The sequence below is a fragment of the Paroedura picta genome, chromosome 12 (assembly GCF_049243985.1).
Source record: "Paroedura picta isolate Pp20150507F chromosome 12, Ppicta_v3.0, whole genome shotgun sequence".
NCBI lineage: Eukaryota > Metazoa > Chordata > Lepidosauria > Squamata > Gekkonidae > Paroedura > Paroedura picta.
In genome coordinates, this window is record NC_135380.1 from 51,585,159 (window position 1) to 52,072,006 (window position 486,848).

The 486,848-nt window shown below is 51.7% G+C and overlaps 7 protein-coding genes across 20 annotated transcripts; 3 read left to right on the forward strand and 4 right to left on the reverse strand.

The window, feature by feature from the left end:
* Positions 1-6,091: 6,091 nt before the first annotated feature.
* On the reverse strand, positions 6,092-29,181 carry GFI1B (growth factor independent 1B transcriptional repressor). Of its 2 annotated transcripts, none has more exons than XM_077305635.1 (7): positions 29,025-29,181; positions 19,253-19,394; positions 15,845-15,994; positions 12,999-13,240; positions 11,055-11,192; positions 10,275-10,440; positions 6,092-8,621 (listed from the first exon to the last, which is right to left on the reverse strand). In XM_077305635.1, exons 2-7 carry the CDS (start codon positions 19,371-19,373, stop codon positions 8,443-8,445), a joined length of 996 nt encoding a protein of 331 aa, XP_077161750.1. In that variant the 5' UTR covers positions 19,374-19,394; positions 29,025-29,181; the 3' UTR covers positions 6,092-8,442. The 2 variants fall into 2 exon arrangements, with proteins under 2 accessions (XP_077161750.1, XP_077161749.1); XM_077305634.1 differs by lacking the exon at positions 29,025-29,181 and adding an exon at positions 25,611-25,783.
* An 18,287-nt stretch (positions 29,182-47,468) lies between these two features.
* TSC1 (TSC complex subunit 1) lies at positions 47,469-103,703 on the forward strand. 8 transcript variants are annotated; one of them, XM_077306716.1, is made up of 24 exons: positions 47,469-47,610; positions 57,700-57,767; positions 63,710-63,807; positions 68,323-68,516; positions 69,988-70,091; positions 70,566-70,718; positions 74,588-74,732; positions 78,955-79,109; positions 83,126-83,199; positions 83,890-84,068; positions 84,551-84,660; positions 85,867-85,984; positions 86,118-86,233; positions 87,210-87,285; positions 88,391-88,492; positions 89,120-89,696; positions 91,161-91,204; positions 91,572-91,738; positions 95,055-95,237; positions 95,556-95,666; positions 96,360-96,482; positions 98,473-98,660; positions 99,083-99,244; positions 100,611-103,703. In XM_077306716.1, exons 4-24 carry the CDS (start codon positions 68,411-68,413, stop codon positions 101,122-101,124), a joined length of 3,507 nt encoding a protein of 1,168 aa, XP_077162831.1. In that variant the 5' UTR covers positions 47,469-47,610; positions 57,700-57,767; positions 63,710-63,807; positions 68,323-68,410; the 3' UTR covers positions 101,125-103,703. The 8 variants fall into 8 exon arrangements, with proteins under 8 accessions (XP_077162831.1, XP_077162828.1, XP_077162829.1 ...); XM_077306717.1 differs by lacking the exon at positions 47,469-47,610 and adding an exon at positions 47,771-47,830; XM_077306713.1 differs by lacking the exon at positions 63,710-63,807.
* A 5,885-nt stretch (positions 103,704-109,588) lies between these two features.
* SPACA9 (sperm acrosome associated 9) lies at positions 109,589-123,571 on the reverse strand. Of its 4 annotated transcripts, XM_077306192.1 has the most exons (5): positions 123,443-123,570; positions 118,014-118,169; positions 114,399-114,601; positions 110,949-111,096; positions 109,589-109,653 (listed from the first exon to the last, which is right to left on the reverse strand). In XM_077306192.1, the coding sequence occupies exons 2-5, from the start codon at positions 118,155-118,157 to the stop codon at positions 109,645-109,647; spliced, it is 504 nt and encodes a 167-aa protein (XP_077162307.1). In that variant the 5' UTR covers positions 118,158-118,169; positions 123,443-123,570; the 3' UTR covers positions 109,589-109,644. The 4 variants fall into 4 exon arrangements, with proteins under 4 accessions (XP_077162307.1, XP_077162306.1, XP_077162309.1 ...); XM_077306191.1 differs by having other exon boundaries at positions 109,589-111,096; positions 123,443-123,571; XM_077306194.1 differs by lacking the exon at positions 123,443-123,570 and adding an exon at positions 116,477-116,591 and having other exon boundaries at positions 109,589-111,096; positions 114,437-114,601; positions 118,014-118,150.
* Positions 123,572-125,844: 2,273 nt separating this feature from the next.
* AK8 (adenylate kinase 8) lies at positions 125,845-307,734 on the forward strand. The gene is made up of 13 exons (XM_077305729.1): positions 125,845-126,164; positions 138,819-138,903; positions 165,538-165,587; positions 174,975-175,088; positions 186,380-186,448; positions 211,136-211,217; positions 213,264-213,335; positions 218,390-218,590; positions 223,771-223,902; positions 226,977-227,066; positions 264,500-264,641; positions 305,022-305,105; positions 306,327-307,734. The coding sequence occupies exons 1-13, from the start codon at positions 126,081-126,083 to the stop codon at positions 306,616-306,618; spliced, it is 1,497 nt and encodes a 498-aa protein (XP_077161844.1). The 5' UTR covers positions 125,845-126,080; the 3' UTR covers positions 306,619-307,734.
* A 12,423-nt stretch (positions 307,735-320,157) lies between these two features.
* On the reverse strand, positions 320,158-332,610 carry GTF3C4 (general transcription factor IIIC subunit 4). The gene is made up of 5 exons (XM_077305274.1): positions 332,079-332,610; positions 328,329-330,152; positions 325,442-325,572; positions 322,802-322,890; positions 320,158-321,736 (listed from the first exon to the last, which is right to left on the reverse strand). Exons 1-5 carry the CDS (start codon positions 332,412-332,414, stop codon positions 321,672-321,674), a joined length of 2,445 nt encoding a protein of 814 aa, XP_077161389.1. The 5' UTR covers positions 332,415-332,610; the 3' UTR covers positions 320,158-321,671.
* A 2,157-nt stretch (positions 332,611-334,767) lies between these two features.
* Positions 334,768-429,998, forward strand: DDX31 (DEAD-box helicase 31). Of its 3 annotated transcripts, none has more exons than XM_077307034.1 (20): positions 334,768-335,091; positions 336,445-336,701; positions 338,440-338,515; positions 340,301-340,344; positions 341,155-341,225; positions 342,613-342,677; positions 346,217-346,261; positions 347,656-347,697; positions 348,361-348,425; positions 354,982-355,101; positions 355,257-355,363; positions 356,722-356,963; positions 360,034-360,210; positions 363,391-363,450; positions 374,191-374,241; positions 376,853-376,992; positions 382,878-382,959; positions 400,610-400,721; positions 411,468-411,642; positions 428,342-429,998. In XM_077307034.1, exons 1-20 carry the CDS (start codon positions 335,032-335,034, stop codon positions 428,487-428,489), a joined length of 2,139 nt encoding a protein of 712 aa, XP_077163149.1. In that variant the 5' UTR covers positions 334,768-335,031; the 3' UTR covers positions 428,490-429,998. The 3 variants fall into 3 exon arrangements, with proteins under 3 accessions (XP_077163149.1, XP_077163150.1, XP_077163151.1); XM_077307035.1 differs by lacking the exon at positions 334,768-335,091 and adding an exon at positions 335,276-335,666; XM_077307036.1 differs by lacking the exon at positions 334,768-335,091 and adding an exon at positions 335,721-335,899.
* Positions 429,999-457,336: 27,338 nt separating this feature from the next.
* On the reverse strand, positions 457,337-475,173 carry BARHL1 (BarH like homeobox 1). The gene is made up of 4 exons (XM_077306145.1): positions 474,974-475,173; positions 473,963-474,603; positions 468,187-468,409; positions 457,337-461,446 (listed from the first exon to the last, which is right to left on the reverse strand). The coding sequence occupies exons 2-4, from the start codon at positions 474,414-474,416 to the stop codon at positions 460,915-460,917; spliced, it is 1,209 nt and encodes a 402-aa protein (XP_077162260.1). The 5' UTR covers positions 474,417-474,603; positions 474,974-475,173; the 3' UTR covers positions 457,337-460,914.
* Between the last annotated feature and the right edge of the window lie 11,675 nt (positions 475,174-486,848).

Consider the following 486,848-nt stretch of genomic DNA (forward strand, 5'->3'; position numbering starts at 1 on the left):
CCGGCGGACACTTTTTGGGAGGGACAGTAAGTGTTTTTGGAAAGTGGGTAAGGCCAGGAGGCTTTGAAATTCACTTTAAAATTCCTTTGGGTAGTAAAAAGCAGGACTTAAAAAAACCTGCTCTTCATCTCTCGCCAGGTTCAAATACCAGAATCCTTCAGGGCAGAAGAAATAGGATGAAATGAACCAAACTAGAGAGAGAGGTTCCCCTAGAGGAGGAGTGGTCAAACTGTGGCTCTCTAGAAGTTCATGGACTCCAATTCTCATGAGACATCTGGAGAACTACAGTTTGGCTACTCCTGCCCTAGAGAAACGGACTACTTTCCCAGACTCCACTCCTCAAATCTCCAGGAATTTCTGAAGATGGAGTTGGCAACCCTATGCCACTCCTGCCCCTTGCCTGGAACGGGATGGAGCTGTGATGGAAGTCCTCCTCAAAAGCAGCCGCTTTCTCCAGGGGCACAGACCTCCGTAGTCTAAAGATCCCTTGTAATTCCAGGAGGTCTCTAGACGTCATTCTCAGCCTCCCGGCACATGGCGTGCATGCCAGCCCCAGAGAGCGCTCATTCTTGACCTGCTGCCTTGAAAAGACCTCAGTGTTTGCATTTCCTGGAGATTCAGAGGCTCCCATTTGCAACTCTCCCGTTGCACGGCGCTCCCTGGTTTGCATGCAGACCATCTACATGCTAACAGCTCCCAAGCGTGCGCAGGCAGGCGGGAGGGCTCTTGTGCCAATCTCTCTGTTTGTGCAGATGAAGGGGTTGCGGGGTGGGGCGGGGCGGGGCGAGCCCGTTTGGGGATCTCGGTGTTCAGCTGGGCACTGATAAGGCCACGGCTGACCTATCTTGGCCCGTGAGCCGGTCTCCCCTCCCTGACGGGCCGCCTTCTCAAGCCGACAGTTAGCAGCCGGCCCAGCCTGATAAAACTTATCGCCCCGGAGCTGAGCCGGGCCACAGCGCTCCTCCTCAGCCCCAGATTTCCAAGCTGCTTCTTCCCTCTCTGGTCTTTCAAGGTGGGGCAAAGGCTGCGCCTGGAAGGCCAACTCTGCGATTGAGACCTCTCAAGTTCTGCGTATTCGCTTTGGATCTCCAGCTCTCCTTTTCAAACATTTTGAAAGGGGATTATTAAATATTTCAAATAATATATTTATGAACAGGTGCAATAGGGCTAGAGACCTCCAGGTGGGGCCTGGGGATCCCCTGGAATTCCAGCTCCTCTCCAGACTACAGAGTTCAGTTCCCCTGGAGGAAAGGGCTGCTTGGGAGGGGGACGGAGGGATGCCAGCCTCCAGGTGGGGCCTGGGGATCCCCTGGAATTCCAGCTCCTCTCCAGACTACAGAGCTCAGTTCCCCTGGAGGAAAGGGCTGCTTGGGAGGGGGACTGAGGGATGCCAGCCTCCAGGTGGGGCCTGGGGATCCCCTGGAATTCCAGCCCATCTCCAGACTACAGAGCTCAGTTCCCCTGGAGGAAAGGGCTGCTTGGGAGGGGGACTGGGGGATGCCAGCCTCCAGGTGTGGCCTGGGGATCCCCTGGAATTCCAGCCCATCTCCAGACTACAGAGCTCAGTTCCCCTGGAGGAAAGGGCTGCTTGGGAGGGGGACGGAGGGATGCCAGCCTCCAGGTGCGGCCTGGGGATCCCTGGAATTCCAGCCCATCTCCAGACTACAGAGCTCAGTTCCCCTGGAGGAAAGGGCTGCTTGGGAGGGGGACGGAAGGATGCCAGCCTCCAGGTGGGGCCTGGGGATCCCCTGAAATTCCAGCCCATCTCCAGACTACAGAGCTCAGTTCCCCTGGAGGAAAGGGCTGCTTGGGAGGGGGACAGAGGGATGCCAGCCTCCAGGTGGGACCTGGGGATCCCTGGAATTCCAGCCCATCTCCAGACTACAGAGCTCAGTTCCCCTGGAGGAAAGGGCTGCTTGGGAGGGGAAGGAGGGATGCCAGCCTCCAGGTGGGGCCTGGGGATCCCCTAGAATTCCAGCCCATCTCCAGACTACAGAGCTCAGTTCCCCTGGAGGAAAGGGCTGCTTGGGAGGGGGACGGAGGGATGCCAGCCTCCAGGTGGGACCTGGGGATCCCTGGAATTCCAGCCCATCTCCAGACTACAGAGCTCAGTTCCCCTGGAGGAAAGGGCTGCTTGGAAGGGGGACTGAGGGATGCCAGCCTCCAGGTGCGGCCTGGGGATCCCTGGAATTCCAGCCCATCTCCAGACTACAGAGCTCAGTTCCCCTGGAGGAAAGGGCTGCTTGGGAGGGGGACGGAAGGATGCCAGCCTCCAGGTGGGGCCTAGGGATCCCCTGGAATTCCAGCTCCTCTCCAGACTACAGAGCTCAGTTCCCCTGGAGGAAAGGGCTGCTTGGGAGGGGGACTGAGGGATGCCAGCCTCCAGGTGGGACCTGGGGATCCCTGGAATTCCAGCCCATCTCCAGACTACAGAGCTCAGTTCCCCTGGAGGAAAGGGCTGCTTGGGAGGGGAAGGAGGGATGCCAGCCTCCAGGTGGGGCCTGGGGATCCCCTAGAATTCCAGCCCATCTCCAGACTACAGAGCTCAGTTCCCCTGGAGGAAAGGGCTGCTTGGGAGGGGGACGGAGGGATGCCAGCCTCCAGGTGGGACCTGGGGATCCCTGGAATTCCAGCCCATCTCCAGACTACAGAGCTCAGTTCCCCTGGAGGAAAGGGCTGCTTGGGAGGGGGACAGAGGGATGCCAGCCTCCAGGTGGGGCCTGGGGATCCCGTGGAATTCCAGCTCCAGCTCCAGACTGCAGAGCTCAGTTCCCCTGGAAGAAAGGGCTGCTTGGGAGGGGGACGGAGGGATGCCAGCCTCCAGGTGGGGCCTGGGGATCCCCTGGAATTCCAGCCCATCTCCAGACTACAGAGCTCAGTTCCCCTGGAGCAAAGGGCTGCTTGGGAGGGGGGCGGAGGGATGCCAGCCTCCAGGTGGGGCCTGGGGATCCCCTGGAATTCCAGCCCCTCTCCAGACTGCAGAGCTCAGTTCCCCTGGAGCAAAGGGCTGCTTGGGAGGGGGGCGGAGGGATGCCAGCCTCCAGGTGGGGCCTGGGGATCCCATGGAATTCCAGCTCATCTCCAGACTACAGAGATCAGTTCCCCTGGAGGAAAGGGCTGCTTGGGAGGGGGCGGAGGGATGCCAGCCTCCAGGTGGGGCCTGGGGATCCCCTGGAATTCCAGCCCCTCTCCAGACTGCAGAGCTCAGTTCCCCTGGAGCAAAGGGCTGCTTGGGAGGGGGGTGGAGGGATGCCAGCCTCCAGGTGGGGCCTGGGGATCCCATGGAATTCCAGCTCATCTCCAGACTACAGAGATCAGTTCCCCTGGAGGAAGGGATGTTTTGCAGGCTGGACTTAATTGCATTAGATTCCACTGAGGCCCCTCCCCAGCCCAAATCCCACCCACTCCCAGCTCCACCCCCAAAGGCTCCAGGTATTTCCCAACCCAGAGCTGGCAGGCCTTCCTTTAATTCCCAATAAGGAGATCACATGATTTCCCTAGTCACCAAATCTCCCTTCATGGGCGGGGAAGGGGATATCGGTTGTCGCCTTTTCTGCCCTGTGCGGCTAAATCCTCCCTGGGTTTAAGACAAGGCTGCTCATATTTGGACTGCTTTGGTTAGCAAATGAGGGGCATGCAAAGCAAGGCCGCAGGTCAAGAGGAGTGGGGGGGGGCTCCTTCCAGCTGTCTTCAGCCGAAAGATCCCACTCCGATTAGGAGCGGCAGGAAAAGCAGCAACACCTGAAAGGCGTTGGGGGGAGGGAGAGAACAGGGGGAGACACAAAGGATTCTTTAAGTAGGACATCAGCTGGAGGAGGGAAGGGAAGAGAAAGTCCGGCTGCATGGCTGCCAACCTCCAGGGAGCAGCAGAAGGGGCTGGAACGCAGGATTCAGATCTCAGTTCCCCTGGAGAAATTGGCTTCTCTTGGAAATGGACTCAAGGGGTGTAGGCCCTCCCCAAACGAGGCCAGGGTGGTGCAGTGGTCAAGAGCAGCGGCTTCTAAGCCAGAATTGGGTTTGATTCCCACTCCTTCACATGCGGCATGGGTGATCTTGGGCTAGTCACAGTCTGGTTAGAGCTGTTCTCACAGAGCAATTTCTCTCAGAGGTGTCTCAGCTTCACCTGCTTCACAGGTTGTCTGCTGTGGGGAAAGGGAAGAGGATTGGAAGCTGCTTTGAGATTCCTTTGGGTACAGAATAACGACATATAAGAACCAACTTTTCTTCAGTAATATCAGAGCTCTCTCAGCCTCACCTACTTCACAGGGTGTCTGTTGTGGGGAGAGGAAAGGGAAGGCGAATGGAAGCCTCTTTGAGACTCCTTCAAGTAGAGAAAAGCAGCATCTAAGAACCAACTCCTCTTCTTCTTCTTCAGTAATATCAGGGCTCTCTCAGCCTCCCCTCCCTCACAGGGTGTCTGTTGTAGGGAGAGGAAAGGGAAGGCGAATGGAAGCCGCTTTGAGACTCCTTTGGGTAGAGAAAAGTGGCATATAAGAACCAACTCCTCTTCTTCTTCTTCAGTAATATCAGGGCTCTCTCAGCCGCACCCACCCCACAGGGTGTCTGTTGTGGGGAGAGGAAAGGGAAGGCGACTGTAAGCCGTTCTGAGCCTCCTTCAAGTAGAGAAAAGCAGCATCTAAGAACCAACTCCTCCTCTTCTTCTTCTTCTTCTTCTTCTTCTTCAGTAATATCAGGGCTCTCTCAGCCTCACCTCCCTCACAGGGTGTCTGTTGTGGAGAGAGGAAAGGCAAATGTAAGCCGCATTGAGACTCTTTCGGGTAGAGAAATGCAGCATATAAGAGCCAACTCTTCTTCTTCAGTAATCTCAGGGCTCTCTCAGCCCCACCTCCCTCACAGGGTGTCTGTTGTGGGGAGGGGAATGGGAAGGCGACTGTAAGCCGCTTTGAGACTCCTTTGGGTAGGGAAAAGCGGCATATAAGAACCAACTCTTCTTCTTCTTCTTCAGTGATTTCAGGGCTCTCTCAGCCTCCCCTCCCTCACAGGGGGTCTGTTGTGGGGAGAGGAAAGGGAAGGCGATTGGAAGCCGCTTTGAGACTCCTTCGTGCAGTGAAAAGTGGGATATAAAAACCAACTCTCTTTCTAGTTTCCAGTCCCAGCATTTCCAGGAATATTCCAACCCAGAGCTGGCAACACTAACAGAGACCTTTCTGAGGCTGATTCTGCATGGGGAGGATCCCTGTTGTGCTCTGCTGTGCGATTGCAGTGCCAGCAGAGATTCTGTCGGCTGGATTGTGCGACATCCTCTTACTGCCACCCTCCTCATTTCTGGTTTTTAGGATCTAGCTAGCTTGTTGTAGGCCACTCTGGGTGGTGAAAAACAGGGTATTAAAAAAGCAACTCTTCTTTTGCTCACTTTTTCAAGCACAAAAGTAGCTTCGTCACTGTACTGTAAGAGCACTATTGTGATACATCTTTTTTTTTAAGTAGTAAAGAGGGCATTGGCAGGGGCACAAGGAAATAGTCCCAGCTGTGGCCCTGCAAGGAGGTGCAGAAATCTGTCCACTCTCATCCCACAGCTGCTTCAGGTATGGCCATCCCAAAACAATTGTACGATTGTAGGTTTGGGGAAATGCGCAACTTAGTCAGAGCATGAGAATGTGGGCACATGAGGATAATGTGAAGACCACCCCCTCCTCCTGAGAGACCTGCCGCCCCCTGAGCTGGATCCAGGGCAGGATGGGACACAGAACAGAAACCCCCACGTGGAAGCAACCGGGAAACAAACCTTTTGAGATTTTCCTGCTTGTGGCTTCAAACAGCCATGAAAACAAAGCTAAACAAAACTGGGATGTGGTGACCCATGAAGTTCCTGGTTCAGAAGGTACCGTTACCCTGGCTGTCGTTCAGAGAAAGGACTTACGCTCTCAAAGTTACTCTCTTAAGAGCTTCTGGTTTCATAATGCTTAGCTAGTATTCCAGAACATTTCCAAATGCTTCAATGCCTTACATGGACAACGGTCTTGAAAGGTAGACCACTGTGAAGGTCTTTGTGTTTCAGAGGGCCATATGGCATGCGCACTCAGGGAATAATGTCTTGTCTCAAACGGACTAAAGCAAGGCAGAGGCAAGATTTAGTTTATTTAAAAGAATAATATTTTTATTTATTTTCAAGAAGGAAAATAACATAAAACAAAAGGCAATACAGAAAAAAAGAGAGAAATACTGAATACAAATTGAAACTTCATTCCTGTCAAAAGTAATTTTATTACAGTTCAAATCCATTATTTGTTATCAAGTCTCCAATTACATTATCATTTCACATAAAATTACAAACTGAAAATTTTACCACATTAACCCAAACTTTATTGACATTCTCATCCCCCCCCAAAAAAATTTAATGTTATTGGTTAATTTTTCCAAAATCAGAAATTGCCATTTTATTTCACCATAACCATTTACCTAATGAAATCTGTATTTTTCTAGTTTGTACCAAATATTTCTGGCCACTACAATAATGACGATTCACCCATGTTTCCTGCCTACATTGAGTTTTTCCATTCAAGAATAAATTAAGGAGCGCTAATTGAACTGAAAGTTCTAACTTCTCCCTTATAATGTTATCGATTTTTATTTTTAAAAAACAGAGGCAAGATTTGAACAGGTGACCTTCTGGTTAGTCACTGGACTGAATCTCTGCTACTGAGGGTTTTAGGTGTGTCTGGGGAGGAGTGATATACCAGCCCAGAATTGAATTAATGGATTTATTAATTCATTTTTAACTGGAATGTTTGTAAAAGTGTAATGGATCTATGTATTGTTCTGTTCGAGGAGGTCTAACAAAAATACAGTACTGTTGGTACAAATCAAACGTAAAATCTAGTGCCAAACCCTGCTTGCATATTTTCAAAATGATCACCATGAGGGCTAGAAACTTGAATGGCGACTCAGAACTCAGAAGGCCCAGTTCTCTGCCAAATTCTAGATATCAGCAAGAGTCAAGTGAGGATAGAGAATAAAAGAGAGAAAGTGCTTGTATTGGATGCAGATTGAAAAGCAGAGCAATTGTAGTCCTCATTTTGCCCCCCTCCCCAACCCGCTTAGGTCAGTCATTGATAGGAATGGAAATCTGCTGGACACAGGTGCTTTTGACGGAAGTCCAGCCAGGTGTCTGATTTGCTTTTTATGGGAGGTTTACAGATTCCCCTCGCCTTGGCAGGCGGCAGCCACAGAGGGAGCTGGAAAGCGAGAGGGATGTGGCCAACTGGCAGCCATAGAGCCAAAGTGGATGTTCTGTGGGGTTTAGGGTGACCAACCTCCAGGTGAGGCCTGGAGATCTCCCAGAATTACACAGCTCAGGTCCCCAGGAGAAAATGTCCCCATGGGATGACACCTGCTGAGGTCCCTCCCCTCCCCAAAGCTAACCCTCCCCCACTCCCAGCATATGCAGGTGTTTTCTGATCCACAGTTGGCGACTGCGGGGTTACCTGGCAGGTGTGTGATGTCATCACGTGGCAGCTCACTTATGGTGCCCATGTCAGGTTTCCAAGGCAACGGACATCCGGGGGTGGATGGCCCTTGCCCGCCTCTGTGGGGCAAACTGGACCGCCAGCCGCCTGCGACTTGTAATGGGGTTTGTATAACACAGTTATGGGTTCTCTCATCTCTCCTCCAATGCATAATGCTATTTTCCGGATCCACTTTTTTCCCTTTCAGGTAAATCAAGACACCTGTCAACGGCCATACAGATATTTACACACAACTTGTCTTTATGCTCCAATGAAACAATGCTCTCCCAGTTGGTTTCATGTGTACAACCGCCTTCCCTTCCTCTCCCCACAACAGACAGGTGGTGCTGAGAGAGAGATGGCACTGAGAGAGCTCTGAGAGAACTGGGACTGGCCCAGGGTCACTCAGCAGGCCTCATGTCTCAAAGCGACTTACATTTGCCTTCCCTTCCTCTCCCCACAACAGACACCCTGTGAGAAAAGTGTGCTGAGAGAACTCTGAGAGAACTGTGATTGACCCAGGGTCACACAGCTAGCTGCACGTGGGGTTGAGGGAATTAAACCTGGTTCTCCAGATCAGAGGCCGCCGCTCTTACCCACTACTCCCAGGGGGAAATGTTTGAGGCGGGCCCTGACTGGGGTGAGCAAAAGCAGGGCTCCTGGCCCTGGGCTGGAAAAACGCTGTGAATTCGGGGGGTGGGGCCTGGGTGGGCGGGGCTCAGGGTGGGACTATGGCAGGGTCTCAGGGCACAGACTCCACCCTCCAAAGCAGCCCCATTCTCCAGGGGAGCTGCTCTCTGCAGGCTGGAGATGAGGGGGAAGAGCTGAGGCTGCCACCCCTGGTTCGGAGGGACCTCCCCACGGCCTCTCCCTCCCTCTCTGGCCCTGCTGGGGAGAAGGTGTGGGGCGGGTCCCCCCCTGCCTTCACAGGCCCCCTGGATCTGTAGGCGGAGTCTCCAGAGGGGGCGTGTCCCTCTCACTTGAGGCTGTGCTGGCTCTCCCGATGCCGCCGTAAATCCACCTTGCGCTGGAAGCCTTTCCCGCAGAGCTCACAGGTGAAGGGTTTGAAGCCGGTGTGCTTGCGGCTGTGGGTGATGAGGTTGGAGCTCTGGCTGAAGGCTTTGCCGCACACCTGGCACTTGTGCGGTTTCTCCCCTGGAAGCCACAAAGGAACATCTCTCGTTAGCATTGAGGCGCATTTTCAAAAGGAGCATGAGTTTTGGCCCAAAATGGCCGCTTCAAAAAGCACAGGGGAAAGCATCCGAATACCTCGCCCCTCCCAAAGGGTCCCAACTTTAGATTTCAATAAGCTGCCCATCCGTCCCGAAAACTGTGGGACACTCACACTTTCCTGGTCTCCATCCTGGGTCCCGTCCGGGTCCTTAAAAGTCCCGCCAGCCGGAGCCTCCTCCCCGCCTGCCTCCTTGATCGGCAGGATGGCCGGCAGCGGTGCTCGGCCCTAGCTGGCCTGTGCAGGGGCCCGCCCTCGGCTCCCACCTCACCTGTGCCGACGCTGCGCAGGCAAATAGGATGGGAGGGGCGCACGGGAGGCGAGGTGGGCCCAGTCGGAGGGAGGGAGGCCACCACCGCGCCGCCACCACCGTGCCACAGTGGCGGCGCGTCCTGCCTTATGGTCCCTAAATTCTGGTCACCTTAGATTTCAAAGATGTGGGCCCTTGGGGGGGGGCCTCCTTGGTGGGTCAGAAGTGGAACCGGGACAGGAACGATTCTCCTGATACAACCCCTCAGAGACTGCGCTGTGCAAGAAGGAGGGCAGCTGCAGGCCTCCAACTTTATTTCTGGTCTACGCAAGCAAGAGTGTTAGGCCAGAGAGCCGAACCAGAAAGTTTCATGTACCAGAAATAGGCTAAACGTTGGCCCTATAAGCCGCTTTTCACCTTTAAAGCCCTAAACGGTCTAAGACCAGCATACCTGAGAGACTGCCTCTTCCCTTACAGTCCCCCAGGAAGTGCACTGAGATCTTCACAGCAGCATCTGCTCCCTGTCCTGAAAGAGGGGAAACTGTCCTCAGCCAGGGACAGGGCCTTTTTGGCGCTGGCCCCAGAAGCCATCAGGGCCCTGCGGGACCTAAATCAGTTCTGCAAAGCCTGCAAAATGGAGCTTTCTCACCAGGCTTATAGTCAAGGCCAAAAATAACAGCCACCATAGAAGCTGGCCTCTCTGCTAGGGGAGGGCGAGAAGGAGGTGGAAGATCGGCTCCTAGCAAATCTCCCCGCCAGAGATTCTCGTCAGGGATATGAGTGACAGAAATTTGGAAATGTTCTTAACATTTTAATCTTTGTGTAGGTTTTAATGCTGTTACCCGCATTTGGAAAGGTGGGATACAAATAAAAAATGGGATGATGAAGAATGTGGGCCATTCTGCATAAGTTCAAAGTAGCAGAAGGCTTGCAAATGGTAAACGCTACTAATTTGCCGTTCCGCATGATGTCGCACACAATCTGCAACAGTCCTGCAACACAAGCGCTAAAAAACTTGGTTGTTTTTCAAGAAGTCCCTTGGACTCGAACTTTGTTCTGCTGCTTCAGACCAACAAGGCGACCCACTGGAATCCATCTTTTAAAGGGCAGCAACTGTTGTGTTTTACCCCCAGTCTTCTGGTTGCTGCAGCAGGGGGCCATGGGAATTGTAGTCCGTGGACATCTGGTGAGCCTTGTTTGGGCACTGCTGCTTTAGTCCCAGGTGTGTGCACAGGAAAGCCTGCACCCAGGATTCAACTCTGTTGGCCTTCAAGTGACGTTCCTCTAGTGTTACTCCCCCCCCCCCATGCGCTAGGCTTCTCCTCACCCGTGTGAATGTAGGTGTGCTTCTTCATATCCGACTTCTGGTGGAAGCGCTTCCCGCAGTACTGGCAGGGGTACGGCCGCGTGTCCGAGTGGATCAGGAGGTGGGTGGACAGGGTCGAGGACCGCTTGAAGGTTTTCCCGCACATTTTGCATTCAAAGCTTCTCTCCTGAGGGGACACGAGACCCACAGAAGAGGTCAGACTCCTCGCCTGCTCAGGGGGAGACAAGGAACACCAGAGGGATTCTGGGGAGAGCCTGGGGTTGCCAGTCCCCAGCTGGGAGCCTGGAGATCTCCTGGATCTACAACTGATCTCCAGACTTCAGAGATCGGGCCTTCATTGGAGGGTGGACTCTATGGCACTGCACCATGCCATGGTCCCTGCCCCTCCTGACTCCTCCCTCCAAAATCTCCAGGAATTTCCCACCCTGCAGCTGGCCATCCTGCCCATGAGCCATTGGTTTTCGCAGGCTTCCTGTCTGGGCCACACTCTTTCTGCTTTCCCTCGGTCCTTTCCATCTCTGGGCCTTTTCCACCAAACCAACCTTTTACTCCCCTTACAGAAGCTGCAGTGTTTCTCAGCATTCTACTGCTGGCAACTTCACCCTTGGGGATGCCAGCCTCCAGGTGGGACCTGGGCATCCCTTGAAATTATAGCTCACTCCCAGACTCAGAATGGCCCACCAGGAAATCTGATGGGGGGAGGGGGAGATTTTTAAAGGGGTCTCTGGTAGGACCCGTTTGATCAGCCAAGGCCTGTGGCCTCCCTGCCCTCCAGCCCACCTGTGAGTGGATGTGTGTGTGCTGCTCCAAGCTGACGGCGTGCCCAAAGGTTTTGCCGCAGACCTCACAAGCGAAAGGCCGCGTGCCGCTGTGAGATCTTCGGACGTGGACCTCCAGCCCGTGGGAGGTGGAAAAGATCTGTTGCGAAACAAACAAGGACCGCAGGTGAATAAGCTGCTTTTCGAGGGACTTTCCTCTAGAGACAGGGTCCCCGCCCTCCAGGTGGGAATACAACAGACAAACACCGGGGCACCCAGTAAATGGAAAATACCAGAGGAAAAGGGAGCTGTGCAATCACGACTCTGAAACCATAGCAAATAACGCTTCCAAAAGTGCAAAATAACCATTTCTAAAGTAGCATCAAGACAATCACAAAAACCAAACCATACTGTAAATTTGTGTACAATAATAGAGCAATTCAACAAGTGTGATGCAAAAAATAATTCAGACAACAGTTCAAATTGTATTAGTGTAGACAAATCTACAGTTTTGCAAATGGGCTGCCCTCTCTGGGTTGGCAATCCCTGGCGCCTTGGAGGTGGTGGAGCTTGAGAGGGGCAAGAAGGCAACTCTCCACGCAGGCCGTTTCTCCAGGGGACGTGGCAGGGTGCCAACTTTCAGGTGGGGCCAGGGAACTCCCCGAAATACAACCGAGTTACCTGTATTCCTGGAGAAAATGGCTACCTGAGAATGCAGATGCTGTGGCTCCACCATGTTGGAGTTCTTGCCTTTACCCAGGTACCCCCCGAAAAAAAAATCTTCAGGAATCTCCCAACCCAACGTTGGTAACCATTAGGAACTGATCTCTGTCGCCTGGATATGTTGCAATTCTGCAAGAACTCCAGGCCTGCAGTCCTGTACCCAGCATGGTGTAGTGGTTAGGAGTCAGGTGAGCTGGGTTTAAGTCCCCATTCCCTCGCATGAAGCCAGCTGGGTGACCTTGGACAAGTTACGGCCCTGATAGTGCAGTTCTGACCGAGCAGTCCTCAGCCTCATCTCCTCACAGGGTGTCTCTTCTGGGGAGAGGAAGCGAAGGCCATAGTCAACCGCTTTGATACTCCTTCGGGTAGAGAAAAAAGCAGCACATAAGAACCAACTCTTCTTAATATCAGGGAGAGGAAAGGGAAGACGAATGGAAGCCGCTTGGAGACTCCTTTGGGTAGAGAAAAGCGGCATATAAGAGCCAACTCTTCTTCTTCAGAAATCTCAGGCTCTCTCAGCCTCACCCACCTCACAGGGTGCCTGTTGTAGGGAGAGGAAAGGAAAGGTGAATGGAAGCCACTTTGAGACTCCTTCAGGTAGTGAAAAGCGGCATATAAGAACCAACTCTTCTTCTCCTGTAATATCAGGGCTCTCTCAGCCTCCCCTCCCTCACAGGGTGTTTGTGGTGGGGAGAGGAAAGGGAAGGTGATTGGAAGCCACTTGGAGACTCCTTCAGGTGGCATATAAGAAACATGAAGGAGTCTCAAAGGGGCTTCCAATCGCCTTCCCTTCCTCTCCCCACAGGTGGGGCTGAGAGAGCTCTGACAGGACTACTCTGTGAGAACAGCACTATAAGGGTGTGTCTAGCCCAAGGTCACCCAGTTGGTTGCATGTGGAGGAGCGGGGAATCAAACCTGACTAGCCGGATTAGAAGTCATTGCCTTTAACCACCACACCAAGCTGGCTCTCAGGGCCCCTTGAAGGCCAACCGAGTTTCATTATGGGGATGTGCTTTTGCTTGCAGGCCCCCTTCTCCGGGATCTGCTTCCAGAAAGCTGTATCCAGAATTAAACTTGGCTGGTTTTCAAGGGACTCTGACTTTGTTCTGGAAAAGACTCTCTTCCATCTCACGCTAAGAAACCCTTTCCAGGACCTCCCCAAAGAGCCCCCCAAATTGAAAGAAGGAAGACGGTTGGCTGGGAAGGAAGGTGGCCCCAAGGGCCACGGGGCTCACGGACTCACTTTGTCGCATCGCACGCAGTGGTAGCTCTCCACGTCTGACGAATAGCGCAGGCTGTAATCGAGAGGGGGCTCCAGGCTCGCGAGGAGGGGGCTCCCATAGAGGCTGAGGGAACGCTCCAGGAGAGAGGAAGACACGGGCCGGTAGGCGTACGGAGGCTGGAAGGCATCCCAAGAGAAACTGGGCTTGGGGCAGGAGCCCCCCCGGGGCCCCCCCGGGCTGAAAACCCCGTCCAGCTTGAGAGCTGAGGCAGGAGAAGGAGAAAAAGACATATCTGTTGCATGACTCTGGGGGCCATTTCGCACGGCTTCAAAATAGCACAATGGTTGCTAATTGGAAACGCTACTAATTTGCCATAACCCACGACATCGTAGACAATCTGCAACAATCCTGAAACCGACCCGCAAAAAGCGCTTCGTTGTAGCGCTTTCAGGGGAATCCAGAAAAGTGGATTCACCCTCCGGATAGCGATACACTCCTGCAACCAATCTGCAACAATAGCGCTAAAGACCTGTGCGTTACCATTGTTGCGGGTTCTTCAAAGTCCCTCCTCCTGAGCCTGTCCTCCAAACTTCCGGCGAAGCTATCGCCATTTTTTTCTCTCCGAGCGAGCGGGGATAAACGCACCAGCGAGCCTCTTTCTGTTTAGAGGCTTCCCTGGCTTCAGTCCTTCACCTTTAGTCACTAAGCACAAACCACATAAAAGCCCGTTTGCTGAAATAAAGTCCCTTTATTTTTTACACATTAATTCAGCCAAAAATCGGGCCCGTGAGAGGGGGGGGGATTTTTTTTTATCACTCGGGGCAGCGTGCCAACGATCATACAATCAAACGACAGCTCACATTAGGCAGCTGGATGGGTCTCTCCGTAGCAACGAATCTACCTAGATTCGTTGCTATGGGTCTGTTTTTTTTTAAAAAAAACCTTTCTTAAAGGGAAAGGGGCTGTTTGGGAGCATGCCTACGGCTGCCCATTGGCTGCTTGACGGCCAGGGGCGGGACGAGCTTGGCCAATAGCGCTTCCTTTCTAGCGATTTCTGCCGAGACCGGAAGCCTGTGGGAAACGCTAAAAAACGCAACTGATTCCACTACAAAGGCAGGTATGCATAACGACGAATTCCACTATTTTAAATGGCGATTTTTCATTCCGCAAACAATTTGCAACAAAGATCCCCGTGCGAAAAGGCCCTGGGTTTCTGAATGGGCATCTTATCCGTGAGGGACTCTTCAACGGCGGCAGCAAGGCTTCAGACAGCCAGGGGAGCTGCCATTTGCAAACCGTGACAGCAAGGACTTGCACTCATCCCTTCATTTATTTTTTAAAATTTTTAAATGGAATCCTTGCACTCAGTCAGAGGCCACAGGGCAGGGAACATTAAAGCCCAGTGAGAATAGAAAGTGCCGTTTAAAATGCTTAAGCAAACATCAGAGGAAGGGGGGCCAATACGGGGGGGTGAGTTTGTTTTGTGTAATTTACATGCTGCCCTCCCCAGCGAACCGGCTCAGGGGGTGGGGAGGGGGGGGGAACGACATCCTATTACCAATATCTGTAAAAATTAAACAATTCATGAAATCTATACATTTAAATTTTCATATAGATTCCGGTCTTAAAACCAACAGAGCAGCGTCAGCATTCTTCATTCACCTTCTGCTCTTCCGGCGCCAGAGTGTCACCTGGGGCCACTTTTTGATAGGGAGGGCCTGCTATTTATTCATTTATTTATTAGACTTTTATCCCGCCACTCCCAGACAAGCTGGTAGATGTTATTCTTCCACCGGCCCCAATCCAAGGCCAGCTCTGAGTTGGGAAGTCCCTGCAGGTCTTGTGGGCGGACCCCGAGGGGGTGGGGCTTGGGGAGGGGCGGGGCTTCCGTGCGAGAGGAGGCCGGAGACTCCACCTGCCAAAGCAGCCATTTTGTCCGGGGGAGATCCGCTGCAACCCCAGCAGGCCTGCCAGACGACGCAGCATCTTCAGGGGCCAGTGAAGGGGACCCCGTTCCCGCCGCCTTCTCCACACTATTCTTCCCTACGTGGAGCAGCTAAACAGCCTCCCCGCTTGGTTTCCCCAGGAGAAAACTGTAGTGCCATTCTAGGGTTGTCAGCTTCCAAGTGGGGCCAGGAGATCTCCTGGGATTAGAACTGATCTCAGATAACAGAGATTCGCCCCGGGCTCCGCCCCAGATATCCAGGAATTTCCCAACCAGAGCTTGGTAACCCCACCCTGTTCCGAGCCCATTTGGGCCCCCTCCCCTGTACTTTTTAAGGAAGCAGTTCCCCGCAGGAGAAACCCCAAAACTACATATAAACAAGGTAATGTGAATTAAGGGTGGGACCCCAGAATGATGGCCGTCCCTCGCCTGCACAGCCTGGTCAACAGCTGCCCTCAGGACAAGGTGGGCTGACAGTGATGGGCTGGGGCATCTCACAGTGCAGGTGAAAGCTCACCTGTTCAAAGCTTTCCTGCAAAAAGAACATTTCAGCAAGCCAAAGACTGTATTCTTAAAACCTTCCTGGTGGAAAAGGCCACTGAGGCTCAGCTGACTTATGGCCACCCCCATCGGATTTTCAGGGTGGGAGACATGCAAAGGTGTCTTGTCACTGCAGCCCCTTCCAAGTATCCACTGGGGCTGGCCCTGCTGAGCTTCCCAGACCGGACAAAGCAGCCAGCCAGCCAGAGAGGACGGAAAGATTCTCTGTTCCGTTGTTTCTTGTACGCCTGGGAGCCTCTCAAAGCAATACTTGCTGACCAAGTCCATCCCACTGCTCCAGCCGGACTCTGCTGCCCACCTAGGGCAGCCCCATGGAAAGAGGACGCCTTGGGGGAAGCCCTGAGGCTGACTGGGCCTTACCTGGAGCTGGGGCCCCGGATGCGAGCGTCACGCCCGGAGCAGAGTTGTCCTCTTGGGTGGCTTCATCGGGCCCACCTGTCTCTTGAAAGGGGGAGGCGTCTCGCTCGCATGTGCCCCCAAGGGCCGCCGATGGGTGCCTGCCGTCTGTAGCTGTGCAATCAGAGCAGAAGAAAGCGAAAATGAGGACACCTTTATTCTTGTAGCCTGCCCTTCCTTGTTAGCTCCCGGGGGGGGGGGGAAACAGCATGCATGAAAACAATCGGTATACTCAATCATCAGCCCCCATTCCGTAGAACTTGGGGGCGGGGTCCGGATTGTTGGGGGGGGGGCTGCACTTCTTTTTGTTCCACTTGCCCTCAACCATAGGCCGGGTGGATCACGCTTTGTCATGCCGGCCCGGAGAACTGCTTCGAGTCTCGCAGGGCCCTGATCTCTTTGGGCAGAGCATCCCACCAGGCGGGGCCCAAGGCTGAGAAGGCCCTGGTGGAGGCCCGTCTCACCCCTTTGGGGCCGGGGAGCCTAAGCAGGTTTTGGCCTGATGACCTCAACGCTCTTGGGGGGGCATAGAGGAAGAGGTGGTCCCACAGATCGGCTGGTCCCTGACTGGAAGATCAGTGCCCAAACCCTTGAACCCAACCTGGCCTCCAGTCTGGAGCTAGGGCAGATGGGAGAGTCCTCTGACCCACAAGGGGTGAGCTGGAGGTGAGCTGGAATTCCAGGACATCCCCAGGACCCACCTGGAGGCTGGCATCCCTCCGTCCCCCTCCCAAGCAGACCTTTCCTCCAGGGGAACTGAGCCCTGTGGTCTGGAGATGGGCTGGAATTCCAGGGGATCCCCAGGCCCCACCTGGAGGCTGGCATCCCTCCGTCCCCCTCCCAAGCAGCCCTTTCCTCCAGGGGAACTGATCTCTGTAGTCTGGAGATGAGCTGGAATTCCAGGGGATCCCCAGGCCCCACCTGGAGGCTGGCATCCCTCCGTCCCCCTCCCAAGCAGCCCTTTCCTCCAGGGGAACTGAGCTCTGTAGTCTGGATATGGGCTGGAATTCCAGGGGATCCCCAGGCCCCACCTGGAGGCTGGCATCCCTCCGTCCCCCTCCCAAGCAGCCCTTTCCTCCAGGGGAACTGAGCTCTGTAGTCTGGAGATGGGCTGGAATTCCAGGGGATCTCCAGGCCCCGTCTGGAGGCTGGCATCCCTCCGTCCCCCTCCCAAGCAGCCCTTTCCTCCAGGGGAACTGAGCTCTGTAGTCTGGAGAGGAGCTGGAATTCCAGGGGATCCCCAGGCCCCACCTGGAGGCTGGCATCCCTCCGTCCCCCTCCCAAGCAGCCCTTTCTGCCAGGGGAACTGAGCTCTGTAGTCTGGAGATGGGCTGGAATTCCAGGGGATCCCCAGGCCCCACCTGGAGGCTGGCATCCCTCCGTGGCCCTCCCAAGCAGCCCTTTCCTCCAGGGGAACTGAGCTCTGTAGTCTGGAGATGGGCTGGAATTCCAGGGGATCCCCAGGCCCCACCTGGAGGCTGGCATCCCTCCTTCCCCCTCCCAAGCAGCCCTTTCCTCCAGGGGAACTGAGCTCTGCAGTCTGGAGATGGGCTGGAATTCCAGGGCATCCCCATGCCCCACCTGGAAGCTGGCATCCCTCTGTCCCCCTCCCAAGCAGCCCTTTCCTCCAGGGGAACTGAGCTCTGTAGTCTGGAGATGAGCTGGAATTCCAGGGGATCCCCAGGCCCCACCTGGAAGCTGGCATCCCTCTGTCCCCCTCCCAAGCAGCCCTTTCCTCCAGGGGAACTGAGCTCTGTAGTCTGGAGATGGGCTGGAATTCCAGGGGATCCCCAGGCCCCACCTGGAAGCTGGCATCCCTCTGTCCCCCTCCCAAGCAGCCCTTTCCTCCAGGGGAACTGAGCTCTGTAGTCTGGAGATGAGCTGGAATTCCAGGGCATCCCCATGCCCCACCTGGAAGCTGGCATCCCTCTGTCCCCCTCCCAAGCAGCCCTTTCCTCCAGGGGAACTGAGCTCTGTAGTCTGGAGATGGGCTGGAATTCCAGGGGATCCCCAGGCCCCACCTGGAGGTTGGCATCCCTCCATCCCCCTCCCAAGCAGCCCTTTCCTCCAGGGGAACTGAGCTCTGTAGTCTGGAGAGGAGCTGGAATTCCAGGGGATCCCCAGGCCCCACCTGGAGGCTGGCATCCCTCAGTCCCCCTCCCAAGCAGCCCTTTCCTCCAGGGGAACTGAGCTCTGTAGTCTGGAGATGAGCTGGAATTCCAGGGGATCCCCAGGCCCCACCTGGAGGCTGGCATCCCTCCGTCCCCCTCCCAAGCAGCCCTTTCTGCCAGGGGAACTGAGCTCTGTAGTCTGGAGATGGGCTGGAATTCCAGGGGATCCCCAGGCCCCACCTGGAGGCTGGCATCCCTCCGTGGCCCTCCCAAGCAGCCCTTTCCTCCAGGGGAACTGAGCTCTGTAGTCTGGAGATGGGCTGGAATTCCAGGGGATCCCCAGGCCCCACCTGGAGGCTGGCATCCCTCCGTCCCCCTCCCAAGCAGCCCTTTCCTCCAGGGGAACTGAGCTCTGTAGTCTGGAGAGGAGCTGGAATTCCAGGGGATCTCCAGGCCCCGTCTGGAGGCTGACAACCATGTTTCCCCTCCGAGTACTAAGCTTCTCAGATCTTGTGAATCCAGATCGGGCCATTCATTAAATAGAAGAACCAAATCCCTTGAATGCCCGCTGCACTTATAAGAGGGTTTGCCAGCTCAGGGGAGGGAAATTCTGTCCGATTTGGGGATTGAGCCTGAAGAGTGTGGGGCGTGGGGAGGGGAGCTCAGGAGGGCAGGAGGCCGCCCAGGCCAGTTCTCAAAGCAGCCCTTTAACCAGGAGAACGGATCTCTCTCATCAGGAGCTCAGTTGTAGCTGGATACTTCCTGTTGATCTTTTTAGATCTATAGTTTCAGTTTTCTTCTAAGTCAATATGTGATTTTATTCTGATCTTCTGTTACCCTGTTTTAAAATTACTGTCATTCAAGATTGATTGATTGATTGATATCCCGGGTTGGGCATTTCGGCTACCATTCCAGACAGCGCTTGAATTTGGAGGCAGAGTCTTGTGGCTCTCGGCTTTTCGTTTTAACAGCGCTGATTTCCCATGCTGTGGTACCAGAAGAGCTCTTAAGAAAGCTCCTGTGGACCTGTCCCAGGTGTGCTTTGCTCTTCCACAGGAGTTCCCTCCCTCCCTAGGATGCAGACCCAAGGCAGATGCCTGCAGGCTGGGTGGGAGTCCCGGTGCAGAATTCTGTCTCACGCAAGGCTGGGGGACATGAGAGGAAGGCAGATGCGGGCCGATGTGCTTGTGCCCAGCAGCGAGTGGCAGGGCAGGAGTGGGGCCCAAGTGGGATGGATCCATTGGCACATCGTCCGGCCTACCTGCAGGACAGGGCCTGGCTGTGGCCACACCCCACCCCGGCACGAGAGGGTCGTCATCTCTGGAACGGAATGGGTGATGCGAATGGGCCTTCTTACTCTTGACCAAGAAGGACCGTGGCATTTTCTGTTTACGGAGAGAGATCTAGGAAGAAGGATAGTAAGACGGGAAAAAGAAAAAGGAAAACCCACAAACATTACCCCTCAGAGTCAATGAATAATCTGTACTCCGCATTTGCTGCTAAACTGCAACGTGGCCTCTATTCTGGAGAACTGGATTTGGTTCCCCTGCATGCAACCAGCTGGGTGACCTTGGGCCAGTCACAGTTCTCTCAGAGCTCTCTCAGCCTCCCCTCCCTCACAGGGTGTCTGTTGTGGGGAAAGGAAAAGGAAGGGAATTGTAAGCCACTTTGAGACTCCTTCAGGCAGTGAAAAGTGGGGCATAAGAACCAGCTCTTCTTCTTCTAGTCCTGTTTCCTCCCATCCCAGTTTCACTTTGGTGGGGCTGGAACAGATTCTGCTGTGTCTTTGCATTGGACGTGACACCATTGTTCAGTCCCTCCAGACAGATGGAGAGAGATGTTATTTAGGCTATTTTCTTGGGGGGGGGGGGCGAGCGGATTGGCGGCCAGCTCCTCGGGTATGGGAGGTTGCCACTTGCTTGGCTGAGCCCTCCAGCGTGTTCCCTGCAGGCTTGTAGCTCAATGGATCTATCACCCAGAAGAAGGTGACTGTTGTGTCTGCAGACCTGCCGAACTCCGAGGCAGGATCCGGGCTCATTGTGCAATCGACCCATGCCTCACTAGATCCCCTCTGCGGGATCCAGTCAGTTTAAATGGAACCTGGCCAATAGTGTACACTGGCGGGAGGATCCATGGTTTGCCTGTGTGTGTGTGTGTGTGTGTGTGTGTGTGTGTATAGAAGTCGGGGTTGTTCAGGGGCTCATTTGGTTCAGTGCAGTACTTCTGGCACCAGGCTGGAGTCCCGATAAAGAGCTCAACCCCCTTCCGGCGTCATTTCGCAGTGACCTTCTCCAAGGCCACCCCCCTGGAACGTCCTGCCGCCCGCAGAATTCTCAACTGGACCCTATTTTGGCCCCCTCTCCCTTCCAACTGCTGAAATCAAAAGGCCTCTATTCTTCATGGGCTGCAATCGTGGAAGACAACCCCAAAAAACCCCACTCTATGGCTTTGTACCCTGCTGAGGCCCCTCCCCAAATCCTGTCCCCTCCCCCCAGGTCCTACTTCCAAAATCTCCAGGTGTTTCCCAACCCTTTGGGAGCTGGCAGCCATACTTTTATGGCCAGAGGCTGGGGTGGGTTTTCCGGGCTGGGTGGGTCGTTCGAGTCCCTGTCTACGTCTCGCCAGCAACTGGGCTGGCGTCTTCAGAGGGAGGGCAGACTTCGGCACAGAGCGATTCCCGTCTTGCCGGGTCCTTCCTCTGAAGGTGCCAGACGCAATTACTGACGAAATGTCAGACTGCACCACCCGGGAAGCCAAACACAACCGCCTGGGCTGTGCTATCCGTGTAGCACATGCTATGGCCCCCATGCTCCCAGGGGCCCCATGCACTGCCTCTCCCCACGGGGCAGGGTCTTCGCCTCTCTCCTCCCCCCTTTTCCACCTTTAAGGACACTCAGTCACGCCCCTTTCCACCGGGGGGGGGCGGGGATCCCTCCGCCCCCAGTCTGGCTGCTCCCACCACAATGGCACTCTGCTAAGTACTCCGTGAATACTTAAACCAGGGGTAGTCAAACTGCGGCCCTCCAGATGTCCATGGACTACAATTTCCAGGAGTCCCTGCCAGCATTCGCAGTTTGAGACTCCATTGAGGGCCGCAGTTTGAGGGCCGCAGTTTGACTACCCCTGCCTTAAACTGTCTCTGGTGCTCCAGGCCTGCGAATCCTTAAACCACTCCTGTGCCCTCCAGTCGTCCTCCCCCCCCCCCCAACTGCAAGTAACACAGTCAGCCGGCCAGGGCTGGGCTCTGCGCTCTGGAAGGCAATCCTGTTATCTGAAATTTGCATGGCTATTTGAATGTTCCGCTTGTAACTGCTCAGGGCGGAAAGAGAAAGCCAACGTCATGTACCCGGCTCTGGGAAACAGGTCCTCCGTTGGGATGCCAGCCTCCAGGTGGGCAAGGAACAAGACCCCAAACAAAGAAAGAAGCAGCTGACAAACGGATCTTCTTTATTCTGAGAAACCAAAAGAAGTGGTCCAGTTCACAGCCAACCTCCAGGGAAGGCCTGGAGATTGCTCACCGTTAGAACAGCTGTTGATGCTACAATGTCCATGGAGAAAATGGCTGCCTTGGAGAGGGAGCTCTTGGCATTATGCCACACTGAGAAGACAGCTGAGGAGAGCTGGCTTTTATACCCCGCTTTTCACTAGCTAAAGTGGCTTACAAACTCCTTTCGCTTCCGCGCCCCACAACAAATACCGTGTGAGGTAGATAGGGCCGAGAGAGCTCTGAGAGATCTGCTCTGCAAGAATGGTAACCAGGCCAAGGTCACCCAGCTGGCTGCACGTGGAGGAGGAGGAGTGGGGATTTAAACCCAGTTCTACAGATTAGAGGCCAACACCAGGCTGGCTTTTCTCCTCCTCAATCCTCCCTCTCCAGGCTCCCCCCTAAATCTCCAGGAATTTCTCAGCCCAGAGTTGGCAGCCCTAGAGACTCTTGAGGGCCCAGAGCAGGGGTAGTCAAACTGTGGCCCTCCAGATGTCCATGGACTACAATTCCCATGAGCCTCTGTCAGCAAACACCCAGATGGTTGGCTCACAAGAGGGTGGCTTCAGTCACAAGAGGACAGGTTCAGGCAGGTACCAAGGATCAAGGCATCTGACCTGCAGGTTTTTGAGATACAAAATCTCACTTTCTCTGATCATGGCCGGGGGGCCCTTTCTTCCACAAAAGTCGGCTTCCACACAGGTGTTCCTCTGAGCATGTGCCAGCCTGCAGCCGGCAACCCTGCCACCACCATTGGCCACAGAGGAACAGCAAGCCTAGAGCCAGGGCAGGGCTTGCCAACTCCAGCCTGAGAAATTCCTCAAGAATTGGGAGCACTACATAGATTTCCCCCAGAATCCTGTAGCATTTGCCTTCCAAAGCAGTCGCTGGCTAAAAGGAAAGTGATCTCCGTAACCAAGAAATAGGCTGCAGTCCCAGGAGATGTCCAGACCCCACCTGGAGGTTGGCGGAAGCAGAGAAGGACTCTGACAGCTCTGTTTATTCGAGCAGAAGTTGTGGCCGAATGGGGGCTGGTTATGAACCCGTTTTCACTTAGGGACAATAAAGAAGTTCACTGTGCTTCCCAGGCCGAGACCCTTCATGGTGTGGATCCTTGTCCATTGAAGCCGGCCTTTTCTCTTCCTCATGAGGAACACCCACAATGTTGTAAGTCACCAAAAGTGACCTTATGAGTGTTGTACTTTATGGAAGAACATGTATTTTAATTTGTATTATATTTGCTCTTAATTTGTAGTTCAGGCCACTGGGGAAATTTGTGAAGACGTGTTTGCCACCAGCCCACGATCTGGGATAACTCTGGCTTTGGGAAACTGTTGCCGGCTCATCGTGTTTCGTGGCCTGTCTGTCCACGTCCCTCTCCGCTTCCGCTCTCCTCGGCAGCTGGCGGGGCGCTTCCCCCGCTGCACCCACCTGGAGGCAGCAGGCCGAGCCAAGGGCCGCTCCTGGGTCGGGGGCTGCTGGAGAGTGCTGTGGAATCTGCGCCCTGCGGCAGCTCATTGGCCCTCTCTCTAGGGCCCCCAGCTCTGGGCAGGGATTTCTGAGGTGGCCTTTGGGGCGGGGTGGGGCGGGGTTACAGTGGATGAGAATGCTTGCAAGACCACCTTCCCCAGCCACCCCCTGAGGTAGGTAGACTGGTCTCTGTCTCCTGGAGATCAGTCGAAACTGCAGAAGGTCTTCAGCCACTGCCTGGAAACTGGCAACCCTACTGCTGTCAAGGAGGCCTGGGGACTTGTGCATTGCCTGTGTGCCCCCGTGTGCCCCTCCAGCCGCCTCTCCCGGCCTTGTTTGGGAAGGCGGAGCTGCCTCGGCTAGCACATCTTACGTGCATGGATCTCGACCGTGTGCAGCCCCTCCCAGCACGTGCCGGGGCCTTGGTCCACGGACGCCCACGGTGGCTGCAGGAATGACTTGGGGCTTTGCGTTCGGCAGTCCTGGCATGTGGCCAAGAGGATGCAGTTCTGGCTGGCCGGCATCCCTGCCCAAACGTCAGAAGCTCGAGGGCACTGATTGTGCGTGAGAAAAGATGCTATCTCAGGGCAGCGGAGGGCAAAGGGACGTTTATCAGCGGCCAGAGGTTATCCGCTATACAAGGAGCTATACAATGCCGGGTGCCTTTTGAACCCCACCCTGCCAGATTGTTTCTGATACTCAGCCTGGGGGTCTCATGTCAAAGACTGGGGTCTTGGGTCCTGCTGCACCATTAAGTGGAGTCCTCGGTTGGATTCCCCACTCCTCCTTCACGTGACCTTGGGTCAGTCAGTTCTCAGAGCTCTCTCAGCCCCACCTGACTTAGTGGGTCTCTACTGTGGGGAGTGGAAGGCCACTGTCAGCTGCTTTGAAACACATGAATCCAGCTGGGTGACCTTGGGTCAGTCAGTTCTCTCAGAGCTCTCTCTGTCTCGCCTTCCTAACAGGGCGTCTGTGGTGGGGAAGGGAAGGGAATGGGATTGGAAACCCCTTTAAGACCTGCAAGGCCTGCTAGGGAACCTTGGGTCAGTCAGAGTTCTCTCACAGCTTTCTCAGCCCCACCTGCCTCGCAGGGTGTCTGTTGTGGGGAGAGGAAGGAAAGGCGATTGGAAGCCACTTGAGACTCCTCCAGGTAGGGAAAAGTGGGGTACAACCCCCCCCCCTCTTCTCCTTCTGTGGAGTGCAGTGCCATCAAGTCCATCCTCCATGGTGGTCTGGGGAGGGGCTGTAATTCTGGGGGACCAGCAGTCCATCAACCCACCTGTTACTATTTAGCTGGGGGAGGCAGCGGCTGCCTTGGGGTGTGGCTGATGAGCAAGAGTCCAGTCCAGGAGAAGCTTAAAGACAACAGGACAGCCAGCCAGAACTCTCTCCCCCCCCCGCCCCCCATCAGGGACCCTCGCAATCTTGAACCTTGCTCTAATATTCATTGCAAGGGGCGGAATAGCAATAGGGGAATCCACAGACAGCAATTTCTGGCATGGTAAACCTCTGCTTATCGAAGGCGTGGAGACAAGACACTAGTCCTCAGCACCCCCCTGAGATGAACAAAAACTCTTGTGTTCAATGAGATTTACATCTGCAAAAATGCATTTCAAATTGTAGCATCAGGGACATGGAAAACCAAAGGAAGCGCCAGTTTAACGGAGATAATATCTGGCCATGGGCCATGTTTCTATTTATTTATTTATTTGGATTTTTATACCGCCCGTTCTTTACAGCTCTGGGCGCTTTTAAGAAGAGCTGGTTTTCTACAGCCCGCTTTTTGCTACCCGAAGGAGTCCCAATGTGGCGTACAAATACCTTTCCATTCCTTTCCCGACAACAGGACAGATGCCCTATGAGGTACATGGGGCTGAGAGTGCTCTGAGAGAACTGCTATGTGAGAACAGTTCTAAGAGAACTGTGACTGGCACGGGGTCACCCAGCTGGCTGCATGTGGAGGAGAAGTAGGGAATCAAACCCAATTCTCCGGATGAGAGGCGGCTGCTCTTTAATCGGCACACCAGGCTAGCTCTCAGGCTTACTGAGATCAACAGGAGAGTAACATCCCCCTGGAAGGCAAAGTGCTTGTGGCCAGAGAAAGGCAGTCCTTTTCCTGGGAGCAGAAGGGGACTCGAGAGAGGAGCTGTGAGGTGCCTGCTCTTCCCTATTTCATGCCTGTCGTTTCCCAAATCTGCAGACACTGTAGGGCTAGGCAGGGGCAAAAGGGTAGATGTTCAATGCACTAGAAACACAGCGGAGTTCCCAGGAGAGGCTGAGAAGGGGTTTTAGAATCCCCTTTCCCTTCCTCTCCCCACAAGCTGAACATTCACATGCCTACGGTGTCACTTTTGCCTCCTTCAAGTTGTCTCCTTGCGTTGCTGTGCATCTGGCACAGGAACCCCGACCCGATACCTATTGGAGCCAGCAAAATGGACAAGTCTCCTTGAATCGCACATCTGCCCCCACCCCCACCGCTCAAGACCATGCAACCTCTTGTGGAAAATGTCCCAGAAAGGAGATCCACGTCTGGAAGCCTCTCCAGATCTTTCTCAGCACAAGATCTGCTTTCGCTGTTACTGCTTTGTTTTACCAAAAGGATAACACTAAATAAGGTATCAGTTCTTTAAATTAAAAAAGGGTGATTTGGGGGGAAGGGAGTCACCTGTTTGTGCAGGACTGCAGTCAGCAAAAACTTGGGATTTCCCCCGCGTTGCTCAGGCAGCTGTTCTCTTTGCTCTCCTCTCTTTCTTGGACACTTTTTCCACCCTCTGGATCTCTGCTGGTGTCTCCACTTCTCCTTTCTCCCCTCTGTCCTTCTCCCCTCCCTTTGGTTGGCTCCTTCCCCTCCCTGATTTTTCAATCTGATTATTTGTGTCAAAATCTGGCACCCAGCAAGCAGCCAATGAGGACGCCCAGCCCGGGAGAACATTTGCTTATCAAAACTTCCCAGCACTTGGTCGTCTTGAAGCCACCACTGTCAGGTTGCTTAAGCGAAGGGTCCAGGAGCAAAGAGACGGTTGGGGTCTCCCCCTGGCTCTCTTTCTTTCCTGCCGGAGTGTTTGCTGGAGATATCGACTGTGCTCACATTCGGGAACCCAAAACAGAGAGAACGATTATTCATTTTTCGGGGCACGTCTCCTTGATGCCCAGATCCCACACGTGCCCACGGATTCAGCCAAAGCGTCCTCCCGTCTGTCTCAAATCCACAGTGGGAGGGGGGATAATAATTCTGACCTACCCCACAAAGCTGCTGTAGGGATCACTGAACCAATGCCTGTCAAATGATTTATTTTAATGTTGGCTTCTGTTTTATTATTTTCTTTTCCACCTTTTGCTCCAAGAGGGACCCAACACTGCTGACTTCATTTCCCTTTCCCCTGTTTTGTCCTCACCACAACCCTGCAAGATGGGCAAGGCTGAGAGTTTGTGACTAGGCCAAGGTTACCTAGTGATCTTCCAGGGCACACGAGAAGATTCAAAGCTGGATTTCCCACGTTCTCATCTGACGTTTGAGCCACTACGCCTCTTCTGAGTGCGTTACCAAAGGTGAATCATCCGCTCACCCTGGAAATGGAAGCTTATAATTTTGGGGAACAAATAGCTCAACATCGGGGGGACTAGAGATAAAAATTCACATAATACAGACACAACGCTACTAAATTATCTCCCTACAATTTCTGGTGATTACAGGATTATTGTTTTGCGTATGATTACAGCTGCTGGGCTAATGTATGCTGGACAATGGAAAGAAAATACCACTCCAAAGATCCAAGATTGGTTCTCTAAAACAGTGGCCCTCAACCCCCGGTCCGGAGACCGATCCCGGTCCGTAGATCAGTCGGTACCGGGCAGCGGCTCTTCTTCGTCCTCCTCCCCAGCTGCTGCCTCGGGGGCTGCCCTGCCACTCTGCCACTGGCTCACCTTTGCTGAGCCTGCCACAGGCTCACCATGGCTGGGGCTCCCCCTTGGCGTGGCACTGCACAGCTGCTGCTGGCAGCGCTCCCCAGCAGGCAGCGGGAAGTCAGGGGTGCCGGCGGGAAAGCAAGTGGAGCAGGGGCTCAGATGGCAACGTCCCTCGGCAAAAGACTACCCGCCCCCCCCTCGGGCCTCAGTAAAACTGTCAAGCGTTGACCGGTCCCCGGTGAGAAAGAGGTTGGGGACCACTGCTCTAAAACACGGGAAGTGTATGCCCTGATTAAATGAACAGCTTACCAAAATAAAAAAGAGGCAGAGAACTTGGATTCTAGCTGGTTTAAAGCAATACAAAAAATGTCAGCAATAGTATTTTAGGTTACAATCTTAAGGGTTTTTTAAAAAAAATAATGGAGCAATGTATTGTGTACCTTTTAGTTTTATATAAATAATAATCTCACTTCTTTATTAAAAACAAAATAAATGAACTTTCTCACACCCCCCCTATAAACTGGGCCCTTTTGAACTGTGCAGCATGTCAGAGTAGTTCCACCATGTAGGGAGCAGGAGGTTGGGTTGCCAGCTCTGTGTAAGGAAATCCCTGGAGACTTTGGGGGTGAAGCCAGGAGTGGGCAGGATTTGGGATGGGGAGGGGGTGGCAAGTTACAGTGGATGAGAGGTGTCCCGCACAGTGCCGGGGGTTGGACCAGATGACCCAGGCGGTCCCTTCCAACTCTATGATTCTATGATTCTATGAGGGACCTCAATGGATAATGTTATGGAGCCCCCCTTGCAAAGCAGCCTTTTTCTCCAGGAGAACGGATCTCTGTCACCTGGAGATTAGCTGTAAAACCAGGAGATACCCAGGTGCCACCTGGAGGCTGGCATCCCTAGCAGCCAGGGATAGAGAGACGATGCGTGGGGAGGAGGTGTGGACAGGAAGAATGGCAGACACCAAGGAGCAAAGACAGGCACATGGGAGGGAAGAACCAAAGAGGGAAATGGCAGACAAAAGCATGTGCAAGCATGACATGCGCTCCATTGTGGGGACTTATGGGAGACAAAGTGATACAATTTAGCCACATGAGCCCTTATTCCTCAAGGGCCAACCACAGAATGGAACATTTGTGGAGATTTGGGGGTGGAGCCTGGAGAAAGGAGTGTCTGTGATGTCATACAACTAAGGTTGACAACCTCCAGGTGGCACCTGGGGATTTCCTGCTATTATACCTTATCTCCAGATGAACATCATCAGTTCCCCTGGACAGATCGCCTCCTTCGGAGGGTGGAGTCTGGCTTTTTGTCCTCCTGAGATCCCACCCTGCCCCAAATCCTGCCCACGCCTGGCCGTACCTGCAGTCTCCAGGTATTTCCCAACCAGAGTTGGCATCCCTACATACAGTCAATCCTCCCAAGCAGCGATTTTCTTCAGGGGAATTGACCCTGTCATCTGGAAATCACTTGCAAAGGTCCCCAGGCCCCACCTGGAGGTTGGCACCCCTAAAGCCATTCTTCATTCTGCAGCGTTTCCTGATGGGGGCCAGATTCCCACCAGCCAGCCTGGATGTGGGGGTGGCGAGGACAGGACTGTGGGACAGACGTTTGCCCCCAAAGAAGTCAGCTGCCCTGCTAAAAACTACTCCCCCCCCCCAGACACCAGCCCTGCTGCCCAGAGCCTTTATTAGGCATTTGGTACAGAGGGCACAGAGCCTCTTGTGGCGCAGAGTGGTAAGGCAGCCGTCTGAAAGCTTTGCCCATGAGGCTGGGAGTTCAATCCCAGCAGCCGGCTCAAGGTTGACTCAGCCTTCCATCCTTCCGAGGTCGGTAAAATGAGGACCCAGCTTGCTGGGGGGTAAATGGTAATGACTGGGGAAGGCACTGGCAAACCACCCCGTATTGAGGCTGCCATGAAAACGCTGGAGGGCGTCACCCCAAGGGTCAGACATGACTCGGTGCTTGCACAGGGGATACCTTTACCTTTACCTTACAGAGGGCACAAAGCTGTCTAAAGCACCACAAAAGCCGGTAGCACAGCTATGCCCATCCGAAAGCGCAGTGAGCAGTTAAACAGAACGCAGATAAAATATTCACAACCGACCCACAAACCCCCATGAGAGCTTGAAGCTCCTCGCAAGTTTTGCTTGAAGTTATTTCTTTCAGATACCTGGAAGGTCAGCAACTTAGAGCACGTATTTGCCACCTCCTGGCATTCAACAGTCGGAATCTTTCTTTCTCCGGGAGACGGAATAAAAAAGTCTGCAACATGCTCTGTTATTTTGGGGATCCTCTTGGCTAAGAAATGCTGCCTCACACCGACAGTTAGATCCTTCTGGGCTTGCAAGATGAGCCCGACTAGTGGTGAGTCACTGCTGTTTGAAGAATAGCGGGCAGATTAATAGTCTAGATTAGCGATCCCCAACCTGTGGGCCACAGACCACATGTGGTCCTTCAACTAATTGGAGGTGGGCCCCGAAGGACGCCTTCTCCCCCACCCCCCAGCCCTTTACAACACACTGCATTGTTGTGGTGTGTCTGTATCTTATTTTGAAGGGGTGTTTAAACATTACCATAGCGACCAGAGAGCGTCAGGGCAGTGGTTGAGAGGAGAGGAGTAAACTACCCCCCCCCCACCGGGCCTCAGTAAAAGGCATTGAGGGGTCCCCGGTGATAAAAAGGTTGGGGACCACTGGCCTAGACGTCGTTGTTCCTGGTTTGCCGAGGTGGCAGCCACATAATGGACTCTGTTCCAGGGCAAGGTCTCAGTCCCTCCCTTTAGCCACAGCCTGTCCCGGCTGCCATGAACGCACGATGGGGAATTGGATCCAACAGAGCTGAGAAATATGGGGCCACAGAGTTCTGAGGAAAAGGGAGAGCAAAGAAGCAGGGAGAGCCCACCCAATTCATCCCCGCTTCAATCAGCTGTTTCCCAGTTTCCCGTATCCTTTTTAATTGTCTGGAGAACGTAACTCTCCCCTGAATTGCCCAGGGAGTCAGTGTTTATGCCAGGAGTATGAATTTTATGGACACTAGCAATCAAGCCCGCTGCAGCTAAATGCAGCGGGTGCTAGACCATGGAGCTCCCGGCATTCGTGCGGAGCACGGCTGCCGGGGCTCCGTTTGTCAGTGGGCTGACTGTGGTGAAGAGGAGGAGGATGGCTAGCCTTCGGGTGGGGCCTGGAGATCTCCTGAGCTTGTAACTGATCTCCTGGTAGGGATGCCAGCCTACAGGCGGGGCCTGGGGACTCTGCAGAATTACAGTTCATCTCCAGACTAGAGCTCAGTTCCCCTGGAGAAAGTGGATGCTACGGAGGGTCGACGCACTGGCATTGCCCTCCACTGAAGTGTTTATTTGGACTCTGCTTTTACTAACTGAAGCAGTCCAAAAGTGGCTTCCAAGCACCATTCCTTCCTCTCCCCAAAACAGACACCCTCTCAGGTAGGTGGGGCTGAGAGAGTCTGTGAGAACAGCTCTAACAGGACTGTGACTAGCCCAAGGCCACCCAGTGGGTTGTGTGTGGAGGAGAAGTGGGGAATCAAACCCGGCTCTCTAGACTGGACGCTGTCACTCTTAGCCACTGCATGGGGCTGGCTCTCCTTTTCTGGGCTTTTATTTTAATTGATGATGGGCTGGGAAGGTCCTGGATGTGGGGGTGTCGGTTGGGAAGGGCAGGGACCTCCTGGCAGCCATAAGATCCCTCCTGGGGAGCTCTCACCTGGAGCTCAGCTGTAATGTCTGGAGTTCTCCTGGATTCACCTGGAGGCAAGCAATGAGCAGAAAGTGCCTGGACAGCTGGGAAGCATCCTTCCATAAAGAGGTTAGGGTGCGAGCCCCTTTTGGAGGACTCTATGCATCCAAATAGGCATTGCCCTTATGAAGGGACCAGCAGAGAGAGATATAACAAAGCTAAGGACTAGAAATTAACCCTGCTGTATGTGAACTACAGCGGGCGCTAGTGGGCATTAGGTGGTTGCGGGAGGCCCCCACAAATGGCGGGCCCCCTCCCCACTCCCCACTCCCCACTCCCTGGCCCCCACTCCCCCCCAACTCATTTCCCCCCACCCCCTGCCGGCTTCATTGAGGGGCTTGGAACCCTGCGCTGGAGGCAGCCCCGCCCCCCACCTCTTGCACCTTCAGCGCAGGGGTCGTGCGAGCCCTGCGCTGAAGGCTGCTCATCCCCGCTCCCTCCCTCCCTCCCTCGGGCTGCAGCCTTTCCCCGGTGGCAGAGACGGTGAATGTCGTGCTGGCCGGCCGTCTGGGAAGGGCTTTCCCGTCTAGGAAGGGCCTCCCACCCCCCAGGCTGCAGCCTTTCCCTGCTGCCCGGGCAGCGCCGTTGCCAGCTCTTCGAGCTGGTGGCCGCGCTGCCTGAGCAACTGGGGAGTGGGCAGGTCAGGAGGCGCTTTGCGGCTCCTGACTCGTCAGTTCTGGGGCCAGCGACCGATTGGTCGCTTGTCACTGGACTGACACCCGGAGGGCCCAATCAGCAGGCGCGATTGGGCATCCCGCTTGTCACTCCGGGGCAAGGGGCCAGTGGGCACCCTTCGTCATCCCGAACAGGGCCCTCCTCGAGGGCCCTTACTGTTTTATTTATACCGCTCCCGCGGAGTGGTTACAGATGTTTTTCTATGGGTCGCCAGTCAGATCTCCAATAGCCAATCGGAAACCGTGCTGGGCAAAAGCCCCCTCTGGCTCCACCCACTTTGACAGCCATCATGGGTCATGGGGCCCCCGGCTGGGGATCCTGGCCTAGTCTGTCTCTGGACTGCAGTATTCCCTTCCATTAGGAGAAGAGATCCTTGCATGCAATCCCCTTCGAGAGAGATCCCGCTGGCTGGGACAGGGAGGAAAAGCACCAGACGTCGAGGAAGGGAAAATGCTGACCTCCCGCTTCAACTTCAACAGATTTGCAAGTACCAACAGACTCCTTTTTGGCTGCTGCTGCAACAGATTCATCTACCTCTGAGGGGATGGGGGGGGGGAGCAGCATGACTATACTCCCACCTACTGGTGCTGCATGTTAATTGCAGGCTCTCAAAAATTTACCTTTTCCCAACCTCTCTGCAGCATCTTGAAATATGATTTGCACCCAGTTTCTAGGGCTTCCTAATCTAGTGTGGAATTCCCTAGAGATTTTAGGGGTGGACTCGGGGGGTATGGGGTATGGGGAGGGAGTTTGGCAGGGTGTAATTCCCAATAAGAAGAAAAAGTGGTTTTTATACCCCACTTTTCATTACCTGAAGGAGCCTGAAAGCAGCTTCCAATCGCCTTCTCTTTCTCTCCCCACACTTGAAAGCTCATGCCCTGAATAAATCTTTGTTGGTCTTAAAGGTGCTACAGGTCTCCCCATAATAGATATCCTGTGAAGTAGGTGGGGCTGAGAGAGCTCTGAGAGAAACTCCCCTATAAGAACAACTCTGTGACTAGCCCAAGGCCACACAGCTGGCTGCATGTGGAGGAGGGGGGAATCAAATCCAGCTCTCCAGATTAGAGGCCACCCGCTTTACACCAAGAAACCTAAAAAGGCCAAAGAAATATGAACGTGCAGCCTGATATTTTATGTGCAATATGCAGAAAACTGAAAAATGTTGAATACATGTAATTTTGCCTATTTTATTTATAATGCAAGTTAAAAGCATTATAAAACCGAATGCCAGAGAGTCCCCCCTCCAAAGCAGCCATTTTCTCCAGGGGAGCGGATCTTTATTATCTGGAGATCTGTGGGAAATCTGGGAAATCTCCTGCCCTACCTGACAGCTGGCGGCTCAAGCAGCACCACCCCATCCAATTCTGGGATTCTTCCAAGAAGCCCCCAGACCATCTTTCTCTCTTTCCTTCTGATTATAGGGAACATCCAGCATGAGGATGAGGTTGATGAAGATTTCTGTGGCACTGAGATGGCTCTCGAGGTTTTGAGTCCTTTTGGTTAGTCCTAATCAAATGCCATTTTCTTCATATAGCCCCCCCCCCCGATGCCGGGGAGGGAGTTTATCAAACCTGGTAATTGACACCTTGCTGTAGCTTTAAATCGGCAACTGACAAACCAATACAGCTGCAGGGGAACATCAATTACCAACATTTTTAAAAGCTGGGAACGCCCTCTGGTGGCACAGGGGGGAATAGCAATCAGGGGTGAGCAAAGAAAGCAAGCCATGAGCTGAACCTGCGAAAGAATGCACCTTCCAGCAGCCCCCAAAAGGACCTTAATCCCCTCCCAGGGAACTCGAAGCAGGCTGGATTTAAGAAGGATCACAGCCAAGTCCTGGCGGGAGGGAGGGAGACACATGGAAACAGGACAATGAGGGGCTGATGGCAGGAGGGTACTGCAAAAATCTAAGACAGGCTGCTTGCATTGATCAGGCAGATTAGGTGATACTTCCCATCTGATAAACAAGGCCTGACTCCGCAGGATTAAAGCTGGAATAAAGTGTGTGAGACATTCAGCTACTGATCCTCTCCAGCTTAATCTTTCTTCAGGGCCTCTCCCCAAGATATCTAGAGGATAAATTTGGGAGGGGAAGGGAAAAACTGCCTGTCTCTGGGGCCTGGAAAGGTATCCTGTGCACAGATGGGCATTTCACGGGGTCTGGTTGAAGCAACGTAACCTGAACTGTCCAGTAACAGTAACTGAACTGTCCAGTAACTGTCCAGTAACAGTACCCAAGACTTCTGGTCCTGGGGGACTTCAACGTCCATGCGGATGCGCCGCCTTCAGGACATGGCCTGGACCTGGTGTCTGCCATGGAGACACTGGGGTTCTCGCAATTTGTTGCTGGTCCCACTCATCAGGCCAGTCACACCCTCGATTTGATCTTTGCCTCAGGAGTAGCGGTAGATCTGGTGGTGAATAACATCGTTCCATGGTCAGACCACCATGCCCTGAAAGCTCGACTTAAGATGCCACCCCCTCCCCATTTGGGTGCCGGACATATTTTGGTCCGCCCGTGGAGACTTATGGAATCCCAGAGATTCCTGAATGCCCTGCGGGACCCGATGCCCTCCGGCAACTCGTTGTCAGCCTTGGTGGAAGACTGGGAGTCCTGCCTTTTGGCCGCTATCAACGAGATTGCTCCTAGGTGCCCTCACCGCCTTCGCCTCCAACAGGCTCCGTGGTTTTCCCAGGAGCTCCGGGAGAGGAAGCAGGAAGTGAGACGGCTTGAGTGAGTGTGGAGGAAGACTCGCGACGAAGTGACAAGGACAACTCATGGCACGCTTATGAAGGTGTATGAGAACGCGGTGAAAGCAGCAAAACGAGACTTCTACGCCGCGAAAATTGTGTCCGCAAGCTCTCGCTCCGCACAACTGTTTAGAGTGATTAGGTCACTTACCGCCCTCGAAGAAGGGCGCCCAAAATTAAGGGAATTGGATCTGAGCTGTGTGGCATTTTCAAGCTATTTTGCGGATAAGGTTCTGTCACTCCGCCGCCACCTACCTGCCACGATTGATACGGTTTGTGAACTGGAAGCTCCGTGGCCACCGAGGGGGTTAGTGTTTGATGGCTTCAGGTGGCTCTCTGTAACCGGAGTGGACAAGTTACTAGGATCAGTGAGGGCTACCACGTGCCCCTCGGATCCCTGTCCGTCCTGGTTGCTTAAACAGGGCGACCAGCGGATAGGAGGCCCCCTGAGGGAGATTATCAGCCTCTCTTTGACATCTGGAGAGTTCCCCGGGGGGCTTAAGGAAGCCGTGGTTCGCCCTCTGCTGAAAAAACCATCGCTGGACAGGCGGGACCCCACCAGCTACCGCCCTGTCTCGCACCTTGCGTTTCTAGGGAAGGTAGTAGAGCGGGCTGCAGCAGACCAGTTCCTAGTTTTCTTGGAGGAAACTTCGGCCCTCGACCCATACCAGTCTGGTTTTCGTTCTGGACATGGGGTGGAGACCGCGCTGGTCGCTCTGACGGATGATATCCGACGCCCGCTGGATCGAGGCGGGTCCGACATTCTCGTGTTATTAGATCTGTCGGCCGCATTTGATGAGATCGACCACGAGCTATTGGTTCACCCCCTCGCCGGGACCGGAATTAGGGGGACTGTGCTGCAATCCTCCTTCCTCCGGAACCGGACGCAGAGGGTGGCAGTGGGGGATGAACTATAGGATCCCTGCGAGCTCCCCTGTGGGGTTCTGCAGGGGGCGGTACTCTCCCCCACGTTGTTCAACATCTACATGCGCCCTCTGGCCCAGTTGGTTCGGGGTTATGGGCTAGGGTGCCACCAATATGCGGATGACACCCAGCTCTATCTCCTAATGGGCGGCTGGCCGGACTCCCCCCAGGTACATCCGCCAGTTGTTTGGAAGCAGTGGCTGGATGGCTCAGGCAGAGTCGCCTGAAACTCAACCCCTCCAAAATGGAGGTCCTGTGGCTGGGTAGAAGAGGGCAGGATCAGGAAGCGCGCCTCCCATGCCTGAATGGTGTACAATTAACATCTACACCAGTGGTCAGGAACTTGGGAGTGACTTTTGAGGCCTCCCTGTCGATGGAAGCTCAAGTCACGAAAGTAGCCCAGCTGGCTTTTTTTCATCTTCGTCAGGCCCTGCTACTAGCGCCCTACCTGTCCTCGGAACACCTAGCCACTGTGATCCATGCAACGGTCACTTCCAGACTAGACTACTGTAACTCGCTCTACACAGGCCTACCCTTGACTCTGATCCGGAAGTTACAGCTGGTACAAAATGCGGCAGCTAGGGTCCTTACTAGGACACCTTGGAGGGCTCATATTCAGCTGGTACTCCGTCATCTTCATTGGTTACCAGTCCGGGTCAAGTTTAAGGTCTTGGTATTAACCTTTAAGGCCATACGCAACTTGGGTCCTACCTGCGGGACCGTTTGGTTGCTTATGCCCCCCACAGGGCTCTCCGCTCTGCAGGTATGAATCTACTGACTGTCCCTGGCCCCCGGGACGTTCGCCTGGCCTCGACCAGGGCCAGGGCCTTTTTGGTCCTGGCCCCAACCTGGTGGAATGAGCTCCCGGAGGAGCTAAGGGCCCTGGCGGAACGACCATCTTTCCACAGGGCCTGTAAGACGGAGCTCTTCCGCCAGGCATATGGTTGAGGCCAGGGCAGAGCCCGGGTTCCATCCAAGATCCCTAATCCATCGGCCAGTCTTTCTCTCCTCTCTGTCTTATGGAACTAATGTCTGACCTCTCTTTGAACAAGCGGGGAGAGTCACAGAAGAGAATGCCATCTTTTATTGTAATAATGGGATTTTATGTGATTTTACTTTGATTTTATATTTTATTGTGAACCGCCATGAGACCTTTTGGCGAACGGCGGTATATAAATCCAATTATAAATAAATAAATAAATAAACATAGCATAGGGGTCTCAAGTGGTGGGCTGTGGCTCATGAAAGCTCCTCCCCTGCACACATTTTGCCTGCCTTTAAGTTGCTCCTGGACTCAGGCACTTTTCCACCTCAGTCCCTGAAGAAGGCAGCAGTGGGCCCCGAGAGCTCCTGCCCTGCAGCAAAGTCCTTGAGGTGCTCCTGGCCGCTCAAGAGGGTTCGCCACCAGGAAAGGAGCAGGGCTGTCGCGTCAAAGACCAATCTAAACTTTCAGCCGTCTGTTGTTGTTTTTTTGTAAACAAAAACCTCGAGAACTGGAGAACTCAACTGCATCAAACTCTAGAAAAACCAAGACTTGATGGACTGTCCTTCAGGGAGTCCTTCCTTCTCATGGGGTAGCCAAAGTATTTGAGTTTCATCTTCAGGATCTGGCCTTCTAAGGAGCAGTCCGGGCTGATCTCCTCTAGGACTGACCGGTTTGTTCGCCTTGCAGTCCAAGGGACTCGCAAGAGTCTTCTCCAGCACCAGAGTTCAAAAGCCTCAATTCTTTGACACTTGGCCTTCCTTATGGTCCAACTTTCACAGCCATACATTGCAACTGGGAATACCATAGCCTTGACTAGACACACTTTTGTTGGCTGGGTGGTATCTCTGCTTTTTAGGATGCTGTCTAAATTTGCCATAGCTTTCCTCCCCAGGAGCAAGCGTCTTTTAATTTCTTTGCTGCAGTCCCCATCTCAGTGATCTTGGAGCCCAGGAAAATAAAATCTGCCACTACCTCCATTTCCTCCCCATCTATTTGCCAGGAATTGAGAGGGCCGGATGCCATGATCTTCATTTTCTTGATGTTGAGTTTCAAGCCAATTTTTTCACTTTCCTCCTTCACACGCATTGCTCTTTAGTTCCTCTTCACTTTCTGTCATTAGAGTGGTATCATCTGCATATTTGAGGTTGTTGATATTTCTCCCTGCAATCTTAATCCCAATTTGTGACTCATCTAACCCCATCTTTCTCATGATGTGCTCCGCATACAAATTAAATAGGCAAGGCGACAGTATACAGCCTTGTCGAACTCCTTTCTGAATTTTCAACCAATCAGTCATTCCATGCCCGGTTCTCACTGATGCTCTTGCCACAATTGGTTGTGCTCCACACAATCCAAGGCTTTAGCATAGTCAATGAAGCAGAAGTAGATGTTCTTCTGGAACTGCCTAGGCTTCTACATGATCCAGCGTATGTTGGCAATTTGATCTCTAGTTCCTCTGCCTCTTCGAAATCCTGCCTGAACTTCTGGAAGTTCTCGGTCCACATATTGCTGGAGCCTAGCTTGTAGGATTTTGAGCATAACTTTGCTAGCATGAGAAATGAGTGCAATGGTACGGTAGTTTGAACATTATTTGGCATTGCCCTTCTTTGGGATTGGAATGTAAACTGACCTTTTCCAATCCGGTGGCCACTGTTGAGTTTTCCAAATTTGCTGGCATATTGAGTGTAGCACTTTTACTGCATAGTCTTTTAAGATTCTGAATAGTTCAACTTGAATGCTGTCCCCACCACTAGCTTTATTGTTGCTCAGACTTCCTAAGGCCCATTTGACTTCACATTCCAGGATGTCTGGCTCCAGGTCAGTAACTACCCCATAGTGGTTATCAGGGATGTTAAGCTCGCTCTTGTATAGTTCCTCTGTATAATTTTGACACCATTTAAAAATCTCTTCTGCTTCTGTGAGGTCCCTACCATTTTGGTCCCTTATCCTACCCATCTTTGCATGAAACGTTCTCTTCATATCTCCAATTTTCTTACAAAGATCTCTGGTCCTCCCTATTCTATTGTTTTCTTCTATTTCTTTGCATTGTTCATTTAAGAAGGCATTCTTATCTCTTCTAGCTTTTCTCTGGAATTCTGCATTCAATTGGGTGTATCTTTCTCTTTCTCCCTTGCCTTTCACTTCCCTTCTCTCCTTAGCTATTTGTAAAGCTTCCTCAGACAGCCATTTTGCTTTCTTGCATTTCTTTTCCTTTGGGATGGTTTTAGTTGCTACCTCTTGTACGATGTTGCGAACCTCTTGTCTATGGGCTGTGCCCCTAATTCTGAAACTCTCCTAGCGGAGATAATAGCCACCAGGAAAAGTGACTTCATGCTGAGACTGGGAAGGGACACTGACCTATTTGGCTCAAACGGCTCCTGGGTTAACGCCATGAATACCAATCCCAAGTTCCAGGTAGAAAAGAGATGTTTAGGTGGAGGCTCTAGTTTGGCCACCCCCTTCAAAAATCTGACAATGGGCAGATGTTTGGACAGTGGAAGCTCCCCTGGTAATCCTAACACCGTGGACATTGCAGCCACCTGCCTGCGTAGTGTCCCAGAACGTAACCCTGACTTAAGCCCATCCTGCAAAAACTCCAGGATGCTGCTAATCTTAGGAGGGGACGCTGACATGGCCTTCCTCCGGCACCACCGCACGAAGGCCTTCCAGGAACAGTTATAAACTCTAAACGTTGAGGACCGTCTGGAAGCCATAATAGTATCTGTAACAGCCAAGCTGTACCCCTTTTGCCTCAGGGCTGCCCTCTCAGTAGCCAGGCGGTCTAATTCCACCAGCCTGGACGAGGGTGTCGAAGAGGACCTTGGGACAATAGGTCCTCCGTCACTGGAAGTGTTAGGTGCGGCCCCACCGACATTTGCTGAAAATCACTATCGCCTCGGCCACCACGGAGCCACGAGGATGACCTCAGCCCCTAGGAACCAGATTCGTCTGAGAAGCTTTGGCAACACCGGAAGTGGTGGAAAGGCGTACAGGAGTCCCTCTGGCCAGCTCGCTGTCAGCGCATCCGTAATCTCTGCCTTCGGATGGTCATAGCGGCTGCAGAACCGGTCCACCAGGCGGTTCTGGCTGGATGCAAACAAATCCATTATTGGACGAGCGAAGCGGGCTGTGATGAGATGAAATGCTTCTCTGCTTAGAGACCATTCCGCTTCTACCACCCGCTGCCGACTGAGCCAGTCTGCTTGTGTGTTCAGCATCCCTTGAATATGTTCTGCGCGCAGCAATGCCAGATGCTGGTCCAACCACAACATCAGCTTTATGGCCTCCTTTTGCAACCTTCTGGACCTGGAGCCGCCTTGGCGGTCACATTGTCCGTCCTGACCAGAACATGCTTCCCTTCTAGTTCCTGTTGAAAGAACTGTAGGGCTAGGACTATCGCCCTCAACTCCAACAGGTTGATCTGCTGCTTTCTCTCGGAAGGTGACCAAAGTCCCTGAGTGGGCGAATCGTTCAGCGTAGCTCCAGAGAGACTTGCATCCGTGTACACCTGCTGGATCTGGTTGAAGAGGAACGTTTTCCCTTTGACCAGATTCGATTTGACTGTCCACCAGACCAAGCAGGCTTTGGTGTGCAGGTCCAACGAAACTGAGAGGTCTCTCTTCTTGGAAATGCAGCACTGAAAGGGTCATAATGCTCTCTGCAGGGGTCTGGCTCTCGCCCGCCCGCACTGCACTGCTTCTGCATTGGCGACTAACATCCCCAGAACACTGGCTAACTGGAGCAGTGGGGAACGCTTCGCTAGGATAATCTGGGAGACCAGCTGAATGGTCTTTAAAACTTTGGCCTGGGGAAGAAACAGGGCACACCTGACCGTGTCTATCACCACCCCCAAGTGCTCTAAGCGCTGCGTTGGGATCAAGGAACTCTTTTCCCAGTTCACTAGGAACCCAAACTGCTCCAGTACCTCTATGGACTTCTTGGTGAACTTTTCCGCCAACTAGAGGGTGGAGGTGCGGATCAGGAGGTCGTCTAAATAAGGATGAATATGGATGCCCTCCTGTCTCAAAACGGCCACCAGATTTACCACTAATTTGGTGAAAACACGCAGAGCTGAGGACTGGCCGAAGGGGAGGGCCCAATATTGATAGTGCCGCCCCTCTGCGCAGAAACGTAGATAGCGTCTGTGTTCTACGGCTATGGGCAGATGTAGATAGGCCTCCTGAACATCTAGGGATGTGAGGAACTCCCCTTGCTGAAGAGCCTCCGTTATGGACCTTAGTGTCTCCATCCTGAATTTTCTGAGGGGAATAAAGGTGTTTAAAAAGCGGAGGTTTAGAATGGCCCTCCAGTCCCCATTTTTCTTTGGAACCGTAAACAGGAGAGAGTAAACTCCTTGACCCCGTTCCGGTTCCGGAACCGGTTCTATTGCCCTTATGGTTAAGAAATGCCCGATAGCCTGGAGCATACGAGCCCTCTTTTCTGGACTGTGGGAGACGGGTGAGGGGAAAAAACAATCTGGCGGGCGTTGGCCCAGCTCTATTCTGTAGCCCCGCCAGACCAGCTCCTGAGCCCAGGAGTCTATCCATGGATCTAGCCATCGTTCGTGAAAAGCAATCTCCCCACCACCACCAGAAGGGACGGTGAGTCACGCGTGAGAGTTCTTGTTGTCTCCCTCTGAACGGTCGGCTCTGTTTCTGAACCGACTGAACCTGGCATTGAATCCCCGACTGTGGGAGGATTGTCTGGCCTGACCCCAGGAACCTCTTCTGCCTTCCAGCCGATATCTGGGGCCTGAACCCTGATTCCGGAAGGCTGAGGGAAAGGACTTGCCATCTCTGCGGATGTGGCGCGGAAAAGCCTTCTTCTTGTCCCCGGTTTCAATGAGAATTCTATCTAAGGAATCCCCGATGAGCTTGTCCCCTTGGAAAGGGTAAGCCACCACAGTGGTCTTAGAGTGCGGGTCAGCCTGCCAAGCCTCCAACCCCAGCAGTCTCCTGGCCACTGAAGCAGAAGCCATTGCACGTGCTGCAAACACTACAATATCTAAAGAAGCATCTGCATTGTACGCAGAAGCTTTCAATATTCTTCTATTGGTCCCTTCCTGAAGTCTTCCCTCAGTATCAGGGATGAGAGAAAGCAACTTTTTACACCACGCCATGGAGGCCCTGGCTACCACTGAAGCAGTAGTGGCCGCCCTAATAGACATTTCCATGGCTTCGTGTGCCTTGCGTAACGCAGACTCTGCCTTTCTGTCCATTACGTCTTTCAGGTAGCCCTCTCCGTCCTCAGACACCAAGCCCGACGTCTGGAGCGCTGCTACTGGACCATCGATGACTGGCACCTGTAAGAAAGACTCTGCATATTTTCTTCTCGAGTGACTCTGGCATAGGAAAGTTCTTTAAATTGGTTTCAGGTTTAGGAAAAAACTCTCCACTGTGCTTAGGGCCATAAAACTTCCTGGCCTGTTTGCATGGAGGTTCTTCAGAGCCAGATTGCTTCAAATCCAGAATAGAAATGGATTCATTGAGCAAAAACTGAAAATCTTCCGCATTGAAAAATCTCTCCGTTTGCTGAGGGACTTGGATCGGTTCTATTTCCTCCTCATCTGTAATAAATTCCAGTTTGCCCTCCTCTCGTTCTCTGACATCCATCTCCTCCTTTGAAGAATGAGATCTCTGCTGTGGACAGTGTGGTCTCTTTTGGGCAGCCTTAGTAGGCCAGCAAGGCCTGGAGCCAGAGGCCAGAGGAGACCTCCTGTGTGAATAGCTCCTTCTGGAAACCCTGGAGTCTGGGGAAGACAAACGAGAAACGGGGGTTCTGGAACCAGGGGGCAGAAGCTGCTGGCACACCTTTGCAATTTCAGCTTGTGCAGTGCTCTGCATGAGTCTTACAAAATCTGGGGGTAAATTAAACTGGCCTGGTGTGGCCTCTACATTACCCTCCTCCAGGTGCTCTGCGGTGGTCCTCTGTCCGGCTGACGGCCCTTCTGAGTCTCTTCTCCCTCTCTGGCCCGCGCCTGGATCCTGCCTCTCGTCCATAGCCGCTGTGCCAGCCAGCTTGAGGGGGCGTCTAGGATCCAGATCCAGAGGGTGGCAGTTGGGGAGGAGCTTTTGGTCACCTATCGGCTCCCATGTGGAGTCTCTCAGGGCTCTCCCCCACATTATTCAACATCTTTATGCGCTCTCTGGCCCAGCTGGTGCGAAGTTTTGGGCTGGGCTGCCATCAGTATGCTGATGACACCTAGCTCTTTCTCCTCATAGATGTCCTCCCGGACTCCCCCCCGGATCTATTTGCCCTTCCTCATCACGGACAGGGCCCACCTTTGGTGCCCTTAATGAAATATATTATCCGCTCCGCTAGGAGCAGTCAAAGATATTGTGTATGACTGTGTATTGGGATTTTATGGATTTTATTGTACGGTTTTATTGGGGGTTTTATGCTGTAACTTGCCTTGAGCCTCCGGCGAGAGGTGAGTAACAAGTCTAATAAATAATAATAATAATAATAATAATAATAATAATAATAATAGTGACTTGAGTATTTCAAGCAAAAACTCTGTTTTAACAGGACGCCTCTTAAAAGGAACATATTGTTTTGAAATATTTTCCTGCACAAACCACAACTTTGTTACACGACTGGGATGTGGTGGCAGCTGCTGCCAAACCAGCTTGTAAAAAGTCTGCGCTGCCAGCCTGATCTCCCGTGGCCTGCTGGCTAAAGGCCCTGGCTTCACCCCCTTTCTCGGATCTGCAAGCAGGCACCACAAAAAGTGTAAGAGAGCACTGTGGTGGTGTCCATGGGCACCGCGTTGAAGAACCGTGCGCTAGTCTTTCATCAGGAATGCAAGATCAGTGCTAAAGGAACAGGTCAGGGGGAGTTCAAGAACCAGCCGCTCAATAAAGGCCTCAGAGCGGCGGGCGTCTAGAGCCTGCCACATGGTGTGCGGGACGAGGTTGTTGGCATGCATTTCCTTCTCTGCATAGGCAGGAGGTTATTAATTTAGGATAACAGCAGACTTGAAGCAACAGCCTTTGAAGCCAATTCTGCAATCCGGGATTGTGTCTGCATATTTCACAATTCCCCTTGCCTGGGAGCCTGTGCTGGCCTCCCTTGAAGTTTCACCTGCGAGAGGTCAGAGAAAACAGCTTCTTGATGTGAGCATCTTTTTAATCCAGTCTGGCTTTGTGAATTACAATTAATTTTTCTTTCTGTCTCAGGCACCGATGATTCCACCCCCCACCTCCCACCGTGCAAGAGACATGTTTATTTAATCTTCCCTGGAGGAAAATGAAAAAGGAACCTAAATTAGGCTGGGTTTCTGAGGAGAAATGGAGGGAAGCAATTAGCAACATTATTTCTCTTTGACTTAATTACCAAGACATTACATAGGAATAAAGAAATTGGTGCACTGTGGGGCAGAGGGGAATCTGCATCTGGGGCCTTCGGGTGGAGAGAGGCCAGGGAAAGAACCCCAAGAAAAATGCATTAAAGATTTTTTTTTTAATCTGGTATCATTAACCTTGTTTCCTCTTACTAGACGATGGCTTTTAATGATTTATTTATTGGGCCTGTTATGTGTCAGAGGGTGTAATGTGCTTTGGAAACCTGTGGAAACCCAAGAATCAACGATTGGGGTCAGCCCAAAGGCCTGCCTGCTGCAGCCCCACTTCCCTGGGCTCCACAGATGCCTCTGACACTCGCAGAGAGGTTGACCTGCACCGGTGGATCGGTGTTCCAGCACAGTAAAACCCACGCCCCAGGCCTTGCACAAAGGGAGCTCTGGCGAATGAATGAAGCCGTTGCCGGGATTAACTCGGTTCATCTTAAAGGAACCGGTGGATTTCCATGCTATTTTGCCTCTGAACGGGATTGTCGGCCCTTGAACAGGTCCCTGCTACGGTCCCTCAGGAGCCGGCCCTCGGTGGCTCATAATTAGCTCAAGGCTAGCTCAAGGCTGTTCATCAATGTCTTATTCCCTATGCCCCCCCCCCAGGGCATTACGCTCTGCAGGTACAAACAGGTTGGAAGCTCCTGGCCCCTGGGAAGCGTGCCTGGCCTCGACCAGGGCCAGGGCCTTTTCAGTCTTGGCCCCTGCCTGGTGGAATGAGCTCCTGGGAGAGGCCCTGGCGGAGCTGTCATGATTCTGCACAGCCTGCAAGACATTTACAGTTTGGGGTTTCAGTGTGATATAGATTATATAGATTTGTGGAACACAATTGATAACACAAATACAGATTTGTGGAACACACTTTAGACACAGTCTGTCTATGGTTTATTTTTAGGTCAGGCAGAATGTATCTTGAGTTCATTGTGGCACTATGTGTATAGTTATTTCTTTGTCTCTCAAAGTAACCTTGAGTTTGTCAAAAGCAGATAGCTCCTGAATGTAGCATCCCTCCATATTCTTTGAAACAAAGTGAGAGAAAATTGTAATAAGATATATAGCCATCCGTGATAGGTCAGATTGTACGCCCTTCGTCGTTGACCTGATTGGTCAAAGGGACAGTGAGGGAGTGAGCGTCAGGATACCTCATGATGACGTATCAAGGTCTTAAAAATGAGCTGCACTGATGCAGACTTCAGAAAATGCACCAATTGGCTTTCTCTCCGTGCTTGCAAACATGTGTCCTAAATAAATCCTATTGCTGCTTAGCTGTCTTTGTTGTGGTCTTGTAAATTTTACACTGCATGATCCATAACAAGTGACTGGGAGAAGGCTCTCTCACCTTTAATCCTGCCAGCAATATAAAACAGGGACCACAGCCACCGCGGCCAAGTGAGGCTCAATTGTCTTGGACGTGAGTCTCCAGCAGTTGAGGGCCTTTCATTGGTGAGGAGGCCTCCTCCACCAGAGGATCGATAGTCTATGGGAGGGGCCTTTCTGGGGCTGTTGCAGCCCCCCAGTCTACACCCACAGCTTTGCTTTCCAGAAATCAAGGCTTGGAATGTTTCCAGAGTACTGCTCTGGTTGCCAAGCAACCCCCAGCAACCACAGGATCCAGAGGGTATCCTTAAAGCGACAGGTGCTATTTCTGTTCTTCTGAGGAGTTTTGATCCCATTACATATTGTTTCCCTTGGATTTTTCCCATGTACTTGGGACTTCTGGTTTGAATTGAAATCCTACCCCCCCCCCCCGGCTGTCCCTGAGAGCAGGTTTGGTGTACTGGTTTAGAGCAGCAACCTCTAATCTGGATAGATCCCCAGTCTCTCATATGCAGCCAGCTGCGTGACCTTGGGATAGAGACAGTCCTGTTAGAGCTGTTCTCACAGAACAGTTCTGTCAGAGCTCTCTGAACCTCACCTACCTCACAGAGGGTCTGCTGTAGGGGAAAGGGAAGGTGTAAGCTGTTTTGAGACTCGTGAAAAGCAGGGTATAAAAACCAACTCTTCTACTTCCATTTTGCTGTTCTACTATGGCACAGTTGAGACACGCGTCTTATCTCAAGAAAACTCCAGGCCCTTGTAGGGATGCCAGCCTCCAGATGGGGCCTGGAGATCTCCCAGAATGACAGTTCATCTCCAGGCTACTGGGACCAGTCCCCCTGAGAAAACTGATGCTCTGGACGCATGACATTATTTGAAGGTGCTGATGTCATTGGAGTGACAAATGGACAATATGGTGCTGAGATGGTTATTGGTTTTGTGGGATGGTACAAGCAGGAAAATGTCTGAAGGGTTTGCTCTCTTCCAAGATGCGGGTGCAGGGTCCTCTTGGATGCCCTCATTGAAACCTTGATGTTGTATGATGCCACGCCTTTTAGAAAGCAGAAACTCTCAGTAATGCCATCCTAAGCAGAGGGACACCCTGGTAAGACCACTGACTTCAAGCTAAGTATTGAGAAAGGGGCACCTCTGAGTAGGATGTCACTGCAGAGCTTGTTGCCTGCACACTGGAGATTCAAGAACAGAAGAGAAGCTGTGCTGGGTCAGGCCAGTGGCCCCTCCAGTCCAACACTCAGTGGCCCAAATCCACAAGGTCCAAAACCAAGGCCAGAACTCCAGGAGCCTTCCCACTGTTGCCCCCCATGCTTCAAGAACAGAGAACATCACAGCCCCCGGACACCGAAGAACATAAGCCCTCTGGGTCAGACCAATGGCCCGTCCAGTCTAAGACTCTGTGTCACCCAGCAGCTGAAATGGGGGGGCCATCAGGAGGTTCTTCCATTGGAGAAGCCTGATTGTGCTCATTTCGAGTCTCCTGGCTTCGCCACATCTGTTCACATTTTCTGTTTGCCTCCAAGTCAGCCCTGGTGGCTGCATTCCCCCCCTCCCCAACGCCTGCAGTAGGCCTGATGTTGTAGCACCCACAACCATTTTCAAAGTTAAGGCGGGGCCCATGGGCACAAAGTTGGAGACCTTTGCACCATGAGACTGTGCTTTGGAGAACTCGTTTGCTCTCCTACCACCAATTTATTAAATTCATTTGTATCCTGCCTTTCTACCCAAAACTGCTTACATCATTTTCCCCACCTGCATTTTATCCTCACAACAATCCTGTGAGGTAGGTGAGGCTGTAAGAATGGGACAGAAGGCCACCGGCAGAATACTGACGGAAGGTCATCCCACACACTCCCATGACACAAGGTGGGATTCAAACCTGGGTCTCCCAGATACTAGTCTCACCCTCTTAACCACTATACCACACTGGCTCTCTAGAGGTTTCTTGGAAACCCCTTGCTTACCATCACTGGTATGTGCCTGCTCATGAGTGCAAGAGGCCACCTTGCTACACCCACTGCCTCCTTCACAGAGGGAGAACGAGCCACACCCAAAAGGCTGCAGCTGGAGGATTCCAACTCTGAATGTTTCTTAGCATTTCAAAGGCAAACAACTCCACACCCCTTGCAGGTAGAAATCTAGAATAGCAGGAAGTTTGCTGTCCTGCATGTGCAACTTGAAGTGGCTGGATCCCTTCTACTACCTTGTTATCTTGCCTGAGTGAACCCAAGTTCACTGGGTCACAAACATCCAGAAAGCAAAGAGAGGGCAGAATGTCTCTTTCTGCACCACTAGTCTTTTATCTGCAGGGAGGATTTTATTTTTAACTGCAAGGGAGATTCTGAACCAGGGTGCCTAGGGCGTCAGAAGTCTAGCCTCTCCATCCTCTGTCATCCCATCCTCCTAGGGCTGACAATCTGGGACTGAGAAATCCGTAGAGATCAGGCAGTGGATCCTGAACGGCACAAGGAAGCTAAGGCCATTGACATTGCCCCCTCCAGAGGAACTAAGGTTGAAAACCTCCAGGTGGCAGCGGGAGATCTCCCGGAATTCCAATTCATCTCCAGACCGCGAAGATCAGTTTCCCCGCGAGTGGCGTCTCTGGCATGATGCCCCACTGAGCCCCCCCCTCCTCCACAGCCCGACTCCCCATCCTCCAAGAAAGTCCCCCCTCCGGGAGTTGGCAACCCAGAGTGGAGCTGTGGCCTGGAGGTCCGTGGTCGTCTTTTGAGATCCCCAGCCGTCGCCGGGAGATTGGCACCCCGGCCGACGGGGCTGGGGCAACGAGGTGGGCGTGGCCCGCAAGCCCCGCCCCCGCGAGCTTGTTTACCACCGGGGCCGCTCTCCTTCCCGCCTCCCGACACGTGACCCTCCATGCCGGGACTCGGCCGCGGCCTCCCTCGCATCACGAGACCGCCTCGCCTTCCGCCCGGCTGCGCGCTGGGATCCCTCCGCGGCCGCTCGAATCCGCCGCTTCCCGCAGCCCACGGTAGTGGTCCTCGGGGGGGGGGGCTCGAGGCGCTAGGCCGAGCGCGCCCCCGGGCCTTGGCAGGGGGGGTGGGTGGGGGGTGGCAGGGGCGGGCGGGGGTCTCGAGCCGGAGGACTATTTTTAGGCGGCGGAGGGGTCTTGGCAAGCCCGTGAGGGAGGGGGAGGGGGAGGGAGGCCGGGCCAAGATGGCGGCGCCCTGTGGGTGAGGAGAGCCCGAGTGGTAAACAGCCGGGGGGCGCCGGAGGGCGCAAGGGGCGGAGGGCGGGCGGGAAGCGGCAGAGAGGGGAGGGGGGAGGGGCGGAAGAGCAATCAAGCGAGATGAACGGGCGAGGAGCCCCCCCGCCCCCCCCCCGCTGCCGCTTAGGCCTCCCTGACAGGGGCGGGGAGGCGGCCGAAGTCAGAGCGGAGGGGTGCCGCTGGGGGGGGGGCGGCCCGGGGGGGGGGAGGGGCTGAAGCTGCCGCGGTGGCGGAGGACGGAGGGCGCTTGGGGAAACCGGGGGGGGGATTTCTTTTAGAGAGAGAGATTTAAAAATGTGTTAAACATTGGTCAGGTGATATAGCCATATATGGGCATGTTGACCCGCCCCCCCCCATGGCTAGTGATGGGCCTGGAGGGGAGGGGCCCCGGGTGGGCGTGTCCCCAGCTCTGCTCCCCCCCCCACATTCTGCACGGTCCTGCCACTTCTCGAAGGCTGAAGAAAGTTTCTGGTATTTCTCAACGGTAAAAAAAGTTCAGGGGGGCTGGGTTAATATTATATTCAGTCTCATTCATCCAGGTCATCATCCTGAAGTTTTTCTTTAAATTAGTCCAGCTGTCGCCTCCCTTTGATCTGATTTTAAAATCATTACCTGATCTTGAAAACTAAGCAGAGTCAGCCCTGGTTAGTATTTACTTAGGAGACCTCCAAGGAAGCCCAAGCAGGCCATGGGAACCGCCTCTGTAATGTTCGGTCTTAAAAACCCTACGTAAGGTTGCCATAAGGGACTGTGACTTGATGGTGCTTTTGACCATGGCGTATAAGTTTAGATACATCCAGGCCTTTGCCAGGAAGTGTCTCACTTTTTAGTATTTTTTCATGTGGGATACATTTAATTTTTTAAAAAAATTAAGAGGACTTTTACTGAAAAAGAAAATATAGATTGGCATATAATATTTTTGGAAGCCTTGTACTATCCTTTGGAGGTAATCTGGTCAACATGAGAGGAAAATAAACAAGGAACAGCATATTTTCTTTTGTTCAGTTTCCTTCTGTTTATAGTATGGGCTTATTTTCCCCCAGCATAAACCGCAGTGTTGCTCATCCAACTCATTTTATTTTCCTGGGCTCCAAGATCACTGTGATGGGGACTGCAGCAAAGAAATTAAAAGACGCTTGTTCCTGGGGAGGAAAGCTATGGCAAATCTAGACAGCATCCTAAAAAGCAGAGACATTACCCTGCCAACAAAAGTGCATCTAGTCAAGGCTATGGTATTCCCAGTTGCAATGTATGGCTGCAAAAGTTGGACTATAAGGAAGGTCAAGTGTCAAAGAATTGAGGCTTTTGAACTCTGGAGCAGACTCTTGCGAGTCCCTTGGATTGCAAGGCGAACAAACCGGTCAGTCCTAGAGGAGATCAGCCATGACTGCTCCTTAGAAGGCCAGATCCTGAGGATGAAACTCAAATACTTTGGCCACCTCATGAGAAGGACTCCCTGGAGAAGAGCCTAATGCTGGGAGTGATCGAGGGCAAAAGAAGAAAGGGACGACAGAGAATGAGGTGGCTGGATGGAGTCACTCAAGCAGTAGGTGCAAACTTAAATGGACTCCGGGGAATGGTAGAGGACAGGAAGGCCTGGATGATCATTGTCCATGGGGTCGCGATGGGTCGGACACAACTTTGCACCTAACAACAACAATGAGCTCATCCAATGGTTCATGTAGCTCCAAAGCTTGGATTTGAGAGGAAAATGAATTTCCACATTGGATGATATTGTTAGATCAGTGGTCCCCAACCCCGCGAAGTCCTCGGCGCTGGGCCGCGGTTCCCTCTTCCTGCCCCCCCCACAGCGAGAAGCTTGCCAGGCCGATCAGCTTGTGGCCCGGCAAGCTTCTTGCTTTGGGAGGGGGTGGGAAGAGGGGGCGGGAAGAGAAGCTTGCCGGACCGCCTGGAGGGGCGGGGAGAGGGAGCAACGGCCGCCGGCATGCCGGCGGTGCAAACGCGCACGCGCAGACTTGACGCACATGCGCGTTTGCGTCCGGTGGGGGCGCAAACACACGCGCATGGCAAGTCCGCGCATGCGTGTTTGCGCTGGGGCTGCCGCGCACGCGCGGGGCCCCAGGTCACCCTTTCCCCACAACCCAGCGCAGCGGTCCGCAGCCTGACAAAGGTTGGGAAATAAGAGCAGGAAGATGTGCTGCATTGAGTCCATAGATATACTTGTGCATATTAGGGACGGTGTGGTGGAGATGGATAGCTGTATAGTAGGACTATTTTGGTTGTTTAGTAAGGAGAACTGGTTGTTCCAGTTTAGTAAGGAAAACTGTTTTCAGTGACCTGAATGAGATTGAGGTCTTTCAAAAAATGCTATAGTGAAAAGGATGTGAAATCTTTGAGACTTTAAACACTCATTTTTAGGATCTTCAGTATTCCTAAATGTTGCCTTATTTGTATTAATATGATACGTATAATCCTTGGGTTGTTGGTTTGGTAGTAAGTACACAGGATAGGGCAGGCTACTCGTACCTATCATGTCAAAGCCAACCAATATTCCTTTTAAAACATTGAAAACTGAGAAATAGCTTTTAGTGGTGTGTGCGCTCGGAGAAACTCAGTGTTGTGTCATTTTTATTATTCATTTTATTAGATTTTTATATACTGCTCTCCTGTATGGCTCAGGATGGCTTACGTGGAAGGTCTGGGGAGGTATTACATAGATAGAACGTCATAGATATAACAGTCATAGCATAACATATCAGCAACAGTTATCAGTGTATTATGCTGTTTAATAACTTATTGGCCTATAATTCTTGGTATGAAGTGACGTGATTCAACATAGCCTGACCTTGGGCTTCGATTGAGCCAACAGGAGGAATAACAGCCCTGCTCACCTGGCTTCTGTAATAGCAATATGAAAGCTTAGGAGTAGCCTGTATTGCAGCCTTCCTAAAACTTATTTTTTTACTGTTGAGAAACCCCTGAAACATGCTTCAGGCTTTGAGAAACCCTGGAAGTGATGTGATCGTGCAGAGTATGGTTGGGATTGAAGCCATTTGGGCCATCAAGAAACCCTGTTGTATGGGTTGGTTGTCTGACTCATCCCTCAAACTGGCAAGGAAGATGCTAACAGAAGATTTAAGAAGCATAACAACATGATGGGCTTAGTGAAACAATCTGTATTTTTCCTAGGCAGTTAGTGGGGTAATGAAACATTTGAGTTTGAAATGTGCTGCAGGTAGGTCCACCTACTTTAGCAGCCAGTCTCCGAATCCAGTAGTAGCTAGTGAGGTGCTTCTGGATGCTTGCAGTCATGATTTAGATCAGGGGTAGTCAAACTGCGGCCCTCCAGAGGTCCATGGACTACAATTCCCATGAGCCCCTGCCAGCAAACGCTGGAAGGGGCTCATGGGAATTGTAATCCATGGACATCTGGAGAGCCGCAGTTTGACTACCCGGATTGAGATAGTGGTCTCACTTGCTGATTGTCACCAGAATGTAGTATTCATGTGCATGCTGCTCCAGAATGTAACAGTTCCATTTAGCTGTCATGGCACTCTAGGAATTTGAGTAAAAAGTTTGTTTAGCTAGTATCCATGGCTGTTAAGAGGAGGTATTTAAAAGGTACTCTTTTTTCCTGCCTATTTTGAACCACCTTCCAGTCATTTTAAGTGGGTAACCCTCTGTCTTCTAATATTGGGGTTTCACTTAGGTCATGTAGCTCTGATCTTTATGTTATAAAAGACCCAGCCTCTCCTATGTTCAAAACAGTTGAACGGATGAAAATGCCTGTCTGTTACTGTGCTTTTGTCTCCTGTAGAGTCTGTGGCCTGATCAGTTGTAGGGAAATTTTAAATTTGTCTTTTAAACCAGGCCCCATTTAAACCTGCTCCAAGTTGTGCCAGGTATTACTTCTTCCCAGGACTCTGAATTTAAGAACTCCAAGTCTTGATTACGATACTTAAATAATCATCCATGACCTTTCTCCCTAATGAGGACTGAAGCAGCTTACATCTTTGTTGTCTCCATTTTATCCTCTCAACAACCCTATAAGGTAGGTTAGGTTGCCAGTATGTGACTGGCCACAGATCACTGAGCAAGTTCCTGGGTCTCCAAGATCCTAACTCTACATTCAAGCCATTGCACAACACTGTTTTATTGACTAAATGAATCAACGGCACTGTTTTGTGGTGTAGTTCTTCATACTTAGAATTTTACAGGAAGGATCCCTCAGTGTTTGATACTCCAAAGTATGTCTTGACCAGAGTGTTTTTTGTTAAGCTTTTAAATTAAAAGTGTTTTGTGGGGTGCATGCTTGCACACATTTAGGTGGGCAGCTGATTTCACTGTTCGTCTACAATTCACACAATTCAGTTAACTCTAGGTCAGTTAACTTTTCAGATGTTGATCAAACTCAAACTTTAAAATTCTAATCTAATACAGCAGTGTCAGAAAGATGATAAAAACAAAGAACGGCATGTTATGAAACCATTTCTAACTATCCTTCATTACCATTTTAGATCTAACATGCCAATGTAAGAGTGAATAACTGTCAAGGAAGGCTTCTTCTTGGGATTCATCCAGTAACTAAAAGGCAAGCCCCTGTGTAGGAATAAAACAGCACAGGTGTAATCGCTCTAAAGGGGAAGGATTGGTGTTTAAGTGTGGTTATGGTGAAAGCTGGGGGGTAAGACAATGGCTTGTATGTGTCCCTGGTTTTCAACAATGCTGGGGCTGCAGTCATGATGTAGTTTAAAAGAAATTGCTTTCTGCCCAAGGCCTTATTGGCTTGACTTGTCAGTTGATGGACTCAAGAAATATAGTGCAGCTGTGCTGACAGGGGACAGATGAGCTGTCTCCCAAGAAGAAACCTCAGTTTCAAAGCTAGCCTAGAGAATGGTGTAAAAATGTTTTTAATATTCCTAGAGAAATGGCAGCCCAGCCTGAAACCTGTTGAGGTTCGGTCTTTTTTCTATTCGTTATTTTTAGTACCCACTTAAACGTTTTCATGTGTATTTGAAGGGATACAAAGTCATTCCGTTTCTACTATTGTTGGAAGGTTTGTCTAACTGTAGTTTCTTTTTAATATATTTTTAATATTTTCTGTTAGTACATGTAAACGACGGGGTTCGTTAAGCTGTTTAGTGAAACTTGAAATGAACATTACAATCATTTGGTTCAGTAATGTATACAACACTGATGCAATCTTGCTTCCTGGAGAACATTTGATTCTTTAAAATTACTTTATGATAACAGAGTTTAATGTAGGAGTTACTATATTAGTTATAGAGCTGCTAGTTGGTTGCTTGGCCAAAGAGATGAAACATTTCCCTCAAAGCAGGGTTGGCCAAACTGTGGCTCTCCCATTTACAAACTTTTTACAAAATATGCAGATGTCCTGTTACGATTGTAATAAAACTGTTGGTAATAATGCACCTTCATTTGCTTTATTAGATTTGTTTTCCAACTTCAATTTTTCTTACCTCAGTTGGCAAATATATTAAGCATAAGATAAGGTTTGACCATCTGCAGCTGTCTTTCAAGAACTGATTACATTTGCACTGTTGCTACTAGACAATTAAGGCATACTTCTTAATTCCATAGATATTCTAAGTCTTATGTGCCAGCTTGATCTAGTGGTTAAGAGCAGGGGCCTCTAATCTGATGAGCCGGGCTTGATTCCTCACTCTTCCACACGCAGCCAGCAGCATGATCTTGGGCCAGTCACAGTTCTCTAAGAGCTCTCTTAGCCTCACCTACCTCACAGGGTGTCTGTTGTGGGAAGTGGAAGGGAAGGTTGGTTTGAAGTAGTTCAACAAAATTTGCATCCAATGGCACCTTTAAGGCCAACAAAGATTTATTCAAGGCGTGAGCTTTTGAGTGAGGAAGTGTTCCTGCACACAAAAGCTCACACCTTGAAGAAATCAGATTTTTGTTGAGCCTAGAGTATCTGACAGATGCCTATCCCAGGTCTTTTCTTTTATCTAAGTAGGGGATACTGAAACTTCCCGAGCCGTTAATGCTGCTTTGCAGAGCTGCTTATGCAGCTTGGTTTAAATTGGCCACTGTTTGTCTGTCTCCAAATCAGGATTGCTTCAAGATGAGCACACAGGTCAGTTTTTTTCTTTGTTTCAGCCATGTATCACTGACATGTGATTGTGGCCCACACAAAATATCCATATTACTGTATTGTTTTGTAGATCAGGAACTTTGAGGGGTTTATTAGGACAGTAGTTTTCTTCCTCTGTTACAAAAACCAGCTGTGCTGCTTATCCAGCCCTTAATGTTTCTGGCTCACTGCATAGTGTATGTGGGAGTCTGTCCAATATTGGACAGGAGGCTCCCCTGGTTAGAGCAGAGTCACGGCTGTGCACCTGCTTTCCTCTTTACAGTAGTCTACTCCCAACTCAATATACCAGAGGCATGCAGATCCCTCCAGGCATGAGCCGCAGACTAGGTTTGTCCTTCAGACCTGGAGCATGAGTGTGAGAAGTTCAGCTGCAAGTGCAATGTGGCATCTCAAAATACGAATCCATCCTTTCAGTCTTACAATGTAAGAGGTTCACCTGAGAACTTGGGATGCTCAGTGGGCTTTTGACATCCCCTCATTTTTAAAACTGACCTTCCATGTGAAGTAGTGCAAGGAGGAGATCCATGCTGAAGTAGTTGTGTGAGTTTTTTGATCCAACCTGCTAAGACAGTGGTTCTCAACCCTGGGGTTCCGACCCCATTTGGGGTCACCTGGCCCCGTCTGTGGGGTTCCTCAGGTTTGTTGTCACAAGCAGCAGCGGACGCAAGCTGCAGCGGCCAGTGGCCGCAAGCGGCAGCAGGTGGCAGGCAGCAGTGGCAGGGGGCCGGCGGCAGATCCACTGCTGCCTGCCACCTGCTCCATGCTACTCTGATTGTTGTGCGCCTGTGCATGCAGTGCGCACAGGCACACAACAATTGGGGCTGCATAGAGGCGACCATTGCCATGGATCCTCCTTTGCCGGCCACCTGCTGCTGGCGCCCACTGCTGCTTCTGGCTGCCATCACCTTCTCCTGACGGTACAGGCTGGGCCCTCCCCGGCCTTCTCTGGGGGCTTGATGGGCCTTCCCCAGGCGGCCGCAGCCTGTATATTCAGGGGAAGGTGACGGTGGCAGGAAGTGGCAGCTGGTGGTAAGCAGCAGCGGCAGCCGGTGGAGGAGGAGCCTGCACACGCAGGTGCACAACAGTCGGGGTGGCATGGTGGCAGCCTTTGCCTTGGCTCCTCTTCTGCCGGCTGCCACCACCGCCTGTCGCCCGCTGCAGCTTCCGGCTGCTGTCACCTTCCCCTGAAGATACAGGCCGGGCCTACCCTGGCGCACACGCACATTCTCTGAGGGGGTAGGAGCTTCCCCCGGAGGTCACTCAGCCGACTGTTGTGTGCCTGTGCTAATGCACACACTGCCCGCGCATAAATGTGCGTGTGCGCTCATTGACCCCACTGCTGCCGCAGTTGGGGTCACTGCATTAGAGTGGTTGAGAACCGCTGCTCTAAGAAGTCTTAAGACCCCGGAGCCACTGCGAGACTCTTGGTGTCTTTGGCCTCTTGTAACTGGTCAACCAGTTTATTAACACTACCATCTCTCACTGTTTCCAGTGACTCAGTAATGGAGTCCCTGTTCAGTCCATCAGGCATCTGACTTTTCATCCATGTCTAGATTGTGTTCCTCAGTTGTCTGGTGTGTTAACAATTCCTGCTTGGTGGCTCATTTTTATGGCCAAAGTTACGCGGGGTGCGTTGGCCTTTCTGCCTGCACATCACGGACAATTGAGTGTCAGCAGCAGCAGCAGTGTTAAGTTTGAGGTAGGCGGCTAGCGTGTGATACGGATCCTCTTGCAGAATGCAGCCGAAGCAAGTCAAAGTTGCTGTGTTTCCTAACAAGACGCCACGGCACGAGAGAGCCGGTGTGAAAGCATTCATTTGCTTTTCCAGAAGAGCGATATTTATGGATGTTCTGTACTGTCTTGTACTCAGTGTAGGTGTCCCACTTTATATCTCCTGTGCTGTTTTCTAATGAAATATCCAGATGGTTTTGCATCTCGATGGACAGGATTTACCCATTCAGAACCGTGCAGTCAGACCTCCTTTAGAAAACAATTGCATGTTTGGTACTTTGCAGAATACAGGATTGGCTTCCGTGGTGAAGAGAAGAGGGCTGGCTGGATCTCTGACCAGTTGTTAACCCTCGGAAGCGTGAACCACCCTTAACCTAGCCTAGGTCATTGATCCTAACCTGGTTGGCCCTGTACCCAAGAATTCTGAGTGCTTGGTACAAAAGGGCAATGGTGAACTGCAGTAAGTGCTCACCTAGAACCAGACCTTTCTTCCTGGCAGCCACATGAGGAAGGTAGTGGTAGGGCGAGACTGTCAGAATGACCTTGGGTCTTGAAGTAAATGGGATGAGTGCCCTACGTGCTCATTTTTAAGCTGGCGGATTTAGCTGTCAGCTGCTCTTAAGGCCTGTATGATTTGTGTATCTTTCACCCTTCAGGTGCATTGCTGCCTTAAGTGCATTGCATGCTGCTGGGGAAGTTGTGCCTTGACGCAGAGGCTGGCTGGCAAAGTGTTAATGTGGGAGAGGGACCCAGGCAGTGGCAATACAAAAAACAGTAGTTTTAAAACATTATTATTACGACTGAGTGCTGGAGAACAGGTGGTTCTGAGAGATGTATGTTCAGATCCTTGCTGGGCAACTAACTTGTTTGTGGGCAAGTGATTCCAACGGTTCTGTCTGTAACAGTGTACTAATCTACCCCACAGGATTATTGTGGCAGGACTAATGAAAGCAATAATGGGAAGCAATTTGAGGATTAAAATGTTGTGGTTCAGAATCAGGCCGCTATGTACTAAAAGGGATTTCAGAGCTAGAAATAACTGAATTTCTAGAAATTACTGCTTGCTATTGTTTCAAGAGGTGAAATATTAAAATTGTCCCTTAAAAAAAGAGGCTATGCCACTACATTGCCAGTTCAGATCTATGGTTCATCTCACTAGTGGTTATTTTCCAGTGCTTGGGCAGAACATAAAGGAGATGTCCATGCAACCTGATACTCAGAGTAGGTGCTTCTGTTCATGGATAGGAGCAAGGGAAAGATAAATGGTGTACAGATGTTCATCCTTTGTGTAGGAAGGCCATTTTAGGTGGTATTCATAGGCTTCAGCTATAGGCCTGGTGGAACAGCCCTGGCTGAGGCCAATTTGACTTCTCTGGGGCCCAGGGATCTTGATCCACAAGCTACCTTCTATTATTGTTCTCATTAGTCCTCCTGCAATAATCCTGTGGGCTAGATTATTACTCTGTTACAGACAGAACCGCGGGAGTCACCTGTCCAGGGCTACCAAGCAAGTTAGTTCTTTAGCAAAAAGCTGAATGTACATCTCTTAGATCCACTTGATGCCCCCCCTCCCCCCAAGTCCTAGGTTGCACTTTTGGCCAACAGGCCTAATTTGACTGTTTGGTTGCCTCCTTGCATTCCAAGGTGCTAGCATTGCCTAGGCAGGGTTCTAAGGATGAATGCATGGCAACAGGGTTGAGTTTGTTTTCTTCGGTGGTGTTAGCCTTGGTTTGAGGCAGCTTGTGCCAGCTGTGCTCTGGGAATGTGTGCTTACTTGTATAACAGTTCCACGGGCATCTGGCACCTCAAATGTTTTGGGAAAGCAGAGCTGTTGTGTACACGGGTTTTCCTTCCCTCACTTGAGCGCTTGGAACAGTGTGTCAGTAGCATATCTGAAGCCCAAGTATCCAGGCCAGCAAGCAGTTCTGTTGGGACTGCTAAGGGGCGAACTTCAGAGCTGTGGTTTTTGCTGCTCTGTTAGTGCAGTAGTTTGCAGTAGAACTTTGTGCTAATTGGTTGTCTTTATTTTCCAGTTTGGTGATCATGAAAGGGCTCGGGTTGATGACAGTGGAAGGAGAGAGTCTGCTGGACAGCACAGCAGGTAAAGAACTTTGAGATTCGGGTCCTGTGTCTCTTGTGCCTCTGGCAAATGCAGACGGAGAAACAAGAAGGGGAGGGTCACTTTGGACCTCAGGATTTTGGAGCTGCTGGGGCCAGAGGACGTGACTTTGTTTCAACTCACTGCGGGGGGAAAAGCAGTGTTGAGAAGTACATGCAATGTTTGTCTTCTTATGTGTTCATCTTGTTATTTGAACCTAAATTCCTGCTGCATACCTTGTATAACACACACAATTGTGCAGCTTCGTATAGTTATGAACCTTAAAAATATTTATTCAAACAGTTATAAATATACCCAGTGCTAGAGATGTAGCAGCAGAGTGCTGTACCTTTTCTTTCTTTAGTTGAGTCAAAGATGTAAAATTTCTGGAAATCTGAAGGCATTAAAAATGTTTTCCATTTTTTTTAATAAGGAAATTTTGGAAAACTTCTGGAAAACTGAAATATTAAAACCTATCTTTAAGTTTTGCCCTCAGAGTCAGGAAAAAATAAAAGTTGAAGGTGGAAAACAAGATCTGTAAAAGTGTATTTGGACCGACTCTCTCATAGTCACAGTAGGTAGGCCCAGTATGTTTGGTTATTAAGTTAAAATATTTAAAGTTTAAAACCCTGACCTTAATAATTATAGCACATTAATTGTTACCCAAATCATTTACGTTTAAAGAAAAACGTTCCTGTAAAATGTTATGTCTATGATGGGATTTTTTCAGTGCTCCCTCTCTGTTGGGGAAAAATGGAGGAAGTTCCCCTGCAGAATGTTTCAAATGGAGGAAACACTTTTAAGACGGGGAGGGGTTCACTCAGAAAAAGTGTTTGGTAGAAGGGTTTTTTCCAGCGCTCTCCCAAACTTCCCAAGTTTTGCATTGGAAAAACTGAAAAAGTCAGACTTTTTCAGGCTGTATGGTTGGAATGTGAAAACCCTTGCCTGAAGAAGCATTTTATTAGTTCTAAAATAGAGTGTACATATTTTCCCTCTTGTTGGGAAAATTTTAAAATTCCTTTTCTAGGCCTTGACATTCCTATGTCTCATTTGTGCCACTTTGGAAAATTGGGGTGGGGAGAGTTAAATGGAAAATTATAGTAACAAGAGGAAGTGTTAACTGGACTTGGAAGCAGTCTTTTGCACAGCCAGCATTCAGTAATAATACCAGTTGTTGCAACATCTGTTTACCAGGGATATCAGTGGGCTTCATGGTCTTCCCACAGCCACTGAGTTATACAATCAGGGCTGGAAGGGACCTCCAGGCTCATGTAGTCCAACTGCCTGCAGAATGCAGGAAAGTCACAACTATCTGTCTGTCCACAGTGACCACAATTGCATGCCCAGATGATACCCCTCCCAAAAAACCCCCGGAATCCCTGGCTAGTCTGGCCTGAAGGAAATTGGCCTCCCCACCTGAAGGTGATGATTGACATTTCTGTGGGCATGCAAGAAAAGGCCACAAGAGCCAAGCACGGGCAAGTCCCTTCTGCCCACCCACTTACAGTCTGCCTAAATTCACAGAATCAGCATTTCTGTCAGATGACTCTAGCCTCTGCTTAAAAACTTCCAAGGAAGGAGAACCCACTCTCTTCCGAGGAAACCTGTTCCAATCGTCAGGAACCTCTTCCAGATGCTTAGCCAAAAATTCTTTTGAATTAATTTCATCCCATTGGTTCTGGTCTGACCCTCTGAGGTAACAGAAAACAACTCTGCTCCATCCTCTGTGACAACCCTTCAAGCACTTGAAGATGGCTATCATATCACCTCTTAGTTGTCTCCTCTCCAGGCTAAAAGGATCAAGCTCCCCCAACCTTTCCTCATACATCTTGGTCTCCAAAATCCTCACCATCTTTGTTGCCCTCCTCTGGACACGTTTCAGTTTGTCCACATCCTTGTTCAATTGTGGTGCCGAAAACTGAACACAGTACTCTGAGGTCTTACCAGAGCAGAGGAAAGCAGTACAATCACCTTGTCCCATCTGAACACTATGCTTCTTTTGATACAGCCCAAAATCCCATTTACCTTTTTAGCTACTGAGTGACACTGCTGACTCGTGTTCAGTGTATGGTCTACTAAGACCCCTAGATCGTTTTTGCACATATTACTGCCAAGACAGGTCTTCCCATCCTATAATGATGCATTTGATTTTACCTACAGAGGGCTCTTAAGTGTTAAATCTGTAGGTTGAATCCCATACATCTGTTCTATGCACGGTAGGCAGTTGCATCAGCCAGTGGCAGAATGGATCTGAGGGATACCTGGACATGATGCATAGTAGACTTTTAGAATAATGGCTTTCCAGGTGTGTATTATCTCACACAGTAGTTTACTGCCCAGAATGAGCTACAGGAAGCCAACCACCTGTATCTGTCAAAATAATAATTATTATTAATTTCCATACTGCCCTCCCGTTATGGTCAGGTTGGTGAACAAGGTAGGTTAAACTTAACAGAAAATTGAAAACCAACGCAATACATCAACAGTATAAAACAAAATAAAAACATAAGTAACAGATCAGCAGCATCAGGCAATAGCAGCCTCCAGATATTCCCTGCCCAGAAGTCTCCAGAAAAGGGGGTGTTTGGAGGGGAGGGCCGCAGATCTTACTAAGTCATTGGCTCCGGCCAAAAGCTTGGTGGAAGAGCTCGTCTTGCGGGCCCTGTGGAACTGTGCCGGCTCCTACAGGCCCCAGGTCTCTGGGAGCTCATTCAATATTATCAAACTCCCCTAATCTAAATCAGTGTCTGAGAGTTGTCGCGTCCAGTTCTGCCTTTTCATTTTTTATCTCCATTCACTGGAGATGATGAATTGCTGAAAAGAAACAGTCAAATTGCATGAAACATGATATTTGGTGTCTTCAGTTGAGAAATTACGTAATAACATAACAATTTAATTTCTATGCTGCCTCTCTGCATATGGACTTGGGGTGATTCACAGCAATAAAATACATTCAGTAACGTCAATTGCAATAATAAAGTTACAGTAAAATGGAATCTGAAATACCCAGCCCCCCACCCTCTTTGCACCCTCAGCCAGCTACCCCAGACTGAAGGAGACATCAAATAGAGGGAACCAAGGTGGAGGAAGGCCCATTAGATTCTCAGATTTCTACTTGCGGATTCCTTCTACTATCTGTTTCTCTGGAACCCACATAGAAGAGTGCTGCGTTTTCTTTAAAAATGATGCCCAGATTTGATATTTTTGTGCTTATTATTTGTTTCCCTGTGGGCATCCAGCACTAACCTGAAGATGCTGACAATTTGTTGTAAATGTTGAGTAACAGCTGCTGTATGTCGTAAGCAGGTTTGTTTTTCTGGTTGTACTAAAATGAGAGATTTCCATGCTGGGCTTGCCCTCCACTCAGGCAGTGGCATGCTGATGCAGTCCAACCTGCCTGCTGATTTTTTCATAAATACCTACAAATGTCAACTTGTACACTGTCCTATTTCCAGAGTCCTGGACTTGAGAGCCAGAGGTGTGGTTTTGAGTAACTTATTTGCTAAAGTTGACAGGCTGGTGCACTCTCTGGCACAGGCTTGAAAAGCTGCACCACTGAAGCTGGCCTTTTTGCTCAGTTGAAGCTGCAGCTGAAAGGGGACAACAGTGGCAAGAGTCCAGTTCACTTGGCATCGGCCAGCAGAACTTGGCTTCAGGCAGCCAGCTTGGGCATTGGCATTTGCTGTAGTAAGCAAGATAAAAATCTTTTCCTTGTTCTGCTAGAAGCCCGTGTGTTTGCAAAAATGGTTTGTGAGGTGTTAGTTTTTCCCTTTTGAAGGACAAAAAGGAAATTATACAGGAAGTGTACATGAATCTTGCGGGAGGAACAGAGCCAGAAGTGTGTGCCTTTGTGGATTTCAAGAAGCAACTTGGGCTTGAGCATAGCAGGCTTGGTCTCAGATCTTAGGCTGGATTTCCAAGATTAATTTGACTCACTTCAGGAACCAGGTTGACCAAGAGCACAGGATAGATGTACACGATAGCTTACCGTGCCCTGAGCGTGGGTTCTATGCCGTGGAAATATTGGCAGGCTTCTTTTAGAAACCTGCTTGGAAGATGGGGGCAGGGGTACGGATGGATTGCTAGCTAAAGATTTCAGAGGGCAGACTTCATGCTGACTCATAAAAACAACACACACACCCCTCCCCAAGAGGAGGAACAGCCAGGAGGTGAGCTGAGCACATGGCAGAACTTTGCCCTTGGAGGAAAGATCTCCACCTATCCTCCTGTGCCCAGGAGGTGGAGCAGCTAACATTCCCTGGGTGTCTTGAAATACCATGGAGCCACCTGCACTCTCCTGGCAGGCTTCCTCAGACGGTTGTAATACTCATGAGTGAGGGCTCAGCTGCACTCCCTGGCCATTTTCTCCCTTGGAAAAAGCCACTGCTGAAGCCACCAACTACTTCCAGTTCACTACAATAGCAATGTGTGATTCCTTTTACTTAGGTAGAGCACAGTCCTGTCAGAGATACAAGTGTTGAATTTCTTTAGGCAGGCCGATCATTGAAACTGCTGAAATTTAAAGTGTGATTTCCATTTTGTTGAAGAAAGAAACCTGCGAGGTGTTAAGTATCACAGGAAATAACAGTAATAAAATTGCCTTTAATAGTGATTCTAGAAGCTAAGTAGGTACTGAAGATTCTAGACAGTAGGATTCATTTTAAAAAATCAGTGGTTTTTAAAATTTTGGTTTTGTACAATTTAATATAAGAGGAGGTCAAACCATTTGAAAGATGTTATAGTATAAAAAATACCATGGAATAAACATTGCAATGTCCAACTGTACATTGTGGAACAGGTATTTGTACCATCTTTCATCACTGTACTGATGTAAAATTTTCAGAAATTTTGAAGCTGGGGGCACACACCCTATTTCTGCTTGTCTTTAGTTTAAGAATGGAAATCTCTGAAATTATGTACCTCTAGAAACAGCATGATGTTTAACAGCAGTACATGGGATAACAGACCTGATGATCTCTAAGTTTTGAAACAATTCATGAATAGAGGGAGATTGGATGTGAGTGAATCTGGCCAAGGACAAAAACTCTATAGACACAAGGGGAGGGGATTGGTAGTTGTGATGGGGCCCCCAAAATTCTTGAGGGAGCCTTGTGCTGATGCGCAAGACATTCAGTGTTTTCACCTGATTGAAGTAGCGTTTATTATTACTATATGTTATCTGCTGAATCTCATGGGGTTCTGGGTGGATTACATTAACAGTAAAAACCTATAATACAAATAAATATAATAAGTTATAAATATTAAAAAAGGAATTAAACTAGTTGTATGCTTGTCAGGGCTGACAGACTAGCAACTAGACTTCTGGATTAATAGAAAGCTTTATTGCTTAGCAGATCAGAACACCTCAACTTTCATAGTCTAATCTAATCAGTACACAAAAGGCAATAACTTTTACTGGTTCGCTTTCCCACCCAAAGCTGTAAATTTCCCAGAGAGCAAGTAGCCCCCTCCTGCAGGTGCCAGCCTGGGCTCGCGTCCAGGAAAGATAGTTAGGTCTTCTCGGCCTTGAGTGTTACACAGCTACCCTTCCCAGAGATAACAGTCTAGCATAATTGTTACAAAAAACCAAATCACTACATAGACAGGTCAGGGTTGTTACAGAGTCAGTGAAACAGGTGCACATTGATACAAGATGGAACCACTCAGGTCAAGCATAAATCATGGCAGTGATCATGGGATCCTGACATTCTGCCCTTCTAAAAACAATTTCCCCCATCAATCAACCACCTTCAGCAGGCCTGGGGCACAATGGAAATTTATGATGGAATTCAATCTTGGTGCCCGCACATTCCCAGCCTCCACCCACTCACGGTCCCCCATCGGAAATTCTTTCCAGTCCACTAAATATTGGAGCTTTCACCGATGTCACCGAGAGTCCGATATTTGGTTCACTTCATAATGTGTGTCCTTGTCCACGAATACAGGGATAGGAGCCGCAGAAGCAGGGTGCCAATCATCCGGAGGCGGGGCTTTTTCAACAAGCTGGAATGAAAGACAGGATGAACATGTCTATAAGTTTTAGGTAAAGCAAGCTCCACAGTAACAGGGTTCACAATCCATATGATTTTGAAACGTCCCACAAATTTAGGCCCCAGCTTTCGGCAGGGCTGCTGGCAGCGAAGATTCTTTGTAGACAAATACACCAAATCCCCCACAGTCCAAGCAGGAGCAGCACACCTCTTCTTGTCAGTATGTTTTTTATAGTCCCTTTTTGCTCTTTCCACGTTAACAATGAGAGGCCACGCTGAGGCAATATTAGTTGCCCATTTTTTTAAGTCTGTTGTACACTCCTCCGATGGCATCCATGTGTAGGCACTGCGGTCAAGTCAGTTCCATACACCACCTTAAAAGGGGACACCCCTGTAGATGAATGTACTCCATTATTATAGGCAAACTCCACTAGGAGTAACAGGGCTGACCAATCTGACTGCTGATGGTTTTCAGATTCAGAGTACCTTTATTGGCATAAAATTGAAACAGTCGTAAAAGATTTTCATTTGAAATTGCCAGTACTGCGCGCCTCTGTCTGAAAGGGCCCGATCCGATAACCCATGTAGTTTGTACACGTGTTCTACAAACAGGTTTTCAACAAGTCTTTGAGTGGCAGCACCACTTTTGCATAGTTGGGGATGAACGTTCTATAGAAATAGGTGAACTCTAGGACACTTTGTAACTGCTTGCGTGTTTGGGGGGGTTCCCATGCCAGCAACCCCCTGACTTTGCCAGGATCCATTTTTATGCTCTCCGCAGGAACACGATAGCCCAAAAAGTCCACACACTGCTTATGAAATTCACATTTGGATAGTTTGATATACAAATGGTTCGCCTTCAGGCGCCGCAGAACTTCCCTCAGCAAAGTCACATGATCCTTCAGATTTTCTGAATACAGTAAAATATCGAAGCAGGGCTCCTTTATACAATAAATTATGCATGACTTCATTAATCACATTCATGAACACGCCGGGTGCGCCGGCCAACCCGAACAGCATGATGGCACATTCAAACTGACCCAAAGGAGTGTTAAGGGCCGTCAAATATTCATGTCCCTTCTTAATCCTCACTCTGTAATAAGCCTCTCTAAGGTCCAACTTTGTAAAGATCTTTCCCTTCCCCAAATGGCCCAACAAGTCTTTGATCAGGGGAAGGGGGTAGGCATTGGAAGTTGACACGGCATTCAATCCTCTATAATCAGTACACAATCTCAATGTGCCATCTTTTTTCTTTACAAACAGCACCGGCACAGCCATAGGGAAGGTTGTTGGCCGAATAAAAACGCCCACAATTCAGTCATTTCTTTGGGATTCATTGAATACAGTTTTGCCTTGGGTAACGGCTCCCCGGGTTTCAATTCAGTGGCACAGTCCATTTTCCAGTGGGGGGGACATTGGTCACATTTTCTCCTCGAACACTTCTTTCAAGTCCCAATACTCCTTAGGCAATCCTGGCACCCCCTGGCTGCATAGGGCGGCATGCTCACTCTGCCCTTCTATGGGATCCTCTGGGGAGGCATGGCGACAGTGGTGCCGGCATCCCGGATCGTCAAATCAAGGGACCCGGGATCTCCAACGGACACTGGGATCGTGTTTATGTAACCAGCCCAGTCCCAAGACAAAGGGGAATGCGGCACGGGGTGCCACAACGGGCTGAATTTGCTCCCAGTGTTCAGAAATCTCCAAATCTATAGGGAGTGTGCAAGACGCTGCCTCCCCCTCCCCTTCGCACACTATCTGTCCATTTGGGTAAACCTGAGTGGTTTCCGTAGTGGCTCTTCCCCCGCAGAGCTTGCACCAATGATGGGTTTATAATAGTGTGGGTGCACCCACAGTCTAGAATGCCCTGAACCCCCACTTTCCTCCCTGTCCCTGGCACTGTCAAAGTTACTGGGAGGAGAAGTAGGAGAATGGCACTTACCGAACGCTTGCCCTTGCCTCCGACCTGCTGATGGGGCTGTCTCACGGCAGATCTTCCTCGTTTCCCGATGGCTCTGACGATTCATTCCCGTCATCGGTGCCACTTGAAGAGGAAGTGTAATTCAGTGGTTCCAGCAGAGGAGTCAGAAGTGCCTTCACTGTCTTCTTCCCAGTGGTTGGGGTCTTGGTGGTTCCAGGGGTGGCTTTTCCTGCTGGTCTTCCAGTGGATTTCTCCTGCCCTGAACCAGGCGTCTTGGGCTTCTTGGATGGACAAACCGTCAGGAAATGGCCTTGGCCCCCGCATCCCGGGCACAGACCCTTCTCATGACTCCTGGCTCTCTCAGCCGCATCAGGGGTGCATGTCTTAGCCGGAGTGGATTTCTTTGGAGTCGCTGCCTTCTTTCCGCCCTTGGGCTTCTCGCCTTCCAAGTGGGTAGCCAGGCGCATCCTCTTCTTCACCTCTCCGGCCAACTGAACCCATCCCATCACCATCTCTGGATCGTCCAGGTTCAGATATTTCTTTGCCAGATCCATGCGCAGGCCCTTGCGAAGAGCTTCAACTCTTCGCGCCTCCACCCAGTCCGGGACTGAGGCCATGAGCTTTTTGAATTCTCGTGTGTATTGAGCCACCGATATAGACCCTTGCTTCAAGCTCCTCAAATCCTCCAATGCTGTCTCCACCTCAAAAGGACCTTGAACCGCTCCCTCATGCAGCAGACAAAACGCTCATAATTCCTCATCTCCGTCGGCGCACACTTGTAGAGGCTGATGAACCATTTCACCACCTCACCATCCATGCAGTCGCCTTCAAATCGTACTCGCTCCGCATCATCCCGGAACGTGTGTCCATGCTCCACCATGTAGCCTTGAAGCTGGATCAGGAAGGCATGGAACTCTTCTGGATCACCTGTGAACCAAGTGCAGAAGCGGCAGTGGTGCTGTCCATCACCCTCCGGAGCGGGCGCTGGGATAGCAGGAGCCGCTGGTTCGTTGCGAGGCGGTGGCTGGTCCTTCTGTGGCTGATTCGGCGCCAGTTGTGCTGGGACAGGAGGCTCCGCTGGTCCTCTGGCTGGCACAGGCGGTTCTCTTGCTCCGAGCACTGGTGCAGTTGCCCCTTCAGGATACAAGATGAAATGCCCCATCTCCGCCAGGAAAAACCTCTCTGGATGTCAGGATCGGGATCTGCAGCCATTGTTGCCAGCCAGTCTCCCATTTGATCCATCCTGTCGCGGAGTTCGAGGTTCTCAAGAAGGATTGCAGTTTTCTGGTCCGGGACCCCTCTGCGCAACTCACGACTCCAGTCAGGCTCCACAGGGTCATCGTACTTGGACCATCTCCGGCAATTGGTGACATGCTTCTCCAAGTAGTAATCTACCCCTGGGCTGTCCAAGGCTCTAGCCAAACCCGATCTGGCTGTGACCGGCTAGGAAGACTGAGGACGGGTGCCTAAGGGGGAAGCAGAATCCGGCCGAGTCGGCACCTCTCCACCGCTGGCCATGGCACCTGCTCCCCCGCCTAGTGAGGGCCTCATCGGCTCGTCTTTCGGCTGGGGTTCAGGCTTTGGTCCCTCCCAATTGGGGCTGGTTGCAGTGACACGCAGCCAAGCCAAGGGAGGGGCTCCCTCCCCTGGGGGTTGGATTTAGAAGGACGTCACCACTGATCCTGAGTTCGCCCGCCTCCGGAAACGCTTGCAAGAGAGGGAGGGTTTGTTTTGCAATTGGGAAAAGTTGTATGTGCCGGCAGCTGCCAGAAAAGACTCTTTGAGACTCTGCCATGACTCAAAAGCCGCGGGCCAATTTGGTTTCATGAAAACTCTGCACCTGGTGTGCAGGCATTATTGGTGGCCCTCTTTGCGCTCTGATGAGGAAAAGTATGTACAAGGCTGCCCGGTCTGGGGGGCAAGCAGAAGGGACTTTTGCAACCGCTGCCTACTCCTTCCCCCTGATCAAAGACTTGTTGGGCCATTTGGGACAGGGAGTCAGCCAATGCCGCCAGTATACACAATACACAAAAGGCAATCACTTTTACTGGTTCATTTTCCCACCCAAAGCTGTAAATTTCCCAGAGAGCAAGTAGCCCCCTCCTGCAGGTGCCAGCCTGGGCTCGTGTCCAGGAAAGATAGTTAGGTCTTCTCGGCCTTGAGTGTTACACAGCTACCCTTCCCAGAGATAACACAAGCTAGCATAATTGTTACAAAAAACTAAATCACTACAGAGACAGGTCAGGGTTGTTACAGAGTCAGTGAAACAGATGCACATTGATACAAGATGGAACCACTTAGGTCAAGCATAAATCATGGCAATGATCACGGGATCCTGACACTGATTCATGTTCAATGTATGGTCTACTAAGACTCCTAGATCCTTTTTGCACATGCTACTGCCAAGACAAGTCTCCCCCATCCTATATTGGTGCGTTTGGTTTTTCCTACCTAAATGCAGAACTTTACATTTGTTCCTATTGAACTTCATTTCATTCAGTTTAGTCCACTTCTCGAGCCTATCAAGATCAGGGAGAGAGAGAGAGAGAGCTTCTCTCTGGCTTGTGAGTTTGCACAAGAGAAGCTGTGGGATTAGCAGGATGAGACCTCATAGAAAAACGTGGCTCAGGTCAGTGTCTGCCCTCAGTTTGACAGGAGCACCGATGACGAACTGGCTGAGGTCTTGCCTGGCATGACCGCAGTAGTATGTCCCAAGGCACATAGCACCTACAAGAATGGCTCAGCAAGGAAATGTTGGTGACCTCCTCGCCATGCTGGATTCTCCCAACCTGGTTGTCCTGGAAGAGATAACGACCGCATTTAAAGAGAACCTCAATTCAGGTAAGTGTCTTTCCAGCACCAGCCTTGTGGGATGTTTTGACCAGGTCTGCTTTAGGAAACTGCAGACTACAGTTCTGCTGTGTTTTTGTCTTGGTAGTTTAATGTTGCCTAAAATTGCCATTTTGTGACGCTGTTTTGAACACCCTTTAGAAAAGTGGGGTGTAATTGAGTGCCATTGTAATGTGGAACTTGTGTTTTGTACGAGGGCTGTTGAGAGTTGGCAGAATCCACAAATCCACCTTTTGGGCACCATCTGCAACAGAATTGTTCTGCAACCTAAGATGGGGCATAACAATACTGCCTGCACTAGACGAGACTGCCATTTGAGACGTTAAATAGCAAGCTCTGAAACGGCACTGCATCCCTGTCACGGAGTCCATGATGCAGTTATTGTCTGCTTTGGTCCCAAGGGAGGCACAGAAGAAGATTGGATATACAGATAAAAACTGTGTATGCGGAGGTTAAAGGTGGCACCCAGATATGACGATTATGAAGCCCATAGGCTGATTTCACCCAGCAGGCATCCACAGGATCTGAAGATGTGCCACCCTGATGCTATAGATTCTTTAGCTCATGATTTGGCTTTTGGTTAATATTCAAATTTATATTTATGTATAGTTTCTCAGGAGACTCAGGGCAGATTACATCAAAGTAAATTTACATATAAAATAGAATATACAGAACAGATTATACTTAATACCTTCATTCTATTTTGAGAAAGTTTTTCTGTGAAAAAGTTACTGCATACTCAGTAAAAAGAGAACTGAAATTCAGAACTGGTTAGCATTTTGCCACTCTTCCATTGACCACTGTGTTGCTGGCTTATGTTGTATCTCCCCAGCCTGGTTATAGTGACTGGCAAAGTCACTGTTGGGCAGGGGGGGGGGGTTGGCACCCCAAGAAATTGGCTTCCTGGGATACTTTATTTTCTTTGCAATGCACATTAATGTGTAGAAGTAGATTTTGCTCTCAGTCTTGTTAGGATAGTGACTTCCCCTAGTTAACCACTTAAAAAATATTGGTTAATGCCCCAAATAGAACAGCTACTAAATGTGTATCTGCCATGACTCCATAGTCGGAGGTACTGCCACAGGGCCTCCAATATCCGTGCTTTCCAAATGTCTCCTCAGATGTCTATTTACATGAACATCAACTAGTTTCAGGTGTGTAGCCCTAGTTGGTCTGAAGCGGCAGAATAAAGTTTGAGTCCAGTAGCATCTTTAAGACCAATACATTTAATTCTGGGCATAAGCTTTCATGTGCATGCATAAAACTTGGATAAGTTGGAAATTTGGAAGTAGGATTGTGCGGTTCGGCCACATTGGTAATCGCCGAAGCAGCCGAACCACACTGAAGTGCGCAGACCCTACTGGGAAGATGTTGAGCTGAGTAGCATTTAAAGTGTGGAAATACGTCCTGTGTGTGAATCATAATACTTTTTCTCTTCTTGATGGCTACTTGCCACCGGCAGACCGTGGGCCCATGCTCGTAAATACCTTGGTAGATTTCTACTTGGAAACCAGTTCCCAACAAGCATTGCACATCCTATGCATACTTCAAGAGCCGCATGACAAGGTAAAAAGCAAACACTCGTTGCCATAACAAGCCCCTTCTATAGTAACAGAGAGAACACTGAACAGAAAGGCACCTTAATTTTCTTCCTTGTTGCTGTACCGTAAGCAAACCTTTTTAAAAACGGAGGGCCGCTTTCTGTGCGTGGGAGCCGCTCTCCTGTGATGTGATTCTGGGCAGAGCCAGGACAAATGGGAGCAGCTCAGCCGCTGGCCTTCTTCCCTGGTGCTGGGCCATAAGCAGGTGACAGCAAGGGGCGAGTGAGGAGGATGGTTCCTCTTTTGTGGTCCAGGCAAGATGCACTTTGGAGGACTCTCTATCAGCCCCACAAGAAAGTTTAGTTGTACCATTAGGGAGCATTTTACCAGACTTCGACATACAACTTGAAATGCATGCAAAGTTCTTGTAATGGTTTTTGTCACAAGTTCTGCTCTTTTCTCTCCTCTCCTCTCCCCCTCCCCCTTCTATCTGCTTTAGCATCTTTTGGATAAAATCAACGAATACATGAGCAAGCTGCCTACCCGCCTCCCTACTCTTTCGCTACTTGGTCATGTGGTAAGACGGCAGCCGTCTTGGAAACACAAGCTTTCTCAAGCACCCCTCCTGCTTTCTTTGCTCAAGTGTCTCAAGGTATGGTCACACTGCTGTTGCAAATGCTGTTTGTCTTGGGTGTCGTTGGTGGTGCAATGATGGCAGCAAGGTCTGGATGTCTCAAATCGCTTTTGATCAATAAATGGCCGTGTACTTTGCCCATTGATTGATACATTCTTTCATAGCCATTAGAAGGAGTCCTGTACTTGCAGCATCCTTCTAGTAGGGCCCATATCTCTAAGAGGCCAGTTCATGTGATGGAAAATGCAGGCTGGGTCCGAGGTCTCCCCCAGTACATTCTCTGCAGCCCTTTGATTCCCTCCTTTGCCTCAGATAGGGGAATACGTGTGGGCTGGGTGACCTCTGCATAAGCCTGAGTCCAGTGTCACCCAACAAGCTTAATTCTGGGTGTAAGCTTTCGTGTGCATGCATGTATCTGAAGAAGTGTACATGCGAGCGGAGCATTATAGGAAAGTGGAGAGCAATAGTCTATTCAGCAGCGGAGGCAGAAGTTGCCCTACATGGAGTTGGTTCATTGCTCCATCTATCCCAGCACTGCTTCAAGGTCTTGAACAGAATTGTTCTCAGGCTCTGCAAGATGTTCACATTGGGCTTCAAGAAACTGATCCTGAACTCTCCTGCCTCAATGGTTAGCTGCTCCTTAATGACATTACAGCTGAATAGGAGTTGAAGGGCAGAGGAGAGGACACACAGTAATGGGTTTAAACTACAATGATATAGGCTAGATATCAGGAAAAAAATTTCGCAGTCAGAGTAGTTCAGCAGTGGAATAGGCTGCCTAAGGAGGTGGTGAGCTCCCCCTCACTGGCAGTCTTCAAGCAAAGGTTGGATACACACTTTTCTTGGATGCTTTAGGATGCTTAGGGCTGATCCTGCGTTGAGCAGGGGGTTGGACTAGATGGCCCTTCCAACTCTATGATTCTATGATCTGCAGCTGCACCGTCACTCCCATATAAGTCCAGACTTGGGTGACGGTCACGTCAACTTCCCTCCCAAGAACAAGAAGACGAATTGGTTCTTATATGCCGCTTTTCTCTACCTGAAGGAGGCTCAAAGAGGCTCCCAATCACCTTCCCTTCCTCCCCACAACAGACACCCTGTGAGGTGGGTGAGGCTGAGAGAGCCCTAATATTACTGCTCAGTCAGAACAGCTTTCTCAATGCTGTGGCAAGCCCAAGGTCACCCAGCTGGTTGCATGTGGGGGAACAGGGAATAAAGCCCAGCTCACCAGATCAGAAGTCCGCACTCTTAGCCACTACACCAAGCTGGCCCTCGCACGCAGTGTCCCTTGCCTAAAGGCTGCCATTGCTCGTATTCATGGATCCCCTTCCCCCTTGAAGGTGTTGATGGGTAAAATAAAATATTCCACGCTTGTACAGAACTTCACTGAGGGAATCTTGTTTACCAGTAGTCATCCTATTAAATGAATTTTGGAAGAGGGCATAATTAATTTGTTTAATACAGTCATCGACCAGCACATTTCCAACATAGAAATAAAAAACGCCTTTTTGACAATTAAATTGTTATACATTAAATCTGATAAAGCATACATTAAAAATTGTGCAGTCCAATCAACTGTGCATATGATGTCATACCTTTCAAACAGTGCAGTAAACTTAAATATAAAATAGAAATCTGGCTATAAAAGCTCCATTGTTAGCAGTTACTCATTGTTAGAGGTGATTTGCATTTGCTACAGTGCATGAGACAGTTGTGCCTATCGTCCAAGTGATGTCTCGGTGAAGGACTTTGAGCATAATGGAAGAAGCCTTCTAGAGGGTGAAAGGGTGCGAGGAGGGGCATGATTAGCAGTTTCATCTCTTCAACATACAGGGACAGGTAAAATGTGAGCATTTGTCTCTATTGCGTCTACTGAGCAGAGACAATGCCTTGACTGTGTAGGCCTTAAGGAGAATCTACCCTGAAGAACTGCTGGGAGGAGAGGATTAAATCTTGTCCTTGAGAGGAGGAAGAGACTATTAGCCCTCCCTGACTATGGGAATCTGATTCACGCTGGCCTGACACAAGTTGCATGTGAAGCTCAGCTAGCCTTCCTGGAACAGCCCCATGGCTGAGTCTTTCCTAACACTTTTTGGAAGCAAAACCTCTTCCTTAGCCGGTGTGGTGTAGTGGTTACAAATGGGGCTTCTAACCTGAAGAACAAAGTTCAGCTTCTCGCTTTTGCTTCCCATGTGGCCAACTGGGAGTCTTTGGGCTACTTGCAATTCTGTCAGCCGCTGTGCGACTCCTTCAGGTAGCAAAAAGTGAGATTTTCCCTTCTGTTATGGAAGATGGCTGACCTGCCCCATCCAAGGAATCTGTATCCACTTATGTTAGCCGAAGCTGTAAGGTTACATTGGCTTAATATCTACTGGCAAGCTTGGTGTAGTGGTTAGGAGTGCGGACTTCTAATCTGGCGAGCCAGGCTTGATTCCATGCTCCCCCCACATGCAGCCAGCTGGGTGACCTTGGGCTTATTGTAGCACTGATAAAGCTGTTCTGACAGAGCAGTAATATCAGGTCTCTCTCAGACTCACCTCCCTCAGATCCTCATGGCCCCCAGTTGCCCTGCTCTACCAACAAAGGGCATTTTGAGAGGATTTGCAAATAATTCCTATGATGCAGATAGTTACAATAATCTAGTTCCTCCAGATTGCCCACTTTGTTTCTTCACAGTCTATCTTCTAGCTTGCTTTATTGCTCTGTCCCTCTTCTCCATGCACATCTCTTATTTAGAAGGGCTTTACCTTCAGTCAAGTAATCCTTGCTGTAGCTTAAAAACACCCAAAAGCTGATGGGCACGCTGTGGACCTCGTTGCTTCCACCAACCCCCTTTTTCTCCTAGGCAGCTGAATAGAGAAAGCTTTTTGATGGGATGTAGAGAAACTTTTGGAATTTGGATCTCACCTTGATGCAGACCTACTTGTCTGAGCAGTGGCTTCCTTCAGAAACTTTGACATGTACACGTCTCAGCCAGCGGTATTGGAGGGGGCAAGAAACAAATTGAGCCCACCTCTTTGCCAGTTGTGTGGATTGTGTGTGGCTTGGTCAGGCAGTTGAGCAGGGGGAAAGTAAACACCATGCAACTGTGACCCCCAAGCTGGATCCACAGCAGTCTTTCTCTAGAGGAGGTCCAGGCAGTGGTGGCTACATGTGGCCCTTTGTCTTCTGGTTCAGGTATCTCAGAAAGCTGCCCTGTCCTGAATCAGATCTTTGGTCCATCAAGGTCAGAATAGTCTTCTTGGACTGGTAGCAGCTTTCCAGGGTCTAAGGTGGAGTCTTTTCCTCCCCTCCTGCCTGGTCCTTCTAACTGGAGATGCCAGGAATTGAACCTGGGACCTCTTGCATGCCAAGGAGATGCTCTACCAGTGAGCCACATCCCCTCCACATATCAATTTGCTATGTTTGTGGTGTCTGTTGAATTTTTTTGGGGTTGTGTATAGCTTCCACCACCATTGTGTGTCATCCTGGAATGGCATTTAACCCCAAAGGAGGTTACGCTGGCCTCAACCAGGGCCTGGTGGAACACCCTACCCAATGGTTGAGGCCTGGAAACACTATCAACATTGTGGTCTCCCTTCCTAAAGCACCTGAAACATCAGTCAGTACCCAACTACTGCAGATGCACTTTGTGTCCCCCTCTTTCTTGAGAGAAGGAGGCGGTCCTTCTGAAATGGCTAGATATTATTTTAAAATTAATCCTATTTTATGAGTTATCAACTTCTGTTGTTATATTTATGATGTGATGTTTATGATGGCTGTGAGCTGCCCGAGCCCCCAGGTAAGGCCAGCATACAAATGGAAAAATAAATAAACCTGCCTGTGATTTGTATCATTTACTTTGAGATTGAAGCTCTAAAGCGGTTGCTCTTTTCACCCTTCCTCAGACTGACTCCGACATAGTGGTACTCATCACCGGTGTGCTCGTGTTGATAACGATGCTGCCGATGATCCCTCAGTCCGGCAAGCAATACCTGCACGACTTCTTTGGCATCTTCGGGCGCCTTTCATCCTGGTGCCTCAAGAACCCAGGTGGGAATCTTCAGGGAGGGGCTCTTTGTATAGACAGGGTGATGCTAGTCTAGTCTTGGCCTGGAGTTTTGGGTCCTGGGCACAGGAGTTACCTTGCTGTATCCAGTCTAGTGTCTCCTGGGCAACAGCAGCCCACCTGGGAGCACGGGGGGAGCCCATGAACAGGCTATGCTAGTCATGGTGTAAGAAAACAGAGGCTAAGTCTTGGCATGGGACTTCCTGGTGGAGCAGGCAGAGGGCCCTGCTGGTTTAGCATCCTTACCGCAGTGCGCCCCTAAATAGCTGCCCACAAGTCAGGTATGAAAGCGAAAGACTTCCCCCTGCTCTTGGGCCTCTTGGTGGTGGACCATGGGTGTTCACTGCAACCCTCATGGCTAATAGTGGCTGATTGGTTTATTTTCAGTGAATTTGTTTGATTCCATCATGAAGGACCAGACTGGGCCTTTCCTCAGTAGAGCTCCAAAGTTGGTTCACAATCCTTGATGTTTGTCGTCCCCCTCCCCCTTCTGTCCAGTCGCAGACAACGTCTGGTGACGCCATTGGGTTTTCAAGGCGAGAGATGTTGAGAGATGGTTTCCCATTACTTGCCTCTTCTTAGCAACCCTCAGCTTCCTTGGTGGTCTCCCAGCCAGATGCTAACTGGGGTCGACCCTGCTTGGCAGCCAAGCTCTGACAGGATCCAAGGTCTGGCCTTTCCAGATCAGGGGACTTGATGTTTACTAACATGAAATAACCCCCCCCCCCAACTGAGCTAAAATATGACCCAACAAACCCAACCTTATCCCAGCAAAATTTAGCGTAATAAAAGTGAGCATGTGGAAGACCAAATAATACTCACTGGGGTTGGGGTTGGGTGTAGGAACATCATTCAAGGTGTGGGTAAAAAAAGAAGCAGGGCACCTGGAGTCTGAGGCTCCAGTGTGATTGCTGGGCATGCCCGGCTGCTTGTGGCTGCCTGCCCCTCCTTGTATGCAATCTGCAAAACCAGTCCTGCCCAGCAGATCTGAGTTGCTGGCCAGCCTGTTGTTGGAACCAGCATTGCAGCAGTTAACCTGATCCTATGTTGGGTGGGATGCTTGAAGTAATGACCAGCACCGCGAATTAGGGAATGGAAGCAAACAGGAGATAGCACAGAGCTTTCAAAAATGTCAAGAAGAACCAGCCAATGACTTTGCCACCATGTTCGATATTAGCCAAAGCTTCCAAATGGTTCTCAGTGGCAGCCCCATGTTACAGTGTGTTACAGGTAATCAAGGCAGAATGTGATTGCAGAGTGAATCTATAGCCAAGTCATGCCTGTCCTGGTTGCAGCTGGTGCTCTAGTCAAAGGGATTGCTTGCCCTGGAGGAGACCTGGACCTCCATCTATGGACGCCCCGTGTCCCTCAGGGGCAGGGCAGGGCACCCCATGCCCTACAGGCTGTGATTCGTCATCAGTCCTTGTTGGTCTGAATTGCATTCCATAGCTAATAATACTGTCTGTAGCTAATGGTAAAATCTTCCATACTCAAAGCACAGTTCTGAGGCCTCCCTGTGATGAAATGATTCTGTGGTCATTGGGTAGGAGGCGGTCTCTCTGTCCATGCTCTTTCTGGCAAAGAAGAATTTGCTGTGTTTGGGTGGATGGTCTCACACCAGTTGGCTTGCCATTCCCCACAGCACTTGAGCCAGTGAGGCGATGTGGCAGTTTCAGCCTCCTCTTTCATGGCTCTGTTTTCCAAAGTTTTTTTCATCTGGTCCAGATGAAATGCACCCGAGAGTACTCAAAGAACTTTCCAGAGAACTTGCACAGCCCTTGTCCATCATCTTCGGAACCTCTTTAAGGACTGGAGATGTCCCGGAGGACTGGAAAAGAGCAAACGTTATTCCGATCTACAAAAAAGGGAGGAAGGATGACCCGGGAAACTACAGACCAGTGAGTCTGACCTCTGTTGTGGGGAAGATAATGGAGCAGATATTAAAGGGAGCGATCTGCAAACATCTGGAGGACAATTTGGTGATCCAAGGAAGTCAGCATGGATTTGTCTCCAACAGGTCCTGCCAGACCAACCTAGTTTCCTTTTTTGACCAAGTAACAGGTTTGCTGGATCGGGGAAATTCGGTTGATGTCATTTACTTGGATTTTAGTAAAGCTTTTGACAAGGTTCCCCATGATGTTCTGATGGATAAGTTGAAGGACTGCAATCTGGATTTTCAGATCGTTAGGTGGATAGGGAATTGGTTAGAGAACCGCACTCAAAGAGTTGTTGTCAATAGTGTTTCATCAGACTGGAGAGAGGTGAGTAGCGGGGTACCTCAGGGTTCGGTGCTCGGCCCGGTACTTTTTAACATATTTATTAATGATCTAGATGAGGGGGTGGAGGGACTACTCATCAAGTTTGCAGATGACACCAAATTGGGAGGACTGGCAAATACTCCGGAAGATAGAGACAGAGTTCAACGAGATCTAAACACAATGGAAAAATGGGCAAATGAGAACAAGATGCAATTTAATAAAGATAAGTGTAAAGTTCTGCATCTGGGTCAGAAAAATGAAAAGCATGCCTACTGGATGGGGGATACGCTTCTAGGTAGCACTGTGTGTGAACGAGACCTTGGGGTACTTGTGGATTGTAAACTAAACATGAGCAGGCAGTGTGATGCAGCGGTAAAAAAGGCAAATGCCATTTTGGGCTGTATCAAAAGAGGCATCACATCAAAATCACAAGATGTCATAGTCCCATTGTATACGGCACTGGTCAGACCACACCTGGAGTACTGTGTGCAGTTCTGGAGGCCTCACTTCAAGAAGGACATCGATAAAATTGAAAGGGTACAGAGGAGAGCGACAAAGATGATCTGGGGCCAAGGGACCAAGCCCTATGAAGATAGGTTGAGGGACTTGGGAATGTTCAGCCTGGAGAAAAGGAGGTTGAGAGGGGACATGATAGCCCTCTTTAAGTATTTGAAAGGTTGTCACTTGGAAGAGGGCAGGATGCTGTTTCTGCTGGCTGCAGAGGAAAGGACACGCAGTAATGGGTTTAAACTTCAAGTACAACGATATAGGCTAGATATCAGGAAAAAGTTTTTCTCAGTCAGAGTCGTTCAGCAGTGGAATAGGCTGCCTAAGGAGGTGGTGAGCGCCCCCTCACTGGAAGTCTTCAAGCAAAGGTTGGATACACACTTTTCTTGGATGCTTTAGGATGCTTAGGGCTAATCCTGCGTTGAGCAGGGGGTTGGACTAGATGGCCTGTATGGCCCCTTCCAACTCTATGATTCTATGATTCTAAGTGAGGTCTCCTGTTAGGTATGACACATGGGGCAGGGGGCTTCAGGTATACAAAAAAAATAGATCCAGGTGGGTTGCCGTGTTGGTCTGAACCTTGCCATCTTATGTGCTGAGCAGCCATTGGAAGTAGCAGTGGGCCTTGGCTTTGTGCTGCTTTTTTAAAAGAAAAAAATGTGCAGAAACAAAGTAAAGGGAGATATTTATTAACAGTGAGTCACCTGTTGTTGCAACCTCAGTAATTTTTCTGTCCAAGCCAAGTGCAGTGATACATCCTAAGTCCTCCCGGGCTTCAGCAAGAGGAATTTGAGGATGTATGCTGTTTTTGCAATTTCCCTGTTTCTGTGGGAGATGTGGCTCATGTCCTGTTTTTTCACATCCTGCAAAGAACTAAGCCTAATGTTTGGACTATACTGCTGCAGGACACGATAGCCAACTGCTTAGAAATTAAGTTCCAGTCAACTGAAACCACACTTCTTCTTTTCTTTTTTGTATTTTTGGAGGCACTGCTTGGACAGTGATTTCTGTGCTTGTGTTTCTGGCAGCAGCCAGTAAAAGTAGTGCTTGATGGATTCTGTGCTGCTAAAAGAACCCAAGATATATATATATATTTAAATTGCAATGAATACACAGTTGTGTAGTTTCAGTTATATTCCAGTTGTGTATCTTCAGTTAATTCAATTTCTGTAGGTCATGGACAAGACATGAAGGGGTGTCCAGGTGCTTAAGCCCCCCTCTACTGGGAATTAATATTCAGTTTCCGTGATATAAGCAAATATCATACAAAATTTTCAAATCTTACTTTGCATCCGTAAGGGCTAGAAACATGCCTGCTCACTTTTAAAATGTGGTAGGAAAGATGTCACAGGGTGCATAGTGCCCTTCCTCATGATTTCCAGAGGTTCTCTGCCAAACATGCAGTGATGTCATTGTAACCCTGCCCTCCTTTTCTCCCTAGGTCATGTGGCAGAGATCTACTTAGTTCACCTCCATGCCAGTGTGTATTCCCTTTTCCACCGCCTATATGGAATGTACCCTTGCAACTTCGTTTCATTTCTGCGCTCTCACTACAGTATGAAGGAAAACTTGGAGACTTTTGAAGAGGTTGTCAAGGTAAAGGGGAAAGAATCCCACGGTTACATTTCCATTGTTGATGTGTCATTGGAATTACCTGATGTCTGCACCAGTAATCTTTGGCTGCTCGCCTGCACATAGCAGCATCGCTTGCAGCAGATAAAGTGAGGCTTTGCTCCTGAGCAAATACAAAAAATAAAGGAAAAACCTCTTAATCAGATTAATTGTCAGCATTTGGGGTTGGTAGTTGGGGGGTGGAGGTACATGGTCTTCCTAATCTTGAAAAAAGTTAGAATGCAAAGTAGTTGCAGAGCGTCAGCTGAAACAGGGCGGAATAAAGTCCAAAGAATAAATAGTTAATATTTATAGACACATTTATTTGCTGTCCTCTCTGGGGACTCAGGATGGCTCACAACATCATGTTGTTGTTGTTGTTGTTAGGTGCAAAGTCGTGTCCGACCCATCGCGACCCCATGGACAATGATCCTCCAGGCTTTCCCGTCCTCTACCATTCCCCGGAGTCCATTTAAGTTTACATGTACTGCTTCAGTGACTCCATCCAGCCACCTCATTCTCTGTCGTCCCCTTCTTCTTTTGCCCTCGATCACTCCCAGCATTAGGCTCTTCTCCAGGGAGTCCTTCCTTCTCATGAGGTGGCCAAAGTATTCTTCAGGATCTGGCCTTCTAAGGAGCAGTCCGGGCTGATCTCCTCTAGGACTGATCGGTTTGTTCGCCTTGCAGTCCAAGGGACTCGCAAGAGTCTTCTCCAGCACCAGAGTTCAAAAGCCTCAATTCTTTGACGCTCGGCCTTCCTTATGGTCCAACTTTCACAGCCATACATTGCAACTGGGAATACCATAGCCTTGACTAGACGCACTTTTGTTGGCAGGGTGATGTCTCTGTCTAGATTTGCCATAGCTTTCCTCCCCAGGAGCAAGCGTCTTTTAATTTCTTTGCTGCAGTCCCCATCTGCAGTGATCTTGGAGCCCAGGAAAATAAAATCTGTCACTATCTCCATTTCTTCCTCATCTATTTGCCAGGAATTGAGAGGGCCAAATGCCATGATCTTCGCTTTCTTGATGTTGAGTTTCAAGCCAACTTTTGCACTCTCCTCCTTCACCCGCATCAACAGGCTCTTTAGTTCCTCTTCACTTTCTGCCATTAGAGTGGTATCATCTGCATATCTGAGGTTGTTGATATTTCTCCCTGCAATCTTGATCCTCTAATCCTGCCTTTCTCATGATATGCTCCACATATAAGTTAAATAGGCAAGGCAACCGTCTACAGCCTTGCCGAACTCCTTTCTCAATTTTGAACCAATCAGTGATTCCATGTTCAGTTCTCACTGTTGCTTCTTGACCTGCATATAAGTTTCTCAAGAGACAAATAAGATGCTCTGGTATTCCCATCTCTTTAAGAACTTGCCACAATTTGTTGTGCTCCACACAATCAAAGGCTTTAGCATAGTCAATGAAGCAGAAGTAGATGTTCTTCTGGAACTCCCTAGCTTTCTCCATGATCCAGCGTATGTTGGCAATTTGATCTCTAGTTCCTCTTCGGCTTCGAAATCCTGCCTGTACTTCTGGAAGTTCTTAGCTAGCATGAGAAAGGAGTGCAATGGTGCGGTAGTTTGAATATTATTTGGCATTGCCCTTCTTTGGGATTGGAATGTAAACTGACCTTTTCCAGTCCTGTGGCCAATGTTGAGTTTTCCAAATTTGTTGTCATATTGAGTGTAGCACTTTTACTGCATCGTCTTTTAAGATTTTGAATGGTTACATTAGAATGCTGTCACCACCACTAGCTTTATTGTTGCTCAGACTTTCTAAGGCCCATTTGACTTCACATTCCAGGATGTCTGGCTCCAGGTCAGTAACCATCATGGTTATAAGGGATGTTAAGCTCGCTCTTGTATAGTTCCTCTGTATAATTTTGCCACCTTTTTTAAATCTCTTCTGCTTCTGTGAAGTCCCTACCATTTTTGTCCTTTATTTTACCAATCTTGCATGAAACCTTCTCTTCATATCTCCAATTTTCTTGAAAAAGATCTCTGGTCCTCCCCATTCTATTGTTTTCTTCCATTTGCTTGCACTGTTCATTTAAGAAGGCATTCTTATCTCTTCAAGTTTTTCTCTGGAATTCTGCATTCAATTGGGTGTATCCCTTGCCTATCTCTTTCTCCCTTGCCTTTCACTTCCCTTCTCTCCTTAGCTATTTGTAAAGCTTCCTCAGACAGCCATTTTGCTTTCTTGCATTTTTTTTTCTTTGGGATGGTTTTAGTTGCTACCTCTTGTACAGCGTTGCGAACCTCTGTCCATAGTTCCTCAGGCACTCTATCTATCAGATCTAATTCCTTAAATCTATTTGTCACCTCTACTGTATATTCGTCAGGGATATGATTTAGTTCATACCTGAATGGCCTGGTGCTTTTCCCAACTTTCTTCAATTTGAGCCTAAATTTTGCATCAAGAAGCTGAAGATCTGAACCACAATCGGCTCCTGGTCTTGTTTTTACTGACTGTATAGAACTTCTCCATCTTTGGCTGCAGAGCAAATCCTCAATCTGACAATCTGACTGGTGATGTCCCATGTGTAGAGCCGTCTCTTGGGTTGTTGGAAAAGTCTGTTTGCTATGACCATTGTATTCTCTCGAAAAAATTCTACCAGCCTGTGTCCTGCTTCATTTTGTACTCCAGGACCAAACTTGCCTGTTATCCCAGTTATCTTTTGGCTTCCTACTTTAGCATTCCAATCCCCCATGATGATGAGCACATCATTTTTTGACGTTGCTTCTCGAAGATGTTGTAGGGCTTCATAGAACTGGTCAACTTCATCCTCTTCAGCAGCAGTGGTTGGGGCATAGACCTGGATTACTGTGATGTTGAATGGTTTGCCTTGGAACTGAGATCATTCTGTCATTTTGGGGATTGTATCCCAAGACTGCTTTTCCTACACTTACTGATTATGAAGGCTACTCCATTTCTTATGCGAGATTCTTGCCCACAGTAGTATACCTGATGGTCATCTGAATTAAATTCACCCATTCTTGGCCATTTTAGTTCACTAATTCCTAAAATGTCGATGTTCAGTCTTGTCATCTCTTGTTTGACCACGTCCAGCTTGCCTTGATTCATGGATCTGACGTTCCAGGTTCCTGTGGAATAAAAATCTTTACAGCATCGGACTGTCTTTTCGCCACCAGTTACCTCCACAACTGAGCGTCCTTTCGGCTTTGGCCCAGTCGCTTCATTCATTCTGGCGCTACTCGTACTAGCCGTCTGCTCATCCCCAGTAGCATATTGGACACCTTCCGACCTGAGGGGCTCATCTTCCGGCGTCATGTCATTTTGCCTTTTGGAACTGTCAATAGAGTTTTCATGGCAAAGATACTGGAGTGGTTTGCCATTTCCTTCTCCAGTGGATCACCTTTTGTCAGAGCTCTCAGCTATGACCTGTCCGTCTTGGGTGGCCCTGCACGGCATAGCTCATAGCTTCACTGAGCTACGCGAGCCCCCTTGCCACGACAAGGCAGCAATCCTTGAAGGGGGGCACAGCATCATAAAGTACATAAATAGAATAAATCATAGGCCTAAGAATTTAATAAAAATGACTAGAAGAAAAAACATTGAACCCAGAAATGAAGCAATAAATTGCCCGATTCTCTCTTTCCTGTGGGAGAAGGCAGGGGGAGGTCACAAGAACCCTTTAACTTAAGTCTCATTTGGTGGGTTTTGGTTGGGGAGGCTGGCTGTTCCAGGTCCTGTTTTGGCCTCAGCCATAGGCCTGGCAGAACAGCTCTGTCTTTCAAGCCCTGCGGAACTGATTAAGGTCCCGCAGGGCTCTGATCTCATTTGGTAGAGCGTTCCACCAGACCGGGGCCAGGGCCAAAAAAGCAGAAGTATAAGGTTTGGCGAGGAATAGGGTTGAATCCAAGGCAGGGTGTGTAGGGAGCTAGAGGGAGCTACTAGGGAGCTAGATAATTTAAGCCTGTTTGCATCCTTGGCCAGCTCTGCACCCTCAACCCCCCCCCCTTTTATCTTTTTCTATCTTTCCAGCCAATGATGGAACATGTGCGCATCCATCCAGAGCTAGTGACTGGATCCAAGGATCATGAGCTGGACCCTCGAAGGTATACCCTTTCCCTTCTCCCGAGAGGCTTTTAAAGATGTTCCTTGGAAGGAGATGGTGGCAAGGGCCAAGGGAACAGACAGGGTGTGCGTCCCTCCTGTAGCTAGTGCATCCCCCCCCATATTAAATAAATTTGGCTGCCCCGGCTGCTGCTTGGCCTGGGCATATCAGAACTGTTTAAACAGACATGGCTGGAAGTTTGCTCCATCCTGATTTTAGACCTCCTCAGGAAAAGACCCTTGGTATGAAAGTGATAAACCGATCACTGTTGGTGAGAACGGATTGGCTGCAGCTTCTGGTGTAGATGTTTGGCTAACCTGGACAGCTGTTTGGTAGGACTAGTCTTTGGTTCTGGTTATTAGCCTCAGCATTCATGTATCTTCCTTTAGAGCAGCCTTTTCTAACCAATTGACCATGGAGGTACCCCAGAAATATTTCTCAGACTTTGATGTACCAGGAAATGGTGTCAGCTGGCCATGTCCCCCCAGAAGTGAAAGGAGCCTGAGGTTTAAATTGCTGGGGCCCTGGCCCTCTCCTCCCCTCTAGGGGCATTATTGGCCACTTTGGGGTGGGGTGGGGGTGTCCAAATGGCAGACTTTAAAAAAAAATTAAAAGCCTTTTTCTTTCAAAGGGCCCTTATAAAGAGATGTCTGCATGTTAAACTGTCTGTCTGTCCCTGCCTCTGAAACAGGTGGAAGAGATTAGAAACCCACGATGTTGTGATTGAGTGTGCCAAAATCTCCCTGGACCCGGCGGAGGCATCCTATGAAGATGGCTATTGCTCTGTGTCCCAGCACTCGTGTTCTCACCTGCAGCATCGCCCAGCCGACCCCGATGGCAGCCCTTACGTTACTTGGCACAGTAATGCTGGTAAAGTTCTGTGACTCTCCCTGCTGGGTGAACAGTAGAGTAGATGTTTTTATCTTGGGAGCCTTGTGGGGGTTTCTTCTGGTTTTCAGGGCAGGTGTTCTGCCTGCCTTCAGGGAATTCTGCACTTTGGCAGACAGCCATGCCTAGAAACTGAGGCAGGAATTCGCCTTCATGGACTCCCCAATGCCCTTCTTAGGCAGGGTTTGAAGTTCTCCTTTGGTAGCCACTAGAGCCTCCCCAGCCCTTTACTTGGCCCCCGGGGCTGAGAAGTACAGCAACCAGCAGACTGGCGAGCGATTGAGGATGTAGTTGAGGAACCCTGACAATCAGCATGATTACTGCCAAGGCACCGTCTCGGCATCAAATGTGGAAGAAGCTGCATGTCTGTGTGAAAAGAGACAAATTCTGCTGTGTGAAGATGAGTAAAAGCTAACGCCTGCTCCCCTTTCCTTCCATCCTTTTTTCTTTTTCAAAATATCCAGGCATGTCAACCTCGACCCCTGACTCTCGCTCTCGGCTAATGCACATGTCAGGGCAGCTACCTCAGATCCTGAACCCTCAGTCCTCGTGTCCGTCAACGGAGCCTCCGCAGGTAACAGGGCGTGAGATGCATGTCCATTGGAGGGGAAGGGCAACAGAGCGCAGGCTCCGCAGGGACTCCTACTGGGCCTCTTCCAGCTCCCTGGTGCAGCCTGAGGCCCTCTGGCGGGAGGGCTGCAACCTCCCCGTGGGTCAATGTGCTTGCCTCTGTCTCTGGAATGAGTAGGGGAGCGGGAAGGGACTCTTCACTTGGCAGCGTTGGTGCTTCAGGTGAAGAGTGATGCCGAAAGGTTTGGTACTCCTTGAGTGGAGGACCTTTTCAGAGGGTGGCCACCTTGATCGGTGGTAGAACAGATAGATTTGAACCCAATGGCACTTACTTGTTGCTGCTACTGGACACAAGTCCTGTAGCGTGGCAGAGGTCTGGGAGGCTGAAGCCTGTAGGGTGGTGGGTAAGAGCTTCTGCTTTAAGAGGGTTTCGGAGGCAAGTGGCCACCGACAGGTTGGGCTGAAATGGGCTGGGAGGGTGGTCAGGTGACTGGGGGTTGCAGGCCTGACGCAACTGGGCGGCAGCACCTTCAGGCTGCCTGGCATTGGGTGCTTAGGGCCACCCTTTCCCCTGTGGGGAAATTGGCATGAGCTGGGTGGAGGGCTTGGGTCACCAGGCCGTTTAAATCCGATGCCCTTTTTCTTGGCGTTCCCAGCCCCCCATAAAGGATGGTCAGCACCGGGCAAAACGCTGAGAGCCCAGAAAGCACCTGCCACTTGGCTGGCCACACTAGACTCGCTGGGTCTGGCATGAAGAACCTGCTTTACAAACCTGGCACCCCTGGGCCACCTGTGAGAATGTGGGTAGGGCCCGGTGGGGGGTTGGTCCAGCAAGGCTTCTGGTTGGCCCTGGAGATTTGATTGCCTGTGCAGTGTGTGTGTTTTCAAAAAAATAATGCTTTAGCAACAGCTGCACCACAGGACCAGAATCTTCACAGTGTAGCTGGCAGGAAGCGGCAGCAGCTGTATTGTGGCTGCACCCCCCCCCCCCCCATGTTGTGTCAGAGTGCCCAAAGCCGCTGCTGGGTTCCAAAAGGTTGAGGATGTTGCTGTGCACAGTAGACACTGCATCTTACAGAGGCTGGTGTGCCAGTAGTAAATTAAGTGTGCCAGGCCCTTCTTCATCCCCTTCACATGACCCTCGCCCCACTGCCGTTGATTTCGGGTAGCTGCATCATATCTCCTCGTATCCTTGCAACTCCCCCTCTAGGCTAACTTCTGGAGCCCCTCTGCTGTCTGTGGCATGACCACTCCCCCCACGTCCCCTGGAGTTGCTCTGGAGCCTTCACAAGCCTCATCCCAGCCTTACAAGTTCTTCGGCACATCTGGTAGGTCTGCCAAAAGGAGGGCTTGGCCATCGGGAACCAGTGTTGCTCCTCGGGTGCCGAGTGGGATTGTGCTTATGGGGTGAGCAGTGCCAGGGAGGGAGAAGAGGAATAATCTCTTTGTCTGTCTGTTTAGCAGTTGGGAAAGGAACGCCCTCAGGAACGCCCGCCACCTCCCCCCCTCCGTTGTGCATTTCAGATGAATTTGTTCATGTTTCGACTCCTTCCGCTGCCACTGCGCTACCCAGGAAGGTAACTGTGAAATTTGGCGCTGCTTGCCAAAGCAAGGTTTCCTCCTCTGGGCTGTAGCCTATGAATGGATTAGCAGCTCCTTGGTGGTTTTGAAATGCTTTGCTTTGGCCAGCTAACTTGCTTGCTGTAACAGCTGGCAGTGCAGGGTCAGTTAGAGGGTCTCCTGATTGGCATTTTGAAGGCGGAAGGATGTCCATGGGGACATGTTTGGGGGCACCCTGGTGTATTCTGCACGGAATCAAGCCAGAGCTCAGCCTCCTTGGGAGCACAGGATCTACCCACAGAGCCTGCCTGCCACACCCCTCTATGGTGTGCTGCGCTGCGCTGCCCCTGCCTCCTCCCAGTCAGCATTGGCTGGCAGGTCTGGGCAAGCTGCTGAGGCTGCATTATGGGGAAACTGTCTTCTGTGGGGTTTTCCGCGTGCAAGGTACCTGCTGCTGCATTGGACCACAGCTCTTTCGTGGTATGTTGTTAAGACGCCCCCCCCCCCGCCCAAGACCTCCTCCAGCAGCCCTTCCCTCTGCTCCTTCTCGAGCACCAGGAATGCAGAGCCTCACTGCCCCAATCAGAGTTTTCCATCTGAGACTGGTGGTGAATCGCCACTGATGGACCTCTGCTTCAGTTGTCTGTCCACTCCCCTCTGGACGCTGCCTGTGCTTGTCCCTGCCACGACTTCCTGCGGCAGGGAATTCCATGTGTCCGTGACTTGTTGGGTGAAGGGCGACTTCCTGTTATCTGTAGCTTCATCTTTCGGTCTTGCAGTGCACTGATGCTGTTGAACTGCCTGTCCCCACAAGGGGAAAGCTTCCTGACCAGCCAAGGGAGCAAGTAGATTTTGCTCTGACTTTCACAATAACCCTCTTTGGCCATGCCTTCCACTTCAAGGGGGGAAACCGGGCCCTGTGTGCCACTTGACCAACGGCCCGTGTTGTAATCCGTGTGCCAACTGCTGCCTAAGACCTTCCCTCTCTCCTAGGAGGACAGACTGGATCACGGGAGGCCTTCCTTGCCCCGGCAACAAAACACTGTCCTCAACAACATGAAGGCTCTAGGTAGACAATGTTCTTTTGCTTCCTCTTCCTTAATCAGCTTGACTGAGCAGAGGTGGTGCTGTGGCTGCACTGTAGGGCCAGTAAAATGACAGGATTGGGGGGGGGGGTTGCCTTCCTGGAGCAAAAGGGGCATGTGACTGAGGAGTGCAGATCCCTCCTTGTGGCCCCTCCTTCCCCTGCACTTTTGGCCAAGCCAAGGCCATTTCTGCCTCTGAGTGTTGTTGATGTGAGAAGCTGCAGGCAATCGGGAGGCTCTGTGCCCCTTGTGGTCAAGCAAGATTTAATGTCCGACTGACTAGAATGCATTCCAGGCCATCTGCCCAAGGAGCTTGCACAGTGGCATTCTGAATGAAAGGAGGTGAGGAAGAGTCTGCGAATGTAGCAGCACCATTTAGTCTCGATGACCTGACAGCTCAGCCGGCTTCTTGGGGGAGTCTTCATCCACGACACCTTTGGCCACCCTTTAGCCGTGGTTGAGTAGCGTGCAGTTGTTGGCTCTCCCCCTGGTTTTCACTTGGCACGCCAAGGGCAAAGTGGGCCTTCTGGCCAGCATGGCTTCAGGTTGACCATTGGAGACTTCGATTGGCTCGGCAGATTTTAAAGACCATTGCTGCCATGCTGGCACAAGGATCTTCACCATCAAAGGTACTCTGCAGCTGCCATTTCGTGGCTGTCCTCCCCGTGCTGTGTCAGAATTCTCATGGGGCCTGCAGGCTCCATAAGGCTGGACTAGGACTTCAGGCTGGGGATCAAGGAAGCAAGATCCCTGCTCAGCATTAAATACTGCCACGGCTGATGTCGCTATTCCTCCCTCCCTGAAACGGTGGCCAGATGTGCGGCAGCTCTGATTTAGCCCACTGAGCTCCTGTTTGAAGCTTCAGTGGCTCCTTCCACAGGGCTTTCCACCAGAAAAGGAATTTCTGTCGTTTGTTCTTTTCTTCTTTGCCGAGCTTCCTTATTAAACCCAATTGGGAATGAAGAGGTCCTTGGGCAAATGTCATTAGAGAAGAGGGTCGGGGAGGGGGGGGGCATTTGGCTTTATGGTGTGACGGTCCTTGTGTTGGTGGCTTGAGCCTCACTCTCTTTCTTTGTTTTCTCCCCACAGACTCTCATGGTAGCAAAAGTTCTGTAACTTTAAGCGATCTTCCTAACTTCTTAGGGGACTTGGCAGACTTGGAAGACAGCGTCGAGAAGGACAAAGAAGAAGGTAGCGATCTGGATGCTGCAGCCTTGAATGCAGCACTGCTGGGAGAAGGATGTGTTCTGTTCTGTTCCAAAGGTGGAAGCAGCTCATGAGAACTGCACACACTCTCCTCCCAGGGGGAGATGAAGGCTGCCCTGTCTTTGTAGTCATGGCATCAGCCATAGGCGCTATGATTTTGTGGGGCTGGAGCATGGAACACAGAATTCAGCCTCCCAAGAATCATAGTTTTCTTTATTTTTTCAAGCAAGTTTTCTAGCTCTCATGGCAAGAGAGCTCTAGTATAAGCCAGCCTTTCTCAACTTTTACCATTAAGAAACCCTGAAGCTTTGTGGAACCCCAGAAGTGATGTGGTCGTGCAGAATATGCTTGGGGAGCATTGCTGTGGACATGCCCACCCGGGGTCCCTCCCCTTCCCACCCCCTCCAGGGCCATCATTCACCATTCTGGGAAGGGAAGTGTGTTGACATGATCACCTGATAAATGTTTTAACATTTTCTAAAATATATACAAAATTGACTCCCACCCATTTGGGCAACTCTTCCAGGGCCACCAAGAAACCCGAGGGTTTCACAAAGCCCCGGTTGAGAAAGCCTGGTGTAAGCGGAGCTTCTCTTGACTCCTTCTCCACAGATGCCATATCGAAAGAGATCTCTGAGATCACCACAGCAGAGGCTGAGCCCGTGGTGCCTCGGGGAGGATTTGACTCTCCTTTTTACCATTTCAACGAGAGTCTTTCCGTCTCCCAGAAGAAATCCCAGTCGGCAGCCTCCAGCACGCAGGGACTGATCCTGAACTCTGACCCCGTGACGCCTGGTCTGGACCAATCCGGGATGGAGACTGCAAGGGAGACGCCGAGGCAAGCCTTCACGCCCATAGACCGGCCCGGGCGAGACGCCGAAGACCATCCTGCTGGGAACAGGGAAAGCCGGGCCTCTGCAGAGACGAGCATTGTCACCCCCAGCCCTTACAAGATCCCGGCCCGCAGGAGACCAGGGCTGGGGAGGGAGCAGTCCCCCCATTACGAGCACCTCTTTGAGGTGGCTTTGCCAAAGACCGCCTGCCTCTTTGTCAGCAGAAAGACAGAAGAGCTGCTGAGGAGAGCTAAGGGAAGCCCGGACGAAGATGGGGCTTCTGCCGCCTCCCCCATGGAGGTGCTGGACAGGCTCATCCAGCACGGAGCAGACGCCCACAGCAAGGAGCTCAACAAGTGAGTGGCACTTCCATTCGCCTGGCTCAGCGGGCAGCAGGGCCTGTGTTGGACTTTCCCATCTTGCTTCCGAGGGCAGGGACTGGGCTGCCGGCTGTGGCCTGCTTCCCGTAGGTTAAGAGCCTGAGCGTGATTTCCTAGCCTGGCTTTTGCATGCAGGGTTGGGGTTGGGGGATGGGGGAGAGGTGGGGGGCAGGGGGAGGGACAATTGGTAAACCCGTGGGGGTGTCTTATATGGAACCGGGCTGTTTGTCAGTCACAGCCTTTTCCAACCTTTTGACCATGGAAGGATCTCTGACATAACTTGGGGGAACCCTTCAGAGAAGTGGGCGTGGAAACCAGACGCAGGGCCAGCCAGTCAGCCAGCCAGCGATCAGTTGGTCAGTTGTCATTTCCATTGTGGAGAAAGAGACTTGGCCTGTAGCGCAACAGGGGAAGTGAACCCCCGGGACATCTGGGAAAGGCCCTGGAGCCCCTGGGGAGCTCTCACGAAACCTGGTCTATCAGCTTCAAGGGGGAAGCCGCGTCGGTCTGAAGCAGCAGAACAAATTTAGAGTCCAGATGTAGAGCTGCCTGGTCTCAGGGTTAGTATTGTTCACTCAGGCTGGCAGTGGCTCTCCGGGGTCGCGGGTGGAGGTCTCACCCATTCCCTGCCCCCTGACCTTTTTCACCGGAGGTGCCACGGGTTGCATCTGGGAGCTTTTGTTCTGCCGCTGAGCCATGGCTTTTCTTTCTCCACTGCTGGGTTACTGTTTGGGATGGCAACGGGGGTTCACAGCAGTGTGCTCGAAACACACGCAGTTATTCTGCTTCTGCCTGGGATGGGAGGGGAGGTGGAGCTTATCCAGATCTTCTCCCTGAAGTGAGCAACTGAATGTGCCAGGGCGGGGGGAAGCAGCCGGTTCCTCCACTTGGATTTTGAAGCTAGGCAGTCTACGGGGATTATGTTTCGGGAGCCAGCACAGTCTGGTGGCTAAGAATGGTGACCAGGCTTGATTCCCCACTCCTCCACATACAAGCAGCTCGGTGACCTTGGGCCAGTCCCAGTTGTTTTACAGCAGTTCTCTCTCAGTCCCACCTTACCTCACAGGGAGAAGAAGGGAAAGCTGCTTTCCGATTCCTTCAGGGATTAAAAAGCGGAGTATAAAAAACAGCTGTTTTTCTTCTCTCTCTCTCTTTTTGGATTGGAGCTGTTTGTGCCCCGCTCATTTTCACTCGTGGCACAGGGAGAACAGCTCCAACACAGAATTTGTAATCTCATTAATACACCAGCTAAACCCACCCCAAGGTCCAGGCGCTGATGGCTGCAGAAGTGCTCAGGGAACCACCTCTGCCTCTGTCTTCCTCCGCAGTTCCCTCCTTGCCAAAGGTCTACCTGATTTCTCAATCCTTGACCGTGTTTCGGTGCCGCTCAGCCCCTTCCCTGCAGCCCAGAATAAAGCAGCCTTTTGTTCTCCTTTCCAGGTTGCCCTTGCCAAGCAAGTCAGCTGACTGGACTCACTTTGGAGGTAAGCAGGCTTTGCGGAGCTCCGTGTTCACCCGTGTCTGAATATGCTTCTCCCAGCCTCCCAGCTAAGTGGCCTTAAATCCTGGAAGGGCCACTGATTGCTCTTCTGCACTGTAGTGCCATTTAGGATCTGCTGGGCAAGTGGGGCTTCATATTTTATCCCTCCCACAATTAAAGAAGAGGGTGCCGGCAGCAAGTCTAAAGTGCTTGAACGCTGCATAAAATGGTGCATGTAAAATTTTGAACGTAACTTCCAGCTTATGTATGTTCTTTGGCTAATGCTGCTTCCTGCCAGAGGGCCTGAGGGGCCTTGGGTGGTGGTTTTCTGCTAGCCTCTCCCCTTGTTCCCTCCCCTGCTGCCCCTGCAGGTTCTCCCCCTTCAGATGAGATCCACACTCTGCGAAACCAACTGCTCTTGCTTCACAACCAGCTGCTGTATGAGCGCTTCAAAAGGCAGCAGCATGCGCTCCGGAACCGGCGGCTCCTGCGGAAGGTGATCAAAGCAGCGGCCCTGGAGGAGCACAACGCAGCTATGGTGAGCAGGAACTAGGAAGGGGTCTCAGGCAGCCCTTGGCCCGCAATTCCTGTGTGTTGTGTTTTTGCTAGGTCTCCTGGAAACCACCTTGCACTCGGGAATCAGGCATCAAAAACCTTTTATGGATGTTTTTGCACATGGAAGTTGTGAATGAGTTGTTTTCTGTTGCCCCAGAGGATCAGATCAGAACCAAGGGGATGAAATGAATTCAAAAGAGTTTTTGGCTTAACACCAAAAGAAAATCATGACAGTTAGAACAATTACTCACTGGGACAGGCTTCCTTGGGAAGTGGTGCGTTCCCCTTCTTTGGAGGTTTTTAAGCCGAGGCTGGATAGCCATCTGACAGAAAGGCTGATTCTGTGAGTGGGGGTGGGGTGGAAGGGATGTATCAGGGCTTGGCTCTGTCTGTCTTTCTTGCATGCCCAGGGAAATGCCAATCACCACTTTGGGGTCAGAAGGTGAATTTCCTCCTGACCAGACTGGCCAGGGATTCTGGTGTTATTGCTTGTTTGTTGGTTTGTTTGTTTGGGGGGGGGCATCATCTGGACATGGAATTGGGGTCACTGTGGGTGGGCAGGAGGTTGGACTCTGGATGACTCTGGAGATCCCTTCTGACTTGATGATTCTATGAAGGTTGGGACTCAATGAGTTGTTTCTGCACAGCTTTCAAGTGTCAGCTGCAAGCACAGATGGGCTTCATGAGATGCTTCTGGCTTGAACTGAAAAGAAAAAGGAAAGCTAGTCCTTGGGGTTGCAGGGAGGACGCAGGCCAAGATCTCTCCATGCAGAGTCATGTGGGCTTCTCATGGTCATGTCGCTGTTTGTGGCCCACTTCTTGTCGCACCGTGTGGGCCTGAGCAGCCTCGCGTAATCATTCCTCGCTCAAAAGCAGGACTTGGTGCCGTTGGGCCGAGGCAGCCAGAAGAGCAGGGACCACTTGTGCGTTTTTTCTAGTCTGGAGCATTTCTTAGGCAGAGTGGCTGGGCCTTCATTAGTTCTCCACACATTAATTCTTCTGCCGTATTTGTTACCATTTGCAAAATGGGACCACAGAAATCCAGATATTGGAAGCAGAGCCAAAGGAGATGCAGGTTGGTTGCAATGTTGGTCTGAAGCCACAGGACAAAGTTTGAGTCCAGGAGCATCTTTAAGGCCAACACATTTTAATTCTGGGTTTAGGCATGCACACATCTTCAGAACATAAGTGCCGTATATACTCGCCTGTAAGCCAAGGCACCCAGTTTTACCACAAAACCAGGGAAAACATATTGACTCGGGTATAAGCCCGAGGGTGGGAAATGCAGCAGCTACTGGTAAATTTACATTAGGTTAAATGTTTTTGAATATTTATTTCAAAGAAAGCCAGTAAACTAGCTCTGTAGGTGCAAAAGAGGATCAACAAGAACAATATGGTATCAACGATAACTTTAAAAGTGCAAAAACCTTAGCTCAATCAGTAACCAAGCTAAAACACAAGAGTTAAAATCCTTCAAAACTGGATTCCTCCTCATAATCTGTATGTCCAAACAGAGCTTCATCTGTAGCTGCGTGAGGTTATTTGCAGTCATCACCATCACTGCTGCTGTTCTCATACAAAGTGCTGTCTTCACTGCCATTCATAGCATCAGAAAGCAAGGGAGGAACCTACCCTACTGACCTCCAATGAAGGAGCTCAGGGTGGCCTAAGCGCTTAATCCATGCTCCATCATCACAGGCTCTCCCATCCAGCCTCCCCCCCAACAAACACAGAAAAGTCAAGCTGCTAGGTTTTGTACCCTGCTTTTCACTAACCAAAGGAGTCTCAAAGCAGCTTACAATCTCCTTCCCTTCCTCTGTTGATGCCAGACACCCTGAGAGAGCTCTTGACAGAACTGCTCTGTAAGAACAGCTCTGGCAGGAGAACAGTGCCCCCCAGGCCAGTAAACCAGAGCAGAACAACAGTACCCAAAGGTGGCAGCCCACTAAAACAAGTACAACAGCTACCAAGGTGGGAGAAAGGACAACTCTAACTGCAACTGCAGTGCCCTCCTAGTACAAAACACTGAAAACTGAACACTGAAAGAACTCTAAAAATCAACTTTTAAAAGAAACATAATCCCAAGAGGAAAAGGCAAACAATGCTGCCCCTCAGATAAAAGAAGAAAAGAAGACTGGGAGAAAGAAACAGTAAATCCCAAACACCCCCAAAACCCACAGAAACCAAAATAATAGTTTGAAAGAAGTGATTAAGAAGAGGAAGAAGTGAAGGCAAAAGGGGAAAAAATCAGACTCCCTCAGTCAATCTGTTGATGTCCTACAAACTGACAGAGCAAGCTCAGCTTGCAGGACACATTCGCAAAAAGGCAATGCAGCGATTGGCTGGCTGGAGCAGGCTTTTATTTCCATTACTGTATATACTCGCATATATAAGCCAAGGTGGGCTTTTTCAGTGTGGAAAAATGTGCTGAAAAGCTTGGCTTATACACGAGTGTATATGGTATATCGGGCTACAAAAGGTAGAGCAAGCTTCCAGTAGGAAAGGGTTAATTGTTTGGCTCTTCTTCTCCTCAGGGTTTGCCCAATAGGGATATTATTGTCCCAGTTGGGGAAGGCATCAATTTTAATAGACTTCAGGTGGGTTGCCATTGGGGTCTGAAGCAGCAGAATAAAGTTGGAGCCCTGCGGCACCTCTAAGGCCAACCAAATTTCATTCTCAGTAGAAGCTCTCTGAAGAAGTGTGCTTGCACGTGAAAGCTTATTTCTTGAATAAAGCTTGTTTGGTCTTAGAGGCGCCTGACTGGACTCAAATGTCATTGATTTGAATAAGTACTGGGACAACCCTCCCCCCCCTTCACTTAAAATGGCAGTCATGCCCTCTCTGAAGTGCCTCTCCCCACCGCCCACTCTGTGGGAACAGGGAAGGACGGACAACATTCCCCACCCGGTTTGTGGCGCATCCCTGCTTGGAAGCTGAAAGGGCCACTGCTTTCCACGGGCAGAAGGCCGGCCTCCCTCCGTCCCCTGCTCTTTCTGCCTCCCCAACACAGTTCCTGAATCCAGCCTCTCAGGGAGCAGAAAGATCAGGATTTGAAAATGGGGCGGGGAGCATGTTTTTAGCCTGGTGGCCCCTCAGTGGGTGGCACCGGAATACAGCCGGTCATCTTGCCCTGCCGTCTCCTGCTGCGTTGAGTGGACTTTTTCAGGCCACGCTGTGCAGCCGCTTGGGGCTGCAGAAGAGCCCAAGGTGGCCTGCTGCTTTTCCAAAGCCTTTGTGGATGCAAAAGAGCCGGCAGGCTGGAGCATGAGCTCTGACTTGCGATCTCTGGTTCCGGACAGAAAGACCAGCTGCGGCTTCAGGAGAAGGACATCCAGTCCCTGAAGGTCAGTCTGCAGAAGGAGCAGGGCAGATACCGCCAGTTCCAAGAGGAGCACGACAGCGTTGTAGCTCGGCTCCACAGCCAGATCCGCCAGTTGCAGCATGACCGGGAGGAGTTTTACAACCAGAGCCAGGAATTGCAGGTCTGCAGCTGTTGACTTTTTCCCCCCTGGGGTTCCCCTACTTAAAAATAAAAAGTGACAAGAGAGGGCTCCTTTTGCCTTAAGTCTGACCGAACGACTGTAATGGGGGGACTGTTTCTCAGGTCTCCCAGACATCCTAGGGGATAAAGCAGATAAACTGTGTTTGCAGTTGTGACTTCTGGTGAAGGGGGGGGGGAATTTTGTGGGCTGTTTGTGAAGAGCCTTAGTAGGAATCCAGGCCTGGATAGTGCCGGGTTCTGAGCACACACCTGCCCCCGGTGGATCCAAAGCCCTAACGTTCCGCGGCCTTTCCCGTAGACCAAGCTGGAGGAGTGCTGCACCGTGATTGCCGCCCTGCGGTTGGAGTTGAAGAAGGCCAACAACAAGGAGTGCCACGCGGAGCTGCTCTTGAGCCAGGTTTCCCAAAAGGTGAGAGAGCTGAAATCCCACCTCATGCGCCTGCCCTGTCTGTCTTTGCACGCAGAAGCGGAAGGGCTGCAAGTGGAATGAGGGCTCCTGTGTGTTCCGTGTCTTCCTGTGTTGACGTTTTCGCTTGATTCCCTTAGTATGGGCAGGCACGCGCAGAATGCCACCCAGTGGCCTTGTTGGTTTGGGTGCTGCTGTTCCACTGGAGCTCTGCTGGCTGGATACTGAATGTTGCCTGCTGGGAGAGCTGTGTGTGTGTGTGTGTGTGTGTGTGTGTGTGTGTGTGCCTCCCCACCCCATGCAACAGGGCTATAAGTTTCTCTCCTGCCCCTCCATTCCCTTTCTAAGGACACTTGGTGTGACGCTCCTTTTCGCTCTGGGGGCCCCCCTGTCCCCAGCGGGTAGTTCAGATTTTTATTCTATTACGCAATGAATAATCATCCCTAAATCTTAGGTCTAATCCCCCTTTTTTCTTTTTTTTCTGTATGTCTATTTACTTCCTTGAGAAAATAAAAAACCAGCCGTAAAGTTGTAGGCATGAGAAAAACATCGCTGGTCGTAACTGTAACTTGGATGCAGATGCAAGACTCCCACTTATGGGGTGGGGACCAGTCTTGCGTTTAAGCAAACGCTGCCTGTGTGATGAGGTGTGTCCGTCTCACTTCACTGTATTCTTTTCTTTTTTTCCCTTTCAAGCTTTCTAACAGCGAGTCTGTCCAGCAGCAGATGGAGTTTTTGAACAGGCAACTTCTGGTCCTTGGGGAGGTCAATGAGTTATATTTGGAGCAGCTGCAGCACAAGCATGCCGACACGCCTAAGGTGTGTGCCTCTGCAACACGTAGGTGGCTTTCACCTGCCTGACGGGTGAACCCTTCAGTCTCCCAGGATGTTCCTTTTCTGACCTCAGAATGGCAATCCTCCCGCCAAAAGGTGCTCAGCAGGGATGAGGCTCCATCTCCTTAAGCCTTAATTGGTGGCTGAGGGTCGTGAAATATCCCTTCCCACTGGGATTGCTCTTGGCCCACACAGTGGCCAGATTCAGACCAGTTCAGCTTCACCAGAGGGTCTGCATGAGGCCCGAAGCGAATGTTTTCCCCTATCCTTTGCCTTGTTTGGATTCATCTGTGGGCTTTGTGGATTAAATAGGATGGGTGTGTGGTCTCTGTACCTACTCTTCTAATCTCCCAGAAAAAGGTCACAGTCCACTTTATGCGTCTGAATCACAAACTCTCTCCTGCAATCTACACACCACAAGCGATGTTCCTGCATTGGGTGGTTGTGTTCCTACGTAGCTAAGCTCTGGAGATCCATATCACTTGCAACTCTGCCGGTATCAAGAAAAAAATTAATGTCTTCCGTTCTTCCAAGGCAGGTGTACCTGGATATCCCTCTCCCCTCACACGATCCTCTTGATAGCCCTGCAGAGTAGGCTTGTGTGAGTTGTGGCCACTCAGAAAATCCTGTGGGAAAGCAGCAGTAGTACAGATGCAGACAGAACTAGGCTGTTAATATCTCCTGCACCATACAGCTTGCAGAACAACCCCTGACATAAGCCACTTTCCCCTTTCTGCTGAGGAGTTCTGTCTGATCATCACAGGAGCCCTGAGAGGTAGCTCAGGTGGACAGTAGGAACAACTGCCTTAATGTCTCTGGGCCAGTGTCCAGCTGCTGTTCTCTTTCACCTCCCCACCAACTCCCTTGCAGTAGTGTTTTTGTGTCGGGGAGCGATAGCCCCGGGTTGTCCTGCATGTCAAATGTATAAGATCCCTTCCTTTGGGGCGAGAACTGGGAAGAAGATGGCAGCGCCCAGCTATGTTTGTAAGGCTAATCCACACAGCCTGTTTCTGGCTCGCAAGCAGCAGTGAACTGTGTCCGTACATCTCTTGCAGAAGAGAGCAGAAGTCGCAGAGATGGGGTGTGGGCCGGCCCCCTGCTATCCCAGCCAACCGCACTGCAAGGGCTGTGTCAAAAACCAGGCTCCCATCGGAAGAGACGGGGACTCACCTTCCTACCTTTGTTGATCCCGTTCCACATCAGACCACAGTTTGGGGGCGATGGAAAGATTAAGACTGCATAGAAGCTGTAGTGGGTTCAGAGAATGCGGACAGGAAATAGTTCTGGCCATTTGTACAGGGAACGTTACAGAAGAGGGCAAAGGAGCGGAGGCAGAGAGATCGGGTATGAATGCTAAAGCAGACGCGTCAGCTTCACCAAGGACTCCCCTTCTCCCCAGTCCCTGCAACAGCCCTTCCACCTTCCCAGGGAGGGGCACACAGCTTTCCGGCATCTCTGCCTGCACTGGCCTTTCCCTCGACTGACATTAATACTTGCTCTGAGCAGCTGACAGTCGAGGCAGGGAGAGAATACAGCCCTGCTCAGGATACTGCACTAAATCATGGACAGCAATCTTCACTTCATCATTAGAACAGGAGAGGTCAGGTCAGCGGCCCATCCAGTCAGTACTCTGTGGCCAAAGCCCAGGGACCCTCAAGAGGTCCCCCCACAGTAGGGCCAGAACTCCAGAAGCCCCACCCCCACCCCCCAGCACCAAGAAGACAGAGCATCCCTGCCCCAGGCAGTGTTCCCTTTTCTGTTCCAGATCACTCTTTCCAGTTGTTCACAGGTCTGTTCACTGTTCCTGCTTTCTCCATTTTGCAAGAAGCCTTTTTTCTAAGGGGCTTTTCTTCTCCTTTTTTGCCGGCACTGTCCCACCAAGCCCTGTAACTGGCTGGCCCCATGTCTGTGGCCCTGCCTGGAGAGCAAGTGGATGGAATAAGCGCCAACGTTGCATGTTCCCCTCTCATTTCAGGAGGTAGAGATCATGCAGGCAGCCTTCCGGAAAGACCTGGAAAAAGCCCGGGGTTTCCTTCAGCAGCAGAGCCAGCAACTGGACGCGTGTCAGAAACGCCTCGCTGAACTGGAATCTCAGCTCGCCAAGAAAGACCATCTCCTGCTGGAGCAGAAGAAATACCTGGAGGAAGTAAAAGTTCAGGCCAGGTAGGACTGGGAGCATTTGTGTTTGGCAAGGTTAAAGCCAGCAGTTGTCTGCTTTGAAATGGAGGCAGATGGAAGTGGAGTGTGCAAGTCATGGTGTCGTCAGTTGGGGGGGGGGGATCTCTGTTAGAGGGAAGAAGCAGGCAGATTACAGCCTGCATGTGCCAGGCAGGAGCTGTCCCACAACGTGAGCCTGCCTCGGCTCCATAAAGGCAGCTCTCCCTTCTGGGTATTCCAGACTTCACTCCTCCTGGACGCCTCTGCCTGTGCCTGTCTTCCTGCTCACTTGGGTACCTTAAAATTTTGTGTGCTGTAAAAAGGTACCTGCCGGGAAGGAAATTTGACTCCCGAAGGGGAAGTTCTTACACTGGCTCAGAGGGAACATGATGCAGCACATCAAGGCTGCCTCCTCTTGTCCACTTCAGAGACCAGCTCCAAGCAGTGGAGAGCCGGTACAAGGCGCAGAAGAAGATCACGGAAGCCTTTGAGCTGGAAATCTTAGATCTGTATGGCCGCCTCGAGAATGACAAGTTACAGAAAAGCCCTGCAGATGTCAAAGTGGGACCTGCTGAAATAGCGGATGAAAGGTAACGGGAGAAGGAGCAAATTGCAGCTGAATGCTGATGGCTCTGTGTAGGCAGAGCTTCCGGCCCAGATTCCACTAAGGCGGCAGGTGCCGTCTCTGGGATCATGGTGGTCTTGAAGTGCTTTTAGGGGATCAGGGGGTGCATTCTGAAACTGAAGAGGCCTGTGACCCATGTCTCTGAGGGACTGTCTCTTCCCATGTATCCCTGCCCACCCCCCTAACATTGCCTGGTGTAACCAGGGCCTGTGCCTTCTCCCCCTTGGTGGCATGGGATCTCTGCCAAGGTGAGGGGGTCTATCTTTAGGGATTTTTGAGGATGTCACCTGGGCCTTTAATGGGGCATAAACGACAGGCATCTTTAACGAGGGAATATCCTGGAATTTATTTGGTTGGCATTAAATTTGACACTTTCCATTGTGACTCATCTGTGGCATCACAGAGAGAAGTAAGAAATGAAAATCTTACTCAAATTCTACTGCTTTGAGTAAGTTAACGTCATGCAAGTTGGCGCAACTCAGTCCATGTCTGCACACAGTCTGAGGCTGGAGGCTCTCAGTGCTGGCATTCCCTAGGGACATCGCTCCCCCCCCCCCCGGGAGCTGGAGTGTACGCTACTCCCCTATCCTTTCCTCTTCACCTCTTTAATAATTGGGGGAGGGATGGGATTTTTAGCAGTCATGTTAGTAGATTGATGTTTTAATGGGAATTTTAATGGGGTTAGTTGTTGTGACCCACCTTGAGCCTGTCGGGAGAGGCGGGAAATAAATCTAATAATAATAATAGTGAGTTACTTTGTCCCATGGATCCCTTGATGGACAGCACTGGGCGGACTCTGCCGCTCCCCAGAGCTTTCTGGCCTGTAGGGGCCCACAGAGATCCCTGCACACCTTTCTCCCAGGGAACTCTTGTTATGAGTTGATTAAGGCTCACCTGGGACAGGGATTCTCCTTATTGATTAAGACTCACCTGGGCCAGGGATTCTGCAGTTGTGTCCTCCATAGAGCCCTTGTATTGGGGGGGGGGTCTCCCCTTTCCCCGCTAATAAAAGCCTTTGTGGAAGGCAGCTGCCCAGAAACGGTTCCCACTCCTCATATGCGATGAGGCCATTGACCATTTAGAAGACCGTTTAAAGGGGTTGTTTCTGTTCCATCATCCCATTAGTGGCTTTATTGCCTTTGTCCTGCTCCCTGCTGTTGTTTGGGTGTGCGTCATCATGTGGGTCTTGTCTAGCCACATGTCAAAGACCACTCTAAAGTGTAAGAGGTGGGATAGAATGCCACGGCAGTTCCTACAGCTTGTTCACTGCTGTCTTTGGTCCCCTCTGCTGGCCTTCCCTCCTCCTCACCCCCCCCCCAATCTTGCAACAGGCTACCTGAAAGCAGCTCAGACTCCATGGCGGGAGGCGGTGAAGAAGCTGTCAGCAGGAATGGCGAGGCCAAACCTTGCAGTGCCCGGGGTGGCGGCGGCGGCAGCAGCAGCAGCAGCAGCAAGGGCAGCAGCGAGGTCTCCACCCCCGAGAAACCCCCCAATCAGAGATCCGGGCAGCTGAGCCGCTGGGAGGCCTCCGTGCTGCTGGACTCCTCCTCGCCTGGGAGCGGCCCGCTGATGGTGGGCTCCCTGCCCAGCTCGGAAAGCTTCCTCGGGATGAAGGTGCGGGAGCTGTTCCGCCACAAGAGCGAGAGCCAGTGTGAGGAGGACGGTGCGGCCATCAGCAGCCTTTGTGACACTTTAAAGACTGAGCTGTGCAAAGACCCCAGCGTGGAGGCCAGGGCTCCTCCCAGCCCCGAGGACCCCCCTGGCCCCGCCCCCCGGAACCCGGAGCACAGTGTGGGCCCGCTTCACATCATGGACTACAACGAATCCCACCTTGGCCACAGCTAAAGAGGAGCGGGAGTCCGAAATCAGTGTTACTTTTCATAGTCTTGGCATAGAACAGGGAGGCGTGAACGCACCTTTTAACTAAAAGCTTTCATCTCTCGTTGGTCTAGAGCCGCTGGCTCGTGCTGCAGAAACTGGACCTGTGTTCGTGGACTTGGCTGAACGAATGTGAACTGGATTTCAGGTCTGGAAGTGTCTTTTCAGCTCAGTCTGAACCCCCACCCCATATATTCTTGCCAGTCTTCTCTCAAAACATATTAATGTGGATGGGAATTTCTCAGTGCTCGGCCTAGTCTCTTTCCCCCCCCTGTTCTTTGCACTGGCCCCAGCAGGTGAACTTGCACTGATGGCGAGGCTGAGGAATGCGGGGGGGGGGGGGGGGCTTAGCTGAGGAAGGATGTGCCAGTCCAGCCCCTTGCAGAGCACAGGTGCCAGGGCTGATTTCCTCCCAGAAAGGAGGAGATCCTAATGTTGACCACCCTCCTTTGACACTCCCCCCCCCCCGTGGCTGGACTCCACCCTAGCAACTAAATTTTGTAGAGCGTGCCCATCAGCTTTTAATCCACCCTCTCCCCCTCCCTCCATCTGTGTTGTCCTCAAACATTTCTGTGTGACGAGCAAAGGTGTCTGCCGTCACCCCTTTGAGAAACTGGAACCTTCCCAGGCAGAGGCCTCCCTTGAGACACTCTCTGCCCTCCCCGCTCTCCACACGACTCGGCTTGCTTGATAAGCTGCTCCTGAGCGCCCCTCGTTCTGTGCATGTCTCTTGGAGGCTGAAAGGAAAGTTTTCCTCCCAGGGCGGGAGGATTTGGTCACTGGTGCATGGATAGGGCTGTCTCACTGTGGTGAGCTGAGAAAACTCCCCGAGAGCTTTTAAGGCGGCTCCGGTCACAGTGGAGGGGAGGCGGATGAGGAGTGCGTGTGACCGGAGAGGATGACTCTCTGCTGCAAATCTGCCCTCTGGCTCTTTGGCCAGAGGTGTTCCTCCCTAGTGGCTGCCCTTGGCCTTTGCTTCTCCTCCAAAGCATGGTGACCTTGCCCCCAGCGAGGGAGGGAGGTGGGTAGTCTCCTGTCGGTCAGTTGACGTGTTTGTCCATAAAGGAATAGCCGTCAGTAGAATGCAGTTGAATGAAGCTAGTCCAGGGTGCAAAAGATGTACGTGGTTCTTTTTTCTCCAGGAAGGATCGAGAACCGGGACTTCCAAATGAGGGATTCTTATTGTTGTTTTCATTTTGTGTGCGTCTCCACTGAGAACCACTCTGTTGCCCCCCCCCCACCCTACCCCGTCTCAGTGGAAAGTGTTAAATGTTGGGCTCTGTTGGTAGTTTGTGACTCCCTAGCAGCCGGCAGAGCTTGCCTCAGCTTCTCTCTCTGAGATGCTGAGATCCCCCCCCCAGGCCTCTCCCAGCAAGAGCAATTCTTCTGGGCAGCCTGAATCCAAGAAGCTGCTGCTAGAATCGTCTTGCGCACAAAGACCCTGGCTGCGACCCCTCAGTGGTGGTCCTGGGCACATTTCGGAACCGCTTGTAACGCGGCCCATTTTAAAAATCTTTGGACCCTTCTGGAACTTTGTTTTTAAATTGGTGGGCTTGGGTAGGTGTGTTCAAAGGCTTGAATCTCTCTGTAGAATAGGAAGTGCCCGAGCTTCTTGCCAGGAGTGGAATGGGATTGTATCTGTACAGGCTGTGCAACTTTAATGGTGGCCGGTTGTAGCAGGAGTTGGGGGAGGCTTCAGACGCCTTCCCTTCCCAGTCCCCGCTCTGGGGCCGCATTTATACGAGTGGACAGAACTCGCCCCCCCATTTCAGACTGCAGGAGAGACAGCGGGAAACCACCAGGGAAGTGACACGGAAGAGCTTTCAGCTGTGGTTTCCTGCCTGCAGCCTCAGCAGGCATCGTTCTTGGCAGCCCCTCGTTGTGCCAGGTGTTCAGATTACGCTGCCTAGCGTGGACCGAGCACGCCCTGCCACCTTCCGCTCTTTTCTTCTTGCTCCCTTCTGGTCCAGAGAACAGGTTTTCAGGCAGGCCTGTGCGGGGGAACTGGAATGACTCCCTTCAGCCGTTCTCCACACCAGCCTGCCCCTGGTCATCCGTTTTGATGTCCTTTTTTCTCTCTCAGAAAGGATGGGCAGCACCTTGATGGTGGCTGAATCCTTTGGAATCTCAGACTTCTCTGTACGGACCATAGAAATTATGGAGGAACAAATCTATTGTCTATTTGAATCATGGATGTAGCATACAGTAACTTTTTGGCGTTGAGGAAGGAAAGATCTCTTTGGTAAAGCTGGAAATGGGAGTTTTTTCCCTTTCAATGACTGCTTTTAGTTAAACTCAAAACTCTCCATCAAAGGGTTAATATTGTTCCTCGCCTCTTTGTAAGCATGATAATCTAGTTTTAAACTAAAATGCCATAAATATGAAATGAACAAAGAGAGATGGTACAATCTAAGCTAAAACCTTCTGGGGGGTGGGGGGGGGCAAACCAAAAGGAGGGTGTTTGCTGTCCTTACCAGAATGTTCTAATACGTCAAGGCAGTTGCTTGTGTTTAACTGTGAACAAAATAAAAATGTATTGTTTTGCACTTGTCTGTCTCTTTTTTTTGGGGGGGAGGGCATTTCTGCACCCTCCACCGCTGCCGAAACTAAGGTGACCGGGCTGCCTCTCGATTGGGAAATGGGGGTCAGTCGGCTTGGGCCGAGTCGCCTTGGGCTGGACTCCTGGTGATGCCGTTCTGAACATGTTGGGGTGGCACCCAGGCATCCTGTTCTCCTACTTGCCCATCAACTTGTTGGGCAACAGATGTTGAGCTCGCCCTCTTGCATGCTGGGGATGGGGATGGGTGGGTGTGGAGCTTGCCTGGGCTCCTGTCTGGGCTCAGAGGCAAATTGTGGGAGATGCTACCTTCCGCCCCCGTGTTTCATTCAGACTGCTGGGTCAGCCCCCCGGCAGGAGGCCCCCTGAGCTGAGCGGGCTGTTCCGTAACTCTTTGTTTGTAAGTACGTCTTCTGAACAATACTGGGTAACTTCTTCATTCGGTAACACAAATTTAGAGTTCCGTGGCACCTTTAAGACCGGCCCGCCTGGATTCTAAAGTTGTTCTGCTGCTTCAGACCAAGACAGCTGCCGACTGGCATCTTCTTTCAGTAGGACTCCCGAGGGTCAGATTTCCAGAAACACTCACTTGGTTGCCTTTGGGCAGAAACAGCTGGAGTGGGTGAAATGTCGTGACGGACACTGGGGTGGCCCTGCTGCCCATTTCCATGGCTGCTTGGCACCTCACAGCTGGACCCTGGGGAATGGCTGCCTAGGTGGTGGGGGGGGGCATGGACAGGGGGCCTGAATGGGCCTCTTGGTCCTGCCGTGTTCTGGACACTTACAGTTTGCTTCTGCTGCTGTTTGCCAGCTCCAAGAGGCTGTGCTGTGGCTGGAATGGCCAGGACTTCCCTTGGGACACCGCGATGCAGGCCAGTGAGGGGGGCATGTGGAAGTCAAGAGGTGTGTTCATTTTATTCATGGAGAAAACCTCTGTGGCCAGGACTAACCAAATGGAAGTAGTTCACATGTGAGGCACAACTTGTAGAACTCCCTGCTACAAGACGTGTTGGTCTGTGCTGTGTATGACTGGAAAGAGCGGGTGCCATCACAGACCAACTCCCTATAATTTCAGGACCAAATCTGGGAGCACTTCCACTGACCTCTGAGCTGCCAGCCTGGTGGGCAGGAGGGGACGTGCAAGGCAGGGGTCAGGCCCAGGACCCCTTGAACTGTCTAGCTGTCTACTTCTGGCTCCATGGTTGTCGGTCCCTTTCCTGAAATACTAGTTCCTGGCTGCTATTACATAACATCCAGATATTCATTGAGGGGGGGGGGGCGGTCCTGTGCATGTCATCTTGGCTATGTCTTCTCGTCTTACGGTTGGCCAAGGCTGAATTTTAGAAGAGCTGCTAATTTCGTGCCCTCCTTCTCCTTGCCCACAGGAGTCCCTGAGCAGTTTCCATTTGCCTTCCCCTCTTCTCACAGACACCCTGTGAGGCCGGTGGGCCTGAGAAAGCTCTGAGAGAACTGGGACTGGCCCAGGGTTGCCCAGCAAGCCTCATGTGTCCCAGAGTGGCTTCCCAATCCCCTTTCCTTCCCCTCCTCATAACAGTCACCTTGTGAGGTCGGTGAGTTTGAGTGTGCTCCATGGGAACTGAGGTTGGCCTAAGGTCACCCAACCGGCTACATGTGGAGGACTGGAGGATCGAACCCGGCTCTCCGGATTAGAGGCCGCCACTCTTAACCAGGACTCCACACTCTCTTAAGTGTAACTTCTAAAAACGGCTGGGAAATGCAACGTTTGTGTTCTCCTCTGTTAGAGGCTGCTGAGGAACAAAGTTCAGTAAGGCAGCCTGTCCCCAAGGCACATCAAGGCTGCCCCGGCAATGGCTGATGTACATAATGCTTAATGCCCCCCACCCCCAGCCCGGCACAGGACCCCCCATGATGGGCCCTGGGCATAGGGGTGGGGGGATGGGACTGCCTGTTTGGCACTCAGATTTCTTCCCCCTCCCCATATAAAACTTCCATAACTCAAATGTGGCTTAATATTCAAGGTGCTGTGCTCACGCCAGGATCAAAATGATTAAATATGTATTAGATCAGAGAAAGGAAGCAGGAAAGAGAGCGCGAAAGGGAAAAATAAATTACCTTCCATCCTTTTTAGTGCTAAGCAGAATGCTTTGGTAGCTTCATAAACACCACCGTAAATAATAAACATTTTATGCAGCAGGAGGCAGGGGTGTGGAAGGGCTCCATTATTCATTTGCTTCCCTTCTAGAATGCAGAGGAGGCAGCACTGAGGGCCTTTCTACTTAGGGCTGCAGGGTTGGGTGGAATGGGCCCTGGAGGACGGACGGATGCCCGAGCAGGGTGGTGGGACTGACAAGGGCCCGGCAGGCTGGAGGAAGGTCAGCCGCTCCTTCGGTTTTCCTCTGGAGGGGGGCATCCAGCTGAGACCTTCCTGGGGCTTAATGGTTTGTCGCAGACCAGCCCCGTCTTGTGAGACCTCAGGAGCTAAACGGGGCCCATGCTGGTTAGCACCTGGATGGCAAACCACCTCTGAACCTCTCTTGCCTAGAGTAGATTCCAGTGGGTGCCGTGTGGGTCTGAAGCAGCACAATAAAAAGAGTCCAAGAGCACCTTGAAAACCAACAAAGATTTATTCAAGGCAGGAGCTTTAGAGCACACCCATCGACTGCCCTCCCCCGGGCTTCTTCTTGAACACCGTTGACCTCCTTCTCCTCCATCCCCCCCTTTTTTTTTAGGAAGGGGATTTTATTATTGCGCCGCCATGTTGTGATGGTTTTAAGTCTTTTAATGGGAGTTTTAATGGGGTTTTAAGACACTGTAACCTGCCACGAGCCATTTGGGAGTGGCAGGAAATAAATCAAAATAATAATAATAACAATAATAACAATAACAATAATAATGCCCTCTTCCTCAGACTAAATGAACCACCATCATAACTTTGGAGATAAAAGGCCAAAGCAAATTATGGCAAATTAGCAAACTGTCACAATATCCAAATACCCTGGACTCAATAAAGACATAGGTTTTTTATCTCACTATGCCTGCTAACCTCAATCCTCTCTTCTTTTTAATTTATTTTATTTGGGACGATGTGACTGTCAGGTGATGTTAGCAATATGGAATGTCATTTCGAATTGGACTCTCTGCTGGGGCCAGGTCAGCTTGCCCCTCGCAGGGGCTGCTCCCACGCCTGGGTGGAGACGGCTGGGCCGGCAGCAACTGGGAAAGGGTCTGCCATTAATTACTCGCGTGGACAGCTTCATTCCTCCAATATATTTGTGAAGTGCAGCTGAACTCAAAAGGACTGATTGGCTGTTTTGGCAAATAATTATTATTTGGCATCCTGTGGCTTAATTTGGATATTGTGACACCGTTTGCTAATTTGCCATCATTTGCTTTGGCCTTTTATCTCCACAGTTATGAGGGTGGCTCATTGAGTCTGAGGAAGAGGGCATTTCCTCGAAAGCTCCCGCCTTGAATAAAGCTTTGTTGGTCTTAAAGGTGCCTGACTGGACTCAAATTCTGTTGTGTTCTAAAGAAATACTCGACAACCAATGAACAAAGTTGCCTCAAAACAAACCAAAAGAGAGTCCAAGAGCAGCTTGAAAACCAACCAAGATAGATTCACTCTTGGCCGGCCCTCGAAAGCTCCCGCCTTGCATCAATCTCGTTTGGTCCTCAAGGTGCTCTTGGACTCTCTCTTTGTCTTGCCTTGAAGACCTTAAGGAGCTGCCAGGGTTTGGCTGTGACTGGATGGCTCTCGGCTCCTCCTCGGCGGCCCTGGCCTGGCCTGGCCTGGCCTGACCAGCCTGAGCCTGTGGGATCCTGGCAGCTCGAGGAGGCGTTTTGCCCTGGCCTGCCTCTGCGCAGTGAGCCAGGGCTTCCTTGGTGCCTCGCCTGCCAGCAACGAACCAGGGCCGCTCTCCTGGAATTGTTGGTTTCATGAAGGTGCTTAGGAAGGTCTAGGACGGTGGTGGCCACTCTGTGTCTCCCTCAATGCCCTCTTGACAATTTTAGACCATGGACATCTAGAGAACCAACGTTTGGCCATCTCTGGCCTAGGCCAGGGGTCCCCCACAGCATGCCTGTGGGTGCTGTGATGCCCACCATCATTTTGCCTGGTGCCCAGCCAGTGTTTTTAGAAAGTGGGTGAGGCCAGGTGGGGCGGCTGATCAGCCACTGGAGATCTGATTGGCTGTGCAGACTTAAAAAGAAAAGAAAAGATCAGAGCCCTGCGGGACCTTGAATGGTTCTGTGGGGCTTGCAAAATGGGAGATGTTTGGCCAGGCCTACAGTTGAGACCCAAAATAACTTCTGAACTCTAATGATCTGTCCGTCAGTGAGAGCTGCAAGGAGGCTTGAGGAGTGTAATGTCTTTTGAGATTTTAATGCTATATATTTAGGTTTTTTTTGCATTTTTAGAATCTGTGTGTTCATGTTTATATGTGGTTTTGTTATGACGTAATCTGCCCCGCATCTCAGGTTAATTAAATATATTTAATTCTAGATGGATATAAAGATAAAAATTGTTTCAACCGCAGTTACCATCATGGGGCCAGGATCTTCCCTGGGTGACAAGAGGGTCTAAGGTGCATTTGTTGTAAAAGGGATCCGATGAAGCTCTGCTTCTGCCTTGAGATGCTGAACAGGTACTGCTGGGTTTGTGTCCCCGCTCTCCTTGGGAGCCATTTTTGGCTAGCCCTGCCTCGTGTTGTGCTGTCGCACCCCCTACCTTGGGTCAGAATTCCAACGGTGCCTGCAGGCTCTCGCCTAGGCACACGAAGCCCCAGCAGGTGGGCTAGCAATTAAATCCGTTTTGCAGAGTTACCTTTGTGGGCCTTTAAATCTCCTTAGCTGCGGCTGTAGCAGTCCTGCTCGGCACCCGTTTCAGAATGGGGCCTCAGCCATAGCGCCTTAAGCACTGGCATGGTGCTCTCTTGCGCCTGAGTGCCCCGGGTGCGACCTCTCCTCCCACGCATGAGCAAGGCCCAGGCAAACAGTGGGAAGTAGCTGAAGGTTTCAGCTCTTAGGGCTTGAGTGAGTCCAGTGGAACCAGAGGTTTGAACCTTAGTTCACCTGTTGAGCTTCCTGGGTGACCCTGAAGTCTACCTCTCAAGGCTGTTGTGAGGATAAAATGGGGGCCCCCACATAGGCCAATGCTGAGCTCCTTTCAGAAAAGTGGGATTAAAATATTTTAATTTCTTTTTTTTTTAATGATCCTTGACTCACTGCCCTGAGTGGCCCTGGCTCTTGGGATGAGGGGAACACTTGTGGGGGGCCCAGCTGGGATCTCTCGTTCCCTTGCTAAGGGAGGGGGCAGATGAGCAGGTCCCGTTCCCTGAGCGGGACGCCCCAGGCTAGTCTGCTCTTGTCAGATTTCAGAAGCAAAGCAGAGCCAGCCCTGGTGGATATTTGGATGGGAGACCCCCCCCCCCAAGGAAGCCCACGCAAGGACCCTCTGGCGCTGAACGTCTCCTCCCTCAAGAACCCACGGGGCCGCCAGACGTCTGCTGGGACCTGACTTGGCCCTTTCTGTCGCCACCCACAAGAGGTCCTGTGTGATTTTCAGTCACATTTTCATCTTGCATTTCCTCTGAGGAGCTCTCTCTGCATTCTACCTTCCTGGAGGTCAGCTGGAGAGAGGCTGTTCACAATCGCCCCGGGGGGCCTTCGCGGCAGAGGAGGGAGCAGACCCCCCCAAGGGCGCGATGCAGGTGAGGAGCTGCAGAGTGGGACCCGGACCGGAAGTGGTGGGTGGCCGGAAGACCAGGGTGCCTGCTGCTCTTCCGCCCCCTTCTTCCCCCGGCTGTCTCCATGAAATCGCCTTTCAGAATTTAACCGCCACTCCCCCCTGCCGCCACCCCCCCCCCGGATAATTCTAGCAACGAGCCGTGCGCGCAAGGGAAATGGCTTTATTCAGGAGCATCTTCCAGAAGGAGGCAAAAATACAGGAGCTATGGAGCCTGCGGGGAGGGGAAAAGAGCAATCAGAAGAAGGATCCCGGGTCAGGCTGGCCAAGGCCCAGAAATGGCTTTGGAGGCGGCCAGGAGGGCCAGGCAGGATTCTCGAAGGGGAGCTCTTGCCTTGAACGGCAGTGGGAGCACGTATCAAAGTCTCCTGTCTCTGCCCCACACCCCCCGCTGCAAGCCAGGCCGTCGCAGGCCCACAAAGCTCTGTGGAGGCTTCTAGCTGACCGACTCCAGCTTTAGCCGGCCACGCTGCGATAACAGAGAAGGGCTGCTGTTCAGTGGCAGAGACTCGGCTTGGCCTGCAGAAGGTCCCCGGTTCAATCCCCGGCAGCATCTCCAGTTAAAAGGGCCAGGAGGGGATGGGAAAGACCTCAGCCTGAGACCCTGGCTCAGCGGCAGAGCCTCGCCTTGGCCTGCAGAAGGTCCCCGGTTCAATCCCTGGCAGCATCTCCAGTAAAAGGCCCAGGCAGGAGGGGAGGGGAATGTCCTCTGGCTGAAACCCTTGAGCGCTGCTGCCAGTCTGAGCAGACAATACTGGCCATGAGGGAGCAACAGTGCGATGCCACAGAAAGCAGTTTTGTGTGTGCCACTGACCAGAATCGGAAAAACTGGATAAACTGGACAGCTTCTGGTTTGAGGAGCCCAGCCCTGCCCCAAGTACCTAGCGCTGGTTGCCCTGCCTTTTGACTCCCTGAGCCAAAAGCCCTCAAAGGGGACTCGAAGCGCCCCCCCCCCCCCCAGTTTGGCCTGCTTGCCCACCCCGTGAAAAGAGGAGCTTTGTGCAATATCTGACAGGTGGAGGTGGGCTGAGTTTGGCTTGGCAGGTCACTGGATGTTCGGCCTGGCCTCTGTGCAAGGTTTGGGTTGCCGGTCTGCCAGGCAGTGCAGGGCATGTGCCTGGGGTGGGGGGAGGGAGAGTAGTCAGAGGCCATACTGGGCACTGCCTCCGCCTTGCCTGGGGTCGGGGAGGGCACCACTGAAGCGAAGACCAGGGAGACTGTGGGTTGGTGTCAGGTGAGCATGCTTTAAAATTTGTTCTCTTAAAAGGCATGTCGACCAGGCGGCTTCCAAGGCCCGTTGAGAAGCTTGCCCATGGCCCTCCCTGGGCCCCCCCGCGGCATCATCTGACCCCGCCTACTCTCCTGCGCCGGGCCTGTCAAGCTAAGCGAGGTCTGGGTGGCCGCAGGGAGGGAGGCGGGCTGGGCCGAGGCGTTGAGCCCCATTCCCGCCGCATCCGGCCCGAAGGCCTTGGCGGCCCGCCTCTCAGGACTGGCGTGCTGGCCACTCACGCTCTGTATCATGTTCCGCGGGAGCTTCTCGCTGTGGGCCACCCACTCCTTCATGCAGTCCAAGACGATGGGAATGAGGCTCACCACGCCCCCGTAGTGGTTCCGGGCTTCGTCACAGCTGAGGTGGTTCACCACGTCATGGGGATACCTGCATGGGGGACCAGGAAGAGGAGTCGGGAGGCAAGCTGTGGCCCAGGTGAGGGGGTCACGTATCCCTACAAAAAGCAGGTGAGCTGGGCTGGCCAGGCCGGCCTGATCTCTGCCGCCTAGTCTCGTGGGGGCTTCAAGGGGTAACCCAAGATCTGTGAATGGGCTGGTGTGTGGTGCAGCCTATTTCTCAGTCTGAGTGACGTGCAGTTAGCACCCGGGTACGAATCCAACAACCCGGCCTTCCCAAAACTCAAAGTGCCCCAAAGAGGCGAAAGTGGCCCGGTGGAAGACTCTGCCTCGTGGGACCAGGGCCCTGCGGGGGGGGGGGGGGGCTGCCAGACGGAGCTCTCCTGCCAGGCCTGTGCTTGAGGCCAAGGAGAGGGGTTAAGAGGGTCAGGCTGCTATCTGGGCAACTCAGGTTCCAACCCCCAGTTACCCCACAGAAGCTTGCTGATGCCCTTGGGCCAGTCACACGTTCTCCATCTATTCTACCTCACTGGGTTGTTGTAAGGGTAAGACACAGGACAACGGTGCAACTCGTTATGTGCCCCCACAGGGGTGGAGGAGGGGTATGAATAAGCAAGCAAATGGAATGATAGCATTTAGAAAGAAATGCTGTGTTTGGCCAAAGGTAGCCTCGAAATGTCTAAAACCTGAACAGAGAGAACCCTGAAGGCCAAAAAATAATAAGGCCGACAACATGATGTGAAAGCTTGGAAGATCCTGACAGCTGCTCCACCTTTATTCCCCTGTGGTTGGCCTAGCCCTCACCTATCCCATGCAGTTGGCAGGCTGGGTGGCGTGATGGGGGTTGTGAAAAGTTCCCTCCAAATATGAGACCCAAAAAGCAGGCAAAAGTCTTTCCCTGAGCTGCTACTTCTCTACCTGCAGGGACTGTTTGTAAATGGGGGAGGGAATCATTCAAAAGTTGTGCCTGCCTCAGCCCACTCCCACTTCAGCTAATGAGTTGTGGTTGCACATAGATCAGGGGTGGCCAAACTGTGTCATGCTGGCAGGGGCTCATGGAAATTGTAGTCCATGGTCACCTGGGGAGCCACAATTTGTTTACCCCTGACATAGAGGAACTGTGTATCTGCTAGCCTGGACGCCACTGAGGAAGATGCAATGCAAATATTACACATATGCACTAGCACGCTGCTGCGTTCTTGGGAATGTGCTATGCCCCACAGGAAGGTCCCTCTCTGAACTGGGGGGGGGGAAATCTCAGGAAAAAATGGCACAGGAGGCTAGTGTACTAAATCAACACATATAATCTACTTATATAAATGGGAGCCAATTATCTTTTCAGTTGTCTGCTCAAACGGAAAAGTGCTTCATGTTTTCTTTTTGTTCTTTAAAGTGATTTCACACACATGCACGCACACACATTGAACAGCAGCTGACTTACAGCTGACTTCTTGCAAAAGTTATCTGGAACCTCTTAAAGTACCCTATATACTCGCGTATAAGCCTAGTTTTTCAGCACCATTTTTCACACTGAAAAGGCCCTCCTGGGCTTATACGTGGGTATATACAGTGATTGAAATAAAAGCCTGCTCCGCCCAGCCAATCACTGCATTGCCTTTTGCAAATGTGTCCTGCAAGCTGAGCTTACTCTGGCAGCTTGAAGGACATCAACGGTTTGACTGAGGGACTCTCATCTTTTTTTCCCTTTTGCCTTCACTTCTTCCAAACTATTCTTTTGGTTGCTGTGGGTGGGGTAGGATAGGTTTTGGGGGTGCTTTGGGCTTTACTGTTTCTTTCTCCTAGTGCTTCTTCTTTTATCTGAGGGGCAGCATTGTTTGCCTTTTCTTCTTGGGGCCGTGTTTCTTTTAAAAGTTGATTTTTACAGTTCTTTCTTTCAGTGTTCAGTATTACACTTCTTTATTTCAGTGTTTTGTTCAGGGGGGGGCACTGCAGTGGTAGTTAGAGTTGTCCATTCTCCCAGTTTGGTAGCTGTTTTATTTATTTATTTATTATATTTATATACCACCCTCTCCAGAGGCTCAGGGCGGTTTACATGGAACATCATAGGAACAGTACATGAAACAGTCTATAACATGTGAATAAAGGTAACGGTATCCCCTGTGCAAGCACCGAGTCATGTCTGACCCTTGGGGTGACGCCCTCTAGCGTTTTCATGGCAGACAATACGGGGTGGTTTGCCAGTGCCTTCCCCAGTCATTACCGTTTACCCCCCAGCAGCAAGCTGGGTACTCATTTGACTGATCTCGGAAGGATGGAAGGCTGAGTCAACCTTGAGCCAGCTGCTGGGATCGAACTCCCAGCCTCATGGGCAGAGCTTTCAGACTGCATGTGTGCTGCCTTACCACTCTGCACCACTAGAGACTCATAGCATGTGAATAACTGTACAATAATAATAACTAATAGTTGTAACCATATAACAATACAACAGTTGTAGGTTGCCAACTTCAGGTACTGTTGTTCTGCTCTGGTTTGCTGGCCGGGAAGGGGGGGGCACTGTTTGGTTCTCCTGCTGGAGCTGTTCTCACAGAGCAGTTCTTTCAGAGCTCTCTCAGGGTGTCTGGCATCAAGAGAGGAAGGGAAGGCGATTGTAAGCCGCTTTGAGACTCCTTTGCTTAGTGTTAAGCAGGGTACAAAACCCAGCAGCTATTCGTCCTCTTGACTTTTCTGTATTTGTTGGGGGGGGCGAGGCTGGATGGGAGAGCCTGTGAGGATGGAGCATTTCCCACCCTTGGCTTATATGCGAGTCAATAAGTTTGCCTGAATTTTGTGGTAAAATTAGGTGCCTTGGCTTATATGCAGGTCAGCTTATATGCAAGTATATTTAGGACATTTCTTGAAAGAAGAGAAACACATAGGAATCAAATGCATACCAACAATTAAAACAGGTGTGTGTGTCTTCAGAATGAACTGCAAACAATGCTTTTTTAAACCAAATGTGGCTAATTTTGTACAATTTGCGAGTCTAATTTTACAAAATGATTTTGAACTTTTCTATATTTGCATTTTCCTCACTTGTGCACTCCTGTTGCTTCAGTGTGTTTTCCTGTTCTGTGTGTGTTTGGTTCTTTCCTGAGGTCAGTTCAATGTTACATTACTTCACTTCTGGCATAAAAATCAGAGGAGAATTATGCCAAACGTCAAGCAATGCAATTGTGAATTGACTACTAGAGGGAACCAAACATTTGCAGAACATAAACACCCCTCCTCCCGCCCCCCCGCCCAAAAAAAACCCAAGAAGGCACAAGCGAGGAAAGTCAGAAGGACGCAGGGCCCCTTGTCTACCAGCGGAGAAGATGCGGAAGGCATGCCTACTTGGCTCGGACGGTGCTGAGGTCGTTGCTGTGGCTCACCAGCATTTTGCACTTCTCCAGCAGGGCGTTGGTCGTGCTGTTCCCAGCATGGAGGCTCTCCAGCCTATGGCACAACTTGTTCAAATCGCAGCAGATGTTCAGGAACATGAGAAGGATGCGCTTGTCAGTCGTGTTATTGCAGTGGTGGTCCATGTAGATCTGCACCTGTCGGACACAGCATGGGTGGCGAAAGGGGTGGGGAGGCTAAGCGGAAGCCAGGGCCAAAGTTCTCCTAGAAACCGAGCGCTGGGAGGAGGTGCCGACGCTTGGAGGGAGTCTTGCCCTACTCACGGGATCAACCGCAGATAAAGGAAGATGCTTAATATTTATTGCTGTGGTTTACATTGTGCAGGCCCTGACCACGCACACACCCTGAGGCTAGGGTTGCCAAGCTCCAGGGCGTGGATGGAGATCTCTCACACGGATAGCTGCTCTCAGACTGCAGAGATCAATTCCCCTGCTTTGAAGGGGGGAGAATCTATTGTATTATGCTCAGCTGAGGTCCCTCCCACCCCCAAACCTCACCCTCTCCAGGTTCAACCCCCAAAATCTCCAGGTATCTCCTCACCTAGAGTTGGCCACCTTAGGAGGGGCATTTTTTCCCCTTCAGTTGAAAGGCAAACTATTAGCCATGCGGCCTTCAGGCCGTTCCCAAGCGTTTTCCTCTGGAGGAAGCAAAGGAGTTCCCCCTGTGAGCCGGAGGCAGGAGCAGGTCAGAAGATCGGGAGGTTCTCTCGGTTTTTCTGCGGTTCGGTGATCCCCGTAAGGCACCGTTTGACCGGAAAGGGGCAGCAATAACCTCAACTAAGCAAAGGAGCTTTTTCCACTTCTATTTTGGGCCAGCTGAGCACCGTCCTCACCCTGCCCAGCGATCCGCTGCCCTCATCTGACCATTCTGGCTACGGATTTTCCTTGTGCCGCAAGATCACAATCATTCCTTTCGCAATCATTCCGCCTTTGAGAAACCCCAAGAAACCCCAGAAGGGGCATGCAGAATACGGCTGGGAAGCAGAGCTGGGGCCACTCCCACCCAGGCCCCTCCCCACACCCTCCAGCGCCATTTCAGGAGGGGGGGAGAGCGTCAGCGTGCTCCTATATGGTCATATCATCACCTGATAAAAGTTTAACAAAAAATATCAAAAATTAACTCCCATCCATTTGGGAAACCCTTCCAGGAAGCCTCGGATTAGATGGGCGGGACTAAGATTCAAATCCAGGTTTGGAAACTAGATTTAGGGATGGAGCCTGGGGAGGACAGACACCTCAGTGGGGTCCATTGCATAGAGTCCCCCTCCCAAGCAGCCCTTTCCTCCAGGGGAACTGATTTCTGTAGTATGGAGAGGAGAGGAGCTGGAATTCCAGGGGATCCCCAGGCCCCACCTGGAGGCTGGCATCCCCCAGTCCCCCTCCCAAGCAGCCCTTTCCTCCAGGGGAACTGAGCTCTGTAGTCTGGAGATGGGCTGGAATTCCAGGGGATCCCCAGGCCCCACCTGGAGGCTGGCATCCCTCCGTCCCCCTCCCAAGCAGCCCTTTCCTCCAGGGGAACTGAGCTCTGTAGTCTGGAGATGGGCTGGAATTCCAGGGGATCTCCAGGCCCCACCTGGAGGCTGGCATCCCTCCGTCCCCCTCCCAAGCAGCCCTTTCCTCCAGGGGAAATGAGCTCTGTAGTCTGGAGATGGGCTGGAATTACAAGGGATCCCCAGGTCCCACCTGGAGGCTGGCATCCCTCAGTCCCCCTCCCAAGCAGCCCTTTCCCCCAGGGGAACTGAGCTCTGTAGTCTGGAGATGGGCTGGAATTCCAGGGGATCCCCAGGCCCCACCTGGAGGCTGGCATCCCTCAGTCCCCCTCCCAAGCAGTCCTTTCCTCCAGGGGAACTGAGCTCTGTAGTCTGGAGATGGGCTGGAATTCCAGGGGATCCCCAGGCCCCACCTGGAGGCTGGCATCCCTCCATCCCCCTCTCAAGCAGCCCTTTCCTCCAGGGGAACTGAGCTCTGTAGTCTGGAGATGGGCTGGAATTCCAGGGGATCCCCAGGCCCCACCTTGTCATTGATGGCAGACAAAATATCGCTCTCCAATTGGAAGGCTTCTTATGTCACTCTGTTTTGCGTTTCCACGTTTAGATATTGTTGTGGACCAAGAAGAAATGGGGGGTTTCTTTAAAAGAGAGAGAGAAATTCCAAGACAAACCTCTTAAGCGGTGAGCCGTTTTTCTTTAAGCAGAGCCAAGGAAATTCTGCACCCCCCCCCCCCCAGAAGAGCAGCTGGAGTCATCGTCCCTCTTCTGCCATGGAGGCCTGATTTTTAATAGGCAGTTTCTAAAGTTATAGAGGCACTGTGGGATGCAGCCTGGGGGGCTGCCAGAGGGAGGACGCGGGGGCAGAGCTGCTAAGAGCCTTTTATGGCTGCCGGTGACAGTGGAGCGGAAGAGGACGGGCGGCTGGGACAACTGCCCTCCAAGGGTGAGGCCGGATCAATCCCAGTCCCTGCAAGAGGCCGACAGGTTGATTGATCGCAGGGTGGTTGTTTGGGAGCCCAGCAGGAGCAGCAGGAGTTCATCCAGGGAGCGACTGGAGGAGGGGGGTCCGGGTGTGGCCAGAGGGGTCTGTGCGCACCTCCTGCCCCAAGAGCACACATTTGCTTCCTGCTGAAGGAAGACTGGGGGGGGGGGTTTCTCAGCAAAGGGACGTCAGCACTGTGATACACGAGGGGCTCTGGGAGTGGCCCCCTTTGGGCACTGGGGGAGTCCCCAGGAATTGGTTGTGGGTCACTGGCACAGGCAGGGCGGCCAGCTCTGGGTTTGGAGATGCCTGGAGATTTGGGGTGGCTGCTTCCAAAGCAGCCACGTCCTCCAGGGAAACTCATCTGAGGCGTCGGGAGGTCAGTTGTCATAGCAGGATATCTCCAGGGGCCGCCTTGAGGTTGGCAGCCTTGCCACACTCACTCTGGGTAGAGCTCCCCAGAGGAGCAGTGCATGCATGCTGCTTCCCGGGAGAGGAAGCCCAGGAGGAGGGGTCCCAGGCTGGATGGCGCAGGCCGGCCCCTCCTCCTTAGCTCTCACAAGCTCAGCAGGGCTGGCCCTGGCTAGTGCTGGCTTGGGAGGCCAGGGCTACTCCGCAGAGAGGAAGGCAAGGCAAGGCAAGGAGGAGTGACTTTCTTATGTCCCGCTTTTCACTTCCTGAAGGAGTTACAAAACGGCGGACAAACACCTTTCCCTTCCTCTCCTCCCAACAGGCACCCTGTGAGGGAGGTTGGCTTGAGAAAGCTCTGAGAGAACTGCTCTGAGGACAGCTGTAAGGGAACTGGGACTGGCCCAAGGTCACCCAGCGGCTGCATGGGGAGGAGCGGGGAATCAAGCCCAGCTCTCCAGATTAGAGGCTGCTGCTGCTGCTCTCTCACCTCCACACCTTGCTGGCTCCAAGCATTCTTTAACCTCTGCAGTCTGCTGGCGATGGCAGAACTCCTCTGAGCTCCTCGTTTCTTGTAAAGCCCAGCTGCGACTCAACCCCACTCCCACCCCCAGGGAAGCAGAGGGATGGGGGGGGCACCAAGAAGAGCTGTTTCCTGGGGGCACCGTACCTGCCCGATGCTGGACACAGGCTTGATCTTGTCATGGGCGTTCTCCCGGGTGTGCTCCAGAGCAGCAATGAAGGTGAACTGCTGTTGCTGGAAGATCTTGTACGTCTGTTCAATGTTTCTTAGGCTCTCTTTGATTTCATTCATTTTCCCCCCCTCCTGGAGATTGTTTTAAGGGGGGGGGAGGAGATTGGAGGGAAAACAGGACGTGGGGTTTAGTACGTTTTAAAATAATCCGAGCAGTCCAATCTATAACACGGGGTTCTGGTGCCCCGTCAGGGTGACATTTGATGGTTTTCATTGCGTCATAGTCAAGCTTTTTCTGCACTTGTGGGCGCTGCATACAGCACGGTGGGCGCGGCCAGGGCAGGGTCGCAGGAGGCCGAGCCAGGAACAAAACGGCTGCCCTGGCTGACCGTCCGTCATGCAGTGCAGCCCCTTGGGGCAGCTCCTGCCAGAAAAATGTGTTTAAAATCGGCACGGCCGCTCCGCAGCTTAGCCGGACAACAGCCCCACCCGCCCCTGCCCACCTTCTGGAAACAGGAATGAAGACCCCTCTGGCAAAAGAGTCCGCAGAGGCAAGGAACAAGCCGGCGAAGGCTCCATGGGAAGGCTTGAACCAAGTCGATGGGAAATTGTCCTCCTCGTTTTCGGAGAAAGCTCTTCCTCAGTGGCTCAATGGGCCTCCCCCGTGGCTGCCCATCCCCTACGCTTGAGATTAGGAGCCTGTTGCACCAAGTGATTCTTGTAGGTCATCTATGGGAGACGCTTCACCTTGACCTCCGGCCTTTCCCCGTTTCCTTTATTAAAGACTTCCCCTTGAGCCTCCATCAGCTCGTTCCTCATCTCTGCCGACACTTTCTGAGAACGCCTGGGGGACGCCAGGAAAAGTATCAGCGGGTGGCCCGGCACCTGCGGACATCATGTTGGGGGACCCCGCGTGCAAGACACGCCTGATTTGTGATTCGTAGCCATTTGGCCCCGCCTTGGCCAAAGGGTTTCCTTGGGCTGTTGTGGGGGGGGGGGCATGCGTCCTGGGACTCTCCTGGCTCTGTAACACTCTTGTGCAAGTAGGCCCTGTGGAAGTCCAGCTTTTTATTGTTGTTCTTTGAAGCACAGTAAAAAGAATAATCCAGATTGCTTCTGTAACCCCCCTGATTTCCAAACGCACGGTAGGCTTGCTGTTCAGAAAATGCCACTTCATTTCCAAGGCCTGAGGAACGGGGGGGGGGGGGAGTGATGATTGGGCTGACTGGCACAGATTCAGGCCAGCACGGCAGGTGAGCATTACAGCCCTAATGCAGCCTTTCTCAATTTTATTTCACATTCTTCAGGCTTTGAGAAACCCCAGAAGTGGCACAATTGTGCTGAATATGGTTGGGAAGCAGAGCTGCGTACATGGGGCCCCCACCCTTCCCACACCCTCCAGGCCCACCAGTGGCTATTGGAGGGGGGGGGAGTCAACATGACCATACATGCTCATATCACCTGGTAAATGTTTCACATTAAAAATATATATATATATATATATTGAGAATTATCTAACTCCCACCCATTCGGGAAACCCTTCCAGGGCCATCAGGAAACCCCAGAGTTTCACAAAACCCTGGTTGAGAACCCCCTTATGGGTTCAAGAGTTTTGATTTGCTGAGAGCACTGATCTCTGGTTTTGCCAGGCTCTCCCCTAGGAGAAGATGCCTGAAAGACGGCCTTTCAAGGACCACGCAGGAGCCTCAGTTCACTGCACTGGTTTTCCTCCTGAGCGTCAAATCTATGGGGGTGACGTGAACAGAGGATAACGGGCCCCTCCCACCACTGGAGACCCCGGACCTCTCAGGCCGGCCATCCGGGGCCACGCTGGGATCTTCTCCATTAGACCCTCTGGGTCTTGAGCGGGGCAAGAGTCCAGTGGAACCCTCAAGCCGCCCTTTTCAGCCTGCTGACCGGGGAGGAGCTGCTGAAACACTTTCCAGGCCTCCAGGTAGCAGGAAGTGATGTCAGGTGGCCACGCCTCCCTCCCACGGGGTGGGGGTGGGGGGCAAAGGTCTAAGTGGCTGGTGCTCCTGCCCTCCCATCCCCTTAGTCCACTTGGGTGGGGGTGGGCCAACCTGCCCACCTGAGGGTTGGATTTTTAAAATTGTGAAACCCTTTTCCTTTCCTTTTCACCTGGAGCCAGGCAGGCACAGGGTGGGAGGGCTCTTCCCAGCTGCCGTTTTGAAAACCCCGGGGCCGTGGTGACGTCAAAGGGCCTTTGCGGGACCGTATGGCACCTTGGTCCTGTGGCTGGGAAACCTGCCCCCAAGGATTTTAAAAAATAAACTGGCAGGGGAGGAGCTTTCCTGAGTCACAGCTGTCAATTCTCCAGCGGAGCGATCTTCTTGATGTAAACCCAGCGTGGTGTCCTGCTTAACAGCAGCGGCCTCTCATCTGGAGAACCAGGACTGAGTCCCACCCCTCCTCCACATGGAGCCAACTGGCCGACCTTGGGCCCATCACAGTTCCCTTACAACTGTTATTATAGAACAGTTCTCTCAGAGCTCTCTCAGCCCCATCCACAGGGTGTCTGTTGTGCAGAGAGGAAGGGAAGGCGATGGTAAGCTGCTCTGAGACTCCTTCAGGTAGTGAAAGGAGGGACACAAAAAAACAGCTCCTCTTCTTGGAGTTGTCTGCCTTTCACTCAGGAGAAAAAGGGCCGTCAGAGGTAACACAGGCTGGTTTCCTGTAACGGATGATAAAACGCTCTGGGAACTGAGCTGGCTCTTACATGCATAGCCCCATTCTGGAACTTATCTATTTTATTTATAATATATATGATGATTTATAGACTGCCTCTCCCCAGTGATGGGCTTCGGGCGGTTTCCAGCCATGGTGTATATTTAAGGCTCTATGGGGGGAGGAACATGGAGAGGAGAGGAGGGAGGCCCATGGTGCTTCTGGGTCGATCCAGCCTCAGCCATAGGCCTGGCGGAAGAGTACTGTTTGATGGGCCCCGGGGAACTTTGGCAGGGCCTAAATCTTGACTGGGAACTCACCCCACCCGGCAGAAGCCCTCTGGTCAAGGCCAGGCCAGGCCGAGCTCTCTGGGGCTTGGGATGACCAACAGATTGGCACGTGCTGAAGGCAGTGCTCTTTGAGGAACATTTTGGGAAAGGCCCGGACAATGTCTTAAAGATTAGTCTTAAAGATCCCTTGAGCTAGAGCCAGGACTCTTTTGGTCACCTGTGCAGCTGCTGTACTGCGGGTCTAACGTGAGCCCTCCTTGGGGTCCTCGTAAGGACCTGGGCAGCCGCATTTTGCTCCAGCTGTCTTAGGTCACACTAGGGTGTAACGGGCTGCTGGGAAACTGACTTTTGTATATAGGGAAAAACCTTTCCCTGGGTTCTTTTTGGGCCTGAAAATACGACCAACACACACTGTTTGTCTCAAGCCATTCATCTGCTTTCCCTCACCTATTGGGAGCTTATTGTCACTGGGTACATCCCTGGCATGTGGCTTTTACTCTCGGCGCTTCTGCTTTCTCCCACCAGGAAGGGTGACTTTCTTTCGCTAGCCGGTAACGGCTATGGGCCAAAGTTGCAAGAAAATATCTGCTTTTTTAAAGGCAGAGCGAGTGAAAAAGAGAGGACGATATATCACATTCCTGCTGTGCGGTCCCAGAGCCCCAGGCGGTAAGTCAGTGCGGCTGTAATGATGCTGCAGAAACAGGCAGCCGACTATCAGTCACCATAAACCTTAGTGGGTCTGTTGGAAACAGAATGTAGCCGAGCATCAAGCGTGACGCCAGGAAAAGGCCTGAGGGAGGGACGTCTTCTCTCGGCTGGCGCAAAAGCAGTGGCCCCGGTGGCCTGAGACACCCCCAGCCCCTTTAGGGAGGGCTAGCCTGGCGGGCGGCGCCCGGAGGAGCCCTTGGGGGGGCTGCTAACCTTCGCTCGCTGGTGGCCCGCGGGGAGCCTGGCCAGGGACGAACAGAGGCCGATGGAGCCCAGCGGAGGGCTGGGCGGGGTTCCGTGGACACGGCAGGCTTTTAAACCCCTTTGGCCAGGGCCAAGGTTGCCAGCGTCTCAACAGCAGCTGCTCCCGTGCCTGGAACAGAAGCTTCACTGGCAGGCCGGCTGAAGGGGCGAGCTACAGGGAGCGCTTTCCTAAGAACAAATGGCTGTGAGAAATGGGGCTCCGGATGCATTTTAGCAACAACCTGCGAGTGGGTTTGGTTTCTCACCGCATGGTCAGATACAGTTGTCAGGGGCCTCCCGGTGGACTGAAAGGGCATTACTCACCATGTGCAAAGGCACCTCCGGGCAAAGCAGCAGGCCGGCCCATCGGTTTTCACTTTGCCTGCTACCGCCTGGGCTCCAGGGCTCAGGAAGAAATCCCATGCTCCGGTGGCGGGAAGGGAGCAGAGCGTGGCACAAGCAAGGAGTCACACATCTGTGTGGTTCGATCGGGTCCCATGTCAAAGGCCAGGCACAACAACACACCAAAATGGATGCATGATCCCTGTGTGTGTGTGTGTGTGTGTGTGTGTGCGGTGCTTCCCAGCAGAGGAATGTTTTATGTGCTACAAATACACGGGGGGCAGGACACCACAGCAAAATAAATGATTGTATGTCCCTTTGCAGAATTGTCCTGTTCCAGGAATTGTTCTCCAGTCTAGCAGGTGATGCGAACTGATTCTTATCCTTTTTCAGACTGAGATTTATTTATTTGTTTGATTTCTATACAGCCCTTCCATATGGCTCAGGGCTGTGCCGGACAGCCACTCTCTTGCTAAATACGTGTAATTTAAAAAAGGATTTTAAATTGTGTTGCCCTGTTGGGGGTGAGGAGCCATTTCAGGGACCAGAACTGCTCGTGACGGATTATTGGGGTAATCCATCAAGAGAGGAAAAAGAGCTGGTTTTTTTTTGCACTCTGCTCTTTTACTCTGCAAAGGAATTTCAAAGGGGTTTACAATCACTTACCAGGGACTGAACCCACTTCTCCAGATTACAATCCACCACTCTGTCTGGCTTTAAAGGTAATAATAAGAGCTGGGTTTTGTAGCTTGCTTTTTACTACCGGAAGGAGCCCCAAAGTGTCTCACCAACCCCTTTCCCTTCCTCTCCCCACAATGGACGCCGTGCGGTAGGTGGGGCAGAGAGAGCTCTGAGAGAACTGCTCTGTGAGAACAGCCCTGCAAGATCTGTGACTGGCTGCATGTGGAAGAGCGGGGAGTCAAATCGGGTCCTCCAGCTTAGCCCGCCGCTCAGTTAGGTACTTAGCCGATGTCTCTCCCGCCTTTCGGGAAAAGCCCGCTCTGGCCGGAGACCCCGCACCTCCGCCTGCAGCCAGCTGGGTGCCCTCGACCCGGTTCTCTGAGAGCTCTCTCCGCCCCGGCCCCGCGGCTCCTCCCTGCGAGGGAGGCCCCCCGCCCGCCCCCGCCCGGCGCTCACCTGAGCCGCCCCGACCCCGATCGCGCATGTCCCTCCGGCCGCTCTCCGCTCTCCGCCGCCGCTCGCCGGGCCCGAACGCCGATTGTTACTGGGGGTCTCCCGGGTAACGCCCCCCGCCCCCCCCGGGAGGGCCGGCCCTTGTCCGGAGCGGCGCCCAGTCTGGCGGCTCTGCTGCTGGCCACGCTGATCCCGGGGAGGGCGACGGCCCCAGCCCCACTGCCGCGGGGGGACATTTCTCTGCAAACCCCCCACCCACCCACCCCCGGGCCTCTGGGGGGGTTGCCAACCGCCAGGTGGAGCCTGGAGACCTCTGGCCATTCCCTCTGGCGGATCTGCAGGCCCACGAGGAAAGGAGCTCCTTTCCATCACGCCCGCCTTCCTGGGGCCCCTCCCAGGCTCCACCCCCAAACCGCCAGCACCCCCCAACCTGAGGCTGCCCACGGTAGTCTTGGGGGGCAAAGGGCGGCCGGGCCTGCCACACAACTGCCGAAACCTCCCAACCTCAGCCGGAAAAATAGCCCTGTCTTGGAGCAGAGGTGCGTGGCAAAGACTTGCCGACAGAATCGCCAAGGGTCGGACACGACAGGACAGATAACATCATCATCATCATCATCATCATCATCCTAGGCAGTCTACACATTTGCTTATTTTTTCCAAGTATTTATTTAAATTTTATCCTGTGGACAGCCAGCATGGCGTAGTGGCTAAAAGCTTCTAACTAGGCTCCGGCAAACCCAGCCTGCCGTGGAATCTTACCGGGTGTCCTTGGGCCAGGCTCACTTTTGATCAAATCTACTTCACAGGGTTGTTGTGAAGATAAAATGGAGAAAAGCAGGAAGGCGTAAGCCGCTTTGGAACCTCACTGGTGGTGGTGGGGGAGTGGTATATAAATAAATAAATATCTCTGGAAACTCAAGGAAGTGAATGAACTAGCAAAAGTTGTGGAACACAGATGTTAAATATGTAACAACTTAAGGCTATAGATTCAGGTGCGTGTCTACGTTAGTTATAGAACAAAGTTTGAGTCCAGCGGTATCTTTCAGAACAACAAAGTTTAGTTCAAAAGCTTATACCCAAAGTTAAACTTTTTTGGTCTTCAATTTGCCATTGGTCTCAAACTTTGTTTGGGATAAAATTCTGAATAAATTAAACTCTCTTGGCCTTTGTACTGGCTCGGCCTCAGTTGGTTGACTTCAGACAGAGAAAGGCCTTTCCTCTTCAACCTGCTCCATACAGTCAGTAGAGATTACTCTTGGGGAATGGAGATCTCCAGACACAAAAATCCCCTTAACATTGGCACAAGATGAATGAAAGACCAGTAGGTTTAGGACTGCATCCCCAAATTCCATTTCAACATATCTGAAGTGTGCCTGCACACAAAAGCTTATACCCAGAATGAAACTTTGTTGCCATTAAAGGTGCCACCAGGCTCAAATTTTGTTCTGCTGCTTCAGATCAACAAGGTGGCCCAAATCGTAATTGCTAAATCTTTGGTTTCTGAGAGTGTAACAATGAAACTTCCCTGATTCTGAGTGTGCTTTTTGGGAAGGAAAGCTATTGGCTGAGCTTCTGACTCTTTTCCTGGCTGGTGCTTGTATGCCAGGCAGAAATTCAAGACAAAAAGCTTTCCCCTTTGCACATGCCATCCACCTCACACCCCTGTTGGATTTTGCATTTCTTTGAGAAGCAGCAGTCCTCATGCAAAAACACCAGGAACAAGAGGAGCAAACAGCGGCACTTTTAATTTTGGTTCAGCGCATGAGGGTTTTAAAGGACGACTAAAGTGTCTTGGATAAGGAACTGGGAGCCGGGGAGAGCTGAAAGGTCACTGCAAACTTGATGAGTTCTGGTCGGCAATGCAGAGATGTCACCACCCCGTTGTTTGTTTGTTTGTTTATTGTATTTCTATACCGCCCTCCCCGAAGGCTCAGGGCGGTTTCCATAAAACAATGAAAAAGGACAGCTAACATTATTCAAGGTGCTAACAACAACATTTACATAACAACAATAGCGACAACGACACTAAAGGAAGGTGAAACTGCCAGCGCCTTCGCCAACTCGTGCTGCCACCCGGGGGCTGCGTGGATTTGTTCACCGTCAGGGTGGGGGGGGGGCTTGGGGGCCAACCGGCGGCGGCGGACAGGTCGACCTCAGCCAGAGGTTGTGACCGAAGCGTCAGGGAACTTTCCCGCTTGACGGAGGCAGGCAGTGGTGGGGATGCCAACTTCCAGGAGGGACCTTATTGCCCATCGCCGGGCTGCAGGGATCGGTCCCCCCGAGGGCGAGCGGGCTTGCGAGGTCCCCAGGAATTGGCCACCCGGAGCTGAGGTCCGGAGCAAAAGGCGAAAGCCGCGCGATGCCCCTTCTTGGGGCCAATCCGAATTATTCCCTGCCTACAGCGAGCAAATCTTTATGTTCTCCATAAAACGTTTTCGGTCCAGCTAAATGGAATGAAGTTGCTATAGCAACCAGCGCCAACACACGCCACGATCCCCGAACTGTCGCAAACTAATGACGTCCGCAACGCCTCCGCGTCATCGGAAGCCGCAAACGCCTCGGGTCCGGCCAACGGAGACAGCCCGCTGCCGTCGCACGTGCATAACGTCAGCCTTAGCGACCAGCCGTTGCCAAGGGCGCCATGGACGCCACGAACCGGCCTCTCCAAATCCCTCCCCAGATGGGGCTCTACGCCGAGAAGAACCGCCTCTTCCAAACTATGCAGGTGAGCAGAAGCCGGGAGGGGAGAGCCAGCCAAGGAGACGGGCCCTCGCCACACTCTTGCAGGGCGGGCAGCGGCGCGGCGCCGGGAGGGCCTCGCCGGCTCAGGAACTCCCACAAGGCAGCGCGGGCAGGGACCCTCCCAGGAGACTACAGCCCCCAGAATGCTCTGGGAGAGGCCGCGGGGCCCAGGGGTCAAGGAGCAGCGGTGCCAACCTCCAGGTGGGGCCTGGGGATCCCCTGGAATTCCAGCCCATACCCAGACAACAGAGCTCAGTTCCCCTGGAGGAAAGGGCTGCTTGGGAGGGGGACTGAGGGATGCCAGCCTCCAGGTGGGGCCTGTGGATCCCCTGGAATTCCAGCTCCTCTCCAGACTGCAGAGCTCAGTTCCCCTGGAGGAAAGGGCTGCTTGGGAGGGGGACTGAGGGATGCCAGCCTCCAGGTGGGGCCTGGGGATCCCCTGGAATTCCAGCTCCTCTCCAGACTGCAGAGCTCAGTTCCCCTGGAGGAAAGGGCAGCTTGGGAGGGGGACTGAGGGATGCCAGCCTCCAGGTGGGGCCTGTGGATCCCCTGGAATTCCAGCTCCTCTCCAGACTGCAGAGCTCAGTTCCCCTGGAGGAAAGGGCTGCTTGGGAGGGGGACTGAGGGATGCCAGCCTCCAGGTGGGGCCTGGGGATCCCCTGGAATTCCAGCTCATCTCCAGACTGCAGAGCTCAGTTCCCCTGGAGGAAAGGGCTGCTTGGGAGGGGGACTGAGGGATGCCAGCCTCCAGGTGGGGCCTGGGGATCCCCTGGAATTCCAGCTCATCTCCAGACTGCAGAGCTCAGTTCCCCTGGAGGAAAGGGCAGCTTGGGAGGGGGACTGAGGGATGCCAGCCTCCAGGTGGGGCCTGTGGATCCCCTGGAATTCCAGCTCCTCTCCAGACTGCAGAGCTCAGTTCCCCTGGAGGAAAGGGCTGCTTGGGAGGGGGACTGAGGGATGCCAGCCTCCAGGTGGGGCCTGTGGATCCCCTGGAATTCCAGCTCCTCTCCAGACTACAGAGCTCAGTTCCCCTGGAGGAAAGGGCTGCTTGGGAGGGGGACGGAGGGATGCCAGCCTCCAGGTGTGGCCTGGGGATCCCCTGGAATTCCAGCCCGTCTCCAGACTGCAGAGCTCAGTTCCCCTGGAGGAAAGGGCTGCTTGGGAGGGGGACGGAGGGATGCCAGCCTCCAGGTGGGGCCTGGGGATCCCCCGGAATTCCAGCCCATCTCCAGACTACAGAGCTCAGTTCCCCTGAAAGAAAGGGCTGCTTGGGAGGGAGATGGAGGGATGCCAGCCTCCAGGTGGGGCCTGGGGATCCCCTGGAATTCCAGCTCCTCTCCAGACTACAGAGCTCAGTTCCCCTGGAGGAAAGGGCGGCTTGGGAGGGGGACGGAGGGATGCCAGCCTCCAGGTGGGGCCTGGAGATCCCCTGGAATTCCAGCCCATCTCCAGACTACAGAGCTCAGTTCCCCTGGAGGAAAGGGCTGCTTGGGAGGGGGACTGAGGGATGCCAGCCTCCAGGTGGGGCCTGGGGATCCCCTGGAATTCCAGCTCATTTCCAGACTACAGAGCTCAGTTCCCCTGGAGGAAAGGGCTGCTTGGGAGGGGGACTGAGGGATGCCAGCCTCCAGGTGCGGCCTGGGGATCCCCTGGAATTCCAGCCCATCTCCAGACTAGAGCTCAGTTACCCTGGAGGAAAGGGCTGCTTTGGAGGGGGCAGAGGGATGCCAGCCTCCAGGTGGGGCCTGGGGATCCCCTGGAATTCCAGCCCATCTCCAGACTACAGAGCTCAGTTCCCCTGGAGGAAAGAGCTGCTTGGGAGGGAGACGGAGGGATGCCAGCCTCCAGGTGGGGCCTGGGGATCCCCTGGAATTCCAGCCCATCTCCAGACAACAGAGCTCAGTTCCCCTGGAGGAAAGGGCTGCTTGGGAGGGGGACTGAGGGATGCCAGCCTCCAGGTGGGGCCTGGGGATCCCCTGGAATTCCAGCCCCTCTCCAGACTACAGAGCTCAGTTCCCCTGGAGGAAAGGGCTGCTTGGGAGGGGGACGGAGGGATGCCAGCCTCCAGACAGGGCCTGGAGATCCCCTGGAATTCCAGCTCATCCCCAGATACAGAGCTCAGTTCCCCTGGAGGAAAGGGCTGCTTGGGAGGGGGACTGAGGGATGCCAGCCTCCAGGTGGGGCCTGGGGATCCCCTGGAATTCCAGCTCATCTCCAGACTACAGAGCTCAGTTCCCCTGGAGGAAAGGGCTGCTTGGGAGGGGGACGGAGGGATGCCAGCCTCCAGGTGGGGCCTGGGGATCCCCTGGAATTCCAGCCCATCTCCAGGCCACAGGGCTCAGTTCCCCTGGAGGAAAGGGCTGCTTGGGAGGGGGACAGAGGGATGTCGGCCTCCAGGTGGGGCCTGGGGATCCCCTGGAATTCCAGCCCATCTCCAGACTACAGGGCTCAGTTCCCCTGGAGGAAAGGGCTGCTTGGGAGGGGGACTGGGGGATGCCAGCCTCCAGGTGGGGCCTGGGGATCCCCTGGAATTCCAGCTCATCTCCAGACTGCAGAGCTCAGTTCCCCTGGAGGAAAGGGCTGCTTGGGAGGGGGACTGAGGGATGCCAGCCTCCAGGTGGGGCCTGGGGACCCCCTGGAATTGCAGCTCATCTCCAGACTACAGAGCTCAGTTCCCCTGGAGGAAAGGGCTGCTTGGGAGGGGGACGGAGGGATGCCAGCCTCCAGGTGGGGCCTGGGGATCCCCTGGAATTCCAGCTCATCTCCGGGCAACAGAGTTCAGTTCCCCTGGAGGAAAGGGCTGCTTGGGCGGGGAGACCCCATAGCATCACACATCCCAACCATTCCCCGATCTAGCACAGAGCTGGCAACCGTATCAGTTATTTATGTGACTCTGCTGGGGTTTGGACTGGAAGAGACCAGAGCAAAGTGACCTGGATTGGCCTGGCTATCATGACCTCGTCAGGCCGGGAAACCTCGGTTAGTTCCTGGATGGGAGAGACCAAGTCCCGGGTCTCTACACAGAGGCAGGCGATGGCAAATGAGCTCTGAACATCTTTCCTTGAAACTACTGGCTGCACTTGATGGCACTTATGCTGATCTTGTAATACTGAGAGCATCAAAGGGGGAACCCACCAGTAGCTGTGTTGACTGCCTGGGGCAACTGGCAGCGTTCCACACAGGCAAACCCGAGAAACAGGCAACTTAAAAAAAGAAAAAGAAATCAATGGTATTTAATGGATCTTGAATTAGCAGTTGGGAAGGGTTCTGATTTCAATGGACTTAGAAAGGTGAAACTGCTTTGTTATTGTTATTAGGCCCATTGCAACCCCATGGACAATGATCCTCCAGGCCTTCCTGTCCTCTACCATTCCCCAGAGTCCATTTAAGCCCGCACCGACTGCCTCAGTGACTCCATCCAGCCACATTCTCTGTCGTCCCCTTCTTCTTTTGCCCTCAATTACTCCTAGCATTAGGTTCTTCTCCAGGGAGTCCTTCCTTCTCATGAGTTGGCCAAAGTATTTGGGCTTCATCTTCAGGATCTGGCCTTCTAAGGAGCAGTCAGGTCTGATCTCCTCTTTTTCGACGCTTTTTAGGATGCTGTCTAGATTTGCCATAGCTTTCCTCCCCAGGAACAAGCGTCTTTTAATTTCTTTGCTGCAGTCCCCATCCACAGTGATCTTGGAGCCCAGGAGAATAAAATCTGTCACTACCTTAATTTCTTCTCCATCTATTTGCCAGGAATTGAGAGGGCTGTATGCCATGATCTTTGTTTTCTTGATGCTGAGTTTCAAGCCAACTTTTGCACTCTTCTCCTTCACCCGCATCAAAAGGCCCTTTATTTCCTCTTCAATTTCTGCATATCATCTGCATATCTGAGGTCGTTGATATTTCTCCCTGCAATCTTGATCCCAATTTGTGACTCATCTAACCCCACCTTTCTCATGATGTGCTCCACATACAAGTTAAATAGGCAATGTGACAGTATACAGTCTTAAAATTTGTTGTGTTCCACACAATCAAAGGCTTTAGCGTAATCAATGAAGCAGAAGTAGATGTTTTTCTGGAACTCCCTAGCTTTCTCCATGATCCAGCGTATGTTGGCAATTTGATCTCTAGTTCCTCTGCCTCTTCAAAATCCTGCCTGTACTTCTGGAATTTCTCAGTCCACTTATTGCTGGAGCCTAGCTTGTAGGATTTTGAGCATAAATTTACTAGCAAGAGAAATGAATGCAATGGTGCGGTAGTTTGAACATTCTTTGTCATTGCCCTTCTTTGGAATGTAAACTGACCTTTTCCAATCCGGTGGCCACTGTTGAGTTTTCCAAATTTGCTGACATATTGCACTTTTACTGCATCATCTTTTAAGATTTGTAATAGTTCAACTGGAATGCTGTCACCTCCACTAGCTTTATTGTTACTCAGACTTCCTAAGGCCTATTTGACCTCACATTCCAGGATGTCTCGCTCCAGGTCAGTAACTACCCCATCGTGGTTATCAGGGATATTAAGCTCGCTCTGGTATAGTTCTTCTGCATAATTTTGCCATCTTTTAAAAATCTCGTCAGCTTCTGTTAGGTCCCTACCATTTTGGTCATTTATCATACCCATCTTGGTATGAAACATTCTCTTCATATGTCCAATTTTCTCGAAGAGATCTTTGGTCCTCCGTATTGTATTGTTTTCTCCTATTTGTTTGCACTGTTCATTTAAGAAGGCATTCTTATCTCCTCTAGCTATTCTCTGGAATTCTGCATTCAATTGGGAGTATCTCAAGCAAATGGGGGCACAAGGGGTATTCTCTTCAATCTTGCCTGTCAAGGGAAGAGGAATGCGTCGGGAGGGGAAGATAATGGAGGTGAATCAGTGGCTGCGTAGTTGGTGCCGACAGGAGAGATTTGGTTTCTGCGACCATGGGATAGGCTTTCTTGAGGAAGGCCTACTAGCATCTGATGGACTGCACTTATCGAAGCTGGGGAAGAATGTGTTTGGCAGGAACCTGGGTAGATTCATCAGGAGAGCTTTAAACTGTAGCCACAAGGGGAAGGAGACGATCAACATAGGGAGTGTAAGGAAGGATCGGGGGCAGCCCAACCGGCAAGGCCAGCTCATAGGGAACCAAAAGTAAAAGGATTCAGATGCCTTTATACTAACACCCAAAGCATGGGCAATAAGAAGGAAGAGCTGGAACTTCTCATGCTGATGGAAAGGTATGATCTAGTAGGCATCACAGAAACTTGGTGGAATGATTCTCATGACTGGAATGTAATAGTGGATGGATATGAACTATTCAGAAAAAACAGAATAGATCGAAGAGGTGGAGGAGTGGCACTGTATGTGAGGAAAGGGCTTACCTGTCAGGAAATTCTAGTGAAGGAGAGTATATCTACAGTGGAAAGCATCTGGGTGAAAATAAGCGAGGGAAAAACAAACAGTGTGGTGGTTGGTGTCTGCCTGACCAACGAGAGGATGTGGATGCTGCACTTTGTGAGCAGCTTGAGAAAATATCCAAGCGGCAGGACCTTATCATCATGGGCGACTTCAATTTCCCCGATGTGTGCTGGGAAACAAACTCTGCGAAGCGTCCTCAGTCATGCAACTTTCTGACCTGCCTAGCTGACAATTTCATTTATCAAATGGTAGATGAACCCACAAGAGGTTCAGCCATACTGGACTTAATACTGACCAACAGGCAAGAGTTGGTGGATGAGGTGAAGGAGGTGGGGACCCTAGGGGGAAGTGACCATGTCCTCATAGAATTCCTTTTGAGATGGGGAGCCAAGGAAGCTTGTAGCCAGACGCGGATGTTGGATTTTCGTAGGGCAAACTTTAATAAACTCAGAGACATGATGAGGGTCATACCATGGACGAGAATGCTGGAAGGGAAGGGAGCATGTGAAGGGTGGGCGCTACTCAAACAAGAGCTATTGCATGCTCAATCAATGACTATCCCAGAAAGAAGAAAACACTGCAGGAGCTCTAAGAAGCCTATTTGGATGAACAGAGAACTTCAAGAGGAACTAAGAAAGAAAAGGAAAATGTTCAGGAAATGGAGGGAAGGACAGAGCTTTAAAGAAGAGTACCTACAGGTTACTAGGCACTGTAGATCAATCATCAGAAAGGCCAAAGTTGAGAGTGAGCTAAGATTGGCCAGGGAAGCCCATTGTAACAAGAAAAGATATTTTAGTTAAGTGAGGAGCAAACGTAAAGTAAAGGAGGCAATAGGCCCACTGTTGGGTGCAGATGGACAAACTCTAACGGAAGATGCAGAGAAAGCAGAAAGGCTTAGTGCCTATTTTACATGTTTTTCCCCACATGTCAAAGTGTTTAGGCACATCTAGAGATGGCCGTAGCCAAAGGATAGTATCTGGGTGCCAGGTTAACATGGACAGAGGTTGTCGAGAGGCATTTAGCTGCACTGGATGAGTTCAAATCCCCTGGGCTGGATGAAATGCACCCGAGAGTGCTCAAAGAACTTTCCGGAGAACTTGCACAACCCTTGTCCATCATCTTTGGGCCCTGCGTTGAGCAGGGCTAGATCGCCTATATGGCCCCTTCCAACTCTATGATTTTATGATTCTATGATCTTTCTCTTTCTCCCTTGCCTTTCACTTCCCTTCTCTCCTTAGCTATTTGTAAAGCTTCCTCAGACAGCCATTTTGCTTTCTTGTATTTCTTTTTCTTTGGGATGGTTTTAGTTTCTACCTCTTGGACAATGTTGCGAACCTCCGTCCATAGTTCTTCAGGCACTCTGTCTATCAATTCTAATTCCTTAAATCTATTTGTCACCTCTTTTGTTAGACAAGTGTTTAATATTGTCCAAATGCAGCCAGTTTAGCCTTCTCCCATCGGTGGTTATAGAATTGAGACCAAAGTCCTGTCACTAAGTGGAGGAGTTTTTGCTTTGCTGGTTTGATTTATGTCTTTCCGCTGCTGCAAGGCTTGTTGTTTTGCAAGGCATCCAATCACAAAGAGTCTTTTGTCTGTCTGTGATGAAGTGTCACTGCACACAAAAGCTGATACCCAGAATTAAACTTTTTTGTTCTTAAAGGTCCCACTGGACTCAGACATCTTTTGAGTAGGTACGGTATTCGTGTGAATTTCAGAGGAGTTGTTGAGAAATCATTCTTAACACGCCTGCGGTGCCCGCGGGCGCCGCGGACTAAATAATTCGTTAAGCCCTCAGGCGGAGGGCTTTGTCCGTGATGAGGAAGGGGCCTAATTGGCCCCTTCCTCCTGACAGACCATTGGCCGGGCCAATCGGCAGGCGCTTTGCGCCTGCCGATTGGCCCGGCCGATTCCTACGCTGCTGAAGGAAGCAACTGCGAGCCGCGCGGAGCGCAGCTCGCAGTTGCTTCCTTGAGGGCGGCCTGATGCGTCCGACGTGTCAGGCCGCCGGTAAGGGAGCCCCCGCAGCTGCGCGGAGCACGGCTGACGGGGGCTCCCTGCCCGGCAGGCTGAAGCGGCGAGAGTCGCGAAGCGCCTCTCGCCGCTTCATCCCGCCCGCAAAGGGAACCCCCGGCAGCCGCTCTCTGCGCGGCTGCCGGGGGCTCCCTGCCCGGCGGGCTGATACTGCGAGAGGCGCAAAGCGCCTCTCGCAGCGTCAGCCCCCTGACACACGGAGCCCCGGCAGCTGCGCTCCGCACGGTTGCGGAGGCTCCGTGGTCTAGCGCCCGCTGCATTTAGCTGCAGCGGGCTTGATTACTAGTGAATATATATTCTACATCAATTTATCCATCAAGATTGAACTTCTTTATGTCTTAAATGCAATGTTTGCTTAAGCAGTAAGCCTGATTGGCAGACTCATTTAATAAAAATAAACTAGGTTTCAAAAACATTTACGTACTAGCAAGAAGACTTCAAGAAAATACTAGCAAGCAGGAATGCAATGGGCTCTAGGACCCAAGGGACACCAGGAGGTGCAGATCTCTCTCTGTGTGTCTGTCTCTCCCTCTCACTATGTGTCTTGGTGTGCCTCGCAGCAGGAGGCATAGCAGGTAATGAGGGCTGGTTTGTAGGAGGGAAGCCAGGCTGGTGTGCAGTTTGGGTCAGCTCTCTCTGTCTGTCCGTTTCTCTCTCCATTTGGGGCAGCTCTCTCTGTGTCTCTGTCAGCAGCTTGGGGCAGCTCTCTCTGTGTCTCTTGCTGCCTACCTCACAGCAAGAGCGATAGGAGGGAATGTTCAGTCTGGCAGGGCTTTGTGTGTCTCTTTCTGTCTCTGATGCGTCTGAGAGGAACGTGGCTAGCGTCTAGGGGGAGAGAGTGGGAGCTGTAGGGGCGTTTCTGGCTGCACACTGATTAGCCCTATTCCAACTCAGACACCCGGACATGTCCCACTCCCCAGGCTGTTTCACAAATATATATGTTTCCATGTATCCCCCATGTTGTATGTAAACCGCCCTGAGCCATATGGAAGGGCGGTATAGAAATCAAATAAATAAATAAATAAAATATAGACATACCATGGATAAGGATATGTGCCTTAATATGCTACCTGCTGATATTTTGAAAGCTGGTAAAACAAATAGTGATTGGTCAGATGCTCTGCACATGCACAGACATGCGTGGTCCAAGTGAGTTGTCAGCACAACAGGAAGGCATCTTCAAAGCCAGTAGCTTCAATAAGCCTCAGGAGAACGCAGACAGCCTTTCCCTGCAATTACTAACAGTTGTAGACCAGGAAAACTTAATTTTTAAAGGCTGGAGTAGTTTTCAGGTGCTGATTCTGCCCCCCCCCCACCCTTTACACACATAAAATGTGTGTATTTGATAATTTGATAATTTTAGTGGAGATTAATTGAACCGGGGGGGGGGGCGGTATTCCCTGCTCCCTTCCTTGGGCCCTTTCAGACTTTTTAAAAGGGCAAGTGGGATCTGTGGGCTGACACCTGGTAGGCCTGGTTTCATTGCAAATCGGGTGATTGTTTTTCCTCATACAAGCTTTTAATTTGGAATCCAAATCTTTGTCTTGTTTGGACGGGCTGGGGAACTAAATATCCTGTGTTGTCAGACAACTAGGGGGAAAAGCCGTCTTAAAAGCAAGGGAACCCATTGTCTAGTTCAGGGTTTCTCAGCCTTTGTACTGTTGAGAAGTCCCTGAAACATTCTTCAGGCTTCGAGAAACTCCGGATGTGATGTCATCAGGCCACGTCTCCCTGCTGTGCCCCCAGAGGTCACTTGTTCATAGTGTGCATGGCAGCGCTAATAAAATAAAACCCAGTTGCTCCACATGCAACAAGCCTCAGCAGCAAGGATGTTTATGGCCAAGACGCCCCCCCCCCCTTTCCCACCCTCTTCAGGCCAGTCACAGGCCATTTTGTAAGGGAGGGTGGGGTAGCATGACCAGGAGATTTAAACCAGGAGATTTAACCTAATCAGCAGATTTTTAAAATCTGTAAAAATATTTTTTGAATTATTTTTTCCCTCCTACGTTTGCGAAACCCCAGTGTATCATGAATCCCTGGTTGAGAAACCCTGGTCTAGTTAGTTAGCTGTTCCTGCCCCCTCTCCAAGCAGCTAATTTTGAGTGAGAACTGCAAGAAAACCACAAGGCACCTAAATGCAGATTTGGCAAGGGCCACAGTGGCCTCTGGCGGTGGTTGGGTGCAGCTGCTGACAAATCCTACAGCGCCTGGAAAAGTGAAAGCTCTGAAGGATAATCAGTCCTAAGAGTTTCCCACGGTTGTACTAGGCGAGGTCTCCCTGCAAGGGGGTGGTGTAGCCGTTAAGAGCGGCGTTTCTAACCTGGAGACCCCACTCCTCCTCATACAAAGTCAGCTGGGTGACTGGGGGCCTGTCACAGTTCTCTTAGGGTTGTTCCCACAAAGCAGTTCTGTTAGGTCTCTCTCAGCCCAACCTATCCTCACAGGATAGGTGAGAGGAAGGGAAGGTGATTGTGAGCCACTTTGGGACTCCTTCAGGTAGTGAAAAGTGGGGTATAAAACCAACTCTTCTTCTGTTTCATCTGGTTCAGGTCAACCTCCTAGGATAGGAGGGAGGGAAGAAGGAAGGAAAATAGAAAGAAAGAGGGAAGGAAGGAAGGAAGGAAAAAAGAAAGAGGGAAGGAAGGAAGAAAGGAAGGGAGGGAGGGAGGATGGACGGACAGGAGAGTGGAGGAGGGAAGTGGTGAGAGGAGAACAGCAAGGCCCAGGGATTCAGCAGAAGGGAGCCACAGGGCCAGCAAAGAGCACAGCACCCTTTGAAGGTCCCCAAGGTCTTCCCCCAGGAACGTGGAGGTGAGAGTCATTGTTCCCTTTTTTCTGCAGGAAAACTAAGGGTGAGAGGATGAGCTGAAGAGCGCTCATGGTTTCCCTTGTCTAAGCAACGGGAGAGTAGCTTTTACAGGCTCTGGTTGCTTTGGAAAAGAAAGTGCTGTGGGTTTTATGGGGATTTTTTTTAGTGAATTAGCCTCCTGCAGCAAAAGCTAGTGGCACTTTCTTTATTTAATTGATTTATTTACCTAACTTATAGCTTGTCTTTCTCACTTGGACTGCAAGTGGGTTACGCAGAGTGAGTCAATACAATCAACTGAATGGGGCACCCAGTGAAGGATGAAATAGGATTAGGATTGTACAAGTCTGAAACCACCCAGAAACCTCAAAAGCAGACCTGAACAGCCAACACGTTTTTATTCTAACAATAGTTTGAGAGGATAGCTGTACTGGTTTGCAGTCGAACAGTTCCATTCCAGGCAAGCAGCACCTCAGAGACTAACCAGCGTTTCAGGGTGCAAACTTTCACGAGCCGCAGTGGAAGAGAAGTGGAAACTCTTCTTAGTCTCTCAGGGTCATACTGGATTCAGATCCAACTATCCTAGCACAGCCTTTCCTGAGCAAAGGGCTCAGGTTATGCTCGAATGAGATCCACTCATCTTTAAGGTTTCGCAAGGCCATGGCTTGTTACCGTCAACCTGTTTCTCTTCAGAACAAAGTTTGAGTCCAGGGGCACCTCTAAGACCAACAAAGTTTTATTCAAGAGATGAGCTTTCATGTGCGTAAACACTTTGCCAGATACAGTGAAACAGAATATCCTCAACCATTACATATAGATAGAGAGAGGGCAGGGAGGTTAATAAGAGAAGATAGCTGAGATTGTGTGATAGAAGCTGGGATTGGGTTAAGGCAGAAATCAAGATCTGCGAATTGCTGTAAAGAAGCATACCAACACAAGAGTTAACAGACAGGAGAAAACTGAGTCCTGTGTTAGCCCAAAGGTCAGCAAGGAACTGGGAGACTAGGGTCCATTCCGCACAACTTTAATATAGCACTAGTCTTGCATTTTGTTTTCGCCACTAAAACTACGTTCCACATGACGTCATGAGCAATCTGCAACACTCCTGCAACTCTAGCGCGAAAATCGCTTCGTTGTAGCGATTTCTGGGGAATCCAGAAAAGTGGATTCACCCTCAGAAAATCGCTACACTCCTGCCAACAACCTGCAACACTTGCTAAAAATACCTGTACGTTCTCAATGTAGCGGTTGCAACAAAGTCCCCCTGGCTCTCTCCTCCGAACTTCCGGCGAAGCAATCGCCATTTTTCCCTCCTCAGGGCAAGCGGGGAAAGCTTCATTCACCCAGCGAGGCTTCTCCGGCTGCAGTCCCTCCCCAGAAGTGCTTCAAAGCTCCCCTAAGTCCCCAAGCACAACACAGCCCCCTGTTCGCCAGTTCCCTTTAATATCTGGCAAAAATCGTGCCCGTGGGGGGGGGGGATTTTTTTTCCACTCAGGGGAGCGTGGTAATGATGACTCGCCAGCTCACACGCCAGCTAGATGGGTCTCTACGTTAGGAAGAATCAAGGCATATTCGTTGAAATGTATGTGTGTGTGTGTGTGTGTGTGTGTGTGTTTTTTTAAAAAACTGTGCTTAAAGGGAAAGGGGCTTTTCGGGAGCATGATAACAACCGCCCATTGGCTGTTCCATTTGATTGACGGCCAGGGGCGGGAACAAGCACAGAAAAAATCGCTTCCTTTCTAGCGATTCCTGCGAAACCGGAAACCTGTGGGGAACGAATGAAACGTTATTGGATTTCACTATAAATGAAGGTATGCGGAATGCAGAGATTCCACTATTTAAAATAGCGTTATTGCTTTGTGAAACCAATTGGCAACATTGGTCCTTGTGCGGAATGGGCCTAGGTATATCCAGGTGCACACGTCCAGGTTGGAATAGATTTCCTTAAATGTAGGGGGGGGATTAGTTGTCAGGAGGCACTAATTAGAACAAAGATGCATAAGTCACCGAGCAATAAATACAGCTAAACTAGAATGGCACATTTGGTAAAACATGTAAATAGCAGCAAATTGACATAGGGATGTTAAAGGAATAAACAACAGGTGAGAACTGAGTTTGAGGCTAGTTCCTCTCCTCCAACTCCTCCCCGCCCAGCAAGTTCAATTTCTGGATATAAGTGAGAACTGAGTGTCTTAGCATCTCTTGGGAGATAAGAAGCCAATATCTCTATTAAGCCCAGGGGTTTCTGTTATCCTGAGTGTTGCAACAAACTGTTTCTCTTCAAATATACAAGTTCTTCTGATATCCCTGGCTGTCTTTTCTCTCATTGGTGATAGTGAGAAGGGTTGCTGCGTTTTTAATTCAGTTTCCTTGTGTGTCAGCTTCTTTAATGATTTTATTTATTTTTAGGCCATGCTTGGAGGTTTGCTGATTCACAGGCCCGAAGAGCCCATAAGTTTCTTGATAGAACTGTTGCAATTAGACAATGATGATGGTAAGTAAAAAAAGAAGGATGGGTGTTTTTGCGTGGAACTCTGAGCCTGCAAGTTGCTGACCACAAGCCTGTCTTTCTTCACCTTCCCTCGCTCTGGCCACCATCTGAAAGGCAGGGAGAGCGATGAAGGAGAAAGCAGGGTTGCCAGCTCTGGGTTTGGAAGTACCTGAACATTTGGGGAAGGAGCCTGGGAGGGTGAAGTTTAGGGAGCACCAATAAGGTATAATAAGATCGAGCACCACTGCTTTGTCACCGTTTAAAATGTGGGTTAAGGCTCTTGCCACACTCCGGCCGCAGCCTAGCCAAGGTGGAGTCTGCAGAGGAAGATTTAATGGAAGGGAATGCCGTGCAGCCCACCTTCCAAAGCAGCAGTCTTCTCCGCATGGGAGGGTGGGAGAAAAATCTAAGAAATAAATAGATGTTTTACACAAACAAGTTATCTATGTAGCCTGGAGATCAGCTGGGAGATATGCCGCTCCCACCTGGAGGCTGCAGCAGAGACAGCCCTGCGGAGAAGAGGTGGCGAGACGGAGCGTGTGCGTGTGCGTGTGCGTGTGCGTGTGCGTGTGCGTCCGTGGGCTGCAAACTGAGCTGGGGAGAGCAGCCTGTTAGGTCAGCCATTGCTAGGGAAGCTTTCCCACTTTTAATATCCTGCGCTCTTTTTCTGCATCCTGAACCCAACCGGTGCTCTGGGCAGTCAACGGACGAGGGTCATCAAACTGCAAATGAGGCCTGGAGACCTTCTGAAGTTTATTTATTTTATGTACAATTTGACTGACGATTTATCGACCGCCTCTCCCCAGTGACGGGCTTGGGGCGGGTTCCAACCATGATGTACATTTGAAACTTAAAAAAAATGATGACATACAGTTTGATTCATAGCCGGCCAATTCAGTCATTCTGACGGTGATGAGACTGCCCCCTATAGAGGGGGGTTCATATGGGGGGAGGAACATGGAGAGGAGAGGAGGGTGGCCCATGGTGCTTCTGGGTCGCTCTGACCTCAGCCACAGGCCTGGCGGAAGCATGCTGTTTTACAGGCCCTGCGAAACTTTACAAACTTTCCTTTGGCAGTTCCGTCAGGGCCCAGAACTTGACTGGCAGTTCATTTCACTAGGCAGGAGGCAGGGCTGAAAAGGCCATGGCTCTGTTCGAGGCCAGGATCACCAGCAGGTTGGTATTTGCTGAACGCAATGCTCTTCAAGGAGCAACCGATGCCTGGACTATGATTCCCCTGCAGGAAACGACTGCTGTGGAGGGTGGGTTCTCCTTATTCCCAGCTGAAGTCCCTCCCCTTCTCACACCCTGACCTTTCCAGGCTGCACCCCGAAATCTCCAGGAATTTCCCAACCCAATGTTGGTCACTCTTCCCTGGGGTCTCCTTCAGATGCCCTGGCAATGGTTCTTCCTCTCTACGCAAGACCTTGGTGTGCCCTAGGTGGGGGTTTTTTTTGTCTCGCAGTAGGGCCATCGTAAGTAAGAGATTTGCTGCTGGGACACATTGAGAAGGCAGAGGTGGTGGCGGTCTCACTGGATATGGGAGCTTCTGGTTTAGTTCCAGGAGCTGACCTGGCCTACCAGTGGCAAATGGGGATAAGTAACTGAGGCATCTACCTACATTAGAGGGTTATTTAAGGCAGTGGTCCCCAACCCCCCAGTCCAAAGACCGGGACCGGTCCGTAGATGTCGGTACAGGGCTGCGGCTCCTCCTCGTCCTCCTCCCCAGCTGCTGCCTCAGGGACTGCCCTGCCACTCTGCCGCTGGCTCACCATGGCTGGGGCTCCCCCTTGGCGTGGCATTGCGCAGCTGCTGCTGGCAGTGCCCCCCAGCAGCGGGAAGTCAGGGGCACTGGTGGGAAAGCAAGTGGAGCAGGGGCTCTGGCGGCAGCGACGTCCCTCGGCAAAAGACTAGCCGCCTCTCCCCCCCCCCCCCCCCGGGCCTCAGTAAAATTGTCAAGCATTGACCGGTCCCCGGTTGGGGACCACAGATTTAAGGTTTACTGAGAAAAAGCATGGGAAGTGCTTTGAGGCACTCTTCAGATGTTTGTATATAAGGTGTGCATATTAAGCATAAATTGCATTGTATATATTTTGATGCCTTATTAATGGGATTTGATGCCTTATTAATGGGATTTGGAAAGAAAAATCCTTTTTCCTACATCCAAAATATTTTACTTCAGCATTTTCAGAGCCATTCTGTGCATCTATTTTAAGGACTCATTGAGATTAAATCAATTTCCTTAATGTTTGTCGTCTTTATTTTCATGTCCTGAAAATTTTGATTCCATATGAATGCTTTGTACCAGCAGCCTATCAGCACGGCACAAGGATCTCTCCCAGGTCAATTTTTTGGGTTTTTTAAGAATTTTAAGATGTGTTAAATTTTATTTTTCATAGAAAAACGAATAGAAATATGTGCAGTTATTTAAAAAGTAATTATTTCCAGGGAACTGGAAGAATTTTACTGCATCCATTATTGATGTTCTCCAAGCCTTTACCTGATTCTTTTAAGGATGCAACCTCCAGGTGGGGCCTGGGGATTCCCTGATTTTACATCAGCTTTTGTCTTGAAATAAAAAATTAGTCACTGACTTGCTCCCACTGATGAGTTCTGCAGCTCCAGCCAAAGGCATGACAAGCGTGCTTTATCTGTGTGTGTGTGTGTGTGTGTGTGCACATGTGCCTGTGTGTGGCAAAGGCTGAGGAATCAAGCAGGCAGCCTGTGTTTCTGCCATAACAAAAAGCCTGTACTCTCAATCAACATTATTTGATTTACAAACTGTTCACCCTTAGGCAGATTAGATTTGGCTATGCACAACAGGACTCTAATTTTTTTGTTCTGCATGAGCTGTCAGGAGAAGGTTGGTGTCGTGTGGCTTTGATGTTTCTTTAAAAACCCGGAGTAAACCATTAGGGAAGTTCTGTTGCAACGTCAGTAGAATCCCTGTAACTAGAGATTGGGAACTCTTATTCATTTTAGGGTTGGGGATCGGAGGATGTTGACTGGAAGCTAAATGAGTCTGTGTGGGGGGGGGGGGCGGGGGGGCAGAGGCAGAGACATGTTTGCAGGTGGGGTCCCAGAGTCAGTTCTGGGTGCAATTCCGATCTGTTTCTCAGAGATTTTGCTTTTTCAAAATACAAATGAAAGAAGTTTCCATGTAGGTTTTTAAATCTGTGGGGCTGGGCAGCCACAGCTGAGTAAAGTTATGGCCGTCAAGGAAGGAAGCAACTGTGTCTCTCGTGTCATGGGAAGAGCAGTGCTTCAGCAGCACTAAAACCGGTGGGACTTTAATAGGCTTCCTTCTGTGCTGGTTCTTTTGTCCCTTCAAGCCTGTCGAATTCTCTGTTGCACTCACAGTGGCTAGACAGTTAGGTCTGGAAGCAGGGACCCCGGATTCTAATTCCGACACAGCATGTGACTGCCTGGCAAAGAGTTTGTAGGGTTGGCAGCTCCAAGTTGGGAAACGCCTGGAGATTTAGGGACGGGACCTAGGAAGGGTGGAGTCTGAGGAGGGGAGAGACTCCACCCATGTCCAACCCCCAGACTCCCTCTTCCAAAACTGTCATTTTCTCCAGGGGATCTGATCTCCATCCTCTGAAGATCAGTTATGATCCCAGGAGATCTCCAGCCAGTCTACAGGAATTTCCCAGCCTGGAGGTTGGCAACCCTAGTTTGCATGGGAAGAAGGCAAGGGCATCAAGTTTACTGGCATGGAATCTACAGTTGCCAACGGGAGGTTGGGAAATCCCTTTAGATTTGAGGCTGGGGCCTGGGGAAGTCCCATGCTCTGGTAGTCTTAGGTGACAAATAGCCCTGGGAAAGGAGGAAGTGGCTTTCGGTTCCCAGGAACAGTCAAGGCTCCAAAGCCTGCTAGGTGTGGTGGGGAGGAGCAGCAGCCTCCAATCTGGAGAGCCCGGCTTGGTTCCCCGTGCCCCCTCCCCAGGCAGCCAGCTGGGTGGCCACGGCCCAGTCACAGTTCTGTCAGCCTCCCCTCCCTCACAGGGTGTCTGCTGTAAGGAGAGGAAGGGTGGATGATTGTCAGCCGCTTTGAGACACAGGAGGACTGCTGGGTGACCTTGGGCCAGTCACCGTTCTCTTAGAGCTGCCCTCTCAAAGTTCTCTCAGAGTTCTCTCTGCCTCACCAACCTCGCAAAGTGTTTGTTGTGAGGGGAGGAACAGAAGGCCACTCTGATACTCCTTCAGGTAGTAAAACGAGGGATACCAACTTTTTTTCTCTTCCAAACATACTTCAGTTAGTGTAAAACTGCTGTTTGTTGTCTTCTGTTCAGATATGGAAACAGCCATAATAAAAATTAAGAGTCATTAAAAAAAAAAAAGGACTCGTCTCTGAAAAGCTGATTTTAAAAGCCTAAACTTTTTGATCACCAAGGAAGGTGCTGACTGTTTTGGAAGGAGAGAGAGAGAGAAAAAAGAAGCTTCACCTTATTAAAGTCATCAGGAAAGCTATGAATTTTCATGATCTCTCCTTGCAAGACAGGTTTTGCCCCAGAGAAAATTTCAAACAGAGATGTGGATTGGGGAGGGGGGGGGAGGGATTGTATCTATCCCAGGTGTGAAGTCAGAAAACCTTTCAATTAATAATAAGTTCTAAAGCTCTCTGTTAGAAAATATTTACTGAAGCAGCAAAGATTTATAGCTGAAGACAACGGTGGGCTTGGTGAAGCTTTCCGAGACAATAATCAGTGCTGAAATCGTGGAAAAATGAGTGCCTGCATTTCAGACTAATCAATGTTCACTAAGTGTGATGTGAGTGTTCAAGTTTCACAGGATTCTTTCTTAGTGCATATTTTTTTTTAAATGAGGTATTATGGGAGGGGGAGGCCTTACCTGTTCATAAGCACCTGGTTAATTTATACCATTGACTGCCACAAAATACCCATGAGTCATGGGCACCATGTCTACATGTCATCTCCTCCTTGGCTGCCGTCCATTGGAGACAAGAGACAAGAGTAGAGTACTTATCCTGATAAAGTATGGCTTTTATGTTCTCATGACTAGAGATAAAGCCCGCTGCAGGCTAAATACAGCGGGCGCTAGCCGGGTGGGTGGATGGATGGATGGATGGATGGACGAAAGGGAGTAATAGAGAAAGAGAGCAAGCAATTGGGACAGAAAGAGGCAGAGAGAGACAGGCAAATAGGAGAGATAGAAAATGAGGAAGGAAGGAATGAGAGGGTAAAGGGCATGAGAGGGTAAAGGGCATGAGAGGGTAAACGGCAGGAGGAAGGGGGGAAGGAGCAGTTGTGGGAGGGGCAAGTACGGTTGGGTGGGGAAGAGGAGGTGGTAGAGAAGAGTGGGTGGGTGGCTGGGGGGGGGGAGAGGCAGCAGCATAGATCCCCCCACCCCCCAGCGGAGCCTGGTCGGGGCTTCTCCCGGCCACGGCCAGGAGAAGACGGAGAGCCCCCGAACCTAGGCTGGAGCATGGCTGCGAACATTGGCAAGCAGGGCCAGAGTCGAGGCCCTGCCGCTGGAGGCTGCACTGTCTTTGGTGGAGCCGCCTGCTGCGCTGCTGCCGCTGCCAGTTCTGTTGGGTGCTAGCCCTTAGGGCTTTATTTAGTGTTAATATGCTTCGGAGAGAGGGCAGGATATTATACGACGAATCTGATCTGGGGCCAAGGGACCAAGCCCTATGAAGATAGGTTGAGGGACTTGGGAATGTTCAGCCTGGAGAAAAGGAGGTTGAGAGGGGACATGATAGCCCTCTTTAAGTATTTGAAAGGTTGTCACTTGGAGGAGGGCAGGATGCTGTTTCTGCTGGCTGCAGAGGAGAGGACACGCAGTAATGGGTTTAAACTTCAAGTACAACGATATAGGCTTGATATCAGAAAAAAAATTTTCACAGCCCAAAATGGCATTTGCGTTTTTTACCGCTGCATCACACTGCCTGCTCATGTTTAGTTTACAATCCACAAGTACCCCAAGGTCTCGTTCACACACAGTGCTACCTAGAAGCGTATCCCCCATCCAGTAGGCATGCTTTTCATTTTTCTGACCCAGATGCAGAACTTTACATTTATCTTTATTAAATTGCATCTTGTTCTCATTTGCCCATTTTTCCATTGTGTTCAGATCTCGTTGAACTCTGTCTCTATCTTCCGGAGTATTTGCCAGTCCTCCCAGTTTGGTGTCATCTGCAAACTTGATGAGTAGTCCCTCCACCCCCTTATCTAGATCATGAATAAATATGTTAAAAAGTACCAGGCCGAGCACCGAGCCCTGAGATACCCCACTACTCACCTCTCTCCAGTTGATGAAACACCATTGACAACAACTCTTTGAGTGCGGTTCTCTAACCAATTCCCTATCCACTTAACTATCTGAAAATCCAGATTGCAGTCCTTCAACTTAACCAACAGAACATCATGGGGAACCTTGTCAAAAGCTTTACTAAAATCCAAGTAAACGACATCAACTGAATTTCCCCGATCCAGCAAACCTGTTACTTGGTCAAAAAAGGAAACCAGGTTGGTCTGGCAGGACCTGTTGGAGACAAATCCATGCTGACTTCCTTGGATCACCAAATTGTCCTCCAGATGTTTGCAGATCGCTCCCTTTAATATCTGTTCCATTATCTTACCCACAACAGAGGTCAGACTCACTGGTCTGTAGTTTCCCGGGTCATCCTTCCTCCCTTTTTTGAAGATGGGAATAACGTTTGCTCTCTTCCAGTCCTCCGGGACATCTCCAGTCCTTAAAGAGGTCCTGAAGACGATGGACAAGGGCTGTGCAAGTTCTCTGGAAAGTTCTTTGAGCACTCTCGGGTGCATTTCATCCGGACCAGGGGATTTGAACTCATCCAATGCATCTAAATGCCTCTCAACAACCTCTCTATCCATGTTAACCTGCCCCCCAGACACTATCCTTTGGCTACGGCCATCTCTAGATGTGCCTAAACACTTTGACCTGTGGGAAAAAACAGATGTAAAATAGGCACTGAGCCTTTCTGTTTTCTCTGCATCCTCCGTTAGAGTTTGTCCATCCGCACCCAACAGTGGGCCTATTGCCTCCTTTACTTTATGTTTGCTCCTCACATAACTGAAAAATCTTTTCTTGTTACAATGGGCTTCCCTGGCCAATCTTAGCTCACTCTCAGCTTTGGCCTTTCTGATGATTGATCTACAGTGCCTAGTAACCTGTAGGTACTCTTCTTTAGAGCTCTGTCCTTCCTTCCATTTCCTGAACATTTTCCTTTTCTTTCTTAGTTCCTCTTGAAGTTCTCTGTTCATCCAAATAGGCTTCTTAGAGCTCCTGCAGTGTTTTCGTCTTTCTGGGATAGTCATTGATTGAGCATGCAATAGCTCTTGTTTGAGTAGCGCCCACCCTTCACATGCTCCCTTCCCTTCCAGCATTCTCGTCCATGGTATGACACTCATCATGTCTCTGAGTTTATTAAAGTTTGCCCTACGAAAATCCAACAACCGCGTCTGGCTACAAGCTTCTTTGACTCCCCATCTCAAAAGGAATTCTATGAGGACATGGTCACTTCCCCCTAGGGTCACCACCTCCTTCACCTCATCCACCAACTCTTGCCTGTTGGTCAGTATTAAGTCCAGTATGGCTGAACCTCTTGTGGGTTCATCTACCATTTGATAAATGAAATTGTCAGCCAGGCAGGTCAGAAAGTTGCATGACTGAGGACGCTTCGCAGAGTTTGTTTCCCAGCACACATTTGGGAAATTGAAGTCACCCATGATGACAAGGTCCTGCCGCTTGGATATTTTCTCAAGCTGCTCACAAAGTGCAGCATCCACATCCTCTCGTTGGTCAGGTGGTCGGTAGCAGACACCAACCACCACACTGTTTGTTTTCCCCTCGCTTATTTTCACCCAGATGCTTTCCACTGTAGATATGCTCTCCTTCACTAGAATTTCCTGACATGTAAGCCCTTTCCTCACATACAGTGCCACTCCTCCACCTCTTCGATCTATTCTGTTTTTTCTGAAGAGTTCATATCCATCCACCATTACATTCCAGTCATGAGAATCATTCCACCAAGTTTCTGTGATGCCTGGGGGCCGCTAGCACCCGCTGTATTTACACTACAGCAGGCTTATTTACTAGTAATCAATAAAAGAGTAGGAAAAGCAGTATTGGGATACAATCCCCAAAATGACAGAATGATCTCAGTTCAAATCGAAAGCAAACCATTCAACATCACAGTAACATCACATTCAACATCCTTCAATAAGCAACTCAAAAATTGATGTGCTTATCATCATGGGGGATTGGAATGATAACAATTATCATTGATAATTATTGGAATAATAACAAAAGATAACTGGGATAACAGGCAAGTTTGGCCTTGGAGTACAAAATGAAGCCGGGCACAGGCTGGTAGAATTTTGTCAAGAGAATACAATGGTCATAGCAAACACTCTTTTCCAACAACCCAAGAGACGACCCTACACATGGACAACTCCAGACGGTCAACAGATCAGATTGACTATGTGCTCTGCAGCTAAAGATGGAGAAGTTCTATACAGTCAGTAAAAACTAGACCAGGAGCCAATTGTGGTTCAGATCATCAGATTCTTGTTGCAAAATTTAGGCTCAAATTGAAGAAAGTAGGCAAAACCACTAGGCCAGGTATGAACTAAATCATATTCCTGAGTTCCAGAAAAACATTTACTTCTGGTTCATTGACTATGCTAAACCCTTGGATTGCAAGGCGAACAAACTGGTCAGTCCTAGAGGAGATCAGCCCTGACTGCTCTTTAGAAGGAAAGATCCTGAAGATGAAACTCAAATACTTTGGCCACCTCATGAGAAGGAAGGACTCCCTGGAGAAGAGCCTAATGCTGGGAGCGACTGAGGGCAAAAGAAGAAGGGGTGACAGAGAATGAGGGGGCTGGATGGAGTCACTGAAGTAGCTGGTGCAAGCTTAAATGGACTCTGGGGAATGGTAGAGGACAGGAAGCCCTGGAGGATCATTGTCCATGGGGTTGCAATTGGTCGGATATGACTTTGCGCCTAATAATAATAACAAACAGTTTCTAAGTCCATTGAAATCAGAACTGTGGTGTTCCCCACCTGCCCAACTGCTCATTCAAGGTCCATTAAATACCATTGATTTCTTTTCTTTTTTTAAGTTGCCTGTTTCTCGGGTTTGCCTGTGTGGAACGCTGCCAGTTGCCCCAGGCAGTCAACACAGCTACTGGTGGGTTCCCCCTTTGATGCTCTCAGTACTACAAGATCAGCATAAGTGCCATCAAGTGCAGCCAGTAGTTTCAAGGAAAGATGTTCAGAGCTCATTTGCCATCGCCTGCCTCTGTGTAGAGACCCGGGACTTGTCTCTCCCATCCAGGAACTAACCGAGGTTTCCCGGCCAGACGTGGTCATGATAGCCAGGCCCATCCAGGTCACTTTGCTCTGGTCTCTTCCAGTCCAAACCCCAGCAGAGTCACATAAATAACTGATACGGTTGCCAGCTCTGTGCTGGATCGGGGAGTGGGTGGGATGCGTGATGCTATGGGGTCCTCCCTCCCAAGCAGTCCTTTCCTCCAGGGGAACTGATCTCTGTTGCCCGGAGATGAGCTGGAATTCAGAGGATCCCCAGGCCCCACCTGGAGTCTGGCATCCCCCTCCCAATTAGGCCTTTACTTCGGGGAACTGAGCTCTGTTGCATAGAAATGAGCTCTAATATCAGGTGATCCCCAGGCCCCTCCTGGAGGCTGGCATCCCACAGTCCGCCTCCCAAGCAGGCCTTTTCTCCAGGGGAACTGATCTCTGTTGCCCGGAGATGAGCTGGAATTCCAGAGGATCCCCAGTCCCACCTGGAGTCTGGCATCCCCCTTCCAATTAGGCCTTTACTTCGGGGGAACTGAGCTCTGTTGCATGGAAATGAGCTCTAATATCAGGTGATCCCCAGGCCCCTCCTGGAGGCTGGCATCCCACAGTCCGCCTCCCAAGCAGGCCTTTTCTCCAGGGGAACTGAGCTCTGTAGTCTGGAGAGGAGCTGGAATTCCAGAGGATCCCCAGGTCCCACCTGGAGTCTGGCATCCCCCTCCCAATTAGGCCTTTACTTCGGGGGAACTGAGCTCTGTTGCATAGAAATGAGCTCTAATATCAGGTGATCCCCAGGCCCCTCCTGGAGGCTGGCATCCCTCCGTCCCCCTCCCAAGCAGTCCTTTCCTCCAGGGGAACTGATCTCTGTTGCCCGGAGATGAGCTGGAATTCCAGAGGATCCCCAGGTCCCACCTGGAGTCTGGCATCCCCCTCCCAATTAGGCCTTTACTTCGGGGGAACTGAGCTCTGTTGCATAGAAATGAGCTCTAATATCAGGTGATCCCCAGGCCCCTCCTGGAGGCTGGCATCCCACAGTCCGCCTCCCAAGCAGGCCTTTTCTCCAGGGGAACTGATCTCTGTTGCCCGGAGATGAGCTGGAATTCCAGAGGATCCCCAGGTCCCACCTGGAGTCTGGCATCCCCCTTCCAATTAGGCCTTTACTTCGGGGGAACTGAGCTCTGTTGCATGGAAATGAGCTCTAATATCAGGTGATCCCCAGGCCCCTCCTGGAGGCTGGCATCCCACAGTCCGCCTCCCAAGCAGGCCTTTTCTCCAGGGGAACTGAGCTCTGTAGTCTGGAGATGAGCTGGAATTCCAGGGGACACGACTTCGTAAGTAACAGCAATAACAATACAATTAATTAATACGTTGTTTTATATGCCTCGTTTGTAAAATTAGCTATACAATTAGTACTATTTTAACCTTTTCCCTCTCCACAAAGTAACATTCTTTTCCAACACAGAGAAAGTTTATATGCAGGATTGATTGATTGATTGATTATTTATTACGGTCATTGACCAGCATCAAAGTATCTATAGATCACATATATTATTATAGCATTTTAACAGGTCACTCGGCATCAGGGAGTTAACAAAGGCACAAAACATCTTTAACCACTCCTGCGGTTAAATAAAAGGGTAAGGCCACCTGGGGAGGAGTTAGGGTGGTCTCTGTCCAGGATAAAAACTCAGAGGGCCCAATCAGGAGCCGCGAAGCGGCTCCTGATTGGGCCCTCCGAGTGTCCATCCAGGGCCAAGCAGCCAATGGGGAGGCACACAAAGCACCTTCTTATTGGCCCCTCACCAGGACAGACCAAAATTCCATTCACCCAGCCCAGTCTGGCTGCCAGTCTGCTCCTGACCACTGCAGGGAGAGGAGGACAGTAGGGCTGCCAAGGGGGGTGAGAACAGAGGCTGCACCACCCCTTTTTGCCCCAAGGCTGTCCTAACTGTCATGTCCAACTGCAAATTGCCTCAGAACCCTGACAGGGCTGGCAGGAGGCTGCAGAGTGCGCTCCCTCCCCCTCCCTTCACGCCTGCTGCGAAGGAGCCTCTGACAGCCCCTGACTGAGGGGAGGGAGGCATTTTCCTTCCAAGAGCAACGCAGGGGAGCCTGAGGGCATGGGGGTAGGCATTCCTTTGGGGGGGGGGTTTCTCCTTCTGCCAAATGGCTGACAGGGAGGCCACAGAAAAGCCCCTTCTCACTTAAAATACTGCTCTGGCCGGGGGTTAGACACAGCTAAGCTATGTGTCTTTCTTCTTTGCAACTCTGCAGATTTGAGGTCACTGCACAGCATTATTCTGCAGAAGAAACTGGCTCTTTTGTCTCCTGTTTCATCTGCACAACAACCCTGTGCAGTAGGCCTCAACATTCAACCCCATGCCCTTACAGACTGGACAACTCCTCCCCTTCCTCTTCCCACTTCCAAGCTCTAGCGCCCGTTGTATTCTTGGAGACAATGGGCTTTGCCCCTAGTTAATACAATATTTTGACAGTCAGGTCACTCAGCATCAACAGTAACCAAAGATTTCCACACTCTGCTGGCAGTGTAGCAAAACTTTGCCACCATGTAAGAAACAGAATTATCTTTATCTGCAAGCAAGATGTTAATTAGATGATCATCTGTAATTCCAGGGAACCTTGATAGCAAGGGCAAGATTAAATGGCTTAATTATTGTTATCCATGCCCTGGTCTCTACTTTTATCAACCCTGCCTTCTGCTGGAGAACTACATTAGCTGTACACCTTGGAACATTAAAGAGGGCTCTTAGAAAACCTGCTTGAATTTTCTCTAAGGGAGTATGGGCCTAATTGGGCACCTGTCATGGCCCCGTCTCCAGAGGGTGCCTCTGCACCACTGCCTGAGCTCATTCTGCCAGCTCCCTCAGAGGAAGAAGAGGAGCTGGAGCAAAGCAGCAGGGTGCTGCTTAGAGAGGCAAGTCCCGATAGGGAGCCACAACCAGGTCCCAGCCAGACAAGCACCATGCCCTCTGCACCAGCATTACCTCCGCCTGCAGCAACACCCCTGAACAGCCCAGACTCATCTCCAGAGCGCAGGAGGGGATGCAGGAGGACAACGTTGGCAACACGCAGGCAAAGTGCTCCGCTTAGACTACAGCAACAGGCTAGGTTGGGCTCAGGTGGGGCTCATTCATCGGAGGAAGGCTGAGTGCCAGGTGCAGCCACTTGGTGTGACAGCTCAGCTTGTTCTTAAGCACAGCAGAAGTGCTTCTCAGTGTGGCTGCAATCTTGTGCACATGTCCACCCGTTGCCTAGACTGGTTTCCTGCTCCCCGACGCTTCGGCAAAGCTCTGTTTGACTGATTCCCGGCCTGACCTTGGTAAAGATAAACAACAACTCTTTCGGTTCTCCTTTGGACTTCGTCAGCTAACAAGTCCTGATAAGACCCGGACTGGACTTTTGACTACTCTCTGGTACGCGCTTTGAACTTGCTTGACTCGGTAACCGTGCTTGCCCTTGCACTAACCCTGCTTATGCCCGGCTAGGGCAGCACAGCACCATATGTAAGTTGAGCCAGTGATTTGGCTGAAAACAGTTTGATTGCAGCAGGAATGAAGCCACCACCCTTAGTTCGATAAGATAGCCGCTGCACTCTTCTGAGCAGCGTCAGCTACTGAGTGAATATGAGCAATTTGCTTTCCGTTATACTGGAAGATCACAGCAAGATATTTGAAGCATTTAACTTGCTCAATACGATGTTGGTCAATATGCCAAGTAAAAAATTTGCCCTGTTGTTAAAGCACATAATTTTTGTTTTGGTATAATTGATAACTAGGTGTTCCCCCTGGTAATGCAAAGCTAAAACTTCCAAAGCCCTTTTCAGGCCTATTCTGGTCTGTGAGAGAATCATCAGCATACATAAGTATGGGTAACCTTTTGCCTGCAAGTTTAGGGGCATGAATGTCTGAGTTCTTTATACATTTGATTAATGCATCAATATAGATATTAAATAAAAAAGGAGCCAGAATACAGCCCTGTCGTACACCTTTCTGTGTAGGGATCGAGTTGCTTAAATGACCCTCTGGGTTGAATCTGACATGAAGACTTGTATTTTTGTGAAGTTTATAAAGTAATAGCAAAAGCCGTTTATCAATTGTTGAGTTGGATAACTTTGACCATAGAAGATCTCTAAATATTGAATTGAATGCAGATTTAAAGTCAACAAAGGCCACAAAAAGTGATCTCTTACCAGAGTGCACATACTTGTCAATTAAGTGCTGTAAGACTAAACAATGATCCATAACTGATCTGCCATGTCTAAAGCCAGCCTGTTCTTCTTCTAAGAAACCTTCCTGATCAAGCCAATCACACAATCTTAAACTAAGGTGTTTAGAGTATAATTTACTGATTGTGCTAAGGAGACTTATGGGTCTATAATTGGCCAGTTCTTCTCTACTGCCTTTCTTAAAGATGGGATAGATAGCCACAATTTACTCCTTAAAATTCTATTTTAAAAAAAGGCAATCCAGATGATAATGCAATAGATCTTCTATCTGCCTGGTACCATCATTACATAATCTTGAAACTACCATGAATGAACGTGAGATGCCGTGAGTCCCTATCCCAGAGATAACTGTCATACTACACAGATTCTCCTTTATGGAAATACACGAACGAGCATCTTTTCCAGTCTGTTCCTGAAGCTGGTCTGATGGTACGTCTCCCTTATAAGGCACGGAGCAGGAATAAATACAAATTCAGTACTCCTTATTAAGAGAGCTAGGTGCTAATATTAGGAACAGTACACCAAACTGAAACAAGTGAAATCAGGCTGTGTTACTATCTGTTGGCTGGCTGTTGCTCCCCATTAGACAGCCACCAGCTTTCTTGACAGTCTCCATCACAGGGTCCTAGAAATTATCTTGCAGAAATCGGCCATGCTGTTTACTGCTGGTCAGTCCCCAGTCCCAATCCAGTAGAATCCACATGACTTACTCTCATTGCAATCAAGGTGTGTGGCTGCGGTCTTCATAATGGGAAATGTGTACAGACAGGAAGGGGTCACAAAGAGCATTTGAGGCTGTCCTGGGAACGCCTCGTGTCATGCACCCAAAGACTCAGCGGCAGAAGATTCTTACGGCTGTGCAAATGAGTAAATTGGTGCGTTCCGATTTGCCCCGTCTGCTTCCCGCTCCTAAGCAGAAGGAAAACCAGATTTAGTACAAAGTGAGCACTTACAGTAGCCCTGGGCAATATTAAAGCGTGAGACGGTGTGCATAATGGGACGTTTCGTTTTTTATCAAACGTTTGTCCAAGAAAGCTGTGTATTAAAGCTTCAGTACCTCGGGGTTTCCTTGTGAATTTTAAATCGTGCTCCTACTTAAACCTCAAAAGGATCTGTGGATAGAAAGGTTCTCTTTTTTTTTATTTTCATGCTTTGAAGCGGGTTGAAGAAGTTGATTAGTGTTGGCACCAGAGCACATTTCGATGGCTCTGTTTATAAATAATTCCTCACTACCAGGCTGGAGTTTCAAGGTGTTAAGATTTAAAAAAGAAAGAAAGAAAGAAAATATCAGGTTTTAATCACGTTACATTTGGAAAAAAATTAGGCGATAAAAACAGCTTGATGTGTTCCTTTCAAAGTATTCTTTTCTTGACATTGTGTACCTTTTTCTGTCACACGGGCGGAAGCTGGTAAGTGGCAGAGTCTCCCTTCTTGAAACCTCCCAAGTCGGATAACTTTGTAAAGATGAATTTGTAATTTGGGGTTTCATGCATGATTTAGGGATTGCAGCTGCCCAGCTCCATGCTAAAGTGGTTGGAAGGCGTTAGGAAAAAGTACCTTTCCCTCCCCTGCCAGTCTGGTAAGATCAGAGAGCTTAGCTCTCTTTTGAATAGGGAGGTCCAGTGAGGGTTTTTTTTTGCGGGGGGGGGGGAAGGTATGGGGAGGGAGGGAGTTGCGGCTGGTCAGAATCTTTGACCCAGATTATTTCCAAAGATACATTCAGAAAAACAGTATGAGACAAAAGAATATCAGAAGAGCCCTGCTTGATCAGACCAGTGGTCCATCTAATCCAAGCAGCCTGTCTCACACGGTGGCCAACCAGTTCCTCTGAAGGGCCAACCACAGAGAATAAAGTAGCCATTGATAGACTGATCCTCCATAAATCTCTCTAATCCCCTTTCAAAGCTCTTTATTCCTTTGGCCATCGCTGCATCCTCTGGCAGTGAATTCTGCATTTTAATCACTTTGCATAAAGTAGTATTTCCTTTTGTTGCCCCTGAATGTAGATAAAATTGAAAGGGTACAGAGGAGAGCAACAAGGATGATCTGGGGCCAAGGGACCAAGCCCTATGAAGATAGGTTGAGGGGCTTGGGAATGATCAGCCTGGAGAAAAGGAGGTTGAGAGGGGACATAATAGCCCTCTTTAAGTATTTGAAAGGTTGTCATTTGGAAGAGGGCAGGATGCTGTTCCCATTGGCTGTATGGCCCCTTCCAACTCAAATTCAAATTCAAAAAACCTTTAATGGCATATAAAACATCATAAGAACAAGGGTAATTCATAATTATAATTAATTGATAAAAATTACATAGTCTAGATAAAGAAAATAAAATAAAACAAGCAGTAACCAACAGTAGATTCCTCCAGAATGCCCAGCAATCAGTAATTTCCACCAGTTGTAGGTGCCCCTGGTCTAGACCTGATTCTTGCCTAGCCGACTGTCCTTTTGTATCACAGTAGCCAAGAATTCGGCCACCAGTTCCGTTATTTCTGGGGACCTATCAGCTAACAAATGTCTGGTTATTCTGCCCATAGGGCCAGAAAGGTCCATCGTGATAGGGACAACCAGTCGTTGTCTAAGCATAGAAGGTGATGGGCAATAGAGTAGAATATGTGGCACTGAGTCAGGCTCTAATTGGCAAAATTTACAAAGTCTGTTCCCAATTGGTACATTGCTGGATCTGCCTGCTAGGACAGCTGATGGGAAGATGTTTAATCTAGCAAGCATAAAAGCACGACGATGGAGTGGGTTAATAAGACTTTGCATATAAGTAGCTCCCTGACCTGTATTGGAAGCAAGGCCGAAGAAGCGGAGGGAACAAGTCCGATTGATTCCCGCTTCGATGGTCTGTCTCTCAATATCACGGATTCTCTGTCTAATAATACTGTATATTTGAAACTCCTCATAATTAGCCAGAGGCTCCAAGTTGATACCCAGAGTGTGAATTTTATGTTGGATCTGCCAGTACCATTTAGAAACAAAAGGATCACTTAGCAGATCGTACAAGAGACTATTAGGAGTGGAGCGATAATGTAATTTTATCCAGAATTTGATAGTGGATAACCATGCTCTAGATGACAACAGACCAAGACCCAACTCATTACAAAGGGTGGCAAGACTAATCATATTTGGAAGACCCAAAATACAACGAAAGGAAATTGCGGCTATACGATCCACTTCATCATTCAAAGACTCAATCCAGATTGGTATCCCATATAAGAGTTGATTAACAACCTTCGCCTGAAAAATCTGGATCGCTGCTGGCACAAACTGGTTCCCACTACGAAAGTGAAAACGTGAGACTGCACTTAACTGGTTCTTTGCTGTGGCAAGTACTGCTTTCCGATGCAAGGACCAATTCATTTGGTGGTGAAAACTAGCGCCCTTCCAACTCTATGATTCTATGATTCTATGAACCTACTACCCATCAGCTTCATGGGATGCCCTTGAGTTATGCTATATGGAGAGAGGGAGGGAAAGTTCTCTTTGACCGCTCTCTCCACCCCAGGTGTCTTTAACCGCTCCTAGCAGAGCAGATTAAATAAAGCAGTAAGGGCCCCGAGGGCAGGCCCTGTCTGGGATGAGGAAGGGTGCCGATAGGCCCCTTCCCCCGGAGTGACAAATCGGGAGGTGCGAAGTCGCGCCGGTGCTGGCTCCACCCGCAGCCGCCTGCTGAACACCTTGCCCCCAGCCCGCACAGCCGGGAGCGGCCCGCGACAACACCCGACGCTGCAAGACGTGGCGGAGGTGCCCGCCCTGCTCGCACACAGACCCGCTCGGCCGCCGCCCCACGTAGCCCAGCGGCCCGCCCACCGGAGAAGACTCGGGGACCGCTTGTGGAGCCGTAGGCCGCGCCGCCGCCGACCACAACGCCGGCCCCAACCGCCGCCAAACAACCGGCCCATCGACAGCGGCCTCACCTCCAGCTCCACAGCCTCCATTTACTGACTCACCACCACAGGCCCAGGTAGGCCGCGTTGCGGGGGGGGGGGGCCAGGACGAGTCGGTTCTGGCTCACACGCCGCCCCACGCCCGGCCTCGGGTTCAGCCCTTGGCCCAGCACACCCGGAGAGCCAACCCACGAGACTCCCGAGCCCCGCTAGCGCCCGCTGTATTTCGAGTACAGTGGGCTTATTTCCTAGTCATGTTATAAACCTCTCTCATGTCACCCCTTAGTGGTTTCGTTTCTCATCTTCAAAGTCCGTGACTCTTCTTCCTTTTCTCTTAGGGAAGATGCTCCAGCCCCCAAATAATCTTAGTTGCCCTTCTCTGTCCCGTCCCCCCCCAGGTGGAGATTCCTTTGGCAGGAATTTCTAAGGGCTGCGGACCAGGGGCCCTTTTCCTGTCTCTCTTCTCTGTGCTGCCTGTATGAGTGCTCCTTGGCTCCATCTGCTTGTTGTCCCACTTTGTTTCTTTGAGGTATGCAGTTTTTACATTAAAGACTGCTTCCGAAAAGCCAACAGAGTGATAACATTGCAAAAGGTGTTTGTTTTATCAGGGAACAAATTCCATATGAGGAAACAGAACAGTCATGAAAAATGGAAGATCCTTGAATTCTGTCTGCACAGGGAAGGAACACAATCCAAGCTGGGTCTTTCCAGCAAAATGGCAGCGCTAAGACATTTGCTGGCCTTCCTACCTGAAGTGGGAAGGCAACATACAGGCTGCAGCAGTAATGCAGTTTTTTAAATGTTGGAAGGGCTTTGTTCTATATTGAATTCGAACTCCTCGCAGGCATGATGTCTATACCTGCAGTACCCGGTTTCTCAACCAGGGTTTTGTGGAACGCCGGGATTTCTTGATGGCCTGGAAAGGTTTTCTGAATGAGTGGGACAATTAATTTTTTGTACATGTTTATAATTTGTTGAACATTTATCGAATTATTCAAGTGGGTAGCCGTGTTGGTCTGAAGCAGCGCAACAAAACAAACTCAGAGTCCAGGGACATCTTTAAAACCAACAAAGATTTATTCAAGCACTCTTCCTCAGACTATTTATCAAGTGATGTGACCATATGGTCATGTCGACGTGCCCTCCCCCCAAATGGCCAATGATGGCCCTGGAGGGGGCAGGAAGGGGAGGGACCCCTGGGTGGGCTACGCCTCCCAACCGTATTCTGTAGGATCGTGCCCCTTTTGGTGTTTCTCGAAGCCTGAAGAACGTTTAACGGGTCTCTCAATAATAAAAAAGTTGAGGAAGGCTGCGGTAGTAGAAGACCCAGGCTGCCTTGACCTCCTCAGGTCTTTACGCTAAGCAGGATTGGTCTTGGGTGGTACCTGAATGAGAGGCCACCAAGGAAGTCCAGGTCTGTCACGCAGAGGCAGGCAATGGCAAACCACCTCTCTTCGGTTTTGGGTGGGTCGCTGTGTTGGTGTGAAGCAGCAGAAAAGTGGTGGTGGGGGGAGGGGGGAGAAAACTGGAACAGGCTTATTTTTCTCAGGAAAGGCCACGGGGCAGAATCCTTTGAGAGGGTCTCCTGCCAGAGGCCCACTGGGACAAAGCAGGAGCTCTGCTGTTGACAGGAAAGGTCCCCCCACCCTTCAGCCTCTGCCTCTCTCCTGCTCTCTGACCCTCTCACGGCACCCCAGAACTGCTGCCTTATCCCCAGGTAAGTCCAGCTGTGTTCTGAGCAGCATAGTCAGCCACTGTCTGGCTTTAGCGTCTTCTCCTTGGGGATCTTGAGAATTGCAGCTGCCAAAGCTGCAGGCCACGGGAAGCGCTGGGGCTCTTAGAAACCCGAAGCCTCCATTCATGGAAAGTGGGAATCTGCTCAGGTCATTGTCCTGGCCTGGCTCCCTTGCAGTCCGTCTCCGCATCTCTGCTCAGCGTGTGACTGGACCATCCAGTTCCATCTCCCAAAGCAGAATTGTCTCCTCACAAGAGTGTTTTTGCACAGGTGCTTGTGAGATGTGCACAGAACAGTGACTCACACAGAGACATGGGGGATACTGTTCTGAAGATAATTAATTCTTCCTCTGCATGAGGCCTGCTGGCTGACCTTGGGTCAGTACCAGTTCTTTCTGAGCTCTCTCTCAACCCCACCTACTTCACATGGTGTCTCTTGTGGGGAGAGGAAAGGCAGGCGATTGTAATCTGCTTTGAGTCACATGAAGCCAGCTGGGTGACCTTGGACCATCCCCAGTTGTTTCAGAGCTCTCTCAGCCCCACTTGTCTTGCAGGGCGTCTGTTGTGGGAGAGGAAAGGAAGGCGCTTGTAAGCCTCTTTGAGTCTCCTTGAGGTAGTAAAAAGTCAGGGTACTAAAACTCCCAGCTCTTCTTCTCTCCCCCTCCCCCCCCAGCTGCCCTCCTGCCTAAATTGCAGCTTTCTCCCAAGCATTTGGCCACTCTTTTTGTTTTGCTCCCCCTTAAATTAAACTTCCCGTAATTAAATCGTTCTCCTCACAGTCTGCCCTGGCTAGGCAACGGATGGAGCGCAGCAAGAGCCTTATCCCATATTTTAAACATGAAAACAGCCGTGGTGCTCAAGACGGAGGAGCGAATTGAAAACCTGCCCACGTTCCTGTAAGGCAGAAGATGTGGGGGGACACACGCCAAGGGGGAAGGGAGGCTGGAGCACGGGCCGGCTTTTTTTTATTCCCCGCTCCTTTAATCTTGTTCTGAACCAAAAGGAGGTCGGCAGCAGACAGCCAGACACACACAGGAAGGAACGGGAGCACGGAGAATGGGATATTAATGCCGGCCAGGGGGAGAGGAGGGCAGCAGACAAAAGGGCCCTGGAAAACGCAGAGTAACTTGTTTTTCTCTAGTGGCCGAGGAAAAGTTCTGCTGTCTGCTCCAGAAGCAACCTCGAAAATGTGCGGGGTGTCTCATCTCCCCAGCTCTGCCCAGGAGGTAGCTAGTCTCAAGTCAAGAAGATGTGAGAGGAACGAGAAACGCCTCGTCTTTCCTAACGAGCGAAATACCTGTCAAGGCGATGGGCGGTGTGTGGGCCTGCATATTGCACACACACCCCCACACACACACCCCCTGTGCAATGCTGCTGGGACCCAGAGATACCTTCCCATCCCTGCCGGGTCCTCATCTGTGGGACTCTGGCGGGTTTGGCTTTTTCATCTAAATCTGCCCCTGGTGATTTTGCAGTTGGAAGCTGCACATGGAATAGGCTGTACAATAAACTAGTATACTAAAAGAATGAGCTCAAAAACCAATTTAAGTACATCTTCTGAATAATCTTCTCATTCACATCTGGTTGGTAGATTATTTTAATTTCTCAGCACACAGTACAACAAATGTGCCGGTGATGAACTTGTTTCATTCTGCTTCATCAGATGCATGACATCCATTCCTCTTGATCCAAGTGGGCAGCCAGGTGGGTCTGGAGCAAAAGAACACAGTTAGAGTCCGGGGGCACCTTACAGTTTTATTCAAGGGATGAGTGGGTTCCCAAAGTAGGTGGTATGCCCCCCTCCCAGGGGTGATGGAAGGTTCCGGGGGGGGGGAGGGAGGGTGATGAGGAATTTGGGAGCAGGAGGGGGACAGTGAGGAATTTGGGGGCAGTAGGGGGGCAGCAGGCAGACTCTTCCTGCTGCAGCTTCATTTTCCTAACGAGAGACGTTCCAAGGGGGCTTGCCCTTGCCTGCCTGTGGGCAGTAGTGACCCTGGACTTCCTTGCTGGTCTCCCATCCCGGTGCCAGCCCTGCTTAGCTGCAGAAGGGGGCTGGAGGGGGTCCTATTCCAGCTGAGCTCCTTCCCCTCCTCAGACTCTCCCCTTCCCAGGCTCCACCCCAGATCTCCAGGAATATCTTAGCCCAGGATTGGCAACCCTTCCCCAAATGTCTCCATCCTTGGGAGGCTGGAGAAGCCTTCTGCTGCTTGCTCCTGTCCCTGGGATACTCCATTGCTTGTTTCTCTCTCTCTCCTCCCCCCCCCCACCCATTCTGTCTTTCTCCCCAGTGAGGGCCGAAAGTGTCTTTTACAAATGATTTTTACAAAGAATTCATATATTTTATCCCAGACTAAAATATGGCTTCTTCACAGCATCCAAAAAAGAAGTGTTCGTAATAAAGTGTGTTTTGAATTTGCAGTAAACTTAACATGGGAAAGAGGTGTGTATTCGTATTGGGGGGGGGGCACTAGGAACGTGGCCTGGGAACCAAGGGGGGAGGCAGCCTGAAAAAGTTTGGGAACCACTGCTCTAGACCTATGTGTAGTGGTTAGGAGTGTGGACTTCTAATCTGGTGAGTCGGGTTTGATTCCCTGTTCCCCCACATGTAACCAGCTGGGTGACCTTGGGCTCGCCACAGCACTGATAAAGCTGTTCTGAATGAGTAGAAATCTCAGGGCTCTCTCAGCCTCACCCACCCCACAGAGTGTCTGTTGTGGGGAGAGCAAAGGGAAGGCGATTGGAAGCTGCTTTGAGGCACCTTTGGGTAGAGAAAAGTGGCAGATAAGAACCAACTCTTCTTCTTCTTCTTCTTCTTCTTCTTCTTCTTCTTCTTCTTCTTCTACAGCAGTCACAGTTTCAGTGCTCAGACACACAGAGCTTCTCTAGTGACCATACACAGACAAAAAGCCTATCTGATGAAGTTCAGATTTACTTCAATTAGTTTTTGAGATCATTTTTTTAGTATACTTCATACACAGCTTCTGTAATACCTTTTTATTAATCTTTTTATTTTAGATAGATATAAAAAGTGTGAGGAAAACCCCCAGAGTATTTCCACTACAATATTCCCTTCCTGTCTTTTCTTCACTTTTCCATCCTTACTTCTCAAGATACTCTGGTTTCTCTTCAGGTAGCATAAACCTTTCGCCTTTCACAACTTCTGTAATACTTGTAGAATTTATTGTGTATGGCGATGGGCTGTAATAATATAAAACATTAGCAATCTAAAATAAGTACGAAATATGCAATATAAAATGCAAATTTCAGATTAAAACAAAGAAATTATTGTAATAGTCAAGTCAAATCAGATTTTATTACATGTAGCCATAGGCCATTACAATACAAAAGGAAAATATAAAAGGATTTAAAACATTTCAAATCAGTAATAAAAACAATGTGCAATCTCAGACAACAATCACTTAACATCATAAAAACATTTCCAGACTACATATGTCCACCTATCCTAAAGCTCCTCTGGGTACTTGCTCTCTGCAGCATCACTCTGGCCCTTATTTTCTTTGCTGCAAGGGCAAATAATGACATTTTGTTAGAAACAAATGAATTAGTATCTGCTAACAAAAACACATTTTTCCTGGTCGGATTTATCATCTAGTAGGCCAGCTAGCCCATCTAGTAGGCTAGCAAGAAATTTGGCCCTAGGATCTGTATGCAACGGGCAAGTGAGAATTTAATGTGGGAGATCCTCCATAACTAAAGCTCCACAGATACAGAAGCATTGATCTTTTGGTGTTTTATGGTATCGCCCACTCAGTACAGCTGTTGGCATTGTTTGAAATTGCATTGAGGTAAAAGGTACTATGAGTTGAAAGATAGACTAAATAGGAAGATCTCAAATGATTTGTTTTGAATAGTTTGTACCAGGGTGAACTTTTAGATTGCAGGATTAATGATCTATCAATCAAGGCATCTGAGAAAAATACCCATTCTCTGAGTTGGTTATTATCTCCTGAAGAGTTTAACAGGTCATCTGGGATGGAATGACGTGACAAAATGTTGTTTAAAAGTCTGGAGCGAGAAGGATCTTTGGCCATCAAAAGCTTAAAAGATTGTTCACTAAGCGGATTTGAGCTTGATGTTCCATGCTTCCATTTCTTCCCTACTTTTACAATGGCCAAATGCATGGGAGCCCTAATTGAGGGCAGGCCAGTTCCTGCTCTCATAAGAGCTGCTGATGTCCCTTTTGGAAGGACTAAGATACGCCAGAGAAAAAGATTTTGAATAGTTTCTAGGCTGGTAATAATATCCTCCTTCCAACCCCAGATTTCAGCAGCGTACAAGAGGTGCGGGATGACCTTGCTAGTAAATAGTTTTAGGGCTGGGTCTGTAAGATGTCCTCCCTTTGTGTCGTGGAATCTCAGAATAGACCCAACTAACCTCAGTGCAGAGGACTTGACGGTTTCTAGGGGTGCATTACAATTCAGGGTCTCCTTAAATGTGACTCCCAGACATTTGAAAGAGCAACGTGGTACGATAGGGTAATTCTTGTAATAAAACAGTGGAACAGGCCGGTTGCCTTCCTCTCAGTTGTGCCCTAAATTAGCGATCCCCAACCTGTGGGCTGCGGACCACATCTGGTCCTTCGACTAATTGGAGGTGGGCCCCGAAGGATGCCTTCTCCCCCCCCCCTCAGCCCTTTACAACACACTTCATTGTTGTGGCGTGTCTGTATCTTATTTTGAAGGGATGTTTAAACATTACCATAGTGATCAGAGAGCGTTAGGGCAGTGGTTGAGAGTAGAGGAGTAAACTACCCCCCCACACACACCGGGCCTCAGTAAAAGGTGTTGAGTGGTCCCCGGTGAGTGGTCCCTGGCATTGAGTGGTCCCCGGTGATATAAAGGTTGGGGACCACTGCCCTAAATGATCAGCTTGTTCTGTAGAGCTTGAGGTGCCAGCCTCCAGGTGGGTGATAACCCCCCCCCCCAGAATGATGACTGATTTACAGACAATATCAGTTGCTGGTTTATTTACTTACTAGAAACTAAGCCCGCTATACTGTAAATACAGTGGGCGCTAGCGGGTCTCATGAGTTGGGCGAGGCGACTCTCTGGCTTCCCGGGCCCCGTCCCCGCACCGAAGACCAGCCGTGGGCTGGGTTGTAAGCTGCCGCCGCCTCCCCCCCCCCCCCCCGTGCTGCCGCTTACCTAAGATGGTGTTTGCGAGGCAGCAGATAGTGGTGGGCGAGCTGGAGGCCGGGACACAGGTGATGGTAGCGATGCCCGGCCGCCCCTGGTTGTACAGGCCGGCGGCGAGGCGTCCTGGTGGGGGCTGTGGCCGCAGCCATCATCATGGCCGCCGGCATCGGCTCCTCCTGGATGCAAGGCCAGGCAGCGACCTGGCCTCTCTGCGCCGAGGCAGGTAAGTGGCCATCCTGAAGTCGTGGGCTGGGGCTCGGGGCGGGAAGGGGGCGCTCAGCGGCGGGCGGTGCCGGGAGATCGTCGTTAGCGTGGGAAGGGCGCGGGAGGGCCTGGGGCGCGGCAAGGCTGGAGGGCGAGTAGTAGGAGGCCGTGGCGAGGCTGCAGGGGCGGCATTATTGTGGATTCCTTGTGGGGCCATGGCGAGGGGAGTCTTTGTTTCTGGCGTTGGCAGGGAGTTGAAATGGGGAGGGAAGGGCAATGGTTCGTTGGCGGGAAAGGAGCAGGGTGGCCGTGTCCCTACCTGGCGGAAGAGCTCCGTCTTGCAGGCCCTGCCGAAAGCTGGTAAGTCCTGCAGGGCCTGCAGCTCACCCGGGAGCTCATTCCACCAGGTAGGGGCCAGGACCGAAAAGGCCCCGGCCCTGGGCGAGGCCAGGCGCGCTTCTCTAGGGCCAGGAACAATCAGGAGATTCTGCCCCGCTGAGCGTAAAGCCCTGCAGGGGTTATAGGGCAGTATTTAAAACGTTTTACCTGTTCTATACTGTGGTTGTTTATATGCCACTTTCTAGTTTTTTGGAAAGTGCCGAAAGCCATCATTTTGGTTTTCTGATAATTAATTATCAGTTTCTCTTCTTCACAGTATACGGCACGCTTAACTAAGGCTCTCCTTGGCCCAAGTGGGGTTCTGGATAGTAGTACGGCATCGTCTGCGTAGAGTAACAAGGGGGTGTGCCGTTGTGCTAGTTTTGGCGGATGAAGGTCTGACCCTCTAAAAAAGTTAACCATATTATTTATGTAAAATATGAATAGCGGTGGGGCCAGTATAGAACCCTGTCTCACTCCCCTAGTGGAGTTCATGGGTTCTGTTAAATGTCCTTTCCTGCTGCACCTGACCCTGAGGGTGGTACGATCATGCAAGGCTCTGATGAGTAAATAAAGCCTTCTGTCCACTGCTTCAGGTACAACCAGATAAATCATTTATTGCCAATCCTCACCACCACCAAAATGTCAGTCTTGCGTAAAAATCAGCACATGTGTGCTGGCATTCTGTTTTGGAGGAGGGGGGTTGTTTTGCAACTGCTCTGAGACCACTAGTCCAAACTGAAGGCTTTCGGGCTGAGATATGACCATGAACAAAATACCAGTGGGAAGACATGTCTTAGGAAGGAAACAACTGCCATACGCAGGCCATTTATGCACATCAGTAAAAATAGCGTTACGCCAGTGGAGTGGCAAAGTGCTCAATTTTATTGTGCTTCCCAGGCCCTCCTCACCTTTTTTCTTGTCTTGTCTTTGTCTGCCTTCTTTTCATGCATCTTACCTTTCTCATCCGCTGCTGGAAGAGGCAGAAGAGAGCAACACGCCTTAAACACATTGCGCGTCTGCCTGTCAATCAGTTCAGGCAACCAATCCCCTTCCTCCATATTTTGATGCAGTTTAGGTCCCACGATGACCACTAATTTTTTTTAATTCATACTTCTCCAATGCAATGCCTGTGCATGGAATCCTAGATGCATAGTGCTTTTTGAATGCCACCCCTTATGGGATCACAAGTCCTTTGATAAATTAAAAAATTAAAATCATTCCTGATTTTTTGGGGGTGGGACTTTCGAGAGGTACTCTTTGTGTTACAACACTGAAAAAAATATTATTTTATTCCTGGCATTGCCTAAACATGTGTCTTCCTATTCATTGCTCCAGACACATCGCCATTTAAAAAAAGCAAGGGAGAGGGAGGCGGGTGCGAGGGCAGGACGAAGCAGCCGCCTTTAGCGCGTTTGAGCCTCCACGCCTTCCCTCTGCTGGTGGCCTGCTGGTTGCTCTCTGTAAGCTAGCACTTTTTAGGGTGGTGAATCCACTTTATGCGATTCCCAAAAAAGCACTTTAAAATGGAGGGTGTAGCAAGCTGCCAGCTGCATGTGAGTGACATCATGTGCAGGGGCCAAAATATTCAACTTGACTGGCATGATGCTCCATTTAACGCATGCTGAAATGCCCTCAGTATCATATTTGATGATCTCAAATATCTCAACCTTCTTAAGGACTGCAGTGTCCTGATATTCTTGTTTTTTTTAATCTACAGTGCCAAAGATCTGCATACTGGGGCCCCCCGCCTCTGGGAAAACGACTATTGTAAGTATACCTTTGCTTTTTCCTTGTTGACTGGATTGGTTCCTTTTATCTGTTGTCGACATGAAAGGACCCTTCCTGAAGGCTGGAGAAATGCCCAGCAGTCTGCCAGGTGTGCGGAAGGAGGGCAGACCGCCTCAGCCTCAGCCTCAGCCTCCGCCCTTCAAAGGTCTCCCCTCCTCCCCTCAGCAAGAGGTAGCCAGGGAATTTCCCACCAACTTCAGCCAGTGAGCAAGCTGTGGCCTTCCTTTTGATTTCCAGCTTGGTGTGGTGGTTAAAAGCGGCGGGCAGACTGTAAACTGGAGAAATGGGGGTTGGTTCCCTGCTCCTCTTCCGCATGTAGCCGGCTGGGTGACTTTGGGCCAGTCCCGGTTCTCTCAGAGCTCCCTCAGCCTCACCTCCCTCACCGGGTGTCTGTTGCAGGGAGAGGAGGGGGAGGTGATTGGAAGCTATTTTGAGATTCCTTCAGGTAGTAAAAAGCAGGATAAAAAACCAGCTCTTCTTCCTCTTCCTCCTTCCCCTCCTCGAGTGAGAAAGGTCTTGTTACTGTGGTACATGCTCTGGGAACGTCTTGATAATGCACTCTGTGTGGGGCTGCCCTAGAAGACTATCTGGAAACTGCAGAAGATACAAAACGTTGCAGTGAGAATGCTGTCTGGACTGGGCTGTCACGCCCATTCTCACTCCAGTGTCGGCCAAGATGCTGTCTCTCAGTCTCTTTCTGGGCACAGTTCCAGTGCTGGTGGGGACCTTTAAAGCCCTACATGGTGTGGGTCCAGAATATGTGAAAGATGGGTTACTTCCTGAAACAACCTCCATGACCACAGTGGTCATCTTTGTTGGCAAAGCTTAAATATGCAAGGCAGAGCACCAGGCTGCTCAAAAGAATCAACTCGTTTTATGAAGCAGGGCACAGGCTGGTAGAATTTTGTCAAGAGAATACAATGGTCATAGCAAACACTCTTTTCCAACAACCCAACAGATGACTCTGCACATGGACAACACCAGATGGTCAACACAGAAATCAGATTGACTATGTGCTCTGCAGCCAAAGATGGAGAAGTTCTATACAGTCAGTAAAAACTAGACCAGGAGCCAATTGTGGTTCAGACCATCAGATTCTTGTTGCAAAATTTAGGCTTAAATTGGAGAAAGTAGGGGAAAGCACTAGGCCGCTCAGATATGAACTAAATCATATCCCCGACGAATATACAGTAGAGGTGACAAGTAGATTTAAGGAATTAGATTAGATAGACAGAGTGCCTGAAGAACTATGGACGGAGGTTCGCAACATTGTACAAGAGGTAGCAACTAAAACCATCCCAAAGAAAGAGAATTGCAAGAAATCAAAATTGCTGTCTGAGGAAGATTTACAAATAGCTAAGGAGAGAAGGGAAGTGAAAGGCAAGGGAGAAAGAGAAAGATACACCCAATTGAATGCAGAATTCCAGAGAATAGCTAGAAGAGATAAGAATGCCTTCTTAAATGAACAGTGCAAACAAAAGAAAACAATAGAATGGGGAGGACCAGAGATCTTATCAAGAAAATTGGAGATATGAAGAGAACGTTTCATGCAAAGATGGGTATGATAACGGACCAAAATTGTAGGGACCTCACAGAAGCAGAAGAGCTTTTAAAAAGGTGGCAAAATTATACAGAAGAACTATACAAGAACTAGCTTAACATCCGTGATAACCACGATGGGGTTGTCACTGACCTGGAGCCAGACAACCTGGAATGTGAAGTCAAATTGGCCTTAGGAAGTCTGAGCAACAATAAAGCTAGTGGAGGTGACAGTATTCCAGTTGAACTATTCAAAATCTTATAAGACGATGCAGTAAAAGTGCTACACTCAACATGCCAGCAAATTTGGAAAACTCAACAATGGCCACAGGATTGGAAAAGGTCAGTTTACATTCCAATCCCAAAGGAGGGCAATGCCAAAGAATGTTCAAACTACCATTGCGCTCATTTCTCATGCTAGCAAAGTTATGCTCAAAATCCTACAAGCTAGGCTGCAGCAATATGTGGACCAAGAACTTCCAGAAGTACAGGCAGGATTTCGAAGAGGCAGAGGAACTAGAGATCAAATTGCCAACATATGCTGGATCATGGAGAAAGCTAGGGAGTTCCAGAAAAACATCTACTTCTGCTTCATTGACTGTGCTAAGGCCTTTGATTGTGTGCACAACAAATTGTGGCAAGTTCTTAAAGAGATGGGAATACCAGAGCATCTTATCTGTCTCTTGAGAAACCTATATGCAGGTCAAGAAGCAACAGTGAGAACCGGGCATGGAATCACTGATTGGTTCAAAATTGAGAAAGGGGTTCGACAAGGCTGTATACTGTCGCCTTGCCTATTTAACCTTTATTTGGAGCACATCATGAAAAAGGTGGGGTTAGATGAGTCACAAATTGGGATCAAGATTGCAGGGGGAAATATCAACAACCTCAGATATGCAGATGATACCACTCTAATGGCAGAAAGTGAAGAGGAACTAAAGAGCCTGTTGATGCGGGTGAAGGAGGAGAGTGCAAAAGTTGGCTTGAAACTCAACATCAAGAAAACAAAGATCATGGCATCCGGCCCTCTCAATTCCTGGCAAATAAATGGGTAAGAAATGGAGGTAGTGACAGATTTTATTTTCCTGGGCTCCAAGATCACTGCAGATGGGGACTGCAGCAAAGAAATTAAAAGACGCTTGCTCCTGGGGAGGAAAGCTATGGCAAATCTAGACAGCATCCTAAAAAGCAGAGACATCACCCTGCCAACGAAAGTGCGTTTAGTCAAGGCTATGGTATTCCCAGTTGCAATGTATGGCTGTGAAAGTTGGACCATAAGGAAGGCCGAGTGTCAAAGAATTGAGGCTTTTGAACTCTGGTGCTGGAGAAGACTCTTACTGAAGATGAAACTCAAATACTTTGGCCACCTCATGAGAAGGAAGGACTCCCTGGAGAAGAGCCTGATGCTGGGAGCGATCGAGGGCAAAAGAAGAAAGGCACGACAGAGAATGAGGTGGCTGGATGGAGTCCCTGAAGCAGTAGGTGCAAACTTGAATGGACTCCGGGGAATGGTAGAGGACAGGAAAGCCTGGAGGATCATTGTCCATGGGGTCGCGATGGGTCAGACACAAGTTCGCACCTAACAACAATGAAGAAGGGAAACCAGCCTTGTATAGAAAGAGTGGACCTAACTGTCTAGCTTTCCTGTTGCCCTAACTCAATCTGTTCTGGAGGCAAGCAGGGAGGTAGGAAGGAGCAGAATGTCTCCTATTGAGCCAGTCATTTGAAAGATACCAGGAAGTTCCTGATCTTTGGCAGTCCTGGGTGTAAACTGCAAGGAGCTTTTATTCCAACCCCAGATCAATTCAGTCCCTGCCCTCTACACAGAATGCGATTTCCGTTTGCAGTTTGGGCGATTTAAATTTACCTTCTGCAGCAAGAAGGATTCATCCGGAGTGACCCTACCTTTATTGTGTGATATCTTGAGCATTAAAAGAGTGCTTTTAATGCTCAATATCTGCTCAATATCTGGATTGGGAAACCAAGCTCCGTGGTAGAAAACCTCTGATAGGCCACACCTGGTCATGTGACAAGCTTGCCTTAAAGGAGAAGCCCCTAATTTCTCTCAACTTCTGTCGGTCCTGGAGTTTTCCTCCCTCCTCTGCCTTTTTCGATCCTCCCCTCCCCCCTCCAAGAAAAGAAAGAGGCTCCCTGCCTGGCTCCTCTCCCCCCCACCCCCTTCAAGAAAAGAAAGAAAGAGGCTTGGCTCCCCCCCCCCTTCTGAACTACCCTAACCACGTGCAGAAGACTTTCCTGTTTCAATGGGGGGGGGGGAAGACCCGAGTTCAAAGCGATCTGAATTCAACAGGATTGACAATGGAATAAAGAAAGGAAGGGCAGACCCTGGAGGGCCTGCAAGGCAGAGCTGTTCTGCCAGGCCTGTGGTTGAGGCCAGGAATTTCACATGGAGCAGTGCTGGTCTCCCTGCTGAAGAATCCTCCACTTATAAAGTACTGTAAAATAATGTATTAATATCTATCTATCTATCCATCTATCCATCTCTCCATCTATCCCTCCCTCCATCTATCCCTCCCTCCCTCCCTCCATCATAGAATCATAGAGTTGGAAGGGGCCATACAGGCCATCTAGTCCAACCCCCTGCTCAACGCAGGATTAGCCCTAAAGCATCCAAGAAAAGTATGTATCCAACCTTTGCTTGAAGACTTCCAGTGAGGGGGCGCTCACCACCTCCTTAGGCAGCCTATTCCACTGCTGAATTACTCTGACTGTGAAAAACTTTTTCCTGATATCTAGCCTATATCATTGTACTTGAAGTTTAAACCCATTACTGCGTGTCCTCTCCTCTGCAGCCAGCAGAAACAGCATCCTGCCCTCCTCCAAGTGACAACCTTTCAAATACTTAAAGAGGGCTATCATGTCCCCTCTCAACCTCCTTTTCTCCAGGCTGAACATTCCCAAGTCCCTCAACCTATCTTCATAGGGCTTGGTCCCTTGGCCCCAGATCATCTTCGTCGCTCTCCTCTGTACCCTTTCAATTTTATCAACGTCCTTCTTGAAGTGAGGCCTCCAGAACTGCACACAGTACTCCAGGTGTGGTCTGACCAGTGCCGTATACAACGGGACTATGACATCTTGTGATTTTGATGTGATGCCTCTGTTGATACAGCCCAAAATGGCATTTGCCTTTTTTACCGCTGCATCACACTGCCTGCTCATGTTTAGTTTACAATCCACAAGTACCCCAAGGTCTCGTTCACATACAGTGCTACCTAGAAGCGTATCCCCCATCCAGTAGGCATGCTTTTCATTTTTCTGACCCAGATGCAGAACTTTACACTTATCTTTATTAAATTGCATCTTGTTCTCATTTGCCCATTTTTCCATTGTGTTCAGATCTCGTTGAACTCTGTCTCTATCTTCCGGAGTATTTGCCAGTCCTCCCAATTTGGTGTCATCTGCAAACTTGATGAGTAGTCCCTCCACCCCCTCATCTAGATCATTAATAAATATGTTAAAAAGTACCGGGCCGAGCACCGAACCCTGAGGTACCCCGCTACTTACCTCTCTCCAGTCTGATGAAACACCATTGACAACAACTCTTTGAGTGCGGTTCTCTAACCAATTCCCTATCCACCTGACTATCTGAAAATCCAGATTGCAGTCCTTCAACTTATCCATCAGAACATCATGGGGAACCTTGTCAAAAGCTTTACTAAAATCCAAGTAAATGACATCAACCAAATTTCCCCGATCCAGCAAACCTGTTACTTGGTCAAAAAAGGAAACTAGGTTGGTCTAGCAGGACCTGTTGGAGACAAATCCATGCTGACTTCCTTGGATCACCAAATTGTCCTCCAGATGTTTGCAGATCGCTCCCTTTAATATCTGCTCCATTATCTTACCCACAACAGAGGTCAGACTCACTGGTCTGTAGTTTCCCGGGTCATCCTTCCTCCCTTTTTTGAAGATCGGAATAACGTTTGCTCTTTTCCAGTCCTCCGGGACATCTCCAGTCCTTAAAGAGGTTCCGAAGATGATGGACAAGGGCTGTGCAAGTTCTCTGGAAAGTTCTTTGAGTACTCTCGGGTGCATTTCATCCGGACCAGGGGATTTGAACTCATCCAGTGCAGCTAAATGCCTCTCGACAACCTCTCTATCCATGTTAACCTGCCACCCAGACACTATCCTTTGGCTACAGCCATCTCTAGATGTGCCTAAACACTTTGACCTGTGGGAAAAAACAGATGTAAAATAGGCACTAAGCCTTTCTGCTTTCTCTGCATCTTTCGTTAGAGTTTGTCCATCCGCATCCAACAGTGGGCCTATTGCCTCCTTTACTTTACGTTTGCTCCTCACATAACTGAAAAATCTTTTCTTGTTACAATGGGCTTCCCTGGCCAATCTTAGCTCACTCTCAGCTTTGGCCTTTCTGATGATTGATCTACAGTGCCTAGTAACCTGTAGGTACTCTTCTTTAGAGCTCTGTCCTTCCCTCCATTTCCTGAACATTTTCCTTTTCTTTCTTAGTTCCTCTTGAAGTTCTCTGTTCATCCAAATATGCTTCTTGGAGCTCCTGCAGTGTTTTCGTCTTTCTGGGATAGTCATTGATTGAGCATGCAATAGCTCTTGTTTGAGTAGGGCCCTCATTCACATGCTCCCTTCCCTTCCAGCATTCTCGTCCATGGTATGACACTCATCATGTCTCTGAGCTTATTAAAGTTTGCCCTACGAAAATCCAACATCCGCGTCTGGCTACAAGCTTCCTTGGCTCCCCATCTCAAAAGGAATTCTGTGAGGACATGGTTACTTCCCTCTAGGGTCCCCACCTCCTTCACCTCATACACCAACTCTTGCCTGTTGGTCAGTATTGTCCAGTATGGCTGAACCTCTTGAGGGTTCATCTACCATTTGATAAATGAAATTGTCAGCCAGGCAGGTCAGAAACTATCATCTATCTATCTATCTATCTATCTATCTATCTATCTATCTATCTATCTATCTATCTATCTATCTATCTATCTATCTATCTATCTATCTATCTATCTATCTATCTATCTATCTATCTATCTATCTATCTATCTATCTATCTATCTATCTATCTATCTATCTATCTATCTATCTATCTATCTATCTATCTATCTATCTATCTATCATCTATCTATCATCTATCTATCATCTATCTATCATCTATCTATCATCTATCTATCATCTATCTATCATCCATCTATCATCCATCTATCATCCATCTATCATCCATCTATCATCCATCTATCATCCATCTATCATCCATCTATCATCCATCTATCATCCATCTATCATCCATCTATCATCTATCATCTATCATCTATCTTCTATCTTCTATCATCTATCTTCTATCTTCTATCTTCTATCTTCTATCTTCTATCTTCTATCTTCTATCTTCTATCTTCTATCTTCTATCTTCTATCTTCTATCTTCTATCTTCTATCTTCTATCTTCTATCTTCTATCTTCTATCTTCTATCTTCTATCTTCTATCTTCTATCTTCTATCTTCTATCTTCTATCTTCTATCTTCTATCTTCTATCATCTATCATCTATCTTCTCTCTCTCTCTCTCTCTCTCTCTCTATCTATCTATCTATCTATCTATCTATCTATCTATCTATCTATCTATCTATCTATCTATCTATCTATCTATCTATCTCTCTCTCTCTCTCTCTATCTCTCTCTCTCTCTCTATCTATCTCTCTATCTATCTCTCTATCTCTCTCTCTCTCTCCATCCAATCTTCCACTTATGCAACTATTGTTTGTATGACCCACCCTGAGCCACCTGGGAGGGGCAGGCTATAAAAATAGAGATAATAATGATGTATGTTAGGCCTGGAGAAACATACGGCCCTGCCCCTTTAAGAGAGGCTGCATGTGTGAAAAGGGCAGGTGAAACTTTTCATGGCTTACAGGTCATTACTAAAATGGCATCCTGTCAAGCTTCTCTTAAAGGGACAGGGGACTTTTTCTCTAGGCTGATTGCCAGCCTTGCTATGATCTATGACTTGTCGGAGAATGTCAGATTCTAGTGGGCAGCCATGTTGGTCTGAAGTAGCACAACAAGGTGTGAGTCCCATCAGGCACTCTGGAGACTTATTCAAGGTGCGAGCTTTTGTGTGTGTGCACACTTCCTCAGACAATGGAACAGGTATCGTAAGACTACAGATATAAGGAGGAAGTAAATTAGTAGCAAATCAGTAAACAGCATCATAAGTCCCAATATGCAGTATGATAATTCTTTGCTAGAACAGCAAATCAGTCCTATGGGTTCAGTTGTCAGTGTCAGAAACACTGGGTCAATAAAACCTGGATCCGAAGGCTTGGTTCATTAACCGCAAGGATCCTTGTCTGTTGTGTTGCGTGGTGTGTGACGGGGCTTGCTCCCCAAGCATTCCTTACTGCAAGGCTGGCCAGGAATGCCAGATGGCTCTTGGGGGACAAGAGAGAAAAGGCAGTGGAAGCAGCTTTCCCCAGGGCAAACCAGGATCTGAATCATCATCTGGGAACCCAATCCTGATCCCACAATTATAGTTAAATCATGGTTTTGTGCTGCCCTCCCAAGCCGCACACCAGGTTCAAGGTCAAAGTCCACTCCAAAGAGTCTAAGTCAAGGGGGAATCTTCACCAAGGTGGGCAGGGTGGAGAGCGGAGTCGAAGCCTGGCCAGGGTCGTTTGCCAGAGGGAGTGCCAAAGCCATTCCGTGGTCAAGCAGCCAGAAGCAGAGTCGGAAGCCAGACCAACGTCAAGAGTCAGGAGCGGAGTGAAGGAACAAGCTGAGGTCAGGATCTGGGAACAAAGCCAATCCTAAGTCAGGAACCAGGAGTCAGTCAAGCAGAGCTTCGTTGTAGCAAACTGGAATGCTGAGCTTCTGGAAAGACAGGTTGGGAATGCACACATTGCCCCCACGGAGGACCCTGCCTCAGGATCCTCCTGAAGTGCACCAAGGCTAGGTGGAGTAGCCTCCAGCCAGAGGACTTGCAGCGGGGCCTAATCCTCACCTGAGGAAGGACCCCATCTAGACGGACCACGTGCTGACAGCCATACTGGCCTTCTGACAGCTGTCAGATCTGCACGCCGTCACCTTGGCTGCCACTCCCGTGAGTCATCTGGGCGAGAGGGGATCTTGTCCCACAGCTTCACATAAGATGGCACGTAGGGCTGGGCCCAGGCTGCTCATCCTCTGGGGGGTCGGGCTGGCCCTGATCCTCAATCCGATCTTTGCTGCTCCAGGTGGCGTTGGGGCGTTGCTTGGCCTGGGCAATGCACCTGGGTCGGCTGCAGCGACTGGAGCGCCCTCTGGGGGCTCAGCCGGAGGAGCAGCAGGTGCAGACGTGACTCGTTTCTTGTTATATCTGTACCACCTCAGGGCCAGAGGAAGGGGCAAACAGGCCTTCCTCCATGGGCATTGCCACTGGCAAAAGCGACGGGGGCGGGAAGCCAGAAGAACTTCCCAGAGCTCCACAGAGGGATCTGAAGGGCAGCAGACCAGTTCTTTGGTGCAGCAGTGAGTTGGGACGAGCACTCAGGTCCCACGTAATGTGGAGCCTGGACCTTTGCAGCAGCAGAGATGAAACGTATCTCGCCCTGTGTTGGTTGGAGTGTCACAGCTGTCGTAATGCGCTTGCCGTTTATTCTCCCTTTCATTATAGATGGAGCTTTCAGTGAGCAATTTTGGGCTCCTCTTTGTGCTAACATTTTGGTTTCGCACTCATCCAGGAGAGTCTGAAAACGCTGGTGTCTTTTTATTTCCTTGAAATGTATTTTATTTCTTTTGCCAAGATGCAGCCTTTCCTTACTCTTTTCTTCCCTCCCCCTCTTTTTTTCTCCCCCCTCCAGGCAATGTGGCTTTGTAAACAACTTATGACCCCGCAGATCTCCCGGGAGATTTTGTCTTCCAACCTAAAGTCTCTTCTGTCAGGCAAAATAAAGGAGTATCAGAAGAGCCAACAGGTGTGTGAGCAGCCGGAGCTGGGCCGTCTCTGCATGGGAGGGGAAGATAAATGCCGGCATTTCCTGTGTTTCTTTGGCAGACGCAGGATGGGTGATCCAATTATCAGAATCCGCTTGGATCAGTGGTAGTCTGAACATGGGCTTGCGAATGAGCCCTGATGAGCTGCCAGAGTGGGGGAGAAATGGCCCCGTAGCCAGGAAATAAAGTCTGTGTCACTTGTAAATTCTTCAGATTGTCATGCATCGCTCTCCATATGCTCTAAGGAGGGGGGAGTTATTAAAGGTGAAATATAAATAATCATGGGTGTAAGATGGCTAATGTTAGTAGAGCCACCATCTCCCCCTCCCCATAAGATGGTGGAAGGAAGGGAATGTCAACTGAAGAAAGAGAAAAACAAGAGGGTCTGGCTAGGCAAGACCCTGGGTGATCCATGGCTGGCTTTTCCCAGTGCATGTTGAAGTGCATTTGCGGGGGGAGGGGGGGTGCACCAAGTGCTCTTGGAGCAGAGGAGCTCAGTTCCGAGGAATCCTCTTGGAAGCCCTGGGGGGTCCAGGCAGTCACCCATGCCACAAAGGTAGTTTCAGAAGGGAGTCATGTTGGTCTGCAGGAGAAGAGTTAGATTCAGGCCCAGTTACGCCTGTGAGACCGACAAGCGTCTCGGGGAGTAAGCATTCAAGAATCAAGGCTTCCTTCATCAGACATGAGACTCAATTCTGACAAAGGGAGCCTTGACTCTACCCTGAAACGCCTGACTTTTCTAAGGTGCAACTGCACTCAAATCTGTTTTGCACAACAAAGGTAGTGATGGGAAAAGTCTGCCCAACTCCCAGTGTCTTGGACCTTGTGCCAAGGAGGGAGTCATAGGAAGCTGCCTTCAGAACAGGTGCCCATCTAGTTCTGTATTGTCTACTTTGATGGGCAATTACAACCATGGTCTCCAAGCACCCCCTTGTACTTCCTGAGCTAAATCAGAGATCGTGTGGGGTTTGGGCAGTAGGAGGCTCAGATTCTTCCACTGGAGGTGCCATGAATGGAACATGGGGCCAAATGTTGATCTGGACTGCATAAAGAAAGGAAATACAATCCTTCCGCTTAATCAGAAAGAAGGGCAGAAGATGAGTGCCCTGTCCCTGTGGCTTTGATGAGTGAAACCACACGGGGATGGAAGGATTAAACCAGCATTTCTTAATTTTCAATCTGCTGTTGTATACAAAATTGCTGTTTGAAGGCCTCCAAGGAACATGTAAAAATTAGAACAAAATCAGAACTCCAGATAAGGTGACTTGATTTATATGTACTGTTTTATGTTATGTACTGTTTTATGTACTGTTGTTGTTCTTATGCAAACCGCCCTGAGCCCCCGGGGAGGGCAGTATATAAATAAATAAAATAAATAAAATAAATAAAATAAATAAAATAAATAAAATAAATAAAATAAATAAAATAAATAAAATAAATAAAATAAATAAAATAAATAAAATAAATAAAATAAATAAAATAAATAAAATAAATATAGGTAGATTTCTGACCTGAATAGCCCAGGTAAGCTCTGCCTTATTAGATCTCAGAAGTTAAGCTGGGCTGGTCCTGGCTAGTATTGGGATAGGAGACCTCAAAGAATACCAGTGGTGAGGCTGTGGCTAAAGCAGATTAAAGCAGATATTGTTATTATACTGGGAAACTTCAGCTACCCTCACATTGACTGGGTAAACATATGCTTGAGTCATATTGTAGAAATGAGATTCCTATACCTCTTAAATCAGCGGTCCCCAACCCCCGGTCCAGATATCGGTCCATGGATCAGTCAGTGCCGGTCCATGGCTCTTCCTCGTCCTCCTCCCCGGCTGCTGCCTCGGGGGCTGCCCTGCCACTCTGCCGCCAACTCACCTCTGGTGCTTTCCAGCGACCGCCATGGCTGGGGCTCCCCCTCAGCGTGGCACGGCGCAGCTGCTGCTGGCAGCACCCCCAGCGGGCGGCGGGAAGTCAGGGGCACCGGCGGGAAAGCAAGTGGAGCAGGGGCTCAGGCGGCAGTGACATCCCTTGGCAAAAGAGCCCCCCCCCCCCCCGGGCCTCAGTAAAATTGTGAAGCGTTGACGGGTCCTCGGTGATAAAAATGTTGTGGACCACTGTCTTTAATGATTGTGCACTGGAACAGCTGGTCACAGAGCCAACCAGAGGGGTAGTGATCCTGAACTTGGTTCTGAGTGGGTCTCAAGACCTGGTGAAAAATGTAGTTTGTTACTCTAGTTGGGAACAGTGACCTCAAAGCTATTAAGTGCAGCATTCAGGTCAATGGGAAATTACCCCTGAAAACAAAAAATGTACCACTTGATTTCAAAATAGGGACCTTTACGAAAATGAGGGGAACAGTAAAAAGGAGAAGTAAAAAATGAAGGGGAAACACAAGAGAGTCAGATCCCTAGAGCAGGGGTGGCCAAACTGTGGCTTTCCAGATGTCCATGGACATCTGTAGGGGCTCATGGGAACTGTAGTCCATGGACATCTGGAGAGCCAGAGTTTGGGCAGCCCTGTGCCTAGAGGATGTTTGGAAGCTATTTTAAACCACCCTAATTGTAGCTCAAATAGAATGCATTCCACAGGTCAGGAAAGGCCCTGGCAAGTCTAAAAGAAGGCCTGTGTGGTTTACTAGGCTAGTCAAGAAAGCTAGAGAGACTCGCTTTAGTGGAAGGTCAGCCCCAATTAATTGAACAGGAGGGACCTCGGTCTTTCTGCCCTGCTGCTGACTGTTTAGAGCAGGGGTAGTCAAACTGCGGCCCTCCAGATGTCCATGGACTACAATTCCCAGAAGCCCCTGCCAGCGAATGCTGGCAGGGGCTTCTGGGAATTGTAGTCCATGGACATCTGGAGGGCCGCAGTTTGACTACCCCTGGTTTAGAGGGACTGGTTGGGCGAATGCTGGCAGGGGCTCCTGGGAATTGTAGTCCACGGACATCTGGAGGGCCGCAGTTTGACTGCCCCTGGTTTAGAGGGACTGGTTGGGCGAATGCTGGCAGGGGCTCCTGGGAATTGTAGTCCACGGACATCTGGAGGGCCGCAGTTTGACTGCCCCTGGTTTAGAGGGACTGGTTGGGCGAATGCTGGCAGGGGTTCCTGGGAATTGTAGTCCACGGACATCTGGTGGGCCGCAGTTTGACTGCCCCTGGTTTAGAGGGACTGGTTGGGCGAATGCTGGCAGGGGCTCCTGGGAATTGTAGTCCACGGACATCTGGAGGGCCGCAGTTTGACTGCCCCTGGTTTAGAGGGACTGGTTGGGCGAATGCTGGCAGGGGTTCCTGGGAATTGTAGTCCACGGACATCTGGAGGGCCGCAGTTTGACTGCCCCTGGTTTAGAGGGACTGGTTGGGCGAATGCTGGCAGGGGCTCCTGGGAATTGTAGTCCACGGACATCTGGAGGGCCGCAGTTTGACTGCCCCTGGTTTAGAGGGACTGGTTGGGCGAATGCTGGCAGGGGTTCCTGGGAATTGTAGTCCACGGACATCTGGAGGGCCGCAGTTTGACTGCCCCTGGTTTAGAGGGACTGGTTGGGCGAATGCTGGCAGGGGCTCCTGGGAATTGTAGTCCACGGACATCTGGAGGGCCGCAGTTTGACTGCCCCTGGTTTAGAGGGACTGGTTGGGCGAATGCTGGCAGGGGCTCCTGGGAATTGTAGTCCACGGACATCTGGAGGGCCGCAGTTTGACTGCCCCTGGTTTAGAGGGACTGGTTGGGCGAATGCTGGCAGGGGTTCCTGGGAATTGTAGTCCACGGACATCTGGAGGGCCGCAGTTTGACTGCCCCTGAACTAGCTGGTCCAGCAGGGCTCTTTGATGTTCTTAACGGCAAGAGGCCTCCGAATATCTCTTGCCTTGAAAGTGGCAACTTGATTGCGAAAGGAGAGGAGAGGGCCCTTCTGCTGTCCTGTGTCTCAAGCATGTTCACTGAGGCCCTGGACTTGTTGGCCGAGCCTTCAATGCTCTGTTTATTTCCTGTCTGCTGTATTCTTTCTTCTTTTTCTTAAAGGCAAACTCTTTTCTTTTTTTAAGGGCCTGGAGAGAAGTCTAGGATCTGAGATTTTATCCTCAGGGCATGCTGAGGCGTATAAAACAGCAGTCCTGGCGGGCTGTCAGAAGTCGTTGTAGATGGGGAGGGGGGGGAGGGCTGCCTGGAAATCTCTCTTGCCCCAGACGTCTGATTATCCCCAAACAGATACCCCCTCGACTACCAACAGGCCTGGAGAAAAACCTCCTGCCCCTTTAACAGAGACCTAAAGGGATGTGGCTTTCCATGTGATGCTATTTACTTCTGTGCCAGAAAAGCTCAGCCTCTGTTAAGGGGGCAGGAACTGTTCTCCAGGCCTGTTGGCATCCCTGCTGTAGGGGGCCACATGGTCTCTGTTGTCTAGATTAAAGGCAGCTTTCTCCATATGTCTCCCAGCATTGTCCCTGATGCCTCCAGGTAAAGAATCTCCAGGAGCAAGTCCTGGGAACAAGACTTCCCTTGGCCAGACACCCTGCAGAGCGGCAGCCAGCACTGAGCTAAATGGACCAGCGGTCTGATCGGCTCTAAAGAACCTTATGGCCTTTTGCATGAGATACAAGACAGGCGAGTTCATCCATTGACCCCTTTGGCTGGGGTGTGTGGCTGTCTGGAGGCCGGGACCAGAACCACTTTGTCCCAAGCCTTTCTGGGGCCATCATTGGCCATTTTGTGGGGGTCAACACCCAAGTGGGAAATCCTTCCAGGGCTGTCAAGAAAGCCCGGAATAGACAGTGCCAGCCACGAGGAACCAGAGGACTCATTCAGTGGAAGGAGCTGCACACGTGTGTTCAAGCGTTCAGGCTGCCTTGCTTGGCTGTCTGCCCACCCGGGAAGGGATCAAGAGGTTTCTGAGAAGGGCCACCCACTGGCTGTTCCGGCCCCAGTTCAGCCTTTGACAGCTTCAGTATCCCTACAAGAAAATGGAACAAAGAAAGCCCCGGAGAACGGACATATTTGAAAGGCTCCCTCTTTTGTTTAAAGAAGAGCTTTATCCCTAAATTTTGCTGTCAAAAGATGATTTTGTTTAATTGCATGGGAAAAAACACAATTAATTTGGAAGGGAGGAAAATATAAAGCGAGAGCAGCGAAAATCCCCCTTGGTTTAATTACTCTCATTATTAGCATATTTCAAGCTCATCAGCAGCACTTTCAAGGGTGCCCTGTAGGGTTTTCCTTGATTATTATGGAGCAAGACGTGAAAGTCCAAGAGGCCGACTGAGAACCTCGGGAAGGGTTCGTTGAAGAAGTCACGGCTTTAATTTAAGAAGGCCCGGCTGCTCTGGCCTCCCTCCCTGGGATTCAGGAAGGAGCTGCTTGAGACGTGGGTATCCCTACCTAAGTCTTTGGGATAAGCCAAAAGGGCCAGCTCTGTGCAGCTGGGCTTATTAATAGGAAAGCAATGGGGAGGGGGGTAGAGGGGGAGGTCTGGCAATTCCTGGAGATTCCCCACGGAGACTGCCCACCCCAGAGATAGATGGAAGAGAGAGAAGGTGGCATGGAATTGACTTGGCTTTGCTCTGGCAACCCGGGCAAGCCTGACCCCATCAGATCTGGCAAGCTAAGCAGGGTGGGAGACCTCCAAGGATTCGGGTAGTCGTTCCTCCCAGGGGTCATGACACAGAAGCAGGCAATGGGAGACCACCTCTGAACGTCCCCGGCTAGCCTTTGCATGGTAGTTCCTCCAAGGGATACTGGAGGCCGTGAGGAGGAGGCAGGCAGGGCCAAGCCACCTCCAAAGGTCCCCTGACCAGCTGCCAGATGACGGACGATCGCCTGGCTACAGGAGTGGCTGATGGCTTGTCAGGCCTTGGCATCCATTGTGTCAGTGGCTCCAGATGACAGCGCCTTTATTGGCATTATCAAGAGACAGAGGATACAATTCGTGCCACTTATATGCAACTTATGGAGAACAAGAGTGGACAAGTATTAGCGTTGTAGTTTAGTCTCTCGCAACCTCATGGCAGGTTGCAAAAATATTGCAACCCGCTCAATCCAGGCAGAGTTCTGATTGTTCGTTAAAAACAACAATGCCTTAATCTCATCAGAAGATCTAGCTTTCTGAGTTAGATATGGAGAGACAAATGTAACACGAATGCCCTTATCCATGGTTCATCTATATATTTGTGAAACAGCTTGGGGGGTGGAATGTGTCTGGCTGTCCAAGTTGGAATACGGCCAATCAGGGTGCAGCTGACTGAATCCTGACTGGCCCTGCCCCTGCAGCTCCCTCCCTGGACTCTAGCCTCTTTGCTCTCAGACGTGCCTCAGTGCCTTGAGCCTTGAGCCAGCAGCAGGTAAGGGGAGAGAGCCCTGGGCAAAGGGTCGTGGTGGAGGGCCTGCTAACAAGGACCTCTTGGCCTGCGAGGCTGGGCCTGCTAATGAGGGTTTCCCGGCCTGCTAAGGAGCTGTGTCCCCTGCCTGCCCCGCTTTATCTGGCTGCGAGGAGGACCCTTTCAAGGCCTGTTCTTAGGAATGGGCTTTGAAGCTAGTATTCATATTAGGGACAATCCTTTCTGGCAAGCTCAGAGAGCGAGGCCCCCCGAGTCTCCTCTCCAGAGCCCCTTGCCCTTCCAAAGGCTGCTGGGGCTGACCACCATTTGGAAAGCCCAACCTGCCGGCCTTGGTGCAGTCGGCATTTGCCTGGGTGCGGAGGGGCTACCCTCTCTGGGACACTTGTGGGGGAGGCCCGAGGTGTGTGCATTTTGCAGAACTTGCCGTGGACATAGCCCTGAATCTGCCCTGGGAACCTGGGCCCGCTGGAAAGACTTGCTGTAGTTGGTGGCGATGGTGTGGGAGGAAGCCTGGCGGAGAGGGCTGGAGTTGAGGACGGGTGTGGCAGGAGCCCCCCGGGCAGAAAGCAGAACAACTCTGGTCAGCCCTTAATGGACACATAAACTCTTTGTCCGATTTCTCTGCTGCTAGTTGGGGTTGCTCATAGCACACGGTGAGCCCGAGTCACAAAGCAGTGGTGTTTTCGAGGGCTTTGCTGGATGTCTGGGGGAAGGTGATTGGAAGCCGCTTTGAGACTCCTTCAGGTGGTGAAAAGCAGGGCATCAAGCCCAACTCTTCTTCTAGAAGTGTGCAGCAGGCCCTGGCTCTTGTGTCGCAGGAGAGCTGGCCTCCCCAACAGTCCACTGGGTGCCTCTAAATGCCCCCTTGGCTGCTTTTCCATCCGCAGCTCTGTCCAAAAGTGAGGAATGGAGCGTGCCGTGAAACCACTCGTGGAGTTGCGGAGGACTCTGGTGTAAATTGGATTGGCAAGCCTTAGCGGGGGCGGACCCCCAGCAGCCGGTAGCCCTTCTTGAAATGACACTTCAAAGCGGGGAGCGGGAGCTGGGCTGCTTCTGAGAGCAGCGTGAGGCACCTTTGTAAAGTGACAGCCTCAAAGCCGAGGATCCGGGCTCCAGCCGCGAGAGGCTGCAGGAAGCTTTGACGCACCGCCCTGCGGGACCGGCAGACTTTCAAGAAACACGGCACTTTCTTTCCCCCTTCCTCGCTTTATACCTGTGTGGATGTGGCTGCCTTCCGAAGGGCTGCTTTTGAGAGAATTGCAAATGGAGGACATTGGGGACCGGGGAAAAGGCCTAATTGGGTCGTTTTGTCTGTCCCGCACCCTCCTGCCAGCAGCTTGCCCAGACGGTTGTGGCCAGGGTCCCAGGAAGGCTCTCTCCCAAACAAAGCTGGCTCGGTCTGGCTGGAGTCCATGAAGAGGAAGGAGAAGAGTGGGCTCACATACGCTGCTTTTCACTGCCTGAAGGAGTCTCAAAGCGGCCTCCGGTGACCTTCCCTTCCTGTCCCCACAACACATACCTTGTGAGGCAGGTGGGGGTGGGAGAGCGCCTACAGGACTGCTCTGTGAGGACAGGCCTATCAGGACTGTGACTGGCCCAAGGTCACCCAGCTGGCTGCATGCGGAAGAGCGGGGAATCAAACCCGGCTCTCCAGATTAGAAGCCACTGCTCTTAACCACTACATCACGTTGACTATGGGTCCTCAGAGCTCTGCTTGAGCACCAAAAGGAAGCTGTGGTAGACAAGCTGAGCCCCTGTGACTGGCTGGCAGCATTGCAGTTCTGGACCTGGTAGGCCTTTTGCCCCGGACTGGTTGCCAAAGCAGCAGTTACCTGAATGTCAGTGTCTGTGTCCATCACTAAGTCCATGGGCCTCTGGGATCCCTGTGCTGGAGAATGCACCCTCCCAAGCACTCCTGAGGCCTTTCCCCCAACCAAGAACGACTGAGGCTCGAAGAAGGACATTTGAGGTGTTTCGTTATTGGAGAGAGACACCACCAGGTCCGTTGAGACGCTCTTCAAGCCAAAGCCAGGAGAGTTATAAGATTCAGCTCCCTCCCCCCAGACCAATTGGGTTCACACACCCTGTGAGTAGCTATAATTTACTGCTGGGGAAGAAAAATTAGTGTTGGAGTGTTGTTTTTGTGGCTGGTATAACTTTGAATCTTGCAATTTATAATTTTTGAAGTTGCTAATGTTGAATTGTGTAATCTGTAACCTTGAGTCAGTTACTTGAAAGATTTGTACATAAAAGAGTTATATATATTTTGAAAAATCAGCTGTATATATAGTGTTTTGTAGAATGGAGATAATTTAATAAAAAATATTTTACCTCCCCCCAAAATATTTTACCCCCCTTGTCATCAAAGGAAAAGGACACTTCACAGCTTAGCACCTTAAAGACAATATTCTTGAAGAGCAAAGAACACCAGATGGCCCAGAGAGCAGAGAGAGGCCTGGGGAAAAAAGAGGAGTCAGGATCCAAGAGCGAGGACAAAGGAGACCCTGAAAGGCATCATGGGACTCTGGTCAAGCCGAACAGGGCATGGCGCGTAGGACACTCCAACTCAGCCCCTGCTTGATCCTGAGGCAAGGGATCAGGGATGTGCCCTTCGGCTCGGCCGCCTCCGTGATGAAACCTGAGGCAGTGCGTAGGAGGTGGCACCGCAGCCCCTCTTCTCTGCGCCATGGCACTGGCCTTGGGCTTTGGTGATTGCCGAGGCAGCCGAGCTGAAGCACACATTGGAACTTGGTATCTTTGGGTACTTGTTTGCAGCGCGCACAGCTCTCTGACTACACAGGTATGCCTGAGACTTCTGTGAGCAATATGCGCGCGCACGTGTGTGTGTGGGGGTATTCTCTGAGCTCTTCCTTCTGGCAGGAGCCTGGTGCATGTGGCAGCCTCGTGCTGGACTAGTGGTCCCGCAGAGGATGGGGGAACTCCTGGAAGGCCGTCCTGTGGCACTGGCTCCAGGCTCAAGAGAAGCAGGCCAGACCTACGCTTAGGCCTTGGAGGCACCGGGCAGCTTGGCCCAGGAGACCCTTGTCCTCAGAGCATCATCCTCATCACCCAGGTTTGTGGGGTAGAGGTGGGTTTCAGGGGGTAGCTGCGTCACTTTGTAGTAGACCAGTTCGATTCACGCCCCGCTGCACTTTCAGGAGCCCTGAGATTTGCAAATGATAAGCTTTCCGGAAGCAAAGCTCCTTTCATCAGGTATGATAGGAGATCTCTTGAGTCTTTCTAGCCCAGTCAGAGGGTGGGAGAAGCAGCACAAGGAATGCTTGTAAACAATGTAGAGGTACCACACATATTGTAATCCGTTTGATTAGAGCCAAGGGGAACTGTCTCTTTTCAGCCCTAGGTATATAGACTCAAGTTCAGCAATCTCACATTGTAATCTCCCCTTGAAGTTTCTTGGTTTGAGGACTGTCACTCTTAGGTCAACAGTGGAAAGGCCTGGAAAATTAAAATGTTCTCCTTAAGGCCTTGGCCTCTCTGCCCTGTTGTTGGCCCTCCAGAGGAACTGGCTGGCCCCTGTGTGAGACAGGAGGCTGGACTGGAGGGACCCCTGGCCTGACCCAGCAGGGCTCCTCTGATGTTCTTAGGAAGGCCTCGGCCTCTCTGCCCTGTTGTTGGCCCTCCAGAGGACCTGGCTGGCCCCTGTGTGAGACAGGATGATGGACCACTGGTCTGACCCAGCAGAGCTCTTCTGATGTTCCTTTCCCAAGGTGGCTAACCTAACCATTCTTGTGGTTGCTCTAAAAGTCTTTGAGGGTTTCCAAAATAAATGGTCAAACTCTTTTTGGAGTGGCTGCATAAGGTATAGCTTGCCAGGAGACTACTGTTTTAAAATAAGGTTACTTGGCTGAGATTTCAAAAGGAATGGTGTCAACCTGGGTGGGGAGAGGAGGCAGAGAGTATGGCAGGTTGTGGGGGGATGCCTGGCAAAGCCAGACCCTGGTAGAATTTGGAGTTGGCTGGCTTGTCAGACTCCAACACCGGCTGCTTGACCAGTGATGTTGTGGCCTGGTCATGCAACTCAGGTCAGAATGAGTGGTGTTTACAAGAATGTTCTTTTCCCGTTTCTTTTGCTCAGGGTGTTGCCTATGGGTGCCACAGGGGCTGCTGGCCCCTTTCCTGGCACCCGCCCAGTGTTTTAAGAAAGGGGCGTGGTCAGCAGGGCTCCTCATCAGCTGGGTTGATTTTGAATCATGATTTCAGCGGCTGCTGCCACCGGCCCAAGGACCTTCCGAAGATAATCTGCGTCCCATCCTTTTTTTGAACAGGATCCGTTCCTGCCAGAAACAACAGGCGAACCTTTAGCACTTGAGATCGGTCCTGCTCTGGCTGGGGAATCCCGGGGGGGTTTCGCTAAGGTTTAAAATGGGAGGGGGCTGTTTTTTTACTATTGTTTTTATATGTGACGTTGCCCACCCTGAGCTGCTGGAGAAGAGAGGATGAGAAAATGGGCTGTTGTTGTTCTATGTCATTTATATCCCACTTAGGGCTCAGGGTGGGCAACAACTAAAGCACAACATAAAATAACAATAATTAATATTTGAATCCTAAAATATAATTTATATTCAGTTTAAAAATGAATTCATTCTAAAACACCAGCTGCTCCTCCTCCTCCTCCAATGGGGGCGGGGAATCAGAGGGTGTGATCAGAGCTTACGGCTGCAGGGTGGGCAAGAATGGGCCCCCTGACCCACGGCCGCCTCCGCCTTCAGGGACAGCCATTTTCCGGCGTCAGAATTCCAAAGGTGCTCATAGACTTTAAAGGGCTGGGGACCTCTGCTGTAACATTTAGGCAAAGAATTTGGTTTCTCTGGTCATGGCTTTTGGCGGGTTATTCAGCTTTAGGGGGCATTTAATTGACTTTTACCACCAGAGCTTGTGTGTTAAATGTCTGTTCAGGTTGCAGGGTGAACATTTCACTTACCACGTGTTTTACCTTTTAGGAGATTCCTGTCCAACTGTGGGCGGAGGCAATTGAGGAGGAGCTGCGGTCAGAGGAGTGCATTGAACGTGTAAGTCTGGCCTGGCTGACGACTTCACTTTCTCAGAGAAAAGAATCGGCACAAGTGGTGGGCAGGAGGGCTTCCGCCGACCTCTGCAGAGAGATGCTCAGAAGAATGACTGGGAAGGAGTCAACAGCTCTTTCCGGAGGCCTGTCAGAATGCCAGGACCGGGGCATTCATTCTGGCATCTCCCTCCACGCTGGGAGGTGGAAGTCTGATTAATGGAATCAAGGGGAGGAAAAGGATGCACATATGCTGATCCTGCAGTACTGAGAGCATCAAAGGGGGAACGCTCCAGTAGCTCTGTTGACTGCCTGGGGCAACTGGCAGCGTTCCACACAGGCAAACGGGATAAACAGGCAACTTCAGTGGTACTTAATGGATCTTGAAGGAGCAGTTGGGCAGGGTGGGTAACACCAGGGTCCTAATCGGAGTTCCGCTCTCCTTAGCTCACTGATTTCAATGGACTTAGAAGGGTGAAACTGCTTAGTCCATCTTTTTCCCACCTTTTTACCCTGCAGTATTTTTCAGGCTTCGAGGAACCCCAGAAGAGCTGCCTTCACCGCCCCTTCTCTCTGCGCCGCTCTGCTTACCTCCTGCATGCCGCTTCGGGCTTCGGTGATCGCAGAGGCGGCCGAACTGAGCCCTAATGTCTATTCACTTTTAACTTATATTATCATTAGCGTTTCTGTTGATTGAGCCAGCCTACGGGAGACAAATCAAATCAATGGCACTAATACTAGGAAATTGGCTATTAGCAGTGAGGCATTAGCGAGCTATTTTGCGGATAAAGTCTTGTTGCTCCGCCATTTCCTTCCTGCCACGGTTAATACAGTCAATGAACTGGAGGCCTGTTGGCTGCCCTTGGAGGTGACGTTTGATGGCTTCAGGCGGCTCTCCTTACCCGAAGTGGACGGGTTGCTGGGGAGGATGAGGGCGACCACGTGCCTCCTTGATCCCTGTCCTTCCTGGCTCCTTAAGGGGAGGGATGGACGGGTAGGTGACCAGCTCAGGGACATCATCAACTTCTCTCTCCAGTCGGGGGAGTTCCTTGAGGCGTTGAGGGAGGCGGTGGTGTGCCCTCTCCTCAAGAAACCAGCTCTGGACCCGTGTGACCCCGCAAGCTACCACCTGGTAGCGCACTTAGCGTTCCTGGGTAAGGTGGTGGAAAGGGCTGCGGCGGACCAGCTCCTAGCGTTCCTGGAAGATACTTCGGTGCTCGATCCATACCAGTCTGGCTTCCATCCTGGTCACGGGGTTGAGACGGTGCTGGTCTCCCTGTTGGATGACCTCCGTTGCCAGCTTGACCAAGGCAGCTCTGCTGTGCTAGTTCTTCTAGATCTGTCGGCCGCATTTGACGTGGTCGATCATGAGCTGCTAGCGAGCCATCTCGCCGGTACGGGGATAAGGGGTACGGCGTTACGCTGGATACGCTCCTTCCTCCAAAACCGGACACAGAGGGTAGCAGTGGGAGAGGAAATATCGGGCCCTTACTGGCTCCCTTGTGGGGTCCCACAGGGCTCGGTGCTCTCCCCCACATTATTCAACATCTTTATACGTCCTCTGGCTCAACTGGTGTGGAGTTATGGGCTGGGTTGCCATCAGTATGCTGATGACACTCAGCTCTTTCTCCTCATGGATGGCCACCCGGACTCCCCCCCGGAACCATTTGCCAGCTGTTTGGACGCCATGGCCGGATGGCTCGAGCAGAGCTGCCTGAAACTCAACCCCTCCAAGACGGAGGTCCTGTGTTTGGGCCGTAGAGGAGCAGACCAGGAAGTGCATTTACCCTCTCTGGCCGGGACGCAACTTAAGATCACGTCTCAGGCCAGAAATTTGGGGGTGACCATTGATGCCTCTCTTACACTCGAGGTAGTAGGTAGCTGGCCAGGCATTTTTCCACATTCACCAGGCTCGGCTACTAGCGCCCTATCTGTCCTCTGAACACCTGGCCACAGTGATCCTTGCAACGGTCACCTCCAGATTAGATTTCTGTAACTCGCTCTAAACTGCAACTGGTCCATAATGCGGCTGCTAGGGTCCTCACAGCTACACCTTGGAGGGCCCGTATCCAGCCAGTGCTGAGGCAGCTGCACTGGTTACCGGTTATATTCCGGATCAAGGTTTTGGTTTTGACCTTCAAGGCCATCCGTGGCCTGGGCCCAGCGTATATGAGGGACCACCTATCGCCCTATACCCCCCCCCCCCGCAGGACTCTACGCTCTGCATGGGCTAACCTATTGGTCATTCCCAGTCCCAAGCTCGCCTGGCCTCGACCAGGGCCAGGGCCTTTTCGGTCCCGGCCCCGACCTGGTGGAATGAGCTCCCGGGAGAGCTGCGGGCCCTGGGGGAGCTCTCTGAGTTCCGCAGGGCCTGCAAAACGGAGCTCGTCCGCCAGGTCTATGGGTGAGGCTGGGCAGCAAGGAAGATCTGGGCCCCCCCTCACAAATGTGGCGGTTGTGTGTGTCATCAGCCCCCCCCCACTTCCCCTTTTTAATGGGGTTAGTTTATAATGAACCTTGCCGCCATTCTTGCCTTGTCTTAATTAATTTGTTAAGGATTGGGTTTTGTAGGTTACCATGTTTTATCGTTCTTATTGTACTGGTTTTAGGGGATTGGTTTTATGTGACCCGCCTCGAGCCTCCGGGGGGAGGCAGGATATAAATTAAATCATCATCATCATCATCATCATCATCATCATCTCTGTCCTGGTGCACTTGAAGTCACTTACCACTTTCTTCAGTAACCGTCCCAGAAATCTACTGGCTGTTGGATTTTACCTTTAGAGGTGATCTCTCTCTGCAAGACTAAAACGAGGGAAAGTTTAGAAGCTACATTTAAAACATCAAACAAACTTTGAGTCCTGTGGCACCTTGAACACCGACACAATGTTATTGGGTCTTCAAGGTGCCCTGGGACTCGAGCTTTGTTCTGCTGCTTCAGACCAGCATGGCTGCCCACCCAAATCTACATTAAGACGTAGTTCGATTTGAGGCCAGGGGTACCTTAGAGATCAACAAGCATTTCAGTTTTTAAGCCTTTGAGATTTTTAAGCTTGGTGCAGTGGTTAAGACCTGTCGCCTCTAATCAGGACAACTGGGTTTGATTTCTCACTCCTCCACAGCCAGCTGGGTGATTGTGGGCTAGTCACATTCCTGGTAGATCTGTTCTCAGGGGGCAGTTCTCTTAGGCCTCTCTCACCCAGTGAATCCAGGGTTGCTGCACAGAGGGGAGCAATTGGGAAGTCACCCCGGAACGTCCCTTGCCTTGGAATCCTGTGGGGGGGGGCCCACAAGTTGGCTATGACCTGCCGGCACTTCTCAAATAGTCCTATTTAAATCACTGCAGGTACCTTTGAAGGAGTATTTATGTAACATGGTATGAATAAATAAAGAAGTTTAAAAATACCGTAATGCATATTTAACTAAAAGTATGTTAATCGTGGAGGTGGGTTCTGTGCCAAATAAATAAACCAAATCAATCAAATGTTATTAACTCATCTGAGAACTTTCTCCCCCCCTGCCCCCAATGATGATGGTTACAAAATGGATCCTGAGCGAGAGGAAGCAGTCCCTTACGTGTGCAAATCCAGACGAAGATGGCTGCGACTTCCCGCCCCAAGCGGTACTCTCCGGCCCTCCCTATCTTTCTGTCCAGATTCGCTGGTCTCTGTCCACGCAAAGCCCCCCTCTGCTTTGTACTGGAAGGGGCCCTGCAAAAGGAGCTGGCTTGACTAACATTCAACAAGAAGTGGTCACTGAGAGGCAGCATGGTCTCGTGGTTAAGAGTGGTGGGCAGCCTCCGGCCTGGGGGGTTTGACCCCCTCCTCCTCCACAGGCAGCCAGCTGGGTGACCTTGAGCCAGGCACAGTTCTCTCAGGGCTCTCAGCCTCACTTACCACACAGTGTGTCTATGCAGGAAGAGGAAAGGAAAGTGATTGTAAGCTGCTTTGAAACTCCTTCGGATAGTAAAAAGTAGAGTACAGATTCACAGTCCTTCTTCTTTGAATGACCCTGAAATTCCTATCCCTTCGATCCTTCCTGTCTTCATGCATGGAGCTCTGGTTCAGGGCAGTCTTAGCCAGTTTGGTGCAGTGGTTAGGAGTGCGGACTTCTAATCTGGCAAGCCGGGTTCGATTCTGCGCTCCCCCACATGCAGCCAGCTGGGTGACCTTGGGCTTGCCCCAGCACTGATGCAGCTGTTCTGACTGAGCAGTGATATCAGGGCTCTCTCAGCCTCACCCACCCCACAGGGTGTCTGTTGTGGGGAGAGGAAAGGGAAGGCGAATGGAAGCCGCTTTGAGCCTCCTTCGGGTAGAGAGAAGCGGCATATAAGAACCAACTTCTCCTTCAGTAATATCAGGGCTCTCAGCCTCCCCTCCCTCACATGGTGTCTGTTGTGGGGAGAGGAAAAGGAAGGCGATTGGAAGGCGCTTTGAGACTCCTTTGGGTAAAGAAAAGCGGCATATAAGAACCAACTCTTCTTCTTCAGTAATATGAGGGCTCTCTCAGCCTCACCCACCTCACAGGGTGTCATAGGGAGAGGAAGGGAAGACAAATGTAAGCCGCTTTGAGACTCCTTCGGGTAGAGAAAAGCGGCATATAAGAACCAGCTCTTCTCCTTCAGTAATATCAGGGCTCTCCCAGCCCCACCTTTCTTACGGGTGTCTGTTGCGGGGAGAGGAAGGGAAGGAGATTGGAAGCTGCTTTGAGACTTCTTTGGGCAGAGAAAACTCTTCTTTTTCTTAGTGATTCTGGGGTCCCAAATCTCTGCCTCTCCACTCAGCCCACCTCAGGCTTAAGCAAAGAATGGGCTTTGCCCCGTGCACAATTCGTGCCCAGCCAGTACCAAGGCGGACGTGGTCTGAGACCGGGAAGAGGTGGGTGCATATGGCAGCTACTTAACCAGTTGTTGCCCAAGCGCCGGCAGGGAGGGGGTTGGGGGTCCACAGCAGTCGCCAAGCTGGCTACTCAAGAGCCATCAAGAGCAGGTGTGAGCAGTGGCAGGAACTTTTGTGGCATCCCTTTCCCTCCATTAGGTGTGGGGAGATTGTGCGTGGTCACTCGAGAGCCTGATGCCCCATGGCGAAGCTTGCCCCCCCCCCCAAACTGAAGTCCTCTTGATTTAGCAGTTCTTCAAACCAACCACCCTCACTTAGAACTGTGGTAGGTGAGCAAGAAGGGTACCCCGGCTTGTTAAGAGCATCCACATTTGGCTGTGTCAACAGCCCCCCTGGGCCAGATACACCCTGAATCAGGAAATCTTCAGAGGGCAGGCAAGACCAATCCCCCCCAGATCTTGAAAGCTAAGCAGGGCTGACCCTGGCTTGTAGTTGGATGGGAGGCCATCAAGGATCTGTGTAGCCGTTCCTTTGAAAAATACTAGGGGTCATGACGCAGAGGCAAGCAATGGCCAACCACCTCTGCCCGTCCCTGGCTAGCGTTTGGCCGGGTGACCTCCAAGGGTTTGGGCGGCAGTTCCTCCAAGGGCCACTGAGGGGGGGGGCGTGATGCCAAGGCGGGCAACGGCACCACCTCTGAACATCCCTTGCCCGGCTGCCGGGCAAGCCCCGGACCTCCTGGCTACACGACACACGCCAGGCAATAAATAAATCTCTAGAGCCTCTGGCCCTTATCTTTGAGGATCCTTGGAAGACCCTGCAAGGCGCTTGAAAACTGGAGGCAGGCCAATATAATCCCAGTCAGCAACAAAAGGGAGAAAGGGGGACATGGGAAGCCACAGTTTGACATCAGTCCCTGGCAAAACTCTGGAGCAGCTGGGGCCCATTCTGCACACATAGGATAATGCACTTTCAATGTGCTTTGGCAGCTGTATTTTACGGAACAGGAAAATCTGCTTCTAAAGTGCATTGAAAGTGCATTATCCTATGTGTGAGGAATAGGTCTGGCTCAAGGGCAGTGCTTGACCATCTCGGAATGCGTGGCCTGACCACTAGGAGCCAATTGGGCTTATCACAAACACACTGGGCCTACCCAAACGTCTCCGGTTTGTTATCTGGGCTTCAGCCGAGTGCTCAGTGGCCCTCGTGAATTGGTTCCCGTGTGCCCCCAGGGCATGGGCACCATAGTCCTGTTCCCTGGATGCTTAAAATGCCAGAATCCCCAACGGCAAAGGAGGCGGGTTCTGCTTTCAAAACAGACCAGGAGTCACGAAAAGAGCTGAGGGTTACCTCCTAGGAACGAATCACTCAGCCCCCCCCCCTTATCTAACATCCCTGTTGTTGACCTTGACAAGTACGCAGAAGTCCACACAAGCTTTGGGCTGCAGGACTAGGAGGCTTCCGGGTCTTCTCCCTACTAACGTGGATGTTCCCGATGGATGGGCAAAAGGAGGCAGCGGTCTTGAAGGTCTTTCATTCTCTTGTTGTGAGCCACCCCGAGACTGCTTGCACAGGGACGGCCTGAGCCAAAATATCAATAAATAAATCCCTTCCATATAATTCATTCTTCATTTTGCAAACCTGTCTCCACCAAGGAGCTGTGAGGGAGCTGCAAAAGTCGTGTTAGTCTATTAAGCATTAGTTCAGTGATCTTTCTTGTCTTGACTTTCCCCATCCTTGACTCTTGTCTGCCTTTCCCTATCCTAAATGGGCCGTCCTCATCTTCTGAGGGCGCCTGGGCTCTCTCTGCCTCCCCTTCCCCATTTCCCCTCTGCCACAAGGAAGCCGCAACCCCCTTTGAATTGTTCCAGGGAAATGGAGGCAAGAGACTTGATGGGAAATCTAAATGACTGGAAAGTGGTTGTCAGTTTGCCCATACAAAATACTGTGTGCCTTTATCCATAATTTATCCACTCATTTTGAATTTGCAACGTAGAATTAATTTTTCTTTGCATTGCAAATCACTTGTGCTTGAATTATTTGGGTCTGCCTGATTTCTCTGAGAGCTCTTTAAAACCGAGCTGCTTCAGTTATTTATCTGTTTGTTTACCCGTCTCTCCCTCCCTCCTGATGAGGCACATTTATCCCACTGGGCCCAAAATCTTGTGCTGTTTTCCTGCATTTGCATAAGTGTGCATAAATGCATGCAGGAATTAGAGCTCCAGGGTTCAGTTCAGACATGGTGCTAAACCACAGCCACGGAAACAGAACCGGGATTTGCCGCAAATGGGTCCAAATTGCCCAGCCACGTGTACCGCGGGCTCACGGACTCTGGTTTCTGCTAGCTGTGCTTTGGTGCAGCATCTGAGTTGACCCCATGGGCTTCAGGAACCTTACAAACGTGTGTGCAGACGGAAGACCAGAGCAGACCAAACACTGGTCGATTGGGGTGATTTTGCCAAGCAGTCCTGGGTAGAACCAAACCTTTCTATAGCCATTGAAGCTGGAGGGTGTAACTCTGTTTAGAAGGAACCAAGTTCGAGTCCCTGAGGCACCTTTAGGACCAGCAAGGTTTTATCCCAGGCACAGGCTCTCTTGGTCCTAAAGGTGCCCCAGCAGCCAAGCTTTGTAGTGCTGTGCAGTGATGGTTAAAGGAGGGATGGAAGGCAAGATGCCCCCCAGTGCCATTGTATTGCTACCTGCTAGCCCTCCTGTTTCTCCAGAGCGGTGAGGGTTTACAGGCAGAGTAGGAAGACTGGCATTTTCATTTCTGTCCCCTGATTTACGAAGGTCTTGGAAGTTCTGCCCCATGGAAGCTTGAGAACCAGCTTGGTGTAGTGATTAAGTAGTGACAGCCTCTCATCTGGTGAGCCGGGTTGGATTCCCTGCTCCTCCACATGCAGCCAGCTGGGTGACCTAGGGCTCTTCACAGTCCTCGTAGAGCTGTTCTCACAGAGCTCTGTTCTCACAGAGCTTTCTCAGCCCCACCTCCCTCACAGGGTGTGGGGAGAGGAAAGGAGGGTGATTGAAAGCCGCTTTGAGACTCCGTCGGGTAGAGAAAAGTGGGGTATAAAACCCATCTCTTCTTCTTACACCATGAACAACATTTTGTTGTACTTAAAGGTGCCACTGGACTCAAACTCTGTTCTGCGGCTACCCACTTGAATCTATCCATTAAGAATGGACCTGTTGGTTCTTTTCCTCCCACTCTTCCTCTCAGAAGCTTGGCAGGGCATACCTGGTTCTCCTCTTGTCTGTTCTCTCCTTATAGCTATCATCTGAGAATGCCTGGGCCAAGCCACAACTTGCCTGAGCATCTGGAGCTCAAACCATGGTTTGCATTCTAAACCATGGTTATTTTCAACCAGGACTTGGTATGATGCCTGAGCTGGGTCAAGGTGCGGTGTCCACTGAAAGTGCACTTTTTCAGAAGAAGAAGAGTTGGTTTTTATACCCCGCTTTTCACTGCCTGAAGGAGTCTCAGAGCGGCTAACATTTGCCTTCCCTCTCCTCTCCCCACAACAGACACCCTGTGAGGGAGGTGAGAGGCTGAGAGAGCCCTGATATTACTGAAAAAGAAGAGCTGGTTCTTACATGCCACTTTTCTCTATCCGAAGGAGTCTCAAAGTGGCTTCCAATTGCCTTCCTTTCCTCTCCCCACAACAGAGGTAGGTGAGACTTTGAGAGCTCTGACAGGACTGCTGTGTGAGAACAGAACTATCCCAAGGCTGCAATCTGCCAGTCTGCTCCTGCCCTCATTTCCCACAAGGGATGTGAACACCCCCTGCAAGACCATGATGTATAACAGGGTGATGTCATCTTTTTGGGAGACATGGCCTCTTTTTTCAATGTCCTTCTTTTGGGCTCTTCCTCCCAAAAACTGGTGGAAATGTCCTCCTTTGGGGTGGGAAGGTTAGGAATAGTCCTAGTTAGTACCAGTTTTCACAGCTTAAACAGGATATTTGAAATGAGATTTGTCACAGTGATGGCTCGTTTGAAGGAGTCAGGTGGGAAATACGTCCTTTTTTCTTTCTTTTCTTTTCAAAATCTGGCCAGCCTGTCGTAGAAGCAGCACCCAAAGTCCCCGCAGGGCTCTCACCGCAGGAAGATGCTTGCTCTGCAGTGGAGACGCGGTTGGCAGGGAGGGCTGGCAGGAAGACTCGGGAAGCACACGTGGAGAGGTCCGGATGGGTGGCCGTGTTGGTCTGAAGCCGCACAACAAAACAAAAGTGCTCGAAAGGTCGTGCCTTGAAAAAATCTTTGTTGGTCTTTAAAGGTGCCCCCTTTTTAGGGAAGCACCTGTGTGGAAAAGTCTGCCAAGCCGGGACTGTCCGGTTGGTGTGACTTGATATCTATGCCTGCCCCTCTCGCCGTCGCTGTCTCAGGTGGTTTCCAGAACTTGATAATCCAATCCAATGCAATCCGCAATAAGAACAGTGAGCATTGATCTCAGGGATTCCGAACCGGGGGCCCTTGCACCCTCGGGAGTTCTTGGGAGTTTGGGAGGGGACTCAGCCATGAGAAAGGGAAGATGCTCCCCCCCCCCCCGTCCAAGCGCCAGTTCTTGTGGTTTCTGTACCTGGGAGGGGCGGGGTCTGCACCCCTGCTCCCACCTGTGTCTTCCCCGCAGTCTTCCTCAAGCCTACTTGTTAACGCAGTTGGTGATGTCAGTTCCGGTGACAGGCCACTTCCTGGGTGTATGACAGGGAGGCGGGCCAGCTGACTTCACTTCCGGGGCTCCTCCAAGCCTGAAAAATTATTTCAGGGGCTCCTCCATGGTCGAAAGGTTGGAAAAGGCTCCCTGAAGGGCAGGCCAGGCCCAGAGCAGCACAGCAGGAGGATGCTGGCCTCTTCTAGGAGGGCTCTCACTGCTCCTGCAAGGCCAAAGGTCTTCGTTTCCTCTAGCCTGGCCCACCCAAAAAGCTTCATGTGTGCCACTGGGCCGTTGGCATCGCCTGCCCCAGCAAGGCCAGCCCAGGGCTGCCAGCACTGCCTGAGCCCCCAGAGGTCGAACTGCCAGGGTTGGAGGCTTAAGCCGAAGGAGAAGACCCAGTGGGATTGGCCAGGCCTGGAGGCTTCTTACTGCCCGCCATGCGGCCCACCCCGTTCGACCCTGCGCCCAGAAGAGGGAGCGTGTAGGGGTCATGGACTGCAGAAAAGTCCCCAGAAAAGTAGGCAAAAAGGCTCCACAGTTTATCTCCCAAGATCCAGAACCTCCAGGAGGCAGGGCAACTCAGGTGCTTTGAATACGGAGTACAGTAATTAAAGAGACTTCATAGAGAGAAATCCCCCCACCCCATCCCACCCCTAGTGGATGAACATGCAAGTCTTTGAGTTCACACAGGAAGGGGCTTATCTTCAAAGCAAGAATGCAAATCACAACTCTCAGCTAGGTGGGAGAACCAGCAGCCTAAACAGGGAAAGGGCTGATGGGATTTTGGTTCAGCAAGTGGGAGGAAGTGGAAGGGAGCCCAGGAGCTACCTGACAGAAGGTTGGAGCTCCAGATTGCTCCCCAGGTGGGGCCCCACTTTCTCTTCCAGTCCTTGAGGCCTTGGGAGTTTGGCAGTGCTGTGATTTGTGTCCTTGGAAGGACATCCAACAGGCCTGGTGGTGGACGGCTCTTCCGTTTAGAAATCCCACTCAAAGGGACGCCCTCCCCCATCCCGAGCACCCCTTTAGAGAGGGGGGGAACCCCCACCGGCATTAGTCTGACGGGGTGGTAGGTTTGCGGCTCAGCCTGATTGATGCTCTCCAGCTATAACGTGAGTCAGTATCTTATACTTGAAGAATGTTAATAGATGGCCGGGAAGCAGCCGGCCGGACCACAGATCCACCAGCTGTTTGTTTTATTTCTCCTGGGGGGGTCGTTGGCCTGGCATTAATTGCCCAGCTTTCGTGCTGCCTGCGGCAGGAATGCCGGATTTTCCGCACCGTTGTTTTGACACTCTCCGGTTTATGGATGTCGCTCGTACCCTCCAAGGAGTACGGTTTTATAGGCCGATGGCTCTGCGGGGAGGCCGCGTCGCGTGTTCTCCAAATACAAATGCGGTTCGGGCAGGGAGAGGTCGTCCACGGAGGTCTTGTGGCGCGCCGAGAAAACGGGCGGCGGGTCTCGTAATGGGCCAGAGCGGGGGACTGGTTGGGACTAGTGCCGGCGCCTTCGGGCCGTCTGGGCCCAATATTTATTTATTTATTATTTAATGTATAGGCCACCATCTCTGTGGACAGGCTCGGGGCGGTTCACAGCATGTTAAAATCTGTTTAAAATACAATAAAAACAATAAAATGATAAATACACTGAATGCTCTGATTTACCTGCTACTTCTCCAATATTGTGTGTGTGTGTGTGTGTGTGTTTGTGTGTAATGGTCAGGAGTGCAGACTTCTAATATGGTGAGCTGGGTTTGATTCCCCGCTTCCCCACATGCAGCCAGCTGGGTGACCTTGGACTACTCACAGCATTGATAAAACTGTTCTGACCGAGCATGGATCTCAGGGCTCTCTCAGCCTCCCCTCCCTCACAGGGTGTCTGTTGTGGGGAGAGGAAGGGAAGGCGATTGGAAGCCGCTTTGAGACTCCTTCGGATAGAGAAAAGCAACATATAAGAGCCAACTCTTCATATTTATATAGATACTAGAATTAAAGCCCATTTATAAAAATGGGCGGAAGACGGGCATGGACTGGGCTGGTGGCGCTGCGGGCCTGGGGCAGTTTAGTGGGGTGGAACTTACTTGGGGCAGGCTCCTTGCATGTGGTATTCAGGGCACGGGTGGCTTGAAGGAGGCGAGGAGTGGATCGGGCAGCCATGTTGTCCTGTGCGGCCGGCGAGGGCTGTGGGTGGTGCTGGTGGCGGAGCAGCGGCGCGATGGACTCCGTGCGATGTGAAGGCCAGGCGGCGGTGTTTGGAGGGGCCGCGTGCTGCGGAGCGGGTTGGCGGCAGCCTCGTCATCTCGTTGGCCATCTTCCTGCTTGTTGGCTGGCTGCGGCGGGCGCCACGAAGTTCGGGAAGAGGCCGGGCACCGTGTAAGTGGCGATGGCGGTGGCTGGGCACAGCGGCGGCGAAGGTCGTTCAGAGGGCCGGGAACCCAGGAGGCGGCGAGCGCGGTGGCTGGGCACGGCGGCGGCGAACTTCGGGGAGAGGGCCGGGAACCGTGGAAGCGGCGAGCGTGGTGGCTGGGCGCGGCGGCGGCGCAAAAGGTAGCTGAGAGGGCAGTGAGCTTGGTGACCCCTGGGCGTCACTGGCGAGAGTCTGCGTGTGCGTGCTGGGTCCGTTAGCAAGGCGGCGGCTGCAGTCCCTGGGCGAGCAGGGACTCTGTAGGGTAGGGCGATGTTCTGGCGCCGGAAAAGGAGCAGGGCTGCCGCGTCTTCGACGCGCCGGCCCTGCTCCTTTCCCGGTGGCGAACCATCTGGGCGGGCAGTCCAGGGCGGGCCAAATGGCCAATAGGGAGGCGCGCTATGCGCGCCTCCCAATTGGCCACTTGGCCCTCAAGTGGCACTCGGAGGGGCCCAATCAGGAGCCACTTCGCGGCTCCTGATTGGGCCCCTCCGAGTTTTTATCCCGGACAGAGCCCGCCTTAACTCCTCCCACAGAGGCCTTACTCGATTATTAAGTCTGCGGCGCAGCGTGCTGCGCCGCGGGCGGTTTAGAGATGTCAGAAGAGATGGATGTGTGGGGGTATGCATCCATAGATGTATGTGTTCATATGGGTATGGATGCATGCATACCCACACCCACAGCCATCTCTTCTGACGCCCCCTGCAGGACACCCTTTATATTCTGCTCGATTATGCACATGACAGGCCTTGCATGTTTCAACATTTCAGGGGCAGAATGTGCATAGTCTCTCTGTGCGTGCACTGATTTTTGCTGAACTCCTTTGGGACAAAGGGGTCATGATGTCTCCTGAGAGGACCCCATTCTTTGTGGCTTTGCTCTCCCATCCCCTCTACGGCAGAGTCTTTTCCTGGCTTCAGGTAGGCAGTCAGACACCTGTGGATGGATCCCAAGACAGAGCTTCTGGTGGGAGTGCCCCCTTTCCAAGGGGGCTGGGAAGAGGGGCCTCCAAGGACCTTGCATTTGTGTGTACGTGACACCCCTCGCCCAAGTGACCCATGCTGAAGCCTCTGGGGATGAGTGACCATGGGTGCTCGTGGTGGGGGGACCCAGCGGTGGGTGACTTCTGAAAGAAACAAATCCTTAGCGTGTGAAGGCATTAGTGAGGCTTGCCTGGGAGTCAGGAGGGCAGGCAAGAGTTGCTTTTGCATAAAGCGTGACCAGCAGTGTGTTGTTCCCCGGCTCCCCAGCCAGAATGCCCCCTCCCCTTCCTATTCTTTCGTTTGTCACCCCCCCCTGACATCTGTTTGGAGCTTGTCCCTTCTGTGATGCCATCCGACTTGCAGCTGTTCCAGACCTCTGAGCCGTGCGGGGGGGGGGGAGGGGGGCGCGTGCCCTGAGCATACGGCCCTTTTGATGTGTGATAAAACAGAGCCGGGCCCACTGGGGGCAGCGCGAAGGGAACACGGCGGAATATCAATAAAGCCGCGCCGAGCCAAGCTGCGCCTGAGCAGCGGACGAGACATTTCACTGAAGTGTCAAGCCGGCGGATAATGTATTCTAATTAGTGATTGGCTGGGGCCTTGGAGTGGGGAGACCTTTGCGGGAGGGAGGCACAGAGTGACCCATATAGCGAACTGTTTTAGAGGGGGCTTATTCATAATGCATTAGCCTGGCGCCTTGAAATGTGATTAATTACAAGCAACTTGTTTGTTGAGCTCTCTCTTGCACAGCCCCCCCCCCCCCATTTAAGTAGGGACCTCGGAGCCACTGTGGCGTCCAGCCTGTAATCTGAAGAACCAGCTTTGATTCCCTATTCCTCCGCCACATGCAGCTAGCTGGGTGACCTTGGGCCAGTCACAGTTCTCCCAGAGCCTCACTTATTTCACAGGGTGTCTATTGTAGGGAGAGGAAAGGGAGATAATTGTGAGCCACTTTGAGACGCATAAGGCCTGCTGGGTGCTCTTGTACCAGTCCCAGTTCTCTGAGAAAACTCTCAGCCCCGCCAACCTCACCGGATGTCTCTTGTGGGGAGAGGAGCGATTGTAAGCCACTTTGAGGCACTCTGCATGACCTTGGGCTAGTCACAGTTTCATCCCATTTGTTCTGGTCTGTCCCTCTGGGGCAAGAGAGAACAATTCTGCTCAATCCTCTACATGGCAGCCTTTTAAATATGTGAAGATGGTGATCAGATCCCCTCTCAGTCGTCTCCTCTCCGGGCTAAACCGACCAAGCTCCCCCAACCTTTCTTCATATGTCTTGGTCTCCAAACCCCTCACCATCTTTGTTGCCCTCCTCTGGACACGCTCCAATTTGTCTGCATCCCTCTTCAACTGGGGTGCCCAAAACTGAACACGTTGTGGGACAGCTCCTGTCTGGCACATGCAGGCTGTAACCTGCTTGCTGTTTCCCTCTTACAGCCCCCCCCCCCCACTGACGACACTGTGACCTGTGCTTTCCCACAAGTGACCACCTGTATGTTCCTTGGGATTCTCACAGTCAGGGCTTTAAAGTGGTCCCCAGCCCTGTTTTGTCCCTCGTTCCTAGAACTCAGAGCTATACTCTCTGAACACGGAGGCCTTCCTGAAGCCACAAAGTGCAGATGTCCCCTGTAGGAAGGCTGCGGATCAGGAAGCGCAACATAGCTACCCATCCAAATTTATGCCAATGCTGAAGGTTTTTTCGGGAATGAATATAATCCAGGATGAGGATTAGGTGGTTGTGGGGTGTCAGGGGGACATCCAGGAGTCATTTGTGTGAGAGCCAGCTTAGTGTCATGGTTAAGACTCTAATCACGTGAACTGTTTTTGATTCCCTGCTCCTCCTCTACATGCAACCAGCTGGGTGACCTTGGGCTTGTCAGTTCTCTTAGAGTTGTTCTCACAGAGCAGTTCTCTTATAGCTCTCTCAACCCCACCCTTCTCAGAGGATTTCTGTTGTGGGGAAAGGTGTTTACTTCTTCTTCTTCTTCTTCTTCTTCTTCTTCTTCTTCTTCTTCTTCTTCTTCATTCTCTGCAGAAATCCCTGGCCCTAGCATGTTGGTAAAAATTGGACTAATTGTTGTTGTTGTTAGGTGCAAAGTGGTGTCCGGCCCATCGCGGCCCCAAGGACAATGATCCTCCAGGCCTTCCTGTCCTCTACCATTCCCCAGAGTCCATTTAAGTTTGCACCTACTGCTTCAGTGACTCCATCCAGCCACCTCATTCTCTGTCGTCCCCTTCTTCTTTTGCCCTCGATCGCTCCCAGCATTAGGCTCTTCTCCAGGGAGTCCTTCCTTCTCATGGGGTGGCCAAAGTATTTGAGTTTCATCTTCAGGATCTGGCCTTCTAAGGAGCAGTCAGGGCTGATCTCCTCTAGGACTGACCGGTTTGTTCGCCTTGTAGTCCAAGGGACTCGCAAGAGTCTTCTCCAGCACCAGAGTTCAAAAGCCTCAATTCTTTGACGCTCGGCCTTCCTTATGGTCCAACTTTCACAGCCATACATTGCAACTGGGAAGACCATAGCCTTGACTAAACGCACTTTTGTTGGCAGGGTGATGTCTCTGATTTTTAGGATGCTGTCTGGATTTGCCATAGCTTTCCTCCCCAGGAGCAAGCATCTTTTAATTTCTTTGCTGCAGTCCCCACCTGCAGTGATCTTGGAGCCCAGGAAAATAAAATTTGTCATTATCTCTATTTCTTCCCCATCTATTTGCCAGGAATTGAGTGGGCCAGATGCCATGATCTTCGTTTTCTTCATTTTCTTGATGTTGAGTTTCAAGCCAACTTTTGCACTCTCCTCCTTAACCCGCATCAACAGGCTCTTTAGTTCCTCTTCACTTTCTGCCATTAGAGTGGTATCATCTGCATACCTGAGGTTGTTGATATTTCTCCCTGCAATCTTGATCCCAATTTGTTACTCATCTAACCCGGCCTTTCTCATTATGTGTTCCGCATACAAGTTAAATAGGAAAGGCGACAGTATACAGCTTTGCCGAACTCCTTTCTCAATTTTGAACCAATCAGTGATTCCATGCCCGGTTCTCACTGTTGCTTCTTGACCTGCATATAGGTTTCTCAAGAGACAAATAAGATGCTCTGGTATTCCCATCTCTTTAAGAACTTGCCACAATTTGTTGTGCTCCACACAATCAAAGGCTTTAGCATAATCAATGTTTTTCTGGAACTCCCTAGCTTTCTCCATGATCCAACGTATGTTGGCAGTCTGATCTCTAGTTCCTCTGCCTCTTTGAAATCCTGCCTGTACTTCTGGAAGTTCTCAGTCCACATATTGCTGCAGCCTAGCTTGTAGGATTTTGAGCATAACTTTGCTAGCATGAAAAATCCATGAGAAATGAGTGCAATGGTGCGGTAGTTTGAACATTCTTTGGCATTGCCCTTCTTTGGGATTGGAATGTAAACTGACCTTTTCCAATCCTGTGGCCATTGTTGAGTTTTCCAAATTTGCTGGCATATTGAGTGTAGCACTTTTACTGCATCGTCTTTTAAGATTTTGAATAGTTCAACTTGAATACTGTCACCACCACTAGCTTTATTGTTGCTCAGACTTCCTAAGGCCCATTTGACTTCACATTCCAGGATGTCTGGCTCCAGGTCAGTAACTATCCTATCGTGGTTATCAGGGATGTTAAGCTCGCTCTTGTATAGTTCCTCTGTATAATTTTGCCACCTTTTTAAATCTCTTCTGCTTCTGTGAGGTCTCTACCATTTTGGTCCTTTATCATACCCATCTTTGCATGAAATGTTCTCTTCCTATCTCCAATTTTCTTGAAAAGATCTCTGGTCCTCTGCATTCTATTGTTTTCTTCTATTTGTTTGCACTGTTCATTTAAGAAGGCATTCTTATCTCTTCTAGCTTTTCTCTGGAATTCTGCATTCAGTTGGGTGTATCTTTCTCTTTCTCCCTTGCCTTTCACTTCCCTTGTCTCCTTAGCTATTTGTAAAGCTTCCTCAGACAACCATTTCGCCTTCTTGCATTTTTTTTGGGGGGGGGGATGGTTTTAGTTGCTACCTCTTGTACGATGTTGCGAACCTCTATCCATAGTTCTTCAGGCAATCTGCTTATCAGATCTAATTCCTTAAATCTATTTGTCACCTCTACTGTGTATTCGTCAGGGATATGTTTTAGTTCATACCTGAGTGGCCTAGTGCATTGGACTGTTTTTTCGCCACCAGTTACCTCCACAACTGAGCGTCCTTTCGGCTTTGGCCCAGTCATTCATTCTGGCGCTACTCGTACTAGCCGTCTGCTCATCCCCAGTTGCATATTGGACACCTTCCGACCTGAGGGGCTCATCTTCCGGCGTCATATCGTTTTGCCTTTTGGAACTGTCCATCGAGTTTTCATGGCAAAGATACTGGAGTGGTTTGCCATATCCTTCTCCAGTGGATCAGCTTTTGTCAGAGCTCTCAGCTATGACCTGTCCGTCTTGGGTGGCCCTACATGGTATAGCTCATAGCTTCACTGAGCTACGCAAGCCCCCTTGCCACGGCAAGGCAGCGATCCTTGAAGGGGACGAACTAATTAGGGAAGTGCAAATAGATTGTATTTTCCAGTGCAATTAGAATGCCCTGAATTCCTCCTCATTTGAATGTTTCCTTGGTTTAGTCCTGCAGATAAGGTTTCAAGTTGTTTTAGGAACCAGTAATGACCTATGGCTTTAAACGCACATACACCTGGCAGCCCTTCTGCCAGACCCCTCTCCTGCCCCCAAAAGGCCTGCCGCAGCCTTTCCAAGGCTCGGTGGGCATTTTTGGACCAGGGAATTCCCTTCTTCCCCACCTTCCGGCCAGCCCCACCGAACTCCTCTCCCGGCGGCTGTCAGGGGCAGACTGGCGGCGATTGCACCAGACTGCCCTCACCTGGTTCATTGGGGGCTGGTCAGGCTTCTGTTTCTGGCCCACGATCTTATCAGGAGGTGCACAGCTTTGCTGTGTGCATCCCAATTGGCCCGTGGACTTGAAACAGAGGCCAGACTGGCTCCGTCCAGGAGGCCGCTGCCCAAATATTATAAGAGCAGGTAAGTGTTAAAGATTTTGCACAGAAATTGGCACCCCCACACAATTTCCTTTACTCATTCTGAATGGAGTTGTCCATGAAGTGACTAACTTGCTCGCATAAACAGCCAAGGGAGAAAACGTGACCCGCATTTAGCAAACTTAAAATCAGGCTTTCCACTTGGGTGGCCAGATCGCCCCCTCCCTGGCCACTGATGGGGTATGGGGGGTGCAGTGTTGCTGGATCCAGGTGGGAGAGGTTAGGGAGTAGGGTGTATGAGCCTCTTGTGGCACAGAGTGGTAAGGCAGCAACATGCTGTCTGAAGCTGTCTGCCCATGAGGCTGGGAGTTCAATCCCAGCAGCCAGCTCAAGGTTGACTCAGCCTTCCATCCTTCCGAGGTCGGTAAAATGAGTACCCAGCTTGCTGGGGGGGGGTAAACGGCAATGACTGGGGAAGGCACTGGCAAACCACCCCGTATTGAGTCTACCAAGAAAACGCTAGAGGGCGTCACCCCAAGGGTCAGACATGACCAGGTGCTTGCACAGGGGAGACCTTTACCTTTACCTTTAAGGTGCAATGCCATAGTGCAGCTTTTTTCAACCTTTTGATCATGAAGGGACCCCTGGAATATGTTTCAGGCTTTGAGGACCCTTCAGAGAAATGGGCTTGCAAAGAAGATGTGGGGGCCGGACGATCAGTCAGCCGATCATGTTACTGTTTCCATTGTGGGGAAAGAGTCCAGGTCTGCAGGGCAGCAGGGGAAGTGACCCCCAGTGGCCGCTAGTGATGTCAGTGGCCATCCGGACGTCTGAGAAAGGCCACCTAGCCCCAGGGCTCCCCAGAGCCCTCCTTGGGGACCCCCAGCATAGAGTCCACAGTCCAAAACATCCGTTTCCTTCAAGGGACGTTACCTCTGCAGTCTGGAGGCGAGCTGTGATTTTGTGGGACCCCCAGGTCACACGTGGAGGCTGGTCCAGTTATTTCCCACTCTCTGTCACATCTAAGCTGTGCCATGTCTCCTGACTCCTCTGATATCAGTGTCCCAAACCATACAGCGCTTTGATTCAGTTTCAGTTTGGAGGTCATCCATTTGGAAATGGTTCCAGTTGAAACCGGTAAAGGTACAGCAACCAGGTCAGCTTCATTCCAGTTTCATTTTGTACTGCTCCACAATGGGTGATGCCAGTGAGAATACGCACGTTTTGGTCAACCTCATAATTTGGACTGATGGCCTGATTTTTTTGGGTGTGTGTGTGTGTGTGTGTGTGTGTTTCCCCCCCAGGGTTCTGCTCCAGTTCAGGTTCAATTGAAATAGTGTCTCATTTGGTTCTGATTGGAGAGGCTTGGTTGGGTGTTTATTAATATATAGGCTCAGTTTGATTCCCTGTGTAGTATTGCATAGATGCCTAAATGTTTGCATTTTTTCTTTTTTGTGGTCTTGGGGAAAAAAAGATGTTCAATCCAACACTTAGCTGGCTGTAACAAGGACTTTAGGGAGCGAACAGACCTTTCTGCATAGATCTCTTTTGGTCTGTTGCTTCATTAGCTCTGAGAGTTGAGAAGATTCCATTACAGTAAATTTCCCAGTATAATTTAGGAAAAGAATGAACTGTGCATATTTTTCCTCTGCACTTTGCTCTTTAGCTTTGTTTAGCTTTTTCATCTGCTCCATGGGTTGGTATCCTTTTGAATATTTCAGCATCTTAAGACTCCCTCCCTCCCTCCTTTTCTCATAATAGATTTACTGAGTTTTGTTTGCAACAAAACTTTATCCTCGGAGAGAAATCCTTGGGCATAATAGGTGTATAAAAGAGAATACACTCTTTTCACAAATGGCATCACTTGGAGAATTGTGCAGCTCCTATTCTTTTCTATGGAGTTTGTACAAGTGAACAGCCCAATGACCCTTGGATTTTTAATCCTCATCTTAGGCTTTCCTGAACAGGTTGCAGCCTTCTGCCTGGTTTTCTTTCAGGTCTCTGTTCCTCTGCTTCCTTCCTCTGCCTGTTCCCTTTTCCAATTCCCAAGCCTCCCCAGGTGATGTTCTTGGTTTGCTTCTTACTCTTTCATGGTCTCTGTGCATAACACTGATGGGGGTAGGGAGAGGGGCCGACTAGTTCACAAACGGAAGCCTGTGATGAATTTTGGCCAGGTGAAGAAGTTAATGGTGCAAACTTTTAAGCTGTTTGTTGAGGTTTGGGAATGGATACATTTCCAGATAGACTGTCTCCACTCATTCTAAGGGCCATTCTGCACAAGGACCAATGTCGCCAATTGCTTTCACAAAGCGGAAATACTATTTTAAATAGTGGAATCTCAGCATTCCGCATACCTTCATCTGTAGTGGGATCTAGTAGCGTTTCATAGAATCATAGAATCATAGAGTTGGAAGGGGCCATACAGGCCATCTAGTCCAACCCCCTGCTCAACGCAGGATCAGCCCAGAGCATCCTAAAGCATCCAAGAAAAGTGTGTATCCAACCTTTGCTTGAAGACTGCCAGTGAGGGGGAGCTCACCACCTCCTTAGGCAGCCTATTCCACTGCTGAACTACTCTGACGGTGAAAATTTTTTTTCCTGATATCTAGCCTATATCGTTGTACTTGAAGTTTAAACCCATTACTGCGTGTCCTCTCCTCTGCAGCCAGCAGAAACAGCATCCTGCCCTCCTCCAAGTGACAACCTTTCAAATACTTAAAGAGGGCTATCATGCCCCCTCTCAACCTCCTTTTCTCCAGGCTGAACATTCCCAAGTCCCTCAACCTATCTTCATAGGGCGTGGTCCCTTGGCCCCAGATCATCTTCTTCGCTCTCCTCTGTACCCTTTCAATTTTATCTACGTCCTTCTTGTAGTGTGGCTCCAGAACTGCACACAGTACTCCAAGTGTGGTCTGACCAGTGCCGTATACAATGGGACTATGACATCTTGTGATTTTGATGTGATGCCTCTGTTGATACAGCCCAAGATGGCATTCGCCTTTTTTACCGCTGCATCACACTGCCTGCTCATGTTTAGTTTACAATCCACAAGTACCCCAAGGTCTCGTTCACACACAGTGTTACCTAGAAGCGTATCCCCCATCCAGTAGGCATGCTTTTCATTTTTCTGACCCATATGCAGAACTTTACACTTATCTTTATTAAATTGCATCTTGTTCTCATTTGCCCATTTTTCCCTTGTGTTCAGATTTCGCTGAACTCTGTCTCTATCTTCTGGAGTATTTGCCAGTACTCCCAATTTGGTGTCATCTGCAAACTTGATGAGTAGTCCCTCCACCCCCTCATCTAGATCATTAATAAATATGTTAAAAAGTATTGGGCCGAGCACCGAGCCCTGAGGTACCCCGCTACTCACTTCTCTCCAGTCTGATGAAACACCAATGACAACAACTCTTTGAGTGCGGTTCTCTAACCTAGCGATCCCCAACCTGTGGGCTGCGGACCACAGGTGGTCCGTTGACTAATTGGACGTGGGCTGCGAAGGACGCCTTCTCCCCCCCCCCCGGCCCTTTACTTCATCCCCCCCGGCCCTTTACAACACACTTTGGGTGTCCTTGTCTTCCATCACTCCCAGATGGGACTATCTCGTTGCAGAGAAACAAGCTCAAGGTTCCCATTGATTTGTCATTGTCATGAGTTAAAATTTCCATGAAAATAAAATGTTCCTTATGTTCATTGTCGTGGCGTGTCTGTATCTTATTAGGAAGGGATGTTTAAACATTACCATAGTGACCAGAGAGTGTTAGGGCAGTGGTTGAGAGTAGAGGAGTAAACTACCCCCCCCCCCACCGGGCCTCAGTAAAATAATTATGTGTTGAGTGGTCCCCAGTGATAAAAAGGTTGGGGAGCACTGTCTAACCAATTCCCTATCCACCTGACTATCTCAAAATCCAGATTGCAGTCCTTCAATTTATCCATCAGAACATCATGGGGAACTTTGTCAAAAGCTTTACTAAAATCCAAGTAAACGACATCAACCTCCACAATCCAGCAAACCAGTTACTTGGTCAAAAAAGGAAACCAGGTTGGTCTGACAGGACCTGTTGGAGACAAATCCATGCTGACTTCCTTGGATCACCAAATTGTCCTCCAGATGTTTGCAGATCGCTCCCTTTAATATCTGCTCCATTATCTTCCCCACAACAGAGGTCAGACTCACTGGTCTGTAGTTTCCCGGGTCATCATTCCTCCCTTTTTTGAAGATTGGAATAACGTTTGCTCTCTTCCAGTTCTCTGGGACATCTCCAGTCCTTAAAGAGGTCCCAAAGATGATGGACAAGGGCTGTGCAAGTTCTCTGGAAAGTTCTTTGAGTACTCTCGGGTGCATTTCATCCAGCCCAGGGGATTTGAACTCATCCAGTGCAGCTAAATGCCTCTCGACAACGTCTCTATCCATGTTAACCTGCCACCCAGACAGTATCCTTTGACTACTGCCATCTCTAGATGTGCCTAAACAGATGTGCCTTTCTGCTTTCTCTGCATCTTCTGTTAGAGTTTGTCCATCCACACCCAACAGTGGGCCAATTGCCTCCTTTACTTTACGTTTGCTCCTCACATAACTGAAAAATCTTTTCTTGTTACAATGGGCTTCCCTGGCAGCTCACTTTCAGCTTTGGCCTTTCTGATGATTGATCTACAGTGCCTAGTAACCTGTAGGTACTCTTCTTTAGAGCTCTGTCCTTCCCTCCATTTCCTGAACATTTTCCTTTTCTTTCTTAGTTCCTCTTGAAGTTCTCTGTTCATCCAAATAAGCTTCTTAGAGCTTCTGCAGTGTTTTCGTCTTTCTGGAATAGTCATTGATTGAGCATGCAATAGCTCTTGTTTGAGAAGCGCCCACCCTTCACATGCTCCCTTCCCTTCTAGCATTCTCGTCCATGGTATGACACTCATCATGTCTCTGAGTTTATTAAAGTTTGCCCTACGAAAATCCAACATCCGCGTCTGGCTACAAGCTTCCTTGGCTCCCCATCTCAAAGGGAATTCTATGAGGACATGGTCACTTCCCCCTAGGGTCCCCACCTCCTTCACCAACTCTTGCCTGTTGGTCAGTATTAAGTCCAGTAAGGCTGAACCTCTTGTGGGTTCATCTACCATTTGATAAATGAAATTGTCAGCCAGGCAGGTCAGAAAGTTGCACGACTGAGGAATCAAACGTATTATCAAATGTAGTATTGTGTCCAGATCACGGGAGGTGATGGTACGGCTTTAGTCTGCTCTGGTTCAGCCTCACTTGGAGGACTGTGTTCAGTTTTGGGCACCCCAGTTGAAGAGGGATGTAGACAAACTGGAACGTGTCCAGAGGAGGGCAACAAAGATGGTGAGGGGTTTGGAGGCCAAGACATATGAAGAAAGGTTGGGGGAGCTTGGTCTGGTTAGCCTGGAGAGAAGATGACTGAGAGGGGATATGATAATCATCTTCAAGTATTTAAAAGGGTGCCATATGGAGGATGGAGCAGAGTTGTTCTCTCTTGCCCCAGAGGGACAGACCAGAACGAATGGGATGAAATTAATTCAAAGGAAATTCCATCTAAACATCCGGACGAAGTTCCTGACAGTCAGAGCAGTTTCCCAGTGGAACAGGCTTCCTTGGGAAGTGGTGGGTTCTCCATATTTGGAAATTTTTAAACAGAGGCTGGAGAACCATCTGACGGAGAGGCTGATTCTGTGAGGGTTCAAGGGGGTGGCAGGTGACAGTGGGTGAGCGACAGGGTTGGGAGTGTCCTGCATAGTGCAGGGGTTGGACTAGATGACCCAGGAGGTCCCTTCCAACTCTGTTATTCTGTGATTCTATGATTGTATGACTGCAATTTAAAATCTCAGTCAGGACTGTCAATAAATAAAAGCAAAATTAGTCAACTGTGTTGAACTGCCTCCTGAGGGGCTGAAAGTGAGGGGGCCAAACACGCCTCCCCTGGGAATGATGGGGTGCCACAGAAAAGGCCCTGGCTCTTGTGTCCATGAGATGAGCTCCTTTGATGGGTTGGGCAGTTAGGAGGGCCTCTCCCTGTGATCCTAATTCTCAGGCGGGAACATTTGAAGGGAGGCTGTCCTTCAGATTCCACAGTCCCAAGCCGTGTAGGGTTTAAAAGACAAAACCAACCCCTTGAATTGGGCTTAGGAAGAGGCTTCAGCTGTTGTTATTCTCTTAATGTAGACATCTTTATTGCACGCAAAATGTTTCCCCTGCAATTCAATCTCAGGGGAATACAAAAATCCAAATGGTTGGTTTTTCCTCCCTCACTCTGGAATCTGTCAACCATTTTCATTATGCCATGTGTAAATGGACTCTTACACTTTCCCTATAAGTATGAACTGATTACTTGCGTTCCACATCTTTGGATTTGAGGAAGCATGTGTGCACATGAACGCTCCTACCTTGAATCAAACTTGGGTGGTCTTAAAGGTGCCCCTGGATTCCAAATTCGCTCAGTAGCCACTGTCCTTGCTCTAGCCTCAGAGTCACACTCTCCTGGCAGGCTTTGACTCCACTGCAAGACGGTTGTCTCAAGAGTGGACATTACCCAGTCCCAGGGGGCCTTCTTGAGGAAAGAGAGCTCCTCACCAAAAAGCTAGCTATAAAAGTTTCTAAGTGCTGCTGTGTGCAGCAATCGTGAGCTGTTTTGAGACTCGTCTGGGTAGTGAAAACCAACTCTTCTTCTTCACACCAGACAATACTGACGGTGACAGAGCAGAAGCCCGATTCAGTGTACTTGTGGGCTTATGAGTATCTTGTTCTCTGCATCTGGGTTACTGTTGTGTGCCCTGTATTTAAATGCTGAACTATTCCGTCTCTTTATCCACCAGGGCTGGGTTATGGAAGGGATTCCTGATACTCGAGAACTTGCACGGGCTCTGCAGGACAAGGGAATTATTCCCAGGCACGTTGGTAAGAGCTTTAATCTGAATTCCTCCTCTAATCAGACCTGCCTTCCAGTTATTGCGGTTTCTTCCTATTATTATTCTTTGCACCTTTCTCACATGGACTCAAGGCAGCTAACGCACAATAAGTCAGAACAAAGTTGGAGTCCAGTGGTCCCTTTAAGTTTATAAGGTTTTCCTTTGTTCATTTATTTTTATTTATTATTAAATTTATATACCGCCAGCTCCTGGATCAGCCAGCTTATGGTGGTTCACAACAAGATAAAAACAGGCAGCCAGATACTCTCCTGTTGATAAATACAAAATACAATCCAGTTGTCCCAATTTAAGTAACAGGGTGGCAGGCAGAGCGATCCCTAGGTAGCCCCACCTTCCTTGGCGTCTCCATTCCCAGCAGGGCCAGTCTGTTATAGAGCTGGGTGATGGGGGGCCCCGCGGGATCCAGAGGTTTGGGTCCATGTCTGGGGGGGGGGGGAACATAGTGAAGGGAAGAGAGAGGTCAAGATTGGAGACTACTGGACAAGTGCATCCGCCACTGTGGAACGCGGAGAGTAATCAGCTGAGGCCCCATCACTACGCTCCTCCCTCTCCCCCAGAGCATAGAGGCCCCCCACAACATCCTTTCCCCTCAATTGGGATGTCCGTTTCATGACCTTATGTGGGATGACATATTTCTTTCCTTCAGTATGTTTTTCCCGCAGAGTTGAACCCCAACACATTATAAACTTAGTTTGTCATTCCTATATGGTCCTTGAGTCTGTTAAACATCTTCCTTATGTTGTTCTTTAATTTATTGCTTACCCTCTGCCTCCACCGATGTGGACTGGCATAGTCCCATTTCATTGCGTCTGAGGAGTTGTGCATGCACCAAATCTTACACCTTGACAAAAACTTGGTTGGTCTTAAAGGTGCCCCTGGCTCAAACGGTGTTCTGCTTTGTTCATGGCTACCCACCTAAATCTAGTATAATGGGTCAGTACAAGTGACAAAATAGGATATTCAGTAATGCATTAAAATATAAAATGTTAGTATGACCTATTAAGCATGATAGGATTGTATTTATGATACGCTAGGCACTGCAGAAGAGTCCACAAGTCCCCCTTATTTATCCCAGCAAGTTTGTGAAACTGGTCTGTCCAGTTGCAACCCTGTGCAGAAAAGCCCCTTGAAGGCTTGTTGATTTGGCCAGTCGGCAGAAACCGCTGCGCATAGAGCTGCTGTGGCCGAGCGTTGCGAGGGAGACAATCCCGCAAATAAGAGGGAGCCAAGTCCGCGGAGGAACTGAGGCTGTACGTGACAGTCGATACCTTGAGTGCTCCTTGTGTCGATTCATATATTATGTAGCAACTTCTTACATAAACGTGGTGGAAAAGAGATTTTGAATTGTGGTGCCTTTTCAAGGGGGTTAACGTGAGCAGCTTTCCAGCAAGCCTCATTTGGGGGCGGCTCCCAGAAAGGTTGACTTAAACCCTTATGATTATGACTGTAATTGCAAAAAAATGCAGGCAGCCAGTAGGCATGATTTCTTAGAAGAACCTCCACATTCAGAGGCAGTAAACCAGGGCCATGAGGCAGCATCAGAGAAGGCCTCAGCTTCCGTGTCTTGTTTGTTTGCCTTCCAGAGCTGTTGGTTGGCCACTGTGTGAGACAGAATACTAGACTAGAAGGACCGCTGGTCTGATTCATCATGGCTTTTCTGATGTTCTTGCTTCTTACTCCAAAGAAAATGACCCAGCATTTGATTTTGTCAGACTGGATGTTTAGTAGGACAAAAACAAGGATGGGTGTGTGTGTGTGTGGGGGGGGGGTTACATCCGTTTTCCTGGGCACGCTGAGGAAGACCCACCACTGCAGTTTATCTTCAGGTGGGCCACAGAAGGTGCTGTTAGAAGCCAGCTGATGCTTAGACTGGGGACGGGGACGGGGCATATTTCAAGCTGGACCAAAAGCAGCCTGGACCAGAGAGAAACAAGAAATGGCTGTTCTCCCTTGGAAAACATCTCTGCCTGCAGCGATTCCAACATGGTGTTTTAATGGTTCCTTTGTTTTCTAGTGGTGCTCCACGCGGCAGACACTGTATTGATTGAGAGGAATCTCGGGAAAAGAGTGGACGTCTTTACTGGAGGTGAGCTGTGCTTTTTACTGCCTTTACCATTTGGTGCCTTCGGGAAACAAATGGCAGGAATGCCTAGGGGCCTTCATTTGGCCCGGCTAAACTTGGAAAACAACCTGCATCAGCTGGTTCTCCTCCCACCCTGAGTTTTTAGCCAAATTGCAATTATCTAGTTTGACTCAGGAATTGAATCACTAAAGCCGAGGTGCAGCAGCTATTCTGCAAATCTGGTGCCTCTTCATCAAACTCTGCTCCCATCAGAGCACTGAATAGACAGGCCAGTTTCCCCACAGACTTTGGGGGCTCCATAAATTATCATGGATCTGAATCAATCTGAGAATCTCAAATCTTGCCAATCCAACCCCCTATAAAGAGACTGGGATTTGGGTGATGTGGCATATATTGAATAGTTTCGGGCCAATTTAGCTCATACTCGATAAAAGCCAAATATGTGTGTGTGCGTGTGTGTGTATTTTGCACACCCCTAGAAATGACCGGATAAGGGGAGCAGAAGACTATGTCACTTCAGGCAACCCTAGACGGGCTCAGATCCTATGCACACACTATTGATGTGGCACCAGAAACACTTGCACCACATACCACTGGACGGGCAATTCTGAGGTACCATTAAGAGGAAGTAAAGTGTGAATAATTTAGGTTCTATTTTCTGCCTCAGGCATCACAGTGTCTCAGGATATCTTCATCACACAACTCCTCTGCTTTCTGGGTATAATAAAATCAGAGTCCAGCAGAGGCACCTTTAAGACCAACAAAGATTAATACAAGGCGTGAGCTTTTGAGTGCAAGCACTCTTCGTCAGACTAAGGGCCATTCCGCACAAGGACCAATGATGCCAATTGTTCACAGAATGCAGAAATGCTATATTAAACAGTGGAATTTCATCATTCTGCATACCTTTATTTTTAGTGGAATATAAAAGTCCCAGTAGCGTTTCATTCATTCCTCATAGATTTCCGGTCTCGCTGGAATCGCAACAAAGGAAGCGATTTTTTTCTACACTTCTCCCCGCCCCTGACTGTCAATCAAACGGAACAGCCAATGGGCTGTTGTGTTCATGCTCCCGAAAAGCCCCTTTCCCTTTAAGAACTGTTTTTTAAAAAACAAACACACCCATTGCAACGAATATGAGTTCAATCTTTGCATTGGAAAGACCTTTTTGCTGGCGTAGGATCTGGCGATTAATCGTTTACGCGCTCCTCAAGTAGAAAAAAAAATCCCCCCCGCCCACGGGCCGATTTGTGGCCGAAATTACGGGCAGTGGCGAACAGGGGGCTGTGTTGTGCTTGAGAACTTAGGGAGGTTTGTTTTACTTTAAATCACTTCTCTGGAGGGACTTTAGCCAGTGAAGCCTCTCTCGTTCGTTGCTATCGCTGGTCTAAGGAAAAAAATGGCGATCGCTTCTCCGGAAGTTCGGGGCAAGAGCAGGGGAGGGACTTTCTTTCTACCGCTACATTGAGAATGCACATGTCTTTCGCTGGTTTGTTGCAGCTTGTGCGCAGAAGTGTAGCGGTTTTTTCAGGGGGAATCCACTTTTCCGGATTTCCCGAAAAGCGCTACAACAAAGCGCTTTTTGCGGGAGTGTTGCAGGAGTGTTGCTGATTGTGTGCGACGTCATCTGGAACGTTGAATTTGTAGCGTTTACCAAAGGTAAGACTTTTGCTACATTGAAGTCGTGCGGAATGGCCCCAAGAACTGACCAGCATAACAGTAGCAATCTATAAACACAGCCACATGATAACTCTCTGCCAAACCAGCCAATCAAACCCCTCGAACCCATTTGTAGTTCACAAGGACATATTAGAAGTAAAACTGTCAAAGCCAGTGATCCACAGCTCCCACCCTACTATTTACTGCCGGCCCCATCTGTCTCCATACCAGTGTGAAACTTTCTTACAAGTAGAAGCTAAGCTGGCAGCTATCTTGTCCTGGGACCAGAAAGTAGAATTCAAAATTACATTATATATTACGAACAGTCACATAATCCCAATTAAAATAAAGAAGAAGAAGAGTTGGTTCTTATATGCCGCTTTCCCCTACCTGAAGAAGGCTCAAAGTGGTTTACAGTCGCCTTCCCATTCCTCTCCCCACAACAGACACCCTGTGGGGTGGGTGAGGCTGAGAGAGCGCTGATATCACTGCCCGGTCAGAACAGTTTTATCAGTGCCGTGGCGAGCCCAAGGTCACCCAGCTGGCTGCATGTGGGGGAGTGCAGAATCGAACCTGGCATGCCAGATTAGAAGTCCGCACTCCTAACCACTACACCAAACTGGCTTTTGTGAGGAATGTGGATACACAAGTTACATAAGGTTAGCATGCACAGTGAGATAAAAAACCTTTGTCCTTGTTGAATCCCGGGGATGTCAAAGTATTGAGTGTTGTAATAACTTGCATTTCTACAATCTCCCTTTCTAGCCTGTTCTTGAAGTTCCCTTGTAATAAAACAGCTACTTTCAGGTCCCTTATAGAATGTCCTGGAAGGTTGAAGTGTTCCCCTACAAGTTTTTCAATTTTGTTGTTTTTGATGTCAAACTTGTGTCCATTAATCCTTTGGCGGAGGGTTTGACCTGTTTGCCCTATGTAGAAAACAGAGGGGCATTGTTGGCACTTGATGGCATATACCAAGTTTGAAGATGAGCAGGTGTATAGGCCTTTGATGGTATAGGTGACGACGTTAGGTCCAGTAATTGTGGCATTGGAGTGTATATGGCTGCACAGTTGGCATCTGAGTTTGTTGCAAGCTCTGTGTGTGATTGTGTGGTGAATCCACTGGACACGGTGTGGAGCTGTCCACACTGACAGACCTCCTTGCAGAACCCTCTAGCAGTCTTTTCAAATGACCGTCATACCAGTCAGCGTACCTGTGGTAGAGGCATCTGTGTGTCAGGCAGTTGGCTGAAGATACGTTTGGTGGTTGTGAGTTTTCCAGGCCGTGTGGCCCAAATGGAGTGGTAGTTTTAGTCCCTGGTGCTTTGCCAGCAACTGTGGCCGGTGTCTTCAAGGCAGAATGGGACTGAAAATACCTGACTACATTGGCCACCCAGCACAGGAAACCCACAGCAGGCTGTGGGCTCTGGCCTTAGATTTGGGAGTGGACTCTGGGGGAGACCAGGACCTCAGTGGAGTGCCCTGCCCATCCTCCCAAGCAGCCCTTTCCTCCAGGAGAATGGATCTGTTTCGTTTGGAGATGGCTCTAATTCCAGGGGATCCCCAGGCCCGATCTGGAGGCTGGCACCTGCCAGTGGAACCCTGGGCCTCCCCTTGAATGCTGCTGGCACTCCCCGTTCCTGGATCCTTCTCCCGTAATGCCACACATGGCTCAGCGTGATGTTGGTGAGAGGCTGCACTGGCTTCCTTGCCATTCCACCCAGGTTGCAGCCCATCCTGCAGACTCCCCTGCAAGCAGCGAAATTTAAGTCCTCTTTTATACTCATCGATGGTTGCCTCTTATTCCCCTCAGGGTGGGGCAGAGGCCTTGTAAATCAAGCAAGCTCTTTCTTTTTTTGTCCTAGCAAGAACAGTCAGCAGTGTTCCCTCCTCCTCATTAGCTTAAAACAGACACAGAACAATTTCAAAAGCAAGGCTCACGTCCACAGATTACAGCTGCAGAAGCGGGAGGACAAAGGCAGATACTCAAAGAGAAGTCACAGCGGGTTTTTCTCTCGTGGTGGGAGCTCAGCTTCTTCCCAGCTTTGTAGTTTGCATGACAGACGTCGGTTCTTTCTCTGAACGCTCGGCTGGCCGTCAGCCTTGTCCCCTCTCCTCCTCCTCCTTCAGGTAGTCTGCCTGCCTTTAAAAGCAAGCAAGAAAATTAAGTGCCCTTTATTTATTTATTTATTTATTTGGTAGTCATCCTGCCCTTCCTCCAAGGAGCCCAGGGTATCATTCATTCATCCATTTTTTTTAAATAAACATCTCAGAAATATTTTAAAAACAGCTGTTCTGCGAGAGGTCGTCAGTGATGTCACAAGTAGTAGCCAATTGGCGCCACCCCTAGCCAGCTTTTGTGGCAGTCTTGTGGAATTGGTTCATTTGGGGGCATTTGAAGAGGATAAATTTATGCTGAATGCCATCAAGATGCTCCCTCGCCAATCCCACCATCCTCAGACTGTTCTGTCAACATATCCTGTGCCGATTGTCAGCTGTTCCCAAGTGTAACCTGAATATACGCTGCTTACGGCTAAGAATCACATTGCTCTTTCAACATGGATCTTTGAAATGGATCAAATGAGATCCGAGCCTTGTGGGGCCTTGACCGGTCCTACACAGCTGTTCTTCCAGGCCTATGGTTGAGACCAATATAACATCTGGAACCACTGGTTTACCTGCTGGAAACCCACCAAATAAAATATGAACCAAATTTCGTCAGTTAAGGGGTTTTATGCCTCTCCTTCTGCCCCTCCCTGAAGGAGAGAGAAAATCGGGATACTAGTATTCAGCAATGGCTACTAGTCAATTGTGTAATAGTTTTATGTTTTAATTAATTAAGTGTTTTTATATTGTCTTATGTTTTATCTGTATATTTTTGTTTAGTCGTAACCCGCCCTGGACTCCGGGGAATGGTAAAGGACAGGAAGGCCTGGAGGATCATTGTCCATGGGGTCGCAATGGGTCGGACACGACTTCGCACCTAACAACAACATAACAAACCCGCCCTGAGTAGCTTAGAACAGCCTTTCTCAAGTCTTTTAGGTTTTGAGAAACCCCAGAAGTGGCACGATGGTGCAGGATATGGTTGGGAAGCAGAGCTGAGTATGCGCCTACCTGGGGGCCCTCCCCTTCCCACCCACTCCAGGCCCACCAGGGGCCATGGGGGGGGTCAGCATGACCATATATAGTCATATCACCTGATAAAGGTGTTACCATTTTTTAAAATATTTTAAAAAAATAATTAACTCCCACCGATTTGGGAAACTGTTTCAGGATTTTCGAGAAACCCCACGGTTTCATGAAACACCGGTTGAGAAAGCCTGCGCTAGAAAGAGGGCGGGGAATAAATACAAACCTAAGTACATAAATAAACCAGCAATACACTGTCCCATTTCCAGAGGTGTACCATACAACCTTTGACTGGCCGAGCGACGAGGGCATCCTGAAGCACCTGAAGACCCCTGAAGGCATCTCTGAAGTGGACACCGCGAGGCGTCTCCTGGAATACCACCGCAACTTCCCGGGAATTCTCCAGTCCTTTGAGAAGCCAATGAAACTGATCAATGCAGACCAGCCATGCGCAGATGTCTTCTCCCAGGGTAGGAATGGATAATTGATTTGGCAGAGAGGAGAGCAGATGCAGCATTTCCCCATCCTCTATTTCAGCCTTTCCCAACTTATTTACCACTGAGAAACCTCTAGAACATTCTTCAGGCTTCAAGAAGCTCCAGAGGTGGTGCAGAACATGGTTGGAAAGCAGAGCCAGGTATACGCCTACCTGGGACCTCTCCCCTTTCCAACCCTTCCAGAACCATCATCGGCCATTTTGGGAGTGGGCCAACAGGACCGTATATGGTCATATTACCTGATAAATGCTTAACAAATTTTTAAAATATATAAAAAGTCATTTAACTCCCATCCATTTGGGAAACCTCAGGTATTCATTCATTCATTCATTCATTCATTCATTCATTCATTCATTCATTCATTCATTCATTCATTCATTCATTCATTCATATGCCGCCCTCCCTGGAGGCTCATGGAACATAAGAACAGTACATGAAACAGTCTATAACATATGATTAACCGTACAATAATATTAATAACTAATAGTTGTAACCATATAACAATATAACAGTATAAACAATATAAACAATGCAACAGTGCAAACAGGTCCAGAGTATTCTGGTGGAGGGGGGGAACAGGGGACCTTCAGTCTCTGTTGGTTAAGCCTGGTCTCAACCAAATGCCTGGCAGAAGAGCTCCTTTTGCACACCCTGCAGAACTGTTTAAGCTCCGTCAGGGCCCTGATCACCTCTGGGAGCTCATTCCACCAGGTGGGGGCCAGAACAGGGAATGCTCAGGCCCTGGTTGAGGCCAGGCGGACTTCTTTAGGGCCAGGGATCCTTAGCTGGTTGGTGGCAGTGGAGCGCAGAGCTCTTTTGGGGGCATAGGCGGGGAGACGATCCCTCAGGTACACTGGGCCCTGACCGCGTATGGCCTTGAAGGTAATTACCAGAACCTTTAGTCTGATCCGGAATTCAACTGGTAACCATTGCAGCTGATGGAGAATAGGCCGGATATGAGACCTCCACGGTGTTGCTGTGAGGATCCTGGCTGCTGCGTTTTGGACCAGCTGTAGTTTCCGGGTCAAGGCTAAGGGCAGGCCTGCGTAGAGTGAGTTACAAAAGTCCAGTCTAGAGGTGACCGTCGCATGGATCACTGTGGCTAGGTGTTCCTGCACCAGGTAGGGCACTAGTAGCTTGGCTTGGCAGAGATGGCAGAATGCCAGCCGCACTACCTTTGAATAGGATAGTTGAATAGGATAGTCATGAAGCCCTTTTTGAGAAAGCCTGCTTTATTTCATCCTCACAATAACCTTTTGCTGTAAGTTAGGCCGAGGAAGAATGTCTGGTTGAGGTTCTCCCAACAAGCTTCATGGCAGAAAGCTGAGGACCTCCCAGACCTCAGTCCAGCACTCTAAGGTAGCGGTCCCCAACCTTCTTGTAGTCAGGGACCGCCTCCAAGGGTGGGAGAGAGCAAGCGGCCCGGCCACAGCAGCTGCATGTAAACGTGCACGCCACTAGGTGGCGCTAACGCGCATGCGCAGAACAGCCGCATGTGCGCGTTTTCGCCAGCAGGGGGCGCAAACATGCGCGCGGCGGCTCCGCACATGCTCGTTTGCGTTGCTGGCATGCCACCGGCCGCGCCTGCCTCTTCCCCCCCTCTCGCTGCGGGGGGGGGCAGGCGCAGCCGTTGGCGGCCCAGTACCATGGCCTTAATGGCCCGGTACCAGGCCGCAGACCGGGGGTTGAAGACCCCTGCTCTAAGGTGTAGAGTTGCCAACTCCCCAATGCCAGGTTGGGAAATGCCTGGAGTGGATATAGCTCACTACATTTGAAAAAAACGCTCCGAAACCCCCAGTCTTAAGGGTAGATGTCCTGCATTTTGCTGGATTAACTTGCTGTCCCTTCTCTGCGCCTCCAACGCTGACGTAGTGAAGAAGTCCATCGCTGATTGGTCAAGGAAAGAGCAGCCACACAATTAAGTGTAGAGGGCAACGTCTGTTTCAATTTGGGGGAAATGAAGGCAAAAGACCTGGGTTCAGATTGATCTGAATTCAGCAGGATCACCAACGAGAAAATAGAAATCAAGTGCAGAACCAGCCCAGGACATTGGGAGTTCATTTCAGCTCTTCATAGGAATTCCAGCATGACGGAAAAAGAACCAAAAGTGAACCAAAGAAGCCTCAACTTATCTCCAAAAGCCCCCCAATAGATCTTCTCGCCAGTGTGCTCTGTTGCCCAGTTCCACTTTAAGCTGACTGGATCCGGCAGCCGGGATCCAGCCATGCCTCGGTCCGTTGCGGTGCGGCTGAATCCTGCCTCAGCACCCAAGCTCGGTCCTTGGCAGAACTGCAGACACAACATGCAGCAACCGTAAAAGACAGCTTGGGGGGGGGGGGGCGCTGACCCTAATCTTGCTTTGCAAAGTGCATTTTGGCATACCAAGGGGTGAAGATCCAGGATTTGCTTTTCCTTGTCATCTTTATATATGAACTCAGCTTCAAAGCCCATACGTAAGGGCCTGGGGCCTATGAAGGGGCCTGGGCACCCCCACCCACCCACCCCCCTCCCCACTGCCTCCCGTGCCTCCCCGTGGTGCCTAGCAGGATTTCTCCTGCCCGGGGCCCGCTTCCTGGCCGCCGCACTGTCCAGGAGCGCACAGGAGGCCGGCAGCTACTCGGAAGCGGCGGGCGGGGCCGGCTCCATCCTGGGGGGCGGAGCTGCGAAGAGGCGTGGGGAGGCAGGAACGGCGGCTCCGCACTCATGTCTGGGTCCCAGTGCGGTGGTGGCTCGTTCCACGGATGTGGTGGCAGACGCAACGCCACTCGGCTGGGCTCAGGAGCGCCAGGGGCGGCCAGCGCAGCGGTAGCGGCGAGAGGAGCGGGAGACGGCCGGAGCTGGGCACCTGGGACTTCTGCCTCGGCGGCCAGTGGGATGGGAAGGGGAGGAGGGAAGGAAGAAGTGCAAGAGAAACGCGGCGGCAGCAGCGACGGCTGAGTCTCCGGGACTCAGCAAGCTCAAAGCGGCAGGCAGGCAGCCGGGCGGAGAGAGAGGGCACGGGGGAAAGAAGGCTGGGTCCCCCCCCGTTTTTTAGTCCCCACCCCATCCTAGCCCCCGGCGGCTTAAGGAGGCAATGGCCGGTAACCAAGCGCCCACCGCCACGCTTTGTAACACACGCCGCTCATCTGCGGCCAGCCAGCTGCTGTTTAGCTTTGGCCTACTGTGGTCCCACGCGAGCCCTCCGCGTATGAAGGGGCTTCCCTCCCCGTGAGGGCTGCATTGGCAGGTTCTCTGGCTCCTGGTCGCCACGAGCGCTGGCTGAGCGCGGAACTCCACGCCGCTGTTGCCCTTTTCGGGCATAGTGGGGATGAAGCCCCTTCAAGTGAGGAGGGCCGCACGGAAGGCTCCCCCGGCCAACCGCCAACCTCGCATGTTCCCGGACGGTCACCTAATGGTGGCAGTTGGTGGAAGGCAGCCAAGGTGGGGGGTGGGCGGGTCAGTCCAAGGCCAAAGGGCCAATTGGAAGGCCCGCTGCCGATTGGACCCTCCGCTTGTCAGTCCGGGGCAAAGGGGCCATTTGTTGCCCCCCCATCCCGGACTCAGCCCACCCCCACTCCCCTTAGCGTTTTATTTATACCGCGGAAGCAGTTTCCAGATAATCGCTTCAGTTTGGCTCTCCACGGAGGAGCGGGGGAAATAACAGCTACCAAGCATGCCTGTTTTTCTCCCCCCCCCCAATCGCCTAACAATCTGCCGTTGGTCTGTTTATTGCCTGGTTATCTTTATTTTTTTGCATTTTGAAAAGGCCCATCTCTAATTAGGACTCCTCCACTTTTAAAGCAAACAAGTTGGAAGTTTATATTTAGGAATTTACAAATTAATTAGCTCTAAACTCCTTAATTAAATTTAAAAGTTCATATCATCCTTCATAAACAATTCATGCCTTGAATTGTAAATATATGTGTGCAGGCTGAATATTAATTATTATTAATTAATAATGCAGTGAGATAAATTGAAATTTGGAATAGAAAAAAATTCTCTCTAGATCTGCCTCTCTCCTGCTTCTTCTTCTTTCCCCCCACTTCTGCATCAAGCAGATTTTTTAAAAGAATAATGAGATGGGGAGGCTGCCTGGGGGATCATTACTCCTAATTAACTTGGTTATTTACTGCAAATTAAGCACCATTTGTAAGCAGGCTGGCTGGCCTGTTCTGCTTGTGCTCTGGATATTCTGGGCCGGGAGGAACTGCGTAAGTGTTCTCTCCTGTTAGCAGATATTTATTTGGGGATAAATGCAAACCAGCCGTTTCCTGGTGCAGTCGGGACAGGCTGCAGGGTTTGGGGAGGGCGGCACATGACAGACCACCGACAGACCTCCTTAGCAGCAAGAGGAGGAGGGCATAAACGATTCATCAGAGTCTTCCACTCAGATGACGCACAAGCGAGCCCAGACCCCTGCCCACCTCCCTTTTATGCACAAGGTTGCTGCCTGACTCTCTCTCTGGCGCAAGCAGGGAGCACCTTCCCAATTCTCCCTCCCTCCCGCTGCTGCTCCGCGCGGTGCTCCCTCCCCCCACTCTCTCACCGGCTTCCCAAAAACCACACCTTCCCTATGAATCCAGAAGAACTGCCTGATGTGCGTTTGCAGTCCCTGACAAGCCCACAATCCACGGGTCAACATGCACCTTAGGAATTCCCTTCTCTGGTTGCCCTGGCCATTCGAACAAGGGGATGTTTTAATAGCCTGCATGGTGCATGGTTAAGAGTGGCGGCCTCTGATCTGGAAAACCGGGTTCGATTCCCTGCTCCTCTTCCACATGCAGCCAGCCAGGGGACCTGGGGCCAGTCTCAGTTCTCTTAGAGGTGTTCTTGCTGAGCAGTTCTCTCAGGAATCTCTCAGCCCCCCCCCCCACCTCACAGGGTAGAGGAGGGGAAGGAGATTGTAAGCTGCCACCTTCAGGTAATGAAAAACGGGGTAGGAAAGAACTTCTTCCTCTTCTTCCTCCTCTAACCAAATAAGTCAGAAGGGTTGAAATGCTGCTTAGGCCGAGTTATGCCCTTCCAAGTTCATTGGCTTCAGACAGGCATAACGCTGCTTTGGATCCTCCATGGGATGGGTCTGTGCATGGGGCTTCAGCTTCCTTCTCCTGCTGTTTCTGCGAGGTCGTCTCAGCTCCCACCATCAACCCCTGTTCTCTCTCCCTCTCTTTCAGTTCTGACCCATGTCCAAGCTCCACCTCGAACTACCGCCCCGTTTTCTCCTCGGATTCTTCTTTGTGGGCCTCCAGGCTGTGGGAAAAGCCTTCAGGCGGCATTACTGTCTCAGAAATATGGGATCATCAATGGTAAGGAAATGCGCCGCTTTCTACTCCCTCTGGATCCTTTCTGTTCTTGTCCACTTTTTCCTTGGCTGCAGTGATTTTGTTTCCCGAACTGGAAAGCAAAATAATGTGACAAAAATGCAAGCAACAAGAATGTAACCTCTTGGACCAAAAGAGCACGTGTGCACATGCAGTCCCATAGATAGGTGCAGAGAGTCACCACTGAGCAGGCCCTTCTCCGTGGGTTAGAAACTAGGAGAAGTTCTGCAATCTGCAGTGCGCCTGATTCCTCTCAGAACCCCAAGTCTTGTAAGTGCAGGAGGGGTCCCTGCTATTTCCTTCGGTGGTCTCAACTTCTACCATCACACCCGTTCTCTCTCTCTCTCTCTCTCTCTCTCTCTCTCTCTCTCTCTCTCTCTCTCTCTCTCTCTCTCTCTGTCTCAGGTCTGACCCTGTTTTTTGGAAATTCTCTAGGGAGGCTACCCTCCTGGAATTAGGGCTGCTTGGGAGGGGGACGGAGGGATGCCAGCCTCCAGGTGGGGCCTGGGGATCCCCTGGAATTCCAGCTCCTCTCCAGACCACAGAGCTCAGTTCCCCTGGAGGAAAGGGCTGCTTGGGAGGGGGACGGAGGGATGCCAGCCTCCAGGTGGGGCCTGGGGATCCCCTGGAATTCCAGCCCATCTCCAGACTACAGAGCTCAGTTCCCCTGGAGGAAAGGGCTGCTTGGGAGGGGACGGAGGGATGCCAGCCTCCAGGTGGGGCCTGGGGATCCCCTGGAATTCCAGCTCCTCTCCAGACTACAGAGCTCAGTTCCCCTGGAGGAAAGGGCTGCTTGGGAGGGGGGCGGAGGGATGCCAGCCTCCAGGTGGGGCCTGGGGATCCCCTGGAATTCCAGCCCATCTCCAGACTACAGAGCTCAGTTCCCCTGGAGGAAAGGGCTGCTTGGGAGGGGACGGAGGGATGCCAGCCTCCAGGTGGGGCCTGGGGATCCCCTGGAATTCCAGCTCCTCTCCAGACTACAGAGCTCAGTTCCCCTGGAGGAAAGTGCTGCTTGGGAGGGGGACGGAGGGATGCCAGCCTCCAGGTGGGGCCTGGGGATCCCCTGGAATTCCAGCTCCTCTCCAGACTACAGAGCTCAGTTCCCCTGGAGGAAAGGGCTGCTTGGGAGGGGGACGGAGGGATGCCAGCCTCCAGGTGGGGCCTGGGGATCCCCTGGAATTCCAGCTCCTCTCCAGACTACAGAGCTCAGTTCCCCTGGAGGAAAGGGCTGCTTGGGAGGGGGACGGAGGGATGCCAGCTTCCAGGTGGGGCCTGGGGATCCCCCGGAATTCCAGCCCATCTCCAGACTACAGAGCTCAGTTCCCCTGGAGGAAAGGGCTGCTTGGGAGGGGGACGGAGGGATGCCAGCCTCCAGGTGGGGCCTGGAGATCCCCTGGAATTCCAGCTCATTCCCAGACTACAGAGCTCAGTTCCCCTGGAGGAAAGGGCTGCTTGGGAGGGGGATGGAGAGATGCCGGCCTCCAGGTGGGGCCTGGGGATCCCCTGGAATTCTAGCTCATCTCCAGACTACACAGCTCAGTTCCCCTGGAGGAAAGGGCTGCTTTGGAATGGGTACTTTATGACGTTGTACCCCGGTGATGTCCCTGGTAAGAGCCAGCATGGTTAAGAGCAGCTGCCTCTAATCTGGAGACCGGGGTTTGATTCCCACTCCTCCTCCGAGTGCTGCCCTTGGGTCAGTCCCAGTTCTCTCAGAGCTCTCTCAGCCCCACCTACCTCATTGTCTTTTTGTGGGGAGAGGAAAGGCAGGCGATTGCACAAGACTTCAGCAGCCCAAGGTAGAAGGAGCTGGCCATGTGGAGCACATTAATAATCCTGTGGTCTCTGGCTAATAGAAGTATCCTTGAAGTTGAGCCAGTCTCTTGAACTCGGAGCTCCTGATGCCTTTCGGCCTCGGCCCCTATGTTGAGGACTGCCTGGCCCTCCGGTGAGGAGCATAGAGCGGTTAGCGAGTGGATGTTTCTGCCCATGAAGAAGAAGAAGAAGAGTTGCTTCTTATATGCCGCTTTTCCCTGCCCCAAGGAGTCTCAAAGTGGCTTACAGCTGCCTTCCCTTTCCTCTCCCCACAACAGACACCCTGCGAGGGAGGAGAGGCTGAGAGAGCCCTGATATTACTGAAGAAGAAGAGTTGGTTCTTATATGCCCCTTTTCTCTACCCAAAGGAGTCTCAAAGGGGCTTCCATTCACCTTCCCTTCCTCTCCCCTCCACAGACACCCTGTGAGGTGGGTGAGGCTGAGAGAGCCCTGATATTACTGAAGAAGAAGAAGAGTTGGTTCTTATATGTCGCTTTTCTGTTCCCGAAGGAGGCTCAAAGCGGCTTACAGTTGCCTTCCCATTCCTCTCCCCACAACAGACACCCTATGGGGTGGGTGAGGCTGAGAGAGCCCTGAGATTCCTGCTCGGTCACAACAGTTTTATCAGTGCCGTGGCGAGCCCAAGGTCACCCAGCTGGCTGCATGTGGGGGAGTGCAGAATTGAACCCGGCTCGCCAGATTAGAAGTCCGCACTCCTAACCACTACTCCAAACTGGCTCTCCATGAGCAGCGGGGCCAGGCCGGAGGGGCTTTGGGCTCTTCCCAGCCGTCAGTAGTCTGGTGCGAATGCTAAAAATTACTTTCAACAACTTTCTGCCAGCAACAATTTCTGAAATTGCAGTTTTTATGCAGTAATTATAAGTGTATGAAAAGCGAGGGATGCAACATCTTTGCTGTGACTTTTTGTTTCTATCCCATATTTTGATTAGTATGTTTCTTTCTGCTCTTATTAAAAAATATATATGTTCCCGGTCAAATGTATTCCTTTTTATTCTGTATTCTTTCCTGTTTTTGCTTGGCTCCACCAAAAGAGCAGAAGAGGGGGGGGAGGAGGGGGAGGCAGTCTGGGAGAAGGAGAAGCGGCTCAAACCGCACACCTTTTATTTTATTCAGTGACCTTTTTCCAACGTGCCGCTTCTTTGCTCTGTGCAGTCTCCCACCCTTTTCTTTGCTTGCTTCCTTTTTAAAAATTAACCTGGCCTCTTTTTGTTCCTCCCTCCTCTCAGTTTGCTGCGGGCAATTGCTAAAGGAAGCTGTAGCCAGTGAGACGAAACTGGGAGAACTCATTAAGCCCTTTTTAAGCGACGGATGGCCAGGTAGGCCGGACTCCTTCCTTTCTTCAGTGTAGGTACAAATCTGTGGGAGAAAAGAAGCCCCGGGTAGGGCGGTGGGAGTGGGGGAACCGCTTGTGTTCTGTTCAGATCTGTGGGTGGATCTCTGCTCATCTTCTTAGCATCTGTCATTGCGATCCGGAGAGCCAATTCCGCACGGACGGTAGAGAATGAGCACTAAGGGTGCTGACGTGTTTCTGGGTCCTGCAGAGTGTCTGCGTGAGTTGCCCGACGCATCTCTGTGTGTCAAGTGCAGAGACACAGCGTGATGCAATCTGGGAATCTTGCCAGGCACAATTGGATCATGCCTAGACTGAGCACAGCACCACTCCCCCCCTCCCCCCCCCCACATGGATATGAATGGCAGCTGCTGAAGAGCCAGCTTGGTGATGCGGTTAAGAACAGCGGCCTCTGATCTGGAGAACTGAGTTTGATTCCCCCACTCCTCCTCCCCATGAAGCCATCTGGGTGGCCTGGGGTCATTCCCAGTGCTCTCGGGGCTCTCTCAGCCCCACCTCCCTCAAGCGGGTGTCTGTTGTGGGGAGAAGAAGGGAAGGCGATTGTCAGCCGCTGCCCAAAGACCTTGCTCTTCTCACTGTGGAGCTCACTCCATCTTGGAGGGGTCGAGTTTCAGGCGACTCTGCTCCAGCCATCCAGCTACGGGTTCCAAACAGCTGGCAAATGGTTCCGGGGGGAGTCTGGGTGACCATCCATGAGGAGATAGAGCTGGGTGTCATCAGCGTACTGACGGCAATCCAGCCCATAACTTTGCACCAGCTGAGCCAGAGGGCGCATAAAGATGTTGAATAATGTGGGGGAGAGCACCGAGCCCTGAGGGACCCCACAAGGGAGCCAATAAGGGCCTGATAACTCTTTCCCCACTGCAACCCTCTGTGTCTGGTTGCGGAAGAAGGAGCGTATCCAGCTCAAGGCTGTACCCTTATCCCCGTACCAGCAAGGCGTTTCGCCAGCAGCTTATGATCGACCACGTCAAATGTGGCTGATAGATATAAAAGAACCAGCACGGCTGAACCGCCTCAATCAAACTGGCGACAGAGGTCATCCAACAAGGTGACCAACAAGGTGGGTCGAGCGCTGAAGTATCTTCCAGGAACGCTAGGAGCTGGTCCGCCGCAGCCCTTTCCACCACCTTCCCCAGGAACGCTAAATACGCAACTGGTTGGTAGCTAGCTGGGTCATGTGGATCCAGAGATGGTTTCTTGAGAAGAGGACATACCACCGCCTCCTTGATCATCTCAGGGAACTCCCCCATTTGAAGGGAGCAGTTGATAATGTCCCTGAGTTGATCATCTATGCGACTGCCACCCCCCTTGAGGAGCCAAGACGGACAGGGATCGAGGGGGCCAGTGGTCGCCCTCATCCTCCCCAGCAACCTGTCCACTGCAGTGAGGTCTGCCAAGGTCAGGGAGGGCACTAGTAGCTTTGCCTGGCATTGCAAGGTCTTCCAGCCACTTTTGGCTTCCCGGTTCTGTCTCCCGTCAGGCCCTGCATCCCACAGCCATCCAGGCATTCGTCAGAGCTTTCCCTCCCTCTTCGAGGCTCCATCTACCACGGGGCTTTACATGTTAATGTGCAACTTTTATCCAGATCAGACCAGTGGTCCATCTGGGTTGATACTTGCTGGCAGAGAAACACATTTCTTGGCTTTCCTGGGACACGCGTGGGATTGTATTCGAGGCCTTCCACTCACATCCTTTGCTTTGAAAACCCCAAGGCAGGGAGGGCCAGATTGTGGCACTCCAGATGACCATGGACTCCAATTCCCATGAGCCCCTGCCAGCTGGGCTGGGAATTGATGTCCATGGACATCTGGAGAGCCTCATGGGAATTGTAATCCATGGGCATCTGGAGAGCTACAGCCTGGCCACCTCTGTCCAATGGGAGCACCAGAAGTCAGCTATGACTTGACGGCAGTTTCCGTCCCCGCAGCCAGAAAGCTGCCCCTCATGCCATGCCTGTGGAGATTCCTGGAAGCCTGTAGGGACCTCTTTCTGGCCATACATTCCTCTGGTTCATCAACAGACATTCTTATGCGTCGCCCCGTTCTTACACATACGTGTGTGAACCATTTTTTGCTTCATGGTAGCATAAAGAGGGAGGAAGAATCCAAGGAGCTGCCGTGCAAGAGCTTGCTTGAGTGTCTGTCCAGAGGCAATTCCGCTTCCCCGCAGATGCTCTGGAAAATAGCTGTTGACAGTGTTGCATTGCTAGCCAGGGAATCGGTTCCACAGAGCGTGGGGATTTCTCAAGGAAGCACCGGCGGCTCTGAGCACGCTCTGCCCTGGTGGGGAGCATGCGGACTCACCGTGTTAGTCTGTCCTTAGCAGTCGAAATGAGCGGGAGTCCAGGAGCACCTGGAAGACAAAACAGAATTGGAAGCAGGGAACGAGCTTCGGTGAGTCACGGTTCGCCCCTGGAATACGTGGATACAAGATCCGGGGCAGCCCAGCCGGCAAGGCCAGCTCAGAGGGCACCGAAAGTAAAAGGATTCAGATGCCTTTACACTAAAGCCCGAAGCATGGGCAATAAGAAGGAAGAGCTGGAACTTCTCATGCTGATGGAAAGGTATGATCTAGTAGGCATCACAGAAACTTGGTGGAATGATTCTCATGCCTGGAATGTGATGGTGGATGGATATGAACTGTTCAGAAAAAACAGAATAGATCGAAGAGGTGGAGGAGTGGCACTGTATGTGAGGAAAGGGCTTACCTGTCAGGAAATTCTAATGAAGGAGTGCATATCTACAGTGGAAAGCATCTGGGTGAAAATAAGCGAGGGGAAAACAAACAGTGTGGTGGTTGGTGTCTGCTACCGACAGCCTGACCAACGAGAGGATGTGGATGCTGCACTTTGTGAGCAGTTTGAGAAAATATCCAAGCGGCAGGACCTTGTCATCATGGGTGACTTCAATTTCCCCGATGTGTGCTGGGAAACAAACTCTGCAAAGTGTCCTCAGTCATGCAACTTTCTGACCTACTTGGCTGACAATTTCATTTATCAAATGGTAGATGAACCCACAAGAGGTTCAGCCATACTGGACTTAATACTGACCAACAGGCAAGAGTTGGTGGATGAGGTGAAGGAGGTGGGGACCCTAGGGGGAAGTGACCATGTCCTCATAGAATTCCTTTTGAGATGGGGAGCCAAGGAAGCTTGTAGCCAGACGCGGATGTTGGATTTTCGTAGGGCAAACTTTAATAAACTCAGAGACATGGTGAGTGTCATACCATGGACGAGAATGCTGGAAGGGAAGGGAGCATGTGAAGGGTGGGCGCTACTCAAACAAGAGCTATTGCATCCCAGAAAGACGAAAACACTGCAGGAGCTCTAAGAAGCCTATTTGGATGAACAGAGAACTTCAAGAGGAACTAAGAAAGAAAAGGAAAATGTTCAGGAAATGGAGGGAAGAACAGAGCTCTAAAGAAGAGTACCTACAGGTTACTAGGCACTGTAGATCAATCATCAGAAAGGCCAAAGCTGAGAGTGAGCTAAGATTGGCCAGGGAAGCCCACTGTAACAAGAAAAGATTTTTCAATTATGTGAGGAGCAAACGTAAAGTAAAGGAGGCAATAGGCCCACTGTTGGGTGTGGATGGACAAACTCTAACGGAGGATGCAGGAAAGCAGAAAGGCTTAGTGCCTATTTTACATCTGTTTTTTCCCACAGGTCAAAGGGTTTAGGGACATCTAGAGATGGCAGTAGCCAAGAGATAGTGTCTGGGTGGCAGGTTGACTAGGACAGAGAGGTTGTTGAGAGGCGTTTAGCTGCACAGGATGAGTTCAAATCCCCTGGGCTGGATTAAATGCACCCGAGAGTGCTCAAAGAACGTTTTGGAGAACTTGCCTTGTCCATCATCTTCGGGACCTCTTTAAGGACTGGAGATGTCCCAGAGGACTGGAAGAGAGCAAATATTATTCCGATCTTCAAAAAAGGGAGGAAGGATGACCCAGGAAACTACAGACCAGTGAGTCTGACCTCTGTTGTGGGTAAGATAATGGAGCAGATATTAAAGGGAGCGATCTGCAAACATCTGGAGGACAATTTGGTGATCCCAGGAAGTCAGCATGGATTTGTCTCCAACAGGTCCTGTCAGACCAACCCGGTTTCCTTTTTTGACCAAGTAACAGGTTTGCTGGATCGTGGTAATTAGATTGATGTCATTTACTTGGATTTTAGTAAAGCTTTTGATAAGGTTCCCCATGATGTTCTGATGGATAAATTGAAGGACTGCAATCTGGATTTTCAGATAGTCAGGTGGATAGGGAATTGGTTAGAGAACCATACTCAAAGAGTTGTTGTCAATGGTGTTTCATCAGACTGGAGGGAGGTGAGTAACGGGGTACCTTAGGGCTCGGTGCTCGGTCCAGTACTTTTTAACATATTTATTAATGATCTAGATGAGGGGGTGGAGGGACTACTCATCAGGTTTGCAGATGACACCAAATTGGGAGGACTGGTAAATACTCCAGAAGATAGAGACAGAGTTCAACGAGATCTGAACACAATGGAAAAATGGGCAAATGAGATGCAATTTAATAAAGATAAGTGTAAAGTTCTGCATCTGGGTCAGAAAAATGAAAAGCATGCCTACTGGATGGGGGATACGCTTCTAGGTAGCACTGTGTGTGAACGAGACCTTGGGGACTTGTGGGTTGTAAACTAAACATGAGCAGGCAGTGTGATGCAGCGGTAAAAAAGGCAAATGCCATTTTGAGCTGTATCAACAGGGTCATCACATCAAAATCACAAGATGTCATAGTCCCATTGTATACGGCACTGGTCAGACCACACTTGGAGTACTGTGTGCAGTTCTGGAGGCCTCACTTCAAGAAGGACGTAGATAAAATTGAAAGGGTACAGAGGACAGCGACGAGGATGATCTGGGGCCAAGGGACCAAGCCCTATGAAGATATGTTGAGGGACTTGGGAATGTTCAGCCTGGAGAAAAGGAGGTTGAGAGGGGACATGATAGCCCTCTTTAGCCAGTTTGGTGTAGTGGTTAGGAGTGCGGACTTCTAATCTGGCGAGCCGGGTTCGATTCTGCGCTCCCCCACATGCATCCAGCTGGGTGACCTTGGGCTCGCCACGGCACTGATAAAATTGTTCTGACCGAGCAGTGATATCAGGGCTCTCTCAGCCTCACCCACCCCACAGGGTGTCTGTTGTGGGGAGAGGAATGTGAAGGCGACTGTAAGCCGCTTTGAGCCTCCTTCGGGTAGGGAAAAGCGGCATATAAGAACCAACTCTTCTTCTTCTTCTTAAGTATTTGAAAGGTTGTCATTTGGAGGAGGGCAGGATGCTGTTCCCATTGGCTGCAGAGGAAAGGACACACAGTAATGGGTTTAAACTACAAGTACAATGATATAGGCTAGGTATCAGGAAAAAAATGTTCACAGTCAGAGTAGTTCAGCAGTGGAATGTGCTGCCTGAGGAGGTGGGGAGCTCCCCCTCACTGGCCGTCTTCAAGCAGCGGCTGGACAGATCCTTCTCCTGGATGCTCTGGGCTGATCCTGCGTTGAGCAGGGGGTGGGACTGGATGGCCTGTATGGCCCCTTCCAACTCTAGGATTCTGTGATTCTATAAAAGCATCTCCTGCAGCTGAGCCCAGTGAGCTCTGAGGCCCTTGATCACTTTGAAAGGATTGGCTCCCATGGGTGGGTGTCTTGAAGCGCATTGGTTGTTTGCTAGCATCCTACCTTGGACCTCAAGCTCAGCCCTGTGGGGATTCACATGCACAACAGTGGGGACCCGGGGCTGAAAGATTCCCGACTTCCAGACAAGAGCTTAATCTTGAAACTGAACTGCAGAATCCTGATTGGAATGAAATTATCCCCCAGTACAACCCTCGGGCCCTGATCTGGATGGCCTGTGCTGGCCTCATTTTGGCATTAAGCAGGGTTGGCCTTGGATAGTACAAGGAGGGGAGACCCCCCCCCCCCCAGGAAGGCCAGGGTTTTGCTAAGCAGAGGCAAGCAGTGGGAAGCCACTTCTGACCGTCTCTTTCATGGCGTCACCGTAAGCGGCTGAAACGTGACGGCACTTCCCACCCCCCCACCCCCACCCCCACCCCCACCACCATCACACCGTGCTGGGAGTCCAGGTTGGGGAGGGGGTGTGTGGTAGTGGTCAAACCAAGGCTAACAAGATCCAAGCCTTTGTAGGCCTTGGGGCTGTTTTATTCTGTTTCCATTTGCATAATCAAACCACATAACCAAAGAAGATGTCAGCCCTTCAGCCGAGTCCAGCTCTTCGCGATCCTGTGACTCAGCTGTCCGGACACCACTCTGGGGCTAATCATTTATATACAACCACCCCATCTGGGTCACCCTTTGGGCCTGCTGCACTGGAGCTGGACAAGGGCTCAGTCTTCCTGACTTGGTTCCAGCCGGTCCCTTGAAGATGCGCCAGCTGGCTGCCGCGCTGTGTGTTGGGATGCCTTCTGTTCTTGGCAGGAGTGTCTGGTCTCCCTAAAAGGAGGGCTTCTCCCTGCAGCTCCAGGCGCTCTGGTCCCTTGGGGAAAATTACACATGACACCCGTTTCCAGCAACAGTCCCAGCAACAATCAGACTACAGACTAACAGCCAATTAATACAAACACCATCTTCCTTTCCGGTAATTAGTACCAGAACTTCTCATGCCTAAAATATTAATATGTCGTTTCCTAGAAAGGAGTGCTTCATCCAATTAAAATAAGCACAATGCTCCCTTCCAGTAATTAGTATTAAAAAATTCTCATACCTAAAATATTCATCTATAGTTTCATAGAAAGGAGTATTTCTCCCTATAGCTTCAAGCCCTCCAATTCCTCTGGGGAGAGGGCACCTCCCCCCCTCCCATAAGGGATACCCCAACTCTTTAACGAGTGTGGGGGTGGCCAGACCGTGGCTCTCCAGATGTCCATGGATCACAATTCCCACGAGCCCCTTCTGACCAGGACCAAGGGAAAGCAAGAACCCCCCCCCGCATGCTGTTTTCAGAGATGTTATTTGTGTGGCCACATTCACGGGCTGTCCGTCTCCCCAGGCACAGGGTGAGGAGGCTTGTGCTGCCAGCCGGTCCGGGTCAAGTAAGGATAGGTGGGCAGGTGGGGAGATAGGAAGGCGTCTCCTCTCGCATCCGTTCCACCAGGGCATCTCCTCCACGCTCGGCTGCAAGCTGCCATGTCAGTACAAACCCTCCACCGCCCAGTGTGGAGCTTGGCCCACATTCAAGGGATTGCGAAGCCGGCCTGGAGTTGTCGGCAATGAGCTCCGCACCTTTTTGCTACTGTGTGGTAGCTGGAAGGGGGCCCCAGTCTTTCCAGCGCTTTGATGTCTTTGTAGATGGGGCCGATGCACTTTTATCTGCTGTTTGAGAGGGCAAGGAGGGAATTTTTATTTATGTTTGGATTTTTAGCCCACCACTCCCACAAGCAGCTCATGGCAGATTACAAATAGTCATTTCCCAATTAAAACCCAACAATTAAGTGACAAAAACCCCTGCTCCCCATGAGGGAGGTGCAGTCCAGTGACCTGGCTCAACCTGGGCGGTCCATGATCTTTCTTGCCCTGGCCTCAACCCAAGACCTGGCGGAAGAGCCCCGTTCTGCAGATCCTGTGGAACTGTGGCAGTTCCGTCAGAGGCCTCAGCTCTTCCGGGAACTCCTTCCACCAGGGCAACGGCGGGCAAACTTCCCTGGGGTCTGGTATGGAAGGAGAGAGATCTGCTGAACACTGGGATGAGATGCCTTCCAGTGACTTAGGAGGGGATGGGTTTGGTCGGACAGCCATTTAGGGGGGAAATTTAACTTTAGGGGCCATTCCGCACCAGGATCTATGTGGCAAATTGGTTGCGGGATGAAAAAACACCATTTTAAATAGTGGAATTCGTTGTTATGCATACCTGCCTTTGTAGTGGAATCCAGTTGCGTTTCTATTGTTTCCCACAGGTTTCCGGTCTCTGCAAAAATCGCTAGCCAGGAAGCGATATTGCTGAGCTCGTCCCGCCCCTGGCTATCAAGCAGCCAATGGGCGGCCGTTATCATGATCCCAAAAAGCCCCTTTCCCTTTAAGGAAGTTAAAAAAAAAACACACACATTGCAAGGAATCTGCGTTGATTCATTGCAGACCCATCTAGGTAGCAGGTGGTGTTTGGGCTGCCATTTCATTGTTGCCACGCTCCCCCCGAGTGAAACCCCCCACCTGGCACGGGTGCGATTTTCGGCCGAAAATACAGTAAAAAATGAAGGGAAAATAAACCAGCAAACGGATCTGTGTGGTGCTTGGTGCTTGGTGACTTAAAACAGCTTTGGGGATGGACTGCAGCCGGGGAAGCCTCGCTGGGTAAACGAAGGCTCGCCGGTGCGTTTATCTCCGCTCGCTTGGAGAAAAAAAAATGGCGATCGCTTCGCCGGAAGATCAGAGGAGAGAGCTAGACTTTGCAGAAACCACAACAATGGTAACACACAGAACTTTTTCGCTAGTGTTGCTGATTGGTTTCAAGAGTGTAGCGCTTTCTGGAGGGTGAATCCACTTTTTGGGATGTCCCTGAAAGCGCTACAATGAAGCGCTTTTTGCGGATCGGTTTCAGGAGTGTGGCAGATTGTCAACGACGTTGTGCATAATGGCAAAACTGTAGCGATTTCAATTTGTAACCATTGTGCTATTTTGGACGAGTGCAGAATGGCCCCTAGGTTTTCTGCGCTGACAAGTCCGTAAGGCCTCGTCCAACTCTAGCAATAATGGCTAGAGGTCCTCACAAATCATTTGAAATTCAGCCCAGGTGGCTTGTTTCCATTGGGATTGTGACTTTTTAAAGAAGCACAGTTCTCATGGATTACTGAGGGTTCATACATAGTAGGACATAATAATTTATGTTTGTCGGACACAAGGTGATGCACAACATGCCTTGTGCTTGGGAGAGGCTGTACCCTGTAGGAGACACGAGAAAGGACTGTCACAGGATGGTCTGACATCATGTCTGGGGCAAAGCCAGAAGTGATGTCACCCCACTCTAAAACCGTGATGCCACTTAAAAGTTCACGCTGGAAGGCCGTCATGCCATCGAGTGAGCAAGGTGGTTTTGGTCATTCCGTGGACTGCTGCTTGGTGTGGGCTTTGGGGAATGGCCGGCAGGAGGTCTCCACCTTAGCAGCCAGAACTGGGAGATATGCTGATTTCTGTCATCAAAGGCAATTCCATTGCATTGACATCCGTTTGTAAAAACCACCACATGTTTTGTTTTCTTAACTAAAAGTCCATTTGGGCCAGTAATGAAAGTTCTTGCTCTCATGGATTTGGCGGCCTTTACCCGCCTGTGACACTTTCACCCTCAAAACGGCAGGTCGGCCCAAAGTTTGGGATCCCGCTGCCCCAAAGCAATTTACCCCCCACCCCCACCCCCCAGAGTCATTTTTACTGTGCTTCAGTTAAATGCAGTGAAATAATGTTATGCTCCGTCTGTGGGATAATGCAGCCGTCTGTGGGATAACACTCTAGAGCAGTGGTTGTTTTCCCCTTTGGGGAGGAGGCGCCCAGCCCAGGGGGGAAGGGAGCCAGGGGGCCCTCCCACACCCAGCCGCCTGCCTGCCTGCTAGCGCCCGCTCTATTTGGGCTCCAGTGGGCCTTAAATCTAGTAAGTAATAATAAAGCAAATGTGTGAATTCCAAATGAATGTGATGAGACTAACCACGTATTTCGAATCCCTGATGATGCCGTCTGACAGTAACAATAATAATATTTTTTATTATTTTATTTTTATTTATTATATTTATATACCGCCCTCCCCGGAGGCTCAAGGCGGTTTACATGGAACATAAGAACAGTACATGAAACTGTATCGCATGTATTTTACACTGTGAGATTCAAGTGGGTACTTACTTCTGGGTAAGTATGCCTAGAGTTGCAGTCTAAACGTGCACAAGTTGTTTTTTCTGTCCAAGGGGGCACCGGTAGGGTGCTTGGTCTCCCTGGTCACTGGTCTGGGTTTGAAGGGTTTGTTTGTTTGCTTGCCAAACGAAAGTAGCCCAAACAGAGTTTTTCATCTTTGCCAAGCACAGCTACTAGCGCCCTACTTGCCATGGGAACATTTATTTTATTTTATTTATTTAGATTTCTATACCACCCATTCTTTTGCAGCTCTGGGCGGTTTGCATTTAACATTATATAACTTCCTCTTCGCTTTCTGCCATTTGAGTGGTATCATCTGCATATCTGAGGTTGTTAATATTTCTCCCTGTAATCTTGATCCCAATTTGTGACTCCTCTAATCCTGCCTTTCTCATGATGTGCTCCGCATAAAAGTTAAATAGGCAAGCCTTGCCGAACTCCTTTCTCAATTTTGAACCAATCAGTGATTCCATGTTCAGTTCTCACTGTTGCTACTTGACCTACATATAAGTTTCTCAAGAGACAAATAAGATGCTCTGGTATTCCCATCTCTTTAAGAACTTGCCACAATTTGTTGTGTTCCACACAATCAAAGGCTTTAGCACAGTCAATGAAGCAGAAGTAGATGTTCTTCTGGAACTCCCTAGCTTTCCTCATGATTCGGAGTATGTTGGCAATTTGATCTCTAGTTCCTCTGCCTCTTCGAAATCCTGCCTGTACTTCTGGAAGTTCTTGGTCCACATATTGCTGGAGCCTAGCTTGTAGGATTTTGAGCATAACTTTGCTAGCATGAGAAATGAGTGTACCGGTGCAGTAGTTTGAACATTCTTTGGCATTGCCCTTCTTTGGGATTGGAATGTAAACTGACCTTTTCCAATCCTGTGGCCATTGTTGAGTTTTCCAAATTTGCTGGCATATTGAGTGTAGCACTTTTACTGCATCGTCTTTTAAGATTTTGAATAGTTCAACTGGAATGCAGTCACCACCACTGTCACCACCACTAGCTTTATTGTTGCTCAGACTTCCTAAGGCCCATTTGACTTCACATTCCAGGATGTCTGGAATTGTGCAACAAGAAGCTGATGATCTGAACCACAATCAGCTCCTGGTCTTGTTTCTACTGACTGTATAGAACTTCTCCATCTTTGGCTGCAGAGCACATAGTCAATCTGATTTCTGTGTTGACCATCTGGTGATGTCCATGTGTCTAGCCGTCTCTTGGGTTGTCGGAAAAGAGTGTTTGCTATAACCATTGTATTCTCTGCTTCATTTTGTACACCAAGGCCAAACTTGCCTGCTATTCCGGTTATCTTTTGGCTTCCTACTTTAGCCTTCCAATCCCCCATGATGATAAGCACATCATTTTTTGGCATTGCTTCTAGAATGTGTTGTAGGGCTTCATAGAACTGGTTAACTTCATCCTCTTCAGCAGCAGTGGTTGGGGCATAGACCAGGGCAGAGTCTGCACTTGCTTTCTTTATTCCATTGTCAATCCTGTTGAATTCAGATCGCTTTGAACTCGATTCTTCCTTCCCCTCCCCATTGAAACAGGAAAGTCTTCTGCACGTGGTTAGGGAGGCTCAAAAGGTGGGGGGGAGCCAAGCCTCTTTCTTTCTTTCTTGAAGGGGGGGGGAGAGGAGCCAGGCAGGGAGCCTCTTTCTTTTCTTGGAGGGGAGGGGGAGAAGATCGAAAAAGGCAGAGGAGGGAGAAAAAATCCAGGGCTGACAGAAATTGAGAGAAATTAGGGGCTTCTCCTTTAAGGCAAGCGTGTCACATGACCAGGTATAGCCTATCAGAGGTTCTCTACCACGGAGCTTTCTTTCCCAAATGGATATTCAGGATTAAAAGCAGTCTGAGATATCGCGCAATAAAGGTAGGGTCACTCCGGATCAATCCTTGCTGCAGAAGGAAAATTTAAATCGGCCAAAATCCAAACGGAAATCGCATTCTGTGTAGAGGGCAGGGACTGAATCGATCTGGGGTTGGAATAAAAGCTCCATGCAGTTTACACCCTGGATTACTGTGATGTTGAATGGTTTGCCTTGGATTCAAACTGAGATCATTTTGTCATTTTACGGATTGTACCCCCCAAAACTGCTTTTCCTATCTCTTATTGATTATGAAGGCTACTCCATTTCTTCTGCGAGATTCTTGTCCACAGTAGTATACTTGATGGTCATCTGAATTAAATTCACCCATTCCTGTCCTGATGTTCAGTCTTATCTCTTGTTTAACCACGTCCAGCTTGCCTTGATCCATGGATCTGACGTTCCAGGTTCCTATGGAATAAAAATCTTTATAGCATCGGACTGTCTTTTCGCCACCAGTTTCATCCACAACTGAGCGTCCTTTCGGCTTTGGCCCAGCCGCTTCATTCATTCTGGCGCTACTCGTACTAGCCGTCTGCTCATCCCCAGTAGCATATTGGACACCTTCCGACCTGAGGGGCTCATCTTCCAGCGTCATATCGTTATGCCTATTGGAACTGTCTATAGAGTTTTCATGGCAAAGATACTGGAGTGGTTTGCCATTTCCTTCTCCAGTGGATCACCTTTTGTCAGAGCTCTCAGCTATGACCTGTCCGTCTTGGGTGGCCCTGCACGGCATAGCTCATAGCTTCACTGAGCTACGCAAGCCCCCTTGCCACAACAAGGCAGCGATCCTTGAAGGGGGTTTGCAGGGTTGAGCTTCAGGCGACTCTGTTTGATCCATGTTGTCCCTGCTTCCAGGCATCTGGCTAAGGATTCTGGGGGGGAGTCAGGGCGGTCATCCATCAGGAGATAGAGCTGGGTGTCATCCGCATATTGGTGGCAGCCCAGCCCAAACCTCCAGAGCAGCTGAGCCAGAGGGCGCATAAAGATGTTGAATAAGATAGGAGAGAGGAGTGCTCCTTGTGGGACTCCACATGTGAGCTGGTGTTGGTTAGATATTCTCTCTCCTATCGCTACCCACTGTCCGCGGCCCCGGAGGAAGGAATTCAGCCATTTGAGGGCTGTTCCCCTTATTCCGGTGTTGGCGAGGCGGTGAGCTAGGAGCTTGTGATCTACCATGTCAAACGCTGCTGATAGGTCTAATAGTATGAGCAGTGCTGACCTGCCCCGGTCTAGCTGCGTCGGAGGTCATCCGTCAGGGCAACGAGTGCTGTCTCTACCCTATGTCCAGGCTGGAATCCCGACTGAAATGGGTCAAGGGCTGAATGCTGATATTTGGACCACAGTGATCCATGCAACAGTCACTTCCAGACTAGACTTCTTTAACTTGCTCTATGCAGACCTACCCTTGTCTTTGACCCGGAAATTGCAACTGGTACAAAATGCAGCTGTGTGAGTCCTCACTAAGACACCTTGGAGGGCCCAGATCCAGCCGGACTTGAAGCAGCTGCAGTGGGTACTGGTTTGCTTCCTGATCAAGTTCAAGGTTCTGTTTTTGACCTTTAAGGTTATACGTGGCCCGGGTCCCACCTCCCCGAGGGGCTGCTTATCTGCTTATCCCCCCCACAGTGTGCTCCGCTCTATGAGTACAAATTTGCTGGTTGTACTGGGCACCTGGGACATTAGGCTGGTGTCACGAACCCCTAGTTCTTGACCGTGGTTTCTGTCTTTTTTGATGTTGTTCTATTTCTTTATGCTCCTGGATCTCCCGCTGAATTGTGGCACCTCCCTGGGTCCTCTCGACAGTCCCCCTCCCATCTCCCCCTTGCATTTCAAAGGCACATCCCGCAGTCCTTCCCTTATCTCCTCGCCCAATGCTAGCCTAGCCAGCAGCACAGTCTAAACAACAGATGTCTGGGTGGGCTGTTTTGGCACCTTTCAGATCAGAGAGCAATATTGCCTTTTTCTGTGTGAATCCCTGTTCCCGCCAAAACGCTACCTCTATGTCCCCCCTCCCCAAGCCAAGGTACCTATTCTAGGCAAGCCCCCTTCCCGGCGTCTCTGTCAAGATTCCTGCCTAAGAGCTTATGCGATGTGCTGATTCCTGTCCTGATTCTCCAAATAAAGACTTTTACTTAAAGCTTCAGCCTGAAGCCCGAGAGTGAGGTCTGCTACGTGAGTCTGCTCGGTCTCAGCTGCTTCGTTCCTGACTCCTGACCTCAACCAGGGCCTGGGTCTTTTTGGCCCTGGCCCCAACACGGTAGAATGAGCTCCCAGAAAAGCTCAGGGCCCTAGAATCATAGAATCATAGGGTTGGAAGGGGCCATACAGGCCATCTAGTCCAACCCCCTGCTCAACGCAGGACTAGCCTTAAGCATCCTAAAGCATCCAAGAAAAGTGTGTATCCAACCTTTGCTTGAAGACTGCCAGTGAGGGGGAGCTCACCACCTCCTTAGGCAGCCTATTCCACTGCTGAACGACTCTGACTGTGAAAAACTTTTTCCTGATATCTAGCCTATATCGTTGTACTTGAAGTTTAAACCCATTACTGCGTGTCCTCTCCTCTGCAGCCAACAGAAACAGCATCCTGCCCTCCTCCAAGTGACAACCTTTCAAATACTTAAAGAGGGCTATCATGTCCCCTCTCAACCTCCTTTTCTCCAGGCTGAACATTCCCAAGTCCCTCAACCTATCTTCATAGGGCTTGGTCCCTTGGCCCCAGATCATCTTCGTCGCTCTCCTCTGTACCCTTTCAATTTTATCTACATCCTTCTTGAAGTGAGGCCTCCAGAACTGCACACAGTACTCCAAGTGTGGTCTGACCAGTGCCGTATACAATGGGACTATGACATCTTGTGATTTTGATGTGATGCCTCTGTTGATACAGCCCAAAATGGCATTTGCCTTTTTTACCGCTGCATCACACTGCCTGCTCATGTTTAGCTTACAATCCACAAGTACTCCAAGGTCTCGTTCACACACAGTGTTACCTAGAAGCGTATCCCCCATCCAGTAGGCATGCTTTTCATTTTTCTGACCCAGATGCAGAACTTTACACTTATCTTTATTAAATGGCATCTTGTTCTCATTTGCCCATTTTTCCATTGTGTTCAGATCTCGTTGAACTCTGTCTCTATCTTCCGGAGTATTTGCCAGTCCTCCCAATATGGTGTCATCTGCAAACTTAATGAGTAGTCCCTCCACCCCCTCATCTAGATCATTAATAAATATGTTAAAAAGTACCGGGCCAAGCACCGAGCCCTGAGGTACCCCGCTACTCACCCCTCTCCAGTCTGATGAAACACCATTGACAACAACTCTTTGAGTGCGGTTCTCTAACCAATTCCCTATCCACCTGACTATCTGAAAATCCAGATTGCAGTCCTTCAATTTATCCATCAGAACAAAATGGGGAACCTTGTCAAAAGCTTTACTAAAATCCAAGTAAATGACATCAACCGAATTTCCCCGATCCAGCAAACCTGTTACTTGGTCAAAAAAGGAAACCAGGTTGGTCTGGCAGGACCTGTTGGAGACAAATCCATGCTGACTTCCTTGGATCACCAAATTGTCCTCCAGATGTTTGCAGATCGCTCCCTTTAATATCTGCTCCATTATCTTCCCCACAACAGAGGTCAGACTCACTGGTCTGTAGTTTCCCGGGTCATCCTTCCTCCCTTTTTTGAAGATCGGAATAACATTTATCTTCCAGTCCTCCGGGACATCTCCAGTCCTTAAAGAGGTTCCAAAGATGATGGACAAAGGCTGTGCAAGTTCTCTGGAAAGTTCTTTGAGCACTCTCGGGTGCATTTCATCCGGACCAGGGGATTTGGACTCATCCAGTGCAGCTAAATGCCTCTCGACAACCTCTCTATCCATGTTAACCTGCCACCCAGACACTGTCCTTTGGCTATGGCCATCTCTAGATGTGCCTAAACACTTTGACCTGTGGGAAAAAACTGATGTAAAATAGGCACTAAGCCTTTCTGCTTTCTCTGCATCTTTCGTTAGAGTTTGTCCATCCGCACCCAACAGTGGGCCTATTGCCTCCTTTACTTTACGTTTGCTCCTCACATAACTGAAAAATCTTTTCTTGTTACAATGGGCTTCCCTGGCCAATCTTAGCTCACTCTCAGCTTTGGCCTTTCTGATGATTGATCTACAGTGCCTAGTAACCTGTAGGTACTCTTCTTTAGAGCTCTGTCCTTCCCTCCATGTCTTGAACATTTCCCTTTTCTTTCATAGTTCCTCTTGAAGTTCTCTGTTCATCCAAATAGGCTTCTTAGAGCTCCTGCAGTGTTTTCGTCTTTCTGGGATAGTCTTTGATTGAGCATGCAATAGCTCCTGTTTGAGTAGCGCCCACCCTTCACATGCTCCCTTCCCTTCCAGCATTCTCGTCCATGGTATGACACTCATCATGTCTCTGAGTTTATTAAAGTTTGCCCTACGAAAATCCAACATCCGCGTCTGGCTACAAGCTTCCTTGGCTCCCCATCTCAAAAGGAATTCTATGAGGACATGGTCACTTCCCCCTAGGGTCCCCACCTCCTTCACCTCATCCACCAACTCTTGCCTGTTGGTCAGTATTAAGTCCAGTATGGCTGAACCTCTTGTGGGTTCATCTACCATTTGATAAATGAATGGCGAAGCACGCTGGGTTCCACAGGGCCTGCAAGCCAGAGCTCTTCCACCAGGCGTTTAATTGGGGCCAGGGGGGTGACTGGAGTTGTCAATCTGTGGATCTCGTCCCATTTTAACGATCCAGCCTCCTGGATTACAAGGGTCATCTACTCAGGCCTTAGGCTGGAACAGTTACTGGTTTTGAAAAAGTTATGGAATTATGATGCCGCCATTGATTTCTATTTCTTTTTGTATTAAGGGGTTTTTATATTGTAATAGCTGTGGGGTTTGTAGGGTAAACCACCACGAGACAGCCAATCATGAGTGGCAGTATAAAAATCCAAATATAAATAAAATAAATAAATCCAGTTTGGAATATTCTTGGAGGGGTTTTTTTTTGGGGGGGGAGATGGGGAGCACAGAGACCTCAGTGGGTTCCAGTGCCACAGAGTCCGCCCCCGCCCACAGGAAACTGATCTCTGTTTGTTTGTTTGTTTGTTTATTTATTTATTTTTGAATTTATATACCGCTTCTCTCAATTTGTTTTATGGCGGTTTACAATAAATGATAAAATACAATACAATCCTCCCCCTTAACAAATTAAAAGATGGCAATACAATAGAGTTCTAAACTCCCACCCCTTTCCAACTTGCAGTCAAAGAGTTCTCCCATTAGGAGTGAGGGTGCTGATCTAAACAACTCTCAGGGATCCCCCGGTAGTAACTGAGACCTCACCTTGGCCTCAACCAAACGCCAGGCAGAAGAGCTCCATTTTGCAGGCCCTGCGGGACCCAGCGTGCTCCTCCAGGGCCCTCAGCTCTTCCGGGAGCTCATTCCACCGGGTTGGGGCCAGGGCCAAAAAGGCCAGGCAGATGTCCCAGGGGCCCAGGGCAACCAGCAGATTCGTACCCGCAGAGCGGAGTGCCCTGCACGGGGGGGGGACACTGGCAGACAAGTGGTCCCGCAGATACGTAGGGCCCAAGCCGCTTATAGCCTCCCGCACCAGCCGGCTCATGGCGGTTTACAGCATAAAGATAAAACCATTAACCCCATAAGACAGCAAGCAATGCCCTCTTGCCAACAATACAACATACGAATACAAAAATAAAACAATGATAAACAGCAAGGCAGTGCTCTGATTAGGCCCTCCTTCTTTGACTCGTCCATTCCCAGCTGAAACCAAGAAGCTGCAAATCCAGGGGCGATGGTTGGCCCCGGAAGGGGGGGGGTCCAGATTTCTCTGGGATGGGGAAGGACCCGATCTCAGGAGGCGTTGCCTGGAGATGAGCTGTAATTCTGGGGGGTCCCCAGGGCTGGCATCACTAGGCACTGGACTGGCCTTTCTCAAATGCCAGCCTCATAGCTGCCCTGGCAGGCAGGCTGGTTTTGAAACACAGAATGGAGCCTGCTTGCAGTTCTGATTGAGAGCCTGGCTGCTGGTCTGCGGGGGGGGGGGGGGGTGTCAAATGTCTGTGTTCAGGCCTTCCAGGAAGCACGTAATGATTTGATGCTTCAAGGTGCTAGACCCCAAATCCCCAGGCTGTGCACAGGTGCTGCCACTCTGCCTCCGTACACATGACCAATAACTGGCACCACCAGTGCGAATATGTATTTATTTCCAGTGAGGCATATCCTGTAGAATATGGGGATGAATAATAACCAATATCACATTTCAAGGCCAGAAATAATAAGTCCTATCATTTCACTAATCCTTCTCTCCTAGGAATAGCAAGGAATGAATTTACATTAGCAAATACTAACAAGAATTCATTTGTGGCCTTGCAGCAAGACTGGTGGGGGGATGAAAGGGAACAGTCTGCATGGCAAAGGCTAGACGTGTGTGTGTGTGTGTGGGGGGGGGGTCAAAATCCTGTTTATCTCTCAAAGGCTGACATCCGAGGCTTGCTTGAATGGGATTTTCCTCTCTCTCTCTCTCGCCCACTTGCCCAGCGCTGTTGCTTCCCAGCTAGGCTGGGCTTGGCCAGGGTGCCCAGGCGCCCTTGTCCAGAGGGAGTTCTCACTCAGGGTTTTGGGCTGCTCTGGGAAGCATTTCGGGGCAGCAAGGTGGGTGGCAACTACCCAGCCATGGCAACAGTGGCTCCCCCCTCCTGCGGCAGCCATTCTGGGGCAGCCATTTTGTGTCTGTGCCCGCCATGCTGCGTCAGTTGGGGGTCCTTGCGGTGCATGAACACGCATCTTGTTCATTTTATTCTGGATATTGCTTCATTGCGTTGATTTTGGTTTTAAGATCTTTAAAGGTACCTCCCTGCATCAGGGAGGCCAGAAATGCTGTCAGTAGCTGGGAAAGGTCTTGGGCCTCTGGGCTTAGAGCGGCCACCTTCTGCTCCTTTGTGGCAAACAGCTCTGCTGCCTCATCACCATCACCATCACCATCACTAATAATAATTTAATTTATATATTGCCCTCCCATGCAGCTCAGGGCGGTATACAACATACATTTCCCTCAATGAAACATGGGTATTAAAACCTTAAAAAACAATAAATAAATCAGAATTTTAGAATCTCAGCAGTTTTGCAGTGCCCCGGCCAGAGGACCTTCTCCACGGGGGTTTCTCTTTGACATTCTCTGCAGTCATGCTGTAGGTGACTGTTGCATATCTGGCTGGGAGATCGGCTGTACAAGAGATGACTTTGGACCGACAAAAGAAAGTGCTTTTTCCTTCACAGAAGCCTATTGTACGAAGTAAGAAATGTATGAGTCCCACATAGGATGCCAGCCCCCAGGTGGGACCTGGAATTAATATTCATCTGCAGACTAAAGAGATCAGCTCCTCTGGAGTAAAGGGCTGCTTGGGAGGGGGAGTCCACTGAGGCCCCTCCCTGCCCCAAATCCCTCCCACTCCCACCCCCACCCCCAAAGTCCTTTCCCAACCCAGAGCTGGCATCCCCAGACCCCAAGATGCATCTAAATGCGAGTGTAAGCTTTTGAGAGTCCAAGCTCCGTGGGTCAGATGCCATCAAGGGAGCTTTGACACTCAAACGCTTACACCCTGAAACTCTTGTTGGTCTCTTAAGCAGGGGTCCCCAACCCCCAGTGGGGATCAGTCGGTACCGGGCCACGGCTCCTCCTCCTCCCCATCTGCTGCCTCAGGGGCTGCCCTGCCACTCTGCCACTGGCTCCCTTTGGTGCTCTCCAGCAGCCGCCATGGCTGGGGCTCCCCCTTGGCATGGCACTGCGCAGCTGCTGATAGCAGCACCACCCAGTGGGCGGCATGAAGTCAGGGGTGCTGGCGGGAAAGCAAGTGGAGCAGGGGCTCAGGCAGCGGCAGTGACGTCCCTCGGCAAAAGACTACCCGCCCCCCCCCCGGGCCCCAGTAAAATTGTCGAGCGTTGACCGGTCCCCAGTTGGGGACCACTGCATTTGGAGGTTCTACTTAAGACCAACACGGCCATCCCCCGGAGCAGTCCCCGGAGCAGTCTACAAGACTGTTTCTTTGAGACAGCTTCCAGAAATGGGTTAGGGCCAAACAAAATGTTGACAGTTTTGAAGAGCTGCTGTGGGGTTTCATTATTGGCCTGTTCTGCACGCGCAGGATAAATGCACTTTCACTGCACTTTAGAAGCTGGTTATCGTGTTTGGCACAGGAAAATCCAGCTGCAAAAGCACATTGGAAGTGCATCATCCAACAGTTCATGTTCCCAGCAGCTTTGGGGGAAGGCTTCAAGAGAGAGAAACTTGGTGTGTGTGTGTGTGGGGGGGGGGGGTATTTTGCCAGCTTTGTTGCTCCAAATGTAATATCTGTTTCTGAGGAGCAGCAACATTGGGGAGTTAGTCCCCCCCCCCTCACTCCTGTGGCGGCTTTCCCAGGCCCGGTGGGGATCTGTCTCTTTTAAAAGCCTCTGTCCTCGGCGGCAGGCGTGTGGCTTCACTTTGGGCCTGAGTTTCCTGGACCCGCCTCTTTGAAACCAGGAACATTTCGTTCCTCCCAGAGTTTTGATGCTTCCAGGTGTCAGACTTAACCGAGCGGCAGTGGTGTGCGAGTGCACCTGTTTGGCACGGCTCCCCGTGGATCGTGCCCTCGCGGTGTGAGTGGGGAGGAGAACCGATAAAATAAATTATATCTTTGTTTTGTTCAGCAGTGCTCCACCACAGAAAAGAAAAATGGCAGAAGGAAGATTACGCGGCTCTTGTTTTGGCTGAGTAAAGCCGGGAACAAGCCACCCCTCCACAGACACACTTAGGAAAGAGTGATGTTGAATCCCCACGGCATTCCCTTCTGTATCTGCACAGGGGAGGGGGAGAGGGATGGGAATTGGGGACATTGTAATTTCTGCTATTACTAACAAGAAAAGTCTTTACTTATGGCAATATAACTTCTCTCTCAAATGTTTTAAAACCGGGGTGATTTTAAAGGTTTTTTTATTATTATTATTTTCCCATTTGTTTGGGGGTGGAGGTGGGGGGGGGGCTCACAAGTGAGGGTGGCACGGCAGCCAAGATCACAGCTCGCTTTTTGACAGCAAAATTAACATTCTCCTTGCTAAAGTACAACCTAAAGTATTGACAATAGAACCGCTCCCCCCCCAAAAAAAATAATAAACAGAGGAAAAATCCATAACTTGCAAAGAATTTCAGAGTTGAAAGGCCAGGTAAATCTTTCCATCTGAGGAGGTAAGCTCAGTTTTATTTCTTATTTCTTTTCCTTTGCCGTTTCTTTCCTTCCTTTCTTTAACAGCCAGCCGCAAGCTGTCTGAACACCGGCGAGAGGTCCTCTGGGGGTATCGGCTGGTTTTTCCAGCCCGTCTTCTCATGCCGTGTGTTTGTACTCGCTGAAGACGGCGCGTGGATCTCTAAATAATTTACCAGTTGATTAATAAACTCACAGGGGTATAATTAGGAGCGAGAGAGACAGCGGCTACGGCAACGGGCACAGCGCTTGGGGGAACTCGAGACCTTCCTCCCTTTCCTCCCTCTCTTTTTCTCAAGAAAGTTTCCAGGGTGCTGCGCGTTTGAAGATAAGTTGGGAAGAGCACAGTGCCTTTCCTCTTTTGATGTGGAAATAGGACAGTTTGAATCCGTCGAGTTTAATTTTTCACAAGCTGTAGGGGCCCTGCAGTGCGGCTCTCTTCTTATTATGGGGCGGGGGGAACAGCCCCGAACATTTTTTCCTTTTCTTTTTTTAAACACACACACACACACATCCGCATCCATCCCAAACTGGAGCTAATAAACAGATTAATTTCCTCTCTTTTCATTTTCCGTTTGTCTGCACGTTCCGCAGCACACCATGTGTTCACACACGTACGATGGCGTGCTGAGCGTCCATGGCTGGTTGGCGGGCTCTTCTTTTAACGAACCACCCTTTTGCACACCCATTTTCAAGAGGGTCCCCTTAGCTTGACAGAGCTTTTGAAGTCGCGCTGGGTGTCCCCTGCCCCCATTCAAAACCTTTGACATTTCTCACCTGGGAATTGCTACAAAAGTTTTCTTCATTGGTTCAGTGCTGGGGAGTCAGTCCTTTTTTCCACCAGTGGTAAAATTTGATGGTCAGAAGAACAAAATAAACACTTAGATGGAATTTCTCACACAGACAGACAGACAGACGTAATCTTCCAGCAAAAGCTGAGAAAATTTCTGACTTCCTGGAACTGTATTGATTATATTTTGAATTAGTGATTATATTTTTATGTAGCTGTTCCTCTGCTGTGTGTTTAATCGCCACCCATCTCAAGGGTTTTGCCACCCACATCCTCCTTCCTTCTTGTATCTCTCAGAGTAAGAACTAAATCAGATGAGAGGATTCACGAAGGGTGTCAGTGGCTACTGACCCTCCACATTCCAAAGGTCCTGATTCTCTGAATCGCAGAGCCAGGAGGTTGCTTCAGGGGAACTCTGCCTCAGCCTCTCTGCCCTGCTGTCGGCCATCTGAAGGGACTGGCTGGCATTGTTTGATATCGGACACTGGACTAGATGGACCATTGGTCTGATCCTACAAAGCTCTTCTGATGTTCTTATGAAAGTCTCGGCCTCCCTGCCCTGTGGATGGCCCTCCAGAGGAGCTGGCTGGCCCCTGGGTGAGGCAGGAGGCTGGATCACTAGATGGACCCTCCCTGGCCTGACCCAGCAGGGCTCTTCTTATATTCTTATGCTCTTTATAGGAAAACCTCCCCATATATGCTATTCACTTGTAAAGCAGGAGTCTGGTTCTTCCAGGACACAGAGAATCGAGAGGAAGCCAACCCAGACCCCCCCCCCCACAGTGCCTGTTTGGCTTTCAGCATTTTTCTTCTAGCCAAGATCACTTTCGACCACAGCAAAGAAATACAGCGAGGAAAGGAAGCCAAATCGGGGAGGGAGGTAGTTCCATTTACCCCATGCCCCAATTTCGAGATAAAGAACACCCCACCCTACCTTTTGCCTCCAGTGTCAGTGGAGCGCGCTCTGGCATCTAGTCTGATCCTAAAATCTTTCCTGTAACGCTGCTCTTGGCGTCCCGCCTTCAGAGGGGGGCAGGCAGCGACCAGAGAAGGGGCTCTTTCGGTGGTGGCCCATCACCGGCCAGGATTTTTAGTAAAAGGTTGGCTTTAATGCCATTTACATGGTCCACTTTCCTGTACAAAAACTGTTCAAAGTTCATTTCTTCAGTCCCTTAATGTTTAATGTCTCTACACTCTAGCTGGGTTTTATTGCCGGGTTTGGATCAGCAACTTTTACAAGGCGTTTATGTTTTGATTATTTCATTGTGTAAGTTGTCTTGGGCAAGCGGTCCCCTCGAGAGGTGGCCTGGAAATGGACTAAATGATCAATAAGTGATTGGCGTAACTTGCCATCCGGATGTGTAAGAAGCGGCCTTTACCCAAACTCCCCCTTGTCTACATCTGCTCTCTGGGCCACCCTCCGGCTCATCCGCCGTTCAGGCATCAGCTGCCAACAGAGACTTCGCCTCGGACAAGTCTTGAGCAGCTGATGACTCGAATCCACTTGTAACGTAGAGACTAGAAGGCACAAACATTTGAGGGTTTTACAGTTGGGTGACGATGCCGCGACATTTTCCTACAGGGCTGCAGCGAGGACGGTTAGGGCGGAAGGCTCTCCCTCTCCCCCTCTCCCTCTCCCTCTCCCCCTCTCCCACTCCCTCTCTCCCTCTCTCCCACTCCCTCTCTTCCACTCCCACTCTCCCCTCTCCCTCTCCCCTCTCCCACTCCCTCTCTCCCCTTTCTCCTCTCCCCCTCCCTCTCCCTCTCTCCCTCTCCCTCTCTCCCACTCCCACTCTCCCCTCTCCCACTCCCTCTCCCCTTTCTCCTCTCCCCCTCCCTCTCTCCCCTCTCCCTCTCTCCCCCTCCCTCTCCCTCTGCCCTCTCCCCCTCCCTCTCCCCCTCCCTCTCTCCCCTCTCCCACTCCCTCTCTCCCACTCCCTCTCTCCCCTCTCCCTCTCCCCTCTCCCTCTCCCACTCCCTCTCTCCCCTCTCCCCCTCCCTCTCCCCCTCCCTCTCCCTCTCTCCCTCTCCCCTCCCCCTCCCTCTCCCTCTCTCCCCCTCCCTCTCTCCCCTCTCCCTCTCCCTCTCCCCTCTCCCTCTCCCACTCCCTCTCCCTCTCTCCCACTCCCTCTCTTCCACTCCCTCTCTCCCCTCTCGCTCTCCCCTCTCCCTCTCCCACTCCCTCTCTCACCTTTCTCCTCTCCCCCTCCCTCTCCCTCTCTCCCCTCCCTCTCTCCCCTCTCCCACTCCCTCTCCCCCTCCCTCTCCCACTCTCCCACTCCCTCTCCCTCTCTCCCACTCCCTCTCTTCCACTCCCTCTCTCCCCTCTCCCTCTCTCCCCCTCCCTCTCCCTCTGCCCTCTCCCCTCTCCCTGCTCACCTGGCCTCCTGCCTCTCCCCCCCATCTCTTTGTGCTGCGGAACAAGCTGAATCCAGGAAACGCCGACAAACTGCAGAGGTGCTCGTGAGCCGCAGCGGCCACCCACGGTCAGGCCTGTGGCCAAAAGCAGGTCGAAGGCAGCAAACGTCTATAAAACGTCCTTTGTGGGTGATGGAGGGATAAGCACAACACTTCCTAATTTCAGAGTGAGCAGAGAGGAGTTTAAATCTGTCAGAAGAAAACCCCTGGGCTATCCTTAGATATCCGAGGAGGTTTGCTTGAAAGTGATGTCGAATTCCGTGCTTCGAAAAAGAGAGAAATCTGGATTCGGCAGCTGGAGGGGGTGGGGGTGGGGCAGCAGCAACCCCTGGTAGCTGCAAGGGGAGGCCGAATTCCTGCCCCCTTGCCTGGAAATTCAGAAACACCCACAGGAACCGGCATGCATGAAACTCACGGGTTTGTAATTTCTTCTTTTCCTGGTTCCTAGAGCTGGCAATGCACAGCTTGAAAAAGTACCATTGATGTAATAAATAGTTCACTTTTTGGAGAATTCTTCTAAGTCAAATTGTTATTTATTCTCTTGAGGAACTTGATGATATTATTACTTCTGCCACCTTGTGAAACGGGACCTCGGGATCCTTGTTTGGACTTCCGTCGAAACTAACCTGTTGAACTGTTGCCTGGGCTATCTTCCTTCTTGTATCTTTGCATTATTGTACACAAATCTGCAGTGTTGTTTGTTTGCTACTGATTGTCTTGATGTTACTTTACAAATGACTGTTTTGCACTTTCAGAAGTATTATATATCAAGGTTTCAGAGTGATGATTATGTGCCCCCCTGGGGTTACAGTTGGCTCCCAGTAGGCAGGAAGCGGCCCCAGGGCTGCAGGAGGCAGGAGGCAGGGTCCAGGCAGCAGCTGCAGGGCACCAAGGGGGAAGGGGGCGTTTTCTGGCGAGCCGCCGCCGCCGCCGCCGCCCGGATTGTGCGTTTCTTGCGTCCTCTCGCCCGGGCATTGTGGGCGCCGCGTGGCAAAGGGCCGGGGCCGGGGTCCTGCCCGGGCGCCTTGAGCGGCTCTCCTCGCAGGCGGCGGCGGAGGAGCCCCGGGTCGCCGGGCGGCGCCGTGCCGCGGGGAGGCGGTGCGGCCAGCAGGTGGCGGTGCAGACCCGCCCAAGGCCCCGCCCGGGACGCCGCCGCCTGGCTGATTGCGGCCATCGGAGGCGCAAAGCGAGCCCAAGGGCGCGGGGAGGCAACGGGGCCGGGGGTGGGGCGGGCTCTTCCGAAAGGAGGGCGGAGGCGCCGGCCGAGGGGCTGCGGGACGGAGGGGCAGCAGGCCTTTCGGCCGGCGCTGCCGGACTTCCCTTCGCGGCCAGAAACTTGGCCGCTTTGCTGGATGGAAGCCCAGGGAATGCGCGGTCGCCTTCAGCTTCCTCGCTCTTGGCTCAGGGTGGGCCAAAGGAAGATGGTATCTGAAATTTAAGTTAATAAAATACCCCCCCCCCCGGTCGGACTTGTAAGAAAGCAAAGCAGCAACGCCTCCGGATGCAACCAGCTGGCCAACTTTGGTCCAGTCCCAGTTCTCTCAGAGCTCTCTCAGAGCCTCCCTTCACAGGTGTCTGTTATAGGGAGAGGAAGGGGAGGTGAGGGGAAGCTACCTTGAGATTCCTTTAGGTGGTAAAAAGCAGAGTTTAAAAAAGCAGCTCTTTTTTTTGCCAGAGTTGATCCACATGGCTCATTTAATTGATGAATATATGTACTTCGTTCATATCCCATCTCCCTCATTCCATTTTATCTTTACAACATTCCTTTGAGGCAGGCTAGGCAGAAAGTGTGTGGCAGGCCCCATTTCACCCAGCAGCCTGGGTTCTGAAGGCAGAGGAGGGTTTTGAACCCGGATCTCCTGGACCCTGGTCTGGCACTCCAATCGTTGCACTTGCATTCTTAAAAATGTTTACACCGTGCTGCCCTGTTGCCAGCCTCTCAAAAGGACTCCCGACAGGAAAAGACATTAGAAACCAAGCAAATCAATAAAATACCATAATGACAAAGCAGAATGGGAAAACCCTGAGCAGGCTTGTGATTTACTGACTCAACGGGAAGCATCATTTCAGTTCAGCTATATGCCACTACATGAGCTAATGTGCAATTGGCGATAGGCCGTAGTTTGGTGACAGTGTGGCTCAGTGGTGGGTGTGGAGTTGCCCCCAGGCCCGTTCTTGGGACGTCCAGTTGAATAAGGATCGTGGGAGGCAAGACCGGCTCTGCCACTACGCCCCTTGGAGAGCCTTGCAGTCTAGTGACCAGGATCTGCTTAGGGCCCCCAGCCCTAAAGGGGAAAAACTTGCCTCAGCCAGGGCCTTCTTGGCCTTCTTGGCTCCGTCCCTGGCCTGGCGGAATCCTCTGCCGAGTGAGATTGGAGCCCTGGAGGGCCTGAAGTTGTCCCTGTAGGGTTTGCAGGACGGAGCTCTTCCGCCAGGCCAGTGGCTGAGGAGGGCAAGCCTCAATGGTGGATTTCCTGCCTTCTGGAGGGGGTTGGACTAGATGTGCCTGGAGGGCCCTTCCAACTCTATAATTCTATGCTTCTAAAATTCCTAGCCAAGAATCCAGCCAAGCGGAACAACCCTGGAATGATAGCCGTGCCCCCCCCTTGTGCCCCTGGAGCAGTGAGTGGTCAAGTTTAACAACAAAAAACCAGAGTCCAGCAGGGGCACTTTAAAGACCCACCAAGATTGATTCAAGGCGTGAGCTTTCGAGTCCAAGCTCTCTTCCTCAGACTATTGAGTGCTTGCCCTCGAAAGCTCACGCCTGGAATAAATCTTTGTTGGTCCTAAAGGTGCCCCTGCTGGACTCTGATTTTGTTGTTGTTGTTGTGCTGTTTCAGACCAACACGGCTTCCCACTTGGTTAAGTTTATTTTAATGATTTCAGTGTTCTTAACAATTTTATTAATGAAGATGATATATTTTTATGATTTTAACCTTGTAAGCTGCTCTGGTCCTTTGGGGAAGGGTGGAATAAATAAAAATATAATAAATTATAATTCCAGAGTTGCTCTGCAGAGGCAGGCCGTGGCCTCTGAACGTCTCTTGCCTTGCAGACTCTATAGCTAGGGTGGCCAAACGGTGGCTCTCCTGAGGTTCTTGGACTACAATAACCATGAGTCACTACCATGCTGGCAGCAGCTCATGGTTATTGTAGTCCAAGGACCACAGGAGAGCCACAGTTTGGCCATCCCTGCTCTATCAGGTTGCAACTTGGTGATCCTTTCCATCAGCACACCTGAGAGCTGAGTGGCTCATTCATGCCCAGGGCCGGATAGTCCAGGCCAGCCCAAACTGGTCAGAGCACAAAAGCTAAGCCAGGCCGGCCCTGGTCGAGACTTGGATGGGGAACCCCGAGGAAGCCCAGGCCTCCTGTGCAGAGGAAAGCCATATCAGCCCCCCTCTGACTGTCTCTCGCCTTGAAAACCCTACACAGGGGTGGCCAAGCTGCGGCTCTCCTGATGTCAGTGGACTACAACAACCATGAGCCCCTGCCAGCACATGCACATTTCAGCACATGCTGGCAGGGAATCATGGGAGTTGTAGTCCATGGGCATTTGGACAGCCACAGTTTGGCCACCCCTACAGTGTCACAAGAGCCTCTTGTGGCGCAGAGTGGTAAGGCAGCAGACATGCAGTCTGAAAGCTCTGCCCATGAGGCTGGGAGTTCGATCCCAGCAGCCGGCTCAAGGTTGACTCAGTCTTCCATCCTTCCGAGGTCGGTAAAATGAGGACCCAGCTTGCTTGCTGGGGGGTAAACAGTAATGACTGGGGAAGGCACTGGCAAACCACCCCGTATTGAGTCTGCCAAGAAAACGCTGGAGAGCGTCACCCCAAGGGTCAGACATGACCCGGTGCTTCCCCAGGGGAGACCTTGACCTTTACAGTGTCACAGTGAATTGGCTGCGACTTGGCAGTGCTTTCTGCTTTGGGGGCTTCCTGAGCTGCTCGGTTCTTCCATTAGTGTGCGGAACTTTGCTAAACTCCCTGCTGTGTGCGACTGCTGTCCTTGCTTGACTGAAGACAAGACCAAGGAAAGTGAAGCTAAAGACTTTGGCTTTTATGAGACCCACCTGTTGTCTTCTTTGCCGGAGATTCACTTGGCCAGGAGATGGTGGGCATCGCCAAAGTTCTGCTGATACGGGGCCATAGCATGTGAGCTCCAGGGCACAGCCCATGGCTTCCCGGTCCCCTTTGTTTGCTGCCAGATGTGGAGCTCAGCTCCAGCGGTACCATCACAACCAGTGGGGGAGGGAGGCCCTGGAGATAAAGTCCCAACGGCTGGCTCCTCCGTGTAGTTGTCGGTGCGTGCCGCTGAGTACCCCTGGTACTCAGAGCTCAAGCTGCCATGAGTAAAGTCTGTGCAGACTTTATGAGTAAAGTCTGATCTCGAGGGGACAACAGGTAGCAAGAAGAGAGTATCATCATCATTATTATTCAATTTATTGTCCAGTAAAACCCCAATAAAACCCCATTAAAACGGACAGCAAAAATTACAATAAAAAGAGAATAACATGGCAGTAAAACTTCCCCAATCTCTCCCCCCAAAAAACTCTAGGGGGAAATAAATAGGGTCACGATGACAATTGACTGCTGAGTACAGCGGGGGCCCCACAAATCTTCCTCGCTGCCTTCTAGGTTTTTGCTCAGCCTTCTTTCCCCCTCCGTGGGGACCCACCAATAAAGGACCAGCTGGAAAGTGGAGAGGGCGGGTTGGAGTGTGGAGGGAGTACGGTTACTGGTGCCGTTGATGGGGGTTACTGGTGCCGTTGATGGGGGTTACTGGTGCCGTTGATGGGGGTTACTGGTGCCGTTGATGGGGGTTACTGGTGCCGTTGATGGGATGGTTTCATGATGGTTTTATCTACTGACCGACAATGATGTTTATGGCCGTCGGACTTCTGCTGCGAACTGCCCCAGCCCGTCCGTCTGTGGGGAGGGAGAGCTGAATCAGGAGCAAGGCGAAGGGGGCACTGCAGGACCTGCTGGGGCAGTTTGCAGGGTGGTAGCGGCCGCTATTCCAGCCTGGTGGGCTTCTCCTGCTGGATGGTCCAGGGGCTGCAGCCAATAACAGAAACAGCACTGCCAAATCCATTTGCTAGCAAGTTTTTGTAGAACGGAAATGCCAAACAAACCTTAACTCCCACAGACTTTGTGGTCAGCAGGAAAAAACACAAAGAGGGGTTCCCTGGAGGACTCAAATAATATTAAACCAATTTGACCTTTGTGGAGTAATGAGGCATTCTGCTCTCGCACTTTGCTGAATTTAGGGATGACAGACTGAGCCCGGGAAAGTAGCCCTTGGCGGTAGCTGATGCGCAGGGCAAGATGTTAACTGTCAAGCCGTGAGATCAACCCTCAGGCATCTGCATTAATGGTGGAAGCTCCACACCTAACCGGGAAGGGGAAGAGGAGGCGAAATGGGCCTCCGCTGATCAGCAGTCAGGGTCCGCAGCTCCCCCGGCCGGGCTTCGTAGCTCTCAAGGCCTGATAGGCGAGGGTGAATCGATGCCAGAAGCCCCTCCTGGGCGTTTTTCACAGCATAGAGAGGGGCTGGGGAAGCTTCAAACAGGAGAGCTTGAAGGAGGCGGATTTGGGGAGTTTCCGCATCAGCATTCATGGCAGATCCATATCTATTTTTTGGGTCTAGAACACCAACAGATTTTTTTCTGTTAAGTTTTCTTTCTTCTTTTTGAAACGAGAGCTGGGGGGGGGAGAGAGAGAGACACGTTGAATTCCTGGAAGAGTTTTAAGCGCAGCTGGCAGGGCTGAAGGAACGTTTCAGATTTCTCCATATCAGCAGCATGTTGCTGGCAGGGCTGGGAGTTTTCTGCATTTGTGCCAGAACAAGAAGGAATTGATGCAGGATGCGAAATTCGGCCTCCCTCTGCTGCTTTTATTTTTTTAATCTAATTTTGAAGTCAGTGCTTGGAGGGATGAGAGTACTGCTGCCGGTGCAGTCCAAGAAGACGCTGTGGCTCTTTGCCCCTTCCTCTGAGGAGCAGGGGGCTGGGATCTTAATAAGTAGGTAAATAGTAACAGGCCTGGCCTGAAAAGCCTTTTCTGGCCTGGCCTGAAATTGTCAGAGCTGTGGAAATGAACAGGAGCGACCCCGATAAGTCCTGGGAAAGGAGCCAGGGCCGCTACGCAGAGGCAGGACACGGCAAACCGCCTCTGGACGTCTCTTGCCCTGCAAAACCGCCACGGGGGCCATGAGCTGCCTGCAACCTAATGGCAAGCAAAAAAAGAAAACCAAAAATAGTGAATAGCATTCATACAGCTCTTTGGAGTGTGGTTCAAAGAAGAAAAGTTGGCTTTTCAACCCTGCTTCTCATTACCCAAAGGAGTCTCCAGGTGGCTGAGTGAGCCCTGGGAGAACTGTGTAGGAGGAGGAGGGAAGCCAATCAGGCTCCCCATTGCAGGGGCTGCTGCCGTTTGGATGTGGTGCAAATCGCAGAGCGCCAAGTGCTGCCCTCCCATTATCTTAGTCGGTCCTGCTGCAGCCTTGGAAGGTAGAACAAGACTTTCCTCCCAGTCTAGCAAATGGGGGTGAGAGGGCCAGGGCCAGAAGGCGGGAGCAACACTGGGAGTTTGTGGCAAAGGCCGAGTTTCAGCTCGTCCGGTCTTTTGGCCCTGGGGCTGACATTCTCTCCCAGGCTCTGGGTGTCTCATTTCCTTTGGGGAAGAAAAGTGTGTATCCAGCCTTTGCTTGAAGACCGCCAGTGAGGGGGAGCTCCCCACCTCCTTAGGCAGCCTATTCCACTGCTGAACTACTCTGACTGAAAATTTCTTTCCTGATATCTAGCCTATATCGTTGTACTTGAAGTTTAAACCCGTTACTGCGTGTCCTCTCCTCTGCAGCCAACACAGTGAGATTGATGGGCAGTTATCTCCCTAATTTTGGAATGCTGGGAGTCATTAACTGAGACCCTGCCCTGCATGGACTGGTAATTTCCATTTCATTGCACCTGAAGAAGTAGGATGCTTTAGGATGCTTAGGGCTGATCCTGCGTTGAGCAGGGGGTTGGACTAGATGGCCTGCATGGCCCCTTCCCACTCTAGGAGTCTATGACTCTGTGAGCACCTGAGAGCTTACACCTTGAATAACACTCTCCTCCAATGCAAGACTCCTGACTTGACACAGCCCTTTCAGGAGCTTTTCTCGCCCCCCCCCGCCCCCCCCCCCCCAGTAGGCTGGCCGCTTGCATAAGGAGCACGGCTAAAAAAGCAGGGAGGGAACTAAATAGACTCCACATACCTAGTCTTAGATATATGTGAGACAGATTTCTAGAGCCTTCGGCCAAGGGAATCCCGGGTGTTCATTTACTTCCATGGATGCCTTAATTCAAGCACACACAGAGGGACAGATTACACCATGGCTTTTTCTTTCCCTTGACACAGGTTGAATTTTCGAGCCACACGTGACAAAACGGGTATTTGATTAGCTCGGTTGCCCCATCTTTGTGTCCCTCTTCAAATGGGCCAGGGCCCTCCACTGAGAGTGGCCACCGCATGAGACGAAGCCCTGCTGAAACGCGCAGACCAGGCTGGGCTGCTTTGAGCTTCACCCCCCTCCTTCCCCAAGGTCATTGAGGCCTTCTGATAAACCCGCAAGGATTTAAACCGGAAACCGTTCAGCAGCCCCACCTTGGCGCTGCCCTGGCCCGCTCTTTGTCCTTCCAGCTGCACATTTTGCAGCACACGCTTGCTTTGGCTGCGGTCTGCTCCTCAGCTGGGCTGGGATCGGCCAAAGGAGGGGATGATAGCTGCAGACCCCCAGTGAGGCAAGAGCCATTTGGCAGGCACTCCCCGCCAGATCGACAGCATCCCTCAGCAGGGGGCGCTTTGGCCATTATTCCTGTCCTTTTCGGGCCTTGGCTGGTCTTGGGTCTCATCAGGGAACACCTGCCCTGGAACACCTGCACATCAGGGAACATTGGACCAATGTTGCCAATTGGTTCCACAAAGTGGAAACGCTATTTTAAATAGTGGAATCTCGGCGTAACGCATACCTGCCTTTGTAGTGGAATCCAGTAGCGTTTCATTCGTTCCCCACAGGTTTCCGGTCTCGCAGGAATTGCTAGAAAGGAAGCGATTTTTTCTGTGCTTGGTCCCGCCCCTGGCTGTCAATCAAACGAACAGCCAATGGGTGGTTATTATCATGCTCCGGAAAAGCCCCTTTCCCTTTAAGCACAGGTTAAAAAAAAAAAAAACACGTTGCAACGAATCTGCGTTGATTCGTTGAAACCCATCTAGCTGGAGTGTGAGCTGGCGATTCATTGTTACCACGCTCCCCCGAGTGAAAAAAAAATCCCCCCACCGGTGCAATTTTCGGCCGAAAATAAAGGGAACGCGCAAACAGGGGGCTGTGTTGTGCTTGGGGACTTAGGGGAGCTTTGAAGCACTTCTGGGGAGGGACTGTAGCCGGAGAAGCCTCGCTGGGTGAATGAAGCCTCGCTGGTTCGTTGCTTTCCCCGCTCCAAGGAAAAAAAAATGGCGATTGCTTCGCTGGAAGTTCGGAGGAGAGAGCTAGGGGGAGGGACTTGGCTGGAACCGCAACAATGTTAATGCACAGGTCTTTTTCGCTACTGTTGCAGATTGTTTGCAAGAGTGTAGCACTTTTCGGAGGGTGAATCCCCTTTTCCCGATTTCCCTAGAAGCGCGACAACGAATAGCTTTTTGTGGAACTGTTGCAGGAGTGTTGCAGATTGTGTGCGACGTCTTGCAGAACTGCAAATTAGTAGCGTTTACAATTTGAAAGCCTTCTGCTACATTAAACTTGTGCGGAATGGCCCCCTGAGTTCCTTTCAAGGCTGTATTTATTGGGAGGAGGGAAGCAGAGCAGTGGTGGGAAGTGGTGTCAGATGGCAGCCTCCCCCTCCTGGGGTTTCCAGGGCAGGCGGCCAGCAGTGGTGGCTGGGCATGGCCTAACTCTGTGTGTCAATCTTGGGCTTCCTGGGGGGGGGCTGTCCAGGGCTGTCCCTGCTTTGAGGCTGCCCGAGGCAGCTACCTAGACTGGGATTTGCCGGCGTGGTGGTGGTGGTGGGCCTGTTTGCAGATAGACCAGCAGGTGCCTTCTGGGTGATCAAGAGACTATGGCGGTTTCTGCTGGGGAAAGCGCTCTGAACTCGCTTCATCACCCAGCTGCCAGAAGCACGGTCAAGCCACAGCCAGCTTCACCTGGCTTGTGGGGAGAGCTCACCGGGGGCCTCTGTGTGTTATCGAGGACAGGGCTGGCCAAACTGTGGCTCTCCAGATGTCCATGGACTATGATTCCCATGAGCCCCTGCCAGCATGCAGTACAGGGGTGTGCTGCCATGCAGCTATGTTCTCCGGGGGGGGGGGGAGGGGGACTGACCTGTGTTGTCTGGGCACCAGTTATAATCCCGGGAGATCTCTGGGCCCCCCGGTGAGGTTCATGAGCCTTGCTGTAGACATGCCCAGCTTGCTGCTTGGAATGAGTAGCTGCTGCAACTGGCCACATTTCAGCGTAAGAAGTCCCCATTCCCCCCCCCCCCAACCGGCTGTGGCTCCTTGGATCCATCGCTGCCAGGCCAGCCATGTGGAAGATCCTCTGTTTTCTTCCCAGAGCTGTCAGGTGCCCTGGGAGCTCAGAGCCAGCACCCGGGCCCAGCAGCACCAACGGCGCTGTTCCCCCCACCCCCAAAATGCTCTCCTCAAGATGGCCAGGAGCGCCTGGATCAGTCAGACCTTCCTTGCGGCTATAAAGCCTTGTGGGTTCTGACCGCCCCGCTCCAGCCTGATCTGAACGGCCACGGGCTGCTGCCCTCGCTCAGAGTGTGCCCAGCCCTGGTGCTGATCCGGGGGTGTCTCCAGTCCTGCCGCTTCTCTCTGACCCGTGGACCAACTAGGGACTCTTCTCCCCTGTTCCGCCTGGTTCCTCTCTCCATCCCTCTCATGCCCTGGATTTTTACCCAGCCTTTGGACTCTCCACCTAAAAAAATTGTCTCAAACTTTTCTTAAAGGCTCGAGGCTTTACTGGGGAGACTAATTTCCTTCCAGCTCCTGAGACAGAGGTAGAAACGCAGTCCGGATGAAAGGGAATGGATGGGCTGAAATTCTTGTGCGTCATCATCCCCTTCAAGCGCACGGATTGACGACTTCATCAGAAGGACTCTGAACTCAACTTTGCAAACTGGTCGCACACTGGAGGCCAAGAGATTCCTGGCTCGCTTCCTAGTCTGCCCAGCCGGCAATTATCGAGACTATCCAGTTTTCCTGACAACCCCAAGGAAGTCCCACGCGAACGAACAGGAGATGCACCGTGCGTTCCTACCAGGCCGGGTTTTTAATCGCAGGGAAATGGGAGGAATGCAGATTTCTTTCCCTCCTCGCCTCCCGCTATCCCGGCTTTTGCAAAAGTCGGCTGTGCTGCTACAACTTCAGCGTGTCCGTTCTGAGCAGCATGGCTCCTGCTCAGAGGGATCAGATGCATAGTGGGATGCTCTTGAGCGACCCTACAGGCAAGGTTCCCATTGGTGTGTCCCGGGGGGCATTATACTAGCACAGGTTGGCGCTTTTTGTTCCACTGATTGATTAATCAAAAACTATTGGATGATACTTAGAAGGCACTCCCCATCGACTGGGAATCTGACATTCCGCCCTTCCGACACCAAACTCCTCCCAAATTAACCTCCCACCACCGGCCCTGGACACTGGGGAAACTTCTGATGGAACTCCTTCACCAACCGCAGGGCTCGGACCTTCCCTGCACCCACCCGTTCATGATCACCCATGGGGAATTCTTTCCAGTCCACCAACTATTGTAGTTTGCCCTGATGCCACCTGGAGTCCAAAATCTGCTTCACGAAAACAGGAATAGGGGCAGCAGAAGCAGGGTGCCAGTCATCCGTAGGCGGGGCTTTTTTCAGCAAGCTGGAATGAAAACGGGATGAACATGCCTATAAGTCTTAGGCAAGGCGAGCTCCACAGTCACTGCATTTATGACCCAAAGAACTTTAAATGGCCCCACAAACTTGGGCCCCAGTTTGCGCGAGGGTTGCTGGCAACACAAGTTCTTTGTAGACTATGCAAGTTTTATTTTTTTATTTTATTTTATTTATTTAGATGTTTATACCGCCCTTCCCTACGGCTCTGGGCGGTTTACATAAAACATTTTGGAGCATTTACATAGAACACTATCAAAATCAAATATAACAGTATAACACACCAACTGGAACAATTAGAACGGCACTTCAACAATTACTTTGACAATCCCTCAGTAGATTCAGTTCCTCAGTCGGGGGGGGGGGGAACCTGTAGATGTTATGGCTCTGTCGGCCAGCTGGCATTTCCGAGTCAGCCTCAAAGGCAGCCCGGCGTAAAGCGAGTGACAGTAATCCAGTCTTGAGGTGACCCCTGCAGGGATCCCAGTGGCCAGGTCGAGTGCTGATAGGTAGGAGGGCGCTCGCTGCCGTGCCCGGAGGAGGTGGCTGGAAACCTGGGGTGGGCAGTGTTTGTGACCTGGGCCCAGCACCCCACCCCCAGACTCCTGAAGGTTGCCAAGGATGTTTATTGGACTCTGCCAAGAACCAGGAGCTACAGTGACCCATCTGGGACCCGAGCCTGATCAGAGGACCTTCATCATGGTTGGATTTAACTTCAGCCAACTCTGCATGAGCTAGCCCACCATTTATTTATTTGTTTGTCTGTTTGTTTGTTTATTTATTGTTTGGACTTATAGCCCACAAGGAGCAAAGAGAGTCGTAGGATACAGGACACCCACCATTTTGGAAGAAGAGGTGTTCTTTGTATCCCACTTTTTACTGCCCAAAGGAGTCTCAAAAGGGCCTTACAATTCTTTGTCTCCCACAACAGGCACCTTGCAAGGTAGGTGGGGCTGAGAGCTCTCTCAGGTAACTCTCTCGGATCACTGTGATTGGCCCAAAGTTATCCAGATGGCAGCATGTGGAGGAGTGGGGAATCAAACCCAGTCCTCCAGATTAGAGGCTGCGACTCTTAACCCAGCTGGCTCTTTGGAGATGTTTTTTGCTTCCAAAAATAGCTTTTAAAACTCTGGATCTCTCGATTACTGCCATGATTTGTGCTTGACCTGTGTGACTCCATCTTGTATCTGTGTGTCAGTATTTTCTTAACCGTGTAACCCTGAGATGCCTGTGTAGTGATTTAGTAACTGTTGCATTTCTGCCAGATTGTATTATCTCTGCAAGTAGAAACTGTGAAGGTCTCAAGGTTGAAGACGGGCCTGATCATCCTTGGCTCTCTGCCCGGATTGGCACCTGCAGAGGGGGCTCCGGGCCTCTGGGGACTCGGCTGGGTTTGGGCAAGAGAACATGTGTGTAAAAGGGGATGCATTTCACCTATTGATCAGATTTGACTTTGAGACGTCTAGGATCCTGAACTGCTATGCAATAAAGCTTCCTTTTATTCAGAAGTATTGTTGCTAGACTATCAGTTCCTCACACAGCCTCACCTCCCTCACAGGGTGCCTGTTGCGGGGAGAGGAATGGGAAAGCGATTGTAAGCCGCTTTGAACCTCCTTCGGGTAGAGAACAGCGGCATATAAGAACCAACTCTTCTTCTTCTTCTTCTTCTTCTTCTTCTTCTTCTTCTTCTTCTTCTTCTTCTTCTTCTTCAGTAATATGAGGGCTCTCTCAGCCTCCCCTCCCTCACAGTGTGTCTGTTGTGGGGAGAGGAAGGGAATGCGACTGTAAGGTAGCCTTCTGGTAGAGAAAAGGGGCAAATAAGAACCAGTTCTTCTTCTTCTTCTTCTTCTTCTTCTTCTTCTTCTTCTTCTTCTTCTTCTTCTTCTTCTTCTTGTTATAGCCTGAATTTCATTTGCGTTGTACGGCTATTATCTTCTTGTAGATGCGGAACCCCCTTTTTGGTCTACTGTGTGCTATTTTGTGTGCTCCGTTCTTTAGCACTGTGTGTCAGCCAGGAGTTCTGAATTAAACTCTGTGCCACTGAACTCAGACTGCCCTCTCTCCGATCCCCTTTCTTACTCCAAAGACAGGGACTTGGCATGGCAGCCCAGGGCCTTCCTTGCTTGCATGCAGAAACTGGCCTCTCGACCCACCCTGCATCCGTCCGCCTTGCACGCCACAAGCAAGGTCCCTCAGACCAAGCAAAGCCCCCCTTGTAAAGGGGTTGCGTTTTCTGACCATTCAGTTGCGTAGCTAAAAGTGTTCTCTTTCCTTCAGTCGCAGACAACCTGGTCATCAAGGTACTGTTGTGTCGGCTGAATAGTCTGGACTGCCACCGCCGGGGCTGGGTGCTGCACGGTTTCCCGAGGGATGAGGACCAGGCGAGGCTGATGAAGAATGTGGGAATCATTCCCAACAGGTAACCTTTCTGACCCCAAATCGGCACAGGGAACCTTTTGTTGTTATGTGCGAAGTCGTGTCCGACCCATCGCGACCCCATGGACAATGATCCTCCAGGCCTTCCTGTCCTCTACCATTCCCCGGAGTCCATTTAAGTTTGCACCTACTGCTTCAGTGACTCCATCCATCCACCTCATTCTCTGTCGTCCCCTTCTTCTTTTGCCCTCGATCTCTCCCAGCATTAGGCTCTTCTCCAGGGAGTCCTTCCTTCTCATGAGGTGGCCAAAATATTTGAGTTTCATCTTCAGGATCTGGCCTTCTAAAGAGCAGTCAGGGCTGATCTCCTCTAGGACTGACTGGTTTGTTCGCCTTGCAGTCCAAGGGACTCGCAAGAGTCTTCTCCAGCACCAGAGTTCAAAAGCCTCAATTCTTTGACGCTCGGCCTTCCTTATGGTCCAACTTTCGCAGCCATACATTGCAACTGGGAAGACCATAGCCTTGACTAAACGCACTTTTGTTGGCAGGGTGATGTCTCTGCTTTTTAGGATGCTGTCTAGATTTGCCATAGCTTTCCTCCCCAGGAGCAAGCGTCTTTTAATTTCTTTGCTGCAGTCCCCATCTGCAGTGATCTTGGAGCCCAGGAAAATAAAATCTGTCACTATCTCCATTTCTTCCCCTTCTATTTGCCAGGAATTGAGAGGGCCGGATGCCATGATCTTTGTTTTCTTGATGTTGAGTTTCAAGCCAACTTTGGCACTCTCCTCCTTCACCCGCATCAACAGGCTCTTTAGTTCCTCTTCACTTTCTGCCATTAGAGTGGTATCATCTGCATATCTGAGGTTGTTGATATTTCTCCCTGCAATCTTGATCCCAATTTGTGACTCCTCTAATCCCGCATTTCTCATGATGTGCTCTGCATACAAGTTAAATAGGCAAGGCGACAGTATACAGCCTTGCCGAACTCCTTTCTCAATTTTGAACCAGTCAGTGATTCCATGTTCAGTTCTCACTGTTGCTTCTTGACCTGCATATAAATTTCTCAAGAGACAAATAAGATGTTCTGGTATTCCCATCTCTTTAAGAACTTGCCACAATTTGTTGTGCTCCACACAATCAAAGGCTTTAGCATAGTCAATGAAGCAGAAGTAGACGTTCTTCTGGTACTCCCTAGCTTTCTCCATGATCCAGCGTATGTTGGCAATTTGATCTCTAGTTCCTCTGCCTCTTCGAAATCCTGCCTGTACTTCTGGAAGTTCTCGGTCCACGTATTGCTGGAGCCTAGCTTGTAGGATTTTGAGCATAACTTTGCTAGCATGAGAAATTAATGCGATGGTGCGGTAGTTTGAACATTCTTTGGCATTGCCCTTCTTTGGGATTGGAATGTAAACTGACCTTTTCCAATCCTGTGGCCATTGTTGAGTTTTCCAAATTTGCTGGCATATTGAGTGTAGCACTTTTACTGCATCGTCCTTTAAGATTTTGAATAGTTCAACTGGAATGCTGTCACTACCACTAGCTTTATTGTTGCTCAGACTTCCTAAGGCCCATTTGACTTCACATTCCAGGATGTCTGGCTCCAGGTCAGTAACTACCCCATTGTGGTCATCAGGGATGTTAAGCTCGCTCTTGTATAGTTCTTCTGTATAATTTTGCCACCTTTGTTTGATCTCTTCTGCTTCTGTGAGGTCCCTACCATTTTGGTCCCTTATCATACCCATCTTTGCATGAAACATTCTCTTCATATCTCCAATTTTCTTGAAAAGATCTCTGGTCCTCCCCATTCTATTGTTTTCTTCTATTTGTTTGCACTGTTCATTTAAGAAGGCATTCTTATCTCTTCTAGCTTTTCTCTGGAATTCTGCATTCAATTGGGTGTATCTTTCTCTTTCTCCCTTGCCTTTCACTTCCCTTCTCTCCTTAGCTATTTGTAAAGCTTCCTCAGACAGCCATTTTGATTTCTTGCATTTCTTTTTCTTTGGGATGGTTTTAGTTGCTACCTCTTGTACAATGTTGCGAACCTCCGTCCATAGTTCTTCAGGCACTCTGTCTATCAGATCTAATTCCTTAAATCTATTTGTCACCTCCACTGTGTATTCGTCAGGGATAAGATTTAGTTCATACCTGAGTGGCCTAATGCTTTTCCCTACTTTCTTCAATTTAAGCCTAAATTTTGCAACAAGAAGCTCATGATCTGAACCACAATCAGCTCCTGGTCTTGTTTTTATTGACTGGATAGAACTTTTCCATCTTTGGCTGCAGAGCACATAGTCAATCTGATTTCTGTGTTGACCGTCTGGTGATGTCCATGTGTAGAGTCGTCTCTTGGGTTGTTGGAAAAGAGTGTTTGCTATGACCATTGTATTCTCTTGACAAAATTCTACCAGCCTGTGCCCTGCTTCATTTTGCTTCATTTTGTACTCCAAGGGAACCTGCGAGGCGGTATTTAAATAGCTGAATAAGTAAACAGGCCTCATTTTGGGCTGCCCTGGCACGTTCAGAGCCGAGGCTTGTTTACAGAAGGGGCAGTAGGGTTACCAAGTCTGGGTTACGAAATTCCTGGAAATGTGGGTGGGAAGGGTGTGAGAGACCCCTGACCCTCCCCATAGTCTTGGCACCATTTAGTGGCTGTCTGGCACGTCGCGCTGCTCGTTTTGTGGAAAGGTGGCTTGCCGTGGTGATTTGCCCAGTCATCTGTGATATGTGAGAATTGTCAAATAGACAAAGACATTTGATTACAGTTGGGTCGTCGTCATCCCCCCCCCCCGCTTTTAAACGGGGTGGGGGGGCTGTCTCTCCGGTCTGAGCTCTGGCTTCTCCCGTCCGAGGCCCTCAGCTGAGAGGCGGGAGCGGAGTCTGGAGGGCTGCCCCCAGGCCACCCCAGGCGGGCCAGCTCTGGGACGACTCAGGTGGAGGCAGGTTTCCAGGCGCCAGCAGGCAAGCTGTAGCACAGACGTCCATAGGCCGGGGGTGGCCAAACTGTGGCTCTCCAGATATCTGTGGACCATAATTCCCATGGACATCTGGAGCTCCACCGTTTGGCCACCCTTGCTTGCAGGACTGTTGTCAAGAGGGTCACCCCACCCTGCAGGCAGCTGGAACCCCCACCAAACGTTTCAGGTGATGGGTTTGTGGCCGGCAGCTTCCTGGGTTGGGAGCCATCTGAAAAAGTGGAATGCCGGAATTAGATTTCAGATGTTTTAGCTGTAAAGCTCCCAGGGAAGTTTTAATTGATGTCTTTGTGAATCACCCAGAGCCTGTTTGTTGGAAAAGGCAGCGTATAAATGTCAGAAAGAAAGAAAGAAACAGTAAACCTTGTTCCTGCAGAACCTTCACACAGCCCTTTGGAAATGCTTCAAGGTCGCCTTCTGTGGGGGATGGGGGGGGGATAGAGTTGCCATTTTCAGGTTGGGAGACTCCTGGCGATTTGTGTAGGGCAGGGACCAGAGAGTTCGTCCTGCAAAGGGAACTGATCTCTGTAGCCCAAAGGTGAGCTGTAATTCCGGGGGATCCTGAGGTCCCACCTGGCGACTGGCATCCCTAAGGTGCCTCTGTTTCCCGTGACCCGTCTGCCACAAGAGACAGACCCCATGATGACGAAGAGTGGATTGCGGGGGGGGGGGGGGGGCTGCCGCACGGGTGGAGAATCCCACCAAGTCTAGTAGGCATTCTGGGTCTACGTTTGAGTCCAGGTCTGGCATTCATTAGGGGCCAATTGTGAGGTGGCTGATTGATTTGGGGCGGGGGGCGGGGGCTTGATGCCTTCCGTGCAAGCAAGCTGTCAGCCCGTGCTGGGCGGGAGAGAAATGATCAGCAGAAGCGCATCTCGGGGCCAGGCGGGGAAGCCAGGCCGTAAATCATTGGCTCACGGCACAGGTTATAAACCATGGTGCTCTGCAGCTGCCGCCGGCGTTTCTGACATCAAGAGCAAAAAACCCAGCTAGAATTAGGACTCAGGAATCAATCTGGGAATAGGAAGTGGAAAAGGTATAAATCACAGCTCGATCCAATCACCAAGAAAAAGGCCTTATTGCTAGGTGGGCTCAGGTTGATGAAATTAGATTAAAATAAATTTACATATATATCAAGTTTATTATTAAAATCCCGTCACATCAGTAAACAACATTATCGGCAAAAGGGTCCGTTAGCTGGAGCCTGGAACTCCAAGTAGGCCTCTCTAGATGATCAAAAAGCAGAGTTATTGTCCGCGTATCAACTCGTAAGTCTGTTCCGCAGAAGTAATAAATGGTTTACTGTTCAAATACTGTGTTTTATCTGACTTCCACTTCATAAACCTGGTGCAAATAATATTAAATTCTATCCCATTGAGTGGGATCAGTCTCTGAGCTCCTCCGTCTTACAGAGCAGGAGCGAAGACAAACCCAGTAATTGATGGCAGGAAAGAATGAAAAATCAAGTTATTTTTAAGGGAGGGGGAACCCCCAACAACAGGAGGAAACAAATTGGGCTATAAAGTTTTTTAATATGTAATAATAAAAAACAAAGAGATCCCTTGTAGCCTGAGCCGCAGCATCCAGAGATCAGCGCTCAGGCAAAGAGGAAAATAATTTATTTCAGGTTGCCAGTAGAAGGGATTAGGCCTGGATTAACTTTGCTTGTGGAGTGAGGCAAGAACTGCAGACTGGCACAGGAAGTATCAGCAGCTGGACGGAAGCATTTTTTCCAGACAGCAGCTAATTCGCCTATGGGATTCACGGCCACAAGAGATGGGGGTAGCTGCTTATTTATTTGACTTGAAAAAGGAGAGTTGAATTCCACGGAGGAGGAGTGGTATCTCAGAAGAGAGGCGTCCAAACAGTTATTAGCATGATATCTACACTGAACCTCCATGCACAGAGGCAGTCTGTCTCTGTATAATAGATGTTACTTTTCTGACCTTCTTGTGAACCCAAAAGGATCTGACTTTCAACTGCAGGAAATGGGGGAGACCTGCACTCAGAAAATCAAGATATGAGCCAAACAAAGGCAAATTCTCCCAATCAGACCAGAATGATTCCTGACATTTGGAATGTGGGAAGCCTTCCCATTTGACAGTTACACTAGCAGTGTCCAGTTTCATTTCTTTTCCAGGTAACAGAAGGGGCAGTGAGGAGAGAAAGTACCTGATAGGGACGTTTTTCAACCACAAAAGTTAACCAGTATTCCAGCCAGAAAGGATTGCCATGTTTAATTTTTCTGTGTTGGGGCAGGTGGGAGGTGGGCAGAATTAGAGCCAGCTTCTAAGCACAGATTATATTTGCCCGTTCCCCAGTGGGTGGTTGAAGGAGGTAAATGCTTCTTTTGTGCAGACTAGCAGGCAGCGGTTCAGAAGAAGTGAAGGGGAAAGGCCCAGAGACGGGCCTTCTGCTGGCCTTGCAGACTGAGGACAGCAATGCTTATTTCTCCACCCTACATCCACCAAATAATGAAGAGCAAACACACACAAGATGCAAGACAGAGATGTGGTGACAGAGGAAGAGATGATATTTGTAGCCCTGTTGGTCATGAGAATAACTCTGCCTGCACAGACAAGAGCAGACTCATGCTCCTGTCTCTGCCTCCAGGCATCGGTTTAGGGTTACCAGGGGCTGCTGCGCTGTTCGGGGGGGGGGGGGGGGGGCTATCCAGGAGCTCCCTTCCCTCATGCATACTTGAACCCAGAAGAGCGTCCCATGTGCTGATGTCACCCAGAAGTAAGGCAGCACATTGGGAGACCCTCTGGCATTTGTGGAAACTCTATGGTAAAAAACCAGCCTCAAACCCACAGGGTTTTGCCCAAAACCCAACGTGTCAATCCCCAATGATCCCAGCATGCTGAGGTCATTTTTGGGTGATGTCCGCACATTGGGACTGTGAGTGTGTGTGAGAGAGAGAGGATTGCCATGAAAACAGCTGTGGGGGGGGCTTTCTCCTCACTTTCTGAAACCCCCAAAGCAGAGGGAGGAATGCCAAAGCAGGGTTTCCCCGGCCTCATCTGCTTGTAGGGGATGCTGATCGATAGCTCTGTATGCAATCTAATACCCTTGCATGGATTGGAAAAGGTGCAGGCCGAGCTCCCCGGGTTGGGCATCCAGTGGCTGCTCAAGTGAACCAGTATGTATGAAGTGCCCCCTGCGAAGGTATATCTGTACAGTTTGGTGGTGGGGACCCCAGACACAATCCCAGCCCCCTCTGTGAGCAACTGGGGAGGGTTTCTGTCTGGAAAAGAACCCCCAATTCATGATGTGCCCATTTCTGATCTCCGCCAGCCTTCTGGGACAGAAACGCAGTTGAAAAGGAAGAAAAGGAATCCGTCCTCATGGCCTCAATTGTGGCATCTCAGAATGAGTTCCTTTGCTCTGTGGCTCCTTGAGAGAGCAAAAGAATTAATCTGCAATTGCCTAATACCCTTTGGGGGACTGTCGGGATTGGGTAAAGCGCCGTATGCCACAAACCTTATTGAAATGTGGTGAAAATTGGACTTTTTCTTTGATTTAGGACAGAAAATGGTTGTGAGCAGAGATGTTATTAATATTAGTTATTCGTACGAGAATTTATCAGCTTCCCAACAGTACTTTCAAAATTTGAACTTTGGTGCTTGATCCCGAGTTGGAGCCCAGATGATAAAAGTGGGGGGGGGGGGATGGACCACACCCATGTTGATCGCTTATGCTGCCAATCGGAACAGGCCCCTCCATCCAATCATGACAAATTTTAGGAGACCTTTTAGGAAAACATATAGAAGTTTTGCCACCTAACCTGAGACCAATATGGCAATTTGTGGCTCTTGGCCCACAGACGAAATGAGTGTGGCTTCCTAATCAGTGTGGGTCCCTGGTCATCCAGGGGCAATAGCCAGTTCAGATTAATTAACTGGCTGATCAGGTGATGAACTTAAGCCTATACAGGGTGGAACATAATTTAAAAAATATATAGTCCTAATCAATATATACATACATACTAATTATTACAGCCAGTTGGCTCCTTTACATAAAAAGACATACTTAGAACACCATGGACCTAAAGTCAATTCAGTAGCCCAGAAGGCCAGAGAAAACTATTGGAGGCCACTCAAATAAAAAAAAAAGAAAACAGGCCCTCGTCGTCAAAGCAAGCACTTTCTGTGTCCAGTAAACGCTTGCTTCCTCAAGAGGATTCCTTCGCATTTATATGCTGCCCTCCCTTTTGGCTCAGGGCGGTTTACGTTGAAAACAGAGAAATGCCAAAGCAGTTCAAGTGCTTGGCACGATGCAGGAGCATTCACGAAACCACAACATATAGATAGCTTGCAACTTGTAACTGTTTTACATTAAAAGGCATTCACTATTTATTTATTTTCATGTTTATTAACTGCCACTCCCAGACACTGCCAGCTTGTGGCCGTTTACAATAAAAACGAAAAAACCCACATAAAATGAATACAATGCAGTGCAATACAATACAATACTGGTGGCAGCAACCAATCTATAAACCTCCCCCCTCGTGCCCATCTGGGGAGCCTGGGGAGCCTGCCCACCACACCTGGGGAGCATCTTCTGGCGATGTCCAGCCTTGGGGGCCTGGACCGGGAAGGACCCACTCTTCCCAACCCGGTCTCAACCAAATGGCTGGCAGAAGAGCTCCATCCTGCAGGCCCTGCGGAACTGTGACAGCTCCGTCAGGGCCCGCAGCTCTTCCGGGAGCTCCTTCCACCAGGTCGGGGGCAGGACCGAAAAAGCTCTGGCCCTGGTCGAGGCCAGGCACAACCGACCGATTCCAGCCCCCAGAGCAAAGAACCCCGTGGGGAGCATAAGGACACCAGAAGCCCTCCAGATATGCGGGGCCCGGGCCACGGATGGTAACTGAAGTTTACCAGAATATATTTATTGGTTGGTTGGTTGGTTGGTTTATTCATTTATTTATATTCCACCCTCCCCTAAGGCTCGGGATGGTTTTCATAAAACGTAGAAGACAGTACATGGAACTTAGTTTTTCATAACAACAAAATAATATTAACATTAAAACTATAGCAGAGGTAACAGAGCATAATGATGCAAACAGGTCCAGAGCAGAACGCACGGGTGGATCTCTGGGAGGAGGGAGCAGGGGCCCTGCAGATGTTGCTGGTCACCATGTCTCAGCCAAATGCCTGGGGGAGGAGCTCCCTTCTGCAGGCCCTGCAGAGTTACTTTAGCTCCGTCAGGGCCCCGATCTCCTCTAGGAGCTCCTTCCACCAGGTGGGGGCCAGGACAGAGAAGGCTCCGGCCCCGGTTGAAGCCAAGTGGGCTTCTTTTGGGCCAGGGATCATTACCGGTTGGGGGTACTGCCAACTGGCTAGAACAATTATTGCAGTTATTGTATATTTTACGTTTGCTGGTTTTATTTGATGCCCGACCACAGAGAAGGGTGGTAACGCTGAAACGCATCTGGTGAGGGCAGGCATTTGTAGGCATATATGCACTGATTTTATGGAGGCTATGCTTGGGTTTTTAACTTGATTAATACTGGTACTATATTTTTTAAATTGTGTTCCAGCCTGCATCGGCTTCAGTTCATTTCTCACATGTTGACCTTTTTAGGTTCTTTTGTCTGCGGCAGGATATTTTCCCTTTTTTGTTTTAGATCAGATGATGCACAAAGCCTGCATTAGCTTTCTGCCCACTGTTGGCCATTTAAGCGCAAGGCATCGGATCAGAATAGGTCTGATCCATCTAGGTGTGTGTGGATGAAATCGGGGAACTGACTGCGCCGGAGAAACCTCCGTGGGCATGCCTGGCCTTTGGCATAGGAGGGGGCAGGACAGCATGCCCGGCCACCTCTCCGCCCAGCATGGAGCAAGACAGAGCTATAAAAATGAAAATAGGGAAGAATCTCTATTAATGCTGGCCTGCTCTCATCAGGCCTTGGAAGCTAAGCAGGGTTGGCCCTGGTGAGAATCTGGATGGGAGACCACTAAGGACGTCTGGGGTAGTTATGCAGAGGCAGGTGGTGGCACGCTCTACAGCAGCCTTTCTCAGCCAGGGTTTCTTGACGGCCCAGGAAGGTTTCCCAAAAGGGTGGGAGACATTTATCAGGTGGTATGACCATATATGGCCATGTCCACCTGCCCCCCCCTCCCAAAATGGCCAATAATGGGCCAGGGGTGGGTAGGAAGGGGAGGGGCCCCAGGTGGGTGTGTCCACAGCAATGCTTCCCAACCACATTCTGCACCATCGTACCTCTTCTGGGATTTCCCAAAGCCAGTTTAGGGGGTTCTCAACTATAAAAAGATTGAGAAAGGTTCCCCTACAGCAGTGGTCCCCAACCTGCGGGCTGCGGCCCGGTGCCGGGCCGCAAAGGCCATGGCGCCGGGCCGCAGCTCCCTCTCCCCGCCCCCCCGCAGTAAAAAACTTCCCAGGCCGCAAGCTTGCGGCCCGGGAAGCTACTTACTGCGGGAGGGCGGGGAGAGGGAATCAGGGCCGGGCTGCGCCCGTGCAGGGCGTGGCTCGCGGGTGCGGCCCGACCCGCGGGTGTGGCTTCCGGGCGCGGCCCGATGCCCTGCCGGTCCCCAGCCTAATAAAGGTTGGGGACCACTGCCCTACAGGGCCACCACAAGTCAGCTCTCATGGAGCCAAGGGTGGATGGGATTTGGGGCCGGGAGAGACCTCAGTGGAGTGCAATGTGAAGGCACCTCCACTCAAAAGCAGCCCTTTCCTCCAGGGGAACTGAGCTCTGTGGCCTGGAGATGAGCTGGAATTCCAGGGGATCCCCAGGCCCCACCTGGAGGCTGGCATCCCTCCATCCCCCTCCCAAGCAGCCCTTTCCTCCAGGGGAACTGAGCTCTGTAGTCTGGAGATGGGCTGGAATTCCAGGGGATCCCCAGGCCACACCTGGAGGCTGGCATCCCTCCGTCCCCCTCCCAAGCAGCCCTTTCCTCCAGGGGAACTGAGCTCTGTAGTCTGGAGATGGGCTGGAATTCCAGGGGATCCCCAGGCCCCACCTGGAGGCTGGCATCCCTCCGTGGCCCTCCCAAGCAGCCCTTTCCTCCAGGGGAACTGAGCTCCGTAGTCTGGAGATGAGCTGGAATTCCAGGGGATCCCCAGGCCCCACCTGGAGGCTGGTATCCCTCCGTCCCCCTCCCAAGCAGCCCTTTCCCCCAGGGGAACTGAGCTGTGTAGTCTGAAGAAGAGCTGGAATTCCAGGGGATCCCCAGGCCCCACCTGGAGGCTGGCATCCCTCCGTTGCCCTCCCAAGCAGTCTTTTCCTCCAGGGGAACTGAGCCCTGTAGTCTGGAGATGGGCTGGAATTCCAGGGGACCCCCAGGCCCCACCTGGAGGCTGGCATCCCTCCGTCCCCCTCCCAAGCAGCCCTTTCCTCCAGGAGAACTGAGCTCTGTAGTCTGGAGAGGAGCTGGAATTCCAGGGGATCCCCAGGCCCCACCTGGAGTCTGGCATCCCTCCGTCCCCCTCCCAAGCAGCCCTTTCCTCCAGGGGAACTGAGCTCTGTAGTCTGGAGATGGGCTACGATTCCGGGGGATCCCCAGGCCCCACCTGGAGGCTGGCATTCCTCAGTCCCCCTCCCAAGCAGCCCTTTCCTCCAGGGGAACTGAGCTCTGTAGTCTGGAGATGGGCTGGAATTCCAGGGGATCCCCAGGCCCCACATGGAGGCTGGCATCCCCCAGTCCCCCTCCCAAGCAGCCCTTTCCTCCAGGGGGACTGAGCTCTGTGGCCCCACCTGGGGGCTGGCATTTCTATGCCTGTCCTCTCCCTGGGTTCCGTAAGAGAGGGCCAAGGAGATGAGGAAGAAAAAAAGATGCCTGGGACACCTTTTCCATCTGAGTCCTTGGAGGCCCCTCCAGACGTCTCCTAAGGTTGCCCAGCTTGGATAAGAACATCATCCTCTGATCTGGAGAACCGTTTTTGTTTTCCCCTCTCTTCCATACGCAACCAGCTGGGTGACCTTGGGCCAGTCCCAGTTCTCTTGGAGCTCTCTCAACCCCGCCCCCCTCACAGGGTGTTTGTTGTAGGAAAGGCGATTGTCAGCCGCTTTGAGACTTCTACAGGTAGTAAAAAGTGGGATCAAAAACAACAACTCTTCTCTCTGTCATAACTGCCCCAAGGCACCATTTATTTTAATACTCTCCTGAGACAATATCTGCTTACAATGATCCCCTGCCTGACACCTAATGTGACCAGATTTTAACATTGGTAAAGCGGGACACCATTGACCGGGGGGGGGGGGGGGTCTTGATTAAGAATTTGGTCTATATGGAGCAAAAGAAAGTTTCATAGAACACATAGAACGCAAAAATAGTATTGTGATATATATATCTTTTAATTTCAACACAAGTCCAATTTTCCAGGTGCCCCCAGGTGTCCCTGCAAAAGTGGGGCAGTCCGGTCGCCTTACCTGACACCCCTTCTTTCCACCCACTCTCACGATGCAACTCTTAAAGCAGCAGACTTAATTCAGATCTTGCTTGTTGTGAGGTCTGAATACAGCTGGAAACGCAATTAACCGCCCAGTGATTGAAACCAAACTCGATTAAAAAGAAGGAGAAGAGCCGAGTCAAATTTTCCCAGTTGAAAATCCCAATTAGAATTTAATAGGGTGGGTATTTACGTCCTCTGTCATTGCAGGCTGCTTTTCCTGGGGGATTTCTCCTTCCATGTCTTGCTGCCGAGGACTTTTCTGGAATCAAAGGAAGGATAATGTTCTGTTTTCCTAAAACCGGATTGCGGGGAGGGGGCGGGAAACTCAGCCCAAAAATGGGGAGGGTGGGAAACAGGATTTCCTTGCCGTTATTTAGGCCTTTCTATTTCAGCATCTGATTTCTAGGTGGATTAGGGATAATAAACAGCCCATTAATGGAGGCCTGAACCAGGAGATGGAGTTTGAACCAGCAGCAAAATGCAACGGCTGAGAGAGGTTAATAACTCCATTACTACCAGCTCTATTCTTTAGCCGTTGGAAGAGCTTGGTATTAGCCCTATCTTACTCCTCTATTAATTGAGCTAATAGAACCTCGCTGACCTTCGCATGGTGCCATTATCTGTGAGTTTGCCAGACGTGGGCCGGAATACTTATCGCCGCAGATGTATTCCAGGGATGTGCTGGTTTCTGTTGGGAGGAAGATTTTGGTTAAAGATCACCCAACTTCAGATCTTCCTTTCCTTCCCCCTCTTAACATTTACCTGCCACCTCCTGCAGCCGGTCGAAATAAATGCAGAGAACGAACGGATGTGACTTAATTATGACCCCGTCCAACTAACCAGGAAAGTTGCCGAGTCCGTGGCAAGAAATCTAAAGGCCACAGAAGTGCTGGGGTGGGGGTGGGGGGTGGTGGGAAGGTGGGATATTCCAGGAAGCTTTCTTACTGGTGCTTGAGTAGGTTTGATTAATTAACCACTGGAAATGTCAACTTAGGACCACTTCTCCGTCCTCCATCAATGGCAATTGGCAGATACAGCCAAGACATTACATGGGGGTCTCCGGGGTGGGGGGGGCTCTAGCTCTCCCAGCCTCTTGTGACCTTGGTAGCTAAGCAAGGCTGGCCTGGCTAGTCCTTGAGTGGGAGACCACCAAGGTTGTTGTGCAGAGGCAGCCAACCTCTGAGGGTCTCTTCTCTTGAAAACCTGAGAGGGTCACCAATAATCAACTGCAACTAGATGGCAGAAAGAAAGAAAGAAAGAAAGAAAGAAAGAAAGAAAGAAAGAAAGAAAGAAAGAAAGAAAGAAAGAAAGAAAGAAAGAACTAGAGTGTATTTGGCTCAGGGCAGTTCACATGGAACAAAAAACAAAGAATGAAAAAACAAAGTTGGTTTTTGTACCCCGCTTTTCACCACCTGAAGGAATCCCAAAGCAGGATGGCCAAGGGGCACTTGGCGGTCATCTGCCCAGTCCCAACGTGCCCGTCATGGAATTCTAGCCCAGCTTGGATGTGCCAGCAAGGAGCATTGGGCATCAAACCAGAACAGGAAGCCCTGGTCCTCCCCGGCAACACGATGAATGTGGCATCCAACAATAAACAGCAGAATCAAAGGGAGGGGGAGAGAGAAAGGAAAGCTGCCCTATTATTTCCATCTATTGACATTTGGGTGTTTATTTCCCGCATTTGTACTTTTTGGTGAGGTGGGGGGAATGTGAGAAGGAGCAACTCTGGCAAATGCAATTATTCTGAGTAAATGTGGAAAGGTCACCCTTGCACCCCGAAGGGTTAAAACTTGTAGGAAAGTCTGTTCCTAAGTTTGCTGTCTGCCTTCTGGGATCCTAGGAGGCCTGACTTCTAGCTTCCCTTTGAACCCAGAGCCATTGGCTCCTAGGGACTGAGCACCAAAGCCAGATGCTGCCAGCCAACCTTTGCCTCAACGCATAAACATTCTGCTAGAGCAGGGATGGCCAAGCTGCGGCTCTCCAGATGTCCATGGACTACAATTACCATGAGCCCCTGCTAGAGCTTGCTCCAGTGCTGGGCCGTAGCCAGAACATTTTTATTGGGGGGAGGCAATGAGTACATGGGTGATCAGCCATCATTATCTATCTTCTCTGCTGTTCTTTGACATGATTTCAGATACACACATGCCCCTTGCAGGCTTTTTGTTTCGTTTTCAAAAGCAGGGATTCTTGGGGCCATTCCGCACTGATTCTTTGTAGCAGGAGTGTGGCAAATTGAAATCGCTACTAATTTGCAGTTATGCACAACGTCATTGACAATCTGCCACACTCCTGAAACCAATCTGCAAAAAGTGCTTCGTTGTAGCGCTTTCAGGGAAATCCCAAAAAGTGGATTCAACCTCCAGAAAGCGCTATACTCTTGCAACCAATCTGCAACACTAGCGGGAAAGTTCTGTGCGTTACCATTGTTGCGGTTTCTGCAAAGTCCCTCCCCCTGGCTCTCTCCTGATCTTCCAGCGAAGCGATTGCCATTTTTTTTTCTCGGAGCGAGCGGAGATCAACGCACCGGCGAGCCTTTGTTTACCCAGTGAGGCTTCCTCGGCTGCAGTCCCTCCCCAAAGCTGTTTTAAGTCACCAAGCACCAAGCACCACACAGCCCCGTTTGTTGGTTTATTTTCCCTTTATTTTTCCTTTATTTTCGGCCAAAAATCGCGCCCGTGCGGGGGGGAGTGTTTTTTTTCCACTCGGGGGAGCATGGCAACGATGAAACGGCAGCTCAAACACCACCTGCTAGCTAGATGGGTCTCTCCGTTGCTATCATTTCTTTCTTTCTTTCTTTCTTTCTTTCTTTCTTTCTTTCTTTCTTTCTTTCTTTCTTTCTTTCTTTCTTTCTTTTCTCTCTCTCTCTCTCTCTCTCTCTCTCTCTCTCTCTCTCATTTTTCAATTTATTGCTTGCCACTACCTGAAGGCTTGCGGCAGATTACAATCATCTGAATAAAAACCCAATAAAATCCCCTTAAAAACAGGTGTAAAACCAAATTGCATAAATAAAAACTCATAAAAACCCAACCCTAACAATATCCCCAGTATCGTCCTAGAGGGGGCGGGGGAGGGGCACTCAAAGCCTTCAAAGAAAGATGGGGGACAGGTTTCAATCACTCCAGCCCCGCCTAATGTTCAGCTCCTGCTCAGAATCTGCCCACCCAAGCAGATATTAGCCTAGTTGTGGGGGGAGCCCTCCATTATCTAGGGCCCATCACTGAATTCTGGCCCCGGCCCCAGTGTGGATATTCATGTTTGCCCTCTGCCAGTCTTGTCCTAGGTGCACGCCTGATATTGATGGATTGTCCATTGTGGCTCAATGTTCCAATGTGCTTTCCTTATTGAGATGATTATTTGCAAGCCAGCTGAGAATTTATTTATTATTTATCGAATGGAGTGTAGCCAGGCAAGCCAGGAGACCCGAGGCTTGTTTGGCAGCCAGGTAAGGCACCTGTAGAGATGGCTTGCCATTGCCCGCCTCTGCGGCCTGCCCCCTGGAGTCCCTTGGAGGAACTGCCACCCCAGTCCTCGGAGGGCTCCCCCCCAAACACTAGCCAGGGACCTGTGGAGGTGGCTGTCCGGGCTGACAGACTAACAACGATACTTCTGGATTAATAGAAAGCTTTATTGCTAGCAGATCAAGACACCTCAACGATCATAGTTGATTCTGATCAATACACACCCAACAAACACTTTTACTGGTTCTCTTTCCCGCCCAAAGCTGTGCAGCTTCTCAGAGAGCAAAAGCCGCCCTCCCACAGGGGCCAGCCTGGGCTCTCATCCAGGACGAGAACCCCTCCACCAGATAACACAGTCTAGCAGAATTATTTGCAGAACTAAATCACAGCACAGACAGTTCAGGGTTGTTACAGAGACAAAGAAAATAACACACATTAATACAAGATGGAGTCACTCAGGTCAAGCACAGATCATGGCAGAGCACATGATCCTGACAGTGGCTTGCCATTGCCCGCCTCTGCCGCCTTCCCCCTGGAATCCCTTGGAGGAACTGCCGCCCCAGTCCTTGGAGGTCTCCCATCGAAATGCTAGTCAGGGAGCTGCAGAGGTGGCTTGCCGTTGCCTGCCTCTGCGGCCTGCCCCCTAGTGGTCCTTGAGGGAACTTTGACCCAACTCCTTGGAGGTTTCCTATCCAAATACTATCTGGGGTCCATCCTGCTGATGGGCTTGGGCTTGCCCGGGCTCTCCTGGACAGGGCTGCGGCTGAGAAGTATGATGTATAAAGAACAAACAAGCCAAGAACAAACAAGCCATTGGGTGTGCCTTCCCGTCGAGGCAGCAGAGAGCAGACAAGGCAGTGGGGAGGTGGGCGGGGGGCAGTCCGGGAGTTCAGGGGCCCTGTCAGTGAGGAGGAGGGTTGCCATCTCCGGCTTGGGAAATTGCTGACGAATTGTGGGGTGGAGCCGGGGGAGCGTGTGACCTCCACGAGGAATTATGCCACAGAATCCACTCCCCACTTAGCCATTTTCCCCAGGAGAACTATGTCTGTTGTCTGGAGGCCACTTGTCATCCAGGGCATCTCCAGACCCCACCAGGAGGTTGGCAACCAGAGAGAGAGGGGACCTCCTGTTGCCACCCAGACTGTCTCTCTGTGGCCCTCCGCTGTGTATCTGTAATGCCCCTGCCGACTTCTCTGTCCCCAGCCAGGCCTGCTGCCCCTGCACAGAACACCTTTGCGGCGTCCCCGTGGCTGGTGCCGCTGCCTGTCTCCCCCCCACTCCTCACCCTCCGCCTGACCCCGCTCGAGATCTCCCCGGTTGTTTTACCTTGTCCCTGTTTTGTCTATATTTGCTTTAACCCAGATGCCCCCGCTTTGCCGGCAGGCAGCCGTGGGACTTGTCCCCTGTCTCCTATCAACAATAATTAGCCTTGTAAGACTAATGGAAGGCATCGTGTCTAATTACCTTGCTGAAGGCCCAATTATGCTATTAACATTCACAGGCTAGAAGCTAACGGCAAGGAGGCCCACTCATTTGCATAGCATTAAGTTAATTGAGCTGGAAGCTATAGGGCAGAGAGCAGAGGGGCGGGGGGGGGGGGCGATAGCAGGGTAGTATTACAGGATGGATAAGGATGTCCAGGCTGGGACAATTAATCTGACAGTTTTATTAATTAACAGCTCTCTGATTACCTGGAAGGAATCAGGCTTGGCAGCCTTCAGGAACAGACTTTGCTTCCCTCTTCCTAAGCAGTGGAAGATGCTGCACCGTTCTTGGTGTGTTGGGCTGCAGTTGGTGAGAAAGGGGGGTTGGGCTCTCGGCAGAAGGAGCAACTGCAGATTTCGGGTCGGGTGTCTTTTCATCAACATAGGGAATTCGGCTTGGAGCCCACTGTGGCTTTCAGAGTTGCCCCTGGAACAGCCTTGCCTGATATCGGAAAGCACCTTTGTTCTCCCTCTTCCAAAATGCGAGAAATTGAGGGCTTTCCAAGAAAGCTGGTGATTCTGGATGCACACAAAGGAAATGCTTCTTTAGGCAGGGACTGAAGTGTGAAATTCACTGCCAGGGATGTAGGGAGGGAGGCTCCAAACACAGAGAGCATCCACAGAGGATTAGAGGGTGGAGATGGCGGCTTCTGGCCTCACTGTGTGAGGCAGGATGCTGGACTAGAGGGACACTGACCTGATTCAGCAGAGCTCTCCTGATGTTCTAGTGGAGGCCTCTGCCTCTCTGCCCTGTTGTCGGCTGGCCAGGGCTGGCTACTGTGAGAGACAGGAGGCTGGCCTAGATCCAGTAGGGCTCAGGTTGCCAACACTGGGATGGAAAATTGCTGGAGATTTTGAGGAACTGACCTCTGCCTTCTGGAGGTCAGTAGTAACCTTGGGAGGGCTGGAGACTGGCAATCCTAGGCAGTCCCCACCTGGAGACTGGCAATCCTAAGCAGAGCTCTTCTTGCAGACTTAATGCCTGTCGATGTACCAAGAGTCTTCAAGCAGAAAGCTTTGGAGATCTTGTCCACTGCGCTATGGAAATTCCAGTTAGCTCAGTGCATCGCTGTCTCGGACCGTTCCTCCTTGTCTTTCCCTTGTCTAGGGGAAGGGGTCATGGGGCGTGGAAGAGACGGCGGACTTCCTCAGCCTGACACCCTGTTGTGGCCACGGTCAGGTGCAGTGTGTTGTCTGAAGGGGAATCAAGCAAGAAACTAATGGCACCTGGAAGTCTTGAAGGAGCCCCCAGATTCCTGCAGCATTCCCCCATGACAGACTCACATAGTTGCCCCTGCAAAATTACTGCCTGAAGGGAAGTTCCATATCCATTCCTTGCCTGCAGCCGCAAATTACCAGAGTGTGAGGGCTTCTGTCCCGCTCTCCTCCCCGTGCCTCTAATTTGTAAGCACATTTTAAATAGAGATGCCAGCCTCCAGGTGGGAGCTGGGCAGCCCCTGGAATTACAGCTCCTCTCCAGAATCCAGAGACCCGTTCCCAAGGAGAAAAGGGATATTTTGGAAGGTGGCCCCTAAGAGGTCCCTGCCCTCCCCTGGGCTCCATCCCCAAATCTCCTGGAGTTTCCCTGCCTACAACAGGCAACTTGACCTCCCCAGTTCCCTCTGGTGACCGACGGGACCTGGCAAGTCTACTAAAGCCGATCCCCAAGACACCCAGAAGCCAAAGCCAGACCTCGGATTCAGGCAGATTTATCCAGTTCTGTGCTAGAAACCGAAGCTGGCAGTTTGGTGTCAACCTTTGCAGTGTGTGTTGTTATTTCCGCTGTATCCCTGCAACGGCTGAGCCCCAGAGCCCGGGGAGGGACTATTCCGTGTCTCCGGCAAGAAGTTCCGTCTCTCACTGGAGCGGCTGGCAGGCATAATAGAGACAAACGCCGCATCAAGCGAAGATTTGATAGATCAAGAATTATGTTTTTTAATTCAGACTTGTGTACAGAGTGCTCATAAAACCTTGATCATGACGGAGGGCTCAATAAACATTGGGGGGCCATAAATATTTCCCGGGAAATGGCTTTGTGAAACATTTAGCATGTGAGCAGTAAGTGTATCAGAGGAGGAAATCGGATGAGTGGGAGTCTCAGGGTGCTAATCTTGGTGCCTTCTGTGTGTTGCGGCAATGAGAGGATTGAGGGAGCATTTTTTATGCAACTCACACGCTGGATTCCCGATGTAGTTATTTTTCGCTGAAGTTTAGACCTCGGCCAATAAGAGTAGTCAGGTAAATTTGATTTTTGCATGTGTGGAAGATCTGGACACTTTCCTTTTCACAAAAGAATTAAGCACATACTTTCCCCTGAGCTTTCCACAAGACCAGTCTTTTTGACCTGGACGTTGTTGCTGTAAGTGATGGAGCCTGGTGGTTAGAAATGAGCAGTGAGACATGTTGAAGGTGTTTTTTTCAAGCGGGGCAAACTTGTGAAGTGTTGTTAATTTGTAGTGACAGCAGTAAAAAAAAGTAAAGAAGTGGCCGATGATAGAGGGGGTCTCGACTGTGTACATTTTAATCTTGCAATCTCTGTCCTTGAATTGACTCATATTCAGTTGGGTCTCCAAAGGCTTTTACATGCTTATGAGTATTTCTCCTTATGATCCAGGAAGCATTTCCAACATGAAAATTGTCCCGAGGGTTCTCTGCATAGCAAGCTTGTTAGCTTTGCCGTGGAGACAAGATCTTCCAGCTTCCTTATCCATGTCTGTGCATCAACCATTGTTTCCATCTCTGTGCTGCTGCTGCTTCTGCATTAAAAAAAGCAATTTTAACTGTTTTGGCATATTTTCTGGCATAAAGCACAACAGCATAGATTGCTATTCTATGCAATCCTTGTAATATCAATATGTAATATTCTATGCAGTCCTTGTAAGAGTCTTGAGGCTGACTTTTGACAGTCAAAGAGAACTTGATGGAAGTTTTATTATTTATTTATTTATTTATTTATTTAGATTTATATACCGCCCTCCCAGAAGGCTCAGGGCGGTTTACATTAAAACGATACATGAAACAGTCTCCGTTAAAACATACAGTAATTAATAACAGTGGTTGTAACCATATAACAGAATAATGTAACAGTATAACAATATAATAAAATAATATAACGATGGAACGGTGCAATACCACAACAGGTCCAGAGCGCTCTGGTGGAGTTCTGGGAGGAAGGGGGGAGAGGGGGGGTGGGGGGGAGCGGGGGCCCTTCATTCGCTGTTGGTTGTACCTGGTCTCAACCAAATGGCTGGCGGAGGAGCTCCCTTTTGCAGGCCCTGCGGAACGGTTTAAGCAGTGAGACATGTTGAAGGTGTTTTTTTCACGCGGGGCAAACATCAGGGCCCTGATCTCCCCTGGGAGCTCGTTCCACCAGGTGGGGGCCAGGACCGAGAATGCTCTGGCCCTGGTTGAGACCAGACGGATTTCTTTAGGGCCAGGGACCATTAGCCTAGCTAGTGGCACCTTTAAGTGACAAAGTTTTATTGATTGGTTGATATTTGTTTATTTATTGATATGTGTATTTATAGGCTGTACCTATTACACCAGACATGCCAGGCCAGCTTACAACGATATAGTATAACCAAGATTAATGCAATGCATTCCAGTAAATAAACTGTTAGAAGCATTGCATTGCAGAGTTACTAAATATCAGTCGAAGGGAAGAGTACCCAATCCTAGCAGGGGAGGCCCATATGATAATTTGGTAAGCTGATACTTTGAATAAAAATTTTGTTGGTCTTCAAGGTGTCACAGGACTCAAACTCCGATCAGCAGCTCCAGGCCAACATGGTGACCCACCTGAATCTATCTTCATGGAAGGCACCATATTAAGTCAGAGAGATCATGATTGACAGAGATAGTTATAATGTTATAACAATATTCAGTTCCTGGTTTTAAAAGCAAAAGAGCCACCCTATAGCTGCAGTCACAGATGATGGGTCCCCCCTCTAGCTGAAGTGTTTGCCTCAATACAGAGCATCCCCTGCACTCCCCAATCATAATAGAGTTGGAAGGGACGTCCTGGGTCATCTAGTCCAACCCCCTGCATTATGCAGGACACTCACAACCCTATCGCTCATCCACTGTCACTTGCCACCCCCTTGAACCTTCACAGAATCAGCCTCTCCATCAGATGGCTCTCCAGCCTCTGCTTAAAAATCTCCAAAGATGGAGAACCCACCACCTCCCGAGGAAGCCTGTTCCACTGAGAAACCGCTCTAACTGTCAGGAACTTCTTCCGGATGTTTAGATGGAATTTCTTTTCCATTAATTTCATCCCATTCATTCTGGTCTGTCCCTCCGGGGCAAGAGTGAACAATTCTGCTCCATCCTCCACATGGCGGCCTTTTAAATACTTGAAGACGGTTATCAGATCCCCTCTCAGTCGTCTCCTCTCTAGGCTAAACAGACCAAGCTCCCCCAATTATATGCTGATGTCTCGTCTGAGTTATGGGGAGTGATGTGGGGGCATTGGGACATTGCTGCCTGAGGATGTCGTGAATTAACATGGAGGGTCGGTGTATCAATGGCTCCTGGGCAAGTCAGCTGAGGACAACCTTTACAGTGACAGGCACTAATCCGGGAAGCAACATCAGGAGAAGTGTTGTCCTCTCTGGCCCTGGAGAGACGGATCAGATCCAATGGGATGAAATTAGTGCAAAAGAAATTCAGTTCAAGGGCGTGGCAGGTTAGCATGGATGAGCGAGAGGGTGGTGAGTGTCCTGCATAGTGCAGGGGGTTGGACTAGAGGACCTTTCCAACTCTATGATTCTAAGTCCCACAGCGTCTTAAGCGCAACGTGTATATTTCCATGTGCATCAGAGTAAGCATTCCTGAGCACCCCGTAAGGAATACAGGATCCTCCTCCAGCCAGGACCGTTGCCAAATGCCAGTTTGAGGCCCGATCTCCGGGCTCCTCACAGGGCCCTTCAGGCAAGGGGCCACACGAGAAAGGCAGCCTTTCTTTCTCCTCAGGGGCCTAGCAGAGTTGCCAGCCTCCAGGGAGCAACGGGAGATCTCTGGGAATCACAACTAATCTCCAGACAACTGAGATTGCTTTCCCTGGAGAAAACGGCGGCTTAGCTAGGCTTCAGCAGGTGAGCTGGAAACCCACAGATGGCCTGGCTGCCAGGACCGGGAAGGGGCAAGGACAGTCCACAGCACGTGTGCGAGAGAGAGAGAGAGAGAGAGAGAGAGAGCCAGGGTGGCATCAGGCTTAAGAGCTGGGCCTGATTCCCCACTCCTCCTTCCCATGCAGCTCCGGTTCTTCCTGGGCTTTCTCAGGCCCACCTTCCTTCCAGGGGGCGTGTTGTGGGGAGAGGAAGGGAAGGCAGTCGTAAGCCCCTTTGAGACACAGGAGGCTACATGCCTTGGGCCAGTCCCCCTTCTCTCCGAGCTCCCTCAGCCCCACCTCCCTCTCAGGGGGCCTGATGTGCAGAGAGGAAGGGATGGCGATTGTCGGCCGTTTGTCGGCTGGGTAGTAAAAGGCACGTAGAAAACGAACCACTTCTTCCTTACTTTCACCAGCCTAGTTGCTTCCCCATCGTGAAGCAAAGCGAGTGGATTTGGGGGGCCCCCAAAAGCAGCCAAAGGGCAGGCAGAGCCCTAGGACTCCTTGCTCTGTGGGAAGTTCTCCGTTGAAACAAACACATTTCCTGCGGGCTTGAGCAGGACCTACACTTCTTGCTGGGGGGAGGGAGGAGTCCCAGCTTCATCCCAGGCTAACGTCAGAACCAGGAAGTAAACAAATGTGAATGTGGTTTATTTCCTTACTAGGGGCAAAGCCCGTTGTCTCCAAGAATACAATGGGTGCTAGAGCTTAGCAGTGGGAAGAGGAAGGGGAAGAGCTGTCCAGTCTGTAAGGGAATTGGGTTGTCATGTGTGTTGTGTGGGAGATTGTGGTGGCATGGTGGCAAATGAGGCCATGGGTGTGGAGATATGGGTGTCAAGAACTTGTGGTGTGGAATATTCGTTGAGTGTGGGACAGGACTGACCTTTGGGAATTGTGGCATAGTGGTTACATAGATGAGTTTTCCAGAGCCATGTCCTCAGATATGTGAAGGGAAAATCAGACTGGAGACTCTTCTTAGGGGAAGATTACATGGCAACCAATTCCCCCCAGTTCTGCGTCATTTCCCTTCTTGTGTGAATTAGGCCACAGACAAAGAAATGCCCCTCTGCCCTAATACACATGGGGTAGTCACAGTATACAGGTGTCCACCCTGTTTCTTCTTTTCCATTTTTTTCACCGTTGATAAAATGTTATGTGCCCACATGCTTCTTTCATGGTTGCTCCTTAGAAGAACGGATTTTTGTACCCTGTTGTTTACTACCCAAAGGAGTCTCAAAGCGGTTTACAAATACCTTTTCCATTCGTCTCCCCACAATAGTCAACCTGTGAGGAATGTAGGGTTGTGAGAGATCTGAGAGAACTGGGAATGGGCCGCAGTGACCCATCAGGCCTCAGGTGTCTCAAGGCATTTTCCAATCGTCTTCCCCTTCTCTCCCCATAGCAGACTCCCCATGAGGGAGGTGGGGTAGCGAGCCTCACAGGGAAGCTGGCAACCCTAAGAGGAAGACTGTCTGTTCACAGCAGTCTTGACCTTAGTAAGGTTTTTTATACTGGTTTTTTATTTGCCAGGCCAAGGTTATTTGCCAGTTACTATTTTAGTGACGATGTGTCTCCAGACATTTACTTGTCCTCTATTTAGAGTTTCAGGCTGTAAATATTTATTTAGATCTTCCTGCACTTTCCAGACTCACAGGACTGATGCTGGTCTGCCTGTCTGCGCCCCAGAATACAAACAGTTGCTGATAAGGGCTGGCCATAACCCACAGGCCAGGAGGGACACTCCTGCACCACTCCCTACCAACTGCAGGCAAAAATGGCTCCTTTGAAGGCTGGACTCTGAGGCACTGTACGATTTTGAAGTCCCACCTCCAAACGTCCAGGAATATTTCCAACCCAGGGGTAGCCAACCTACAGGTGTGGCCTGGAGAGCTCCTGGAATTACAGCTCACCTGCAGAGTATAAAGATCAGATCCCCAAGCAGAAAGGGCTACTTTGTCGTAGGATTGTGGTAGAGAAGAAACATTTAAGGCTTCCCACACAGGTTGTTGTTGAATTGAAAGACTTGAGGCCTACTGCACAGGGTTGTTGTGCAGATGAAACAGGAGACAAAAGAGCCAGCTTCCTCTGCAGAATAAAGCTGTGCAGTGGCCTCAAATCTGCAGAGAGTTGCAAAGAAGAAAGACACATGGCTTGGCTGTGTCTAACCCCCGGCCAGAGCAGTATTTTAAGTGAGAAGGGGCTTTTCAGTGGCCTCCCTGTCAGGCAATTGTTTGGCAGAAGGGGAAAGTTCCCCCCCCTCAAAAGGAAGGCCCTCAGTCTCCCCTGCGTTGCTCTTGGAAAGGCCTCCCTCCCCTCAGTCAGGGGCTGTCAGAGGCTCCTTTGCAGCAGGCCTGAAGGGAGGGAGGGAGCGCACTCTGCAGCCTCCAGCCAGCTCTGTCAGGGTTCTGAGGCCATTTGCAGTTGGACATGACAGTTAGGACAGCCTTGGGGCGAAAAGGGCTGGCACAGCCTCTGTTCTCACCCCCCTTGGCAGCCCTGCTGACCTCCTCTCCCTGCGGTGGTCAGGATCAGACTGGCAGCCAGACTGGGCTGGGTGAATGGAATTTTGGTCTGTCCTGGTGAGGGGCCAATAGGAAGGCACTTTGCGCGCCTCCCCATTGGCTGCTTGGCCCTGGATGGACACTCGGAGGGCCCAATCAGGAGCCGCTTAGCGGCTCCTGATTGGGCCCTCTGAGTTTTTATCCTGGACAGGGCCTGCCCTAACTCCTCCCCAGGTGGCCTTACTCTTTTATTTAATAGGACCCTGTCCTATTTAAAGATTTATAGCCCTGAGGGCTTGAGGCAGATTGCAGGCCACACAGTCGACAGAATGGGGTGTTGGATAAACAATGCAGTCGGGTCACAGAAGCCTGGAACTCGCCAGGGAGAATGGAAGCAGAGCAGAAGCCTTAGTGTGACACGTCATGCTGTGGAGACACATGCAGTGGAGACGTGACATCACAGAACCCTCCTTGCAGCAGGATATAGAGCACCGTCCTTAATTGTTCCCCCAGGTGTGCTGCAACCCCCGGACTTGGGCCGTGGGAAGCCGGGCCTTTCAGGAGGGAGCGGGGACAGCTGTTGATAGTTTCTCTGTCTAGTCTGCAGGAAGAGGCCTCTCAGCCCCCCTTCCTCCTTGGCCTACAGATGGATCACATTGGAAAAGCCTCCCTTGACATTAGGAAGGAATCGGAAGCAGGGCAGACAAAAAGGAGCTGTTGCCAAAAGCCCCGCCGGCATCCCTAGGATTCCGCCCCCCCCCCCCCCCAATTCTGTAAGGCTGCTTTTTCAGTGTTTTTTTCTCTTGTATGATGATGACTGACAGGATGTCGCAGGTTTCAAGACGCAAATGGTCTTTTCTGTGCCAAACAGAACGCTGCATCTTTTGGGGCTTTCTGCGTGGTTCTTTTTGGGGTGCAAAAAACAACCTTCCTTGTGCCTTTTGATTTCTCGCTCTGGCTGGTTTTTGAAGTCTTCTCCCCATGGCGGCTTGTGTCCAGTTCAGATGCCTTGACAGCCAACTCAGGAGCTAAGGGGACTCTGTGCTTGGTGGGCGGGCCGAGGGGAAGAGAGGGCTGAATGCGCCCCCCCCGGGACTTCTTTTTCTGACACTTCTGTGATCCTTCCCTCTAGATCCTTCCCTCAGGCACAGGGCTAGAGCCCCCCTAGAGACCAAAGCTGTTTCGGGGGAAGGGGACTGGCCAAGCAGTATTGAATAGTGGGTTCCATAAGGCAGGTGAATTGAAACAGCAGCCCCCCCGCCCAATCTATATACAGTTCAAAGGATCCCGCCAAAGCCTGTGATGGGCCATAAGCGGAGCCCTCTGATTGGGTCATTACAACAACCAATCGCTGACTGGATCCGTTGAGGTAGCCAGTGGTCATTACGCATCTCCGTATCTCTGTGGAGACTGATCTCCAGACAACCGAGATTGCTTTCCGTGGAGAAAATGGCGGCTAGGATCTCTGCAGCACCGCATGCCCAGCAGGAAGGGTGACCGCCCTCCCTCCCTCCCTCCTCTGGCTTACTTGGGCAGCTCACCTCCTGATCACCCTCCTCCGGAGGCACTTTGGCGGTGCCTCTTCCCTGCAGCTACAGGCACCTCTGTCCCCCTTCGCTCCCGTCCAGGCCTCTCAAAGAATCCTGCCTTGGGGAAGTCAGTCCCTCTTAAGGCCAGGCTATCCACCCATGAGGAGCCAAGGCTGCAAACCGCTCGGGAGCTTCCCACTTTCTTAGGCAGCCCCTTCCACTGCTGAACTAGACTCCTAGCCCCACCCCCTGTTCAGTGCAGGATCAGCCCCAAGCATCCAGGGGAAGGATCTGTCCAGCCGCTGCTTGAAGACGGCCAGTGAGGGGGAGCTCCCCACCTCCTCAGGCAGCCCCTTCCACTGCTGAACTAGACTCCTAGAATCCTAGAGTGGGAAGGGGTCATGCAGGCCATCTAGTCCACCCCCTGCTCAGTGCAGGATCAGCCCAAAGCATCCAGGAGAAGGATCTGTCCAGCCACTGCTTGAAGACCGCCAGTGAAGGGGAGCTCCCCACCTCCTTAGGCAGCCCCCTCCACTGCTGAACTAGACTCCTAGAATACTAGAGTGGGAAGGGGCCATGCAGGCCATCTAGTCCACCCCCTGCTCAGTGCAGGATCAGCCTCCAGCATCCAGGAGAAGGATCTGTCCAGCCGCTGCTTGAAGACGGCCAGTGAGGGGGAGCTCCCCATCTCCTGAGGCAGCCCCTTCCCTTGCTGAACTAGACTCCTAGAATCCTAGAGTGGGAAGGGGCCACGCAGGCCATCTAGTCCACCCCCTGTTCAGTGCAGGATCAGCCCCAAGCATCCAGGAGAAGGATCTGTCTAGCCGCTGCTTGAAGACCACCAGTGAACTGGTAAGTATTATTATTATTATTATTATTATTATTATTATTATTATTATTATTATTATTATTATTATTATTATTATTATTAATTAGACTTGTTACAGCACAACCCCCCCAATAAAACCATACAATCTTTAAACAGCCCTGCGGGGCGGCACACCGCGAACTAAATAAAAGAGTAAGGGCTGTGTGGGAGGAGTTAGGGCGGGCTCTGTCCGGGATAAAAACTCGGAGGAGCGAATCAGGAGCTGCAAAGAGGCTCCTGATTCGCTCCTCCGAGTGGCACTCCAGGGCCAAGTGTCCAATTGGCCTGTTGGACACTTGGCCCATCTCCCGGATGCCGCACCACACACTCCAGTCCTCCCCGAGTAGCCATCCTGACCGGATGGCTGCCACAGAGGAGGCTCGCCCCACTTCCCTGGGTTTCGGGGAAAATCGCTTTCCCTCCGCCCACAGGATGCCCTTCCCCAACTAGCCTCGTTCGCCCCCTCAATCTGCGCTTGCTGCCGCTGTGGCCCGACCGCCAACAACAACGCAGAGCCCAGCGGCCCGCCAATGAGCCGACGCCCACGCTCCGACATTACCGCCAAAATGGAGAGGGTGCCGCCGACATGACGGGTCCACCGACCACCCGATGCCGGACCCCACGCCCTACCTGCTCGCCTCCTGCGCCTGCCCGCCGCCACGACAACGATGCTGCGGAGCCGCCGCCCGCACTCCAACGCGCCGACAACCCGCTGCCCACTTGAACCTCGCCGCCAACATCAGGAGCCCGTCGCCCAGCCGCTGGAACTTGCCCGTTGACATGAGGAGCCACGCAGACCAGCCGCCGCAGGAGCTCCCTTCTAACCTACATCTGCTCCCCACCGCCGCGACAATGCTGCCGCGGAGCCGCACGCCGCCCTACAAAATGGACGCTCTGTACGGTGAGCTACATCTCCTCACGCGCCCCTCGCCTCTTCCTCCCCCTGCCTCCGCCATCCCTCCCATACTGCGGACCTGTGCCGATCCGGCACGTCTGCCTCCCCTCTCCCTCTCTACCTACTCGGGGGGCCTGCCGCGATCGCCGCGTCCGCCCCTGCTTCCTGGGACCCCTGCCCACACCCCCTGACCAGGGGGAGCGCCTGCTAGCGCCCATTGAATTTTTTCTACAACAGGCTTTGTTCCTAGTAAAATCCATAAAACCCCAACACATAGTAATACACAAGATAAATAATAAAACAGTAATAAAACAGATGCGGCAAAAACTCCAACAATATCTATATAAGTTCCCCAGATACCCGTTCTAGAGGGTGATGGAAAGCAGAGGGTGCTGATTATACTTTACTACTGCTGCCACGATACTGTAAGGAGGGCCAGATCTTCCTTGTGGCCCAGCCTCATCCAGCGACCTGGTGGAAGAGCTCCGTTTTACAGGCCTTGCAGAATGCTGTAAGCTCCTGCAAGGCCCGTAGCCCCTCCGGAAGCTCATTCTACCAGGTCAGGGCCAGGACCAAAAAGGCCCTGGCCCTGATCGAGGCTAGGCGCGCTTCCTTAGGGCCGGGAATGACCAATAAGTTCAAACCCGCAGAGTGTAAAGCCCTGCGGGGGCATAGGGCAACAGGAGGTCCCTCAGATATGCTGGGCCCAGACCGCGTAAGGCCTTAAAGGTCAGAACCAAAACCTTGAACCGGATCCGGAAAATAACTGGCAACCAGTGCAGCTGCCTCAGCACTGGCTGTATATGTACTGAACATACAAAGGGTGATTATATCCAGGAGAAAATTCTAGTTGGGGTCAGGAGCAATACGAATGTATATAGAGAATTTATATGCCACTTCTCCAAGGACCTTGATATAGCTTAAAGCTAATAGTCAATAAAAAACGAGCATCTTAAAAAGCTATTAAAATACAAACAGGACAATGTTGTTGTTGTTAGTTGCGAAGTCGTGTCCAACCCATCGCGACCCCATGGACAATGATCCTCCAGGCCTTCCTGTCCTCTACCATTCCCCGGAGTCCATTTAAGTTTGCACCGACTGCTTCAGTGACTCCATCCAGCCACCTCATTCTCTGTCTTCCCCTTCTTCTTTTGCCCTCAATCGCTCCCAGCATGAGACTCTTCTCCAGGGAGTCCTTCCTTCTCACGAGGTGGCCAAAGTATTTGAGTTTCATCTTCAGGAGCTGGTCTTCTAAGGAGCTGTCTTTATTTATTTATTTATATTTATATTTTTATACCGCACTTCCCTACGACTCTGGGCGGTTTACATAAAACATTTTTGAACATTCACATAGAACACAAAATCAATATCAAAAATCAATATAACAGTATAACAATAACAACAACACACCAACTGGAACAATTAGAACGGCACTTCAACAATAACTTGACAATCCCTCAGTCGGTTCGTTCCCTCAGTCTGGGGGATCCCTGTAGGTGTTATGGCTCAGTCGGCCCCACCAAATGCCTGGTGGAAGAGCTCCTTTTTGCAGGCCCTGCGGAACTGTGGAAGTTCGGACAGGGCCCTGATCTCCTCAGGGAGCTCCTTCCACCAGGTGGGGGCCAGGACCGAGAAGGCCCTGGCCCTTGTTGAGGCCAGACATGCCTCTTTAGGGCCAGGGATCCGTAGCCAGTCGGAGGTGGCTGAGCGTAGTGCTCTTCTGGGGGCATAGGCAGGGAGGCAGTCTCCCTGGGCCCAAACCCCGTATGGCCTTAAAGGTGATTACCAGAACCTTAAGCTTGATCCGGAATTCAACTGGGAGCCAGCCAAGTTGTTGGAGTGCCGGCTGGATGTGGGATCTCCATGATGTCTTAGTGAGAATCCTGGCTGCGGCATTCTGCACCAGTTGTAGTTTCCGGATCAAGGATAAGGGCAGGCCTGCATAGAGTGAGTTGCAGAAGTCCAGCCTAGAGGTGACCGTTGCGTGGATCACTGTGGCTAGGTGTTCTGGGTCCAGGTAGGGTGCTAGTAGCTTGGCTTGGCGGAGGTGGTAGAATGCCAGCCGCGCTACCTTTGTGACCTGGGCTTCCATTGTAAGGGAAGCATCCAGGATCACGCCCAGGTTCCTGGCGGAGTGAGTCGCTAGGAGCTGCACACCAGGGTGGGCAGACGCACTTCCTCCCATGGTCCCTTCCTACCCAACCACAGGACCTCCGTCTTTGCAGGGTTGAGCTTCAGGCGACGCTGCTTGATCCATTTTGTCACGGCTTCCAGGCATCTGGCTAAGGATTCTGGGGGGGAGTCAGGGCGGTCATCCATCAGGAGGAAGAGCTGGGTGTCATCTGCGTATTGGTGGCAGCCCAGCCCAAACCTCCGCACCAGCTGAGCAAGAAGTCTGTGGTATGTTATCAGGCCAATAGCAGACTACAAAAGAACTAAAAACGATTTTTTAAAATGAGTCTGGGTCAAAAGGAATCGTTTATCCTGCTCCCAAAGGAAAAGGAAAGTGGGTGCTGGAATGACCCTCCTATGGGGATGTCATTCCAAAGATGGGACCCCCCCTGAAAAGGCCCTGCCTCTGGCCACCTCCTGCCTTAGCCCTGCAGGTGAAGGAAACACGCACACTCCTGCAGGCAGGCAGGCAGGCAGGCAGGCAGGGCCGATCCTTCAGAAGAGCAGCGGGTTCTCTCCCTGCATAGCTCAGGTGCTGTCTTTTGAACAAATGAAATCCTCAAGAGCTTATTTCAATGCAAAAATCAAAGCTGGAGAAAGTACCGGATACAGCTCTGCTCGAGCATCACAGCTTTTGGGAGGAGGCTTATGAAAAAGAACACAGATATGAGCAGAAGGGGACCAGCCAGCAAGGCTTCGTCATTTTAACTCTAACGCCTCCCCTGGAACAGAGCGGGAGACGGTGTTTTTCATCCGCATTCTTCCTGCTTTATTTCTCTCTGGCTCCAACTGGGAGGCGTGGGCCAAGCGGGCAGAGGGGCTTTGCAAGCACAGCAGCCTGCCAATGAGAGGGGAGGGGAGGGGAGGGGAGGGGAGGGGGCGGACGTGGTGCCTCGGCCAAGACGATCCCCCCCTTGCAGCCCACCACCTTCCAGAAGCCAGTGCTGCGACTGATCCTGCGTGCTCCACAGATGCATTGCCAGCCTGACGTTAGGACAGTTTGCGGCCCTTTCCGGAGAGGGATCCACTGCCTTTCCCTGCTCAGCCAAGCGAACCAGCGGGCCAACAAGCCGGAGGAGGAAAGGTGGCCTGGTGCCAGGCGTTTTAATCACATAATTGCTGAGTGACATTTAATTCCTTGGCTTTGAGTTACTCCGCCGTGGGGCAGACCCCCCTCCTGCCCCTCCTGCCCCCCACCCCACCCCGTAAGGCCGGTCCGCGCGGGAAGTGCTTTAACTACACCGAAGTTTGGCCAGCCTCCTCCATATGACAGGAGAGACACGGATGCAAACAATTGAAGTATTTGAGAACAATGAAATATGCATGGCTCTCTGTGACGGGCCTATCAAGCAGAGCAATTAGCCGCGTAATCCGAGAGAGCCGGGCGGCCGGCGGCCCACCGTTCCCTATTAGTTAAATGCTTTTTGTATTTGCGCTTCCCATCAAATCAGCTAACACTTCCTTTAATTGGCTCATGAATTATACAGCGCGGCCGCATTATAATTTAATCACCAGTAAACATTCCGGGGGCCCCACCGTAAAAAGTGCCGCGCTCATTAATTCCTTAATTTCAGCAGATGGAAGGGGAGCGCCCATGAACAGCAGCAAGACAGGCCCGCCTCCGGCATGGGAAGAAGGGGAAGGTGGGGGGGGCGTTTAGGGTGGGCTTTTTTTAAAGGGCTGTCAGAAACTCAATCTGTGAGCTGTCAGCAGCCTGGACCCTAAACCTCTCCCTCTCCCCGCCAGCCCCTCATTTCCCCCTCCCTCCCCTCCCTCTCCTCCCCCCCCCACCGGCGGGAAGTGACTGACGGAGTCATACGGAGCCTTGTCAGCCCCTTCCTTAAACATCAAGCCGGCGGGTAAAGCGAACCCAATGTAAATTATTTCTTGTCTTACGGGCTCCCCTTTCTCTGTCCCTATGAATATTTCATGGCGGGCAGCATAAATATTAATTCTAATAGCTCGGCACGGTGGTTATTATTTCTGTCTTATGACAAATATTCATAAAATATTCAGCACCCTTTTTTGGAACACTTACACACTTGATTGTGAAATTTCTTTTCCTGGCTTCCTGGGGACACACCGAACATATTGGGGTTCTCTTGATGGACTAGCACCCCCCCCCACGCCTCCTTCCATCCCCTTAATTAATACTGCAAAATATAAATATTTAATCGGATTTATTTTGTGTTTCCCCAGAAGCGCACCCTATTAGACTGGAGAGGTTCTGTTTGACAGTATTTAAATAGGAGAAATTTATTCCCCATTAGGAAATTGGTTACTTTTGACACGCGTGTAAAATGACACATCATCGGCGCTTTCAGTTCTGCCGCCCTTGCGTTTGCCGGGGCTCTCTTGTTGTGGGGGTTAATGTTATTCAAGGACATGGGTCCAGCCCTTCCAAAAGTTCCCCCTGAAATGGGGAGCAGGGCGGGGCGCTAGATTAACGCGTCGTCTTGTGGCAGTAGCCGGGGTTAAGTGCCGCGTCTTTATTACTGATATTGAGCATTGATAGAGCATGCCCCGTCCTTGACGTGCTTTACAGAGATTACTCTGGCAATAAAACATGCAGCAGATAATTATTCTCCCCGTATTACAGATGGGGATGGGGAGGAGAGGCCGAAGAAACCGTGGAATACGCTTGCCGTGCCGGTGAGAAGCCAGGACTTCTCAAATTCCAAATGCCGCTGATTTTTTTTATACGCTGAAGTTAGCATATGTAGCACAGCTGGACAAATGCCTGGGAAAAACCCGTCCTGAGCACTGATGTTGTTTTGATGCATGTCTTGATCCCCAGGGTGCTCTCATGGTGGCTGCTGTGCTGCTTCTTGGCCCTCACTGTGCCTGGCTTCACTGAACCTGGCTTCACTGTCCGTAAACCCACAGAGCCTCACCAGCTCTGGCAATCCATGGGGTTTCGTCTATGAGCATCTGTGGCAGCACCACCCCACAGGCTTGGAAGGAGCCTCGGTCTCCTCTGTATGAATGCAAGGCCCTCCCTAGATAAAGGGCAGGCCCACGTGTGAACGTGCCTTACGCTGAGTCAGACCCTCAGTCCCTCAGAGCCCGTGTTTCCTACGCAGGCTGGCAGCTGCTCTCCAGAATCTTTTGCATCATCTGCAGCCTGCTGGTCCTTTGGCCTGGAGGAGCTGGGTTTGAATCTCGGGGCTTCTGTATTTAAATAGGAGAAATTTATTCCTCATTAGGAGATTGGTTACTTTTTACACGCGTGTAAAATGCCAGACAAATGCTCTGCCCTAGGGAGCCCTACCAAGGGTTAATCTGAGCGAAGGCACAGTCTGATTTTTTTACACCCTGCTTTTCACTGCCCAAAGGAGTCCCATCGCAGTTTACAAACACTTTTCCCTTCTGCTTCCCACAACAGATGGGCTGTGAGGTAGGGGAGGCTGAGAGAGCCCTGAGAGAACAGCTCTGCGACCACAACTCTAAGAGAACTCCCATCTGGCTGCATATGGAGGAGAAGCGAGGAATCAAACCTGGTCCTCCAGATGGGAGGCTACCAGTCTCTGACCACTACACCACACTGGCTCAGTATGTGGGATCAGCCCCAGCACATATCAAGTAATATTGACCCAAGGTGCCTCTGAGCATGCGTAGAGTGACACTAACTACATGTAGTGTTCTCTCCTCCATGATAAGGAAGCTCTCTCCCTGTCTCTGGCCAGGCCTCTGACTGCCCCAGCAAGCTAGTCAGACGTGTGGGGCAGGGGCAGTCCAAGAGGGGGCTGCTGTGGGTCCAGGGAGCCTGAGCACCCCGCCCCGGCCCCGGCCCCGCCCTTGGCAGCAGAGCAAGGGAGCCACAGTCTGCCCCGAGTCCCTGCAGCAAACTGCTCCCGGCCAGGCCGGCCTCCAAGCAGCCAGGGGGGGGAGGAGGGGACCAGTTCAGCCAGGCACGGAAGGCCCTCCCGCCATCTTCCTCCTGATCCCTGAAGCAGCATCGGAACAACCCGGGGCGGGGGGGGGGGGAATCCGGCAGTGATGGAATGACAAAGGAGGAGGAGGAGGAGGAGGAGGAGGAGGAGGAGGAGGAGGAGACGCTGCATAAAAAGAAAACGAGAGGAGACGGGCAGCAGCAAGCCAGCGCTGATGTCTCCTGTGGAGGAAAGGTCCACAAAGCATCTCTCCCAGGAGAGCTCCACGCAGGCCTTTCAGGGCCCGGGGAAGGTTTGCACGGCCTGCCCACGGAGAAGAGGGCCAGGTTGCCCGGATGTTGGTGGAACATTCACACAGGTGCTTCGAACGCCAGATATAGTGGCAGGGAATGGGGGGGGGGTGGGCATCTGTTGTGCAGATGCTGTTTGGGCGTTGTGGCTCCTCCCCTTTTTTACCACCCCGTTTACCACAACAGGGGCTCATGGTAATTGTGGTCCACAGACAGGGCTACCCCTCTTCTAGGGTTACTGACCTCCAGGTGGGGCCTGGGGTTCTCCCAGGATTCCACTTGATCTCCCCCAGGGGAAACGGCAGGTCCCAGGAGTGCGGCATGGGACTCTCCTTGGACTCTGCTCTCCCCGGGCCCTGCCTCCATGAATGTCACAGGCCAGGTAAGCTACCCTACCTACCTCACAGGGCAGTTGTGTGGATAAAACAGAAATGGGGAGAGGAGAGTTGTAAGCCCCTAGTGGTCCTCATAGTGGGGGAGAGTGGGGGCACAGATGTCCCAGTCAATCAATCAATCAATCATTATTGCATAATTCTTGTACAATGAAAAGGGCTGGTGAGCAGGTGCTTTTTGCTCCCCAGCAGAGGGGCTACAGATTTTTTTTTGGGGGGGGGGGATGTCTTGTCCTTTTCATAGAGGCTTTAATGGGGCATTATTTACAAGGGTCCTTGCACAGACCCTTGGGGGGCCCATATTCGACCTGCCCCTCAACAGCTGCATTGGCTGCTGGTTGAGTTCCGGATCAAGCTGGCAGTGCTGGTATTAATCTTCAGGGCCATACACGGCCTGGGCCCTGCATGTCTGAGGGACTGTTTCCCCCAATATGTTCCCTGAAGAACCTTTGCACTGGCCAAATACCAACTTGCTGAGGATCCTGGGCCTCAGAGAGTTCCTCCTGGCCGCGACCAGAGCCAGGGCCTTCTCGACCTTGGCCCCTGCCCAGTGGAGCCAGCTGCCAGTGGAGATCCGGGCCCTGATGCAGTTGCCGGGATTCTGTGGGGCCCGTAAAACGGCCCTCATCTTAGAACTACATCAGACCTCCCTTGCTTTCTCTCTCCCCCACGGGACAGCCTCCACCCTTCCCTGCCCGTTGCCGTCAAAATGGCTGAAAAATCACCAGTAAAACAAGAGCAATCTGAATAGAATGGCAGAACGGCAGAATGGTGGAGCCTTTGAGCACGGAGATATTTGATGACATCAGCCTGAGTGCTGGCCGTAAAGGTGAACATTGTCGTGAGCCGCCGTGAGCCGGCCTGTGGGGAGGGTACAGCCAAGAAACCAGGCTACAAGTACATTCCCCTCCATGCTGTGGAAAACTTCCCCTGCCCATTGGCATTCATTAAACCTTTTTAAAGGGGCAGGAGATTTTTCTCCAGCTCCTTGGGCAGCGCTTCCTCCTGAGGTGGTGAGTTCTCCTTTGGAAGTTTTAAAGCAGAGGCTGGAGAGTGACCTGACAGGGATGCTGATTCTGAGGCAGATGGGGAGGGGGTGGGCAGGAAGGGTTGGGTCAGTGCTTGGCTCCATGGCCCTTCCTGGCATCCCCAGGGAATTGCTCATTGCCACTATGTGATAGAAGGGGGATCTCCTCCAGGCCAGGCTGGATTCTGGAGATTTTGAGGGGGGGGATCACTTGGGTCACTGTGGGTGGGCAGGTAGTTGTGAGTTCCTGCATTGTGCAGGACTGGGTGACCCTGGAAGTCCCTTCCCACTCCGTGATTCTGTGATTCTGTTCAAACATTTTAAAGAACACATTCCAAGCTTTTTGTGGACCTTCTGTAGACCTTATGCTGCTTTGCTCTGCCGGAGAAGAACGTCTGGCTAATGGGATTTACTGCGATGCCATAAAACTCTTCAAGGGCCCATTTCTGCATAGTGAGCAGCCTCTATTCGAGGGGCGTTCTTCTCCAAACCTGGTGGCCCCTGACTGCCCCAGCGCCCTTTCCTCCTTGCTCAGACTGAGCAACATCCCTGATTATACCGCCATGCCCGCTACCCATGTCAGACCTGTCCATGACGGTATCCCCAAGTTCATCAAGTAATTGTCTGTGTGGGTGGAAAGGCGGAGCTTAGACAGACTCCTGGAGGACAGGTCCTGCATGGACCTGAACCTCCACATTCAGAGGCACTCATCCTCTGAAGTCTGAGTTCTTCCCTTTGGCTGGTAAGAGGGCAGAGGGAGAGAAAGGGTCAGCCAGTGTGTGTGTGTGTGTGTGGGGGGGGAACGGATGCCTCTTGGGTGGTTGGCAGTGTCCTTCTGATGGCCCCAACTAGCCCATATCAGCAGCTAAGCAGGGCTAGCCCTGATGGGAAGTCCAAGGTCTAGCCTTGGAAACCCTGCAGCAGGGCTGGCTCCCCAGCCGTCCATGGACTACAATTCCCAGGAGCCTCGGCCAAGTGGCCATGCTGGCAAACGCTCACGGTGACTGTAGCCTGTAGGCATCTGGAGAGCCACGGCTAGGCCAGCCCTTACCTGTGGGGTTGCCCAAGTAGGCTATGACTTGCCGGCCCTTCCCACCCCCACCCAAGGGGGTTTGGCCCAGGCCAGCCTGGTCTCTGCAGGCTTCAGAAGCCAAGCAGGGTCGGCCCTGGAGAGTCCTCGGGTGGGAGAGCGCCAAGGGAGTCCAGGCCCCCTCTGAACCCCTCTGGCCTCGAACCCTACAGGGCCGTCCCAGGGTCACTCCAGGCAGCTCCTCTCTTGGCAGCTTTACCATAGAGGTTTTGTAGGGAAGAAGAGAAGAAGTGGAAGGAAGGGAGATGGTGCATGCCTTGAGCCTTCCCTTCCACTGCGGGGGGGGGGGGGGGGCTCAAAGACCCACCTCTCTCCAGTGATAGCAGAAGGACCACCAGGTCAAAGGGCAGCGGCTGGTCCGGGCCTGTCCTCTCAGGCGGGCATTTTCACAGGGCCAGGACAATCGGACCGTTTCGGGTGAAGAGGGACAAGGGCAGAGGCACAGTTCATCCCAAAGCCCTTTTGGCCATGAATCTGCCAGGTGCTCCTTGTGGCTGGAACCCCCTCCTTGATCCCTGGCAGAACAACTTTGGGAGAATCACACATTAAAGGAATCAGGGTTCCAGGCTCAGCCCCCCCCTCTTTCCACTCCTCTTGAGGACACTCACAGACCCCCGGTCAAATCAAGGTCTCTTTGTCTTCTGTGACCAGCCAGGGGTGTCGGGGAGATGCGCTCTTCTGCGTGCCGCGTGGCTGGACTTCCCAACAAGGGGTGCGTCGGGCACACTCAAGTGTGGTGTGTGTGGCCAACTGCACAGGCCGAGGCATCATCTCAGCGGCTTAGAAGCCCAGGGGGGTGTCAGGGTGAACGAGTGGTGGACTCTGATCTGGAGAACCATGTTTGAGTCCCCCATGCCTCTTCCACATGCAGCCAGTGGGTGAGCACAGTTCTCTCAGGGCTCTCTCAGCCCCACCTCCCTCACAAGTTTTCTGTTGTGGAGAGAGGAGGAGCCGGTGATTGGAAGCTCCTTGGAGACACATGAGGCCTGCTGGGTGACTTGGGCGAATCACAGTTCTCTTAAGAGCTCCCTCAGTCCCAGCTACCTCACTGGTTGACTGTTGGGAGGAGAGGCAGGACAGGCAATTGTAAGCTGCCTTCAGACTCCTTTGGGTAGAACTGGGGCCTAAAAAGCAGCTCTTCTTAGGGGCAGGTGAAGCCCTGTGGCTGTTATGATTATATTTATAGATAGATGGCCCCTCACCACAAGCAGACTGGGAGCGGTTTACAAAATAGTTAAAACATTCATAGACCAAGTTTAAAACAGATGACAATTAAAGCTCCCACCCAAACCCCCTCCATCCCCACCCGCCCAACCCTACCCCTCCCCAATCATCTTCCCTCCGGCCTAGAGATTGGGAACAAATGCCCAGCCAAGAGAAGAAGGGGGGGGGGACCCGGAGAGCAGAGGCAGGCAGCCCCCATGACGTTAAGCCCCCCTGGCTTCAGCCACAGGCCTGGTGGAAGAGAGCTCCTTCTCCCTACAGCCAGTGACGGGCCTGGAGGGATGGGGAGGGGCCAACCATCTTCTGCCTGTTGAGCCACTTCTGGGGGTTCTCAAAGCCTGAAGGAAGGTTTGGGGACAGTTGAGAAAGCTGGACTGGACTTCCTTGTGTGTTTTAAATGAAAGGTGGGAATTCAGAGGACCTGCTGGAGCCTGCCTTGTGACCACGTAGCAATTTATGGATTTTTCAGTGCTGATTTGAAGAAAGCCCACTGATCCTTAGGCGTGGCTGGAGGAGGACCCGGGCCCAGGCCCCTGAGAGCACAATGGGGCGGGTGGGGGGCAACAACATTCTGCACCAGGGGAAAGGGGACTTGATGGGGGTGAAAGTGATCTCAGAAGAATGGGGGGGGGGGGGGAGAGAGACTGGGAAAACAACAGCAACAAAACAAAAACGAAAAGCACAAAAATGTGTGCAGAAATCATTTGGGGGCCAGAAGTGGCCCCCCCCCAAATCAGGCCCTCAGAAGACTGGTGTGAGCAGGCTTTGGCCAGTGTGGAGTCCTCCGCCCTTCTGCTTCGGAAGGATGTGGGTCGCGGTGGGTCGAAGCATCCGCCCTCTCATTCAGCCTTGATGCCCACCGTGCACAGAGTCCGCCCTCCTTGCTTGCTGCTGCACCCCCTCCGCACACACACGGTCCCTTCTCCCGCAGCATGCCTTTCCTGCTGACACCGGCCTGCATAATCAGGCGCGTCTCCTGCGGGAGAGGAGAGCATTTTCGACAAGGCGCTTCCAAGGTTCATCTCACTGGCAGCTTTTTAAGCGCAGAAGATGCTCTATTTCTGCTCCGCCATCCCTTCTTTGTGCTTTGCAGGCGCACCCCCCCCCCCCTACCTTGAGTTAGCAACTGTGAGTTACGACAAGCCTTCTTGATATGCCGGGTTATAATCCTTTCCCTTTTTTTTTGTTTATTTTGGAATATAATGGGGAGAGCCGTATCAATTATCAGGGCTGCAAAAGCAGGTGTCGGTTCCTTTCCCTCTCTCTTCCTCTGCTAGAATATTCATCTCCAGACATTTCATCACAAGTTACCTGTTCTGACAATCACACTTCTCTGCGGTTGTTGGGCAAAAGAAACAAAGCAGAGACAAAATGTTTGGAGCGTGAGGGATGAAAGGCCTGCGGAAAACTGTTCTATTCCCCTCCTGTCTTTGGAATCATCGAGATCTTCACTGTTTTTATGCCGGGCTGTTTCCCTCCTGCCCCCCCCCCCCGCGCTCTTAACTGCAGTGGGAAGGAAGTCGTTATCTGTAAACATTTGAGGAACGAGCGAGATCATTTTCATAACTTTAAGTTCTACAAAGGAACCTCATAATCTCTCCTGCGTGGAGCTCCGTGGCAAAAGCTCCATCTTTTATCTGATCTGATCCCCCTCAGGAAGTGTAAAATGTTCCCTTTGGTGAATGTCTAAAGCTAACATGAACCAGTTCTGAGAGACAAACCAGCCAAGTATTTTTCTTAGATTTATTCTTATTATGGAATATATATAATACAAACACACACATAACTTTTGTTTTAGAATCATTTCCCAACTCCAACAAATTTATTTCCATTCATTTGGAATCTGTTAAATAAAACAAGAGGTTTTTATACTCTGCTTTTCTCTCCCCGAAGGAGTCTCTAAGCGGCTTCCAGTCGCCTTCCCTTCCTCTCCCCACAACAGACACCCTGGGAGGGAGGTGGGGCTGAGAGAGCTCTGAGAGAACTGGGACTGGCCCAAGCAATGTGGAGGAGAAGTGGGAAATCCAACCCAGTTCTCCAGATTAGAGGGCTGCCATGTTGGCTCAGAAAAAAGGGAGAAAGCAGAGACAGTGTAGAATTCTTTTCTCTTAGTGACGTCTGAAATGTCTCGGGAGGGGGGTGGTCTTTTCTCAGCCTTTCCCCTGAAGTGATGCAACTGAAGCCACAGGTTGTATTCTCCTGATAGTCCCATGCCTAAAAACCTGCCTTAAAAAGTAGTGAACTGCACATCCGGGTGTGGTTTAGCATCAGCTGCTCCTGGGAGTTTTCTACGGCGGCGCAGAAGTGTTTGGGAGGCATCCCACAGCCCCAGGGGGCCTCCCAATACAGAAGTCTGGCCCCAGCCCAGGAGGCCTCCAGGCAGCAGAAATGGGAGGGCAGCCGCTGGTTGCGGGAACAGCTCCCCCCACTTCCTCCCGCTATCTTTCATTGATTTAGAGACTTCATTCACTCACCGCAGTTCTCCCCAGTGGGGGCACCAGTCTCCTCCCCCCCCCATTTTATCCTCACAGTGACCCTGTGAGGTAGGCTAGGGTGTGGCTGGCCAAGGTCCCCCAGCAAGCTTCCATGACACAAGAGGGGATTCAAACCTGCATCTCCCAGATTCCAGTCCAGCCTTTTCCAACCATGACCATGGAGGAACCCCCGAGATATTTCCCAGGCTTCAAGGAACCCAGAAGTGGTGCCAGGCCCCCTCGGAGAAGTGGGCGCACAAGTTAGATGCAGGAGCCAGCCTGTCTGTCTGTCTGTCTGCCTGCCATGTGGAGAAAGATCCGAGGCCTGCAGAGCAACAGGGGAAGTGGGCTCTGGAAGCGTCTAGTGGTGTCAGCGGCCATCGGAACTTCTGGGAAAGGCCGGGAGCCCCTGGGAGCGCTTGCATAGCCCCAGGCTTCCCCGGCTGGGAACCCCTCTGTCAGGCCACCACCCGGCTCTTCGTAGCAATGGCTTCCTTTGTAGCCTCTGCCTGTTTGCTCACCATTCATTTATTTTTTAGAAAGAAACAGGCTCTTCTCAAAACCAACCTTTGGGGTCTGGAGAAGCCCGTTCTCAATGCAGGTCCTCTCTTTATTCCCAACAGGGTGTTTTTCCTGAATCTCACGATGGATACAATTCTGGAGCGTCTGGCCTACCGTGCGGTTGACCCAGCTACTGGGAAAGGTGAGTCGCGTTCACCTACCGTATTGGGGAGAGTTGATTGATGGGCAAGGTGAATCCAATGAAGGCTGGATGAAACCAAAACCAGCCCGTTTCTTTCATCCACTTTCCCTGCCTCATTTTGGACTAGAACTGGAAACAACTGTGTACTGGCGCAGCGGTGAAGGTTTGCAAATACCTGCTTCCTGGGGAGGTACAGTAGCTGCTGTAATAAGCAGGGCAACCAGGGAATTCACAAACCGGGGTGTGGAAGCAGGAGGCATCCCCCCAGACAACTGGTCCTTAAATAACTGCCCCTGACCATGGAGGCTCTGTTAACGGTCAAGGCCAAATTGCCCCTAATCACCTCTAATATAATTACGTTTATCTAATTCCCCCTCCTGCATAGATTTATCTAATCACCACCTTCAGCTGGTGGCTGTCAGTCTTGTGGCTGCAAGTTCTATCTATACGATCTGCCGTGTGTGAAGGAGGCTTTCCTGGCCTCCCACCAACCCACTGCGTGGGGCAGCACCACATTCTGGCATTATGAGGAAGAAAAAAATGGTCTCTTCATGTCGTGCCTAATTGCATCTCTCCCGCAGCGACTATGCTGAGTTGTCTTTTTCTAAACCAAAAAAGGCCCTTGATATCCCTTGACACTGTTGCTCACTTTCTCTTACTGTTTTCTCACTCTATGGGCTTGTCCAGAGCCTCATTTTTCTCTGGTTTGGAGGAGGGGCGAGTGCCCGTCTGCTTGTGTTTTGCTTCCTCTAGTGGTGGGTTCTGCATTACATCACTTTGTGAGGCATCTCTGCAGATCGAAGCTAGACATAAATCGGTGTAATATTGAATTGTCCACTAGAGGGAGCAAAACACATGCTGAACAGGAAAAAAAAAACCCAAAGCCACACAGGAATGCATGCTGGCAGGGGCTTATGGGAATTGTAGTCCACTGACATCTGGAGAGCGACAGTTTAGCCTCCGCAGTTCTATACAATTATATCCTATTGATTGAAGTCCCTCCCCTGGCTGGATAGATACAATTTGATGGGTCTGTGCTTTGAAACTTAGTTTTATGAGGTAGTAAACTGTCGTTTCTTAATTAAATATGCCGGCAAGCTGTCCTGAGCAACACAGGAATGCGGGATTAGAAATGTTGACAACAAAGCAAGAAAAACATTTTAGCTTTCATGTCCAGAATGTTTGCTGCCTGCTCACCAGAGATTGCTTTGGCCCAATTTGTCAGGTATCACACCCTGTACAAGCCAGCCCCTTCAAAGAAAGCCCACAGGCGCCTCCTGACGAACCCAAAGGATGTCGAGGAGCACGTGAAGACCAAGGTCGAAATGTACTTCCGGCTTTCCAGCGGCATAGAGGGGCTGTTTGAGGATGCTGTGACCATCAACGCTGACCAAGACCCCCAGTCAGTCTTTGAGTATATAGAGAGCTACATGGTCAACCCGCTGCCTTCCTCCCCAACCTGGAAACCAAGAAGCAGGCCACGTGCCAGCTCCAACCCAGTGGCTGGCAGTTCTTAGCGAGTAGTTCTAACGCCGGGCTCGGATGGAAGGAGTTCTCAGGTTGTGCTGCCTTTCAAGTCTTTTCATGCCGAAAATCAAGAGGCAGGTGATCCGTTGACACTGTTTCCATCTCCCCTGAATGGTCCAGAGTAGATTCCCACCCCCTATGAATCGGAGGGGCTTTTATTCTAAATACATATGTTAGAAGGGTTAATATTTATGGCCCTTGGGTCTATTCCACACAGGCTGGATAATGTACTTTCAATGTGCTTTTTCTACTGGGTTTTCCCGTGTGAAACACGAACATCTACTCCCGAGGCACATTGTCCAACGTGTGCGGAATGCAGTGGGTTTTGTAGTTGTTGTTTCAGTTATTCACAATAGTTCAGCCACATCTAAAGACCAAGAGGTCAGGTTCCCCGTTCTGCCCTCTCTTAACGCTGGTGATTGTGATTTGCTGCCGTTTCAACTGTTGGGCATTGATTTGGAGGGTGTAAAATAGAACATTAAAAGCTCTTCCGGCATAGTTTTTGCAAGCCTATGCTGCTGCTGCTGCTGCTGCTGCCGCCACCCACTGACCAGGCCGGGGCAAAGTCAAGGGTAGAACTGAGGCTAGAAAGCCCAATCAAAAGATGCGCCGCTTGTAAACTGGTGACTCACATGACGAGCAACAACGTGATGATGTCGTTACCCTGCCCTGATATCCTCAGAAATGATGCGGGATCAGCCTGGGTCAGCATTTGCATGGGGGATTATCAACAAAGTCCAGGGTTGCTATGAGAGGGCGGCCAATGGGAAATCGCGTCCGAACATCTTGTGCCTTGAAAACCCTACAGATCGTTGTGATTTGACCACCCGCCCCCCTGGAGCAAAGAGAGGCTGAAAGGGGGAGCCAGGAGAGAGTCCCCCGGAATAGCCTCCATGCACTGGTCCAAGAGAGAAGGCTAATTCTTTCCTGCAAACTGCCTTCCCCTCCCTCGGCAGCGTAGTGCACTCCTTGGACTGCCTCAAGCCCGCCTAGCCCTCCTCACCTCTCTCCTGCAATCCTGGCCTCTGACCCAGGGACAACGCTGGGATAACGGCTGATCTGCAGCCCTGACAGCAGGGCCTGGAAGGACCTTTCCCCCCCCCCCCCGTTCCCATAGGCCTCCCCTTACTCTGCAGTTGCTTACCTGAGCTGCTGACCCCCCCCCCCCATGGTTGTAAAGATACACGGCAGCTCCCGTGCATAAATTGGAAGGGCTGCGATTAATAATAAATGGAGGGTACATCTTGCTAATATCACCTCCATTGGAGTGTTCCTACTAAATATTGATAGGTGAAACGGCTCGGCCGCGCATTTAAATACTGTTCGTGGTGCAAGGGAGAGTACAAAGGGGCAGTGGCTCTTTAATTAGACAGGTGCATCTGCTTAATTAATTTAGCCATAAAGCCACCTCCCCCCCAATTCTGCCCTCTCTATGCGGGCACAAGATTCGTTCCGCTCAGCCGGCCGCACAGAAACCGGAGCCGAAGGAGCCGTCCTCATTGAGATGCAGCCCGAGAGTCTCGGGTCAGCGGTCAACCCCCCCAGGGCTTCCGCCAGGCCTGGCGTGCGGGCCGTCTGGGTCAGCAGAACACGCTCATACGCTTGTCGGACGCTCCCTCAGAAACAACCGAAACAATTGACATTCATTTAATTACCAGGGAACGAAAGAGGCTTTTGCATCCACTTTGCATAATCAGAGGCCCCGCTAATAGGAGGAGGCTGCAGTGTCGGGAAGAGGAATTAGGCTTTCGTAATTGGAAGGCAAGGCGGCAGGCCAGTTTGGGACTTGGGTTGGACTTTATTAGCATCAGATGCCAGCCAAACCACCGCCAGGAGGGGAGGGACAGGGGGGACAAGGAGCCCCTTTGTGGCGCCAGAGAGCTGGGCCCCTCACCAGGGCGACGACACCCCTGGCCACTTCCCCAAGGGTACCATTTCACAGCTTCAGAAGCCCTCACCCCCCCCCCCCAATAAAACCGGGGATGGAGTTCACTGAGCTCTCAAGTAAGAGCCAGAGTGACACATTATTGGCACTCCCTGCCTCACAACCACAGTCACTTCTGCAGAGCAGACGAGGGGGGCAACTCACCGAGGAGAAGCACAACGGAGAGCCTCGGCAGGGACAGGCTGATCCCGTCACATGCTGCGCAGAGTCCATGCGGAGCCGCCCTGGCCGGAGCGAGGCCAAACCTGTGCATCACACGGGGGCAGCGAGAAGCCTCTTCGGGGGTCCAGGGGGGCCTGCATCCGGCCCGTGATTTCTTCCTACGAGGGAAGCCTCCTTTTGGAGGCTTCGAAGACTTTAAAGAGAACGTCGGCAGCTCGGAGTCGAACCTTTTGCCAGAGCCAGGCTGGAGCACGGCTGCAAATCCTAACGAGGCCTCTACTGCCTCCAGGTGGGGCCAGGGGATCCCCTGGAATTCCATCCCATCTCCAGACTACAGAGCTCAGTTCCCCTGGAGGAAAGGGCTGCTTGGGAGGGGGACGGAGGGATGCCAGCCTCCAGGTGGGGCCTGTGGATCCCCTGGAATTCCAGCTCCTCTCCAGACTGCAGAGCTCAGTTCCCCTGGAGGAAAGGGCTGCTTGGGAGGGGGACGGAGGGATGCCAGCCTCCAGGTGGGGCCTGGGGATCCCCTGGAATTCCAGCTCATCTCCAGACTACAGAGCTCAGTTCCCCTGGAGGAAAGGGCTGCTTGGGAGGGGGACGGAGGGATGCCAGCCTCCAGGTGGGGCCTGGGGATCCCCTGGAATTCCAGCCCATCTCCAGACTACAGAGCTCAGTTCCCCTGGAGGAAAGGGCTGCTTGGGAGGGGGACGGAGGGATGCCAGCCTCCAGGTGGGGCCTGGGGATCCCCTGGAATTCCAGTCCATCTCCAGACTACAGAGCTCAGTTCCCCTGGAGGAAAGGGCTGCTTGGGAGGGGGGCGGAGGGATGCCAGCCTCCAGGTGGGGCCTGGGGATCCCCTGGAATTCCAGCCCATCTCCAGACTACAGAGCTCAGTTCCCCTGCAGGAAAGGGCTGCTTGGGAGGCGGACCGAGGGATGCCAGCCTCCAGGTGGGGCCTGGGGATCCCCTGGAATTCCAGCCCATCTCCAGACTACAGAGCTCAGTTCCCCTGGAGGAAAGGGCTGCTTGGGAGGGGGACGGAGGGATGCCAGCCTCCAGGTGGGGCCTGTGGATCCCCTGGAATTCCAGCTCCTCTCCAGACTACAGTTCCCCTGGAGGAAAGGGCTGCTTGGGAGGGGGACTGGGGGATGCCAGCCTCCAGGTGGGGCCTGAGGATCCCCTGGAATTCCAGCTCATCCCCAGACTACAGTTCCCCTGGAGGAAAGGGCTGCTTGGGAGGGGGACTGGGGGATGCCAGCCTCCAGGTGGGGCCTGAGGATCCCCTGGAATTCCAGCTCATCCCCAGACTACAGTTCCCCTGGAGGAAAGGGCTGCTTGGGAGGGGGACTGGGGGATGCCAGCCTCCAGGTGGGGCCTGAGGATCCCCTGGAATTCCAGCTCATCTCCGGACTACAGAGCTCAGTTCCCCTGGAGGAAAGGGCTGCTTGGGAGGGGGACTGAGGGATGCCAGCCTCCAGGTGGGGCCTGTGGATCCCCTGGAATTCCAGCTCCTCTCCAGACTACAGAGCTCAGTTCCCCTGGAGGAAAGGGCTGCTTGGGAGGGGGACTGAGGGATGCCAGCCTCCAGGTGGGGCCTGTGGATCCCCTGGAATTCCAGCTCCTCTCCAGACTACAGAGCTCCGTTCCCCTGGAGGAAAGGGCTGCTTGGGAGGGGGACTGAGGGATGCCAGCCTCCAGGTGGGGCCTGTGGATCCCCTGGAATTCCAGCTCCTCTCCAGACTGCAGAGCTCAGTTCCCCTGGAGGAAAGGGCTGCTTGGGAGGGGGACTGAGGGATGCCAGCCTCCAGGTGGGGCCTGTGGATCCCCTGGAATTCCAGCTCCTCTCCAGACTACAGAGCTCAGTTCCCCTGGAGGAAAGGGCAGCTTGGGAGGGGGACTGAGGGATGCCAGCCTCCAGGTGGGGCCTGGGGATCCCCTGCAATTCCAGCTCCTCTCCAGACTACAGAGCTCAGTTCCCCTGGAGGAAAGGGCTGCTTGGGAGGGGGACGGAGGGATGCCAGCCTCCAGGTGGGGCCTGGGGATCCCCTGGAATTCCAGCCCATCTCCAGACTACAGAGCTCAGTTCCCCTGGAGGAAAGGGCTGCTTGGGAGGGGGACGGAGGGATGCCAGCCTCCAGGTGGGGCCTGGGGATGCCCTGGAATTCCAGCTCCTCTCCAGACTACAGAGCTCAGTTCCCCTGGAGGAAAGGGCAGCTTGGGAGGGGGACGGAGGGATGCCAGCCTCCAGGTGGGGCCTGTGGATCCCCTGGAATTCCAGCTCCTCTCCAGACTGCAGAGCTCAGTTCCCCTGGAGGAAAGGGCAGCTTGGGAGGGGGACGGAGGGATGCCAGCCTCCAGGTGGGGCCTGGGGATCCCCTGCAATTCCAGCTCCTCTCCAGACTACAGAGCTCAGTTCCCCTGGAGGAAAGGGCTGCTTGGGAGGGGGACGGAGGGATGCCAGCCTCCAGGTGGGGCCTGTGGATCCCCTGGAATTCCAGCCCATCTCCGGACTACAGAGCTCAGTTCCCCTGGAGGAAAGGGCTGCTTGGGAGGGGGACTGAGGGATGCCAGCCTCCAGGTGGGGCCTGTGGATCCCCTGGAATTCCAGCTCCTCTCCAGACTACAGAGCTCAGTTCCCCTGGAGGAAAGGGCTGCTTGGGAGGGGGACTGAGGGATGCCAGCCTCCAGGTGGGGCCTGTGGATCCCCTGGAATTCCAGCTCCTCTCCAGACTACAGAGCTCCGTTCCCCTGGAGGAAAGGGCTGCTTGGGAGGGGGACTGAGGGATGCCAGCCTCCAGGTGGGGCCTGTGGATCCCCTGGAATTCCAGCTCCTCTCCAGACTGCAGAGCTCAGTTCCCCTGGAGGAAAGGGCTGCTTGGGAGGGGGACTGAGGGATGCCAGCCTCCAGGTGGGGCCTGTGGATCCCCTGGAATTCCAGCTCCTCTCCAGACTACAGAGCTCAGTTCCCCTGGAGGAAAGGGCAGCTTGGGAGGGGGACTGAGGGATGCCAGCCTCCAGGTGGGGCCTGGGGATCCCCTGCAATTCCAGCTCCTCTCCAGACTACAGAGCTCAGTTCCCCTGGAGGAAAGGGCTGCTTGGGAGGGGGACGGAGGGATGCCAGCCTCCAGGTGGGGCCTGGGGATCCCCTGGAATTCCAGCCCATCTCCAGACTACAGAGCTCAGTTCCCCTGGAGGAAAGGGCTGCTTGGGAGGGGGACGGAGGGATGCCAGCCTCCAGGTGGGGCCTGGGGATGCCCTGGAATTCCAGCTCCTCTCCAGACTACAGAGCTCAGTTCCCCTGGAGGAAAGGGCAGCTTGGGAGGGGGACGGAGGGATGCCAGCCTCCAGGTGGGGCCTGTGGATCCCCTGGAATTCCAGCTCCTCTCCAGACTGCAGAGCTCAGTTCCCCTGGAGGAAAGGGCAGCTTGGGAGGTGGACGGAGGGATGCCAGCCTCCAGGTGGGGCCTGTGGATCCCCTGGAATTCCAGCTCCTCTCCAGACTGCAGAGCTCAGTTCCCCTGGAGGAAAGGGCTGCTTGGGAGGGGGACGGAGGGATGCCAGCCTCCAGGTGGGGCCTGTGGATCCCCTGGAATTCCAGCTCCTCTCCAGACTGCAGAGCTCAGTTCCCCTGGAGGAAAGGGCTGCTTGGGAGGGGGACTGAGGGATGCCAGCCTCCAGGTGGGGCCTGGGGATCCCCTGGAATTCCAGCTCATCTCCAGACTACAGAGCTCAGTTCCCCTGGAGGAAAGGGCTGCTTGGGAGGGGGACGGAGGGATGCCAGCCTCCAGGTGGGGCCTGGGGATCCCCTGGAATTCCAGCCCATCTCCAGACTACAGAGCTCAGTTCCCCTGGAGGAAAGGGCTGCTTGGGAGGGGGACGGAGGGATGCCAGCCTCCAGGTGGGGCCTGGGGATCCCCTGGAATTCCAGTCCATCTCCAGACTACAGAGCTCAGTTCCCCTGGAGGAAAGGGCTGCTTGGGAGGGGGGCGGAGGGATGCCAGCCTCCAGGTGGGGCCTGGGGATCCCCTGGAATTCCAGCCCATCTCCAGACTACAGAGCTCAGTTCCCCTGGAGGAAAGGGCTGCTTGGGAGGGGGACGGAGGGATGCCAGCCTCCAGGTGGGGCCTGTGGATCCCCTGGAATTCCAGCTCCTCTCCAGACTACAGAGCTCAGTTCCCCTGGAGGAAAGGGCTGCTTGGGAGGGGGACGGAGGGATGCCAGCCTCCAGGTGGGGCCTGTGGATCCCCTGGAATTCCAGCTCCTCTCCAGACTACAGAGCTCAGTTCCCCTGGAGGAAAGGGCTGCTTGGGAGGGGGACTGAGGGATGCCAGCCTCCAGGTGGGGCCTGTGGATCCCCTGGAATTCCAGCTCCTCTCCAGACTACAGAGCTCAGTTCCCCTGGAGGAAAGGGCTGCTTGGGAGGGGGACTGAGGGATGCCAGCCTCCAGGTGGGGCCTGTGGATCCCCTGGAATTCCAGCTCCTCTCCAGACTACAGAGCTCAGTTCCCCTGGAGGAAAGGGCTGCTTGGGAGGGGGACTGAGGGATGCCAGCCTCCAGGTGGGGCCTGTGGATCCCCTGGAATTCCAGCTCCTCTCCAGACTGCAGAGCTCAGTTCCCCTGGAGGAAAGGGCTGCTTGGGAGGGGGACTGAGGGATGCCAGCCTCCAGGTGGGGCCTGTGGATCCCCTGGAATTCCAGCTCCTCTCCAGACTACAGAGCTCAGTTCCCCTGGAGGAAAGGGCAGCTTGGGAGGGGGACTGAGGGATGCCAGCCTCCAGGTGGGGCCTGGGGATCCCCTGCAATTCCAGCTCCTCTCCAGACTACAGAGCTCAGTTCCCCTGGAGGAAAGGGCTGCTTGGGAGGGGGACGGAGGGATGCCAGCCTCCAGGTGGGGCCTGGGGATCCCCTGGAATTCCAGCCCATCTCCAGACTACAGAGCTCAGTTCCCCTGGAGGAAAGGGCTGCTTGGGAGGGGGACGGAGGGATGCCAGCCTCCAGGTGGGGCCTGGGGATGCCCTGGAATTCCAGCTCCTCTCCAGACTACAGAGCTCAGTTCCCCTGGAGGAAAGGGCAGCTTGGGAGGGGGACGGAGGGATGCCAGCCTCCAGGTGGGGCCTGTGGATCCCCTGGAATTCCAGCTCCTCTCCAGACTGCAGAGCTCAGTTCCCCTGGAGGAAAGGGCAGCTTGGGAGGTGGACGGAGGGATGCCAGCCTCCAGGTGGGGCCTGTGGATCCCCTGGAATTCCAGCTCCTCTCCAGACTGCAGAGCTCAGTTCCCCTGGAGGAAAGGGCTGCTTGGGAGGGGGACGGAGGGATGCCAGCCTCCAGGTGGGGCCTGTGGATCCCCTGGAATTCCAGCTCCTCTCCAGACTGCAGAGCTCAGTTCCCCTGGAGGAAAGGGCTGCTTGGGAGGGGGACGGAGGGATGCCAGCCTCCAGGTGGGGCCTGGGGATCCCCTGGAATTCCAGCCCATCTCCAGACTACAGAGCTCAGTTCCCCTGGAGGAAAGGGCTGCTTGGGAGGGGGACGGAGGGATGCCAGCCTCCAGGTGGGGCCTGGGGATGCCCTGGAATTCCAGCTCCTCTCCAGACTACAGAGCTCAGTTCCCCTGGAGGAAAGGGCAGCTTGGGAGGGGGACTGAGGGATGCCAGCCTCCAGGTGGGGCCTGTGGATCCCCTGGAATTCCAGCTCCTCTCCAGACTGCAGAGCTCAGTTCCCCTGGAGGAAAGGGCTGCTTGGGAGGGGGACTGAGGGATGCCAGCCTCCAGGTGGGGCCTGTGGATCCCCTGGAATTCCAGCTCCTCTCCAGACTACAGAGCTCAGTTCCCCTGGAGGAAAGGGCTGCTTCGGAGGGGGATGGAGGGATGCCAGTCTCCAGGTGGGGCCTGGGGATCCCCTGGAATTCCAGCTCATCTCCAAACTACAGAGCTCAGTTCCCCTGGAGGAAAGGGCTGCTTCGGAGGGGGATGGAGGGATGCCAGCCTCCAGGTGGGGCCTGGGGATCCCCTGGAATTATAGCTCCTCTCCAGACTGCAGAGCTCAGTTCCCCTGGAGGAAAGGGCTGCTTGGGAGGGGGACTGAGGGATGCCAGCCTCCAGGTGGGGCCTGGCGATCCCCTGGAATTCCAGCTCCTCTCCAGACTACAGAGCTCAGTTCCCCTGGAGGAAAGGGCTGCTTTGGAGGGGGACGGAGGGATGCCAGCCTCCAGGTGGGGCCTGGGTATCCCCTGGAATTCCAGCTCATCTCCAGACTACAGAGCTCAGTTCCCCTGGGGGAAAGGGCTGCTTGGGAGTGGGACGGAGGGATGCCAGCCTCCAGGTGGGGCCTGGGGATCCCCCAGAATCGTAGCTCATCTCCAGACTAGAGAGCTCAGTTCCCCTGGAGGAAAGGGCTGCTTGGGAGGGGGACTGAGGGATGCCAGCCTCCAGGTGGGGCCTGGGGATCCCTGGAATTCCAGCTCATCTCCCGACTACAGAGCTCAGTTCCCCTGGAGGAAAGGGCTGCTTGGGAGGGGGACGGAGGGATGCCAGCCTCCAGGTGGGGCCTGGGTATCCCCTGGAATTCCAGCTCCTCTCCAGACTACAGAGCTCAGTTCCCCTGGAGGAAAGGGCTGCTTTGGAGGGGGACGGAGGGATGCCAGCCTCCAGGTGGGGCCTGGGTATCCCCTGGAATTCCAGCTCATCTCCAGACTACAGAGCTCAGTTCCCCTGGGGGAAAGGGCTGCTTGGGAGTGGGACGGAGGGATGCCAGCCTCCAGGTGGGGCCTGGGGATCCCCCAGAATCGTAGCTCATCTCCAGACTAGAGAGCTCAGTTCCCCTGGAGGAAAGGGCTGCTTGGGAGGGGGACGGAGGGATGCCAGCCTCCAGGTGGGGCCTGGGGATCCCCTGGAATTCCAGCCCATCTCCAGACTACAGAGCTCAGTTCCCCTGGAGGAAAGGGCTGTGTGGGAGGGGTACTCCGTGGCATTGGACTCCACTGAGGTCCCTTCCTGCCCAAATCCCGCCCACTGTGGGCTCCACCCCAAAGGTCTCTCAGTATTTCCCAACCCAGAGCTGGGAACCCTGTTCCTAGAGGCACCTGCCCCTGACGGAGGGAGAAACCAAACGGCGGGAAGGGGTCCACCCAGGCGTCCTGGCCTCCAGAGGAGATTCTGCAGTTCAGGTGTGGCCGTTTTGGGTGCCCAGGCTGCCTCCTGCCCTTTGCCCACATTCTTCTAGCTAAGCCGCCCATCACAACCTTCTCCCCTCCTTTGCTGCAATGTTCCAGTAAGACTCAGCACACAAATTATGTCTGGACTTTAAACGGGGGTTGTGCGACAGAGCTGTCATTGCCACATATAAAACACAATCCCCAGACTGTTTTTCACAGTTGACACATGGCAGGGTTGTTCCCAGAAAGGTGTGACCCCGAAGGGAGACGGGAAAAGCAAAGAAGCAGCCCACTTCCTGGCAGCGCCTCAGCTCCTGCAGTTGGAGAGCGAAGGTTTCTCCTGGGTCAAAGAGAAAAGCCCACTCATACTAAACGGGGGGCCTTCATGGGATCTCTGCCTCGCAGGGCTGCAGCATGCAAGCTCTAAGAAGCGCCTTTAGAAAGTGACACAGCCCCCGCAGACACAAAGTTTGAGTGAAGCAATCGGGAAATACAGACTCCTCCTGCCCTACTTCCGGGAAGTAGAGAGGAGGGCAAACTAGTCCACTGGTGAGCTGCGAGATTTGGAACCTTTGCTTCACTTCCACCCCCTTTCCCAGAGGAGGAAATTAAAATGGAAGTTTTAAAGAGCTAGCAGACATTTTGGCCTCACAGCAGAGACCCTGAAAGGGCTACAAGCATTCCAGCAGGAGGGAGCAAAATGGATCCCCAAAAAGGTCTGCCAGCCATTCTGGTGCCTCATTGCGCTTAGAAATGAGGGGGGACAAAACGGGTCTTTTGGGTCTGGGAGGTCGGTTCGGGAACACCTTGAAGCTGAAAGTGAACTGCTCCAGTTTGTGCCTATCTCCAGAGGTAAGAGTGATCCGCCCCCCCCCCTCCCAAGCGGTCCATCTCCTGCACACACACACCCATGGTAGTCCCATTGTATGCGGCACTGGTCAGACCACACCTGGAGTACTGTGTGCAGTTCTGGAGGCCTCACTTCAAGAAGGACGTAGATAAAATTGAAAGGGTACAGAGGAGAGCAACGAAGATGATCTGGGGCCAAGGGACCAAGCCCTATGAAGATAGGTTGAGGGACTTGGGAATGTTCAGCCTGGAGAAAAGGAGGTTGAGAGGGGACATGATAGCCGTCTTTAAGTATTTGAAAGGTTGTCACTTGGAGGAGGGCAGGATGCTGTTTCTGCTGGCTGCAGAGGAAAGGACACGCAGTAATGGGTTTAAACTTCAAGTACAACGATATAGGCTAGATATCAGGAAAAAGTTTTTCTCAGTCAGAGTCGTTCAGCAGTGGAATAGGCTGCCTAAGGAGGTGGTGAGTGCCCCCTCACTGGAAGTCTTCAAGCAAAGGTTGGATACACACTTTTCTTGGATGCTTTAGGATGCTTAGGGCTGATCCTGCGTTGAGCAGGGGGTTGGACTAGATGTCCTGGATGGCCCCTTCCCACTCTGTGATTCTATGATTCTATGATTCTATCCCAGGCCACTGGCCACAAATCAGCTTTAGGGTTGACTGAGGCCACTGCATGTAACATCTTTTACTATACAATTTTTAAAATATTAAACCCTGAAAAACAGAAAAAGAAACCAATGCTTGAAACAGAAGAGGTCACTCGAAAGGAGAGGTTCAGGGTGTCCCTAGTTCAGCTTCTTCCCTTGTTTCTGGCTTCACACTGTAAAATTACATAATCACGATTTCCAACTGATGCAGGCACCCCATTTGCCCCCCAAGACACCCCCACTCCACAGAAGACAGCCCAACTGAGTCTTCCTTCTGTCCCCCCTCGTAGCCACGACATTCAGTTCAGCCTCCTGCATCCTGGGGGGGGGGGTCTCAAAAGCGAAGGGATGCCTCCCGTTACTCCAGTACCACCCAGGCCCTCCTCCCAGCCTCAAGCAGCAGCAGTTTGGCCCTTTGGTGCAATGAAGCAGTTCTCTTCCTGGCTCTAGGAGATTCAGGCCCCAAGAGTTTCCCACATCAATATGGCCCACAACGGGAACCACAGGCAGGGCGACGTGAATGGAAACAGGGCTAGGGCCGGATGCGCCTGCCACAGCAGGGCATGTCTGGGTTTCTGCCAGCTATGTTGCCATGCGCCCACACGGTGCTTGGAGAGCTCACAGTGGGGGCAAAATGCACCTTTACTGCGGCGCTTTGTGCAGTGACAGGCGCCATGAGGAGAGAGATGCAAGCGTGTGCACACAGCAGAGTCCCTGCAGTATACAAGCACTTCCTGTAGGCACACCCCTGTGCCCCACCTGACATACGCAATGGCACTTAGGAAGCAAGGAAGCTCCTCCTCCTCCAAGAACCAAGAGTACGCATCAAAGCCGAGTTTCGGGCAAGCTGGGAGCTGAACACCATTTTGAAGCCTGAAGTCAGCCGGTGCTTTGCCAGAGGTTAGGTGATGTGAACACGCCCCCAACTAAAACGAGGTACATTCACTTGGTGCCCCCCTTTTCCCCAGAACCTCCCAACTGGCCAACGGAACCTCCGTTCTTAAGAGAGCAGTCTTGCTACAACTCCAATGGAAAGGTCCAGCGAGACGTTTGCTGGCTTCCTGTCGCTCTCCCTCCTAGGGAACGGGGCCGGATGCAGCCAGAGACAGAGCAGGCCCAAAGGGAAGCTGCTGGCCCCTGACGTCTCGCCTCACGTTCCTGGTTTGAGCTTCATCGTAGTTGATTTGGGACCTGCATGGGTGACGTCACCAATTCTACCTAGCTTGAGGGCGAGGGCCTCATATTACAGGGCCAGGCAGGGCACAATGCTGCTTATAAGTTGTCTGTAGCTGCAGTACCTGAGATTCAGGCCCCACCTGAAATCCTGCTATCTCACATAAATGCCGAACAATGCTTATTCTACAGAGCCTTGTTTCAAGCGGGAGCCTAAAGGAGCAGAAGGGCCCAGATACACCACTGAAGGATCCAACAGCAGACTTGGATCAGTGTGCACCCAGCCCTTTGGCAGAGAGGGATCAAAAGAGGATGCCAAGCCGCAACTCCATCCTCAGGGTGTTCCTGGCAAGAGGCAAGCAGAGAGGGCTTCCTCCACACAGCAACCCCTCCTTAGCTTCCCAGTTCTTAGGAGCTCAGGTGAAGCACAGCTGTCCTGGCAGCTGGAATCAACTCAAGACAGCTAGAAAAGGAGACCAGAGCTGGGGCTGTCACCTGTTTCCGGGGGCCTAACTGTCCCCTCCCCCCATCAACTTAGATGAGGCCAAATCTCTCTGCAGACATAAGGACTAGAAACTTATTTCTAAAAGGAAAATTAAAATAGAAAGCTGAACCTATTGGGACTTTAAAATGAGAAACTGAATTCCTTCTTGCAAGAGTTTCAGGGCTGCGTCTGGCCTGTGCCTGACCTGCCCGCAGCTGCTCTGCTGTGGCAGTTTGAATTTCCTTGATGGCGCTGATTGATGAGGTTTCAGCTCCGTGTGCCCCTCTCTTGCTCTTCTTACGGCACCGAGAACACACCGTTCAATATTTAATCAGCCTTTTACACCGTTTTAATCCAATTAACCCAGCGTACTGCCTAATACATACCATTAGGCCATGAATATCCGGCAGGAAGGGACGGAGGGAGGGGGAAGGAAGGAATTGAGGGAGGGAGGGAGGGGAGGAAGGAAGGAATTGAGGGAGGGAGGGGAGGGAGGAAGGAGATTGGAAGTGGAATGGGAAGGAAGGAATTGAGGGAGGGAGGGAGGGAGGGGAGGAAGGAAGGGACGGAGGGAGGGAGGGGGGAAGGAATTGAGGGAGGGAGGGAGGGAGGGAGGGGAGGAAGGAAGGGACGGAGGGAGGAAGGAATTGAGGGAGGGAGGGAGGGAGGGAGGGGAGGAAGGAAGGAAGGAATTGAGGGAGGGAGGGAGGGAGGAAGGAAGGGAGGGAGGGAGGGAGGGAGGAGAACAGGACTCAGGGCTAGAGGGAGGGAGGAATCCCAGGGAGGAAGGAGGGTCCTCTGGCGGTGCCACTGATTTCCATCAGGGAACACAAACAATCACGGAGAGCTCCCATCATGCCCTTGGTTCACCGTGCTCAGTGCAGCCGGTTTCAACAGGTAGTCTCTCTCTGCCGAGAAACCAGGCTTCGGTCTTTGCTCAAGTCCTCTAGGCCAGAGATGTCCGTGCCAGAATTGCGATTATGTGACTGTAGCTCCCTCACCCCGGAAGGGACTGTTGCCTCAAGGTCAACCGGGAAAGGATAGCAGCAGCAGGAACGGCTCCAGGTTCGGACAGTGAAGAAACCAGCCACAATAACGAATTGTGAGAGACTCTAGAAATGCAACATAGTAAATTAACTGGCCTCCAGAATGTTTTCCAGTAAATGATTCTTGCATTCCCAAGAGAGACCCACAAACAGGATGAGTGAAAGCTACTGTCCAAACTTCTCCGCTGCCAGTGCTCAAGAAGTAGACACAACAGGCACAGAATGGGGACCAGAGGGAAAGATTTTCCCAAACATCAGCAGTCCAAGCAGAAAACACTGACCCTTGAGAGAGAACAAAGACACTGCCCGTTGACCGACCCTGTGTGTGTCAGAGGGTAAGAATGCACTGGGCCACTTCAGGTGAGCTGTCCCAGTTGTATCCCTCATGGTGGGGAGGGAAGCACCAAAAACTTCCCTACGAGAGGAAGAGATGCGCAGCAGAGATGAAGGATCCACAGGCCTCTCCCTCTTTTGCTGGGAAAGTTCTGCTTTTTTTACAAAAGACTTTCACAAATGAGAGCGTGAAAAAAGGTGACCCCTGCCCTTGCCTCCTCTCCCAAGTGGTGCTGCTAAACCGATTCATGGAGCTGAAAGGACAAGGTGAATCTGGAAACGTTCATTCTCAGGCAAGAGGTGTTCATTTCAATGGGACCGCGTGAACTTCCACAGAAGATGGCTAACAATTCAATTTTGATACGTTTACCAGTATCTCCTCTCCCAGCTGCAACAAAACTCTCTCTTGACAAACAGCATTGTAATGGGAGGAAGGTGGAGGGGGGGACCCTGGGCATAAAGCAGACATGACTCTTGCAAACACACAGGAAAGGATTCAAGGCCCCCACATTGGATTTGAAGCAATCCAGTCTGAAGGGAACAGAAAAATCACCGAGAGCCAAAAATGTCAGACGTTTCCAATTTTAGCCTGGAGTACCACCTCACTGGTAATACAACTACATCCGGTCTTTCAGACTGTGCATCCCGTATTTCACCTACCTGGAGGGTCCCCTTCCAAGGAATTCCCAGCAGCCCCAGGACCTGGCAAGCGTGGCAGTAACAAAATGAGACATTTCCTCCCATGAGTCCCACCAGCATGCAAGATGTTTTCAAGTACTGTTTTTAAAAGCACGCACCATTTCTAATAACAATCTAACCGTCTCTGATACCGCAAGTGCCGATGTCTTTTCCGAGCTTCCTTGCAGCCGATCTCCTGGCTGTCCCGCCAAGGAGTGGCCTGCAGGGCTCACAGGCTTCCGGCCGGCCGCTGCACTGGAGGGAGGTGCTCCAATTCCAGACCTCATGTGCCAAAAGGACACCAGCGCTGCGCCTGCGGTTAGCAGGGCCTGGGAAGTCAGCATGGTTTCCAGCGGGTCTGTGCTCGGGTGCTCGGACCAAGAAGGCCTTCCCGCCTCTCGGGCGTGAAAGAGGACCCAGGGCCCCTTTGTTGCTCCAGCTCATCTGGCTCCATTCGAAGTGTTTCCCCTGGGGCCGTGCCACACCTGCCCCTTCCAGCAGCTGCTCCCAGACTGGGCGGGGGCTGGGCCCCCCAAGAAAGTAACCTGCAGCTCTTCACCACGAGCCGCCCTCTAGAAAACAGGGGAGTCACAGAACGTACATGGGCCCTGCAACAGCCTCCTGATCCACTCGGGATCTGAAAAGGAAGAAACAAATTGTTGAAAGATTTGGGGACGGGACAACAACATAAGTCCTGCTTGGATAAAGTCTCTGCGTCTTTTGAAATTATTTTATTGTTTGATTTCTATACCACCCCTCTCAGGCTAGCCGTCTCGGGGCACTGTACAACATTTAATAGACAAGATCAGGTGTGTCACATGAACACAATCAAATACATAATACTTTAAGACTTCTTAGAAAACAAATGACAAGTATATCAATAACAATGAGCAACCGGTTGGGATTCGTTCAGCTTCTCTCCAGGAGAGGGTGAGGAGAGCGGGTGAGGGAGGCCCAACTAGATGTCACGGACGTCTTCCCGCTGGCCTCAACTGTAAGCTTGGCGGAAGAGCTCCGTTTTGTGGGCCCTGCGGAACTGAGTAGCACTGAAATGCACAATCAGTGCTCACAGAAGTGGTGGAGGAATAGATCCACTTGATCTTGGGGGCTGGGTGTAAGTGTTGAAACACAATCTATAGCGGACTACTGCAGGTGACACCCCCCCCCCCCACACACACACAAACACACAATTTTGAGCCCGTGGGCCTCTTTGGCATTTTAACACAGGATGGTGGGAGCAGCTACAAAATGGTGCCCCAAAAGCAGAGCCAGCCACTAAATCTCAGGGACTGAAGCCACACCGAAGTGACAGGAACATTACAGGCAGAAACTCTGTTCAGCAGGATGTATTCTGAAATGAACATGTTATTTAAACATATTCCCTTGCACACCTGCAGCTTAGCTTCACACCATGAAGAGTCTTGTGCAGAGGTGGCAGCTACTGCCAAAGCTCTGGAAATTGGCATAGCCAATCAGGCCTCCAGGGGCCAATCAGAAGCCCCCCCCCCCCGCCTGTGCCCGCCTTCAAAAGACACTTGGCAGGCCCTGGGAAGGGTGTTTATGGGCACCGTGGCCCTCCAGGCACTGCGCTGGGGAAGCCTGGACCAGTGCATGAAAGCAATCCATTCTGGGATCAAGTCTGCATTCCTGAGAGTCTGCCAGCATAATCCACCCCCCCCCCCAGTGAGAGCAAAGACCTCACCCTCCGGGGTTGGATGTCGGGCGATGCTGTCCCGAAGCAGACATCTTCTGTAAACCAGACTCTGACAGGACTGGTAGGTGAGGAAGCACCTGTGAGGGGGGCAGAGGGGACAACATCACAAAGAGGCTCAGCTTTGTCTCCATCACTGAAGCCAATCAGCAGCAACAGCTTGCAAGCAGTCCCCCCTGCTCCTCAGGGAAATATTTGCAAGGTGGCTTGCAGAGCCTCCCGAAAATAAAGGGCAGCTGCAGGACAGAAAACATTTCAAAGAGGTCACAGTGAACTGATGCCAACTGGAACAGGCACACGGACGACACTTTTGCTGTGCCCAGATTCCAGAGGAGGGCAGAGAAGCTGCACTCTTTCATTCTGGAGGTTCCTATGCCCCCGATTCTCATCTAGAACCACAGTTTTTAAAGCAGCAGCTTTTGTAAGTTGTGGCCAAGGCCTGATGTTAAGTCTCCAGATCAGGTGCAACTAACATCTCCACTGCCACACAGACTGGCTCCGTTGCCTATCGAGGCTGCTTTGGTGCAGACCTTCCTCTTCCAATCGGCTAAATATTTCACTTTTTACTCTCGTTTCCCCGAGGTGCAGAGCTTCAACTCCTTTCAGCATCCGCAAACCTAACAGGTGCCTATTTCAATATGCAAGGTGCAGTAAAAGGAATAGAAAACTTCTATTCTGCCTGATGTTTCCAGGAAGACGACTGACACTGCGGAAGCAGCTGCTCCCATGCAGGGCATCACCCGGCAGCAGAGAGGTGCTCTCCACTTTGCACAAGTGCGGCAGGCGATCGGTTCACTGACATGGACGCTCGTCCCACATTCACTGGTGCTCAGCAGGCGGGTTTTCCCTCACGTCATTTTTATTTATTTATTTCAGGGCTCGGTGCTGGGCCCGGTACTTTTTAACATATTTATTAATGGTCTAGATGAGGGGGTGGAGGGACTACTCATCAAGTTTGCAGACGACACCAAATTGGGAGGACTGGCAAATACTCCGGAAGATAGAGACAGAGTTCAACGAGATCTGAACACAATGGAAAAATGGGCAAATGAGAACAAGATGCAATTTAATAAAGGTAAGTGTAAAGTTCTGCATCTGGGTCAGAAAAATGAAAAGCATGCCTACTGGATCGGGGATACGCTTCTAGGTAACACTGTGTGTGAACGATACCTTGGGGTACTTGTGGATTGTAAACTAAACATGAGCAGGCAGTGTGATGCAGCGGTAAAAAAGGCAAATGCCATTTTGGGCTGTATCAACAGGGGCATCACATCAAAATCACAAGATGTCATAGTCCCATTGTATACGGCGCTGGTCAGACCACACCTGGAGTACTGTGTGCAGTTCTGGAGGCCTCACTTCAAGAAGGACTTAGATAAAATTGAAAGGGTACAGAGGAGAGTGATGAAGATGATCTGGGGCCAAGGGACCAAGCCCTATGAAGATAGGTTGAGGGACTTGGGAATGTTCAGCCTGGAGAAAAGGAGGTTGAGAGGGGACATGATAGCCCTCTTTAAGTATCTGAAAGGTTGTCACTTGGAGGAGGGCAGGATGCTGTTCCCATTAGCTGCAGAGGAAAGGACGTGCAGTAATGGGTTTAAACTACAACGATATAGGCTAGATATCAGGAAGAAATTTTTCATAGTCAGAGTAGTTCAGCAGTGGAATAGGCTGCCTAAAGGAGGTGGTGAGCTCCCCCTCACTGGCAGTCTTCAAGCAAAGGTTGGATACACACTTTTCTTGGATGCTTTAGGATACTTAGGGCTGATCCTGCGTTGAGCAAGGGGTTGGACTAGATGGCCTGTATGGCCCCTTCCAACTCTATGATTCTATGATTATTCTTTGCTTTTCGGTTCAGCTCCCCCCCCCCCCAAAAAAAAAAGCTTGTAGGTCAAAACTTCACATTATAACAATTCACGCACTTTAAATTCAAAACAAAACACAGACCCCAGTAACATCCTAGCATGTTAAAACTTGGACTGATAAAACAACCCAGCGTCTGCAGGCTTATTGGTCTGTCTTAATTTCCTGGCTAACCAATCTGCTTCACGGAGGACAACTGATGATATTGTTGTTGTTGTTGCTGTTATTAAATGAATTTTTATGCCGCTGTTCTCCCATGGACTGCTCAAGGCGGTATAAAACACGGTCAAAAATGAAAAGTTAACATTTTAAAAGTAAACATCAGTTTGCTATTTAGCAACCACCTTTCTAACTGCCCCCTCCATTTTCTTGCCTGCCTGTTGATTCTCTCCGTGGCCTGGGAAACAGGAGGGGAGGAACCTTCCCCCCCACACACACACACACATTGAGAATTCCAACGTGAGAAACCACTTGGATGGCTTCTGGAATGTGGGGGGCGGGGGGCGGGCACACATCACTGCTGGTTAGGGACCTAGGCACCAAGCCGCCTGGAACCAACCTGTGTCTCCTGGGTCTTAACATGCCCGCCTGTAAAATAAGCCAGCCTATTCCAGCATTCTCAAGACTGGGAGGCCCCTGGTCTTCTGGGCAATGGGCTTCTCCCCTCCCTTTGCTGCCCCCAAATGCATTTCACTGTTGCTGCTGGAGCCCCCCCCCCCCTCTTCAAAAGCATAGAAAGGGACTGGCGCTTGCTCAAAGGTGGCTTACCTGAGCCAAACGTGCCCGTTGGAGCAAGCTGCCTGCTTGCGATCGGTGAACGGCAGGATTTCTTTGCACAAGCTGCAGTGCTCTGGGAACGTCTGTTTGTTCATTTTCTTTAAAATATGCCCAATCAGCACCTGGGAACACACAGCGGCAGTCAGCAGCAGTGTTTATAGGAAGAGACAGCTGCCTGCCGAAAGGCAGAGGAATCTCACAGGAGACCAGGGGAGGGACTGAAGAACACAGGATGCAAAAGCCCCAGCCCACTTAAAACTGAAGACACCGGAATGAAGCAGCCAGGCAAGGCATCCAGGGCTGGCAAAAGGCAGTGCCACTCACGTCGTCTGCAGCACTTAATTGCCCTAACTCACAAAGAACTGATGGTGGAAGGAAACCTGAAAGGGAAAAGCTTTGTCTCAAAGCACTTGTTACCACTCAGAGAACATGATAAAATATTTTTGAACACTCTTTTGTGTGTCAGGGGTGTTTCAAGTCTCAGCTACTTTAGACATCTGTAGGGGGGCGGGAAATACGGGATCTTGGCATACACACAATCTATTCCGCTGGGAGCCTACTGCTGTTTATGGCAGTGGGCACGGTGGTTTTCAGAGCAGCCCTGGGGGACGCACACAAAGCCCTCGGCCCCAAGGATCATGTAGTCCATCTATCAACCAGAACAAGGGAGGGATATCCCAGGAATTTCGCAAAGGCCGCTCCAGGGAAACATCTGAGGCTTACAGAAGACAATTCTTGGATAGCTCCCGCAGTGAGCAACAATTGTCTCTGACCATGAAGACCCAGGAGAAATTCAGCACATGAATTGCTTGTAAGGGAAGGTAAATGAGCAGATGGGAAATGGGGGTTATTTCCTCCGCGCCACACAGTTTCTCCCCCTTTGGGAAAGGCTGGGGGGCTCAGAGGCAGAGCAGCAGCTCAGAATGCAGAAGGCCCAAGTTTAATTCCCACCCCCTGCAGTGAAAGAATCTCACAGAGAAAGTGCTGGGAAAGACCTCTCCCAGCCAGCCGTCCAGGAGCTCTGCTGCCAGTCCAAAAAAAGGTGACCCAAATCTCTGGTTCAGGAAAAGGGAGCTTCCTGTGTTGAAACAAGGACCCCTTGGTGGGCCCATACATGACCTGCCCTCTGATAGCTGTTTTGGCTACCAGTAGAATCCAGATCAAATTAACCTTTAAGGCCTCAGGTGGTCTGGGCCCTGCGTATCTTGGGACTGTCTCTCCCCAGATCTTTTATGCTCTGCAAATACCAACCGGTCGGTGATCCCTGGCCTCAGAGAAATTCAGCTGGCCTCAGACAGAGCCTTCTCTGCCTTGGCTCCCACCTGGAGGAACCAAGTCACAGTAGAGTGCCAGGCCCTGATGGAATTAAGACAATTCCGCAGGACCTGGAAAACGGTCACGGCCAGGACAACGGAGGAATAACGGCAGGCAGGCCTCCGCCTCGCCTCTCCACGTCCTTCTCCACGTCCTTCTCTCTGTTTTGGCTTACCCACTCCTCTTTTGGAGACAATCCCACCATGATGTCTGACAGATCTACCAGCGAAATAATGGTAGGAGCAGAAATGGCATAAACTTTTAAAAATGTTTTATGATGTTTTTAAATGGTTTGAATGTAGATGTAGTTCGTAAACCGCCCCGAGCCCGCTTGCAGGGAGGGGCAGTCTAGAAATTAAAGCATAAATAAATTCTTGCTCTTTGGGGCCCCAAATCTCAGCCAATCTCTGCCCTTCTGAGTGCTGGAACAACAGGAGTCCATATGCAATATTACTGCATTCAGAGAGTGAAGGGACAAGGGCGGGGCAGGGGACAGAAGGCCAATGTCCTTAAAGCTATTCCAAATTGGGCGCCCATCTCTCACTCCACTCTAGAACACAGACCCCCCCCCTGTTAATTTTTTAATCTCTATCAGGCTTTCTCAACCAGGGTTTCATGAAATGGGGTTTCTTGGCAGCCCTGGAAGCATTTCCGGTATGGGTGGGAGTTAATTATTTTTATACATTTTAAAAAATTTGTTAAACATTTGTTGGGTGACATGACCCCCCCTCATGGCCAATGATGGGAAGGGGAGGGGCCCCAGGTGGGCGTGGCCACAGCTCTGCTTCCCAACCACATTCTGCATGATTGTGCCACTTCTGGGGCTTCTCGAAGCCTGAAGAATGTCTCAAGGGTTTCTCTATGGCTGATCTTTACATTTCCTTTCCTAACGTTCTCACCCCTTTTCCTTTCCCGGCTCTTGGTCTGCCCACTTTTCCGCTTTCCTCTCCCACAGACATGGCTGACGTAGGGCTATGGGCCGCTGCTAGAAGCCCCACGACCCGTGTTCTTCAGCCTCAAACTTTAAGGCTCCTTGGGGCAGGAACTTCTTTTTCCCCACACCATCTAAACTGTTGGATTACAACAGCATTTTTAAAGAATGAGCCACAATACAGCAGAGAGAAAAATGACCCCGCTGCTCAGAGTGGTTTTATATCCTGAAGTCCCGTGGGCGGCTGCTTCCCGTGGGCCTCCCACAACAATTCACTCCAGGAGGCAAGAGCAGCAAAGGCGGCGGCGTGCTCTCACCAATGAACTTGGGCATTTCCCAATCTCCCTCCTGAGGCCTAAAACTCAAGAGTACTGGGTATTGTTCTAGGTGGGGTTTTCAATGTTACGTAAACCGCCACGAGCCAGCAGGGTCCCAGAGTGGTGGTCAATAAAGATAATATAATATAATTAATTATAAATAAATGAGTGAACAAACTAACCAAGATGATGACTGTTCGCCCCCTGCCACAGGGCCCCTAGCAGGCTGTCCCGCTCTGTCAACTTCTACCCCCCAAAGTTCCCCCAGGCCTTCCAGCTCTACTGGCCAAAGGGTCAGGCCTTTGGAGGCACTCACCCGCGCTGTCCGGTCTTCGTAGCTTTCGTCGGACATTAAGAAGTCACAGACTCCTCGCGTGGGAATGCTGGTGTTCTCTGTAATCCACGTGTGCAGGTAGACTTCCCCCAGCACCCGCTTCATGTGTTCCCGTGTCAAATGCATCTCAACAGCTTCAATCTGTGCTTGGATCTCAAGCAGCTTTTCTTCCATTGGCTCTCGCCCTCCTAAGTCACTTGAATGGGCAAGCGAGTCATCTGCCAGGTCATCCCCATCCTCCCCTTTGCTTGTTTCACTGGGGTTCTGCTTGCCGCCCTGCTTGGAAGTCCCCTCGTCTTGCAGATGCTCTTCCCCGCTCCCTGTCCCAGGGGAATGCACAATGACCACCTTGGTGTCCTCATGCACAGGCCTCCACAAGGCCTCAGAGGGCGCCTTCTGCAGCGACTGGTACAAGATTCTCAAGAGGAACAGTTTGAAGCGCCAAAAATAAGTCGACCCAAAGCTTTCAATCTTTTTGTCCAAGGCTTCTTGTAAGAAAAGTGGGATGTGCTTGTCCTTCAAGATCTTCCAGCGGACCAGATCCGTCAGGTCGACCTGCCTGAAAAGATTCTGGACAGAGGACTCCAGCAGCTGAGCCGCCACCTCCTCAAACGTCTTGAGAGTCACAAACTGAACCTGGTAGCTCTTGGTGATGGGGTGGAGGCCGCTGGTCATGCCTTCCGTGGTAACGACTGCCAGGTACGCCCCGCAGGGGCTCACCGCGATCCCGTGAGTCCGCACAGCGCCCAACACCTCCGACAACTGTATCAGCTGGTGCTCAAATCTCAATGCGATGTCTGTGAAGACGGGAATCAGCTGCCTGACTTTCCCATCGACTGAGCACGTGTAAACAGTGCCGTTCTGCTTGTCCGCCGCCATGGAGACGATGGGCAAGGCGTGAAGCCCTGTCACATGAGAGTTATGGACATTCAAGCCTGCCTTGGATATCAGGAGGAGGCACCAGAAAACGTAGCAGCCTCTTGCCGCCACCACGAGGCTGCAGCTACACTTCTGGTACGGGTGATAAAGAGGAATGCTCTTGATGCTGTGGACTGGCAACTGGTCCGTCTCTTGCCACAGAACCACCGGCTGTCTCAGCGTGAAGTAGCCCTTGACTGCCTTCAGGTTGACCGGGAGGATTTTCACTGGCCCAAAGGCGCTCCCCACTATGATTCCGCTCATCTTTCGGTTACTGTGCTCATACTCCCACCACGACAGGACGCTGGGGGAATCTATTCCAGACTCTATGGTACTGCAAGATGTGATGGACTCCTTGCCCATGAAAGGAAGCTGGAACTGCCAGATGGCGATGTTACCGTTCTCGAAGATGACCGCCAGCAACACGCTGCCCACATCCCGACATTCGTTGTTATGCTTCACCTGCTGAGTGGTGCAGATCCCAGACCACTCCATGCGCACTGGAGTCTGCATGCTGTGCCTTCTCTGGAATTCAGAGAAGTCCCCTAAATCTCCCCTGGGAGCTTCGCCCTTACAAAGCTTGTAACCGTTCTCATGCAGGCGATCCCCGTAAAGCTCAGTCAAGTCCACCAGCTGCACCCACTGCAGCCGGTTCAGGTTGGCATGGATGGCCAATCGGTTGTCCATTGTTAGAGATGCCAACAGGCACCTGCCATTGGCGTCGCAGCCCAGCGGGGACCAACTGGAGTACCTGAAACCTCGCAGAGAGGGCAGCGACTTCCCTTCAGGGTTGAACACCCTGTCCAGCATGAAAGTCTGGCTTAATGTGGGATCTTTTGAACTTGCAAACTTTTCCTTACATTCAGCAACTTCTTTTTTGGAACCAACCTGAAAAAGAAATGTGGCTTTTGATACAGTCGCCCTACACTGCTGTTCTTCTATAGCAGGTCTTAACTTTTTCTCTCTGGCTCTAGGAGCCTGTCACATGAAGATTCATTAGTACCTCCTGGTTTGCCTGGGAGACGCTTCAGAGAGCTCCCTTGTGTGTCCCCCTTTGTCCGCTTTCTCTTGGCAGTCCTCCCTCAGGCTTGGGCTGCCTCCCTTGCTCATCCTGGACCCTCTAGGACTGCCACCTTTTTCTTACCCCCATGCCTTTAAATAGCAGCCTGATAAGCAGACCTTTTTTCCTGCTTTGGAGAGAAAGACACTTTCTGCCTGTTATGTCACTGTATGCCAGGCCCCTGCTAAGGGCACAGTAAAAGAGCTGGCTAACCTACCCCCAGGAGAATAACTTCCTTTCCTAAGGGTGTGTTTTGCCCCTGGCATTAGCAGCTGCATAACAAACAGGTATCTGACAACAATCAACATTTTCCCAGCATGGAGAAGCAGCAGGAAGGGGCCGAACTGAGCTGGGACAACCTGAGTTCAAACCTCATCTCAGCCAGAAATGTACCTGATGGTCTCAATCAAGCCACTGTTCTTTCAGCCTAACTTGAACCCTCCTCAACTGCAATATGAAGACAATGGCTTGGACCCTCAGAGGTTTCTATGAAGGGAAGAGTGGAACTTCCACACACCCCACAACCAAGAGGACTCCCCCTCCCCAATAAAAAATACAGGAATGCAAAGGTCTGGAGAGGGTGGTTGAAAAAATCATTCTTCCTCCATCCACAGAAATCCTCCATAGCAGTGGTCCCCAATCTTTTTATCACCGGGGACCACTCAACGCTTGACAATTTTACTGAGGCCGGGGGGGGGGGGGGTAGTCTTTTGCAGAGGGATGCCGCTGCCGCCTGTGCCCCTGCTCCACTTGCTTTCAGTCAGGCGCCCCTGACTTCCCACCACCCACTGGGGGGTGTTGCCAGCAGCAGCTGTGCAGTGCCATGCTGAGGGGGAGCCCCAGCCATGGCAGCCGCTGGAGAGCACCAAAGGTGAGCTGGCGGCAGAGTGGCAGAGCAGCCCCCGAGGCAGCAGCTGGGGAAGAGGACGAGGAGGACGAGGAGGAGCCGCGGCCTGGTACTGACTGATCCACGGACCGGTCCCTGAACGGGGGTTGGGGACCACTGCTCCATAGGACTGAAATCACCAACCCACCAAAGGATAAGGGAATTGCAACATTCTGAACGCTTGAACGCACCAGAGAGCATAAACATGCCTTGCCTCACTGGGCTGGATTCAAGGTTCACTCAGTCTAGCACAGTCATCCCAGCTACAGCCTGGAAGCTCGCAGGGGACAGATCTGTTCATCCTCCCCTACTCTCTCTCATCAGCATTTCGCATCAAGAGGCACACTGCCCCTGAACACAAGCTTAATTCATTATCTTCTCAATATATTTTATTTGTATGATTTCCCCCCCACCTCCCCCCCACATCTTGTGGCTTTCACAAGTTAACTGTGCTGGGGGGGGGTTGTTCTCAAAGGCCCTAAATGTTCCTCCTGCCCATCCCAGCTGTTCAAGCATGCAACACTGGAAGCAGAGGCAGCAAAAGGTGGCCGCCACACTCCTGAGTGGGGACAAGGAAAGCAGGGAAAGACCGTCTCAGGAAACAGGGTGGCCTGACCCGGGTAGCCCAGCCACGCCCCATCTCCTCGGCTAAGCAGGATCGTGGCAAACCACCTCCGAACATCCCTGCCTAGCATGTGGATGGGAGACCTCCAAGAAACACGAGGGTCGAGAGGCGGAGGCAGGCAATGGCGAAGGCGAAGCATCCGCACGTGTCCCTCGCCCGGCGGGTGGGCGGCCTCCCAGGGGGGGGGTGGGGGAGGCAGGCGGGCCCGGCAAGCCCCTCCCCGCGAGACCCGCCCGGGCGCACCTTGAGCTGGCAGGCGGCGTCGGGGGCGGGCACGGCCGTGCGGTGCAGGACGAGGTCTGCGGCGCCGCTGCTGACGTCGCTGAGCTGCTCGAGGACGGCGATGCTGCGGGCCGTGCTCACCGACACGCGGTGGTCCTCCGACCAGGCCAGCGGCTCCTGCCCGCTCACGCCGTGCTGCAGACGCACCGCCGGGTCCCGCCGCGCCGCCGTCAGCCGGAACCCCGCCCCCGCGCCCCCGGCAGGCCCCGCCCCCGCGACCGCCCCCGCCGCGCCCGGAGGCGCAGGGCTGCCGGCCGGCCCGGCCGCGGGGCTCCCTTCACCGGCGGCGGCGGCCATCTTGCCGCCCACGCATGGCGCATGCGCCGCTCCGTTAAAGGACCCCGGCCGGGCGCCAGGAGGTGACCGCGCGGGTGCCTGAGCGAGGGGCCGCGGGCGAAGGCGGAAGGAGGCCGGCCCGGGGTGGCTCAGTGCGCAGGCGCAGCTCCACAGGGGCGCGTCGGGCCTGGCGCGGGAAGACACGCCCCCCTGCCCCCCCCCCATGCCAGGAGCCCAAGCCCGGAAGGCGGGAAAGGAGGGGCCCGATAATGGCCAATCCACGCGCCAGCCCAGTTCTCCTCGGGCGAGCTCCACAGCCAGCCAGCCATCCATCCAGGCCAGTTTTTAAAAGTTAGAGGCCTCCCTTCCTTCCAAGCACTTAAGGAACCAAGGTGGTAGCAACAGTATAAAAATAATCCCACAAAGCAGATATTAGAACAGACACGAAAACATTCAAAGCGACCTTTCACGAACCTTATGCCCCCCCCCCCCCCGGTCAGGGTATTTCCTCTTGGCCCAGCTTCGAGCTACCCCGAAAGTTCTCCCAGACAGTTTGGCTTTGTGGGCTTTCTGACTCCTTCCCGGACTCTCCCAAAGGCAATCGCTGATGAGTGCTGAGACGGAATGGGCTGTAGGCAAGAAGGGCCTCTGACAGCAGCCCTTGCTGAGAACCATGAAGGCGCCACACAGGAATATGGAAGAGCGGCCATCCTTCGGGTATGCCATGAAGGGTTTTAAATCTTGAATTGGACCTGAAAACCGTTCCTGAACCATCTTCAAGGGCAGCCCCGTGCAAAGCACATTATAGTAATCTAGCCAGGAGGCTAGTGAAGCTTGGATGAGCATGGTGAGGTCAGACATTAGCAAGAGAGGGGGCCGGCTGCTTACACAGGTGTAGCTGGGGGGAAATTTAGGGGGAGGCTGTCATGGACACCTGTTTCTTTAGCAGAAGACCAGGATCCAGCAAGGCTTCCAAGCTGTAAACAAATTCTTTCAGCAAAAACTGGACAGTCAACGGCAGGAAGTTTTGTTAATGGGGAGGGGGAGCCCAATAACAGAGCATCCATACCAGCATCTAATCCCATGAGATTGCTTATTGGACATTTTTCCTGTCAACAGTAATAGCTTGCACGGTATAATTGGCTGAGAGGCTTTATGAAAAAGTCACACTATATGGAACAAAGTACACTGAACAAATACATACATAGGCTTGCCCCTCACTTCTGATTCTTGCAACAGAACTGTGAGGTGGGCTGACAGAGTGTGATCAGGTTAAGGTCAGCGTGGAGAGTGTGCAGCGATTTCAGTTCAGACCTCCTTCTTCAACTCAGTACAATGTCCTCTGGCAAAGAATTTCTTAAGTGAATCGCTTTGCGAGCTCTTGATTAGGCAGCTCTGCAGGCTGGATTAGGCAGGCTATGGAGCTATCTGGGTTCAACAGCAAATATGCCCCGGGTAAAGCAGGGCACTCCCCATTACTCCCCCCCCCAAGCAATGTGTCTTCAGCAGTACTCTGCCCTCTAGGTTCGCTCATGGCATAACCACTGGAGATGGGCGCATTCTCCATGAATCTGTCCAGATCCCTCTAAAGCAGCGGTCCCCAACCTTATCATCACCAGGGACCACTCAACGCTTGATAATTTTACTGAGGCCCGTTGGGGGGGGGGTAGTTTACTCCTCTACTCTCAACCACTGCCCTGACGCTCTCTGATCGCTATGGTAATGTTTAAACATCCCTTCAAAATAAGATACAGACACGCCACAACAATGAACATAAGGAACATTTTATTTTCATGGAAATTTTAACTCATGACAATGACAAATCAATGGGAACCCTGAGCTTGTTTCTCTGCCACGAGATAGTCCCATCTGGGAGTGATGGGAGACAAGGACACCCAAAGTGTGTTGTAAAGGGGGGGGGAGAAGGCGTCCTTTGCGGCCCACCTCCAATTAGTTGACGGACCACATGTGGTCCGTGGCCCACAGGTTGGGGATTGCTACTCTAAAGCCATTTCTTTGGGCTTAACCACCAACACCATATCCTGTAGTGGCGAGATCCACACGTTCAGCTTTGTAAGAAGACAGGCATCCTTTGAGCAGCCCACCAAGAATGACTAGCCTGCAAGGGAGGAAGAATGAAGGATTAAAGGGGATCTCTTTGGGACAGAACCTTAAGCTCAGTGGAAGAGCATCTGCTTGGCACACGGAAGGTCCGGGGTTCAATCCTGGGCATCGCCAGTTAAGGATCGAGTAGGAGGCGATATTCAAAACCTCCGCAGCAGTGGAGAACTGCTGCCCATCTGGAAACAGGGATGCCAGCCTCTAGGTGGGGCCTGGGGACGCCCTGGCATTCCAGCTCACTTCCAGACTGCGGGCCCGGAAAGGAGGGCTGCTTGGGCGGCCTCCCGGGCCTCCAGCGCGGAGGTGGCACCCTCGGTCGGGACGAGTCCTCCCCGCGAGGAGGGCTGCTTGGGAGTCGGCCGAGGGGCCGGTGCTCCCCCAGGGCCCCTCCTCCTCCCTCCCTCGGGCGCGGGGCGGGGATCTGCGCGGCCGCCTCTGCCCGCCCGGCCGGGTCCTTCCGCTCCCGCACGTGGCCGCCTCCCCAGCGCAGCCGGGCCGGGCCGAGCCGAGCGGAGGGATGGCTGCCGGGGGGGAGCTGCTGCCGCCGCGTCCGCCGCCCAAGGGCCGGCCCGAGCAGGTAGGCCCCGAGCGCGCCTTGCCGCGCGGAGCAGCGGGATATAAATCCAGCGCGAGAGGGGCTGAGTGCGTAAGCGGGGGGGGGGTGCCCGGGAGGCGCCCGGGAGGCGCCCTCCTCCCTCCCCCCTCCCCTCGCGAGGAGGCCGGCTTTAGGAAACACACCGGGTGGGGGGTGGGCCCGAGGAAGCGGGGCCGGGGCAGAGGGGAGCCCTTCCTTAGTGCAGCGCGGGGGGAGCCGCGGGAACGAGCCCCTTGGGAGGGGGCGGCCCGGAGGAACCGGCTGGCCCAGCAGAGCTCCTCGGTTGTCCCCCGGCAGCTCCCCCCACGAATCCGCACGTGCCGGAGGGGCCCTGCCGCCGCCCTGGGAGGGAGTCTGGGGAGGCCAGCGGGGAAGGCGGCGCGGCGGCCGAGGGGCCCCTGCAGCTGCTCCCGGGCCCCGGCTCAGGCCCCGCCAGGAGGGTCGGACGAGCAGCCCCTGCGCAGACTCTCCGGAGGCCCCTGGGGAGCTGCTGCCTGGCCGAGCGGACGATGCTGACCCCGACGGGCTGCGGGTCCGGCTCAGTCGGAAGCCGTTTGGTGCGGGCTCATGTGGTCGCCCAGCTGAAGCAGAGGGGCGGCGGAAAGAAAGCCGAGAGAGGAAGACTGGGAGGAGGGACCCCTCTGCGGACGGCAGTGGCCCTGAGCCCGCTGGAGCCCAGACCCCCTGGCAGGCGCTGCACTCCCAAGGGAGCGGGAAGGGAAGGGAAGGGGAGCATCGCAATGCGTGTGGGAGCTCGGGGTGCATGGAGACCTGGTGGCTTTAAACTAAGGTGACATCTGGGGGTACCTGGCAAATTGCACTTAGGTTGAAATTTAAAAAACATATATTACAATATTATTTTTGCATTCTATGTGTTCTATGAAACTTTTTGTTGCTCCATATAGACCATATTTTTAATCAAGAACACCCCCGGTCAATGGTGTCCCGCTTTGCCAATGTTAAAATCTGGTCACCTTCCTTTAAACAGGATCCCCTGGGAACGGCTTGTTTCAGAATGAAGCCACGGGGCAGGGAGGTGCTGTTGACCGACCGTGATGTGTCTGTGGGGCTCCCTTTCCAGATGGCAATGCTTTTATGCCATCCCATTGAACTGAATGGGGGCCACTGAACCTCCTGTTTAGCCCCAGGAAACTGGTTTTATTATTATTGTTTGCCAAGGAAGATCTTCAGATCTTGACAATTCAGCACAAAAGATTCAGTGTCTTCTTACACTCCCCCCCTTGCATGTCTTGCGGCCCTGCCTGCCCCTTCGTTTCCTTGGCAGTGCTGGCATGTATCACTGAATTGGTTCCTTTTCCTCTTCTGCTTCTACAGCAGCTTAAGGCTCAGAAAAGAAAATTTCGATGGTCAGAGGAAGGCATGCCCCCTGAGCAAAAGGCACACTTGTCTTCGCCCCCCACCAAGAAATGGGCAACGGACCCTCCAGGGGGCATCAAGGGATTGGGCTCATCGACGTCTCCTCCCAAGAGCTCCTTGATGGGGGGGAAGGTTAGCGGTGCAGGCAGCACCCGTCCACTGGTGAAAACGTCCTCTCTCTTCAGAAACAACCCTGAGATCCCAGACCTTCAGAGGTATTGTGCTCCATCAGGCTTTGTTAGAAATATAGCTATTGAGCATCTGCATACGAGCCACACAGTGGAGGGTCGTTCCTTGCCATACGGCAGCCTTTTGACCATGGAGGATCCCCTGGCTGTGAGGACCCCCGGATGTGGTGGCACGCCCCTTCAGAGAAGTGGGCTTGGAAGTAAGATGCAGCTAATCAATTGATCGATCATTTACCATCTCTGTTGTGGAGGAAAAGACTGTTTCCGTGGCCTCCTGCTTGCCAATGCGGGATGGAAAACCTTGCGTTTGCAGCCCTCCATATGGGGGACCACTCCAATGTTTTCCCTCTGCTCCATCACGACTTTTTGCCTCATGACGAAGCTGCAAGGGAAAGCAAAATGTATTTCTTCCCTTGCTCCTTGGCTTGTCAATCACAGAAAGCCACCAATCACAGCATAGCAGTTCTCTCGTGGACTGACATTTTATCCCCCCTCCCCCGAGTCCTGAAATTATTATTGTTTTTTTAAAGATACTTCTGTGTTGCTATGCAGTAATGCCATAACACAAACGCAGCATTCCCCCCCCCCCCTCTTGGGGGGAAATTCGTGGTGTTTTGGACTATCTCTGGGTGGATTTGTGAGAGGTTGAATGTGGTAACTGGAGCTCAAAGAGTGCCTGTGTGTAAACGGTAGGCTTTAAAACATGCCTGGATGATCAGGAGAAGGCTGCTTCAACCCGCCCCCTCCCAGCTCATCCCCCACCTCCAGAAAACAGAAACAGGACTGTGTTTTGCCTGCCTGATCCCAAAAAGACTGGACACTTTGCAGAAGATTTTATTTTACCTTTGACAATGTAGCTTTGCAGTCACGCTGCAACGTGGCTCGTAATGTTTTTTAAAGAAAAAATTACTTGGGGCAGGAAATGATGAGAGGAGGGCAAGTGCGAGGACGGGACAACAGTACAGAGACTACTGCGCCTTTCCCCCTCCATATAGGCTTGCCCCTGGTTGCTCACTGGTTGCTTACTGATGTTATGTGAGATAAAAGGTGGCAAATCCTCTTTCTGCGATTTCCCTCATCCTGAGGTAAATCTGGGCAAAATGCAAGGAATCTACCCCTGGACAGCCTCGGGATGCAGGCGGCATCATGTGGAGGGGGCTCTAAAGCCCTCCAGCAACCAGAAGGTGTCCAGGGGCAGATGCCTCGTGCGGAAACGGTCAGAGACTAGGTCCATAGGCCCACAGGGGAAGTGGGCTCCAGCCATGTCTAGTGATGTCAGCATCCGTCCAAACTTCTGGGAAAGGCCGTGTAACTGCTGGGGAGCTCTCGCTTAACCCAGGGTTCCCTGGAAACTCTGGCTGGGAATCTCTGTGCTAGAACTTTCCCTCCTTGGCATAATGCTGAATAGTTGTCTGGAGAAAAAAATTGGTTATGATGATGATGTTATCCGTTCAGTCATGTCCGACCCTCGGTGTTTCTATAGGAAAGATTCCGTCATGTGTCTCTGTCAATGACCGCCTCTTGTAGTTGGTCCATGGTCATCCCTGTGTTGGCTTTGATCGTATTGAGCCAATAGATCCTTTGGCGACCACGTTTCCTTTTGCTGCTGACCATGCTGAGCATTAATGATTTTTCTAGCAAGTTTGATCACATGATGTGTCCAAAGTAAGTGACCTTTAGCCATAATATCGCCCCTTCTAATGACATAGTTGGTTTGCTCCTCTCTAAAACTGTCTTGTTGGTAACTTTTACCTTCTTTTTATAGGACTTCGGTGGAACAAGTGCAGGAAAGAGTTTTCACTTCAGATTCTTTTGATCAGATTGGCCTCCATCCCCACTTGGTGAGTTAGTTTTGTGGCGCTCTGTACAACATCTGGCTCTCAGTGTGAAATTAATGTCCCAAATCTCTAGCAGGCAAGTCAAGAGTGACATGAGAGCACTTGCACAAGCCGTGCTCAGCAGTACTGACACAAACAGCCTGGCATAGCAGTTAAGAGCAGCAGACTAATCTGGAAAACAGGATTTGATTCCTCCTCCACGTGCTGCCAGCTGGGTGACTATGGGCCAGTCACAGTTCTCTTATGACTGTTTTCTCAGAGCAGTTCTGTTAGAGCTCTCTCAGCCCCACCTACCCTCACAGGGTGTCTGTTGTGGGGAGGGGAAGAGCACGCCACTTGGAGACACAGGAGGCCTGCTGGGTGACCTTGGACCAGATGCTGTTCCCTCAGGACTCTTTCAGACCATCCTGCCTCACAGGGTGTCTTTTGCGGGGAGAGGAAGTGTTGTACGCTGCTTTGGGTAGTGAAAAGCGGGGTTTAAAATCCCAGCTCTTCTTTATAGGGCACAAAGGGACCAACTAACAATTTGGGGGCTGGGGCAGTGTCTGGGGCAGGGGTCCCCAACCTTCTGGAGCCTGTGTGGGCCCAGTTGGAATTCTGGCACAGTCTGGTGGGCTCAGCAACAAAATGGCGGCTGCAGGGGGCGAGGCCAGCTGCGGAATGATTACCGGGGCTCACCCTCAGTCACGCTGTGTAGGTTCTCGTGCTGTGGTGGCAGCCCCCCCCCCCTGCCAAAGCCGCATTTAAAAAGGCCTGCAAAGCCAGTCAGATCTCCCTCGTAGTCCGTCAGAAGCCTTGCTGGGAAACACCCAGACCTCCCCCCTCCCCTTCCCAAGTGGACTCCTGAAAAGGTGTTGGTGAACACAGTGGTGCCCATGGGCAGTGCATTGGGGGTGCTTTTGGGGGTCTAGAGAATCTCCGTTTATGATGAATCACCCAGCCAGTTTTCGCACACTAGCAGGCTTAGTGAAATCCCACAAGAAGAAGAAGAGTTGGTTCTTATATGCCGCTTTTCCCTACCCGAAGGAGGCTCAGAGCGGCTTCCATTCGCCTTCCCTTTCCTCTCCCCACAACAGACACCCTGTGAGGGAGGTGAGGCTGAGAGAGCCCTGAGATTACTGAAGAAGAAGAGTTGGTTCTTAGATGCCGCTTTTCTCTACCTGAAGGAGGCTCAGAGCGGCTTCCATTCGCCTTCCCTTCCTCTCCCGACAACAGACACCTTGTGAGGGAGGTGAAGCTGAGAGAGCCCTGAAATTACTGAAGAAGAAGAAGAGTTGGTTCTTCTATGTCGCTTTTCTCTACCAGAAGGAGGCTCAAAGCGGCTTACAGTCGCCTTCCCTTTCCTCTCCCCACAACAGACACCCTGTGAGGGAGGGGAGGCTGAAAGAGCCCTTATATTACTGAAGAAGAAGAGTTGGTTCTTATATGCCACTTTTCTCTACCTAAAGGAGTCTCAAAGCGGCTTCCAGTTGCCTTCCCTTTCCTCTCCCCACAACAGACACCATGTGGGGTGGGTGAGGCTGAGAGAGCCCTGATATCACTGCTCGGTCAGAACAGTTTTATCAGTGCCGTGGTGAGCCCAAGGTCTGGCTGCATGTGGGGGAGCGCAGAATCGAACCCGGCATGCCAGATTAGAAGTCCGCACTCCTAACCATGACACCAAATTTATTTCTTTATTCACCTTCCACAGATAATGTGCTTTTGGTGTTGCCTTTGCTAGCGCTGCTTGCCTGTGGCGGCTCATTCTAGTCCCGCGCATCTAACACTGTCCTTCTATTTCCCCATCAGGCTTCAACGATAACATCTGTTTTAGGAATGTCTAGCATGACCAGGTGAGTCTTTTGCCGTCCACAAAACTCGACTGAGTGAAGCAGGGCTGTGGGTTGACATCCCCGTGTTTGGATGTGTTCACCAGTGAGATGCGGGAATGAAACTCTGTTCTGCACATCGGGGTCAAGTGCCAGTTTGGCCCTTCTTCCTCAGGGGCTTAAAGGAATAGGTAAAACGAGTGCGGAGATAACCAAATGGACGTGGGTGAGCCCATTTCCCACAGAAACCCCCGATGGACTGTAAGCTCAAGTCATGCCCCTCTCTGTAGTGGGCGGCTCTGCTCTGACGTCGGAAGCAAAGGCTCTCGGATGAGTCGAAGAATGCTGCTGGTGGGCATCTGCCTCCTCCAGGTCTCCCTCAAAGTTGCGGCACAAGTGCTTGCCCTGCAATTCCAGGGGCAGAGCTGGGTGGAACCTTGGCTTGTGTGCGCCAGCCGTGAGCGCAGCAGGAGAGTGGCCCTTCTTGTGGCACAGTGGCACACACTGCTGGACCGGAGGCTTTGATAGGGCAGGAGGAGGTATGGCTCCTCCCTCAGGCTGTTGAGGCCTTGAGCTGGCCTGGAGGGAGGCTCTGAGGCGGCCGAGGGGAGCCTGAGGCAGGGGAGTGTTTGGGCTGGGGGAATTGGCTTTGAGGCTCCCCCAGAAATTGGAGGCTTTAAAGCAGCCGTCCTCAACCTTTTTTTTGGCCACAGCCCTTTCAGGGACTCTTCTCACTTGCACAATAAGCCGGGTTTTAAAAAGGCCTAAGCAAGAGTGGACTCCGAATAACTTGACTCCTCCTGAGTTTGCTTTCTCTGCCCTGTCCCCAAACAGTGTCCAGAGGCAGACCATCCCCATACTGATGCAAGGGAAAGATGCGCTGGTGAGGTCACAGACTGGTTCCGGTGAGCTTTCGGCTGCTCTGATCTCGCATTGGCGGGGGGGGGGGAGGGGGGGACAGAAGGGGAAGTGGGGGAGGGGCTGGCGTGAAGCAGCAGCAGTCCCCCTTTTGATTGGCTAAGTGCCTTGCAGGCTGTGTTTCACACCTCATAAGGACAGAAAAGACGACCTGTTGGGTCAGGCCAATGGCCCATTCAGTCCAGCATCCTGTGTCACACTGTGGCCTAACCCCAGGGGCCATCAGATGGTCCCCCAGCAGGACCATAAGTGAAGCCATGTTGGACCAAGCTCATGACCAGTCCAGTCCTGCAGTCTGTCCAGCATCAGGAGGTCCACAGCAGTGCCAGAAGCCCTCCCACTCTTGCCCGCCAGCCCCAAGAGCAGAGAGTGCCCCTGCTCCAGACATCAGGGAAGCCCTGCTGGATCAGGCCAGTGGCCCATCCCATCCAGTGGTCTTTGTCACCCTGGGGCCATCAGGAGGTCCACCAGCAGGGCCAGAACTCCTCCCACTGCCCCCCCCCCAGCACAAAACTGCTACCCATAACTTGTAAGCCTTTATGGTGTGGCACGAGTGTGATATAGCAAGGAGACCCTACGATTGTTTGGCTGCCGGGCAAGAGACGTTGGGAGGTGGTTTGCCGTTGCCTGCCCCACGTCGTGCTGGTCTCCCTTCCAAAGGCCGGCCAGGGCTGACTCTGCTTAGCTTCCCAGATCAGATCGGACTGGGCTAGCCCAGGCTATCCAGGCCAAGCGCAAGTAGACTGAGCCCCCCCCCCCCCAGACAGACCGTGTGACCGATGGCCCCTTTGGGACCTTGCTCCAGATGGCCACTGGGGCCACTCCAGGGACGTCTCCTCACCCCTCTTGACGCGGCCTGTGCTTGTAGCCACCCTCGTTTCCTGCAGCAGGGAATTCCACATGTTAGTTCCTCCTTTTCTTAAAAAAAGAGAAGAGAAGAGAGAGAGAGAATGGGGGCTAAGTCACAGTTCTTGAAACGGGGCCTTGGCAGGTGGACGTGGAGGTCAGGTGGGTTCATCTGCTGACAGTTCGTGCAACTCCTGGGCCTGGAGCAGAGGAAGGCCTTTCCTGGCACCTGCCGCTCGAGCTGCTGAGATCCGAACCCAGGACCTTCTCCGTTCAGTGTAGTTGCTTTTCCATGGATCCACAGCCCCTCCTGCAGGAAGGCAGAGAGGGCCCCCAAAGATCCAGAAGGCAAAGTGTCCCCGCCCCCCCCTCCCAAGCCCCAGACCCAGCTGATCTTCATAGAGCTGTGGGGGAAATGCCTCTCTCCACGGGCTGTTATGGGGATGGAGATCTGAAATCCAAAGTCTCCCATTTTTAAAAGACAAGTCCAAAAAAATGTTCTTCCATTCTCTCTCTGCTCTTCTAAAGGTAAAACACTTGCCTACGGGATCCCACTCATTCAGTCTTTGCAAGGCGTGCAGCCGAAAATCAAGGTAGGTCTCCTGAAACGGAATTTTACTCTCTTAAAAACTAAGGGTGACATCTGAGCAACACGGCTTCCCTTTCATTCTTTCATGTTCCTTTGTCATCTCTGGTGTCGTGGTTAAGAGTGGAAGCTTCTAAGCTGGGTTTGATTCCCCAGTCCTCCACGTGCAGCCGGGTGGGGGACCTTGGGCCAGTCCCAGCACTGATAGAGCTGTTCTAACCGAGCAGGAATATCAGGGCTCTCTCAGCCTTCCCTCCCTGGGGAGGGGGTGGGATCTTGAGTCGAGCCCCCAGGGCATAGACCATGGCACAGCCAGAGCTGCATCCAGATCCACCTCTATCCTGGCACCAAAAGTCAAGTCAAGTGTGTGGCCGGCGTGATGGGTGGGCCCGGCAACAAATTGCGAGAGCCCCAGTGTCGCCATGGAAGACACCAGGTCCCCACCTAAGCCTGAAGAGGGCCCGTCCGCATGGACATTGAAGTCACCCAGGATTAGAAGCCTGGGAAACTGCAACGCCCACAGGGTGTCTGTTGTGGGGAGGAGAAAGGGAAGGTGATTGGAATCCCCTTTCAAACTTCTTTGGGTAGAGAAAAGCAGCAGATACGAACCAACTCTTCTTCTTCTTCTTCTTCTTCAGTAATTTCAGGGCTCTCTCAGCCTCCCCTCCCTCACAGGGTGTCTGTTGTGGGGAGAGGAAAGAGAAGGCGAATGTAAGCCGCTTTGAGACTCCTTCAGGTAGAAAAAAGCAGCATAAAAGCAGAAAGAAACAACTCTTCTTCTTTTTCTTAATGTCAAGGCTCTCTCAGCCTTACCTTCCTCACAGGGTCTGTTGTGGGGAGAGGAAGGGAAGGTGAATGGAAGCCGCTTGGAGACTGCTTTGGGTAGTGAAAAGTGGGGCATAAAAACCCAACCCCCTTCTTCTACAGTAAGCCTGAAATATGCCACCAACCATGACTTTCTTTTGCTAGAAGAATGGTTGAGCTACAGGAGTAGCTGCTGCTTCCCCCCCCCCCCAAAAAAAGAGTGTCAAATTTAACTGATGTTGCTTGGGGGGGTGGGCTGTCCAGATTCCACAGTGCCTCAGAGGCCTGTGCCACCATTTTGTCGCTTCGCATTGGGGAGATTGGGGGACTGTGACCCGGCAGTAATGCCGGTGCTTGCCATGCAGACGGTCCCAGGTTCAATCCCTGGCATCTCCAGCTGAAAGTTACTAGGTAGTAGGGGATTCCCAAAACATCTGCCAGGAGCCCTGGAGAGCCGCTTTCAGTCTGAATAGATGAAGAACTGGGGTTTTGTGCCCCATTTTTTACTACCTGAAAGAGTCTCAAAGCATCTTACCCTTCCTCTCCCCATACCAGACACCTTGAGAGGGAGGTGAGGCTGAGAGAGCTCTGAGACAGCTGTGCCTAGCCCAGAGTCACCCAACTGGCTGCTGCATGGGGAGGAGTGAATCAAACCCAGTTCTCCAGATTAGAGGCCACTGCTGCTAACCAAGCTGGCTTGAATAGAGAACTTGGATGGGCCAGAGGTCTGATTTATTATCAGCCAGGTTCACGTTGTCCCCATCTTCAAGAAAGGGAAAAAGGAGGATCCGGATAACTATCGACCCGTCAGCTTGACATCTGTAGCTGGCAAAACTTTGGAACAACACTCAGTCCTTGAGCAGCTGGAACTGAGAGCTGTGATTTCTAAGACTCAGCATTGGTTTCGCAAGTAATGTCAGACCAACCTTATCTCTTTTTTCGAGAAAGTGACTACTTTGCTGGATCAGGGGAATGCCGTGGACATAGTTTATCTGGATTTCAGTAAAGCCTTTGATAAGGTTCCGCATGATATTCTTGTTCACAAGTTTGTAAAATGCGGTATGGATCCTAATTCTGTCAGGTGGATCAATAACTGTTTGACAAATTGTACCCAGAGAGTACTTGTTAATGGTTTAGCATCTTCTTGGAGAAGAGTGACAAGTGGAGAACCCCAAGGATCTGTCCTGGGGCCTGTGTTGTTCAACATATTTATAAACGATCTGGATGAGGGATTAGAGGGGATACTTGTTAAATTTGCAGATGATACTGGAAGAAGAAGGAGTCTCAAAGCGGCTTCCATTCACCTTCCCTTTCCTTTCCCCACAACAGAAACCCTGTGAGGTGGGTGAGGCTGAGAGAGCCCTGAGATTACTGAAGAAGAAGAAGAAGAGTTGGTTCTTAGATGCCGCTTTTTTCTACCCAAAGGAGTCTCAAAGCAGCTTCCGATTGCCTTCCCTTCCTCTCCCCACAACAGACACCCTGTGGGGAAGGTGAGGCTGAGAGAGCCCTGATATCACTGCCCGGTCAGAACAGTTTTATCAGTGCCGTGGCGAGCCCAAGGTCACCCAGCTGGTTGCATGTGGGGGAGCGCAGAATCTAACCCGGCATGCCAGATTAGAAGTCCGCACTCCTAACCACTACACCAAACTGGCTCTCAAACTGGGGTAGCAAACACAACTGAAGACAGCAACAGAATACAGGATGATCTTGATAGGCTTGAGAAGTGGGCTAAACAGAATAAAATGAAGTTCAATAGGGACAAATGTGAAGTTTTGCATTTAGGTAGGAAAAACCAAATACACCAATATAAGATGGGGGAGACTTGTCTTGGCAGTAGCATGTGCGAAAAGGATCTAGGAGTCTTAGTAGACCATACATTGAACGTGACTCAGTAGTGTGACTCAATGGCTAAAAAGGCAAATGGGATTTTGGGTTGAATCAAACAGAGTATCGTGTCCACATCATGGGAGGTGAGGGTACCGCTGTACTCTGCTCTGGTTCGGCCTCACTTGGAATCCTGTGTTCAGTTTTGGTCACCCCAATTGAAGAGGGATATAGACAAACTGGAACGTGTCCAGAGGAGGGCAACAAGGATTGTGAGGGGTTTGGAGACCAAGACGTATGAAGAAAGGCTGGGGGAGCTTGGTCTGTTTAGCCTGGAGAGGAGACGACTGAGAGGGGATCTGGTAACCATCTTCAAGTATTTAAAAGGGTGCCATATAGATAGAGGATGGAGCAGAGTTGTTCTCTTTTGCCCCGGAGGGACAGACCAGAACCAATGGGATGAAATTAATTCAAAAAAAATCCGTCTAAACATCTGGAAGAAGTTCTTGACAGTTAGAGCGGGTTCTCAGTGGAACAGGCTTCCTCGGGAGGTGGTGAGTTCTCCATCTTTGGAGATTTTTACACAGGCTGGAGAGCCTTCTGACGGAGAGGCTGATTTTGGGAAGGCTCAAGGGGGTGGCAGGTGACAGTGGATGAGCGAGAGGGTTGGGAGTGTCCTGCATAGTGCAGGGGGTTGGACTAGATGACCCAGGAGGTCCCTTCCCACTCTGTTGTTCTATGATTCTATGGATATTCATTTTTCTGTGAGAAACCTTTTTACATCGCAGATGTGGCAATGGTTGTTAGCCAAAGGGATTGCCCATGAAGAATGGCCTTCCCCTTGGGGCTGGGTTTGTTGATGTTCTGCTGAGTCTGGCTGGGCCCCTCAGGCGTCCTTCCTCTCCCTCCTTTCTGCAGCGCAGCGATGGGCCCTATGCTGTCATCCTGGTTCCGACACGAGAAGTAAGTTGCCGGTGATTTGCTTTTGGTTGGTTCCTGACAACATTGTTCCCTCTAGAACATGAGTGTAGTTGAAACTATGTGGAGTTTCAACTACTGGCCATCTTCAAGCAGCAGATGGACAGATCCTTCTCCTGGATGCTTGAGGCTGATCCTGCATTGAGCAGGGGGTGGACTAGATGGCCTTTGTGGCCCCTTCCCACTCTAGGATTCTATGGGTCTAGTTCAGCAGTGGAATGGGCTGCCTGAGGAGGTGGGGAGCTCCCCCTCACTGGCTGTCTTCAAGCAGCGGCTGGAGAGATCCTTCTCCTGGATGCTGGAGGCTGATCCTGCATTGAGCAGGGGTGGACTAGATGGCCTCCATGGACCCTTCCCACTCTAGGATTCTATGAGAGCTCAAAGTTTTGAGTTTCTGTGGTCCAGGCAGGTAGTTATCAGTTTGGGTATTTCGATTTGATTGGCTTCTTTGTTTTTAGCCCATCTCTTTCTCACTGAGAGACAAACCACCCAAGTCAGCTAGCAGGTGGCCCCTCATAAGATGCCGGCCACCGTGACCGACAGATCAGCAGGAATTGACACTGCCAGCCCCTGGCCAGGCAGCCACTGATGGTGTCTTGTTAAAGAAGCCGGAAAATCCACAGCAGCCGGGCATCATTTGGCCAAAGGGGCTGAGCTCAGTTTGAGCGTGTCTGTTTATGTCAGGATCTTTGACTCTGTGAATAAGCAACCTTGTTTATAAAACAAAAGTTCTTTATTTTAAGAAGTGAAAGTATCCAGGGCCAACACTGTCGGTTCTGAGTTACATTCAGAGAAGCGAGAGGTTATACATGCTGAGGAATGTCGGTTGTCAACATAAGTCAAAGGGGCCGACCTCTGGTTAGGCCTCCTACCTAACTACAAAGGCTACACATTACATATTATAATTCTTAGCAAACAGTGGATACACATATATAGGCAACATAGAATATACATATATAGTATACATATTTACAGACAACTGGGCAATAAAATATAATTTTCTTTGAACCATGACCGTTCCTCCAAGATAACACAGTTGGTGCCAAAAGGGGTTTCTGTGAGGACTAGTTTATGCGGGAAGCAGCTGCAGACCGCGAGGACCTTTGGCTGGGCTGTTAGCGCTTCCAGGCAGCCCCCAGAGAACTGAGCCAGACATAAACTGGGTCCCACCTCCAGGCGAGGACTGGGATCTCCTCACCTAAGGCTTAGCCTGATTTACCATAGCAAGTAAAATACCTTCTGGCCATACACATCCCATAAGCATACAAAAACAGAGGGGGGGGGAAGCTGAAAGTCCATTCAATAAACCACGATCATTTGGCAGAACCAACCTGGTTCTGACAGTTTATTAATTTGGTCCGGCCTTTTGCTCTCTGCAGCTGGCCCTCCAGAGCTTTCAGACCATCCAGAAATTGCTGAAGGTAAGAAGGGCTCCTGGGTTTCCCTTGGGCCCACCCTCTGTCTGAGGCAGCGATTCAATTGCGGACGAGGAGAAGGGCACCACAGCCTTACCTGACCACGAAGGCCACTGGGCGGCCTTGCGTCACTCACAGTCTCCTGGCCCAGTTGACCTCGGCGGTTCCTTGGGGGGGGGGGGTTGGATGGGGGAGGGGGAGAGCCTTCTGCCCCACCCAGAGCGCCCTGTGGTTGTACAATGAAATGAGAGCCCCACGGGTTAGGCCACAGTGTAAAAGCCATTCCCGCCCCTCCCCACGGCCCATCATCCTGCGCTGGTTGACCCAGAGTGAGTGTGGTAGAGAGGGGGAGGGGCGACTGGTCTCAGCCCTTTGCCTGGCGGGAGGGCGCCATTTTCAGGCCCTGCAGCACTCGGACACTTCCCTCGGGGCCCGGATCTCCAGTGGCAGCTCGGTTCTCCCGGTTGGGGCCGGGGCCAGAAGGGCTAGGGATTTCCAACCAGTTGCTCTCTGGAGGACATATCGGGCGGTGAGCCCCTCGGATACAAGGGCCCAGACCACCCAGGGCCTAACGGCCAGCACCAGGATCTTGAACCTGACCCCGAGCATCACCAGCAACTAGTGCAGCTCTTTCATGCCTTTTCCCCTTTCCTTCCCTGCTCCATTTAGCCCTTCACCTGGATTGTGCCCGGCGTACTGATGGGAGGAGAGAAGAAGAAATCAGAAAAGGCCAGGTGGGATGCCAGCTTCAAGAAAGCATGTCTTTTCCTCTCGAGCTCTTTGTGTCTCCCCCACCGTCCTCCAGCGCCTTTTATCTGCCACTGTCTCCCGGAGTGCCTTGTGGAGTGGGGAGTGAGGCTGTTGCCTTTGGATCAGGCTGTGTGCGTCCCCCGCTGTGGATCTCAGCACAAGCGGGCGCCTTGGGCAGCGTGGAGCACATTCCCGTCTCCCTCGTTTAAAAATCGTGATGAGCTTTCTTCGCCAGTGTTGATGGCTGTAAAGTTCTTTCTCCCCGAGCCTCCCCGGCTGCTTCTCCGTCCGATCTCTTGCTGGCATTTGTGTTTGTGAGCAGACAGTTGAAGAGCTCGCAGGAGGAGAGTGTGGCCTTTGGGAAAGGCGTGTTTTTAAAAAAAGGAACCTCTTTCGGCTCCTGGGATTTAACGTGGCCTGAACGTGCTGCCAAAGCAAAGTTGGGCCATTCGCAAGCTGCTTGCCACCAGACAAGGGAGCCCGGGTGGGGGGGGAGGGGGCACTCTGGGTAGAATCTAGGACAGGGGCCCCCGCCAGGTCAGTCCTTTTGCCCTTGGTCCGCCTCCCAGAGAGTGGGCGGGAGCATTGTAAGGCAGGGCTTGGCATTGGCTGCCTGTGTTTCCATTGGGGGAACGGGGAGGGCTTTTCCTTTGGGTTTTTTTCCATCTGGGTTTTCCTTTGTCAGTGTGTGATTCCATCTCCCCTTCCGTTATTTATTTATCCGTTGTCATGCTTTCCTTCTTCCCAGTAGGGATGAAGAGGGGAGGATCATGTTTGACTTTCCCATTTGGAACACACTCTCCAAATCCCAAGGGTGCCTTCAAGCTCAAAACAGTTGGGGACCCCTGACCTAGGAGACTTGGGTTCAAATTCTGGGAGTTTGCCAGTCACACCCACTCAGGTTCACCCACCCAGGTTCTTGTGAGGATACAGTGTCAGCCACTCTAGGAAGAAGGGCATAAGTGAAGCATATAGGTAGAGACATCAGTGAAGAAAGAAGCGCTATTGGACTAGGACCAGGGGGACCCAAGTTCAAATCCCCTCTTGTCATGTAATTTACATTCTCCTTCTGGCCTACCTCACAGGGTTGTGATGAGGGTAAAATGGATGACAGGGGAAATGAATATACCGCATGGAGTAATTTAATGAAAGACAAGTCAGAAATGCACAATATTAGATATGTGTGTGTGTATATATATATTGTGTATATATATATTCAAAAAAGAAAAAGAGAAAAGCACTGCCCATGACATTTACCGTATTTGCCGATGTATACGATGACTGGGACCCCCTTCAAGGATTGCTGCCTTGTTGTGGCAAGGGGGCTTGCGTAGCTCAGTGAAGCTATGAGCTATGCCGTGCAGGGCCACCCAAGACGGACAGGTCATAGCTGAGAGCTCTGACAAAAGGTGATCCACTGGAGAAGGAAATGGCAAACCACTCCAGTATCTTTGCCATGAAAACTCTATGGACAGTTCCAATAGGCATAACGATATGACGCTGGAAGATGAGCCCCTCAGGTCGGAAGGTGTCCAATATGCTACTGGGGATGAGCAGACGGCTAGTACGAGTAGCGCCAGAATGAATGAAGCGGCTGGGCCAAAGCCGAAAGGACGCTCAGTTGTGGAAGTAACTGGTGGCGAAAAGACAGTCCGATGCTGTAAAGATTTTTATTCCATAGGAACCTGGAACGTCAGATCCATGAATCAAGGCAAGCTGGACGTGGTTAAACAAGAAATTAGAAGACTGAACATCGACATTTTAGGAATCAGTGAACTAAAATGGACAGGAATGGGTGAATTTAATTCAGATGACCATCAGGTATACTACTGTGGACAAGAATCTCGCAGAAGAAATGGAGTAGCCTTCATAATCAATAAGAGAGTAGGAAAAGCAGTCTTGGGATACAATCCCCAAAATGACAGAATGATCTCAGTTCGAATCCAAGGCAAACCATTCAACATCACAGTGATCCAGGTCTATGCCCCAACCACTGCTGCTGAAGAGGATGAAGTTGATCAGTTCTATGAAGCCCTACAACACCTTATAGAAGCAACGCCAAAAAATGATGTGCTTATCATCATGGGGGATTGGAATGCTAAAGTAGGAAGCCAAAAGATAACTGGGATAACAGGCAAGTTTGGCCTTGGAGTACAAAATGAAGCAGGGCACAGGCTGGTAGAATTTTGTCAAGAGAATACAATGGTCATAGCAAACACTCTTTTCCAACAACCCAAGAGACGACTCTACACATGGACATCACCAGACGGTCAACACAGAAATCAGATTGACTATGTACTCTGCAGCCAAAGATGGAAAAGTTCTATACAGGCAATAAAAACAAGACCAGGAGCTGATTGTGGTTCAGATCATGAGCTTCTTGTTGCAAAATTTAGGCTTAAATTGAAGAAAGTAGGGAAAAGCACTAGGCCACTCAGGTACGAACTAAATCATATCCCCGACGAATATACAGTAGAGGTGACAAATAGATTTAAGGAATTAGATCTGATAAACAGAGTGCCTGAAGAACTATGGACGGAGGTTCGCGACATTGTACAAGAGGTAGCAACTAAAACCATCCCAAAGAAAAAGAAATGCAAGAAATCAAAATGGCTGTCTGAGGAAGCTTTACAAATAGCTAAGAAGAGAAGGGAAGTGAAAGGCAAGGGAGAAAGAGAAAGATACACCCAATTGAATGCAGAATTCCAGAGAAAAGCTAGAAGAGATAAGAATGCCTTCTTAAATGAACAGTGCAAACAAATAGAAGAAAACAATAGAATGGGGAGGACCAGAGATCTTTTCAAGAAAATTGGAGATATGAAGAGAACGTTTCATGCAAAGATGGGTATGATAAGGGACCAAAATGGTAGGGACCTCACAGAAGCAGAAGAAATTAAGCAAAGGTGGCAAAATTATACAGAAGAACTATACAAGAGCGAGCTTAACATCCCTGATGACCACAGTGGGGTAGTTACTGACCTGGAGCCAGACATCCTGGAATGTGAAGTCAAATGGGCCTTAGGAAGTCTGAGCAACAATAAAGCTAGTGGTGGTGACAGCATTCCAGTTGAACTATTCAAAATCTTAAAGGACGATGCAGTAAAAGTGCTACACTCAATATGCCAGCAAATTTGGAAAACTCAGCAATGGCCACAGGATTGGAAAAGGTCAGTTTACATTCCAATCCCAAAGAAGGGCAATGCCAAAGAATGTTCAAACTACCGCACCATTGCACTCATTTCTCATGCTAGCAAAGTTATGCTCAAAATCCTACAAGCTAGGCTCCAGCAATATGTGGACCGAGAACTTCCAGAAGTACAGGCAGGATTTCGAAGAGGTAGAGGAACTAGAGATCAAATTGCCAACATACGCTGGATCATGGAGAAAGCTAGGGAGTACCAGAAGAACATCTACTTCTGCTTCATTGACTATGCTAAAGCCTTTGATTGTGTGGAGCACAACAAATTGTGGCAAGTTCTTAAAGAGATGGGAATACCAGAGCATCTTATTTGTCTCTTGAGAAATTTATATGCAGGTCAAGAAGCAACAGTGAGAACTGAACATGGAATCACGGATTGGTTCAAAATTGAGAAAGGAGTTCGGCAAGGCTGTATACTGTCGCCTTGCCTATTTAACTTGTATGCGGAGCACATCATGAGAAAGGCGGGATTAGAGGAGTCACAAATTGGGATCAAGATTGCAGGGAGAAATATCAACAACCTCAGATATGCAGATGATACCACTCTAATGGCAGAAAGTGAAGAGGAACTAAAGAGCCTGTTGATGCGGGTGAAGGAGGAGAGTGCAAAAGTTGGCTTGAAACTCAACATCAAGAAAACAAAGATCATGGCATCCGGCCCTCTCAATTCCTGGCAAATAGATGGGGAAGAAATGGAGATAGTGACAGATTTTATTTTCCTCGGCTCCAAGATCACTGCAGATGGGGACTGCAGCAAAGAAATTAAAAGACGCTTGCTCCTAGGGAGGAAAGCTATGGCAAATCTAGACAGCATCCTAAAAAGCAGAGACATCACCCTACCAACAAAAGTGCGTTTAGTCAAGGCTATGGTATTCCCAGTTGCAATGTATGGCTGCGAAAGTTGGACCATAAGGAAGGCCGAGCGTCAAAGAATTGAGGCTTTTGAACTCTGGTGCTGGAGAAGACTCTTGCGAGTCCCTTGGACTGCAAGGCGAACAAACCGGTCAGTCCTAGAGGAGATCAGCCCTGACTGCTCTTTAGAAGGCCAGATCCTGAAGATGAAACTCAAATACTTTGGCCACCTCATGAGAAGGAAGGACTCCCTGGAGAAGAGCCTAATGCTGGGAGTGATCGAGGGCAAAAGAAGAAGGGGACGACAGAGAATGAGGTGGATGGAGGGAGTCACTGAAGCAGTAGGTGCAAACTTAAAAGGACTCCAGGGAATGGTAGAGGACAGGAAGGCCTGGAGGATCATTGTCCATGGGGTCGCGATGGGTCGGACACGACTTCGCACATAACAACAATAACAACAAAGATGACTGGGCGTATAAGACGACCCCCCAACATTTCCACTCAGTTTGTTACATTACACTACAGTACTATGGGCCACTATGGGCAGCTCTGTCTATCCCAACTGAAGTGCCCCCGGCGTATAGGGCGACCCCCCCACTTGGAGGCATGTTTTTCAGGGGAGAAAAGCAGTCTTATACGCCAGCAAATACTGTACTAAGCTGACGTTTCCCAATATACCCTGTTGTTGTACATCTTTTACCTCGTCACTGCAGTCTAGTATTGCTGTGCACAGAGAGGCAGGGGCCACCCTCCTCTGAACGTCTCTGGGGCAGGGGTGAGTCCTCAAACAGGGTTCAGTTAATAGATCAAGTCTTCGTGTGTTTTTTTTTAACATGAATAAAACATTTTGAAGAACTCCCCTTTGTTTTCGGATGGAGCTGGAATATATCGTAGCTGGAACCGTTTTTTCGGTGGCCGCCTCTCTCCTGAGGCGGCCTCTCCTGAGATGGTGCCTGCGATCTCCAGGTTTTGTCAGCAGTTATATGAACACCTTGATAAAAAGGTGTTATAGTAACACTGTGATTAAAATGGTAGGGGAAGGCCTTTTAGTTGATCCAAAAGTTTTTAACTGATTAATCTATAATTGATACGTCAAAGCTATGGCACGATTTCCCATACTTGAGTCTGAGAATCCTTGCAGAAGAGGGGGCTGGTTCTGCTACCCCCCGTAGTTCGGCCACCCCCGTAGTATAGTCCGAGAGTCTGATTCAGTGAGACAGCCTGTTACGTTTGACTCTCGAATGCTGCAAGTGAGCAAGGATATGTAGTTCATGTATTTGCTTAAAACATTTGCCAGCAGCCTTTCTACGTTGTGGAACCTAAGGAGGCTTTCTATGTAGATAGCAAGCAGGTCATTTGAGGACTGGTAAGTCTGCCCTTTAGAGACAAGCTGCTCAGACTGAAGGACCGGGCGAGAGTCAAGCCTTTATAAAGTTAGCAGCTGAAGCACGAGGGGAAGCCAGGGCAGAGGATTCTGGGCCGGGAGTTACTCATAAGGCCAGGCGGCACGAGGGAGCAAAAGGCTTGAGGATGCCGCCAGGAGTGCCCTTCTGATGCCTTCAGCAGTACAAGACCCAACAACCCAGCGCGTTTCTTTTTCTGGGTGGCTATTTTAGTAAAAGGCAAAAGATTTACGCAATCTGAAGAGAAACCAGAGTTTTTGATTTAGGTCGCTTCTGACTTATGGTGACCCTATGAAATACTGAACTCCCAAAAGCCCTGTCAAAAATGCCCTTGCTGAAAACGTAGGTGGGTTGCAGGGGGTGGGCAGGAAGGGCCGTGTCAGTGTTGGCTCTCGTGGCCCTTCCTTGGATGCTCAAGGAAATTCTGATCGCCACTTTGGGTTCATTCTTTTTTGTGCAGACATCACCTGGGCATGGAATTGGGGTCACTGTGAGTAAGAAGAAGAGTTGGTTTTTATATGCCGCTTTTCTCTACCCGAAGGAGGCTCAAAGTGGCTGACATTTGCCTTCCCTTTCCTCTCCCCACAACAGACACCCTGTGGGGCGGGTGAGGCTGAGAGAGCCCTGAGATCCATGCTTGGTCACAACAGTTTTATCAGTGCCGTGGGGAGCCCAAGGTCACCCAGCTGGCTGCATGTGGGGGAGTGCAGAATCGAACCCGGCATGTCAGATTAGAAGTCCACACTCCTAACCACTACACCAAGCTGACTCTTGTGGCAGTTGTGGATTTCCTGCATTCTGCAGAGGGTTGGACTAGATGACCCTGGATGTCCCTTCCCTGGCAGGAGGTGATGTGGAAGACCTCAGGCCTGAGACCCTGGAGAGTGGCTGCTGGCCTGACCTTGATGGAGCAGTGGCTGGATCCAGTCTAATGCAGCTTCAGGTGTTTTCAAGTCCTGAAGCAAGGGTGTGCGGCATGAAGTAGCCGGTTGGAGACTTCCACTGGCACCTCATACTTCCATCCCGTTTTTGTGACACTTCTTTGTGTGTGTGTGTGTGTGTGTGTGTGCCTTTGCTTTCAAACAGGCTACGCAGAGGCATCAACATACTGATCGCCACTCCCGGCCGCCTGGTGGATCACATCAACTCCACCAAATGCATTCACTTCCACCAGGCCCGGTGGCTCGTTCTGGATGAGGCCGACAGGTAAGGATTTCCCCGAGGATGGGAAGGGCCGCCCGTGGGGTAACCGGAGCAGCCTGTCTCCTCCCCTTCTGGCCAACGTTAGTGGCAAAGGGGGTTTCCGTGTGGGCGTCTCCTCTCCTTACGCTGAGCCTGATTGTGAGCTCTGGCCTTGGCAGGATCCTGGACCAGGGCTTTGAGAAGGCTGTGGCTGCTATCCTGAACGCGGTTAATGCGGACAGCGAGAAACGGCAAAATGTCCTGCTGTCAGCCACGCTTACAGATGGTAAGTCATGTGCTGGTGGCGGTCTCCTCACGGATGGGAGTGCTCAGGATCGCCAGGGTGGGATTCCGCTTGTCTCTGGCCATTGATGTGCTCTCTTGTTTTTGGCCTTTGCTTCCGTATCACTTTCTCCTTAGTTAAATTGCAGCAGCTGACCTTTTCCTACCTTGCCTACTTTCCGGAAGGTAGATTTAACTCCTTAGTTGCCTGGCCTGCATGACCTGGGCCCATAACCTGAAGGAATAGCGGGTTAACAGAATGCTGGGTAGTCCAGGCAAGCCCAGTCCCATCAGATCTCGGAAGCTAAGCAGGGCCGGCCGTGGCTAGCACTTGGAAGGAAGACCACCAAGGAATACCACGGCCATGATGAGGGGACAGACAATGGCACACTGCCTGTGAACATCTCTTGCGTGGCAGCCAGAAAATCTTAGGGTCTCCTGGTTACATTACATGCACATGCCATATGATGCATTTTAAAAAAATCTGCTGGGGTCATCAGTTGTCCTCTTGTTGCACAAGAGGAAAGTAGGGCACCGTGTCATTGGCCAGAGGTGGAAGGGATGCGGGGAAGGATGTTCGTACCCCCTCCCCTGGGAGGAATGAGTTTGGCTCTACCTGTCAGTTCTAGCCCTGCTGGGGTCTCCTGATTACCTCTGGGTTTTGGCCACTATGTGACACAGGGTGTTGGGCTGGATGGGCCGCTGGCTGGATCCAACAGGGCTTTTTTGTGTTCTTACCGGCCAGTGGCTGTGGACTACCAAACATTCACTTTTCACTAACCCTGGCAACTCACTAGCCCTCATCCCCATATCTCAGGTGGAGTAGGCCTACTTCATGGAGTAGTTGGAAGAAATTTCTGAGCAATTCTATGTGAAGCGCTTAATATGTTTGGTGTCTGCTCTGTTCGTGTGGAATAGTATCATGCGTGTGACTCCCGGAGGAGACCCTAAGCATGCAGATCAAAGGGAGAGTCTGCACACTGGGACACAAGAGCAAATCCTGCAATCCTGGCAGTTCTGAAAATCTTAAATCCCAGTCAGCGGGATTGGTTTGGTCTCAGCAACTCCAAATGGTGCCCCATAAGAAGCAAGCGGCTGAGTTTAAGGACCAGCTATGAACCCCGTGGGGGGGGGGGATATGAGAGGAGGGCTCCTAAGTTTAGGGGACAGGAGCCAGAGAAAAAGGGGGGTGCAAATAGGGTGCCAGGAGAGAAGAGCTGAAAACATGGGAACAGACTTTAAAACTGAGATCTGCTTTTTGTAAATTCCTCTAAGAGGGATGCCATGTGACTTTTGTTTGTCTCGCAAAGGGGGGTGGAGTTCTGCACACAGTGTGCAAATGATGTTTTGTGTTTGTGACAGGAGTCGCAAGATTAGCCGATATCAGCTTGCAGGATCCAGTCCATGTGACCGTCGTGGAAGAGGTGGGGGACTCCTGCGCACGTGAGGCAAAAGGATCTCCCACGGGAGCGGTCGGGACTCTTCCTGCGAGCATGCAGTGCGACAGTTTTGCCGTGCCAGAAAAACTGCAGCAGTACGTGGCAGTGGTTCCAAGCAAGCTGCGGCTGGTGACGCTGGCGGCATTCATCCTGGGGAAGTACAAGGTGAGGCACCCAACTTGGGCGCTGCCAGGCCCTTCCTCTCTCAGATGTGTTTGTGGGCACAAGGGAAATGGCAGATCCCAGAAATACGGGTCTGCCTGTGTGGAGGGGAAGGAGGACCGTCCCGCTCTTCCCAGGAGCTCGCCTCTGGGACTGCCTTTCCCCGTATGTCTCCTTAGAGATACAGGTGCCAGGCCTGTACCTAGCATTTTGAGACCATGCCCAGGCAAGATCATTTAGTAGGGGCAGGGGTGTCCAACCTGTGAGCTCCAGCTGTCAGGGGCTCATGGGAATTGTAGTCCATAGACTCGTGGGGAGCCACAGTTTGGCTATCCTTGCTTTACGGCATTTAAGGCTGCTTTGTTTTGATTGATTGATTTAATTTCTTTTTAGCCCTTCTTTCCTAGAGCTCCCCCGCCCATTTATTGTGTCATCTTCAGTCTGGGGCAGCCGGCGGAGGGAGTTGAGAGGTTGAGGGGGGTGGGATGGGGTTTTTAGCAATGCTTTACTGCTGTATTTATTACTAGAAATTAAGCATGCTGTTGCTGAAATCCAGCGGGCGCTAGAGCAGGGGTCGTCAACCTGTGGTCCTCCAGAGGTTCATGGACTACAACTCCCATGAGAATGGGAATTTTAGGAATAATGGGAATTGTAGTCCGTGGGCCTCTGGAGGACCACAGGTTGACGACCCGTGCGGGAGAGCATAGGGAAGGATAAGGGGGGGGGGAGGAAAGGAAGGTTGAAGCAGAAGCAGCAGCTCCAGCAGCTCCAGCTCAAAGCGGCTCCAGTCGCCTTCCCCTTCCTCTCCCCACAACAGAGGGAAGGAGGGATGGGAGTGAGAAAGGAGGGACAGGGGTGGGTGAAGGGAGGAATAGACGGAATAGAGGAAGGAAGGAAGGCAGGAAGGGTGTTAGAGAGGAAGGGGGAAAGAGAGCACGTGAGAGGGAGAGAGAGATAGGCAGGAAGTCGATGGAGAAGCAGAGGAAGTCAGCAAGAGAAGAAGGAAGGCAGACAGGGAGGGAGGGAGGTGGATTTGGAGGGGACAGGGGTGTGTGTGAAGGGGGGGAGTCGTGAGGAGGGGGCGAATTGGGAGGGGGAGTTGGGGGGGAAGGGATATAGAGATAGAGGAAGCAAGGGAGAAGGGAGGGAGGCAGCCAGGGAGGGAGGTGGACTTGTAGGGGAGTGGGGGAAAAGGAGGGGGGTATTTGAAGGGTCTGTGGGGGGTGATTTGGGAGAGGCAGAAGAAGGCTCTTGGGCGGGGGGGGGGGCACACAGCCTTCTGCTGGCCCCAGTAGCTCCCTAGCAGCATTGTGGATGCTGCCAGGGAGTGCCTGTGCCCGGCAGAAGGCTCTTTGCGGCAGTGGGGGGTGGGGGGGCCTTCTGGTGATCCCAGGGGCACCCCAGCATCCTGGACGCTGTGAAGGTGGCCTGGGGCCGGCAGAAGCCTGCCGAGCAAGGGCCCTGGGGTGGTAAAGAAGCAGGGAGGCTGCGTCCTCGACCCGGCATCCCTGCTCCTTTCCCCAGTGGGAGGAAAACCCGGGCGGAGGACTCACTGCGCAGCCATCCTTCAGTGTATGCACGGTGACTCCCGGGCCAGGCAAGGCTGGGCCAAGCAGCCAATAGGGAGGCGCGCTTTGCACGGCTCCCCATTGGCTACTTGGCCCTGGATGGACACTCGGAGGGTCCAATCAGGAGCCGCTTTGCGGCTCCTGATTGGGCCCTCCGAGTTTTTATCCCAGACAAAGCCCACCCTTTCTCCTCCCACATTGCCCTTACCCTTTTATTAAATACTGCGGGAGTGGTTACCGATTGTGTCGTATTTATTGCTGTGAACTGCCCCAAGCCCATTTAGGGAGCAGTGGTATAGAAATTATAAATGATAATCATAATTAAAAGCATACAATCGCAAGTACCCTTGAATTGCATTCTTAAAACACTAGAATAATAGAATAACATACTCTAGAATATGGTACTATACATAAGCACAGTTCCAAATTGCCAGTCTAACCCTGTTGGCCTCCTAAGAGTGCCGCGGTTCAACCGGAGCGGGAGGCGGGGCAACGTCTGTGTCAGTTGCTGAATAAGAACGGAAGATGTCGGATTGACGGTTCGATATTGGCCGAGAAGGCCAGGGAGGTCAGCTGGAACATGATGCAGCCTTTGGCTACAGTCAGCAGTTCGGGAGATGGCCGGTTGTTAAATTTTCCAAGCATTTTCTTAACACATTTACTGTTAATGTGTAGGGAGAGTGTGCAGCAGATAAATTAAATAAACGAATCAACCCTCTTTAGTTGATTATTTAGCCCAGTTGGAATGAAGCCCCTTAAATACCGCAAAGTGATTCAGTTGGTGGAGGATTTGAATGAGCATCTAGTGCCAGGCAAGCAAAACAGGCTAGAACTTTCATAGACAAGCATTTAAGCTGATACTGCTGAACTACATGAGAGAAGCCGTGCTGGAGTTCAGCTAATGGCCCATCTAGCCAAACAGCTCTCTGTCATACAATGGCCCAAACCCAGGAGGCATCAAGAGGTCCTCCAGCAGGGCCAGAGCTCCAGAAACCCTCCCACTGTTGCCCCCAAGCACCAAAAACACACAACATCACTGCTCAAGACATAAGAACATAAGAGAAGCCACGTTGGGTCCCACCAATGGCCCACCTGTCCAACACTCTGTGTCACACACTAGACAAAACCCAGGGGCCATCAGGAGGTCCACCAGTGGGACCAAAAGCCCTCCCACTGCTGTCCCCAACAAGGTGTTCCATCTGTCCCTTGGGGCTAATCCAATTGATCTGTGCCCTTTCTGTGCGGCAGATGCTTTTCCACTCCCTTCTTGACCCTGTCTGTGCTTGTAGACACTGCCATTTCCTGCGGCAGGGAATTCCACGTCTTGATTACGCTTTGGGTGAGAGGAGCACTTCCTGCCCTCCCCTTTTAAACAAGCCTGGAAGTAAAGTCTCCAGTTAGCCCATGTGCCACACTCTGCTCTCTGGAGTTCCATTTCTTTCTGTGTGCATTCTTTGCAGCCCCTTGATCGTGTATGCACCTATGTCTGTGTTTCTCCCCCACAGTTTGAAAAATGCAACAAGACCATCGTCTTTTTCTCCAGCTGTGAGCAGGTGGAGTTCCATCACGCGCTTTTCCAGAAAGCCCTGGCTGAGGGTCCGGAAACGAGGGTCTTGGAGCCCTCTCTCTTCCCCCCTTCGCCTTTGACATTCCAGCGCCTGCACGGTGACATGAAGCAAGAGGTAAGCCGGAGGAAGGGGGAGGATGATAAAAAGGTAGCTGTCTGACGAAGTTGAAAAGCAAAACAAAATCTTTTCCTTATTTCCTTCTTTTGAGAAATGTTTCCAAAGATCTTGTTTGATACTGCAGGTAATGACGGTTACCTAGACATCTTCTTTCATTAAGTGACTCTGATATGTGCTTTTATTGGCTGCTGTACATGTTTTATGTGTGTTAAGAACTGGTGTGTGTCCTGGGTCCTATTCTGATACTTAGAATCATAGAATCATAGAGTTGGAAGGGCCCATACAGGCCATCTAGACCAACCCCCTGCTGAACGCAGGATCAGCCCAAAGCGTCATAAAGCATCTGAGAAAAGTGTGTATCCAACCTTTGCTTGAAGACTGCCAGTTAGGGGGAGCTCACCACCTCCTTAGGCAGCCTATTCCACTGCTGAACTACTCTGACTATGAACATTTTTTCCTGATATCTAGCCTATATCGTTGCACTTGAAGTTTAAACCCATTACTGCGTGTCCTCTCCTCTGCAGCCAGCAGAAACAGCATCCTGCCCTCCTCCAAGTGACAACCTTTCAAATACTTAAAGAGGGCTATCATGTCCCCTCTCAACCTCCTTTTCTCCAGGCTGAACATTCCCAAGTCCCTCAACCTATCTTCATAGGGCTTGGTCCCTTGGCCCCAGATCATCCTCAGCGCTCTCCTCTGTACCCTTTCAATTTTATCTACGTCCTTCTTGAAGTGAGGCCTCCAGAACTGCACACAGTACTCCAGGTGTGGTCTGACCAGTGCCGTATACAATGGCACTATGACATCTTGTGATTTTGATAGGATGCCTCTGTTGATACAGCCCAAAATGGCATTTGCCTTTTTTACCGCTGCATCACACTGCCTGCTCATGTTTAGTTTACAATCCACAAGTACCCCAAGGTCTCGTTCACATACAGTGCTACCTAGAAGCGTATCCCCCATCCAGTAGGCATGCTTTTCATTTTTCTGACCCAGATGCAGAACTTTACACTTATCTTTATTAAATTGCATCTTGTTCTCATTTGCCCATTTTCCCATTGTGTTCAGATCTCGTTGAACTCTGTCTCTATCTTCCGGAGTATTTGCCAGTCCTCCCAATTTGGTGTCATCTGCAAACTTGATGAGTAGTCCCTCCACCCCCTCATCTAGATCATTAATAAATATGTTAAAAAGTACCGGGCTGAGCACCGAGCCCTGAGGTACCCCGCTACTCACCTCCCTCCAGTCTGATGAAACACCATTGACAACAACTCTTTGAGTGCGGTTCTCTAACCCATTCCCCATCCACCTGACTTTCTGAAAATCCAGACTGCAGCCCTTCAGCTTGTCCATCAGAAAATCTTACCCAAGGGACCCGCCTGGGTTGATCCTGTGGGCACCTGTGGAGCGCTGACAAGCCATGGAAGGCGCAGCAACAAAATGGCTGCAGCAGGGACCGAATCCAGCTGCCCAATGATTGGCGAGGCTTAACTTCCGTAATACGGCAATGATCCTTGCGCTGTGAGGGCAGCTTCTGCGGCAGTAATGCTTTTGCACAGCCAATTAGAAGCCTTGCTGGGCAGAAGCCCTGCCTGGCCCTGCCCACTTCCTAAACAGACTTGGTGCGTGGCTGGAGAACTGCCAGCGGACGTCCTCATGCCGACAGGCACCATGTTGGGGCCCCCGGATCTGATGGGTCCTCCATTCCGGAATGAACTGACAGGGTTGACCGCTCTGGGAAGGGTCAGGAAGAGGCACTCGGCAACATCTTCCTTAACCCTGGCAAGACCTGGCTGGGTTTTCCCTTGCGGGGCAGCAGACAGCCAGCCAAACAGGCCTCCCCACTACAGCGAGAGGTGAAGGAGCGGCTGTCCGTTCCCGGCTGTTGCCACCCTGCCAAGCCCTGGTATCTTGGCCTCTCTGCCCCCCCCCCCCCCAGGCAAAGCCAGGCCCCACGCAAACCGGACCAGCTGTTCAGGCTACTGCAGCACCGCTACGAAGCCGGCTCCAAAGGAAGGGTTCTGCATTTTAGTTCCCGGTGAGTCATCAGCACGCAATGTCTTCAAATTAAGAGCATTAATGGGGCTAAATTGAGGCTCCCAGATGGTGCTGCTGGGCTCGACGGCTGTCTAGGGTGAGCCGCTCTCCCTCCTCCCAGTTCCAGTTGGGGGAGGATCTGGCCGCTTCCCTTCCTGCCGCGCATCCGGATGTTGGGGAGATCAGCTCTGCCTGGGGGCTGGACACACAGGGGCCGGCCACACTCTCTACTCCATTCGAGGCGTCACGATTTAGAGATCGATACGCTTGGCTGAGTCATGTCGATGGGGAGACCTTGTCTTTTTGGTGATGTCAATCCTTTTTAAAATCTGAATGTTATATTAGCAGAACCTAAATAGGGAAAGGCTGATCCAGATGGCCTAGCCTAGTGCAGTCTCAGAAATTAAGCCGGGCCAGGCCTGGTTGGCGCTTGGATGAGAGGGGAGCGATACAGGAGCAAGCCGGGCCAAACCGCCTCTGGACAGCTCTGGCCTTGACGGGCCGCTGGGAGCCAGCTTCAGTCCACCTTCCATCAACCAGAGCTGCCCAATCTAGACAGGTAGCCCAGGTAAAGGTGTTGGAGCGAAAAGCAGCAGCAGGCCCTGTGGCATTTTAAAGGCCAGCTTTATTATGGCCACTTTCCAGGGACAGAGCCCGTTTGTTGATAAGCTTCTGGTCACTGTTTAGCGGGTCACTGCAGTTTTACGTCTTCTTTTATCCCTTATCGCACAGCCAAAAACCCTACAATAAATATCGTAATGTGACCCTCTCCCCACAGCCAAGTTTTAATTAATGCAATTGTTTATTCGGTGACCTTGGGGTACATGGTGCTTCATGAAGTAGAGCAGGAAGGGCCAAGCTGCAGGGGCTCATGGGAATTGTAGTCCATGGGCATCTGGAGCGCCACAGCTTGGCTACTCCTGAGATAGAGTAAGCCAAAGATAGGTCCCTGCCCCAAGGAACTTCCAAGTAATGAAGGCTGGGGCTGTAACCCACTTCTTTTTCATTTAGCTCCTGCCTGCTGATGGAACCCAAAGATTCCGTACACACAGCACAGATCCTTCAGAATCTTTGCATTTTTACAGGGGGGGAGATCTGTGGAGCCGCCAGTGACCCCTGTCTCTCTTTCCTCCCCCTCAGGAAAGGACAGTGACCTTCCAGGACTTCCTGCAGTCGAAGGCAGGCGTTTTACTCTGCACGGTAAGCCCCCAGATATCAGTGAAGCTGGTTTGTGCTGGCGTCTGGCAGCATAGAACTGGTTTGGAAGAAGAGCTGTGTAGTATTTTCAGGACGAGGGCCGCACTCCCCGCTTCTCCAGCCCCGTGGCCCCAAAAGAGCTTTCCGCGTCGTCTGCTGCAGTCTGCTCTTCAAGCCTCCTTCAAGGGCAGGTAGAGGAAGCCCGTCTCCCTTAGCGGATGTTTCTCGGCTTCCTCTGATTGCCTTTTCGGTTTCGGACCCTCGGCTGCTGCCTCAGTACACAGTTTGCTCTCTAATTGTACCAGCTGTTGGCCCAAACCGCAAACGTGTAAATTACAGTGATGGGGAGTGATTAGGGCTGAGAAGCTCTGGCTGCCTCAGGGGGCTGCAGGGCTGCCGTGATGCGGCTCTCCTCACTTGCGGGCTGATCATGTTGGTGGGCGGCTGCTGCTGCTTCTTTTTTTTGGGGGGGGGGGAAGTGCAAGTCAGGTTTGGTGGATGTGTGTATAACCATGTGACCCAGCATGCCTCTAACTCAGCCTCCCTCAACGTTTTGACCATTGAGAAACCCCTGAAACATTCTTCAGGCTTTGAGGAACCCCAGAAGTGGCACCATCAGGCACAATATGTTTGGGAAGCAGATCTCTGTTCATGCCCACCCGGGCCCCCCCTTCCCCCCCTTCCCCCCCCCCCTCCAGACCCATCGGTGGCCATTTGGGGAGGGGGGGATGTCAAGATGACCATATATGGTCATATCACCTGATATATGTTTATCAAATTGTAAAAAAATAGTGTTTGTTTGTTTATTTGTTTATTTGTTATATTCATATACTGCCCTCCCCTGAGGCCCACCGATTCAGGAAACCCCTGCAGGGCTGGCAAGAATCCTCAGGGTTTCATGAGACCTTGGCTGAGGAAGCTGCTCCCACCCAGTGCCTCTGGGAGGGTGGCAAAAGCAGCAGCCTCCTGCCGTCGATCATCCCAAGTGTCGCTATCCAGAGGTACACTGCCTCTGAACATGGTGGCTCCCTTGAGCTGTCATCGCTCATAGCTATATTTTATTATGTTTTGTTTTGTTTTATTTTATTTCGATTTATCCCCGCTATGCCTGAAACCAGTCTGACTCGTGGCGCTTTACAGTAAAAGAATAAAATACAGTTTGACATAATAAATATACCATGTGAGCCCTCAACAATAACAATAACCAAGATGGCGGAAAGCAGTCTAAAAAGCCACCCCATCCCCAGTCCATCCCCAGTAGCCTCCGTCATCCTTGGGGGAAAACCATGCCCAGATATCAAAGGCAGTGTTTCGGCAGGGCTTGGATAGGGAGGGGCCCGATCTTCTTGGCCCTGGCATTAATCAAATGCCTGGCGGAAGATCTCCATTTTGCAGGCCCTGCGGAATGATCACAGCTCCATCAGGGCCCTCAGCTCTTCCGGGAGCTCATTCCACCAGGTCAAAAAAGCCCTGGCTGTGTTTGAGACCAGTTGAGCCTCCCGGGGGCCAGAGACCACTAGCTGATTCCTACGCGCAGAGCCAAGAGCCCTACAGGAAGCGTAAGAAGATGAGTGGTCCTCCAGATAAGCAGACCTGTTCTTCATGAACATCCAAGTTTACTTATGGGTACAAGCCTTCGTGCTTCTCTGAGAGCCAGCTTGGTGTGGCGGTTAAGAGCGGAGGCCTCTAATCTGGAGAACTGGGTTCGATTTCCCACTCCTCCCCCATGCAGCCAGCTGTGTGACCTTGGGCCACTCACAGTTCTCTCAGAACTCTCTCACCAGCCTCTCTCACAGGGTGTCTGTAGTGGGGTGAGGAAGAGTTGATGATTGTGAGCCGCTTTGAGTCTCCTTTGGGGTTCAGAAACCACCTTTTCTTCTGCTCCATCCATGCGCACAAAAGCTCAAACTTGGTTGACCAGATTTGTCCTGTTGCTTCGGACCAACATGGCAGCCCACCTGAATCTATTCTTCATAAGTTTGTCTAGCCCTTGAAAAAATAATTGGTTGGCACTGCCACACCTTGAGAAAGAGAATTCCTGAATCCACCTAGTAAGGGATGACTTCCTTTTGTCTGCCCTGAACCTACCACCCCTCAGGCTGCTGGGAATCCAAAGCAAGCGGCCTCCCATTTCCCACACTGCTGGTGACTGGTCCTAGTGGGCACATTTCAGCCTCCTTCTGACAGGCAGGCTGGCCATTGAAATGTCCAGGAAAGTTCCCAGAGGGCTGCTGACTTGGACAGTTGTTGTCAGCCAGTGGCCAGCAGCAGTGACCGTCTGCCTTGGCCACTGTCGCCTTATGTGCCCCTGACGTCTACGTCCCAGTCTGACCAGCTTGTCGCGGCCCGTGAGAACAGGGACCCCCAAACTTTTTGAGCCAATGGGCCCAAATGGCTGCCGCAGGAGAATTTATTTATTTGTTTGTTTGTTTGTTTATTTATTTATTTATCAATCATACTTCTATACCGCCCTCCCCGGAGGCTCATGGCGGTTTACATCATAACAGGGAACAATACATAAAACAGTCTGTAAAACATGTATAACTGATAACTAATAATTGTAACCAAAATAACAGCACAATATAACTTTATAATAATATAGTAATACAAACAGGTCCCGGGCTTGTTGATGGGATTCTGAGGGGGGTGGCTTATTGATTGAATTCTGAGGGGGGGTGGGGGGGAGCAGGGGCCCTTGGTCGCTGTTGATTACGTCTGGTCTCAGCCAAATGCCTGGTGGAGGAGCTCCTTTTTGCAGGCCCTGCGGAACTGTTTAAGCTCCGTCAGGGCCCTGATCTCCTCTGGGAGCTCGTTCCACCAAGTAGGGCCAGAACAGAAAATGTTCTGGCCCTGGTCGAGACCAGACGGACCTCTTTAGGGCCAGGGATCCTTAGCTGGTTGGTGGCAGTGGAGCGTAGAGCTCTTTGGGGGGCATAGGCGGGGAGGCGGTCCCTCAGGTACACTGGGCCTGACCGCGTATGGCCTTGAAGGTAATTACCAGAACCTTTAGTCTGATCCGGAATTCAACTGGTAACCATTGCAGCTGATGGAGAATAGGCCGGATATGGGACCTCCACGGTGTTGCCGTGAGGATCCTGGCTGCTGCATTTTGAACTAGTTGTAGTTTCCGGGTCAGGGCTAAGGGCAGGCCTGCGTAGAGCGAGTTACAAAAGTCCAGTCTAGATGTGACCGTCGCATGGATCACTGTGGCTAGGTGTTCCGGGGCCAGGTAGGGCGCTAGTAGTTTGGCTTGGCGGAGATGGTAGAATGCCAGTCGCGCTACCTTTGTGATCTGGGCCTCCATTGTCAGGGAGGCGTCCAGAATCACGCCTAGGTTCCTGGCAGAGTGAGCCGTAGAGAGCTGCACACCATCCAGGGTAGGCAGGCACGCTTCCTCGCATGGGCCCTTCCTACCTAGCCACACGACCTCCGTCTTTGAAGGATTGAGCTTCAGGCGACTCTGCTTGAGCCATCTCGTCACTGCTTCCAGGCAGCTGGCTAATGCTTCTGGGGGAGAGTCAGGGCGGCCATCCATCAGGAGGAAGAGCTGGGTGTCATCTGCATATTGATGGCAACCCAGCCCAAACTTCCGTACCAGTTGTGCGAGAGGGCGCATGAAGATGTTGAATAGGATAGGGGAGAGGACCGCTCCTTGTGGGACTCCACAAGTAAGTTGACGACGGTCTGATGTTCTCTCTCCTATTGCAACCCTCTATCCACGATCCTGGAGGAAGGAGATCAGCCATTGAAGGGCTGTACCTCGTATTCCAGAATGATCTGAATGCTGTTCTTCCCTTCCCACTTGCTGCCGTGGGAAATCCTGCCGTATGCATGTCAAGCTCTGCCTCTGAAAAGCCCCAAGGGGAGCATCTCAGCCCTGTGGGGAAGCCCCGCCTTAGAAGGTAACCTTGCAGCACTGCTCTCTTGTGTGCCAAACAGCTTCCCTTCCCGCTCCTGGCCTGCCTTCAGAAGTGATTGCTTCACTTGACCTCAGGTTGACGTTTTGGGGCTGGGTCTTCATGGCTTTGTCGGTGTAATCTGGGAAAACAGAGAAGGTGAAACTTCCTACAGATATTTGAACATTCAAAGGGCCTCCTTGAGCAGAGGGTCTGACCTTGTTTTTTCCTGCTCATGTTTCAAGAAGAGAGTGGAAAACAGCCAGCAACTGGCCAGAAATTCAGGTTTCTGTAATGCCCACAGAGTTGGAGGCAAGCTGGGCCAGCTCTGCCGTGAAACAGGGTGGCAGGTGTGAGAGAATTAGGAAAACACATTATCCGTTTACTGCTTTCCACCTCCGCAGAGTGGTGGAGGGGGATTATTTTCCTCTCAGGCCTTACTCCGAGGGAAGTACGTGACTTGCTCTTCAGACTGCCTCGAGAGGGCACGTCTGACTTTTGCGTCATCACAAAGATGTCTGCCGTTGGCCTCTTTCTGACTGGCTCCGTGTCTGTATTTGAGCTGCTAAATCAACAGCAGCTCTTGAAAACCGAAGATTTAGTAATAACAGTTTGGTCACACACACAAACACACATCTCCTCCTGCAAAAGCCCTTCTCCTTCAACAGAGTTTTTGCCTGTTTTCTCTCTCTCAAAGAGTTCCGCAAGGGGAAGACCGTTTTGGAGATGCGTTTGCTTGTTAACTCCGCCACACTAACTCGTCCTGCCAGTTTTCTGGCGGGTGCGGCCAAACGCTTTCGCCCTCTGACAGCTTTCCGCGCTGCCCCCCGCCTCCTCTGATTACGCAGCCCAATCTGTCGCCCGGCCGATGGGGGTCTCTTCCCCGCCGATGGCTTTCCGCACTCGGCTGTAATGACTCTTGGCAGGCTGGGAAGGCGCGAGAGCTCCTACCTCGGCTTGGCCCTCTCCGCCTCTCCCCCTCCCCCTGTTTAGCCAAAGCACTTGGTGCGCTTCTTTTGGTAAATAAATGAGTCATTTTAATCCAACTGACAGCCTGGCACAGGGACGAGCTGCCTTCCATCTGTACTTCCAGGCCTCATGTAGGCGGCCAGTTGTCAAGACTGAGGCTTTCAAGGCCTTGCCTCTGAGTGCCTTTCAAAAACAACTTAATCGAATTTCTCTCTCCCTAAATTAGGACGGTGCTGGACTGTAGGAGGGCAGTTGTCCCTGGATCCAGAATTGGAGAGCTTGTCCTCCAACAAGGGGTCCCTGAGGTTGGGAGCTGGAACTTGAGCTTCAGTGAAAGCCAAAGCCTGAGATGCAGCAAGCAGGAAATCTTGCTCTGTTCACCAGGCCAGGGCTCTATTTATACTAGGCCTGGCCAATCCGGATGATTCCTACTGCCTGCCAATCAGAGAGGTCCGTGTTGCGCGCTGCTGTCCTTTCTTGGTCCTGAAGGGGGCGCTAGGGCCTCGGGGCACTCCCTGCAGGGAACTCCGCAGCGGGGCCCCAGCTCTTGGCCAATGGGTGCCTTGGCAGGCCCGGCTCTTGACGCGGAAGCCCCGCCCACAGCTTGGCAGCAGGCAGCAGCGTCAGCCTCCCCATTGGCCAGGGACTGAGCTTCTTGCAGGCCTTCTGCCCAGTAAGTTTCCGCACCGAGTTTGAGGCCTCACTTTGGCTCCATGAAAAACGGGCACCAGGAATTCCCCGTTTGCCTGAACTCCTGGGTTTGGTGTAGGGTTTGTCATTGTCGTTGTCGGTTTGGTTTGCTTTTGGGCCATGACTTTCAGATCAGTGAAATTATACTACCGATTTATGCTCTTCAGCCCTGGAATTTTACGGCGCAGTGATGGTGCCCTGCGGGGATTTGTCTAGCTCCTTGCAGCCTTGTAACCAGCCGCCCCAGCAGACACGGGGTGACGACGTTTGGGGCACGCGCACGTGTGCGATCGCAATTGCGTTGGGGGTGCCGTGGAGCGTTAGGAGGCATCTGGCTGTAATTGCGCCAGAAGAGCAAGAAGCCTCGGCGGTGAAGTGCTCAAACCGGTGACGATACATTTGCATACTCATTACTGCTTTGCGTGGTGTTGTGCATTGATCTGCTTAAACTAATAACCTCTTTTGGCAGCGTCTCTGCTTCATCAAGTGGGCTGGGAGCAGGCGGCAACTCCTGCCTATCGCGGCTGGGCGTAATAAATCCCCATTCTTGCTCACCGGCTCTTAAAACTGACTCCAATATCTTGGCATAATAGCATCTCATAAGCTCAAGCGATGGGTCAAATCCAATTTAAATCCCCCTCCCCTTTTTTTTGGCACCACGAAAGGAAAGCAGAAGCGGAGCAAAGATCGGTTAAATTGGACTAGATTTGTCCTCATAGTAAGCATGCCAAGATAAGAAGACATTTCTTCTCAAGGCCATCGTTAATCCCATGTGGTTTAGGCGTCCCCCACCACACACACACACTTAGGCGGAAAGGAGGCACTCTCAAACTGAGGTGTGTCACAGTCGCAGAATCACAGGTTCCGAATGCACAAATTCCAAATTGTTATTAGGATAAAATGGGAAGGATCCGAGTAAATGTTCAGTGCTGGCCTTTCTGGGGGATTTGGCTGGCTAGTGGTGGCAGGAGTCAGGTGGGCTCCTCGGACGAGGGCTGCTCTTCTGTTCTGCCACGAGCTGCAACAAGGCATGTTGGGGGCTGGAGGGAAGTCCTCAGAACTTGGTCTGTACAGAGTTTCCCCAGCCAATAATCCACGATACGGTAACTGAAACAGAACATGCAAATTCTTTAGTGTGTAGGCCTTGCAAAACCTGCAAAGCTACGGCGCATCTTTCTGCAGGGCAGCTGGGTGGATTGCTTGATTTTGTAGGCCAGTGTGCAGATTGGGTCAGCTTTCAAAAATGACTCTGCTGTCTTCCGCCAAAGTGTACAGAAACCCATTGGGAACCCTGGACATGCTTTCAAAAAAGCCAAAGCACAGATCAGGGCTCTATGACTAGGTTGTAATTGCAAACCACAAGGGAGTTATAATTACAGTTCCTAATTACAAACTGCAGTTTGTTTAGACCAGGGGTAGTCAAACTGCGGCCCTCCAGATGTCCATGGACTACAATTCCCAGGAGCCCCTGCCAGCATTCGCTGGCAGGGGCTCCTGGGAATTGTAGTCCATGGACATCTGGAGGGCCGCAGTTTGACTACCCCTGGTTTAGACTGTAGTTGGCTAGACAGTTTCAAACCACAGTTTCTGATTCTGAGTCCTTGTTGCCCTCAGGCATGATAGTTCAGGACCAGTGACAATCCATACTTTGCCCAAAATAAGGATGGCAAACTCTGTGTTGTCATTTGCTGTTAACCACGAAGAAAACATGGGCAGATCTCCCGTGAGAAGGAGTTCCATATTTTTAAAGGGATTAATTTAATTTCATTACCTGGCCCTCCCCACAATTGGGCTTCAGGTGGTTTACAATGATAAAAATGCAGTTAAAAACAGTACCCCCCCCCCCATCCTTGTAAATACCTTCCACCGAGCTAACTGGACTGGGTATGTTCTTAGGGGAAGGCCTCAGCCATTGCGCCCTGTGGCTGGCCCTGCAGAGGAACTGGCTGGCCCCTGGGTGAGATGGGAGGCTGGACTGGAGGGACCCTCCCTGGCCTGACCCTGCAGGGCTTTTCTGAGGGTCTTCTCAGGGGAAGGCCTGGGCCTCTCTGCCCTGTGGCTGGCCCTGCAGAGGAACTGGCTGGCCCCTGAGTGAGACGGGAGGCTGGACTGGAGGGACCCTCCCTGGCCTGACCCAGCAGGGCTCTCCTGACGTCCTTAGGAAGGCCTCGGCCTCTCTGCCCTGTGGCTGGCCCTGCAGAGGAACTGACTGGCCCCTGGGTGAGACGGGAGGCTGGACTGGAGGGACCCTCCCTGGTCCAAACCAGTAGGGCTCTTCCGGTGTTCTTATGGAGGCCTTGTTCTCTGTGCCCTGTTGTTGGTCAGTCCTGCTAATAAATCTCTTCGACTCCTCCCGCTCCATGGAGGCACAGATTGCAAAAGTAGCCTGATTGGCATTCTTCCACCTCTGCGAAGCCAAGCTATTCGCACCCTACCTGGCCCCAGAACACCTACCCACAGTGATCTCTAGACAACGGTCACCTCTAGGCTCGATTTCTGCAACTTGCTCCACATAGGCCTGCCCTGATGCCTGACCCGGAAACCCCAACTGGTGCCGAATGCGGCAGCCAGGGTCCTCACGGGGACCCCTTGGAGAGCCCCCATTCGGCCCACACTCCCAACAGCTGCACTGGCTGCCAGTTGACTACCGGATCAGGCTTGAGGGTCTGGCAATTACCTTCAAGGCCATATGTGATCTGGCCCCTGAGTCTCCGAGAAACCGCCTCTCCACTTATGCCCCCAGAGAGCTTTATGCTCCTCTAGCACCAATAAACTGGTTTTCCCTGGCCCCAAGGAAGCTCGTCTGTCAAGGCCCAGGGCCAGGGCTTTCTCCATCCTGACCCCCACCGGTGGAACGAGCTCCCAGAGGACATCAGGGCCCTGACGGGCCTAAAACAATTCTGCAGAGCCTGCAAAAAGGGAGTTCCTCCACCAGGCATTTGGCCAAGACAAGCAAACAAGCTGCTACCACCAACTAGAAGCCCCATAATCTGCACTAACTGAAAACTGGACCTCGGTGCAGGTTGACCAAACTGTTGTTATTGAATACTGTTATGCCACACTGTTTGTTGTTCTATAAAATCAGAGTCCAGTAGCACCTTTAAGACCAACAAAGATTTATTCAGGGCGTGAGCTTTCGAGTACAAGCACTCTGGAGAATATTTCAGGGCTTTCTCAATGGGGAAACCTTGAGAAAGGCTTCATTAAACCCCCTCAACACCCCCCTCAAGGATGCATATTGAAAAGAGGCCACTTTTAAATTGCCTGATCAATATTATTTACTAACTAGTAATTAAGCCCGCTGTAAAAACAATGCAGCGGGTGCTAGCCATTCCCAAACACCCTGGCAGCGCTGGCCGGGCGGCTGGGAAGGGCTGCCCCCCCCGAACTCCCCCCCCCCAGGCTGATGCCCTTCCCAGGTGGCCGGGAGCAGCGATCGGCTCCCGGGCGCCTGGGAAGGGCTGTCTTCCAACCTCCCCAGGCTAAAGCCTTCCCAGGCGCCGGGGAGCGCGATAGGTGGCTCGGAGAGCCGCTGATGGTGCTCTGCGATGCCTGGGAAGTCTCCCCCCCCCCCGGGCCAGGTTACAGGGGGGCTGCGGACCTACCTGCCCTCTCGGTGGCCAACAGAGGAATGGCTGCCGTGGGATGAAGGTTTGGCCTCGTGGGGGGTTGGGCGGGTTGGGAGGCGCTTTGCGGCTCCCAACTGGTCCGTGCTGGGGCAAGGAGCCAATCAGCCGCGCTGTGCACGGCTGATGATTGGCGCTTTGGGACTGGACTGATAAGCAGAGGGCCCAATCGGGAGGCACTTCACTCCTCCTGATTGGGCCCTCCGCTGGTCAGTCCAGGGGAAGGGGCCAATACTGCCTTACTGCTTTATTCTATCCACTCTGCAGGAGCGGTTAAAGGTATCTCTATACTAGGTGCCAAGCCCATTGCATTCAGGAATATGCTAGATTGGGGGTAGGGTGGTAGAAGAACTCTGAGGATGGCCTCCCTCTCCTCCTGGAAGGACTGCAGGCTGCTGTTAGGGCACTCAGCGGCAGGGATCTGCAGCCTCCAAACCTCAGTGGGAAGTGGAAGGACGAGGGGTGGTCAGGGGTGAGGGACGGAAGGTGATTGGCTGGCCGCTGAACAGACAGGCAAGCCCGTTGGAGGAGGAGGCACTCGGGCGAGACAGCCGCCCTGAGTGGCTGTTAAGCACTGAGTGGCAATTAAGCCATGAGATACGCTCCTCCTCCAAGCCCTTACCAGATATGTACTATGTGGAACAGATACATATGGATAGATGCAACTTACTGGATTGTTTTTAAACTTGTGAGCCATAGAATCAGAATCATAGAGTTGGAAGGGGCCATAGAGGCCATCTAGTCCAACCCCCTGTTCAACGCAGGATCAGATCTAAGCATCCTAAAGCATCCAAGAAAAGTGTGTATCCAGCCTTTGCTTGAAGACTGCCAGTGAGGGGAAGCTCACCACCTCCTTAGGTAGCCTATTCCACTGCTGAACTACTCTGACTGTGAACATTTTTTCCCTGATATCTAGCCTATATTACAATTGTAGTTTAAACCCATTACTGCGTGTCCTCTCCTCTGCAGCCATTGGGAACAGCATCCTGCCCTCCTCCAAATGACAACCTTTCAAATACTTAAAGAGGGCTGTCATGTCCCCTCTCAACCTCCTTTTCTCCAGGCTGAACATTCCCAAGTCCCTCAACCTATCTTCATAGGGCTTAGTCCCTTGGCCCCAGATCATCTTCTTCACTCTCCTCTGTACCCTTTCAATTTTATCTACATCCTTCTTGAAGTGAGGCCTCCAGAACTGCACACAGTACTCCAGGTGTGGTCTGACCAGTGCCGTATACAATGGGACTATGACATCTTGTGATTTTGATGTGATGCCTCTGTTGATACAGCCCAAAATGGCATTCGCCATCCGGAGCAAATCAGGAAAGAGTGGCATACAAAAATAAAATAATTTTTTTTATATTATTATTATTGTTACTCAAGTCCTGTAGCACCTTAGAGACCAAGCGGAGTCTTGCGGTACAAGCTTTTGAGCAGAGTCGAAGCTCCCTTCCTCAGTTATCTTTGTCTAGGAAGCTAATCTCAAGGTCCAAACAGCTCTTTTCACTTACATGGAGTGATTCCTTTACAATTATTTTAATCACTCTTTTCCTTATGCTTCAAAGGACGTTGCGGCTCGAGGACTGGACCTGCCACAGGTCACCTGGATTGTTCAGGTAAGCTCCTGCTGGATTCTGCCCTTGGAATATGTGTGAGAGTGGGAAGCAGTTCACCCACCAGTCCTCGCAGCCTGGAGGTGGGTTAGGGCGGTCGCCAGGGCTGATCTCTGGTTCTGCTAGAAGGGCCAGCGGAGAGGCTTGGCCAGTCCAGGGAACATTCTTTCTGCAGTGAGGAATCTCTCCACTGGTGAACTGTGTGCACGGGACAGAAGTTGGTGGGAAAACGTGGCGTGGCTTGGATTCCCATACTTATCATACAGCTTTGCTCTGCGGAATCTCGGTCAGGCTCACACACAGAGCTGGAAGAGACCCCCAAGGGACCTCCAGTCCAGCCTCCCACCTTCTCAGGGACTTAGAAATTAGACACTCCTGACAGGTGCTTGCCTAGTCTCCTCCCAAAAACTTCTGACGGAGGAGACTCCGCCACCCTCCATTCAGCTCAGTGGGAGGAAAAGAATCTGCCGTCCAAGTGAACCTGGATTCACCAAGGCCAGAGCCAAGCTGGGGCCCTCTCCTTCCTTCCGTCGGCAGGCTGTATATTTCCCCCAGAGAAGCGAGAGGCTGCTCTCCAGTCCGCCAGGGAAAGCAAATGCCCCACTCCAGGGCGAGTGTTGTGGGTCAAGCTTGCTTGCCTCCACTGACTCCATTCTATTCTATTCTATTCTATTCTGACTCTGGGTCATCCAGGGGTGACCTTGGGGGTGGCATGGCTGTGTGTGCGCCTAGAAATGACTTGCACACACACAGACTTCCGAAGTCCTAGGAATGCACCAGCCGTCTCTTCCTGGTCCCGTCCTGCCCATCAGCAGCAGGCATTTCATGAGTCCCTAGAAAGAGATACATGGTGAAGAAGAAGAGTTGGTTTTCATACCCCGCTCTTCTCTGCCCAAAGGAGTCTCCAATTGCCTTCCCTTCCTTTCCCCAAAACAGAACACATTTAAAGTCCAGTCAGGCACCTTTAAGACCATTCAAGGTAGGAGCTTTCGTGTGACATTGTCTCTGCGGAAGTGTCCCTGCACATGAACTCTCCTACCTTGAATCCAACTTGGCTGGTCTTAAAGGTGCCTGACCGGACTCTACAGTGTTTCTGCTTCTTCAGACCAACATGACGACCCACTTGTATCTATCCCCCCACAACAGACACCCTGTGAGGCTAGGAGAGCTTCTGGCAGGACTGCTTGGTCAGAACAGCACTATCAGGACTGTAATGAGCCCAAGTTCACCCGGCTGGCTGCATATGAGGGAGCGGGGAATCAAACCCAGCCCGCCAGATTAGAAGCCGCAGCTCTTAACCACTCAGGGCCCCCCTCCTTCCCACTCCCTCCAGGCCCATCACTGGCCATTTTGGGAGAGGTGGGTGGGTGGGTCGACATAACCATATATGGTCATCTCACCCTCTAAATGTTTTAACGCATTTTTTAAATACATTAAAAATTAATTAACTCCCTCGCATTTAGGAAACCCTTCCAGGGCTGTCAAGAAACTCTGGTTGAGGAAACTTGCTTTAGGTTGATCCTGCATTGAGCAAGAGGTTGGCCTTAGAATCATAGAATCACAGAATAATAGAGTTGGAAGGGACCTCATGGGTCATCTAGTCCAACCCCCTGCATTATGCAGGACACTCACAATCCTATCTCTTATCACCTGCCACCCCCTTGACTCTTCACAGAATCAGCCTCTCCGTCAGATGGCTCTCCATCCTCTGTTTAAAAATCTCCAAAGATGGGGAACCCACCACCTCCCGAGGAAGCCTGTTCCACTGAGAAACCGCTCTAACTGTCAGGAACTCCTTCCGGATGTTTAGATCATAGAATCCTAGAGTTGGAAGGGACCTCCTGGGTCATCTAGTCCAACCCCTGTACTATGCAGGACACTCCCATCCCTCTCGCTCCTCCACTGTCACCTGCCACCCCCTTGAGCCTTCCCAGAATCCGCCTCTCCATCAGAGGTCTCTCCAGCCTCTTGATGGCCTCTATGGCCTCTACCTCCTCTAGGAGTCTGCGATTCTCTGCACATGTTATCAAAGATTGCTCTTGCCCTCCCCGTTTTTAAAAAATCACACCTTACCGCTCTCAGTTTTGCCTGTTGGTGTTTCAGAACTGAGTAACTTGCATCGAAAGCTTTAAGCAAACAGAAATCAGCCTGGTAGAATTTTAAGGAAACACCTGCAGCTTCGTATTTGTCCCAGGCGGATGGCAAACAGCTCTTGCGTGGGGAGGAGGGAGGCAAATGGGTCACGGATGAGTCCTGCATAGAATGGAATCTTTATTTTAGAAAAAGAAAATGGTGAAGAGAGAGACGGAGACGGCGGAAACTGTCCTATTATCTTCAGCCTGGCCAATGTGTCATATTCACATGTCAGAAAAACTTGTTATGGCTGTACCTTGAATGATGGTTTGGGGGGGGGGGAATGAATGTGATGGGCGCCAATAAGCAATTTTGTTCTTTCTTCTCCGTTAAAGGGGGAGGGTTAAGGAGTGAGGATTGATTTTGCAGAACGGCCTCCATCAAAGTGCGGTGTCATAATTAACTGACTGCGTGATCTGTTAATTCCTTCCTTCCCCGCCCCGCCCGCCTCTTCAACCCTTTCCTGCCTACCCTTTTGAAGTATAATCCTCCAGCTTCTCTCGCCGAATACATCCACCGAATTGGGAGGACAGCTCGGATTGGCAGTGGCGGGAGCAGCCTGCTCATCCTCGCTCCTTCAGAGGCGGAATATGTCAACGTGTTGGCTTCTCACAAGATTAAGTGAGTCACAAACTTCTCCCAGACCAAACTTCCCAGCCGGCCTGTTAATAAAGGCGCAGCGGCTCTTGCTGAGGGGTGGTGTCTTGCGCCTCTTTGCAAGCAGGGGGTAGCCGCCCTCCCCTGTGGCCTTCTAATTTGGAAAAGGTGTTTATATATATATATATATTTATCCAATTAATGGGTTCTTATTGTAGCTGGGGCTGCTAGCGAGTGCGGATGGCCGGACTTAGCATGTTTCTCACCCACCCCGGCTCAAATGATAGCTTTTGAAGGGCCTGCAGGGTCTTTTCTTAGCTCTGCGGTTGGGAGGGTGTCAGAGTCCTGGAAGCACGCAGTTATGAAGTGTGGCTGGTGGAGTCCTTCTTTGGATCTGGAAGGGCCAAATGATTGATCTTGCAGGGGGAAAAGTCGGCTTTCCAGCTGCATTGTGCACAAAAATGCGTCATGCCCACCCTTCCAAGGCTGCAGACATGAATCGTGCACGCATTGTACCTGCAGTTCCAATGGCACACAGATGTATCATGCCCACACTTCTAATGGCACAGTGCATTTTCCTCCTCTGAACAGATCTTTTGCCATGGTGCTATTCAAGCCCACCAGCCTGCCTTAGGCCTCGTGGTGGGTAGGCGCCATTCTCCTGGGCTTTGTGCTTCTCGCCTCCCTCCCTGCTCTGCTTGCCCAGTACCCTTTCCTGTTCCTAGGTAGACTTCTTCTTTCTGCTGGCTTGCTGTGCCCAGCTCCCAGCTCCCAGTGCCTCTGTCTCGCTTCTGGCTGCTTCACTCCATGGTTCCCTCTGGTTGGTTGGCTTTGTCAGCCCTGCTCTCTGCTCCCCCCCCCCCACACACAGACACACACAGACACACACACTGCCTTTGGGAGCTGACCTCTGCTTGCCTCCCAGCCCCAATATCTCGCCCTCTTGCTGGAAAGCACCCATTGGGCAAAGGTATTCTGTTTCTGCGCCTAGGAAGAGGGAGGAAAGCCTGTATTCTGCAGTGCACAGCAAACCCAAACAGACGGTAGAACGCACAAGCCCCAGGTTTGGAATCTGTGTTTATGGGGACACATCGACACTTCTTGGTCATCTGTGTAGAGCTGGATTGCGTGTGTGTGTGCGTGAGAGATAGAGAGAGCATCCGAGAGATCGAGTTGGAAGCAAGAATGAAACGCAAGCTTAGCATTCCTAGATTGCGCTTCCGATCTGGATAGGCAGCTCCAACCCCAGGGCAACGTGTGGCATCAGATTGCATTGCCCTTTCTGTTGCTCACCGAAGCCGCGTGGAAATCAATCCTGACACATGCAGGGTGGTCAGCGATGCAGAAGAATCTCTGTGCGCTTGTCTGGAGCGTAAACCTCGCCTGGAGAACAGCAAGTTGGAAAGAAGACTCTTTTGCAGCTGCTGCTTTTCTTCTCCTGCAAACAAGTTGAGCTTAATTAGTTACAAAGGCAGTTGGAGGCATTTGAAACTAATTAAGGACAAGTCCAGAGGTGGGTGAATGCCTCCAACAAGCTGGTACATGGAACTGAGCATCACGAAGACTCTTGGTGCCCCTCGGAACTTGTGGGAGAGGTTTTCTTGGACCAGAGTCTACTTTGTCAGGTCCATGTAGTGGTCTCCAAGCTGATAGGTATATAAATCAGTGTGCACACCCTGTCCTGGTCCAGGCTAGCTTCAGCTCATCAGATCTCATAAGCTAAGCAGGGGCATTAGCAAGTCCATTAGGAAATGTTTCTGAATGCAGTTTATTAGCAAGTTTATTAGGAAGTGTTTCTAAGAACCAACTTTTTTTCTTCTTCTTCTTCTTTGCACCCTGCAACTTTGGGATAACATTTTGTCTACTGCCTGATGCTTATTGCGGCACATTCCCTATCTCCCTTTCCCCCTGAACAAATGCGCGCACCGCACCGTGCTGCGTGTCTCTTAAACTTAGTTTCCGAGGCACTGTTGATTCTTTGCCCGTGTGCCTTATCACACTTCCCTTCAAAGGAAGAAGCGGAGGAGAAGTGTAATTTTCTTTTGCTGTTTTCTTTGCTTATGTCTCTCTTTTGGTCCCTTCAAGCAAGATGTAGCGGGGGGGGGGGGCTTAAAAAGCACAAATGTCGTTCTGAGAGCGGCGCTTGGCTTCCCTTAGACAGCTCATCAGAGGATTGCTTTATTTCCTAACAGCCGCCTAACGAACTTATAAAAAGAAAAGCACGTCCCCGTGAAGGGATGAGTCTTCCCACCCCCCGCCCCTTTCCCTTCTCCGTGACGCGCTCCCCGCTGCGTGAACCAGGTTCGCTTATCTGGAGGGCTCTGTGCTGGCAGTATGCCAGATGAGAAGAAATGCAGGCGATGGGAGGGGGGGGAGCATTGTTCTGACATCTCTGGCGCATCACTGTCAAAGGATTTGACGTTTTCATTCACGAATGCGGCAGAGCAACCGGGTGGGGTAGCAAGCCAGCCTTTGAAAATAAAACATGCCGAGCCAAAAGGACTTGAGCACGAGGGTGGGACAGCCTGATGCGAGCCATGTTTACTCAGAAGTAAATCCCCCAGTGTTCAGAAGGGCTTACTCTTGAGTTGGGAACCTGAAGGTTCTTCAGTCCAAATCTCATTCCATACATACCTTGAGGACCCTGATTGGGTGAAAAGGCAGCATCAAAATGTTTTAATTAATTCATGTAAATGTAATAATAAATGACAAGGAGATGGTAGGCGAGTCAGACTTCCTCCGCCCTCCACCTAAGCCCTCCATCTGCCCTCATAGTGGAGAACGTTGCAGGCGTCACAGTGGTTTCAGGTAATGTGCCTAAAGAACTACAGATATTTTAGGCATAAAAGCACTTGCCAAAACTAGGCCTCAGGGGAGGAGTAAGAATTTCATAGGGTGCTTCTCAATGTGCTGACTTTAAGCTTGCAGGGAGTTCCCTTCTTTTTGGTTGGCATTTGAGAGCTGGTGTGGTGCAGAAGTTAAGAGTGGCCAACAAATCCCCACTTCCCTGCTGGCTGTCCTTTGACCAGTCCCTCTCGCTCTTCTTCTGTCCTAACTTGCAGGGCTGCTGTGAGGATTAAAGGGGAGGGAGGGGACAATGTATGCTCTCCTGGGCAGAAAGGTGGAGAGATTCTACAAGTTTCCAAGAACTCATAGCAGGCAAAGCGGTACAGCCCTGGCAGAGCTCTCCCATCTTCTCTCCTGTTGCCTTGCCTATGGGTGCCCTGCGTTAAAGGCCTGGGCAGCTGATACATTAGGCAACATCTCAAAAGATAACCTTCTTACTCAAGAATGGAGGCCCCTAATCTGGACAGTGACAGATTTTATTTTCCTGGGCTCCAAGATCACTGCAGATGGGGACTGCAGCAAAGAAATTAGAAGACGCTTGCTCCTGGGGAGGAAAGCTATGGCAAATCTAGACAGCATCCTAAAAAGCAGAGACATCACCCTGTCAACAAAAGTGCGTTTAGTCAAGGCTATGGTATTCCCAGTTGCAATGTATGGCTGCGAAAGTTGGACCATAAGGAAGGCCGAGCGTCAAAGAATTGAGGCTTTTGAACTCTGGTGCTATAGAAGACTCTTGCGAGTCCCTTGGACTGCAAGGCGAACAAACCGGTCAGTCCTAGAGGAGATCAACCCTGACTGCTCTTTAGAAGGCCAGATCCTGAAGATGAAACTCAAATACTTTGGCCACCTCATGAGAAGGAAGGACTCCCTGGAGAAGAGCCTAATGCTGGGAGCGATCGAGGGCAAAAGAAGAAGGGGACGACAGAGAATGAGGTGGCTGGATGGAGTCACCGAAGCAGTAGGTGCAAACGTAAATGGACTCCGGGGAATGGTAGAGGACAGGAAGGCCTGGAGGATCATTGTCCATGGGGTCGCGATGGGTCGGACACGACTTCGCACATAACAACAACAACAATCTGGAGAACTAGGGTTAATTCCCCAGCCTACTCTTCCACATGCAGCCAGCTGGGTGACCTTGGGCAGTCACAGTCCTATTAGAGCTGTTCTCACAGAGCAGTTCTCTCAGTGCTCTTTTAGCCTCACCTACTTAGCAGAGTGTCTTTTGTGGGGAGAGGAAGGGAAGGTGATTGGAAGCCACTTTGAGAGACATGAAGCCTGCTGAGTGATCTTGGGCCAACCATAGTTTTCTCAGAGCTCTCTCAGCCTCCCCTCCCTCACAGTGTTGTGGGGAGAAGAAGGGTAGGCAATTGTAAGCTGCTTTGGGTAGTAAAAAGCAGGGTACAAAAAATGGCCCTTCCGGGTTGCCTGCCTGCCTCAAACGCTGAGCAGCACCTGAGCGCTCCACACACCTGATTCAAAGGGAAACTATGGACCTGCTGCTCATTCCACTGTGGCCACAGCTGGTGCCTGAAGTGTCCAGTGGCCAGGGTGGCCCTCTTTATCAGTGGGCCTAGAGTGTCCCGGGACTCTTGGTCTTGCTGCTGGATCTCTTTCAGCATCTATGAACCCCCCTCCCCCCAAATATTTTAAAAAGTGAATTTGTTTAGCCGCAGGCCTTACCTGCACAACACGCTGGGCCAGCGAAAGCAGAACAGAGAACGCCATGCGCAGGTTAGGGTCCATCTTCTGTCTCCAGATGAGAGTCTGGGGCTCTTAACAAGCTAGACACCAGGCTGGCTCTCTAGTTCGCTGGGTGACCCAGGGCCTGTCTCAAACCCTCAGTATATCTTTCCTCACAGGGCTGCTGTGAAAAAGCAGAGGCAGGGAGAAAGGTGATCTCAAAACTGCTTTGAGTCTCAACTGGGGAGGAAGGAGGGGTAAAGATAAAAATAACTGCAAATGCAAAGATTCACTTTTTTTTAAGTTCCTGCCGAAAGTCTTCATAAAGGGACACTCAGAAAATGGGGCTGTCTCCTGGTAAGGGTGGAGGGGCCAAGCATCAGAAGTGAACCCTCGGCCAGGCCGTGAGTCCCTCCAGATGCCAAGCTGGGCCAGCCCTGAGCTGGGCATCAGGCAGTTGCCAGTGTAGGCAGAGATCTCCCAACACACCGATCCTCCAGCAGCCGCACTGGCTGTTTATCGAATGCCAGATCTGTTTTAAGGTGCTGCCCCCTCCCCCCCTTCAAGGCCACGTGCGGTCAGGGTCCTGCATACCTCAAGGACCGTCTACTTGCCTATGCCCCCCAAAGAGCGACATGCCCCATCCACTCCAACAAACGGGTGGTCCCTGGCCCCAAAGAAGTTCCCCTGACCTCAACCAGAGCCGGAGCCTTTTCGTCCATGGTCCCAGCCTGATGGAACGAGCTCCCCAACAAAATCAAGGCCCCCCCAGAACTCACGTAGTTCCGCTGGACATGCAAAACGGAGCTCTTCTGCTAGGCTTTTGGGTGAGGCCAGCGACGGGACCTCCCTAAGCCTGGTCCCATTTCCAGGCCACTGAGACCCAGCATGTCCCTGGCCGCAGGCCGCTGTTTACAGTTTTGTTGACTGCTATGACTGTTAGGCTCTCATGCGTAGGGTTGCATATTTTCAATGTACCTTCTCAGTACTACTGTTCCTATGCATGCCACCCCGAGACGTCACAGGGAGGGGCAGGATATAAATTGGATGGATGATACTTGACAGATGGTGGCTGCATGGATGAATGGATGGCTAGGTAGGTAGATAAGCAGGTGGTATGTTTGCAGGAGAAAGTCACAACCAGTGAGCCCTGCCCAAGAAAGAGGCTGAGACCTTGCTATGCTGTTACAAAGAAAGAAGAAGGTGGTGGCTCTTCTCGGACACAAGACTGGTGGGGAGTTTTGGGGGCTTGGGGAGGGGCCAATGGCAGCCATCATAAAGACTTTGGCTGCCCTCCCCCCCCATTCTTGTGATGCTTATTGTGTCCTCTAAATGGCAGGATTGTAAGCAGGTGTTTTCCCTACATGTTTTGGTCCTTTCAGCGTTTCAGAAATGAAGATGGAGGCCATCCTGTCCTACCTCATGAAAGATAATCGTTTCGCAGGAAACCGAGGGGGGAGTAAGGTGAGTCCTCTCGGAGGGGAGCTCTCTCCCCCTGCCTTTCCCTTGTGTTGCTCCAGCCCCTTTCAGTAGCCCCAAGCAGGGCCCACATCCCTGCATTCATTTGCTTCATTTCTACCCCACTTATTTCCTCCGTGGGGGACCCAAAACAGCTACGATTGTTCTCTCCCCCTTCATTTTTTTTACAACAAGCCTTTAATAGCATATAAAAGTGCAATATAAGAAGGGAAAGTACAAAAGGATTCACTGTTCATCCAAATGCAGTTCTCTTTTAAACAGCAGTGAGTTAAGAAATTTGGCTCGGATCGAGGAATAAAATGGACAATGGAAGAAAATGTGTGTAATTGATTCTATACAGCATTGTCCACATGGGCACAACCTAGCTGAATGCGGGATCTGTTGAAATCTCCCATATAGCACAGCAAAAGGTTGAGCATTAGTTCTAGCTAACATGAATGCTCTACGCTGTTGTGGGATGATTAGATGGTAGAAGTACGCAGCTAGGGGCTGAGAGCTTGGTGAGATCCCCAGGCTCAATGGCGAGCAAACGTTTCTAGCTTTACTGCTAAGTTCCTGCAGTTCTATGTCTAACAGTCTGCGTTTAATTGAATTAAATGCAGTCTTTTCAGATATCAGATACAAGGAGTCTAAAGAGATTCCTATAGATTTAATTTTTCCCTCAATGTGTCTTAACCAAGTAGATGACTCATGTTCAGATAGCATGAGGGAAATTAGACTATTGGGGTCAGATCTAAAATGAATGTGAAGCCAGAACTTGATTGTTAACAACCATGCTCTGGTTTCCAATAGTCTTTGGCTGGTTTCTAGACAAAGGACTGCGTAAGAGACACAGTTCGGGGTCCCAAGAATTTTACAAAGGAAGACAGATTGGAGACTTTCGACTGCTTGGTTAAAAGCGTTGATCCAAATAGGGATGCCATAGAACAGTTGGGCACTTAGTTTCCCATTGAATACTTTGAGGGCTGCTGGCACATACTGGTTTCCACTGGTGTAGAAGAAATGTGTGATTGCCAGGGCACTAGTTTTTGCAGATGTGATTGCATATTTCCTCTGTGTAGCCCAATTTGCATTATGGTGAAAAAATATTCCCAGGTATTTGAAGCTTTTAACTTGTTCAGTGTTGTTACCTCTTATATTCCATTTAAGAGGCTTCCAAGGCTTTCCAAAAACCACAATTTTTGACTTCTCAAAGTTCAGAGCAAGTTTGTTTACTTCACAGAAGTCCAGGAATTGAACCAGTAAGCGTTTTAAGCCAATTTGTGAATGGGACAGCACTTCCGCATCATCTGCGTATAAAAGCAGTAGGATGTGAAGAGAACCAATTTTTGGGGTATGGCCAGAATTGGGGGATAAGGACAGAGCAAGGTCATTCATGAAAAGGTTAAATAGGAGGGGAGCCAAAATGCATCCTTGTTTTACCCCTTTGTTGATTGGTATTTTAGGAGTAAGACTCCCAAGGGGGGTGAGTTTGACTTGGCAACAGGTAGAAGAATAGAGTTTCCTTATAAGATATAGGAGCCTTTTATCTATCTCCATCTTTAACAGCTTATCCCAGAGAAGATCTCTAGGGATAGAATCAAAGGCCCCCTTAAGGTCCAGAAAAGCTGCAAAGAGCTTTGGACCCTCTTTCTTACTATATTTGTTGACAGGGTGGGCAAGGATGGTGCAATGATCAAGGGAGGATTTCCCTTGACAGAATCCAACCTGCTCAGGGCCTAGAATCTTTTCCTTAGTCAACCACAAGGTAAGTTTATTTGATAGGAGTTTGGCATGTAGCTTCCCAACAATAGAGAGGAGGCTGATGGGTCTATAATTGGTTGGGAGCCAGCGGTCACCCTTTTTAAATACAATACAATACAAAACCTTTAATGGCATTCACAATATAAAACAATATACAATCGGTTCTGTAATAAAAGTCTAAAAAACTGTGAGGGAAGTTACAGCCGGCAAGGGAGCGGCAAATACAAGGAGATGAAGCCAGTGACGTTTACTTCTTTACCCTGTGGGTCATTGCTATAGATAAAAACTACCCGTTCAATGGTCTCTGAGCCATTATCGGTAAGCAGCCATTCAAGAGCCCTGCATCTGAGACATTAGGGAAGGGCAGAAGTGGGGAGATCAAGTCAGAACGTTGGTTGTTATACAGCTCACATTGCAGAATGATATGGCAAACTGAGTCTGGTTCTGTATGGCAATACCTGCAAATTCTTTCATTGCGGGGAATTCTCCTATACCTGCCTTCAACCACTGCAGAAGGAAATACATTTAGTCTGGCCAACATAAACGCTCTGCAGTTTGAAGGTATTATAAGGTTGGAAAAATACTGTGCCATAGTGTTTGGGGTATAGGATAGACCAAAAGCTCGTGGGGAGCACGGTCCCCCTGCACCAGCATAAATTACCTGGAGATCAATATCCTGGATTCTTCTTTGGATAGTTTGAAAAATATGATCCTCTCCAGAGTTAGCTAAAGAATCAAGGTCAGTGCCTGTGGATTCAATTTTAGAGGCAATGGCCTGGGACCATGTCGAAGTGTAGTGGTCACATGGAAGAAGTGCAAGGAGACTGTTTGGCGGAGGGCTAAAGAAAAGATGGAGCCAGGATTTGATGGATAAAATCCAAGCACCTGATTCGATAGTGTGCAGACCCAGCTTGGCACAGTCAAATAGGTTACCGAATTTGGTAAGCCTAAAATTCTGGGGTAAAAGGCGGCAGACATACAGTCAGCTTCCTTATTCAGAGGCTGGATCCATACAGGAATCCCAAAGAGCATTCGAGGATCACGGAGGCTTGAAAACCCCAAAGAGCCACAGGCACGTATTGGTTGCCCTTCTGGAATAAATACTGGCACAAGGATTGCATTTGTCCATGAGTCAGGCATTAAGCCTGTTTTGTTAATTGCAGTAAAGAGAGCAGCCAAGAGAGGAGCCCACCGGTCTGGGAAGGTTTTCAGCAGCTCAGGAGGGATCGCATCCGGTCCTGGTGCTTTTCTAGGCTTTAGTTGATCAATACAAGCCTTCATCAGGCATCACTGGGGCCCCTTCATTTTATCCTCACAACAACCAACCTGCATACTTGAGAGACCACCTATCTCTTTATACCCCCACAGGGCACTTCGCTCTGCAGGTAGGAATCTGCTGATGATCCCAGGACCCCGGGAGGCATGCCTGGCCTCGACAAGGACAGGGCCTTCTTGGTCCTGGCCCCTACCTGGTGGAATGAGCTCCCGGAAGAGCTGCGGGCCCTGAGGGAGCTCTCTGAGTTCCACAGGGCCTGCAAAACGGAGCTCTTCCATTGGGGGGGGGCCCGGGGGCTAAGATCGGGCCCCTCTCCCTGGAGGGGGAGGCCAGTATTAGACTGGCCTGGTTCCCCAGAATGTGCCACCCTATGCCCAATTCTCCATCCGATTCCTTCTGTGAGCCAGTTTCCGACAGTGGCGGTCATACAATGAATGAATGAATGAATGAATGAATGAATGAATGAATGAATGAATAAATAAATAAATAAATAAATAAATAAATAAATAAATAAACAAATAAACAAATAAACAAATAAACAAATAAACAAATAAACAAATAAACAAATAAATAAATAAATAAATAAAAGGTTAGGCTGAGAGAGTATGACTGGGCCAAGGTCACCCAACAAGCTTTTGTGGCCAATTGGGCGTTCAAACTTGGGTTTCCCAGCTCTCATGACTGGCTCGTGGGCTTCCTGGGCAGAGATGCCAGCCTCCAGGTGGGGCCTGGGGAGCCCCCGGAATTATAGCTCTTCTCTCAACTAAAGTGATCAGCTCCCCTTGAGAGAATGATTGCTTCAGAAGGGGGCATAGGGATGCTAACCTCCAGGTAGGACCTGGGATTATAGCTCTTCTCCAAGCAACAGAGATCAGATCCCCTGGAGAAAATGGCCACTTTGGAGGGTGGACTCCATAGCATTACGCTCCCCTGAGGTGTCTCCCCTCCCCAAATCCTGCCTACTCCCAGCTCCACCCCCAGAGTCTCCACCCCACTGCTGGCCACCAGTTGGCCTTTGTGGGAAATTAGATGGGCCTTTGATAGAACCAAGCAGCGTTGTTCTATATTCTGGACTTTAAGCAGGTATTTTCCACACTTGGTCCTGTTCTGGTCATTGTTTGGCTTTGAAATGGTCTCCTTTGAGTAGATCTCCGCGTGCCTCCTGATGTGGTGAACAGCTGAAGGGGAGGCGGGTGTGGAAGGGAAGCTGAACTGCCCCCTTCTTTAAAAAAATGTCTCTGTAGGTCACTACCTAACTGTCAAAGAAGACACAGCATGAAAGGATACACACAGCAGTGACAAATAGTTCAGGGTTATAAAAGGTTCTTCAAACCCACATGGAGTCTCTCAGGTCAATCACGAATCATGGCAGAGATCAGAGGGACTGATCCTGACACTAACATATCACAGAGGTTCAGTCTGTTGCACGGAGAGCAAAGTGCTAAGAAGGAATCACAGTCAATTAAACTGGCTTCTCCTTTCCTGACTTATCCTGAGCCCCAGAAGCAAACCCCAAAGAGCTGGTGGGGAAAATCTGCCGAGCTGTTGCTTTCTCCTTCCTGCCTCCCAAATATCCTTTTGCCACACATGTTTTCTTGGCCTTCTCTGAGCAGCCGGCAAGAGATGCCAAAAACACCTGTAAAATGTATTTTTTATCGTTGGGCCCATGAAATATATATGCAGCCGTGTCTGGGTGCGTGGATGTTCACCTGCCTACACAGGGAATGCATTTGATCTGTGAAATTTCTACTGGAGGGGGGGGGGGGAGGGCTGGGGAAGACTCCCTGGGGGGACTTTGTGGGGGGGGGCTGGAATTTGCTCGGCCAAAGTTATTAAAAACAAAACCCTTCCGTTTTGTTGTTGACCGTTTTTTGGGAAGCGAGAAAAGGCATCACAACCCCAGCCCCACACCTGGCTTCTTTGCCCCGCCCCAAAGGCAGAGAGCTGTTTTGTCTGCCCAAGTCACGCATCTGTTAAACTTGGGTTTCCTTGCCCCCCCCCCCAAAGTGCAGAGAGTCCCAGAGCTTGTTTAGGGATAGCATCACGAGCACCCAACTCTGCTTCACCGATGTGGACTGTTGCACTCCCCCCCCCCTTTTCCCCTCTCCTCCCTTGGGAATTCTCCCCTCTCTCCGTGGCGTCCTTTGACAAAGCAGTATCCCTGCACTGGCGCCCACTGTCCTTAACCCCCCTGGGAGTTTGAAAGCAGGGGTGGAAGCAGGTTGGTCGACCTCGGTTAGGAAGGAATCTGGGTGGTGGTGCAACATGGCCGGAGCTCATGGAGATCCCCCCCCTGCCCCCGCCCCCGCCCCGGGGTTAATGTAGGCCCAGGAATATAAACAATGCTTGTTTATATTTAATTTATAGACCGCCATCCCTTGGGGTTCAGGGCAGTGAACAGCAGCAGTCCATTAACAACAATAAAACATAAACAAACATTAATAATTAATAAAATCATTCATAAAAACGTATCATGAAATTGAGACTACAAACATCTCACTGCAGCCATGCAGGTTTTTTTCAGATGTAGAACTGTCAGAAGTAATTCTCCTGGGAGGGGGGAGGAGTTATCCAGGGGAGGCCCCAATAGAAGTTACAGAATCCCTGGTCCCAACCAAAAGCTTGGCAGAAGAGCTCCCTCTTGCAGGGCCTGCAGAACTCGGGCTGTTCCGACAGGGCCCTGATCTCCTCCAGGAGCTCGTTCCACTGAGCGGGGGCCAGGACCGAAAATGTCCTGGTCCTGCTGGAAGCCAGACGCACTTCCTTGGGGACTGGACTCCCAGCCTGTTGGAACTCATGGGGTGCAATGCTCTTTAGGGGGCATCAGCAGAGAGGCGGTCCCTGAGGTGCACCGGTGTTGCTCTCTGCACCCTTCTGAAACACATTTGTGACGTCCTCCATGGGCCAAAGAAATACTCCTGTGGCCTCCCCCCAAAAGCGTCTCCTAAGTTTAAAGATCTCCAAAGGCATCGGCCAAACTCTTTTTCTTATCTCCTTCGACCGACCTTCTTCCTTCACTCATCTCTCTCATGTTTTTCTTCTCTTTAAAACAATTTTAAAGCTTGCTCTGGGGAGCGTCAGTGACTTGCTTGAGGCCAGTGAGCTGCCCTGTTGCACCCACAGCAGAAGGCTGCTTCATCTCCTGGGCCTCAATCCCCTCTTCAGCCAAACGCTTAAGCCTTTCCTTCATTTTGCTCCAGTAATAATAAGGCATTATATCACACTTGTTACAACACTCTTGCATGGTAGGCCATTGAGGATTACTACCCTGACCGTAGAAGGCCGTCACATCCTAGTTTGAAAGGGGACCAGGCAGAGTCACGGGGGTAGGTCTATCAGTGGCTACTAACCAAGGAGGCGAAACAGAGCCTCAATGTTCAGAGGCAGTCAACCTCTGAATCCCAGTGCCAGGAGGCAACATTAGGGGAAGGCCTCAGCCTCTGTCCTGTTGTTTGGATCTCTACAGTAACTGGTTGATCACTGCGTGAGACGGGATGCAGGACTAGATGGATCAGGGGTCAGATCCAGCAGGGCTCTTCTTCTTCTGGAAGCCTCGGCTGGCTTCGATGCCCTGCTGTTGACCCTCCAGAGGAGATGACTGGCCTGATCCTACAAGGCTTTTCTTGTTGGTTGTTTGTTTGTTTATTACATTTCTCTACTGCCGCTCCCAGCATTGCCGGCTCGTGACAGTTAATCATAAAACATCCAGTTCACATCTTAAAACGTCGTCCTATCATGAAACTAACAAACCGAGAAATACAAGACAGTTACAAATGGTGATTAAGAAACAAAAGCTGCCCCCCCCCCACACCTGAAGCAGTTGGAATCCGTGTGGGATAGAATTTAATGACGGGGTGGAAGCCGGGGGTCGATCCCCCAGGAGCTTCAGACATGGCCTGATACCTGGTCCAGGCCCCGGGAGGGGGAGGGGGAGGGGGAGGGGGAGGGGGAGACCCGCCCTCATAACCCTGCAGCCTTTACCCGGCCTCAGCCAAACGCTGTGAGACAGGAAGCTGGACTAGCTGGGTCACTGGTCTGATCCAGCAGGGATCTTCTGTTTTTACCCTCCACTTTCAGAAGCACTAATCCTCTGAATCCCTGAGCTAGGGGGCAAGATCAGGGGAAGGCCTCTCTGCCCTGTGGCTGGCCCTGCAGAGGACCTGGCTGGCCCCTGGGTGAGACGGGAGGCTGGGCTGGAGGGACCCTCCCTGGCCTGACCCAGCTGGGCTCTTCTGAGGGTCTTCTCAGGGGAAGTCCTTGGCCTCTCTGCCCTGTGGCTGGCCCTGCAGAGGAACTGGGTGGCCCCTGGGGGAGACGGGAGGCTGGACTGGAGGGACCCTCCCTGGCCTGACCCAGCAGGGCTCTTCTGAGGGTCTTCTCAGGGGAAGGCCTCGGCCTCTCTGCCCTGTGGCTGGCCCTGCAGAAGAACTGGCTGGCCCCTGGGTGAGACGGGAGGCTGGACTGGAGGGACCCTTCCTGGCCTGACCCAGCAGGGCTCTTCTGAGGGTCTCCTCAGGGGAAGGCCTCCGCCTCTCTGCCCTGTGGTTGGCCCTGCAGAGGAACTGGCTGGCCCCTGGGTGAGACGGGAGGCTGGACTGGAGGGACCCTCCCTGGCCTGACCCAGCTGGGCTCTTCTGAGGGTCTTCTCAGGGGTAGGCCTCGGCCTCTCTGCCCTGTGGTTGGCCCTGCAGAAGAACTGGCTGGCCCCTGGGTGAGACGGGAGGCTGGACTGGAGGGACCCTTCCTGGCCTGACCCAGCAGGGCTCTTCTGAGGGTCTCCTCAGGGGAAGGCCTCCGCCTCTCTGCCCTGTGGTTGGCCCTGCAGAGAAACTGGCTGGCCCTTGGGAGAGAGGGGAGGCTGGACTGGAGGGACCCTCCATGGCCTGACCCAGCAGGGCTCTTCTGAGGGTCTTCTCAGGGGAAGGCCTCGGCCTCTCTGCCCTGTGGTTGGCCCTGCAGAGAAACTGGCTGGCCCTTGGGAGAGAGGGGAGGCTGGACTGGAGGGACCCTCCCTGGCCTGACCCAGCTGAGCTCTTCTGAGGGTCTTCTCAGGGGAAGGCCTCGGCCTCTCTGCCCTGTGGTTGGCCCTGCAGAGAAACTGGCTGGCCCTTGGGAGAGAGGGGAGGCTGGACTGGAGGGGACCCTCCATGGCCTGACCCAGCAGGGCTCTTCTGAGGGTCTTCTCAGGGGAAGGCCTCGGACTCTCTGCCCTGTGGCTGGCCCTGCAGAGGAACTGGCTGGCCCCTGGGTGAGACGGGAGGCTGGGCTGGAGGGACCCTCCCTGGCCTGACCCAGCAGGGCTCTTCTGAGGGTCTTCTCAGGGGAAGGCCTCGGCCTCTCTGCCCTGTGGCTGGCCCTGCAGAGGAACTGGCTGGCCCCTGGGTGAGACGGGAGGCTGGACTGGAGGGACTCTCCCTGGCCTGACCCAGCAGGGCTCTCCTGATGTTCTTAGGAAGGCCTCAGCCTCTCTGCCCTGTGGCTGGCCCTCCAGAGGAACTGGCTGGCCCCTGGGTGAGGCAGGAGGCTGGACTAGATGGACCCTTCCTGGTCTGACCCAGCAGGGCTCTTCTGAGGGTCTTAGGGGAAGGCCTCAGCCTCTCTGCCCTGTGGCTGGCCCTGCAGAGGACCTGGCTGGCCCCTGGGTGAGACGGGAGGCTGGACTGGAGGGACCCTCCCTGGCCTGACCCAGCAGGGCTCTTCTGAGGGTCTTCTCAGGGGAAGGCCTTGGCCTCTCTGCCCAGTGGCTGGCCCTGCAGAGGAACTGGCTGGCCCCTGGGTGAGACGGGAGGCTGGACTGGAGGGACCCTCCCTGGCCTGACCCAGCAGGGCTCTTCTGAGGGTCTTCTCAGGGGAAGGCCTTGGCCTCTCTGCCCAGTGGCTGGCCCTGCAGAGAAACTGGCTGGCCCCTGGGTGAGACGGGAGGCTGGACTGGAGGGACCCTCCCTGGCCTGACCCAGCAGGGCTCTTCTGAGGGTCTTCTCAGGGGAAGGCCTCGGCCTCTCTGCCCTGTGGCTGGCCCCTGGGTGAGACGGGAGGCTGGACTGGAGGGACCCTCCCTGGTCTGACCCAGCAGTGCTCTTCTGAGGGTCTTCTCAGGGGAAGGCCTCGGCCTCTCTGCCCTGTGGCTGGCCCTGCAGAGGACCTGGCTGGCCCCTGGGTGAGACGGGAGGCTGGACTGGAGGGACCCTCCCTGGTCTGACCCAGCAGGGCTCTTCTGAGGGTCTTCTCAGGGGAAGGCCTCGGTCTCTCTGCCCTGTGGCTGGCCCTCCAGAGGAACTGGCTGGCCCCTGGGTGAGGCAGGAGGCTGGACTAGATGGACCCTTCCTGGTCTGACCCAGCAGGGCTCTTCTGATGTTCTTAGGAAGGCCTCGGCCTCTCTGCTCTGTTGCTGGCCCTCCAGAGGAACTGGCTGGCCCCTGTGTGAGACAGGAGGCTGGACTGGATGGGCCCCTGGTCTGACCCAGCAGGGCTCTCCTGATGTTCTTAGGAAGGCCTTAGCCTCTCTGCCCTGTGGCTGGCCCTCCAGAGGAACTGGCTGGCCCCTGGGTGAGACAGGAGGCTGGACTGGATGGGCCCCTGGCCTGACCCAGCAGGGCTCTCCTGATGTTCTTAGGAAGGCCTCAGCCTCTCTGCCCTGTGGCTGGCCCTCCAGAGGAACTGGCCGGCCCCTGGGTGAGACGGGAGGCTGGACTAGATGGACCCTTCCTGGTCTGACCCAGCAGGGCTCTTCTGAGGGTCTTACAGGTGCTCTGCTAATTGTGCCATTTGCTTGGAAGCGGGAGGATGTGGTGTGTGCTTGGCCGCTGCAGACTCTTCCCATCCCTTGTGCATTTGGGATCATGGTATATGGGATGGGAACTGTGTTCATGCAGACCTTTGGGGATTTTAACCTTGATAGAGAGCCATTTCACACCTTGTGTTTTCACGTGCCACCTAAAGCACATTCGGTGCACGCTTGAAAACAGAAGGTGTGAATGCGGAAAACACGCATGGCAGGAAGGCGTGTCTGGATGCCGGGGCTGCTTGCAACTGTGAGTTTACACCATGTCCCAAGTGCCAGAGAGCATGGCGTGCTTGTGTCTGTGCGCATGTTTCCTTTCCAGCTCTGAGTCAGTTTTAAATTTAGATTTTCAGCCCTGGAAGGGAGGAATTAAACCAGACCATTAGGGTGCAGTTTTAAAAATAAAATCTCTCTCCAAGGGGATGAGAGGAGATATAAAAAGGAAGTCAGGATCGTGGGGAGGTCTGTTTTCAAGTGTGCTGTATTTTTCTGACGTTTGCTGTTCCTCCTCCCTTTTCTTGGTTTATTTGTCTCCCTCTGACCTCCGGCAGCGTTTTTCCTCCCCCTAGTACATAACCCCCCCCCATACACACACACACACACCTTTTAATCCCTTGGTTTAATCATAGTCATCCCTCCCCCCCTTAAATTTTCTCTCCCTTCCTTCCTTCCTTCTGTCCTTCCTTCCCTCCAGCTTTTCCTTTCTGGAGAAGGAAGAAGAAATGCCTCATTTTGAAACCCTAAAGAGGGGGGAGGGGGGAGGGAAAAGTCCTTTGTAATATATGCCATATTATCACTAAATCCCCAGACAGTTGTGGCATAGAAGCGAGTCACCTGTCACTTAAGTTTGAGGTCTCTTTAATTTTCTCCAGGAATTCGCGCCGGGCTGTCTTTAATTTGCGGCCCTTTATTGGAATTCTGAAACCTTTCCTGCCTTCCCCGGTGCTCACATCTATTCTGAGACCCGACACAGAATGTATACAATAACCAACAGAGGGATTTGGCGAGGGCTGGAGCGCTGTTTATTTAACACTCTGGAGGGATTTTCGGGTTTATTTGGTCCTCCGCTGCCCGCTTTCAATAACGCTTTGACAACCGTTCTGCCCTTCTCATTAATTTTAAACAGTTAAAACATGGGGAGGGGGGGAGGGGAGGGGGGAAAGTTTTCATTATTAAAGTGCTTTACTTTTTAATAACAGAGGATTCTGTCCGCCAGGGGAAAGGGCAACTTCACTTAATTTCACATTCATATTAAAAAACGCCGGGAAGGTGACACTCTGGCAACCCAGGAGGCTTAACGGAAGAAATAGGTGGATTGGGGGGGGGGGGGAGGCAGGGAGGAGAGGGGAGAAGAGAGAAAGTTTTTTACTATTTTCATACAGGCGGGAACTTTACTTTTTGGGGAGGAAATGATCTTTGCACTGCTTTTCCCATTAAAAGCACCCAAAACCGTGAATGGTGGTAAAAATATCAGAATCTCTTGCTGCCTGTTAACGATGGTGAGACGCGTGCTGACATGTGCTCTCAATCCACCGGGTGGATCAGCAAAATCCACGTGCGAACGATGCCTGAAGAGGATTGGAAGTGCCCCATTGCGCCTCCCGTCCCCTTCTGTGCCCTGACTGAGGCACCAGATGGACGATGGGAGTGACGGCAGCCCAGCTGGATCAGGCCCGTGGTCCTGCCTTATCCAGCATCCCTTTCTCCGTCTCCATCAGCCAGGTGCTCCCTGGAAGCCCCACTGACCACAACGCAGAGGCAGCGGCCTGGCCACGTGTGTCTGATCCCAGCCTCTCTTATGCAGAGGTACCCTGCCCCTGGACTTGGAAGTTCCACTTTGCTCTCTGGGTGAACAGTCATGGATCTGATTTTTTAGCTCTCAGTAAACCAGAGGCCACATCCCAGAGCATTGAGTTCCACCAGTTATACTTTCAATTGAATCAATGGAAAAGATGGTGGTGGTGGAAAATCTACCAATTCAAGTTGTTTGCACAGACGGGGAATCTTCCCATGCTAAGAAACTAGCTTTTCAGTGAAAAGGGTTTTGCTTAACCCTACTCCCGATGTGCTATCTTTCCGTGCACGGGGAGTTTGAAGATTTTCCTCTTGTCTTGTTTCTCTTAAAGCCCAGCAGTGTCCCTCCTAAAACTGTTTTCATTGATCCCATCTAGGATCATTTGGTTCTCCTGAGTAAATTCAATTGCTTGTAATGTTCTTGTGCCCCCTTCAGCTATACGCCACCTTTTCCCCAATGGCGTCCCAAGGGAGCTTACCTTTCTCTTCTCCTCCCCGGCATGTTATCCTCACAACAATCCTGTGAGGTTTGTTGTTGTCATCTATTCAGTCGTGTCTGACTCTTGGGGGTCCCATGGCACAGCCATCACCACAACCTCTTTTGGCGGGTGTCCATCTCGATTGTGTCCAACCACCGCTCCCTCTCTCAGCCTGGTTTCCTGGGCTCACTGACCAATCCTAGCACAATTACATTCTCCACTGAGTTGGATCACATGATAGAGCCAAAGTAAGCAAGCTGGAGTGTTGTGATTTTGCCTGCCAGCGATAGATCAGGCTTTCTGCGCTGAAGTGTGTCCTTGTTTGTGACTTTTGCTGTCCATGGAACCCGCAGAAGCCTTCTCCAGCACCACGATGCCACCCTGGCTTTTATGCGATGCCTTATATCCTCCTGGTATGATCAAGAGTCACTCCCATCGGAGGAAAACACCCTGGGGGGGGGGGGAGCATTCAGCTTTGCTGAGCACAGCATACAGGTCTCTGTTTATAATGGACACTTCCACGTGTGCCAGGTAACCAATCTGACAATTCCCGGTCACTATCCTTCTGAATTAAGTGTTAAATTCTGCCTTACAAAATGCTTTTTCACCCCCTTTGCTGAGCAGTGTAGCCAAATACCAAATACCTCTGCCGCCCGCTAAAAATCTAATTTTGTTTTCAGGGCAGCAATAGGAAGGATGACCAGGAAGATCTGAGCAGCCTAGTTTAGCGCACTTGCAAAACTCCATTGCAGCAGAAAATGGTTTAGAGTATGTAGGATCTCTCTCCTGTGAAGCCATTTCCCATTTTGGCGAGAGTATGCCTCCATCTGGATCTTAAAATTAACTGGATCTAAAAATATAATGACGCATAAAGTCTGGTGCAGACACCTAAAACTGACTTGCTGTAAACGATAGTTTGCAGGTTTGGGTCCAGATTTCCCCACCTCTTTTAAACATGGCCTAACAGAGGGATTCCCAATCAGGGTTCCAGGGAAGCCTGGGGCCATGCAAGGTTCCTACCTAGGGGGACAACTAATTCCAGCCATAAACATTTTTCATATCCTTTGGAGCCACAGTCGCAGCCTCCGTGATATTTGTGTGCAGGCCTCATCCTGAGGGTTCCCCCTCTTCCCGAAAGCGACAGTCACCTGCCATCTTCAGGCACATTTTCCTGCATGGCCGTCAGCTTCCCTAATCGGGTCTGTGATGCTGCTGGAATTGTACATAAGCAGCACCTGCCAGCGTGTTTGAAGCCAGCCTTTCAAAGATGGCTTATTTTTACTCTTTCTGTCCGTTGCTATAAGCATTTTCTGCGGCTGTTAGCATATACCTCTCTCTCTGTCTCCCCCCCCCCTCCCCCATGTTGAAAGAATAGAAGACTTGCACAAAGTAAAGATATGGGGGGTAGGGTTAGAGAGGGCAGGTCCCCCCCCCTTCTGTACTCATGGTTGTTTGGTGTGTTAATTGTTGGGGGGGGGGGGTTGTACGTATTTTTAAAAACGTGTTCCTTGAGTCCCGGCTCCTTTCAGTTCTGTTGATGTCGGTGGGATTTGGTAGCGCTGTCGTGCTTGCTCATGTCTCCGTGTATAAATTGGATGAATCACCTCCCTAAAATCCCAAGCTCCTTGAAATCCAACTGCTGAAAATAGGCGCAGAAGGTGACAGCAGCCACAGCTAATCTGTATGTAAAACCTGGGGGCCGGGGGGGTTCCTGCGTGGGGCCCCAGCCTCATCCTCCAGCCTCCCTGGTTAAAAGGATCTCCGGATGTTGCTTTTTTTTTTTAGAGTTTGCTGGTCATAGGAAGGAAAGTTTGTGCCTGAATTCTGGGGAGCCGGGGGAGCCAGCAATCAACTGAGGGGCGCACAATTTGATTTGGTAAAAGGTCTGTCTGAATTTCCAGGCGTTTGCTGGGCTTGTTTGGACAGCAGATTCCACTGTCCCCCGTTCTGCAGGAGCTTCTCAGTTCTAGCTTCTGGGGTGTGCTCTCCGCGGGGGTGTCTTTAGACTGTCAAGAAACTTCGGTAGGTCGGATAGGGGTTGTGCAGCTCTGTCTGGGGCTGCTGCATGAGACGTAGCAATTGTGTGAGAACTTCCAAAGCATCTGGTTCATTTCTGAGCCAAAGTTAAGGTTTTGGTTCAAAGCTCTAAACCAGCCTTCTCAACTTTCCCCCCCATTGAAAACCCCTGAAACGTTCTTCAGGCCTCGAGCGACTCCACAAGTGGTGTCACCGTGCAGAATATGAGTGGGAAGCGCCTACCCTGGTCTCCCCCCCCATGTCCTCCAGGCCCATTGTTACCAAATTGGGGGGGGGGCAGGTCAACATGACCATATATGGTCATCTCATCCAATAAATATATTGAAATTAATGAACTCCCACCCATTTGGGAAACCCTTCCAGGGACAACAAGCCCGCTCCAAGCAGCCTGTCTCCGGTTTGGGGGGCCTGAAGAAGCGCTCTCCCATATCTCCTGCCTTCAGCCTGAGAGCCAGGTCAGATTTGAAGGATTGACTGCAAAGCTGGTCACCTCTGGAGCAAGGCGGATTTGTCAGAGGCACATTTGGGGTTGAAGTTGCTCCCTCACAGCAAAGTCCCCTCCTGAAGGCAGGCAGCCTCTGTCCGAAATGCGAGTCAGGTTGGCAGCCTGCGGGGGGTCCTGGAGGTCTCTCAGAAGCACGACGGAGCCCCAGACTGCAGAGGGCAGTTCTCCTGGGGGAAAGGGCTGCGTGGGCGGGTGGGCCTTGTGGCCTCTGACTGTGCCTCCCCTCCCCAGGTCCCACCCCCAAAGCCCCAGGCATTTCCGAACCCAGAGTGAGCCCCCCTAAACACGAGACTGGCTTGTTTCTTTGGACCTTGACCGTTCTGGGCTGGGTGGGATATTGTTGTTGAGGCTGCAGGCTTGGCCTTTCCCTTGGGGAAGCCGTTTTGCTCAGCTACAACGATGTCCCCAGTTGATACATGAGTTCAAAGTGGTGGGCAGAAGCCTCGATGGGGCCTCCTCCTCCTCACATGGCCTTTTCCAAGAGAGATTGTGTCACAGCACTTTTCCTCAAGCAGCTGTGGAGTATACACACACACACACACACACACACACACACTTTGCACCTAACAACAACATATATATATAGAGAGAGCCTCTTGTGGTGCAGAGTGGTAAGGCAGCAGACATGCAGTCTGAAAACTCTGCCCATGAGGCTGGGAGTTCAATCCCAGTTCAATCTAAAGGTTGACTCAGCCTTCCATCCTTCCGAGGTCAGTAAAATGAGGACCCAGCTTGCTGGGGGGTAAACGGTAATGACTGGGGAAGGCACTGGCAAACCACCCCGTACTGAGTCTGCCATGAAAACGCTAGAGGGCATCACCCCTTCTTTACAATTTTCAACAGAACAACACAATCTATCAGTAACAATTACAACACAACATGAATAACAACAACGCTGGGGAGATCAAATTGTTCAGTCCTGGAAGGATGTCTGGGGGGGGGAGACCTGCAGATGTTCCCAGTTGGTCGGTCTCAAACAAATGCCTGGTGGAGGAGCTCCTTTTTACTGATACTGACTGTCCATCTAACATAGATCCGCAGTGCCAGCTTGGTGTAGTGGCTAGGAGCGCTGACTGCTGATATGACCAGCCAGGTCTGATTTCCTGCTCCTCGTCCCTGTGCAGCCATAGCACTGACATAGCTGTTCGGACTGAGCCAGAATATCAGGGCTCTCTCAGCCTCACTCACCTCACAGGGTGTCTGTGGTGGGGAGAGGAAAGGGAAGGGACTTTGAGGCTCCTTTGGGTAGAGAAAAGCGGCATCTAAGAACTAACTCTTCTTCTTTTTCAATAATATTTGGCCTCCCTCAGCCTCACCTCCCTTCACAGGGAGGAAGGTGGGGAGAGGAAGGGAAGGCGATTGGAGGCTCAGACTCCTTCGGGTAGAGAAAAGCGGCATAGAAGAACCAACTCTTCCTCTTCTTCAGTGATCTCAGGGCTCTCTCAGCCTCCCCTCCCTCACAGGGTGTCTGTTGTGGGGAGAGGAAAGGGAAGGCGACTGGAAGCCGCTTTGAGACTCCTCTTGGTAGAGAAAAGCAGGGTATCAAAACCAACCCTTCCTCTTCTTCAGTAATCTCAGGGCTCTCTCAGCCTCACCCACCTTACAGGGTGTCTGTTGTGGGGAGAGGAAAGGGAAGGTGACTAGAAGCCGCTTTGAGACTCCTTTGGGTGGAGAAAAGTGGCATCTTAGAACCAACCCTTCTTCTAAAACTGAGCTCTTCTGCCAAGCTTTTGGTTGGCGTCATTGACCTGGCAACTTCTATGGGCCCCCCCAGAACTCCCCCTCCACACCTGATATGCCCACCAGATACGTTGTAAAGCTACTCCCAGTCCAGCCGATCTGTTAAACAATAGTTCCATGTTAATGGTTAAACTGTTACAGCTTATTGATCGAACTCATTCTTTGCCTTTCAGAGCACTGTAATTCATGTTGCAGTGGAATTGGTTCACTATCCTATGCTGTAAACCACCCTCAGCCGCAAGGGGGGGGGCAGTATAAAAATCCAGTAAAATTAATAAAACATTTTGGCTATTAACTGCTTTGAAGACCGGTGGGTGAAAAGCAACTTATAAATGGGTAAAGTAACATCCAGCTGTGGTGCCATCACTGAAGGCCCTATAGTGAGGCCTCGCTCCCCCCTCCTGCCTCTCAGATTCTTTAAAAAGCAGGAAGGTCCGTAACGACTGCACCGGTTCCATGGACAGGCTCAGCTGGGCCTCGGAGAGCTGTTCCACCAGGACTAGGGCTGAGGCCAGGAGATGGAACACGGCGGAAACGCTGGCTGCTCAAGCAATTCCGTCCCCCAAACCTCAACACGCCCAACAGGAATTTAACACACACAACCCTAACGTTTTAGGGGGCAGTTTTAATACTCTATTACAGGGGTAGTCAAACTGCGGCCCTCCAGATGTCCATGGACTACAATTCCCAGGAGCCCCTGCCAGCGAATGCTGGCAGGGGGCTCCTGGGAATTGTAGTCCATGGACATCTGGAGGGCCGCAGTTTGACTACCCCTGCTCTATTAGAACTATAGTCATTGTTTTAATCATGTCAGTTGACTTATTTGTGTATTTTCTGTGGTTCCCTGCCCTGAGCAAGCTGGGAAGGGCAGGCTACAAAACTCAAGTTGTTGTTGTTCTGTCAAGGGCATTGCCTTGAGCTCTCGGTTTCTGTGTTGGACAGAGGACTGGTAATTTTTCCAACATAAATCCATGTAACTGGGGCTCGTTGCCCCCAGCACCATGACCCAGGTTGGTGCTCGGGTTGACCGCTTTGGCTCTGTTCGGCCACCTCGGCGATCACCAAAGCCCGAAGCGGAGGGCAGGAGGCCGGTGCCACGGAGAGGAGGGGTGGCGGCAGCCACACGCAGGCACAGAGCTGTGCGCCTGTGATTACCGAGGCAGCCGAGCCACAGTGTTCAGCCCTAGTTGTTACTGTCTGACTTTCCTTCTTGCAGACTCTCTTGTGAAACCGCTTGAGCATCCTGGCCTGACTTCTCACCTCCCTCCCCTTTGCTACAGACGTTTCGTGGGGCAGACCCTGAGGAAGTGCGGCGTAGGGCCACCGTCTTGCAGACGGAATTTGAGGATTTCGTGCACTCCAATGTGGGAACCGTCCAGCATGCCAAAAAAGGTCAGCAGCTTCTTGTCTCTAAATGTAAGACGTTAACCTTTTCCCATAAGGAAACCTTTCAACCTTTGTGTCAGGAAGTGCTACGGGGCAGTGCAGACATGGTTCCATCTCCCTTTTAGCTGGCTTAAGACCTCAAGGGCAGCCTTTCTGAAGATCGCCCCCCTCCGTGGCCCTCCTGGCCCTGAAGTGAATTCCCGTCTACCACTATAACTACATTTGATGATGGAAACTTCAAGTAAGCTCTGTTGTGAGCATAAAATCATGCCAAGCAAAAGATCGCACCAATCGTGAGTTTTATGCACAGAGTCCTGCGATTTATGCTGCTTTTCATAAGTTTTTAGAGTTTGCCGCTCCTAAGAAGGAGCCATTGCAGAGCAACAAACCCACGTCTGCTCAGCAGCTCTCAGGCATCAGATTCCACACACTTTGCCTTTGCGCTCCTGAGGACTAGGAACTTGGGCCTGCCTGCCTTTTTTCCAAGGCTAAATTCCATCGTGTGCCCCTTTTCTGTATTCTTGAGTAACTGGGACATCCTCACAACATTATCCCCAGTTTACCGGTGAGTAAGGTGGGGCGAAATAAGAACACCAGTTCTGTGACTTGCAGAAGGTGTCGATCCGAAGCCTGCACCAAAAACCTCTGCATTCTTTTTTGTTTGTTTTCTGCATGAGGCAGGCTTTTCCAGCACCCCCCCCCCCGCTTCACACTCCCCTATCTGCCGGCTGGCTCCCCTGAACCTCCCTTCTCTTCCTCCTTGGCCCAAGCCAGGGGTAGTGAATAATTAACGCAGCAGCTGGCTCCTGCGCTGGTGGCAGAGAATCAAACAGAAATCGCATGGCGGCTGCTTCCCTCTCTGGCTCCTTCCTGCCCTCCTCCTTCATTCGCCGACCCCGACGGTGTCAATACCGGTGCTGGATCACAGGCTGTCGTCCAAGTGGGCTGCCCTCTTTTTACCCAGCCACCCCGGCGCTCAGATCTTTGCACAAACAGCCGCTCGGCTGAGGGGGCTGAGCCGTGTGGGATTTCTTAGGGGAAAACGGTTTTCACACGGGGCTCTGGCGGCCCCCAGGGAAAGCTGAGTGGGTTTCTCAGCAAGAAGAGAAGCCGCGTCACTGGAAAACAGCTTCTCCGCAGTTACCAATCTGTCCCTGTTGTTCTCAGCCTCGGGATATTGTAGGTGATGCTGGGCCGGAGGGGGGGGGGTCATCTCTGTTTGCAGTGTGCTGCAACGGCCACTTCCCCTGGACTGACCGTACACCTAAGAAGACCGTCAGACCCCTTGAGCCAAACGCCTCATTCTGTCATGGGATACAAGGATGTCTGCTAGCCTGAAAAGCTTCTGCAGGATATTATTATTATTATTACTAGACCCCAAGCCCATTACATTCAGGAATACAACGGACGTTAGATTGGGGGGGGTTGGAGTGGAAGAACTCTGCTAACAGCCTCCCCCTCCCCCCAGGACCTGGAAAGGCTGCAGGCAGATGTTATGGAAGTCACTGGCAGGGGCAGCTCTGACACGGCAGGGATCTGCAGCCTCCGAGCCTCAGAGGAAAGTGGAAGGAGGAGGGGGTGGTCAGGGGTGGGGGACAGAAGGCGATTGGCTGGCCGCTGGACAGACAGGCAAGCCGGTTGGAAGAGGAGGCACTCAGGGGCGGGACAGCCACCCTGTGTGGGTGTTAAGCCCTGAGTGGTGGTTGGACCAGCTCCTCCTCCAAGGCCTTACCAGAAATATATAATGTGGAACAGATAGTTCTGTTTGTTACCCGCCACTCTTGGCACGCCTGCTCATGGCGGGTTACATACAAAATTCAGTGTTCTTGTTGTTGTTGTTAGATGCAAAGTCAACCCATCATGACCCCATGGACAATGATCCTCCAGGCCTTCCTGTCCTCTACCATTCCCCAGAGTCCATTTAAGTTTGCACCTACTGCTTCAGTGACTCCATCCAGCCACCTCATTCAAAAAATTCAATACAATAATCCAATTCCCCATTAAAAAACCCCTAAAATTACGGAAATACAAAACCATAAGGTGGAAACAATATCAATCCATCTTGACGACCCCCACTGTTATCAACCCCCACTTGACGACCCCCCCAACAAGCCGGGGCAGCTAGGGAAGGGGGGTGACCAACTAGCCATGCCAAGAGATGGACCAGCGTGGGAGCTGCCAGCACTGGTCTCAGCCTTAGACCTGGTTGAAGAGCTCCGTTTTGCAGTCCCTGCAGAAAGCTGAAAGCTCTCCCGGGGCCCACAGCTCCTTCGGTAGCTCATTCCACCAGGGAGGGGCCAGGACGTAAAAGGCCCTGGTTGAGGCCAGGCACACTTCCCTGGGCTGGGAATGACCAGCAAGGGCACAAAGCCCTGCGGGGGGCATAGGGTGACCGGCGGTCCCTCAGATATGTGGGTCCCAGACCGCAAGGGGCCTTAAAGGTCAAAACCAAAACCTTGAACTTGATCCGGCCTGCAACTGGCAACCAATGCAGCTGCCTCAGCACAGGCTGGATGTGGGCCTTCCAAGGTGTTCCTGTGAGGACCCTAGCAGCCACATTTTGCCCCAGCTGCAATTTCCGGGTCAGAGACAAGGGCAGACCTGCATAGAGAAAGTTACAGAAGTCAATTCTGGAGGTGACCATTGCATGTATCACCGTGACTAGGTGTTCGGGAGACAGATGGTGCACTAGTAGCCTCACTTGGAAGAGGTGGAAAAACACCTGGTGACCTACTCTCTTCACCTGTGCCTCCAGGGTCAGTGAGGCATCCAAGATGGTCAGTTGCGTCCCAGCCAGGGAGGATAAACATACTTCCTGTTCTGCCCCCTTCCCACCCAGCCATAGGACCTCCATCATGGAGGGGGTGAGTTTCAGGCAACTCTGTTGAAGGCATTCAGCCACTGCTTCCAAACATCTGGAAATTAGTTCCAGGCGGGAATCTGGACGGCCAGCCATGCAGAGAAGAGAGCTGGGTGTCATCGGCATGTTGACAACAGCCCAGCCCAAAACTCTGGACCAGTTGGGCCAGAGGGTTCATGAAGACGTTGAAAAGAGTAGGGGAGAGCCCTGCCTCCTGTGGAACTCCACCAGGGGAGCCTGCAGGGGTGTGGCAACTCATCCCGCACTGATACCCTCAGTGACCGGTTTTGGAGAAAGGACCATAGCCAATAAGGGCTGTAACTCATAACCCAGTCCCAGCAGGCAGTGGGCCAACAACTCGTGGTCGACCCCATTAACTGCAGCTGACAGATCTAGCATGATGATGGCCAACCCACCCCTATCCAACTGGCGCCAGAGGTCATCCAACAAGGTGACCAATGCCATCTCCACCCCGTGGCCAGGACGGAAGTCTGGTGCAGATCACGAGCCGAATGCCAGGAGCTGGTCTGCCATGGCCCTTTCAACTGCCTAGCCAAGAAACACAAGATGTGAGACCAGGCAGTGGCTGGCCAGGTCCTGCAGGTCCAGCGAGGGTTTTCTAATGAGAGACAGCTCAGGAACTCCCCAGAAGACAGGGAGAAGTTGCTAATATCCCTGAGCTGGCCCCATCCGCTGTCCTCCCCCCACGAGGAGCCAAGATGGACAGGGGTCCAGGGGGCAAGTTGTAGCCCTCGCCAACCCCAGCAGCTTGTCCACTTGGGTTAAAGAGAGCCGCCTGAAGCCATCAAACGTCACCTCCAAGGGCGGCCAACAGGCCTCCAGTTCCCTCTCTGTAACAACCACGGTGGGAAGATCCCGGCGGAGCAAAAAGAGCCTATCCGCAAAATAAAAAATTATGCCTGGGAGAGAGAAGGCAGGGCAAGAAGTCCTTTTCTCCCTTTCTCACAATGCAAGAACTCGTTGGCACCCCATGAAATTAATGAGCAGTAAGATAAATGACGTGGTCAAACAAGAGATGACAAGACTGAACATCGACATTTTAGGAATCAGTGAACTCAAATGGACAGGAATGGGTGAATTTAATTCAGATGACCATCAGGTATACTACTGTGGACAAGAATCTCTCAGATGAAATGGAGTAGCCTTCAAAATCAATAAGAGAGTAGGAAAAGCAGTCTTGGGATACAATCCCCAAAATGACAGAATGATCTCAGTTCGGATCCAAGGCAAACCATTCAACATCACAGTGATCCAGGTCTATGCCCCAACCACTGCTGCTGAAGAGGATGAAGTTGACCAGTTCTATGAAGCCCTACAACACCTTCTGGAAGCAACGCCAACAAATGATGTGCTTATCATCATGGGGGGTTGGAATGCTAAAGTAGGAAGCCAAAAGATAACCGGGATAACAGGCAAGTTTGGCCTTGGAGTACAAAATGAAGCAGGGCACAGGCTGGTAGAATTTTGTCAAGAGAATACAATGGTCATAGCAAACACTCTTTTTCAACAACCCAAGAGACGGCTCGACACATGGACATCACCAGACGGTCAACACAGAAATCAGATTGACTATGTGCTCTGCAGCCAAAGATGGAGAAGTTCTATACAGTCAGTAAAAACAAGACCAGGAGCTGATTGTGGTTCAGATCATCAGCTTCTTGTTGCAAAATTTAGGCTGAAATTGAAGAAAGTAGGGAAAAGCACTAGGCCACTCAGGTATGAACTAAATCATATCCCCGACGAATATACAGTAGAGATTACAAATAAATTTAAGGAATTAGATCTGATAGACAGAATGCCTGAAAAACTATGGACGGAGGTTCGCAACATTGTACAAGAGGTAGCAACTAAATCCATCCCAAAGAAAAAGAAATGCAAGAAATCAAAATGGCTGTCTGAGGAAGCTTTACAAATAGCTAAGGAGAGAAGGGAAGTGAAAGGCAAGGGAGAAAGAGAAAGATACACCCAATGGAATGCAGAATTCCAGAGAAAAGCTAGAAGAGATAAGAATGCCTTCTTAAATAAACAGTGCAAACAAAAGAAAACAATAGAATGGGGAGGACCAGAGATCTTATCAAGAACATTGGAGATATGAAGAGAACGTTTCATGCAAAGGTGGGTATGATAAGGGACCAAAATGGTAGGGACCTCACAGAAGCAGAAGAGATTTTAAAAGGTGGCAAAATTATACAGAAGAACGATACAAGAGCAATCTTAACATCCCTGATAACCACAATGGGTTAGTTACTGACCTGGAGCCAGACATCCTGGAATGTGAAGTCAAATGGGCCTTAGGAAGTCTGAGTAACAATAAAGCTAGTGGTGGTGACAGCTTTCCAGTTGAACTATTCAAACTCTTAAAAGACGATGCTGTAAAAGTGCTACACTCAATATGCCAGCAAATTTGTAAAACTCAACAATGGCCACAGGATTGGAAAAGGTCAGTTTACATTCCAATCCCAAAGAAGGGCATGTATACATTCCAATTCCAAAGAAGGGCACCATTGCACTCATTTCTCATGCTAGCAAAGTTATGCTCAAAATTTTACAAGCTAGGCTCCAGCAATATGTGGACCGAGAACTTCCAGAAGTACAGGCAGGATTTCAAAGAGGCAGAGGAACTAGGGATCAAATTGCCAACATATGCTGGATCGTAGAGAAAGCTAGGGAGTTACAGAAAAACATCTACTTCTGCTTCATTGACTATGCTAAAGCCTTTGATTGTGTGGAGCACAACAAATTGTGGCAAGTTCTTAAAGAGATGGGAATACCAGGGCATCTTATTTGTCTCTTGAGAAACTTATATGCAGGTCAAGATGCAACAGTGAGAACTGAACATGGAATCACTGACTGGTTCAAAATTGAGAAAGGAGTTCGGCAAGGCTGTATACTGTCACCTTGCCTATTTAACTTGTATGCGGAGCACATCATGAGAAAGGCGGGATTAGAGGAGTCACAAATTGGGATCAAGATTGCAGGGAGAAATATCAACAACCTCAGATATGCAGATGATACCACGCTAATGGCGGAAAGTGAAGAGGAACTAAAGAGCCTGTTGATGTGGGTGAAGGAGGAGAGTGCAAAAGTTGGCTTGAAACTCAGCATCAAGAAAATGAAGATCAGGGCATCCGGCCCTCTCAAATCCTGGCAAATAGATGGGGAAGAAATGGAGATAGTGACAGATTTTATTTGTTGGACCATAAGGAAGGACGAGCGTCAAAGATTTGAGGCTTTTGAACTCTGGTGCTGGAGAAGACTCTTGCGAGTCCCTTGGACTGCAAGGCGAACAAACCGGTCAGTCCTAGAGGATATCAGCCCTGCCTGCTCCTTAGAAGGCCAGATCCTGAAGATGAAACTCAAATACTTTGGCCACCTCATGAGAAGGAAGGACTCCCTGGAGAAGAGCCTAATGCTGGGAGCGATCGAGGGCAAAAGAAGAAGGGGACAACAGAGAATGAGGTGGCTGGATGGAGTCACTGAAGCAGTCGGTGCAAACTTAAATGGACTCTGGGGAATGGTAGAGGACTTCACACCTAACAACAACAAGATAAATGAGCAGAACCGATAAGATAAGTGAGTGAACCGTTCTTCACCAAAGAGAAATTAACACATGGAATTCACCAGTGCAAGAAATGGTGTCAGCCACAAGCACAGACAGCTTCAGGAGGGGATTGGACAAACATCTGGAGCAGAAGTCCATCTCTGGCTTTTAGCCTCAAGGTCTCGATGGGACACTGTGTCTGGGGCAGTGATGCTCTGTGTTTTTGGTGCTTGGGAGTCAGAAGCGGGAGGGCTTCATTTCTGGAGTTTTGCCCCTACTGGTGACTCTCCTGAAGCCATCTGGGGTTTGGCCACTGTGTGACAGTGTTGGACTGGATGGGCCACTGGCCTGATCCAGCATGGCTTCTTCTACGTTCTTAAAAACAATTCATAAGGGGTAATTGTGGTTTTGTAATCTTTTGATGTTTTTTGAAAGTTGTTTTGATGTTATAGTCTGCATAATGTTTCATGTAAGTTACAATGTTCTGTGTAAACTGCCCAGAGCTGCAAAGAAATGGGCAGTATAGAAATATAAATAAATAAATACATACATAAATAAACATGTCTGTCAAGTCTTTTTTGACATGATAGTGGCTTAGAACTTCTGGTTCCAAATTCACGTGAAACCAGTTGAAGGAGGCCTTGATGGCCGGGATGGGAGAGGCCAGTCTTTGCTTGAGGCCAGAAGCAGACAAGGGCTAAAAAAGACCCGCCCCCCTACCTGTGCGCAGGGCCTGCTTGGTTGGGGCCCCAGTTGCAGCCCAGTGGAGCTCAGTGTGTCCCCTCCATGCTCTTTTCTGGGAGGATGCAGGGAAATTCCTAGAGCATCACCGCAGAGCCCGTTTTTCCTCCCGTCCCTCCTTCTCTTAAAGGCAGGGAATTAACCCGCCACAAGCAGCCAAACGGCACGCCTGCATGTGCAGCCAAAGACCCTGTGTGCGCTTGGCCTCAGCAGAACCAAGACCGGGCTTTAGGTTTTTCTGCATTAGCGAGTGAGGGCTAGAGACTTAAGGAGGGTGGGGAGAAAATGATAAGCTGGGGGTATCCTGGACCATTCTAACACGATGTATTAGGCGCCTGCTGGGTGCAAGTGGCCAAGAGCCCCCCCTCCCCCCCCCCCGTGTGGCCAAGGGAGCTCGGGATCTGTGACTCAGCACCTGACGGGTTCAGACAGAACTGCCAGAAAGGTCGGTCCGCCCCCCCCCCCCTTCCAGACACACTAAAAAATGGATGATGTGAAATGAGAAGCAGGTCTGCGCAGCGCCCTCCTCTGTCCCTCCCTCCCTCGTTGATTGGGAAATGGAGCTCGCTTTGCTCAGCAAACAGAGCTTTGATGGATTCCCAGGGTCCTTCCAGAAACTGATCTCGCTAAAATGACATTTTTATTACTGTTCGTAAACCCCAATCTCCTGCCACCCCTGAGAGATTAGGCTTAAGCTGTGGGCAAACTTGCCGCTCCAGTGCCTCAGCCAGGAAGGGCAAAAGAGGCTGGGGGGGGGGGCGGTTCCCCCCCCACACCAATTTCGGTGGAGTCAGGGGACGAGGGGGAGGCGGTGGGAGGCTGAGGTCCCAAGAGAGAGAAACGGAATGAGAGGCTGGCCAGGTTTTTCGGGTGCCTCGAAGCCTGAGCTGGCATTCATGCAATAGTCCTCCCACCTGGATAAGAACCAGGGACCTCGAAGGTGGGGGGGGGAGGGGGAGCTTCCAGCACAGCGTGACCCTGGCCACTGATGGGGGGGGGGGCTCCTAGAGGAGCCAACTAGCCCTAAAGCGGGAGCACGAGGGAGCGAGGGGATCCATGGGAAATGTCAACATCCTGCCCTCCTGGCCCCCGAGGGTGGGGGGGGTGGAGATCTTGTGGGACAACAACGGGGGGGGGGGGGGGCAGGTTCAACTTGGTGTTTTCAGTCCGGCTGCCCTCCCTCAGCCTCGTCTACTTCGTGCGACTGTTGTGGGAGTAAAGCAGTCAAGGGAGAGCTGTGCTGCTCCTCAGAGGAGAGCAAAGGAGAACAACTCTGAGCTCCTCAGAAGAAAGGAAGGTTAAAGATGTATTTCATGGGGTTCCCTCAGAGCCAAGTTAAAATTGAGACAGAACTCTAATTGTGTGCTGGGGCAAAAGACAGTTCACAGAATCGTAGAGTTGGAAGGGTTCATAGAGGACATATATTCTAGCCCCCTGCTCAGTGCAGCGTCAGCCTCAAGCGTCCAGGAGAAGGATCTGTCCAGCCGCTGCCTGAAGACGGCCAGTGAGGGGGAGCTCCCCACCTCCTTAGGCAGCCCCTTCCCCTGCTGAACTAGACTCCTAGAATCCTAGAATGGGAAGGAGCCATGCAGGCCACCTAGTCCACCCCCTACTCAATGCAGGATCAGCCTCAAACATCCAGGAGAAGGACCTGTCCAGCCGCTGCTTGAAGACGGCCAGTGAGGGGGAGCTCCCCACCTCCTTAGGCAGCCCCTTCCCCTGCTGAACTAGACTCCTAGAATCCCAGAATGGGAAGGGGCCATGCAGGCCATCTAGTCCACCCCCTGCTCAGTGCAGGGTCAGCCTCAAGCATCCAGGAGAAGGATCTGTCCAGCCGCTGCCTGAAGACGGCCAGTGAGGGGGAGCTCCCCACCTCCTGAGGCAGCCCCTTCCACTGCTGAACTAGACTCCTAGAATCCCAGAGTGGGAAGGGGCCATGCAGGCCATCTAGTCCACCCCCTGCTCAGTGCAGGATCAGCCTCCAGCATCCAGGAGAAGGATCTGTCCATCCGCTGCTTGAAGACCGCCAGTGAGGGGGAGCTCCCCACCTCCTTAGGCAGCCCCTTCCACTGCTGAACTAGACTCCTAGAATCCTAGAGTGGGAAGGGGCCATGCAGGCCATCTAGTCCACCCCCTGCTCAGTGCAGGGTCAGCCTCAAGCGTCCAGGAGAAGGATCTGTCCAGCCGCTGCCTGAAGACAGCCAGTGAGGGGGAGCTCCCCACCTCCTGAGGCAGCCCCTTCCATGGCCGAACTTCTTGGACTGTGAAATTCTTTTTCCTGATAATCTAGCCGACATCCTTCTACACGTAGTAGAATCATACCCTCTTCTCCAGGCTGAACGTTCCCAGGTCCCTCCGCCTTTCCTCCTAGGGTTTGGTCCCCAGGGGCCGGATCGCCGTCATCACTCACCTCTGCCCCCTCTCCATTTTGACCACGTCCTTTTGGAAGTGAGGCCTCCAGAACTGCACACGGGACTCCAGGAGGGGGCTGACCCATGCGATACACAGTGGGACAAGGACATCTTGCGATTGTGATGTGATGCCTCTGCTGGTAAAACCCAAGACTGCGTTCACCTTCTGACTAGAGACTTAGGGAGTGAGGTCTCTGAGCCAAGCAACTACGTGATTCAGGAGAGCTACAATCACTCCCCCACACACACACACACACACAATTTAAAAATGATTTAAATTGTAACCATGGGGAGGGAGGGGGAGGTCCAGAGGGGGAGATGCAGAGTGGGGCTGTGACCCAAAGGGTAGGAGGTTTGATGCATCTCCCTTTGCCACTGCACCCTTCTCCATGAACTTAGCCAATAATTGCTTGTGTGTGTGTGTAGGACCTCAGTGTATCCCCAGTTTCACATGCAAACACAATCCTACACAAATAACCAGAGCACTCTGAGGATGACAGTTGAGGTCAGAAGAACATTTGGTGTGGAAGAACCAAACTGTTTTTTAAATATCTTCTTGCCTCACGGCTAACCTGATCACACAGGCCCTGGCTTTTATCATTTTAAGAAGCCCCATTTTGTTTGACCGGCAGTGTTGTGGGTTCAAGCCCCTGACCAGCCCCAGTGCGGCCTTCAGGCGTGACCCCTTTACCTCCAGGTTTGTCTTCCACGCGGCAACATCCTTAAGATGGCAGAACATTTAATTAACCGGCTAGATTTTCTCGGCAGCTAGAACAAAAGGTCGCAATCTGGGTGCCCCGCGATCTCCTTCGCTGGACGGCAGGGGAGAAATGTTGTAGGCGTGCCAAATACACACCGATTTAGTGTCTGGCTGAATCAGGTTCATGAATGCGATGAATCAGCTGGCAGTCCTGGCTCCGCAGGCCTGGGCTTTTGGTACAACTCATATAACCCACGGTGATCTTGAACCTAGATGTGCAGCTCACGGGTGACCGCAGGGCATTTCTGGGGACACAAAAGGCTCTCTGTACATGCTCCAAGGCATTGTGTCTTGCCTTTTGCGAGCTAAGCCCTGGCTCAGTCAGGATATCTGCCAAGGACAGGAGTTTTCTCTCCTGTGCGGCGGAAATCCTCACGCACCACTTCTCCCCCCCCCCCCCCCCGCTTTCTCTCTCTAGCTCTGCAGTCCTTCATCCGGTCATACGCAACATATCCAGCCAGCCTCAAGCACATCTTCCACCCCAAGTCGCTGCATTTGGGCCACGTGGCCAAGAGCTTTGGGCTCCGGGAGGCCCCCCGGAATCTCCGCCCCTCTGCTGTTCCCAAGAAGGGGAAGAACCAAAAGCAGAAGAGGTAAGGTGGTCCCCCCCCCCCAGTTTGCTACAGGGACTCCAGGGGTCTGTGGGAGCTTCAGAGGGGTCCGCAGCTTTCCGTCGCCTGCCTTATGGACTTAGTCACCAGCTGGGGAACTGGCTGCCACTGCCTGGAGGGCTTGGTGGGAAAGCCTTGGGTGTAAATATGAACGGGGGGGGGGGGTTTGGTTGTGACGTAGTATGGGGGGCCAGGCTGTCTTCTCAGCTCCTGCCCTTCGTTCCAGCCTACATGAGGCACAGCTGCACAGTAATAGTAAAGGTACAGGTCATGATGTCACTCCTTGTGACGTGTCCCTTCCAGGGGGCGTGGCCAGCTGACATCTATTCCAGGGGTCCTTGAGGTCTGCACATTTATTTCAGGTTGAAAAAGGCTGTTCTAAGCCAGCAGCTGCCTCCATGTCTTGTGGCAGCGAGTTTCAGAAGTTCTCAGAGCATTGCATCATCTTCTGTACCCTGAACCTTTAGTCATTGTAGGGAAAGGGTCAAATGGATCTTAAAACAGAGGCCTCAGCCATTCCACAATTTGTGGGTTGTACTGAGGGTGCCTTCAGCAGCCAAAAAAATAATCATTCCGTTATTCAGCATTTCCCTTTGGCAGTAAAGACGCCAGACAGAAAATGTTATTTTATAGCTTTGCTTAGGCCTACAAATGACTTGGCATCCTTTGGAGTATACATTGCATTGTACTAAATTTTCTTGGGGGGTGGGATGGGGATAAAAATGACCCCTGCAACCCTATTAATCAATAACTTTCTCTAGTTCTCTTTGCAATTTCTTTGTTTACCCTTCTGTTTATGCCGTTCTTTCTTCCCCCACAAACATCTGGGTTTGCTTTTCTGGATTTGATTCCTCCCCCCTCCCCAATGCACACACACACTTCATTTACATGGGACTATTGGTGGATGCTCAATTGTGGCCACGTTTCAGTCGGCAAGAACTGGCTGTACAATTTACCTCCCCCCCCCCCCCCCTTGGCATCATGATTCACAGGGCTCTGACATCTTTAGCTCAGGCCGTACAAGGTACAAAAAAATTCTTTTGACAAAAAATGAAAAGAAAAGAGAAGTAGATGGGGGGAGGGAATGGACGGCATTGTCTCTGCGTTGGGAATCCCTGGGGGGGGGGCTGTGCTTTTCGCTGCCTCCTGCTTTGGCTGACCCACACCAGCAGATGGGCAGCAGGACGGGAAAGCCCCATGAGGGGGGGGGATTTATCGGGCTTTATTTAGTGAAGAATGGGCTGATTAGCCGATAAAGAGCATGTAAGATGGGATGGGGCCGGCTTTGATGTCTTGTGGGCCCAGCGGGGAGCAGGGTGGTGACTGACAGCGCTGTGTCACCGGATTACAGCAGCCGGCAACAATGCGTCTCTCTGTTCCTGAGATGTTGTCACTCCTCTCTTAAGGCACCTCTTTTTATTATTATTAGGGGGCCTGATCCCCTCCCCCACTTATTGTGGAGAAAAGCCTACAATGCATTTAGAGCAAAATTGCCGAAACTTTCGCTCCCTGAATTCATTTTGGAAGATCTGGATTAAACATTGAAGGCGCATCTTGAATCATTGTGCCCCCAGAGTTGAGTCATGGATCTGTTCCAGCCTCTATATTTGTTGGATTATTTTTCTTCCCCAGCGGGGGGGGGGGGGTCAGGGTGGTACATGGGCAGTACTGTGCCATCCAGATGGAAAGTATTGCCCCAAGCTCCCCAGGGAAGGGGAATGATCTAATGAATAAGGAGGTTCACGAGCCGGGCCTTGCGGGGTCTGCTGTCCACCCCCCACATTAGAAGTTAGATTCTGGTTGGCCCTGTGTACAGTGCAGGCACTGTGGCCAGTCCTGTGTTCATTTCTGCTGGGGAAGTGGGGCAACAGGCACACTCCCTTCCCCATGCCAAGAATGAAACAGTTCATCTGTCTGGAGTTTCCGAAAGTGAAGCCATCCAGCTTGCTGCCAAATAATCCCGTGATTAACTCCTTGTTGCCCCTGTGGGCGTGGGATGCCCTGCCCTAGTGCCTTCACCCCTGGTCCTTGCTTTTTTTTTTTAATTGTCCATCCTGCCCAATTCCAAGTAACCAGGACATCCTCTGAGCATATGCTGAGTGCCTTTCCTTCACAGCGTATTGGGCCTCTGAATGTTAGTGATGAAAGTGGAGAAGGATGGTTGGCCAAGGCAGAGCATCTGAGCTTTGGCACTCCAAAACTGGCCCTTGTGAAGTTCAGATTTTTGACCTGTTGCTAAATTAGTGGTCAGTCCAAACCCAGAAGTGTGCGGCTGAATCGCAGAGGGGTCCTGCCAGTAAGGCCCACGCTATCACCTGGGCTGGTTTTGCCACGTGGTGATATTGTTCCCCTTCTGTTTTTTAGTTTTTATTTTGACCTCACAGTATTCATTCACTGACATACAGAAGAAAGTAATGCATTTGCTCTCCTAAGAGTGGTGGGCTAAACCTACCTTGAAAATGTCCAGTAATCTGGAGTTTGGCCCACCTTGTACCACCCCCCCCCCCCGCAACAGACACACAGACACGCCTGGGTCCCCGGTTGGAGGTGGCCTTCTTTGTCCCATGGCCTTCATAAGAACTGCTGGAGCTGGGCCAGCCATTGTCTGGTGGTTCCCTTCTTCGGATGCTAACAAACCTCCCCTTAGAGTGCAGATCCGATTTTTCCACTAGACGTGGTCCCTAGGGCCCACAGGACTTTTAGGGGCCCATGGAAATGCTGTAATTCCTTTTAAACTTTGGGGGGGGGTGAACTTCTAGGGTAAAAGAAAATATTTTGATTTTCCCCCCTCACATCAGAAAAGACCACCATCTTTTGAATTTTGCCTAAAACAGAAAAGTAAAATACATTACTGCATTTAAAGTGCTATCAAAATTTATTTTTAATTTATGTACAATTAAATTTCTATACTGCCCCTTCCAGTATTTATTTGGTCGGGGTGGTCTACATCATTTAAAAACAAATAATAATTTAAATACCTAAAACAAAGCAGCTAAAATTACATCCAACCCCCAGTAGTTGGAAATGTTAATGTCTGTATCCCCCCATCCTACAGGGGTTGGTTGTTCTTCGAAAGGGCCATTTAGGTTGTGCCATTAGCCATTTCCTGCCCCATGCAGTAATAATATCAGTATTATTATTTTTCATGTATTTTCATTTATTTCTTTAAATATATAGATTGCCCTCTTCACCAAAGCGGCCTCAGGGCAGGCGACAACATGTGTTCTGCAGTACACTTGAAAACATAGGTGAAGAATTCTAAAATCAGTTCTACAAAATTCCACCCGTGGGTGTAGAGCCAGAACCCAGGGTGGGGTGTGATGCAGGAGGGAGTCCCATGAGATGCCGACTGTTTTTCTGACTGCAGCCATAGGCCTGGCCAAAGAGGTCAGTTTTACAGGCCCTGAGGGATCGCAGTGCATCCGACAGGGCCCTGACGTTTTCCGGGAGCGCCTTCCACCTGGCGGGAGGGGCCCACCAACATCATAGTGCGGCCCTGTGCACGCAGTCCACCCGCAGCATCGGCTCAGGAGCCCACTCTGCCATGGGGCTGCCCCTCAGGCGGGCCGTCTGTCTCGTCTCGTCCACATGTCTTGGGTGACTGGATACACACAGGCTGCTCTTTGGGTGTGCTGTACCAAGATGGCTTCTGAGTGCAAGGAAAAGGGGGTTGGGGTTTAGAAGTCAGCTTATTTATTTACTTAACTGCCTGCCTTTCTCCCTGAAATTTAAAGCAAGTTACAAAATATTTTTTAAAAGCACTCAGTCGCTCAGCAAATGCCCCCAGTAGGACTCAGATTACAGAACTAGAAAAACAAACAAAAAGCCCACAGGGGCACGGCCCCAGTCATGCAGAAAGCAGGCTACAAAGGGAGGCGGCAGAGCAGCAAATGGAAAGTGATCAGTGCAATACGACTAAACCAGCATAAAAGCAGCCTCCTGAGCACTTCTGTGGTGCTCCCAGTCCCTTGATGCAGATCCCCTCCAGATTCGACTGTTTCTGCACAGTCTGTGAAACGGCGGAAGAAGGGGGGGGGGCTTCCCAACCTCCTGGGCAGACCGTTCCGCAGTGTGGGAATGCACAGGCGGTGCTTGTGAGTGGGCAGGGGAGCAAAGCTGCAGCACGAGCGGCGGCCCTGCAGAATTTTCCCTTTCGGGCTCTGTAGGGGACAGCTGAAACCAGGAGTTGAATAGTCCCCACAGTTCCACAAGGCCTGCAAGACGGAGTTCTTCTGCCCGGCCAATGGCGAAGGTTGGGAGTGATATCAAAACCCTGCCCAAAACATCAGTCGATCTACCATCAAATCTCATTGTTAAATTACCTACCCCTCTCACTAGAGAGAAGGAGGTGGTTTCTGGAAGAAGTGATTCTAATCTGGGATACAGTCAAATTAGGATTGTTTATGAATATCAGCAGGCAATATTATGTTGCCCTGCTGATACCTTAGGATCTGGACAGGGGCTGAGCAAACACCCGAGAGGCTGGAGGAGGAGGGGCTTCAGTGCCTCCCAGTCAGAATCCTGAATAATAGTACATAATAGGATTGCACAATAAGTCATGCAAAAACAAAGGGAAACGTACAGATCATCTGCATACTTTGCACTTGGCTGCAGAAGTTCTGTTTTTCTTACCGCAGAGCAGGGGTGGCCTGATTGCAGACTTTTGAGGGCCTTTTCACCGTCATTCCGATGTCGCAAGTCCATGAGCACACAAGGTGATCATGGATCAGATCAGATCCTTGGTCCATCCAGGTCTGTTTTGTCTACAGCTGGCAGCAACTCTCAGACGTCTGTCCCGTCCACCTGACCCTTCTAACTGGAGATGCTGCCAGGGATTGAACCTGGGCCTTCAGCATCCAAGCAGAGGCTCTGCCCCTGAGCCAGGGTCCTGTTGGACATTGTAACTCTGCATGCAAGGACTGGGAGGGAAAGAGTCAAGACTCGGATTCTCTCTCACAAGAGAGATACACCTGGCTGCTGGCCCCATTCTCTCATGATGTTACTTTAGCCTTGGCTTACTTTCTGCATTTCATCTTATGTGGGACCTTTATTTTTTCTCTTAACCTGGACTTAGAGCTGTAGCAAGTTAATCTTTCTAAAGTTAATCTGTTTACAGTCAGTTAAATGTACCTACATGAACATGTGCTTCTGTTTCTGTAAGTAAAATGTATTTCTCTTGTTACCACTGGAGTCAGATCACCTTTGCAGTTTGTTTGAACAGCACTTTTCCCTTCGCCGTGGAGGATCAGGAGTGCTGCATAAAGCTTTTGCACTTCCAAGAAGAAATATCTCCCCCCCTCCCCCTTTAACTCAGTAGACCCGCCCCGAGGTTGTGAGCTGCAGGGAGAAAGAAGAGTCGAGGGCTGGGCTGGGCTGGGCTGGACTTCCTAGCTGGCCAGCTTTCTTGAGAACATTGAAAGAGAGAGAGCCAGGGCAGGGAGGCAGTGATCAGTCGCTCCCTCCACACCAGGCAGGCTCTGGCAGCCAAGCTGCAGCTGGATTTCCACCCGGCAAAGCGGTCCGCGCGTCAGGAGGAGTCGGGTGGTTGCCAATTTCCTTGTGGCATTTACGGCTTCCTTAATATCACTTAATTAGCGGCAGGCAAAGCTGGAGCCTTGCCCGGGGAGAGAATGCTGCTCTGGAGGAGGCGGGGGCGTGGGGGGGGGGGGGAGCAGATGGGCCAAGTGGAGAATCCAAAGAAGGGATGAGAAAGACTAAGGAGGAGAGTGGGGGTCAAGGTGGGACAGAGACTGCCCGAAGATTCTGTGAACCTCGGCCTTAGGCGGGCCAGGTGGATCGGAGCGGCTGGTGGTGGACGGGGGACCCTTCCTGGGAGTGAGGGAATGAACCCGACAGGCCTGTGTGGCCAGGAAGTGATGCAGGCCCATCCTCTGGCTTTTGGGGCAAAACCTCTCTGCTAGACTGAGCCCCCAACCCAGAGTTCACCCCTCCATGTGCTTAGGCTCCTCCCGGGGGATGTGGGCAGTCAGGCCAATTTCTGGCCTTTTTTTTAGAGTGGGGGAGGAGAGACCGGAATGCAGAATTTGGATTGATTCAGAACAGACTTTTTAAAAGTGTGCTCGTTGGCTGTACACATCTCTGGCTGCAAGAAAGGGAGCAGGAAAATGGAGCCACAAGGGCCTCCCCCGCCCCTTCGTTTCCTTTTCTTTCTTGGCTGTTTCCAGGATCCAGGTTTTTAAAGAGTTTGCGTTGTCTTGGTTCTCTCTGTTGTTTGACTGACTCTGGCACTTTTGGTGGCCTCCCATCTAAGCGCTCACCGGGGCCGACCCAGCTCCACTTCCAAGATCTGAGCAGCTGGGGCTAGTGGGGGCCACCCAGATCAAGGCAATGGGAGCTTGTGCCCCCGGAAATAAGTGAGGGTCTGCCAGAAACCTTGGCTAACGGGCCATTTGCCCGAAGACCTCTCCGGAAGGGCGTTGGGGCTTCCTCCCCAAGGGGACGAGCCCTTCCCTTCGGGCTGCGCCTTTTCCTGTTCCTTTCTTGACCCAGCCTCCGTGTCAGCCAGGGACGTGGCCGGGCAGACATCTGTTGTGCTGTCGAAAGGAACTCCGCTGATGGATGCCGCACCCCTTTCCTCCACCCCCGACATGCGTCAGCCGCAGATGGCTCATCCGAGTCAACGGGCAGAAAAGCAGGTGTTGAGGGAGCATGAAGCCCGAGGTATGCCAGCCTGGCGGCTTGGCACTGCCAGCCTCCGGATGGGGCAAGCGGTTGGAAGTCGCCATCAGATGAATGGGCGGCATGATCCGGATTGAAATGCTGCCTGACAAATGGACAGCCCTTCTCTAGGAACGCACCGTGGATTCGAGGAATGCGCCATCGCCTCTGTGGCGGCTTTTTGACTTGGAGCAAAAGGGTCGGATTGGCGGAATCTGACGGGGTGGCTGGAGGTTGTCTGAGCCAGCCTCAGGGGCAGTCGCTTGGATCCCCCCCCCCCCAACACACACACGCCTGCCAGCATGATGCCGTGTCTCTTCTCTCCATTTCTTTAGAGAAGAAAAGTTGGAGTCTTCCTGGGATTCTGGTGTATCTCTCAGAATCCTGGATCTCCTTCGGTGGGGCCATCCATCCAAGGGTCTCGCCTCTGCTCCCTCAGGAAGGGAGGGCCTGTCTGCAGACCAGCGCCTGACCTTCCAATCCATATTGCTCTACTGCTTGGGTAGGGGATCTTGAGCCCTGTTCCCAATAATAAGGAGAAAATTAATTCAGGAAGTAAGAAACTAGAATAGAATGCCAGCAGTTCTTACAACAGAAGCATGGATGCAAGAAGCACCCAGGGAGCGACACATGCAAGCCCCCCTACGAAGGAGGAAGGGAACATCGCCTGAGCGGCCGCTCATCAACAAGTAGCACCCGGGGGGGGGGGGGCGAGGCAGTACCCAGGGGCCCCGGTCTGTCTCTCAGGATCCCGAGAAGGCTGGGGTGCCAGAGGAGGTTTTCTGTGCCTCGTGAGGCTGCTTGCCATTAACAGTGGTGCATCTGTGAACCCCTGAGATTTCCCGGTCCAACTTTGAAGCGAAAACCAGATTTTAGTTCTTCTGAGTCAACACGTTTATTTTCTCTCCAGTGGGGGCTGAAAACAGCTCACATTGTTCTTCTCTCTTTTATCCTTATAGGGTTGTTAGGCTGAGGGGTGCCCAAAGTCCCCCAGCAAGGTTCCGTGGCAGAGTGGGGATTCGAACCTGGGTCTCCCGGATGCGATCCTGACACTCTGACCACCATATTATGTTGGCTTTCTAAGGAATCCAGGCCCCAGCACAGGCTACAGCTCAGGGAGGCCCAGCTGCGTTGAACCTGTGGGCACGATTTGGAACTCTGAAATGACAACAAAATGGCTGCCATGGGAGGTGGCACCAGCCACAAAATGATTGCCACAGCTTAACGGCAGTAGGACGGTGAGGGTCTTTGTGCTGCTGGGGCCGCCGCTGCCAAAACATTTTTTTTTAATCTCTATAACCAGTCACATCTCCCAGTCAAAGGTCCACCCACTTACGAAAATTGCTTGTTGAGCATCTGGGGGGCCACAGGGCAAGGTTACAGGGAAATGTGGATTAAATATTCAATGGAGGAAACTTTTGTACGCTTGGGAAAGTTCTTCAGAAGTGATAATACTCAAGCGTGGCAGTGCCTCTTGGAGGGTAGGTGGCCTGGGTGAGTCTTCCGCAGGCCAAGAGAATGGGTTTCTGGACCCCTCCGCCTTTCCCAGTCCCTCAGTTTCACTCTGGGCCAGAATGCCTCTGCATAAAAGGTTTCCACCCTCTGCAGAAGTAGAGCATATTTTGAAACTACAGCTGGTCTTCAGATGCCTCAACTGTACCCTGTGCTGGTTTTTCCCCTCCACAGTCAGTTTTGCATCTGCCATTAGCTAGCAAGTAGGGTTTGGTGCCCTGGTTTTACAGTGAGATCCCAAACAGAGTCAAACCCTTCTAAGTCCTTGGGGGGAAATGCCGAGTGATTTAATCTATATATGTGTGGTGACCCCCTTCAAGGATCGCTGCCTTGTTGTGGCAAGGGGGCTTGCGTAGTTCAGTGAAGCTATGAGCTATGCCGTGCAGGGCCACCCAAGACGGACAGGTCATAGCTGAGAGCTCTGACAAAAGGTGATCCACTGGAGAAGGCAATGGCAAACCACTCCAGTATCTTTGCCATGAAAACTCTATGGACAGTTCCAATAGGCATAACGATATGACGCTGGAAGATGAGCCCCTCAGGTCGGAAGGTGTCCAATATGCTACTGGGGATGAGCAGACGGCTAGTACGAGTAGCGCCAGAATGAATGAAGCGGCTGGGCCAAAGCCGAAAGGACGCTCAGTTGTGGAAGTAACTGGTGGCGAAAAGACAGTCCGATGCTGTAAAGATTTTTATTCCATAGGAACCTGGAACGTCAGATCCATGAATCAAGGCAAGCTGGACGTGGTTAAACAAGAAATGAGAAGACTGAACATCGACATTTTAGGAATCAGTGAACTAAAATGGACAGGAATGGGTGAATTTAATTCAGATGACCATCAGGTATACTACTGTGGACAAGAATCTCGCAGAAGAAATGGAGTAGCATTCATAATCAATAAGAGAGTAGGAAAAGCAGTCTTGGGATACAATCCCCAAAATGACAGAATGATCTCAGTTCGAATCCAAGGCAAACCATTCAACATCACAGTGATCCAGGTCTACGCCCCAACCACTGCTGCTGAAGAGGATGAAGTTGATCAGTTCTATGAAGCCCTACAACACCTTCTAGAAGCAACGCCCAAAAATGATGTGCTTATCATCATGGGGGATTGGAATGCTAAAGTAGGAAGCCAAAAGATAACCGGGATAACAGGCAAGTTTGGCCTTGGAGTACAAAATGAAGCAGGGCACAGGCTGGTAGAATTTTGTCAAGAGAATACAATGGTCATAGCAAACACTCTTTTCCAGCAACCCAAGAGACGACTCTACACATGGACATCACCAGACGGTCAACACAGAAATCAGATTGACTATGTGCTCTGCAGCCAAAGATGGAAAAGTTCTATCCAGTCAATAAAAACAAGACCAGGAGCTGATTGTGGTTCAGATCATGAGCTTCTTGTTGCAAAATTTAGGCTTAAATTGAAGAAAGTAGGGAAAAGCACTAGGCCACTCAGGTATGAACTAAATCATATCCCTGACGAATACACAGTGGAGGTGACAAATAGATTTAAGGAATTAGATCTGATAGACAGAGTGCCTGAAGAACTATGGACGGAGGTTCGCAACATTGTACAAGAGGTAGCAACTAAAACCATCCCAAAGAAAAAGAAATGCAAGAAATCAAAATGGCTGTCTGAGGAAACTTTACAAATAGCTAAGGAGAGAAGGGAAGTGAAAGGCAAGGGAGAAAGAGAAAGATACACCCAATTGAATGCAGAATTCCAGAGAAAAGCTAGAAGAGATAAGAATGCCTTCTTAAATGAACAGTGCAAACAAATAGAAGAAAACAATAGAATGGGGAGGACCAGAGATCTTTTCAAGAAAATTGGAGATATGAAGAGAACGTTTCATGCAAAGATGGGTATGATAAGGGACCAAAATGGTAGGGACCTCACAGAAGCAGAAGAGATCAAACAAAGGTGGCAAAATTATACAGAAGAACTATACAAGAGCGAGCTTAACATCCCTGATGACCACAATGGGGTAGTTACTGACCTGGAGCCAGACATCCTGGAATGTGAAGTCAAATGGGCCTTAGGAAGTCTGAGCAACAATAAAGCTAGTGGTAGTGACAGCATTCCAGTTGAACTATTCAAAATCTTAAAGGACGATGCAGTAAAAGTGCTACACTCAATATGCCAGCAAATTTGGAAAACTCAACAATGGCCACAGGATTGGAAAAGGTCAGTTTACATTCCAATCCCAAAGAAGGGCAATGCCAAAGAATGTTCAAACTACCGCACCATCGCACTAATTTCTCATGCTAGTAAAGTTATGCTCAAAATCCTACAAGCTAGGCTCCAGCAATATGTGGACCGAGAACTTCCAGAAGTACAGGCAGGATTTCGAAGAGGCAGAGGAACTAGAGATCAAATTGCCAACATACGCTGGATCATGGAGAAAGCTAGGGAGTACCAGAAGAACGTCTACTTCTGCTTCATTGACTATGCTAAAGCCTTTGATTGTGTGGAGCACAACAAATTGTGGCAAGTTCTTAAAGAGATGGGAATACCAGAGCATCTTATTTGTCTCTTGAGAAATTTATATGCAGGTCAAGAAGCAACAGTGAGAATTGAACATGGAATCACTGACTGGTTCAAAATTGAGAAAGGAGTTCGGCAAGGCTGTATACTGTCGCCTTGCCTATTTAACTTGTATGCAGAGCACATCATGAGAAATGCGGGATTAGAGGAGTCACAAATTGGGATCAAGATTGCAGGGAGAAATATCAACAACCTCAGATATGCAGATGATACCACTCTAATGGCAGAAAGTGAAGAGGAACTAAAGAGCCTGTTGATGCGGGTGAAGGAGGAGAGTGCCAAAGTTGGCTTGAAACTCAACATCAAGAAAACAAAGATCATGGCATCCGGCCCTCTCAATTCCTGGCAAATAGAAGGGGAAGAAATGGAGATAGTGACAGATTTTATTTTCCTGGGCTCCAAGATCACTGCAGATGGGGACTGCAGCAAAGAAATTAAAAGACGCTTGCTCCTGGGGAGGAAAGCTATGGCAAATCTAGACAGCATCCTAAAAAGCAGAGACATCACCCTGCCAACAAAAGTGCGTTTAGTCAAGGCTATGGTCTTCCCAGTTGCAATGTATGGCTGCGAAAGTTGGACCATAAGGAAGGCCGAGCGTCAAAGAATTGAGGCTTTTGAACTCTGGTGCTGGAGAAGACTCTTGCGAGTCCCTTGGACTGCAAGGCGAACAAACCAGTCAGTCCTAGAGGAGATCAGCCCTGACTGCTCCTTAGAAGGCCAGATCCTGAAGATGAAACTCAAATATTTTGGCCACCTCATGAGAAGGAAGGACTCCCTGGAGAAGAGCCTAATGCTGGGAGAGATCGAGGGCACAAGAAGAAGGGGACGACAGAGAATGAGGTGGATGGATGGAGTCACTGAAGCAGTAGGTGCAAACTTAAATGGACTCCGGGGAATGGTAGAGGACAGGAAGGCCTGGAGGATCATTGTCCATGGGGTCGCGATGGGTCGGACACGACTTCGCACATAACAACAACAACAATGTGTGGTGATTTATACAAGAGTGAGCTTAACATCCCTGATAAACATGATGGCGTAGTCACTGACCTGGAGCCAGACATCCTGGAATGTGAAGTCAAGTGGGCCTTAGGAAGTCTGAGCAACAATAAAGCTAGTGGAGGTGACAGTATTCCAATATCTTAAAAGACGATGCAGTAAAAGTGCTACACTCACTATGCCAGCAAATTTGGAAAATTCAACAGTGGCCATAGGATTGGAAAAGGTCAGTTTACATTCTAATCCCAAAGAAGGGCAATGCCAAAGAATGTTCAAACTACCACACCATTGCACTCATTTCTCATGCTAGCAAAGTTATGCTCAAAATCCTACAAGTTAGGCTGCAGCAATATGTGGACCAAGAACTTCCAGAAGTACAGGCAGGATTTCGAAGAGGCAGAGGAACTAGAGATCAAATTGCCAACATACACTGGATCATGGAGAAAGCTAGGGAGTTCCAGAAAAAATACACTTCTACTTCATTGACTATGCTAAGCCTTTGATTGTGTGGAACACAATGAATTGTGGCAAATTCTTAAAGAGATGGGAATACCAGAGCATCTTATCTGTCTCTTGCAGGTCAAGAAGCAACAGTGAGAACCAGGCATGGAATCACTGATTGGTTCAAAATTGAGAAAGGAGTTCGGCAAGGCTGCATTCTGTCGCCTTGCCTATTTAACTTGTATGCGGAGCACATCATGAGAACGGCGGGGTTAGATGAGTCACAAATTGGGATCAAGATTGCAGGGAGAAATATCAACAACCTCAGATATGCAGATGATACCACTCTAATGGCAGAAAGTGAAGAGGAACTAAAGAGCCTGTTGATGCGGGTAAAGGAAGAGAGTGCAAAAGTTGGCTTGAAACTCAACATCAAGAAAATGAAGATCATGGCATCCAGCCCTCTCAATTCCTGGCAAACAGATGGGGAAGAAATTGAGGTAGTGACAGATTTTATTCTCCTGGGCTCCAAGATCACTGAGATGGGGACTGCAGCAAAGAAATTAAAAGATGCTTGCTCTTGGGGAGGAAAGCTATGGCAAATCTAGACAGCATCCTAAAAAGCAGAGACATCACCCTGCCAACAAAAGTGCATCTAGTCAAGGCTATGGTATTCCCAATTGCAATGTATGGCTGCGAAAGTTGGACCATAAGGAAGGCCGAGCGTCAAAGAATTGAGGCTTTTCAACTCTGGTGCTGGAGAAGACTCTTGCGAGTCCCTTGGACTGCAAGGCGAACAAATTGGTCCGTCCTAGAGGAGATCAGCTCGGACTGCTCCTTAGAAGGCCAGATCCAGAAGATGAAACTCAAATACTTTGGCCACCTCATGAGAAGGAAGGACTCCCTGGAGAAGAGCCTAATGCTGGGAGCGATTGAGGGCAAAAGAAGAAGGGGAAGACAGAATGAGGTGGCTGGATGGAGTCACTGAAGCAGTAGGTGCAAACTTGAATGGACTCCGGGGAATGGTAGAGGACAGGAAGACCTGGAGGATCATTGTCCATGGGGGCGCGATGGGTTGGACACGACTTTGCACCTAACAACAACGTGTGGTGGAGAAAGCAGTTATGTTAGGATTGGTCAGTGGGAAACAGAAACCAGGCCGACAGGGGCATGCTGGCTAGACGTGGTCAGGATGGACACCGGCCAGAACATTGCACGGCTGAGGGAGGTGGGGCAGGATCAGGGATCACCAAGAGTCGGGCATGAATGAATGACTGACACACATATGTGTGCGTGTGTGTTTAAAAGGGTTTTTTTTCGGTATGTTTAAACTGTGGGTAGAAATATTTGCCCAGTTTAGAGATACCTTTAAATAGTAGGATCTGTTCCAAGCTGGCTTCCTTTATAACAGGGAGAGAAAGAGAGAGCTTCTTGCACCACTGGTTTTCAGGCTCGTGGCAAGAAAGACCCGTTTCTTTTTTGTTTGCCAGAAGTGCAACCTCTGAGCTCAGTTATCCCAGTGGAATGGAGTGCAGTAGCCTACCTCACAAGGTTGTTGTGAGGATACTTGGAGGAGCTATGTATGCCTCTCTAAACTCCTTGGAGGAAGAGCAGAATAAAAAATCCGTTATTGCAATTTGTCATCGGCCGTATTGCAGATTGCTGGATTAGTTGTGCAGGCATAGAATCCTAGAGTAGGAAGGGACCACACAGGCCCTCTAATTCCACCCCCTGCTCAAGGCAGGATCAGCCTCCAGCATTCAGGAGAAGGATCTGTCCAGCCGCTGCTTGAAGACCTCCAGTGAGGGGGAGCTCCCCGCCTCCTGAGGCAGCCGATTCTACTGATGAACTACTTGGACTGTGAAATTTTTACCCGTGATATTTAGCCATTACTGTGGGTCCCATCCTCTGCTGCCAGCAGAAACCACTCCCTGCCCTCCTCTGAGTGACAACCTTTCAGATACTTCAAGTCCTGTCCCCTCTCCACCTCCTCCTCTCCAGGCTGAACATTCCCAAGTCCTTGGTCACCTGGCCCTGCATCCTCCTCCTCGTCGCTCTGCTCTGCACCCTCTTTGTTTTGTCTGCGTCCTTTTTAAATTGAGGCCTCCAGAACAGCTCCCAAGACTCCAGGTGTGGTCCGACAGATGTTTGCACTGAACCAGGGGAGAATGTAACTCAAATCTTTCACTGGCGTCGTCTCTTATAACGGTGCTTTGAAACCGAAAAATAGACAGTAGCCCCTCAGCCATATTCTGACTGGTTCCCAATTCCTGCTTGCTTTCTCCCCTGCACAAATACGAATCTGGTTCACAGGTGTAGGAAAATATTGCGGAGCCCCGGCCTCATCCCAGGGGCTGCAGGATTCCCGGTTGTGGTGGAATGTTCAGCCGCAAATTGTCCTTCGTGTGACAAATCCCCTAAATCAGTTTAAAGAGCACACTATTTTGCCATCCGCATTAATTTTAGGGGTGGGAGAGGGGATTTTGGTCCCCTTGATGCCTGATTTCTCAGGCTGATAGACTTTCAAAACGATACGCAAGAGGAGAGCTCTCTCTTGGCTAGTGGGCCTGTATGCTGTCTGAGGACTCATTGTGTGCGCATTCTGTAGGCGGTGTGCTTAACGGAGCTTGGATGTGGCATGGAAATTAGTGCGGACACAGAATCGGGCTGTGGAGTGCCCCCAGTGAAGCACCCTTGCCAGAAGAGAGACCAGCATTTTCTGCCGTGTGAAATCTCTGGACAGTCGTCAAGGGTTGCCCCACCCAAAGCACAAGACGGTAGTCTAGCCTTGAAGTTTCACGATGTGATTGGTCTTTGGTCTTTCTCAGGCTCAGCATTCTCCCCATCCAGCATCGTCTTTCCAACAGTGATATGCCAGATGCCTGCAGATGTGAAGGCCGTAGCCCTCCGTACTGGCTTGTCTCCAGCACCTGGCACTGACCGTGTTGCTCACAGCCGCTGCTTGTCCTCCATCCCCAGTTTTCGAAATCAATCTAAGTCACTGGCCGTCGGCACGTCTTGTGGCAGCAAATTCTGCAAATAAATTATGCATTTTGTGTAGAAGCGCTTGCAATGTCTGGCTCTTAGCGTCCTCTGGCAATCAATGGTATTGATCCATCTCAAGCCCTGCTACGAGGAGGACAGCGGCTGCCTCTCTCCGCACTCTCTGCACGCCTCTGTGCTTTGGTGGGCCCACCTTCCGCCACTCCCCTCGCCACCTCCACTGCAAGGGTCTCGAGCCTGTTGCGTTTCTGCTGACGGACAGAGGCAGCAATCGCCGAAGGGTCCGCCAAAGGGTCTCAGCATTGCGCAGGCCTTGCTGTGGCTTCCCTTTTTGAGACAGTCCGCCTCATGCCGAGTCTCCCTCACTTGTTGTTGTTGTTGTTTCATTATTTATTTAGCTTGTCTACCGCCCTCCCGTGCAGCCTTGCCTGCTGCTTTCAACCTTTCCCAGTTCCGGTGAGTCTTATAATGTGAGCAGATAGATGCCTGCACATGTGAAGGCCGTAGCCTTCCCTAGTGGCTTGTCTGCAGCACCTGGCACTGACCGTGTTGCCCACAGCCGCTGCTTGTCCTCCATTCCCAATAGACACAGTTTCATCATTTGGGCTTGATCTGGAACCCACTTGTCTCCTTATGGTAGTCCACGGCCTCCTAAAACTCTCCCCCTAACCCCCCAGTTCAGATGAATCTACGCTCTCCCTGCCGGCTTTTTGCATTATCCAACTCCCTTGGCATCGGGAAGGTCCTGTGTCATAGAACCCCTTCGTTATTTGGGAAAAGCTCTGAATCCTTACCTGGATTAGACTCTGCACCTGTTTTGAGAGCTGCCTTCTACCTGCTTTGGAACAAATTTGCAGAAAAGTAAGGCCAAGTTTTCCTGACCCACAGATTAAGTGGTAGACCTGTTGCTGGGCTCTTTTACTGTGTAAGAACCTACAGAAAGCCCCGTTGGCTCATAGCCGTGGTTCATCTCATCCAGCGTCCTTTTCCACCCAGTGGCCACCCAGCTACTCCCAGGGGACCACTGCAGGGCATCGATGGCTGAGGCCTTCCAGAGAGGCTGCCTCCCGGCCCCGGGATTTGGAGGTTTGCTGCTTCTCCAGGTGGTTTTCATGCTTCTAGAGGGGGCTGACTTAACTGAGCACTACTCCACGTGCAGATAGAGTAGGAGAGAACCATCCCCTTTTACTACCCGAAGGAGTCTCACAGCGGCTTTCAATTGCCTCCCTTTCCTCTCCCACAACAGACACCGTCTAGGCCTGGGGGGGGGGCACCTTTTGGCTTTTGTTTTTATGTTGGGGCCTTCCGTCGCGTGGACCGTCTTCTGCTGTCCAGAAACCACTTTATTGCCATGTTTTTGAGACCTGAATCTTAAACTGTATTAAGAACAGCAGCCTTAGAAATCCCAACAACATACCCAAGAAAGCCGAAAGGGTAAGAAATAATTTTTAAAGCTCCTTGTCTCCCCTCTTCCCTCACTCTCTGTCTCCCCCTTTTCCCAGGCCGCACCTTCTCGGGATGAGGCGGGGCGACCTCCATCTGGCCGAAATGCTGCGCTCTGAATACTCCAGTGGGCTGGACTCTGGCATGTCGCAGGCCAGGAGAGAAAAGGGGCCACGGAAACGTGGGAAGCCGAAGCCTCAGGCCTGAGCTGGCTTTCTTCGCCTTGCCTGCAAAAACAAGCTCTCGGGAATTGCTGGGCACAGGGAGCAGCTGAGTGCCCTCTGGGAGCGTGACTGCAGAGGACTGGGAGACATTTTGCTCAAAGGCTGAGGCAGGGCGATGACTCCATTCCCACACCTCCTCCCTCCGAGGGACTCTGTGGCAATTAAAGGTGCATTTCCCCCAAGGAGTCTGCTGGCCTTGCAGGGCTTAATTCAGTTTGGCTGCCTGTGAGAACGACAAAGTGCGTTGCGGGGTGGGGAAGTTCGGAATGGAGAGGCAGAATCAACAGCCTCCTAAAATCTAAACTGGGCCTCAGGCTGGTCTGAACGCACTTTTGGACAGAAGAGCCAGCCTGGTGCTGTGGTTAAGAGCAGAGACTTCTAATCTGGTGAACTGGGTTTGATTCCCCACTCCTCCTCCACAGGCAGCCAGCTGGGGGACCTTGGGCTCTTCACTGCCCTGATCAAGCCGTTCTCACAGAGCAGTAACATTAGAGCTCTCTCAGCCCCCCCCCCCCACCTCACAGGGTGCCTGTTGTGGGGAGAGGAAGGGAAGGCTCCTACTGGCAGAGAAATGTGGGGCGTAAAAACCAGCTCCTCTTCTAGCTCTGAGACTCCACAGTTTCATGTAGGCTTTTTCAGTGACAGGACGAGCCGCTCCCTGTCCCGTTGCACGGCCTGGACTATTTGCAGGGGCCAAATCCTCCAATTTGGAAGTGGATCCTGAGGACAGACGCAGTTGAGCGTTGGTGCTGCAGCCACCTTTGCCAAGATGGACATGACACGGCCCTGCGAGGTGCCGGGGAGGGGCAAGATGCCCTACGCAAGCAGTCGCTTTCTCTTGGCCGCCTGCTCTCCCTTGGGGCCCCTCCCTCCTGGCCCACGGTCTCATCCCAGGCCGCAGGAACGCAGACTGTGTTGGCACCCGGGTTATTTGCTCGGGGTCTGCTCCGGCCGGGAAGCAGATTTCCTTTTCTTCCCTCTTCCCCAGACCTGCTTTGCTCTGAGGTTTGGGGAAGGTCACGGCAAAGGCTGGCGCTAATTTCCCTGCCCCATCTCCACAGCCATTTCCTGGGGGGGGGGTGTGGGGGAGAGGCTTGTTTCTCTTTCCTTAATCCGCAGTTGGACAGTGCTCTGTCCCTGCCACCATCTGGGGACTGGGTCTTCACTCCGCTTCCCAGAAAGGTTTCAAGGCAGGGTTTCTCAGCCAGGGTTTCATGAAACCCTAGGGTTCTGAATAGATGGGAGTTAATTTTTAATATATTTTTAAATTTGTTAACCATTTATTGGGTGATGGAGCCATACACGGGCATGTTGATTCTACGCCCCCCGCCCCAAGAATGGCCAATGATGGGCCCAGGGTGGGTGGGAAGAGGAGGGGCCCTGGGTGGGCGTGTCCCCAGCTCTGTTTCCCCACCATATTCTGCAGGGTTGTGCCCCTTCTGGGGTTTCTCAGAGCCTGGAGGGGTTTCTTAATAAATAAGTTGAGAAAGTCTGCCACAACCCTTTTTGTTGTGAAGATGAAAAAGGGCCTGTGAATTTTTTTCTGATCAAAGTTGGGGATTCTGACAGGTTCAGACACAGATTGTTATATTGTTATAACATTAAGGATTTAAAATTTAAAATGTAGGAAAGTCTCCCTGAAAGCAAGGAATCATAGAGTTGGAAGGGACCTCATGGGTCATCTAATCCAGTGGTCCCCAACCTTTTTATCCCTGGGGACCGGTCAACGGGGGGGGGAGTCTTTTGCCAAGGGACATCACTGCTGCCTGAGCCCTGCTCCACTTGCTTTCCCGTTAGCACCCCTGTCTTCCCGCCACCCGCTGGGGGGTGCTGCCAGCAGCAACTGTGCAGTGCCATGCCAAGGGGGAGCCCCATCCATGGCGGCCGCTGGAGAGCACCAAAGGTGAGCCAGCAGTAGAGTGGCAGGGCAGCCCCCGAGGTAGCACCCGGGGAGGAGGACGAGGAGGAGCCACGGCCCGGTACTGATTGATCCACGAACTGGTACCGGTCCCAGGACCGGGGGTTGGAGACCACTGAACTAGTCCAACCCCCTGCACTATGCAGGACACTCGACCCTCTTGCTCATCCACGGTCACCTGCCACCCCCTTGATCCTTCACAGAATCAGCCTCTCTGTCAGATGGCTATCTAGCCTCTGCTTAAAAATTTCCAAAGATGGAGAACCCACCACCTCCCGTGGAAGCCTGTTCCACTAAGAAGCCCCTCTAACTGTCAGGAACTTCTTCAAGATGTTTAGATGGAATTTCTTTTGAATTAATTTAATCCCATTCGTTCTGGTCCGTCCTTCTGGGGAAAGAGAGAACAATTCTGCTCCATCCTCCATATGGCAACCTTTTAAATACTTGAAGATGGTTATCAGATCCCCTCTCGGTCATCTCCTTTCTAGGCTAAACAGACCAAGCTCCCCCAACCTTTCCTCCTACTTGGTCTCCAAACCCCTCACCATCTTTGTTGCCCTCCTTTAGACACGCTCCAGTTTGTCAACATCTCTCTTCAACTGGGGTGCCCAAAACTGAACACAGGACTCCAAGTGAGGCTGAACCAGAGCAGAGTACAGCGGTACCATCACCTCCCGTGATCTGGACACGATACTCCGTTTGATACAGCCCAAAATCCCATTTGCCTTTTTAGCCACTGAGTCACACTGCTGACTCATGTTCAATGTATGGTCTACGAAGACTCCTAGATCCTTTTCACACATGCTACTGCCAAGACAAGTCTCCCCCATCTTATATTGGTGTATTTGGTTTTTCCTCCCCCATCTTATATTGGTGTATTTGGTTTTTCCTCCCTAAATGCAGAACTTTACATTTGTCCCTATTGAACTTCATTTTATTCAGTTTAGCCCACTTCTCGAGCCTATCAAGATCATCCTGTATTCTGTTGCTGACTTCAGTTGTGTTTGTTACCCCTCCCAGTTTAGTATCATCTGCAAATTTAATAAGTATCCCCTCTAATCCCTCATCCAAATCATTTATAAATATGTTGAACAACACAGGACCCAGGACAGATCCCTGGGGAACTCCACTTGTCACTCTTTTCCAAGAAGATGCTGAACCATTAACAAGCACCCTCTGGGTATGATTTGTCAACCAGTTATTGATCCACCTGACAGAATTAGGATCCATACCGCATTTTACCAACCTGTGAACAAGAATATCATGTGGAAAATCCTGGAAAATAAAAATAAAAATCTTATTTTAAAAAAAAGAATATCATGTGGAACAACAGGGCGGCGTGGAGGCGGCCATTGCCATGGCTTCTTAGTCGCTGCTGCCTGTCGCCTGCTGCAGTCCACCACCGCCTGCTGCCGTCTGCTGCCACTTGCGCCAGCCACTGGCTCCACAGCGGCAACCAATCTGGGGACCCCACAGAAGGGGCCAGGGAACCGCAAATGGGGTCGGGATCCCAGGGCTGAGGAACACTGTTAAAACAGATGTCATTATGAGTGTTTTTGTTCTCTTGCGGCCAAGCCGTATTTATCCAGTCTCTGACTGTTTCTGCATGAGGCATCTGCCCCTGGACAGCCCCTGGTTGCTGGCGGGTTTTAGAGCCCCCTCCACATGATCTTGCCTGCATCACAAAGCTGTCCAGGGACAGATTCCTCGTGTTTTGCTTCAGGATAAGGGAAATCACAAAAAGTGGATTTGCCACCTTTTATCTTGCATCCCAAAGAACCTCTTGTGGCGCAGAGTGGTAAGGCAGCAGACATGCTGTATGAAGCTGTCTGCCCATGAGGCTGGGAGTTCAATCCCAGCAGCCGGCTCAAGGTTGCCTCAGCCTTCCATCCTTCCGAGGTCGGTAAAATGAGGACCCAGCTTGCTGGGGGGTAAACGGTAATGCCTGGGGAAGGCACTGGCAAACCACCCCGTATTGAGTCTGCCATGAAAACGCTAGAGAGCGTCACCATGAGGGTCAGGCATGACTCGGTGCTTGCACAGGGGATGCCTTTAGCTTTTATCTCGCATCCCATCGGTGAGCAACCAGTGTGTGATCAAGGTCAAGGCCAGAGGGAGGGGGGAAGGCACGGTAGTCTCTGTAGCATTGTCCTGCTGTCACACTCCCCTTCCTCTCCCCATTTCCTGCTCCAATTTATTTTTAATGGCGCAGTCCGCATTGCAGTGCAACTGCAAAGCTACATTGTCAGAGGTAAATTAAAATCTGGAGTGTCCACGGGCTTTTTGGAATCAGGCAGGCAAAGCAGAGTCCTGTTTCTGTTTTCTTGGGGTGGGGAATGAGTTGGGAAAGGGGGGGTGGAGCATCCTTCTCCCAACTATACAAGGGTCTGAGCACTTTGTTTTTAAGCCAACCATTTACACAAAATGACTTTTAGGGCTCTGAGGGCCATGTTCAGCATCTCAGAAATCCGGATATATAAATAAAGTCCAAAACAACACAGAATCCCAAAAACGGGGCAGTGTTGATTTTATTGAAGATGCCTCTGTGTTGTGGCATGACCATGTAGCAATGCAGAAGTGCCTTAAAAGAATGTAGGTGCTCAGGGAGGAAGAAAGTTTCAGTCCATGAGATAACTGCTGTACTGTGATTGGTGGCTTGCTGTGATTGACAAGCAGATGGAGAAGTTCGGCTTGCTTTCCCTTGCAGCCTGGTTGGCCACAATGGGGCGGGAGGGGTCTCCCGTGAGGAGGGCTGCAAACATGAGGTTTACCATCCCGCGTTTGCAAGCAGGAAGCCACACACATTTTACCCCTCTGTGCAGAAACAGTCTCACTGATTCCAAACACTGGTCCTTAATGCTACAGGGTTTTAGAATGGATGGTACAGTGAATGCATGGTCCATCTGGAGGTGGGAAATGCTTCTTTCCAGTTCTGGGTTGGGAAATATCTGGGGACTTTTGGGGGGGAGCTGGGAGTGGACAGGATTTGGGAGGGACTTCAGTGGAGTGGAATACTGTGGAATGCACCTTCCCAAGCAGCCATTTTCTCCAGGAGAACTGAGCTCTGTAGTCTGGAGATGAGCTGGAATTCCAGGGGATCCCCAGGCCCCACCTGGAGGCTGGCATCCCTCTGCCCCCCTCCCAAGCAGTCCTTTCCTCCAGGGGAACTGAGCTCTGTTGTCTGGAGATGGGCTGGAATTCCAGGGGATCCCCAGGCCCCACCTGGAGGCTGGCATCCCTCAGTCCCCCTCCCAAGCAGCCCTTTCCTCCAGGGGAACTGAGCTCTGTTGTCTGGAGAGGAGCTGGAATTCCAGGGGATCCCCAGGCCCCACCTGGAGGCTGGCATCCCTCCGTCCCCCTCCCAAGCAGCCCTTTCCTCCAGGGGAACTGAGCTCTGTAGTCTGGAGGTGAGCTGGAATTCCAGGGGATCCCCAGGCCCCACCTGGAGGCTGGCAACTATAGGTCCATCAGAGGATGGGAGAAGTTAACCACGGACTACGTGTTGGCCTGCAAGCTCCTGGAGAGCCACGTGTGGCAACAGAGCCTTAGATTAGAGGAATTAAAGGTGGAATGCTTTTTATAACTCAAAAGAGCCAGCTTTGTGTCCTGGTTTGGAGCAGCAGCTTCTCATCTAGAGAACCAGGTTTGATTTCCCCTCCTTCACATGCAGCCAGCTGGGTGACATTGGGCTAGTCATAGTTCCATTAGATCTGTTCTCACAGAGCAGTTCAATCAGAGCTCTCTCGGACCCACCTATTTCACAGGGTATCTGTGGTGGGGAGAAGGTGATTGTAAACTGCTTTGAGACTCAACAGGCAAGAGTTGGTGGATGAGGTGAAGGAGGTGGGGACCCTAGGGGGAAGTGACCATGTCCTCATAGAATTCCTTTTGAGATGGGGGGCAAGGAAGCTTGTAGCCAGACGTGGATGTTGGATTTTCGTAGGGCAAACTTTAATAAACTCAGGGGCATGATGAGTGTCATACCATGGACGAGAATGCTGGAAGGGAAGGGAGCATGTGAAGGGTGGGCGCTACTCAAACAAGAGCTATTGCATGCTCAATCAATGACTATCCCAGAAAGACGAAAACACTGCAGGAGCTCTAAGAAGCCTATTTGGATGAACAGAGAACTTCAAGAGGAACTAAGAAAGAAAAGGGAAATGTTCAGGAAATGGAGGGAAGGACAGAGCTCTAAAGAAGAGTACCTACAGGTTACTAGGCACTGTAGATGCATCATCAGAAAGGCCAAAGCTGAGAGTGAGCTAAGATTGGCCAGGGAAGCCCATTGTAACAAGAAAAGATTTTTCAGTTATGTGAGGAGCAAACGTAAAGTAAAGGAGGCAATAGGCCCACTGTTGGGTGCGGATGGACAAACTCTAACGAAAGATGCAGAGAAAGCAGAAAGGCTTAGTGCCTATTTTACATCAGTTTTTTCCCACAGGTCAAAGTGTTTAGGCACATCTAGAGATGGCCGTAGCCAAAGGATAGTGTCTGGGTGGCAGGTTAACATGGATAGAGAGGTTATCGAGAGGCATTTAGCTGCACTGGATGAGTTCAAATCCCCTGGTCCGGATGAAATGCACCCGAGAGTACTCAAAGAACTTTCCAGAGAACTTGCACAGCCCTTGTCCATCATCTTCAGAACCTCTTTAAGGACTGGAGATGTCCTGGAGGACTGGAAAAGAGCAAACGTTATTCCGATCTTCAAAAAAGGGAGGAAGGATGACCCAGGAAACTACAGACCAGTGAGTCTGACCTCTGTTGCGGGGAAGATAATGGAGCAGATATTAAAGGGAGCGATCTGCAAACATCTGGAGGACAATTTGGTGATTCAAGGAAGTCAGCATGGATTTGTCTCCAACAGGTCCTGCCAGACCAACCTAGTTTCCTTTTTTGACCAAGTAACAGGTTTGCTGGATCGGGGGAATTCGGTTGATGTCATTTACTTGGATTTTAGTAAAGCTTTTGACAAGGTTCCCCATGATGTTCTGATGGATAAGTTGAAGGACTGCAATCTGGATTTTCAGATAGTTAGGTGGATAGGGAATTGGTTAGAGAACCGCACTCAAAGAGTTGTTGTCAATGGTGTTTCATCAGACTGGAGAGAGGTGAGTAGTGGGGTACCTCAGGGCTCGGTGCTCGGCCCGGTACTTTTTAACATATTTATTAATGATCTAGATGAGGGGGTGGAGGGACTACTCATCAAGTTTGCAGATGACACCAAATTGGGAGGACTGGCAAATACTCCGGAAGATAGAGACAGAGTTCAACGAGATCTGAACACAATGGAAAAATGGGCAAATGAGAACAAGATGCAATTTAATAAAGATAAGTGTAAAGTTCTGCATCTGGGTCAGAAAAATGAAAAGCATGCCTACTGGATGGGGGATACGCTTCTAGGTAGCACTGTGTGTGAACGAGACCTTGGGGTACTTGTGGATTGTAAACTAAACATGAGCAGGCAGTGTGATGCAGCGGTAAAAAAGGCAAATGCCATTTTGGGCTGTATCAACAGAGGCATCACATCAAAATCACAAGATGTCATAGTCCCATTGTATACGGCACTGGTCAGACCACACCTGGAGTACTGTGTGCAGTTCTGGAGGCCTCACTTCAAGAAGGACGTAGATAAAATTGAAAGGGTACAGAGGAGAGCGACAAAGATGATCTGGGGCCAAGGGACCAAGCCCTATGAAGATAGGTTGAGGGACTTGGGAATGTTCAGCCTGGAGAAAAGGAGGTTGAGACGGGACATGATAGGCCTCTTTAAGCATTTGAAAGGTTGTCACTTGGAGGAGGGCAGGATGCTGTTCCAACTGGCTGCAGAGGAGAGGACACGCAGTAATGGGTTTAAGCTACAAGTCCAACGATATAGGCTAGATATCAGGAAAAAGTTTTTCACAGTCAGAGTAGTTCAGCAGTGGAATAGGCTGCCTAAGGAGGTGGTGAGCTCCCCCTCACTGGCAGTCTTCAAGCAAAGGTTGGAACTGGCAGGCCACCCCGTACTGAGTCTGCCAACACTAGAGGGCGTCACCCCAAGGGTCAAACATGACCCGGTGCTTGCACAGGGGATACCTTGACCTTTACCTTTATGTATCAGGAATTATTGAATAATGGATGTTGCTGTGCTGTTTAAGGATTACCCAGTTTCCTCAGAGGAAAGCAGTTGTAAGCGGACAGCGGACAGCTTCCAAGAGAGTGGGGTAGTTTGTGCTCACTGGAGCTTTTGTGGACTGAATTTATTCCTTGTTTGGGAATTTCTGGCCTAGATTCCTGGCAATCCTCCCTTCAGCCTTGCACCGTTCTTAATGCTAAATTCAGCATTTCAGTTTCAGAACTCCACATCTGGACATATTTCTTGATCACCTTTTTCCTTCCACTGGAACTCCAGCTGTCACTTCTACTCCACGCCCCCTTTGTTCCCTTTCATATTTTGTTTCTGCATCTATCTAAAATGTATCATTAACGTGATTCGAAACCTCCCTTTCTCCTCTCTGTGCACACTCTCCAGGTTCTTTCTAGATGTGTATCAGCAAGGACAAATTTCAATCTCGCGATTTGCAACGTGTTCGCAAGGGTTGTCGTTCATTAACGTGCGCAGTGGCATCGGCTGGAAAGTACACGAACAATTAAATAGCACAGAATGTCTTTGATTTGCATTTCTGGCTGTGTAAATGAAAGGATGACGGTTGCTGGATTATTCCCCCCTCCTTTTCTCTCTCTCTCGAAATGAAAAGCAGACACAGCGCAAGTTGTTCCTTTGATAGATTTTTAATATGATTTTAAAAGAGTTTTGTTTGGCCTCATTCTTAGTCAATGAGATTAATTTAAAGCACTTATCCCCTGGGTTTAAGTCAATCCATGTAGGCCTTTCGGCCCAGGGCCTCTTGCCGTGGGGGCCTGGGGGGGACTTTGTTTGCCGTGCTTCTAAAAGAGACTCTTTTCCCACTTCATTAACCCTGAGCTGGGGGCATCCCCCACCCTCACGCCCCTGCTTAGACACACAGCACCCTATTCCAGAGCGGAGGATTTAGCAGCTTCCCCCTCCGCACCTCACCCCCCCCCCCACGTTCTTTTTTCATGCAAAACCAGCTCCTTTCCCGGGGCCACGGGAGCTGTTGGCCTGAATCTGGCACTGCCCTTTTTGCAGAAATGATAATATGCTGGTGGTAGGACTGGAGGCCTTCTTTTAAAGTGTGTGGGGAATTTTTTTTAGAAAAAATTCTCTGTTAGGAGCGCCGGTTCTGCACTGATGCATTTATGGCTGGGCTCCCCATTCAACAGATTAAAAGCACACGCGTTTCCTTGAGTTTCCAAATCCAGGGCGATCTATACCTCTCGAAATAAAACAAGTGACCTGTCCTGCTGCAGGCGTGAGTGTTTTGAGCTGCCGCTGCCTGAAACAGCATCAGTGCTTCTGGGCAGTGTGCCTCGTGACCCTCTTCAGTCGGAGGGAAACCCAAGATGGTGAACAGGCAGAGGTGCCACAGGCAGCCCCTTTGGGCAGGCCGTCCAGCCGCATGTCTGCTGTAGGGGTGGCTGAACCTGTCCGTCACCACAAGGGACTGTGCGGAGTGGCTCACTCCCAACTGAAGCTGTTTGAGGAGACGTCAGCACAAGTGTGCAGAGAAGCAGCAGGCAGCCTCCTCCCTGGGGACTTTCCGCTCACACGGGACCCTTGTTCTTCATGGCAGGCTGGGATGGAAGGGAGGACAGAGAGATGGGTCCGTCAGGGGCTTATGAGCCACTGGAACCTCCATGTACTGATGCAGCATCCGTGAGCAGTAGATGATCATCTCTAGCTTCACATTATGCTGCTCCACCTTTGAAAATAATGCTGGAGATACACCTTGGTCTGATCCAATGCAAGCGGTTATGTTGTTGCTCCCATGGAGACCCATTTCTAATGGAGAATTCCACCTTTTAAAATTAATCAATTAATTAATTAATTAAGATTTTTATACTGCCCATTCTTTACAGCTCTGGCCGGTTTTTCTTCTTTAAGGTTCTTCTTGAAGAAGAAGAAAAGTTGTTTTTTATATCCCATTTTTCACTGTCCAAAGGAGTCTCATAATGGCTTTCCATCACCTTCCTTTCCTCTCCCCACCACAGACACCCTGTGAGAGAGGGGAGGCTGAGGGAGCCCTGAGATTACTCAAGATGAGTTGCTTCTTAGATGCCGCATTTCTCTACCCGAAGGAGTCTCAAAGCGGCTTACATTTGCCTTCCCTTTAATCTCCCCACAACAGATACCCTGAGAGGGGGGGAAGCTGGGAGAGCCCTGGTATTACTGAAGAATAAGAAGATGAGTTGCTTCTTATATGCCGCTTTTCTTTACCTGAAGGAGTCTCAAAGTGGCTTACATTTTCCTTCCCTTTCCTCTCCCCCCAACAGACACCCTGAGAGGGGTGTGTGGCTGAGAGAGCTTCTGACAGGACTGCTTGGTCAGAACAGCACTATCAGGACTGTGACAAGCCCAAGGTCATGCAGCTGGCTGCATGTGGAGGAGTGATGAATCTCCAGATTAGAAGCCGGCCTCTTATCCACTATCTTAAAAGGGTCCAATTTGGCAACCTTTGCGTGACGAAGGGCCAGAGCTTGTCTTGCATTCCTAGAAAGGCTGCCTCTCCCCGTGGGCCTAGCCCCAGTGCTGAGAGTCGGCTGGTACATCATGGTAGATAAGAAACAAAAAGTTGTCCAAACAGTAGAAGTAAAAGTAACGATAGAAAATAATAAAAAAAAACGTTTGAGGCACAAAACAAAAAAAGGATAATTTTAGATCCAAATGAGTAGCCGTGTTGGTCTGAAGAAGCACAATAAAATCTGAGTCCAGGAGCACCTTTAAGACCAACAAAAAGATTTATTCAAGGCGTGAGCTTTCGAGTGCAAGCAGTCTGAGGAAGACTATGAACTTCCATCATGACAGTGGGAATATATAAGCAAAAGTTAATTAAATTAGTAAACTAGTAAATTAGTAAACTGTGTCACAACATCCAAATAAGTTAAATTCAAAATTACATTACATTTTACTAACATCACTTTACAGTCACATTGTCCCAAATCAAATAAATTGTGAGGAATGTGGATACACGAGTTAAACAAGGTTAACATGCATAGTGAGATCAAAAAAGCCTCTGTCCTTGTTGAGTCCAGGGTATGTCATTGTTTTGAGTGTTGTCTGCAATCTCCCTTTCTAGCCTGCTCTTATTTATTTATTTATATTTTTATACCGCCCTTCCTGGAGGTTCAGGACGGTTTACAGGAAACAGGAAACAGGAAAAAGATACAGATAACATATGGTAACAACATGTGATAACAGCAATAGCATTATAACAACAATAACCTTAACATGATAACAGCAATAACATTAGAGAATGATGGAACTGTAAAATAGCCTCTGCTTGAAGTTTCTTTGTAATAAAACAGCTACTTTCATGTCCCTTATTGAATGTCCTGGAAGGTTGAAGTGTTCCCCTACAGGTTTTTCTATTTTGTGGTTTTTGATGTCAGACCTGTGTCCATTGATCCTTTGGCGGAGGGTTTGACCTGTTTGCACTAGGTAGAGAACAGAGGGGCATAGTTGGCACTTGATGGCATAGACAATGTTAGAAGATGAGCAAGTGAATAAGGGACCTGAAAGCACCTGTTTTATTGCAAAGGAAGTTCAAGAACAGACTAGAAAGGGAGATTAAAGGCAAAGGTATCCCCTGTGAAAGGGAGATTACAACACTCAAAACAATGACAATGGCTGTTTTAGCAAAGAATTATCATATGGCTATATTTGGATGTTGTGACACAGTTTACTAATTTAACAGACTTAACTTTTGTTTTATATTCCCACTGTCATGATGGTAGTTCATGGTCTGAGGAAGAGGGCTTGCACTTGAAAGCTCACACCTTGAGTAAATCTTTGTTGGTCTTAAAGGCACCACTGGACTCTGATTTTGCTAGGATAATTTTAGTTCTATTTAGTACAATACTGTCACTTTCTTTTTTCAAACATCACACTTGGGGGGGGGGGGGGGAATCCTCCCAAGGCATGAATGAAGCTTGTTTGATATATGTTTCAAATAAGACCAGCTGATAGCATTGGCTAAGAAAGCTCTTCTGCAGGAAAACGTATAAAATTAAAGAGAAAAACGCCCAGCCATATCCGGATGAAGGTGATTTCCACCTTTGGTCTTCTTCAGGGATATTTCTTAAAACCACAAACAAAAGCACAGGGGAAAAGAAGCGTGTTGGGAGTATAATTGAGGGTGGTAAAACATTCAGTGTAGATGCTGGAATGTTTGGCTAAAACGGACTTCTCAGCATTTTCACCGCTGAGAAGCCCCTGAAACGTTCTTGAGGCTTTGGGAAACCCAGAAGTGGCAGGACCAGGCAGAAGGTGGGGGGTAAGCAGAGCTGTGGACACGCCCACCCAGGGGGCCCTCCCCTCCCCACCCCCTCCAGGTCCACCATTGGCCATTGGGGGGAGTGCAACACGACCGTATATGGTCATATTTCAGATAAAAAATTTTTTAGAAATATATTAAAACTAGTAAAAAAGCCCATTGTATTCCAAATACAATGGGCCCTAGCAGGGGGGGGGAGAGCGAGGGACTGGCGAGGGCAGGGTGAGGAAAGGTAGCTTACCGGTGAGAGGGCGACGGCGGGCAGCTCCTTCGCGGCGGGCAGCTCCTTGGGTGTCTCGTTCGTGGCGGGCGGGTCCTTCGGTGGCTCCTTCTCGGCGGGCGGCTCCTTTGCGGCGGGCAGCTCCTTCGGTGCGGTCTTCTTGCCAGCGGCCATCTTCTTTTGCCGGCGATGCGTTTTTAGAGGCCGGGGGCTCCCTGGGCGGTGGCTTGAAGCGGCGAGAGGCCGCGCGGGCCGATCCATGGGCGCGGCCCGCAGGTGCGGCTCGATCTGCGGGCGCGGCTCGCGGGCGTGGCTCGATCCGCGGGCGTGGCTCGCGGGCGCGGCCCGATGCGTGGGCGCGGCCCCCGCGGGCGCGGCCTGATGCCCTGCCGGTCCCCAGCCTAATAAAGGTTGGGGACCACTGGCTTAGAGGTTCTTAGAGGCCGGGCAGGGAGGCCGCGGCAGCGGGTGGCTCCTTTGCGGCGGCGGCTCTCTCTTGCCGGCAACTATGTTCTTGTGCCGGCAGCTTAGAGGCTTCGAGGTCGGGTGCTCCCTGCCCGGCGGCTGGACGCTGCGAGAGGTGCTTCGCGCCTCTCGTAGCGTCCAGCCGCCGGGCAGGGAGCACCCGCCAGCCAAGCTACGCAGGGCGGCTGCCTGCGTAGCGCGGCTGGCGGGTGCTCCCTTGCCGGCAGCCTGACGCCTCGGGAGGCGCTTTGCGCCTCCCGAGGCGTCAGGACGGCGGCCATGGAGCAACTGCGAGCTGCGCTACGCAGGCAGCCGCCCTGCGTAGCTTGGCTGGCGGGTGCTCCCTGCCCGGCGGTGTAAAGATTAATGAACTCCCACCCATTTGGGAAGCTCTATCAAGGCCGTCATGAACCCACAGAATTTCATAGAGTCATAGAACCATAGAGTTGGAAGGGGCCACACAGGCCATCTAGTCCAACCCCCTGCTCTACGCAGGATCAGCCCTAAGCATCCTAAAGCATCAACGTCCTTCTTGAAGTGAGGCCTCCAGAACTGCACACATTACTCCAGGTGTGGTCTGACCAGTGCCCTATACAATGGGACTATGACATCTTGTGATTTTGATGTGATTCCCCTGTTGATACAGCCCAAAATGGCATTCGCCTTTTTTACCAATGCATCACACTGCCTGCTCATGTTTAGTTTACAATCCACAAGTACCCCAAGGTCTCGTTCACACACAGTGTTACCTAGAAGCGTATCCCCCATCCAGTAGGCATGCTTTTCGTTTTTCTGACCCAGATGCAGAACTTTACACTTATCTTTATTAAATTGCATCTTGTTCTCATTTGCCCATTTTTCTATGGTGTTCAGATCTCGTTGAACTCTGTCTCTATCTTCCGGAGTATTAGCCAGTCCTCCCAATTTGGTGTCATCTGCAAACTTGATGAGTAGTCCTTCTATCCCCTCATCTGGATCATTAATAAATATGTTTAAAAGTACCTGACCGAGCACCGAACCCTGAGGTACCCCGCTACTCACCTCCCTCCAGTCTGATGAAACACCATTGACAACAACTCTTTGAGTGCGGTTCTCTAACCAATTCCCTATCCACATAACTATCTGAAAATCCAGATTGCAGTCCTTCAATTTATCCATCAGAACATCATGGGGAACCTTGTCAAAAGCTTTACTAAAATCCAAGTAAATGACATCAACCAAATTTCCCCGATCCAGCAAACCTGTTACTTGGTCAAAAAAGGAAACCAGGTTGGTCTGGCAGGACCTGTTGGAGACAAATCCATGCTGACTTCCTTGGATCACCAAATTGTCCTCCAGATGTTTGCAGATCGCTCCCTTTAATATCTGCTCCATATCTTCCCCACAACAGAGGTCAGACTCACTGGTCTGTAGTTTCCCGGGTCATCCTTCCTCCCTTTTTTGAAGATTGGAATAACATTTGCTCTCTTCCAGTCCTCCGGGACATCTCCAGTCCTTAAAGAGGTTCCGAAGATGATGGACAAGGGCTGTGCAAGTTCTCCGGAAAGTTCTTTGAGCACTTTTCACAAAACCCTGGTTGAGAAAGCCTGGGCAAAAGAGATTCTTTTGTTTGTATTTTTAGAAATAGAATCCCCAGATCTAGAGATCAGATTGTTTGGGACACAGATTAGTGCTACAGAATCTACCCTCCAAAGCTGCACTTCTCTCCTGGGAACGGAGCTCTACCATCTGGAGATCCCTTGTCCTTCTGGAAGAACTCCATGTCATGCCTGGAGGTTGGCAACCCTGAGCAGAACACGGAAGGCTGAGCATTGACTGGGCTCCTCTGGACAGCGTGATGTAACCCCCTCCCACCCCCTCAAAAAGTAGTCAATCTGGTCCTCCTCAGCATATCATCCCTGAGTCATCCCTGGGTCGACCCTTCTGCTGCGTCATGCCAGCCGTATGCTGAGCAGGTGCCCCCTAAGAGGACCTCTTTGTGGCTGTTTGGCCCGTCCCTTGTGTTGGCAGACTGCCAAAGGGTCTTTGGGAAATGCTGGCGAAGAGCTGTGCGTCTGGGCTGGCTTTGGGTGACCAGATGGGGCCGTACCTTCAAGACGGTGTGTGGCTCTTTCACCACCTCTCGATGGTTGCCAGTTCTTCTCCGGATTAGTTTCAAGGTTTTGGTTTTGACCTTTAAGGCCATACGCGGTCTGGGCCCTGCGCACCTGAGGGACCGCCTGTCGCCCTATGCCCCCCCCCCAGGGCTTTAGGCTCTTTGGGTTCTAATTTATTGGTCATTCCCGGCCCCAGAGAAGTCCATCTGGCCTTGATCAGGGCCAGGGCCTTTTCAGTCCTGGCCCCGACCTGGTAGAATGACCTGCCGGAGGAGCTACGGGCCCTGCGGGAGCTTCCGGCATTCCGTAGGGCCTGCAAAACGGAGCTCTTCCGCCAGGTCGCTGGATGAGGCTGGGCCGCAAGGAAGATCGGGCCCCCCCTCCTAGAATGGCAGTCGCAAGGCCTCTCAACACCCTCTGCACCTCCCCCTCTACATGTGGAAGATTTGGGTTTTAGGTTCAGGAGGAATGTTTTTTCGCTGCAGCTTCTGTTCTATGGGTTTTTCTATTATTGTATTGTTGGTTTTTATCAGTTTTATTGGGATACTAGAGGCAAAGCCCATTGTATGTGGGAATACAATGGGCGCTAGCCTTTTCCTGGAGGGGAATGCTTTACTAAGAGAATTGCTTACCCTGGGATGCTTGAGTAAGCGAATTGATCGGCTAGGCAGACGAAACCTCCAGCGACTCATCAGCTAAGGCAGTGGTCCCCAACCTTTATTAGGCTGGGGACCGGCAGGGCATCGGGCCACGCCCACGCTTCTGGCCTCACTTGCGGGCCGCGGCCGGAAGCCGCGCCCGCGGATCGGGCCGCGCCCGGAAGCCGCGCCCGCGGGTCGGGCCGCGCACGGAAGCCGCGCCCGCAGGCCGGGCCGCGCCAGGAAGCCACGCCCGCGGATCGGGCCGCGCGGACGCGGCGAGAGGCGCTTCGCGGCGTCAGGCTGCCGGACAGGGAGCCCCCGGCAGCCGCGCTCCGCGCGACTGCCGGGGGCTCCCTCAGACGGTGGCCTGACATGGCGAGAGGCGCTTTGCGCCTCTCGCCGCGTCAGGCTGGGAGCAACTGCGAGCCGCGCTGCGCGCGGCTCGCAGTTCCTGGGGCTTGGAATCGGAGGGACCAATTGGCAGGCGCGAAGCGCCTGCCAATTGGTTACTCCGATTGTCTGTCATGAGGAAGGGTCCAATCTGGACCCTTCCTCATCCCGGACTCATCCCGCCCCAGGACCCCTTACTGTTTTATTTAGTCCGTGGCGCCCGCGGCGCCACGGGCGGTTTACAGATGGGGGGGAGGTTAGCCAAATTTTGTAACCCACCTCGAGCCTTCTGGGGGAGGTGGGTAATAAATCATCATCATCATCATCATTGTGACATCAGTGTTGGGAAAGATGTACCTGGCAGTTTGGCCGGAGCACCTTCAGCAGGAGGGAAGGGAGGTCTTAGGTGGGGCTGCCTCGTTCAGGCAAAGAGCGCTCGAGCGGCAGGCGGCCAACAGTTGCAGCTGGAGTGGGGACATCGGAGGGAGATCATTTTTCCTTAATTACGTCCATCCCAAGAAAGAACTGGGCAGGGTGGTTAGACCAGTGGTTCTCAACCTCCCTAATGCTGCGACCCTTTAGTACAGTTCCTCATGTTGTGGTGACCCCCAACCTTAAAATTATGCCAGTGACCAATGGCGTGAAGATCCATGGTTCATGATTGTATATAAATTGGGATTTTTCCCTCCTGGGTTTCTCAATTCAGCTCTGCCTCTTGTCCCACCATGCCGATCTCGCTCTTTTCTGCTGCTCCAGACTGACGAACTCTCTGTCTCGATCTACCTGCAAGGCTGTTGTGTGGATGGCACCTCCACCTGGCCTAGCTGCTTGCCCTGCCGCAACCCCTGGGAAAGGGTCATTCAGCCCCCAAAGGGGTCCCGACCGCCAGGCTGAGAACCACTGGGTTAGACAACAGGAAGTCCTTGCTCACGGGTCATAGCATAACGAGCTTAAGGGATGCGGTAGGAAGGAGAGAGGAAGAGCACAGGCTAGAGCGGTCCGAGGGTTGGAGGGACTCAGCATGCCTGGATGGGGGGGGGGACAGCATCTCTCTCAGTGTGCATGCGGGTCATCTCCATGAGATGCCTCTCTTTTGTCACTCAGAGGAGGGCAGGGAAAGGTTTCTGCTGGCAGCGGAGGAAAGGACCCACAGTAATGGCAAATGATATCAGCTAAATACCAGGGGGGGGGGAGGGAATTTCACAGTCCAAGCAGTTCAGCAGTGGAATCAACTTCTAAGGAGGTGGGGAGCTCCCCTCACTGGCAGTCTTCAAGCAATAGTTGGACAGATCCTTGTCCTGGATGCTTTAGGCTGACCTTGCGCAGTGCAGGGGGTTGGATTAGATGGCCTGTAGGGGAACCTCCAACTCTAGGATTGTCTGATTCTTAGGGCCATTCCGCACCAGGACCTATGTAGCAAATTGGTTGCGGAACAAAAAAACGACATTTTAAATTCGTCGTTATGCACACCCGCCTTTGTAGTGGAATCCAGTTGCGTTTCTATCGTTTCCCACAGGTTTCTGGTATCGGCAAAAATCGCTAGCCAGGAAGCAATATTGCCTAGCTTTGTCCCACCCCTGGCTGTCAATCAAACGAGCAGCCAATGGGTGGCCGTTATCATGCTCCCAAAAAGCCCCTTTCCCTTTAAGGAAGGTTTAAAAAAAAACACATGTTGCAACGAATCTGCGTTGATTCGTTTCTATGGAGAGATCAATCTAGCTAGCAGGTGGTGTTTGAGCTGCCGTTTCGTTGCCACGCTCCCCCCGAGTGAAAAAAAAATACCCCCCCCCACACGGGCGCGATTTTCGGGTGAAAATAGAGTGAAACATAAAGGGAAAATAAACCAGCAAACGGGGCTGTGTGCTGCTTGGTGCTTGGTGACTTAAAACAGCTCTGGGGAGGGACTGCAGCCGGGGAAGCCTCACTGGGTAAATGAAGGCTCGCCGGTGCGTTGATCTCCTCTCGCTCCGAGAAAAAAAAATGGCGATCGCTTCGCCAGAAGATCAGAGGAGAGAGCCAGGGTGAGGGACTTTGCAGAAACCGCAACAACGGTAATACACAGAACTTTCCCGCTAGTGTTGCAGATTGGTTGCAAGAGTGTAGCGCTTTCCGGAGGGTGAATCCACTTTTTGGGATTTCCCTGAAAGCGCTACAATGAAGCTCTTTGTGCGGATCGGTTTCAGGAGTGTTGCAGATTGTCAACGACGTTGTGCATAACAGCAAATCATTAGCGATTTCAATTTGCAACCATTTGCAATTTTGAACGAGTGCGGAATGGCCCTTAGTCTTAACCAGAGAGTTGCTCTCGTGTCTCTTTGTCATTTTGTCTTGTCACTTTCTCCACATGGCCTTCCATGAAGATTCATGTCTCTGAAGACAATGCCCTCATACTCCCACAGACACCATGCCCGAAAAGCTGGCCGTTTGTGAGAGGGAAAGGAGAAGAGCTGTATTTTTGTACCCCACTTTTTACTACCAGAAGGAATCATAGAATCATCGAATAATAGAGTTGGAAGGGACTTCATGGGTCATCTAGTCCAACCCTCTGCGCTATGCAGGACCCTCACATCCCAATCGATTATCTACTGTAACCTGCCCCCCCTTTGCCTTCACAGAATCAGCCTCTCCATCAGATGGCTATCTAGCCTGTTTAAAAATTTCCAAAAATGGAGAACCCACCACCTCCCGAAGAAGCCTGTTCCACTGAGAAACCGCTCTGTCAGGAACTTCTTCCAGATTTTTAGAAGGAATTTCTTTTGAATTAATTTCATCCCATTCATTCTGGTCTGTTCCTCTGACGCAAGAGAGAACAATTCTGCTCCATTCTCCATCTGGCACCCTTTTAAATACTTGAAGATGGTTATCAGATCCCCTCTCAGTTGTCTCTTCTCCAGGCTAAACAGACCAAGCTCTCCCAACCTTTCTTCATATGTCTTGGTCTCCAAACCCCTCACCATCTTTGTTGCCCTCCTCTGGACACTTAATAGTTTGTCAACATCCCTCTTCAATTGGGGTGCCCAAAACTGAACACAGGACTCCAAGTGAGGCCGAACCAGAGCAGACTAAAGCGGTACCATCACCTCCCATGATCTGGCCACGATACTCCGTTTGATACAGCCCAAAATCCCATTTGCCATTTTAGCCACCAAGTCACACAGCTGACTCATGTTCAATGTATGGTCTACTAAGACTCCTAGATCCTTTTCGCACATGCTACTGCCAAGACAAGTCTCCCCCATCTTATACTGGTGTATTTGGTTTTTCCTACCTAAATGCAGAACTTTATATTTGTCCCTATTGAACTTCATTTTATTCAGTTTAGCCCACTTCTTGAGCCTATCAAGATCATCCTGTATTCTGTTGCTGTCTTCAGTTGTGTTTGCTACCCCTCCCAGTTTAGTATCACCTGCAAATTTAACAAGTATCTCCTCTAATACCTCATTCAAATAGTTTATAAATATGTTGAACAACACAGCCCCCTGTCCAGATCCCTGGGGAACTCCACTTGTCACTCTTCTCCAAGAAGATGCTGAACCGTTAACAAGCACCCTCTGGGTACGATCTGTAAACCAATTATTGATCCACCTGCAAAAATCGCTTCATTATAGCACTTTTCGGGAAATCGGGAAAAGTGGATTTCCCCTGAAAAAATTGCTACACTTCTGTGCACAACCTGCAACACATCAGGCAAAGACATGTGTGTTCTGAATGTAGCGGTAGAAAGAATGTCCCTCCCCCGCTCTCGCCCCCGAACGTCCGGAGAAGCGATCGCCATTCCCCCCCCCCTAGACCGGGGAAAGCAACGAACGAACGAGGCTTCTCCGGCTAAAGTCCCTCCGCAGAAGTGCTTAACAGTGAAACAGAGCTCCCTACTGCAAGTGTCTTTAAAGTTCCCAAGCACAATACAGCCCCTTGCTCGACACTGCCCGTAATTTTGACCACAAATTGCACCCATGGGGGGGGGGGGGTTACTTGAGGACCATGTAAATGATTAATAGCCAGCTCCTACGCCAGCAAAAAAGGTCTTTCCGAAATGATTGTACACAGATTAGTTGCAACTGGTGTTCTTAAAGGGAAAAGGGCTTTCAGGAGCATGAACACAACAGCCCATTGGCTGTTCTGTTGGATTGACGGCCAGGGGCGGGAAGAAGCACAGAAAAAAATCGCTTCCTTTGTTGCGATTCCAGCAAGACCGGAAACCTGTGGGGAATGAATGAAACGCTACTGGAAGTTCAATATTCCACTAAAATTAAAGGTATGCGGAATGACAAAATTCCACTATTTAATATAGCGTTTCTGCATTCTGAAAACATTTGGCAACATTGGTCCTTGTGCAGAAAGCCCCTAGGTGTTTGTGGACTGCTCCAACAGTGATCCTAGGCCTCCATTCCCTTCCCCCGTGTTGTGTTACATTTTTGCCACATTGATCACTATTTCCCTCACAAGAGAAGACCGAGGAGAAATAGGAGTTAAGCAGTTCAGCCCTCTCGTCATCATCTTTAAACCGCCCGTGGCGCCACGGGCGCCACGGACTTAATAATTCGCTAAGCCCTGCCGAGGCGGGATGTGTCCGTGATGAGGAAGGGTCCGGATTGGGGTCCGTGATGAGGAAGGGTCCGGGGCCTCCCTACCCACCTCCTGGATGGAACTGAGCCTGGCGGGGGCTCCCTGTCCGCGCGCTACCCTGTCCCTCCATCTGCTCGATCGGCCCCCCTGCCCCCACGATAACGCGATGCCCGCCAGCCCGACCCGCCAGCCGCCACGATGCCCGCCAGCCCCACCCCCACCGTCCCTTTCCAAGGTCCGTGCCCACAACCCAACTCACTTTGATGCCGTCCTCCGCTTCCCTGGTCCTTTTCTCCCCTTGCAGTGGCGCCGCGCCTCGCCTAGGCCATGCTGCACCTTGCCTAGGCCGCGCCTCGCCTACCCAGCGCGCCCTGCGCCACCTCCACCATGGCGCTGGACTGAAATGCCCATGCGCGGACTCCCGCGCATGCCTGCTTGCACTCGCCGTCGCCCCAACCCTCGCACACCAGCCCCAGCCGGCCTGCGTCCCCGCTGTGGCGTCTCCAAGCAGCTCTGGTAAGCTGCCCGGATGACCGCCCGCCCTTCTCCCACCCCCATACCAGCCTTCCCGAGCCGCGGCAGCGCCGAGCCTTTTCCACACCCCGGGAGGACGCTCGACATCCCGCGTGGCTGCCCGCCTGCCCTGCGGCCTTCTCCCCGCCCCCAAGAGAGGCCACGACAATGCCCCACATCGGGAACGCCTGCCTGCGCAGAGCCCGGCCCCGGGAAGCCTTCGCCCTCAAACGGCTTCCCCACCCAGCGCTCGCTAGCGCCCATTTTATTGAAGGATAAAATGGGCTTTTTTTACTAGTCTGATATAATTTCACTTTCTTGTCCTCGCAGTGGTCCTGTGGTGTCCCTATTCTTTTTCTTGCTTGAAATATAAGCCTTTTAATTATGTTTAGCATTTCTTGCTATCCTAAGCTCATATTGAGCTTTAGCTTTTCTAACACTCCCCCTACAGTTATTGGTTATTTGTTTATACTCATCCTTGGTAATAAGGCCTTCCTTCCATTTCCTAAATGACTCTTTTTTATTCCTCAAATCTTTCGACAACTGCTTATGGAGCCAACTTGGCTTCCTTAGGCTCCTTCCATCTTTTCTTCTCAAGGGAATTGTTTGTGATTCAGCCTTCAGTATTTCACTTTTAAGAAACTCCCAGCCCTCTTGGACTCCCATCTCTTGAAGTCTTTCTGCCCACGGGACTCTACGCAACATACCTTTAAGTCTGTGAAAGTCAGCTTTCCTGAAGTCCAGTCTATACGTACGACTACGTAAAGGTTTTCCCTTTCGCACGACTGAAAATTCCAAAAGCACATGGTCACTGCTACCAAGTGTGCCCACTACTTCTGCCTCATCTACCAGTTCTTCCCTGTTGATGAGGATCAAGTTTAAAATAGCAGAGCCCCTGGTTCCCCTCTCTACTTTCTGGGAAATGAAGCTATCGGCAAGACAAGAATTTAACGGAGTTTGCATTTTTAGCAGAATTGGTCTTCCAAGATATATCTGGGTAATTGAAGTCACCCATGACCACTGTTTCCCCCTTTTTTGAAAATTGTGTAATTTGGTCTAGCAGTATCTCATTCAAGTCTTCTGACTGGCTTGGTGGTCTATAGCAGACCCCCACAATAATACCCCTCTCATTTCCTACTCCTTTTTATATTTACCCAAATACACTCAACTGAACTTCCATGCTCAGGTACCTGTATTTCTTCACAAGTATAAAGATTCCTAACATATATTGCTACACCTCCCCCCTTCTTTTCTTGTCTGTCCCTTCTGAATAGATTGTACTCCTTGATTCTGGTATTCCAATTGTGAGTATTGTCCCACCAAGTCTCTGTGATTCCTGTTAGGTCATAGCCCCTTCCTCTATTAGGACTACAAGTTCCTCCTGCTTGCTTCCCATGCTCTGTGCATTGGTGTGGAGACATCGTAGTCCATCCTTTGTGTGCCTCGTGGATTTGGCTTTTGAACTTCCTTGTAAACTAGTCGTTCCCTGCTGACACCAGGCTGGCTGGTCCCCCTCGTTAGATGAGGCTTCGCCCTCATTTGACTGCAACCGGAATCAATGTCTGTTTCCCTTTTTGATGCAATATACTCCTCGGGGGATTCTCCTATAGGAACCAAACAGGCCAGTATTGAGGCACCCAGGGTTGCCAACCTCCAGGGGGCACCCAGAGACCTCCCACTCTGACAAGCGCTCCCATGGAGACAGTGGCAGCTCTTCCGGCGGGACTCCCTTGTATTGTATCCCACTGCGGTCCCCTTCCTGACCTTTCCCTCCACAGGCTACACCCCAAAATCTCCAGGCCAGAGCTGGCAACCCTACAGGGACCCAGGTTCAAATCCCCAGTCTGCCATGGATGCTCTCTGGGTGACCCTTCTGGGGTCTCTCCCGGGTTGCTGCTGAGGTCAGAGGCCACGGGGCTTCCTGGGGGCCACTGAGTGAGCTCACGGCAATTCTGAGGGTCTGGAACGCCCAATTCATACTTCTTCCTTCCTTGGAGAGGAGGTAAAGAAATTCCTTCTGGCATTCCCGGAAATCTGGTTCTAATCTGACAAGTTTCCACCAGGAATGAGCCATGGTGAGATGTCCTAAAGTGATGACTGTATACTGCACTGGTCAGACCCCACCAGGAGTCCTGGATACAGTCCTGGAGGCCTCACTGCAAAAAGGGCTTGGAGAAAATTGGGAGGGTGCAGAGAGAGCAACGAGGCTGATCCAGGGCCTGGGGACCGAGCCCCGTGAGGAGAGGCTGAGGGGCCTGGGAATGTTCAGCCTGGAGAAGAGGAGCTTGAGAGGTACTGAAGTATTTGGAAGGCTGTCCCCTTGAGGTGTGCAGGGAGCAGGCCCTGTGGGCAGCAAAGGGGAAAAAAACTCGCAGTAATGACTTTAAACTACGAGGAGAATGATTAGATGGAGGGTGCAAACGCACGTGCACGGCAGTCCATTCATGTGCGTTTGCGCTGGGGCTGCCGCACATGCCCCCGGGCCGCCCACTCCGCTCACCACTCCACAGCGGTCCGCGGCAAGCAGAAGCTTGTGGACCGCTGCTGTAGGGGATGTCCAGTTTTCCCCACCATATGAACTGCTGCATCTTCTTTATTTACTTACAGCACTTTGAACATGGCCCATGAAGTGGTGCAAAATTCCACAGCAGGATCCTAATTTCAACGAGCAATGCATCATGGGTACTGCAGTCTCCAATGGGGCCTTCTCAGCCAGGGTTCTGGGGGTTTCTCAAAGGCCCCGGAAGGGATTCCCGAGTTAATGTGGGAGTTAATGTTTAATATATAAACGTAAACATTTATGGTGATATGACCAGATATGGTCATGTGAACCTACTTGTCCCCCCCCATGGCCAACAATGGGCCAGGAGGGGGTGGGGAGGGGAGGGGCCCTGGGTGGGCGTGGCCACAGCTCTGCTTCCCAACCATGTTCTGCACAATCGAGCCTCTTCTGGGGGCTCTCAGAGCCTGAAGGATGCTTCAGGGGCTTCTCAACAGTAAAAGTGTTGTGAAAAGCTTCCCTAATAATTTGTCCAAGTAACTACGAGTCATTTTCGGCAGGGCTCTGCTATTACCCACACAGAAAAGCCGCCTTTAATATTTTAGTTTGGCTGAGTTTGCAGAAAGCCGGGAGAAAGGGAGCCTTCTTGTCCTCCTCAGGCAGGGGGGGGCACCACCGGAAAGGCACTGGGTGCAAGAAGTGGTCGATTTTTTACCCACCTGTGAAGCGCAGAAAAGCCTGCTCAGGTGAGCAAAGCTGTTGTGGTTAAACCCATTGCTGATCTGCCTACCCCGTTTTAATGCTGCCCACCCCAGGAGGTCGGGAGGGGCTGGGCTCCTTCTCCATTTTCGTCTCATGATAATCTTGTGAGGTACGCAAAACTGAGAATTAGAGACTGGTCCGAGGGCACCCGGTTTACTTCTTGGCAAAGGGGGGATTTGAAGCCCCGTCACCCAGTCAACAAGCACCCTTGAAAATATTTAAATGGGAGACACTTTTCATTCCCACACCCAAAATGGTTGGCTTTGAGAATGCCTGAAAGAATTTCCATCCCTACAAAGTCCGGCTCCTGCTTTTCTGCATAAGTCACAGTTTAGGCCCCACAAAGACTCATGCAGAATTGGGGGGGGGGCAGCCTCCTGCCTGGGCCAGTCCCTTGCGGGGGGGGGCATGTCACTGACTTCTTGCATCATGCTTGGGTGGACCCTTTCCTGCAGCCTGTCCAGCAACAGGCTCTTAGCCCTCGTTCTCCTGAGTAGAAATGGGGGGACGGAGGGGCCTGTGCCTATTTAGCCTTGGCGTTTTCCCACCCGAGGCGGGGCCTTCTGTTTGGTCTCTGCAACCCCCTTTGACCCTCTGGAGTTGGACCCTTAAGGCCGAGCTGTGCTGGAAGGCTACAGGGAGGACTTTGGCACAGGATTGCCAAAGTGGAAATTCGGTTGATGTTGTTTACTTGGATTTTAGTAAAGCTTTTGACAAGGTTCCCCATGATGTTCTGATGGACAAATTGAAGGACTGCAGTCTGGATTTTCAGATCGTTAAGTGGATAGGGAATTGGTTAGAGAACCGCACTCAAAGAGTTGTTGTCAATGGTGTTTCATCAGACTGGAGGGAGGTGAGTAGCGGGGTACCTCAGGGCTCGGTCAGGTACTTTTTAACATATTTATTAATGATCTAGATGAGGGGGTAGAGGGACTACTCATCAAGTTTGCAGATGACACCAAATTGGGAGGACTGGCAAATACTCCGGAAGATAGAGACAGAGTTCAACGAGATCTGAACACAATGGAAAAATGGGCAAATGAGAACAAGATGCAATTTAATAAAGATAAGTGTAAAGTTCTGCATCTGGGTCAGAAAAATGAAAAGCATGCCTACTGGATGGGGGATACGCTTCTAGGTAGCACTGTGTGTGAACGAGACCTTGGGGTACTTGTGGATTGTAAACTAAACATGAGCAGGCAGTGTGATGCATTGGTAAAAAAGGCAAATGCCATTTTGGGCTGTATCAACAGAAGCATCACATCAAAATCACAAGATGTCATAGTCCCACTGTATACGGCAGTAGTCAGACCACACCTGGAGTACTGTGTGCAGTTCTGGAGGCCTCACTTCAAGAAGGACGTAGATAAAATTGAAAGGGTACAGAGGAGAGCGACGAAGATGATCTGGGGCCAAGGGACCAAGCCCTATGAAGATAGGTTGAGGGACTTGGGAATGTTCAGCCTGGAGAAAAGGAGGTTGAGAGGGGACATGATAGCCCTCTTTAAGTATTTGAAAGGTTGTCACTTGGAGGAGGGCAGGGTGCTGTTTCTGTTGTCTGCAGAGGAGAGGACACGCAGTAACGGGTTTAAACTACAAGTACAACGATATAGGCTAGATATCAGGGAAAAAATGTTCACAGTCAGAGTAGTTCAGCCGTGGAATAGGCTGCCTAAGGAGGTGGTGAGCTCCCCCTCACTGGCAGTCTTCAAGCAAAGATTGGATACACACTTTTCTTGGATGCTTTAGGATGCTTAGGGCTGATCCTGCGTTGAGCAGGGGGTTGGACTAGATGGCCTGTGTGGCCCCTTCCAACTCTGTGATTCTGTGATTACCGCCCACCGTCAAATGGGTTATTGCCTTCCGTGGCTGCTGGGGGGGGGGATGGTTTCTCGCCTGGCGGGGGGGGGGGGAGAGGCCAGCTGAAGAGAGGGCCATGTTGCTCATCTGCTTCTGGCCGGCTTCTGGGCTTCTGCCCGGCAGCTGCTCCCGGGCCAGACTGCAAGCAGGTCCCCGTCTTGGGAAGCCGACAGATGGATGGCGCGGCTTAGCTCTCGAAAGATCCCAAGACCCTCCTCTCTCCATTTCCCCCCTCCCCACCCTGTTCTGCTCCCCAAAGGGAAGGCCAGACTGCTCAGAAATGGTAGAAAAGAGGCAAAGTCCAGGAGCAAGTGAAGACCAGCAGAACTCACGCAAGCTCACTCATCTGCTGTCCCGCTGGGAGGCCGTGTGGGTCTGAAGCGGCAGAACAAGCCTTTGAGGCCGGGGCCCCTTTAAAGCCGGCTGAGTGTTATTCAAGGTGTGGGCCGGCCTTCTTGCACACACAACCACACTTCTTGCCGCTGGACTCAAGCTTTGTCCCACAAAGGATGCTTGTCTTTCGGTGCTCCTGGGCTGCTGCTCTTTCCCCCTGCTCCAGACTGACTCGTGCCCCACGGCTGCCCCTGGCCCCAGAGCAGACCTGCAGGGCCCACACATGCAGGGGGGAGGTAGCTCATAAGGAGCGGGGAGGGGCAGGAAGGGGGTGCCAACCTCCACGTGGGAGAAGTGAAGAAAATGTCATTTGAAAACGTGATCATTACCAGTTGGCCTCTGGGCATTTCTGCTAATACCCAAGACTTTTGTGTATGTCCTGCAATTAAAACCTGACGGAAAGGACCCCTTATTTAGTGGGATCTACACGTAGCCTAATCTGTGAGCTGCTTTGGCTTTTTAGCTTTCCCGCTATCCTGACCAGTCGTTCCTGGTTGCAACCTCCGGGTTTGCTCTCCCCGAATTATAACAGATCTCCAGACTACAGAGATCTTTATCCCTTGAGAAAATTAAGGCTTTTTTTTGGGGGGGGGTGCCATGGTCCTTGCCCTCCCCAACCGCAATATCCCCAGCTCCACCCCTCCTAATATCCAGGTATTTCCAGAACCAGAGTTGGCACCACTAAGAGTGCCGTGCCTTCTGCTGTTACCCTTTGGTGGCCTTTTGGCCACTTTTAAAGCAAACCTCTTCCTTCTTTGTTGGCATCTGACCAATTAGGCTTCAACAGGGGGCCAAAAGGACCTGCCATAACAAACCTTGGACTCCAGAGTCACAAGGCTTTGCCTCCTGAAAGCCGGAAGCTTTTGTTGTTCATCTTGATATGAAGGAAGTGAGAGAAGGAGAAGAGCTGGGCTTTTGTACTCCACTTTTTATTCCCCAAAGTAATCACAAAGTGGCTCACAGTCACCCTCCCTTCCTCCCACCCAGTGAGGTAGCTGAGGCTGAGAGAGTTCTGAGAGAACTGTAGATGCCCCAAGGTCACCCAGCAGGCTTCATTTGTCTCAAAGAGACAATCACCTTACAATCTTGCCACAACAGACAGCTGTAAGGAACATGGAGCTGAGGCAACCCTGAGAGAACTGTGACACAAAGCCACTTACAGTCACCTTCTGTTCTTCTCAACAGACGATCTGTGAGGGAGGTGGAGCTGAGAGAACTGTGAGAGAATTGTAACTAGTCAAGGTCACCCGACTGGCTGCATGTGTCTCAAAGCGGCTTACAGTTGCCTTCCCTTCCTCTCCCACAAGCAATGCTCTTTGAGGGAGAGAGTTCTCTGAGAGAACTGTAAGAGGTCCAAGGTCACAGAGCAGGCCTCATGTGTCTCCAAACGGCTTACCATCACTTTCCCTTCCTCTCCCTACAACACGCACCCCATGAGGGAGATGTAGCCAAGAGAGCTCTGGGAGAACTGTGAATGCCCCAAGGTCACCCAGCTGGCTGCATGTGGAGGAGGAGTGGGGAATCCAACCCAGATTAGAGGCCGCCGCTCTTAAAACCAGGACACCACACTGGTCTTCTCAGCACTATTCTAGATGAGGCCTGCAGGTCAAGGGAGACCATGCTGTGCAGTATAATGTAGAGTTGCCACCTCTGGGGAAATTCCTGGAGATTTGGGGGTGGGGCCTAGAGATGGTGAGGTTTGGGGAGGAGAGGTCGTGAGCTCCAGGGAAGCCATTGTCTGCAGGGGAGGTCAACTCTCTTATCTGGAGACCAGGTGGAATTCCAGGAGATCTCCAGGCCCCACCTGCAGGTTGGCAACTCTCATTAGGAGAGCTGCTTCCTCCTCCGGTTGCAGAAAGAGCCCCCAAAGGAGCGCGGAAGGGTGACGGAGGGGCCGTCTTAATTGTTGACTTTGTTCCTTTTACTTTTCCTGCCGGCCCTTTGGGATTCGTGCTGATCAGGAAAGCGGAGTGGAATTTAAATAAACTCCTTGCGGGAACAGCCTCCACGTTAGCTTCTTCCGGCCCGGCCTCCTCCTCATGGCTTTCTGGGGCGTTTTGATCTTTGAGTTAGCGGGGGGGGGGGGGGGGAACAGGCCTGCAAATGACGGGATCTGTTTGTAAAGAAGTTTATTTTCACATTTTAAAAAGAGAGACAGAGAGAGAGAATTTTTCTGATCTCTTCTAAGGCGGAATTCTCCTTTTCTTCTTTTTTCATTACAAAGTCTGGAAAAGAGAATTCCACAGATATACAGACTTACAACACTCACTTACACAAATACGCCCTCAGGGTTCACAAATAAATAATTCATATACATTTCTGCACATAGTATTTACAACAACAGGGGGAAAATCTCTTTTTTTGTTTAAGTTACATACTTTTGAAAATTCTTGGTTTAGCATAAAAGGATTCCTCTCACACTCGATGGGGTAGAACCGGGGGGGGTGGGGTGGAGGGGCTGTCTTTGCTCACCTCCGGGGGCAGGAAGGGGCATCATCTGTCCTTCTGTGTGGCCACCCAGAAGGTGGATCGTGACCACAACCCTTTTTTTAAAAATGCAAAATCCAAAAAAGACTGCCTCTTCTTATGGGCATCCTCCAGCTTCCTGTTTGGTGTGGCCAGAAGATGTGGGTGTTGGGAGAGCCAGAGCCAGGCCTGAGTCTCCGTGTCCTTAGGCGCTTGGCCGGACGGCGCAGGGGAAACCGTGCCGTGCCTCAGTTTTTCCATCTGGAGAATGGACTGCATGGGGCCTGCCTCAGAGAGGAGTGGTGAAAATACATGGGATGAGGCTCAAGCCTAAGGTGGTTTTCCTGGCCTTCTTTTAACATCCTGGAGCCAAATGCAGGCCCTGGCAGATTTCACAGTGCCTTGTCTCTCCTCCCACACCCAGCTTTCTCCCAAGGGAAGGCGCAGGCAAAGGGCTCCCCGGCCAACATAGACGCAAAGGGCTCTTTCGCTCCTTCTCCCTAGGTTGTTAGGAGCAGTTTTGGCTCTGGCAGAACTCTTCCTTGATTGGACCCTTCAGCGCTGACTCCCTGCCCTGGTCAGCCCCACACACAAGGCAAGCTCTAGCAAGACTCCATGGAGAACTCTGCCCCCATTTCAGAGATGCCAAGGAGAAGCAGGGTGCTGCCAAGACACAATCAAAAGCCCTCCTTGGTTGATGCGTGGGGGTCTGGAACATAGACCCCACCCATCGACCAAGGAGGTCTTGGGGGGGGGACTGGACTTCTAAAATGTGGAACAGCTCAGATTAGACATTGCTGATTTGAAGTAGATTGGTCCAGAGCGGTAACTCATGCAGAGATGCAGTGGGCAGTCTCCCCTGAAGACGGATAATCCCGCTGTGCCCTTGCTGCAGAGATGGGAAAGGATGAGACCACCGGCCCAGCAGAGACTGGGGAGGAGGAGGTTGTCCTGCCATGATTTAGCACAGAGCCCAGCAAGCCCCTTGCAGCACACCAGGGGATTTCTCCCAGGGGGTGGGAGATGGGGCTGTTAGGAGGGGGGCTTGGAGTAGCCCGAGCCCATCCCATCTCAGAAACTCAGCAGGGCCGAGCCATGGCCAGCCACCTCTGCTTCCCCCCTGCCTCGAAAGGCCCCTGCTAGACTCACCGTGTCTGCTGGGGCTTCAGGCACCTCATGCACCCAATCCCACAGACCCACGTCCCGGCCTCGTCCCCACTGGTCCACCTGAACCGCCTTGCGCATGGGTGTCTGGAGGGGGAGGGCTGGCTGGTTCAGCGGTAATTGTGTGTCCGGTCAGGGCCTGGGAGACCCAGGTTCAAATCTCCCCCAGGGGAGTCTGGGCCACTCATTCCCTCCCACGCTAGTCTCCCTCGCTGGGTTGTTGGATCCAGGCAGGTCGCAATGCAAGGCAGTTTGAGTCCCGGGGCACTTTTCAGGCACCCGGACACATCCCCGGACACCATGGGAGAGGAAGTTCCCAGGGCACAGCAAGGGAGAAGAGCGGGAGGCTGCAGCCCACTTCTCACTCCCCAAAGGAATCTCCAAAGCATGGGGGGGGGGGGGCCCTTGAGAGCCAGCTCAGAGCAGCAGTTCAGATCGGCAGCTTCTCATCTGACAAGCTGGGTTGGATTGGCCACTCCTCCCCCACGTGCAGCCTGCTGGGCAGCCTTGAGCTAGTCTCCGTCCTGTTAGAGCTGTCCTCATAGAGCAGTTTCTCTCAGAGCTCTCTCAGTTTCACCTCTTGGCCTCTGCCAGTCTGGAACACCAGCTGGGGGTTGTGGCTAAGAACGGCAGCTTCTCATCTGGAGAGCCTGGTTTATTTCCCCACTCCTCCCCCACAGGCAGTAATTTGGGTGACCTTGGGCCAGTCACAGTTCTGTTGCAGTTCTTCTCACGGACCAGTTCTCTTTGAGCTCTCTCAGCCTCACACATCACACAGGGTGTCTGTTGTGGGGAGAGGAAGGGAAGGCGAATGGAAGCTGCTTTGAGCCTCCTTCGGGTAGAGAAAAGCAGGGTATTAAAAGCTACTCTTCTTACGATTGTCTACTCTTCTCCTCACAACCCGGTGAGGTAGGTGGGACTGAGAGAGCTCTGAGAGAATTGTGACTGGCCTGAGGTCACTTGGTGGGCCTCATTTGTCTCAAAGAAACTTACAATCACTTCACAATCTTGCCACAGCAGATACCTGTGAAGTAAGTGGAGCTGAAAGAGCTCTGAGAGAACTGTGCCTGGCCTAAGACCACCCAGCAGGCCTCAAGCATCTCAAAGCAACTTACAATCAGCTACCGTTCCTTTTCCCACAACAGACACCCTGTGAGGTAGGTGGGACTGAGAGAGCTCTGAGAGAACTGAGTAGCTCAAAGTCACCCAGCTGGCTGCCTGTGGGGGAGGAATGGGCAATCAAACCTAGTTCTTCCGATTAGAGGCTGCCGTTCTTAACCACAATTATTAAATATTTGAACTTTTATTCTGCCCCTTCTTAGCAGCCTCAGGGCAGATCACAACCTAATTAAATCACATCATTGTAAAATGCAATATGAAATCTGCCTTAAATTAAAATTTATAATATAAACTGAACTCCCATGTTGCCCATAAAATTCCTGATGTGGGGTGGGTGGGGGAATGCTATCAACCCCCGGGAGGGGCAGGAGGGGCAGGAGGAGAAGCCTGTGAGGTTGGGGGTGGCGGGGAATGGCCACAGGTCCTGCAGGGCTCTGGCCGCCCTGGGCAGGGGGTTCTGCCAGGCGGGCCCAGCGCTGAAGAGGCCCGGCTCTGGTTCAGGCCAGTGCGACCTCTTGCAGGCCAGGGATCCTCTGGAGGAGTTGGTCACCAGCCCTTAATAATGCCCTTTGTGGGGGTGCAAGGGGGGCGGTGGGCCCATGCTGGCTCCCCTGGGCCATGCCTGCATCTTCCTTGGCCCTGCGCAGAATGAGGGCTCCCCCCTCGGCCTCTGTGGGGGGGGGGGACGGGGACTCCCATGTCCCTGTGTCTGAGGAAGGGGGCAGGCATGCCAAAGCCCCCCCCCCCCACTCAAAGGCTGTCCTGCTCCGTCAGACCCCAAATACTCTGCCACTTTTGCACCAGGGGCTGGGAAGGGCACTGCTCTCCGCAGCGGAAGAGAGGGGCGGCCCAACTTTCCTCTCTTTTTTGGGGGGGGGGAGGGAAGCAGGTGGGGGGGGGAATGAGAAATTAAAGCAGGTGGTGGGGTGAGTTGCCAACCTTCAGGTGAGACCTGGCAATGTCCCAAGCCTCCCGAGGCAGGAGGGGTTCCCCTGGAGGGCCGAGTGCTTTGAAAGGGTGGACTCCATGCCGTTTCCCCCCCACCCCAGGGGCCTCCCCTCCCCGAAGCTGCCCCCCCTCAGCTGAGCCGAGGGGCCCATGGGTGCCCCGTGGGGGGGTGGGGGGGCGTCCCCGGCGTGCCTGCCCTCCCTCCCTCCCTCCCTCCTCCCTGCCGGCCTCACCGGGGGCTGGGCGGCGCGGGGCAGGACGCCGGCGAGGGGGGGCTCGCTGGCGGCGGGGGGGGGCCCGGGGGGCAGGCCGTGCAGGAGGAGGCGCGGGACGAGGGGCCGCGGGAGGGCGGGCGGGGGCGCGGCGGGCCCGCGGTAGAGGTAGAGCGCGGCGCCGGGGTCGAGGTTGGGCACGAGGCCCTGCGGGTAGAAGTAGGGCGACGGGAACATCCGCTGCAGCGCCGAGTAGTTGCCCGCCTCGGCCAGCAGCTCCAGGCCCACCGCCGTCTGCCGCTTCCACTTGGTCCTGCGGAGACAAGAGCACAGGCGTCCGTCGGGGCCGCGCCCGGGAGACCCGCCGGGAGAAGGAAGGACAGAGACCCTCCCCCCCCCCGAGGCCCTCCCTCCGGGGCGGCTGCCAGGGGGGCCAGGCACGGTCCTGCCTCTGGCCACCCCCCCCACCCCCCCCCCGGTAGCGCCCGAATGGCCTCCCGCCCGGGAGGGAAGAAGCCCGGCTGAGAAAGGCCGCCCACGCGCCCCCCCCCCCCCCGCCACGAAGGAGGGCAAGAAGGAGGGAGGGAGGGAGGGGGGAGGGGGGGCGAGAGGGAAGGTGCGGGGGAGCGAAAGCCCACCCGGTTTGACCAGCAGCTGGAGTGCGGCGGCCGCCCCCGGGGCTGCTCGTGGCCTGAGTGCTTCGGAGGGGGGGAGGGGGGGACCGGGCGGGCCTGGCGGGGCCTCCTCTCGGCCGGCGGCTGTGGCCGGAGGGCTCGCAGCGGATCCAGCGCAGGCGGCCGCGAAAGGCGGCGGAGGGCGGACGAAGGACGTGGCGCCCAGGCCAGCCCCGTCCCGCCTCCCCCCGGCTGCTCTTTGGCGGCGGCCTGCAGGGATCGCAGCGGGACTTCCCCCGAGGAGCCGAGGCGGAGGCGGGGGAGGGGGGGGAGAAGAAACGCGCCCCCCCTCCTCCGCCTCCTCCGCCCAAGGGATCCCTCCCCGGACATGGCCCTGCGCCGGGGGCTGTGCGCGGCCTACTGGTGGCATCCTGGGCCTCGTCTGCCCGCCAGAGAGAAAATGCGCTCGCCGCGCCCTTTAGAAGTCGATCTCCGCGTTCGGCCCCGGACAACCCAGCCGCCCAAGCCCGCTGAAAGGGCTCGATCCCGTGTGGGCGGCGGGGGCCCTGGAGCCAGGAGAGCCGAGGGTGTCCGGCCTGCCCTGGCCCGCCTCCCTGCCGCGACCCCCCCCCCCCCCCATCCAGTTGGCGGCCCTCTCGCCCAAAGGCTGGCCACGGGCGGCGCCGCTCTCCTGGGGCTCTCCGGGCCATCCGGCGGCCTCGCCTTTGGCCGTCCCTCTCGCGCCTGCGATGGGCCGTGGGCAGCTCGGGCTCGACGGCCTTTCCCGGGGCCCCGAGAAGAGGAGCGCCAGGCCTCCCCCCCGATGCTTCGGCCTTTCACCGGCCTCTTGGCCCCCCAAGAACGGGTCTGGGAGGAGGCCGCGGCAAGGGAAGCATCCCCTGCCCCCTTGCCCCGCCCCGCCCTGCCCGGGGTTTCGCCTGCTGGCCCCCGCGCGGTGCCCGTGGGCGTGGGCCGCCCCCAGAGGAGTGCCGCGAGCCCCCCGGGAAGGGCCGGCCGGCCGGGCTCCGCGGGTGCTGCCTCCGCTGGCTTCCCTCGTCCCGCTAGACGGGCGACCTGGGCCGTGCGGCTGAGCTGTCGGGGGAGCGGAGGGCGCGCCGGAGCGGCGGCCAGGCTGCCTCGGGGGAGGCGGGACCGGGGCTGCGCCGGGCGCCTGCCGTGGACGGGGGCCACGATCCCCCTCGGACTGCTGCGGGCGGAGCTCCCCGGGGGCAGGGGCCGGGAAAGCGTCCGCGCCCTCGAGCCCAGGCGGGAAGCGGGAAGCGGGAAGGGCGCCCTCGGTCTCCGCTTGAGCAGCTTTCCCCGGGAACAGGGGGGGGGGGGCTTGGGGGAAAGAAGTCTGGACGCCGACGCAAGGACTGACTGGCGAGAGACCCCCGCCCCCTCCCCCACCCCTTTTCCCACCCCTCCCCCTCCCACGGGCGTGTTCTCGCCTTTAGATGCCTGAGGCGGCGTCGGACAGCTTTTATTCCGAATACAATCTTCCCGCGTTGGGCTCCAACCTCGTTCTGCTGCCTCAGGCCAGCGCAGCGACCCGCCTGGATCTCTGTTCGCCAGGAGGTCTCCAATGGAGCTTCCATCTTTAGAGGCAGTGCACCTGCGGATGCCGCCCGCTGGGATCACAATACGGGAGTCCTTTCCGGGGTTTGGGGCTTCTTTCACCCCCTCAACTCAGGGCCTCGCCAAGGCGACCCGATCCATCAGGACCCTGGATGTGGCTGGCGGCCCAGCTCCCGCCGTCCATCTATCTAGAGGGTTCCTGCATTCGGCTCCAGCCATGAAAGGCAGTGGGGAATTCAAGGGTGGGGGTGGGGGTGGGGGTGGGGAGTTGAGGCACCAAATTTGTAGCCGAGCTGCTGGCCTGAAGAGGGTGCCCCAGTCCTCCGGGGTTTCTTATAGCTGGGACAAAATAACAAGCCCCCGCCCCCGCCCCCGCCCCCTGGTCCTGCGCTGGGAACGGCCGAATCCCCCGGACCTCTGCGCAGGGTCCAGACGGCGCCTGCTAGTCGCGGCTGTGGGCCAGGTGATCAACCCCGATGGATCAGTCCCGCAGGATCGCGACCCCTAAGCCGCTCGAGGGAACCAGGACCAGGCGGCGTCCGAGAGGCGCAGTCAGCCCGCCTAGATCCGCGAACGTAGATCCGCCTGGGGGAAACCGCGGGAACTCCGGTCTGGCTGCGATCCCTTCTGCTTTAAGCCGTCGTGGCGAAGAGCTAGGGAGACTCCAGAGCTGCCGCGCGCGTGTTGTTTGTGCCTTTTGGACGGGGCGGTTCCTGAGCGAACCTCCCGAAGGCAATTGGGGTGAGACGGGGGGGGGGGTCCTTATGGGGGGCCGGAGCGAGCGAGCGAGCGAGAGAGGTGGACGCGCTCCAAGTGCTGGCCAAATGCGCGCCGCTCCCCCGTTGTGTTGCGCGGATCCCCAGGCGCGGCCGCCACACGAAGCGCCTTCGGAACCGGGTCTCCGGATCGCGGGGCCCAAAGCAGCCGGCTTCCCTCCTTCCCAGCGCCGCGCGTCGCGGAAGCGCTTGAAGACCTTTTTTCCCGAGTAAATTATTCATCGTAATAATAATTGTGTAATTACTGTAACGGCGCTTAATTATTGATGCCCAAGCAGTCATTGGCATGCATTATTCATGGGCCCGTGTGTTTCGGCGCTGTTGTGTACGGAGCTGGAGACCCAGCCTCCCCCCCCAAAAAAAAACAAACAACTCTGAACGGTAAATTTCCTGCAAGAGGACCTGAAAGATCCGAGCAAAGAGGCGCTGTTGGCGGGTTCCCGCGGATGCCAGGCGGGCGGGAGAGGCCAGTGGGTCATGGCACACGAAGGCGCCTGCCCGGAGGGGTCGGGGGCTGGTCTTCACGGTACCCCCGGACTCCGGCTGCGCTCTGCTGCTTCGGGGCTGCCCAGCTGAATCCGATTCGTGTGGTTTCTACAGCCCTTAACGTGTCGTGTGAATGCGCCGGGCTGCTAAGGCAACTGGGGGTTCCCATTTTGGTGGGCTGTCCTGGCTGCCCTCGTAAGAAAGTCCCCGTAAGAAAGGCGGACTAAAAATAGCAGCAATCAAGGCGGAGTCCTGGAAGGCCAACAAGGTTTCCTTCTGGCCAGGAGCTTCTCCGAGAGACAGGGAAGCAGAAGCCGCCAGCCCCCCCCCCTCCCCGTCGCCAGACCTTCTGCCCATGTCGGTCCAGGTGGGCGGCCGGGTGGGTCTGAAGCGGCAGAGCAAAGTCTGAGCCCGGGGCACCCTGGAGACAGCTTGCCTGTGCAGGCGCCCCCTCGAAGAACAGTCTGTCCGGCTTAAGGGGGCCGCGGGACTTGACTGGAGGCGCCGGTCCACATAGGTTGGGGCGCTCTTATTGGACCCTGCTGGAACAAGCAAAAATCTTGTTCTCAGAATAATATGCTGACCAACTCCGTGTAAGCTAGATAGGGATGAGGGAAAAAATTACTTTGCACATGTTCAGAGGCAATCTTGGCCCATTTTTACATGCTCCCGAGAAGACAGGAACACTGGAAACCCTGAAGGTTTAACCACGCGCTTTTGTGGCGACTTAGCCCTCCTTTACCCGACCGACCAAAACCTTTGTAGTTTAGGAGCTGCAAATGGCGTGCTGCAGAAGGCATCCCCTTCCAGCCTCCTCTCATCCAGCCAAGTGGAGAGTCTGGCACCTGTGCGGTTAATAATGCCACCCAACCCTGCAGGACTGTTGTAAGGACTGTCACCAGATAGAGGCTGAAGAATTTGGACTTTGAAAGCACCACATAAACGCTGTCTTAGATTCGATTCTTCTTCTCCATTATTGTTGTTGTTGTTGTTGTTGTTATTTATTATTATTATTATTATTATTTCCCAGGCAGAAATCCATTTTTTTCTTGGCCTGGAATTCCTTCCCAGGGAAAGCTTTCCATCTGCTGCAGTTCTGGCGGCCGTTCTGGGCGGGGGGGGGGAGCTCTGTTTTTTTAAACAGCTTATTAATTTTATTGTCTTTCCGCCTTCTGAGTGGCTCCCCTTCCGAACTGCCGGCGCAGGTCTCCTGACAAGAAGGCGCCTCACTTTCCCCCTCAACAAACAGCTAACTGAGACGGGCCAAGTGGGTCGGAAAAGAGGTGGAAGCCCTGGCTGACAGGAGAGCGGGAATGAGAAACGAGGTCAACCTATCTGAACCTGATGAAGTGAGGGTTGTGTCAAATGGGATCCCAGAAAAAGTGAACGCTGCTAAAACTTGCCTGCACGGATTGTTCTCAGGCGGTTTGCTCTCTGGAGATTGTGTGCGCGCGCCTGTGTGTATCTGGCAGCGGGGAGGGGGCCAGGGCAGCATGAAGCCTGCAGAATCCGTCCCAGTTCCCGCCGCATCGTGTCCTCCGCTTGACAGGCTCCAGAATCTGCAGCGCCACTTTGAAGGCTCCAGGTGCAAATCCTGCAGCCTGGGAAGCCCATCCTCGGAACCTGCGTCACTGGGGGTGAGGGGTGGCTGAGCCGAGTTGCCATTGAATTTCAGCCTGTCTGAACTCAACAACACGAGGCTGTTGAGGAGCTGGGATGAGGGCCGTGGAGTCGGCATCGGCAGGCCCGTGAGCGGGACATTTCTTTTCGGGCCTGGATGCAGCGGAGGCCCCCCTCCCCGTCCTCGTCCCCGCCTAGAGTCGGCTGACCGGCGTTGTCTCGGCTCCTGGCGGCTGCGGATCGCATTTCACACGCGCCAGGGGGGCGCAGGGGGGCCATTGGGGCGCTGCTCCCCGGGATGCGGACCCAGCGGTTGGCCTCGCGCAACTGCTGCGAGGAGGGCGCCTGTCCTGCTGTCGCACGGAAGGGAAGGGAAGGGAAGGAAGGGAAGGGAAAGCGAGGAAGAACCCATTCCCGAGCCTAGAAGAGATCCCGGGCAAGCTTGACCGCCCCACGTTTTTCAAGGCCTTGTGGATGAGGCCGGCAGGCCTAGAAGTGCCCGGGGCTCCTCCTTCTCAGTGCCCCTCCATCCCCCCCCCCACAGACTCTCCGGTGCAGGACCCGGGGGACAGGTCACGCTCGTCGTGATCCCTGCCTTCGCCAGCCCCCCCTGTGGGCGCCTCGCACGGAGCTTCTGGGGCTTCGAGGGCGTTTAAAGGGAGGCAACTGTTGTGACCCGCCCCGCGCCCATCACGGGGGAGGGGAGAGGCCGAGCCGTTAAACCACAAATAAGGAAATAGGCGTCACGTAGTCCGGAGTGCACAACCTGCCGATTTTGGAAAGCGTGTCTGGAAAATTCGTCTGAAGGTTAATAAGTCCGTCCCGCACGTTCAGTTGTGGGTCAGCCATTATCATAGCCTTAAATGCACGCGCGTGTGGTGTAAGAGAGAGAGAGAGAGACAGAGAGGGAGAGAGAGAGGGAGAGAGAGGGAGAGGGAGAGAGGGAGAGGGAGAGAGAGCGGGGCCCGAGCCAGCAAAGAAATGAAAAGCCGGAAACTTTAAGAAAAGAAAAAGGAGTGCGCGCCTATACGTGTTTGCAGGATCAGGGCCCCGAGTGCTGTCCCACAAGCGGGTTTGGTCAGGAGTGCGTGAGGAGGGACTTCGGCTGTTCACAGGATCGGAGCGGGGAGGGGGGGGAGGATTCCTCTTCCGGCCTCCCCCTTTCCCAGCCACCCCTCGTCCGGCCCACAGGAGGACTAAGAGACGCGGAACCCCAGCGGGGGGGGCGGGGGGGCGGGGCGGGGCGGGGCGGGGGGGGGGGTTCTTGGCAGGCCCAAACCAAGGAGTTGCCCTTCATTTCAGGCGATGTCTCGAATTGTTCGTTTTAATGTGCCGCCCGCAGGCTCGGGCCAGCTCACGATAGTTCAAGCCGTTCAAGTGTAGCAAACACGTGTCTCATGCGGGACCCCCCCCCCCTCAGGCAGAGGGGCTGGCCGCTGGGCCCGGGGGACGGTGCTCCTAGAGTGCAAAGCTGCGTTTGCGCCGCGTAACGTCTGAAAGGACCACTTTTGCCTTCCCGGGTCAGGGCGAAAATCCATCACCCCCCCCCCCCCAGGCTAAGGGGCCGCGCTTCCCATCCGGCTCCAGGCCCGGCTGTGGGACTCATCTTTCTAAAAGTGTCGTCGCCCAGCGCACCCCCCCACCGCTGCTTCTCTGCCCCCAATGCCCCCCCCACCCCCACCCTAAGGGCCAGCTCTGGGGGCGCCAGGCCCGAGACACGCGAGCTCCCTCCGAGGCCTTCCCTCCCTCGGGGCTGGCGATGCGCTTCGAGGTGCTTCCCGGCTGGGAAGGGCCCTGAAAGGACTTGAGCCGGCAGCGGCGCGAGCAGTCCCGCTGCTGGCCCAGAGCGCTCCCGGGCCCAGGAAGGCGGCCGGCTCTTCCTCCGCTTTGGCTGCCGCCAGACAGGAACGCGGGGAAGCTGAGGCCCGTCGGGGTCCGCCCTCCGCCCTCCCGCCTCCCTGCTCCTGCCCCTGCCTTACCTGCGGTTCTGGTACCAGGTTTTCACCTGGGTGTCGGTGAGGTTGAGGGAGGCGGCCAGCTCCATCCTGTCCTGCACACTCAGGTACTTCTGCCGCTCGAAGCTGCGCTCCAGCTGGGCCAGCTGGTGGTCGGTGAAGGCCGTGCGCGCCTTGCGGGGCTTCTTCAGCCGCACCGGCGGGCTCTCCCGGGAGCTGGAGATCTCGCGGTCCCCCTCTTCTTTCACTGCGCACCGGGAGAGAAGGAGAGGAGAGCGGCCGTCAGCCGGGGCGCAAGAAGCGCGGGCCCGATCCCTGGGCAAGCCGCCGGACACGCCGCCGAGCTCCGCGGGAGAGGTGCGCGGCGGGTTGGGGCCTTCCGAGGGTTGGCAGGCCGCCTTCCGCCCGCTCAGGCTGCCCAGGCGGACAACGCGGAAACATTCGGGCCCTTCCAACCCCGGTAACGTCACGGGAGGGAGAAGGAGGGAGGGCGGCAGCCGAGCTCCAGGGGCCCAGCCCCCGAGCAGAGCCCCCCCACGCCGGCTGACACCCGAGGAAGTGCCACTGGAACCCCCCAGACTGGCCCCCGTCGGCTCCTCTAGAAAGACCCCCGGCCGATCTTAAGGCCCCGCACGAGGAAGGAATGCTCCCGGCGGCGGCGGAGGCGGAGGGTTTACCTCCGAGAAGAATGCTTAGGCTGGCCTAGTGGGAGACTCGCGAGGAAATCTTGCAGAGCTTGAAACGACAGCGAACCCGGGTGCTTCTATGCTTCTGGCCCAGGGGCGAGTTTGGATCGTGGCCCCTAGCGCTGGAGGCCCGGCTTCCTCGGATCACAACCGCCCGGATCACAACCGCAAAAGTGGGACGATGCGGCGGCCCCGGGGCCTTTGGAAAAGAAGGGGCAGGAAAAGTCTTGGAGCCCCCCCCCCCAAACGACCAAATTCCTCTGCAGGGGGGGCGGTCGAGGGAAGGGGCTCTTGTCGCTTGCAGGGCGGCCGCAGGAAAGGGGGGGCTGGAGAGCCGGCCTGAAGGTCTTGACCAGCGACCTCTGGCTCTGTCAGAGGGCGAGCCCCCTCCCCCCCTCCCCCCCCCCCGGGACGGCGTCGTTGCCCTGAAGAAGAGGCGCGCTGACTTTCGCCGGGACAGACAGGACGCCTGATTGTCTCCCGGGCGAGGGTCGCCTGGCCTTGCGGGGTGGGGGTGGGGGTGGGGGTGGGGGTGGAGGGGTCTTTCCGGAGCAGCCCGTTGCCCGGATCGGGCCGGCGCGTCGTTCACGTCAATCCGATCAGCCTTTCGTCAGCAAAGGGTTGGTGGTCGGAGGGAAAACGGCGGCGGCCCTTGAGCTTCCCTAGTTCAGTTGATTCTCTCTCTCTCGCTCGCTCTCTCTCTCAATTAATTAAATGAAACCCAGACGGGGAGATGTGCATTTCTTTATTTCACATAACATTAGGGTTGTTTTTTTTGGGGGGGGGAGGGATTTAGTAGAGGGGAAAACAGTCCCACGTCTAGGAAAGGCGGGTGGGGCACGAGGCGAGGGACTTTAATTTGGGAAGCTTTTCCCATTGAGTCCCGTGGGGCTTACTTCTGAGTAAGAGCCTGGCTGCCGGGCAACAAGGCGAAGAATATTCTTTTATTCTTGGACTTCGTTAGAAACGGAACCTCCGAGGAGACGAATGAAAGGCCAGTCTTCAGACCCATCCCCCCCCCCCAGACACACTCCCGCGCCTGCGGCTCCCCACGAATTCGGATAAACTGGTTTAAACATCTTTCCCTCAAATGTGACCCAAGGTAGATTTTTGACTATCCCTCCTCCGGAGAGAGGCTGTTTACACGGGTGTAGCGTCCCTGACACGTTGTGCCACATACTCCTGGTGTGTCCTAAGTTGCATGTATATCGTTGCCGTTAGCTAATTATCTGACGAAATTGAAATTCAGCTGGGTTAAACACTGGATTAAATATTTTATTTTATTTATTATATTTATATGATACTAAATGTGAGGGACTGAGCAAGTATTATAAAAGTAGCAAAGTTTTTGCTGGCAATTCTAAATTAAAATCTTTTTTTGATGGATTTTGCATCTGGAACTGTTTGAAATTTTCGTTTTAAGCTTTGCAAATTTTTTGCCAATAAAGGTCCTCTGAATCTGAATCGGTTTCACTCCAGACCGCTGCCTTGGGGCGTCCGAGCCAGGCTGCCCTTCCTGCCCCCCCCCTCGAGCCGCGTAGGCAAGCCTCTCTCTCTCTCTCTCTCTCCCCCCCCCCCGTGGCCGGCCTTTGTCTCCCCAATGCCCTCGGGCCCCTCCCCGGGAGGCCGCGCAAAGTCCGCGGCAAGGAGGGGCTGCGCCGCGCATCGCAGTTGGGCGTCCCGCAATGGCAGCCCTGCGGACACGCGCCCCGGACCGCCTTCCTTTCCGTCTTCCGCGGACGAAGCGAGATTCGCTCAGGAGAGAGTCCGGACACGGGATCCTTTTTTTTGGGGGGGGGGGGGTATATTCACTTGTCAAGAAGGTCTTGAGGTGCGCGCGCGTGTGTGTGGGGGGGGCGCTTTCCTCGCCCTCGGGCTGCCAAAAGCTCCCCCCTCTTTGATCTTCGTTCGAGGCCTCCGAGGGCAGCCGGCCAGATTAGGACCCAGGACTGCGCCCTCGGAGCCGGCCGGTCGCTCTGTGGCCAAAAGACGATGTGGCGCCCCCCCCCCAGGGTCCAAAGTCCATGAAAAAATATTGCTCGCATAAGCCTTTTATGGCCTGGCTGGGTTTGGAAACGCTGGCCTTATTTCCCCCCTAGGCCCGTTTTTAAAACGGTTTTTAACATTTCTTTCCCAGTGACCCCCCCTCCACCGCCCCCAGAGACCCGAAGGCGCCCCGGGATCCCTGGTAGGGCTGAGGATGGGGAGGCGCAAACGTCTGTTCCGAGAGCCGGAGCCAATTCACAGCGATTCAGGCTTGAGACCCGGTGTCAAGCCCGTTCCGCTCTTTGCCGTGTAAATGGGCGGCAGGAAAGCCAGAGGGCATCCGCTGCGCTGGGGCTGGGCTGCAGGTTCCCCTCAGGGCCGGGGCAGCTGCCCCCCTCCCTCCCTCCCTGCCTCCCTCCCCCCATCTGTGCTCCTAAAGAGATTAAGCTGCCGCCTTGGAGGCCCCGTGGCCGCGCCGCTTTGGAGACCGGCCTCGACAGAGGTTTCTGGGGAAGGGCATTGCGGAGGCGCGCCGGAGCGACAAAGCCCGGCCGGGCCGCGCTGATTCCTCTCTGTGGGGGGACCATAATCCACTTAATTGAGCCACCAGGGAGGGGGAGGGGGAGGGGGAGCCGCCGCCCAGAACCCGCCGCCCGGCAGCGCTTAAGCGGGACTCCCTCCAGCCAGCGATCCGCGAGCACCGCCGACCGCTCTAGAGAGCGCAGTGTGTGTGTGTGTGTGTGGGGGGGGGCGCCTGGAACGAGTGGCCTGTGGCCTCTGCGGAGGGGCTCGGCAGAAGACACCCCGCAGGCACCGAGCCGAGTCTTCCCGGGGCCCAGGAAGCCGTTCCGCCAGAGCTTTCAGGGGGAGCCCCATCCTGCCCGGGAGAAGAAGGGAAGCGGGGCGCGGGTGTGGCGGAGGAAGCAGCGAGAAAGCCCTGCCGGCTGCCGTTTGAGGAGGGGGCAAAGTTCCTCTGGAAGAGATCGGAGCCGGGGGGGGGGGGCGGGGAGGCTGACTAGGGAGAAGATGGGCCGCGCAAGAGAGAAGCCGGAGGGAGGCCGGGGGCGGCAGAAACGCAGCTGGGGACGGGGCCAGGCGGGAAGGCGGCAAACCCCCCCCCCCATCTAACTTTTAAGGCGCATTTCAGGGCCGGCCACGAGCAGAACAGAGGACTGCAGAAAGGGAAGGGAAGGGAAGGGAAGGGAAGGGAAGGGAAGGGAAGGGAAGGGAAGGGAAGGGAAGGGAAGGAAGGGAAGGGAGGAGCGAGCGAACGAGCGAGCGAGCGAGCGAGCGAGAGACTTGGAGGACCAAAGCCCCGGAAGCTCCTCGGGGCCGAGCGGCGGCTGTGCTCCCATGAAACGGGACAAGGGAGCGCCCTGCCAGCGCCCCTGTTCCTTCGCGCCGGGGTGGGTGTGGGAGGGGGGTCGGGGGGGGTCTCCAGGGGCTTCGTGGCCCGATCAGCGCCCCAGTAGGTCCGCGGTCTTGTTTTGCGGCGGGCTGAGCCGAGCGGCTCGGGGAGCGGCGGACCCGGATCGAGGCCCCTGGAGCCCTCCCATCCCGTCCATTTCTCGGGCGCCGGACGAGGAGCGTCCTGGCGCCGCACCCCAGGGTGTCGCTTTCCGCGCTCCATCCCCCTCTCTCCCCTCAGGAAGACGGCAGGGCATCGGAGGGGGCCACGGGGCCTTCCAGGGCCCGTCGCGCCGGCAGGAAGGGTGCGCCCAAGGGCGGGCAAGAGGCGCCGGCGCCAGCCAGGGAAGGCGGCGGGGAGGAAAGGCGGCCGGGGCTCCGGCGGGACGGGAGGCGGCGTCGGCCACGGGGCCTTCCGCGCAGGACTCGGCCTCGGAGCGGGGAACGGCGGCGCAGGTGGGAAAGGGCCCCAGCAGCCCTCCCCGGGAGGAAGGCCGCCCCGGCTCTGGGCCGCGTCAGGAGGCAGGGCGAGCCCTCCGGCGGCGCCAGGCCCACGTGCTTCGGCGGCCGCGTCCCCCTGCGCCGAGCAGGGCCTTCTGCCGGGCGGCCCAAGGTGGCAAGAGGGCCGCTCACGGGCGCCCAAAGGGACTCCGGCCAGCTCGGATTAGAGGAGCCCGGAAGAAGTGGGTTTCCGGGCAAAAATCGGTCTGTTTCTCAGTAACAACAACAACAATAATAATGATAATGATGCTATCAAAGCCATTCCCCTCCACACGCGCTGTTTTGTATTGAAGGCTTTGCAAAACTCTCTTTCCTTCCAAACCTGGCCAACGCACTAGGGCCGAATTTCTGGCCCCGGACTCCCCCCTCCCCCTCCCCCCTCCCCCCTCCCCCAGCTGCCTGAGGTCCTCGTGGCGGGTTTCCCTGCGGGGGTTTTGAAGGCGAGACGGGCAGAGACTCCAGGGGCCGAACGCGGATCGTTCAGTCCTGATTGGGGATGATCAGAAATCAGATATTTCCCGTCCGCATCCGCGTCGCGGGCCGAAGCCTGCCGGCCTGCCCTCCCCGTTGGGCCGCCGGACGGCCGACCCGCTCCCGCAAGACAACGCGGCCATTCCGGTCCTCTCGTTGACCCCCATGGCCGCCCCCGCGAGCGCCCGCGTGTGTGTGTGTGCGGGGGGGGGAGGGGGGAGCGGGGAAGGTGCCGGCTCGCCAGCCTTAAGTGAGACGCCGCGCCTACGAGGACCGTCCGGGGAGCCGCCGGATTCGCCTTTCGAGAGAGGGAAGGGGTCGTGAAAGGCCAGCGAAAGGGTGAAGCACGAGTCTGCCTCTCTTGCAAAGCTGGCCAGGCGCAACCCTCGTGAGACCTTTCCCCCTAATATCTGCAGGGCAGCCTGGATTATGCTGAAGCAGAGTTTTCGTGACAGTTTCCGGGGCCTTTGAGAACCACCTGATTTCACCTCGTTCACTGGCAGAACTGGGCGAGGCCCGGTTAAACCGCCTCGTTTTAAAGAAATGGATCCGGAGAAGCCCCCGACGCAGGTGGCTGTTTGTTTGTGGTTAATCCGGTTTTCTCTCCCTTTCAAAGCGAACCTCCGTTTTCGGAGGCCTTCTACCTCTGAAGAGCCGGCTCGCAGGGCCCGTTCCTGCTCTGTGCTCGCTTCGGAGCGAGAAAGGAGGCGGAGGCGCGCCGGCCGCAGAGCCAGAGACTCCCGTCTTACCTTTGTATTCCGAGTCGGAAGACGAATTGCTGCTGCTTTTGTCGACCTTGTCTCGGAAATCCTCCCCGGCCTTGGCGGGGATTCGAACCGGCGTCTCCTGCGCGCTCTGTCCGTTGTTGCTGGAGTAAGGGGCGCAGGCCGCCAAAGGTTTACAGTCGGCCAAAATGTCCCTGATCAAAAAGGAGGAGGTCACCGTCCTGGACTGGGACGGGGCTGAGATCTGTCCGCCTTGCAGGTGCGACTCCAGCGCCGCCGCCCCGCCTTGCCGCTGCGCCTCCAGGCAGTCCCGCCCGGGCGAGGGGGGAGACGGGCAGCCGCTGCTGATCTCCGAGCGGGGGCTTAGTTCCAAGGGGGACCGGCATTCCCCCATCAGCGGGTCCCCTTTGGGCACGGCCGGGCTCCCCGGTCGATGCGAAAGGAGCGAATCGATCCCAAATCCGTTGGAAGCTTCCATGTCTGTTCAAGAAGGCATTGGCCGGCAGTCCGGATCAGGCGCGAGGCAGGGCCGGCTGTGGGGCGCAAGGAACGCGCGAGCCCGCGGATCCGGGGCGAGGGAGTCGGCGAGCAAGTCCTGGGCGGGTAGTCCGCATGGAGATCCAGCCGCGCAGCCTTCCTCCCTCGGCGATCAGCACCCAAGCCGGCTGCGGGGGAGAGAGGAAGGCAGAGAGGGAGCCAGCGGGGTGGGCGGGAGCGGGGAGAGGAAGGGAAGGGAAGGGAAGGCAGGACGGAGCCGGGTGCGGCGAGTGGAACAAGTCAAACTTTGCTTTCAGACCCGCTCCCGAATTAATTTACCCTCTGCCCCGAGGCCTATGGCAAACCCTTGCAAGCTCCAAAAAAGCGACAATTTGGGGGACGCGGGATCCAGGAGAAGGGCAGGGAAGGGGGCGCAAGTGGCGCTCAGGACCTTGGACAGAGCATGCGATCCCAGTCAAGGCTCGGATGACGGACCCCCCCACACACCCCCCGTCGAAAAGTGCTAGTGCGGAGAGGAAACGAAGGAAATTTCAGCACCTGCGAAAGAGGCTCCCGGAGCGCTCCGGGATCGCGAACGCACCGCCCATGGTCGCCTTTCGAGGCCGGTCGCGGATCCCGCCGCAGACTTCAGCACCAAGGAGAGCTCCCTGCGCGGCGGCGGCGGCGGCCCTTCCCGGCCTTCCGCGCTGCGCTCTTTTTGGTTTTTTTTTTAAGCAGCCCTCAACTTGCGTCGCCTGAGTTTGGGATTTCTTCTTCCTCGTCCTCCTCCTCTATCTCCCCTCCCCAAGATCCCAAGCCCACGTGCCCCACAAGCCCCTCCTGATTGGCCGGAGAGCTTTGAGGGTGATGTCACACACGCCACACACTGACTCGGGAAACTTGATCTCGCCTCGGTTTGATTAAAAGAGACACTGAATTAATTACAGCCCAGATCCAAGTGTTAACGGGCCGTTTCCACCCCGTTTCCTTTCATTACGCCACTGATGAAGTTCTAAATGGGGTGATTAGCCAGGCGCGGGGCGGGGCGGGGCGGGGGGGAGCCTCTCGATCGGGGGCTGCGCTTTTGCAGTTGCCTCTCCAAACTCTCTTCTCCTGCCCGCAATCCGCTCCCTTCATGGCGCAGAGAGGAGATTTTGTTTGCCTCCAAAGGAAATAATCGCAGAGGGCCTTTTAAAAACAATCTAGAGGCCCCACGCAGAAAGGATTTTTTTTGCGGGGGAGGGGGTTGGCAATCGGTATACGACTCCAACAGGAGGCTTCCGGGTCGTAGACAGCTAACTGGTCAACCTTGTTCCTTTATTTTAAAGAATGTCCATCTTTTATTATTTTATTTTTTTTGGCGGCGGGGGGGGGGGAGTTGACTTGTCTCGGTTGAAACTTTTCTGGCCTGATTTTGAAACGCGGTGTGGGATCAGGCTACTGACTATTAAAAGAGAAGTCAACAGATATTTCGGCGGCCTTTGTGGAAAGCCAGATTGCGCACAGGAAGGAAGGAAGGCTTGCACCATGCCGGGGACAGGGGTGGAAACGTGTAGGTAAGGCGAGGTGAGATGAGGGAAGAATATTAACGGATTTCCAGGTTGTGGGGAGGGGTGGCCTAGACACCGAAATATAAATGAATAAATGAATCATAGAATCATCGAATCGGAAGGGACCACCAGGGTCATCTAGTCCAACCCCCGCACTATGCAGGACACTCACAACTACATACATAAAATGAATGAATGAATGAACGAATAAATAAAAGCCTCCCGTCCAGGAAACGAATGACCTAGGAGCGGAAATTCGAAAAGAGCGCATCCTCCCGCTCGCGAGAGCCAATAGCAGCCACCGAAGGGCAAAGAACGCGTGTATGCCCTGCATCCCGACACAATTTTATTGCGGGGGAGGCCTGGCTCAGACAGTGGGGAGCTGTGGGGTTTCTCTCTCTCCCCCCCCCCCCACCGCCTTAGCCTTTTGGGGGGAGGCACTTCTGGGGGGCGGGTGGGGGGAGCTTGCGAAGTCATCGGAGGGGAGCGGCGGGGCCTGCAGCCCAGAGGCCGGGCGTCCAGGGGAAGAGCTGAAGCGATGAGGCCGTCGAGGGACCGGGCGGCTGTTCCTGCTCCGTTTGGCGGCGCTTTCGCTTCCTTTTGTCTTTCTTAATGTGCCATTTCAGGTCACCTCCCTTTCGGGGTCGGGGACACGCAAAGCACCGAGATCCTCCTTAGTCGCCGGTGGATTGACTAGAATTCCTACCTCGAATAGGCCAGAGGGAAGAGGCGAAGGGACAAATAACACGCGCGCGTAATCTCGCCGCACCAAAGGCCGGCGCTTTTCACCTGCTTTCCCTTTCTCTCTGCCCTAAACCTCCCCCTCCCCCCCAGACATTCCCCGCGACTCCGCCTGAAGGGAAAGGGAGGGCGCAGCCTCCCCAAAAAGAAGCGAGAGGAAGTGGATTTAAATGCTGGGGGCTCGTTTGCAAAAGGCGGGGAAGGATCCGATTTCCGAGAACTTGAGAAGATCACGGAAGACACCAGCGCGGAGGGGATCCTCTTCTGAACAGCCTCGGCCGCCGCGACCCCTCCGAAAAACGCAAAGCCAAAGGCCCGCCCGGCAGCCCCCAAACCCCCGGCGCCGACTGGCCAGCGCCCGGCTCGGAAGGGGAGCGCGGCGGGAGGGAGGGAGGGAGGGAGGGAGGCTCCCGGGGAGTGGGCGGGAGCTCCTTTCGCAGCCAGGTCGTGGCCTAAGGGTGCTCCGGACTGCCGCTCTGCGACCCTCCCCGTCGGGGTTTAGTGAGACGGCTTTCTTTCTTTCTTTCTTTCTTTCTTTCTTTCTTTCTTTCTTTCTTTCTTTCTTTCTTTCTTTCTTTCTTCTCCCCCTCTCGGAGGAGGCTTCGCTGTGACCTAGCAGATTGCAGGCGGGCAGCGGAGCGGCCAACCCGACACTGGCGCGGCGGGAGCGGGGCCTCCCTGGAGGAGGAAGCCGGGCCGGTTGCAAGCTGTCGGAGTCACGGGCGGGGGAGCGCGAGGAGCCTGCTCCCGGCCCACTTTTGTGCAGCCCCCTCCCCACCCCCGGTCTTAAATCGAGAGGGAAACGCGGCGGGGCAGCTCCCTCCCCTCCCCTCCCGGCCTGCCTTCCCCACCCGGCCCTCCGCGGCGGCCTCCTTCCCGGGAGAGTGGCAGGTCCTCCTCAGCCACGGGGCTCGTGTGTGTCCACCCCCCCCACCCGCCCCCCCAAGACTGGAGCTCAGCGAGGCGCTTAGGCCGCTTTGGAAGGGGTGTCTGCGCGTCTTTCCTCGGGGCTTTCTCCGCAGTGACGCCTCGTCTGCCTGGGACACTCTTGGGGGCGGGGGGACTGGCCTGCACCCCATTCCGGGCCACTTTTGTTCAGGGACATCCCCCCCCTTCTTTGACCCACCGACAGGACCTCACAGTCTCTCCTGCTTTGGGGTCTCTCAGATCCAGCAAAAGTTTCTTTTCAATTTGTTTAAAGGACATAGCCAAGGAGGGTTTGGGGGAGGGGCTGCAGCCTTGTGGGCGGTCTCTGGGAGCAGCCCCTGTGTTTATGGCCACCCCAGGAGCCCGTGTCTCCCCAGACGTTCTTCTGGCCCCCAGCCGTGTCCTGCTCTTGCAAAACGAGGGCCATGAGCCAGCGCAGCGCCCGGTGGGACTTCCCGGTGGATGTGGTGGTTAAGAATGGCAGCCTCTCATGTGGAGAAGCCAGTCCTTCTCCCCTCTGCCTCCACAGGCAGCCAGATGGGTGACCTTGGGCCAGTCACAGTTCTCTCCAGGCTCTCTCAGACCCAACTTCCTCACAGGGTGTCTGTTGTGGGGAGAGGAAGGGGAGGTGATTGGAAGCCACTTTTCAATCCTTTGGGTAGAGAGAAGCGGGTATAAAAAACAGCTCTCCTCCTGCCTTCAGCTTTTCCTAGTGACTCTTCTCCTGTGAGCCTTGTCTTCTTTCAATGTGACCAGCAGAGTCTCCGTTTAGTCATCCTGGCCCCTAGAGAGAGTTCAGGCTTGATTTGAACTCACTTCCTGGTCTTTGGGGAGGTATTCACCACAGTTCCCTCCAGCACAACATTTCAAACAAGCCGGTCAACTGGATACGTGAAGAAAGAGGGTGTTTCCGCACAAGGACCAATGTTGCCGATTGGTTCCACAAAGCGGAAACGCTATTTTTAAAAGTGCTGTCTTGGCATTACGCATACCTGCTTTTTTAGTGGAATCCAGTAGCGTTTCATTCTTTTCCCACAGGTTTCCGGTCTCGCAGGAATCGCTAGAAAGGAAGTGATTTTTTCTGTGCTTGGTCCCGCCCCTGGCCGTCAATCAAACGAACAGCCAATGGGTGGTTGTTATCATGCTCCGGAAAAGCCCCTTTCCTTTTAAGCACAGTTTAAAAAAAAAAAAAGAAAAACGCACGTTGCAACGAATATGCCTTGATTCTTCCTAACATAGAGACCCATCTAGCTGGCATGTGAGCTGGCGCGTCATCGTTACCACACTCTTCCGAGTGAAAAAATATCCCCCCCCGCACGGGCACGATTTTCGGCTGAAAATAAAGGGAACTTGCAAACGGGGCTGTGTTGTGCTTTGGGATTTGGGGGAGCTTTAAAGCACTTCTGTGGAGGAGAAGCCTTGCTGGGTGAATGAAGCCTCGCTGTTTCATTGCTTTCCACTCGCTCCGAGAAAAAAAAATTGGCGATCGCTTCGCCGGAAGTTCAGAGGAGAGAGCCAGGGGGAGGGACTTTGTTGGAACCGCAACAATGGGAACACACAGGTCTTTTCCGCTAGTGTTGCAGATTGTTTGCAAGAGTGTAGCACTTTTCGGAGGGTGAATCCACTTTTCCCGATTTCCCTAGAAGCGCTACAATGAAGCGCTTTTCGCAGGAGTGTTGCAGATTGTGTGCGACGTCTTGCGGAACTGCAAATTAGTAGCGTTTACAATTTGCAAGCCTTCTGCTACATTAAAGTCATGCGGAATGAACCAGAGAGTCCCGGGTCAGCCTTGTTCCCACACCTGAGTCTACGTGGAACAGTCTCCCACTCTCCAGGGCTCCTGGGCTCAGCCTGTGAGCAGAGTGCAGAGGGCCTGTTGAGGGTGGCTGATGCGGGGCCCTGTCTGGGCACCAGCCAGGGCCCCCTCCCCTAGCAGTGGCTTTCAAGGCCTTCAGAGTCCTGGCAAAGGAGCTACGGAAAACTTGGCTCAGGGGGAAGCAAAGAGCTGTCCTTTTCTCAGGCCCACCTTCTCATCTCAGCAGCCAGTTTATTTGGACCCTGCTGGGATCAGCCAAGTTCCAGCCTTGTTTTATTTATTATAAAATAAAGTAAAATAAAATAAAATTTTACATTAAATTAAATTAAATTAAAAAGTCTGTCCAAGCGAAGAAGAGCTGTTTTTTGCATCTCACATTTGACTATGCAAAGAAGTATCAAAGTGTCTGACAATTGCCTCCTCTTCCAACAACAAGCACCCTGTTTGGGAGGTGAGTCTGAGAGCCGCATGTCCATCAAAGCACATACAAATGCCTTCTCTTCTTCTCCCCACAGCAGACACCCTGTGAGGGAGGCGGGGCTGAGAGAACGTATCTGCAAGAAGAGCTCTAGGACAACTGTGACAAGCCCAAGGTCACCCTGTGTCCCAAAGCGGCTTGCAATCACCTTCCTTTCCACCCCCACAACAGACATCCAATGAGGTGGGTGGAGCTCTGAGAGAACTGTAATTAGCTCAAGGTCACTGAACTGGCTGTATGTGGAGAAGTGGGGACTAGAACCCAGTTCTCCAGATTAAGGGCCGTTGCGCTGAACCCTGACACCATGCTGGCTGGAAGTATGGAAAAGTTTCTATGAGAGGGCAGAGTCTGTGCTCCCAGACGAAGGCAAAAGAGAAAAAAAACTTTTCAAAAGAGGAGATCTGGAGACAGGGGAGAGAAGAAATCTCGAAGAAGGGGGGAAAGGAAAGGAAGGAAGAGGAAGACATCCGAGTAGTTGAAGAAACACCACCAAAACTGGGCCATGGGGAAGGGGGAGGGACTTCAGAACCTCCTTGGAATTGACTTGGCCGTGACTTAAGGGCACTAGCCCTTAAGGTGGGACTTCTCCTGAAGCAAAGGCAGGGCTTGGAACCCACCCTCACTGGAGGTCACACCTAGCTGGGTTCAGTAGGATCCTTGTCATGAGGCCCTGTGGAATGGAGGGGTCTGAAGGGGGGGGGGCTGCTGAATGAGACCCTGGAGCGTTGCTGCCCATCTGAGGAGACAACCCTGACCTTACTAGACCAAGGGACCATTTCAGGATGGGGAGCCTGCTGTATGTTCGAATTCCCCAGACAAAGAGAATTGCAGAGGCAACTCTGGTACTAGCCTTCAAAGCCCTTAGTGGCGTGTGTCTGTGTGTGTCTGTGTGTGTGTGTCGGGGGGGGGGCTGCCTTTCCCCCCACATCCTCCAAGGAGAGTTAAGATCAGCAGACCAAAAGGGGTGAGATTGGCCTTGAGCAGGGCCTTTTTGGCCTTGGTCCCAGCCTGGTGGACAGTCCACCCAAAGACATCTGGGCTCTGCAGGACCTCAGCCTTTCAAAGGTTTCCATAGAGACGGAGGGTTCTGGGAGCCTCTGGGTTCTTTGGCCATCAACCGTGTGGTCCTAGCGAGTGTCTGAGGACAGCCAGTTTCTGCCCCCAGCAAACTTCCCAGCAGCTTTTATGACCAGTTCCAGTTCTCAGGCTTTTCTGTCTGGGTTAATTCAGGATGGCAAAAAGGTATTGTGCTCAGGCCCCACCCCAGAAACACAAATGTTTATGCTTGGGAGAAGCTGCTAAGCCCAGTGGCCGCTGATTAAGACCACAAGCGCATAGCACTTAAAAAAAACCCCACATGGTAGAAAGAATCCCATTCTGCATAAGTCAAAAGGCACGCTTTTCTTTACAGATTCAGGTATGTCACTGTGCTGATGGGAAGCAACAGAACAACGTTTCTGTCTTGGGGCACTTTGAAGAACAATAAAGTTTAATTAATTAAGCCTTGTTGGCCTTAAAGGTGTCACTGGAATCAAACTTTGCTATAACAGACTAGGGGCCAAATCCGTTGCACTCAGGAATACAACGGGCGCTAGATTGCGGGGGGGGGGGGGTGTTGGAGTGGAAGAACAATCTGAGCTCCAGGGTTTGGTCTGTCCCCTGCGTTTCTGCAGCCTGTTTGTCCCATAGGCCTGTGGCTATCCTTCTGTAGAGCACTGCAGACTCGTCCTAGCTAGGGCTTGGAAAACGTGCTCTCGGTTAACATTGGCGTTGTGCTTCCTTGTAGAGCCTCTTGTGGCGCAGAGTGGTAAGGCAGCCGTCTGAAAGCTTTGCCCATAAGGCTGGGAGTTCAATCCCAGCAGCCGGCTCAAGGTTGACTCAGCCTTCCATCCTTCCGAGGTCGGTAAAATGAGTACCCAGCTTGCTGCTGGGGGGTAAACGGTCATGACTGGGGAAGGCACTGGCAAACCACCCCGTATTGAGTCTGCCATGAAAACGCTAGAGGGCATCACCCCAAGGGTCAGACATGACTCGGTGCTTGCACAGGGGATACCTTTACCTTTACCTGTGCTTCCTTGTGCTCTTCCATCTTATTTCCATCAATATCCCTGACTAGGCCTGCATACCAGAGGGGTTTTCTTTGGACCAGGTTAAATGTCGCCCCCCCCCCCTCTGCCGCTGGGCTGGGTAGAGTCTGCAGAGGGACAGAATGTGGATCTGGTGCGAGAGAAACGTCAGTTCTGCCTCCTTTGGATGGCGTTTTAGTGGCTCCTTTGAGGAATCTCAGCCTGTTCAGCTTCCGCTTCTCTGCTAGCTGAGACTGATTTTTTTGGTATAATGCTGGTTATTGAAAAATATTTGGCTTCAATGCAAGGGAGGAACAAGAATCAGAAGGAGAGCTGTTTTTTTTCTATGCATGCATGCCTTTAACTACCCCAAATAGTTGTCAAAGAATGATAGATGTAGTCCAGGACTGTCAGGTCAAGGGGTTATTTGACACAAAGCAAATTTCCTTATTTGCGTTTTCAGAAGCATCAGTTACATTCTTGGCAACAGCAGTGAACTCCAGTCCAGCAAGACAGATCTTGTAAGGATCAAGACTTGCTTTTAAAGGACGCAGTTTCTGGTTCTCTTGCTTTTAAAACTCTCTATATTCCATTGTACAGATGGAAACCTGAGGTCCAAACTAAATGACTGGACCTCAAGGTCATCTAATAAATTTGTGACCTCTGCAGGATCTTGACCTCTGTAGCACCTGAGTCAGACCTGCCCCGAACAACCCTCTGTTGCTGCAGACCTTAGAAATGGTGACCAGATCGGGAAGGCCGGGAGCGACCAGCTAGAGCAGCATTTTCCAGTCTATTTTTCAGGCTTCAGGGTACCAGGAAGTGATGTCAGATGGCCCGCCTCCCTGCCACACCCCCGGGAGTGATTGTCAAGGGCTGACAGACTAACAACAATACGTCTGGATTAATAGAAAGTTTATTGTTAGCAAATCAAGACACCTCAACGTTCATAGTCAAATCTGATCAATACACACCCAACAAGCACTTTTACTGGTTCTCTTTCCTGCCCAAAGCTGTGCAGCTTCTTAGAGAGCAAAAGCCGCACTCCCACAAGGGCCAGCCTGGGCTCTCATCAAGGACGATAATCGGGACGATAATCGGGGGTTAGACAGTTCCCCTCCCAGAGATAACTCAGTCTAGCAGAATTATTTGCAAAACTAAATCAGAGCACAAAGCAGACAGTTCAGGGTTATACAGAGACTCTTACAATAACACACATTCATAGAATCATAGAATAATAGAGTTGGAAGGGACCTCATGGGTCATCTAGTCCAACCCCCTGCACTATACAGGACACTCACATCCCAATTGCTCATCTGCTGGAACCTGCCACCCCTTTGCCCTCAAAAAATCAGCCTCTCCGTCAGATGGCTCTCCAGCCTCTAAAAATTTCCAAAGAAGGAGAATCCACCACCTCCCGAGGAAGCCTGTTCCACTGAGAAACCGCTCTAACTGTCAGGAACTTCTTCCGGATGTTTATATGGAATTTCTTATGAATTAATTTCATCCCATTCATTCTGGTCTGTCCCTCTGGGGCAAGAGAGAACAATTCTGCTCCATCCTCCATATGGCACCCTTTTAAATACTTGAAGATGATTATCAGATCCCCTCTCGGTCATCTCCTTTCTAGGCTAAACAGACCAAGCTCCCCCAACCTTTCCTCCTACTTGGTCTCCAAACCCCTCATCATCTTTGTTGCCCTCCTCTGGACACGTTCCGGTTTGTCAACATCTGTGTTCAACCGGAGAGCCCAAAACTGAACACAGGACTCCAAGTGAGGCCGAACCAGAGCAGACTAAAGCGGTACCATCACCTCCCGTGATCTGGACACGATCCTCCGTTTGATACAGCCCAAAATCCCATTTGCCTTTTTAGCCACTGAGTCACACTGCTGACTCATGTTCAATGTATGGTTTGTTAAGACTTCTAGATCTTTTTCGCACATGCTACTGCCAAGACAAGTCTCCCCCATCTTATATTGGTGTATTTGGTTTTTCCTCCCTAAATGCAGAACTTTACATTTGTCCCTATTGAACTTCATTTTATTCAGTTTAGCCCACTTCTCAAGCCTATCAAGATCATCCTGTATTCTGTTGCTGTCCTCAGTTGTGTTTACTACCCCTCCCAGTTTAGTATCATCTGCAAATGTAATAAGTATCCTCTCTAAATCCCTCATCCTGATCGTGTATAAATATGTTGAACAACACAGGCCCCAGGACTGATCCTTGGGGAACTCCACTTGTCACTCTTTTCCAAGAAGATGCTGAACCATTAACAAGTACCCTCTGGGTACGATTTGTCAACCAGTTATTGATCCACCTGACAGAATTAGGATCCATACTGCATTTTACCAACTTGTGAACAAGAATATTATGTGGAACCTTATCAAAGGCTTTAGGGAAATCCAGATAAACTATGTCCACGGCATTCCCTGATCCAGCAAGGTAGTCACTTTCTCAAAAAAAGAGATAAGGTTGGTCTGACATGACTTGTTCTTGCGAAACCCGTGCTGAGTCTTAGAAATCACAGCTCTCAATTCCAGTTGCTCAAGGATCGAGTGTTTGATTATTTGTTCCAAAATTTTGCCAGCTACAGATGTCAAGCTGAAGGGTTGGTAATTACCCGGATCCTCCTTTTCCCCTTTCTTGAAGATGGGGACAACATTGGCCCACCTCCAATCATCTGGCACCTCACCTGTTCTTCAAGAAGTGTCAAAAAGAATGGACAGAGGTTCAGAGATGACATCTGCAAGTTCTTTTAGTACCTTTGGATGCAGTTCATCTGGCCCAGAAGACTTGGTTTCATTTAAAGAAACTAGGTGTTTGTGGACTGCCCTACACCACCATCCCCATCCCCCGTGTTGCGTTACGTTTTTGCCACATTGGTCACTATTTCCCTCACAAGAGAAGACTGAGGAGAAATAGGAGTTAAGCAGTTCAGCCCTCTCTTCATCATCTGATATAATTTCACTTTCTTGTCCTCGAAGTGGTCCTATGGAGTCCCTACTCTTTTTCTTGCTTGAAATATAACTAAAGAAGCCTTTTTTGTTAATGTTTAGCATTTCTTGCTAGCCTAAGCTCATATTGAGCTTTAGCTTTTCTAACACTCCCCCTACAATTATTGGTTATTTGTTTATACTCATCCTTGTTAATAAGGCCTTCCTTCCATTTCCTAAATGACTCTTTTTTATTCCTCAAATCTTTTGACAACTGCTTATGGGGCCAACTTGGCCTCCTTAGGCTCCTTCCACATTGATTCAAGATGGAGTCTCTCAGGTCAAGCACAAATCATGGCAGAGATCGCCTGATCCTGACAGTGATAGCAGAACAGAACCCCTTTGCTGGCTCTGTTTGAGGGACCTGCTCCCAGGAACCAGAGCAGAGAAGTTAGAACGTGACAAGTAGATCCTTTTGGATAACTGTTTCCTCCCCCCTCCCCCCCCAGGATAGAAGGACCCCTGCAGAGTGGGCTGCAGAGGGGTCGGCTTTGCCTTCCAGGTTCCTCTGGGAGCAGGAGGAAAGAACTGGAGTGTCAGGAGAAGGGAGTGCTGGTTTATGACAGTGGGTTGCAATGCAAGGGGCCCCTGGGCTCTCGCTGCAGACAGACTAACCCGTTACCCCTCTTGTTCAGATGACTTTGAGGTTACTCCTGGAAGAAAACATCCCTGTAGAACGGAGCATAGCTAGGATGGTTCTCCAAGAAATGCAGCCATGACATCAAGAACTTATTGTAACTTCGTGCTTAGCTGAACACCTTTGGGTGTGCCATCTCTGTTTTCCACGGGCTTTAAAAAACTAAACATTTTAAAATTGGCCACTATCAGATCTTGGAAGCTAAGCACGATTGGCCCTTTGAGTACTTGGATGGGAGATCACCAGGCGGGGAAGAGAAAAAGAGCTGGTTTTTTCATACCCTACTTTTGACTACTCAAAGGAGTCCTCAAGTGGCTTACACAACCCTTTCCCTTCCTCTCCTTACAACAGACACCCTGTGAGGGAGATGGAGCTGAGAGAGCTCTGAGGGAACTGCTCTAAGAAAACTGTGACTAGTCCAAGGTGGCAGCATGTGGAGGAGGAGTGGGAAATCGACTGTGGCTCTTCCAGTTCGAGGCCACTGCTCTTAACCCCTGCAGCATGCTCACGCCCCACTCTTATTCCACAGGCAGCCAACTTGGCAATCTTGGACCAGTCCCAGTTCCCTCAGGCTCTCTCAATTCCACCTAACTCACAGGGGAGAGGAAAGGAGAGGTGTTTGTAAGCCACTTTGCAGCTTCTTCGGGTAAAATATAAAAAACAGTTCTCAGCACTCAAGGAATATGATACATGGACGGTACTGTAGCTTGCATAATTTTGCTTACTGTCCTTTTACATATTTTGACCTATAAAATGGGGGGGGGGGCGCATTCTTCCAAATAAACAATTTGGGTTAATGGTGCCATTTGAAAGTTCCCTCCCCCCCTCCCCCCTTGGGACTCCTACTTTGGAAGAAGTCCAGACCAGGCGTTCTGTTGTTCGAATATCCGGCTTCTGGGATGTGGCTGACTTGCAGGGCAGCCTGGTGGGGAACCTGCAGCAACCCTGGAGTCTCCAGCGGGTGTCACTGTAGGGCCAGCAGCATCCCTGGGGGGGGGGGGGGCTTTTGGCGGCGGCGGCGGCGGCGGCGGCAGGGCAGGCGAGGAGTCCGGCCTTGCGAGACTGGGGGCCGCCTGGAGGAGCGGCAGCCGTGCGTGTTCGGCAGTCTTCGCGGCGCTCTCTCGCCCGCTCTCATCCGCCGTCTGTCCCGAAGTCCACACTCGGATTCCAGTTATAGGAACGGACCCTGCTGCTGAAGGGGGCCTGAGGCCCTGAGGTCTCCT

Excerpts from the sequence above, each read along its gene's own strand:
- GTF3C4 (XM_077305274.1), bottom strand. The coding sequence starts at position 332,414 with ATGGCCGCCGCCGCCGGTGAAGGGAGCCCCGCGGCCGGGCCGGCCGGC. Across the intron at positions 330,153-332,078 it reads ACGCCGCCTGCCAGCTCAAG|GTTGGTTCCAAAAAAGAAGT; the intron begins GTGCGCCCGGGC and ends TTTCTTTTTCAG. Across the intron at positions 321,737-322,801 it reads CCGACATCCAACCCCGGAGG|ATCCCGAGTGGATCAGGAGG; the intron begins GTGAGGTCTTTG and ends CTTCCTTTTCAG.
- DDX31 (XM_077307034.1), top strand. The coding sequence starts at position 335,032 with ATGGCTGCCGGGGGGGAGCTGCTGCCGCCGCGTCCGCCGCCCAAGGGC. Across the intron at positions 340,345-341,154 it reads GGAATGTCTAGCATGACCAG|TGTCCAGAGGCAGACCATCC; the intron begins GTGAGTCTTTTG and ends GTCCCCAAACAG. Across the intron at positions 341,226-342,612 it reads GAGGTCACAGACTGGTTCCG|GTAAAACACTTGCCTACGGG; the intron begins GTGAGCTTTCGG and ends GCTCTTCTAAAG.
- AK8 (XM_077305729.1), top strand. The coding sequence starts at position 126,081 with ATGGACGCCACGAACCGGCCTCTCCAAATCCCTCCCCAGATGGGGCTC. Across the intron at positions 126,165-138,818 it reads GCCTCTTCCAAACTATGCAG|GCCATGCTTGGAGGTTTGCT; the intron begins GTGAGCAGAAGC and ends ATTTATTTTTAG. Across the intron at positions 175,089-186,379 it reads AGTATCAGAAGAGCCAACAG|GAGATTCCTGTCCAACTGTG; the intron begins GTGTGTGAGCAG and ends TTTACCTTTTAG.
- TSC1 (XM_077306716.1), top strand. The coding sequence starts at position 68,411 with ATGGCTCAGCAAGGAAATGTTGGTGACCTCCTCGCCATGCTGGATTCT. Across the intron at positions 88,493-89,119 it reads CGAGAAGGACAAAGAAGAAG|ATGCCATATCGAAAGAGATC; the intron begins GTAGCGATCTGG and ends CCTTCTCCACAG. Across the intron at positions 91,739-95,054 it reads AGGAGCACAACGCAGCTATG|AAAGACCAGCTGCGGCTTCA; the intron begins GTGAGCAGGAAC and ends GGTTCCGGACAG.
- BARHL1 (XM_077306145.1), bottom strand. The coding sequence starts at position 474,416 with ATGGAAGCTTCCAACGGATTTGGGATCGATTCGCTCCTTTCGCATCGA. Across the intron at positions 468,410-473,962 it reads TTCCGACTCGGAATACAAAG|TGAAAGAAGAGGGGGACCGC; the intron begins GTAAGACGGGAG and ends CCCGGTGCGCAG. Across the intron at positions 461,447-468,186 it reads ACCTGGTACCAGAACCGCAG|GACCAAGTGGAAGCGGCAGA; the intron begins GTAAGGCAGGGG and ends TTGTCTCCGCAG.
- GFI1B (XM_077305635.1), bottom strand. The coding sequence starts at position 19,373 with ATGCCACGGTCCTTCTTGGTCAAGAGTAAGAAGGCCCATTCGCATCAC. Across the intron at positions 13,241-15,844 it reads ATCCGGGGCCCCAGCTCCAG|CTCTCAAGCTGGACGGGGTT; the intron begins GTAAGGCCCAGT and ends CTCCTGCCTCAG. Across the intron at positions 10,441-11,054 it reads ACACACACATCCACTCACAG|GAGAGAAGCTTTGAATGCAA; the intron begins GTGGGCTGGAGG and ends GTGTCCCCTCAG.
- SPACA9 (XM_077306191.1), bottom strand. The coding sequence starts at position 118,157 with ATGAATGAAATCAAAGAGAGCCTAAGAAACATTGAACAGACGTACAAG. Across the intron at positions 114,602-118,013 it reads CTGTGTCCAGCATCGGGCAG|GTGCAGATCTACATGGACCA; the intron begins GTACGGTGCCCC and ends TGTGTCCGACAG. Across the intron at positions 111,097-114,398 it reads CTCAGCACCGTCCGAGCCAA|GTATCCCCATGACGTGGTGA; the intron begins GTAGGCATGCCT and ends TCCCCCATGCAG.